This window comes from Jaculus jaculus, chromosome 4 (assembly GCF_020740685.1).
Source record: "Jaculus jaculus isolate mJacJac1 chromosome 4, mJacJac1.mat.Y.cur, whole genome shotgun sequence".
In the NCBI taxonomy this organism is placed as follows: Eukaryota; Metazoa; Chordata; class Mammalia; order Rodentia; family Dipodidae; genus Jaculus; species Jaculus jaculus.
Genome location: NC_059105.1, coordinates 235,871 through 705,128, shown reverse-complemented (window position 1 = coordinate 705,128; position 469,258 = coordinate 235,871). Strand labels below are relative to the sequence as shown.

Genomic DNA, 469,258 nt, shown 5'->3' with positions numbered 1-469,258 from the left:
TCTGGAGTTCCTTTGCAGTGGCTGGACCCTGGCATGCCCATTCTCCCTCTCTCTCTCTGTCTCTTTCTGTGTGTCTGTGACTCTCAAACAAAAGTAAACCAAAAGAAAAAAAATTTCAAATTCTCTATTTCTGTGAGAGGTTAGTAAAGCCCTACAGGTGTTTTTTGTTTGTTTGTTTTTTTATTATTACTACAAGCTTATTAAAGCATCTTGAAAACCTATATTTTACTCTGGTCTAGGTGGCTGATCACCACCACGTTAGACCTCTCCCCCTTTTGACAACCAGCCCAATGGACTGACATTCAGGTATGATGTAGGTACCTTTTCCCCCTTCGCTTACTGAGTGACCTACTGGGTATTGAAGCTCCTACCATCTAATTGCTCATAGTTCCTTATTTTTTCCCTGTCCAGCCATGCTCCTTTCCCTGGATTTGCCTGCTGCCTCTCACTAGTATGCATCCTTTCAGCTTCTTGTCACCTCTTGTCAGCTGCTGCTGTGTTCCGCGCTCCGTTCTGGGATGGTTGCACCAGAACTGGAGTTGTTTATGAGGACTGTATAGAGAAAAGGGCTGAGGTGCTGGTGGTGGAGGATGTTGAAAGGCTTCCCCAGAGAGCAGTGCCCCTGAGGCTGTTTAGGGGAAGCTTTGGTTCTTTTGTAGACCACGGACCTTCTATTTTGTCTTAGGGGCTTCCTGCCAATGAGGTCATGCACAGATGGCTCATTTACTCAGTCTTGACAGGGGGTGTAAGGGCTGGCTCCCAGGGAACATTGGGCCTCATTCAAATAACCTCCCAGGGAAAACGTCCGAGATCTGGAGTGGAAGGCTGGTGATTGGGTTCCCTGGGAGGGGCCTCCAAGCCAGAAGCAGGTCAAGAAAGCCGCAGATAGCATCGAGAACCCCCCCACCACTTGTCTCTGAGAGCATAATCACGAGCCCTTTCAAGGGGTCCCAGGGCCGCAGGTGGGGTACAGTAGGCGGGGGTATAGGAAGGAGCCTGGTGGTCAGGGGCGGGGCAAATGCTGATCGTACCTGGACACTCCAGGCAGCCAAGAGCCCTCGCTGGGACTAGTCGGCCCCTCAACCAGAGATCCCGCCCAAGACCAAACTCCGAAGACGGACAAGGAGACCCTTCCTGGGTGGAGTCTAGCTCCCGAGAGTCCGCCCTGCGAGCCGAGGCCCCGCCCTCGGCCGAGTCCGCCCCGCAGCCTGAAGCCGAGAGCAGCCTACGTGCCTAAACCCTGAATCCCAGGCCCCCGCTCTGCACAGATTTGCTGCGGACTTTGGCATCGCCCTCGCCCCGCCCTTCTCCATCTGCTGGCCAATCAAAGCCGGGTGCCGCGTCCACAGTGGCGGGTCGCCGAGGGCCCGCCCTACCGCCCCGCTGGCCAATGGACGGTGCGTCCGCGGAGGGGGCGGGGATGAGGCGGGGGACCGGCCAGCAGTCGGCTGGGGCTCGGGCGGCGCCGGCGCGGGACCAGCAGGCCTCCGGGCGGCTGCGCAGGCCGACAGTCTGGGTGAGGACGCGGCGGGCGCGGGAAGGAGGGTGGGCGGACGGTGCTGGGGCGGCGGGTCAGCCTGGGCCCCGCTGCGCGGACAGCGGCCCAGCCCGCGGCGGGACGGGCCTGCGATCCACCGGAGAATTCCACGCCCGGCCTGCGGCCTGCGCGAGGTGCGTCAGCTCCCCTGCTCGTCCACGCTTGACCACGCACGTCTCAGGAGCCTGCCTGCGAGGGCCGGGGCAGCTCGCGCGGACACTGGCTGTCCCTCGAGGGCTGGAGCGTCTCGTGGGGACCGTGGCCGTCCCGGTAGGGCCGAGTGTCTCGCGTGGACGCTGGCCATCCCGGGAAGGCCAAGCGTCTCCCCAGGACACTGGCTGTCCCGCGAGGGCCGAGGGCCGAGCGTGTCGCGTGGACACTGGCCGTCCCGCGAGGGCCCAGGGCTGACGCGCACCTCCAGACCCAGCCTTGGGAAGCACCACCGGAGCCACAGGTGGGAGGCCAGAAGGGCATGTCATCACGACCTGCTTTCCCTTCTCTACCTTTCCTTTAAGGCTGAGACCCTACTGTTATATGTTAACGTTTTTACTCCACTAAAAATCTAAAAATAGAGCTGGCTGTGGTTGGACGATCACTGTGAGTTCAAGGCCAGTGTGTGACTACAGAGTGAATTCCAGGTCAGCCTGGGCTAGATTAAGACCCTACCTCGAAAACCCAAAAAAATCTAGAAATAGTAATAGGCCACCGTATAGCCTACTAATGGACAAGCATGGGAAGCGGGGACCAGGATACAGGTCTGGATTATAAATACCTTTTGCATTTACACAGGCAACAGTGATCCCTCAAGACCTTTCATGTTTCAATAATAAGGTGAAAAATAGAAATGAAAACAAGGCATTTTTGATGGAAATAATATCATTACTTATTGTTGAAAAAGAGTAGAAAGACTTAAAATACAGGCCTGAATCTTTGAAGGGCAATATTTGCTCCATATGGTGTTTTTGACTGAGACACTGTGGAAACATTTGATGCTCAGTGGGTGACACCGGGTTAGAGTTGGTCTTGTTTAGGCAGCATTATAACATGCAGCACAGATTATTTTCAATTTGGAGTGCGTGGGAAAGGACATTTGGAGTAGGAAAGTAGTCTTCAAAGGAGATATGCCCATCTTACACAGCCTACCCCTCTTTTTTATGTACAGAATCTGTAGCCCAGACTAAGCTTCAACACTAGGTCAGCTGGCCTAAGCCTTCTGAGATTTCAGATATGCATCACCATTCTTTGTGCACAGCCCCATTTTTTTTTAACAGAAATAGAGAGAGAGAATGGGTGTGCCAGGGCCTACAGCCACTGCAAATGAACTCCAGATGTGTGCACCTTCTTGTACATCTGGATAACATGGGTCCTGGGGAATTGAACCTGGGTCCTTTGGCTTTGCAAGCAAACGCCTTAACCACTAAGCCATCCCTCCAGCCCTGCTGTCAGTTTTTAGTAGATTCTCAGTTTCCTTTCTACTAATTACTTTCCCAATAAGGAAGTTGGTATGAAGTATATCCATTTATCCTTCCTTAGGTTCCTTGCCCTTAAAATGAGTTTAAAATGTACCTACCTCATAGGGTTACTGTGGAGACGTGGATTCAGTTTTAAAAAGCTGTTAAACTGGGTGTGCTGGTGTTTGCCTTTAATCTCAGCACTTGGGAGGCTCAGGTAGAAGGATTTCTGTGAGTTCAAGGACAATCTTAGACTACATAGTGAGTTCCAGGTCAGCCTGGACTAGAGTGAGACACTATCATGAGAGAAGAAAGAAAGAAAGAAAGAAAGAAAGAAAGAAAGAAAGAAAGAAAGAAAGAAAGAAAGAAAGAAAGGGAGAGAAGGAAAGAAAGAAAGAAAAAGTTAAGATGCTTTACATCCTGAGTATTTATAAGAAACAATTGAAAGGGCATTAGGCAATGATTCAGTAATGTTACCCTGCTTGTGTCTGGGAAGATAATGCCAGCAGTGGTCCCTTCTCTCTTTCTGCTCTGTGACTACAGTAAGTGATCTTGTTGATCTACTCAGTTTATCTTCCTTTCTGAATTAAACTCCTTTCTCTATGGATACACTAAGGAATCAGGGTGGGGTTGAAGTCACCTGTGAAGCTGAGTAACTGCTAAATCATTCACCTCTATGAGCCCAAGCTCCTTGAGCTATAGCGTAGGAATAACACCACCTGCACAAAGTGATATGAGCAATAAATGAATGGCACAATGTAAGCACAGGGCTTGGTGTGGGCCCTGTAGCAGTGGGGGTCATTTGAGACATAGTAGCTTCTGTCTTGCATATTAGGATTGACTGTAGTCTTTTTGGTAAGACTGGTTCTCAGCCCCTCCACCTGTCAGATTCTTCTCTGCCATCCTTGCTTTATTTTTTTTTTGAATATTTTATTTTTATTTTTTTATTTTTAAATTTTTATCAACATTTTCCATGATTATAAAAAAAATCCCATGGTAATTCCCTCCCTCCCTTGCTTTATTTTTTCAGCACAGTTAAGTGTTCTGTCTCCCATTATTTTGGGAGAGATTTTTCTTTCTTAGAAACACCTCTGTCCCTAAGCCCTTCGAGTTGCTTGATTCAAAATAGGTGCTCAGTAAATGTTTGAATGTGTTAATAAAATTTTATCTGGGACGGGCTGGTGCCAGGTGTTTTTTTTTCTCTCTCTCTCTCTTTGGTTTTGGGGTTTCTTGTTGTTGTTGTATTTCTTTTTGGTTTTAGGTTTTTGAGGCAGAGTCTCACTCTAGTCCAGGATGGCCTCTAGCTCAGGGCAGTCCTTTTATCTTAGTCTCTCAAATGCTGACTTCATGCTGAGTTTGTGTGTGTGCATGTGGGCGTGTGTGCTAGGGCCTTTTGCCACTGACAACGCCAGATACGTGTGCCACTTTTGTGTCTGGCTTTATGTGGGTACTGGGGAGTTGAATCCAGGTCAGCATATTTTGCAAGGAAGCGCCTTTAGCCATTGAACCATTTCCTTAGCCCATAATGCCAGGTTTAATGAGGCATGAAGTAGATATAATTTGTGGAGATGGGGCTTAATGTAGAGTTAAAAATAAAAATTAATTTATTAAGTGAAGATTTATTTGTTATGAAAATAAGTAAGGGGCTGAGGATGTTACTCAGTTGGTAGATTGGTGCCTAGAATGCAAAAAGTCATGAGTGGATCCCTAGGACCACATAGTAGTATACACCTGCAATCCCAGCCCTAAGGAGATGGTGACAGGAGGATTAGAAGTTCATTGACCTTCCAGCTACAGAGTGATCTTGAGGCCAGCTTGGGGTATATGAGATCCTGTTTAGAAAGAAAGGAGTAGAGACAGACAGACAAGGGAGGGAGAAAGGGAACAGGCTTAAAAATGGTGACCAGTATAAATATAACTAAATTGAGAAAAATAATATATAATTTTTAAATTTAATTTTATTTATGAGAGAGAGAGAGACAGGCAAACAGAGAATGAAAATGGGTATAGCAGGGCCTCTAAGCACCACAAATGAACTCCAGACACATATGCCACCATGTACATCTGGCTTACGTAGGTTTTGGGGAATCAAACCTGGGTTCTTAGAGTTCACAGGCAAGTACCTCAACTGCTAAGCCATCTCTCCAGCCCTGACATAAATTTTTAATATATATTATTTTTATTGGCAACTTCCATAATTATAAACAATATCCCATGGTAATGCCCTCCCTCCCCATACTTTCCCATTTGAAACTCTACTCTCCATCATATCCCCTCCCCTTCTCAATCAGTTTCTCTTTTATTTTAATGTCATGATCTTTTACCTTCTACTATGATGGTCTTGTGTAGGTAGTGTCAGGCACTGTGAGGTCATGGATATCCAGGTCATTTTGTGTCTGGAGGAGCATGTTTTAAGGAGTCCTACCCTTCCTTTGGCTTTTACATTCTTTCTGCTACCTCTTCCACAATGGACCCTGAGCCATGGAAGGTGTGATAGAGATATTGTAGTGCTGACACTCTGTCACTTCTTCCCAGCACCATGATGCCTTCTGAGTCATCCCAAGGTCACTGCCATCTGAAAAGAGAAAGTTCTCTACCAAAAGTGAGAGTAGCATTAATATATGTGTATCAACATTAAGAGAAGTGCTTACTGGGCAGTTTGGTGAGCATAATATATACATATAGCCAGATAGCAGCAAGACATTACACCCCTAGGGCTCATGGCAACCCCTGTTGTAGGTTTTCAGTATCATGGATATATTTCTTCCCATGGAGCAGGCCTCCAGTCCAATTAGAGGGCAGTTTGTTTCCACCATGACAGACATGCCACTATTATATCAGTTGGCTCATTTGGCCTGGCTGGCCAATTATAAGGCTTGCAGTGTCCATTGTTGAGTATCTTTGCTGGTGATTTTTCTCTCTCCCATCAAACTGCATGCAGAATGACTTCTTCCTGCTTTCTGTCAGCTGGTCTACATGGAGGAGGTTATCAGCTCAGTTCCAGCAGGATTTCTCAGTGGCCTTGCAGCCCAAGTATATGGAGTCTTCAGAAGTAGGGTCTTACCATCTATTCCTGGTGGGAAACCAAGGACCTTGGCAATGGCCTGTAATGTTTTGGGGCATTATGGACCTCCCTGGTCAACAACTCACTGGAAGGTATCCCATCCCTGGCACTGAAATTTTTCTAGCAGTTATCTGCAGCTCCTGAGTCTTCCATTGTCCAAAAAAAGTAGGTTTCTATATGGTTTATTTATATCCTCTTAGATTTTTTTTTTTTTTTTTTTTTTTTTTTTATAGGAGAAAGGGTTTATTTGAAATTACAGATCCAAGGGGAAGTTCTATCAATGGTGGAAGAAACTGGCTCCTATTTCTAAATCCAAGCACCAAGCAGCCAGCACCACAAGCAGGCATGGCTCAAAACCTGTTTGCACACCTTTAAGCTGGAAATCAGATCCACTCCCAAATACACCTTTGGGCTGGACCTCTTCCAGCCAGGCAGCTAGAAATCCAAGTTATAAGCTTTAATAAAACACCTGAGTCTATTGAGGAACATCCATTCCAGCTACCACATCTCAATTTTACAAAATCCCACTATACCTAAAAAGTTCCTTAGTTGTTTCTTTCTGTCTAGGTCAACAAAGTTGAAATGAGATCCTTATGGAAGGGTTGAACTCTGTATCAGTGACTTTCTCATTGCTGGAATAAAATACCCCATCAGAAGCAGCTTAGGAAAGGAAAGAATTTATTTCAGTTTATGGCTCCAGAGGGTAGAGTCCATTGGAAAAGTATGGCAGGTGTGGAAGCCAGTGTCATATTGTCACATGAGCAGAGAGGGAGGGAGAGAGAGAGAGAGAGAGAGAGAGAGAATAGCAAGTGAGGCTGTACTAGAAAACCCAAAGGCTGCCCCCCAGTGACACACTTTGCTCAGCAAGCCTCCACCTCCTAAAGGTTCCGTGACCTTCCCAGTCAGTGCCACCAGGTGTAGATCAAGAATTCAATCACATGATGGGCTAGAGAGGTGGCTTAGCGGTTAAGTGCTTGCCTGTGAAGCCTAAGGGCCCAGGTTCGAAGCTTGATTCCCCAGGACCCATGTTAGATCGATGTACAAGGGGGCGCATGCATCTGGAGTTCGTTTGCAGTGGCTGGTGGCCCTGGCGTGCTCATTCTCTCTCCCTCTCTTTCTCTGCCTCTTTCTCTCTGTCTATTGCTCTCAAATAAATAAACAAAAAAATTTAAAAATAGAATTCAATCACATGAGTCTATGGGGCTATGGGGCTCTTTTTTTTTTTTTTTTTGAGGTACGGTCTCACTCTAGGCCAGGCTGACCTGGAATTCACTATGTAGTTTCAGAGTGGCCTCAAACTCATAATGATCCTCCTACCTCTGCCTCCCAAGTGCTGGGATTAAAGGTGTGTGCTACCATGCCCAGCTACTATGGGAGTCACTTTTTTATTCCTTTTTTAATTTATTTATTTTTTTTTTTTTTTTAATTTTTATTAACATTTTCCATGATTATAAAATATATCCCATGGTAATTCCCTCCCTCCCCACCCCCACACTTTCCCGTTTGAAATTCCATTCTCAATCATATTACCTCCCCATTACAATCATTGTAATTACATATATACAATATCAACCTATTAAGTATCCTCCTCCCTTCCTTTCTCCACCCTTTATGTCTCCTTTTCAACTTACTGGCCTCTGCTACTAAGTATTTTCATTCTCACACAGAAGCCCAGTCATCTGTAGCTAGGATCCCCATATGAGGGAGAACATGTGGCGCTTGGCTTTCTGGGCCTGGGTTACCTGACTTAGTATAATACTTTCCAGGTCCATCCATTTTTCTGCAAATTTCATAACTTCATTTTTCTTTACCGCTGAGTAGAACTCCATTGTATAAATGTACCACATCTTCATTATCCACTCATCTGTTGAGGGACATCTAGGCTGGTTCCATTTCCCAGCTATTATAAATTGAGCAGCAATAAACATGGTTGAGCATGTACTTCTAAGGAAATGAGATGAATCCTTTGGATATATGCCTAGGAGTGCTATAGCTGGGTCATATGGTAGATCAATCTCTAGCTGCTTTAGGAACCTCCACACTGTTTTCCACAATGGCTGGACCAGATTGCATTCCCACCAGCAGTGCAGAAGGGTTCCTTTTTTTCCACATCCCCGCCAACATTTATGATCATTTGTTTTCATGATGGTGGCCAATCTGACAGGAGTGAGATGGAATCTCAATGTAGTTTTAATCTGCATTTCCCTGATGACTAGTGACGTAGAACATTTTTTTAGGTGCTTATATGCCATTCGTATTTCTTCCTTTGAGAACTCTCTATTTAGCTCCTTAGCCCATTTTTTGATTGGCCTGTTTGATTCCTTATTAGATATCTTTTTGAGTTCTTTGTATATCCTAGATATTAATCCTTTATCAGATATATAGCTGGCGAAGATTTTTTCCCATTCTGTAGGTTGCCTCTTTGCTTTTTTCACTGTGTCCTTTGCGGTGCAAAATCTTTGTAATTTCATTAGGTCCCAGTGGTTAATCTGTGGTTTTATTGCCTGAGCAATTGGAGTTGTATTTAGAAAGTCTTTGCCAAGACCAATATGTTGGAGGGTTTCCCCAACTTTTTCCTCTAGCAGTTTCAAAGTTTCCGGTCTGATGTTAAGGTCTTTAATCCATTTGGACTTAATTCTTGTGCATGGCGAGAGAGAAGAATCTATTTTCATCCTTCTGCAGATATTTATCCAGTTTTCAAAACACCATTTGCTGAAGAGGCTGTCTCTTCTCCAATGAGTATTTTTGGCATTTTTATCGAATATCAGGTGGCTATAGCTACTTGGGCTTACATCTGGGTCCTCTATTCTGTTCCACTGATCTACATGTCTGTTTTTGTGCCAGTACCATGCTGTTTTTGTTACTATGGCTCTGTAGTATAGGTTAAAATCAGGTATGGTGATACCACCAGCCTCTTTTTTGTTGCTCAGTATTATTTTAGATATTCGAGGTTTTTTATGATTCCAAATGAATTTTTGGATTGTTTTTTCTATTTCCATGAAGAAAGCATTTGGAATTTTGATAGGGATTGCATTAAATGTGTAGATTGCTTTAGGTAAGATTGCCATTTTCACTATATTGATTCTTCCAAGCCAGGAACAAGGGATGTTTCTCCACTTTCTAGTGTCTTCTGCAATTTCTCGCTTGAGTGTCTTAAAGTTCTCATTGTATAGATTCTTTACTTCCTTAGTTAGGTTTATTCCAAGGTATTTTATTTTTTTTGATGCAATTGTGAATGGGAGTGATTCTCTGATTTCATCCTCTGTGTGTTTGTTGTTAGCATATATGAAGGCTACTGATTTCTGTGTATTTATTTTGTATCCTGCTACATTGCTGTAGGTTTTGATTAGCTCTAACAGCTTGCTAGTAGAGTCTTTAGGGTCCTTTATGTATAGAATCATGTCATCTGCAAATAATGATAGCTTGATTTCTTCCTTTCCAATTTGTATCCCTTTTATGTGTGTCTCTTGCCTTATTGCTATGGCTAAGACTTCCAAAACTATATTAAATAGAAGTGGAGACAGTGGACACCCTTGTCTTGTTCCTGATTTTAGTGGAAAAGCTTCCAGTTTTTCCCCATTTAGTAATATGTTGGCTGTAGGCTTGTCATAAATAGCCTTTATTATATTGAGATATGTTCCTTCTATTCCCAGTCTCTGTAGGACTTTTATCATGAAGGGATGTTGGATTTTGTCAAATGCTTTCTCTGCATCTAATGAGATGATCATGTGATTTTTGTCCTTCAACCCATTTATGTAATGTATTACATTTATAGATTTGCGTATGTTGAACCATCCCTGCATCTCTGGGATAAAGCCTACTTGGTCAGGGTGAATGATCTTTTTGATATACTCTTGTATTCTGTTTGCCAATATTTTGTTGAGAATTTTTGCATCTATGTTCATGAGGGAGATTGGTCTGTAATTTTCTTTTTTTGTTCTATCTTTGCCTGGTTTTGGTATCAGGGTGATGCTGGCCTCATAGAAGGAGTTTGGTAGGATTCCTTCTTTTTCTATTTCCTGGAAAAGCTTAAGAAGCAATGGTGTTAGCTCTTCCTTAAAAGTCTGGTAAAATTCAGCAGTGAATCCATCCGGGCCTGGGCTTTTTTTAGTTGGGAGATTATTGATAACTGCTCGGATCTCCATGTTTGTTATAGGTCTATTTAAGTGATTAATCTCATTTTGATTTAATTTAGGTAGGTCATATAGATCAAGGAAATCATCCATATCTTTCAGATTTTCATACTTGGTGGAGTATATGCTTTTATAGTATGTCCCTATAATTTTTTGAATTTCTCTGGAATCTGTTGTGATGTTACCTTGTTCATCTCTGATTTTATTAATTTGTGTCTCTTCTCTCTTTCTTTTGGTCAGATTTGCTAAGGGTTTATCAATCTTGTTTATCCTTTCAAAGAACCAACTCTTTGTTTCATTAATTCTTTGGATTGTTCTTTTTGTTTCTATTTCATTAATTTCTGCCCTAATCTTTATTATTTCTTCCCGTCTACTACTTTTTGGTTTGCCTTGTTCTTCTTTTTCCAAGGCTTTAAGACGAAGCATTAGGTCGTTTACTTGCGACCTTTCTAATTTCTTAATATAGGCACTTAAGGCTATAAATTTACCTCTTAGAACTGCCTTCATTGTGTCCCAGAGATTTTGGTATGTTGTGTTCTCATTATCATTTGACTCTATAAATTTTTTGATTTCCTTTTTGATTTCTTCATTGACCCACTCATCATTTAGTAGTGTATTGTTTAGCTTCCATGATTTTGTGTATGCTCTATAGCCTTTCTTGCTACTGATTTGTAGTTTAATTCCATTGTGGTCAGATAGAATGCAAGGAATTATTTCAATTTTCCTGAATTTGTTAAGATTTGCTTTGTGTCCTAATATATGGTCTATTTTAGAGAATGTTCCATGTGCTGCTGAAAAGAATGTATATTCTGCAGCCTTTGGATGAAATGTCCTGTATATATCTGTTAGGTCCATATCTTCTATGACCTCATTTAGTCCAGATGCCTCTCTGTTTATTCTTTCCCTGGATGACCTGTCAATTGATGAGAGTGGGGTGTTAAAGTCACCCACCACCACCGTGTTTGGTGTTATCTGTGACCTTAGTTCTAATAGTGTTTGTTTGACGAATTTGGGAGCCCCCATGTTAGGTGCATATATGTTTAGGATTGTAATGTCCTCCTGTTGGAGTGTGCCCTTAATCAATATAAAGTGACCTTCCTTATCTTTTTTGACTAACTTCGGACTAAAGTCCACCCTGTCTGATATTAGGATAGCAACCCCTGCTTGTTTTCTAGGCCCATTTGCTTGAAACACCGTCTTCCAACCTTTCACCCTAAGATAATGTCTATCCTTTGTAGAAAGGTGAGTTTCTTGAAGACAACAAATTGTAGGATCCTGCTTTTTAACCCAGTCTGCAAATCTATGTCTTTTCGTTGGGGCATTGAGACCGTTGATATTAAGAGATATTATTGAAATGTGTGTATTTATGTTTGCCATTTTTGTGTGTGTGTGTGTGTGTTACTGGTTCTACCTGTGCTCTCTTCTGTTAACTGGTATTTGAGTATGGCTGGTTTTTTCTAGGTTCCTTATATGTGTGCTTTTCCTTTTGTTCAGCATGGAGGATTCTATCAAGTATTTTCTGTAGAGCTGGTTTTGTCTTCAGATATTCCTTTAACCTGCTTTTGTCATGGAATGTCTTTATTTCTCCATCTATTTGGATGGATAACTTTGCAGGATAAAGTAACCTTGGTTGACAGTTGTTATCTTTCAGAACTTGGAATATATCACTCCAGGCCCTTCTGGCTTTAAAAGTTTGTGTTGAATAATCTGCTGTAATCCTGATGGGCTTGCTTTTGTAGGTAACTTGATTTTTCTCTCTAACTGCTTTCAATATTTTTTCTTTGGTTTGTGTGTTTGGAAGTTTGAGTATAATGTGGCGAGGAGAGTTTCTTTCTGGGTTTTGTCTGGCTGGGGTTCTAAAGGCTTCCTGTATCTGTATTGGCACCTCTTTCCCAATTTGGGGAAAATTTTCCTCTATGATTTTGTTGAAGATGCCTACTATGCCTCTGGAGTGGAATTCTTCTCCTTCTACTATGCCCTGAATTCTTATATTGGATCTTTTCATAGTGTCCCGAATATCTTGAAATTCCCACTCATACTTTTCTATAAGTTTGTTTTTCTCTTTGTTGGACTGCATTAGGTCTGCCACCTGATCTTCTAGCTTAGATATTCTGTCCTCTCCCTCATCCATCCTACTGGTGAGATTTTCTACAGAGTTTTTTATTTCATTAACTGTGTTCTTCATTGCTAGTAATTCTGACTGGTTTTTCTTTATTATTTCTATTTCTCTATTTATGTCTTGTATTGCCTTCTTTATTTCATTAAATTGGTGTCCTGCCTCTTCTTTGATTCCTTTGATTTCCTCTTTGATTTCCTCTTTGATTTCTTCTTTGATTGTTTTCATGTGTTCTTTGACCTCTTTGAACATATTTATAATTATTCTTTTGAACTCTTTCTCAGGCATTTCCTCTAACTCTTTCTCACTGGAGGACATTTCTGATGCATTAATACTTTTAGGTAGATTTATATCGTCTTGCTTTTTAGTGTTTCTTGTGTTATAATGTATATATTTTTGCATCTTGGATTAAGTTAATGCTTGGATTTTCTAGCTAGCTGTGTATTCTTAGCTGTATCAATTGATTTGGTGTAAAATATTTTCAGGGTAGGACCTTAAGGTATTAGGTGTGGCTCTTAAGACTCTCAGAGTATCTACAAAGATGTTCTTAGGGGTTGAGTTTCCCTGCTATAGGAGTATTCAAGCAGGCTGAGTGGAATAATATACTGGTAGATTCTAAAATTTAGCTAAACACTGTACCCATTCCATCAAAAACAGCCCCGAGTATGTATGCAAGAGTAGTTATTATAATGACCAGATCCTCTATCAACAAAGAGGTTTAGATTTCTGGTCTGTTGAGGTATCCAAGTCAGCTTGTGACCAGGTGAGACCCTTCCCTGGTGCAATCCCAGTTACCTTGGGTGATTGTGGTCTCAGTCAAGTTGCTGCCTGGGTCGTCGGGTTGCTGTTCTGATTTCTGGAGCTGGGCACTTGCTTTTCCTACGGGGCAAACTGAGTCGCTGCCGCCGCCTCTGCAGCTGTTGTAGATGTCACCGCCGGAGCCCCCACCACTGCTGAAGCTGCCGTTGTCGTGTCCACCGCTGCTGCTCACCTCGAAGCCGCTGCTCTCCTGGGTCCGCTGCTGCTGGGGCCACTGGTACCGGTGCTGGAGCCGCTGAAGTTGCTGCCAAATTCTGCTCCTGCTTGGGTCCCGCCGTCAGCCCAAGTTGGCGTGGCCGGGTCCCGGGCCGCTGCTGTGTTCGCTGGAGCTGGGTTCAGGCGGCAGGGGAGGGGAGGGAGCCGCGGCTGTTCTGGTTGTATCGTGTGCTTTTACCTCGCGGTCTGCTCCTCCCTCCGTTGCTCGCTGCCACTCTCCCCTCAAGTTTCCCGAGTTGCGGAGAGCGCGGTGTGAGGGGAAATTCCCGCACCTGGCTTGTCCTGCGGCTCGAGCCAAGAGTCCGGCGGTTTTCTGCCGCTCCGCGGTTGCGGCGGGTAGCTGAGCCGCCCCGGGCCGCTGTTCCCGCCTGTGCAGGCTCCGGATGCTCTATAACTCTTCCACTTCTCCGCTGCCGCCTCAACTTCCTATACACCTCACTTTTTAGTAAAAGTGTGTATTTTGCTGAGTTTTTTTTTGGTCTTCCCCCCCCAGGCTATTTTGGCGTGGTACCTACGCCGCCATCTTAACCGGAAGTCTCTCCTCTTAGATTTTGATTAGTCCTCCCTCTACCTTTCCTTATTCAATCTCTTCCTCTGACCTCAATTTTTAAAATAAATATTTTTATTTATTTATTTGAGAGAGAGAGAGACTATGGGCACTCCAATGGGTATGCCAGGGTCTTCAGCCACAATGAACAAACTCCAGACGTGTGTGCCCCCTAGATGTGACATTACATGCTTTGTGTCACTGTGCATCTGGCTACATGGGACCTGGAGATTCTATCATGAGTTGCTAGGTTTTGCTGGCAAGCACCTTAGCTGCTGAGCCATCTCTCCAGACCTAATGACTATTTTTTTTTTCTAACAGGCAAAGACTTGTGTTTTGACTTCTGAGAATTTAACTCTGCCCATAGTTTAACACAACTATTGATAAATTTCCAACAAAAGAACATCTGGCTCCCTTTATTTCAGCCGTGTTTCTTTTCCATTGCCCATACACTTCCCATGCCAGGTACCATTGACTCAGTTGGCTTTACCTTATGATTCTGTTCCTGAACTTTTGTCTCAAAACCTTAGGTTCACACAGGGTGTGATAACAGCATCCCAGGAGTCTCATCTTGCTGAGATGACTGGTAATCCTTGAAGTGTACACAAACTAACTGCAAATAGCTTAACTGTGCTTCTAACTCACTTTTTCTTAGCCAAATCACAGAAATGATGACAGCTTCTTCAAGCTACCTGGCCTGCAGGGGGGAAAGAGGAAATTTTGCAGTGAGAAGATACAAAAGTCATAAGTAGTTGCAACCAGAATATTTTTGATAAAATTTACAGAAACACATGACCATATGGATACTTTGGGACCTTTTGCAGGACCTTGGAACAAGCCTGTATATGAAACCTAGAAACATGAGCCATACTAATTTTATAATCGAGCCACTTTGATGGGGACAGTTTCCTGACCCTGTGCTTGGTGCCATATGACCTACTAAGGTTTGGGGTAAAGGTCTTTAGTGTATTTTATTTAAAGTTTAGAAAAAAGAGCAAATATAACTTAGAAGAGAGACTGAGTAGTTATTCTTGTTTTCTTTGGAAGGTAGTGGCTCTCAAGACTTGAAGCAGGCAGGACTAGAGAGATGACTCAGTTAGTAAAGTCTTTTGCCCACAAGTGTAAGGACTTGAGTTGGTATCCCCAGCACCACATAAAAAGTTTGGTGTGATGGCATCAACCTGTAACCCTAGTATTGGGGAGTAGGAGATAGGAAGATCCCTGGGGCTTGCTATCAGTGAGCTCTGAGTTTGATGAGAGACCCTGTATCAAAAAAATAGTTTGTGGTTGATATTGTATATTTGTAAGTACAATGATTGAGATGGGGAGGTAATATGATGGAGAATGGAATTTCAAAGGGGAAAGTGGGGGGGGAGGGAACTACCATTACCATGGGATATTTTTTTATAATCATGGAAAATGCTAATAAAATTTTTTTAAAAAAAACAAAAAAATAGTTTGAGGGATGGAGAGATGGCTTAGTGGTTAAGCGCTTGCCTGTGAAGCCGAGGGACCCTGGTTCGAGGCTCCATTCCCCAGGACCCACGTTAGCCAGATGCACAAAGGGACACAAGCATCTGGAGTTCACTTGCAGTGACTGGAAGCCCTGGCACACCCATTCTTCCTCTCTCTCTATCTGCCTCTTTCTCTCTCAAGTAAATAAATAATTTAAAAAAAAGAAAAGAAATAGTTTGAGAATGCTTGAGGAGGACTTCTCACATCAGCCTCTGGCTTTCATACATATGTGCCCACACCTATAACATGCACACAACATGTACATGCACACACACATAATGACAAATACTTGAAGCAAGTAGTACTACTTGTGTCTGCAGGAAGCCATCTGATTTCAAAGGTGATACATACTTGTTACTATAAGCAATTGGAAAAGTACATACCTTTGGAAAGATAAAGATTAGCCTACTTTCCTCTCCCAGGCATAGCCTTCATAAATGTTTTTGCTTTTGATAAAGGAAGGGCTTATTTTGTCTCGTGATTTCAGAAGGTAGTCTATCTCAAAATATGTGGATGTGTAACTCATGTTCTGGGAGTTGGAGAGTGCATATTCCATCCTGATCTTCCCACTGTCTGGCTGGAACAACCTGCATAGAGCAACTGTAGGGGTCTCTGACATGTAAAGGGTAATGGGAAAAGCACATGAAGACCATATTTGAAGCACCACTGCATTAGCAGTTACCTCCCTGCTTCCTGTTTTCCCTGAAGTGTACCGTGGCCTGCAGTCAGCCATGTAAGAACATGGAGAACTATAGAGAAGCCTTGTAGTTTAGGCTCCAGAGAAGAGTGATGGGAAGCCATCATTTCCTCTCCTTTCCCATTGTTTCTGTAGTACTTGCTTTTTTTCTTCCCTTCTGTCTAGGAGCTCTGTCCATGCAAGCTACAATTACAAGAATTGTGTGGGATAACAAGGAAACAGAGGCCCTAGTTTCTGGCTAGAAGACTGAAAATGGAAGGTTTAGATAACTTGACAGTATACCAGGGAGATTACAGAGAGAAAGTTGCCTCTTAAAGTTTTATGAACTTAGGGGTTCAACTCTGAGCTGTGCATATGTGGGTCTAACTTTGAACAGCTTATCCAAAACTGACAACACAACCAATGTATAGACCACTGCCACACAGCCAGCTGGAAACAGGTTAACTAGAGCACATGGAGGACATTGCTGAGGAATATCATAAAACATGAAAGAAAGATAACACTGAGACGACCTTCTCCAGAAGACTGGATGGGACTTAGAGACTGAACCCAGCCAAGCCAGTACCTGCTTTCAGTATTTTCCACAGGACTTAAAACCCACTCTCCAATAGCACAGTATTAAAATCCAGGATAGAATTGAAAGATACTCAGATATGAAAAACAAAAAAGCCCACTTATAACAAAAGATAGGCTAAAGCTAAGGTGGTACAAATGTTGGACTGATCTGACCAGGACTCCTTATCTAACAGGATTGTGGTCTCCATTGCTTTTACCTCCTAGTGTTCATCTCGAAATATGTGACATAGCAAAAACACTCTGCAGATGTTATTAGTGTATTAATCAAGTAGCCTTGAAATAGTGAGGCTGGCTTGGCTTACTCAGGTGACCCATGTGGTTAGAGGCATGGATCTTTCTCCAGCTGGTACCATAAGGTACCTTTGTAAAAAGATTTAAACATGAGATATTTCCAATGTACCTTTACTGGCTTGTAAAAGACTATGAACCAAGGGTGCAGATAGCTTCTAGAACCTGAGGATGCCAACAACTGATGGCTTGCAAGATTAGAGATCCCATTCCTATACCCACATAGATCCTGGTGAGCCTGAAAGTGCATCCTCTCCTAGACCATCTGAAGAAGAAGCTAGCCAGCTAACACCTTGTCTGGAATTTCTGAGACTCTAGTCAGCCCATTGCTTTTTCAAAGCTTTTTTTAATTCCATGGTGCTAGGGTTGAACTTGGGGTTTCATGTATACTAGACAAATATTCTCCCACTGAGCTATATCCCAACTATACTTTTTTTTTTCTTTTTTGTTTGAGACAGGGTCCTTCTATGCTACCCAAGCTGACCTTGACCTTAGAATCCTCCTGCTTCAGCCTCACAAGTGGGGATCAGGCCTGTACTACTATGATGGGATGCTATGCCCAAACTGCTGGTCCACTGAAATAATAAAAGGCTGTTATTTTAAGTTGCTAAGTTCATGGTAACTTGTTAAGGCTATAATTCAAAATTAAAGCACACTTTAGAGCAGCTATTAAAATATTCCAAAAAGTAGAAGCTGGATAGATGACATCACTTAAAGGCGTTGCTTGCAAAACCTGATGGCCTGAGTTTATTTCCCTAGTACCCACATAAAGCCAGATGCACAAATTGGCACATGCATCTGGGCTTGTTTGCAGTGGCAAGAGGCCCTGGCATGGCCATTCTGTTCTCTCTCTCTCTTTCTCCCTCCTCCTTTTTTCCTTGCAAATAAATAAATAGACATTAATAAAGGAATATTCCAGGCTAGAGAGATGTCTTAGCAATTAAGGTGCTTGTCTGTGAAGCCTAAGGACCCAGGTTTGATTCCCCAGTACTCACGTAAGCCAGATGCACAAGGTGGCACATGCATCTGGAGTTCCTTTGCAGTGTCTAGAGACCCTGACTTTCTCATTCTCTATCTGCCTTTCTCCCTGTCTTTCTTCTCTCTCCTTTCTCTCAAATAAATAAATAAAATTTTTTAAAAAAGAATATTCTAAGTAAAGCTACTCTTGTAAGTATCGACAGGGTTAGTGTAAAAACAAGAGATATAAAGAAGACATGGGAATTTTAGTGAAAATACTAGAAATGCTAGAAACAACTAGAATAAAATGGAAGTGGCAAAGAAAATAATTCATAATACATGGTATACCATTCTGTTCTCTGTGCGTGTCTGTGCATGTGTGAGCACACTCAGGGACACATGCATGCCACAGCACACATGTGGAGGTCAGAGGACAACTTTAGGGTCTGTCCTTGCTGTTTCATTTCATTTGGTGGCAGAATTTCTCTCAGTCTTTCTTTGTTGCTGTTTGTTGTTCTTTTTGCTACACTTGCCTAGGGCTCCTGGGAATGTCTCCACCTCTTATGTCCCTCTCAGAGTGCAGGGATTATTGAAGCCCGCCACTGGTTTCTGGCTTTTTACATGGGTTCTTAGGTTCCAACTCTAGTACTTGGGCTTGACTGATGAGCACTTTATCCAATGAGCATCTTCATAGCCCCCTGTTTTGTTTTTTTTTAAATAATGAAGAATTTGCATTATAATCTGTTGGATCTAAGATAATTGGAAGCTAGTCTTGTAGCCCCACAGATTGGGTCTGTGGCCTTTTAGCAAACACCTTTGTTCTCTGGGCTGTGGTTTCCCATGGAAAATATCAGACTGGGCTAGCAATCATAGCTGGAGTGTTATAGTTGGGGTTTAGTTCTGTGGTAGGGGGCTTTATTCCCAGGGTTCAGTCCCTAACAGCAACTAAAAAATTAGGGCTAGAGAGATGGCTTAGCAGTTAAGGCACCCCAGTAAACCAGATGCACAAGGTGGCGCATGCATCTGGAGTTTGTTTGCAGTGGCTGGAAGCCCTAATGTGCCCATTCTCTCTCTGTCTCTCCCTCTTTCCTGCTCTCAAATAAATAAATAAAAATAAAATATTTGCCGAGCATGCTGGTGCATACCTTTAATCCCAGCACTCAGGAGGCAGAGGTAGGAGGATCGCCAAGAGTTCAAGGCCACCCTGAGACTACATAGGAAATTCCAGGTCAGCCTGAGCCAGAGTTAGACCCTACCTCAAAAAACCAAAAAAAAAAATAAAATAAAAATTTCTTTTTAAATCAGCTGGGGGCTGGAGAGATGGTTTAGCAGTTAAGGAATTTGCCTGCGACAATTCCCCAAGACCCATGTAAGCCAGATGCACAAGGGGCACATGTGTCTGGAGTTCGTTTGCAGTTGCTAGAAGCCCTGGCATTCTCTATTTGTCTCTCTTATGTCTGTCTCTCTGCTTGCAAATAAATAAGTAAAATAAAATAAGAAATAAAAATTAAAAAATTTTAAAAAAGAAAGTAATCTGTTGCAATTCAGAACTTAAAGCTAAACTGAGACATGGATTCATGCAAATGTAACTTTTCCATCTCATCTGCCTGTATCAAATGTCACTGTCATTTATTTTTCTAATAAATTGCAGCTATATACAGTGTTTAAAAAAATAAATAAATCAGCCCAGTGTGGTGGCACATGCCTTTAATCCCAGCACTTGGGTAGGTGGATCACCATGAGTTTGAGGCCACCCTGAGACTACATAGTGAATTCCAGGTCAGCCTGGACTAGAGTGAGACCCTATCTTGAAAAACCAAAAAAAAAAAAAAAAAAAAAATCATAACAGACCAAAAACTCACCAAGGGAACTAGTAGAATGGGAGCCTCTCTGTCAGCTGTAAATTAGCCTAGGGATTCCTTGAATCATTGTGTACACTAAATTATTACTAGTTTTTATTTATTTATTTGAGAGATGAAGAGAAAGAGGGAGATGGAATGGGCACGCCAGGGCCTCCAGCTACTTCAAACAAACTCCAGATGCATGTGCCACTGTGCATCTGGCTTATGTGGGTACTGGGGAATCAAACCTGTATCCTTAGGCTTTGCAGAAAAATGCCTTAACTACTAAGTTATATCTTCAGCCCTTGGTTTTAAACTTAAAGGAAAGTTAAGATGTTCATGAAAACATAGGAATGCATTAAGGCCCAGGTCTCTTGTTTCAGTAAATTTTTATTATTATTATTTATTTGAGAGAGCGAGAGAGAGGAAGAGACAGAGGCAGATGGAATGAGCACGCCAGGGCCTCCAGCTACTGCAAACAAACTCCAGATGCATGTGCCACTGTGCATCTGGCTTATGTAGGTACTGGGGAGTCAAACCTGGGTCCTTAGGCTTTGCAGGATAGTGCCTTAACTACTAAGTTATATCTTCAGCCCTTGGTTTTAAACTTAATGGAAATTTCAGACATTCATAAAAACATAGGAATGCATTAAAGCCCAGGTCTCTAGCTTCAATAATCAGCACATGAAGATCTTTTCTTTCCTATACTCTCCTCCTCTGATTCTCAATTCATTGGATGAAAGTAATACTAGATATTATTCCATTTTATTTGTAACTAATATATATCTCTAAGAGCTAGGGACCTTTTCCCATCAAGTTGCCACATTACCAATGAAACAGCTTAAAAATAAACTTGATGTTACTTAACATCTACATAGCAATATTTGGATGCTAGCTTATATTCAGATTTGCTTGATAAATCTATAAATATTTGATTAAGGATTTAAATAAGGGCCAAGCCAAGCGTGGTGGCGCACACCTTTAATCCCAGCATTCGGGAGGCAGAGGTAGGAAGATCACTGTGAGTTCGAGGCCACCCTGAGACTACATAGTGAATTCCGGTTCAGCCTGGGCTAGATTGAGACCCTACCTCGAAAACCCCCAAAAAAAAAAAAAAAAAATTAAATAAGGGCCAAATAGAATTTGGCTGATAACATTTTCAATGGTTTTTCTTCTATGTGCCTTTCCCCCATCATGCCACCAGGTTATTGAAGAAACTGATCACTTACCCTGTAGAATATCACATAGTGGATTTCATGATAATTCCTTTATTCCTAGGATAAAATTCATTGGCAATATATATATTTCTTTAAATTTATTTATTTATTTGTTTGAAAGAAAGAGAATAGGCATACTAGGGCCTGTAGCCATTGCAAATGAACTCCAGACACATGCACCACCTTGTTCATCTGGCTTTACATGGATACTGGGTAATCAAACATGGGCCCTTTGACTTTGCAGAAAAGCACTTTAACTGCTAAGCCATCTCTTTATCCCTAAAGGGTGTTTTGTTTTCCTAAATACTTTACATATTTGAGAAAGAGATTGGATGCACATGGACCTCTTGCTACTACAAACACCAGGTGCATGTGCCCCTTTGTGTATCAGCTTTGTGCGGGTGTTGGGGAATCTAAACTACACTGTCAGGCCTTGCAAACAAGTGCATTTAATCACCAAGCCATGTATATCTTCAGCCCATAAAACTTTTTTTAAGTGTTTATTAAGAATTTTCATTCTATAATTTCATCATACTCTCCCATTATATTTTCATTTTTATGTTTTTTAAGTTTTTTACTTATTTGCATGAGCACGTGTCATGTGCACATGTGTGTGAATGTGTATGTATGGCCTCAGGTATGGCTTCTGTGTTGCTAAGACCATATCAACTATGATCAGAATGGCTCCAGGTGTCGTTTCTGAGATGCCGAGACCATGTCAGCTTCATCCAATAGGGCAGCCATATTCAGAGAGAAGGTGTGTTTATGCAGCCATATTCTTGGGAGATACCTACTTCTTATGTATGCACCTGGCTAGCTGCTTCTCATCAGTTCTTTGAGTCTTGCCCTGCAGTATATTTTTCAGCTTTCTCATACTGGTTAGCTCACTTCCTTGTTAAGAGTAAAGGACTATCTCGTGGTGCATTGCAGTAAAATAGAAATACAGCCCAGAGCTTAGGGACTAGGTTAAGGGGTCCATTTGTCACCAACTATGAGAGCTCATAACGTTGGATTTTAGGCCTTTCAGATAAATTTAGGGACAATAAAAGGCATTATATTCTGCTCTCTGGTTGGTTAGTACAGAGGTCTGGCTCTTGATTCTTCCCTATGGAACAGCTAGAAGTGTTTCAAGGAAGGTAAATATATACTGCTCAACAAGGGTTTTAGCAAATTTCTTTCAGTGTGGATGGTGTGCTGTGCTTTTGTTCAAGAGTTGGTACCTACATCTGGGCCCAAAGGCCAGCTCTGTCACTTCTGTGTTATATGTTTCTGGCAGCTAATTTTTCTTATTTCTTCTTTAAAGCAGTTTTAGCTTCATGGAAAAATTAAGCAAAAACTACAGAGCTTTCCCATATACCTTCTCTCTTAGGCATTCCCCACTATAATAGCCCTCACCACACTGGACATTTGTTGCATCACCCAAAGCCTTTGCCAGATTTTAAGCTGAGTTTTCAACTTTAAGAAATGACGTGTGGGCTGGAGAGATGACTCAGTGCTTAATGCACTTGTCCACAATGCCAAATAACCCTGATTCAATTCCCCAGTACCCACGTAAAGCTAGATGCATAAAGTGGTGCATGCATCTGGAGTTAGTTTGCAATGGCTTGCAAAAGCCCTGGCACACTCATTTTCTCTTTTCTCTCTTTCTTCTTTCTCTCTCTACACCTCTCATTGCAAATAAATAATAAAATATATTTTTAAAATGACATCACAGGGTACTTATTGTTGTTACTAAGTGGAAATATATCCATAGTGGTCAAATTTGTACTCAGTAGTACAAAATGTTGGTAGTGAAAATTATATCTAGGCATCAGAAACATTTTTAGGAATGCAGACTACCAAAAGTATTCCATTCACATGGAAAAAAAGAGAAAATTACTTGAGTTCTCTGTATGTCTATGTTTTTTGCACTACTAGTCTATGGCATACAATGGTACTCTGGCAAGAACAGACTGGGCAGAGGCTGACTAACAGTGTAGAAGGGTTCCTCTTTTTCCACATTGTCACCAGAATTTACTGTCATTTCTTTTCTTGATGATAGCCATTCTGATAGGAGTGAGATGGAATCTCAAAGTAGTTTTAATTTGCATTTCCTTGATGGCTAAGTACATAGAGCATTTTTTTAGATGCCATCTGTATTTCTTCTTTTAAGAACTTTCTACTTAGTTCCATAGTCCATTTTTTTAAAATTACTTATTTATTTATTTGAGAGTGACAGAGAGAGAGAAGGAGGCAGAGCGAGAAAGAGAGAGAATGGGCATGCCAGGGCTTCCAGCCACTGCAAACGAACTCCAGACGCGTGCGCCCTCTTGTGCATCTCGCTAATGTGGGACCTGGGGAATTGAGCCTCGAGCCGGGGTCCTTAGGCTTTACAGGCAAGCGCTTAACCGCTAAGCCATCTCTCCAGCCCCCATAGTCCATTTTTTAATTGAGTTGTTTGAGTTCATATTATTTAGCTTTCTGAGTTCTTTGTATATCCTGGGTATTAATCATCTGTCAGATATATAGCTGAAAAGATTTTCTTCCATCCTGTAGGTTGCCTCTTTATTCTATTCGCAGTATCCTTTGCTGTAAAAAAGCTTTTTAATTTCATGAGGTCCTAGTGGTTGATTAGTGGTTTTACTTCCTGAGTAACTGGGATTGTATTTAGAAAGTCATTGTTTATGCCACTATGTTGAAGTGTTTCCGCTATTTTTTTCCCGTAGCGGTTTCAGAATTTCAGGTCTGATATTAAGGTCTCTGACCCATTTGGACATATTCTTGTGCATGGAGAGAGATAAGGATCTATGTTCATCCTTCTACATATAGATATCCAGTTTTCCCAGCACCATTTGTTAAAGAGGCTGTCTTTTCTCCAATGAATATTTTTGTCATTTTTATCAAAAATCAGATGGCTCTAGCTGTATGGGTTTACATTTGAGTCCTCTGTTCTGTTCTATTGATCTATGTGTCTGTTTTTGTGGCAGTATCAAGCTGTTTTTGTTACTCTGTAATATAGCTTAAAATTGAGTTTGGTGGTAGTGCCAGGCTTATTTTTGTCACTCAGAATTGTTTGGGCTATTTGAGTTTTTTTTTTTAATTTTTATTAGCATTTTCCATGATTACAAAAAATATCCCATGGTAATTCCCTCCAACCCCATACTTCCCCTTTGAAATTCTATTCTCCATCATATTACCTCCCCATCTCAATCATTGTACTTACAAATATACTATATCAACCTATTAAGTACCCTCCTCACTTTCTTTCTCTTCCTTTTATGTCTCCTTGTTAACTTACTGGCCTCTGCTACTAAGTATTTTCATTCTCACGCAGAAGCCCAATCATCTGTAGCTAGGATCCACATATGAGAGAGAATAGGTGTCGCTTGGCTTTCTGGGCCTGGGTTACCTCACTTAGTATAATCCTTTCCAGATCCATCCATTTTTCTGCAAATTTCAAAACTTCATTTTTCTTTACCGCTGAGTAGAACTCCATTGTATAAATGTGCCACATCTTCATTATCCACTCATCTGTTGAGGGACATCTACGCTGGTTCCATTTCCCAGCTATTATAAATTGAGCAGCAGCAATAAACATGGTTGAGCACGTGCTTCTAAGGAAATGAGATGAGTCCTTTGGATATATGCCTAGGAGTGCTATAGCCGGGTCATATGGTAGTTCAATCTTTAACTGTTTTAGGAACCTCCACACTGATTTCCACAATGGCTGGACCAGATTGCATTCCCACCAGCAGTGTAGAAGGGTTCCTTTTTTTCCACATCCCCGCCAACATTTATGATCATTCATTTTCATGATGGTGGCCAATCTGACAGGAGTGAGATGGAATCTCAATGTAGTTTTAATCTGCATTTCCCTGATGACTAGTAACGTAGAACATTTTATATGCTTTAACATTTATATGCTTATATGCCATTCGTATTTCTTCCTTTGAGAATGCTCTATTTAGCTCCATAGCATTTTTTTGATTGGCTTGTTTGATTCCTTATTATTTAACTTTTTGAGTTCTTTGTATATCCTAGATATTAATCCTCTATCAGATATATAGCTGGCGAAGATTTTTTCCCATTCTGTAGGTTGCCTCTTTGCTTTTTTCACTGTGTCCTTTGCAGTGCAAAATCTTCGTAATTTCATGAGATCACAGTGATTAATCTATGGTTTTATTGCCTGAGCAATTGGGGTTGTATTCAGAAAGTCTTTGCCAAGACCAATATGTTGAAGGGTTTCCCCTGCTTTTTCCTCTAGCAGTTTCAGAGTTTCAGGTCTGATGTTAAGGTCTTTAATCCATTTGGACTTAATGCTTGTGCATGGCGAGAGAGAAGAATCTATTTTCATCCTTCTGCAGATATATATCCAGTTTTCCCAAAATCATTTGCTGAAGAGGCTGTCTTTTCTCCAATGAGTATTTTTGGCATTTTTGTCGAAAATCAGGTGGCTATAGCTACTTGGACTTACATCTGGGTCCTCTATTCTGTTCCACTGATCTACATGTCTGTTTTTTTTTTTTAATTTTTATTAACATTTTCCATGATTATAAAATATATCCCATGGTAATTCCCTCTACATGTCTGTTTTTATGCCAGTACCACGCTGTTTTTGTTACTATGGCTCTGTAGTATAGGTTAAAATCAGGTATGATGATACCACCAGCCTTATTTTTGTTGCTCAGTATTATTTTAGATATTGGAGATTTTTTTGTGATTCCAAATGAATTTTTGGATTGTTTTTTTCTATTTCCATGAAGAATGCTTTTGGAATTTTGATAGGGATTGCATTAAATGTGCATATTGCTTTTGGTAAGATTGCCATTTTCACAATATTGATTCTTCCAATCCAGGAACAGGGGAAGTTTCTCCACTTTCTACTGTCTTCTGCAATTTCTCGCTTGAGTGTTTTAAAGTTCTCATTGTAGAGATTCTTTACATCCTTGGTTAGGTTTATTCCAAAGTACTTTATTTTTTTGGATGCAATTGTGAATGGGAGTGATTCTCTGAATTCATCCTCTGTGTGCTTGTTGTTAGCATATATGAAGGCTACTGATTTCTGTGTGTTTTGGACCCTGCTACATGGCTGTAGGTTTTGATCAGCTCTAACAGCTTGCTAGTAGAGTGTTTAGGGTCCTTTATGTATAGAATCATGTCGTCTGCAAATAATGATAATTCAATCTCTTCCTTTCCAATTTGTATCCCTTTTATGTGTGTCTCTTTCCTTATTGCTATGGCTAAGACTTCCAAAATGATATTAAATAAAAGTGGGGACAGTGGACACCCTTGTCTTGTTCCTGATTTTAGTGGAAAAGATTCCAGTTTTTCCCCATTTAGTAATATGTTGGCTGTAGGCTTGTCATAAATAGCTTTTATTATATTGAGATATGTTCCTTCTATTCCCAGTCTCTGTAGGACATTTATCATGAAGGGATGTTGGGTTTTGTCAAATGCTTTCTCTACATCTAATGAGATGATCATGTGATTTTTGTCCTTCAGTCCATTTATATAATGTATTACATTTATAGATTTGCGTATATTGAACCATCCCTGCATCTCTGGGATAAAGCCTACTTGGTCAGGGTGAATGATCTTTTTGATATATTCTTGTATTCTGTTTGCCAATATTTTGTTGAGAATTTTTGCATCTATGTTCATGAGGGAGATTGGTCTGTAATTTTCTTTTTTTGTTCTATCTTTGCCTGGTTTTGGTATCAGGGTGATGCTGGCTTCTTAGAAGGAGTTTGGTAGAATTCCTTCTTTTTATATTTCCTGGAAAAGTTTAAGAAGCAATGGTGTTAGCTCTTCCTTGAAGGTCTGGTGAAATTCAGCAGTGAATCCATCTGGGCCTTGGCATTTTTTAGTTGGGAGATTATTGATAAATTTTCAGATCTCCATATTTGTTATAGGTCTATTTAAGTGATTAATCTCATTTTGATTTAATTTAGGTAGGTCATATAAATCAAGGAAATCATCCATTTCTTTCAGATTTTCATACTTTGTGTAGTATATGCTTTTATAGTGTCTCTCTATGATTTTTGAATTTCTTTGGAATCTGTTGTGATGTTACCTTTTTTTTTTTTTTTAAATTTTTTATTTATTTATTTGAGAGCGACAGACACAGAGAGAAAGACAGATAGAGGGAGAGAGAGAGAATGGGTGTGCCAGGGCTTCCAGCCTCTGCAAACGAACTCCAGACGCGTGCGCCCCCTTGTGCATCTGGCTAACGTGGGACCTGGGGAACCGAGCCTCGAACCGGGGTCCTTAGGCTTCTCAGGCAAGCGCTTAACCGCTAAGCCATCTCTCCAGCCCATGATGTTACCTTTTAATCTCTTATTTTATTAATTTGTGTCTCTTCTCTCTTTCTTTTGGTCAGATTTGCTAAGGGTTTATCAATCTTGTTTATCCTTTCAAAGAACCAACTCTTTGTTCCATTAATTCTTTGGAATTTTTTTTTATATTTCATTAATTTCTGCCCTAATCTTTATTATTTCTTCCCATTTACTGATTTTTGGTTTGCCTTGTTCTTCTTTTTCCAAGGCTTTAAGGTAAAACATTAGGTCGTTTACTTGCGACCTTTCTAATTTCTTAATATAGGCACTTAAGGCTATAAATTTACCTCTTAGAACTGCCTTCATTGTGTCACAGAGATTTTGATATGCTGTGTTCTCATTATCGTTGACTATAAATTTTTTTATTTCCTTCTTGATTTCTTTTTTTTTTTTTTTTTTTACTGTCCCTGGAGCCACCATGTCAAAATGATGCTTTTTTTAAAATATTTATTAACATTTTCCATGATTATAAAATATATCCCATGGTAATTCCCTCCCTCCCCAGCCCCTTTCCCATTTGAAATTCCATTCTCCATCATATTACCTCCCCATTACAATCATTGTAATTACATATATACAATATCAACCTATTAAGTATCCTCCTCCCTTCCTTTCTCTACCCTTTGTGTCTCCTTTTTAACTTACTGGCCTCTGCTACTAAGTATTTTCATTCTCACACAGAAGCCCAATCATCTGTAGCTAGGATCCACATATGAGGGAGAACATGTGGCGCTTGGCTTTCTGGGCCTGGGTTACCTCACTTAGTATAATACTTTTCAGGTCCATCCATTTTTCTGCAAATTTTATAACTTCACTTTTCTTTTTGGCTGAGTAGAACTCCATTGTATAAATGTGCCACATCTTCATTATCTACTCATCTCCTTCTTGATTTCTTCATTGACCAATTCATCATTTAGTAGGGTATTGTTTAGTTTCCATGATTTTGTGTATGCTCTAAAGCCTTTCTTGCTGTCGATTTGTAGTTTAATTCCATTGTGGTCAGATAGAATGCAAGGAATTATTTTAATTTTCTTGAATTTGTTAAGATTTGCTTTGTGTCCTAATATATGGTCTGTTTTAGAGAATGTTCCATGTGCTGCTGAAAAGAATGTATATTCTGCATCCTTTGGATGAAATGTCCTGTATATATCTGTTAGGTCCATTCCTTCTATGTCCTCATTTAGTCCAGATGCTTCTCTGTTTATTTTTTCCCGGGATGACCTGTCAATTGATGAGAGTGGGGTGTTAAAGTCACACACCACCACTGTGTTTGGTGTTATCTGTGACCTTAGTTCTAATAGTGTTTGTTTGATGAATTTGGGAGCCCCCATATTAGGTGCATATATATTTAGGATTGTAATTTCCTCCTGTTGGAGTGTGCCCTTAATCAATATAAAGTGACCTTCCTTATCTTTCTTGAGTAACATTGGACTAAAGTCTACCTTGTCAGATATTAGGATAGCAACCCCTGCTTGTTTTCTAGGCCCATTTGCTTGAAACACCATTTTCCAACCTTTCATCCTAAGATAATGTCTATCCTTTGTAGAAAGGTGAGTTTCTTGGAGACAACAAATTGTAGGATCCTGCTTTTTAACCCAGTCTGCAAACCTATGTCTTTTCGTTGGGGCATTGAGGCCGTTGATATTAACAGATATTATTGAAAGGTGTGGATTTATGTTTGCCTTTTGGGGGAGAGGGTTCTGGTTCTACCTGTGCTCTCTTGTGTTAACTAGTATTTGAGTATTGCTTGTTTTTTCTTGGTTCCTTATATGTGTGCTTTTCCTTTTCTTCAGCATGGAGGATTCTATCAAGTATTTTCTGTAGAGCTGGTTTTGTCTTCAAATATTCCTTTAACCTGCTTTTGTCATGGAATGTCCTTATTTCTCTGTCTATTTGAATGGATAGCTTTGCAGGATAAAGTTAACTTTGGTTGACAGTTGTTATCTTTCAGAACTTGGAATATATCACTCCAAGTCCTTCTGGCTTTTAAAGTTTGTGTTGAATAATCTGCTGTAATCCTGATGGGCTTGCTTTTGTAGGTAACTTGATTTTTCTCTTTAACTGCTTTCAATATTTTTTCTTTGGTTTGTGTTTTTGGAAGTTTGATTATAATATGGCGAGGACAGGTTCTTTCCAGGTTTTGTCTGGCTGGTATACTAAAGGATTCCTGTATCTGCATTGGCACCTCTTTCCCTATTTGGGGGAAATTTTCTTCTTTGATTTTGTTGAAGACACCTACTATGCCTTTGGAGTAGAATTCTTCTCCTTCTACTATGCCCTGAATTCTTACATTTGATCTTTTCATAGTGTCCCGAATATCTTGAAATTCCCACTCATACTTTTCTATAAGTTTGTCTTTCTCTTTGTTGGACTGTATTAGATCTGCCACCTGGTCTTCTAGCTTAGATATTCTGTCCTCTCCTTCATCCATTCTACTGGTGAAATTTTCTACAGAGTTTTTTATTTCATTAACTGTGTTCTTCATTTGCAGTAATTCTGACTGGTTTTTCTTTATTATTTCTATTTCCTTATTTATGTCTTGTATTGCCTTCTTTAGTTCATGAAATTGGTGTCCTGTGTCTTCTTTGATTCCTTTGATTTCCTCTTTGACTCCTTTGATTTATTCTTTGACCTCTGAACATATTTACAATCATTCTTTTGAAATCTTTCTCAGGCATTTCCTCTAACTCATTCTCACTGGAGGTCATTTCTGATGCATTAATACTCTTAGGTGGATTTATGTTGCCTTGCTTTTTAGTGTTTTTTTGTGTTGTAATGTATATATTTTTGCATCTTGGATTAAGTTAATGCTTGGATTTTCTAGCTAGCTGGGTATTCTTAGCTGTATCAATTGATTTGATGTTATATGTTTTCAGGGTAGGAGCTTAAGGTGTTAGGTGTGTCTCTTAAGGCTCTCAGAGTATCTACAAAGGTGCTCCTAGGGGTTGACTTTCCCTGCTATGGAAGTATTCAAGTAGGCTGAGTGGAATAAAAGGTAGATTCTCACATTTAACTAAACACTGTACCCATTCAATCAAAAACAGCCCCAAGTATGTATGCCAGAGTAGTTATTATAACAACCAGATCCTCTATCAACAAAGAGGTTAAGGTTTCTGGTCTGTTGAAGCATCCAAGTCAGCTGTGACCAAGTGAGACCCTTCCCTGGTGCAATCCCAGTTACCTTGGATGATTTTGGTCTCAGTCTAGTTGCTGGCTGCGTCGTCGGGCTGCTGTTCTGATTTCTGGAGCTGGGCGCTGGCTTTTCCTGCAGGGCTAACTGAGCCTGGCAACTGTGGCCCTGCAGATAAGCATACCCGCTGCTGGAACTGCTGCTGTTAAAGCTGCCTCTGCTGGGTTTGTCACCGCTGCAGCTAAAGCTGCTGCTGCTGCTGCTGCTGTGTCTACCACTGCTGCTGTCTCTACTGCTGCTGCTGCTGTAGCTGCCGCTGCTGAAGCTGCTGCTGCTGGGTCCACTGCTGCTGCTGCCTCTGAAGCTGCTGCTGCTGGGTCTGCCTCTGCTGCCGCTACTGGATTTGCTGCTGTTGGGGCCGCTGTTATCGGTGCCGGTGCCACTGCTGTCGCTGCCGGACTCTGCTCCTGCTTGGGTCCCGCTGTTGGCTCAAGTTGGCATGGCCGTGTCCCAAGATCACTGCTCTGTTCGGCAGAGCTGGGCACAGGCGGTGGGGGAGGGGAGGGAGCCGTAGCTGCTCCTGTTCTCTTGCTGTTCCATGTGTTCTTCTACCTTGTGGTCTGCTCCTCCGCTGCTCACTGCCACTCTCCCTTCACGTTTCCTGAGCTGCGGAGAGCTTGGTGTGAGTGGAAGCTCCCTGCACCTGGCTTTTCCTGCAGCTGGAGCTAAGCCTGGCAGCTTTTTGGTGCACCACTGCCACTGTGGTTGGCCGAACTGCCGGAGCTGCTTCTGCAGGCCTGTGCAGGCTCTGGATGCTCTGGATCTTTTCTACTTCTCTGCTTATGCTTCAATTTCCTATACACCTCACTTTTTAGTAAACATGTGTATTTTGCTGAGTTTTTTGGTCTTTTTTCCTCCCTAGGCTGCTTTGGTGTGGTACCTACGCTGCCATCTTCCTGAGTTTTTTTTGTTAAGTCAAGAACTTACTTTATTTATTTTAAAATAAACATTGAAGATCCCCCATTACTCACCACTGTACAAAATTTTTGAATGTGGAATGTTGAATAGCCTAACCATTTTAGTAGGTTACAAAACCAACAACAACAAAAAAATTCCAATTGTCTAATGATGAATGCTTGGGAACATTCTGTTTTGTTTTTAAGTAGCTCAATACCTGCTGGAAAATTTCGTAGCTAAAGGCTAAAATGTAAAATTTATTTGATTTTTTTTTGTACTTCCAAATGAAGTTTAGGATTTTTTTTCTATTTCTGTAAAGAATGCCATTGAAATATTGATGAGGATTGCACTAAATGTGCAGATTACTTTTGGTAAGATTGGCATTTTCGCAATATTGATTTTTCCAATCCAAGAACATGAATGTCTTTTCATTTCCTAATATCTTCTTCAGTTTCTCTCTAGACTGTTTTAAAGTTTTCATTATAGATATACTTCACTTCCTTGCTTGGGTTTATTCCAAGTTACTTTATTTTTTTTTCTTTTTTGAGGTAATTGTGAATGGGAGTGTTTCCCTGATTTCATCTTCACCATTTTTGTTGTCAGTATCTATGAAGGCTACTGATTTCTGTGTGTTAATTTTTTATCCTCCTACATTACTAGAAGTGTTTATCAACTCTTAATAGTTTGCTGGTAGAATCTTTAGGGTCCTTTGTATATAATACCACCATCTGGAAATAATGATAATTTTATCTCTTCCTTTCCAATCACATCACTTTTATTTGTATCTTTTGCCATATTGCTGTAGGTAAGACTTCCAGTACTATGTTCAGTAAGTAGAGACAGCAGACATCCTTGTCTGTTCCTGATTTTAGTGGAAAAGCTTTAAGTGTTTCTCCGTTTGGTATTATGTTGGCTGTAAGTTTGTCATAAATAGCCTTTAGGATAATGTTGGCTAGAGGTTTGTCATAAATAGTGTTTATTATGAGATGAGATATGTTGCTTCTATTCCCATTCTCTTTAGGTCTTTTTCCATGAAGGGATATTGGATTTTGTCAAGTGCCTTTTCTGTATCTATTGAGATGATCATGTGATTATTTTGGTTCTTCAGTCCATTTATAAAGTATATTACATTTATCAACAAACTCCAGAAACATACACAACCTTGTGCATCTGGCTTACATGGGTACATGGGTACTGGGGACTTGAACCTGGGTCCCTAAGCTTCAGAGGTAAGTGCTTTAACCATGATGCCACCTCTCCAGCCCTCTAATTTCTTTTTTTTAAATTTTGTTTATTTTTATTTATTTGAGAGTGACAGAGAGAGAGAGAAAAAATGAGAATGGGCATACCAGGGCCTTCAGCCACTGCAAATGAACTCCAGATACACACACTACCTTGTTCATCTGGGTTAACATGGGAACTGGAAAATTGGATCATTAGGTTTTGATGGCAAGTGCCTTAACTGTTGATTCATCTCTCCAGTCCGATTCCTTTAATTAATTTACTTATTTTGGTTTTTCAAGGTAGGGTCTCCCTGTAGCCCAAGCTGACCTGTGATTTACTATGTAGTCTCAGGGTGGCCTTGAACTCACGGTGATCCTCCTACCTCTGCCTCCTGAGGACCACCACCATGCCCAGCTTCCTTTAATTTCTTTGTACATAGTTATAATCATGCTTTTGAATTCTTTGTCAGGCATTTCATGTCTCACTAGAGGTCATTTCTGATGGATTTATAATTTTTGGTAAAATACATTGTGTTGATTTTTTGTGTTGCTTGTATTATAATGTACATTTTTGCATCTTGAGTTAATTTTATGCTTGGGTTTTCTAATTATCTGCTGTGTTTTAGACTTGTAAATCTGAAGTTATCTTCAGGTAGGAGCCTAAGGTGCCAGGAATGGGTCTTCTATTACTCCCAGAATAACAGCAGAAGTGACCCATATGTTGAGTTTGCTTGCTACACAAGTTTCTAGTGGGCTGGGTGGAGCAAAATACAGGCAAATTCAACTGAGCAATATACACACTCAATCAAAATCAGCACAGAATATTTATGCAAGAATGGGAATTAAAAGAAGTCAGAAAAGTGAGGTAATCCAGGCCCAGAAAGCCAAATGCCACATGTTCTGCCTCATGTGTGGACCTAGCTATAGATGTTTGGGCTTCTGCGTGAGAAGGAAAATACTTACTAGCAGAGGCCAATAAGTTAAAAAGGAGATCTAAAGGGAAGAGAAAGGAAGGGAGGAGGATACTTAATAGGATGGTATTGTATATATATAAGTATAATGACTGAAATGGAGAGGTAATATGATGGAGAATGGAATTTCAAAGGGGAAAGTGTGAGGGGGGAAGGGAGGGTATTACAATGGGATATGTTTTTATAATCATGGAAAATGTTAATAAAAATTTAAAAAGAAAAGAAGTCAGAAGTAGTGGCATATGCCTTTAGTCTCAGCACTTGAGAGAAGAGGTAGGAGGATCACCATGAGTTTGAGGCTACGGTGAGACTACTTAGTGAATTCCAGGACAGCCTGAAGTAGAGCAAGACCCTACCGTGAAAAACAAACAAACAAAAAAGAGTAGAGATTAAAACTTGTTTCAGCTAGGCTGGTTGGATCCATGAATTGGCTGTGCTGGATGCTAGGTGGCTGGGGGGTGGCCAAGATCCCTTGGATTCCCAAATTCTTTGGTGGTTTCCCGGTGCTTGTGTTTGGGGTAGGGGAGTGATGGAGAGTGCCTTAAGTTGTTCTGGAGCTGCTCAGCTGGTCTGTTGTCTTCTCCTTCAGGAGTGGCTCAGCTGGTCCCTAGTCTCCTTTAGGTTTCTTGATATTATGAGGTTGATGTGAGTGGAGGAACCTTCACTGTGGTTATGCCAGGGCTCCAGGTATGTAGCTGTTCCCAGTGAAGGGACCACCAGAGCTGAAGCTGGAGCTGATCCTAGATGCTTTATGTGACTGCTAGAAGCTCTAGGTTTCTCCTTCTCTGCCAAAGTTAATAATTTCTTATACACCTTTACTTTTTAAAATTTTTGTTTACTTTTATTTATTTGAGAGCAACAGAAAGAGAGAGAAAGAGGCAGAGAGACAGAGAGAATGGGCACACCAGAGCCTCCAGCCACTGCAAAGGAACTCCAAATGCATGTGCCACTTTGTGCATCCGGCTTACATGGGTACTGGGTAATCAAGCCTTGAACCATGGTCCTTAGGCTTCTCAAGCAAGCACCTAACCATCTCTAAGCCATCTCTCCAGCCTCCACACCTTTACTTTATTTTTTTTTCCAAGGTAGGGTCTCACTCTGGCCCAGGCTGACTTGGAATTCATTATGTAGTCTCAGAGTGGCCTCGAACTCACAGCAATCCTCCTATCTCTGCCTCCCAACTGCTGGGATTAAAGGCATGCTCCACCATGCCTGGTTTACAACTTTACTTTTTTTTTTTTTTTTTTTTTTGGTTTTTCGAGGTAGGATCTCACTGTGGTCCAGGCTGACCTGGAATTAACTATGTCATCTCAGGGTGGCCTAGAACTCATGGCAATCCTCCTACCTCTGCCTCACGAGTGCTGGGAATAAAGGCATGTGCCACCACGCCTGGCTTCAACTTTACTTTTTGATAGAAGGTTGCATTGTGTTGTTTTCTGTTTCCTGTCTCCCCAGGCTGCTTTAGAACTGATGTTGCTTTTTTTTGTTGTTGTTTGTTTGTTTTGTTATCAGTGTGTATATAGTTTAATCTAAGTATGTGATTTAATTTACGACTCATATAAGTCTTGAAAATGGTAGAGTTCCCATGTCCAAATGATTATTTGCTTATATTATTACTATTATTATTTTGGTTTTTCAAGGTAGGGTCTAACCATAGTTCAGGCTGATCTGGGATTCACTATGTAGTCTCAGGGTGGCCTCAAACTCACAGTGATTCTCCTACCTCTTCCTCCCAAGTGCTGAGATTAAAGGATTAAAGGTGTGTATCACCATGCCTGGCTTGCTTATATTATTTTTATATCCAAATACTGTGCTAATGCCTTGGTATGTTTTGTGTTTGTTTTAGTGTTTTCTTCAGTTTCAAATGGTGAAGAATGGGAGACATAGAAGGGACATACAGAATCTTACAGACTGCAGGGGCACGCTTGAGTGCTCAGACCCCTGTTGGAGTGAGTACCCTTGAGTCAGGGCAGACACTGTCACCCAGGATGCAAGAGAAACACCTGCACCTCAGAGTAAAGCTCCTGGACAACACCATGGAAATATTTGACATTGAGGTAAAAGCATATTTTTTTCTTTATTGCTTAGATATTTTCTTTAATTTTTAAAAAAAAAATATATTTATTTATTTGGGAGAGAGAAAGAGGCAGAGGGAGTGAGAGAGAGACAGAAAATGGGCACTCCAGGTCCTCCAGCCACTGCAAACAACCTCTAGATGCATGTGCACCCTTGTGCATCTGGCTACATGGATCCTAGAGTTGAACCGGGATCCTTTGCCTTTGCAGGCAAATACCTTAACCGCTAAGCCATCTCTTCAGCCCAGATATTTTCTTTATTAGTGATTACAAACTCAGGACCTTCTAGACAGTTTTAAAAGACTACAAATGGGGCATGGCATAACGAATATTATTATGTGAGGACTTTATTTTTATTTTTTAGTTGATTTACAAAGATTTAAGAATCATTCATTTTGCTGTTTTCAAGCATATTTTTAAAATATTTTATTTTTATTTATTTATTATTTATTTGACAGAGAAAGAGGTATGGAGAGTGAGAGAATGGGCATGCCAGAGCCTCTAGCTAGCCATTGCAAACGAATCCCAGATGCATGTGCCCTCTTGTGCATCTGGCTAACATGGGTCCTGGGGAATCGAACCTGGGCCCTTTGGCTTTGAGGGCAAACGTCTTAACTGCTAAGTCATCCCGACAGCCGTCAAACATATTTTTTGTTGACTCCCAGCCCCAGTCCTGCCTCTTGTTCCACCATCAGTTCCTCTCATCCCCCAGTGAGAAAAATGACTGCCAAGAAAAAATGAATTTTTTTTTCTTGTTTTGGTTTTTCTAGGTAGGGTCTCACTGTAGCCCAGGCTGACCTGGAATTCACTATGTAGTCTCAGAGTAGCTTCGAACTCATGGCGATCCTCCTACCTCTACCTCCCAAGTGCTGGGATTAAAGGTGTGTGCTACCATGCCTGGCAAGAAAAATGAACTTTAATGCCCATTTCCTTATGTATTTTAAAAGCCAGGTGTTATATACCAAATTCCATTTTGCTGGTAAGGACTTGCACATTTATCAGTGTAACCAAGTGTTGTTTTCGTGAACATTCACCAAAATCTTGGGAAACAGTGAATCAACTCCTCTTTTTAGTTTGGGAAGTAGTACTCTTGTAACTTTGATAGGTTCCACTCTTTTCACTTTGAGAGGATAGCTTAAGGACACAAATTGCAATCAGATTTTGCTTTAACCAGACTTTTAGCACACAGCCACCTGGGTAGGTGCCTGATGTTTGTGGGGGGAAATTCTATATGGCCTCAGAGTGTATCATCAGCACCTTGGTCTGAGCATGGTTTCAGCCCTTCCTGCTTAAGGCACTAGTGAAAGGATTGAGCAGACATGAAGAAGAAAGCCTGACATGAAGGAAGTAGTATTTAGTAAGTCTGGCATCAGGAGGAGGTATACAGGGGAACAAGACATAGGAAGGTGGTATACAATGGAATCTGTAAATCAACTAAAAAATAAAAATAAAGTCCTCACATAATAATCTTCATTATGCCGTGCCCATAGAACTTATGTTTTCAATTGTACAGGTTTGTTTTTTTTTTTTTCAGACAGGGTTGTATGTAGCCTGAGTTGGCCTGAAACTTGCTGTATACCCAAGTATAACATTATTCTAATCCTTTTGTCTCTACCTCCCAAGTGCTGGGATTACAGATATGCACCATCATGCCCAATATATGTAGTGCTAGGGATTAAACCCAGGGTTTTGTGAATGTTATGCAAGCATTCTACCAATTGAATTATATCCCTGTCAATTATTTTTGAAAAGTTCCTGTTGCAGTTACTGTCTCATCGCTGAGATAAATATCTGACCAGAAGCAGCTTATGGGAGGAAAGTGTTTATTTTAGGCTTCGAGATTCCAGGAGAAACCCCATCATGGTGGAAGAAACTAGCTCACTTCCATACATCCACAGCAGAGAGACAAAAGCCAACACCAGCAAACATGAACAGCCAGAGCCCAGACTGGTTCAAGATCCATCCCCAGTGACATACCCTTGCCAGCAGCACTCCATCTGCTGAAGACTAAACAAATCAAATCAAATCAAATATTAATCAAAAAACACCTGAGGCTATGGGGGATATACATTTGCATTCATACTACTATAGTTCCCTGAAAGCTAATTGGTCTTCAGTAGGTTAGCTACTCAGGAAAATTTATTCTCATATGTAATGTATAAGTTTAGTCTGGTTTTGGTTTTTTGGTTGTTTATTGAGACCAGACTGGCCTTTAACTCTCTGGGTTCCTCCTGCCTTAGCCTTCTGTGTACAGAGTTATAAGTGACCCATCATGCCCAATGAGAATGCCTGCCAGAGCTTCATTTGTGCTTAGATACTTCTGTTACAGAAATAAGATTGGAGTAGTAGCACCTGTCTGTAATCCCATAATGGAGCTAAAGCAGAAGGATTATTATGACTTCAAGACCAGCCCTGGCTAAATAGCACATTCTAGGCAGACCTGGGATTTAGGGAGAACCTGTCTCAAAAACACTACCACCAGGACTACCAACAGAAAGCTGCTACACAGAAAAATAAGAAGAGTAGTGCCTTAATGCAGAAAGCAGGGAGGAGCAGCTGTACTTTGGAGAACTTGGTGGGAGAGACCTGCAGCTATTATCCTGCCTGAAGCCCCAGGAAAGATGGCTTCTCCCTTGGGTGTTATTGGCTAGCAGGTATTTAGTGCTGAGATTCAAGAACTCAAAGGAAACCAAATGCTTTTCTTATGGTCATAGCTAAGGAGTTAGCCGAATACCATTTTAACGGAGCATTAATGACTTTCTGAGTCACCCTATTTTTAGGAAGCACAACTGAAACTGGGTAACCTTTGAACCCTGGAAAGGTAACATTGGTCACTCTTTGGCCAATTCATAAGTGACTCTCCTGTAGGAAATAGGTCAAAGGTGTGGGAATTTAACAGGGTTCCCAAAGCTTCTCAAGTCAGTTCTTAGAAAGAATTTTCACTACTGTAGCCATCAGATATTCTATACTAAAAACAAAAACAAAATCATAAAACAAAAAAAGGGAGAGAAAAATAATCACACTACTTAATATTTATTTTTGTAATGTCTTTTTGTCCTATCTAATAATTTTTATTAACTAAAACTAAGACCCAAAGGGAAAAAAATATATTTAGTTTTGAATCATAAATATGCCATAATCATTGTCTGTAAAATTCACCTTAAGGGCATTTGAGTCTTTTTTTTAAAAAAAATCTTTATTTTTATTTATTTATTTGAGAGAGAGAAAGAGGCACAGAGAAAGAGGAGTCATTTTATACCTAATGAAATCAGAAATACCTTTGTGAAAGTTTCAAAATATTTAGAGCTTGCTACACATTCAGTAAATTAAGATTATTAATTCTATTAGTTGAATATTACTATTATCTTTAGCAATTGATATAACTAGTAGTTAACAAAATTTTTAAAAATTCATTTAGAAAAAAATTACTGTTGAATGTCCTGAGTTATATGTAGTACTGTTTTACATTGTGTTAAGTCACTGATGTACCTTTTAGAGGGAGTTAAAATTCAGTATGTTTTATTAAATTGTAATTGTATGGATTTAAGAGGTGGCTTAGTGGCTAAGGCACTTGTCTGCAAAACCTGAGACCCAAGTTCAATTCCCTAGAACCCACCTAAGCCAGATGCACATGGTGGCGCATGCCTCTAGTGTTTGTTTGCAGTGGCTATAGGCCCTGGCGTACCCATTCTAAGTAAATAAGTAAATAATATATTTATTTTGCTTTTTCAAGGTAAGGTCTAGACTTGACATGGAATTTACTGTGTCTCAGGGTGGCTTTGAACTCATAGCAATCTTCCTAACTCTGCTTCCCGAGTGCTGGGATTAAAGGCATGCAGTATTCTGCCCAGCTAAGTAAAATACTTTAAAAAATGTGGCTGTGTTCTGCTCTGAGTCTTTTCACTTTCTCCTCTTATAACAGCAAGGATCAGTTTGCATCTTCCTAATTGCAGGTAAAATGGCACTTACTTTTGGGGGCAGAAACACAAATCCCAAATCTGAGCTCATAGCCCAGTGTGGTGGCACATGCCTTTAATCTCAGAATTTGGGAGGCAGAGGTAGGGGGATTGCCATGAGTTTGAGGTTACCCCAAAACTACATACTGAATTCTGGGTCAGCCTGGGCTAGAGAGAGACCTTACCTTGAACAAAAAAGCACCCCAAACCTGAGCTCATGCCTGCTTTACTTAAAGAATTGAAATAGGCCTGGCATGGTGGTATGGTGGTGCTCGTCTTTAATCCCAACACTTGGGAGGCAGAAGTAGGAGAATTGCTGTGAGTTCAAGGCCATCCTGAGTCTACACAGTGAATTCCAGGTCAGCCAGAGGTACAGTGAGCCCCTGCCTCAAAAAAAAAAAAGAAGAAGAAGAAGAAGGAGAAGGAGAAGGAGAAGGAGAAGGAGAAGGAGAAGGAGAAGGAGAAGGAGAAGGAGAAGGAGAAGGAGAAGGAGAAGGAGAAGGAGAAGGAGAAGGAGAAGAAGAAGAAGAAGAAGGAGAAGAAGAAGAAGAAGAAGAAGAAGAAGAAGAAGAAGAAGAAGAGGGAAAGAAAGACTGAGAAGAATTAATTATTTTAGTGAATTATTGTATTTATTCAGAATTATTTTATTTATTCAGAAGTCAAGAGGGGTGAGGGAGAATCTACAGATCAAAGCAAGGGAGGTTACTCTGAGAACCAAAGGGTGAGGAGTGGAAACATCCACATGGTCTAAGGGCCCATGTGTATCCTTTCCCACCCTGGCAGCACCTTCTGTTTTGTATTCTTTCTCACCCTGGCAGCAGCTTCTAGTCTGAGGTTAATTTTTAACTAGGATAGTAGTGACCTTGGATGCAAATAGTCCCATCTGGGAGATGAAAGATGAAGAAATAAAGAGTCTAGAGACAGGCTGTACCCCATCCTGTCCCTTATCTTTTAGTTGGAGGGGAGCATCCCTCCAGAACTGGGTTTTGGAGAAGAGAAATTATGGTTACAGGATCCCTGAACCCAATTTCCTGTCTTTCCAAACTAGGGGACACACAGTGCAGTCTGTGTGCCTCCTGGAGCAAGGTGGATAAGAGCTAGGATATCCATGCTCACCTTAGCCAGCCCTGGTCTTGAGTCCTCCTGAGCTCCCCCAGCCCATACATCATTCATCAAAGCATACAAGATGTATCAAATGCAATGTAGGCCCAAGTGGTCTGTGTTCAGGATGGGTTTAAGCCTCTGATGTTTTTAAGAATTAAATCATCTGATTTCAGTTTGGCAAGCTCAATGGTTGTTGACTTAAGGAGTTTATAACATGATCAAATACCTTGACTCCATTTACCCATTTGACCTATTCTGTCTAGCAAGAAATGCCATAAAGGAACACCAATCTTTTTCTCAGATTCCAGCTTCCATGTCTTTAAATAGCATATTATTGTCTACCACTTATAAACAAGGACAAGAGGAAATGATAGAGCTGAGAAATTGTCTTCCGTTAAGTCTGTGTTTAGGAACCTGTAGACAGATGAGATCCCTTAGGCATGGTGCTCATCTTTGTTTAGCCTGAAAGTCACTCTTTTGTGTGGAAAGAGTTATTGATATTGAGTAAATTTTGGTTCTTTTAAATGTCTCCTGCAATCCCTCCATTGAACCCATGCACACCTTCTCACACTTATCCAGGGGTGAGGAAGAGTCTACAGACCAGAATCCACATGGTCAGATTCATCTCAGCAATACCCCACTCTCAGTAGCAAATTTTTCTTGTAGTCAGTTCCATGATGCTGGGATGAATAAATAACTAACCAGGCAGTGTTTATGGAAGGAAGGGATTTATTTCAAGCTTACAGATCTAGGGAGAAGTTCCATCAATGGCAGACGAAGCTGTTTACATATATCCAAGCAAAGAGAAAACCAAACAGCCAGTACAAACTGAAAGTAGCAAGCAAGACCCCTGATCTCAGACAGTTCTTCACATCTTTCGGCTTGAATTCAGATCTGTTCCCAAACACCTCTGGGAGGGACCCCTAGAATCTGCCCCCAGTGATATCTCCTCCTGCCATAATAATCAATGGCTTCTTGGCACATTATTTACCTCCACACGATACTTCTGCTGAAACTCTCTCTCTCTCTCTCTCTCTCTCTTTACCATATATGCTATTAGCTAGTGAAGAGTTAGGTTTCCATGTGGCTTGTTCACAACATCTTAAATTTTGATTAACCCTCTCCCATCCCCTCCTCTCCTGATCACATGTAGATCATTATACCCCCAATATTATGCCCCACTGCTTACATATGTACTATATTCTCTCATTAAGTCTTTCCCTCTCCTTCCTCCCTCCTAGGTCCTTTCTACCTTCCTGATCTCTGTTAATGACTTAAAATCACATATAAATCTGAATGTTTGAAGCTAGGATCCACAAATGAGAGAGAACATGCAGTGTTTGACTTTCTGAGCCTCAATTACCTGGCTTAGTGTAGTTTCTTTGAGATCCATCTATTTCCCTGCAATTTTCCTTTTTCTTCAAAGCTCAATAAAATTCCGTTGTGTAAATATACAACATCTTCCTTATTCATTTATTAGTTGAAGGGCATCTAGTCTGGGACCATTTCATAGCTATTGTGAATAGAGCAGCAATAAACATGGATGAGCAAGTATCTCTGTAGTAATGAGTAGAGTCCTTATAGTATATATCCCAAGGTGGTATAGCTGGAACATATGGTAAATCTATTTTTAGCTGTCTCAGGAACCTACACATTGATTTCCACATTGCTATACCAGTTTATAATCCCACCAACAATGGACAAGTGTTCCTGTTTCCCCACACCCTGGCCAGCATTTATTGTCACTTGATTTCTTGATGATAGGCATTCTGACAGGAGTGAGATAGAATCCCAAAGTACTTTTAATTTGCATTTCCCTGATGGTTTTAGATGTTTATTGGCCATCTATATTTCTTCTATTGAGAACTGTCTATTCAGTTTTGTAGCCCATTCTTTGATTGGGTTATTTGATTTCTCATTAGTTTTTAGAATTATTTGTGTGTCCAGGATATTAATCCTCTGTCAGATGGCTAGCTGGTAAAGATTTTCTCTTATTCTTTTTTGGTTTTTCGAGGTAGGGTGTCACTCAAGCCCAAGCTGACCTGGAATTCACTCTGTATTCTCAGGGTGGCCTCGAACTCATGGTGATCCTCCTACCTCTGCCTCCTGAGTGCTGGGATTAAAGGCATGTTCCACTACACTCGACTCTCTCATTCTTTTCGCTGCCGTTTTGCTCTATTCACAGTGTCCTTTGCTGTACAAATGCTTTTGAATTTCATGAGTTCCCAACAGTTGATTAGTTGTCATACTCCCTGGGTAACTGGGGTTCTATTGAGAAAACTCTTGCTTATGCCTACATGTTGAAATTTATTCTGTAGTAGTTGCAGAGTTTTAAGCTTAAATTAAGGCCTTTGGTTCATTTGGACTTGAATCTTGTATGGGAGAAAGATAAGTATTTATTTTCATCCTTCCACATATAGATACCCAGATTTCCCCGTACCATTTGTTAAAGAGGCTTTTTACTCCAGTGATTTTTTTTTTTTTTTTTTTTTTTTTTTTTTTTTTTTTTTTTTTTTTTTTGGTTTTTCAAGGTAGGATCTCACTGTAGCCTAGGATGACCTGGAATTCACTAGGTAGTCTCAGGGTGGCCTTGAACTCATGATCCTATCTCTGCCTTCCGAGTGCTGGGATTAAAGGTGTACACCACCATTCCTGGCTTTTTTGAGCATTTTTGTCAGAAATCATATGGCTGTGGCTACCTAGGTTTACACCTGGGTACTGTGTTCTAGTTCCACTGATTTATATGTCTGTTTTGTGCCAGTATCATTCTGTTTTTGTTACTATGGCTCTGTGAATATATCTTAAAATCAGGTATGGTAGACTTCCAGTTTTTTTAACTTACTGGCCTCTGCTACTGCGTTTTTTCCTTCTCATGCAGAAGCCCAATCATCTGTAGCTAGGATCCACATATGAGGGAGAACATGTGGTGCTTGGCTTTCTGGGCCTGGATTATCTCACTTAATATAATCCTTTCCAGATCCATCCATTTTTCTGCAAATTTCATAACTTCATTTTTCTCTACCACTGAGTAGAACTCCATTGTATAAATGTGCCACATCTTCATTATCCACTCATCTGTTGAGGGACATCTAGGCTGGTTCCATTTCCCAGCTATTATAAATTGAGCAGCAATAAATATGGTTGAGCATATACTTCTAAGGAAATGAGATGATTCCTTAGGATATATGCCTAGGAGTGCTATAGCTGGGTCATATGGTAGATCAATCTTTAACTGTTTTAGGAACCTCCACACTGATTTCCACAATGGCTGGACCAGATTGCATTCCCACCAACAATGTAGAAGGTTCCTCTTTTTCCACATCCCCGCCAACATTTATGATCATTCATTTTCATGATGGTGGCCAATGTGACAGGAGTGAGATGGAATCTCATTGTAGTTTTAATCTGCATTTCCCTGATGACTAGTGACATAGAACATGTTTTTAGATGCTTATATGCCATTCATATTTTTCCTTTGAGAACTCTCTATTTAGCTCCGTAGCCCATTTTTGTGATTGGCTTGTTTGATTCCTTATTAGTTAACTTTCTAAGTTCTTTGTATACCCTAGCTATTAATCCTCTATCAGATATATAGCTGGCGAAGATTTTTTCCCATTCTGTAGGTTGGGATTTGCCATTCTTAAATAAGCTATATTTTGGGCTTGTCATTTGTTTCCTCTTCTGTCATTCGTTAGGGAAGGGTCTTACATGGTTACAAGCTGACTTGGAACACTCAACAGAACAGAAGTCTTAGTCTTCTAGTTGACAGGATTAAGGGTGTGGGGCAACACATATCCTAAGGGACTGTGACTTTGTTATAGGATCTGGTTGTCATAATACCTACCCCTGCATACATACTGTGCTCTTTTTCATTAAATGTGTACATTGTAGTTACATTTTAGAATTGCTTTTATTTTGTTCCACTCAACCTACTTGAATAATCTCATAGCAGGCAACTAGGATCACTTTTGTAGTTACTCAGGCATCTAGGGTCACTTTTATAGCTACTCTGAGAGTCTCAAGAGCCATACCTGGTACCTTAAGCTCCTACCCTGAATATATATAACATCAGATTGATTGATACATCTAATAATACTGCAGCTAATTAGAAAATCCAAGCATTAAGTTAATCCAATATTCAAAAATATGTACATTATAACACAAGAAACACAAAAAATCAAGACAATATAAATCCACCAAAAAGTATTAATGCATGAGAAATGACCTCCAGTGAGAACGAGTTAGAGGAAATGCCTGAGAAAGATTTCAAAAGAATAATTATAAATATGTTCAAAGAAATCAAAGGAATCAAAGAAGACACAGGAAACCAATTTAGTGAATCGTATCATTTGAAATGATAATTTTGACTTCTTTTTTATTTGTATCACTTTTATTTTTACCTCTTGTCTTATTGCTATGGCTAAGACTTCCAGTACTATATTAAATTAAAGTGGAGAAAGTGGACACCCTTGTCTTGTTCATGATTGTAATAAAAATGCTTTAGTATTGTGTTATCTGTAGGTTTGTCATAAACAGCCTTTAGTATGTGGAGATATATTCCTCCTATATCCAGTTTTTTCAGGACTTTTATCATGAAAGGATATTGGGTTTTGTCAAATGCCTTTTCTGCATCTCTTGAGCTGATCATTTGATTTTTGTTCTTTAGTTTGTATATATGGTATATTACATTTATCGGTTTACATATGTTGAACCATCCTTGCATCTCTGGGATAAAACCCACCTGATCAGGGTGAATGATCTTTTTTTTAATTTTATTTTTACTTAATTGAGAGAGAATGAAGGAGAGAGAGGGGAGAAAAAGAGAGAGGGAGAAAGAGAAGGGGCTTGCCAGGGTCTCCAGTTCCTGCAAACAAATTCCAAAAACTTGTGTCACCTTGTGTATCTGGCTTACATGGGTCCTTTGGCTTCACAGGCAAGTACCTCAATCATTAAGCCATCTCTCCAGTCCTCATGAATGATCTTTTTGGTGGATTCCTTTATTTTCTTTCCCAGTATTTTGTTGAGAATTTTTGCATCTGTTCCTGCGGGAGACTGGTCTATTGCTTTATTCTTTTAAATATTATGTTTATTTATTTGAGAGAGTGAGAAAAGGAGAGAAAGAGTGAGAGAATGGGCACACCAGGGCCTCTGGCCACTGCAAGTGAACTCGAGATGCATGTGCACCTTTTGCATCTGGCTTACCTGGGTACTGGGGAAACAAACCTGGGTCCTTAGACTTTGTAGGCAAGTGACTTTAACCACTAAGCCATCTCTCCAGTTTTATTTTTTTGTTTTGACTTGATCTGTAAGATAGATGCACAAGGTAGTGTATGCATCTGGAGTTCATTTGCAGTGGCTAGAGGCCCTGGCATGCCCATTCTCTATCTGCATCTTTCTCTGAAATAATAAATAAAAAAAAATATTTATTTATTTATTTGTAGTGGGTAGGTGCCAGGGTCTGTTGCTGCTGCAAATGAATGCCTATCCAGCTTTATGTGGGTAGTTGGGCAGCTGAGCCCTGGCCAATAGGCTTTGTATGCAAATGCCTTTAACTGCTCAGCCATTTTTCTAACCCAAAAACTTCTATTATTTATTTATCTGGATTTTTGAGACAGGGTCTCAGTAACCCAGGCTGGTCTAGAACTCACTTTTTATATAGCTCAGGCTGGTTTCAAATTCAGCTACAAGATTAAGTGTTGATATACTTTAAAATATTTATTTATTTATTTATTTGAGAGAGAGAGAATATGGGCACACCAGGGTCTCTTGCCAGTGCAAACAAGCTCCAGATGCATGTACCACTAGTTGTACATGGGTACTGGGGAATCAAACCAGGGCCATCATGGTTTGCAAGCAAGCACCTTTAACCGGTACATGTCATCCATCTTCCCAGCCCCTTAAGTGCTGATTTAAACAACATATCAACAAGTGTAGTGGCCGACACCTATAATCCCACCTCTTAGGAAGTAGTGGCTGGAGGATCAAGAGTTTAACATCATTCACAACTACATAGCAAGTTTGATATCAGCTAGAGACCTGAGGCCCTGTCTCGAACACTCTCCCACACAAATACACACATACTTAATCTCACTTGTAAGTAGTAATTACTAGGATTTTTGATACTCTCATTTATAGAAACCATTTGCCAAAACAAACTTAGTTACTAGGTCTTTGTAAAGTAGTGCATGAAGTAAGATATGTTTTATGGATCTTTATATCGACTGTAATTAGATTCAAATACTTCTATGCATAAAGGGCATTTATTATTATACTGGTTTAAACAAGAGAAATCTTTATGGTGAGGTCAGGGTGGCACCTGTGTGAACATAGGCTTCAATTACATCCTATTTTAATTGACTTCTGACATTTATTTTAGTAATATTTGGTTATCCAAAGGTTGGACAGTGGCTGTTTTTCTGATCTAGTAAAGTTTTGATTTGTGTTTAGTTAAGTGAATGAATTTTTTGTTTTTGAACAGTGATTTCTAGCCTCAACTCTAGAGTCTTGATTTTGAGCCTTAAGTTTATTTTAAAACCATGTAAAAGAAAATTATGTATCATCATGTCTTGGTTATTCTAAACTATGGAGTAGAATTTATTTCAGCTGTGGTCTTGTCAGGTATAGACAGTGGCCAATTCTGAAATGAGAGATTCAGAGAGTGCCCAAGACTCCATTTAAAGGAAGCTATTCTAGATTTTAGAGGGTGGGATATCTAGGGCAGGTATATTTTTACCAATTCTTTTTTTGGGGGGTTGTTTTTTGTTTTTTCAAGGTAGGGTCTTGCTATAGCCCAGGCTGGCCTGGAATTCACTATGTAGTCTCTCAGGCTGGCTTGAACTCACAGGAATCCTCCTTCCTCAGCCTCTGGAGGGCTTGGATTAAAAGGTATACCATTATGCCCAGCCTCTACTTTTACTAATTCTTGACTCACTACTTTTAAGAACTAGGAGTTAATGTGAGTTTTAGCTTTTCTGTTACCTGAAATTTAGTATTATTAGCAAAATTGGTATTAAGTGATTAAAATAATACACTGGCTAGGGCTTTAGTTCAGTGGTAAGACATTTGCTAGCATGTCCAAGGCCCTGGGTTTGAATTTCAATATTATTCTCCCCCCTCCAATAAAAAAAAATAACAGAAATGGGATGGGTGTGATGTGCATGCCTTTAATCTCAGCACTCTAGAGGCACAGATGGGAGAATCACTGTGAATTCGAGGCCAGCCTGAAACTATTCAGTGAATTTCAGGTCAGTCTGGGCTACAGTGAGACCCTACCTCAAAAAACCCAAAACAAATAAAACAAAACAAACACCAGGAATGAACACTTGGGGAGGCAGGGGTTTGAGGCTAGCCTGGATTACATTCTAAGTACCAGTAGAGGTGACCAGACCTACAGAGTGGGACTATCTCAAAAGCAAAAACAAAACAAAAAAGACTCTTGATACAGTTTGGGTGTGTGAGGCCTTTCCCAACAAAGTGGTTGCCCAGTACCTTCACTGGAAAAAGGGGATCAATTTCTAATGAGCATATTCTTTGTTATTGCTACTCTATTTTCTCATTTTCCACTGTCTTTAGTATACTTACATTTTTTAGCACGGGCTTCCATTTTCTTTCTATTAAGAGAGAAGTAGTGGCTGGAAAGACAGCTTAGTGGTTAAGACACTTGCCTGAGAATCCAAAGAACTCAGGTTCTATTTCCCAGGACCCAAGTAAACCAGCTGCACAGGGTGGTGCATGCATCTGGAGTTTGTTTGCAGCAGCTGGAGGCCCTGGTATACCCATTCTCTGTATATATCTCCATCTTTCTCTCTCTCAAATAAATTAATGAAATGAAATTTAAAAAAGATTTGGAGATTAGTCTGGGGATATATCTCATGTGGCACAGTGTTTGCCTAGCATGCAGGAAGCCCTAGGTTTAATCCCCAGAACCACATAAACCAAATGTGGTGGCCCGTGCAATCCTAGCATTTAGGAGTTAGAGGCAGGAGAGTCATAAGTTCAAAGTTATCCTTGGCTATATAGGGAATTCAAGCTAGCCTGGGCTACATAAGACCCTTTCTCAAAGAAAAGAAAAATTGCAGAGACTTTATCTTAAATATGTGAGAAGAAAGAGGAGGACAGATTCTTACTTAAGTTCCGTGCTTGGTCTGGGGATATGGATAAGCTGTAAAACGTGCTTGCTTGCAAAGCCTATCAGCCTGGGTTCAGTTCCCCACTACCCACATAAAGCCAGAAGCACAAAGTGATATATCCATCTGGAGTACGCTTGCAGTGGCAAGAGGCCCTGGCATGCCCATATGTTCTCTCTGCCTCTTTCTGTCTCTCTCAAATAAATTAATAAAAATATATTTTTAAGTTGGTAGATGAAGAACGTCCTACTCCATTAAAACCTTAATGTTTTCAGGCTGGAGAGATGGCTTAGTGGTTAAGCGCTTGCTTGTTCATCCTAAGGACCCCGGTTCAAGGCTAGATTCCCCAGCACCCAAGTTAGCCATGTGCACAAGTGGGTGCATATGTCTGGAGTTAGTTTGCAGTGGCTGGAGGTCCTGGTGTGTACATTCTCGCTATCTGCCTCTCTGTCTCTGTGTCGCTCTCATATAAATAAATAAATAAAAATAAACAAAAAATTAAAAAGAAAAACTTAAAAGATTTCATTCTGGCCAGGAAAAATAGTAAAATTCCAGAAAGTATTGTAGACATATGTTTGTCATTGCTCCCACATGAGCATTCTAAATATGGAAAATAAACTGCTTAAAATTTACTTTGGTCTGACCTCGGAAGAAAAAGCTAGTAATTCAGCGTCTTAAATTTGGGGATAATGTAGGCATTTCACAAAGCTCATATGTGTTTCTAAGATGCATAACTATTATGTGACTCTGCTCTACATTTCAAAGCTATTATTTTGTCATGGATGATTGATCACTGTTTTTCTTTTCTTTCCTTTCCTTTCTATTTTTTTTCTTTTACTCAGACTTCTGGGAATGTGGTAGGATGGTATGTGTCAGAGACATGGATGTTCTTTTTTGTTTGTTTTCTTTTATTTATATATTTATATATTTATTTTTGTTTTTTTGAATAGGGTCTCACTCTAGCCCAGGATAGCCTCGAACTCAGACTGATCATCCTACCTCTGCCACCTGAGTGCTAGGATTAAAAGCATGTACCACCATGCTCAGCTCTGTTTGCTTTTTTTTTTTTTTTTTTTGAGATAGAGTCTTACACCAGCCCTGGAACTGGAACTCACTTTGTAGTTCTGAGCTGGACTCAAATTCACAGTGATCCTCTTATCTCTGCCTCCTGAATGCCAGGCTTAAGATGTGGACATTCTTTTTTTTTTTAATATATACAATTTATTTAATAAATTAATGTCATTCAAAATGCAGTGCCAGAACATCATGCAGTTGAACATGCTAGTAATAATGTTTATCATGAAGCACCTATTCTCATGTTAGATTGGCGGTGCCCCACTACTGCTAGTGGTTCCTGGGATTAATGCCACAGCAGCACTAGTTATCTGCTTTTCTGTACAACTAGTGCAGACAATTCCTGAACAGTTCACCTTCCTAATCCAACCCCCCACCCGCCCCACAACATACACACATCAGGTTAAAAAAAAAAAACCCAAAACACACTTAACAAATGTCTATACACAATCATTCTACAGTAATGCTTGTTATTAAATTAAGATGTAATGACCTGGTTAATCCACTCTAAATCTTTAAGATGAAGAACTACATCAGCAGCAGGTGGTGGTTATATGCATGAGCTAATGTTAATGTAATACAGAAAGTGGAGACATTTACTGATTAAAGCTCCACACAACTAAAGACCCGCACAATGAAGGACTAGCAATTTGTACTACAAGTCCAGCAACTTAAGTCCACATCTGGTAAATGACCAAATGACTGGACAACCTGTACTCTATGAAGACAAGTCTAAGCAGAAAAAGGATTCATGCGCCTAATGGCATGTGGTTAGATTGATCCTGCAGTCATAACGTTCCCTGTTGTAGGTTGCCTCTTTGCTGTTTTCACTGTGTCCTTAAATTGTCACTACTGAGAATGTCTACCAGTAGGTCATGTGAAAGCTGCATGGAAGCCTCCTGGTGGTACACAGCAGTGAATTTATGCTCCACCATTCTTTTAGCACTTTGTTTCAATTCTTCACAACTGAAGAGATCAGCAAAACTCAACAATCGCACACAATTTTCTGCATTAATTTTTTTTGATTAAATAATCCCGACAACGTTGTAACACATCTTTTACCTGTAGGAAGCAGGCTGTTTCATAAAGCTGTTCAACAGTGCTGTCATTTATTGTCAAGTTACCCGTGTATGCCTAAGTTATTATTATCTGTAAGGTGGCAGCATCCACATTTCTCAGGTGTACATGTGTCTGTTTGCTTTCACTTGGTCCACTCATGAACATGGCCCTGAAATAGGAGCTACATGTTGCAAGAACCATCTTATGACAAGGGAATTCAGTGCCCTCAACAATTAACACTATGTCAGTAAACAACTGTTGTTCATAGAATAATTTCAACTGTTCCAGCAAGGACACAGCATATTCAGAATTGATCTACTTCTCGTCTTGAGTGGACATGACTATATTCCATTAATATCCCCCAGAGCAGATTTGAAAAGTCAGTCCTGATGGAAGGTCAAATGAATACTTCAGAAATAATATCTGATGTCATCAAAAATGGCACATTCGGGGAGGCGGAGCGGCGGCGGCGGGCAGGCAGCGTAGCTTCGGGAAGGTTCTCGCACGCCCCGGCCCGCAGCATCCGCACGCGCCACCAAGATGCCCAAGAGGAAGGTGAGCTCGGCCGACGGCGCGGCGAAGGACGAGCCCAAGCGCAGGTCGGCCAGGCTGTCCGCGAAACCGGCTCCTGCGAAAGTGGAAGCGAAGCCAAAAAAAGCAGCGGGAAAGGATAAACCTTCAGACAAAAAAGTGCAAGCAAAAGGGAAGAGGGGAGCAAAGGGCAAGCAGGCTGAAGTGACTAAGCCAGAGACTAAAGAAGACCTACCTGCCGAGAACGGAGAGGCAAAGAGCGAGGAGAGTCCAGCCTCTGAGGAAGCGGGAGAGGAAGACGCCAAGGCTGAGTAGTCATCCACCGTGTCCATCAGCATCCCTGTCTCCTTCTTGTACAATCCAGAGGAATATTTTTTATCAACTATTTTGTAAATGCAAGTTTTTTAGTAGCTCTAGAAACATTTTTTAAAAGGAGGGAATCCCACCTCATCCCATTTTTTAAGTGTAAATGATTTTTTTTAAGAGGTGAAATCATTTGCTGGTTGTTTATTTTTTGGTACAACCAGAAAATAGTGGGATATTGAATTATGGGAAGCTTTGACTGTCTTGGGTGTCAGCTTAACATTCCATAGGTGGGGGGTTAGTTTTATATCCTACAATACAAAGCATACTAAATGGCAATTTGGAGTCACATTTGTGCATTTAATATGTCTTGAATATTTTCAATTACTCCTAGTCTGTGTTTTTAGTAGAGCCGTTTCCTAAGAAAAAAAACAAAAAACCACTCCTTGGTCACTGCCCTGTTGTCAGCACTGTGTGCCTCTGTGACATCTCTAGTAGTGGTAGTCCAGTGTTCTTAATAATTTTGATAACGTACTGTGAAAGATGAAAAATTTGCATTTGCAGTGTGTATGATACTAAAATTGTGAACCAGTGGGAGTTGAGTAGAGATTGTGAGCATTTGAAGGTGTTTGTACACGAGAGCCTAATAAGGAAAAATGCCTCTAAGATTGAAGCTGGGTGTCACTGGAATAACTTCTAAAGAAACAATACATGGTCTTTAGATTTTTGGTACGTGTGTTAAGACTTGTGTACAATTGAAATGTTTGTGTACTGTTCCTCAGCACCAATAAAAGTATGAAAATACTAAAAAAAAAATGGCACATTCACTAATGAGTATTTTGTCGCAGGCTTAAATCTTTCCTAGGTCATCCTGTGTTAATTAGGTTCCTCAGAGTTTTTCAACAGTCTCCAGGTGCCTGTTCAAAACTGCAATTATTCAGCCCGTCAGTAAAAGAGAAAAATATGGGAGGTAGATTTTGTGGCAACATCTTATGTTCAGTGGATCCTCTGGAAAACCGGGGTGGGGGTCTCGCTTCCGCCTCCCGCCTAGGCTAGCGCAGCCGCTGCCGGACATTCTTATTCTTAGTCATTCAGATAGTGGTATTGCAGTTCTTAGTGCCCCCTCACCCACCTAACTTGCACACATGCAAGCAGAAGTACTATAGTGCAATCTGTTAGAACAGAAAGTATTGATGACTGACGAAATAGGTGACTGAATGGAAAAGAATGAGAAAATGTCTTCTTGCAGATCCTGAGGCCCTAGAAAATCCCTTAACCACAGCTTTTTCTTTTAAATTTTTTGTTTATTTTTATTTGGGAGCAACAGAGAGAGAAAGAGGCACAGAGAGGGGGGGGGGGAGAATGGGCGCAACAGGGTTTCCAGCCACTACATACGAACTCCAGATGCATGTACCCCTTGTGTATCTGGCTAACATGGGTCCTGGGGAATCGAGCCTTGAACTGGGTCCTTAGGCTTCACAGTCAAGCACTTAACCACTAAGCAATCACTCCAGCCCAGCTTTTTAAAAAAAAATCTTTAAAAAAATATTGTATTTTTATTTATTTGACAGAGAAAGAGGGGGAGGGAGAGAGAGAGAATGAGAATGGGTGTGCCAGGGCCTCCAGCCACTGCAGATGATCTCCAGACATGTGTGTCCCCTTGTGCATCTGGCTAATGTGGGTCCTGGTGAATCAAACCTGGGTCCTTTGGCTTTGCAGGCAATTGCCTTAACCGCTAAGCTATCCCTCCAGCGCAACCACAGCTTTATTAAGGAGAAGGCTACGGTGGTTCAGGAACTCAGCAGAGGGTATAGAAATGAAGCTTGTTGGTTAGATCCAGTTTCATATATATATATATATATATATATATATATATATATATATATATATATATATATATAATGTTTTTTTTTTGAGGTAGGGTCTCACTCTAGCCCAGGCTGACCTGAAATTAATTATGTAGTATCAGGGTGGCCTAGAACTCATGGTGATCCTCCTACCTCTGCTTCCTGAGTTCAAGTGCTGGGATTAAAGGTGTGTGCCACAACACTTGGCAGAGAGAGAGAAAAAAATGGGCACACCAGGGCCTCTAGCTGCTACAAATGAACTCTAGATGCATGTACCATTTTGTACATCTAACTTTACATGGGTCCTGAGGAATTGAACTCTGGTCATTAGGTTTTGCAGGCAAGCGCCTTAACTGATGAGCCACTTTTCCAGCCCTTAGATCCAGTTCCTTCCTTCCTTCCTTCCTTCTTTCCTTCCTTCCTTCCTTCCTTCCTTCCTTCCTTCCTTCCTTCCTTCCTTTCTCTCTTTCTCTTTTTCTGAAACAAAGTAAAAGTTTTATTCGGGAAGGACACAGGCTGCCAGGCTGGCTTGTGAGAGACAAGCATAGCCTCATATACATTTATTTCTTTCTGTTTCTCAATTCTTAAAATCATCCATGATTATAAAAAATATCCCATGGTAATACCCTCCCTCCATCCACTTTCGCCTTTGAAATTCCATTCTCCACCATATTCCCTTCCTATCTCAATCAGTCTGTCTTTTATTTTGATGTCATGATCTTTTCCTTCTCTTATGATGATCTTGTGTAGGTAGTGCCAGGCATTATGAGGTCTTGGATATCCAGGCCATTTTATGTCTGGAGGGAGCACGTTGTAAGGAGTCCTACCCTTCCTTTGGCTCTTACATTCTTTCCACCACCTCTTTCACATTAGACCCTGAGCCTTGAAAGATGTGATCGAGATATTACAGTACTGAGCACTCCAGTCACTTCAGCACCATGATACCTTCTGAGTCGTCCCAAGGTCACTGCCATCTGAAAAGAGAAGATTCTCTACCAAAAGTGAGAGTAGCATTAATATAAGGGTATGAATATTAAGAGAAGTGTTTACTGGGCAGTTTGATAAACATAGTATATACATGTATCCAGACATCAGCAGATGTTATTCCCCTAGAGCTCATGACTACCCCTGTTGTAAGTTTTCAGTAACAGGGATGTATTCCCTCCCATGGAGTAGGCCTCCAGTCCAATTAGAGGGCAGTTGGTTTCCACCATGATAGACGTGCCACTATTGTACCAGTTGGCTCATTTGACCTGGCTGGCTGAATATAAGGCTTGCAGTGTCCACTGTTGAGTATCTTCACTGGTGATATCTTTTTCTCCCAATGAACTTCATGTAGAATGGCTTCTTCCAGCTTTCTGTCAGCTGGTCTACATGGAGGAGGTTATCAGCTCAGCTCCAGCAGGATTTCTCAGTGGCCTTACGGCCCAAGTATGTGGAGTCTTCAGCAATAGGGTCTTACCATCTATTCCTGGTGGGAAACCAAGGACCTCAGCAATGGCCTATAATGTTTTGGGGGCATCAGGGACCTCCCTGGCCAACAACTCACTGGAAGGTATCCCCTGGCTCTGAAAATTTTCTAGCAACGATCTACAGCTCCTGTATAGTTTTCATTGTAGAGATGCTTTACTTCCTTGGTTAGGTTTATTCCAAGGTACTTTATTTTCTTTGATGCACTTGTGAATGGGAGTGATTCTCGGATTTCATCCTCTGTGTGTTTGTTGGCAACATATAGGAAGGCTACTGATTTCTGTGTATTTATTTTGTATCCTGCTACATGGCTGTAGGTGTTTATCAGCTCTAACAATTTGCTGGTAGAGCCTTTAGGGTCCTTTATATATAGAATCATGTCATCTACAAATAATGATAAGTTGATCTCTTCTTTTCCAATTTGTATACCTTTTATGTGTGTCTCTTGCCTTATTGCTATGGCTAAGACTTCCAGTACTATATTAAATAAAAGTAGGGAAAGTAAACACCCTTGTCTTGTTCCTGATTTTAGTGGAAAAGCTTCCAGTTTTCCCCAATTTAGTAATATGTATATGTTGGCTGTAGGTTTGTCATAAATGGCTTTTTTTTTTTTTTTTTTTTTTGGTTTTTCGAGTTAGGGTCTCACTCTAGCCCAGGCTGACCTGGAATTCACTATGGAGTCTCAGTGTGGCCTCGAACTCATGGCGATCCTCCTACCTCTGCCTCCCAAGTGCTAGGATTAAAAGTGTGCACCACCATGCCCGGCATAAATAGCCTTTATTATATTGAGATATGTTCCTTCTATTCCCAGTCTTTATAGGACTTTTATCATGAAGGGATGTTGGATTGTGTCAAATGCTTTCTCTGCATCTAATGAGATGATCACGTGATTTTTGTCCTTTAGTCCATTTATACAGTGTATTACGTTTATCGATTTGCATACGTTGAACCATCGCTGCATCTCTGGGATAAAGCTTATTTGGTCAGAGTGAATGATCTTTTTGATATATTCTTGTATTCTGTTTGCCAATATTTTGTTGAGAATTTTTTCATCTATGTTCATGAAGGAGAATGGTCTGTAATTTTCTTTTTTTGTTCTATCTTTGCCTGGTTTTGATATCATGGTGATGCTGGCTTCATAGAAGGAGTTTGGTAGGATTCCTTCATTTTCTAATTTATGGAAAAGCTTAAGAAGCAGTTATTTCTTCCCTAAAGGTATGGTAAAATTCAGCAGTGAATCCATCAAGGCCTGGACTTTTTTTAGTTGGGAGATTTTTGATAACTGCTTAGATGTCCATAGTCTATTTAAGTGATTAATCTCATCTTGATTTAATTTAGGTAGGTCATATAAATCAAGGAAATCATCCATTTCTTTCTGATTTTCATACTTTGTGGAGTATATGCTTTTATAGTATATCCCCTATGTTTTTTTGAATTTCTCTGGTATCTGTTGTGTGGTTACCATTTTCATCTCTAATTTTATTAATTTGTGTCTCTTCTCTCTTTCTTTTGGTCAGATTTGCTAAGGGTTTGTCAATCTTTTTTGTCCTTTCAAAGAACAAAGTCTTTGTTTCATTGATTTTTTTGGATTTTTTTTTCCTATTTCATTAATTTCTGCCCTAATCTTTATTATTTCTTCCCGTCTACTGATTTTTGGTTTGCCTTGTTCTTCTTTTTCCAAGGCTTTAAGGTGAAGCATTAGGTCATTTACTTTTGACCTTTCTAATTTTTTAATATAGGCTCTTAACACCATAAATTTACCTCTTAGGACTGCCTTTATTGTATCCCAGAGATTTTGCTATGTTGTGTTCTCATTATCATTTGACTCTATAGCTTTTTTTATTTCCTTCTTGATTTCTTCATTGACCCATTCATCATGTAGTAGAGTGTTGTTTAGTTCTCATGATTCTGTGTATGCTATACAGCCTTTCTTGCTATCAATTTGTAGTTTGATTCCATTGTGGTCAGAGAGAATGCAAGGAATTATTTCAATTTTCTTGAATTTGTTAAGATTTGCTTTGTGTCCTAATATATGGTCTATTTTAGAGAATGTTCCATGTGCTGCTGAAAATAATGCATATTCTGCAGCATTTGGATGAAATGTCCTGTATATATCTGTTAGATCCATTCCCTCTATGACCTCATTTAGTCCAGATGCCTCTCTGTTTATTTTTTCCCCAGGATGACCTGTCAATTGAGGAGAGTGGGTTGTTGAAGTCACCCACTACCACTGTATTTGGTGTTATCTGTGATCTTAGTTCTAATAGCGTTTGTTTGTTTGTTTGTTTGTTTGTTTTTTTGTTTGTTTGATGAATTTGGGGGCCCCCATGTTAGGTACATATATGTTTAGGATTGTAATGTCCTCCTGTTGGAGTGTGCCTTTAATCAATATAAAGTGACCTTCCTTTTCTTTCTTTTTTTTTTAAATTATTTATTTATTTATTTGAGAACGACAGACACAGAGAGAAAGACAGCTAGAGGGAGAGAGAGAGAGAGAGAATGGGCACGCCAGGGCTTCCAGCCTCTGCAAACGAACTCCAGACGCGTGCGCCCCCTTGTGCATCTGGCTAACGTGGGACCTGGGGAACCGAGCCTTGAACCGGGATCCTTAGGCTTCACAGGCAAGCGCTTAACCGCTAAGCCATCTCTCCAGCCCCCTTTTCTTTCTTAACAAATGGTGGACTACCTTGTCAGATATTAGGATAGCAACCCCTGCTTGTTTTCTAGGTCCATTTGCTTTGAAACACTGTTTTCCAACCTGTCACCCTAAGATAGTGTCCATCCTTTGTAGAAAGGAGGGTTTCTTGGAGGCAACAAATTGAAGGATCCTGCTTTTTAACCCAGTCTGTGAGCCTATGCCTTTTGGTTGAGGCATTGAGGCCGTTGATATTAAGAGATAATATTGAAAGGTGTGCATTTATTTTTGCCATTTTTTGTAGTTCTTCGGGTTTTACCTTTGCTCTCTTGTGTTAACTAGTATTTGAGTATTGTTTATTTTTTTCCAGGTTCCTTGTAAGTGTTCTTTTCTTTCTCTTCAGCATGGAAGATTCTTTTTTTTTTAATATTTTATTTTTATTTATTTATCTGACAGAGAAAGAGGGGGAGAGAGAATGGGTGCAACAGGGACTCCAGCCACTGCAAACGAACAGACACATGCGCCCCCTTGTGATCTGGCTAACGTGGGACCTGGGGAATAGAACTTAGGTCCTTTGCCTTTGCAGGCAAATGCCTTAACCGCTAAGCCATTCCTCCAGCCAGCATGGAGGATTCTTTCAAGTATTTTCTATCGAGCTTGTTTTGTGTTCAAATATTCCTTTAGCCTGCTTTTGTTGTGGAATGTCCTTATTTCTCTGTCTATTTGAATGGATAGCTTTGCAGGATAAAGTAACCTTGGTTGACAGTTGTTATCTTTCAGAACTTGGAATATATCACTCCACGCCCTTCTGGCTTTTAAAGTTTGTGTTGAGTAATCTGCTGTAACTCTGATAGGCTTGCCTTTGTAGGTAACTTGATTTTTCTGTCTAACAATTTTCAATATTTTTTCTTTGGTCTGTGTGTTTGACAGTTTGATTATAACATGGAGAGGAGAGGTTCTTTTCCAGGTTTTGTCTGGCTGGTGTACTAAAGGATTCCTGTATCTGCAGTAACACCTCTTTCCCAATTTGGGGGAAGTTTTCTTCTATGATTTTGTTGAAGACGCCTATTATGCCTTTAGAGTGAAATTCTTCTCCTTCTACTATGCCCTGAATTCTTATGTTTGATCTTTTCATAGTGTCCCGAATATCTTGAAATTCCCACTCATACTTTTCTATAAGTTTGTCTTTCTCTTTGTTGGACTGTATTTGATCTGCCACCTGGTCTTCTAGCTTAGATATTCTGTCTTGTCCTTCATCCATTCTACTGGTGAGATTTTCTACAGAGTTTGTTTATTTCATTAACTGTGTTCTTTATTGCTAGTAATTCTGACTGGTTTTTCTTTATTATTTCTATTTCCTTATTGTGTCTAGGATTGACCTCTTTATTTCATTAAATTGGCATCCTGTGCCTTCTTTGATTCCTTTGATTTCTTCTTTGACTTTTTTGAACATATTTGTAATCAATCTTTCGGAAACTTTCTCAGGCATTTCCTCTAACTTGTTCTCACTGGAGGTCATTTCTGATGCATTAATACTTTTTTGTGGATTATATTGTCTTGATTTTTTGTGTTTCTTGTGTTATAATGTATATATTTTTGCATCCTGGATTATTTAATGATTGGATTTTCTAGTTATCTGGGTATTATTAGATGTATCAATCAATCTAATGTTATATATCATCAGGGTAGGAGCTTAAGGTGCTAGGTGTGGCTCTCAAGACTCAGAGTATCTACAAAAGTGACCCTAGTTGTTGGGTTTGCCTGCTATGAAAGTATTCAAGTAGGCTGAGTAGAACAAAATGCAGATAGTTTCTAAAATTTAACTAAACAATGTATACTTTCAGTGAAAAACAGCACAAATTATTTATCCAAGAGTAGATATTATGATAACCTGATTCTCTGTCCCTTAGGCTATGTGGTATTCCACCCACTCCCTTAATCCTGACAAGGAGGTTAAAATTTCTGTCTGTTGAGGGTTCCAAGTCAGCTTGTGACCAGATGAGACCCTTCCCTAATGTGTAACAGAAGAGGAAACAAAGCCACTATTAATCAAGAAGCAACAAATAACAAGCCCAAAATGTAGCTTATTTAAGAATGGCAAATATTACTATTCATCAGATTTAACACATAATTTATGCTGATATGGAAGGTGCAATTAGCACTTCTGGTTCAGGCCTATATACCAGGTTTATTAGGCAGGTACAGACCTGGTGTAATCTCATTTACTTTTTGGGATGATTTTGGTCTCAATTATGCTGTGCTACTGCTTGGGTCCCTCTGGTGCCCTATGGGTTCTACTACGCTGGTCAGGTGGCTGGATCAGTGCTCTGTTTGCTGGAGCTGGGCACTGGTGGGGGGGGAGGGGAGGCTGCTGCTGATGGCTGTAGTTCTTTCGCTGGTTCATGTGTTCCTCTACCTTGTCATCTCCTCCTCCGTTGTTCACTGCTGTTCTCCCTTCACGTTTCTTGAGTTTGCGGAGAGCCCGGGTGTGAGTGGAAAATCCCCTCACCTGGCTTTTCCTGTGGCTCAAGCCGAGCCTGGCAGTGTGGTCTGCAGACCTGGCTCTGCTGATGCTGGAGCTGTTTCTGCCGGCCTATGTGGGCTCTGGGTCTCTCCTATTTCTCCGCTGCTGTTTCAACTTCCTATACGCCTCACTTTTGAGTAAAAGTGTGTATTTTGCAGTTTTGTTTTTTTTTTTTTTTGGCTTTCCCCCCTCCATAGACTGCTTTGGTGTGGTTCCTACACCACCATCTTAACTGGAAGTGATCCAGTTTCTTTAACTGTGGGTCATAAAATGTGTCTGTGTATTTGAATTGGGGGTCTTGAGAATTTTGGTAACAGTATAAGTTTCTGAATGCACAGAGATCAAAAAGTAAGTTAAGCCACCCATGGTGGTGCAAATCTTTAATCTCAACACTTTGGAGGCAGAGGTAGGAGGATTGCTGTGAGTTCAAGACCACCCTGAAACTACACAGTGAATTCCAGGTCAGCCTGGGCTACAGTGAAACCCAACCTCAAAAATAAATAAATAAATAAAATCTGAGCTGAGGTTTTTCAAGGCAGTATTTGTTTTTGTGGCACAATGGTAGATGCAATGCAAAATGTGCTCAGAACCAAGGGTGCAAATGAAGTTCCACAAATAAACAAGGTAAACACTGCTGGAAACATCTTGGACTCTTGATTTAATTAAATTAAGTTAATTTATTTATTTATTTTTGGTTTTTCAAGGTAGGGTTTTGCTCTAGCCCAGGCTGACCTGGAATTCACTGTGTAGTCTCAGGGTGTCTTTAACTCACAGTGATCCTCCTACCTCTGCCTCTCGGGTGCTGGGATTAAAGGTGTGTGCCACCATGCCCAGCTTTCAGCTCAGATTCTAGACTACTGTATTTTATGAATTGCAGAGTTTTGCTGTACATACAGAGTTTTCTGCTCTTACAAAAACATAATGACCTAATTATGGAAAATTAAGTCCTTCAGCTGGTATCAAATTAGTGTATCTTTGAATTTTATTCTGTTAGGATGTTTGATTTAAAAAATATTTATGGTGTTCTTTCTTTATATTTTACTTTTTATTTATGTGTGAGAGAGAAAGTGGCAGAAAGGAGAGAGCCGAGAGAATGGGTGCACCAGGGCCTCCAGCCACTACAAACGAAATCTAGGTGTATGTGCCACCTTGTATATCTGGCTTATGTGGGTCCTAGGAAATCAAACCTGTGTCCTTTGGCTTTGCAGACAAGTGCCTTAACCGCTAAGCCATCCTTTCAGCTTAGGCTGTTTGATTTTTTAAAAAATATTTTTATTAGCCAGGCATGGTGGCACATGCCTTTAATCCCAGCACTCGGAAGGTAGAAGTAGAGGGAGTGCCATGAGTTCAAGGCTACCCTGAGATACATAGTGAATTCCAGGTCAGCCTTAGGTACAGTGAGACCCTACCTTGAAAATACCCCCCCAAAAAAAATTATTTAAGTTGGGTGTGGTGACACACGCCTTTAATCCCAGCACTTGGGAGGCAGAAGTAGGATAGCTGTGAGTTTGAGGCCACCCTGAAACTACATAGTGAATTCCAGGTGAGCCTGGGCTAGAACGAGACCCTATCTCGAAAACCCAAGGAAAATTTTTAAAAATTTATATGTGTGTATGTATGTGTGTACTATACATAACTTGCTGCTGCAAATTATCCAGATGTCTGCACCTTTTTGCATCTGGCTTTATTTTGGTGCTGGGGAATCAGACCTGGGCCACGAGCCATTTTCCCCAGCCCAGAATGTTTATTTTAAAAATTGCTGTTTGAAGCTGGGCATGGTGGTGCATGGCTTTAATCCTAGCACTTGGGAGGCAGAGATAGAAGGACTGTGTGAGTTCGAGGCCATCCTGAGACTCCATAGTGAATTCTAGGTCAGCCTGGGTTAGAGTGAGACCCTACCTTGAAAAACTAAAAAAAGAAAAAAACAATGCTATTTGAGTTGCTGACTTGTTTCATTAAAGAAAGAAAATCAGGCTGGAAAGATAGTTTAGTGGTTAAGATGCTTGCCTGCAAACCTAAGAACCTAGGTTCAACTGCCCAGAACCCATGTAAGCCAGATGCTCATGGTGGTGCATGTGTTTAGAGTTTGTTTACAGTTGCAGGAAGGCCTTGTGCACCCATTCTCTGTGTGTATATGTGTTAAATAAATAAAAATGAAATACTTTAAAAAATATCAGGACTGGAGAGTGATTAAGGTACTTGCCTGCAAAGCCAAAGGACCCAGGTTTGATTCCCCAGGATCCACGTAAGCCAGATTCACAAGGTGACACATAAGTCTGGAGTTCATTTGCAGTAGCTAGAGGCCTTGGTGCACCCATTCTCTGTCTTTCTCTATCTGCCCCCCATCTCCCTGTCTTTCAAGTAAATAAACAAATAAGTAAATAATCAGGGCTACAGAGATTGCTTAGTGGTTAAGGTGCTTGCCTGCAAAGTGAAAGGACCCAGGTTTGATTAGCCGGGTGTGGTGGCACCTTTAATCCCAACACTCAGGAGGCAGAGGTAGGAGGATCCCCATGAATTTGAGGCCACCCTGAGACTACATAGTGAATTCCAGTTCAACCTGGGCTAATGAGACCCTGCCCTGAATCCCCATACTCCCCAAATATCATTAAATCAATTCATAAAAACACTGAAATGCTCTGTATCTTGAAGTGTCAAATATTCAGCCAAGATTTAATTTTTTCATTTTTTGTGTATAGTTTGTATATGTTTGAGTGTTTCTGTGTGTGTGAGCATGTATGTGTGTGCAGGTGCGTGTTGTGTGTAGTGGCCAGAGGTTAATGTTTTCATGTATTGTATTTCTTAAAATTTATGTAATTAATTTATTTATTAAAGAGAGAATGGGTGGGCCAGGGCCTCCAGCCACTGCAAACAAATTCCAGATATATGCATCACCATGTGCATTCGGCTTACATGGGTATTGGGAAATTGAACCTAGGCCCTTGGGCTTCACAACCAAGCACCTTAACCACTAAGCTATCACTCCAGCCCTATTGCTTGTTTTTTTTTTTAATTATTTATTTATTTGAGAGCGACAGACACAGAGAGAAAGACAGGTAGAGGGAGAGAGAGAGAATGGGCGCGCCAGGGCTTCCAGCCTCTGCAAACAAACTCCAGACGCGTGCGCCCCCTTGTGCATCTGGCTAACGTGGGACCTGGGGAACCGAGCCTCGAACCAGGGTCCTTAGGCTTCACAGGCAAGCGCTTAACCGCTAAGCCATCTCTCCAGCCCTTGCTTGGTTTTTTGAGAGAGGGACTCATATTGAACCTGAAGCTCACCAGTTTGGCTAAACCAAATTAGCCAGCGAGTCCCTTTGAGCCTTCTGTCTCCACCTCCCTAGCACTGGAATTTCAGGTGCATACCACCACACCTGGTGGTGTAGTCAGGTTTGCATTGCTGGTAGAAATCACCCAATCAAGAGCAGCTTGTGGGAAAAACAGGTTTATTTTGGCTTACAGGTTCAAGGGGAAGCTCCACGATAGCAGGGGGAAATGGTGGCATGACCAGAGGGTGAACATCAACCTCTTGCCAACACCAGGTGGGCAATAGCAACAGGAGAGTGTGCCAAACATTGGCATGGGGAAACTGGCTATAACACCCATAAGCCCACCCCCAACAATACACCACCTCCAGGAGGCTTCAATTTCCAATTGCCATCTGCTGGGGAATCTAGCATCCAGCACATCTAAGTTTATGGGGGACACCTGAATCAAACCACCACATTCTGAACCTGACCCCCATAAACTGATATCCATACATGTAGGGCTGAGGAAATGGCTTAGCAGTTAAGGTGCATGCCTGCAAAGCCTAAGGACCCTAGTTCGATTCCCCAGGACCCACATAAGCCAGATGCACAAGGTGGCACATGCATCTGGAGTTCATTTCCAGTGGCTGGAGGCCCTAGCGCACCCATTCTCTCTTTCTCTCTATCTGCCTCTTCCTCTCTCTCTAAATAAATAAATAAATAAATAAAATATTTTTTAAAAAAGACATACATGATGTAAAATATAATGCATTCAATCCAACTTTAAAAGTCCCCATAGTTTTTATCATTTCCAGTGATGTTCATATATCCCCTTCATCCAAGATCTTTTAACTGAGCCATAATACCAAAAAATCCCCCCAAAAACCATAATGGCACAGAATAAACATTCACACTGCAAAAGATGGCATTGGGCATAGCAAAGAAATATTCAGCCAATACAAGATTTAAAACAACCAGGGCAAACATCAAACTCCGTAGTTTCGAGTCCAACAACTCTAGCTAGTGATAAGACTCCAAGTTCAATAATTCTAAACAGCAACAAGTCTGTGGAGTTCCAATTCTGCCCCTCCCGCTAGGCTATTCACAGTCCTGGAAAACTTTATCAGGGCCAGCAGCTTTCCTCAGCAGCCATCTTGTGATCCTGGCATCTCCACTGGGTCTCCACTGAAATCCATGGTTCATCCTCATGGCTCTATTGGGTCTCCATGCAGGGATCCAGCAAACCTGCTTTATAATGCCCATGGCCATTTCCAGAACACAAGACCACGTTTCAAACTCAATGACCCTCTTTCCTGCATTTTTTATACTCCACAATACCAGGTTGGGTGCCAATTTGTTAATCCTGGGGAGAATAAAGCCAACTTTGAAGAACAGGACACTCTTTGAGCACTCTGGCCCCTTAAAAAGAGTCTACATTCTTCCCATTGATCCAGTGCAGGTCAGCCGGCCCAATCTCAATGGTTGTCATCTCAAACAATTTGCAGGTGAACAGGCAGCAGTTTGTGCCCAAAGATTTCATTTTTTTTCTGTGCCCTATCCTATGCTCACACCAGTCCATTTCTTGCAACCCTGCACAACCCAGTTATAACAGCAAGCCTCTACACAAACTGTTTGTAGCCCAGTTCAAGCAAATCTCTTTCTAACCCTCATAAGCCAAACCTCATAGTCCATAATTCTTACTGCATTCAATTCTGTTTCAGTTCTGACCAGAATAGTCCATCAAGCTGTATTTACAGCACTGTAAGGCATCTCTTAGGCCAAGGTTTCAAATCTTTCCACATTCCCTTTGAAAATCAGCTCCAAAAGGCCAAAGCCACACAGTCAGGTGTCTAGCAGTAATCTCACTTCTGAGTACCACTTTACTGTTGCAGTCAGATTCTCATTGTTGGTAGAAAGTACCCAACCAAGAGCAGTTGGTGGGAAAAACAGGTTTATTTTGGCTTTTCAGGTTCAAGGGGAAGCTCCATAATGGCAGGGGAAAACGGTGGCATGAGCAGAGGATGGACATCACCCCCTAGCCAACACAAGGTGAACAATAGCAACAGGAGAGTGTGCCAAACACTGGCATGGGGAAACTGGCTGTAACATCCATAAGCCCACCCCTAACAATACACCATCTCCAGGAGGCTTCAATTTACAATTGCCATCAGCTGAGGAACCTAGCACCCAGAACACCAGTTTATGGGGGACACCTGAATCAAACCACCACACCTGGTATTTTACATGGATGGTGAGAATCTAAATTTAGGTCCTGGTGCTTGCAAGGCAAGCATTTTGTCCAGTCTCTCCAGCCCTTTATTCTTTATGTAACAGTAAAGATGTATATCCATCTCATAAGTATTCAAATTTTTTCTTATCTTTTTAAAAATAAATTTATTTATTATTTATTTTTAGTAAATGTGTGATTTGTATAATGGTTTATATTGATCATCAACTTGACTGGACCTAAAGGGATTATCTAGATTAGGTTAGCCTCTGAGTAGCCTTGTAAGGGATTATTTTAATTAGATTAACTGAGGTGGGAAGAACTACCTTAATTGTGGGTAACACCATTTCATGGGCCCTGGACTGTATAAAAGGAGAAAGCTGGCTGAGCACCAGATTTCATCACTCTCTGCTTCCCTCACTATGATGGATATCACCAGCTGCTTCATGCTCTTTCTCCCCTCTATCCCCCATTGATGGCCTGTAACTTGGAACTGTACACTAAAATAAACCCCTCGTCCCTTAAACTGATTTTTTGTTTTTCTAAGGTAGGGTCTGACTCTAGCCCAGGCTGACCTGGAATTCACTATGTAGTCTCAGGGTGGCCTTGAACTCACGGCATTCATCCTACCTCTGCCTCCCAAGTGCTGGGATTAAAGGCATATACCACCACGCCTGGCTTAAACTGATTTTTGTCCTATATTTTGCCCTAGCAACAAAAAGCTGACTAACACAATTTGTGTATCTATATAGCTATATACATGGCATCACAAAACTTTCTTGGGTAAAAAGGAGTTGTAAGTTGAAAAAGTTTAAGAAGCCCTGGGTTTAGATTACCTTGGTTTGTAACACTATTCCTTGAGCACCTAAGATTTTAAGCTTTGTGTGATTTATCTCATTTCATCAGCAACCCCAGAACAGGTTCAGAGTACCCTCAGGTAGCATAGATGGTAGTTGATCCATCTTAGATGGGAACCAAAGTGCTTTCTTCTTACCCATGTAATCCCTCTCCCCTTACAATTAGGAAAAAAACTGATTCATGAGAGGCTTGTAATTATTTTATCTAACCCTTTTTACCCTTGAATTGCTATTACATTTCATTTCTGTTCATCCTGTATAACGTTTCAAATTCCTACACACTAGGCCCAGCTCCCCACAGACAGGTTATCCACAGGAGCAGTAAGAAGGCACGCTATGCCGCCAGATGTGCCTTCCACAGCGTCCCGTGTTCCGTGTGCTCACTCTCCTCTGCTTCAGCCTACATTTGGGGCTGGTAAGGACCAAGTTTTACATGTCATCCCTTAGCAAATGGAGTATAGATTGCATCTCTTTCAGTCTGCAGATCTGGGGAAAAGATTTTGTGGAGCATCTTTGGTCATGTGTCCCACTTGGGCCTGCAGATACAGGTGGAAAGTCACACCTGTCATATTCCTACAAGCAGATTGTAGGCCAGCTTGTTCCCAGAAGTACAAAAGCCCACAGGTCTCTCTACTTTCCCTCTGCTGTACACAACACATACTCTTGTGTAGTGCTTTCAAAACTGCCCACCTCCCATGGCTATTTTGCTGACCAACACTGTAGTGGATGGGTCCAACTGGTTTTATTGCCTCTTGAGTGTACAGTAGTTCTTGTTCCAGTTGGTGAGCAGTGAGGTTGGTCCCAGTATTCAACTATGTCCAGCAGTTTCCACACATTCTTGTGTGTCCATCATGTACACATTTGTGCTTCTGAGCTGTGAGTTGTGTCTATCTTGAGCCCTGCAACGTTGATGCAGAATTGTTCTAGAAAGTAGGTTGTTTCTCATTCTTTTGCTCGCCCCTCCCCCCCCAGGAGTGTTTTTCCTCTCACCTCATGTGCTGTCTCTTTGCCAGCTCTCTCAGTGTCTTAACCCTTCTGAAGGTTTCTATTGCACCACGTGGCCTACTGTTGGGCTTTAACCAAGGTGTTCCAGGCAGACCCTGGTCACTGCCTTAGCAATGGAGTCAAGTGTTTCTCCTCTCAAATCCCACCCACCACCCTTGGTGTCCTTTGAAACCAGTGGCAACAGGTGGATGGTGGGTTTCATGTTGTTGAGATCATGGGTTATAGTCTGGATGGAGAGCTGTGGTTGTGAGAAAAGTTGATGGGCTCTGGAATGTGGCCCTCCATGTCTGTGTTCTATTGCCTGTCACACAGTTCCCCAGAGTGCCATTTCTTACTCTCATCTCCCCTTTCACTCATCTGCAGAAGCAAAGAGCCTTTCTCTGCTCCACACCTATAAGGTACAGCTCTGCTTCCACTGTGAAGCATTTCTAGGCCACACCAACCCCATGAACAGTTCACTTTCAGCATTAAGATTCTAAGCCAGGGCTGGAGAGATGGCTCAGCAGTTAAAGGTACTTGCTTGCAAAGCCTGAAGGCCCAGGTTCAGTTCCCTAGTACCCACACAAAGCAAGATGCACAAAGAGGTGCATGCATCTGGAGTTTGTTTGCAGTGGCAGGAGGCCCTGGCATGCCCATATTTTTTCTCTCTCCCTCTCATAAGCAAATAAAAATACATTTTCAAAAAAGATTCTAAGCCAGGCATGGTGGTACCTACCTGAGCTATGTTGTTCTGCACATAGTAGCAAAACAAGAGAGGCTGTGGTGGTTGAGTCAGAAGACCCTACAAGCTGTTCCAAAGGCTTTCCAAAGCACTCCTCCCTGTGCTTGGCTCTTACATTCATTTCATCCTGAATACTTTACTGCCACTTCTCAGCACTTTGACAAGTGTTGAATCTCACCAATTGTGATCACCATCTGAATAGAGAAGCTTTTCTTACCAAAAGTGAGAGCAGTACTCATATTTGGACATAAACATAAATATTTAGAAGATAGCTTGGTGAGTATAATATATCCATTTTGCCAAACAATAGTAGCTCCCCCCAGGACTTAATGACCTTCCCAACCATAAGCTTTTGTTTTGGTTTGGTTTTTCGAGGTAGGGTCTCATTCTAGCCCAGGCTGACCTGGAATTCACTCTGTATTCTCAGGGTGACTCAAACTCACTATGATTCTCCTACCTGTTTCTCCTGAGTGCTGGGATTAAAGGCATGCGCCACCATGCCTGGCCCAACCATAGGCTTTTGACTGGATTTTCGGTACCAGGCATTGTGCCTTTATTTTGAATTTTTTGTTACTTTTTTTTTTTTTTTTTTGAGGCAGTTTCTCTCCCTGTAGCCCAAGCTTACCTCAGTCTCACAGGGACACTCCTAACCTAAATCTTCTGAGTGTTGGGATTAAAGGTATACACTACCAGCAGGCAGCAACTTATTTTTTTTTCTTTTTCTCTAAAATAAAATTTGCAAGGTGTGGTGGTATACTCCTTTAATTCCAGCACTCTGGAGGCAGAGGTAGGAGGATCGCTGTTAGTTTGAGGCTAGCTCAGAACTAGAATGAGTTCCAAGTCAGCCTGGACTATAGAGTAAGACACTACCTCGAAAAAAAAAGAAAATTAATAAAATTTGGGGCTGAAGAGATGGCTCAGTAGTTAAGGTGCATATCTGCAAAGCCTAATGGTCCAGGCTTCATTCCCCAGTACCCACCTAAAGCCAGATGCACAAGGTGACACATGCATCTGGAGTTCATTTTTAGTGTCTGGAAGCCCTGGCACACACATTCTGTCTGTCTCTCTCTGCTTGCAAATAAATGGGTTCATATCCCCAGAACCTGTGTAAGCCAGATGCACATGGTGGCACATGTATTTGTAGTCCATTTGCAATGGATAGAGGCCCTAATGTGCCCATTCTCTCTGTCTGCCTATTTCTCTATTTCTTTCTCACTCTCTCAAATAAACAAATAAAAGGTTAAAAAATAATTAAAAAAATAAAATTCTTTGAACACTAACACAAAATCATTTTTTTTTTAACTGGCTTTATTCATTGACTCCAAAACCAGTGGAATTCTTATTTTAAGTAAGTTGGTTGGTTTTCATCCTGTTCTTTTGAAATTTGGAAGTTCTCAATTGAGATTTTTCTCTTCATTTAATCCCACAAATCACATTTTCGTACTTCAAAAAGGTGTTGTGTGTGGTTCTTCTTCTTCTTTTTTTTTTTTTTTTTTTTGGAGGTTTTTCAAGGTAAGGTCTCACTCTGGTCCAGGCTGACCTGGAATTAACTCTGTAGTCTCAGGATGGCCTTGAACTCATGGCAATCCTCCTACCTCTGCCTCCCGAGTGCTGGGATTAAAGGCGTGTGCCACCACACCCGGCTGGGTCATTCTTCTATGTGCCCAACACTCACAAGGCTCAAATGGAAGGATTACTTCAGCTTAGGCGGTCAAGGCCAGCCTGGGCAACATAGCATGATCACTCATATCTCAGAAAAATCTTTTTTTTTTTTTTTTTCGAGGTAGGGTCTCACTGTGGCTCAGGCTGACCTGGAATTCACTATGTAGTCTCAGGGTGGCCTCGAACTCTCAGTGATCCTCCTACCTCTGCCTCCCGAGTGCTGGGATTAAAGGCGTGCGCCACCACGCCCAGCTCAGAAAAATCTTGATGAATAATAGAAATAGTTTCTTTACTTTTTTTTTTCATATTTCAAAATTTATTAAATGGTACCAGCAATAAAAATTGGAATTCACAGAAAGACACACAAGTGAACTAAACAAAATAATGCTTAATCTGGGCATAGTGGCACACACCTTTAATCTCAGCACTTGGGCGGCAGAAGTACGAGGGTGACAGTGAGTGCAAGGCCACCCTGAAACTACATAGTCCAGGTCACTCTGGGCTAGAGTGAGACCCCACCTCAAAAAAAATTTAAAAATAATAATGCTCACACAAGTGTAGAACGTCATACAATTCTATAGAGAAATGATACTTGTTTCAATAAAGCTGTAGTGATTGATTGGGCTGGAGAGATGGCTTAGCAGTTAAGCGCTTGCCTGTGAAGCCTAAGGACCCCGGTTCGAGGCTCGATTCCCCAGGACCCACGTTAGCCAGATGCACAAGGGGGCGCACGCGTCTGGAGTTCGTTTGCAGTGGCTGGAGGCCCTGGCGTGCCCATTCTCTCCCTGTCTCTCTCTCTCTCTCTGCCTTTTTCTCTCTCTGTCTGTCACTCTCAAATAAATAAATAAAAATGAATAAAAAAATATTTTTTTTTAAAAAAAGCTGTAGTGATTGGATATCCATAGATCCAAGTAATAAAAAGAACATGTACAGGTGCATCTAACCCCAGGCTTAATACAAAACTGCAAACTTTAAAGCTGTTTTTGTTTCTCATGTGTGACCTTAGATTACAATGTCATGTCACAATATCAAAAGGTTGAATATGTGAATGAATGCAAATGCATCATGCACTTAAATGTAAGATATGCATTTAGCCAGACAACAACAGACCTAAGGCTTATGATCTCCTCAGCCATAGACAGTTTCTTTACTTTTAAATGAGGCTGTTAAATTGTTTTATGTCATTGTGTCCATGTATCTTTTGTTGTTATTGTTGTTTTGTTTTGTTTTTTTGAGGTAGGGTTTCATTCTAGCTCAGGCTGACCTGGAATTTCATTCTGTAGTTTCAGGGTGGCCTTGAATTTACTGTGATCCTCCTAACCTTTGCTTTCCAAGTGCTGGGATTAAAGGCGTGTACCACCACACCTAGTATGTACCTTAGTTTTTGAGACAGAGTGTCTCACTAAACCTGGAGCTCACTGATATATACTCTGTCTCTCAAATAAGAATAAGTTGTTTGGGCTGGAGAGATGGCTTAGTGGTTAAGGCGCTTGCCTGCAAAGCCAAAGGACCTCAGTTCAACTCACTAGGACCCACATAAAGCAGATGCTCAAGGTGGCGCATGCAACTAGAATTTGTTTACAGTGGCTGGAGGCCCTGGCACACCCATTCTCTCTCTCTCTCTCTCTCTCTCTCTCTCTCTCTCTCTTTCTCTCTCTCTTTCTGTCTTCTATCTTGTTCTCTCTCTCAGATAAATAAGTGAAAAGGTCTGGTGTGGTGGTGCACACCTTTAATCCCAGCACTCGGGAGGGAGAGGTAGGAGGATCACCATGAGTTGAAGGCCACCCTGAGGATACAGAGTGAATTCCAGGTCAGCCTGGGCTAGAGTGAAACCCTACCTTGTAAAACCAAAAAAGAAAAGAAAAAGAAAAAATAATTTAAAAAAAGAGAGAATTTAGTTGTTTAAACTGGGCTTCATGGCATACACCTTTAATCCCAGCACTCAGGAGGCAGAGGAAGGAAGATCACTGTGAGTTCCAGGCCAGCCTGGGACTACAGTTGAGTTTCAGGTCAGCCTGGGCTAGAGTAAGACCTTACCTCAAAAAACTGAAAAAATAAATAAATGAATAAACTTTTTTTTCCCCCCAAAGGGAGGTCTCACTCTAGCCCAGGCTGACCTGGAATTCATTCTGTATTCTCAGGGTGGCCTTGAACTCATGGCGATCCTCCTACCTCTGCCTCCTGAGTGCTGGGATTAAAAGCGTGTGCCACTACACCCAGCCTGACTAAATTGTTTTTCAAAAATGTTCTTTGCAGTTCAGAAGGGAAAAATCAAATTCCTGCTTTCAGGGGTGGACACCCAAAACCTTTGCAATTCAAGAGTTCTCCAAAAGCAAATGTCAAAATGGGAGGAGGAAAATGTTAAAAATTAGAGAAAACAAGGGAGGGCGAGAACAACTTCCCAGAACTTCCTCCAGCACCCCATGGCCCAGAGTGTGAGAGGGGCCTGGGGCAGGCCCACTGGCCACCTGGGGCCTGGTCTTCTGCCCCCCCAGTGGCTGTGGGCAGGGGGAGAGACCTGGTCCTGAGCATGAGGACTGAAGCCCTAGCCTAGCCCAGCCCAGCTGCCTCCCTGATAGCCCAGCAGCAGATGTCCAGCTCGCAAAAGGCCCTGATGCTAGAACTGAAATCTCTGCAGTGGAACCAAGGGAGAGCTTCCTGATCACCCTGGTGGATGAGTCTGACCTCTACAACTGGGAGGTGGCCATCTTCAGACCCCCCAATGCTCTCTACAAAGGTGGCAACCTCAAGCCATATATTAAATGTCCTATTGACTACCCATATTCACCTACTTTCAGATTCTTGACCAAAATGTGTGCCCTAACATTTATGAGAATGGAGATGCATACATTTCAATTCTTCATCTGACTGTAGATGACCCACACAGTGGAGAACTGCCCTCTGATAGGTAGAACCCTACTCGGAATGTGAGGACTATCCTGCTAACTGTAATTTCACTGCTTAATGAGCCAGCACCTCTCCACAGCTAAGGTTATGTTCAAGAAATGGAGGGACAGTAAAGGAAAAGCCAAAGAATATACTGAAATCATTAGGAAACAGGTTTCAGCCACTAAGGCTAAAGCAGGAAAAGATAGAGTGAAGGTCCCCACAACTCTGGTGGAATACTGCATCAAAACTAAAGTGCCTTCCAATGACAACAGCTCAGATTTACTTTATGTTGATTTGAGTGATGACTACATTGATGATGATGAGGAGGAAGATGCTGATTGCTATAATGATGATGATTCTGGGAATGAAGAGATATGAAGTGTTCCTTCAGTGCTCCTGTACTGCCCTGCCTTCTCAGGCCAAAGGGAGAGAAGCAAGTAGGGTCCTAGCAGTGGCCCCTCAGCAAAATCTCATTCACAGGGGGTAGGAAAAACAAACACATCTCCTGATAACCCCCCTTGCTGATCTCAGTGTGCTTTTTACAGACCTTTGATGGAAAGTAACCAACACCCCACAGAATGTCTGAATTCTAGCATTCTTTACCCTTCCTTCACTGTATTGATTCCAAAACAAAACAAAAACCATCACCATCCAAACTCCCACCTCACTTCATCTCTACAGAATGTTCACAGTGAAACACCTTTGTCTGATTAGATCCCTAAAGACTTACTCTAAGACATCTAATGTTTTAAAGCTGGTAACCCGCTGGGAGTTCACGTGTCATATAGATTGGGTAGCAAAAGAAAATGTGGGATGGGGAAACAAAAAAATTAAAAACCCACAAAACAGACTTCAAGAAAAAACTTTGCCAAATTTTAGCTGCTCTTTTATATTATTATGTGTGCATTTATTCAGCCCATGGTAGTCAATTTGTTTCTGTCCTTCCTAAGCCTGGGAGATACAGTGGGCATCAGGGACTTACTTCTTGCTAAGTCTGATGAAATGTGCTTCTGCCTCCAAGAAACTGTCTTAACATGGAGGCCGTAGGTACTTTGAGAGAAAGCAAATTTCATTTTTTGAGATCCATTGAGATCTAAAGCCTGAAATAAATATTAGTTCTTTACATAGAACTGAACACTTAGTTGGTATTTATTTTAAAGGTAGGGCTTTCCCCCCTGCCCTGTGAGTGGGGTAAATCAGGAGGAAGTGGAAATTAGTGTGTGTGGAGGGGGTGTATTTTTAGTGATGACAAGATCAAAAAAATCACACCAGTTTCAGTTGATGTTATTGAGGGATAAAAGTCAGAACTAGTAGGTGGCCACTGTTGGGAGAGGAAACATCTATTTTATGCATTTATCCTGGCTTTCCTCTCAAAAAAACTTATTATGAGGTTCTATTGTGTTTTTTCTGTTAATTTATTTATTTAAGAAAGAGTAAGAGAAAGAGGGGGAGAGAAACGGAGAATGGGCGCTCCAGAAATAATCGTAACTGGTAACTTGAGAGATTAACTGTGAAATACCAGAATGAGGGAAAAAGATAAAGTATACAGAAATAGGAATTGCACTGAGCCACCAACCCTGAGGGCTCAAAGAAAGAAAACAACAAATTTGGATGGGCCTGCTCTCAAGGCTGAAGTTCAGACCCATTGGATGATGGCAAAGTTTGTAAAGCTGTTGTAAAACTGGTTGACAAGAGCCGGGCATGGTGGTGCACGCCTTTAATCCTGGCACTTGGGAGGCAGAGGTAAGAGGATTCACCCTGAGATGACAGAGTTAATTCCAGGTCAGCCTGGATCAGAGTGAGACCCTACCTCGATAAACCAAAAAAAAAAAAAAAAAACAGTTGACAAGCCAGGGTTAAAATGCTAAAATACACAAAGAAGTCAGTAGACGGTAAAAACCATACTGTATGCATCTGTCTAGAACGTCCAAACCCAGAATGGAAAAGAAACCCTTTCTCATGTTCCCTTTAATGCTGTGCTACAGCATCACAAAGCAAGGCCAAAAAGCATGAATTTGGAGTGAAGAGGCAAAACAAAAACTGGCTGACCCATATTAACAGATTCTAATTGGTATTTTCAGTTAAGGTATTTCCTTGAACAGTATAAGAGAATTATTTTGGGATCCACTTGGGTATCAGTGGATTCACTATCAGGCAAGTGTGCACATGCCTCCTAGTAGAAAATGATTTATGTCTTGTGGTTTCTTCTGACTTTGATGGTAGCTTGCTTGTTTTAAATTATTATTTTTTTTTCCAAGGTGGGGTCTCATGGTAGCCCAGGCTGTCCTGGAATTCACTATGTAATCTCAGGGTTAATTTGAGAGAGAGAGAGAGAGAGAGAGAGAGAGAATGGGCGTGTCACGACCTTAGCCACTGCAAATGAACGCCAGACACAGCTGGCTTACATGGGTCCTGGGAAATTGAACCTGGGTCCTTTGGCTTCGCAGGCAAGCACCTTAACTGCTAAACCATCTCTCCAGCCCTTGTTTTTAATTTTTTTTTTATTATTTATTTATTTGAGAGCGACAGACACAGAGAGAAAGACAGATAGAGGGAGAGAGAGAGAATGGGCGCGCCAGGGCCTCCAGCCTCTGCAAACGAACTCCAGACGCGTGCGCCCCCTTGTGCATCTGGCTAACGTGGGACCTGGGGAACCGAGCCTCGAACCGGGGTCCTTAGGCTTCACAGGCAAGCGCTTAACCGCTAAGCCATCTCTCCAGCCCTAATTTTTGATTCTTCTTCAGAGTGGGTCGTCCTGTTTAGCCCTAGATGGCCTGGAACTTAAAGTCTTCCTGTCTCAACCTTATGATGGTCTCTTTTGTTTTAAGAATATGGAATTTGGGGATAGGAAGTTAGTGGTTAAAGGCAATTACTCTGCAAGCCTGCTTACTGGAGTTATGATCTCTGGCACCCATGTAAAGCCAGGCACAAAAAGTGGTTTATGCATCTTTAATTGCAAAACACCTATGGAAAAGGGAAGCAGAGACAGGAGAACTCCATAGCTCATGGAGCTGGATTGTTTAGCCTTCCCAGATGCAATAAGAGAACTCCTATCTAAAATAAGATGGAAGAAGAACAATGACCAACACCTCAGGTTGTCCCCTGACCTCCACACACACTGTAGCATACACACACAAATATGGAACACACAGAGACACACTTCTCCCTCTGTGGTACAGAGCTCATCCCAGAAGTCGAAGCAGCCATTGATATCTCCCACATGTAACACCCATCCTATGACTTCCAGTGCTGTTTAGAGTAGAGCTTGGGAGACAGCATTTCATGAATATGTGAGAACCTAAGACTTGTGCCAGGTGTAAGAGAGGGATGCCTGTCAATAGTGTTGATGACCTTTCAACAAAGCTAGAATGAATGAAGCTAGACTTTCCTGTGGGTGCTCAAGATTATTTTCATTGTGCCATGTAATATCATAAAAGGCAATTTGGGGTTGATCTAACTACACCAGAGGATCTTGAACAATTAAGCTAATAGCACAGATATGAATTTTGTTACAGGAGAGGGCAGCTCAACAGATGGAGGAATTATGACTTGGCATGTAAACTGTAAATGGGCACATGAGGCAAGCAAGCTGGAGGACAAACTCAAACTGTTTGCAGAAGAATTTTCCCACAGCTGAAAGACAAAGAATAAAGCAGCACTTTGTTAGTTGAGCTTTTGTACCCATTTCCATCTAGACACAGTCTTTAATGGCACTTTTGTGGATGTAGATTTTTAACAATGTGCTTTGTGTCTAAACTTGGAGACAGACTTCAATGCCATGACCAACTCGAATAGTGAAACATTGAACATGAACTTTTTTTTTACCCTATATTTTGCATGTCATTGGTGGCTTTGTTGTCCAATGGGACATAGTTATAACTGCAGGTTTCTCTTCAGCTTTGAGTCAGTGATACCGGTGTTCTGTCAGAGTATCCAACCTTTGGACATTGTGGCATGACATTATTTACAGATATGTTAGGCCACATTCATAGCTGTCCTGGGATACATGCAGGCCACAGGTTGGACACACCTAGTTAGGTCTACAGAAAGTCTTTCCATTTTATCTCAAGGAAAGTCTTACTTTACCTGATCCTTGTGTTGGTGAAAAGCAATTAAAGTCCAACTGAGACTTACTTTAGAAACAGAAGGTAAACTTTTAGTATAGAAGGTATGAAAGGGTAAAATCATGTGTTATGGTTCAGATAGGAAGGGCTTCACCACTCCAAAAAGGCTCATATATTGAAGGCTTGGCTCCTGGCTGGTGGGGTTACTGAAAAGTGATTAGATCATGAGGGTTCTGACTTTATCAATAGATTAATTCCTTGACACATTTATAGTTGAGTGGTCTATTAAAACATAGGACAAACTCGGTGTGGTGGCACACGCCTTTAATCCCAGAACTCGGGAGGCAGAGGTAGGAGGATTACCATGAGTTCAAGTACATCCTGAGACTACATAGTGAATTCCAGGACAGCCTGAGCCAGAGTGAGACCCTACTTCAAAAAACAAAAACAGGGCTGGAGAGATGGCTTAGCGGTTAAGCGCTTGCCTGTGTAGCCTAAGGACCCTGGTTCGAGGCTCGGTTCCCCAGGTCCCACGTTAGCCAGATGCACAAGGGGGCACACATGTCTGGAGTTTGTTTGCAGAGGCTGGAGGCCCTGGCGCGCCCATTCTCTCTCTCTCCCTCTATCTGTCTTTCTCTCTGTGTCTGTCGCTCTCAAATAAATAAATTTTAAAAAAAAATAGGACATGCTGGATGTGGTGGTGCACGCCTTTAATCCCAACACCTGGAAGGTAGAGGTAGATGGATTGCTGTGAGTTAGAGGCCACCTTGGACTACATTATGAATTCCAGGTCAGCCTGGGCTTGTGGGAGACCCTACCTCAGGGAGGAAAACAAACAAACAAACATAGGACATAGTTGTAGGAAGTAAAATGACTGGCAGCATGCCTTTTTTTTTTTTTAATTTATTTATTTATTTATTTGAGAGCAACAGACACAGAGAGAAAGACAGAGGGAGAGAGAGAGAGAATGGGCACGCCAGGGCTTCCAGCCTCTGCAAACGAACTCCAGACGCCTGCGCCCCCTTGTGCATCTGGCTAACGTGGGACCTGGGGAACCGAGCCTCGAACCGGGGTCCTTAGGCTTCACAGGCAAGCGCTTAACCGCTAAGCCATCTCTCCAGCCCCAGCATGCCTTTTGAAGGGTATATTTTGTCCCTGGGCCTTTCTTCTCTTGTTTGTTCTACTTTCTGTTCCCCGTGAAGTGAGCCACTTTGTTCTACCACATGCCCTCTACCCTGATGTTCTGCCTTACCACGGGCAGTCCCAGAAGCACCAGAAGCCAGCCATAGATTGAGATTTCTGAAACTGAGCCAGAATAAGCCCATCCTCTCTTAAGTTGATTTCTCAGGTATTTTGTCTCAATGACCCAAAGTGACTAATGTACTATTATCCATGCTTTCATAGATTTGTTATAAAATCTAAACTGTAAAGATTAAGCCTGTTTTTTCTAGTAGCTTGGTTGTCTTCAGGTTTGTTCAGTATCTTCCTAAAATTATGTACCTCACTGGCAGCCACACTTCTGTGCTTCTGGAGAGCAACCCAGCAAAAGTCAGAGCTGCGCTGCCCTAACCTGTTTGTAGCTCAGCTTGCTCACAGACTTTATTTGTGGTTTGTACCATACCTCATGCAGTACCTCTTACTTCTGGTCATATTACATTTCCTCATCTTCTAAAAACTTACATTGGATGAGACATCAGTCCTTATGACCAAATAAGAGTGTTTCTCCTAGTTATTAAGTGGTTTATTTATTAACACATCTGCCTGCTATATACAAAGAAAAGAATCTGGGAGAGTGTCTTATATACAGATATATAGATATAAATAGCTAGCTAGCTAGATTTTTTTGTTGTTGTTTTTTCGAGGTAGGGTCTCACTCTAGCCCAGGCTGACTTGGAATTCACTGTGTAGTCTCAGGCTAGCCTCAAACTCACAGTGATCCTCCTACCTCTGCTTCCTGAGTGCTGGATTAAAGGCGTGTGTCACCATGCCTGGCCAGTATTTTATACTTTAAGTTGAAATCTCGAGAAGCTAGCTGGTATCTGTCCCTAGGAAGAACTCATTCTGTTGAAAATAGTGACATATGTAGTGATTTGTTAACTCTTCTTGTTCTCCTGAAACATATGGATCTAAGAGAATATATTTTAAAAATGATTTGTTTAAAATCTAGACTAGTATGCATTTTGTTATAGTGTCCTTGGAGAATTTGGTCTCGTAAAATGAAATTTTTGCTCTCTAGAATTTTTCTCATGGTGGTCTGGCTTGGTTTGGTGTTTGTTTGTTTTCCTGTTTGTTTTTTGTTAGGGTCTCTTTGACTACCTGTAAAATGAAGCTACCTTGCTTCTAATCTGTATCACTGGGATTACAGGTGTACAAAACCTTGCTGGATCTCACTTCTAGGAATTTTTTGATTTCTGGTCAGATATGTAAGTCTTTAATTTTGAATTGATTACTGTATATGAACTTAGGTAAGGGTTCAGTTTCTTCCTTTAGCATGTGGATATTCAGTTTTCCCAGCACTATTTATTGAAGAGATTATTCTTTTCCCATTGTGTCTCCTTGAAAAAAATTAGTTGGCAATGTTCAGTTTATTTCTGCATGTGTGGCATTTTGCCAGTACAATACTGTTTTGATTAATGTAATTTGAAATCAGGAAGTATGATGCCTCCAATTTTGTTTTTCTTTAATTTTTTTTTTTTTCAAGAGAGAGAGACAGACAGAGTTAATCCCTGGTTAATTATTCTCTGAATTTTCTTTTCTTTCTCCTTCCCCTCCTCCCCCATCTTTTCCTTTTTTTTTTTTTTTTTCAGGTAGGGTCTCGCTCTAGCTCAGGCTGACCTGGAATTCACTCTGTAGTCTCAGGCTGGCCTTGAACTCTCAGTGATCCTCCTACCTCTGCCTCCCGAATGCGAGTGCTGAGATTAAAGGTGTGTGCCACCAAGTCCGGCTTTGAGCTTTCTTGTTTTAAAAAGATTTATTTTTTTATTAGAGACAGAGTGAGAGAGAGAGTTGAGAATGGGCATGCCAGGACCTCTATCCACTGCAGATGAACTCCAGACACATGCACCACCATATGCTTCTGGCTTATGTGGGGACTGGATAATCAAACATAGGTCCTTAGGCTTTGCAGGCAAGAGCCTTAACTGCTAAACCATCTCTCCAGCCCCAATTTTGTTGAAAATTTTTATTTTCAAGATTGTTTTTGCTGTATTGGTGTCTTTTGTTGTTTTATGCAAATGTTATTTTTTTTATTTCTATGAGAAAGGCACCAGAATTTTGATAAAGGAATTGTACTATTATATGTTTTCTATAAGAAATATGCTATTTAAGCTGGGCATGGTGGCTCACGCCTTTAATCCCAGCACTCAGGAGGCAGTGGTAGGATTGCTGTGAGTTCAAGGCCACCCTGAGACTACATAGACAATTGCAGGTCAACCTAGGCTAGAGTGAGACCCTACCACACAAAAAGATTAAAATAGAGAAATATACTATTTAGATTCAAAAAGGCACATAGGCTAAAATGGGATAGAAAAAGATACAGTATGAAAGTGTGTGCGTGTGTACAATACACATATGTGTGTGCACATATGTATGAGTGTGTATCACACTGGGAATGTAGTTGAATGATAGAGCACCTGCCTAGTGTTCACAAAGCCTTGGTTTGGATCACCAACACTGCAGCAAATAAAAAATAATTAAAAATAATTTATTTAGACTGGAAGTAGGCATTAACCCAGATTTTGGGAGGCTGAAGCAGGAAGATTAATGCAAATTGAGGATACCCTTCCCTACTTAATGAGACCATGTCTCAAAAAACAAGCTAGGGGCTGGAGAGATGGCTCAGAGGTTATGGTTGAGACCTGTGTTCAAGTTCCCAATACCTATATAAGCTGGATGCACAAAGTAGCTCATGCATCTAGAGTTTATTTCCAGTGGCTAAAGGCTCTAGAACACCCATTCACGTTTGCTCTCTCTCCTTGGAGATTTTTTTTAAGCCACAGCTGCTTGTAGATCTTCACTGCCAAGACTGCCTGCTTTTCTGAGTTCTAACTCAAACCTACACAGTACTATCATAATAGGAGGAAAATACGATGTTGTCAAAATAAAAGAGACTGATTGAGAGGGGATATGATGGAGAGTGGAGTTGCAAAGGCAAAGGGGGACGGGAGGAATTACCATGGTTTATTGCCTATAATTATGGAAACTGTCAATAAAAAATAATAATAAAACCGGTATGGTGGCGCACACCTTTAATCCCAGCACTCAGGAGGCAGAGGTAGGAGGATCACCATGAGTTCGAGGCCACCCTGAGATGACATAGTGAATTCCAGGTTGGTCTTGGCTGGAGTGAGACCTTACCTCCTCAAAAATCCAAAACTAAATAAATAAAATAAATAATAATAAAAAATATTTTTTAAAAAAAACATTTTATTTCTTCCATTCTATTGCTTCCTTGAATTCTAACTGGAATCCTAAACATACTTGCCCCAATACTTTGGCCTTTTTCATTGTTTTCTCAATAATTTCCTTTGCTTTGGTCACACACAAAAAAATAATTTATTTATATCAATGTCGTGAGTAAAAATTTAGCCAAGCCAGGCATGGCGGCACATGCCTTTAATCCCAATACTTGAGAGGCAGAGGTAGGAGGTTCCCCATGAGTTCAAGGCCACCATGAGTGTACATAGTAAATTCCAGGTCAGAATTCCGGGGCTAGAGTGAGGCCCTACCTTGAAGCAGCAAAACAAAACAAATTTAGCCGAGCATGGTGGCATGGCACATAAGGCAGAAGGGTCGGGAGTTAGAGGTCACCCTCTGCCAGCCTGGGCTCCATGAGAGCCTGTCTCAAGAAGAAGGAGGAGGAGGAGGAGAAAGAAGAAGGAGAAGGAGAAGGAGAAGGAGAAGGAGAAGGAGAAGAAGAAGAAGAAGAAGAAGAAGAAGAAGAAGAAGAAGAAGAAGAAGAATTGAGGAAATTGAATTTAGTTAGATGTCAACAAAGATTATTCTGGCATTAATTATAGAATTTTGTTCTCAACAAGTATTCGTGTGATACAAGACTAAATTTCCTAGTATTATTTTTAATTACCTTTCTATCTTTTGAATAAACTTTGCATTATTATGGCATAATACTTAACTGGCTTATATTTGCCAATATTTCACTTAGGATATTTTCAATAATTTCCATAAATTTGATTTTTCTTTAAGGATATGTTGCTGTGTGTGTTTAGGTTATAGAAAACCTACATCTCAGTGCTTTGGAGAAATTTCAAATTGTGATTTATGAAAGCACTTGAATCTGGTGGGTTTTGTGGGAATTAAATGATTTCAGGTGGCACAGAGCTCACAAAATTCCTTTTGTTACTTAAACTTGAGAAATGTTAGCTTAGTAAAACTATGTTCCAGTGCTAGAGAAATGGCTTAGCAGTTAAGACACTTGCCTGCAAAGTCAAAGGTCCCATGTTTGATTCCCTGGTACCTACATAAAGCCAGATTCATAAGATGGCCTCCAGCTACTGCAAACGAACTCCAGACACATGTTCCACCTTGTATATCTGGCTTATGTGGGTTCTGGGGAATTGAGCCTGGGTCTTTTGGCTTTGCAGGCAAGTAGCTTAACCACTAAACCCTCTCTCTAGCCTGCAAGCTATCACTTTTAACAGCTGAGCCATCTCCCTGGCCTCCAGCCCCAGTCTTGAACTTGACCAGCTCTGTAAGCAAGGAGAGACATGAGCAGGGTGCATAGCCATGAGCTCCACGTGGCTATCCTGGTGAAGTGGATGGAAGTATAAACAGAATGGCTCTGAAAGGCTTTCTAGAATAATTGGGTTTGGGGATGTTTGGGCTATTTGTGGCAAACATCCTGTGGTTGCCATCATTTTCTACTGCTTAGCCACTGAAAAGGGTTTGATTGGTCAGTCTGAGAAGTACAGACGTAGGGGCATTCATTAAAGCCCCAGAGCTTCAGAAGATGGCCACCACATCAGAGAGTCCTTTCTATGAGGCTGTAAGAGATGATATCAGAGTTACTCTGTTATTTTAAAACTATATTTACAATGTAAGGTTGCTCTATAGCTCTTCTATTTTTAAGAAGGTGTTCATTGTACTTTTTTCTGTGTGTTCTTCTTTGTTATGAGTTATCTCAGAGTTTTATTTCTCCAAAGAATTCTCCTTCTAGCACAGGCCCTGTAGTTAACACAGAAATTTTGCTGGTTAAACTTAAAGGAAAACAGTGTCCTTTTGGAACAATGAAAATTAGCCTCTCCTCCTACTTGCATGTTTTGATTTGCAAAATAGTTTGTCTGTGCCTCTTGTAAGAACAAAGAAAATAAAGCCCTACTTCTTCCTGCCACTGTTCAGAAGTCCTTAAGACTTGCTGTGTATTCTTCAAACTTTTTAAAAAAGTTTATTTGTATGAGAGAGTATGTAGATGAAAGAGTATGGGCTTTCCAGAACCTCTTGGTGCTCTAAATTCTAGATGGCATACACAATGCATCACATTGTGCATCTGTGAATCTTGCTTTATGTAGGTTCTGGAAGATTAAAGCCAGGCTTGCAGGTTTTGCAAACAAGTGCCTTTAGCCTCAGAGTCACCTCCACAGTCCAACCTTCAAATTTATAATATGTATACCACTTATATATAAGACAAAATTCTATTACATGTATTGTATGAATAAGCAGATCTTTAATTTTCTTATTTATTTATTTATTTATTTTTTAGATCTTTAATTTTCTTCTTAACTCATATGAAACACTTTCTTCCATAGTATATCTAGAGAGTTCTCTATTCTCTCTGAGAGTTAGTAATTTTCTATTATGGTTATACTATTACTCATTTGGAGATCTCTATATATATTTGACTTTTCAAGATAGGGTCTCACTCTAGCCCAGTCTGGCCTGGAATTCACTAGGTTGTCTCAAGGTGTCTTCAAACTCATGGCAATCCTACCTCTACTTTCTGAGTGCTGGGATTAAAGGTGTGTGCCACCATGCCTGGATTTTTTTTTTTTTTTTTGAGAAAAGATTTATAGAGCCCAGGCTAGCCTGGGAACTCACTGGATGGCCCAGACTAGCCCTGGACTCAGCAATTCTCTTGCCTCAACTTCCCAGGTGCTGAGATTACAGGCATGCCCATCATGTCCTGATACTATTACTTATTTTACTAGCCCTTTACTAGATAGGTCCCTGTATAATTAGCTTTGTGTAGTTTATAAAGATGTCTATAGGGAAGAGTTCCAGAAGTGGAATTTCTAGGACAAGAAAATGCACATTAAGTTGTAAAAAATGTTTTCAGATTTCCTCCCCAAAGGTCACAGATATGAATTCATTCTCCTCAATACTGTGTAGAATGACTTTGATCCCGTGTGATAGGTGAAAATGAAATCTCACTGTTTTAATATATCCTAGAACTAATTTATTAATGCCTAAGCAACATTCGTTTTTCTTTACTCAGCTTATGAGTGAAGTGAAAGATAAATTATATTTATTTAGTATGATTTTGGATTATAACTTTGTTAAACATGTTTCTGTTCAGAAGTTTTGCATTTCAACAGCCTACTCACTAACGTGAAGTGTTACCAAGTAGTAATTTATTCCCTAGGATTCTGTGTAAGCAGACACTTGTTTTTTGTTTTTTTTTTGTTCTTGTTTTGTTTTGTTTTTTGAGGTAGGGAGGGTCTCACTCTAGAACAGGCTGACCTGGAATTTACTCTGTATTCTCAGGCTGGCCTCAAACTCACAGTGATCCTCCTGCCTTTGCCTCCCAAGTGCTGGGATTAAAGGTGTGCACCACCACACCTGGCTTGACCCTTGTTTTTTAGCACTGTGGTAGTTTGAATGGATGTCCCCCAATAGATTTAGGAGTTTATTAAAGGTTGTAACTTAGTTCTTCAGCAGCCTGGCTGGAGGAGGTGTCACTGGGCATGGATCCTTGGGTTTAGCCCTAAGGTGTGTTTGGAGGTGGATCTGATTTCCAGCCTAAGGTGTGCAGAGTGCTTGAGCTATGCCTGGGGTTCCCAGAGTGTGTTTGCTTTTGGATGGTGGTGGTTTTTCTCTCTGTGTGGATATGAGAGGGTCAGCATCTTCTACCATTATGGAAGTTCTCCTGGATCTGTAAGCTTCAAATAAATCCTGTTCCTCCCATAAATTGTATCTGGTTTGGAGGTTCATCCCAGCAACGTGAAGCTGACAACAAGCACATATCAAAATTATATCTAAAATGTTAGCTGAAATGGTTGCTATACTCTAAAATTTACAAAGAAATATGACTGAAACTAACAATGTAAAATAGATTGTTTTTGTTTTTATTTATCTTGGAATCTATTTTAAGCACAAGCACTTCAGACTCATTCATTTGCTTTGTGCTTGTAAATCTTTGTGATACAATAGAAGGCAAGATGAAGCAAGAAACTGAAGTTTTAGCTGGGTGCGGTGGTACACACAGGAGCTAGAGGTAGGAGGATCATGGTGAGTTCAAGGCCACCCTGAGACTACATAGTGAATTCCAGGTCAGCCTGGGCTAGAGTGAGACCCTGCCTCAAAAAAACAAAAAACAAAATACAAAAAAAAAAAAAAGAAATTCAAGTTTTTTGTGAAGGATATAATTTTTACCAGTTTTCATAAATCCTCACTGTTTTCCTTCCAATTCATGAGTTTTTTCTCATCTGTGTCTGCAGCCTAAGTGCGATGGCCAGGTATTACTGACACAAGTGTGGAAGCATTTGAATCTCATCGAATGTGACTACTTCGGGTTGGAGTTTCAGAACATCCAGTCCTACTGGGTATGTAATTTTGATTGTTTTTAGAAACAATCTCTGGCTGTGTTATAGATTGAATTAGATAGATAGATAGATAGATAGATAGATAGATAGATAGATAGATAGATAGATGGATGGATGGATGGATGGATGGATGGATGGATGGATGGATGGATGGATGGATGGATAGATAGATAGATAGATAGATAGATAGATAGATAGATAGATAGATAGATAGATAGATTGATTTGCCCAGGCTGATCTGGAACTCACTATGTAGCCTAGGCTGGCTTCAAACTCACAGTGTTCTGCCTCCCTCAACCTCCCATGTACTGGGATTAAAGACATGTGACACCTGCTGTAATTTATATCTGAGAATTAGCACATTATTCTTATCAAAACTGTGCTACTAGAATACTTTATTATTAGCTGCAGGGACTATATCTTCCTATAAGCCTGAAGACACATCCTCCCTATACTCGTTCCCTCCATTAGGACCTGTGCCAAGGAAAACCTCTAATATATCCTTCCAGATAATCAGGTTGAGAGAAGATTTTTGAGTTAGCTTAACTAGGTTTTGCCATATTTTACTTATTAGATGAACCTTAAAAAGTAGGGTGCTTTAGATTTGTAGATGTAACTGCCTAAAGAAACCTACATCAGGGCAGAAGAGATGGCACAGTAGTTAAAGGCACTTGCTTGCAAAGTTTGATAGCCTGGGTTTGATTGCACAGTACCCACATAAAGCCAGATGCACAAAATAGCTCTTGCATTTGGAGTGACAAGAGGCCCTGGCGTGCCCACTCGCTCTCATTCTCTCTATTTCTCTCTGCTTGCAAAGAAAGAGAGGGGGGAGGGGAAGGAAGGAAAGAAGGAAGAAGGGAAGGAGCCAGGCATGGTGGCACATGCCTTTAATCCCAGCACTCAGGAAGCTGATGTAGGAGGATCGTTGTGAGTTCGAGGCCATCCTGAGACTACATGAATTCCAGGTCAGCCTGAGCCAGAGTGAAACACCCTACCTCATAAAACCAACAGAAGAAAAAAAGAAAAAAATGGAGAGGGAGGGAGGAGGCAACCTGCATCAGCAGCAAGGCTGTGTTTGCCTGAACTTCCTTGTTCTGGTGCAGCGCAATAGCCATCTTTCACACAGCAGCACTCTCATTGATTTATTGTTTACAGATGCCATGTGTACCAAATATTTGTTGTTAACACATACCCTAAAATTTTTGATATTCATTCTGTTCATGTTCATGTGTTCTGCTTAACTCCATAGTGGTACACAGTATGACAATAAGTTTTATGCCATCCAAGCATCTCGAAGCAGGCACTGCTCATCAACCTGTACTATTATCAAGATGTGATTTAAATCATATATTCCTGTCATAAAGATTTTCTTATTTATAGATATTTTACATTGTATGTCATAGTTATTAAGTGAATTAAATGAAGATTTTTCTAATAGGTTCATTCTCTTCTGTTAAATCCTCTTTAGATTTGGCTTGAACCTATGAAACCCATCATTAGGCAAGTACGAAGTAAGTCCTTTTTAACACTTTAAAATTTACTCACTTAAGAGGCTTTGTTGTAGAATGTTCAAACTTCAGGTGTATTCATACAATCACTATGTGTAGGTGGTAGTGAAGTAATCACAGTGGATAAATTTATGTACTTTAAATTACAATAAGCAGGGCTGGAGAGATGGCTTAGCAGTTAAGCACTTGCCTGTGAAGCCTAAGGACCCCTGTTTGAGTCTCGACTCCTCAGGACCCATGTTGGCTGGATGCACAAGGGGTGTATGTGTCTGGAGTTTGTTTGCAGTGGCTGGAGGCCCTGGTGTACCCATTCTCTCTCCTCTCTATCTGCCTCTTTCTCTTTCTGTCTGTTGCTCTCAAATAAATAAATAAAAATAACAAATATTTTTTAAAAATTACAATAAGCAGGCAGGAGAGAACAATGGATTTAATTCAGATCATGCTTAGGTAACTTGCCTCCAATTTGAAAGTCATAGGATTTTTTTATACTTTACTTTTCGTCCAGTTTGCAAAATAAAATAAACAATTTCTCTATTAGTTGTGAGAATGCATTGAGACATCTCCTTTAAGAAGGATTTTGTTGTTTTAGATTTGAGGATTTGGTATTTTGGTTTTTTGTTTTTTTTTTAAGGCAGGTTTTCACTGTAGACAAGGCTGATCTAGAACTCATTCCATAGGCAAGATTGGCCTTGAACTCACAGAAATCCTCCTGCCTAAGCCTCCCAAATGCTAGGATTACAGGCATGAACTACCCAAACAGGTTCTAGTTTAAAAAAAAAAAATTAAGACCAAGTTTCATGTAGCACAGATTGGCCTCAAACTTGCTGTATAGCCAATGATGAATTTGACCTCCAGATCCTAATGCCTCCAACTCCTGACTGCTAGGATTACAGGGGTGTGCAATCATAACTGGTTTTTATGTAGTGCTAGGGATCAAACCCAGAGCCTTGTGCATGCTAGGCAAGCACTCTGCCAACTCAGCAACAGCCCCTCTATTTTTAATTTTTAATTTTTTGCTTGTACTTATGTGTCATATGTGGTGTATGTAGTGTATGCATGTATATGTGCCCATGTGGCATTGCATACACTCACCTACTGTGGTTGGAGTATGTATACTTGACTCTTACTTGAGCCAGTCTCTAACTGATTCAGGAGCCTGTTGTTTTTTTCATGGGCTCCAGAAAGTTTTGGATCTGTGCTCCCTTTTGGGACTTAGGTTATAGATGTGTATGGCCACATACAGCTGTTTATGTAGGTCCTGGGGATCAAACTCAAGCAGTCTCTCAGGCCCTCATGATTGCACAGGATGTGCTTTTAACCATTGAGCCATCTCTCTAGCCCCAATTCAAAAGCCTTTTTAAATGTTTGTTTATTTATTTGAGACAGAGAGACAGAATGGACATGCTAGGGCCTCTTGCTGCTGCAAATGAACTTTACATGTATGTGCCACCTTGTGCATTTGGCTTTACATGGGTACGGGAGAACTGAACTTGGACTAGCAGGCTTTGCAAGCAGGAGCCTTTAACCACTGAGCTATCTCCCCAGTCCCCCAATTTAAAAAAGAAGATTTAGCTGGGCGTGGTGGTGTATGCTTTTAATCCCAGTACATGGGAGGCAGAGGTAGGAGGATCACCATGAGTTCAAGGCCACCCTGAGACTGCATAATGAATTACAAGTCAGCCTGGGCTAGAGTGAGACCCTGCCTGAAAAAAAAAAAAAAAAAAGAAGAAAAATTTAAGATTTGTTTATTTATCTATTTGTTTATTTGCAAGGAGAAAGAGAGAGAATGGGCATGCTAGAGCTTCCAGCCACTGCACACAAACTCCAGATGCATGTGCCACTTTGTGCATCTGGCTTTACATGGGCACTGGGGAATCGAACCTGGGTCCTTAAGCTTTGCTGGGAAGTGCCTTAACTGACAAACCGTCTCTCTAATCCCCCACCCAATTAAAAAAAAATTGTTTTAGGGCTGGAGAAATGGCTTAGCGGTTAAGCGCTTGTCTGTGAAGCCTAAGAACCCCGGTTCGAGGCTCGATTCCCAGGACCCACGTTAGCCACATGCACAAGGGGGCGCATACACCTGGAGTTCGTTTGCAATGGCTGGAGGCCCTGGCTTGCCCATTCTCTCTCTCTCTATCTGCCTCTTTCTCTGTCTGTAGCTCTCAAATAAATAGATTAAGTAAACAAAAATAATTTTTTTAAGATTTTTATTTTTACTTACTTGAGACAGAGAGAAGGGGAGGGAGAGAGAGAGAGAGAGTGAGAATGGGTGCGCCAGGCCCTCCAGCCACTGCAAACAAACTCTAGATGCATGTGCCACCATGTGCATCTGGCTTACTTGGGACCTGGAGAATTGAACCGGGGTCCTTAGGCTTCACAGGCATGCGCCTTAACCACTAAGCAATCTCTCTAGCCCCCAATTTAAAATTTTTAATAAGTAATTTACCTGTTTTTAAGGGTTCTTTGAGTGATCTCTGCCTAAAGTAAAAGATTTGAAATGTCTTATATATATGATTAGTAAGAATTTTATTTTTAAATATTTAATTTTAGTTATTTATTTATTTGAGAGACAGGCAGGGAGAGAGAGAGAGAGAATGGGCATGCCAGGACCTCTAGCCATTGCAAGTGAATCCCAGTCGTATGTATCACCTTATGCATCTGGCTTATGTGGGTCCTGGAGAATTGAACCTGGGTCCTTTGGCTTTGCAGGCAAGCATCTTAATGGCTAAGCCATCTCTCCAGCCAGAAATTTCTTTTGTGTTGTTGTTTGCTTTTTTCGAAGTAGGGTGTCACTCCAGTCCAGGCTGACCTTGAACTGACTCTGTAGCTCCAGGCTGGGCCTAAACTTACAGCAATCCTTGTACTTCTGCCTCCCAACTGCTGGGATTAAAGGTGAATGCCACCACACCTGGCAAGAAATTTATTAATGTTATTTTATTTAAAATAAAGAATGCCTTAGCATTCATTTGAAACCACTAGCCCAATTATATGGTAATATGTGGAATGAGAATACATATAGAGATTCACTTTATCTGTAAAGTTTAATTTTTTTTTCTTCTTATAGGGCCAAAGACTGCAATGCTTCGCCTGGCTGTAAAATTTTTCCCACCTGATCCTGGTCAATTGCAAGAAGAATATACAAGGTGAAGAGTTCACTCTGATCTAGAGCTACTGTCAACCAACAGTGGGGCTTGTGTTCATTCATCTATTATGAATGATTAATAATGAAGGCGCTGGGGCTGGAGAGATGGCCTAGTGGTTAAGGCACTTGCCTGCGAAACCTAAGGACCCAGATTTAATTCCCCAGTACCCATGTAAGCCAGATGCACAAGGTAACACATGCATCTGGAATTTGTTTGCAGTGGCTAAAGTCCATGGCATGCCTATTTTCTCTCTCTCTCTCTCTCTGCCTCTTTCTTTCTCTCTTTCAAATAAATAAATAAATAAATAACAATATACTTAGAAAAAAGAATGGGGGGGGCTATAGAGATAGGTTAGTGGTTAAGGCACTTGCCTGCAAAGCCAAAGAACCCAGGTTCGATTTCCTCAGGACCCATGTAAGCCAGATGCACAAGATGGCGCATGTGTCCCAAGTTCATTCGCAGTAGTTAGAGGCCTGGTGCACCCATTCTGTCTCCTCTGTGCCTCTCTCTAAAATAAATTTAAATATATATATATATATATATATATAATGAATGAATTAGCATGTGCATAAATATTAATAAATATAGAGTAGTTAAAAAGAAACATATATTGGCCAGTCATCCAGTCATGGTGATGGTGATGCATTCCTTTAATCCCTTTAATCGGGAGGCAGACGTAGGAGGATTGCCATGAGTTCAAGGCCACCCTGAAACTACATAATGAATTGCAGGTCAGCCTGGGCTAGAGTGACACTCTACCTTGAAAAAAAGAAAAAAAGGCCAGGTATGGTGGTCCATATCTTTAACCCCAGCACTCAGGAAGCAGAGGTAGGTGGATCGCAGTGAGTTTGAGACCACCCTGAGACTACATAGTGAATTCCAAGTCAGCCTGGGTTAGAGTGAGACCCCACCTCGAAAAACAAACAAAAAATAAATAAATAAAAGAGAGAAACATATTGTATACAAGCACAAAAGTGAAGTAGGACTTAGAAAATTTATGCTGTAAACCTGAAAACCTTGAAGTGTTAACGTAATTTCAAATCTAGGTGAGCTTAGATTTATGCATGTTTACAAAATTTATAGGAATTTTTTCATATAAGTATTTATTAACAAAATATACACAATTGGAAGGATTGTACAGTCCTTATGAATGGACTGTAGAATCTATGAGTGGAATAGAATGAATAGAGTAGTACTTGAGTAATTTCCTTTGTGCCATTCTAATTCCATGTTGCTTTTTTATATAAATTACCAGAAAAAAATGTTAACAGCAGTACTCTGGCCAATAAAGTTTAGAGAAACAGCTGGTTATGGTAGTGCAAGCCTTTAATCCCAACACTTTGGAGGCAGAGGTAGGAGGATTGCTGAGTTTGAGGCCAGCTTGGGATTGACTACAGAGTAAGTGCCAGGTCAGCCTGGACTAGAATGAAACTCTACCTCAAAAAAAAAAAAAAAAAAGTCAGGCTTGGTAGTGCACGCCTTTAATCCCAGCATGCAGGAAGCAGAGGTAGGAGGATTGCCGTGAGTTCAAGGCTACTCTGAGACTTCATAGTGATTTCCAGGTCAGCCTGAGCTACAGTGAGACCCTACCTCAAAAAAAAAAAAAAAAAAAAAAAAAAGATTAGGAACTTTTTTTGTATTTTTATAATCATGTGTTAATATTATGATAAAGCAAATAAAGGAATAAAGCCATAACAAAAATAAGCTCAAACGCACATGCAGGTAGAACAGGACACTATCTTAGTGGCCACAGAATGACTTTTGTAGTTGTTTTCTGTGGGTTTTTTTGTTTGTTTGTGTATTGAGACAGGGTCTTACTTTAGCCCAGGCTGCTCTGGAGCTCATTCTGTAGCCCAGGCTGGCCTAGAATTCAGCCTCCTGAATACTGGGATTTTAGGTTTAAGCCACATGTCCTGCTCAGAATGATTCTTTTTTTAAAATTTTATTTATTTATTTTTTAATATTTTATTTTATTTATTTGACAGAGAAAGAGGGAGAGAGAGAGAGAGAGAGAATGGGTGCACCAGCGCCTCTAGCCACTGCAAACGAACTTCAGTTGCGTGTGCCCCTTGTGCATCTGGCTAACATGGGTCCTAGGGAATCAAACCTAGGTCCTTTGGCTTTGCAGGCAAATGCCTTAATCACTAAGCCATCCCTCCAGCCCTAAAATTTTATTTTTATGAGAGAGAGAGAGAATTGGCATGCCAGGGCCTCTAGCCACTGCAGTTGAACTCCAAACATGTGTGCCACATTGTGCTTATGGCTTACATGGGTTATGGGAAGTCGAACCTGGGTCCTTAGGCTTCACAGGCAAGCACCTTAATGGCTAAGTCATCTCTCCAGCCCCAGAATGACTCTTAAGTCCTCATTGGACCATAGTCATTAGTGAGCCACATTGGTCTTATGAACTTCCTCTGAAAGATTTCTGTAAATCATGGTAACATCACAAGATCAAGGAATGTCAGGTACAAGGAAAGGGAAATAACCCATCCACTCAACTTCTCATTGTTGGTGTGAGGAGACTGAATTCCAGAGGGCAAAGCAGTGCTTCTGTGAATGAACACAGAACGTGCCTTGGTAGTACACTTTGCACCTGACAATCACTGTAAAGTCCCTTTTGAAGTGGAATCACTTTTTTTTAAATTTAATTTATTAGTTTTCAGCAAATACAGGCAGTTTGGTACCATTGTTTAGGCTCATCTATGATCTACCCCCTCCCATTGGACCCTCCTTGTTGATGTAAATGGGTCGTGCATTGTGGAATTAGCCCACAGTTATTGGTATGATAAATGTCTCTGCAAATCATGACCCAACATGGGACTCTGACATTCTTTCCGCCCCCTCTTCCACAAAATTTCCCTGAGCCATGTTGGGTTCATTTTTGGTCTGCTTCAGTGTTGAGGTGTTGGGGGCCTCTGAGGCTCTGGGTCTCTGATTTGGTGGAGTTGATTTTTCTCTGTGTTGGTCTCCTTCCCCATTGTGCTGGTATCTGGTTCACAGGAAAACATCACCCTTGCTTGTTTCGCCAATTGTCCTTAGTTTCAGTTGGGTCCCTTTTGAGGTATGTTGGGGCAGCTCTCTCCTTAGGATCTGCATCTATCTGAAAAAGAGAAGCAGATTCTCCAACGTAGAGTAAGTTAGCACCAGGAAAATTGAGATAACACTTACTTTTTTGATAGAGAGTTTGATAGGTGTAGGCCCTCTTGTACCCCATAATTGATGGTAGCTTGATATTGGAGAGTGGGCTTGTGTTTGGGTATGGTTCTGACTTGTTTCCCAGTTCCAGCTATGGGTCTAGTACCACTGAGGGGATCATTTAGCCAAATCAAGAGCAGATGATTCCTCACCATGGCTGTGTGCCACTATTGCACTTGTGTGGGCATCACATCAGGTTATTTGTTGCTAATTAGGTTAGACAATGAGTTGCTTGGACAGATATTGGTCATTTCCCCCAGTTGCCCATGTAGCACCTACTGGCACTAGACACGCTGACTGTCTGGGGACTGACACTCTCCTGGCTTCTAGCCATGCCATTCCATTTTATGTGTCAGCTGCGTATGGAGTCTTCAGCAATAGGGTCTTACCACTGGCCTTTGGTGGGTCATCAAGTACTCTGACAGAAGTCTGTCATTGTTTTGGGAAACCTTGTAGATTTCTCTGGTCAAAAGCTCCTTGTAGATGGTAGCCCCAACCTGAAAGTGGGGTTTACAGGTCAGTGCCCACTAAGAAATTGAGGAAAAACATAACTAATATACAACAGTTAGAGAGGAGAGAGATAGAGGGGAGAGGGGAGAGGGAGGGAGGGAAGATGTAGGAGATTTAGGTCAGTCTTGATCCTACCCTCTCCAGTGTCTTGTGGTTCAGGTGTTTCCTGTAAGGGTCTAGTGAAGGTTCAGCCATTTGGTCTGTCTTTTAGGAAGTAGAATTTTATGTTACCATTGCCGTTTGGGTCCAGATTACTGTTTTCCACCCTTCGATGCTCTCCCCGCCCTCCCCATCCATCCTATTGTCTAGTCCATGAGGTGCTTGCTGGGTATGTAAGGTATCTTGGGTAGATTCAGGTTAGGGGTTGTAGATGAGTGAGACTATGTGTCGATTTTTTTTCTGTGATTGGGTAAGAAATTTGAGGAAAAATTGTTGAACCTGGAATCACTTTTAACATATATTTATAAGTATATATAAGTATATATTCCTGAGAATTCAGGATAACAGAAAATATTTGGCATCCTGGGTCTAAATGTTAGGGTTCAGACTAAGAAGTGCTGAGTTTAAAGGCATGTCCACCACACCTGGCTAAGATCATATTTTTTTATGTCCTGGGGGAGGGGATCCTTGTTGTTTTTTTTTTGTTTGTTTTGTTTTTGGTATGCATACATGTGTGTGTGATGTGTACATGTATGTTTCTATGTATGTTGGCATGTGTGTGTGCAGATGCATATGCATGTGTTTGCATAGGTGTGTGGAGAACAGAAGTTGAAACTTGGTGTCCTCTTAATCTTGAACTTATTCTTTGAGACAAAGTCCCTTGTTGAACCTAGAGCTGACTGCTTCAATTAGGCGAGAGTCTCTTGTCTCCATCTCCCCAGCACTGGGATTACAGGTGCACACCACCATGCCCAGAATTTTCTGTGGGTTCTGGGGATCTGAACTCACATCCTCATGCTTGTGTGGAAAGAACTTTACTCACTGAGCCTTCTCCTTAGCCCTTGTTTGTTTTCTGAAACAGTAAACTGCTAAGCCACCTCTCTAGCCCGTTTTCTATTCTATTTATTAAAAAATACATGTTATTGAGCCCATCAGCAATCCATTATGGATGGCAGAGAATGTCATGAGGCTCCCATCCTTTCCTGAAGAGTTAGTAGCAGTTAGTGGTTTGCTGGGAGAGCAGAGTAATTTCCTTCAGTGGTGTAGCCACTCTTGCACGTGATGTGGTAAATAATCTCCCAACCCTAATTTAACTAAGTCAGACATGCGCGCACACACACATGCACACACACATGGAAAAAAAATCAAAGTAGAAGAAGGACTAAGTTGAGAATATGAAAAGGGTCAATGGAAGAAGGGATGGGTGGGGGATAAGAGAAGACAATGGGAAAGGATTTTGATCAAAACACATTATATACGTGTATAACAGTTGTCAATTTAAAAAGTTGAAAGTAAGAATACATTTTAAAAAATTTAAAATAGGGCTGGTGAGATAGCTTAGCAGTTAAAAGTCCTTGCTTGCAAACCATGATGGCCTAGGTTTGATCTCCTGGGACCCCTGTAAAACCAGATGCACAAAGTAGCGCATGCATCTGGAGTTTGTTTACAGTGGTAGGAGGCCCTGGTGCATCCATACTCACTCTCCCTCTCCCTCTCCCTCTCTGCCTCTTTCTCTCTATTTTAAATAATTTTTTTTTTCAAATAAGGTTGTATAGTGTAGGACTGGGGAGATGATTCAATGGGGTAGAGCACTTATAAGAAACTCAAACAAGGATGGGCTGGAGAGATGGCTTAGCGGTTAAGCGCTTGCCTGTGAAGCCTAAGGACCCTGGTTCGAGGCTCGGTTCCCCAGGTCCCACGTTAGCCAGATGCACGAGGAGGCGCACGCGTCTGGAGTTCATTTGCAGAGGCTGGAAGCCCTGGCGCGTCCATTCTCTCTCTCTCCCTCTATCTGTCTTTCTCTCTGTGTCTGTCGCTCTCAAATAAATAAATAAAAAATGAACAAAAAAATATTTAAAACAAAAAAGAAACTCAAACAAGGAGGATGAGGACCAACACCAAAGGTTGTCCTGACTTCCACACTGTATGACTGCATGCAGTCACACTCACACACACAAGTTATGTGGATTGAAAAGTAAATGTCAGGCTAGAGGGATGGCTTAATGGTTAAGGCATTTGCCTGCAAAGCCAAAGGACCCAGGTTCGATTTCCCACGTTACCCAGATGCACAAGGGGTGCATGCATCTGGAATTCGTTTGCAATGGTTGGAGGCCCTGGTGCACTCATTCTCTCTCCCTCCCTCCCTCTCTCCTTCCCTCTCTCTCTCTCTCCCCCTCCCTCTTTCTGTCAAGTAAATAAACAAAAGTAAAATATTTTTTAAAAAGTAAATGTCTTTGTTCTGCCCACCTGCTGTGTATAAATTCTAACACTTGAACAAAACTCTTCACAATAAATTATAGACATGCAGTGAATGGGCCATAGAGCTTTAAGGGAATTGGGTTACAAAGTAGTATCAAGTGATGCATATAGAACTGCAAGTTGAATTTTTCCCTACTTAATAGTATGCTATGGACATCTTTCCATATTGTGTCTAGTCTGTAATGTGATTTGTTTGGGCATTCTCATGTTAGTGCATATTTGGGTTATTTCTAGGTTTTTTTTGTATTGAAATTCTATAAAGAAACGTCATTGTTCACAAGAAATACTGCTATGGGGAGCTTTATAGTGATGGAGCTGTTATGTTAAAGGGCATGCACATGTTAAGTTTGAAGAGAGTACAATGCTTTGATTGTTTGTACTAGAGTATAAATTCTAGTGAAGACAGGGAGTGTCTTGTTCACCTTGGAACTGTAGCACCCAGAGCATTACCTAGAGCCATATGCTCAAGCATTACTTATTGGAGGAATAAATGCTTATATATTTTCAAATTGCCTTCTCTAGTTACATTCTCACCTGTGGTATTACAAAGTACCTATTCCTTATATTCTAACCAAAACCAAGCATTGTTTTGTTACAGAGCATCACAGGTACTTTTTTTTTAAGTTTTTTTTTTAATTTTTTTAAAAAATTTATTTATTTGAGAGTGACAGACACAGAGAGAAAGTCAGATAGAGGGAGAGAGAGAGAGAATGGGCGCACCAGGGCTTCCAGCCTCTGCAAATGAACTCCAGACGCATGCGCCCCCTTGTGCATCTGGTTAACGTGGGACCTGGGGAACTGAGCCTCGAACCGGGTTCCTTAGGCTTCACAGGCAAGCGCTTAACCACTAAGCCATCTCTCCAGCCCACAGGTACTTTTTTGTTTGTTTGTGTGAGGTAGGGACTCACTCCAGCCCGGGCTGACCTGAAATACACTATGTAGACTCAGGGTGGTCTTGAACTCACAGCAGTCTTCCTACCTGTGCTGTTAGAGTGCTGGGATTTAAGGCTGATGCCACCACGCCCAGTCTACAGGTACATTTTAAGTTGTGTTTTAATTGTATATTTCTGCTGTTTCATCCAAAATTGTGAGTTCAGTCTTGCAATAAGAATTTATGAACTCCTTGTTGGAGGTATTGCTACAAGGAGTATGAACGTGTGGGTATATGGTATGCCTGAAAAGGCTAAGTTCTCTATCCTATTGTTTGCATCACAGTGCCTCTCTGTGCTCAGCACTTTCTGTGTGCTCTGATGTGTATGACTCAGGCTGCTGAACCAATGTTGTCATCTGACCTTTGGTGTCTGCTTATTATGTGAAAGGGTTTTTGTGGCTTTGTCTGATTTGTGAGGGCCCTGCATTTTACTTACTGATGATTGCTACTGCTTCTTGGGGCTTGTTGGCTCTCGTACTGTGCACATATGTCAGCATTATGTTTAGATAATATTTGGGGCCGATCTTCATCTTGTTTTGAACCCTCTTCTAGGTATTTGTTTGCCTTACAACTCAAGAGAGACCTGCTGGAGGAGCGCCTGATCTGTGCCACGACCACTGCAGCCCTTCTCACATCTCACCTTCTACAGTGTTAGTATCTTTACCAGTGGAGGGAGGCTGGCATAGCCTGGGCATCAGCACCACAGAGGATCCACACTTAGTTGCTGGTATACATGTGTGATTAACAAACCTGATTTTAAAAAATGGGGTATTCTCTTCAAATGTGTTAGCTGAAGGCTGTTATCTATAGCAGAACTCCTTGAGATAAACAGCTCCATCCACAGGCTTAAGGCCAAAACATGTACCTACATTCATTTTTTGGATTGTCTCTCATTTATGTGCCTTTATGCTTTTCCTCCCTCTCCTAGTGCTAAACTTTACACATGCTAGGCAAGCATTATGCCACTGAGCTACATCCCGAGACCTTATTTTATTTATTTGTTTGTTTTGAGACTGTCTTGCTGCATACATTTAGCTCTGTCTCACCAGTGCTAGAATGACACCGTTATATGCACGCCATGCCCCAGTTGCCTTTATGCATTTTAACCACAGTATGTCTTTAATCTAGAGTCAGACTATATAATCTGACTCTCAGTCAAGAAAGGGGCCTCCTGAGGATGAAATAACTTTCTCTCTAAATAAACATTAACTATAAAGGAACATAGAAAGGAAAGACATCCAATATATCATGTGGATCAAATGATGATGCAGAAAGTGTGAAAAACTAAACTTACTTCAGAAATAAACTTTAAGAAGGATAGTAGGAGATTCTGAGAAATGAATGCATGCTATAAAGGACTTCATGAAGCCTTGGGCTAAAAGAAGCCGGACCACAGGTTAGGGCCATGCATCCCCAGATAGGCAGATGTCCCATCTGAAAGAGTTTTAGAAATTTAGGAGCTAATAAATACAGTTATTTGAAGTTTCCTGGGTCCTTCCTCAGACACACACTTTCTTCAAGAAGCAGATTTTACTGTAGGGTTGTCGACCTGTTCTTTGAGACTTGAGCATGTTAATAAAGGCTTTCAGAGTGACTTTGGATTTTCTTGCATTTGGTCTGAAGGCTTCCAAGGTAGAAAGACAGCTTTTCATTGTGATTCTTCACAGCTTTTGGTGGTGCCATTTGCTAGAGGGCGATATGACTTAGATGGTCTACTGTCCAACTGCAGCTTTTCCTCATATAGCTGCCCAGATTGAAGGCAAGCAGCATTCAGATCTGGGCCTTGCTGCCTCAGATAGTTGAGCAATGAATAGGTCCTGAGTGTAGGATGGGCCAGCTTGCTGATACATGTAGGCTTATCATGCCTATAGGTCAGAACATCCCCATTGGTAGGAATACACACTGCAGTGGATGGACACTGTGTGAGCCTTGCCCTCTCAAAGGTTGGGGTGTGTGTCAAGGGGTCCTGGGCTTTGTGTCTGTATCTTCCTATGAATTCAGAATTATTGAAAAACAAATTATATTGCTTAAAATTAGTTAGTTTAGTACTGATAAAATTATGGCCTTAAATACACAAAGTTAGAGGGCTGGAGAGATGCTTAGTGGTTAAAGCGCTTGCCTTCAAAGCCAAAGGACCTTGGTTCAATTCCCCATGACCCATGTAAGCCAGATGCACAAGGTGGCTCATGCATCTGGAGTTCATTTGCAGTGGCTGGAGGTTCCATTCTTTCTCTCTTCTTCTCTTCCTCTGCCTTATTCTCTCTCTCAAATAAGTAAATAAAAATATTTTTTTTAATCCACAAAATTATTCAAGTATGGTGGCACACACCTTTAATCCCAGCACTGGGGAGGCAGAGGTAGGAGGGCCACCACAAAATCATGTGGTTGATGTCAGTGTTGCCGTAAGTACTCCTGCAGGACTCATCACTCCTATTGTGTTTAACGCACACATAAAAGGACTGGAAACCATTGCTAATGATGTTGTTTCTTTAGCAACCAGAGCAAGAGAGGGTAAACTGCAGCCACATGAGTTCCAGGCATGTATTTTGGCAGTTGGTGCTTCTGAGGATAAGCTGATTCCAGCAGATAATGAAAGAGGATTTGATGTGGCTAGCATGATGTCTGTTACGCTCAGCTGTGATCATCGAGTTGTGGATGGAGCAGTTGGAGCCCAGTGGCTAGCTGAATTCAGAAAGTACCTTGAAAAACCTATAACCATGTTATTATAATTAACCCAAGAACTTCTACACTCTATCTGGTCATATTGCTTCATTCTTAATCAAGATATTTATATGGTATTAAACAAGTGGCTCTTTTAAAGTTTAACTAGTTATTTTTCTTATTGAGTCTGTCCAGATAAATTATTTGTAATGGGCATTACTGATTCTTTTTAAAATGCTAGTTACACCCAAACATTGTACACATTTAATAAGTACCAGGTTTTAAGCTGTACACTCCTTGTGAAGGGCATGCAGCCTAAGTCTTTCCTAATAAATACTTCCACCAGGAAATACGGAGTAGGCAGAAATGTGATTCTACAAAGATAGGTACATATGAGTAACCTGGATAAAGGTTTTGCAATTAAAATTTTAACTGCCTAAAATTACATAGATGGAAGGCAACAGAATCAGGAAACAGGTTTGAAGTAAGGCTGCAGCTTGAATTTTACCCTAGTTTAAACTTTCCTATTACATGATCTTCATTTATCACAAATGGAAGTGATAAAGAATGTCAAGGCAAATGAAGCAAACTAAAAGTCAACATTTCCTTAGGTCTCAATCAGTTGTTCTTATTTCTCTGAAAATCTAAGTGACGTGATTGTCTTCCCCTTTTGGGTAAACAATGACAGGTTATATGGCTATTTATGAAGAGCTTCAATGTATACTTCTATGAATTCTACAGTTACCTTCAAATTAAAGAGCATTGCTTTTTTTTTTTTTTTTTTTTTTGAGAGAGCAACAGAGAGAATTGGTGTGCTAGGGCCTGCAGCCATTATAATCGAACTCCAGATGCATGCATCACCTTGTGCATCTGGCTCAATGTGAGATTTGGCCAGTCGAACATGGGTCCTTAGGCTTCATATGCAAGCGCCTTAACCACTAAGCCATCTCTCCATCCCTGCTCATGGAATTTTTTTTTTAAATTTTTATTAACATTTTCCATGATTATAAAATATATCCCATGGTAATTCCCTCCCTCCCCACCACCACACTCCTGCTCATGGAATTTAACAGAAGTTAAAGAAATAGAAGTTTTCTTCCAACTGAATATTAATTACAAATGAACCTAATTATCAATTTATTACTGAACTGGAGAACTGTGAAATAAACGGGATGTATATAGAGTAAGTGTACATATGTAATATATGGTTATTAGAGTCGTATATATGCCAAAGGTCATTTATCACCAAATCCTATCTAAAAAGAAATAAGGAAGAGACACATAGGTGAACAGTTTGGAATGCAAAGAAATTATAAGCTAATGAGCACCTATGTTTGTAGTCTCAGCTCTGTGGGAGACTGAGGAAGGAGGATGGCTGGATCACAAGAGTTTGAAGCCAGTCTGGGCAATATGGTTAGACCATCTCAAAACAAACAGCAAATGATGCCCAGAACAAAATGTTAGTATTTGGTCAGATAATGGAAAAAAAAATAAAGCTATATCTAGAAGAGTGTCTGTCTTCCCACCTCAGCACTGTCTCTTGTAAAATAAGAAAACCCTAAGATTGTGACAAAGGAAAAAAAAACCTAGGTGGGTATGTGCCTGAAGGCTTTTTCCAGTATTATGTTTGCCTTTCTTTTGGAGGGAAGAAGGGGTGATATAACCATAAAAATGAATTGGGAACATTATCACAATTCCACACTTTTATTGAATTGATGTTTTAATAAATGTTTGGAATTATATATGACTTTAAAATGAACCTTAGTAGTCCTTCTTTGTATGTGTAATATGTGGAGCTATTCCCTGAAATTTGCTTTGATTGTAACAGTATTGAATCTATCTAAATGTTAATTATCACATAGTGTATGGGTGACACTCCGTATATTCACAAACATTCAAGTGTATCATGAAAACAGTACAGTAATCTGACTTCAGTATTTAGTGACTTTACATTGCACTGAAAATTGTGCAAAAAGAACAAGCTGATTTCAAGGGACCGTCATTAGTATGAGCTAAATCTGGTTCAAACGCGTAAAACTTCTAATTTAACTCATTCCTTGCTAATGCTTATAGCTCTGTTCCCTTGAAAGAAAAATAAAAAGTTGCCACCTAAAAAAAAAAAAAAATTTTTTTTTAATCCACAAAATTATTCAAGTATGGTGGCATACACCTTTAATCCTAGCACTGGGGAGGCAGAGGTAGGAGGGCCACCATGAATTCAAGGCCATCCTGAGACTACATAGTGAATTCTAGATAAACCTGAGTTAGAACATGACCCTACCTTGAAAAAAAAAACAAGAAAAAAAAGTAAAACATTCCTCAGAAAATTTGGAAAGCATTGAAGGACAAATGATTTAGCATACATACCTTTTTCTGAAACAGAATACATTATTTTGGTCACAGCCATGAGACAACTTATGTATAAACTGGTTTTATGTATTTCTGAAGTAGGGTCTCACTGTAGCCCACCTGAAACTCACTTTGTAGTCCCAGGCTGGCCTCTAATTCTTAGCGGTCCTCCTACCTCTGCCTCTACAGTGCTGGAATTAAAGGTGTGTGCCATCATGCCTGGCTATAAATTTATTACTATTGTTATTATTATTGGTTTTTTGAGATAGAGCTTTACTCTAGCTCAGGCTGATCTGGAATTCACTATGTAGTCTCCGGCTCACGGTGATCCTCCTACCTCTGTCTCCCAAATGCTGAGATTAAAGGTGTGTGCCACCATGCCTGGCTATACACTGATTTTAAAAAGTAATGAGCAGAGACTGGAGAGATTGCTTAGTGGTTAAGGCACTTGCTTGCAAAGCCAAAGAACCCAGGTTCGGTTCCCCATGACCCATGTAAGCCACGTGTACAAGGTGGCACATGAGTCTAGAATTCATTTTCAATAGCTAGAGGCCCAGGCATGCCCATTCTCCCCCCACCAATAAATAAATAAAAATAAAATGTAATGCCTCCCAGGAACCCCTCTTTAGAATCTTTGTTCTTTGGGAGTCAGGAAAAATTCTCTATATCTGCCCTTGTATTTGCCATTGAACAACATCATATATTTGGAAAAATAAGACACTAAATCTTGGTGTTTTTAGGAATATATCATTTCACTACCAACAGGCTAATGTTTACTGTTAGTTTATACATTTGCATCACAATGCTTATTTATTTCAAAATTCAAGTGACTTGACTTTCATTGTCTCATCTCAGCTGAAATAGGAGATTATGATGAAACCTTGGATAGAGAACACCTCAAAACCAACAAGTACTTGCCCAACCAGGAACAATCCATGGAGAAGATACTAGACTTCCATCAAAGACACACGTAAGTTGATTAGGAGTGAAAGTAGCCATGTTTTTACTTAGTTTTGACTAAAGGGTATTGAACCAGACTGGAACTGTTCACATTTCTGCCAGATTTGAACCGAAGTAACAATGGTTGTTCCCTAGTCTTGGGACACACAGTAGCCCCAAGGTGGCTTGTCTCATACCAGGCACAGTGTATGCTTACTCCTGCCAATCTCTGCTTTAGAGAGAGCTGGCAAATGTGCCAGGGCTTGGGAAGGAGCATACTGCAGGCAGATTGAGCCATCTGGGTGGTAGCTGCATCTTGCCTAAAGTGCATGCTGTGTCTCCATAGAATGGTAGGAGTCATACCCATGCTGTGGTGGAGCAAGACAGAACAGAGCATGTTGACTTATGTCAGACTTAGGAATCATGCTAAAGCCATGGTCTTCGACTTACTGTTTTTGGGGATTTTTTGTTTGTTTGTTTTGTTTTATGTAGGGTCTCACTCTCGCCCAGGCTAACCTGGAATTCACTTTGTAGTCTCAGGGTAGCCTTGAACTCATGGCGATCCTCCTACCTCTGCCTCCCGAGTGCTGGGATTAAAGGCATGCTCCACCACGCCTGGCTTATTGTTGTTGTTTTTTTAAGATTTATTTTTATTTATTTATTAGAGAGAGAGAGAGAATGGGCATGCCAGGGCTTCCAGCCACTGCATACGAACTCCAGGTGCAGGTGCCACCATGTCCATCTGGTTTATGTGGGACATGGAGAATTGAACCTGAATCCTTAGGCTTTGCAGGCATATGTCTTAACTGCTAAGCCACATCTCCAGCCCTTACTTTTTTTTTTAAGAAAAACACATACACAACTTTATTTTATTAATTCATTTGCATACAGAGAGAGATAGAGAGAGAAAGAGAATGGGCACGCCAGGACTACTTGCCACCGCAAACAAACACAGATGTGTGTGTCACTTTGTGTACCTGGCTTTACATGGGTACTGGGGGATCAAACCCTGGTCATTAGGCTTTGTAGGCAATTAACCACTGAGCCCTCTCTCCAGCCCCAATTAACTGTTTTGATTTCTCCAGGAATTGATACTGATGCCTTCTTCAGACAAAAGGGAGGTGAGTGCTGAGGAGTGTGTGACTTTCAGGCTCAAGCATTACAGGGGTAATTGAGCATATGAAAATTGTTTTGGAAGGCTTCACCTTGTCTTTACAAAGAAGGAATATGTTTATCCTGGATGAGGCTGTCCTAGGACCTATCATAGTCCTTCATCTCTAAGCAAGTGTCTGAGTGGTAACCATGCTGTGGGGTCAGTCCCTGCTCTTACCCTTGGCAGGTCCACCTGAATAATGACGACCAAGATTCCTGCCCCATATGTCTCAGACCACTATGAGATGATGTGAATTTCATGCATTTTACAAAGCACTTGGGAAGTACCATTATGTGAAACACATTAAAGCAAGCACTGGATTCAGAAGTGCATTCCTGCAAATGAGATACCTGGAGTGCAAAAAAAGCACACAGGTCCTGCACTATGTGTCAGGGTCACAAGCTGAGCCTCCTCAGGAAGTAGCACAATGAAGACCAAAGTGTCCCCAGGGTCTAAGGATTGGGCAGCTAGAGTCAGGAAAGAGGCAGTCCAGACAAAGCACTGGCCTGGGGAGGTCAAATAAAGTGGTTCTAGCATGATGCTGACAGTTGCAGTTCAAGCAGCATGAGTAGAATGCCATCTGATACCGGGGCCATAGTCATGATCGGAGACAGTGCTGATGGTAGGCCAGGCACTATTACAACACTTATGTGTGATGCTTAAACACTTCTCTGTGGCACCTCCTGCTGCTACCCTCTTTTGTGTGGGTGAGACTAAGGACACAGCTACATCTTAGGCATAATTCCTGGGTTATTTCTAGTATGTCTCAGTGCTTGTGGCCTAGCGTCCATCAACCTGGTCTTACATTAAGGAAGCACCTGGTGCTGACTGTTTCCCTGGATGCTCTTGGCTTTGTCTCTTCAAACTTGGCTTTGGTAGCAAGGAAGTTGCAGCTGTTGTGAGTTTCAGACCCTTATGCCCTCAGAGAAGGGCTGGACAGCTTGAGGTGAGTGGATTGAAACTGTTGTGTGAAATGGTCAGTTAAGGCAGCAGCACCCAGTGGACATGTTGGTTTGGGGTGCTGGGGAGAATGTTGTCAGCATGTAGTCTGTATCATAGTCACAGAACAGATATCATTGGCACCAAGAAACCCACGGTTGCATGTTCCTTAACAATTCTAAAGGTGAAGCATTTGAACTAAGGAGGACCAAGGTTAAGAGAAGATCCCACATATGGGTTCAGGCAGTGAGCATGGATACCATGACAGGAGCACCTGTCCTTTGTTTCAGCTGTCACATGTGATCATCACTTTCCTGGATGCTCATTGGTGGCATGTTGACTGAATTCATTTCCATTTCTTGGTGACATGACCTAGGCTGTGGACTATACAACATACTACTTGTTGGGAGAACTTTATGTGGAAAAAACCAGTTGTTTTAATGTCATACTTACATTCTTATAAAAGTGTATTCTGGGTGGGAGGGAATTACCATGGGATTTTTTTTATAATCATGGAAAATGCTAATAAAAATTAAAAATAAAATAAAAGTGTATTCTAATGATTAGAAGTACAAGTTGCAAAAATACTTTCTTAAAGTATTAAAATAGGCTAAGGTACTAAAGGGATGGATTTGTGGCAAAGCACTTGCTATATAAGCATAAGGACCATGTAAAAGCCAGGTATTATGCCACATGCCCATAATCCTAGTGCTGGGGAGGCAGAGACAAAAGAATCTCTAGGGCTTGTTAGGTAGTCTAGATAAATCAGTGAGCTACAGGTTTAATGAGAGAGCCTATTTCAATAAGTAAGGTGGAGAGCCACAGAAGATGCCCATCGTTGGCCTCTTGCCTCTATATGCATACAACACAAATATGCATACATGCATAAACACCACACACAATGGATCCAAGGAGCTAGGCATGGTGGCACATGCCTTTAATGCTAGCACTTGGGAGGCAGATGTGTGTGGATCACTGTGAGTTCAAGGCCACCCTGAGACTACATAGTGAATTCCAGGTCAGCCTGGACTTGAGCGAGAGATGGCATCTGGTGTTTATTTTCAACAGTGAGAGGCCATAGTGCACCCCTACATACAAACACATACATGTGCAAATGTATTTTAAAAAGTTAGTGAGTTCAGTAAGATACCAATATTGCCTGGCATGATGGTACACCTGTAATTTCAGCATGCAAAAGGCTAAAATATAAGGATCACAAATACAAGGCCTGGTTTACATAGCAGTTTGGGCTACATAGGAAGACTCTGTCTCAAGAATAAATAAATCGGATACTAGTATCATTTTTATCCAACTTATTACTTGATAAAACCTCAAGAGTTAATTGTAAAACTGAGTATGTAGTGAGTGAATAGGAAACATTCTACCCTTTACAATGCAATTAGAATAAAAAGATGGAGGATTGGAATAGAAAAAAAAGAGCTTCTTTGGCCTGCATGTGGTATATTAATTTTTTTATTTTTTTGGTTTTTTGAGGTAGGGTCTCACTCTAGCCCAGGCTAACCTGGAATTCACTTGATAGTCTCATGGTAGCCTTGAACTCATGGTGATCCTCCTACCTTTGCCTCCCAAGTGTGGGGATTAAAGGCATGTGCCACCACACCCAGCTGGTATATTATTTTTATAGTGGGTAAATTCAGAGGCAGTGAGCCATTTACCATATATAAACAAAACTTTCCATGTTGATTTGTTGACTGGTTTTATTTGGCTTTCTTTTTATGATCACTTTCTTAATGTGTTTTGGCTCTCTTGGAAAGCAGGCAATACTCAAACTGTCCTTCCTTATAGGGGCCAGACGCCTGCTGAATCGGATTTCCAGGTGCTGGAGATTGCCAGAAAGTTGGAAATGTATGGCATCAGGTTTCACACGGCTTCTGACAGGGAGGGGACCAGGATTAACCTAGCAGTTTCCCACATGGGTGTCCTTGTGTTCCAGGTAGGTAGAGGGGAGAGAGGGGAAGCAGCAGGTGAGGGAGGGGGTTTATGGTGACTTGGTGGGTTTGTTGTACATATTAGTGAACTTTTGATGTGATGATTGAGGTATTGGATATGGAAGGGGAGCTTTGTGTAGTTTCTGATCTGATCTCTAATCTAATGAAGACATTGGTTTCTTGTCCTCTAGCACAAGCATGACTATCCTGTCTGTCCTTGAGCCCATTGACCCCTGTCTTGGGCACTGGCCAGAGTGCCCATTCCCTTCTCTGTCTATACTTATGTTGAACTTCAAATTGGAATTTTAAATAGGGTCTTTCTCATGGGCTATATACATGCTGGGTGTGGAAATTATGCTGGGCTGTGAGTTTAAAAAATAAACTCATTTGTTATTTATTTATTTACTTACTTGGGGAGGTGCACATCCATGGCACACATGTGAGGATCAGAGGGCAATCTCAAGGTGTCTGTGTTCTACCTTCTTTGAGGATGGGTCTCTTGCTGCTACAAACTGCCAGACTGCAAAGAAAAGTCAAACTAGGTTGCCCAAAAGCTTTGTATTCTCCTAGTTTTACCTCTTGTTGTTGTGGGTATCTTGGAATCACAGATATGTGTGTTTGTATGTATATGTGTATATGTATCACATTGTCTTCTTTTTTTTTTTTTTTTGCTTTTTACAGCTTTATTTAATAAATAATTTCCTTGTCAAGGACATAAGCGTTCTACCAATTTCATAAGAACAAATATATTTGCACATACATTACCTTGTTAAACAAAGATCCTCTTCTGTATACTCAAACTCATAAACAGGTCTAAAACTGGCAGTACCTATTATTTATTTTTATGGGTAGATTTCCCATTTTACCAACTTCTCATTTATGGGAAGAGGTTCTGGGTTTCAGAGTTTCTTTAGTATTTATATCCTGATTCAAGGACAGAACTGCCCTGCTGTCCATCACACGGCACCCACTTACAGCTGCCAGACATTTTAAGTACTCTTCTCCTGACGTCAACACACAGAACACATAATGCACAAGGATGATCCCAATCTTGTCAAACGATACTTTGTTCACTCTTCTTCAAATAAATATTTCGACTTCTTGTGACTTTGCCATGTCCTTCCCCTTTCTTCAGTTGCTCTCATCTGGATTCCTGCATAAGTGTAACATTTCAAGGGCTAAAGGCCCATTTTTACACTGAAGGAAAACATCTTCCCAACTATTTTACCCAGTCACCTATGATCTGACATTCTTTAGTCTTTATGAAGCATGTGGTGCTGTTCAGCTTTTCACAATTTTTTTAGTTATCCTTGATTAGATTACAAGCACCTTACAAACAGACTCCTATATTGCTTTTCTTGTATTACTCATAGGCCTACATACTAGATGTAAAATACTGGTTTTTTGACCCAACATATGTACATTTAGTAAACAATAATTTTCTCAAACAAATCTAAATCATTTGTAGAAACATGGATATTCGGCTAGCCAACAAAGTGTTAGGTATCAGAAGTCATCAGATGACTGTGTCCTAGCCACAGGACTGCAGTTGTTCCTCCTGTGGGAACTCAACCTCAATGTCATAAACAAAATTTGGGTCATCCCTCTTCTGATTTTTCTCAGAAGGTTCATCCATGATGCTCTTCCTTGTCATCTAGTTTGTTCAGGTCCTCCTCAGGCTCAATGCTGGTTTCCTGTCAAATTTGTTCTGTCGTTTCTGCCAAGCTCTGTCCTTGTAAGTAACCTCGTAAAACGCTGAACAACTTCTCGAGCTGCTTCTGAGACACCTGTTCCAGGTACCACTTGTGTCGTGGATTATTCTTTAATTGTTCAGCGGCTCTGGTGCAATCTGAAAACTTGGAAAAGTTTCATACTGGCATGATCCGCTGGCGACTCTTCCCCTTGGTTTCATTCTCATAAATTACGGTGATTGCTGGAGGCTGGAATCTGACTCCACATTTCTTGGTAGTGTACATCATTTTCATATATGGTAAATCACAGGAAATCAGACAAAAACTGAGGATTCAGTTTGGCCACGCAAGCCTCGGCTTTTTGGATTTCTAGGAGTCTTTGGTTCATGGAGGGATCCATGTTGCTCACATATAAGCCTGGCAATGCAATATAGTCTGGACTTCTTAGTGCAACTGACTTTTCAACAGACACACACTGTCTTCCTGCTGGGAGACATTTCGCCTGGAGCCTTTGGTGGTATCCACCAACTGCCGGCACTCTCCCTACCCTCTAGACCTGCTCACGGGTTCCGCTCGGCGGCACCAGGGGCGCATCCATCCACTTGTTTCCGGACCAGTGGCTGTAAAGACACTGATCTGGGTTCCCCACAGCACCTGAGCCGGTACCATCTTCCCAACACAGACCCCATCGGTCCGCCCAAGTCGGCATTGTCTTCTTTATGTGAGTGCTGGAGAATTGAACCCAGCCAGCAGGCTTTGCACACAAGCACCTTTAACTGCTGATCTCCCCAGCCCTTTATAAAAAAAATCTTTCTAAATTTTATTTCAATTTTGACCATTTCATACATGTACATAGTGTATTTTGATCATATTCATCTCCCATTATTCCCTATTACTTCCCTCTGACTTCGACTGAACCCCTTCTTCCCAGCTACTCTGCTCCCCATTTTCATGTTGTACGTGTGTGTGTGTGTGTGTGTGTGTGTGTGTGTGTGTGTGTTTGACTGACTTACTGAGTTTATTAGGATTGTTTGTATGAGTGTGTTTAGAGAGTTATTTACTGAAGAATGGCAGTTTGCCAGAAGCTACACCACTAAAGAACATGACTCCTCCTGCCCAGCAACTGTTAATTGGCAGTAGCTCCTCTGGAAGGGCTGGATCCCTATGAGCCCTTTCCCATGATGGAATGTTGATGGTCTCAATCTTAGGCAGGAGACATGAGTGTCATGGCCATGTTATGTACAGAAGACAACATTCCACAGTATTCCTTCCATCCTCTAGCTCTTATATTCTCTCTGGCCCCCTTCCATAATGTTTCCTCAGCCATGGAGGGGTTAATACAGTTGTCCTATTTAAGGCCGTACACACAATAGTCATTTATTCTTAGTATATTAATCGATATACGTCTCTGCATTAACCTTTGCCTGCTTGCTGAAAGAAGCTTCTCCAGTGGAGGCTAAAAGTAACATTAATCTATGGGCATAAGCATAAATATTTAGAAGGTAGTTTGACAATGTGTCCACTTAGCATAACAATAGTATAGGTTCTCTCCTATGGCCTTTGACCTCCCCAGCTATGAACTTTTGATCAGGTTTATAGTATTATAAACCTTTTTGTAGAGCTGGCCTTAAATCCAATTAGAGTATTTGGTTACTCCTATCACAATCATGCCACTATTACACCAGTGAGTACATTCTACATGGTTAGTCAATTATAGAGTACACAGGGTTCACAGCTAGGTAAGACTGTTGATGATTTTTTCCTCTCACAGCAGACTGCATAGCACCTTCCTGTACTATGAAAGCTAGTCAGTAGTGATGTAAGATTTTGGGGCTCAGGAGGGGGTCTCCCAAACTTGTAAATCCTATCCTATTTTTTTTTTTTTTTTAGGTAGGATCTTGTGCTAGCCCAGGCTGACCTGGAATTCACTATGTAGTATCAGGGTGGCCTCAAACTCACAGTGATCCACCCACCTCTGCCTCCTCTGATCTACCAACCTCTGCTGGGATTAGGGGCATGTGCCATCACGCCCAGCTTCCTATCCTTTTTTTTTTTTTTTTTTTTTTAATGAGAGAGCAAAAGGAGGTGAGAATTGGCATGCCAGGGCCTTAGCCACTGCAAACAAACTTCAAATGTGTGTACCACCTTACGTTCATGCATCACCTTGTGTATCTGGTTTATGTGGATTATGTGGAGTTGAACTTGGGTCCTTAGGCTTCACAGGCAAGCACTTTATCCACTATGCCATCTCTCCAGACCCCATCCTATTTTTGAACAAAGAATTGATAAAAGGGATGTGAGAAGGATAAATTATGAATTATTGACTTTATTTAGAGAGAAATCATAACTCATGAGGCTTATTTAGAGGCAATATCTAGGAAGGGGCAGAAGCAGTTTCACACATATATGAAAGATGGGACATAGAAGCCCTTTCAAATAATAGACCAGAGAGGATTAAGAAATAGTGAAGACTCTGAGATCAAACATAAATCTTGCATATAATCAAAATGATAAGATACCCCCAAAGATGATGCAGCTAGAAAGCAAGAAGAATAATACAGGTTAAGTATTCTCCCCATCCCAGCCAGGCTGATCCCAATCCCAGATAGCCAGGCTTAGAAGGAGGTAGATTCATGCTCAGGCCAGGTCTCAGGGCAAAAGGGTAACCTTCTCTGTATGGACCAAACATCCAATCAGGGTGCACCTTGTCATCAGGCTCTGATATGTAAGTAGAGACCTTATTGGTTCGGACTCAAGGGGAAAAGATCTGATTGGTTTATGGACTCAGAGGGCTGACCCAGAGAGGCCAATGGAGAGGCTGATAAGGCAGCAAGAAGTTTCTGCCGAGTGTGCACTGACAGCCATGTTGGAGAGACAAGATTCCACCCAAGTTTTAGTTTTGTCAAGATGGACAAAATGGCGTATCCTTTTTCCCTCTTTGGGCTTCTGTCCCCAACTGCCTGAAAGAAGGTAGCTTTCTCCTATTTCTCCTTCACTTCCCCCTACTGAGAAGAAATTGTAATTGTGCTATTGGAGAAAACAGAGTGAGCAAATTGCTCTGTAACTTCTTCAAGCTGTGTGTGTGTTGAGGCAGAGGGTTATAGGGTATAGCAGTTAGAATCTCTCCCAGAGGAGAGTACTCTAGAAGCCCAAAAGAGAAACTTGTGAGCCAGTCCAATGTCTCATGGTCATCCATATACAGGTCTTTTTTCCCTGGGTCTTTTTTTTTCTTTTAGCTCTGAGAAAATATTTAGAAAAAAAATCACAAACATTGTTAACAGTTGAAGGCAGTAGGAAATAGTTTTGTCCTTTTGGCCTGCGTGCATTCTGGGGAATCAAATCCCGGTCCTTTGGCTTCAGAGGAAAATGCTGTAACTGCTAAGCCATTTCCCACTTCCCGGGTTTGTCATTTTGGAACAAGATAGAAGCTTAAGTGGAAGTTTGGTAAAGAAAATCAGGATCAACACCTACTAAGAAATGTATCTGCTCACTTGAAAAAGAATTTTATGTCTTCTGTGGGTTCTGTCACACAAGAAGCCTGTTGGTATGAGTCTAGGTCTTTGATGTGAACCTGAACAGGCTTGTTACCTTAACTTGATAGATTTTTCCCTCAGTGGTTCATCTTTCAATGTTAGTGCTACAAAGCTACTCCTCTAGAAATTGACCCAACACCAAATAGGGTAGAAAAGAGGAGATTTATTCACACGTGGTCTAGAGTCAGGATACCTCCTAAAAGTCTCTAGTCCCAAGCATTGTCTGTCCTTTCAATTTATAGTGTCAGTAAAAACAAAAGCAAGCAAGCAAGTGGGTGTTACAGAAGCAGATGTGTGATGGTTGGCACCTACAATCAGCACAAGGAAGTGGGGAGGGAGTGTCTAAAACTGGCAGTTCTTATCTTTAGCAAGCAGGACTGGCTGGTCTCATGTCCTTGGGCAGGAAGGGGGTGTTGGCTATGGGTTGACAAGGCAACCCAGGCCTTCTAAGGAACTTTGTAGTTATCCACTGTTCCACCACATTCCCCCCTCTTCATCTACATAATACCTTATGTCTTTTACCTTATCTTGTGAGAATTTGTTGGTATTCTTGGCATAACACCTTCAATTTAAGTGCTTCTATCTAATTCTTGATGAACATAGATAGAAGGTTAAGAATGTAGGGCCCAGAGGCTGGAGACATGGTTTAGCAGTTAAGGCATATACCTGTGAAGTCTAAGAACCCAGATTCAATTCTCCAGGACTCATGTAAGTTCAAGTTGGCACATGCATCTGGAATTTGTTTGCAGTGGCGGGAAACCCTGACACGTCCATTTATTCATTCATTCATTTTCTCTCTCCCTCTCTCTCTCTCTCTCTCTCTCTCTCCAATAAATAAATTTAAAAAAAAAAAGAACGCAGGGCTCAAACAGTAGGTCCAATAGGATCATGGTTAGGGGCCCCATGAGGGGCGCAAGCCAGGGTATCCATGTTGCCCAAACTGCTTCCTGTTGTGTACCTTCCTTTTTGCTCCTAACCTTAATTCTTTCTAACAGTTTCCTAGCATTTTCTCTTACTAACCCTGATTGATTGGCATAAAAGCAACATTCTTCACCAAGGAGCATGCATATTCCCCTTTCTCTGCTGTGATTAAATCAAATCCTCTCCAGTTCTGCAAGACCTTCGCTGCCAGTGAGTCTGTTTGGTTCTAGAGAGTGACTAGCTCTTCTGGACAATGGTCAAATCGTCCTGTATCTGGCTAGAGAGTTGACTGTACTGTACTTTTTGGAGGCCTATTGTAGTGGCATTGGTGACTGCAGTCACCTAATCCTAACAAAATAGCAAGAGCACCAGGACTGTCTTCTTACCTCCCAGTGTTGTACGTATCGATGGACTGCATTTCCTGGGAACACATTCAAATTGGGGGCCAGGAATACTAGCTTACAGTTCCTTCCTGGATAATAACTATGGATACCTTTAGGGCAGGCAAAATATGTTCCCTTAGGGGCTCTGCTTTGGCATCCAGTTTAGTGTGATCTCTCCCTGCTCCAACGCATTGAGCATCTCCTATTACTTGGACTAGTGGTCCAATCAAGCAGGTCTCTCCAGTTTTGTTAGCTAGGCTCTGGTTAATTATTCCCATCACACTATAAGAGACCAGTATGGCACTAAGACATAGCAAGCAATCTTTTTTTTTTAATTAAAAACTTCCATGATTATAAGAAATATCCCATGGTAATCCCCCACTTTCCCCTTTAAAATTCCATTCTCCATCATAGCCCCTCACCCTCTCAATCAGTCTCTCTTTTTTTTTTAATTAATTAATTTATTTATTTGAGAGCGACAGACACAGAGAAAGACAGATAGAGGGAGAGAGAGAGAATGGGCGTGCCAGGGCTTCCAGCCTCTGCAAATGAACTCCAGACGCGTGCGCCCCCTTGTGTATCTGGCTAATGTGGGACCTGGGGAACCGAGCCTCGAACCGGGGTCCTTAGGCTTCACAGGCAAGCGCTTAACCGCCAAGCCATCTCTCCAGCCCCAGTCTCTCTTTTATTTTGATGTCATGATCTTTTCCTCCTCTTATGATGGTCTTGTGTAAGCACTGTGAGGTCATGGATATTCAGGCCATTTTGTGTCTGGAAGGAGCACATTGTAAGGAGTCCTATCCTTCCTTTGGCTCTTACATTCTTTCTGCCACCTCTTCTGCATTAGACCCTGAGCCTTGGAAGGTGTGATAGAGATATTGCAGTGCTGAATACTCCTGTCACATCTTTCTAGCACCATGATGCCTTCTGAGACATCCCAAGGTCACTGCCATCTGAATAGAGAAGGTCCTCTACCAAAAGTGAGAGTAGCATTAATATATGGGTATCAACATTAAGAGAAGTACTTACTAGGCAGTTTGATAAGCATAGTATATACATTTAGCCAGACAGCAGCAGTTGTTGCAGCCCTAGGGCTCATGACTACCCCTGTTTTAAGTTTTCAGTATCAGGGATATATTCCCTCCTATGGAGCAGGCCTCTAGTCCAATTAGAGGGCAGTTGGTTTCCACCATGACAGATGTGCCACTATTGCACCTGTTGGCTCATTAGGCCTGGCTGGCAAAATTTAAGGCTTGCAGTGTCCACTGCTGAGTATCTTCACTGGTGATTTCTCTTTCTCCCATTGAACTGCATGTAGAATGGCTTCTTCCAGCTTTCTGTCAGCTGGTCTATATGTAGGAGGTTATCAGCTCAGCGCCAGCAGGATTTTTCAGTGGCCTTGCAGCCCAAGTATGTGGAGTCTTCAGCAATAGGGTCTTACCATCTATTCCTGGTGGGAAACCAGGGACCTTGGCAATGGCCTATAATGTTTTGGGGGCATCAGGGATCTCCTTGGCCAACAACTCACTGGAAGGTCTCTGGTACTGAAAAATTTTCTAGCAATAATCTACAGCTCCTGAGTTTTCTATTGTCCAAAAAACTAGGCTTATATATGATTTATTTATATCCTCTTAGATGTTTATTAGCCCTCCCTCCACCTTTCCTTTACTCATTCTCTTCCCCTGACCTCACTTAGGCCTTTTGACCCCATTAATCTAGTCTTCTACTCACATATATACAATACCATTCTATTAAGTACCCACCTCCCTTCTTTTCTGTTCCCTTTAGATCTCTTCTCTAGCTTACTGGCCTTTGCTACTGAGTTTCCTTCCTACTCTGCTTTTGTTTTCTTATATTTGAATTTATTTATTTATTTATTTAATTTTTTGTTCATTTTTACTTATTTATTTGAGAGTGACAGAGAGAGAAAGAGGCAGATAGTGAGAGAAAGAGAATGGGCACGTCAGGGCTTCCAGCCACTGCAAATGAACTCCAGATGCATGTGCCCCCTTGTGCATCTGCCTAATGTGGGTCCTGGGGAATTGAGCCTCGAACTAGGGTCCTTAGGCTTCATAGGGAAGCGCTTAACCACTAAGCCATCTCTCCAGTCCCTTAATTTATTTATTGAGAGAAAGAGAATATGAGTGTGCCAGGGCCTCTAGCCACTGCAAACAAACTCCAGACACATGTGCCACCATGTGTATCTGGCTTAAATGAGTCCTGGGGAATTGAACCTGGGTCCTTAGACTTCTCAGGCAAGTACAATAACCTCTAAGCCATCTCTCCAGGCCTGCTTTGATTTTTGGTTTTTTTTTCGAGGTAGGGTCTCACTCTAGCCCAGGCTGATCTGGAATTCACTATGGAGTCTCAGGGTGGCCCTGAACTCATGGCAATCCTCCTACCTCTACCTCCTGAGTGCTGGGATTAAAGGCATGCACAACCACTCCCAGCTCCTGCTTTGGTTTTTTAAAAACATAATTTAGTAGAGAAATTTTCAAAAACATAGTTGAAAAACCAAGTATCATGCTTTAGGTTAAAATTAGCGTAGATGTTTGGGCAACTATATTAGTTAATTTTTTTTTTGTTGTTGTCTTTTGTTTTTTGTTTTTCGAGGTAGGGTCTCACTCTGGTCCAGGCTGACCTGGAATTAACTCTGTCATCTCAGGGTGGCCTTGAACTCATGGCAATCCTCCTACCTCTGCCTCCCGAGTGCTGGGATCAAAGGCGTGCGCCACCACGCCTGGCTTATATTAGTTAATTTTTTTAGTGCAATGACAAAATACCTGAGAAAATGCAACTAAAGGAAGACAATGTTTATCTTGGCTCATGATTTAAGGGGATACAGTATGTTGTCATCAGCTACACATTGCTGGGATACACTTCCAAACAGATACAGTTTATAGGAATAAGGGATTTATTCCAAGCCTGCAGATCCAGGGGAGGTTCCATCAATGGCAGAAGAAGCTGTTTACTTCCATACATCCAAACAGGGAGCAACAACTGCAGCAAGCAAAATACCACCAGTAGCAGAGACACACTTCCAAAGCTTACACTGCTCTCTACACCTTTGGGATGGAATCCAATCCACCCCTAGTGACATTCTCCCTCCAGAAGGGTGATGGACTTAAGCAGGAAGCCTACCTGAGACTATGAGGGATATACATTCCCATTCAAACTACCACATTTCACTACTGTCCCCCATAAATTCATAATCATCTTATATTGCAAATTGCATTCAGTGCAACTTTAAAAGTCCCCATAACTCACCAACTTTAAGACTGTTCCAACACTCCAAGTCTCATCCGAGATTTAAGACTGACTTTTAACTACGAGTCTTATAAAATTAAAACAAGTTACATACTTTCAACACACAATGTCACAGAGTAAACATTCCCAGTGCATAAAAGCATAACAAGGAGGGCTGGAGAGATGGTTTAGTGGTTAAGCACTTGCCTGTGAAGCCTAAGGACCCCCATTCAAGGCTCCATCCCCCAGGACCCATGTTAGCCAGATGCACAAGGGGGCGCACATGTCTGGAGTTTGTTTGCAGTGGCTAGAGGCCCTGCCGCGCCCATTCTCTCTTTGTCTCTCTCTCTCTGTCTCTCTCTGCCTCTTTCTCTTGCTGTCTGTTGCTCTCAAATAAACCAATAAAAATACCAAAAAATTTTTTTTAAAAAAAGCATAGCAAGGAGACTCAGTCAGTGCAAAATCAGTAGCCATTAGGTAAGTATCAACATCTACAGTTCAAGTCCAACATCCATAACCAGTGACGACAGTCTGTAGATTTCCAATTTCCACCTCTCTAAGCTGTAGCCAGGGATAAACATCCACTCCAAGCCAACAGCAGCCTATGGTAGTCTTTTCACAGTCCTGGTATATCCAAAACATCTTTGGGACTACACTGTAAACCATGGTCTATCTTACAATGGCCTCACTGGTCTGCAATACAGGGAAGTCAGCCTGCTTCACATGCCACATCTCAGCAATGGTGCCTGGAACCATGTGCCATTCATGACCTACTTCTATGCATTTTTCATGTTTCCCAAACCAATAAAAAGTATGTTATAAGACAGCCATTTTGCTAATCCAAGAAGGAACTAAATCTTGACCCTGAACCTTCAAAATTCTTTCAGTCATCTCCTTTCAAAAAATCTTGCATTCTGCTAGGCATGGTGGCACACACCTTTAACTCCAGCACTCAGGAGGCAGAGGTAGGAGGATCGCTGTGAGTTTGAGGCTACATAATGAATTCCAGGTCAGCCTGAGTTCAAACGAGACCCTACCTCAAAAAAAAAAAAAAAAATTCGAACAAACCATGTAGTCTCAGGCTGGCCTCAAACTCACAGTGATCCTCCTGCCTTTGCCTCCAGAGTGCTAGGATTAAGGTTATGTACCACCACACCCAGCTCAGTTTATTACTTTTAAATTCACCTTGCTTAAATTCTCTAGGCATGGTCAGAATGCAGCCAACCTTTATGCCAGTAGCCCAGTTCCAGTAAAATTCTCAGCCTTCTTTCCTTCTCCTTTGAAAGTTCATAAGCCAACACAGTTCTCTCTGCATTTAGCATTTTCAACCTCTGACAGTAATAGCCCATATAATCTGTTTTACTGCTTTGTGCAGCTTCTGAAGTCACAAGTACCAAATCCATCACAAGTTCCAAAAGCCAAAATCCACATGGTCAAATTCATCCTCAGCAACACTCAACCTCTGTGGTACCAAATGCTGTTGCTGTCATCTCCAAGTTGCTGGGATGAACTTCCAAATAGATACAGTTTATAGGAGTAAGGGATTTATTCCCAGCCTACAAAATCCAGGGGAGGGAGCCGGGTGTGATGGTGCACGCCTTTAATCCCAGCACTCAGGAGGCAGAGGTAGGAGAATTGCCATTAGTTTGAGGCCACCCTGAGACTACATAGGTAATTCCAGGACAGCCTGAGTTTGAGTGAAACCCTACCTTGAAAAACCAAAAAATAATAATTAAAAAAAAAATCTAGGGGAGGTTCCATCAATGACAGAAGAAACTGTTCTACTTCCATACATCCAAACAAGGAGAAACAACTGCAGCAAGCAAAGTACCACCACCAGCAGAGACACACTTCCAGAGCTCACACTGCTGTCTACACCATTGGGGTGGAATCTGATCAACCCCCCAGTGGCATGCCTCCTCCAGCAAGCTGCTGGAGACTTAAGCAGGAAGCCTAAATACTTGAGGCTATGGGGGACATACATTCACATTCAACTAACACATAGTCCATCTTGATGAGAAGGCCTGATTGCAGAAACTTGAGACCACTGCTCACATTGTATCTACCTCAGAAATCAGAGATGACTGTTGGTGTTCACCTAACTTTCTTTTGTCCTTATGTTGCAGGGAGGGTGGATAAAGAAACAGGATCCAGAGCTGCTGTATGCCAGAAAACAGTAAATATTTTTGTTAACATGGGCTCAGCTGATTCATATCCAAAGGCTGACCCCCAAAGCAGCGAGACAATGCCTTATAGATATTGTAGTCTCTGTTTCTCATACAGAATGGTACTCATATTCTGATTGATTACTTTAGCAGAAGTTACTAAAGAAAAAAAAGAACTTATCACCATTGCTTATGGAGGAGGTGGAGTGGAGAAGGTAGGTTCAAGGATGCTGACCAGCCTGTTGCAAATGTTTTGCTTTTTCTTTTCTTCAGTTCCTCAAGGCCCTCTTACCATCAGCTTCCTCCCTACCACAATACAGCAACATATTATTCTAAGTTACTTGGCACATTCCAGGCATACAGACCTGCAACAGTCTTCTTTCTTCTGTGAGGGCCCTTACCACACTTACATTCAGTCTGGAACCTCAGTCCATTATGGTCCTAGTCACATTCATGATGAGTCTTTCCTACTCAGTTAATTTTCTTTGCAAATGTTCTTACAAACAAGCATAGAGGTGTGTCTCCTAGGTGATATATGATCCAATCATTTTGATAGTGATGATTAACCATCATAGCAAGTTTTGGGAGCAAGATGCTTCAGTCCTCATGAGTTTGACACCAACCTGAAACTACATAGTTAGTTCCAGGTCAGCCTGGACCAGAGTGAGACCCTACTTAAAAAAAAAAAAAGCTCAAATTCCAGGTGGGTGTGATGGAACACTCCTCTAATCCCAAACCTTTAGAAGCTAAGAGTATAGTAAGAGTTCATGACTAGCCTGGACCACATAGCAAGATTCTGTCTCAGAGAAACAAAACAAGGAGTTGGAGAGATGGCTCAGTAGTTAAAGACCCTTGCTTGTAAAGCCTAACAGCCAAGGTTTAGTTCCCTAGTACCCACCCAAAGCTAGATGCACAAAGTAGTTCATGCATCTGAAGTTCATCTGCAGTAGCAAGAGGCCCTGATGCACCCAATCATACTCACTCTTTGGAGATAAATAATATTTTTATGAGGCTGATGTACTGTCTACTGCGCTAAGGAAGCAGATAATTTTTTTAAAGAAAGTAAAGAAAAGAATACAGAACAAACTCCCATAAGTGTCTGGATATTTAATGTAGATTAGATCCCACAACATACTGGATTTATGTGTGATTGCTTTCTCTTGTTCACCTATGTTGTATTGTGTGTCATTCCTTTTTATGGGTGGAGGATTGTTTGCCCGTCTCTGAAGGACCACATCTCTTACTTTGCTGCTTTCCATCTTGATTCTACAGGAGACAGTAAATGGTGATAATATCAAAAGTAAAAGCTTTAGCCCGAAAAATGTCTCCCTACTTTTAAAAATCTCATTTCAAAACTATTTCAAGCTTATAGAAAAGCTGTGACAACAGAAGAGGGAGCTCCTCTCCTCTCCTCACTCACCCTCCATTTAGGTCACTCTGGTAGTGATGACTCTAAACCACTCTTCCTTTCCCTGGAGGGGAGCTTTTGTTTTGGGAAACTGAGGTACACAGAATCAGCACCAGAGATACAATGGAGAATCATAAGATTTATTCATGTCAACATGGACTTGGGAATAACTTCCAAAGCCTGAATACTGAGCTCTGATCGTTCACAGTTTTTATAGACAGCGTTTGGTGGTTTTATTCAGGTGTCCCTCATAAACTTATCAGTTTATGGGGGCCAGGGGTGGAATGTGGTGGTTTGGTTCAGATGTCCCTCATAAACTTAGGTGTTCTGAATGCTAGGTTCCCAGCTGATGGAGATTTGGGAATTAATGCCTCCTGGAAGCAGTGTATTGTTTGGGGTGGACTTATGGGTATTATAGCCAGCTTCCCCTTGCCAGTGTTTGGCACTCTCCTGTTACTATTGTCTATCTTATGTTGACGAGGGGGTGATGTTCACCCTCTACGCATGCCATCATTTTCCCCTGCTATGATGGAGCTCCCCCACCCCGAGTCTGTAAGCCAAAATAAACCCTTTTTTCCTCCTCCCAAGCTGCTCTTGGTAAGGTGATTTCTGCCAGCAATGTGAACCTGACTGCAACAGCATGGTAGACAGTTTGACATCATCTTGAGTCCTGTATACTATTGGTGGGTTAAATGTGACTGGGGACTACAAGAGGAATATTAGAGAAGTTTAGGTGAGTTTATCTGTACTAATCAGATAATATATAGGGTGCAGCTACATAGATAGGGAAGAGATTCAGGATTGTGTTGTCTCCCTGGTAAAAGCTTACATAATACAAACTGTATTTTAGAAGATCATCTGGATCTGATTCTCTGTCATATTTCTTCTACCATACGTTTTCCTAGTTTAGTTTGCCACTGTTGACTTGCAGATTCAAATATGATACTTTATTTCTTTTTGTTTGTTTTTGTTTTTCAAGATAGGGTCTCACTGTAGCCCAGACTGACCTGGAATTCACTGTGTAGTGTCAGGATGGCCTCAAACTCACAGCGATCTTCCTGCCTCTGCCTCCCAAGTGCTAGGATTAAAGACATGTGCCACACACATGGTTCTGTTTCTTTTTCTTTTGAATTAGTTTTTTTTGTTGTTGTTGTTGTTTTGAGGTAGAGTCTCATTCTACCCCACGCTGACCTTGAATTCACTATGACTTCTCAGGCTGGCTTCAAACTCACATGGATCTTCTACCTTCCCCTCCCAAATGCTGAGATTAAAGGTGTGTGTCAACATGCCTGGCTATATTTTTTGTTTGTGTTTTTGTGCTGGGGCTCACTCTAGCCCTGGCTTTCCTGAAATAGATTATATGCTCTTAGGTTGTCCTTGAACTCACAGCACACGCCTTTAATCCCAACACTTGCGAGGCAGAGGCAGGAGGATCACCATAACTTTGAGACCAGTTTGAGACTACAAAGTGAGTTCCTGCTTCAAGAAAAAAGTTTAAAAAAGAGGGCTGGAGGGCTGGAGAAATGGCTTAGCCATTCAGGTGCATGCCTGCAAAGCCTAAGGACCTAGGTTCAACTCTCCAGGTCCCACATAAGCCAGATACACATGGTGGCACATGCATCTGGAGTTCCTTTGCAGTAGAGGCCCTGGTGTACCCATACCCACTCTCTATCTCTATCTCTAAACATAAATAAATAAGTAAATAAAATAAATAAACAAAAGATGTATATAAAAATAGGGCTGGAGAAATGGCTTAGCAGTTAAGGCACTGGCCTACAAAATCAAAGGACCCAGGTTCGATTTCCGAGGACCCACAGAAGCCAGATGCACAAGGTTGTGCATGTGTCTGGAGTGCGTGCAGTGGCTGGAGGTTTTGGTGCACCATTTTTTCTCTTTCATCTCTCTCTCTCTCTCCTTTAAATAAATAAATTGTTTAAAAATAAATAAATAAAAACTCAAGTCACCTCTCCAAACCAGATAGATTGGCATTCTTGATTTTGTAGCCAGGCATGATGGCACATGCCTTCAATCCCAGCACTCAGGTGGTGGTAGAGGTAGGAGGATCACTGTGAGTTCAAGACCAGCCTGGGACTAAAGAGTGAATGCCAAGTCTATCTGGGTTAGAGTGAGACTTTACCTCAAAAAATAAAACAAAACAAAAGTATCCTTGATGTTGGTGTTTTAATTCAGAGATGTTCCAGGTAATATGTTACACAAATTGCTGTGCTGTTAGTGAAGAATGTAAGTAAGATTTTTCTACTATGTGAGGAAAGGGGTGAGAGCTGATATTACAAATGCCACTGCATATCTGTTTCACATTTCAGGGTACCATCAAAATCAACACCTTCAACTGGTCTAAGGTCCGTAAACTAAGCTTCAAGAGGAAAAGATTTCTTATCAAACTTCATTCAGAGGTCCATGTAAGTATTATTTTGAGAACTTTTTACAATTACTAGGCAATTTATTTTCCTAGATTGAGAGGTTGTTTTGTTGTTATTGTTTTGGTTTGGTTTGGCTTTGGGTTTTTTGAGGTAGAGTCTCACTCTGGCCCAGGAGGACCTGCGATTCACCATGTAGTCTCTGGGTGGCCTTGAACCCATGGTGATCTTCCTACCTCTGCCTTTCAAGTGCTGGTATTTAAGGTGTGCACCACCACACCCGGCCCAAGAGAAGTTTTTTGTTGTTGTTTTTCTTTTCTTTTTTTGGAACAGTTTTGTAAATTATTTCAGGATCAGATACACTGTAGTTCAAGGACAAGACTTAGAATTGCGATCTGGAATGTCATGAGATCTCACTTTGCCCTTTTGGGAAGCTTGTCACCACATATAGGTAGTCTCAACCCTTAAGATTTTCAGTTCCATAGGCATGGAGTGGGCTTAGGAAGGACATGTACTGCTTCTCCCAGGCAGCTGAGAAGGTTGGACATCAAAGCCGCCTTGTTCTATAGGTTAGAGCTGAAGTAGTGTTGAGAGAAGCCTGAAACTCAGCACCTAAGGGTGAAGGCCGTGGTCCAGAAAGAGGAGAGGGCCTCCTCAGCCCTCTCACATGCTTTCAATTCAGAATCTGACCTCTAATTAGCTCTACTTGAAGTAACTTCTTTCTTAAACTGGTGAAACTAGCAAATGAATGTAATCTTGCTGGGCATGGTGGTGCATCCCTTTAATCTCAGCACTTGGGAGACTGAGGTACAAAGGAGCACTGCAAGTTGGGGGCCAGTCTGGGCTTCAGAATGAGTTCCAGGCTTGTGAGACCCATCCTCAAAAACAAAAATGTCTATAATCCCAGCACTCGAGAGGTTGAGGCAGGAGGGTCCTAAAGTTTAAGACTGGCCTGGGCTACGTAGTAAATCTCAAAAACAACAAAAAGCAGCCTCATTTCTTTACAGATTGCTAGTCAACAGTCAGTGGACCAATATCCACCTCTTTAATGAAATGATAAAAAATGAGAATAGTAAATATTACACAGTCGGGTCATTGGGAAAATTCTATACTTTAGACTGTTGAAAATGTTCAAATAGGCTCAATGGTGGTACACGTCTTTAATCCCAGCACTCAGGAAGCAGAGGTAGGAGAATTCCTGTGAGTTTGAGGCTACCCTGAGACTACATTCCAGGTCAGCCTGGGCTACAGCAAGACCCTACCTCGAAAAACCAACAAAAAAGTTCAGATTGTTACATTTCCTCTGTTAAAAGGAAGGCAGGAAACAGTAGATCAGCTGAGTCACCATTGAACTGAAGCTTGAGATGCTACCTGGGTAGGCTCAGAGATGCTTTGAGTCATAGGAAATTCTAAGCCCTAGGGCTGGTCAGTGTGCCAGAATAGTATGTGGTATCTTTTCTTTTGGAAGAGGCTTGAAAGCATGTGGGGGTGAAGAGAAAGGGAGAGAAAAAAAAGAGTGAGGGACAGAAAAGGAGGGATGGAGGGAATTTAGTTGATTGCTTGGTTATTTTGTTGTTTGGTTTGGGTTTATTTTTATTTTTTTGAGGTTAACTTTGAATTCACTATGTAATACATGCAAACACACACACACTTGAGAGAGAGAGAGAAGTAAAGAGAGAGAATGGGCTAGCCATTGCAAACAAACTCCAGACACATGCACCACCTTGTACATCTGGTTTACATGGGTACTGTGGAATAGAACCTGGGTCCTTAGGCTTCATAGGTAAGTGCCTTAATTGCTAAGCCATCTCTCTAGCCCTGGTTTGGTTTTTATTATTGTAAGACAGTGTGTTTCACTGTATAACCCAAGTGGAGCTTGAACTAATCAGTCTCCTGCCTCAGCCTACCAAAGGCTGGAAGTATAGGCCTATGTCAGTAAGCCCAACCCAGTGAAGGGTGGTTTATTAGTCATACAGTTCTTCTGTAGATGAAAGGAAAGTAGAAATGCCAAATATACATTATACGAATCAGATGCTTCTCTTTCTCTATGAGTAGAGTAGTTTTTCTTCTAGTTGAAGGTAGAGAAAGAAGAGAAATATGGCTCAATTTATAAAGCAACTGTTTTTAATTTTTTTTTTAATTTATTTGAGAGAGACAGAGAAAGAAACAGAGAGTGAGTGTGGGTGTGCCTGAGTGTGGGTGTGCCTGGGCCTCCCACCAGTGCAAGCAAACTCCGAACACATGCACCAACTTTATGAAACTGGCTTTAATGGGTACTGAAGACTCAAATCCAGTCCATCAGGCTTTACAAGAAAGGATCTTTTTGTGGCACATTTATACAATGGAGTTCTACTCAGCGGTAAAGAAAAATGAAGTTATGAAATTTGCAGAAAAATGGATGGACCTGGAAGGTATTATACTAAGTGAGGTAATCCAGACCCAGAAAGCCAAGCGCCACATGTTCTCTCTCATATGTGGATCCTAGCTACAGATGACTGGGCTTCTGCGTGAGAATGAAAATACTTAGAAGCAGAGGCCAGTAAGTTTAAAAGGAGACATAAAGGGTAGAGAAAGAAAGGGAGGGGGATACTTAATAGGTTGATATTGTATATATGTAATTACAATGATTGTAATGGGGAGGTATGATGGAGAATGGAATTTCAAATGGGAAAGTGTGGGGGTGGGGAGGAAGGGAATTACCATGGGATATATTTTATAATCATGGAAAATGTTAATAAAAATTAAAAATAAATAAATAAATAAAATTTAAAAGAAGAAAGGATCTTTTAACTGCTAAGCTATCTCTCTAGCCCACAAAGCAACTATTGATTGGAGTAGCATGATATTTCAAACTTGCATTTTATATTTCTAAGCACCTAGATTTTTTTAAATTTATTTTTATTTATTTATTTACTTGAGAGAGTGAGACAGAGGGAATGAGTGCACCAGGGCCTTTGGCCACTGCAGACAAACTGCAGAGGCATGCGCCACCTTGTGCATCTTCCTTATATGGGTCCTGGGGAATCAAACCTGGGTCCTTTGGCTTTGTAGACAAACACCTTAACTGCTAAGTCATCCCTCCAGCTCATTACCTAGATTTTTTAAAATTGTTATTTAGTTATTTGCGTGTGTGGGGAGTGGGCATCAGGGCCTCTTGCCACTGCAAACAAACCAGATGTGTATTCCACTTTTTGTATCTGGCTTTTTGTGGGTGCTGGGGACTCAAACCTGGATTGGCATACTTTGCAAGCAATGCTGTTAACCACTTAGCAATTTGGGTGGCCTGACAACCAGATTTAAAATTTTTTTTTCATTTATTTATCAGAGAGAGAGAGAGAAGGAGAGAGAATGGGTACATCAAGGCCTCTAGCCACTGCAAAGAAACTCCAGACACATGGGTCTGTTTGTGCATCTGGCTTACCTGGGTCCTTTGGCTTTGCAGACAAATGCCTTAACTGCTAAGCCATCTTTCCAGCCCAATATTTTTTTGAGGTGGGGGTCTCACTCTAGCCCATGACTTCTTGGAACTCACTATGTACTCTCAGGGTGGCTTGGAACTCACAGCAATCATCCTACTTCTGCCCCCTGAGCGTTGGGATTAAAGGAGTGTGCCATCAGGCCCAGATTGACACCTAGATTTAAAAAAAAAAAAAAAAAAAAAAAAGAACGTACTTTGTATGGATATATCATGTGTTAGTACCATCTTTTCCCTCCTCCCTGCCCCAATTCCACAAGGGGCCCTCCTCAGTAGGGTTGCTGGTATTCCCCATGGCGTTGTGAGTTATGTGTTGTGGGAGCTGCAGTCAATTACTGGGGGGAGGAACTGCTTCTGGGCATGACATCCCAGCCTGTGGCTCTTAAAATCTTTCCAACCCCTCTTGGGCAAAATTCTCTGAGCCTTGGTGGGTGTGATTTAAGTCTACTTCAGTGATGAGCTCTCAGGAGCCTCTGGATCTCTGCTTTGGTAGGTGTTGAGTATCTTCAGGGTCTGTCTCCTTCACCCTGGCACTGATTATCATGCTCACCATGGAAGCAACACTGTTGCTCTTCTCCTCACTTCCTCTGTGGTTTTGCCTGGGCCATGACTGAGATTTGAGGGGTCTTGCTACCTTCTGAAAAAGAAGAAAAAAAAAATTCTCCAACGGAAAGTGTAGCCAGCATAGGTTGAATTGGATAAGCATTATTAATTTAGGGAGAGTTTGATAGATGTGCAACCCCTCTTTTAGCCAAAGACTAGAGGCTGCTTGACATTGGAGAGCATAATCTTTGTCTCCATAGGATTCGGACCCAGTTCCCAGTTCCAGATATGGGTTCCTTTCCACTGAGCAGATCTCTTAGTCAATCAGAAAGCCACTGGTTATCCACCAAGCTGCGTGCCACCACTGCACCGATGTGTACTTCTTGTCAGGCTGGTTGCTTCTGATTATCTTAGACTCCTGCTGGTTCACACTATTGTTGACCTCTTTTCCCTAGTAGCTTATATAGTGCTTTCCAGCACTAGATGGACTAACAATCTGGGCTTAGGCCTGGCTTTCTTCTGGATTCCAGCTAGGTCTCTCTGGGACACCTAGATTTTTTAAATTAGAAAGCATTACAGTCTTTGTAGAAAGTAATTTAGTAATATCAGAAAGTTCAAAAATGGCTGGGCATGGTGGTGTATGTCTTTAATCCCAGAACTCTGGAGGCAGAGTTAGGAGGATCACCGTGAGTTCGAGGCCACCCTTAGAATACATAGTGAATTCCAGGTCAGCCTAGGCTAGAGTGAGAGCCTACCTCAAAAAAAAAAAGCTCAAAAATGTACATGGTCTTTGAGCTCAGAATTTTATTTCAGGAAGTTATCCTAATGTATAGATATGAGAGAGAAAGCAGTGGTTTCCTTATGCTAATATTTGTGAACATTAAAACTGTATTTCCCAGTTATCCAAAAAGCTAGATTAAAATAAAATGAGGCACAGCATGGAAAAATGCCATAATTTGCAGGTGGGAAACAGGTCACAAAGATATATTTCAGAGTGCTGCTAGTAATGTGAAGGTGGAGCAGTGGTATCTACATAAAGTATATATGCTATGGTTTTTTTGTCTCGTAGTTAAAGAAATGGAAACAGAAGTCTTTATATACCATTTTTAGGAGAGGAAAGCTTCCGACTTTTTAATTTTGAAACTACCTTTTTTTTTTAACAATTATTAAATTATTACCTTTATTTAGGGAAATACAGAGCCAAGGGAAGGACACCCATGTGGCTTAAAAAAAAAAAACTGTAAAGAGGATGGAAAAGAAAGTCTAAAGAGCTCCTGCCGTGGCGAGAGCAGGAGGGGTAAAGCGCCCATGTGACGGTAGGGCTAGGGGTTCTCATTCAGCTTGGTCCATTGGGCCGAGCTGAGCAGAAACTCACCAGAAACTGGAGGTTCACAAGTGCTCAGCAGCCCAGAGGCCACCTGTTTCTTGATCTGCTTCCTAAACTTGCTTTTCCAGTACTGTGTTGTTGAGTTTGCTTCTTTGAACTTTTGTATTTTGTTTCTAGGGACCCTACCAAGACACCTTAGAATTCTTGTTGGGTAGCAGAGATGAATGTAAGAACTTCTGGAAGATTTGTGTGGAGTATCACACCTTTTTTAGACTTTTTGACCAGCCTAAGCCAAAGACAAAAACAGTCTTCTTCAGCCGGGGCTCCTCCTTCAGATACAGGTAGGTCTGCACCTCTGCTCCAGGGCCAGCCAGCCCCTGGTGAGAAGGGGATGCTATAGGCTGGGCAGAGAATGGCACGCAAAAAAAGCTATGTTAGAGACAGTCATGGGAGGAAGCTTATCAAATAAGCATTTGGAATATAAGAAAATTGACTTTTTAACTGACTAGAAAATCAGTTACGTTTATTATAAAGTATAATTTTGAAATATATATACATATATATATACATATACATACATATATATAAAATAGGGTATATATATATGTATGTTTATGGAAGAGGATGAGCCCAACTTACTTTTCTTCTGTACTTAACTGTGAAAATGTAATGTCCTGAATTATTGTTCTTTTTTTTAAACATTTATTTTCAGTGGAAGAACTCAGAAGCAACTAGTAGATTACATCAAAGATGGTGCAATGAAAAGAATTCCATATGAAAGGTAAACTTAATGACCTTTATGATATAAAGTGTATGCTTTTAAAATGAATATTTTATTTTATTTTATTTTTATATAATCTTATTTTATTTTTTCTCAATTTTTAAAAACATTTTCCATGATTATAAAAAATATCCCATGGTAATACCCTCCCTCTCCCCCCTTTTCCCCTTTCAAATTCCATTCTCCATCATATCCCCTCCCCATCTCAATCAGTCTCTCTCTTATTTTGATGTCGTGATATTTCTCTCCTCCTATGATGGTCTTGTGTAGGTAGTGTCAGGCACTATGAGGTCATGGATATCGAGGCCATAAAATGAATATTTTAAGTGCTTTTAATATTCACTTATAAAAGGCATTTCATATACATAAGCATATATTTCAACATTGAGTTATTCTTTAAAGAAAATGGGCTTGTAATGTCTTTTTTTAAAATTTATGTTTATTTATTGGCGAGAGAAAGAATGGGTACACCAGGGCTTCAGCTTATGTAAATGAATTCCAGATGCAAGTACTACCTTTGTATCTGGCTTATGTGGGTCTTGGGAAATTGAACCTGGGTCCTTTTGCTTTGCAGGCAAGTGCCTTAACCACTAAGCAATCCCTCCAGCCCTATAATATCTTATACTGATAATTGTATACATATATACAGATTTTTAAAAAATATTTTATTTATTTATTTATGAGAGAGAAAGAGACAGAGAGAAAGAGAGAAGGGACACACCAGGGCCTCTAGCCACTGCATACAAACTCCAGATACATGTGCCCCGTTGTGCATCTGGCTTACATCAGTCCTGGAGAATCAAACCCAGGTCCTTAGGCTTTACAGGCAAATCCTGTAACCACTAAGCCATTTCCCCAGTCCCCCAGAATTTTTTTAGTTATTACTTTTTAGTTTCTAGTCTATATAGCTCAGCTTATATAAGGTGGCTTTATATAGTATGGTAAACAATCTGAAAACTTATGTGGATTTTTTTGTTGTTGTTTTTTGTTTTTTTGAGGTAGGGTCTCACTCTGGTCCAGGCTGACCTGGAATTAACTCTGTAGTCTCAGGGTGGCCTTGAACTCACGGCAATCCTCCTACCTCTGCCTCCCAAGTGCTGGGATTAAAGGCATGTGCCACCACGCCTGGCTTTTTTCGCTTTTTGAAGTAGGGTCTTGCTCTAGCCCAGGCTGACCTGGAATTCTTATGTAGCCTCAGGGAGGCCTCAAACTCAGAATTATCCTCCTACCTCTGCCTCCTAAGTACTGGGATTAAAGGTGTGTGCCACCACGCCAGGCTAATTTATTTGGATTTTTTCCATTAGGATGTGTCTGTAGTTTTGGTCTTTTTATTGGAATTCTTGTTTCCTTTTATCCTGCCCATTTCCAGATTGCCACCCCTTCTTGTGAGCTTTTCTTTTTGATGCAGTATATACTTAGGGCTCTAGAATCAGGGATGGGGGTTAAAAAGGAAGTAGGTATGTATGGAGATTAGGAGGATTTAGCCTTCACAGTTTATTCTGTTTTACAGACGGCACAGTAAGACTCGGACATCTATCCATGCTGGGACTGTAGACCTGCCTAAACAGGTTAGTCTTGGAGCTGTAAGCAGGACTAAATACTGTCTGTACTCTAATGAAAATAATCTAAACAATGTAACAAGAGGATGAAAATTAGTCGTGTCATTTCATGTGGCAGTTTCAGTCTTGGAGCTCACTGTCAGCATTGCTTACAGTCCAGTGGTGTTCTGAACGCTCTGCCAGTGACGTCCTAACTACACCATAACTGTGTCCAGGTGGTGGACCTTGTGTCACTCTTAAAGATTTTTTACAAATATCTTTTAGCATACAGACACATTCTTTCTTTTAAAAGCAAAAAGCAGGAAACAGCTTTATATCTTGATGTATCTGGCATGATTGTAACTGCATTGTAGCAAAAACACACATGGCATATACACAGATACCTCCTGGAAGAATGCTTGGCAGGGAAGTTCCCGGTGAAATAGAAGCTGCGCCATGTTCCACACTGGGACATCAGTGACTGGTCTGTGTTCCAAGCCTGCCTCAGCAGTCTTTCCCACTTTCATGCTTGCATATTAACTTCTGCACACAAGCATGGTTATACATAGGCTCCCGCTGCTTTCAGGTAATTTTGTCCTTATTTCCTTGTGCTGTTCTAGATTTGTGTTTGCGGCTATTTCTGCCCAGTGTTCATGTTTTTTGATGGTTTGTCATATACTGAGTGAAATTTCTAAGAGTACCACTTGCATCTTGTAGCCCCAGATTTTAACTTAACTACAGAGTATGAATAGTCTAAATATTGCATGTAAGCTTTCAGTTATCTGGTATTGTTATTTAAAGCTACAGAGAATATTGAATATGGTTGAATTCTTAAGAAAAGGTGATATGCCAGGCATGGTGGTTCACACAATTTCAATACTTGGGAGGCTGAGGTAGGAGGATCATAAGCTAAGGCCACCCTGGGCTACACAGGAAATGCTATCTTAAAACCAAAAAATAAAAATAAATAAATAAATAAATAAAGGTAATGTAATCCTTATTGAAAAACAGATAAATTTTAGTTCTGAGGCCAGCTATTCTGTTTCTAAAAGGTTAGTTTCTGGGCCTTCTGCCATGGCATTAGCTTGCATTCTATGTGTAACATGTATACACCTATGTGTATTGTTGCACCTCATATTGTAACATGTGTACTTGTGTGTATTGCCTGAGACATATAGCCCAGTAATTCACTCCATTGTGTCTGGGTTTATTTCAATCTAACCACTCTTTTAATTATAGTGTGTGTGCGTGTGCATGTGCGTGTGTGTGTAGGTAGGTAAGTAGTAAACGTTTTTTTCCACAGGTAATTTCATCAGTGATAGCACACATGGAAAGTAATGCTTAGCAAGTAGAGAAGGGTTTCCATGCCCTTGTATGAGGAATCATCAGTAAAGATATGGTTAGGGCACTTGTGAAATAGCAAATATCACGGAGTGGCTTCTTCACTGCTCCTCCATTTCCTCACCCTGTTCATGAACCTCTTGTCCCTCATCTTGGAACCACTCTAGTACTTTCAGCATCCTCTAGGGTTCCTAAGAACTAATTCTCAGTTTTTCATTGCATATGTAAATGTACCCATTTGTTAGCATTATTCGTTGGTGATAGTAAATCTCTTTGCAATTAAGATCTCAAGACTGTCGACTTGGACTCATCACCTGACATCAGCACCATGGTGGAAAATTCATATTGTATGAATATGAGTAGAGCCCCCAAACCCAACCACATCTGCTTGTAGCCTGAAAATGATAAGGGTTGCTATGGAGACATGGTCTTCATGTCATCCAGTATTCTATGATGAAAGTTCTCTTCACTGTGGACATTTAATGCCACGAAAGAAAAAGTAAAATTCTAAGGAGTGAAATAGATGACCTTGAATCAAGTTGCATTACTATATTCATTTACAAATCTAACATCCTACCTAACCCAGGTATGATGGCACATGCCCCCTCTCAGAAAAGCTGTGAGAAATATGTGGACATCCTGAGTTGGCCCACTTGACTTTACAACTTGTAATGATGTTCTTTTAATTTTATATGTTCCTTTTCTCTTAATTTTTGTCCCCAGAGCATCTCATTCACCGAGGGCTTGAGAACTTCTGCCTCCCTGTCTTCAGCAAATGCCTCCTTTCACCCACTCCCTACCTCCTCTTTGGCCTCTCCTGGTCTACCTGATTTCAAGGACAGCAGCATCTCCCTTATGGATCCCCAAGCTCCCTTCATCAAGAGCACAGCTGCAGAGAGGAGCAGCAGAGCAGCACCTGAAGAGCAGTGCAGCACGCAGTCGGCCCACCTTCCCAGACCTCCTGTGCTCCAGCCTGGTCCAGGTGTCAGATTTTGTCATGTTGTGAGCAGCCATGGCTCCATCTGTCCCATGGGACAGAGTCTCAATGTTCTAGATGTAGATGCAGAGAGGGCCAGTGGGGGGCTCCGGGATGCTGGTAGAAATGACAGTGGAGAGAATTCCTTTTCTACAGGTCATTTCTTGTCCAGTGGAGAATACTGGGGTGGCCAGCAGTGCCAGGGGATGAGCCCGGTGTTCACATTGATAAATGCACAGCTGCAGGTATCTGAAGAGTTCATAGATGATGACCCAGCAGACATATCTTTCTTTGCTGGAGGCTCAGAGGCATTTTCTTTCCCATATAGCTCTTCAGTCTCTCAGGAGCCACAGGTACCTGTCCAGCCCATTATGTCCCTTCCCTTCAAGCATCCAGAGTCTACTCAGTCCAGCCCAGACAGGTACTCCACCGAGGCAGTAGACATGAGTGTAGATGATGATTTTGAATTTGGAGAGGGAAGTGACTTCAATGGCAATGTGCATCCGTCAGACACCTCAGAGCTGTTTGAGGTGAAGGCCCAGGCTAGCCTGATGCAGAGCCTTTTGAGTCCTTCTGAGACTAGCTCACTTAGGAACAACCAGTCTGAAAATAGCTCCCTCAATAACATGCCACTGCATGGTGGGCTATCCCTGCACACATCCAGCTCAGCCAATCAGTCTGAGGCCAGCTCTATGATCAACTTTCCAGCCTACTCAGTCCGTTCTGAGTCCAGTTCAGCCTTCCAGTTCTCGGACATTATCGACCAGTTAGAACAGCTCAGCTACCCACCCACAACAGCCGAAGATTCTAGTAGCACAGATACAGACTCGTGGGACTCTGAGGCTGAGGCACCCCTGGACATGAGCCTTTTCTTCAGCAACCCTTTTGCGCACATGGGTGGGGATAGAGTTCCTTTAAATTTTCAGGATAATTTAAAGAGTTCAACTCCAGGGGAGCAAATGGGTAAAAACCCATCTTGATTATTTCAGGCACCTTTCTAAGTAGACCCTTCCCCATTGGTGTAGCTAGAGCTCAGAATCATTTGGTTTAGACATAGGAAGTGATTGAGTTCACCAGTCAGAGTTTTTCTAATTACTGGTTAATAAACCAGTAAAGTACCTTTTGAATGTCAATTAAAACTTTCACTTGGAATGATGTTAAAACTTACACATCTAGTTTCAGAAGCATGAGCATTTCCAGCCAGTCCACCTAAAGGCTGATGAATTCACTCCTGCAGCTTTGTATATTTGTGGGGAGAGGGGACATATGTTATGATTCAAGTGAAAACTGGTGCTATACATTTTGAATGTTGTGCAGTTCTGATTCATGTTGATTATTAGTGGACTGCATATTATACCTCTTGACACAGCTTTTAAGATGAGCTATGCTTCCCATAATTGGCTAGAATGCAGGTTTTTGTCTGACTTGTATAGTCAAGCACAGTGTATGAAATCTCTGTAGAATGCCTTGATAGCATCCTAACCCTGGGCAGAGAAGGACAGGCTATAGCCTCCTGCATGTGGAGGTATCCCTGAGATTGTCCCAGTGCCCAAGGCCTCTGCTTGTTACTGAGTTGAGACCTGAGGCAGTGTGTGTGTTTAGAATAGGCTAGCAGGGCACTGTGGAAACATAAGCTGGTCTTTGTCCATCATGTAGGAGATGGATTAATATGATTGCAGTCAAGTAAGAGGCAGACCCACATGTAGGCTTTAAAGTCATGGTACAAGCTTTATAGGGAAGTCATTCCTTTTACTGATGTGGCAAGTTGTTGGGTAAAAGTTCAAGAACATGAGAAATGCCCCAGGATGTGTGAGGACTTGGATTCTCTCTGTGTGAGTGTTGTTGCATTGCATCAGGTAGATAATACACAATGTTAGCTATATCCAGTTGATACCATTGTGTACATCATTCTGTCCCAAAGCAATAGGAGCACTCAGTGAGCATGGGCTGAAGTAACTCTGTTGAATGCTGTATGGTGGAATCCCTGGTCTAAACCACCATTGAAAGCTGGGACTAATGCTTAAGGTACAGATTGGATGTAGGCATCAGCAGAAGCCACTGCATTGAGACCCAGTGCTTAACAGATGCTGGGCCCAGACCAACCCTGGTTGCACACTGTTGAATTTGTCTAGTCCACAGGCTAGATTTTGTTTTGTGGGTGTTGGTGGTTGTCCTTGATGATCTTGCCTAGCAATACAACCAATCTTTAAGGCTTTATATTGTCAAAATGTCCTGTGGAAATTTTTTTTCTGGGCTGGGGATTATACCCAGAGCCTTGAACATCCTAGGCAAGTGCTCTGCCACTGAACTGCATCCCCAGCAACCTTCTCTGGGTACTTTAAATCTCTACTTGAGACTGGTAGTTGTGTGTTGGGGTGGATTAACCACCTTTCTGGAGGTCTCTTCAAGCTACTGAGGTACTGTGCACATGTCATCTTTTTTGTTCTTTCTCTTTTTTTAATGTGTCAGTATTTTCTTGTTGGTGTTGGTTGGATTCTAGCAAGGGGGTTGTGACTAAATGTATTGTGTAATTTTTTTCTTTAGGTTTTGTTTTTTTTTCTTTTCTGCTTTTGGCTTTTTTTTTTTAATTTTTATTAACATTTTCCATGATTATAAAATATATCCCATGGTAATTCCCTCCCTCCCCACCCCCACACTTTCCCATTTGAAATTCCATTCTCCATCATATTACCTCCCCATTACATTCATTGTAATTACATATGTACAATATCAACCTATTAAGTATCCTCTTCCCTTCCTTTCTCTACCCTTTATGTCTCCTTTTTAACTTACTGGCCTCTGCTACTAAGTATTTTCATTCTCACGCAGAAGCCCAATCATCTGTAGCTAGGATCCACATATGAGAGAGAACATGTGGCGCTTGGCTTTCTGGGCCTGGGTTACCTCACTTAGTATAATACTTTCCAGGTCCATCCATTTTTCTGCAAGTTTCATAACTTCATTTTTCTTTACCGCTGAGTAGAACTCCATTGTATAAATGTGCCACATCTTCATTATCCACTCATCTGTTGAGGGACAACTAGGCTGGTTTCATTTCCCAGCTATTATAAATTGAGCAGCAATAAACATGGTTAAGCACGTACTTCTAAGGAAATGAGATGAGTCCTTTGGATATATGCCTAGGAGTGCTATAGCTGGGTCATATGGTAGATCAATCTCTAGCTGTTTTAGGAACCTCCACACTGTTTTCCACAATGGCTGGACCAGATTGCATTCCCACCAGCAGTGCAGAAGGGTTCCTTTTTTTCCACATCCCCGCCAACATTTTTGATCATTCATTTTCATGATGGTGGCCAATCTGACAGGAGTGAGATGGAATCTCAATGTAGTTTTAATCTGTATTTCCCTGATGACTAGTGACGTAGAACATTTTTTTAGATGCTTATATGCCATTCGTATTTCTTCCTTTGAGAACTCTCTATTTAGCTCCATAGCCCATTTTTTGAATGGCTTGTTTGATTCCTTATTATTTAAGTTTTTGAGTTCTTTGTATATCCTAGATATTAATCCTCTATCAGATATATAGCTGGCGAAGATTTTTTCCCATTCTGTAGGTTGCCTATTTGCTTTTTTCACTGTGTCCTTTGCTGTGCAAAATCTTTGTAATTTCATTAGGTCCCAGTGGTTAATCTGTGGTTTTATTGCCTGAGCAACTGGGGTTGTATTCAGAAAGTCTTTGCCAAGACCAATATGTTGAAGGGTTTCCCCTACTTTTTCCTCTAGCAGTTTCAGAGTTTCCGGTCTGATGTTAAGGTTTTTCTTTAGGTTTTTGAGACAAGGTCTTGCTCTATAACTCAGGCTGCCCTTAAATTTTCAATAATCCTACTTGCTTCAGCCTTCCATAGTCAAGGATGACAGTTGTGAGCTACCATACCCAACAATAATTTTCATTTTTGTAGCTTCTTAAGCCTAAACCATAGTCTTATCCTTTTATTAATCCATTCACCCAGTGCTTGCTGTGTATTCAGTTAGGATTTATTCTTTCTCTTTATTGCTTAGTGGCAGGGTGCAGCTTTCTATGCACAAAGGCAACACTACTTAGAAAAGACAGTTTACTCCCAGTGTGTAACCCTTGGAATTGTGTTATGTGGAAGAACTAATACATATTATCTTTAAAATGCTTTTCCTGAATCTTAGTATTCACAATGACTGGTGGCTGCCCTTCTTCATTAGTTGTCTCCTAATGAACATACCACTGATTCTGGGAAATTCTGTTTCCCATTGTGTTGCTTTGTTTGTTTGTGTGAGACAGGATCTCATGTAATCTAGGCTGGCTTCAAACTCTATGTAGCCAAAGATGAACTTCTGATTTTCCTGATTCCACCTCCCTAGAGCTGGAATTACCACACCCAGTTTATAGGTGCTGGAACTGAGACCCGGGGCTTCTTGTGTGCTAGCTAAGCATTCTACCAACTGAGCTGTATCCCTAGCCCATTTATTTTTTTAAGGGAGCCTACCTTAGTATCTGGCCAGGCTGAGTCAAGCTAATGTTATAAGAAAGGGAATTTAATCAGTGGGACCTCTCCCAAATCAGATTTCATCACACCCTCTTTTTGGACATTTAATACATTCTGCTCTCAGCTGTCTTCTGCTAGACCTCTTATAAAATGTTTTGTTGGGTTTGTTTTCTGCTAATGAAATCACACTTTCCTAATAATAGTATTAGGATATTTTCAAAATATACAAGAGCAGAAGTAGAAGTATAATAAACTTCTGCCATCCCCTTGTCAATATTGCTAATACTTGGCCACACTTGATCCTATTTCTCCCTTTCTTCACTTCTAAGGTTGGTTTGCAATACTGAGGATTGAACCTGAGGCTTTGTGCATGCTGGACAAGTACTCTACCACTGAGTTCCACCCTTAGCTTCCTCTTTACTTTTGTTTATTTGTTTGTTTTGTTTTTCAAGGTAGGTTCTCACTCTCTCACTCTGGCCCAGACTGACCTGGAATTCTCAGGGTAGCCTCGAACTCACGGCGATCCTCCTGCCTCTGCCTCCTGAGTGCTGGGATTAAAGGCATGCACCACTGCCCCCGCCTCTCTTCTGAATTTTTTAAAAGAAGCCCCAAGGTGGGGTGGTGCATGCCTTTAATCCTAGGATTTAGGAGGCTGAGATAGGAGAATCACCATAAATTCAAGGCTAGCATACAGCTACAGAGTAAGTTCCAGGTAAGTCTGGGATAGAATGAGACCCTACCTAGAAAAAAAACAAAACCTAAACAAAACAAGGAAGCCTCAGGTGTGCTTTCCTCAGAATTCTACTAGTCTCTCTGAAACCCAAGGCTATTCTCTTACATGACCCTGCACATTCGTTATTGTACAGCATGCTAAATACCTGGGCATAGTGGCATATACCTGCAAACACAGCAGTCAGAAATCAGAGGAAAGCGGGTTATGAATTCAAGGCCAGCCTGAGTTACATAGTGAGACCCTGTATCAAAACAAAACATTAACTTGCTTATTAATATTTTCTTTGTTCAAATCAGTATACAGACATGATCCATTTCCTGTATTTGACTATTGTTTCAGTTTGATGAACATTGTACGCCCATTTTAGCCAGTGCCTTGTGAGAGAAGCTAGGCCAGTAATCCTGTCTCAGATCCCAAAGACTGGCCTACCTCCCCTGGGGTCTGGGCTCTGACCCTTATGCCAGTTTCCACAGCCCCACATGGCTGCAAGGGGAGGGGATGAAGCAGCTACAGGACAGGCCCAGCACCCCAGGCACTCCATGTACACAGACACTGGTGAAGGGTGACTTTTGAGTCAGGTTTGACTTTTTTGGTATAATGTGGATAAATTTTAAATAACTTTTCATTTGCAGTGTTCATAATGCATCACAGTTTTTCCTTTTTAGTGAAATAATCTGTTTAAAAATCAGCTATGGGTGGGGGATTTAGCTCAGTCCATTAGCACGAAGAAGCACTGAGTTTAATCCTCATCACTGCATACACCAGGCTTGGCAAATGCCTGTAATCCCAGCACTCAGGAATAGAGGCAGGAAGATCAAGAGCTCTAGGTCATCCTTGGCTACTAGCAAGTTTGAGGCCAGCCTGGGCTGCATGAGACTCTTGACTCAGGAAAAAAAAAACAAAACTGTACCTTCTGAGTTCCTGCACACACAGCCCTGCACTCCAGTGGGTCACAGAGCCCACCCAGAGTGAATTCAGAGTCTGGGAACAAGACCGTGCAGGCACACAGGCCTAAAACCAAAGAATGTCATGTCCTGCCACAGTTACATCTTTCTCCTTGTGCTGCTTGTGTTATTGTTTTACCCTAAGAAGAAGTGGTATATAATAATTAAATTTGAGGGCTGGAGAGATGGCTTAGCGGTTAAGCGCTTGCCTGTGAAGCCTAAGGACACCGGTTCGAGGCTCGGTTCCCCAGGTCCCACGTTAGCCAGATGCACAAGGGGGCGCATGCGTCTGGAGTTCCTTTGCAGAGGCTGGAAGCCCTGGCACGCCCATTCTCTCTCTCTCCCTCTATCTGTCTTTCTCTCTGTGTCTGTCGCTCACAAATAAATAAATAAATAAAATTTAAAAAAAAATAATTAAATTTGAGAATATAAAGATTGGCTAAAAGCCACTGAGGCCAGAGATAGCATTGAGATTTTCCTGTGTTTGCGTGCCAGTGTTGGGCAGTAGCCCCATACATCCAGCTGCTGGACATATGTGGAGATTGAAGGAAGTTCACAGCTTTGAAGTTTCAGTCAGAAGACAGCTCCCAAGAACAAGGAGATGGAAGTAACTGCACAGAGTATTAACAGTTCACTCCCAGTTTGTGGGTTTTCTTAGTCCTAGCCAGAGCCTGTAATGCCTAAAGTGGGGACAGTCCTATGCTGCCTGGGACAAGGCCCTATGAAAGCTATACCAGTGTATCATTGGAGGAATGAGAAGACAGTAGGAACAGAGGGCTGTCAGAGCCAATGTATCTGGGTGGAAGGGTGATAGTGGCCAGGTGTATTTACACAGATAGATAAAAGGAGCCAGTGTGTCCGTTCAGGTAGGAGATAAGACCCTGTAGTTGTCCCCTGTAGTGCAAGGCCACCAGCTAGCTTAATGTATGCATTAAGTCTACTACTAACAATATACTCTGCTTTAGATAGGTTATTTTGTTATCAAATCTATTTTTATATTTATTTTTGTTTTTAAAGTCCCAGTATTTTATATAAGCCAAACTATGAATACTTCAATATTTCTGTTGCCAAGATACCTGCACTAGACATGTACAATGCTGTGTGTGCACTGTGTAGCCCTGAACCACCAGTACTGGTATGTGCCTTTTTATATGATAAAGGTATTCTCTGAGTCTGGCATTAGCATTAGGACCACCTGCTGTCTCATTAGCACTTTTGCTTTAATTAGTGCTGATGACCAAAGAATGGTTACTAGCACATCTACAAGTTTAATGTGAAAGCTTTCAGATCATTCCTATCCTTGTTTTGCTGGGTGGTTCCACCCTTTCTGACGGCTTTGGTGCACAGGTACATTTTTTATTTTCTTCTGAGTTCCTCCACTGTTCTGCCTGAGCAGTGATTGTACTGCATCACCCATGCTATGCTTATGACAACATGGTAATATGCACAGCATACATGTTCTTAGTTGTTATATGTGCCAATTGATACTGATAAATACATACATCTTCAAGATATACTTAGTCCCTCCCAGCTCATGGAACATCAAAAAGAAAAATACAGTACTAGAATAATTTATAGCCACAATTATCAGTGTCCTCTTAGGGACACCATTAATGTTTGTTCTTAGGCTCATGGTCTCAGTTTGACACTTACTGCATATATGGAAGGTGCTCTTGCGGGTGGCAGACATTGTCGTCCTCCTTCCATGCTACAGCGTTCACTGGTGCACAAGGCTCTATCTTTTGCATGAAAGCATATGTGTTCACTCCTCTAGGAAATGAAGAAGAGAGCTGGAATGTCCTTATGCATTTGAATATGTTCACTCTTTCTTTAAAGACTTTAGACACTTTTTTGTTGTCTGGTTTGTGATACTTATAAATTTTGTTTTCCACTGAAATTTCTATCTATAAATTTGCAGATATGTACTAACTGAGAATTTTAAAATTGTTTATTCAATAAAATAAGGAAATATTTACTATGAATTTTTAAATTGGCTTTTTAACTTTCTTTTCCTTTATTTAGTGTTGATTTATATCCATTACAGATTAATTTATATGTTAAAATAGCTATATACTTATGCAACCCCTTCACTGCTATTTCCTTCATTTCATAGGCTTCCGAACACCAAACAAGCATCGTGGTGCTTGTGTACATTGCCTTGTTATAAATATGGGTAACCACATGTCTACAAAAGGCCAGAGGTTGGAAGGATGTCTTGCTTTTTCTCCATCTAACACTCTTGCAATGCCTTTTGCTCTTGTTTAATATGGCCATCATGACTGATGTGGCAGAGGTGGTGATAGGAGCCCATGGATACAGGAGACCACAGACCACACATCAGGGTCCAAGCCTTATGCTTCCACCTGTGGTGTTTGGCACATACCATGGACATGTGCTTTTACTCTGCACAGAGCAAATGCAACTTTATACCTGATACTGTTGCCTTATTTGTTCCCACCATCTAGAATGCTCAGCTGTAGGATTGTAGGAAGCCTATTCTGGAGTGAGGTCTACATGGGCAGACCTCAGATGGGCTCTGCTGTAGCTCCACTTAGCCAGCACAGATTTTCTACTGCTCCCCTGGGGTTTTCCATACTTCTGTAGTCTTTTCTTGGGATGTATGGGACTCCAACAGCAGCAAACACTGAGCACATTATCCTTAGAGGTGCTGGGAACAAAAATCCATAGCTGCTTGTGCCACAACCCTCAGCAGGGGTTAGTCATGCCCTGGGGGCTCAAGACAGATGACAGAGTGGTTAGTGAGGACCCATGACTGGCATGGGCGTCACATAGCCCTCCTCAAGTCCAGCATCTCTGTTCTTCCACATGTGGAGCAGAAGTCTGTAGTTGCAGCACTGCCAGCAGTGAGCCCATTTGTGGGCATCATGTCCCACACAGAAGAGACTACTCAGAAGCTCAGATACCTGTCATGTGGGTCTACTCCCTGCTGATGCCTTGACAATTCAGCACCCGCTGCTCAGGGGTGAAGTGGTGACTCTAGCACATGGATCCCCAGAGAGGTGTCACTGTGCACAAATCCTGGTTCAGGAACCTGATCAGAACTTCGCTGCTGAGCACTGGTTCAGTATTTTGTGTCACTTGACCTGAATTACTCTACACGATGGCTGTTGAGGTGGTAAAAACTGTAAAGTCCTTAAATTTTGACATATTGCCACTTCTGATACATGCCTTCCCTAACAAAGAACTCAGTCTATTTGACTTGTCACAGGGTGCTTCTCAAGATTTTAGACAGAAGGATCACTTTTGTTTTGTTTTGTTTTGTTTTGTTTTGTTTTGTTTTGTTTTGTTTTGTTTTGTTTTGTTTTGTTTTTGTGGTCCTGGGCATAAAATTCAAGATCTGTGACTGTTAGGCAAGTGCTCTGCCACTGAACTATGCCTCCAGTCTAAGAAGCCAATTTTATTAGAACAGAAATATCAAATTCCTAGCCTACATGTCCATGTGGAAGAGGAAAACCAAATACCTGGCAAGCATCCTGCCTCTTCTTTTCTCCCCTTCCTCCCTCTTCTTCCTTCTTCTCTCTCATACACTAAATTAAGGAACTTAAATGGGGGCTGGAGAAATGGCTTAGTGGTTATGGCACTTGCTTGCAAAGCCCAAGAACCTAGGTTCAACTCCCTAGAACCCATGTAAGCCAGATGCACATGGTAGTGCCTGCTTCTGGAGTTCGTTTACAGTGGCCAGAGGCCCTGGCATGCTCATATTCTCTCTCTCTAATAAATAAAAATAAAATATTAGGTTTTTTAAGAAAAAAAAAAAAGAAAGAAGTTAAGTAGCCGGTCGTGGTGGCACATGCCTTCAATCCCAGCACTCAGGAGGCAGAGGTAGGAGGATCACCATAAGTTTGAGACCACCCTGAGACTACATAGTAAATTCCAGGTCAGCCTGAGCTAGAGTGAGACCTTACCTCAAAAAACCAAAAAAGAAAAGAAAAAAGAAAAAGAACTTAAGTGGGTGTTTTGTAAAGTAAGACTATGGGAAAATCAGCCTAAGATTTAGCCTCATTGCTGTCTCTTGGGGTATGCTGTCAGAGGAATGCTCTGCCTTGTCATATTCAGGGATTGCACAAGTCAGCCATGTGATCAGTCAGTTCTTTGATGGATTTTACCTGCTTATTCAGGTAATAAGTCACATAGGTGGTATTTTTTTTCTTTCTTTTTCTCATGGCCAATCTGTATAGTTCCTATACAAATAGACATACTTTTCCCAAGTGGAACACACCTTCCATCCACTCATGCCACCCTCCCAGTTGCTTTAGGCTGACTTGATGTCCTGAAAGAAGATAAACCGCCCCATTGCTTCTGCAGCTTTATCAGTTCTCAGCATGTTCCCTCTCCTTGTGAGATTCTGGTGAACAAAGTATTTGGCAAAGTTCTTCAATACCATACAGTACTAGGACATGTGCAAGTAGATATTGGAGCTGAGGAGTTACAGATTTACATGGTGGTGCTTCTGGTACACCTCAAGGGAAACACAGTCAGATGGTGTGCAGGTAGGTAGACTCCAGGAGCAGTGCTGGATTTGGGATGTCTGACATTACTTTGAGAAAGGCAATAAGCTCACTCTGAATAGCCAGCCTGGTGGGGGTGTCAAGCTCCAGTTCTGTCAAGCACCGTTGAATCAGAAAAACAGTAGTGATCCTTAGAGAAGACTGCCTGCTTTTCTTATTAAGGAAAAGGTCATGTTTATTTAGAATAAAACAAAAAGGAGGAAGAAAACAAAAATGCTTATTAAAAGCCCTCTCCATGTTGGTAGAACTCTCTGAACCTCAGGCCAGCAATGGGCAGCTCTGCTTTGCATCTTGCTGGGCACTGGCTCTGAGCTCCAAGTTGCCTAAGACTACAGACAGCCCTGTGAAGATATACCATAGCTCTTCACAACCGTCCTGGCGATGGAGCTGGTAAGTAGGGAGATGAGCTCTGCACGAGCACACATGAAGAAGTGAACTGCGATTCAGGTCCTTTGTCATTCACTATCCCTCTACCTCTCATTTTCATTTTTTGAGACAGAATCTGTATATAAAAGTGGTTCATAATATCCTGGCGCAGTAGTGAAGCTAGAAAGGTCTTCTAACTCATCAGATGCTCATTTACCTAGTTGCCTTCTGCAGTTCTGCATTCTTTCTCTGGGATTAACAATTCAAGCCAAAGTTTCTCTTCTTGCACCTTGACCTTAAATCCTAACAAACAGGAGCTGGTAGTTCCTCTACTGCTAAAAAGATTTTTTTGGAGGGGTGGGGGTTTCAAGGTATCCCAGGCTGACCTGGAATTCACTATGTAGTTTCAGGGTGGCCTCAAACTCATGGCAATCCTCCTACCTCGGCCTCCCAAGTGCTGGGATTAAAAGCATGTGCCACCACGCCTGGCTTAAACAGATATTTTCAAGGGTTGTTTATTATGAAGGTTTAAAGAAGAAAATTTTAAACATAGGAAATAGGACTGGGGAGATGGCTTAGCAGTTAAAGGCACTTGCTTGCAAAGCTTGTCAGCCCACACTCAATTCCCTGATACCCATGTAAAGCCAGATGCACAAAATGAAGTATGTATGTGTGTCCCTCTTTCTTCCTTCCCCCCTTGAAAATAAAAAAAATTAAGATTGAAAATAGAATTATATTTTCCTTTCCTTTTAAATATGATAAATGTGATAGCCCCCTCCCCATTTTGAGACTGGGTCTCCTGTATACCAGGTTGGCCTCAAACTCATTAAGTATGTAGCTTAGAATAACTTTAAATTTCTGATTCTTCTGTCTCTACCTCTTGAGTGCAGAGATGACAAGCATGTACTATCATACACAGTTTAGTGGTTTATCTGGTGCTGGGAATTGAATCCAGGGCAACAATTCAACCAACTGAGTTACCTCTTCAGCCCTGAATGTTAATAGTTCTTTTTCATCATCTTGTCTCTCTAGGTGATAAGCAAAAATAATGTCTTAAAGGAAAAAGTATAGATATCTGGGTGTGGTGGCAAATGCCTTTAATCTCAGCACTCAGGAGGCCGTGGTAGAGGGATCACTGTGAGTTTGAGGCCAGCCAGAGACTACATAGTGAATTCCAGGTCAGCCTGGACTAGAGAGAGACCCTACCTCAAAAAAAAAAGTGAAGATAAAGGCTAAGGAGATAGTGGGTTAGAACATTCACTGTACAAGCATGAGGGCCTGATACCACCTGAATTGGATTCCCAGAACCAACATAAGAAAGCTGGGCATGGAGCTGGGAGTGGTGGCACATGCCTTTAATCCCAGGGAGGCAGAGGTAGGAGGATTGCCATGAGTTCAAGGCCACCCTGAGACTACATAGTGAATGCCAGGTCAACCTGGGCCAGAGTGAGACCCTACCTCAAAAAAACAAAAGCAGGGGGGGAAAAAGCTGGGCATGGGCTGAAGAGATGGCTCAGGTTAAAGGCATTTGCTTGCAAAGACTGATGACCCTGGTTTGATTCCCCAGTACCCATGTACAGCCAGATGCACAAAGTGGCAGATACATCTGGAGTTTGTTTACAGTGGTAAGGGGCTGTAGTGTGTCCATATCCACTCTGTCTGCTTCCTTCTCTCAGTCTCAAAAAAAAGCTGGGCATGGTTACATACATCTGTTACCCCAGTCATGCAGGGGGTAGAGACCAAAGAATTGCTGGGGCCCACTGACAAAAAAGCAGCTTCACCCTGGGGGAGAGACTCCATCTCAATGAAATACATGAATGAGTGAGAGAGGAAGGCACCCAAAGTTCTCCTCTGGCCTCTGCACACATGCATGTATGAAGTGAACACATCTATACACACAAGTGTATATACTACACACCACACATACTCTACACACATATGCATAAACAATCTATTGAAAAGGGGGGTCCTCTGTGGGCTGATTGTTCAGTGGTTAAAAATACTTGCTTGAAAAGCCTGCAGCACAGATTCAATACCCAAGCACCTCATGTAAGCAGGATGCAAAAAGTGGCTCAAGTAACTGCTATTCACTTGCAGTGGCAAGAGGCTGTGGGCTGCCCGTAAACATACACACACATACATGTGAAAATAATAAGTAAATAAATAATTCTTTAATGAGATCTGGAGAGATGACTCAGTGGATAAGGTGCAAGGACAGAGAGAGAATGGGTGCACTAGGGCCTCCAGTTGTTGCAAACACACTCTAGACATGTGCACCACTTTGTGCATCTGGCTTTATGAGGGGTACTGTGGAGTTGAACCTAAGCCAAATCTGGGCCAGCAGGCTTTGCAAGCAAATGCCTTGAACTGATGAGTCCTCTCTCCAGACCAATAATACCTTTTTTAAAATTTATTTTATTTTATTTATTTGTAAGCAGAGAGAAAAAGAGAGACAGGAGATAGACAGAGAATGGGTGTGAAACAAACTCTAGATGCATGTGCCCACTTGTGCAGCTGGCTTATGTGGGTACTGGGGAATTGAACCTGGGTCCTTTGGCTTTGCTTAACCACTAAGCCATTTCTCCAACCCCAATAATACCTCTTATTTAAGTGAAGGTAAGCATAAAAATATGCAGCATTTTAAATGACATTTTAAAAATTAACAAATGAATGTTGAGAAAACCTCAGAAACTAAACCACCTTCCAGAAGTGCTCACCATTGACAACTGGAAATGAGTTTTAAATGTCCTGTGACAACAGACTCATAACTTGAAGCTTTGAGAGCATGTGAAATGCCAGTCTCACATACTGAAGCTCCCAGATAACACCTAGTGGACAGTTAGACCCAGCCTAGCAGAACAGTAGAGGTCAGGAATCATAATTGTTCTTCATACCTCTCAGTTTGGAAGTTGGGAGTCTTCCTTATCTACAACTAAAGAAATTGATCATTTGGGAGAATTGAACATCCTCTGAAAGTGTGAAATATTAGAATATTAGTATACTGTTATACCATATTGGATCTATATGTGTTTCTACAAATACTTAAGACTGACTTTTTAACAGCATGTCAGTTAAAGCTAAACATATTCTGTAGCAACTAAAACTTAGTATTTAGCATTTTTTAAATTCTTAAGGCAACTGCCTTTTAGCTATGCTTTCAAATATGTCTTTAAACACGTGCAAGTCCTCTACTCAGAAAGTGGAAGCAGGATGAGCACAAGGCCACCCTGGGCTACATATGGAGCCCTTGTCTCAAAGAACTCCAAAACTGATTAGCTTCAGCAATGTTGAAAGGATTTTCTAAGGTAGGAAGCCCCTAGCCAATTGTCTTTTACATCAAACAGCCCAGAGGAGCAGAACCTAAGTGGCACCAACTTCATGTTGCCAGCGTCACTTTTGGAGTACAATCCTGGCAAGCCCCCTTTCTCCCACACAACCTACATGTGTGCTACACAGTGGTAACTCCAGCTGAAAGGGCTCCAGGGATCATGCTGTGCAGAATAGGAGCTGTAGGCACATAGGTGTGCTCATCACAGCCCCACATTTAGAGAGGTAAAATGTTTACTGCCAACTGCTTGACAAAAGATTTTTCCACAGATTTTGGCACATGTGTGTGGTGCTAGGGGCAGGGGAGGGACAAACCCACGACCTTTCACATGCTGGACAAGCATTTTGCCACTAAACTCCAGTCCTGTCCCTGAGCTCATGGATTCATCACGCAGGGTCTGTTTGTATCATTTCAAAAATAATTTATAAGTTTTTCTCTAGCTAACAAGTTTAATTGTAAAAAAAAAAAATGTTCGTTGGTACTTTGTTAGTCTATTCACTAAATTTTGATTTAACAGAAGTATTTGTAGTGATAATATCAAATGATGTCATTTAAGCTCCATAGAATCAAAAGTAACATACTCCAAATGAGTGAGTCTGCTCTAATATGTAATCTCTCTTTCCAAGTACTTACAAAAGGCTGTTTGTTGGGAGTTGCATCTCCTACTTCGATGGCTATTACTTGCATACTGGCCTTAGCTTGCATGCCAGCCCTAATGAGATCTTAGAAGTACACACACCATGATACTTCCTATAGGAATGCCATTTGCTCGTGTTTTGCCCCTCCTGCCACTGAAAAATAAAGCCAAATTTTGCAGCAACCTTTTTGTTTTGTGTCGTTTTGGATTTTTTTTTTTTTTTTTTTTTTTGAGAAAGAGTCTTGCTATGTAGTCCAAACTGTCCTAGAACTTGCAGCTTCAAAGCATTCTTCTGCTTCTACCTTCCAAGTGCTGGGATCCCAGGCATGTGCACCACCACAGCCACCTTGCAGCAACTTTTTGAGTACTGTCTACTAGAACCTGGTCTGAACTGTACATATGTGTGTTGCTGTAAGGAGCACTAGGAACCATGGGTAAAGTGGCAATCTCTGTTACATTTTCATAATTCAGTATAAAATGTCATGGCTGTAAGATTCTGAAAAGTACAGTTGTAAAGAATCAGTAGATAAACTACTAATATATTCTAGATTTTTCTCTTAATTTTAATTACATTAAAGGATCTTGTTATGCCATTTTGGCTTATTAGGAACTATGGATTTTATTTAGATTATAAACTCTAAGTAATGCATCTTTGGAACTATGTCTCTTCTTAAAATAAGAAGTAATCCATAGATACATCAGGACAGTACTTTGAATGTGTGATTTTTATGACATATTAATGCTTTCTAGAGTATTATAACTAAATATCATTAAAAGATATTCCAATAACCTGATTGTTAGAAGATCCCTATAGCAACGTTGGCTAGATGTTCTTCACCAGTGGCTATTTTCTCCCACTTTCAAATGCATCTTGTGAAAAGTTCCAAATGAAAGTTCTATCCGGATTTGTCAATTCATCTTTAAAAACTCCCTCACATTAGTCAAGGTCTTTGCAAATGTCTGAACTTGTCATTGTGAAGAAAAGACCACCTCTGCTACACCCTGTCACAGTGGAAAGCTGCCTAGTTCAGGTGCTTATGGGGACGCAGTGCTGCCTGCTCTCCAAGACACGGTCATGTACTCATCTGCCTTTCACGCCTCACAGCTGAAGTTACACAACCAAGTTTTGGAGCTGTAGAGGAGTGCACTTGAAGGCTTCAACAGTAGCGCACGAGGACCTCGCCCTGAAGCCAGTCATAGGTGGTATAAGGAGGCCCCATGGCAAAACATTCTTGCAACTAGGGATTTAGAGTGAGGCACTTCTATTCCAACATTTGCAATTTAATCAAAGTGATAGTAGTTTAAGCACTAAAATACTATGTATCTGGAAATGTAAACTTCCATCTTCAGCAGGGTTTTAAAAATATTTATTTGCAAGAGAGATAGAGGACGATAGAGAGAAAATGAACGGGTGTGCCAGGGCCTCTAGCTACTCCATGTGCCACCTTGTGCCCCTGGCTTACATGGGTACTGGAGAATGAAAACTGACTCCTTTGGCTTTGCAGGCGATCACCTTAACTGCTAAGCCATCTCTCCAGCCCTTCGGCAAGTTTTAAATAGTGTTTCAATTTCTCCTATAAAAATACTTTCCTTTCTTTCTTTTTTTTTTTTTTTTTACCCAGAGTGGTAGCTCACACTTTAATCCCAGCACTCAGCACTCAAGGAGGCTAAGGTAGGATCACTGAGAGTTCAAGGCCAGTGTAAGACTAATTCAGGTCAGCCTGGGCTAGAGCAAGACTGTACCTCAAAAAAAAAAAAAAAAAGTGTGAACTGGGCTTGGTGGTGCACACCTTAAACTCCAGCACTTAGGAGGCAGAGGTAGGAGGATTTCCATGAGTTTGAGGCCATCCTGAGAATATAAAGTGAATTCCAGATCAGCCTGAGCTGAGTTGAGACCCTGCCTCAAAAAAGAAAGGAAGGAAGAAGGAAGAAAGGAAGGAAGGAAGGAAGGAAGGAAGGAAGGAAGGAAGGAAGGAAGGAAGGAAGGAAGGAAGGAAGGAAGGAAGGAAGGAAGGAAGGAAGGAGAAGAAGAAAAAAAGTGTTTTTTAGCCAAGTGTGGTGATGCATGCCTTTAATCCCAGCACTTAAGAGGCAGAGGTAGGAGGATCACTATGAGTTTGAGGCCAGCCTGGAACTACAGAGTGAGTTCCAAGTCATCCTGGCTAGAGACAGACCCTACCTCAAATAAAACAAAATATAGTGTTATTTTTAAGCATAGTTTCTTTTTTTAATTAATTAATTAATTAATTTTGTTTTGTTTTGTTGGGTAAGGTCTCCCTCTGGCTCAGGCTGACCTGGAATTCACTATGTAGTCTCAGAGTGGCCTCAAACTCATAGCGATCTTCCTACCTCTGCTTCCGGAGTGCTGTGATTAAAGGCATGTGCCACCATAACCAGCCATTCCTTTAATTTTTAAAGGTATATTTCTAATATTTTTCTGTGGTAAATCAGTACTTGCTAAGTGCCATATTTAAAGATATCTTTAAAACAGTATTTTGGAGGCTAAAGAATGGCTTGACAGTTAAAGCCACTTGCTTACAAAGCCTGACAGTCCAGGTTTGATTCCCCAATACCCACATAAAGCCAGATGCACAAAGTGATGCATGTATATGGGGTTTGTATACATTGGCAAGAGGCCTTGGTGTGCCCAACCCCCTTTCTCTGCTTGCAAATAAATAAAAATATTTAAAATATTTAAAAATAGAGCTGGTCACATGCCTTTAATTCCAGCACTCAGGAGGCAGAGGTAGCAGGATTGCTATGAGTTCAAGGCCACCATAGTAAATTCCAGGTCATCCTGGGTTAAGAAAAGACCCTACCTTGAAAAAATAAAACAAAAATAAATTAAAGGAAATTTAACTTTCTTTCTTTCATTATCTTTTTCCTTCCCCCCTTCGTTTTCTTGTGACAGAGTATCACTTTGTAGTCCAGGCTGCCTTTGAATTCATGATCTACCTGCCTTAGCCTCCCAGGGAAATTTCTTTATTATAAACTGTCTAGTGAATTGTGGATGAAAATTCAACCTCTATTCTAACAAAAATACTCTTTTTTGAAAACTTTTTATTGCAGGACATAGTAGGATGAGTAAGAGAGGATGAGCACACTTAAACCTCTAGCCACTGCAAACAAACTCCAAACACTTGTGCCCTTTGTGCATCTGGCTTTACATAGGTATTGGGGACTAGAACCCAGGCCATCAAACTTTGTAAGCAAGTGCTTTTAACCACTGAGCAATCTTTACAGCCTGCAAATACTGTTTTAAATGAGGGAAATAAATAGGTATTATTTACTTTTTTGGTATAAGAAACCAAGCAAAAGAAAATCCACATTAATGAAAAACCTAAGGATTTAGAAGATAGAACTGTGAAATGAGAAATTTTATGTGGTCCAGATTTTTAATCTACAATACATACCTTTCAAGTCAGCCAACATTGGTGATGGCTCAGTTATGACAACCCTGTCCTCAAGAAAACTCTGCTTTACAAGCCTGGTGATGCTTATTTCCTTATAGCTACATCTTCTCTAGAGCAAAAAGAAGCCCCTAGAAACACAAGGGGTATCCAGATCCCACAGGCCCTGGTGGGGGGGACTATCTCTTGGTCTCTGATACTGAGCAGATTAGCTGCCAGTCCATTTTCTTTGGTATCATATCTAGAAGCACATGTGACAGACCACACACATTGCCCAGAAAATGCTAGCTGCAGCATCAGGATTGCAGTCAGTCATCTAGTGTGTTCTCATTCTTGCTCCACCCTACCCTGTTCATTTCTAGGCCTTTCTGTGGATAGTCTTCAGCCTTCTCCCTCCAACCAGAAGAGCCAGCTGAGCCTGAGCCCTGAGCCTTGGGCAGCCCTGAGACTAGCTGAGCAGGGCTTATCCCCTGTCCTAAGTCCTGTCCTCATTGGTGCTGGTGCAACCAGGATGGACAACCAGGAGGAGCAGAAACACAAGGTGGGCCACTGCTGAGGCTGAGGGTGCTGCTGGCACCTGCTTCACTCTTGTAGGATAGTAGCTGGGGAAGCGGGGGTGAGCAGGGGAGGGCTGTGCTCATATCACAACCTGTGGTAGATCCCCAGCAAAATCTCTTCCTGGAACCCTTCCATTACTTCTGAAATTCAAGCTTCCTTTATGCAGGCAAGTTTCTTTGCTCATGTAGCAGACAAGTTTTGGCACCTGTGGGTTCAAAGTGTAGGCTGGATCCTAGAGTTGGGTGGGAAGGGGACAGGCTATGCCCTGAGAGGGCTCATGCCCAAATCTTCCTTCCATCCTTTCTACTTGCTCTTTCCTTGCCTATAGCCAAGTAACTTGGATATCTTGTTGCAAAAAGAAGGTTGGCTGAGACTCTGGAGGATCTCAGATGGGAAAGCTGATGGATGAGAAAGGACCTTGGCTAAGGGGGGGTTATGGTAGACCCTGCAGTGGAGACATCCTGGGCTTTGTGACAGGGCTATAGACTTAAGGAAGAAGTATGAGGTGTGCCCCTGTGGCAATCTACAATGAAGGCACATGCTGAGTTTTCAGCAGAAAGGCAAACAGAAGAGCCTACTTGCTCACAGATTCAGGGAACTGCCAGTACTCTTTAGGTGGCCTCTACCTGGGTCTGCAGGTGGACACACAGGTGGGGAAAGAACAGACTTAAACTAATAAGCCATGGATTGTGATCACCTAAGAGGTCACCAGGTGATGAAGTTGCATTCTGAGTATCAATTACAAAGAGACAGATGGTGGAAACTAGGATCATGGGATCTACCTCATGCTATCACAGGCACAGGAAAGGTGTTGCTTTTTTCTTTCTTTCTTTCTTTCTTTCTTTCTTTCTTTCTTTCTTTCTTTCTTTCTTTCTTTTTCTTATTTTTGGAGGCATGATCTCACTCTAGCTCAGGCTGATCTGGAATTCACTACGTAGTCTCATGATGGCCTCAAACTCACAGCGATCCTCTCCTATCTCAGCCTCCCGAGTGCTGGGATTAAAGGCGTGTGCCACCACACCTGGCTTTTTTTTTTAAGTCTTTTAAAAATATTATTTATTTATTTGAGAGAACGAGAAAGAAACAGACAGAAAGAGGGAGAGAATGGGCCTCCAGACACATGTGCCACCTTGTGCATCTGGCTTACATGGGTCCTGGAGAATCAAACTGAGGTCCTTTGGCTTTGCAGGTAAACACCTCTCTCTAGCCCTCTTTTTTTTTTTTTTTTTTGAGATAAGGTCTCACTCTAGCCCAGGCTGACCTGGAATTCTGGAATTTATTATAGTCTCAGGGTGGCCTTGAACTCATGGCAACCCTCCTACCTCTGCCTCCTGAATGCTGGGATTAAAGGCATGAACCACCATTACTAGTGGTTTTTTTCCTTTTTTCATATTTTATTTATTTGCAAGCAAAGAGATATAGAAAGTGGGAGAGAATACACAGAGAGAGGCCAGGCCCTCTAGCCACTGCAAGGGAACTCCAGATGCATATGCCACTTTGTGCATCAGGCTATACATGGGCACTGGGGGATTGAACCTGGGTCTTTAGTCTTTGTATGCAAGCCATCTCTCTAGCCCAGGTGCTATTTTTTGTGACACCTAAGATCCTTTGTGTATAATAATTTCTACAAAAACATCTAAGGCAGATAAAGTTAGAAAAGTCTTATTTTAGCTATGGTTTGATGGTTTCAGCACATGGTCATTTGGTCATGCTGCTTTGGGCTTAGGAACCCATGGTGGAACTAAGCTGTTTATTTCATAGCCAGGGTATGAGAGAGGAGAAACTGGGGTCCTCCTAGTCCTTTTACCCTATTATCCCCACTCCCAGTAACCTAAAGAATCCCTGGTGGCCTAACCTCTTGAAGTTTTCACCACCTCCCTACAAGTTGGAGACCAAGCATTTAATGCATGGGTCTTTCAGAAGTATTCCAGATCTGAACTACAGCAGTATTTTGGACTGAATTAACCAGAGGATGTTTATCCTGCCTAAGTTCAAGATTTCAAGGTGGCCTGTGGCCCATGGGACACTTCAAAGTCCTCAACAAGTAGGACAGCACCCACCTGCACAAGATCTGAGGTTGTTTCTTCCCTGTGTCCAGGGATACCTGGGAACCTCACCTTGGCTGGAAGCAGCCTCTTGAACCAGAAGGTAGGGAAGTGGACATAACACAGTTATCCTGAGAAGACTGTAGACAAGGGCTGACCTTATTCCCAGTACCACAAATGCCTCCTTGTGAACCCAGCCTGAAGAGGCCCCTTCATGGTCCCTTTACCACTTCCTGTTTGGCAGGAAGATAGTTGTCTTGTGGATGTCTTCTTTATTTTGAAAACTTAACAACAATCTGTTTATTTTACCATTTCCTTGGTACAAAAACAAAAATGGGGCCAGGCATGTTAGCACACACCTTTAATCCTAGTATTTGGGAGGCCGAGGTAGGAGCATCACCATGAGTTCAAGGCCACCCTGAGACTACATCATGAATTCCAGGTCAGTCTGGGCTAGAGAAAGAACCTACATCAAAAGAACAACAGGGCTTGAGACATAGCTCAGCAGTTAAGGCACTTGCTTGTGAAGCCTAAGGACCCATGTTCAACTCTCCAGATCCCACATAAGCCAGACACACAAAGGATAGGCCAATGCAAGGTTTCACATGCCCACTAGGTGGTGCAAGAGTCTGGAATTTGTTTGCAGTGGCTGAGGCCCTGGCATGCCAATTCTCTCTCTCCCTCCCCCTCTTTCTCTCTCTCTCAAAATTAAATTAAATTAAATTTTAAAAAATGACAACAAATGAATTGGAGGAAACCTGTTTTTAAATAAACTATTTAAAAGAAACCAAAAACTAAAATTTAATATATTACTGATCATATTGGCATATATCATATTATATTACCAAAAACAGGTTTTTTTTTCTAGGTAGCTTTAGATGATGATGATTTGTCACACCTGAGATGGTTGGGCTAATGCTGTGTTGCCCAGAGAAAAGGCATCTTTTCATGGTATTCCAGGATATTTCATGGTATTCATGGCACATCCTGAAAATAACAGCTATGTCCCAGGCTCTCTGGAGTAGGGTCACCTCCAGTTCTCATAGAGCCATGCTTTCAAGAAGTTGGTGACTGGCACATGGCGCAGGGAGGAGGTCTTCTGCAGCTGCCCTTAGGGATTTGGGACTATTCTGCCCACTCCTGCCACCTCTTTGTAAGAGCAACTGTGCAATTCAACAAGGCTGGTATAAAGCATGGATTGGGGCTAAGGAAATTGCTCTATGATTAAAGGAGTTTGCTTGCAAAGCCTGCCAGCCTGTGTTAATTCCATAGTACCCCCATGAAGCCAGAGGTATAAAGTGATGCATGCATCTGGAAGTAGCAAGAAGCCCTTGCATGCCTATTGTCTCTCTCAACTTCTTTCTCTCTTATCAACCAATCAATATTCCCCCCCCCCAAAAAAAAGGCATGGATTGGCTTCTGGGTAGCTGAGACAGTCTTCCTTAACTGCTACCTGGTCCAATCCATTATGGACCCACCAGGGTCACTAAACAAACTTGGGTTTTGACTCTGCAGCAACTGAGGTCTGTTCTGAAGGTGGGGTTCCACCAGTCTCCCCTGCTATACTGACTTTGTAAACCAGACCTACTATTGACTCTCCTACATAGCCTGTTTCTTTTATTTGTACATGTATGCATAACTTAGGGATGCACTACACCATGTCTGTGCCTAAGCTTGGTCAGGCCACCATGTATATATCTGTTTGCTCAGCTGTGTGGAAGAAGGAAAGCTCTAAATCTTCCCATTAGGGACCAGGGCCAGTGTGTTCCTCCATCTCCTGCTATCTCCCACTTGATACAATCTTTCTCTTCTCTTCTAATAATTTGTTTGTTTACATTATAGACTTCCATTATTCTTTATTTTATTTTTTATTTGAGATAGAAAGAGAGAATGGGCATGCCAGGGCCTCTAGCCACTGCAAACAAACTCAACACATGTGCCTTCTTGTGCATCTGGCTTATGTGGGTCCTGGGGAATTGAAACTGGATCCTTTGGCTTTTCAGGCAAATGCCTTAACCACTAAGCCATCCCTCAAGCCCTTTATTTTGGTTTTCTAACAAAGGGTCTTAGTCTTGTCCAGGCTTGACTGAAACTCACTCTAGCCTAGGCTGGCCTTGAACTCACAGCAACTTTTTACCTAAGCCTCCCAAGTGCTGGAATTAAAGGCATTCACTACTATGCCAGGATGTCTTCCTTTTTAAGAGAGATTGTGGAATTTACTATGTAGTCTCAGGGTAGCCTCAAACACACAGTCACCCTCCTACTTCTGCCTCCTGAGTGCTGGGATGTGTGCTATCATATGAGAAGAATTCTCATTAATGCTACTGGCAGTGTTTGGCACATTTAGGATGTACTTGTGGGTCCTTGGAAAAGCCAACTGCAATTAGGCCTTCTTTCCTGTCCTGGACTCTCTCAGGCCAAGGCCAATAGTGTACTGAGTGTAAGCATCTAGATGCCCTACTATGTGGGAAGCTAAGATCTCCTAGACCACACACATGGGCCTCCTAAGTACAGCTCTCATTCCTAGAAGTTCATGGAACATGTCAAAATGAGGAATGATAAGACCTTTCTTTAGAGATTTTATTGCATTTGGATTTAAAGAAGCCATTTTCACAGCACAAATTCCTACCCCCAAAAGTATGAAGGTTTGAAAGGTGAGTGAGCTGCTCTGCTGAGGAATAGGGCCAGTAGCCCAGCATGAGGGCCATCATATAGCTGCCAGTCATTTAGGAAGAGCTGATTAAAGAAACTGTACATGGCTTCTGTGGAAAGGGTATCAGGACTCAGCTCTGAAGGGCTTCAGTCCTGTGGGTCACAGTGGTATATCTCTAATGTGTGGAAGGTGCTATGCTTTCACAGCCACCATACCAGTGGGCTCCAGGACACATGAGATGAACACACCTCTTTACTCCTTTATCCTCCATGGACCCTGACAGCATGTTACAGGCTGTCCTAACTAAACCAGGGGCATAGGAGAGAAGACATATGTGGGTGAGTTGGGGCTCCCTCAGCTACTTGCTTCTCCCTCTCACACTTGGCCTGTGAAACAGCTCAGGCTCTTGTAGTACAAATAGCTCAGTTTTTCCTCCCAGAAATGCCCCTGCCTTCCCTCCTCTAGTGATGATACCTGGTCTTAGCCTTGGATTAGGCCAAGATTTGCTGCAATCATCCTCACTGCCTCTCCCACACACACATCACATTCATACCAGTACCATCTCACTGGGCTTATGCAGAGACCTCCTTAGGTCTTCGACTGTCCCTCTGGATCTGCTTGCATTCTGGGATCTAAGCCTGTCACAGATGCATTCACATGGACTCCAAACACTCCAAAGTAACCAAAAGGCAGATGGATTTCTTTGCCATCCAGTAACTCATCTTATGTTCCTTTTGCCACTCCACTTTGCCCTGTGCTTCTTAATATCTGCTCTGTTTGCTGGCCTACCTGTCTCTGCTCCAGCTTCTCCATGGCACTCTTCTGCCATGATTTGCAACTATAATTACTTTGTTGTTTCACCTGCACATTAGGCAGGTACAGCTATAGTAGTGATTTATGAATTCTTGGGCTGGTGCTTCTCAGTCCTGCAATGTCAGGCTCAAGGGAAGCTGCTGAAAACCAAGACTGGAATCTGGGGTTTCAGTCTGCTTGCACATTCAGGGAGTATGTCAGCCAGCCCAGTGCTCTGACATAGGCACATTTAGAGTATACACTGTTGACTTTAATGAATCTTATGAGTTAAACTTAATTATTGTTTTAATTTTTATTTATTTGAGAGCAAGAGAGAGAATGGGCATGCCAGTGTCTCCAGCCATTGCAAATGAACTCCAGATGCATGCGCCACCTTGCGCATCTGGCTTATGTGGGTCCTGGGGAATTGAACCTGGGTCCTTTGGCTTTGCAAGCAAGTGCCTTAACCAGTAAACCATCTCTCCAGCCCAAGCTTAATTTTATTCACACCTATATAGTTATATGCAGTTATAGCTCTATATGTTTAATCAGCTATACCACTGACAGTGGCACAGGAACAATAATTTTATCATGAGAGCAATAATAAGCTTCAGCCCTGTTCACATATACTGATGCTTGAACAGCAATTCTTTTCTGTAAAAGCAACATAAAATGAGAAACCATGTGAAGGGAATATGCCTAGGCTGAGTTCTAACCACACTTTTACTTAAAAGTAAATTCTTTTAGGAATCATGGCAGAAAAACCCAATGATGATATTACCTTAAGCAAGTGTTACAAGCTTCAGCTTCTCTCTGAATGAAAAAGTGTGGCATGGCCCCCAGAAATACTCATGGCTATCTCTTCTTTTTACAGCGCATACCAGAAGATGAGGCCTATTTCATAGCAAAGGAGATTCTTGCTACAGAAAGAACATATCTGAAAGATTTAGAAGTTATTACTGTGGTATGAAACCTGTCTTTGATTACTTTGATTTTCTTGATAGGTTTTAAATCTAAACATATACAACTATCCCTTCGTGATCATGAGACCTATAAATTTTGTTAAATTGGATATATCTGCCTTATAGCATTATGCCTAAAACAGATCAGAATGCTGAGGTCCAAGTTTTCATGAAGTTGTAAGCCTGAGAATGTACCCATTTGAAAATTTTTTTTTTAATTTTTATTTTTTATTTATGAGAGAGAGAAAGAGAGAAAGTGGGCACATCAGGACCTCTAGCCACTGCAAATGAACTCTAGTTACATGTGCCACCTTGTATATCTGGCTTATGTGGGTTCTGGGGAGTCAAGTCTGGGTCCTTAGGCTTTATAGGCAAGTGTCTTAACCACTAAGCCATCTTTCCAACCTTCATTTGAATTTTTTTGGTTTATTTTTTTATTTGTTTATTTGAGAGCGACAGACAGAGAAAGAGGCAGAGAAAAAGACAGGGAGAGAATGGGCATGCCAGGGCTTCCAGCCACTGAAAACGAACTCCAGATGTGTGTGCCCCCTTGTACATCTGGCCAACGTGGGTTTTGGGGAATCGAGCCTCAAACCGGGGTCCTTAGGCTTCACGGGCAAGCGTTTAACTGCTAAGCCATCTCTCCAGCCCCATTTGAATTTTGTAAAATATATTTTATTTATTTATTTGAGAGAGAGAATGGGTAGCCAGGGCCTCCAGCCACCACAAACAAACTCCAGGTGCATGTGCCCCCTTGTGTCCTGGGGAGTCAAACCAGGATCCTTTGGCTTTGCAGGCAAAAGCCTTAGCCACCAGGCCATCTCTGCAGCCCCCATTTTTTGACTTAGCATTGTTTTACTATATTTGAAAATTGGGTAGTCAGCAAAGAATAGCCAGAATGTTGATTTGAGCTATTCTGTAAACCATGGACCAGAGGGTCTTTCTCACAGGCCCTCAGGAGCATGGTCTTTTGGTCTCCAGCAAAGGTTGAGCCTCCTGTCATGCCTAGCTCCTCCCACAGTGGTTCCGCAGTATGGTGGTCAAGGAGGATGCCATGCCTGCAGCCCTGATGACTCTGCTTTTCTCCAACATTGATCCTGTCTATGAGTTCCATAGAGGCTTCCTGCGTGAGGTGGAAGAGAGGCTGGCACTCTGGTAACAATGTTACATATTGAATGGCCCATTTCCTACCTTCTGGAACCTCCTCATGGGTGGCTCCAATATCCTAGACCCCTACAGTGTACACTGGTAGCCACTTGCTCTGGACCCCTATACAGTCAGTTTCTGAATTCTCAATAGTTTTTGGGTAGTACTTCGCCTCAACACCATTACTGCTCTAAAGAAATTTCCCATTTCTGCTGGGTGTGGTGGCACATGCCTTTAAACCCAGCATTTGGGAGGCAGAGGTAGGAGGATCGCCATGAGTTTGAGGCCACCCTGAGATTCCATAGTGAATTCCAAGTCAGCCTGAGCTAGAATGAGACCATACCTCAAAAAAAAAAAAGAAGGAAAGAAGGAAAGAAGGAAAGAAAGAAAGAAAGAAAGAAAGAAAGAAAGAAAGAAAGAAAGAAATTTACCATTTCAGAAACTAATCAGAAGAGCCATTGATTTACTAAAGTAATTTCACAATTCTGTTGGGAAAGGTAGAATAAACTTTAATAACAATAAATTTTATTTATCCTATTCCAGAAAAGTAAATAAAAGGAGCAAGTTAAAGTGAGTGACCCTCTTTTACCTGGTTAGTAACATTTTTAGAAAAATGTGGTACCTGTTTCTGTTAAGCAAAGCCCATTCCATCTTAAAACATCTCATCATTCATGATTGTGACTGCTGGGTATAATAATGCATGCCTGTAATTCTAGCACTAGGGACACAGAAGAAAAAGAATCACAAGTTCAAGACTAATCTGAGCTACATAGTGAGCCCTTGTCTCAAAAAAAAAAAAAAATGAGTACAAACATGACAGTGACTAAAAACAGCTAATCATGCTACCATCAAATCATGGTGTTTTCCATATGCTTTCATGAGGTTTCTGAACCTCTTTGTTACTCTACTCCAGGGAAGTGCATGCCAGTACCCATTTGAAGGGTGATCATCAACGAATTGGGGACATCCTGCTCAGGAATATGCATCAGTTAAAGGTAGGACAAGTCTGTGTGGTGATCCTAGGTAGAGTACAAAAGTTGTAGGTGAAAACATAGTTGTTCTTCTCAGAACCCTGTTTCAGTAGTTCCTAGGATTGAAACCATTCCCAAGAACAAGTTCCTGTCATAAAAACTTTCTCAGTAATTGGGACTCCCCTCAGAGGAGGATTGCCATCATAACAGGGTTCTTCTCAAATATCATAACCCTGAAAGGGCTCTCCAAAGTACAGAATTCTCACAAGAGTGAGAATTTAAAATTTTTTTACTTTATTTTTATTTATTTATTTGAGAAAGAGAGAATGGGCATGCCAGGGGCCCGAGCCACTGCAAACAAACTCCAGATGCATGTGCCCCCTTGTGCATCTGGCTTACATGGGTCCTGGGGAATCGAACCAAGGCCCTTTGGCTTTTCAGGCAAACACCTTAACCACTAAGCCACCTCTCCAGCCCAAGAGCAATATTCTTGCAACAATGTCCCCTTCAAAACAGGATCACCACCTTAGACCAGTTTCCTCAAACTGTTCCTAAGTCAATCAAAACACAATTCATCTCAGAAGAGGATTCTCCTCAGAACAGGGTTCCCCTCAGAATACTGTTCCCCTGAGAACAGTGTTCCTTATAAGGGATTCTTCTCAAAACAAGGTCCCACTTCAGTGCAGAATTTCCCTTAAAATAGCATTCCTCGGGGCTGGGGAGAAGGTTCAGCAATTAGAGCTTGCTTGCAAGATTTCCACCCTGAGTCAGACTTCCTCAGTGCCCAGGGAAAGATGAACACAATGTAGCGAACGTGATCCCAAATGCCTATTGTCGGTGGGAGTCAGAGCTAGGAATATTTGGAAACTCACCAGCCACAGCAGTAAGAGAGAAACTGTCTCAAAAGGTAGAAGAGGAAAAACTGTCTCAGAAGGTAGAAGAGGAGAAAGAGACACATCCTGAGGTTGTTCTGTGACCACCACGTGTGCCATGTCAAACATACACCCCTCACACATATCATTCACATATACACAGATAAATAAATAACAAAAATAGAAAAAAAAAACTCTTAAATAACACTCCTCTCAAATTAGTTTCCTCTCTGAGCAGCATTCCTCAGAATAGGGTTTCCCTAAGAATAACTTCCAGAATAGCATTCTCCTAAGAACACCTTCTCCTCTAATAATGTTCCTCAAAAGTGGGTACCCCAGTACAAGACTACTGTCATAACCACATTCCCCAGAAAGATTCCCCTCAAAATATCTTTGCCTGTTCCCCTCAGAACAGCCTTCCCCACAGAATAACTTTCTCCTCAGAATAGCTTTTCCGAGGACAGTATTCCCCTAAGAACTGACTTCCCTGACCCAGGGTTACTTTCAGAACAGAGGTACCCTTGGAAGAACACTCCCCTCAGAGCAGCCTTCCTCTCGGAGTGTAATTTTAACAAGATTCCCCTCAGAACAGGATTCCATGTAGGTCAACCTTGCTTAAAATAAGCCCCCTCTTCAGAAAAATATTTTCCTTAAAACAGGGTTCCTTCAGAATAGCTTTACTTTGTAAAGTATTCAATTCAGAAGAGCAGTCTTCAGAAACAGAGCTCCCCTCAGAAGAAGGTTCCCTTCAGAATGGTGTTTCTCTAAGAAAAAGGTTGGCTCAGTATCACATTCTCCTTAAAACCTCTTTCCCTTCAGAAACCTCATTCCCCATAAAAGAGTTCCCTTTAGAATAGGATTCTTCTCTGAGGCATTTTCCTCTGAACAGATTTCCCTTCAGAGTAGATTTTGCATGGGGGTATAGTCCAGGGGTAAAACATTTTGACTGCAGAGTACATTTTCCAAGAGCAGTGTTCATCTGAGAATATAATTTCTCAAAATAGAGTTCCCCTCAAAATAGAATTTCCCCAGACAACAACAACCAACTCCACCAAATAATGTTCTTCAACTAGATTCTACTCAGATTATCTTTCTAAGGAGCATAATTGCTTTCAGAACAGGGTTATACAAAGCAATGCTCCCATCAAACTAGTTACTCTTGAGCCTGGAGAGATGGCATAGCAGTTAAGGCACTTGGCTGTGAAGCCTAAGGACCCAGGTTTGATTCCCCAGTACCCACATAAGCCAGATGCATGAGGCGGCACATGCATCTGGAGTTTGTTTGCAGAGGACCTGGCATGCCCATTCTCATTCTCTCTCTCTCTCTCTCCTTCTCTTTCAAATAAATAAATAATTAATTTAAAAAAATAGTTAAAAGCCGGGTGTGGTAGTGCACATCTTTAATACCAGCACTTTGGAGGTAGAGGTAGGAGGATCGCCATGAGTTCAAGGCCACCCTGAGACTACATAGTGAATTCCAGGTCAGCCTGAGCTACAGTGAGACCCTACCTCAAAAAACTAAAAACTAAAAATAAAATAGTTACTACCAGAGCAATATTACTTTGAGAGCATAGTTACCCTCAGAACATACTCTCAGCATAGCATTACACTAAAACCAGAATTCCCCTTAAAATCTGCTTCTGTCCAGTATAGCATTCTGCTTAGAACAGAGTACCCAAAGCAGAGTTCCTCTTTGGTCAACGTCACCTTTAAAGTAGGTACCCTTCAGAACAGGGATCCCTTCAGACTACTTTTCTCAAGACAGTTTCGCCAAATAAATATCTTCTCATAGATTTCTCCTTAGAACAGTATTCTCCAGACTAGATTTCCCTCAGAGTTTCTTTGCTTTCAGAATAGTGTTTTCCATACCATGTTCTCCTCCATAACAGGATCCCACATACAATAATTCCCCTCAGGAGTCTCTTCAGAATATAATTCTAGTCAGTAGCATTCTACTTAGGCAGACTTTCCATCAGAACAGAGTCCCCACAGAACAAATTTCCCCTCAGAATAGAGCTCTCCAGAGCAGCCTTCCTCTCTGAAAAGTATTCCTCTTAGAATAGGACCCCACAAAACAGCATTCTTCTCAGAACAACTTTTTGTTGTTGTTGTTTCTTTTTGGGTCTCACTCTAGCCCTGGAATTCACTATATATTCTTAGGATGGCTTTGAACTCATGGTGATCCTCCTACCCCTGCCTCCTGAGTGCTGGGATTAAAGGTGTGTACCACCACACCTGGACTTCAGAACTTTTCCCAAACATGTTTACCCTTATAACTGAGAATAGCACTCCCCATAGCAAGTCCCCCATACAGCAATGCTCACTCAGGATGGCATTCTCCTGAAAGAATCCTTTCTCTGTGGGGCTGTGCAGCGCAGTTGGTAAAGCACTTGCTGTGCAAGCATGAGGGCTTGAGTTTTGATCCTCGTGACCCAATTAAATGCAAGGTGTGCTGTTTGTTGTAGTTTCCTCCTCCATCAAAGCTCCACCTCCCAAACTGCCACCAACTAGAACCAAGCATTCAAAACACATGAGCTTATAAAGGCACACCTAATTCAAACCACCATATCAATTAATCCAACCTTAAAAATCCTCATGTGTTTTTCAATCACACTCTTATTCAAACATCCCCATAGTCCAAGGTCTGCTAACTCTTAGCCTATAAACCCAAAAACAAATAATGGCACAGAATAAACATTTATACTACAAAAGATGCATTGGATATTGCAAAGAGTGAACAAATGTAAACTCTAAAACAAAACAGGGCAAATATCAAATCCTGTAGCTCCACATCCTTGATTTATGTGACCTACCTAAATTAAATCAAAATGAGATTAATCAATTAAATAGACCTATAACAAGCATGGAGATCCGAACGTTATCAATAATCTCCCAACTAAAAAAATCCCAGGCCCAGATGAATTCACTGCTGAATTTGACCAGACCTTCAAGGAAGAGCTAACACCATTGCTTCTTAAGCTTTTCCAGGAAATAGAAAAAGAAGGAATTCTACCAAACTCCTTCTATGAAGCCAGATTCACCCTGATACCAAAACCAGGCAAAGATAGAACAAAAAAAAAGAAAATTACAGACCAATCTCACTCATGAACAGAGATGCAAAAATTTTCAACAAAATATTGGCAAACAGAATACAAGAATATATCAGAAAGATCATTCACCCTGACCAAGTAGGCTTTATCCCAGAGATGCGGGGATGGTTCAATATACGCAAATCTATAAATGTAATACAGTATGTAAATGGGTTGAAGGACAAAAATCACATGATCATCTCATTAGATGCAGAGAAAGCATTCGACAGAATCCAACATCCCTTCATGATAAAAGTCTTACAGAGACTGGGAATAGAAGGAACATATCTCAATATAATAAAAGCTATTTATGACAAGCCTACAGCCAACATATTACTAAATGGGGAAAAACTGGAAGCTTTTCCACTAAAATCAGGAACAAGACAATGGTGTCCATGTCTCCACTTTTATTCAGTATAGTTCTGGAAGTCTTATCCATAGCAATAAGGCAAGAGATGCACATAAAAGGGATACAAATTGGAAAGGAAGAGATCAAGTTATCATTATTTGCAGATGACATGATTCTATACATAAAGGACCCTATACACTCTACTAGCAAACTGTTAGAGCTGATAAAAACCTACAGCCATATAGCAGGATGCAAAATAAATACACAGAAATCAGTAGCCTTCATATATGTTAACAATAAACACACAGAGGATGAAATCAGAGAATCACTCCCATTCACAATTGCATCAAAAAAAATCAAGTATCTTGGAATAAACCTAACCAAGGAAGTAAAGAATCTCTACAATGAGAACTTTAAAACTCTCAAGTGAGAAATTACAGAGGACACTAGAAAGTGGAAAAACATCCCTTGTTCCTGGATTGGAAGAATCAATATTGTGAAAATGTCAATCTTACCAAAAGCAATCTACACATTTAATGCAATCCCTATCAAAATTCCAAAGACATTCTTCATGGAAATAGAAAAAACAATCCAAAATTCATTTGGAATCACAAAAAACCTCAAATATCTAAAATAATACTGATCAACAAATATAAGGCTGGTGGTGTCACCATACCTGATTTTAACCTATACTACAGAGCCATAGTAACAAAAACAGCGTGGTACTGGCACAAAAACACACATGTAGATCAATGGAACAGAATAGAGAACCCAGATGTAAGTCCAGGTAGCTATAGCCACCTGATATTCGATAAAAATACCAAAAATATTCACTGGAGAAAAGACAGCCTCTTCAGCAAATGGTGTTGGGAAAACTGGATATATATCTGTAGGAGGATGAGAATAGATTTTTCTCTCTCTCCATGCACAAGAATTAAGTCCAAATGGATTAAAGACCTTAACATAAGACCAGAAACTCTAAAACTGCTAGAGGAAAAAGTAGGGGAAACCCTTCAACATATTGGTCTTGGCAAAGACTTTCTGAATACAACCCCAATTGCTCAGGCAATAAAACCACAGATTAATCACTGGGACCTCATGAAATTACAAAGATTTTGCACTGCAAAGGACACAGTGAAAAAAGCAAAGAGGCAACCTACAGAATGGGAAAAAAATCTTCTCCAGCTATATATCTGATAGAGGATTAATATCTAGGATATACAAAGAACTCAAAACGTTATATAATAAAGAATCAAATAAGCCAATCAAAAAATGGGCTATGGAGCTAAATAGAGCATTCTCAAAGGAAGAAATACAAATGGCATATAAGCATCTAAAAAATGTTCTATGCTGCTAGTCATCAGGGAAATGCAGATTAAAACTACATTGAGATTCCATCTCACTCCTGTCACATTGGCCACCATCAGGAATACAAATGATCATAAATGTTGGCGGGGATGTGGAAAAAGAGAAACCCTTCTACACTGTTGGTGGGAATGCAATCTGGTCCAGCCATTGTGGAAATCAGTGTGGAGGTTCCTAAAACAGCTAAAGATTGATCTACCATATGACCCAGCTATAGCACTCCTAGGCATATATCCAAAGGACTCATCTCATTTCCTTAGAAGTACATACTCAACCATGTTTATTGCTGCTCAATTTATAATAGCTGGGAAATGGAACCAGCCTAGATGTCCCTCAACTGATGAGTGGATAATGAAGATATGGCACAAATATACAATGGAGTTCTACTCAGCGGTAAACAAAAATGAAGTTATGAAATTTTCAGAAAAATGGATGGATCTGGAAAGGATTATACTAAGTGAGGTAACCTAGGCCCAGAAAGCCTAGCGCCACATGTTCTCTCTCATATGTGGATCCTAGCTACAGATGATTGGGCTTCTGCGTTAGAAGGAAAATACTTAGTAGCAGAGGCCAGTAAGTTAAAAAGGAGACATAAAGGGAAGAGAAAGGAAGGGAGAAGGGTACTTAATAGGTTGGTATTGTATATATGTAAGTAGAATGATTGATATGGGGAGGTAATATGATGGAGATTGGAATTTCAAAGGGGAAAGTGCAGGTGGAGGGTATTACCATGGGATATTTTTTTATAATCATGGAAAATGTTAATAAAAAATTGTGAAAAGATAAAAAAAAATTTAAAAATCTTCTCAAAAACTAAAAAAGAACATGTAAAATGTCCCTTCATTAGAATTGCCAGTTTTCACACCCACAGTGTAGGTCTTGCTCTCACTCAGACATCCATAGAACAGCCCCTCCCAACCCTTCACTCTGCACTAAGTTGACTCAGTTCTTAGGGGAATTCCACTTCTATAACACCACCTGCAAGCCACTTGCTGTTATGACTACTCTCCCAATAGCTGCTCTCTTCCCACCCCACTTTCCATACAATTCAGTGCACTGAGGCAGGAGTTTCATCTTACTCACGTCTCCCTTTCCTATTCTGCTCCTTTTTTGGGGAGTGGAGGGTAGGTAGGGTCTCACTGTAGCTCAGGCTGACCTGGAATTCACTATGTAGTCTCAGGATGGCCTCAAATTCATGGTGATCCTCCTACCTCTGCCTCCAAGTGCTGGGATTAAAGGCGTATGCCACCATGCCTAGCTCTCGGCTCCTTTTTTCTATTATGAAGCTATGTTGTTAATTAGAAAATCCTGCTTAGCCTAGAAGCACTTGGAGTAATTTAAAATTGAAATAAAGGGCTGGAAAGATTTCTTAGTGGTTAAAGTTATTTGCTTACAAAGTCTACCATCTCTGGTTCAATGATTCAGTTCCCTAGTACCCATATAAAGCCAGATGCACAAAGGGCTACATACATCTGAGGTCCATTTGCCCGTAGCATTTGTTCTTATCCCCCCGGGCTGGCAAATAAAAAAATATTTTTAAAATAATAATAAATAATGCAATTGAAATACATACACATCTGCTTAGCTCATTATTAATATAACAACCAAGAAGGTAGGCACATGTCTTAAGTCTGTGTAACTCTCAAAAATGCATACATGTATGTGCTTTGACATGTTAGACAGGGTTGCTCCCTCTCTCCAATAACTGAGTCAGCAGGACCACTTTGCTCCACTCTCCAGTGACTCTGGGTTGGACACTGAGCCTGGACATAGCTCAGGTGGGGTTTGTTTGATCCCTGCTCAGGGCTTCTTCACTGTGCTCCACGAGATGAGCTACAACTCACCTACCCTTCATTCATTCTTTATCCCTAAAGACATGTCAATGCCCATAGCCATTTACCATGAGTTGGGGATTCAGTGAATGTAGTAACCAGCTGTGAAGAAGCTGTGACTTCTAGAATGAGGTACATATCAGGATGGAGTCCAAGATAGGGAAAGATGGAATTACATGGAGACTGGAAAAGCTCTGGTTTGTATACACCATTCCTGTTCTGCCTAGGCAAACAGGCTGCTTTCCCACTGATACCCCATTACCACCATGTCTCCTCACCCTAAAATTCTATTTTGCCTCAAGGAGTTTGTCAGCTATTTCCAAAGACATGATGAAGTCCTAACAGAACTGGAAAAGGCCACCAAACACTGCAAAAAGCTAGAAATGGTATACAAAGAATTTGAGCTCCAGAAGGTCTGCTACCTGCCTCTCAACACGTTTCTCCTGAAGCCCATCCAGCGGTTGGTACACTACCGCCTACTTTTGAGCCGGCTTTGTGATCACTACTCACCTAGGCATCATGACTATGCTGACTGTAATGGTGAGTATGGGCACTGCACTGTTATGCTTTGAAGGCTGGATGGCTATAAAGTAGGAGTGACTTTTGTAAACCGGAAGGCTAGACTGTCTTACTGGGAAGTGTGGGATATACTGGCTCCATGCCTGAAAGGCCAAGTGCCACTGTGATCAGAACTGGTCAGATCCAAGGCAGCATGGAAGCTCAGAAATCTATAGACTGCAGCTACCAGGGCACATGTTAAGACAATGGTGGAATCACTGTTTTTCCTAAGGTTTTCAATATGGTACATATGTCATTTATGAAAGAATACTTTGACTAATTGTCAAGGATGCTCATCTTTGTTTACTTCCTTTTTACCAGCTTTTGCCTCTGAAAGCTTCCAGTAGCCTGTGAGGAGCAGCTAGCTGGAGTGGTCCTTGGACTCAAGGAACTCCCTTCCAGGGTAGAGCACGAGGGAGCTAGGTCGGCAGCCATGGACCTTATGCAGACAAGGCAGAGTTTGAAGGAAGCCCTGTCCTGACTACTTGCAGCTTTTATTGAAAGTTTAAAGCAGTAAAATCTATAGGGAGTCTAGGCCAAACTGAAAAATGTTTATTATTCTTGGCATAAGATAGATCACATTTGCTGAGTCATGCTTATCATATCAGGTGATCTTTGGAGAAATTCTTGAATTCCTTGTTTCCTAGAAGCTCTATACCCAAGGCACATAGTTTTCCATGTTCCCAGGCTTAGCCTGTGCAAAGACTGACCTGTTGTAGAGGAGCATAATATCCATATCTCCCTTTTCTTTTTCTTTTTCTTTTTCTGTCAAAAGCCATCTGATGATCCCAGCACTCGGGAGGCAGAGGTAGGAGGATCACCATGAGTTCAAGGCCACCCTGAGATGACAGAGTTAATTCCAGGTCAGCCTGGACCAGAGTGAGACCCTACCTCGAAAAACCAAAAAAAAAAAAAAAAAAAAGCCATCTGATGAACCAGACATATTGTCACTGTCAAATATTTTTAGGCTGATTCCTCCAACTATACAAAGAGCAAACAAAGTACAGATAATTAATTCAATAGCCATTCCAAAGTGGAATGATGCCAAATGCCTGAAAATCACAGGGATGGATTAAGCTAAATTGTTAGTGAAGTCCTGATACCAAGACATCGTTCTTCAATATTGTTATAATGCAAGCACAGTTTGACTAATTAGATCATGTAATAGATTAAAGGCATATATAAACACACTTGGCAGATGATCAGTTTTTTAAGTGGAGCCAAATCTGTAGCTTGGGTACAAAAAAAAAAACTGTTTTGAAGGAGATAATAGATAAACAGGCCATAATTTTTATATCTCAGTGTCATAATTTGAAGTGAAAATTGTTCTAAAAAATTAAGATACTAGTTTGACTTAACGTAGTTATCTTTTTGTACACACAAATAGTCCTACCCAGATTCTGAATGCCAGTGTTTCCATGAAGTTTAACACTAAAGATCCCAAACAAGGGTCTGGAGAAATGGCTCAGTGGTTAAAGGTGCTTGCTTGTAAAGCCTGGAGACCCAGGTTTGAATTCCCAGTATCAACATAAATCCATATGCACAAAGTGGTACATGCATCTGCAGTTTGTTTGCAGTAGCCATGTCATGTCTATTCCCTCTCTCATTCTCTCTGCTTGCAAATAAATAAATAAAATATTTTTTTTTAAAAAAAGATCCCCATAGCAGAGGCCATTAAGTTGAAAAGGAGACATAAAGGGTGGAGAAAGGAAGGGAGGAGGATACTTAATAGGTTGATATTGTATATATGTAATTACAATGTTTGTAATGGGGAGGTAATATGATTGAGAATGGAATTTCAAACGGGAAAGTGTGGGGGTGGGGAGGGAGGGAATTACCATGGGATATATTTTATAATCATGGCAAATATTAATAAAAATTAAAAAAAAAAAAAAGATCCCCAATGAGGACTGGAGAGATGGCTTAGCGGTTAAGCGCTTGCCTGTGAAGCCTAAGGACTCCGGTTCGAGGCTCGGTTCCCCAGGGCCCACATTAGCCAGATGCACAAGGGGGCGCACGTGTCTGGAGTTCGTTTGCAGTGGCTGGAAGCCCTGGCGCGCCCATTCTCTCTCTCTCCCTCTATGTGTCTTTCTCTCTGTGTCTGTAGCTCTCAAATAAATAAATAAATAATGAACAAAATTAGAAAAAAAAAAAAAAGATCCCCAGTGAACACATAAAATGAAAACATTTGGTAGTTGTATATCAATCCGGAAAAAAAAATCCATTGTAATCAGTCTAATCAAAGGGCCTTTTAGTATGTACTATGTAAAGGTACTTTAATGTCTTATTTGTATTACCTACAAGTACAGAAAACAAAACAGAATCTATTTTGGAAGGAAATAATCTTCAAAATCTATGCATCCAATGTTAACTTTTTTTTTTTTTTTTTTTTGTTTTTTTGTTTTTTCAAGGTAGGGTCTCACTGTAGCCCAGGCTGTCCTGGAATTCACTATGGAGTCTCAGGGTGGCCTCAAACTCATGGCAATCCTCTTACCTCTGCCTCCCGAGTGCTGGTATTAAAGGCGTGCACCACCACGCCCTGCTCCAATGTTAACTTTTATAACCTGATGAAACTTCTAAGATTCAAATGAAAATTATATCATCTAGACAAGTAGCATTAAATGTTTTACAAAACATTGAATAAACATAAAAATAACATTTTTATGGATTTTAAGAAGTCAAAAGTATTTAAGTTTATGAATATGTACTTACCACCTTCACACACATTCACACTTTAGGTTAGTATACCAAAAAAATATATTAAAAACAAAAATTGCAGGCTGGAGAGATGGTTTAGTGGTTAAACGCTTGTCTGTGAAGCCTAAGGACCCTGGTTTGAGACTTGATTCCCCAGTACCCACGTAAGCCAGATGCACAAGGTGGTGCATGCATCTGGAGTTCATTTGCAGTGGCTAGAGGCCCTGATGTGCTTATTCTTTCTCTCCTCTCTCTTTCTCTCTCTTCTCTCTCTCTCCTCTCTCTTTCTCTCTCATTCTTCTCTCTCTCTCTCTTTCTCTCTCTCTCCTTCTGTCTCTCTGCCTGCCACTCTCAAATAAATAAATAAAAATAAACATAAAAAAAGTTTTTAAAAAAATCGCTAGATGTGGTAGTGCATACCTTTAATCTCAGCACTCTGGAGGCTAAGGTAGGATAGCTGTAAGTTCGAGGCCAGCCTAAGACTAATTCCTGGCTAGCTTGAGCTAGAGCAAGACTCTACCTTGAAACTACCCCCCCAAAATAAGAATAATGAAAAATTGAAGTGGCCACAAGTTATATATGGTTGGAATTTTTAAAAAAATTTATTTGAGAGAGAGAAAGAGGCAGAGAGAGGGAGAGAGGGAGAGAGAGAACAGGTGTACCAGGGCCTTCAGCCACTGCAAATGAACTCCAGACACATGTGCCACCTTGTGCATCTGGTTTATGTGGGTCCTGAGGACTCGAACCTGGGTCCTTTGGCTTTCAGGCAAGCATCTTAGCTGCTAAGCCATCTCTTCAGCCCTATGGTAGGAATTTTTAAATTTTAAAATTTATTTCCAAGCAGAGAGAAGAGATAGAATAGGCTTGCCAAGGCCTCTAGCCACTGCAAACAAACTCCAGATGCATGTGCCATTTGTACATCTGGCTTTATGTGGGTACTAGAGAACTAAACCCCAGTTGTTAGGCTTTGTAAGAAAGTGCCTTAACCATGGGGCCATCTCTCCATCCCCTATATTTGGAATTTTATGTTGCCATTGTGTTTCTTTTCTTCTTTTTCTTTTTCTTTTCCTTTTTTTTTTTTTTTACAAAAACTAATATATGAAAAGATCATGGACACACATGACATAAATTCTAGGTGTGCCTCCAGAAAATAAAATTAAGTTGAAACTTTATATCCTCTCTGAGGTGTAAGATTCAGTAACACAAAAGATCACTAGTGAGGTTACTTATGTAGATTTACAGTAGATAATTATCCCTGTTTGTTTTTGAGACCTAAATAGTAGACAGAGAGAAGTCCTAGCTGATGGAAATGTCTTTTTAAAATTTTTTTAAAAAATTTACTTTACTTGAGAGAGAGAGAGAGGGAGTGAGGGAGAGAGGGGGAAGAGAGAGAATGAGTGCACCAGGGCCTTCAGCCACTGCAAACACACTCCAGACACATGTACCACCTTGTGCATCTGGCTTACATGGGTACTAGGGAATCGAACCTGAGTCCTTTGGATTAGAAGGCAAGCACCTTAACTGCTAAGCCATCTTTCCATCCCTGGAAATGTTACCCACCATGAAGAAAGGCTATGGTCAGCCGCAAGGTGTGTGACTAATAGCAACTGTTTAATGGGACGAAAAGAAGGTTGTTCGCCAAGGAGGACCTGTGTGGGAGAGCAGAACTGACAGAGAGGGATGACACTGAGGTACCTCTCTCATGAACCTGTCTCATATTTTGTCCTGTCTGGTCTCACAATGCCAGATCCACTGTGTCCTTGTTAGGAAACCAAGGATTAATATCAACCACTGTCTGCAACAGCTTCAAAGAGCCATTCCCTTTAGACTTGAGCCCCTGAGGATTTTGACAAGTAACTTAATATATCCTTTCTGCTGTACAGATAATGACTGCTTCATGTTACCCAACTTGAAAAGTCCCAAGGGCCTAGCATAGTAGTGCATACCTTTAATCCCAGCACTTGGGAGGCCTGGGTAGAAGGATCGCTGTGAGTTTGAGGCCAGCCTGAGACTACATAGTGAATTCCAGGTCAGCCTGGGCTAGAAGGAGATTCTGCCTCCAAAAACCAAAAAAATGAAATAAAATAAAAGCTGGGTATGGTGGCACATGCCTTTAATGCCAGCACTCAGGTTAGCCTGGGCTAGAGAAAGACCCTATCTCAAAACAAAACAAAACAAAACAAAAAGTACAAAGCAGGCTGAGGAGGTAGCTCAGCAATTAAAGATGCTTGCTTGCAAAACCTGCTGGCCTGGGTTTGATTCCCCAGTACCCACGTAAAGCCAGATGCACAAAGTGATGCATGCACCTAGAGTTCTTTTGCAGTAACAGGAATCCCTGGTACAGCCATACTCTTCTGTCCTTCTCCCCCCTTTCCTTCTCCCTTCTCCCTCAATAAATAAATTAAATTTTATGTTTTTAAAATTTATTTTTATTTATTTACTTGCAAGCAGAGAGAGATAGAAAAGAGACAGATAGGATAGGCACACCATGGGTCTAGTCACTGTAAATGGACTTCAGATGGATGCATGTGCCACTTTGTGATCTGGCTTTAGGTGGGCTCTGGAAAATCAAACTTGGGTCTTTTGGCTTTGCAGGCAAGTACCTTAACTGTAAAGTCATCTCTCAAGCCCAATAAAATTTTAAAGTACAAAACATTTATATTTTAAAGCACAGTGAGCTGACCTCCTTAAAGAACAAATCCTTCTTTGTGACATTTACAAAACCTGTTCTTTCTCCACAAAACCAGACCATTGGCTCATCCAGAACTTGAGTTAGGGAAAGCCAAACCTGCTGGGATATCTGGGAGCCTAATGCGTATTGAGCATGCACTGTGGTGGTATGATGCAGCCCTGCAAGGAGTCTGGGTAGAAAGTACCTTGAGCTTGGAATGGTGGCACATGCTTTTAATCCCAGCATTCAGGAGACTGAGGTAGGAGGATCATAGAGTTTGAGGCCAGCCAGCGACTAATTCCAGGTCAGCCTGAGCTACAGTTAAAACCACCATATGCTATGTTGGCTCATACACAAGAAGGATGGTGGAGGGTAGATGTCTTGTCTAAGGTAAGATCCTCTCTGTGCAGATGCCCTGAAGGCCATCACAGAAGTGACCACTAAGCTCCAGCACAGCCTCATCCGGCTACAGAACCTGCAGAAGCTGACAGAGCTACAGCGAGACCTCATTGGCATAGAAAACCTCACTGCTCCTGGCAGGGTGAGTGGGTGTGCTTTGGGGAATGTTTTGAGCTGGTTCTTGTCTTTGATTGAATTCTATTCCTGTAGTATAGCAAATCCACCTCCCCCTCCTCCCCCGCATTTGAGTATGTGAGCCATTGTTTTTACTGTACTCATAAATCTGTAAAACCAGCACCACTAATTCAGAGCCTTGTGATCACCTTATAATGAAACCCCAATATCCATTGATAGTCACTCCCTATTCTGGTAAAATCCAGTGTGGAAGAGCTGACCTACAAGATGCTAGGGAAATGAAAGAAAAGTGCATATACAATATCAAGGAATTGTGGGCTTGTGCCTGTTGGATTATAGCCAACTAGAGTGACATGGAAATAAAGACAGAGAATATAGGACCTCAACAGCAGGCTGTTCTTTGTTGGAGAGCAAGTGAACAGGGACGGATGGCCCCATTCCTCAGGTTTGAGGCTGCCACACCTAGAAGCATAGGAACTGGATATTTAAAGGAAGGGACAAACAGGTCAGATAATGGGGGAAGGAAGGGAGAAAGGGATGTAACAGGGCATTTCCTTTGTTGATTTGTTTTTCCAAGTTGGATACCCCCCACCCCAACCCCTAGGTGACTTTATCAGGCTGTGGTTTGGGAAGTTATTTACAATGCAAAAGAATTTCCTCTGTGCTAAAACCTGTTCCAGGGCCAGCATGTCCCAGTAATTTCTGTGACTCTAATGACTGCTGGGACCCCAGATTTATTAACCCTTAAAATGCCTGTAATCCCAGCACTAGGGAGGATGGCTACCAGTTCAAGGCTAGCCTGGACTATATAAGTGACTTTCAGGTGAACCTGGGCTACAGAGTGAGATTATGTTTGCAGAAAGAAAAAAGAGGGAAAGATGCAGCTAGAGGCAGGACTGAAAAAGCATACCTGGTTAGAGACTCACTGGCAGAAGCACAGTCCTGGGCAACAGGGCCAGTGGGTCCCTGAGACTGGGTCAGAAAAAGAGTTCGTATAATAACCAGGACAAAAGTAACTTCAACCCAGCTGGGCTGTACCTGGTTTTATCCCAAGCTGATCTCAAGGAGATTAAGTTCATTCCTCACATTCACATAGAAGATTGCAGGGGAAACAGGTTTGTGACTGAGCAATCAAGGTAATTGCTGAGTCCATACTCTCCATTCCCCCAGCTCCTGGCAACCACTTTCTACTTTCTGTCTCTAAGCAATTGCTTGTATATACTTTGGTGGGAATGAAAATGTACTAGGTGGGCTGGAGAGATGGCTTAGCAGTTAAGCACTTGCCTGTGAAACCTAAGGACCCTGGTTCGAGGCTCGATTCCCCAGGACCCATGTTAGCCAGATGCACAAGGGGGCGCACATGTCTGGAGTTCGTTTGCAGTGGCTGGAAGCCCTGGCGCACCCATTCTCTCTCTATCTGTTTCTCTCTCTCCCTCTCTATCTGTCACTCTCAAATAAATAAACAAAAATGAACACAAAATATTTTTTTAAAAATAGAAAGAAAATGTACTAGATATTTCATTAAAACACAATCATGTTATGTGGCCTTCTATGTCTGGTTCTTCTTTCACTCAGCATGTTTCCAGGTTCATCCCTGCTATAGCATGTATCAGTATTATCATTCCTTTTTGTGGCTCTACCCTCAGCATAACTTGTATGCCTTGGTGCCCATAGCTAGGACCATGCAGTCACTCCTCCTAGACTCATCTTTGGTTCTGCTGTGCCCCACATTGGATGCCAAGTGTGGTGGGAAATTTTTCCCTGGGAAGACACAAACACAAGTTTTCTCCCCTATATGGGGCACAGAAAGACCAAAAGGTAATTGTACCAAAACAAGTTTTGGTGAACAAATGAGCTTATCAGTGTTACTTATAAAGCATGGGTGAGGGGTTACTTACACAGCAGGGTGCTGCAAAGAAAGCTGCATCACCACAAAATCCTTCCTCCTCCTGGAAGCTGTGTCAAGGAGTCCCACTTCCAGTTAGCTGTTTACTTCCTATACAATCTAGCTTTTTCCCAGGATCACTTGCACTTATGGGCAGGGCAGATACAGGACACTAACTTCAGGTGAAGGTTTTGTGACCCGCTTCCTCCATATACCAGGGAGTTGTCAATAGCTCCATTACCATAACTATAGACATTGTGTCACAATGTGCTTCTGCTCCAAAGTTGCTGTGGCTACCTGGCTAAAGTATTTTTTGCCTCAAAATGGCTTCATGTTATGTCCAGAGGAAAAATGCCATACAACAGTACTCCATATGTTTTCCTCAGGTTTATTCATTCACTTGTGGATGAGCACTTGTATTGTTTCTACTTTCTGGTTATGGCTGATGCTGCTAAAAACATCCCTGTATATTCTGTATGTGTTTGTAGTATGTGTGGTATAGTTGGGGTGTATGTGGTATGTGCACAGTTATGTGCTGATGCAGTGCCCCATGTACTTGCCTGCAGCAGCCAAAGAACATCAGGTGTCCTCCATCACTCTTCTGCCTGTTTTTCCTTGTGTTGGAGTCTCTTACTAGTTCCAAAGCTTGCCATTTGCAAGCCCTAGTGATTCTCTGGTCTCTATTCTCCACAATAATAGGGTTACAGACATGTATGGCCATGCCCAGCTCTTTACCTGGGTTCTGGAGATACAAGCTTGCAGGGTCTCAGGCTCCCTTATGCTTGCTCAGAAAGTGTACATAACCACTGACCCATCTCTCCAGCCTAAGTAATGTGCAAGCTTTTTATTTATTTAATTTGTGTGTGTGTGCATGCACATGTGTGCACGCACACCGGGGCTTCTTGCCACTGCAAATGAATGCCTGTGTGTTGATTTTGTGTGTGTTGACACAAAAGACATTGCTTTCAGTTCAATGGGGATAAGGGATAGTTTATTATGAAACCAGCTATGAGTGACCATGGCCTGGGAACACATTTAGGTTACTCCAATTCCATGTCCCAACATGTTAAAAATTTCATGAAGCTTTTATAGTTACAGAACAAAAGACAGTTGTAAATCAAGGCACTTTTTAAATACATTGGCCGACCATCAGGTAGGCAGATTATAGCAAAGTGGGGAAATCTCCACCATAGGCTTCAGATGCTATCTGATGACATTCTTAGTCCTTGGGTTGGTGGAAGCTGGGGTCTGTTCTTACATCCCCAAAACAAAGGATTACACCTGATCAACTAGTCACCAAGATGTTAAGTCAAACAGAGAGGTGGCTAATAAATGGCTAATGGGGGCCTCAAGATAGTCCAAAGTAATTTGGTTCTGACTTGCAACATTCTCTTTCTCTGTGATCACAAGAGTTTTATCAGTCCATTCAGCTTTGGCAAAAGTAGGTACAGCAGATGTAGCGCTTTTCTGGGAACTTTAGTTCACATGTAGATGGTTGGGAAACTGAATCTGAGCCAGCAGGCTTTGCAGGCAAGTACCTTTAGGCAAGTACTGATCCATCTTTCCAGCCTACATGTACAAGTTTTTAAACTTCTTTTTCTTGGTATGTGTGGTGTATGATTGTGTATTATGTGTAGATGTGCTCACAGGCACACAGAGGCCAGAGGAGAATGTCAGTTTTTTTAATATTTATTTTTCTTTTTATTTATTTATTTGAGAAAGAGGCAGATAGAGAGAGATAATGGGCACACCAGGGCCTCCAGCCACTGCAGATGAACTCCAGATTGCATGCACCACCTTGTACATCTGGTTTACATGGGTACTGGGGAATTGAGCCTTGAATTGGTGTCCTTAAGCTTCATAGGCAAGCGTTCAACTGCTAAGCCATCTCTCCAGCCTGAAAATGTCAGTTTGTCCTTTCATTACCACTCATCTGGGTATTTCTTTGAGACAGAGTCTCTCTCTGAACTGTGAACACAGAGCTGATTTTTTGTTTGTTTGTTTGTTTGTATTTTGAGGTGGAGGTTCACTCTAGACCAGGCTGACTTGGAATTCACTGTGTGGTCCAGGCTGTCCTTAAACTCAAGCGATCCTCTTACCTCAGCCTCCCTAGGGCTAGAATTAAAGTCATGTACTACCATGTCCAGCTATGAGCCCCAGGGATTCTCTGGTCTCTGATCCCCACAGGACTGGGGTTACAGGCATACATGGCTATACCAAGATGTTTATGTGGGTCTTGAGGTCTCATGCTTATGTCATGCTTACCCAGTAAGCCATTTCCCCAGCCCTCATGCAGTTGTTTCTGCATGAATGTTTTCAAAACTTTGGACAAATTGGATATGGTGGCACATGCCTGTGATCCTCACACTTGGGAGGCAGAGGCAGGAGTGTAAGGGCTTCAGGTTAACCCAGCTACATAGGAAGTTCAGCAAAAACAGCAACAGGGGGCTGGAGAGATGGCTTAGCAGTAAAGGTACTTGCCTGTAAAGCCAAAGGACCAAGGTTCCATTCTCCAGGACCCATATAAGCCAGATGCACAAGATAGTACATGTGTCTGGAGTTCATTTGCAGCGGCTGGAGGCCCTGGTGTACCATTCTCTCCCTGTCTCTCTCTCTCTTTCTCTCAAATAAAAAGATAAAGTATTTTTAAAAAGGGGGGGGCCTGGAGAAATGGCTTAGCAATTAAGATGCTTACCTTCAAAGCCTAAGGACCCATGTTCTACTTTCCAGATCCCCATGTTAGCCAGATGTGCAAAGGTGAGGCAAGTGCAAGGTTGTACATGCCCACTAGGTGGTGCAAGCATCTGGAGTTTGATTGTAGTGGCTGAGGCCCTGGCGTGCTAATTTTCTATCTCTCTCTTTCTCTCTCTCTCTAAATTAAAAACAACAACAACAAAAGGGCTAGAGAGGTGGCTCAGTGGTTGAGGCACTTGCCTGCAAAGCCTAGGGACCCGAGTTTGATTCCCTAGTACTCACTTCATACCAAATGTACAAGGTGGCACATATGTTTGGAGTTCATATGCAGTGGCTACAGGCCCTGGTGCACATATTCTCTCTTTCTGTCTGCCTCTCTCTCTCTCAAATAAATAAAATATTTTTTAGAAGAAACAGTAACAACAATAACAAAAAAAGCTTGGGACATAACTCTGAGTAGATATCGGGGTCATATGGTAAGTCTACATGTAACATTTTTTTTTGAGGCAGAGTTTCACTATAACCCAGGCTAGCCTCAAACTCTTGGCACTCCTCCTACTTCAGCCTCCCAGGTGCTACAATTATAGGCATGAGCTACCACACCTGCCTATGTTTAACATTTAAAAATTTTTTTTTTTAATTTTTATTTATTTATTTGAGAGTGATAGACACAGAGAGAAAGACAGAGGGAGAGAGAGAGAATGGGCGCGCCAGGGCTTCCAGCCTCTGCAAACGAACTCCAGATGCGTGCGCCCCCTTGTGCATCTGGCTAACGTGGGACCTGGGGAACTGAGCCTCGAACCAGGGTCCTTAGGCTTCACAGGCAAGTGCTTAACCGCTAAGCCATCTCTCTAGCCCTATGTTTAACATTTTTAAGAACTACAAAACTTTTCCAAAGCAACTGCACCGTTTTGTATTGCCACCAAGTACAGGACAGTCCTACTTCTTTCCTGTACAACCTAGCAAACATGAATTCATGTCTAATGCTGGTTATGTTTTGTTTACATGATAGCTAATGAAGTCAATCATCATTTCATGTGCTTATTGGCTATTTATATGCCTTCTTTGGACAAGTTGTCTGTTCAGATTCTTGCTTGCCATGTATTCAGACTATATAAACGTAGCATGTGGGAGTCTGAAACAGAAGGATCATAACTCAGCCTAGATTACCTAGGGAGACCCTGTCTCAAAAATCTGGGGAGGGCCTTGGGACATTGCACTTGCTGCACAAGCACGAGGGCCTGAGAAGGCCTGAGTTCAATCCCCTGCACCACGTGAAAAGTCAGACACAGACACATTTCTTTACCTCGGTCATATTAATGCAGGATTTGAGAGTTCAGGAGTCCTCCAAAATTTATGAATCCTGAGTTTTGGGTTCTGTTCTACCTTTTTTTTTTCAAATTTTTATTAACAACTTCCATGATTATAAAAAATATCCCATGGTAATACTCTTCCTCCCCCCAACTTTCCCCTTGGACATTCCATTCTCCATCATATCCCCTCCCCATCTCAATCAGTCTCTCTTTTATTTCGGTGTCATGATCTTTTCCTCCTCTTATGATGGTCTTGTGTAGGTATAGTCAGGCACTGTGATGTCATGGATATCCAGGCCATTTTGTGTCTGGAGGGAGCATGTTGTAAGGAGTCATACCCTTCCTTTAGCTCTTACATTCTTTCTGCCACCTCTTCTGCATTAGATGCTGAGCCTTGTAAGGTGTGATAGAGATATTACAGTACTGAGCAATCCAGTCACTTCTTTCCAGCACCATGATACCTTCTGAGTGGTCCCAAGTTCACTGCCATCTGAAAAGAGAAGATTCTCTACCAAAAGTGAGAGTAGCATTAATATAAGGGTATGAACATTAAGAGAAGTGCTTATGGGGCAGTTTGATAAGCATAGTATATACATTTAGCCAGACAGCAGCAGACGTTACACCCCAAGGGCTCATGACTACCCGTGTTTTAAGTTTTCAGTATGGGGGATGTATTCCCTCCCATGGAGCAGGCCTCCAGTCCAGTTAGAGAGCAGTTGGTTTCCATCATGACAGACATGTCATTATTGCACCCCTTGGCTCATTTGGCCTGGCTGGCAAAATACAAGGCTTGCAGTGTCCACTGTTGAGTATCTTTGCTGGTGATTTCTCTCTCTCCCATTGAACTACATGCAGAATGGCTTCTTCTAGCTTTCTGTCACCTGGTCTACATGGAGGAGGTTATCAGCTCAGTTCCAGCAGGATTTCTCAGTGGCCTTGCAGCCCAAGAATATGGAGTCTTCAGCAATAGGGTCTTACCGTCTATTCCTGGTGGGAAACCAAGGGCCTCGGCAATGGCCTATGATGTTTGGGGGGCATCAGGGACCTTCCTGGAAAACAACTCACTGGAAGGTATCCCATCCCTGGTACTGAAAATTTTCTACCAACAATCTATGGCTCCTGAGTATTCCATTGTCCAAAAGAGTAGGATTCCATATGATTTATTTATATACTCTTAGGTTTTGATTAGCCCTCCCTCCACCTTTCCTTTATTCAATCTCTTCCCCTGACCTCACTTTGGGCCTTTTCACCCCCATTAACCTATTTTTCTACATATATATAAAACCATCCTATTAAGTACCCCCTCCCTTCCTTTCTCTTCCCTTTGTATCTCTTTTCTAGTTTACTAGCCTTTGCTACTGAGTTTTCTTCCTCCTCACACAGAAGTCCAATCATCTGTAGCTAGGATCCACATATGAGAGAGAACATGTGGTGCTTGGCTTTCTGGGCCTGGTTTACCTCACTTAGTATAATACTTTCCAGATCCATCCATTTTTCTGCAAATTTCATAACTTCATTTTTCTTGACCACCGAGTAGAACTCCATTGTATAAATGTGCCATATCTTCATTATCCACTCCTCAGTTGAGGGACATCTAGGCTGGTTCCATTTCCCAGCTATTGGGAATTGAGTGGCAATAAACATGGTTGAGCAAGTATTTCTAAGGTAATGAGATGAGTCCTTAGGATATATGCCTAGGAGTGCTATAGCTGGGTCATATGGTAGATCTATTTTTATCTGTCTTAGGAACCTCCACACTGATTTCCACAATGGCTGGACCAGATTGCATTCCCACCAACAGTGTAGAAGGGTTCCTCTTTTTCCACAACACCACCAGCATTTATGATCATTTGCTTTCATGATAGTAGCCAATCTGACAGGAGTGAGATGGAATCTCAACGTAGTTTTAATCTGAATTTCCGTGATGACTAGGGATGTAGAACATTTTTTAGATGCTTATATGCCACCTTCATTTCTTCTTTTGAGAACTCTCTAGTTCCATAGCCCATTTTTAATTGGCTTGTTTGATTTCTTATGTTTTAAATTTTTTGAGTTCTTTGTATATCCTAGATATGAATCCTCTATCAGATGTATAGCTGGCAAAGATTTTTCCCATTCTGTAGGTTGCCTCTTTGTTTTATTGACAGTGTCCTTTGCCATATAAAATCTTTGTAATTTCATGAGGTCCCAGAGGTTAATCTGTGGTTTTATTGCCTCAGCAATTGGGGTTATATTCAGAAAGTCTTTGCCAAGACCAATGTGTTGAAGGGTTTCCCCTACTTTTTCCTCTAGCAGCTTCAGAGTTCCAGGTCTGATAGTAAGGTCTTGAATCCATTTGGACTTAATTCTTGTGCATGGAGAAAGAGAAGAATCTATTATCATCCTTCTACAGATAACATATCCAGTTTTCCCAGCACCATTTGCTAAAGAGGTTGTCTTTTCTCCAATTAGTATTTTTGGCATTTTTATCAAATATCAGTTGGCTATAGCTACCTGGACTTACATCTGGGTCCTCTATTCTGTTCCACTGATCTACATGTCTGCTTTTGTGCCAGTACCATGCTGTTTTTGTTACAGTGGCTCTGTAGTATAGGTTAAAATCAGATATGGTGATACCACCAGCCTTATTTTTGTTGCTCAGTATTATTTTAGATATTCGAGGTTTTTTTGTGATTCCAAATGAATTTTTGGATTTTTTTTTCTATTTCCATGAAGAAAGCCTTTGGAATTTTGATAGGGATTTCATGAAATGTGTAGATTGCTTTTGGTAAGATTGCCATTTTTACAATATTGATTCTTCTGATCCAGGAACAAGGATGTTTTTCCATTTCCTAGGGTCTTCTGCAATTTCTCACTTGAGTTTTTTAAAGTTTTCATTGTAGAGGTCTTTCACTTCCTTGGTTAGATTTATTTCAAGGTATTTTATTTTTTGATGCAATTGTTAATGTGAATGATTCTCTGATTTTCTCCTCTGTGTGTTTGTTGTTAGCATATAGTCATTTCTGATTTCTGTGTATTTATTTTGTATCCTGCTACATGGCTATATGTGTCTATCAGCTCTAACAGTTTGCTGGTAGAGTCTTTAGGGTTCTTTATGTATAGAATCAGGTCATCTGCAAGTAATGATAACTTGATCTCTTCCTTTCCAATTTGTATCCCTTTTATGTGCATCTCTTGCCTTATTGCTATGACTAAGACTTCCAGTACTATATTAAATAAAAGTTATTATTTGTTATTTGTGCCTTAGATGCCATATCCAAGAACCCATTGCCTAATCCAAGGTGCAAAGATGCACCCATATGTTTTTCTTCTAAAAGTTGTACATGTGTGCTCTTTCATTTAGATATATGATCATTTTGCAGATGGGATCTCATGTAACCCAAGCTGACCTTGAACTTGCTATCATCTGCCTCCACCTCTAGAGTGCTGGGTTACAGGTGCACACCACCATATTTATATTTTTTTAGTCATGGGGATGGAACCCAGGGCTTCGTTCATGCTAGGGAAGCACTCTGCCAAATGGGCTACATCTCTAGCCCTTTAACCTATTTTGAGGTTTTTAAAATTTTTTAAATTTTATTTTGAGAGAGAGGGGGGGGGGAGAATTGGCTCACCAGAGCCTCGGCCACTGCAATTCTTGAACTCCAGATGCTTGTGCCACCTAGTGGGAATGTATGACTTTTGCTCTTGCCTCACCTTTTTGTGTCTGATTTACGTGGGATCTAGAGAGTTGAACATAGGTCATTAGGCTTTACAGTCAAGCACCTTAACCACTGACCAATCTCTCCAGCCCCTATTTTGAGTTTTTATATATGGTATGAGGTAGGGGTCAACTTCATTCCCTTTCATATGTATATCAGAATTTCCAAACATACTCATTGAGTTGTCTTGTAGCCCTTATAAGGAATAAACAAATGATAATAAAAAAAAAAATAGGGGACCAGAAGTTGTCATTTATCTCTGTATTCTCAGTTTTATTCCAAGGGTCTATGTGTCTCTTGGCTGCTTTTTGTCCTATTGACATAATGTCTGGAATGACTAAGCTTAGAAACTGAACCTATCCATTCCTACTGGGATGATTCAGATGTCCCCCATAAACTTAAGTGTTCTGAAAGCTAGGTTCCCAGCTGATGGAAATTTTGGGAATTAATGCCTCCTAGAGGGAGTGTATTGTTGGGGGCAGGCTTATGGGTGTTATAGCCAACTTTCCCAAGTCAGTGTTCAGCACATTCTCCTGTTGCTATTGTCAACCTTATGTGGCCAGGGGGTGATGTCCACCCTCTGCTCATGCCATCATTTTCCTCTGCCATTGTGGAGCTTCCCCTCGAGCCTGTAAGCCAAAATAAAATTCTTTTTCCCACAATCTGCTCTTGGTTGGGTGATTTCTACCAGCAATGTGAACCTGACTGCAACAGTAAAGAGGTATTTAGGAATAAGATTGCTGCTAGGCACCTGACTGTGTGGCTTTGGCCTTTTGGAGCTGATTTTCAGGAGGAATGTGGAAGGATTTGAAACTTTGGCGTAAAAGATGCCTTACAGTGCTGTAAGTACAGCTTGATGGACTATTCTGGTCAGAGTTACAAGACCTGAATGCAGTAAAAACTATGGTCTTTGAGGTTTGGCTTATGAGGGTGAGAAAGAGCTTTGCCTGGACTGGGCTAGAAGTTTGTTTGAAAAGCTTGCTGTTATGCCTGGATCCTGAGAAGTTGTGCAGGTTTTCTCTGCGTAGAAATGAACTGTTATGAGCAGAGGGATATGGCACAGAAAGAAAAATCTTTGAGTGAATTGCTGCCCATTCAGGTGCAACTGAGAGATTATAACCTTTGAGATTGGGCCAGGTGGCCTGCACTGGGACAACAGGAAGAAAGTAGACTCTTTTGAAGGGACCTGAGTACTCAAGGAGTGTCCTATTCTTCAATGTCTGCTTTATTCCCCCATGAATTAACAAATTGGCACCCTACTTGGTATTGTGGAGTATAAGAAATGCAGGAAAGAGAGGGTCATTGAGTTTGCAACACGGTCTTGTGTTTTGGAAATGGCCATGGGCAGTGTGAAGCAGGTTTGCTGGTTGCCTGCATAGAGACCCCATGGGGCCATGAGGATGAACTGTGGATTACAGGGGAGACCCAGTGGGGCCGCTGGGACCATAAGATGGCTGCTAAGGAAAGCTGCTGGCCCTGATGAAGTTTTCCAGGACTGTGAGTAGCCTAACTGGAGGGGAAGAATTGGAATGCCAGAGACTTGTTGCTGGTTAGAATTATTGGACTGGGAGATTTGTCACTGGCTAGAGTTGTTGGACTTGGAGCTACAGAGGTTGATGTTTGCCCTGGTTGTTTTAAATCATGTATTGCTTGAATATTTCCTTGCTATGCCCAATGCCTCATTTTGCAGTGTGAGTGTTTATTCTGTGCCATTATGGGATTTTTGGAGGGGGATTTTTTTTTTTTTTTTTGGTATTATGGCTCAGTTAAAAGATCTTGCACTATGAGGATATATGAACATCATTGGCATTGGTAAAAACTATGGGGACTTTTAAAGTTGGACTGAATGCACTTCATTTTATATCATGTATGGTGTATGTTGATCAGTTTATGGGGGCCAGGGATGGAATGTGTTGGTTTGATTCAGGTGTCCCCCATAAACTTAGGTAGAGGCACTTGCCTATGAAGCCTAGGTACCCATGTTCTGCTGGGTATGTTCACACATCACTGTAACCTTAGCACTGAGGGAAGCAGAGACAGGGCTGGGGCTCCCAGGCCAGTCTATCCAAAAAATAGGGAGCTCCATGTTCAATGAGAAATTCTGTTTTGGGGAAATAAAGCAGAAGAGCCATAGAGGAGGACATCCAAGGTTTTCTGCCTTCCTCAAACATGTGCATGGGGCACATGCATCTGTACACACATGTGCCTTCAACCATATGCACACACACACCACATATACTACATATACAACCCCTCAAAAAACAAAAAGGAAAGACTAGAGGCTCTCTTGACATTTGGTCCAGCCAGCATGTGTCAATTGCACTGCCCTTGTACTCACAGAAGCCTTGACTCTTTCAGGAGTTCATCCGTGAGGGCTGCCTTCACAAGCTCACCAAGAGAGGCCTGCAGCAGAGGATGTTCTTTCTGGTAGGTTCCCCACCCCACCTGCATCTCTCACAGGCATCACACTGGGCAGAGGAATGAGTGGGTGTATTTCTGTCAAGGAAGCTGTCCCTGTCGGCCTTTCCTTGTGCCTTAGCACCTGAAGACCTGGGCTAGGTGGCAGAATCCTAATCACACAGGAGCCAGAGAGCTCTCTGAAAGTGAGAATCAGGAGGCAGGGGCTTTGCTCACTCCAGCCAGCTTGTTCCTGGCATCTGTGAAGTGAGCAGAGCTCAGGCAGAGAAACCCATGTTCCTCGGGCTGTAGGAATGTTCTGATGGCTCAGTGGCAGTCAGGGGTCTCAATGCCAGTCCAGAAATACTACAGTTGAGGCCCTACCAGTGTGACCAGTGTGTCCCCAGCTCACCAGAACCCTTTCCATTCAGGGGTGGAGCTGAGTTGAACTGGCCAGTGCTTCCAGCCATTACCCAAGTTGGGCTGGTGGCCAACCTCTGTCAGCTGCCTTATGTAACTACTACTTACCTCTAGTCAAAAAGAGTGAAATAAAAGTCCTTTTTTTTTTTTTTTTTTTTTTTTTTTTTTTGCTAAAAATCTCCAGTAAGTTTTATAGATCTGTTAACCACATAATGGCTACCTAGAGTTTACCAGAGTCTAACTCATAGACATTGAAACTTTGTCCCTTGTTTTAACAACTCATCTAAGGCCTCTTAGTTCTCAGATATGTTGCTGTACACAAGCAAAGGTGTCACAGGGGCCAGCCACTTCCGGATCCGTGGTCTCCTTCCACTCCGTGGCATGCTGGTGAGTGGCATTAAGCTTGAGGTTTTGGTGTGCGTACTGGACTGGCCATGTGCCCTACCCCCCTCACACAATGGCAAGTCCAAATCACAGTGATGAACCTGTTGGGCTTTTCTTGTCCTTCCCCAACTCCTCATTGCTCTTCCTGATCCTCAGTGTGTGCCATCATCAGCCACTGGGCAACCTTCCAGATCAACCCAGGACCCTTTAGACCCTGGCCATGGTCATTGTCAGCACCTGATGGGATGAACCACCCCACCCCCAGCTTGAAATGGGCCTTAGTGGCCAATTTCTTTCACATGCCATGTTGTGTTTATGACATTCTCCCAGAAATGGCATTCTGTCTATTGAACAGGCACAAGTGTGCTGCACTGCAAGCAAGGGGTTTGAGCTATCAATGGGGCTGCTGTGGGCCCTCTATTTACACTATACATGCACTCAGAGGCGCACATCTGGGATGGAATAGTCACTGGATTTTTTTTTTTTTTCCCCTAACGTAGGATTTCACTCCAGCACAGGCTGACCTGGAATTCACTATGTAGTCTCAGGGTGGCCTTGAACTCACAGTGATCCTCCTACCTCTGCCTCCCCAAATGCTGGGATTAAAGGTGCATGCCCTCACACCCAGCTAGCTACTGGATTTTAATGTGACCCAGTTTATCAACTTATCTTTGGGGTCACCCTCTATGACTGATGAAAATTCTCTTTAAGGTCAGACTCAGGAAGATCTAGAGGCTCTTGTTTCCTTCATGTGAATCCTGGCAACTGGCCTGAGATCCACCCTAGAGACAGTGAAGGCAAGAGCAGTACTATGTGCCACAATGTGCTTTTGGTCCAGAACACTTTATTATAGCAGTCATCTTCCCTCTACACTTCTCCTAGGGGTATTGTTCACAACAGTGCTCCTCCCCATCTGTTTCTGCAGGCCTCTGCTCACCCCCCAAACAGCTATTTGTAGTGTGTGATTCCACTTTGCTAAATTCAGCAGGTGTCAGTATGAATGGCTTTACCTGCCGCTATTGGAACATTGGAAGCCAACTCCATTGTTTTTTTTATTAATTTTATTTTTTATTTTATTTTGAGGTAGAGTCTTGTGGAAGCCCAGGCTGACTTGGATCTCATTCCGTAGTCCCGGGCTGACCTCAAACTCATGGTGATCCTCCTACCTTTGCCCTTCTGAGTGCTGGGATTAAAGGCATGTATCACCATGCCTGGCTCAACTCCATTGTTTTATGACTTAGTTTTAAAATACAATTTTACCATAGAAGAAATAATTTAAAATGTTAAGTGTCACATGTGATTGCACCCCTTCAGATTTTACCTGTGCTGACTTGTACCACAGTGCAGTCATCTTCCACGAGCTACTTTGTGATTGGTACTGTTTTTGGATTAAACTTTTTATTGACAATTTCCATACATGTACTTAATGTGTCTTGGCCATAATTCCCTTGCATTACCTTGTCTCTCTTCCCTCAGCCCCCTTCCACGGAATCCCATTTTCTAAATTAGTCCCTTGTTTATTTTTATCTCTTTTTTTTCCCCTACCATCCATGATGAAATGTTGATGGGCCCAATATTATGAAGGTCCTGTGCAAATGACAATTGCTATGAGGTCATTAAGTACAATATTATGAAGGTCCTGTGTGAGTAACGACAATTGCTATGAGGTCATTAAGTGCAATGGCCCACTTCATGTGTGAAAGACAGTGTATTGTTTTTTGTTTTGTCACCAATTTATCATGAGTACCTTCTTAACACTCTGGCTTCTCTGGTACAGAAGGCATGAGTGTTGACAAGGGGAAAGTCCCAACGTGCCCTACCTATCACTGGGCATCAAGCCAAATATGATTTTTCAGTATTGTAAATCACTGTTGGGCCTCTGTCTCTCAACATCCGTAAGCCCATCCTTACAGTGGTCTCACTATTCAGAGTACTCATTGCTTTGCGTGTTGCTGGTCATCACCATCCAGCCATATCACCAGTTAGCTACCCACCTGCGAAGTCTGAATGTGTACCTGGCCCATAGCATAGCATGCTCATCCCTCTGCCACTTTTGCCCTGGTGAGAAGGGCACTGTCACTTAACCTCATCCCTTAGAGGCTGTATTAGTCAGGGTTTTCTAGTGGAACAGAAGAAAACAGAATGAATTATATTTCAAAGGGGAATTTATTAGATTAGCTTACAGCAGTCCAACAATAGCAGTCTTCAGGCTTGGGAGTCTAGGAACCTGGTAGCTGCTTAGTCCACATGGCTGGATGCCTTAGCAGTCCTAATCCAGCACTGAAGGATTCCTGGAGAGCCAGTGGTCTTCAGTCCACACTGGAAGGCTGAGTAAACTTGTTTCCAGTGACAACAAAGGATAGCTCAATAGGATAGGTGCATGTTCGAATGTAGGGCAGCCAGGTGGAAGGGGCTCTTTACTCTTAGGGCTTCCTTACATAAAGTAGGCTTTATGAAGGACCTCCTCCTTCAGCCAATCCTTCCTGGAAGCAATCTCAGAGACCCAGCCAAGAAGAATGTCTGTGGATTTAGTTCAAGTTGATAACAAGAAATTCACTGTCACAGAAGCTAACCTGATCCCCATTCCTGGTATGCTACTTTTCCATAAATATGTGTCTGCCAGTTCTCTGAACTATTCTGTACAAACTTGTGAATTTTTTTGTTGTTTGTTTGTTTTCCGAGGTAGGGTTTCATTCTAGCCCAGGCTGACCTGGAATTCACTATGCAGTCTCAGGGTAAACTCAAACTCACAGCATTCCTTCTACCTCTGCCTCCCAAGTGCTGGGATTAAAGGCGTGTGCCACCATGTCCGGCCTGCGAAAATGTTTTATAATAAAACTGGCTAGGCGTGTGCCACCATGTCCGGCCTGCGAAAATGTTTTATAATAAAACTGGCTAGCCAATCATCTTAGGTCACAAAGGTAATAATTACCTTTTTACATTTTCATACAGGTTGGGAGAAGTTAAAATTCCATTCTGTTGGGGTTGTCTGTTATATTCTGGAATGGCCTCTGGCATGTGTAGGGTTAAAACTTAGCACTTGCTGAAGAATCAGTTTAGACACTAGGCATGGTCAGCTTCTCCCACCTTTTCCTTGAGGGCTGGACATTCTACCCCATGTCAACACTGTATTAGCATCTCTTCTTCTTCTTCTTTTTAATTTGGAGGTAGGGTCTCACTGTAGCCCAGGCTGACCTGGAATCCTGGAATTCACTATGTAGGTAGTCTCAGGCTGACTTTGAACACACAGCAATCCTCCTACCTCTGCCTCCCAAATGCTGGGATTAAAGCCACCACACCTGTTATATTAACATCTCTTTTAAACTCTTATTTTTCACAGTCTGCCTAGAATTTGCTAGATTTTATTAGTGTGGCAAGATTTCAAAGACTCCTGTATCAGGTGAAAACTTCCATTTTTGGCTCACTTTTCTAATGGTAATATGTTCTGCTTCCTTCTTACCTCAGCAGCAGTGCTTGAAATAGTGAAGGGATATATCCCACCCTACACTTGCCCTACTTTTTAAAATGTTCTTTGTTGTTATCATGTATTTAACTCTTTCAAGTAAAATCTGGAGTCATTTAGACAGAAACCTTCAGTTGGCGTTTCAACTGAAATGAAATTATTTTCATATTAACTTGGGGTAAGCCTAACATCCGAAATATATTCTGCCATCCACTGCTGTGTCAACTCACATCTTATTTCTTTATTTCTTTATTTATTTATTTATTTTCTAGGCAGGGTGTCATTCTAGCCCAGGCTGACCTGGAACTCACTTTGTAGCCCCAGGCTGTTTCCAAATCTCAGTGATCCTTTACCTCAGCTAATGCTGGGACTAAAGGCATGTCCTACCACACCTGGCTATCTCAGATCTTTTTTGTCCAGACTGATGATCAGTGATTGGTGTCCCTTGTGCCCCACACAGAGCTGTTGTCTATAACTAGCTGGTCCTAGGGACCACATTATGTGTCCTCATCTCAACTATTCAGAAGATGTTGGTTCTTGGCTTGAAAAGAGAGTTTTATCACATTAAGGCAGTTTCTCTTTCTGAGAAGTACTTCCTATTAGAAATAACAGATATGGGGCTGGAGAGATGGCTTAATGGTTAAGGAACTTGCTTGCAAAGCCAAAGGACCCAGGTTTGATTCGCCAGGACCCACATAAGCCAGATGCTCAAGGTGGTGCATGTGTCTGGAGTTTGTTTGCAGCAGCTGGAGGCTCTGACATGCCCATTCACTCTCTCTCTCAAGTAAATACTTAAAAAAATGCTAAATTTTAACAAAGGTATTCTTAGCATGTGGAGAAATGATCATTCGTTTTCCTGACTTCTGGTAGCACACATTCTGCCTAATGTCAACACATTCTTGCTAGGTACTGGGCCAACTCTGCCTATGCTTTTGGGTTTGATTCAATAATATTTTTCTTTTTAATCTTGGAATCATTTCAACAAGTCACACCTGAGTCTGCAATGGCTTTTCTTTGCATCTGACATTGCCAGACTTTACTACCAGGGTAACATGAATAGTCCTACTCCTTCTAGTAATGAAAACGGCTCAAATTTTTCTTCTTTGCTTGATTTTCAGCTAATAGTGCTGGACCCACCGGTGAGTACTTGGGTGTCTCTGGCCCAGAGCTCAGCCATCTGGGTGGCAGTTCTCATAGTGTAGGGATACCAGTGTTCCTCCTGTGTTTCCTGTAGTTGTGTAGACTTGGAGAGCATAATGCTTCCAAGCCAGCAGGCACCTCGTGTCATGTCTCACATCAGTTAGCACAGTCCTGGCCCAAACGATGTCACCTCTTCTCTCACCCACAGGCAGAAGAAAGTGAGAATGAATGGTCTGTTCCTCACTGTTTCACCATTTATGCAGCTCAGAAAACAATTGTGGTGGCAGCCAGGTAAGGGTCCTCCATGTTTCCTTCTTCCTGCCTGGTGCAGGAGTACTTCAGTCCTAACTCTTCAATCCCCTTTGAGTTTTGAGGGTCCCTGGAGCCTCATGGAACTCAGCTGTGCTCCCAAGTTCTACAGTGCAAAGCATGCCCTCTCCCTTGCAAGCAGGAGAGGATTGTTGGACTTTGAGCTTTTCCCAGGTGACCAACCAAGGTGCTGCCAAGGCCACCTGGGGTTCTTGACCAAGTATGGACCCATAGCAGTTTGTTTCGGTATCAGAGCTTCCACCCTTCCAGACAAGGGAAAGTGCCCATGATCAGGGTAAAAGCCACTTTGGTGCAACAGCATAGCAGCAAAGGGTGGCTTTGCCCTCTCTAGCTCGCTGAGTTTTTCTGGTTCAGCCCCTCTCTGCACAATCTGTCCTGACCAATCCCTTCCCACAAGAAAATGCCAACTCAATCATAAATCAAGGCCAATTTTGTGTTTCAGCAACCAACTTATCAGTTCCAAGACTAAGGCCTACCCAGCCTCTCTGCTCCCTCCCAGCTCACACCAGAGGGCTGGAGGAAGATCCAGGGGATGGGACAGGTGCCCATATCAGATCTGCCCCACCCCTACCCGAAAAGACAGATGTATTAGAAGAATACAGGAAAAGCTGCTCTGCAGAAGAGCTGAGCCTTACTTTCCTCTTCTACAGCACTCGGCTTGAAAAGGAAAAATGGATGCAGGACCTGAACACTGCAATCCAGGCAGCCCAAAGTGCTGGCAACAAAACTCCCGTGCTTCCAGGAGACCCTGTGTGCACTCATATGCCCAGTGAGTTGTTTTTCAAAGTAGAGTTTCACTCTAGTCCAGGCTGATCTGGAATTCACTATGAAGTCTCAGGGTGGCCTTAAACTCTTGGCAATCTTCTTACCTGTGCTTCCCGCCCAGCTGCCCTGTGAGTTTTGACTGAGCCCTCCCAAGAGATGCCCTCTGCCCCCAAAATCTCTTCTGGAAACTGCTTCCCTCTCACAAGGAACATTAGTGACCACACACAGGTGGAGGGTTCTTGAGCTGTTCTGGCAGAAGCACCACATACAGTTGTCTGGCTGCAAACTTGGACATCAAGGCCCATTTCCCAGAGCAACCTTAGAGGAGCTACATGGTGAGTATTACACACACACCGGACTCTCCCCAGGATCCTCTGATGAAGTCAATATGGAGGAGCTGGAAGATGCTTGGGGAACCCGAGGCTCCCTGGAGGGACAGTGCCAACACCGGGCCAACACCACAATGCATGTGTGCTGGTATCGGAACACAAGTGTGTCTAGAGCTGACCACAGTGCAGCTGTTGAGGTATGGTTGTCATAAGCTTGAATACAAGCCCCACTGGTGTGCTGGCTGCTTGGGAAGCACCCAAGTGGTCAGCGCCAGCTGCCTTCTATCTCTCTTCACAGAAATGAATTTGGAAAGTCCTCCATATCCATTTACACCAGATCTGGTGTGTAAGGACAGCATAGGCAAATACAGTGGCTCACCAATGCTGGGACTTGCTGAAGGCTTCATTTGCCTTCCTAAGACAGTGCTATACTTGGGCATGTCTCCTATTGTCTCCCTGGCCTGTCTGCAGTCCTCTACCTCCCTGTTCTGGACTATGCCCATTCACCTCACTCTTCAGGGTGGTTGGTAGCTGCTCTGGTGCATGTCTGCCTACAACAGAAGCCCAGGTTCTTTAGCCTAGCACCTCCACATACTCTTTCCTGTCTCTGTTCCCACCTATACCCCAGCTCTGAGTACCCCAGGGCCCTTCCCGCTCTTCTGGGCCAGAATCCAGGAGCCTCCCCCATGATGACTATATGAGCACACCAGGTCCTCAGCGAAGCCAGATACAAATGAAGAACAGAGCAGGTGAATGCTCTTGGGAAGCCTAGCAGCATACACAAGACACAGACCTTGAAGTCACTGCAGGCAGGAGGCTTAGTGGGCTGGCTGATGTCTTTCCTGGTGCTGCATTTATATGCCTTCCCCAATATTTGAAAAAGTCTTCCAGATTTGGTTCAGCGTGTTGTCTCCTCAACCTCACTTTGCTCTTGGGTAGGTTTGTCGATGTTTGGGGTCTTTTTCAGAAAAATTATTATGTTTAAAGAAAAGAAATTTAGCAGCCTGATCTGCTGTGTTTCCTCTGTTCTCTGCTTCCATTCATGGAGCAGGGGGCAAATTGCCTGGGTCCTAGAAAGCAAGGGCTGAGTAATGCTACATAAGTGTTTGGGAAGTCTTTAATATCCTATTGAAGGTCCTAAGTATTTGCAGACCATGTTGACAAAGCCACTGTTCACGGCAAAGACCTGGTGGGCTCCAGGCCTCATCCAGAGACCTTTGGCTAGATGTCAGGGAGCGGTAGCTGGAAGCAGCTGCTGAGCAAAGGTCTCGGGATGCTGGCAAATGGAGGTGCTTTTGCCCCTTTCTACTGACAGAACCAGCTTTCAGGATATCTGCTAAGAAAATTCAAGAACAGCAATGGCTGGCAAAAACTCTGGGTGGTCTTCACCAATTTCTGCTTGTTTTTCTACAAAACCCATCAGGTATGTGAACCCAATTGGATCCTGGGCACAGACTTTTCATCCTGTTGCAGTTCCTTAGCATTTACAAACCATGCTGACAAAACTGTTATCCATGGCAGTGAGGCCAAGAGGGATCTGAGCCTCAGTTAAGAGCTGTGGGTAAGGATTTGGACACTGGAAGACACACCTCTGCTCACCTATTTCTTCCTCAGTTTTGTGGTGGAGATCAGTCTGTTCCTCACCCCACCATTCTAGTACATTCTATGGAAATGGGACAGCACTTCACCTATCAGTCCCTCTACACAAACTACCATTTTATTGGAAGAGCCAGTGGAATCTAGCAAAAGGTTGGGGAGGGCCACAGAGCAATGAGACCCTCCCCAGGGCAGGCCTGTACTCCAGCCACAACTGATCCTATGACCATGTGCTGGCTTCTAGGATGACTACCCCTTGGCCAGTCTCCCGCTGCTGGGTTACAGTGTGAGTCTCCCCAGAGAGGTCGACGGCATCCACAAAGACTACGTTTTCAAACTCCAGTTTAAGTCTCATGTCTACTTCTTCCGAGCTGAGAGCAAGTACACATTTGAAAGGTGATTCTGTAGTGGACAGCCTGATCTGCTGTGTTTCCTCTGTTCCCTGCTTCTATCATGGAGCAGGGGGCAAATTTCCTGGGTCCTGGAAAGCAAGGGCTGAGTAATGCCACATGGTTTTCACGTAACTCTTCCTGTCCACCTCTGTACCCCACTGCATGCCATATTTTGTGTCATTCTTGGGAAAATATGCAAACATGTAGCCACTAGTCTGATGGTCTGATCCTTTCTACAGGTGGATGGAGGTCATCGAGAAGGGCAGCAGCTCACCTGGGAGGCCCCCAAGTCTTACTCCCTCTATAGGGCTGGAGGCAGAGGATAGAGATGCTCACCCTGCATGAACAAGGTGTCTATGACAGGGGCCTGCCATATGCAAAGGCAGCCTGTTATCCTCAGAGCCAAGGAATCAGATGGAAGATGGCACAAACCCTATCAAGAGCCTCACAGTGACCTCTTAGGTGGGCATTTTAACACCTCCCTACAAACCTGTAGCTGGCTGAGGTAAAAGGACATATCTCAACTTGAGAGGCCCCTGGGAAAGAAATGAAGAACTCTGGCTCATGACATGGCATGGTCCTTGCTGAGGACTGGCCTCCGGCCGACATGCAGCACCAATGGCCACAGTTCTACACCTCAGATAAGCACTGTACTCAAGCTTGGGCAACAAGCCTCATACAGCTATCAGGGCTGAGCCAGAACTACTGATGGGAGTCCTGTCCAGGGCCCAGCCTACAGGTCACAACAAGACAACAGTGTGTCCATTCCCATCCCACAGATCTTTGGAAGAGTGGAAACCAAAGTCCCCCGAGGCCTGGGAGGGTGAAGCCTATTACTAGCTCCTAGTGTTCTTTACCAACTAAGGCAGCCTGCCTATGGCTCCTCTGTTCACATATACGATTTAACATAAACAGCATCTCCCCACCCACCAGTATCCCCTCTGCCTTGCTTTGTTCTCCAGCAGGCCACAGGAAACTCTGTTAAGTCACGTGGGAGCACTCAGAAAGGCAGCTGAGTGGCAGTCATTGCAGACCCAGTTGGCTATAAGAATCCCACCTGGCTGGGCTCCATACATCAGGATGTCTCCAATCCAGGTCTTTATTGAAAGTGGTGAGGCCTTCAATGCTCTTATGAAAATTAACAACTTACCCTCAAAACAAGTAACAAGTTCATTCTTAAAACCAAAACATACTGGATGACTTGAGAACACATGGTACCTGATCTGACACCACAAGGCATAAAAAATTATGACCATCTGGGTCACTATGGGCCCCTAGGATGACATCCCTGGAGCAGGGGAGGAGCCAAAGCTGTCCAATAGTTTCTCTGCTCCTTGGTCTGGCAGCTGCAGGGCCCCATAAGTCCAAAGGGCTGGACCAGCTGCTGGAGAAAGTTTGAGATGGCTAGGCCAGCCCTTAAGTGGCTGCCTGGTTTTCCAGGGGCTTCTTGCTACACGACATGGCTTCAGCCAGACCAGCAGGCAGTGGAAACAGGTGTGGAGTGGCTGCTGTGTGGGACAGCACACTATGAAGGGAGGAAAGAAAGTGACCTGGCTTGTGAGGTCTAGAGGCCAGCCTATCCTTGAAGTCACAGCACAGTACAAATGGGCATCCACATCAGTCCTTTTGGAGCTCAAAACAAAAAGCACCTTTCTCTCTATGGAGAGCAATGTGCTCAGCGGGTGGATGTCAGGTGGTTCCTGTTGTGTGAGAACCTGTAGAAGAGAAAGGTGCCATCACCACTCCTGAACTTGCTGCCTTGGGCTAAAGAGATGGCTCAATAGTTAAGGTGCTTACTTGAACTTGCTGCCTGGAAATGCACCTCAGCAGCCAGTCCCAGAAAACCTCTCAGGTGTGTGGTTTACAGCAGTAGTTGTGACCAGCAGCACCTTGCAGGTTAGGTTTCCCTAGCATTTCAAGAGCCACTAGGGTGGATTTCTCTTAGTGTGTAGGAGTGGGACCCAGAGTATGGGTAAGAGGAACTACTACACCTGCCTGTAGGAAGAACCCTATGCTCATGGGACTACTGAGAGGGTCCAGTGGTGGCCCAGTGTCTATCCCGCCTGTTCCTTTATAAGCATGAACCTGCAGAGCACTCAAGCTGTTCCTGGGGCATAGGACTTTAGGAAGCCACCAAGTACAGAGATCACAAGCCAACTGCATAAAATGCTATGCCATTAGGTCAAGGACTATCCAAATGCTAGTTGAATCTAATGGCCAAACCTTCTTGCACAGCTCAAAGTCACAGGCAGGAGAGATTCACCTGCCTTTTTTTGTAGAGAGAAGACCACAAAGGAAGGACCAACCCAGCTGTTCACAAGAGTAAGTCCCAGGCACCCCATGTCCAGCTCCTCTACAATGGCACCCCTTAGGGGCACTGTGCTCACCTTTGCACACGCTCCACCAGGTGCACCATCAGCTTGTCCGAGATGCCGGGGCAGGACTCTTCAGCCAGGCTGAAGGCATTCTCTAGCTCCTCCAGGGCAACCACACTCCCACCACTCTGTTTGTGCTTCTCTTTGAGCTGCAGAGAAATCATGTACTTGACTGGGGCCTTGTCTGAGACCCGCATCCAGGAGCCCTACAGGAAGCCACAAGGTGACTGCGGGCAGTGTGTCCTGGTGTCCTGATGGGGACCCAGAGAGTTCCTCCACCTCAAAACCCTACTCTTCCCTCAGACCTCAAGAGATTCTCAAGAGAGGACCACGTGGCTCTTCCAAAATGATGGGGAGTGAATCAACTGCATGGTCCAGCTTGATTTAAAAACTGTAGCACAGCAACTTTCAAAGTACACTGTAGGACTAGTCTGGGCACTGTGCAGGGACCTTAACAGATACCTCAGATTTGAGCCTTGGATTCTACAGCTTTCACCAATTACTGCTGGTACCTCACCCCCTGAACAGCCTTTCTTATCCTCACACCCCTGGGCTAGGCTGCCATTCTGCCCACACATGGCCCCAAGAAGCTGCTTCATAGTCTGGCCAAGGTCACTGTGTGGTCCCACTGTACTTCTCACTATCCTGATGGAGGTTTTGCTATCTTCACACTAGCCTATATCCTGTCCTTCCACCCTGGGCTATGTCACCCACGGGTGTGGAAACTGATAATCTTGGGGAGGTGAGTATGGACCTGCAACCTACTGGCTGAGCCCCAAGAGCAGATGGAAGTTTGGTCCTGAGCTGCATTGTATTTCTGGGATGTCTCTGACCTCCATCAGCCGGTCAATAGTGATATAAGATCATGGGAACACCAAGGAATTATGTTCAGACCTCTCTGCCTTAAACTAACCCCACAGATTGAAGAGAGGGCTCAATGCCTAAAGGCATTTGCTTGCAAAGCCTGATGGCCTCGGTTTGATTCCCCAGTACCCATGTAAATCCAGACTCATGCATCTGGAGTTCATTTGCAGTGGCAAGATGGCTGACCCCAGTATTAACAGTCCTCCTATCTTCCTCCACAGAAGGGTAATAATATGATATTTGCCCTTTGCAAAACTAATCACTTGTCATTTAGTTCTGGGATGAAAGAGCACCTTGGCAGGTCTTGCAACACAAAAGAGTATTGCCAGGGAAGTTTGTCTCAGCAGTTTATGGCATATGATCCTTCCACTCAGAAAACTTGTGCCAAAGGCCTACCCACAATCAGCTACATGAGAGCTAGAAATCAACTGGTTGGAAGTCCATGCTGAGGACCAACCAGTGCACCATGCCACGTATTTGTTGGGAGAATCTCTGCAGAATAAAGCCATGCCCCCCCCAACATGACCATAGGCCCAGCCATGCCCTCACCTCTCCAAAGACAGGCCGGACAAGCGTGGATAAACACTGGGACCTTGGCTGTCTCTTGGCAGGCTCAGCAGGCTGTAAGAGGAAAGCCAAGACACTGGATAAGTAGGGGCAAGAGAAACCCTCTTTCTTGTTCCTCATTTCTGGCTTTCAGGGCTCAAACCAAGGGCCAACTCCTAATTGTAAGGTGGCCCTGAGCCATCAACCCTCCACAGGCCCCTCTTCCAAGCACATGCACCAGGTCCAGACTTCAGCACAGCTCCCAGCCAGCTCAATGCCACCCTAAGTTCAGAGACTACCTGCTCTGTCCTTCCCTTCAAGAGTATCTTCTCCAGATCACAGGCAATGAGTGCTTGAAATGTCCCCACGTAAAGAGCACTTTGGAGCTAAACCCCCTCAGGGCCTGGCATTCAGTCCACCCAACAGTCCACATTTCTGCTGTCCCACGGAAATTGAGGCAGGACTAGTATACTTTAGGGCAGTGTCCCTGGGGCCCAGCCAGGAACAGACCTTCTGTGAGCCGAGGAGGGCTGTCCCCTTGTGCAGCTTGCTATGCGGACTTGGCCGGATGGTTGGGGGAAACGTCCAGATGGGGCCCTGTTCCCCATCCTCAGCCTCGCCATCACTAAAGAAGATGAACAGTCAGGAGAGCCAAAGAGGACAGGGCTGGGATAACCAGGGTTTGGGGGCAGCCTCCGTGGCCCAAGGCCCTAGTGAGCAGGGCTTTGCCTAGGCTGCAGCATCCAGGTGATGACACAACAAGCTAACCCCATCATTTAGGCCAAAATCAGACCCCAGCAGCTAGCCCCAAGCCTTGTCTCTAGAGCACAGACAGACCCACATCAAAGCACCAGGACCAGGTGGTGCACAGGAAGCGAGCCCTCAAGGACGAGTAAGGGTCCTACATGTCAGAGTCCTCAGAGCTGGACTCCTCGCCGTGCCCCTCCGACTTCCAGCGCTTGTAGCGGTCAATAAGCTCAGTAAGAAAGGAGGTCTTCTTGGTGTAGCGTGTGATAAACTTGTGCTTCAGGAGCTCCTTGGCAGTGGGCCGCTGGGGGAGGGGGGGACAGAGACAGACAACAGATAATAGTCACAGCTGAGCTCCACCCTTATAGGAGATCACACAAAGACATGGGGATGTGGAAAGTGTGCAAGAAGTCTTCATGGTGGAGGACTCTGGCTTTGTCCCACTACAAGTTAACACCCTCCCTCCATAAGCTACCCCAGACCCTCAGTCTGCCTGGGATGGCCTAGGTAGGGGTAGGCCTTACGAATCGGGGGTCCTTGTTGAGGCAGGCCTCCACAAACTCCTTAAAAGGCTTGCTGTGGTGGCCCTCCAGTGTAGGTGGGTTGTTTTTGGGAATCAGGAACAGGACACGCATAGGATGGAGGTCAGAGTTTGGTGGCTCCCCCTTGGCCAGCTCGATTGCTGTGATGCCCAGGGACCAGATATCAGCCTAGACAGGGCACCACACAAGATTATCACTGCATGTAGCATTTTGAGCTAGCTGCAGTGTGCTCCCATCTCCCATTCAGAACCCACCTTGAAGTCATAGGCTGACTGCTTGATAACTTCAGGTGCCATCCAGAAGGGGGTGCCCACAAATGTATTCCTCTTGATCTGTGTGTCTGTGAGCTGCCCTGCCACCCCAAAGTCCGCCAGCTTCACATCACCCTGCTCCGAGAGCAGCACGTTGGCAGCTGCTCAACAAAAGACAGTCGGACATCATCCTCAGCTCCACAGACCCCCAGGAAGTCCTGTGTGCAGCCACAAATGCTGAGGTTCTCTGACCCTAGAGACACCAGGAGAGATGTCTCCTAGAACCTCAGCTTTCCATGCTGCAATCAAAACAGGCCACTCTGGGCTACTCCTGTGGAAGCCAGGTAAGCTCTAGGGCCTCCCTATGTTTGGTTTTCCTGGCAAACCTCAACCATAGTGACAACCCTCCTCCCCCCCCCCCCCATACACACACCTGCCTCCTCTGAGTGACTGTGACTTAAGGGCATAGCTGACATGGGCCAGTCAGGAAGCCCCTCACTGCTCACAGTGACAAAATGACTCAGCACGTCTTCCCTGTGTGTTCTTGGCAAGACCAGTCCATATAGCAGCACTGCACAAACTGACACCTGATGCTGAGGTCACTAGGTGAATGACTGGTTTCCTTCACATATTTCACATATGGGGATATGAAACTGGGAAGGCCCTGCTAGTCTGGGGACACAGCTCAGTGACAGAGTGCTTGCCTAACATGCATAAGCCCCAGAGCTCATCCCCAGCATGGCAAATAAATAAATAAATATTAAAATAAAAAATTAAAAAGAGCAAAATGGAACTCAGTTTCCAAGTTGCTACAGGGCTCCCCACATCTCATACCTCAGGCACCATTAAGCCAACACCCATCTTTCTAGATTACAGGTCCCAGGGAAGAACAGGAACATGCCCACCCTGTAGGACCTTTGATGTCTCGGTGGATCTTGCGCTCCGAGTGCAGATAATCCAGGCCCTTCAGGATCTCCCGCAGGATGGTGGCAATATAGGTCTCCTCCAAGGGGCCTGGCTTCAGCTAGAGGAGGCAGGGCAGAGCCTCAGCTACAGCCCCATAACCCATCACAAAACCCAAGCTCTGCTAACTTCCAACAGGGGTAGAGACCCTGAAGAAGGCTGGGGCCTATATGTTTCTTTCTGCTGAAACAAAATTTGGTTTCAGCTACCAAGGGAAATGGGGGAACTGGGGAGGAATGGGGGTGAGAGAGGCTCTTTCTACCGAACATAAATTACTTTTACCTTTTTTTTTTTTTTCCGAGGTAGGGTCTCATTGTAGCCCAGGCTGACCTGGAACTCACTATGTAGTCTCCAGCTAGCCCTGAACTCACAAAGATCCTCCTACCTCTGCCTCCCAAGTGCTGTTATTAAAGGCATGTGCTACCATGACCAGCACCTTTGCCTTTTTTATGACTATAAAGATGAGAATGAGGTCCTAGCTACAACCCCCCTACACAACCCTAGGCCTATTCACCTGGGGTCTCTAGCCCTACCTGTTCCCACAGGCCAGTAGAGACTCAGGACCACTGTAGGCATGTCCAACTTGCAGCCCAAGGACCACATGCATCCTAAAATAGCTATGAATACAGTCCAATGCATTTGTAAATGCAACATGAAAAAGTTAGATGCCTTTTAGCATAAATTAGGGCAGGACAATGAATAGTGATTTGTTTCTGAAAAGGACAATTCCTGATTAACACTTAAGCACTAACAGAGTGGAAAAGTGGCCCACAGGAGCATATGGGTCTGAAGTTTCAGAGGGCAGTTGATCCTGGGGTGCTGTAGGACAACTCCTTCACGGCAAGCTGCCCACTGCTGCAGCCTACACTCACCAAGTCCAATGCAGAGCCACCGCCCAAGTACTCCATGATAATCCATAGCTTGGTGCTCTAGGAGCAAAGAAACCTGTCAGTTCCTGGCAGCAAATGGAGGGGCATGCCCAGGTGTAGAGTACATACTCAACCCCTAAATCCACCACCAAGAATAAGCCAGGGCTCAGGCTGTACAGGGACATCACACTAGTCTCTGCCAAGAGTCCCCAAACAGGCAAGGGTTCTAGCCAGGCATGGTGAATTCCTAGAACACTTAGCAAGTGGAAGAAAGAAGATCAGGAGTTCAAGGCCCATTTAAACTACATGAGATTCTGCCTAAAAGTAAGTAAATAAATAAATAAGAGCTTTATTGTAATAGCCACCCAGCATACCCCTGCATGTGGTGGACAGAATAAGTAAGTACGCAGGGCAGTGGCTGAGTCTGCTTCATCACAGCCCATCAAATCCCAGGCTGGAGACCCAACACGTAGGGCCCAAAAAGATGGCATGCTACATAACACCACTGCCATATCAACTGCCCTCTTTGGCAGGCCCCAAGAATGACTGCTGTGACAGTAGGGGCTCCACAGAACATTCCTAACAGTGACCACAGACAGGCAACTAGGATATTACAACTACTTATGAGCCAATTCACCCTTGCAGACCTCACCCATGCCTTGCCTACCCTGAGGATGGCACTTCCCAGAGGGTGTATTTTTTCATGAAGCTGGGCTATCAAGGCCTCCTCGACTTTCCAGCATGTACCAATGTACCCAACAGTACCTTACTCTGCTCTTCCCCCCATAGGCACATCACTTAGTCTATGGAGGCAAAGGAGAAAGCCTGGCGCAGAGCCTCTATTACCCCAACCCACCCCAACCCAACCCACCCACTGCAGACCCTCCACCTCCCTGCAGGCACCTTTAGGTAGGAGCCAAAGTAGCGGGTGATATAAGGACTGTCGCACTGGCTGAGCACAGTAATCTCCTGCTGGATGTCCTCGATCTCATCCTCGGCCTCCTCCAGGTCTATGATCTTGATGGCCACCACCTCCTTGGTGTGGTTGTCGATACCCTTGTACACCTCCCCAAATGAGCCCTTCCCAATGCGGTCAAGCTTGGTGAAGAGCTCCTCTGGGTCCACACGAGAGTGCTGCAGAAGCCAGCAGGGACAGAAGGTAAGAAGAGAACATGGGCAGCACCATCTGAGAAAGTATGGGACAGGAAGAGGCTGTCCTGCTGCGTGAAGGTGTGATCTACTGTAAGGAGCCCAAGAGAGCTCACCTCAATTCTTTTCTAGTTTCTTTTATTCATTGTTTAGAAAAACCTAAAAACTCTCCACTCTAAGGGACAGAGTCCCCAAAGGATTTGACACAGTAAATCCTGATGTAGACCATGAGCCTTAAGTACTGAAAACATTTCAAGGTACCCTCATCAGTTGTAATAATAAACCATGCCAAAGCCTGATGGTAGGTGGGGGTTTGTGTTTATGAGGGTACTTAAAAACTCTTGTTTTGCTATATACCTAAAGCTGTACTAAAAAAAAAAAAATAACAGCATGAGCCAGGTGTGGTGGCGCACACATTCAATCCCAGCCCTAGGGAGGCAGAGGTAGGAGGATCACTTTGAGTTCGAGGCCACCCTGAGACTATGTAGTGAATTCCAGGTCAGCCTGGGCTACAGTGAGACCCTACCTTGAAAAACCAAAAAAAAAAAAACCAAAAACACAGCATGAGGGCTAGGGAAATGGCTCAGTGGTTAGAGGCTCTTGCTTGTAAAGCCTGCCAGCCCCAGATTCAATTCCCCAGTACCCAGGTAAAACCAGATGCACATTGTGGTACATACATCTGGAGGTCACTTGCAGGTAAGATGCCCTGGTATACCCATAATTTCTCTCTCTCTCACATAAATAAAAAGAAAAATCTCAAAAAAAAAAAACTAGTGTAAGCTAAATTAAGTTCTCAGCATTCCTTAAAGCCACATCCCAAATCAGTCCTTCAGCAAGCTATACTTTCATACCAGCACTGAGTGAAGATAAGTATTTTGTTGGATGCTTGATTCTAGATATTCAGATAACACACAAAGCTGCCCTAGATAGTCCTCGGACTTAAATAATGCCAGATACTCACCAAGCTGACAATACAGAAAGTGCCCAGTTCACAGCCCAGTGCACCCCAAAGGACCATACTGGTAAAGGTGTGTCCTCAAGCCCAAACCACATTATGGACTTTGAACCAGGACTACCTCAAGTTATCAGTAGCTGAGGTGGAAGAGTACAAAAGTGACAGAACTTCTTCCAAGGCCAGCAGTGGGCTGGATGGCCCATGAAATTTTGCAGACTCTTGAAAATACTGTACTCTCCCTACAACCCACTGAAAGATGGAATTGGCACAGTTACGGATGATGAGCATGAGTAGAGAACAAACACATATATCCCAGGGCCCATGAAGCTTAGAAGGTCTGGGTAGAGTTTGGGAATGAGAGCCCCAGTCTCATCCAGATAGTTTTCCTGTCAGGTCTCACCATTAGGACACCTAAAAGAGGTTGGCCCCCAGAAACAGAAACCCAGAAACAGGAGCCAGGCAGAGTTGGGCTGTAACTCAGTGCCTGCCTAGCATACTCAAAGCCCCAAATTTAATCCCCAATACTGAAGGGAAAAAAAAAAAAGGCAAACCACACTTAATAGGAGTGCATAAAACCTGACTGTTTCAATGCCCACATTTCTCTGTGCTTAGGGAAGGGCTTATCCCAACATAGGCTTGTTCACCCTGTTCCTGAGGACAGCCTGTCCTCTAAGAATATCACAGCATGACTTGCCTATACCCCTAGGGCCTAACTGCCCCAGTCCCACCCCCATGCTTAGCAGAGCTGTTGGTCTTGAACCCAATTTTCAACCTGAAGTTGTCAACCAGTTGGCTTCCTAAGGTTTGAAACCAAGATGAAGTAATGGGGTGGCACAGAGAACCACATCTGTGAAACCTACCACCAACCATTCCTCAAACCCTTTCCCAGCTAAAAGAAAAATTATGAAGCAGAGATAGTTTAGAAAAGGCCCCATGACAAGGGCAGCATCTCACACAGAAATGACCTAATCCTTTCAAGCAACGCTGCCTTGGTGAAGCCTGGGTATGCATGCATAGCCAGCAGGCACTCTAAGCAGACCAGCTGTGGTATTCATGTGTACCTGATTTAGCCAGTTAAAAAAAAGGGGCCAGGCATGGTGGCACATGCCTTTAATCCCAGCACTCTGGAGGCTGAGGTAGGAGAACTGCCATGAGTTTGAGGCCAGACTAAAGCTACAGTGAGTTCCAGATCAACCTATGCCTATCTCAAATAAAAGTGGGGGGGGGGGAGCTTATCCAGCCCAAGGTGACCCTTCTCATTGCTTCACTAGAACTGGCAGCCCAGTCCTGAGGCCACTGCACTTGGAGCAGTAAGGGATGCTCACAGCAGATGCATTACCTGCAAGTCCCTAAAGGCAACACAGGGATTTGGCCAGGCAGAGAAACCTAAAGTCCCTCAGAATGCACTGGCCAGTGAGAGATGTTTGCTTCAGCCCTTCCACTCCTGCTAATCATGTGAACAAATGAAAAACCAAATCAGATGACAGTTGTTTTCAGGCTGGGGCTGTACCAAAGACAACTCAAATTAGAAAGGACCCACCCCCAACATATATACTTCCCAGGCCATGCATGCACTCTTACCACAAACTCATCAGCCTACAGATCACTGATCAATATAAGAAATATGTCTTAAAATAACTTACTTTCCTGCCACTCTGTGTCTGAGTGGGACAACTTGATCCCCTGCTGGGTCCTGAAAGCCAGATGCAGGATAGATCTAAACCCCAGGCCCTTTTTCTGCCTGTTTCTGCCCTATCCAGACCAAGGCAATTTCTTAAACTCTCCTCCCATCATTCAGTGCCAAAGCTTCCTCAGTGCTCTTGGGATGTTGTTTCACAAGCTGCAGTTTTCCAGCCTCATCACATGTAGCTATGAGACAACTTGAGAACCATCTTAAGGACTTCAGGAATTGTGTTTAGTGCCCTGAGTTTGGGTGGTCTTGCCACTCTGATTCAATCCAGTGCCTTCTAATGTGGCCAAAGATGACCTGGGAGAGGTAGGGCAACAGGCCAGCTGTATTACCCAAAACCATCATTCCTCAAATTCTCAGGGACCCCCTCTCTACACCTCACACTACAGACACCATGTCCTCCTGTGATGAAAGCCCTATTGAAAGCCACACACTGAGTCTAAAGTCAGATCTGGTCTACCACAGCACCCAAAGAAGGGCACCCTCCACGCAGGTACTTAGACTGCAATTGCTTCCCAGTAGGAGAAAATAGCAAACTCTAAAGCCAGAGTTCTGGGCTCAACAAGAAAGGAAGGAGCCCCAATCACTAAATCCCATACTTTTGGGGTACCCACAACTATGGGTTGGCCAGCATTAGCAGAAGCAGTACAGTATGACAAGAAACCTCTCATTGTGGTCCTGACTCCACATTCACATCACAGAACAGCTCCATTCCCAACCCTAACTGCTGAAGGAAAGCTAAGCAGTTCCCCTATCAGAAGGCTTCGGGTTCCTCTTCTGGATGGGGATATGTTGTAGACCATCACTCAAGCCATCTAACTGGATCTGGCAGTTGATACTTCTGCTCTCCATTCATTGTTGGCTACCTTCTTCAGAACCTCTGCCTACCTACCAACTTATCTGCTGTCACTCACCCCATTAAAACAAGGGGAGTTGGGGCTGGAGAAATGGTTCTGCAGTTAAAGCACTTACCTACAAGCACCTAAGTTTAATTCCCCAGCACCCACATAAAGCGAGGTACACCTAGAGTCTTTGCAGCAGCTGAAGGCCCTGACATGCCCATTCTCTCCTTCTGTCTCTCTTCTCTCTCTCTGCTTGCAAATAAATAAATCAAAATATTTTTTTAAAAAGGAGGGGAGGGCTGGAGAGATGGCTTAGTGGTTAAGCGCTTGCCTGTGAAGCCTAAGGACCCCGGTTCAAGGCTCAATTCTCCTGGACCTACGTTAGCCAGATGCACAAGGGGGTGTACACGTCTGGAGTTTGTCTGCAGTGGCTGGAGGCCCTGGCGTGCCCATTCTCTCTCTCTCTCCCTCTATCTGTCTTTCTCTCTGTGTCTGTCGCTCTCAAATAAAGAAATAAAAAATGAATAAAAAAAATAAAATAAAAAAGGGGGGGAGCAGCCAGGCATGGTGGCACACACCTTTAATCTCAGCACTGTGAATTCAAGGCCACCCTGAGACTACATAGTGAATTTCAGGTCAGCATGAGCTAGAGTGAGACCCTACCTTGGAAAAAACAACAACAACAAAAAAAAGGGAGGGGGAGCAACAATGCATGTCCCCAATCACCACCCAACAATCACCAACAGGTGGTGTCAGGACTGGTCACATAGCGTGTGCCCCGCCCCAACCATCTAGGCCTTCCAAGACTGGGAAGGAGCTGGCTAGGTGGTGGGAAGAAGTCTTAATATAGAAGTAGGAGCTATGGAGGGAGAGCATTATTACAGAAAAGAACAGTCCCAAAGGCCACAGGACACCATGGCAACTGTCTTAACAATAGCTCTACCGGGTTTCTTACCACTGTAAGAGTCTAGGCTAGCTAGGCACTCAGGAGGCAGAGGTAGGAGGATCACTATGAGTTCAAGGCCAGCCTGGGACTACAGAGTTAGTTCCAGGTCAGCCTGGACTAAGAATGAGAACCTACCTCAAAAAATAAATAAACATTAAAAAAAAAGTTTAGGCTAGATAAAGGCTCCTAAAAAGACAAAGGGCATGCCTTATCTTTGAGATAGAGTCCCTTGGCAGCATCCCTTTGCTCGCTCCCAAATTCACGGCTCCAATTCATCATCCTGGGACGTAAAGACACTAACCCTGAAGACCTTAATCAACTAAAGCCATATTTTGCTCCCAGCATGTTACATAATTACCAGATGCAAAAATGTCAAAACTTTGTTAGCTTAATTCAGCATCAGTCAGCAAGCTCAAATTCCCCTCTGTGATCAGGGCTGGTCCAGGATCCCCACCCAACTATGAGTGGTGTTTCTGGCTTCCAGATTGGTTTGGTTTCCCACAAGCCGACCTGACTCCAGTTCCTGCCATACTCAGCGGATGTGCTTCCTGTCTACACACCCAGTTCTCAAGGATGCATGGGGCGAAGGCGAAGAGATGCAATGTCCTCAAGAGGTGGTTCCCACACCAGCAACAAACAGCCTGAAGCCTACCAAACAAGGCCTACAGAACAAAATCAGCAGCTAAGATATGGAAATCAGCAATCAGAGAGGTTTGTCCGTTTCACTATTGGCTGTATGTCACACTGGCTTTGAAATAACAATTAGTAGACAACGGGTGTGGAAGAAGTCCCCCCCCCCGCGTGTCAACCCCCTCCTCCTGGCAGGTCAAACCCTGCCAAGTGGCACGGTATTGAGAGTGCAACCGGTTAGCCAAGGAAGAGAAAGTACATCTTCCAGGAAGGATCCCAAGCCTGAGTCAGGCAGATTCCACCCGGTAGTCTAGCACCTCCCCCCTGACAGCTCCGGAGCAGGAGCAGGAGCACGAGCAGGGCGGATCCGCTGTGTCCCACCAGCTCCGCGGGTCAGACAGGCCGCGGAGACCCGGCCCGACAGACATGCACCGAGGCGCGCGGCCTGCACCCTCTCCGCCGCGAGTGGGGACCCCTCTCCTCGAAGAACCGCCGCCCCAGGGCGCTCACCTGGTGCGCGAAGCCCCGGAGGTGAGCCATGTCCCCGCGGACGCAGGCGACGGTCGCAGCCGCTGGCCCCACTCACCTCAGACCCCTGCGGAAGAGGACAGGGTGCCCGGGTGAGGGAGCGGCCCAGAGACCCCAGATCTCCTGCCGCCACCCGCGCTCTCGGACCGGCGCTCAGAGCCCACGTCCAGCCCGCAGGGCGCGCCCCGCCACGGCGCCCCAGGCGTAGCCCGCCGACAGCGCGCACCTCCAGGGGGCTCCATCCCGGCCCGGAGTCCCAGCCGCAGCTCCGTTCCCCGGAACGTCCGGGCCTCCGGCCTGCGAGGCGGCGGCGCAGACAAGAACGTCGTGGCTAGCGCGCGGCTCTCTGGGACTCCGAGTCCCGCTGCCCGCGCGGTGCCCGGGTACGGCGGACAGCGGACTACAAGTCCCAGCAGGGTGTGCAGTGGACTTGGGACTGCGCAGGCGTACTGCGGCCCTGCGTGAGCCGTACCACAAGTCCCAGCTGGCCGCGTGGCAGGCGGTGGCAGAGGTGCTGGCACGTACCGATTGTGTTAGACAGCGCGACTAGACCGGAAGAGTGCATGGCAGTCGTCGTGTGGTGTCTCTGCCTTCCTTTCCCTCCTCGGCTCCTTTTTCCCTACTTCACACGCGTGCACTTGATGTTTCGCCGATGCCAGGCATGTGCGCCCCAAGTCCCAGTCCGCCTAGTCCTCATATCTTGGTACCCTCGCTTTTCTCCAAACCCAGGCCCTGCAGATCTTGGAGAAGCAACCCTGCACCGCCGATTCTTTGGGCGAATGCTTCACCTGTTCTGCCTCAGTCTCTCTATCTATAAAGGTGTGAATTTACGTTTCAGGATAGAATTTAGGTTTCAGCCTGGTGCTGGAAAGCCTTGTCCTGGCAGAGTCGCCTCTCCAAGCCTGGGGTACTGCCCTCCAGCGAGGCCAGATGTCATGGGCAGCCAGGTCAACAGTGTCCCCTTCCCCTATAACTGCCCTAGTATGCTTTAGGAAGGTCTGTACCAAACCATCACAGAGGCAGCCTATGTGATGGCTTGATGCAGGAGACCACCACAGTATCCTACTCACCAGGGCTCAGGCTTTTCTCCTCTGCTTCTTGGTGGATTTTCTTTTCTGTACACATTGCTAGGTCCCTCTCCCGTCCTGGTACTTTACATATTGACTTGGTTTTGCTTGTGGTCAGCCTCCCCAGAAGATGAACTTCCTGCAGACAGTATTGCGCCTGCCACTATGCCAGCAGAAGCAGGCACTTGGACTGTTTGGATGCATGAAGTTGAATGTGTAACTACATGAGGGTTAATAATTGCATTCTGTGTATGCAAATAAATTCCTACTGCACCTCTGGTCCATATGATAAATAAGCATGCAATTTTAAGGTCTAGAGATGTAACTCAGTTAGTAGAGTGCTTTCTTAGCATGTAAAAGATACCCAGCACTGCATTAAAAAAAAAACAAAAACCTGGACATGGTGGCACATGACTGTATTCCCAGCACTTAGGAGGTGGAGGCAGGGAGATTAAAGTCCTCATCAGCTACATAGGACCTTCCAAAACCAGCTTGGGCTATATGAAACCTCCTCCCCAAAATCCCCCGCTTTTTTAAAAATTGCCTCTGTGAGAAACATTCCAGTGTCTGAGGGATTCACAGCGTCCTTGTCCTTAACAAGTGTTCTGCAGACTATAAGTGTAAGTGCTGATGTTGAGGAAGCCTACTGGCCATTTCCCTCTTGAAGCCAACTTAGTAAAGAAGATAAGGTCTGGTTCACACATAGTGTGCACCCATTAGAAGGTTGTTAATACAGCTTCCAACATGAGGACACCATTTCTGTCTGTTCTGTATGTGTAAATACTATTGCAGACCTTTGTCTTCTACCAGATGCTGTATTGTATAAATCAAAATGTTCAGACTCCCATTGAGTCCTCTCTAATTCTTTCTTTGCCATCTCAAAGTAGTATCTGGGACCTTTGAGGTCTTTGGTTTCTATACCAGCCTAGAATTTTGCAGCCTTTACCTGTTTCTGGCCAATTATTTTACTCCTGGCTGTCCTATGGCAAACTGCCATTCTAACTTAAACTTTGAAGGGTTAATAGCCTTCCCTGAAAACTAAAGGGCACTAAAGAGTTAATAGCTATCCCTAAAGCTTGCAGTCAATGAAGAAGTTTGGCACCCTTCCCTGATTGATGTATTCCCCTTAGCCTAGATGGCCTTGAAGGACCAGAGACCATCTGAGCATACTCCCTTAGACATTCTTGGCTGAAGAAGCCTATTCTGAACAAGGACACAAACAGCTACAAGTTCCTTATCGACTGCACCCCAGTCCAGTCTGTTTTTCTTAGGATCCTCCTTATAAACTTACATCCCAGCCTGGCTCAGTGCTTCAGCCTTCATCCTGCAAGAAAGCTTGAGGCCCCTTGCTGTTTTCTCTAATAAATAGTCTTATCTGTAGAGATCAAGTCTGGTGTTCTCTTGTGCTTTTCTCTTACACTTTCCTTATAAACTTCATCACCTCTTTCTGTGCCAACCTGCGCTTCAGTCTGTTTCCCATGTTTTTCATCTTTTTTTCCTTAATTTTTATTTATTTTGTGGGGAGTCTGTGGTGGGTGCATGTGTGTTGCATGGCATGGTATGAATGTCAGAGGACAACTTTAAAATGTCCGTACCAACGGCCAGAGTAGTGGGCCATGGAATTTTGGGTCCCCTAGCACGCTATAGTCCTGGGATGGCCTCAAACTCACAGTGATCCTATCACTTTTGCTTCCTGAGGGCTGGAATTAAAAGTGTTGCCACCACACCCAGACCTAAAAAGTCTACTCTCTTTATTTAAATTTTGTTTGTTTGTTTGTTTGTTTATGGAGGTAAGGCCTTGCTCTAGCCCAGGCTGACCTGGAATTCACTATGTAGTCTTGGGTTGGCCTTGAACTCATAGCAATCCTCCTACCTCTGCCTCCTGAATGCTGGTATTAAAGGCATGCACCACCACTCCCAGCTTTTTGTTTGATTTTTTAAATACAAATATTTTTATTTTTATTTATTTACTTGAAAGAAAGAAACAGATAGAGATGATAGAGATAGAGGGACAGATCCAACCCCACACCTTAGGGCTGGACTGTAGGATCCACCCACAGTGGCACCTCCTCCAGCCAGGTGGCTGCAGATCTAAATGCAATAACATCCTGAATATACTGGAGGCCATCCATTCAAACTACCATACCCCTTAAATACTAAGTCATCTCTTTAGCCAAGTATTACTCTCTCCCTCTCTCTCTCTCAGTTTTTTGAGATAGGGTCTCAGGCAGGCAGGCCTCAAACTCACAGCAATCCTCCTACCTCAGTCTCCTGAATGCTGGGATTAAAGGTGTCACCACCATGCCTTGGCAGGCGGGGTGGGGGGGGGGAGAGAATGGGGGCACCAGGGCCTCTAGCCACTGCAAATGAACTCCAGATGCATGTGCCACTTTGTGCATCTGGCTTTATATTGGTCCTGGGGAATTGAATTTAGGTTGTTAGGCTTTTCAGGCAAGCACCTTAGTTAACTGCTGAGCCATCTCTCCAGCCCCATTAATCAGGCATTTTTTATTAAGATGAAGCTTCCTACTTATGTCTCCAGCAACTGCCTAGAGGAGGTGTCACTGGGGGAAGATCTTTTAGTCCAGCTCTAAGGTGTGTTCAGAACAGTTTGAGCACTGTATATTCTATAGCTTTTCTTGCTATTGATTTGTAATTTAAGACCATTATGATCAGATAGAGTACAGGGACTTATTTAAGTTCTCCCATATCTGTTAAGATTTGCTTTATGTCATAACATATGATCTATTTTAGAGTATGTTCCATGTGCTGCTACAAAGAATGTGTATTCTATTCCGAAGCATTTGGATGGAATGTTCTATAGGTATCTGTTAGGTCCATTTGTTCTATAATGTCATTTAAATACCTTTTACTTTATTTGAGAGAGAGGGAGAGAGAAAGAGGCAGATAGAGAGGGAAAGAGAGAGAATAGGTATACTAGGACCTCCAGACACTGCAAACAAATCCCAAACACATGTGCCACCTTGTGTGTCTGCCTTACATAGGTCCTGGGGAATTGAACCTGGGTCCTGTGGTTTTGCAGGCAAGCACCTTAACCGCAAAGCCATCTCTCCAGCCCCTATGATGCCATTTAATCCCGATGCTTCTCTGTTTATTTTTTGCTGGGATGATCTGTCAATTGGTGAGAGTGGGGTATTGAAATCACCCACTACTATTGTGCTAGATGTTATTTGTGAACTTAGGTCTAGAACTATTTGTTTAATGAAATTGGGAGCGCCCATGTTTAGTGTGTATATGTTTAGAATTTTAATGTCCTATTGTTGGATTGTTCCTTTAATGAATATAAAGAGACCTTCCCACTGGAGAGATGGTTTAGCAGTGAAGACACTTTCCTGTGAATCCTAAGGACCCACATTCGATTCCCTAGAATCCACATAAGCCAGATGCACATGATGACATATATGTCTGGAGTTTGTTTGCAGTGGGTAGAGGCCCTGGCATGCCCATTTGATCTCTTTCATAAATAAATAAGTAAAAATAAAATATTTTAAAGTGACCTTCTTTATCGTTCCTAACTAATGTTGGTTTGATATCTATCCTGTCAGATATTAGGATAGCAATACTTGCTTATTTCCCTTGTTTCCTAGGCATTTGCTTGAAATACCATTTTTCATCCTTTCATCCTAAGGTAATGTCTGTCTTTTTATTTATTTATTATTTAACCAAGATAGAAAAGGAGAGAGAGAATGAGCACACAAAGGCCTCTAGCCACTGTAAGCAAATTTAAGACACATGTGCTACTTTGTGCATCTGGATTTACATGGGTGCTGGGAATTCAAACCCAGGTCCTTAGGCTTTTCAGGCAAATACCTTAACCACTCAGCCATCTCTACAGCCCTGTATCTGTCTTTTTGTGGAGAGGTGAGCTTCTTGGAGGCACCAAACAGAAGAATACTGTCCTTTTTGTTGTTGTTTTGTTCGAGGTAGGGTAAGGTTCAAGCCCAGGCTGACCTGGGCTTCACTATGTAATATCTGGCTGGCCTCAAACTCATAGCAATCTTCCTACCTATATCTTCCAAGTGCTGGAAGAAAGGCATGTAGCACCATGGTCAGCTTTGAATCCTTCCTTTTAATCCACTCTATAAGTCTATGTCTTTTGGTTGGTGTATTTAGGCCATTGATGTTAAGTGTTATTATTGACCCAGGCATGGTGGCACATACACATGCCCAGCTGGCCCCTGCTTTGATATCTGCTCTCTCATTTTTTTCCTTGAGCCTCACCATTTGTCCTCTTAACTTCTCTAAATACAATGGCAGATGTCATGCCAGTTTCTCCTAAGTCTCCCTACACAAGCTCTTAGATTCCTACTTCCCATACATCTATGAATTTGTGCTTGCTTGCTTGCTTTCTCTCTTTTTTGGTTTCTTGAGATAGGGTCTCATTCTAGCTCAGGCTGACCTGGAGTTCACTATGTATTCTCAGGGTGGCCTTGGATTTAGAGCAACCCTCTGCCTCCGAAGTGCTGGGATTAAAGGCATGCGCCATCACACCAGGCTCCTAGCTTTTTTCCTATATCCTAATCTTCCTTAAATAAACCCCACAACTTGTGATTTTTTTCCCTCAATAACTTAATAATTCATAATTTATCCTTCTTGCATCTGTCTTATTTAACTCTTTTTTTTTTTGAGGTAAGCCCAACAGACTGCCCTTTTTGTTTATTTTTATTTGTTTATTTGAGAGAGACAGACACACAGAGAGAGAAAGAGGCAGAGAGAGAGAATGGGCACGCCAGGGCCTCCAGCCACTGCAAACAAGCTCCAGATGCATGCGCCACCTTGTGCATACATGGGCTTACATGGGTCCTGGGGAATCAAGCCTCAAACTAGGGTCCTTAGGCTTCACAGGCAAGCACTTAACTGCTAAGCCATCTCTCCAGCCCCCAGACTTGCCTTTTCTTAGAAAAAGTATTTATTCATTTGTCTAAGAAAGAAAGTCACAGAGAGAGAGAGAGAATGGGCCCACCAGGGCCTCCAGCCACTGTACATGAGCTCCAAATGCATGTGCCACCTAGTACATCTGGCTTATGTGGGTCCTGGGGAATCAAACCTGAGTCTTTTGGCTTTGTAAGCAAGTGTGCCTTAATCACTAAGCCATTCCCTGCAGCCCTGGCTCCCCTTCCCCCCCTCTCCATATATATATATATATATATATATATATATATATATATATATATATATATAGAGAGAGAGAGAGAGAGAGAGAGAGAGAGAGAGAGAGAGAGATAGATATATATATATAGAGAGAGAGATATATATAGATATATATAGATATATATATATAATTTTTATTTGTTTATTTGAGAGAAAGAACAAGGCAGAGGTGGGGGAGAGAGAGAGAGAATAGGAGCAAACAAACTCCAGATGCATGCACCACCTTCTACATCTAGCTTACATGGGACCTGGGGAATCGAACCGAGGCCCTTTGCTAATTCTTTTTTTAAATATATTTTATTTATTTATTTGATAGAGAGAAAGAAGCAGAGAGAGAGATAAAGGAAGAGAGAGGGGGAGAATGGGCATGCCAGGGCTTCTAGCCACTGTAAATGAACTCCAGATGTATGCGCCCCCCTGTGCATCTGGCTTATGTGGGTCCTGAAGAATTGAACTGGGATTCTTTGGCTTTGCAGGCAAACACCTTAACTGCTAAGTCATCTCTCCTGCCCTGATAATTCTTTGTTTGTTTGAGGGTTTTTTTAGTTTTTTTTTTGAGGTAAGGTCTTACTCTGGCCCAGGCTGACCTGGAATTCATTATGTAGTCTTAGGGTGGCCTGAACTAACAACAATCCTCCTACTTCTGCCTCCCGAGTGCTAGGATTAAAGGCATGCACTACCATTCCTGGTCCTGCTAATTCTTTATTCAAGGTAGGACAGAGCCCGAAATTGGGGTTCATAAATTCTGGAAGACTTCTCCAGAACCACAAAATTCTGTATCGCTATTGTTGCCTTTGACATGACCTGATATATAGAGCCTTTGTCTTTTTCTTCTATCATTATAGGGGCAGGATCTCACTCAGCCCCAGGCTGAGCTGGAACTGATTTTTTAATTTTTTAATTTTTTTTTTAGAGAGAGGCAGAGAGAGACAGAGAGAGACAGAGAGAAACCTCAGTCACTGCAGTTGAACTCCACATGCTTGCACCACCTAGCTAGCATGTGTGACATTGTGCTTGCCTCACCTTGTGTGTGTCTGGTTTACAAGGGATCTGGAGAGTCAATCATGGGGCCTTAGGAACCACTAAGCTATTGTTTCAGCCCACCATACCTGATTTTAAGCTATATTACAGAGCCATAGTAGCAAACACAGCATGGTACTGGCACAAAAACAGACACGTAGATCAGTGGAACAGAATAGAAGACCCAAATGTAAGTCCAGGAAGTGACAGCCATCTGATTTTCAACAAAAATGCCAAAAGTACTCAATGGAGAAAAAACAACCTCTTTAATAAATGGGGCTGGGAAAACTGGATATCTATATACAGAAGGATGAAAATATGTCCTTATCTCTCTTAATGCACAAGAATCAAGTCTACATGGATCAGAGATCTTAATATTAGACCTGAAACTCTGAAACTGCTAGAGGAAAAAGTAAGGGATACCCTCCAACATATTGGCATAGGAAATGATTTTCTGAATATAACCCCAGTTGCTCAGGAAATAAAACCATAAATTGACCACTGGGACCTCATGAAATTAAAAAGCTTTTATATAGCAATGGACCCTGTGAATAGAGCAAAGAGAGGAAACCTACATACTGGGAGTAAATCTTTGCCAACTGTACATCTGACAGAGGATTAATATGCATAATGTACAAAGAACTCAAAAAAACACAAAACAATAAGAAATCAACCAACCAAATTTAAAAAATGGGCTATGGAACTAAATAGAGAGTTCTCATTGGAAGAAATACAGTTGGCATATAAACATCTAAAAAAGTGTTCTAGGGCTGGAGGGATGGCTTAGTAGATAAGGTGTTTGCCTGCAAAGCCAAAGGACCTGGGTTCGATTTCCCAGGACCCACCTTAGATGGGTACAGATGCACAAGGGGACGCACACATCTGGAGTTTGTTTGCAGTGGCTGGAGGCCTTGGTGCACCCATTCTCTCCCTCTCTCTCTCTGTCTCTCCCTCTCTCCTTCCCTCCCCCTTTCTCTGTCAAATAAATAAATAAAAATAAAATATTGAAAAAAGTGTTCTCCATCCTTAGCCATCAGGGAAATGCAAATTAAAACTACTTTGAGATTCCATCTCACTCCTGTGAGAATGGCTATTATCAAGATAACAAATGATAAATGTTGGTGAGGATGCAGAAAAAGGGGAACTCTTCTACACTGTTGAAAGGAATATAGTCTGGTATAGCCATTGTGGAAATCAGTGTTCTTGAGACAGCTAAAAATAGATTTACCATATGATCCAGCTATAGCATTCCTAGGCATATATCCTCATGACTTTTCTCACAACCTTAGAGATACTTGCACAACCATGTTTATTGCTGCTCTATTCACAATAGCTAGGAAATGGAACCAGCCTAGATGTCTCTCAACAGATGAATGGATAATAAAGATGTGGTACATTTAAACAATGGAGTTCTATTTAGTGGTAAATAAAAATGAAATTTTCAGGCAAATGGATGGACCTGGAAAGGATTGTACTAAGTGACATAACCCAGGCCCAGAAAGCCAAACATTGCATGTTCTGCCTCATATGTGGATCCTAGCTACAAATGTTTAGACTTGTGTGTGAGCTGGAACCAAAATTCAGCAGAGGCCAGTAAGCTAGAAAAAGGCTGTAAGGGAGGGAGAAGAGGGAAGGACTTAAGTGGATGGTATTGCATATATGTAAGTAGAAAAACAGATTACAGGGAGTGGAATTGCCTAAGCAAGGTCAGGGGAAGAGATTGTATAAAAGAAAGGTGGGGGGAGGGTCAATCAAAATTCTAGATATTCTGAATAAGATATATGGAAGCCTACATTTTAGGGTAAAGGCATATCCAGAAGCCATAGATTGTTACTAGAAAAAATTCAGTGCCAGGGATGGGATACCTTACAGTGAGTTGTTGTCCAGTGAGGTCCCTGTTGCCTCCAAAACATTATAGGCTATTGCCAAGGGAATACATACATGCCTTGAACCAAAAACCTATGATGGGGGAGGTCATGAGCCCTATAGGTGTAAAGCCTGCTCTTGTCTGGTTAAATGCATGCATTATACTCACCAAACTGCCCTGTAAACACTATACTTAATGTTCATATTCATATATTAATGCTACTCTCACTTTTGGTTAGAGAAGCTTCTCTTTTCAGATGGCAGAGACCACTGAGATGACCCCAAAGGCAATGTAGTGCTAAAAAAAAAATGACAGAGGAGTGTCCAGCACTGAAACATCTCTATCACACCCTCCAAGGCTCAGGGTCCATCGCGGAATAGGTGGCGGAAGAATGTAAGAGCCAAAGGAAGGGTACAATTCCTTACAATGCAAATGTTCAGGCAGAAATTGGCCTTGGTATCCATGACCTTGCAGTGCCTAGGAATACCTTTACAATACTCTCATAAGAGGAGGAAAAGATGATGGCATCAAAATAAAAGAGAGACTAATGGATAGAGGGTGGGGATATGATGGAGAGTGGAGTTGTGAAGGGGAAAGTGGGGTAGGAGAGGAAATTATCATGGTTTATTGTCTGTAAGTATAGAAGTTATCAATAAAAAATTATACGCTAAAAGCCAGGCATAGTGGTACCTGGCTTTGATCCCAACACTGGGGAGGCAGAGGTAGGAGGATTGCCATGAGTTCGAGGCCATCCTGAGACTACATAGTGAATTCCAGGTCATCCTGGGCTTTAGCGAGACTCAATCTTGAAACTCCCCTGCAAAAAAAAAAAAAAAAATATATATATATATATATATATATATATATATATATATATATAGAGAGAGAGAGAGAGAGAGAGAGAGAGATAAGCTCAAAAGACTAAGTAATAAGAAATTAAACAACCAAATTTAAAAAAGGACTATCAAACTAAATGGAGAATTCTCAAAGGAAGATATACAGATGGCTTGTGAACATCTAAAACAAGCTCTACCTCCTTAGCCATCAGGGAGATTCTATCTTACTCCTGTCAGAATGGCTATCATCAAGAAAACAAATAATAATAAATGCTGGCAGGGATGTGGAAAAAAGGAACCCTTCCACACAGTTGGTGAGAATATAATGTGGTCCAGCCACTGTGGAAATCAGTGTGGAAGTTCCTGAGACAGCTAAAAGTATATTTACCAGCCAAGCATGGTGGTGCATGCATTTAATCCCAGCACTCAGAAGGTTAAGTGGATTGCTGTGAGTTCAAGGCCAGCCTGAGACTACATAGTGAATTCCAGGTCAGCTTGGAATAAAGAGAGACCCTACCTTGAAAAATTATGTATATATTTACCATATGACCCAGCTATACCACTCCTAGGCATATATTCTAGGGACTCTTCTCACTATCTTAGAGATGCTTGCTCAGCCATATTTATTGCTGCCCTAGTCACAATAGCTAGCATCTAGATATCCCTCAACTGATGAATGGATAATGAAGATATGATACATTTATACAATGGAGTTCTATTCTGTAGCAAAGAAAAATTAAATTACAAAATTTGCAGGGAATTGGATGGATCTGGAAAGGATTATACTAAGTAAGGTGTATCAGACAGATTCAGGTTCACTGAGATGAACTTTCAGACCAGACACAGTTATGGAGGAAGGGATATTTATTGAAGCTTACAGATCCAGGGGAAGTTCCATAATGGCAGAACAAACTGCTCTGCCTTCACAGGTCTAAGCAGAGAGAGAAAAGTACAAGCCTAAAGGTCAAAAGCCACAGCACACTTCAGGAACCCCAGCTAGGCACACTTTGCATATCTTTAGATTGAAATCTGACCCACCACCACACCTTAAGAGCCACCCAGTGACATTGCCTCCAGCCAGGTGACTGTAGATGCAATCTACAAACAAACAACTGAATATATTAGGGGCCATCTATTCAAACCACCACATAAGGTAACCCTGGCCCAGAAAGCCATACATTGCACATTCTATTTTATATGTGGATCCTAGCTCCAAATGTTTATTAGACTTTTTTATGAGTTGGGGTAAAAATTGGTAGCAGAGGCCAGTATAAAGGAGGGAGGAAAATCCTGTTATGTGTAATATGTCTGCATCACAAGCACATTGAGAGAAATAAAAGTGAAAGCATTCAAAAAAAAAAAAAAAAAAAAAGGAGGGAGGAGAGGGGACGACTTAAAGGGATAGTATTGTATATATGTAAATAGATGAACAGATTACTGGGGGTTGAGTGGCCTAAGTGAGGTCAGGGGAAAAGATTGAGTAAAGGAAGGGTAGGAGGAGACTTAATCAAAATTTAAGAGGGCATGTATAAGGCATATGGGAACTTACGGTTTTTGTACAATGGCACACCCAGAAATCATAGATTGTTCATAGAAAAATTTCAGTGTCAGGGATGGCATACCTTTCAGTGAGTTATTGGACAGGAAGTTCCCTGATACTCCCAAAACAAGACAGGCCATTCTCAAGGCTGTTGGTTTCTCACCAGGATAACCAATGGTAAGATCCTATAGCTAAAGACTCCACATACTTGAGCTGCACGGTCCCTGAGAAATCAAGCTAGAGCTGAGCTAAAAAAAAACAAACCCTCCTCCCTACAGACTAGTTGCAGCCCTATGGGAGACAGAAGTCATCAGCAGTGAAACCAGTGGACACTGTAAGCCTTAAGTTTGGTCATCCAGGCCAAATGAGCCAACAAATACAATAGTGGCATGTCTGTTATGAGGAAAACCAACTGCTCACTGTTTATTCTGGAGGTCCATTACATGGGAGGAAATACATGCCTGGTACCAAAAGCCTATGATTGGGGAGGTCATGAACCCTATAGGTGTAAAGTCTGCTCTTGTCTGGCTAAATGCATGTATTATGGTCACCAAACTACCCAGAAATCACTTCTCTTAATGTTCATACTTATATACTAATGCAACTCTCACTTTTGGGTTACAGAAGCTTCTTTGCAGATGGCAGTGACCACTGGGATGATTTAAAAGGCACTATAATGCTGAGAAGAAGTGATAGAGGAGTGTTCAACATTGAAATATCTCTATCATACCCTCCAAGGCTCAGGGCCTATAGTGGAAGAAGGGGTGGAAAAATATAAGAGCCAAAGGAAGTATAGTACTGATTAAATGATTAAAGGCCTGAATATCCATGGCCTTGCAATGACTGGTACTACCTACATAGGACCCTCATAATAGGAGGAAAAATGATAACACTGAAATAAAAGAGAGAGCCAGGCATAACAATGCATGCCTTTAATCCCAGCACTACAGAGACAGAGGTAGAAGGATTACTGTGAGTTTGAGGCCACCCTGAGACTACATAGTGAATTCCAAGTCAGCCTGAGCTAGAGTGAGACCCTACCTCAAAAAACCAAAAATGATAAAATAATAAAATAAAAGAGAGACTAATTGAGGGGGAATATGATGGAGAGTGATTTGTGAATGGGACAGTGATGGTGGGGAAGGAATTAACATGGTTTATTGTCTATAATTATGGAAGTTGTCAATTTATCAATACAGTACTTTGCAGGCTGAAGAGATGGCTCAGTCATTGAAGGTATTTGCTTGCAAAGCCTGATGGCCAGGGTTTGATTTCCCACTATGCAAATAAGGGAAAATGGACAAAGTGGCATTTGTGTCTGGAATTTGTTTGCAGTGGCAAGACACCCTGGCATCCATTGCCTCTCCAATTCTCTCTTTCTCTTACTTGCAAATAAATAAAATTTATTTTAATAAACAGACTTCTGGTTAAGATGGCAGTGTAGGTACCACGCCAAAGCAGCATAGGGGAGAAAAAGACCAAAAAAACTCAGCAAAATACACACTTTTACTAAAAAGTGAGGTGTATAGGAAATTGAAATGGTAGCGGGGAAGTAGGAGAGTCCAGAGCACCCAGAGCCCACACAGGCCAGCAAAAGCAGCACTGGCAGGTCCACTGACCATGGCAGTGATGTCACACCAGAAAGCCGCCAGGCTTGGCTCGAGCCGCAAGAAAAGCCAGGTGGGGGGAACTTCCACTCACACCGGAGCTCTCCACAACTCAAGAAACGTGAAGGGAAAGTGGCAGTGAACAATGGAGGAGCAGATCACAAGGTAGAAGAACACGTGGAAGAGTGAGAGAACTAAAGCAGCATTGGCTCCCACCCCTCCCCCACCACCTGTGCCCAGCTCAGCGAACAGAGAAGCAGTCACGGGACCCAGCCACACCAACTTGAAGTGACAGTGGGGACCCAACCAGGAGCAGGGTCCAGTAGCAACATCAGCGGCTCCGGCACCGGCAACAGCAGCCCCAGCAGCCCCAGCAGCCCCAGCAGCCGTGGATCCAGTAGCAGCAGTGCCGGCTCCTTCCGGGTCAGGTAGTACTGAAGGAAGGACTAGGCCTGCTGGTTTCTCTCTAAGAGTTGAGGAGGATGATGAACGTTGGATGACCCAGACCTCTCCTGGCCACCGGAGAAAAACCACACTGAATCGGGAGTCTTTTCAATGCAGGAACTTGCAGAAACAACTCCTTTATTACTTTATCCTTTATTACTCTGAGCAGTTGCCTATATCATGTTGGGGATGAAGGTGGGGGTTTTAGGATGGGGGAAGAGGTAAGGGCCAATAGTAAACTTTCGCTATTGAAATGGTAATTACAATTGCCACGGTGGAGGTAGCAGGCCAGAAGCCATTAGGTGTCTTGCTGAGTTATAGCTGACCAGAAACAGGTCGCCAAACTTTAGCTAGGCTCAGGAAGTTCCACTAGGCCTCACACCTGGGCCTTTCAGGGCCCAACATCTCACCCTTTTGTTTTTGTAAGAGCATTGGTTACCATGGCCCCTGTCTTAGGTTGTCCCCCTCTGGGGATCTTACCCGTCATTGAGTACCAGGTGTTTAGCTCACTGAGAAACCACTCCATGGCCTGTCTCAGGTTGTCCCGTCTCTGGAGATATTACCCATCATTGGTCACATGTAGGGCAGGGGAGGTAGCAGTGGGTCATCTGAGGAATTTAATTCCTGAGTTGACAGCCTGTGATAACAAATCAAAGGAACTAAAAAGAGGTAATCAAAGGAATCAAAGAAGAAATCAAAGATGACACAGGACACAAATTTCATGAAATAAAGAAGGCAATACAAGACATAAATAAGGAAATAGAAATAATAAAGAAAAAACAGTCAGAATTACTAGCAATAAACAACACAGTTAATGAAATAAAAACCTCTGTAGAAAAATCTCACCAGTAGAATGCATGAAGGAGAGGACAGAATATCTAAGCTAGAAGACCAGGTGGCAGATCTAATACAGTCCAACAAAGAGAAAGATAAACTTATAGAAAAGTATGAGTGGGAACTTCAAGATATTTGGGACACTATGGAAAAAAAAATATATAAAAATTCAGGGCATAGTAGGAGAAGAATTCCAATCCAAAGGCACAGTAGACATCTTCAACAAAATCATAGAAGAAAACTTCCCCCAAATTCGGAAAGAGGTGCCAATGCAGATGCAGGAAGCCTTTAAAACCCCAGCCAGACAAAACCTGGAAAGAACCTCTCCTCACCATATCATAATCAAACTACAAAACACACAAACCAACGAAAAAATGTTGAAAGCAGTTAGAGAGAAAAATCAAGTTACCTACAAAGGCAAGCCGATCAGGATCATAGCAGGTTATTCGACAAAAAAAAAAAGCCAGAAGGGCTTGGAGTGATATATTCCAAGTTCTGAAAGAGAACAACTGCCAACCAAGGTTACTTTATCCTGCAAAGCTATCCACTCAAACAGACGGAGAAATAAGGACATTCCATGACAAAAGGAGGTTAAAGGAGTGTTTAAAGACAAAACCAGCTCTATAGAAAATACTTGATAGAATCCTCCATGCTGAAGAAAGGAAAAGCAGACATATAAGGAACCTGGAAAAAACAAGCAATACTCAAATACTAGTTAACACAAGAAAGCAAAGGTAGAACCAAAACCAAAAAAAAAAAAAAAAAGGCAAACATAAATCCACACCTTTCAATAATATCTCAACATCAATGGCCTCAATGCCCCAACCAAAGGACATAGGTTTGCAGACTGGGTTAAAAAGCAGGATCCTACAATTTGTTGTCTCTAAGAAACACACCTTTCTACAAAGGATAGACATTATCTTAGGGTGAAAGGTTGGAAAATGGTGTTTCAAGCAAATGGGCCTAGAAAACAAGCAGGGGTTGCTATTCCTAATATCTAACAAGGTAGACTTTAGTCCAACATTAGTCAAGAAAGATAAGGAAAGTCACTTTATATTGATAAAGGGCACACTCCAACAGGAAGACATTACAATCATGAACATATATGCACCTAACATGGGGGCTCCCAAATTCATCAAAGAAACACTATTAGAACTAAGGTCACAGATAACACCAGACACAGTGGAGGTGGGTGACTTTAATACCCCACTCTCATCAACTAACAGGTCATCCCAGGAAAAAATAAACAGAGAGGCATCTGGACTAAATGAGGTCATAATGAATTGACCTAACAGATATATGCAGGACATTTCATCCAAATGCTGCAGAATATACATTCTTTACAGCAGCACATGGAACATTCTCTAAAATAGACCATATATTAGGACACAAAGCAAATCTTAACAAATTCAGGATAATTGAAATAATTCCTTGCATTCTATCTGACCACAATGGAATTAAACTACAAATCAGTAGCAAGAAAGGCTATAAAGCATACACAAAATCAGGACACTAAACAATACCCTACTAAATGATGAATGAGTCAATGAAGAAATCAAGAAGGAAAGCAAAAAATTTATAGAGTCAAACGATAATGAGAACACAACATATAAAAATCTCTGGGACGAAATGAAGGCACTTCTAAGAGGTAAATTTATAGCCTTAAGTGCCTATATTAAGAAATTAGAAAGGTTGCAAGTAAACGACCTAATGCTTCACCTTAAAGCCTTGGAAAAAGAAGAACAAGGCAAACCAAAAATCAGGGTGGAAAGAAATAACAAAGATTAGGGCAGAAATTAATGAAATAGAAACAAACAAACAAAAAAAAAAAACAATCCAAAGACTTAATGAAACAAAGAGTTGGTTCTTTGAAAGGATAAACAAGATTGATAAACCCATAGCAAATCTGACCAAAAGAAAGAGAAAAGAGACACAAATTAATAACATCAAAGATGAAAAAGGTAACATCATAACAGATTCCAGAGAAATTTTAAAAATCATAGGGACATACTATAACAGCATATACTCCACAAAGTATGAAAATCCGAAAGAAATGGATGATTTCCTTGATTTATATGACCTACCTAAATTAAATCAAAATGAGATTAATCACTTAAATAGACCTATAACAAACATGGAGATGCGAACAGTTATCAATAATCTCCCAACTAAAAAAAGCCAAGGCCTAGATGAATTCATTGCTGAATTTGACCAGACCTTCAAGGAAGAGCTAACACCATTGCTTCTTAAGCTTTTCCAAGAAATAGAAAAAGAAGGAATTCTACCAAACTCCTTCTAAGAAGCCAGCATCACCCTGATACCAAAGCCAGGCGAAGATAGAACAAAAAAGAAAATTACAGACCAATCTCCCTCATGAACATAGAAGCAAAAATTCTCAACAAAATATTGGCAAACAGAATACAACAATATATCAAAAAGATCATTCACCCTGACCAAGTAGGCTTTATCCCAGAGATGCAGGGATGGTTCAATTTATGCAAATCTACAAATGTAATACATTATATAAATGGACTGAAGGACAAAAATCACATGATCATCTCATTAGACGTAGAGAAAGCATTTGACAAAATCCAACATCCCTTCATGATAAAAGTCCTACAGAGACTGGGAATAGAAGGAACATATCTCAATATAATAAAAACTATTTATGATAAGCCTACAGCCAACATATTACTAAATGGGGAAAAACTGGAATCTTTTCCACTAAAATCAGGAACAAGACAAGGGTGTCCACTGTCCCCACTTTTATTTAATATAGTTCTGGAAGTCTTAGCCAAAGCAATAAGGCAAGAGACACACATAAAAGGGATACAAATTGGAAAGGAAGAGATTGAGTTATCATTATTTGCAGATGACATGATTCTATACATAAAGGACCCTAAAGACTCTACTAGCAAACTGTTAGAGCTGATGAAAACCTACAGCCATGTAACAGGATACAAAATAAATACACAGAAATCAGTAGCCTTCATATATGCTAACAACAAACACACAGAGGATGAAATCAGAGAATCACTCCCATTCACAACTGCATCAAAAATAAATAAATAAATAAAATATCTTGGAATAAACCTAACGAAGGAAGTAAAGAATCTCTACAATGAGAACTTTAAAACACTCAAGCGAGAAATTGCAGAAGACACTAGAAAGTGGAAAAACATCCCTTGTTCCTGGATTGGAAGAATCAATATTGTGAAAATGGCAGTCTTACCAAAAGCAATCTACACATTTAATGCAATCCCTATCAAAATTCCAAAGGCATTATTCATGGAAATAGAAAAAACAATCCAAAATTCATTTGGAATCACAAAAAACCTTGAATATCTAAAATAATACTGAGCAACAAAAATAAGGCTGGTGTTGTCACCATACCTGATTTTAACCTATACTACAGAGCCATAGTAACAAAAACAGCATGGTACTGGCACAAAAACAGACATGTAGATCAGTGGAACAGAATAGAGGACCCAGATGTAAGTCCAGGTAGCTATAGCCACCTGATATTCGATAAAAATTCCAAAAATACTCATTGGAGAAAAGACAGCCTCTTCAGCAAATGGTGTTTTGAAAACTGGATATATATCTGTAGAAAGATGAAAATAGATTCTTTTCTCTCTCCATGCATAAGAATTAAGTCCAAATGGATTAGAGATCTTAACTTCAGACCTGAATCTCTGAAACTCCTAGAGGAAAAATTAGAGGAAACCCTTCAACATATTGGTCTTGGCAAAGACTTTCTGCATACAATCTCAATTGCTCAGGCAATAAAATCACAGATTAATCACTGGGACCTCATGAAATTACAAAGATTTTGCATTGCAAAGGACACAGTGAAAAAAGCAAAGAGGCAACCTGCAGAATGGGAAAAAATCTTCGCCAGCTATATATCTGATAGAGAATTAATATCTAGGATATACAAAGAACTCAAAAAGTTAAATAATAAGGAATCAAATAAGCCCATCATCAAAAAATGGGCTATGGAGCTAAATAGAGCATTCTCAAAGGAAGAAATACAAATGGCATATAAGCATCTAAAAAATGTTCTATGTCACTGGTCATCAGGGAAATACAGATTAAAACTACATTGAGATTCCATCTCACTCCTGTCAGATTGGCCACCATCATGAAAACAAATGATCATAAATGTTGGCGGGGATGTGGAAAAAGAGGAACCCTTCTGCACTGCTGGTGGGAATGCAATCTGGTCCAGCCATTGTGGAAAACAGTGTGGAGGTTCCTAAAACAGCTAAAGATTGATCTAACATATGACCCAGCTATAGCACTCCTAGGCATATATCCTAAGGACTCATCTCATTTCCTTAGAAGTACGTGCTCAACCATGTTTATTGCTGCTCAATTTATAATAGCTGGAAAATGGAACCAGCCTAGATGTCCCTCAACTGATGAGTGGATAATGAAGATGTGGCACATTTATACAATGGAGTTCTACTCAGTGGTAAACAAAAATGAAGTTATGAAATTTGCAGAAAAATGGATGGATCTGGAAAGGATTATAGTAAGTGAGGTAACCCAGGCCCAGAAAGCCAAGCGCCACATGTTCTCCCTTATATGTCGATCCTAGCTACAGATGATTGGGCTTCTGTGTGAGAATGAAAATACTTAGTAGCAGAGGCCAGTAAGTTAAAAAAGAGATATAAAGGGAAGAGAAAGGAAGGGAGGAGGGTACTTAATAGGTTGGTATTTTATGTATGTAACTACAATGATTGATATGGGGAGGTAATATGATGGAGAATGGAATTTCAAAGGGGAATGTGTGGGGGGGGGAGGGTATTACCATGGGATATTTTTTTATAATCATGGAAAATGTTAATAAATATCATGAAAAGAAAAAAAAAACATAAAAAAACAGGTGCTGAAGAGATGGATTAGTGGTTAAGATACATGCCTGTGAAGCTTAAGTACCCACGTTAGATTCCTCAGTACCCATATAAACCAGATTCACAAGGTGGTGCATGTATCTGGAGTTCATTTGTAATGGTTAGAGGCTCTGATGTGCTCATTCTCTCTCTCCCTCCTGTCAAATAAATAAAAAATTAAATAAAAAACAAACAAAATAACCAAAAAAGCTTTTGCCTACATGTGTCAGAAAGATTAAGGCATGACATTGGGAGCCCTCATCAAAAAAAAGAGTACATTCCAGACTAACAGTCTACTTCTCAAAACAGCTGAACTCTGTAGAACATGGGTGGCCAGAATGTTTATGAATTTAGCACCTCTAGCAGTGCTTGTAGATGAGCTGCTAATTTCACTCTGAGACATTGGTTCAAGACCCTGACTCCCCATCAGATTCAAAGTGTCCTTGAGATATACAGACACCAATGGCTACCTGGGAAATTACTACCTAAATATCAAGTTTATTTTATTTTATTTGGTTTTCTGAGGTAGGATTTCACTCTAGCTCAGGATGACCTGGAATTCACTATGTAGTCTCAGGGTAGCCTCGAATTCATAGTGATCCTCCTACCTCTGCCTCCCAAGTGCTGGGATTAAAGGCGTTTGCCACCACATCCAGCTCAAGGTCATTTTTTAAAATCGCCAAAAGTTATCTTTAAATTTTATCACATGCTAGCCCTGACAACTTTTCTCTCATTCCCCCAAATTAAAAAAAAAAAATTGTTCCATGCCTATGTAAAAGTCATAAAACAACTCTATTCTAACAAGACTAACAGCAGGTCAACCTTTAGCAAGTACTAAAATAAAATGGCTTTCAAATAATAGTACCAATATAAAGAAACAAAATACAACTGACAAGTGTAAGTGCCAAATAGCATTCCTGAGGCACCCAACATGGCTCTGCCCTGGAATTCAATCTAATTCCATCCTATATAGAAACAGTGAGGGTATAGACTGACTGAAAATGTTTGGTGAACTCAAGGGGAATAGAAAAGTCTGTTGCCACAAGCAGAATAATAAAAAATCATTAAGGGAATTCATGCCTCATATCACCTGGAAAGAAAAACATTAACTGCTCTAACATTTCATACCTTTGGGGGAAAAGGATTAAAGTTCATAGTCCAGGAAGTGATAATAGCCTGTCCGCTCTGTCTCCCTAGTAACATAATAGGTTTTTGTTTTACTTAGCTAAGTACAAAGGTGGTACAATCCTAGAAAAAGATTGACAATTAGATTTTACTCAGATCTTCTAATGTTTGCTGATCCCTTCTCAGGATACATAGAGAATACTACCTGTCCTTTATGAGTCTCCACAGTCTCAAAACAAGGTTTCTAATACCTAAAAACCATTAAAATACTTAAAGTTTCTTTCAAATAAGAAAAAAGAGACTTTATACACAAAGATAAGTCCCATTTATATATCTATTAGCAATTCTAACTTGTAATGTTTTTCTTTTAGACACTGTAAATATAATTACATATACCCAATAACTATAGCCTCACACTGTTTTCCTGTTACTCTATCCCACAACAAAATTCCTTTTAATATTTTGTTATTGTTTATATTACCTATTTATTTGAGAGACAGAGAGGTAAATAGACAGAGAATGGACACACCAGGGCCACTAGCCACTGCAAATGAAATCTAGATACATGTGCCACCATGTGCATCTGGCTTATGTAGGTCCTAGGGAATAGAACCTGGGTCCTTACGCATTGCAGGCAAGCACCTTAACCACTAAGTCATCCCTCCAGCCCCTAAATTCCTTTTAAAATTTGTTCTTTTATGTCTTGTCACAGTTTCAACCATATAACCATAATTTTTTTCCATCATCATTCTCAGATACCTCATGAAAAAAAAGTATTCTGTTTTTAGTGATAATCCTAGGTTTTAGGCACAGCAAACTGCTTCACTCTTTACTCTTTATCAATTGGAGCAATGGCATCTTTTCTTCTAGATCCCTGTCAAATGATGATGGCCCTCAGATCTCAAATTCAGACCTCCTAGTCCTCTAGATCCAATAAGTTGAGAGTTTCTTCTTTTTAAAAAAATATTCATTTTTTAAGGTTTAAAGAGATTTTATTAGATTAAGAGAAGGAAAAAGAGAGAGAAAATAAAGAGCTCCTACCCAGGAGAAGGCAGGAATAGGGTAAAGCCCTGAGTACAGAGAACTTCTGCTCATGAAACAGCAGGAGCAGGGTAAAGCCCACCCCAAATATTTATTTATTTAAGACAGGGAGAGAGAGAAGAGAATGGGCACACCAGGTCTTCCTGCCTCTGCAAACAAACTCCAGATGCATGTACCACTTTGCTGGGGAATCAAAACCCAGGCCTGTAGGGTTTTCAAGCAAGCACCTTTAACCACTGACCTATTTCTCCAGCCCCAATGGTTGAGACTTTTAACCCCTGATACACAGGGACTATGTCCTTGTTCAGCCTAAAGAAGCTTCAGAAAACAAATCCTTAGCCATGCCTAGCCTGTGAAATTAAGGGATCAAAGCCTCAGAGGGAAAATTAGAGGTAAAATTTTTTTAAAAATTAAGGAGACATGTAAAGAAAAAAAAAAAAAAGCAACCCTTACCCTGGGATCTAGTTTGCATTTCCTGCTGGCAGAGGCAAGAAACCAAAGTTGCCAGCCAGGCGTGGTGGCACATGCCTTTAATCCCAGCACTCAGGAGGCAGAGATACGAGGATCACTGTGCATTTGAGGCCATCCTGTGACTACATAGTGAATTCCTGGTCAGCCTGGACTAGAGTGAGACCTTACCTTGAAAAAAAAAAAAAAAAAGGAAAGAAAAGAAACCAAAATTGCTTACAAGGACAATGCTTGTCTTCCTAAATACACCTCAGACAAAAACAACAAACTATGCATGCCTACTTGGGATCAGAGTGCTTGTTTGTATCCTTGAGTTCAAGTCCTCTCCTGTCCCAAACCCAAATATGCTCCTCATACAATGACCTTACAATTTCATTCACAAGAAGAAATTCTTTAAGAGAAAAAATTCTTATATTTATTTTTAAATTATTATTATTATTATTATTATTTTGGATTTTTGAGGTAGAGTCTCTAGCCCAGGCTGACCTGGAATTCACTGTGTAGTCTCAGGGTGGCCTCAAATTCATGGCGATCCTCCTACCTCTGCCTCCTAAGTGCTGGGATTAAAGATGAGTTCTACCACGCCTGGCTTATTTTTTCTTAATTTTTAAACTTTGTTTAATTTTTGCTTGCTTGTTTTGTCTAGGTAGGGTCTCTCTCTAGCTCAGGCTGACCTAAAATTCATGGTGTAGCCCCAGGCTAGCCTTGAATTCAGTGAACCTCCTACATCAGTTGGTGGAATTAAGGATATGTGCAACCATGCTAGGCTAAACTTTGCTTCATCTTAATAATATCCTTTGAGCAACATATCTTGAAAAGACATGTATTTCCACTGTAAAGACATCTAAGTGTGACTTTCCCTCTCCACCTCAGCTCATGTCTTTGGTGTGTGCTGTACTTTTCTATTTGATTCTCTGTCTAAATACTTAATAAATTATTTAATTTTGCTTCACTATGACTTGACCTGAAATTCTTTCCTGTAATGTAGGCATGGATTCAACTTTACCTAAAGGAAAGGGAATTCCACAGGCTACCTGCAGCTGTGCTAAGATTCATCTTCCTGCCATTGCTGACACTATAAATACATGAAAAAAAGTGCATATTGTTACTAACCATTGGAGAAATTCAACTCAAAACCCCAACAAGAGCTAGAGGTATAGCTCAGATACAGAGTGTCCTTTTAGCATGTGTGAGGCTCAAGGTTCAATCCCCTGTACCAAAAAAAGAAAGAAAAAGAAAAAGAAAGAAAGAAAGAAAGAAAGAAAGAAAGAAAGAAAGAAAGAAAGAAAGACAGACAGGCGTGGCGGCGCATGTCTTTAATCCCAGCACTCAGGAGGCAGGGGTAGGAGGATTGCCATGAGTTTGAGGCCACCCTGAGACTACACAGTGAATTCCAGGTCAGCCTGGGCTAGACTGAGACCCTATCTCAAAAAAACTAACAAAAAGGGCTGGAGAGATGGCTTGGTGGTTAAGCATTTGCCTGTGAGGTCCAAGAACCCCGGTTCAAGTCTCAATTCCCCAGGACTCACGTAAGCTAGATGCACAAAGTGTCACATGCATCTGGAGTTTGTTTGCAGTGGCTGGAGGGTCTGGTGCACTCATTTCTCTCTCTCTCTCTCTCTCTGTCACTCTCAAATAAATAAAAATAAAATTTTTAGAAACTTAAAAAAAAAGAAGAAAGAAAAGCCAATGAGATACCACTTTACACCTATTAGTAGGCTACCATCAAAGAAACCTAGAATATATGTTAGCAGGGATGAGGAAGTATTAGTGAAATAGAAATAACAATTTGTGAATTCTGCTGGAATGAGGTCTTATTCAGGAAGTGGCAAAAAATTATCACCCCCAAACTAGGTGGTGCATGCCTTTCCTTAATCCCGGCACTCAGGAGGCAAGGGTAGGAGGATTGCTGTGAGTTTGAGGTCACCCTGAGACTATGTAGTGAATTCCAGGTCAGCTTGAGATACAGCGAGACCCTGCCTTGAAAAACCAAAAAAGAAAAATTACCATCCCCAGACTGCCAAACAATTCACAAGGCTGGTGAGAAAAATGCAGCAGGCCTTATTGAATAGGAATCAGAAGTACAGTGAAAGCAGAAACACAGACTTTATCACAAGGCTGGATTCTGGTGTATGTCTACCTATAACTGAAAGTACTATAGGATGATTGTCTATTTGAGAGTTTCTCATTAGTAACCAAAACCCTTTGTGTTGGGGAAGGAATTAAGCAAGCCAAACCTAAAGAAGCAGTCACCCACAACCGCAGTGAGCTGACTACAGTTTTTCTGCATGAACTCCTAGAGCCCAGCTATCCCTAGTCAACTGCACATTTTCCAGAGGGAGGGGTCTCTCCATTACTAGAACCCTTGTGAGAACTCATGACCACATTAGGTTGTACAGATAGACTCTGTCTCAAAACAAAAACAAATCAGACCTACCATGGATCAAGCAATTTTTTTGTGGCAGTATCATGTACCCAAGTTGGGTCTCACTATGTAGCCAAACCTAAGTTTTGATACTCCTGCTTCTACCTTCTCAGTACCGGGATTGCATGCATATGCCACCACACCCAGTTTATGCAGTCTGAGGAACTAGTGCTTCCTGCATGCTAGGCAAGAATTCTTCTACCTAAGCTATGTTCCCAGCCCATCATACAGTAATTTTATCTCTGAATACATATACAGAAAAAAAAAACTGAAAATACGGCTAGAGAGATGGCTTAGTGGTTAAGGCATTTGCCTGTGAAGCCTAAGGACCCAGGTTCAATTCCCCAGTGCCCACATAAGCCAGATGTACAAGGCAGTACATGTGTCTGGAGTGCCTTGGCAGAGGCTTGATGCCCTGGTATACCCATTCTTTCTCTCTCCCTCTTTGTAATACATTTTTGAAAAACTGAAAATAGTATCTCAAAGAGGCATCTGCACAACCATGTTAATTGTAAATGTATTCACAGTAACCAAGAAGTAGAAGAACCCAAATGTCCATTAATAGATGAACAGGTTAAACAAAGTAGCAGGTCAGCAAAGTGTGTCTATGTTCCTTACAGAAGGGGATTCTAATAGTGCTACATTATGGGTGATTTCTTTATTTATTAACAATTCCCATGAATACAGACAATAGACCGTTGCTGGGCTCCTCCCAGGCGGGTAGGTAGTGCTGAGGAGGGATCAGGCCCGCTGATTCCTCCCAAGGGGTTGAGGAAGAAGGGTGAATGTTGGATGACTCAGAACCTCTCCTAGTCACCAGAGAAAAAACACACTGAGTTGGGAGTCTTGTCAAAGCAGGAACTCGCTTTATTGTTACAGGCAGTTGCCTATATAATGTTGGGAACGAAGGCAGGGATTCTAGGATGGGGGGAGAGGTAAGGGCCAATAGTAAACCATGACTATTGAAATGATAATTCCAACTGCTGTGCGGAAGTAGCAGGCAAGAAGCCATTAGGCTTCTTGCTGAGTTCTAGCTGGCCAGAGACAGGTCGCCAAACTTTAGCTAGGCTCAAGAAGTTCCACTAGGTCTCACACCCGGGCCTCTCAAGGCCCAACATCTCCCCCTTTTGTTTTTGTAAGAGCATTAGCCACCATGGCCCCTGTCTTAGGTTACCCCCCTCTGGGGATCTTACCCATCACTGGGTACCAGGTGTTTAGCTCACTGAGAACCCACTCCATGGCCTGTCTTAGGTTGTCTCTGTCAGTCTGAGATATTACCTGTCATTGGTCACATGGAGGGCAGAGGAGGTGGCAATGGGTCATCTGAGGAACTTAATTTCTGAGTTGCCAGCCTGTGGTAATGTATCTCAACCTGATGGAGTTTTATTACCTCTAGCTGCTGGTGAATGAATTGTGTAATTTTGTTACACAGAAGCTATTTTTAAAGTTACAATGTCTTTAGGTATGAATACTTCACCTTAGGAAAATAACCACTTCTATATGAGCCTTTATCTTAGGAATAGTTAAACCCTTGATGAAAAGAGGAACCTAATTTATTTTACTGAGAGAGTCTTAAAGCCAGTTTTATAACCCTTAAATCATAACAAATTAGCATCAGTGACCTGTTAATGAGTGAGGTCTTATCATAAGACTCAGTTTCTCCATTGATTAAAACCCTGGCATCAGGTAAACATTAGATTTAATCCAATTAAATGTTTTAATGAAGGGGCCCTTCCCCTGATATACACATTAGGTAAGTCTGATGCTTATCTTATGTAAGGAGTTTGTAACCTGGTCAAATACCTTGACTCAGTTTACCTATTTAACATTTTTGTCTAGTGAGAAATTTTATTTAATAGATGTGACTTTCGGTGTTTAAAAGAGAAAAACTAAAGAGAACCACAGTTATGTGCTGTACTCCTTTTTCTTTGTCAGAGCCAGTTGGCCATTTTGTCTCTAGTCAGAGTCTGGGGGACACATCACTTAAACTTGTATAGGGTCTGAGATAAAGGGTGTTTTATCCATTTTTTTTTTTAGAGTCCAGCTTTCCATTAATTTCAGTAGCATATGTTGGAAAGCAAGAGCAAAATGAAATTACAGAGCAGATAGATAAGCATCTTGACATTTCTTATCCTATTCTGAAGTTGTTTTTTACATAGCAAATTTATCCAGGTGTAAAACACAAGGTGATAGACTCTTGTCTATGTTTAACCTGGTTAAACCTCCAATTACATCTGTACTTATGACTTTGTGACCCACCTAGCATAGGCATCACCTGTGTCTAATGTAAGATGAATTTAGATTAAGACTATGTCCTTATATAAAACTTTTAGAGTATCCTTAAGAGTCTGTAAACAGTTGAAAAATCTCTAACTTTAGTCATGGCGTTTAGGCCCAAGCAGAGAGAGAGAGAGAGAGAAACACAAGCCTAAAGGTCAAAAGCCACACAGTATGTCCACTAGGGACATATGACCCGTTCAGAAATACAAAAGCCGCAGATGCAGCTTGCTGGGACCTGTTTAGAAATTCAAAACACGCAGATGCAGTTTGCCAGGGAACCAAAAGTAAAAGGAAAGAGAAAGAGAATGAAGAGATGTTGACAAGCAAGTACGGGTTATAGAAGCAAAGTTTAGCACATTAAATATGAAGACTGCCTCATAACTTATGAGGGTACGCTCACCCGCACATGTACACCGACTGATCTCCTCAATGAGAATGCCTCTCACGGGGCACTAGTCTGCTGGGTTCCCGGAGCCCCACGTTAGGCGCCAGATGCTGGGCTCCTCCCCCCCGGCAGGCAGGTAGTGCTGAGGAGGGAGCAGACCCACTGGCTCCTCCCAAGGGGTTGAGGAAGAATGAATGAACGTTGGACTCAGAACCTCTCCTAGTCACCGGAGAGTCGGGAGTCTTGTCAAAGCAGGAACTCACTTTATTGTCACAGGCGGTTGCCTATATAATGTTGGGAATGAAGGCAGGGATTCTAGGATGGGGGAAGAGGTAAGAGCCAATAGTAAATCGCAACTATTGAAATGATAATTCCAACTCCTGTGTGGAAGTAGCAGGCAAGAAGCCATTCGGCGTCTTGCTGAGTCCTAGCTGGCCAGAGACAAGTTGCCAAACTTTAGCTAGGCTCAGGAAGTTCCACTAGGCTGCACGCCCGGGCCTCTCAAGGCCCAACATACTGTAATCATAATTCCCTCACCTACTTTCCTTTTGTATCGCCTACCCCTTCTACACTGAACCCCTTCTTTCCGATTAGTCTCTCTTCTATTTTAATGCCATAATTTTTTCTCCCTCCAATTATGTAGGTCGTCTGTAGGTAGAATCAGCCACTGTAAAATCATTAATATCAAGGCCACTTTGTATCTGGATGGCAACACTGTAAGCACTCAGACCCTTCCTTTGGCTCTTCCATTCTTTCTGCCTCCTCTTCTGCAATGGCTCTCTGAGCCTTGGAGGGTATGATAGAGATGTTTCAGTGCTAAACATCTCACTGTCACTTCTTCTCAGCACTTTGGCCACTTTTGAGTCACCCCAGTGGTCACTATCATCTGAAAAGAGAAACTTTGCTAACCAAAAGTGAGAATAGGCTGGGCATGGTGGTGCACACCTTTAATCCCAGCACTTGGGAGGTAGAGGTAGGAGGATTGCCGTGAGTTCAAGGCCACCCTGAAACTACAGAGTTAATTCCAGGTCAGCCTGGACCAGAGTGAGACCCTACCTCGAAAAACCAAAAAAAAAAAAAAAAAAAAAAAAAAAAAAAAGTGAGAATAGCCTTAATATATATGCATAAGCATAAGTGTTTAGAGAACAGTTTGGTAAGCATATTATATTCATTTAACCAGACACTAGTAGTCATTATTCCCCTAGAGCTTAGGACCTCCCCAGCCATAGGCTTTAAAAAAAAAAAAAACATTATTTAAACCCAGTGTGGTGGTACACACCTTTAATCCCAGCACTTGGGAGGCAGAGGTAGGAGGATCACTGTGAGTTAGAGGACACCCTGAGATTACATAGTAAATTCCAAGTCAGCCTGAGCTAGAGTGAAACCCTACCTTGAAATGTCCCCCAAAAGAAAGAAATTATTTATTATTTACTTATTGAGGCAAGCCCAACAAACTGGCCTTTATTTTATTCATTTACTTATTTTGAGAGGGGAGGGAGAGAATGGGAATGCTAGGGCCTCCAGCCACCACAAATGAACTCCAGACACATGCACCACTTTGTACATCTGGCTTAACATGAGTACAGGGGAATTAAACTCGCGTCATTAGGCTTTGCAGGCAAGTGCCTTAACCATTAAGCAATCTCTTCAGCAGCCATCCATAGGCTTTTGACTAGGTTTTCAATACTAGGTACGGATACCCTCTTATGCAGTGGGCATCCAATCCAATCAGAGCAGTTGATATCCCCTATAACAAGACATACCACTATTGCACCAGCTGGCACATTTGGCCTGGCTGGCTAACTGTAAGGCTTGCAGGGTCCATTGCTATTTAACACCATAGATGACTTCTTTCTACAAAAAGGCTACATGTACCATAGCTATTTCCAGCATTCTGACAGCTAACTGACAAAGAGGATGTTTCCAGCTCAGCTACATCTTAATTTCTCAGTGACCTACAGCCCAAGCACATGGAGGCTTCAGCTATAGTCTCACCATCTAGTTCGTGTAGGTTACCAAGAGCTTTGACAATGGCCTGTAATGTTTTGGGAGCATCAGGGGCTTCTCTGGTTAGCAATTCACTGGAAGGTATTCCACCCCATGGCACTGAAAATTTTCTAATGACAATATATGGCTTCTGGGTGTACCATTATCCACATCCATAGGATACTTTTGCCCAAGCTGTCTCTTTTTTATAATTTTTTCTTTCTTTCTTTCTTTCTTTCTTTCTTTCTTCCTTTCTTTCTTTCTTTCTTTCTTTTTTTAGAGAGCAGAGAGAGAGAGAGAGAGAGAGAGAGAGAGAGAGAGAGAGGGAGAGAGAGAGAGGATTAGTGCATCAGGACTTCAGCCACTGAAATTGAACTCCAGACATCTGTGCCACCTAGTGAGCATCTGTGACCTTGCCCTTGCCTCACCCTTGTGCATCTGGCTAACATAGGATCTAGAGAGTAGAACATGGGTCCTTAGGTTTCGTAGGCAAGCACTTTAACCGCTAAGCCATCTCTCTAGCCCATTGTCTTTTCTTTTAACATATATATTATTGGTCAGCAAAGAAGTAGGTTTCTGTATAACATCTTCAATTTTAAAATTTTTATTTATTTATTTATTTGCAAGTAGAGAGGGAAGCAAAAGACAAACAGACATACAGAGAGAAGGGATGTTCCAGGGCCTTGAGTGGCTGCAAATAAACTCTAGATGCATGCATCACCTTGTGCATCTGGCTTACTAGAGAACTGACCCTAGGTTGTTAGGCTTGCAGGCAAGCACTTTAACCACTGATCCATCTCTCCAGCCCATATATACATACATACATACATACATACATACATACATATATATATATATATATATATATATATATATATGTATGTATGTATTATATATATATATATTTATTTATTTGTTTGTTTGTTTGTTTGTTTGTTTTGAGGTAGGGTCTCTAGCCCAGGCTGACCTGGAATTCACTATGTAGTTTCAGGGTGGCCTCAAACTCATGGCAATCCTCCTACCTCTGCCTCCTGAGTGCTGGGATTAAATGTATGTGCCACCACACCAGGCCAGCCCTTACATTTTTATTAACCCTCCTCCCATTCTTACTTTCCTCTGCCCCTGCCTCTGATCACACTTAGACAATTCTACCACAGTAACTGCCCTTCTACTTACATATTTACAATACCCTCCCCTTAAGCCTCTCCTTCCTCCCTCATAACCCCTTTATAGCTTTCTCTCCTCTACTACTGACTTTTGTTCCAACTTACATATGAATTTAACCATTTGTAGTTAGGAACAACATTGAGAGAGAACATATAGCATTTCACTTTCTGGGCCTTGGTTATCTCACTTAGTATAATCCTTTCCAGATCCATCCATTTCCCTGCAAATTTCATAATTTCATTTTTGTTTACCACTGAATAAAACTCCATTGTGGCCAGGTATGGTGGTGCACACCTTTAATCCTAGTGCTTGGAAGACAAAGGTGGAAGGATTGCTATGAGTTTGAGACCAGCCTGAGAATGCATAGTGAACTCCAGGTCAGCCTGGGCTAGAGTAAGATCCTACCTTAAAACAAAAAAAAAAAGGGAGACTTCCGGTTAAGATGGCGGCGTAGGTACCACGCCAAAGCAGCCTGGGGGGGAAAAGACCAAAAAAAACTCAGCAAAATACACACTTTTACTAAAAAGTGAGGTGTATAGGAAGTTGAGGCGGCAGCGGAGAAGTGGAAGAGTTATAGAGCATCCAGAGCCTGCACAGCCGGGAACAGCGGCTCCGGGGCGGCTCGGCTACCCGCCGCAACCGCGGAGCGGCAGAAAACCGCCGGACTCTCGGCTCGAGCCGCAGGACAAGCCAGGTGCGGGATTTTCCCCTCACACCGCGCTCTCCGCAACTCGGGAAACGTGAGGGGAGAGCGGCAGCGAGCAACGGAGGGAGGAGCAGACCGCGAGGTAAAAGCACACGTGGAGAAGCGATACATCCAGAGCAGCTGCGGCTCCCTCCCCTCACCCGCCGCCTGAACCCAGCTCCAGCGAACACAGCAGCGGCCCGGGACCCGGCCACGCCAACTTGGGCTGACGGCGGGACCCAAGCAGGAGCAGAATTCGGCAGCAACTTCAGCGGCTCCAGCACCGGTACCAGTGGCCCCAGCAGCAGCGGACCCAGGAGCGACTTCGGGGTGAGCAGCACCGGTGGACACGGCAACGGCAGCTTCAGCAGCGGTGGGGGCTCCGGGGGTGGCAGCTACAACAGCTGCAGAGGCGGCAGCAGCGACTCAGTTTGCCCCGTAGGAAAAGCAAGTGCCCAGCTCCAGAAATCAGAACAGCAGCCCGACGACCCAGGCAGCAACTTGACTGAGACCACAATCACCCAAGGTAACTGGGATTGCACCAGGGAAGGGTCTCACTTGGTCACAAACTGACTTGGATACCTCAACAGACCAGAAATCTAAACCTCTTTGTTGATAGAGGATCTGGTCATTATAATAACTACTCTTGCATACATACTCGGGGCTGTTTTTGATGGAATGGGTACAGTGTTTAGTTAAATTTTAGAATCTACCAGTATATTATTCCACTCAGCCTGCTTGAATACTCCTATAGCAGGGAAACTCAACCCCTAAGAACATCTTTGTAGATACTCTGAGAGTCTTAAGAGCCACACCTAATACCTTAAGGTCCTACCCTGAAAATATATTACATCAAATCAATTGATACAGCTAAGAATACACAGCTAGCTAGAAAATCCAAGCATTAACTTAATCCAAGATGCAAAAATATATACATTATAACACAAGAAACACTAAAAAGCAAGACGATATAAATCCACCTAAAAGTATTAATGCATCAGAAATGTCCTCCAGTGAGAAAGAGTTAGAGGAAATGCCTGAGAAAGAGTTCAAAAGAATAATTATAAATATGTTCAAAGAGGTCAAAGAACACATGAAAACAATCAAAGAAGAAATCAAAGAGGAAATCAAAGAGGAAATCAAAGGAATCAAAGAAGAGGCAGGACACCAATTTAATGAAATAAAGAAGGCAATACAAGACATAAATAGAGAAATAGAAATAATAAAGAAAAACCAGTCAGAATTACTAGCAATGAAGAACACAGTTAATGAAATAAAAAACTCTGTAGAAAATCTCACCAGTAGGATGGATGAGGGAGAGGACAGAATATCTAAGCTAGAAGATCAGGTGGCAGACCTAATGCAGTCCAACAAAGAGAAAGACAAACTTATAGAAAAGTATGAGTGGGAATTTCAAGATATTCGGGACACTATGAAAAGATCCAATATAAGAATTCAGGGCATAGTAGAAGGAGAAGAATTCCACTCCAGAGGCATAGTAGGCATCTTCAACAAAATCATAGAGGAAAATTTTCCCCAAATTGGGAAAGAGGTGCCAATACAGATACAGGAAGCCTTTAGAACCCCAGCCAGACAAAACCCAGAAAGAAACTCTCCTCGCCACATTATACTCAAACTTCCAAACACACAAACCAAAGATAAAATATTGAAAGCAGTTAGAGAGAAAAATCAAGTTACCTACAAAAGCAAGCCCATCAGGATTACAGCAGATTATTCAACACAAACTTTTAAAGCCAGAAGGGCCTGGAGTGATATATTCCAAGTTCTGAAAGATAACAACTGTCAACCAAGGTTACTTTATCCTGCAAAGTTATCCATCCAAATAGATGGAGAAATAAAGACATTCCATGACAAAAGCAGGTTAAAGGAATATCTGAAGACAAAACCAGCTCTACAGAAAATACTTGATAGAATCCTCCATGCTGAACAAAAGGAAAAGCACACATATAAGGAACCTAGAAAAAACCAGCCATACTCAAATACCAGTTAACAGAAGAGAGCACAGGTAGAACAAGTAACACACACACACACACACACAAATGGCAAACATAAATACACACCTTTCAATAATATCTCTTAATATCAACGGTCTCAATGCCCCAACGAAAAGACATAGATTTGCAGACTGGGTTAAAAAGCAGGATCCTACAATTTGTTGTCTTCAAGAAACTCACCTTTCTACAAAGGATAGACATTATCTTAGGGTGAAAGGTTGGAAGACGGTGTTTCAAGCAAATGGGCCTAGAAAACAAGCAGGGGTTGCTATCCTAATATCAGACAGGGTGGACTTTAGTCCGAAGTTAGTCAAAAAAGATAAGGAAGGTCACTTTATATTGATTAAGGGCACACTACAACAGGAGGACATTACAATCCTAAACATATATGCACCTAATATGGGGGCTCCCAAATTTGTCAAACAAACACTATTAGAACTAAGGTCACAGATAACACCAAACACGGTGGTGGTGGGTGACTTTAACACCCCACTCTCATCAATTGACAGGTCATCCAGGGAAAGAATAAACAGAGAGGCATCTGGACTAAATGAGGTCATAGAAGGAATGGACCTAACAGATATATATAGGATATTTCATCCAAAGGCTGCAGAATATACATTCTTTTCAGCAGCACATGGAACATTCTCTAAAATAGACCATATATTAGGACACAAAGCAAATCTTAACAAATTCAGGAAAATTGAAATAATTCCTTGCATTCTATCTGACCACAATGGAATTAAACTACAAATCAGTAGCAAGAAAGGCTATAGAGCATACACAAAATCATGGAAACTAAACAATACACTACTAAATGATGAGTGGGTCAATGAAGAAATCAAAAAGGAAATCAAAAAATTTATAGAGTCAAATGATAATGAGAACACAACATACCAAAATCTCTGGGACACAATGAAGGCAGTTCTAAGAGGTAAATTTATAGCCTTAAGTGCCTATATTAAGAAATTAGAAAGGTCGCAAGTAAATGACCTAATGCTTCGCCTTAAAGCCTTGGAAAAAGAAGAACAAGGCAAACCAAAAAGTAGTAGACGGGAAGAAATAATAAAGATTAGGGCAGAAATTAATGAAATAGAAACAAAAAGAACAATCCAAAGAATTAATGAAACAAAGAGTTGGTTCTTTGAAAGGATAAACAAGATTGATAAACCCTTAGCAAATCTGACCAAAAGAAAGAGAGAAGAGACACAAATTAATAAAATCAGAGATGAACAAGGTAACATCACAACAGATTCCAGAGAAATTCAAAAAATTATAGGGACATACTATAAAAGCATATACTCCACAAAGTATGAAAATCTGAAAGAAATGGATGATTTCCTTGATCTATATGACCTACCTAAATTAAATCAAAATGAGATTAATCACTTAAATAGACCTATAACAAACATGGAGATCCGAGCAGTTATCAATAATCTCCCAACTAAAAAAAGCCCAGGCCCGGATGGATTCACTGCTGAATTTTACCAGACTTTTAAGGAAGAGCTAACACCATTGCTTCTTAAGCTTTTCCAGGAAATAGAAAAAGAAGGAATCCTACCAAACTCCTTCTATGAGGCCAGCATCACCCTGATACCAAAACCAGGCAAAGATAGAACAAAAAAAGAAAATTACAGACCAATCTCCCTCATGAACATAGATGCAAAAATTCTCAACAAAATATTGGCAAACAGAATACAAGAGTATATCAAAAAGATCATTCACCCTGACCAAGTAGGCTTTATCCCAGAGATGCAGGGATGGTTCAACATACGCAAATCTATAAATGTAATACATTACATAAATGGGTTGAAGGACAAAAATCACATGATCATCTCATTAGATGCAGAGAAAGCATTTGACAAAATCCAACATCCCTTCATGATAAAAGTCCTACAGAGACTGGGAATAGAAGGAACATATCTCAATATAATAAAGGCTATTTATGACAAGCCTACAGCCAACATATTACTAAATGGGGAAAAACTGGAAGCTTTTCCACTAAAATCAGGAACAAGACAAGGGTGTCCACTGTCTCCACTTCTATTTAATATAGTTTTGGAAGTCTTAGCCATAGCAATAAGGCAAGAGACACACATAAAAGGGATACAAATTGGAAAGGAAGAAATCAAGTTATCATTATTTGCAGATGACATGATTCTATACATAAAGGACCCTAAAGACTCTACTAGCAAGCTGTTAGAGCTGATCAAAACCTACAGCAATGTAGCAGGATACAAAATAAATACAAAGAAATCAGTAGCCTTCGTATATGCTAACAACAAACACACAGAGGATGAAATCAGAGAATCACTCCCATTCACAATTGCATCAAAAAAAATAAAATACCTAGGAATAAACCTAACTAAGGAAGTAAAGAATCTATACAATGAGAACTTTAAGACACTCAAGCGAGAAATTGCAGAAGACACTAGAAAGTGGAGAAACATCCCTTGTTCCTGGCTTGGAAGAATCAATATCGTGAAAATGGCAATCTTACCTAAAGCAATCTACACATTTAATGCAATCCCTATCAAAATTCCAAAGGCTTTCTTCATGGAAATAGAAAAAACAATCCAAAAATTCATTTGGAATCATAAAAAACCTCGAATATCTAAAATAATACTGAGCAACAAAAAAGAGGCTGGTGGTATCACCATACCTGATTTTAAACTATACTACAGAGCCATAGTAACAAAAACAGCATGGTACTGGCACAAAAACAGACATGTAGATCAGTGGAACAGAATAGAGGACCCAGATGTAAGCCCAAGTAGCTATAGCCACCTGATATTCGATAAAAATGCCAAAAATACTCATTGGAGAAGAGACAGCCTCTTCAGCAAATGGTGTTTTGAAAACTGGATAAATATCTGCAGAAGGATGAAAATAGATTCTTCTCTCTCGCCATGCACAAGAATTAAGTCCAAATGGATTAAAGACCTTAACATCAGACCGGAAACTTTGAAACTGCTAGAGGAAAAAGTAGGGGAAACCCTTCAACATATTGGTCTTGGCAAAGACTTTCTGAATACAACCCCAATTGCTCAGGCAATAAAACCACAGATTAACCACTGGGACCTAATGAAATTACAAAGATTTTGCACCGCAAAGGACACAGTGAAAAAAGCAAAGAGGCAACCTACAGAATGGGAAAAAATCTTCGCCAGCTATATATCTGATAGAGGATTAATATCTAGGATATACAAAGAACTCAAAAAGTTAACTAATAAGGAATCAAACAAGCCAATCAAAAAATGGGCTAAGGAGCTAAATAGAGAGTTCTCAAATGAAGAAATACGAATGGCATATAAGCACCTAAAAAAATGTTCTACGTCACTAGTCATCAGGGAAATGCAGATTAAAACTACATTGAGATTCCATCTCACTCCTGTCAGATTGGCCACCATCATGAAAACAAATGATCATAAATGTTGGCGGGGATGTGGAAAAAAAGGAACCCTTCTGCACTGCTGGTGGGAATGCAATCTGGTCCAGCCATTGTGGAAAACAGTGTGGAGGTTCCTAAAGCAGCTAGAGATTGATCTACCATATGACCCAGCTATAGCGCTCCTAGGCATATATCCAAAGGACTCATCTCATTTCCTTAGAAGTACATGCTCAACCATGTTTATTGCTGCTCAATTTATAATAGCTGGGAAATGGAACCAGCCTAGATGTCCCTCAACAGATGAGTGGATAATGAAGATGTGGTACATTTATACAATGGAGTTCTACTCAGCGGTAAAGAAAAATGAAGTTATGAAATTTGCAGAAAAATGGATGGACCTGGAAAGTATTATACTAAGTCAGGTAACCCAGGCCCAGAAAGCCAAGCGCCACATGTTCTCCCTCATATGGGGATCCTAGCTACAGATGACTGGGCTTCTGTGTGAGAATGAAAATACTTAGTAGCAGAGGCCAGTAAGTTGAAAAGGAGACATAAAGGGTGGAGAAAGGAAGGGAGGAAGATACTTAATAGGTTGATATTGTATATATGTAATTACAATGATTGTAATGGGGAGGTAATATGATTGAGAATAGAATTTCAAACGGGAAAGTGTGGGGGTGGGGAGGGAGGGAATCACCATGGGATATATTTTATAATCATGGAAAATGTTAATAAAAATTAAAAACAAACAAAAAAAAAAAGGGCTGGAGAGATGGCTTAGCGGTTAAGCGCTTGCCTGTGAAGCCTAAGGACGCCGGTTCGAGGCTCGGTTCCCCAGGTCCCACGTTAGCCAGATGCACAAGGGGGCGCACGCGTCTGGAGTTCGTTTGCAGTGGCTGGAAGCCCTGGCGTGCCCATTCTCTCTCTCCCCCTCTGTCCGTCTTTCTCTCTGTGTCTGTTGCTCTCAAATAAAAAAAAAAAAAAAAGAGAACTGCCTTCATTATATCCTGTAAGTTTTAGTATGTTATGCTTTCATTATCATTTATTCTAGTTTTTTTTATTATTTCTTGACCTCTTCAATAACCCATTCATTGTTCAGTAGTATATTGTTTAGTTCCAATGAGTTTATGCATGTTCTATAGTCTTTGTTGCTGCTGATTTGTAGTTTAATCCCACTATGATCAGATAGAGTACAAGGAATTATCCCAATTTTCCTGTATTTGTTAAGATTTGCTTTGTATCTTAATATATTATCTACTTTAGAGAAAGTTCCAGATGCTGCTGATAAGAAAAGGTATTCTGCAGCCTTTGAATGGACTGTTCTGTAGCTATTAAATCCATTTGTTCTATGGTGTCATTTAACCCAATGTTTCTCTGTGTTTTTTTTCTGGGATGATCTGTTAATTGGTGAGAGTATAGGATTGAAGTTACCCACTACAATTGTTCTAAGGGCTATTTGTGACTTTATGCCTAGGAGTGGTTGTTTAATGAAATTGGGTGCACCCATGTTTGGTGCATATAGGTTTGGAATTGTAATGTCCTCTTGTAGGATTGTTCCTTTTGGGGGCAGGGGAAAAGGGGATTTATTTCAGGCTTACAGATCAGGGGTGGGGTGAGGGGTGAGTTCCACAGATGGCAGAAGAAGCTGGCTCCCTTTCATAAATCAAAGCAGAGAGAGAAACAAAAGCAACCAACAAACACCAAAAAACAGCAAGCAGAAATGAGAAGCAAACAGCAGGGACCCAGCCAGAGCTCAGAATGCTTTGCATACCTTTGAGTTGGAAACCAGATCCACCCCAAACACGCCTTAGGGCTGGACCCCAGTGACACCTCCTCGAGCCAGGTGGCTAGAGACAAGCTTTAATAAAACACCTATGTCTATGGGGTATGCACATTCAAACTACCACTGTTTCCCAATAAACCTATGACCATCTTACATTGTAAATTGTATTTAGTCCAACTTCAAAGGTTCAAAGGTCTCCATAGTCATTACCAACTTTAAGATTATTCCTTTAATCAATATAAAGTGACCTGCTTTATCTTTATCTTTTCTTTTTCATCCATAGTTTTTTTTCACAATTTTTATTAACATTTTCCATGATTATAAAAAATATCCCATGGTAATACCCTCCCCCTTGCACTTTCCCCTTTGAAATTCCATTCTCCATCATATTACCTCCCCATCTCAATCATTGTAGTTACATATATACAATACCAACCTATTAAGTACCCTCCTATTTTTCTTTTATTAAAGTTATTTTTATTTTATTTATTTATGAGAGAGAGAGAGAATGGCCATGCCAGGACTTCTAGCCACTGCAAATGAACTCCAGATGCATGCAACACCATGTGCATCTGCTTTATGTGTGAAATTGAATCTGGGTCCTTGGGCTTTGCAGGCAAGTGCCTTAACTCCTAAGTCATCTCTCTAGCCCCTAATTTATCTTTTCTGACTAATATTGATTGGAAGTCTATCCTGTCATATGTTAGAATAGCAACACCTGTTTGTTTCCTAGGCCCATGTGGTAGTTTGAATAGATGGCTCCCAATATATTCAGTTCTTTATTGTTTGTAGTTTGCATCTGCAGCCACCTGGCTGGAGGCAGTGCCACTGGGTGGATCTTAAGGTGTGGTGGTGGGTTTCAGGTTTCATTCTACAGATATGCAAAGTGTGCCTAGCTGGAGTTCCTGAAGTGTGCTGTGCTATGTGATTTTTGGCATGTACTTCTCTCTCTCTGCTTGGTCCTGTGAAGGCAGGCCAGCTTCTTCTGCCATTTATGGAACTTCCCCTGGATCTGTAGGCTTCAATAAATATCCCTTCCACCATAACTGTGCCTGGTCTGAAAGTTCATCTCAGTGAACCTGAAGTGTCTGCTACAGAACTTGGTACTGAGGAGTGGACTGAGATTAACCTGGCCATGTGGATGTTGATCTTTTGGAACCTTTGTTTAGGAGGAATAGGCATGGACTTGGTGCTTGCAAATGAAGATGTCTTCTGGAGTGGTAAGCCAAGTTTTATGGACTATTGTGATGAGAGTTTGAGAATGCTAAGTACAGACAATATTGAACTTCGAGGCTTGGCTTATGAGCTTTCTAAGGGAAAGGAAAGACTGCAGAGGACTTTCTGGAACTGGGCTAATAGCATAAGGGCTGGCTGCATCCTGCTGCCCAGGCCCAGAGTTTGATCAAGGTTAAATTTGTAATGGACTGATGTGCTTGGCTAGAGATATTAGACTGAGAGAGTTAAGATTTTTAAGCTGGAAAATCTCAAGCAAGTTAAAATTATAGGCACTGAGACTGGTTTTAGGTTACTGAATCTGCTATTGTCAAACACATTAGCAATCTTAAAGAAGATGGTCCAATTGTTTTACCATGGAAAGGATACCTGAGGGAAGACTATCATAGAAATGCAAACACTTTTGGAAAGAGTTGACTGGAGAAGGAACTGGCTTTTCAAGGTTATGATTTATTTTGTCTGTGAATTAAGAATATGGCTGTGTCCTGCACACCTGGTATTGGTTTCAGAAGCATGAAAAATGCGAGGAATGGTGGTAAATTACACATGGTTCCAGGAGCTGCTGCTGAGATGTGGCATGACGTAGGGCTTGATGCCCTGATAGACTGAAAGAGCTTTTGGAAGATGGACCGTGTTTTACATGAAGACCTGAAGACATTTTGGATATACCCAGACTATACAAGGGCTACCATAGTGTGCACTGTTATCCTAGGATGGAAGTGTTCCCTGGCTACTCTGCCCAGCTGGAGGGGTGGATTGGAAAGTCTGGAGACTATTAGTCTCTGGTTATATTGAACTTGAAGTGCAGAAGTTTGATGGTGGTTGAGTTTGCATTGATTTAGTCTCTACTTGCCATGTATTGTACCAGTTGAAAACGTTTACTCTGTGCCTTTGTATGTTGAAAGTACTTAACTTGTTTGATTTTTATATGACTTACTATCTTATATTGGTCAAGACTGTGGGGACCTTTTAAATTGAACTGAGTACAATTTACAATGTTTGATAGTTATGAATCTATTGGGAGCCAGGGGCAAAATGTAGCAGTTTGAATAGATGGCCCCCAATATATTCAATGTTTTATTACTTTGTAGTTTGCATCTGCAGGCACCTGGCTGGAGGCAGTGTCACTGGGTGGATCTTAAGGTGTAGTGGTGGGTTTCATATTTCAGTCTAAAAATATGCAAAGTGTGCCTAGCTAGAGTTCCTAAAGTGTGCTATGTGGCTATTGGCTTTTGGTTTTTTGGCTTGTGCTTCTCTCTCTTTGGTTGGCCCTTGAAGGCAGGCCAGTTTCTTCTGCCATTATGGGACTTCCCCTAGATCTGTAAGCTTCAATAAATATCCCTTCCTCCATAACTGTGCCTGGTCTGGAAGTTCATCTCAGCAAACCTGAAGCTGTCTGCTTACAGCCCACTTAATTAAAATATCATTTTCTAGGATCCTGCTTTTTTGTGGGCTATTTTTTTACGAGAGAGAGAGAGAGAGAGAGAGAGAGAGAGAGAGAGAGACAGAGACAGAGAGAGAGAAAAGTTGGCACACCAGGGTCTCCAGCCACTGCAATTGAACTCCAGATATGTGTGCCATCTTTTGTGCATGTGCAATCTTGCACACTTGTGTCTCCTTATGCATCTGGATTAGGTGAGAGTCTAACATGGGTCCTTAGGCTTCGCAGGCAAGTGCCTTAACCACTAAGCCATCTCTCCAGCCCTCTCTTTATTTCTTCTAAGTAATGTTGATTGGAAGTCTATCCTTTCTATATTAGAATAGCAACGCCTGTTTGTTACTTACATTATAGCTTTTCATCCTTTTACCCTAAAGATAGTGACTGATGGAGAGGTGAGTTTCTTGGAGGCAAAAAAGAGAAGGATCCTGCTTTCTAATCCAGTCTGCAAATCTGTCTTTTGGTTGGGGCATCAAGGCTATTGATGGAATTATTATTAAAACTTGTATATTTATGTGGGGGTGGGGAGGGAGGGAATCACCATGGGACTTTTTTTATAATCATGGAAAATGTTAATTAAAATTTAAAAATTAAATCATGGAAAATGTTAATAAAAATTTTTTAAAAATTTAAAAATTAAAAAAATAAATAAAAAACTTGTATATTTATTCTTGTCATTCTTCTTGATTTTGTAGTTTTTTCTTTTTTTAGTTTTAAAATATTTACTTATTTGCAAGCAGAGAAAGACAGACAGATGGACAAAGAGAGAGAGAAAAAGAGAGAATGTGCACACCAGGGGCCCCTAGCAACTGCAGAGGAACTCCAGATGCATTTACATGGGTGCTGGAGAATCACACTGGGGCCATTAGGTTTTGCACACAGAGCCTTAAGTGCTGAGTCACCTCTCCAACCCCTGCTTGTTGTTTTCCTGCTACTCTCTTGCATTGGCTATTATTTGAAAATAATTTTATTTTTTTCATGGTTTCTCATGTGTATTCTCTTCAGTCTGAAGGATCCTTTCATGAATTTTCTGTAGAGCTGGCTTAGTGGTCATATACTCCTTTAGCTTGTTTTTGGCATGAAGAGTTCTTGTTTCTTCAATTATGACTGATAGCTTTGCTGGACATAGTAGTATGAGTTGATAGTTACTGTCTTTCAGAACTTGGAATATATCAGATCAGCTGCCCTGGTTGTTGTGTGGGTGAGGGTTGGCTCTGATCCACTGGGGTCCCCAGAACTTTAGTGGTTCCTGGTGCTGGTGGTTGGGGGAGGAGAGGCTATGGAGAGTGTCAGAAGTTGTTCTGGAGCTGCTCAGCTGTACCCTATTGTCTTCTCTTTCAGTTTTTTTTTTTTTTTTTTTTTTTTAAATTTTGCAATGCCAGTAAGAGTGGTGAGTTCTTTCACAGTAGTTGTGCTCATGCTGGCTCAGGCTTTGCCCAGCACTACAGGGCGAAGCCTGATCCTGATTGTGTGGTTGTTAGGAGGTCTTAGCTCCCTTTTGCTTCTCTGCACAGGTCTCCCTTGAGTTAATAATTCCCTAAATACCTTCATTTTTTGGTAGAAAAATGTAATGTGTGGGCTTGAAAGATTGCTTAGCAGTTAAGGTACTTGTGGACACAGCCAAAGGACCCAGGTTCAATTCCCCAGTACCCATGTAAGCCAGATGCACAACATGGCACATGCATCTAGAGTTTGCTTGCAGTGGCTAGAGGCCCCGGAGTACCCATTCTCTCTCTTTCTCTCGGTCTCCCTCTCTCTAATAAATAAATAAAATAAAAAATAAAGTGTAACATGTGTTACCTTGCCTCTTTTTACTCCCAGGTTTCAAGCAAGTGCCTTTAACCACTGAACCATCTACCCAGTGTTTTAAATTTTCCTCTCTCTCTCTCTCATTCTCTTTGAAGTAGGGTCTCACTCTAGCCCACGCTGACCGGGAACTCACTCTGTAGCCCCAGATTGGTCTTGAACTCACAGTAATCCTCCTACCTCAGCTTTTCTAGTGCTGAGATTAAAGGTGTGTACCACTACACTAGGCTTTTACCTTTTTATTCATATTTTTATTTATTTATTCATGGGGGGGGGGGGAGAAAGAAAGAAGCTGGGTGTGGCGGCACATGCTTTTGATCCCAGCACTTGGGAGACAGAGGTAGGAGGATTGCAGCGAGTTCAAGGCCACCCTGAGACAACAGTGATTTCCAGGTCAGCCTGGGTTAGAGTAAAACCCTACCTTGAAGAAAAAAAAATATTTTCAGCTGGAAAGATTGCCTCGTGTTAAATGAACTTGGTTTTTAAAGCCTTCCAGCATAGGACCAATTCCCCAGCACCCACATAAAGCCAGACACAGTGGTATATATTTCTGTAATTCATTTGTAGTAGCTAGAGATTCTGGCAAGACCATACACATAAATAAATAAAATTTTTATTTACCTTATGTGTATGCAAGTTTGTGTATGAGTGTGGGTTGGGTATTTTGTTCCTTGATGTGTGCATGTGGAAGTCAGAGGACAACTTTCCAGTGGTTCCTCACCTTTTATCTACTTTGAGGCAGGGTGTCTCATGGTTTGTTGTTAACTACTCTATTTGTAAGCTTTTGGGAAATTTGCCTGTTTCTGCCTCCCTTCTTGCCATAAGTACATGGGAATTACAGAAGCCAATCAACACTTCCACCTTTAACTCAGGTACTCATCATCACAAAAAAGCTCTTTATCCACTGAGTCATCTCCCCAGGCCCTTAAGTTTTTGGATTGGTCTTTACCTCAGAGATCTGAAATTTAACTGCAATGTATGAGAGCAAGAGTATTTCTCAGTTCAGTGTGGTGGTACATACCTGTAATCATAGCACTTGGATGGATACATGGGATGCTATCTCAAAAAGAATAAAGAAAGGAAGGAAGGGAGGGAAGGGAAGGGAAGAGAAAAGAAAAGAAAGGAGTTTGTTTTTCCCTTCTAATCTAAACTTTCCTCTTGGATTTTGTGTTAATTTTTCTGTGTGTATGTGCATTCTTGCCTATGTGAATATATGGTGCTGTATTGTCCAACAGTATTTGGATAAACATGAAATGAACACACATCAGGCAAATATGATTCAAATGGAGGATCAGGAGGATGCACTCTAGTGCTCCCTGAACTAACTGTACTCACAGCTTTTATTTGGATTCAGGCAGTCAGAGCAACAGGGAGTCAGAGCATAAGACAGATCTTGAGTTTTCATCAGACCAGATCATGGGTTGCTTAGGTTTATTTCATCAGGAAATCTTTGGAGAAGCTGTGAGATTCCCATTTTCAAGAAGCTCCATGCAAGGCTCATAGTTTTCCACATCCCCAGGCTTAGCCTGTGCAAAGATAATTCTTATTCCATCCAATTAGTTTAATCTCCACAATATGGTATGATCTATTTTTGCATTTGTGATTTATGTGCATGTCTGTCTGGATGTGCATGTAGTGTGCATAGTTTGTATGTGATGAACATAATTGTGTGTGATGTGTATTTACTATTTGTGTGGTGGGTGTTTGTGTTTTGGTGTGTATCTGTGGTTGGTATTTATTTTAGTTCACAATTTTAATGTTGTTTTAGTTATGTTCTGGAGGTTGGGACAAAACAAAACTTCTTTTCAAAAGCAGCTGATGGAAGGAAAGGATTTATTTTGGCTTACAGTCTGGAGGAGAAGCTTCATGATGGCAGGGAAAAGCATGACACAAGCAGAGGCTGGGTATCACTTCAGTAGCTTGGTATCACAGAAGTAGGAGAGTGAGCTTCTGAACTCTAGCAAGGAGGAGCTCTCTATAACACCCAAAAAAACTGCCCCCAACAACATACCTCTTTCCAACAAGGCTCCACCTCCCAAATTGCCATTAGCTGGGAACCAAGCATTCAAAACACATGAGTTTATTGGTTGGGGTGTGTGTGTGGGAAACACTTGATTTAAGCCACCACATTCCACAATAAACTCATGAACCTCCATGATGAAAAAAATGCATTCAGTCCAACTTTAAAAGTCCCCATAGTCTTATCAATCTCAACACTGTTTAAAAGTTCAAGGTCTCAACTGAGAGTCAAGACAGTCTCTTAAACTGTAAGCCTGCAAAATAACTGTGTTAAATACACATAATGGCATAGAGTAAACATTGACACTGCAAAATATGGCACTGAGCATAGCAAGGAAGAAGTGAAACAATGCAAAATCTAAAACAAACAGGGCAAATATTAAATCCTGCAGCTCCAAGCCTAACATCTAAGATCAATGACAAGATCTCCAGGGTTCCAAGTCCTCTCCTCCAGCTATCTGTTTACAGACTGGGGAAAAAAAAATCCATCCCAAGCCAACAGTTGTTTTGGGTAGCCATTCTATAGTCTTGGTATCTCCTAGGGTCTCCATTGCAACCCATGGTTCATTCTTTGCTACATTGGATTCTTTGCTACACAGGCACTCCAACAACCCTACCTCATATTACTCAGTGGCCATTTCCAAAACACCACATGCAAATCAAATAACCCTCTCTTTCCTACATTTGTTATACTTCCATAGTACCAGATAGGCTACCAAATTTGTTTATCCAGTGAGAGGAATAAAACTGACTTTGAGGAGCAGGAAAACATCAGGATTCTTCATATTTTCTAGTGCAGAACAGCTGGCCCAATCTAAATGGTAGTGTGGGGGTCTGATTCAGGCATCCCCCATAAACTTAGGTGTTCTGAATGCTAGGTCCCAAGTTGATGGCAATGGAAATTATAGCCTGCTGGAGGCAGTGTATTATTAAGGGCAGACTTATGGGTGTTATAACCAGCTTCCTCTTTCCAGTGTTTGGCACTGCCTTCTGTTGCTGTTGTCCATCTGATGTTGCCCAGTAGGTAATGTCCATCCTGTGCTCGTGCCATCATTTTCACAGGGGAAAATGATGGCACGAGCACAGGATGGGCTGTAAGCCAAAATAAAATTTTTTTTTCCAAAAGCTGCTCTTGGCTGGGTGTTTTCTGCCAGCAATGTGAACCTGACTGTAACAGGTAGTACTCACTCTTAAGCAATTGCAGCTGAAATGGACTGATGTCTCCAGCCTGAAATGTTCATTTCTTCCCTGTGTCATATTCATCTGATCACATTAGTCCATTTCTTCTAAACTCAAACCTGATCAAGTTCTCAGGACAAAGGCATAATACATCTAGCCTCTCACACAAACCACCTCTAGCCCAGTCCTAACCAAGTTCTTCCCTTCATAAGCCAAGCCTCACAGTACACAGTTCTTCTGCACAGATCTTTCAATTCTCAATAGAATGGTCCAGCAAGCTTTGCTTACAGTACTGCAAGGCATCTCTTAGTCCAAGGTTCCAAATCCTTTCATATTCCTCCTGCAAATCAGTTCCAAAAGAGCAAAAGCCACACAGTCAGGTCTCTATCAACAATGACCCCACTCCTCTGGCATCAATTTTTCTGTTGGAATTACCTTCTCATTGCTGGGACAAAACACCCAGCCAAAAACTGCTACCTGACAGAAGGAGATGATTTATTTTGGCTTACAGTCTTGAAGGCAAGCTTCATGGTGTCAGTGGAAAGCATGGCACAAGCACAGGCTAGGTATCACTTCTGCCACAATAAGTAAAAAACAGCAGCAGAAGAATGAGCTGAACTCTTGCAAGGGAAAGCTCTCTAACACCCCAAAACCTGCCCCTAACAACACACCTCCTCCAGCACGACTCCACCTCCAAACTTGTCATCATCTGGGGACCAAGCATTCAAAACACATGAGTTTTTGACACGTCTGACTCAAATCACCACAAATATCCATGTTTGTTCTTCACATCTACACAATATCCACTGGGATATCTACAATTCTCCAGAGCTTCTAGTTGCCCTCTTAGTCACATTTCCAGGGGTTGGAGTGGGGCTGATTTCCTTCTTCAATTGAGCTGGTGTTTCCTGTCTATCTTGGCTTTCTTCCAGTGCTTGGCATGGCAGATTGCAGATGGGCCCAAGCTCTGGTGCCTATCCCCTAACACAAAAGAAGCTCTGTAGAAGTAAGAAGTTTGAGATGGGATGGGGATAACCCTATATCATCATAGTATGCTTGTGAAAAGGAAGCAAGATGGCACAGGTCAGACAGGAAGCACTATAAATGGAAGCAGATGGGAGATGTTGCTGGCCAGAGGAAGAGGCTGTGAGCTGGAAAACAATAAAAATGGCTCTTCTTCTTGGTCCTCCGGGAGACCCCGCTGACACACTGATGTCAGTCTACTGACACCTCCAGAGCTATAAGATAATAAAGATGTTTTGTGTGAAGCCAGTAAGTTTCTGATAATGTTACAACTGCCAAAATAAAGAGTTAAGAAAATTCTAATTTTGAATGTACCCGTATACTGGCCACTGTATCAGTTATGTGTCCTGTATGGAAATGGGAAAGAAGAGATACTTTAGGGGTACTTGGAGAGCTGGTGTTTTGTGCCCCCTGAGGTAATATATTCATTAGCATAATACTATTTTTTTCTATAGTGCTAGCACTTGAATCCAGGATAAAGGACATGCTAGACAAACACTCCACCAATGACTGAATTATACCCCAAGCCCTACATGTTTGTTTAAAAAATTGGAATAGGGCTGCAAAGATGGATCAGCAGTTAAGGCACTTGCCTGCAAAGCCTATCAAACCTGGTTTGATTCCCCAGTATCCACGTAAAGCCAGATGCACAAAGTGGCACATGTATTTGTAGTTAGTTTTCAGGGGATGGAGGCCCTAGTGTGCCCATTTTCTTTGTCTCTCTTCTAGCTCTCTGCTTGCAAATAAATAAATAAATAATTAAAAAAATTTTTTTAATTTTTTTAAAAATTGAAATGCCAATAAATGTTGGCAGGGATGTGGAAAAAGAAGAACTCTTCTACACTGCTGTTGGGAATGCAATCTGGTCCAGCCATTGTGGAAATCAGTGTGGAGGTTCCTAAAACAGCTAAAGATTGATCTACCATATGACCCAGCTATAGCACTCCTAGGCATATATCCTAAGGACTCATCTCATTCCCTTAGAAGTACGTGCTCAACCATGTTTATTGCTGCTCAATTTATAATAGCTGGGAAATGGAACCAGCCTAGATGTCCCTCAACGGATGAGTGGATAATGAAGATATGGCACATTTATACAATGGAGTTCTACTCAGCGGTAAAGAAAAATGAAGTTATGAAATTTTCAGAAAAATGGATGGATCTGGAAAGGATTATACTAAGTGAGGTAAACCAGGCCCAGAAAGCCAAATGCCACATTTCTCCCTCATATGTGGATCCTAGCTACAGATGATTGGGCTTCTGTGTGAGAAGGAAAATACTTAGTAGCAGAGGCTAGTAAGTTAAAAAGGAGATATAAAGGGAAGAGAAAGGAAGGGAGGAGGGTACTTAATAGGTTGGTATTGTATATATGTAAGTAGAATGATTGATATGGGGAGGTAATATGATGGAGAATGGAATTTCAAAGGGGAAAGTGCAGTGGGGGGGCAGAGGAAGGGTATTACCATGGGATATTTTTTTATAATCATGGAAAATGTTAATAAAAATTGTGAAAAGAAAAAAAAAAGTAAGCTTACATGTGCACAAAAATCTGTATGTTGATGTTTCTAGCAACTTTATTTATAATTGATAAAAACACTTTATGAAGTGAGTTTCTTGAAGACAGGGATATGCAATTAAGATTCCTCTGAGTGAAAGAGAACCATCTGGAGTGCTATAGAGTTCATGATTCTCAAGGTAGAACTATGGAGATGGCAAGAAGGTCAGTGGCTGTTGGGGTTGCTGAAGAGATAAGTGAACTTTTGGGGCAATGAAACCACTCTGATAGTATAATGGTGAACACGTTAAAGATTTGTCCAAAGCTGTAAAATGTACAACACCAAGAGTAAAACCTTAATGTCAGCTTGGTTATTAAAAAAAAAAAAAGAAGTATAACCTTTCCTTTTCCCCTTTCTGTCCCTTCTTTGGATACTGGCCCAAATCTTAAACATGTTGCCTTGGCTTTTTTTTTTTTTCCTGTTTTTGCAATAAATCTTTGCTTTATTATAAAAAAAATTGGAATTCCAGGCATAATGGCTCATGTCTGTACTCCCAGCATTTGGTAGGCCAAGGTAGAAAGTCCTGAATTCCAGGCCAACCTGGGCTATGAGACCTTGCCTTAAGAATGTCAGAGATGCTGGTGAGACAGTTCAGCAATTAAATGTACTTCCTGCACAAGCATGAGGGTCTGATGGGGCCTGAAAACACCCAAGTTTGAATCTTTAAAAGCCACACAAACAGCTAGGTGTGGACAAATGTTCCTGTAACCCCAGTTTCCCAAAGGTGAGTAGAGAAAGGGACTTGCCCAGGCCCATGCATAAGCTCTGGTATCAGTAAGGAACTCATCAATATAAGAACGAGGGGAAGAGAAATAGAGTGGAATAGAGCTCCTGCTACCACATGTTGCTGCAAGCAAGTACATGGGGCACAAAAAGGGAACATAAATATGCATACACCATACACACACACACACACACACACACACACACACACACACAAAAGAAAAAGGCAGGACATTTGCTTAGTTGGCAAACTACTTGCAGCATGAGGATCTAAGTTCAGATTCCCAGCACCTACATAAAAGCTGGCTGCAATATCCTGAGTCTGTCATGCTTGTGAGCTCCAAGTTCAATGAGAGGCCTGTTAAAAAGTAAGTTGGGCTGGAGAGATGGCTTAGCAGTTAAGCGCTTGCCTGTGAAGCCTAAGGACCCCGGTTTGAGGCTCGGTTCCCCAGGTCCCACGTTAGCCAGATGCACAAGGGGGCGCACGCATCTGGAGTTCATTTGCAGAGGCTGGAAGCCCTGGCGCGCCCATTCTCTCTCTCCCTCTATCTGTCTTTCTCTCTATGTCTGTCGCTCTCAAATAAATAAATAAAAAATTTAAAAAAAAAAGTAAGTTGATCTGGAGAGATGGCTTAGCAGTTAAGCACTTGCCTGTAAAGCCTACGGACCCCAGTTTGAGGCTCCATTCCCCAGGACCCATTTAAGCCAGATGCACAAAGTGGCACATGCATCTGGAGTTCATTTGCAGTGGCTAGAGGTCTTGGTGTGCCCATTCTCTCTGTCTGTCACTTTCAAATAAATAAATATAAATAAACAAAAAAAAAATAAGGTGAGTGTTACAGTCAGGTTTGTGTTGCTGGTAGAAATCACCCAAGAGCAACTTGTAGGAAAAAAAAAAAAAAAAGTGGTTTATTTTGGCTTACAGGCTTGAGGGGGAAGCTCATTGATGGCAGGGAAAATAATAGCATGAGCAGAGGGTGGACATCACCCCCTGGCCAACATAAGTTGGACAACAGCAACAGGAGAATGTGCCAAACGCTGGTAAGGGGACACTGGCTATAATACCCATAAACCTGCCCCCAACAATATCCTGGAGGTGTTAATTCTCACATCTCCATCAGCTGAGAACCTTGCATTCAGAACATCTAAATTTATGGGGGACACCTGAATCAAACCACCACAGTAAGGTTTTGCCAGGCATGGTGGTGCATGCCTTTAGTCCCAGATCTTAGGAGGCAGGGGTAGGAGAAGTGCTGTGAGTTTGAGGCCACCCTCAGAATACTGAATTCCAGGTCAGCCTGGTGTAGAGTAAAACCCTACCTCAAAAAACCAAGGGTAGGCATGGTGGCACATGCCTTTAATCCCAGCACTCAGGAGGCAGAGGAAGGAGGATTGCAAAATATGATTGCCTGAGTTCAAGTCCCCAGTACCTACATAAAGCCAGATGCACAAAGTGGCCCATGCATCTGGAATTCATTTTTTTTTTAATTTTTTTTTTATTACAGTCAGAGAGAGAGAGAGAGAGGGAGAAAGTGAGAGCAAGAGGGAGAATGGGCGCGCCAGGGCCTCCAGCCACTGCAAACGAACTCCAGATGCGTGCGCCCCCTTGTGCATCTGGCTAACGTGGGTCCTGGGGAACCGAGCCTCGAACCAGGGTCATTAGGCTTCACAGGCAAGCACTTAACCGCTAAGCCATCTCTCCAGCCCTGGAATTCATTTTTGTGGCAAGAGGACCTGGTTTGCCCAAACTCACTCTGCTTACAAATTAAAAAAATTATTAAAAAAATTTAAAAAATTTAAAAAAAAAAGGATGGAGAGATGGCTTAGCAGTTAAGGTGCTTGCCTGCAAAGCCAAAGGACCCAGGTTCTATTCCCCAGGACCCACATTAGCCAGAGGCACAGGTGGTACATGTATCTGGAGTTCATTTGCAGTGGCTGGAAGCCCTGGTGTGCCCATTCTCTCTCTCTCTCTCTGCCTCTTTCCCTCTCTCAAATAAATAAAATAAAAATACTTTTTTTAAATTAAGGAAATTATAGAAAAACATAAAGAGTGTTCAAAACAGGCTCATATTCTGGTTATGATATTATTCCTATCCAACCATAGTAGGAAAAAGAAAAAGAGCATGAGAGCAAGAGAAAGGGAATAAAGAAGGTAAAATGGAGTTGGGTTTTAGTATGTGCAGTTTTATTTTGTTGTTGTTTGTTTTGTTTTGCTTTGGTTTTGTTCACTCTAGCTCCAGCTGACTTGTAACTCACCCTGTAGCCCCCAGGCTGGCCTCAACTTCATATTAATTTTCTTACCTCTGCTTCCCAAGTGCTAGGGGTAAAAGTGTGCACCACCAGGCCTGTTTTTGTTTTGTTTTGAGGGGGGTAGGGTTTTTGTTTTTAACATGGTAACTTGTAAGTACTCTGCTAAGTCATTCTGATCATTCATTCATTCATACTGGTGCTGAGCATCAAACCCTCATGCATGCTGGTTATGTCCTCTGTCATTGAGCTACACCAGAGTCCAACAATCTTATCATTAATAGCAGTTTGATGACTGCTGTATCACAAGAATGTATTGCATAGTTATATGTAACTCTGGGCACTTACACTGTTTGTACATTTTTTTACACTAGCTAAATATGTGTGTGTGTGTCCACACATAGGTCAAGATAGCTTTGAAGCATCTGCTCCGAGTTCTGGGATGACAGGTAGACATAACAGCACCTAACTTGGAAGAACTCTGTAAAGCTCACATCTGGAGCATGCTATGGAGCAGTGTTGTGTACTGGGATCCCAAAGCTACAAGGCCAAGCAGTTTTGGCTGGGTCCAGTGGGGCTGGGGGAGGGTATGGCATGAGATGACATGGAAGCTGTTGTGATTCAGTCAGTCCGAAGGAAAGGTGCTGGCTTTCGGAATTGGGCAGCAGACAGAGGTGGTCACCCACCTGAGCTGGTCTAGGCTTCCACAAACGGGTTTGAACATTCCCAGGATTTGAATTCCATCTCAAAAGGAGCAGAGTTGCCACTGGTACAGAAAGAGAGCACTGCAAGCACCACATCTCTCAAGGACTTTATGTGGACCACTGGGGACGGTAAGAATCAGGGCTGGCGACTCCCAAGTCCAGGTAGGAAGCAAGTAGGTCTGCTGGGACCTACTTGGTGCTCATGAGGGAGAGGTGACTCTCCTCAGTTGAATACATGCTACCTCTAAGTGTTCCCCAAATGTGGTGCCCCCAGTTGGCAGACAGGAGCTTCACTCCAGGTCCTCGCAGCTGTTGCTGACATCTAGAAAAGCCAGGCTGCCCCACAGAACTCTCTTTGTCTTGTCCTTCATCTATCACTTAGCTCATGGCATATGGGATAAAATGTCTGATGGGCACTGAAAAATACCATGGTAGGCATCCTGAACCCCTAGAACAGGCTGGCATTTTCCCCAGGGCTCCACAGCTCCGGTGGTGTTGGGGGTGCAGCCAAGACCGGTTCCCTGAGCCAAACAGAACAGAGAGCAGCACATTATGGCTCCCAGATTTAAAGCGTGGTGGTTAAGCCACCATGAGCAGCAAGCAGGGATCAACCCACTAAAACCTCTGGGCCGCCCTGCCATGCCTGACTGAACTGGCACTCAGAGAGGGAAACAGGCTTTGGGCGGATACAACCAGTTAGCTCTGTCCTGTACTGGATTTGGGCAGGTACCCAAGGAGGCAGGAAGCACTTCCTGATGCCCTACCTGAACAGAAGAGACTCCTCGATGTGGAGGCAGAAGTTGGTAGGACAAGCACAAAGGGCCTGCTTGGGCCTCGCAGTTGAGGTTTTGCCCAGTCACTGGAGTGGGAGAGAGTGTGTTGGCTCCCCTCCCAACTTCATCCTTTCTTCCCCAGCGACACATCCGGGTTTCTAGAGGAAGGAGAATGGGGGTAGGAGTGCTTTGGCACAAGAGGATAAGAAGGTAGGGAGAGAGCCGGACGCGGTGGCGCACGCCTTTAATCCCAGCACTCGGGAAGCAGAGGTAGGAGGATCTCTGTGAGTTCGAGGCCACCCGGAGACTACATAGTGAATTCCAGGTCAGCCTGAGCTACCTCGAGACCCTACCTCCAAAAAACAAACGAAGCAAAAAAAACCAAAGAAGGCAGGGAGGAGGGACCAGCCCCTGGTCAACTCGAAGACAAGGCTTGGGGAGGGAAGAGAGCACTGAGCTGAGCCGAGAGGGCAGACCAGCACCCTCCCAGCTGCGGGTAGAGACCCTGGGGTCTCACCTGCACTTACTGCCACCTACAGCGTGGACGGAACCGCTACGCTACATGGAATACCACCCGCAAACCTAGGGGGCAGCGCGCCTGGTCTGAGGCTCCGCCCTTCAGGACCCTCCACTTGACCTCGCCTCTCGGAAGCTCCACCTTTCTCGAGCCCTGCCCCCTCCGCGTGGTCTTGTCTCCCTGGGTGATCCCGCCCCTCCCCTTGACCCAGCCAATTCTCTACCAGGCCCCTGCCACCTCATCTTCCAGCCTTGTCCCTGCTCCTCTTGCCAGGACCCGCCCCTAGGTGACCACGCCCCTCACGCCTCGCCCCTCCCTCTTGGTCCTCGCCCTTACCCCCCCCCAGCACCAGCCTTCCGCGTGAGCATGCGCCCCTATATCTGGCTCTCCCCTCCTCTCCTGGCCCGGACCTCTGCTAGCTGTGCTTCCTTTTGTCCTGCCCTTCAGGACAGACTCGAATGTGTCGGGAGCAGTGAACTTGGCAGCCGCCCGGCAGCCGGTGAGACGTGAAGACCGGGATCGCCCAGAGTCGGGTTCGTAAAGCCAGGCATGTCCTCTTGCGCCCCCAGGCGGTCAGATGCCTCAGGAACGCGCTAGATCCATAGCAAAGCCGGCCTCAGAGCGCCGTGCTGCGAATGTTCACTCCAGAACTTTCTCGGGAACTGACAGCTGCTGGCAGATGGTAGGCCTTGCTTGCAGTGGGCATGTTATTTTTTTTCCTACTGGCAGGCATTCTTTTTCTTGAGATCTTTTTCATAGATATGCTGTTTTGAAACATTCAGCATTTTAAAGCCAAGGCTAGCAGCCAAACCTGATTTATTTTTCCTGAATGTAACAGTAAAATCTGGGTACTAAAGTTGGAAATTAGAAGAACATCTAGGAAGATTTAAAGAGCTAAATCACTGTTTGAGGAGGACTGTATTATGGCCTACTTTCAGTTCAAAAGAATATTCGTGTTTGTACCAAATATATGTAGTTTTGCAATCTGATTTTTTTTAACCTAATGTTATGAACTGAGCCTGTTCCCTGGCCTTCCTTTGTGTTCTTAAAGGCTTTTTGATAGTCCATGTCATAAGTGGGATTCTTTGTGCATTCCTCCTTGCCAGTCTGGCATTGATCTGGGTGCTGTGACCAGATTTGGCAGGAAATTCTACATCTTAGGTGAGGAGGTCAGAAGCCTACATCTGCACTTGTATCTACTGCAGGGACACTACACTTTGATCTGGAAGAGAAACTGGCTCCAAGTTTTCCCAGTCCCAGAGGAGGCACAAAGTTTGCATTTACATTCCCTACTGGACAGAGGAGAAACTGAGGGTCGGAGAGGGGTGTACTTACCATGTACCAACTGAGTCAGAGGTGGATAGTAGCCTGAGTGCTTGGATGAGACCCTAGAGCACGGGATCTGAGCCTCTGTGGTGCTGGTAGGAGGATCTAGTACCTCTGCCCCAAGAGGGCTCCCCACTGTGTCCATGCTGACATCCAAGGTGGCCAGTGAGATCTTCTCATTTTGGCATTCTTCCCGCTGGTCAGCAATTGCTGGACTGTACCAGAGAAACTAAAGACTCTGTAGTCATTTCTTGGAAGGGGCCTTTAATCTACTGAGCTTCAAAGCCAAGGAAATAGAAACCCATTAGGTGACTAGGGAGCTCCTGGGAGCTGGCTTGGTAGTCTACACACACACACACACACAGAGAGAGAGAGAGTGTGTGTTTTTAATTCAGGGGTTATTTTCTGGGACCCCCTCTAAGAAATAAAAACACCTGGTCCAGGAGGATAAAGTCAAAAGACAGTATGGTCGGGCATGGTGGCGCATGCCATTAATTCCAGCACTTGGGAACTAGAGAGGTAGGAGGGTTGCTGTGAGTTCTAGGCTACCCTGAGACTACATAGTGAATTCTGGGTCATCCTGGGCTAGAGTGAAACCCTGCCCGGAAAACAAACAACAACAACAAGACAGTATGGTCATCCTCTCCCTGTGTTTTCATTGACTCCACCCCACCTTCCCACCATTGTCTTCCCTGGCAGCAGCACAGGCTTCTCTCGTCCTCCCCAAATGAGTCAGCTGGACTCAACACAGGCAGAAAAGAGCCATGGCCACTCACAGGGCTCCAAGCTACCCTTGCCCAAGGTCCAGACCCAGAACAAGGATTACCAGAAGAATTTTGCTCCAGCACAGTAAAGTGTTCCAGGGCGGGTGGGTAGGTGAGTAGGTGGAGAGCAGCCACCCTAGCTGACCATTAGTTCACTCAGTTCTCTCTTGAGGTCCCTAGTCTCCCAGTTGACTCCCACTCAGACCTCTCGGGGCTGTACCTCTTAATTTCCATCACTTGCTCCTCCATTTACCCTGAAAACTCAATGGGGAGACCCACCAAATCTCTCCTGACCCTGCCCAGGGAGCAGATCCCAGGGCTGAACTACAATGGCTATGAAACAAGTTGAATTTCCTCTGGGACTACCAGCTTCTCACATTTATTTACTGTTTGATCTCAGCGGTGTGCCTGCTTCGGAATTTATCTCTAGGGCCCTTTCATTGCCCTCCCTTGCCTAGCTTAGCACCATACCATCTAAGCATCACTGGAATCATTCTCAATCTGATTGTGGATCACAGAGGCTCTTATTTTGGAGTCTAGCTGTGTCTTGTCTTCTCCATCTCCTTCAGCTTATTCTCTGTTGCAGCTGGAAGAACCCCAGGTGCACCCTGTCTTTTTTTTTTTTTTTTTTTTTTTTTTGAGGTAGAGTTTCATTCTAGTCCAAGCTGACCTGGAATTCTCTGTGTAGTCTTAGGGTGGCCTTGAACTCATGGTGATCCTCCTACCTCTGCCTCCCAAGTGCTGGGATTAAAGGTGTGTGGCACCACGCCTGGCCACCCTGTTTTTTGGAGCAGGAGTTAGAGAGAGGCTTAGCTTACACTGAGTGGGCTGGTCTATTCAGTAGGCCTTGGCCGGCTGCTGGGAAGGATGCCCATCAATTCAAAATGTTCAGCGTATCTTGATGTGCCGCAGAAGGGGAAGCCACAGACAAAGAAATACTATGCCCCTCTCTACCAGGGCCCTCCAAGGGGGACCAAGAGACCTTCTCTTCCCAGGCATCAGAAATGCTCTGGTGTGTGGAATTGCCACCTGGACCAGCTCATTTATTCAGAGTGAGTTGATTAAGCAGACAATGAGCAGCTTGTAATAAACATTTACATTTGTTTACTTTTTTAAATTAAGGAATCACAGTGTCTTTCTCACAAAGAAATTTAAAGTATTGAAGTCCAATTCACCACTGCTTTTCTTTCTGTGGTATAATATACATAATGTAAAATTTACCACCTTAACCATATTTAGGTATACAATTTAGTGACCTAAGGAAATTCACAGTTGTTGTTTAGCTGTCACCACTATTTACGGAACTTATTATATGCCCCAAACAAAAGTTCTGTGCATGTTAAGGAACATCTCCATGTTTCTCTTCCTCCAGTACCTGGAAAGTTCTATCCTTCTTTCTGTTTCTAGAAATTTCACCCTTATACCCTGCTATAGAGGTAGAATCACGTAATATTTGTCCTTTTATGTCTGCTTATTATGAACTTAATGTTTTCACACTGATCTTAGCCAAAAGGCTAAGAAGTGATGATTTCACATTCATCTACATGATAGGACATGTTAGAGCTCCACTGGATTTAATTTAATTTATTATTATTATCTGGGGGCTGGGATTCGAGGTAGGGTCTCACTCTATCCCAGGCTGACCTGGAATTCACTATGTAGTCTCAGGGTGGCCTTGAACTCATTTGCGATCCTCCTACCTCTGCCTCCTGAGTGCTGGGATTAAAGACATGTGCCCACTACACCTGGCTCCAGTGGCTTTTAAATTTAACTCAATTTTAATGGTAATGACATACACATAACATGAATATTTCCATCTTATCTCTTCTTAGGTATACAGTTTAGTCATGTTAAATATGTCTACACTGTTGCGTGACAAATTCTCTGAGGTGGTTTGAATGTAAAATGTCCCCTATAACCTTGAGTGTTTTGTGATTAAGCCTCCTACTCCCTAGCTAGTGGAGCCTTGCTGGAGGAAGTATGTTGCTAGGGGTGGACCTTGATGTTTATTTGTTCAAATGTTCAGAGCTAGCTTACTCTTGTACTCTTTGCTGCAGATGTATGATGAAGTTTCCCCTTGTAACTGTAAGCCTGAAACAAATCCCTTCATTCCACAAGCTGCTTTTAGTCAGGTATTTTATCTCAACAATGAGAGGCAACTGCTATACTACAAAACTCTTCATCTTGGGCTACAGAGATGGTTTCGCGGTTAAGGCATTTGCCTGTGAAGCCTAAGGACCCAGGTTCAATTCTCCAGGTCCCACGTAAACCAGATGCACATGGTGGTGCATACCTCTGGAGTTTGTTTGCAGTGGCTAGAGGCCTTGCTATGCTCATTCTCACTCACTCTATCTCTCTCTCCCTCTCTCTGTCTCTGATAAATAAATAAACAAACAAACAAATAAATAAATAAATATGTAAAAAAAAATTTACAAAGCTCTTCATCTTGTGGGCAGAGATGACTCAGTAGCTAAGGACACTTGCTTGTAAATTCTGTCAGCTTAGGTTTAATTCCTCAGTACCCACATAAAGTCAGATGTACAAAATGGCTCATGTGCCAAGTTTGAGTAGTAAGAGGCCCTGGCATACACGTTCTTTCTCTTCTTGCACATAAATAAAAATATTTTTAAAAATAATTTATGTTTAAATGTTAATTATTATTATTATTATTATTATTAAAATGTTTTGTATGGATACATCATGTATTGGTAGCCTCTTTTCCCTCATCCCTGCCACCAGATCCAGAGGCTCCTAAGAGCTCATCACTGAAGTAGACTAAAATTTGCCCACCACGGCTCAGGGAATTTTACGGAAGAGGGGACAGGAAAATTGAAAGAGCCACAAGTTGAGACATCATGCCCAAAGGCATTCCCCCTCAATAACTGACTACTGCTCCTACGTTAATATATATTTTTTAATTAAAAAGGAGAGTCTTTATTAAGCCAGCCAGCATCTGTCCCCACATAGCAAGAAGGAGAGCAGCCACATTCTACTTTAACAGTGAGTTTTTAAAGGCAAAAAACACATTCCTTTACAATACTCTTCAGTCATCCCCTACCACAATTATCTTTTGCAAGAGTAAGCAAGCATGATTTACAAAGCAGAACTTCGGTAAAGCAAGCTCCAGATCCAGTCAAGACCAAACACCAGATGAAGCTCATATGGAGTAGTAGGTCACCTTGACCTAAGGACAAGACTAATCTCAGATGTCTTTACTGGAATCATACTCTCAGGCTTGTAGTTATTGTTCTGTGTTAGGCTTTAATCTCTTATGACTCCTTGAGAATGTCAAGATGGCTGAGTGGCCTAAAATGGCTTCCCTTAGGTCTTTTCATCAAAGGTTGTTTCATTCCCCACTGGTTTTAGTAACTGAGTCAAATCTTAGACTTATCAATTACCATAGCCTCATACCCAGTCCTGAGAACCAATAATTTTACTGAGGAAATTCTCTGTTGTAAGGTTCAAGTGTGACCAAGACCACGGAGACCATGCTGAGGCAAAGATGGAAGTTTTTGTTGGGCAGGGGGTGGGGACACAGCTGCCAGGACTGACAATCGAGCTGAGCAGTCAGCTTTGAGATTATAGATAATGTGCTATATAGAGCTCTTCAGTTGGGGGAAGGTGAGGAAGGGAAGGAACTCCTTTGTTCTTTAGCCATAGGATGTGACATCAGAAGTGACCTGGTGGGAGATAAGGGGCAGGAAACCTAGACCTGGGACATTTTTCATCAAGGAAGGGATAATGGCTGGGAAGTTCCTTGAGGAATGTGAATGACCCACTTCCTATGTCTCTGTCGCCCTCCGGCTGTAACTCCATTTTGTCCTGACCTAACAGATTAGAGCATTTAAAATGTAGAGGCTACAATCATTCCTACAAGTAACACAACTGTGAGTACAGAGACGGCAGCAATTGGAGTGGTGAGCCAAGGTGACCAAGAAAACAAATTTTCATACAAGCAGGTAGCTGGTTTACAGAAGCAGGACATGACAGCTTGTGCAGTCTATACAATTTAAAACCTTTTTTTTAAAATATATATATATAGGTCTCACGTTGAATTTCTCAAGCTTCTGCTGTGTGTAGACTAATAAGCTTCTGGAGTGACTGGTGCAGGGCTGTAGTCTTTTTGTCAAAGGCAGGTGTCCTCAGGAGCTTGACTTGGAGGGGACCCTCTGGGTTCCTGGTAACCTGTTAGCTGTTACAATCAGCTGAGGACACTGTCCTCTTTACTGTGGTGTGATGATGGGTATGGGCCCAATTTTCTGAGGGTATGTGGGTCCCCTTCGGCTATAAATTTTAAGGGAGCACCATCACTGATAAAAATTTTTTTTTTTGAGCTGGGCATGGTGGTACATGCCTTTAATCCCAGCACTCGGGAGGCAGAGGTAGGAGGAGCACCATGAGTTTGAGGTCACCCTGAGACTACATAGTGAATTCCAGGTCAGCCTGGGCTAGAGTGAGACCCTACCTTGAAAAACCAAAAAGAAAGAAAGAAAGAAAAAAAAAAATTGAAATAGTTCCTTGCATTCTATCTGACCACAATGGAATTAAACTACAAATCAGTAGCAAGAAAGGCTATAAAGCATACACAAAATCACAGACACTAAACAATACCCTACTAAATGATGAATGAGTCAATGAAGAAATCAAGAAGGAAAGCAAAAAATTTATAGAGTCAGGGCTGGAGAGATGGCTTAGCGGTTAAGTGCTTGCCTGTGAAGCCTAAGGACCCCGGTTCGAGGCTCGGTTCCCCAGGTCCCACGTTAGCCAGATGCACAAGGGGCGCACGCGTCTGGAGTTCGTTTGCAGAGGCTGGAAGCCCTGGCACGCCCATTCTCTCTCTCCCTCTATCTGTCTTTCTCTCTGTGTCTGTCGCTCTCAAACAAATAAATAAATAAATAAATAAATAAATTTATAGAGTCAAACGATAATGAGAACACAACATATCAAAATCTCTGGGACGCAATGAAGGCAGTTCTAAGAGGTAAGTTTATAGCCTTAAGTGCCTATATTAAGAAATTAGAAAGGTTGCAAGTAAACGACCTAATGCTTCACCTTAAAGCCTTGGAAAAAGAAGAACAAGGCAAACCAAAAATCAGTAGATGGGAAGAAATAACAAAGATTAGGGCAGAAATTAATGAAATAGAAACAAACAAACAAACAAAAAATCCAAAGAATTAATGAAACAAAGAGTTGGTTCTTTGAAAGGATAAATGATTGATAAACCCTTAGCAAATCTGACCAAAAGAAAGAGAAAAGAGACACAAATTAATAAAATCAGAGATGAAAAGGTAACATCACAACAGATTCTACAGAAATTCAAAAACCGTAGGGACATACTATAAAAGCATATACCCCACAAAGTATGAAAATCTGAAAGAAATGGATGATTTCCTTGATTTATATGACCTACCTAAATTAAATCAAAATGAGATTAATCACTTAAATAGACCTATAACAAACATGGAGATCCAAACAGTTATCAATAATCTCCCAACTAAAAAAAGCCCAGGCCCGGATGGATTCACTGCTGAATTTGACCAGACCTTCAAGGAAGAGCTAACACCATTGCTTCTTAAGCTTTTCCAAGAAATAGAAAAAGAAGGAATTCTACCAAACTCCTACTATGAGGCTAGCATCACCCTGATACCAAAACCAGGCAAAGACAGAACAAAAAAAAGAAAATAACAGACCAATCTCCCTCATGAAAATAGATACAAAAATTCTCAACAAAATATTGGCAAAAAGAATACAAGAGTATATCAAAAAGATCATTCACCCTGACCAAGTAGGCTTTATCCCAGAGATGCAGGATTGGTTCAACATACGCAAATCTATAAATGTAATACATTACATAAACGGGTTGAAGGACAAAAATCACATGATCATCTCCTTAGACGTAGAGAAAGCATTTGACAAAATCCAACATCCCTTCATGATAAAAGTCCTACAGAGACTGGGAATAGAAGGAACATATCTCAATATAATAAAGGCTATTTATGGAATAATATACTGGTAGATTCTAAAATTTAGCTAAACACTGTACCCATTCCATCAAAAACAGCCCCGAGTATGTATGCAAGAGTAGTTATTATAATGACCAGATCCTCTATCAACAAAGAGGTTTAGATTTCTGGTCTGTTGAGGTATCCAAGTCAGCTTGTGACCAAGTGAGACCCTTCCCTGGTGCAATCCCAGTTACCTTGGGTGATTGTGGTCTCAGTCAAGTTGCTGCCTGGGTCGTCGGGCTGCTGTTCTGATTTCTGGAGCTGGGCACTTGCTTTTCCTACGGGGCAAACCGAGCCGCTGCCGCCGTCTCTGCAGCTGTTGTAGGCACCACCCCCGGAGCCCCCACCGCTGCTGAAGCTGCCGTTGCCGTGTCCACCGGTGCTGCTCCCCCGAAGTCGCTGCTGCGGGATCTGTCACCGCTGCCGCTCCTGGGTCCGCTGCTGCTGGGGCCACTGGTACCGGTGCTGGAGCCGCTGAAGTTGCTGCCAAATTCTGCTCCTGCTTGGGTCCCGCCGTCAGCCCAAGTTGGCGTGGCCGGGTCCCGGGCCGCTGCTGTGTTCGCTGGAGCTGGGTTCAGGCAGCAGGGGAGGGGAGGGAGCCGCGCTGTTCTGGTTGTATCGTTTCTCCACGTGTGCTTTTACTTCGCGGTCTGCTCCTCCCTCCGTTGCTCGCTGCCGCTCTCCCCTCACGTTTCCCGAGTTGCGGAGAGCGCGGTGTGAGGGGAAAATCCCGCACCTGGCTTGTCCTGCGGCTCGAGCCGAGAGTCCGGCGGTTTTCTGCCGCTCCGCGGTTGCGGCGGGTAGTCGAGCGGCCCGGAGCCGCTGTTCCCGCCTGTGCAGGCTCTGGATGCTCTGGAACTCTTCTACTTCTCCGCTGCCGCCTCAACTTCCTATACACCTCACTTTTTAGTAAAAGTGTGTATTTTGCTGAGTTTTTTTTGGTCTTCCCCCCCCAGGCTGTTTTGGCGTGGTACCTACGCCGCCATCTTAACCGGAAGTCAATAAAGGCTATTTATGACAAGCCTACAGCCAACATATTACCAAATGGGGAAAAACTGGAATCTTTTCCACTAAAATCAGGAACAAGACAAGGGTGTCTACTGTCCCCACTTTTATTTAATATAGTTTTGGAAGTCTTAGCCATAGCAATAAGGCAAGAGACACACATAAAAGGGATACAAATTGGAAAGGAAGAGATCAAGTTATCATTATTTGCAGATGACATGATTCTATACATAAAGGACCCTAAATACTCTACTAGCAAACTGTTAGAGCTGATGAAAACCTACAGCAATGTAGTAGGATACAAAATAAATACACAGAAATCAGTAGCCTTCATATATGCTAACAACAAACACACAGAGGATGAAATCAGAGAATCACTCCCATTCACAATTGCATCAAAAAATAAATAAATAAATAAAGTACCTTGGAATAAACCTAACCAAGGAAGTAAGGAATCTCTACAATGAGAACTTTAAAACACTCATGCGAGAAATTTGCAGAAGACACTAGAAAGTGGAGAAACATCCCTTGTTCCTGGATTGGAAGAATCAATATTGTGAAAATGGCAATCTTACCTAAAGCAATCTACACATTTAATGCAATCCCTATCAAAATTCCAAAGGCATTATTCATGGAAATAGAAAAAACAATCCAAAAATTCATTTGGAATCACAAAAAACCTTGAATATCTAAAATAATACTGAGCAACAAAAAAGAGGCTGGTGGTATCACCATACCTGATTTTAACCTATACTACAGAGCCATAGTAACAAAAACAGCATGGTACTGGCACAAAACAGATATGTAAATCAGTGGAACAGAATAGAGGACCCAGATGTAAGCCCAAGTAGCTATAGCCACCTGATATTCAATAAAAATGCCAAAAATACTCATTGGAGAAGAGACAGCCTCTTCAGCAAATGGTGTTTTGAAAACTGGATATATATCTGCAGAAGGATGAAAATAGATTCTTCTCTCTCGCCATGCACAAGAATTAAGTCCAAATGGATTAGAGATCTTAACATCAGACCTGAAACTCTGAAACTGCTAGAGGAAAAAGTAAGGGAAACCCTTCAACATATTGGTCTTGGCAAAGACTTTCTGAATACAACCCCAATTGCTCAGGCAATAAAACCACAGATTAATCACTGGGACCTCATGAAATTACAAAGATTTTGCGCTGCAAAAGACACTGTGAATAACGCAAAGAGGCAACCTACAGAATGGGAAAAAATCTTCGCCAGCTATATATCTGATAGAGGAATAATATCCAGGATATACAAAGAACTCAAAAAGTTAAATAATAAGGAATCAAACAAGCCAATCAAAAAATAGGCTTTGGAGCTAAATAGAGCATTCTCAAAGGAAGAAATACGAATGGCATATAAGCATCTAAAAAAATGTTCTACATCACTAGTCATCAGGGAAATGCAGATTAAAACTACATTGAGATTCCATCTCACTCCTGTCAGATTGGCTACCATCATGAATACAAATGATCATAAATGTTGGCAGGGATGTGGAAAAAGAGGAAGCCTTCTACACTGTTGGTGGGAATGCAATCTAGTCCAGCCATTGTGGAAATCAGTGTGGAGGTTCCTAAAACAGTTAAAGATTTATCTACCATATGACCCAGGTATAGCACTCCTAGGCATATATCCTAAGGACTCATCTCGTTTCCTCAGAAGTACGTGCTCAACCATATTTACTGCTGCTCAATTTATAATAGCTGGGAAATGGAACCAGCCTAGATGTCCCTCAACTGATGAGTGGATAATGAAGATATGGCACAAATATACAATGGAGTTCTACTCAGCGGTAAACAAAAATGAAGTTATGAAATTTTCAGAAAAATGGATGGATCTGGAAAGGATTATACTAAGTGAGGTAACCCAGGTCCAGACAGCCAAGCGCCACATGTTCTCCCTCATATGTGGATCCTAGCTACAGATGATTGGGCTTTTGTGTGAGAAAGAAAATACTTAGTAGCAGAGGCCAGTAAGTTAACAAGGAGACATAAAGGGAAGAGAAAGGAAGGGAGGAGGGTACTTAATAGGTTGGTATTATATATATGTAAGTACAATGATTGAGGTGGGGAGGTAATATGATGGAGAATGGAATAATGTCAAAGGGGAAAGTGGTGGTGGGGCTGGGAGGGTATTACCATGGGATTTTTTTTATAATCATGAAAAATGTGAATAAAAATTAAATTAAAAAAATGCAAGTGTGTGCTAATGAAAGTTAATATTTCATCTTCCACAGAGGAAAGTCAACAGAGACTATCCAACTTGAAAAAAAAAAAAAAAAGGAGACGGATGCAGAGACAGTAGGTTAGTTCTTGGGAGTGTGTTGTCGTTACCTTCTCACTGCTGGGATAAAGAATGCACTGACTGTGGTCCACTTTCTCCACATCCTGCCCTTCCATCTCCCTAGTGATGTCAATGACATAATTCTTTTTTTATTGGTTTTGTTTTTGTTTTGTTAGGTAGGATTTCACTCTAGGCCAGGCTGACCTAGAATTCACTATGTAGTCTCAGGGTAGCTTTGAGTTTATGGCAATCCTCCTACCTCTGCCTCTCAAGCACTGAGATTAAAGGTGTGCATTACCATGCCCAGCTACATAATTCTTTTTTTTTAATTTGTTTATTTATTTATTTAAGAGAGAGTGAGAAGAATAGGGGAAAGAGAGAGAGAGAGAGAGAGAGAGGTGCTGCAGGGCCTCTAGCCACTGCAAACAAACTTCAGACCAATGTGCCACCTTGTGCATCTGACTTTATGTGAGTACTGGGGAATCAAACTCAGGTCCCCCTCTTAGGGCTGTAGAGGAGAGATCAGAAAGGACCTCTCATTGCCCTGTAGACTGCAAAAGCAGGTTGGGGAGAACTGGGTGGCTGCCTGGAAGGAGGGTGTGGGAGATCAGCCATTCTTTTTTTTTTTTTTTTAATTAATTAATTTATTTATTTGAGAGTGACAGACACAGAGAGAAAGACAGATAGAGGGAGAGAGAGAGAATGGGCGCGCCAGGGCCTCCAGCCTCTGCAAACGAACTCCAGACGCGTGCGCCCCCTTGTGCATCTGGCTAATGTGGGACCTGGGGAACTGAACCTCGAACCAGGGTCCTTAGGCTTCACAGGCAAGCGCTTAACCGCTAAGCCATCTCTCCAGCCCAATCAGCCATTCTTGCTGAGCAGCTTTTTGCAAACCCTCATAGGATAGACTAAAAACATAACCCACTACTCTTATCAAGCCTTGATGCCGATGCGTCCTGTGTCACGTGTCCTGTGCTGAGTCAGTCAAATATCTTGGAAAACTGGACCATGAGTGAAAGAAACCTCCCTGAACAAACAGCTGTTTGCATTTGTACTTTCTTATCACTGACTTATTGCTAAGGAATTTTCTGTCTGTGTCCCCAAAACATATAACCCTAAAAACTTGTATACCAATAATAACGTAAAAGAAATGATGTCAAACCACTTGCCATGCTGTCTATACAAACTCTGAGCTAGCCAGGTGTGGTGTGGTACATACCTTTAATCTCAGCACTCAGGAGGTAGAGGTAGGAGGATTACTGTGAATTTGAGACCACCCTGAGACTATATTGTGAATTTCAGGTCATCCTGGGGTAGAGCAAGACCCTACCTTAAAGAAAACAAAACAAAACAAAACAAACAAACTCTGAGCCATCAGTGCTCAGTACTCAGCAAGCTTTGGAAATTATTTCCCTAAATCCATGTCAACATAAATAATTTTTTTGATTCTTCACTTTATCTCTAGTGCTCACTTTGTGTGACTCAGTTTTCTGTAATAGTTGGGCAGGTCCTTGGAGTCAGCAAGCATTCTGATGTGGCCAGGAGATGTGAATCTTGTTTTTGTTGTTGTTGTTTTGTTCTTAACTTTTTTTTTAAATGATTTTGCGAGGTAGGGTTTAACTCTAGCCCAGGCTGACCTGAAATTCACAGTATAGCCCCCCCCCCCACCAAATGTCTATGAGTATGAACATTAAGTGTAGTGCTTACTGGGAGTTTGGTGAGCATAGTAAATGCATTTAACTAGACAAGAGTGGCTTGACACCACTAAGGCTCATGACTTCCACTGCCATAGGCTTTTGATTAGGTTTTCAGTACCAGGCATGTATTCCTTCCTATAGAGAAGGCCTCCAGTCCAATTAGAGACAGTTGGTTTCCCCTAGAGTAGATATGCCACTATTGAACCCATTCAGTCATTTGGCCTGGATGCCCAAACTTGAGGCTTCCAATGTCCACTGTTTTCACTGCTGATGACTTCTGTCTCCCATAGGACTGCATGCAGTGCAGCTTTTCCCAGCTTTCAGTTGGCTGGTCTACAGGGAGCAGGTTTTCAGCTAAGCCCCAGCTTGGTTTCTCAGTGACCTTGCTGCCCAGGCATGTGAAGTCTTCAGCAATAGGGTCTTACCATCTGTTTTTCAAAGGAAACCAAGGGCCTTGGCATTAGCCTATAATGTTTTGGAGGCAACAGGGACCTCCCTGGCTAATAACTCACTGGAACATATCCCATTCCTTGCGCTGAAAATTTTCTAGTAACAATATATGGCTTCTGGTTGTGCCATCATCCAAAAAAAGATTTTCATATGTATTATTCAGAATATCTTGAATTTTGATTGACCCTCCCCCTACCCTTCTCTTACTCAATCTCTTTTGCTGGCCTCAATTAGGCCATTCCGCTCCATGTAATCTATTCTTCTACTTACACGTACACAATACCATCTCCTAAGTCCTTCCCTCTCCATCTTCCCTTACAGGCTTGTTCTGGCTTAATGTCCTCTGCTACCGATTTTTGGTTCTAGCTCACACACAAGTCTACACATTTGTAGCTAGGATCCACATATGAGAACATGCAACATTTGGCTTTCTGGGCCTGTGTTACCTCACTTAGTATAACTTTTTCCAGATCCATCCATTTCCCTGCAAATTTCATTTTTCTTTACTGTTGAATATAACTCCATTGTGTAAATGTACCACATCTTTATTATCCATTCATCTGTGGAGGGACATCTAGGCTGGTACCATTTCCTAACTACCATGATTAGAGTGACAATAAACATGGTTGTGTAAGTATCTCTAAGGTAGTGAGAAGAGTTTTTAGGATATATGCATAGGAGTGGTATAGCTGGATCAGATGGTAAATCGACTTTTATTTTAGCTGTCTCAAGAACCTCCTCACTTATTTCCCCAATGGCTGTACCAGGCCACATTCCCACCAACAGTGTAGAAAGGTTCCCCTTTTCCCACATCCTTGCCAACATTTATTGTGATTTGTTTTCTTTTCATTCATTCATTCTTTCTTTTTAGGGGGTGGGGAGGAGTTCAAGACAGGGTTTCACTCTAGGCCAGGCTGACCTGGAATCCACTATGTAGTCTCAGGCTGGCCTCGAACTCACAGTGATCCTCCTACCTCTGCCTCCTAAGTACTGGGATTAAAGGCGTGTGCCACCACACCCAGCATCATTTGTTTTCTTGATGATAGCCATTCTGACAGGAGTGAAATGAAATCTTAAAGTAGTTTTGATTTGCATTTCCCTGATGGTTAAGAATGTAGAACACTTTTTTAGATGTTTATATGCCACCTTATTTCTTCCAGTGAGAACTCTCTATTTAATTCTATAGCCCATTTTTCATTGGGTTGTTTGATTACGTATTATTTAATTTTTTGAGTTCTTTGTATATCATAGATATTAATCCTCTGTCAGATGTATAGCTGGCAAAGATTTTTCTCCCATTCTGTAGGCTGTGTCTTTGCTCTATCCACAGTGTCCTTCGCTGTACAAAAGCTTTGTAATGTCATGCAATCCCAGTGGTTAATTAGTGGTTTTATTTCCTGAGCAATTGGGTTATATTTAGAAAGTGATTACTTATGCCAATATGTTGAAGGGTTTCCCCTACTTTTTCCTCTAGCAGTTTCAGAGTTTCAGGTCTGATATTAAGGTACCTGATCCATTTGGACTTGATTCTTGTACATGGAGAAAGACTCAGATCTATTTTCATCCTTCTACATGTATATATCCAATTTTCCTAGCACCACTTGTTGAAGAGACTGTCTTTCCTCCAATGAATATTTTTGACATTTTTGTCAAAAATCAGATGGCTGAGAATGGAGGAATGGCTTAGTGGTTAAGGCATTTGCCTGCAAAGCCAAAGGACCCAGCTTCTATTCCCCAGAACCCCATTAGCCAGGTGCACAAGGGGGCATATATGACTGGAGTTTGTTTGAAAGGGCTGGAGGCCCTGGTGTGCCCATTTTCTCTCTCTTTCCCCCTCCCTCTTTCTCTGTCAAATAAATAAATAAAAATAAAATATTAAAAAAGAAAAAAATCAGATGACTGTAGCTGCCTGGATTAACATCTGGTTCCTCTCTTCTGTTCTGCTGATCTAGGTGTCTGCCTTTGTGCTAGTACCATGCTGTTTTTGTTAGTATGGATTTGTAATATAACTTAAAATTGGGTATAGTGAATTTTAGGATTGTTTTTTCTATTTCTGTGAAGAATGTCATTGGAATTTTAACAGGGATTGCATTAAATGTATAGATTGCTTTTGGTAAGATTGACATTTTCACAGTATTGATTCTTCCAATCCAAGAACATGGGATGTCTTTCCATTTCCTAGTGTCTTCTGCAATTTCTCACTTGAGTATTTTAATTCTCATTGTAGAGATCCTTCACTTCCATTAGGTTTATTCCAAGGTACTTTATTATTATTTTTTTTTTTGAGGCAATTGTGAATGGGAGAAATTCTCTGATTTCATCCCCTGCATGTTTGTTGCTAGTATACAGGAAAGCTACTGATTTCTGTGTGTTCATTTTGTATCCTGCTATGTTGCTAAAAGTGTTTATCAGCTCTAACAATTTGCTGGTACAGTCTTAGGGTCCTTTATTATAGAACCATATCATCTGCAAATAATGATAATTTGATCTCTTCCTTTCCAATTTGTACCCCTTTTATGAGTGTCTCTTGCCTTATTGCTATAGCTAAGACTTCTAGTACTATATTAAGTAAAAGTGGGGACAGTGGACACCCTTGTCTTGTGGCAGGAGTGTTTTTGAGCCTACCATCTTTGCTAGAGATCAAAGAATGATCTGACTTCTATCTTGTCTAAAGGAGTTTCCTATATTTCTTTGTTCTGGGAACTACCTGAGCCCCTCTTGGGAGGGAGTTCTTCTTTTCTAGAATTCAAAACTGATCCTGGTATTGTAGTAGATTATACTTAGCCCCAAAACTTGGATTCATGGCTAGCTTCTTCTTGAAAACCAATCAGCCCTCACTCTGACTAACCTAGGCTGGAAGGGAAGGCCCACCACAATAAAGTTATAAGTAGAAGCTTACCAAGTGAGTGGCCTCTCTGTTGGCTGTCTCTTGGACTCCAGGTTCTGGTAAGTATCCTTTCATCTCCAACCACCTCAACTGAGACAAGGGGAGAAGCCCTCAGACCCCTCTCTACCCTCTCTTGCCCTACACATGGCAGGAGCTCTCTGCCCTTTCTTCTCTTAATCTAATTATGCCTCTCTAAACATTACCTCTGGTTTATGGATGTTAATTCTTTAAATTAATAATACAAGAATCTGGAGTACCCTAAATTCATTGGTTTGTTAGCATATTGGTGTATTGGCAAGGAACTCCAAAATTCCCATTTCAGTAGGAACAAATTTTCATGTCTGTCCCAAATCCATCAGGTAAAGGAATGGATTAAATATCTACTTGAGACAGCTAGGGTTTACTGCTGTTCCTAGGCAATGACCACAGTGAAAAAGGTGGCTAGCTGTTAGATGTGGGGGCACATGTCTACCACAGTAGAATCCAAAGACTGCATAAGATCACAGCTACCTTCCAAGAAGGCCCTATGTCCAGAAGGCAAAGAGAAGCCACATGAAAGGAACCACAGTGGGGTAGGGGTGTAAGGAAACCCAGGCAGAGGGACAGGCCTGAATATGGAATATAAAGTGTGGGCATCATTGGACTATGTGATGTGAGAATTTTGGGGCTCCTTGCTGTGATGGTTTGATTCAGATGTCCCCCATAAACTTATATGTTCTGAATGCTAGGTCTCTAGCTGGAGGCAATTTGTGAATTGGTGCCTCCTGGAAGTGATTATTGTTGGGGGAAGACTTATGGGTGTTATAGCCAGCTTTCCCTTGCCAGTTTTTGGCACACTCTCCTGCTGCTGTTGTCCACCTTATGTTGGCAGGAGGTGTTATCCACCCTCTGTCCATGTCATCATCTTTTACTACCATCATGGAGCTTCCCTTTGAGACTGTACATCAACTAAGCCCTTTCGTCCCACAAGGTGCTCTTGGTTGGATGTTTTTTGACAGCAATGTGAAGCTGACTGCAACAATAAAATTAGTTCCAGAGTGAAGTAGTGGCTGGTATAAACCTGATTGTGGCTCTGGTAGTTTGAATGGATGTTGCCCAATAGATTCGGAGTTTAAAAAAATACTTTATTTTATTTATTTATTTGCAGGCAGAAAAAGACAGGGAAGAGAGAGAGAATGGGGGTACCAGGGCCTCATGCCAGTGCAAATGAACTCCAGATGCATATGCCACCTTGTTTCATTTGGCTTTATGTGGGTACTTGGGAATTGAATTCGGGCTGTAAGGCTTTGCAGGCAAGCATCTTAATTGTAAGCCATCTCTACAACCCAGATTCAAGAGTTTTATTCAAGCTTGTAACTTGGCTGGAAGAGGTGTTATTGGCAATGAATCTGTGATTCCAATCTAAAGGTATGCAGAGTGCTTGAGCTCTGCCTGAGATTCTTGAAGTGTGCTTGCTTTTGGTGATAGTGGTGGTATTTCTCTTTGTGTGGACATGTGAAAGGGGGCCAGCTTGTTCTACCATTATGCAACTTCCCCTGGATCTGTAAGCTTCTAATAAATTCCTTCCTCCCATAAGCTGTGTCTGCTTTGGAGGTTCATCCCAGAAACCTGAAGCTGACTGCAACCACGGCTTTTGGCCTTTTGGTACTGATTTGAAGGAGGAATATGGAGGGATTTGAAATCTTGGCCTAAAAGATGCCTTGCAGTGCTGTAAGTACAGCTTGATGGACCATTCTGGTCAGAGTTGAAATACCTGAATACAGTAAGAACTAAGAACTGTAAGGTTTAGCTTATATGGAGAAGGAATATTTTTGCCTGGACTCTTCTAGAAGCAGTTTGTGTGAGAGACTTGCTGTTATGTCTGTGTCCTGAGAATTGTGTAGGGTTGCATTGCATAGAAATGGACTGGTGTAAGCAAAGGGACATAGCACTGAAAGAGATGAAATCTTTGGGCCAAAATATCTGCCCATTCAGCTGCAATTGTATATGAGATTGTAACCATTGAGATTGGGCCATCTGATCTGCGTTAGGACAAGAAGAAGAATGTGGACTCTTTTGAAAGGGCCTGAATGCTGAAGGAGTTTCCTGTTCTTCAAGGTCTGCTTTACTCCCCCCTGGATTAACAAATTTGTAGCCCACTTGCTACTATGAAGTATAACAAATGCAGGAAGTAGAGGGTCATTGAATTTGCAACATGGTTTGGTTTTTGGAAATGGCCATGGGCAGTGTGGAACAGCCTTGTTGTAGCACCTGCATGGAGGCCCAATGGAGCCATGAGGATGAACTATGGATTGCCATAGATACCCAGTGGAGATGCCAGGACTATGGGATGGCTACCAAAGAGAGTTGTAGGTAGTGGATGAAATTTTCCAGGACTGTGAGTAGCCTAGCTGGAGGGGCAGACATGGAACTTCAGAGACTCGTCACTGGTTAGAATTATGAGACCTGGAGACTTGTCACTGGTAAGAGTTGTGGGACTTGGAGCTACAGAGTTTGATGTTTGCTGTTTGTTTTAAATCTTGTATTTGTTGAGTATTTCTTTTTTTTAAAAAAAATATTATTTATTTATTTATTTATTTATTTATTTATTTTATTTGAGAGTGACAGACACAGAGAGAAAGACAGATAGGGGGAGAGAGAGAGAATGGGCGTGCCAGGGCTTCCAGCCTCTGCAAACGAACTCCAGACGCGTGCGCCCCCTTGTGCATCTGGCTAACGTGGGACCTGGGGAACCGAGCCTCGAACCGGGGTCCTTAGGCTTCACAGGCAAGCGCTTAACCGCTAAGCCATCTCTCCAGCCCATTGTTGAGTATTTCTTTGCTATGCTGAATGTCATCTTTTGTAGTGTGAATGTTTATTCTATGCCATTATTATTATTATTATTTTGCATTACAGCTCAGTTAAAAGACTGTGTATTATAGGGATGTTTAAACATCATTGGGATCTTTTAAATGAATGAATTGCATTTTACATTATAGATGGTTATCAGCTTATGGGGGTCAGTGGTGGAATATGATGGTTTGCTCTAGTTGTCCCCTGTAAACTTATGTGTTCTGAATGCTACGTACCCAGATGGAGGCATTTTGAGAATTGGTGCCTTCTGAAGGTGATGTATTGTTGAAGGCAGGTTTATGGGTGTTATAGCCAGCTTCCCCTTTCCAGTTTTCGGCACACTGTTTTGCTGCTGTTGTCCACCTGATGTTGTCCAAGAGGTGATATCCAACTTCTGCTCATGCCATTGTTTTTCACTGTCATCATGGAGCTTCCCCTCAAGTCTGTAAGTCAAAATAAACCCTTTTCTCCTACAAGCTGCTCTTGGTCAGGTGCTTTTTAAAAATATTTTTAATTTCTATTTATTTATTTGAGAGCGACAGACAGAGAGAGAAAGAGGGAGAGAGAGAGAGAGAGAATGGGTGTGTCAGGGCCTCCAGCCACTGCAAATGAACTCCAGACGTATGTGCCCCCTTGTGTATCTGGCTAATGTGGATCCTGGGGAATTGAGCCTCAAACTGGGGTCCTTAGGCTTCACAGGCAAGCACTAACTGCTAAACCATCTCTCCAGCCCTTCTTTTTCTTTTTTATTTGAGGTAGGGTCTTTCTCTAGTTCAGGCTGTCCTAGAATTGACTATGTAGTCTCAGGGTGGCCTTGAACTCACAAAGATCCTCCTATCTCTGCCTCCCAATTGCTATGATTAAAGGCATGTGCCACACCTGTCTGGTTAGGTGTTTTCTGACAACAATGTGAAGCTGACTGCAACACTCGCCAATACAACAATAAATTTGGTTTATTTCCTGATTCTTGTCTAATGAACTCATAGAATTGAAATCCACAGACCAGAGGGTAAGGTTTAGAAAAACTTTATTAGATTAGAAGGAAAGAGAAGAATGTATAGATAGCTCTTCTTATGTGGAAGGTGGGAAGTTGTAAAGCCTGCCGTATGACCCAAATTGGATGGATTCTGAAGGGAGGCCGAGGTAACCAATCACATTTTGGAGGCTGAGTTTAATCAACCACAATGCCAGGGTCAGATTTAAAGAATTCTAGGAAAGGGGAACTCCTTCCCAGAGGGGGACTCAGGTTGTTTATAGAAAAACAGATCTAGGGAACACCTTTAGGGAAGAAATAAGGAGAAGCCTTCTCTGATCTCCAGAAAAGTAGAGACTACAAAGGGAGGCTCAAGGACAGTCATTTTTTTTTACCTTGGGTGGGGGCCAGTCACCCTCCTCATAAACCAGGAACTGAATTCTATTCTGGCCCAACCCTGGGGCAGACAGAAAGGCAACCCTGGGGTAGATTCATGACAGGCATTGAGGGCAAGAATTCTGTAGAGACAGGAAATCTGGACCCTGGATGAGTAGAGGAATGTAGGTTCCCAAGAAGTTAATGTATTACTGTGAAATGAGGCTGTGGAGGACAGCTGACTGATGAGCAATCTCCAAGCCTCAAAAGGGGTGGAAGACATTCCTGATTTTAGCATGGCTTGGAGTTTTAAAATATGGATAATGGAAAATGGAATGTGAAAGGAATGGGATGATCCCTCTGTATAAGGCAGGTGTTTACTAATAACTAAGTAATGCAATGATCCCACTGTTTACTGTTACCTAAAGAATGGGATGATCCCTCTGTGCAATGTACCATGACCTCCCTGTATCTCTGTTTGTAAATATCTTTGTGATTACATAGCATAGAATGTTTCTTGCCTCAGTTCAGCCTATGTGACCTATGTAACCTTGCGACTTCTTGTAATAGCCCCCCTTGTTTAACCGTATGTAATTTTTTAGTTTAATTCCCGGTCCTGCTGTAAATATCATGTGCTTATTTCCAATAAAAACTGACACTCGGGACAGATTAGCACTGCATCTTGAGATCTCAAACTCCGAGATGCAGACCTGGTGCATCGGCTTTCTTCTTTTTCTTTCTTTCTACCCAATAAAACTTGGCCTCACATTCCATGTGTCAATGGTCTTACTTGTGTGACACTGGACCCCATAACAGATAAGGGCACACACCTTTAATCCCAGTACTTGGGAGGCAGAGGTAGGAGTACTGCTGTGAGTTCAAGGCAACCCTGAGAGTACATAGGGAATTTCAGGTCAGCCTGGGCTAGAGCAAAGACCCTACCTTGAAAAACTAAAATGAAACATCTGGATAAGGTATAGAGCCACACTGGTTTAATACCTGCTTAAAGATACTTGGGTCTTGGGCTGGAGAGATGGCTTACAGTTAAGGTGCTTGTCTGTGAAGTTTAAGGGCCCAGGTTCAACTCCCCAGAACCTATGTAAGCCAGATGCACAAGGTGACGCATGCATATAAGGTCACACATGTGGACAAGGTGTCATATGTGTCTGCAGTTCAATTACAGTGGCTAGAGGCCATAGTGTGCCAATTCTTTCTGTGTGTCATTAATAATAATAAAAAAAAACTTGGGTCCTTTCTGAATCCTACTCTTATCTGTATTCTTTAAAAAAAATTTTTTTTGTTTACTTGTCTACAAGCAGAGAGAGATAGAAGAGAGATGGGGAGAATGGACTGCAAATGAACTCCAGATGCATGTACCACTTTGTGCATGTAGCTTTGTCTAGGGAACCAAATCTGAGTCCTTTGGCTTTGCAGGCAAGCACCTTAACTGCTAAGCCATCTCTCCATCCCCATATTCTGTTTTAAACACCAGTGGCTTGACTTTTGTTTGCTTTTGTTTTGAGAGTGGACCTCGCTATGCAGCTCAGACTGGCCTTGAACCTGCAGTCACCATCCTCCTACTGCACTCTGGAGTGCTGCCTTTCTCAGCTCAGTGGTGGCTTGGCTTCAGCTTGGTTTCTACACTCCAGGAATGAAGGGCTGTCATCAGGAATGCCCAGTGACTGACTCACCCCAGCCTGCAGAGCCAAGAGACAAGTTCCAACAAGAGTCAGGAAGCAGACAGCACAATCCCATTTTGCACAGAAGAAAATGGACTGTGAGAGGGGCTTGAAGAGGCTGAGGCCACACAACAGAGAGGAAGGAACAAGCATGAGGGCCACCTCAGGTCTGTAGGCTTTAACTGTTTCCCTGACAGAGGTAAATTCCAAAGAACCTGGAGCCAAGCTCCAAGTTTTGGGATTTTCCATTGACTGGGGCTGGAGAGATGGCACAGTGGTTAAAGGTACCTGTTTGCAAACCCTGCCAGCCTGGGTTTGATTCCCCAGTACCCACATGAAGAGCATACACAAGGTGGCACATTCATTTGGAGTTAATTTGCAGTGGCAAGAAGCCCTGGTGCTCTCTCTCTCCTTGTAAATAAAAATATTTTTAAACTTTATGCACTAAATTTATTTGTTATAGGACTATATTTTATATTTCTTCCAGTGTCAGTTTTGGGAAACTGTACTTCATTAAAAATTTTAAATTTCCTGTCATGAAGTTGTACATAATATCTTTTTATCCTTTTCATGCTTGCAGTATTTTTAATAATCTCCTTTTTGTTACTGATAGTGGAATTTGTGTTTTCTATTTCCTCAACATTTCCAGGAGTTTATCAGTTGTGCTAATTTTTTCAGAGAAAAAAATTTGGCTATGTTAATTTTCTCTGGCACTTTGTTTTACTTTTTTTTTTTTTTTTTTTTTTGCTTGGTTCATTAATGTCAGGTCTTTAAAATTTTTTTTAATTACCTTGTTTAGAAGCCAGGCGTGGTGGCGCATGCCTTTAATCCCAGCTTTCGGGAGGCAGAGGTAGGAGGATTGCTGTGAGTTCAAGGCTACCCTGAGACTACATAGTGGATTCCAGGTCAGTCTGGGCCAGAGTGAGACCCTACCTTGAAAAACCAAAAAAAAAAAAAAAAAAATTACCTTGTTTAAGTTTTAATTTTGTGGGGGGAAGGGGGAGATAGGATCTTATGTACCCCAGGCTGGTCTGGAACTCTGTGTAGCCAAGGATGACCTAACATTTCTGATCTTCCAGCACATCTGGTTTATGTGGTACTGGGGACTGAACTAGAGTTCTGTCCATGCTAGGCAAACATTCTACCCAATGAGCTACTTCTCCAGACCTTTCTCTTGCTTCTTGAATTGGAGCTTGGACCAGTAATTTTCTACATTTTTTTTCTTTTTTTTTTTTTTTTTTTTTTTTGGTTTTTTGAGGTAGGGTCTCACTCTAGCCCAGGCTGACCTAGAATTCACTAAAGAGTCTCAGGGTGGCCTCGAACTCACAGTGATCCTCCTACCTCTGCCTCCCAAGTGCTGGGATTAAAGACGTGTGCCACCACGCCCGGCTGGTTTTTTCTAAAGGTATAAATTGTCTTCTAAGTACATCTTGAGCTACATCTCATAGAATTTGACCTGTAATACTTTTTTTATAATCATAACTCAGATTTTATTGATTATTAGTTATATCATTCCATGCAACTTTAATTAAACAGGCTTTGAGAAAATATACTGGAGTGTTAAACAGATGATGGCGATATCGATGAACGTGTTCAAGCATTTTACATATGGTAACAAGAGGCACTACTGCCACCATCACTCCCAGAAATGTATACATTTCATATAAAAGAGCAAAAATAGTTCATTGGTATTTAACTAGCATTTTTCTTTGTAATTGAATAACCATAAGCTTGACCAGTTTCATAATCTTCAGGGCAGAACAAACACATTTTTCATTACAAGATGTTTCTTAATAGAAAAAAAATCAAATCAATATGACAATAAAACTACACATAACTTGAAAACAAAAGATGCCATCATCTAATGCTCCTCTATTTTAATATTAACCCCAGAAGCAAAATTTGACTCAACTTTTCACAAGGAGAATAAACTCTTTCACTGTTACTATTCTCACTTTACAGTTCACACAATTTAACTGATGGCAAGACTAACTTTGTAAAAATCTATGGATATATCTCAAACTGCTCTTACGCTAAGGTAAAGTCTTTAATAAAAGTTAATTATTCTTTAAAACCTCAGACATAAACTACTCAATTATAACATGACACTTCAACAATCTCCCCTTCTGGATGTAACAGGAGTCCTAAGTGTTCTTCAAGCTGGGGAATACACACACAGTCACAGTAACATCAGTAACCGTAATTTTTTTTTTTTTTTTTTTTTTTGGTTTTTCAAGGTTGGGTCTTGCTGTAGCACAGGCTGACCTGGAATTCATTTTGTAGTCCCAGGGTGGCCTTGAACTCATGGTGATCCTCCTACTTCTATATTCTGAGTGCTGGGATTAAAGGTGTGTGCCACAATACCTGGCTTTTGTGATACTTTTTATTTTTATTTATTTATTTGAGAGAAAGAGGCAGAAAGAGAGAGACAGAGAAAGAGAGAGAGAATAGGCATGCCAGGGCCTCCATCCACTGCAAAGGAACTCTAGATGCATGCGCCCCCTTGTGCATCTGGCTTATGTGGGTCCTGGGGAATTTAGCAAAAAATTGAATAAAATAAGACTGAGAAGGATAATCATTAAATTATTATGTTTATTTAGGGAAGTATAGAACCAAAAGCAAGGACGATGAATATACCCACATGGCTTTAGAGCTCACGTGGTAGACCTGCAAAAACATAGAGAGGACAGAAAAGAAAGTACAAAGAGCTCTTGCCAGGTGGAGAAAGAGGATATGTGGAAAGTAGGGGCTAGGGGCTCTCCACTCGGCTAGCCCAGAGGGGAAACACACCAGCAGCTGGAGTTCCCAAGTGGTCAGGCAGCTGAGAGAGCTTGCCCTGCCCTCACAAATGTATTTATAACTTTCTGGTGGTGGGCCCTACCTTCTGGCTCAGGTGAGTCAAGGGACAGCTGATTGGTTTGGGCTAGGTAGGGGCTATCTCATGAAGAGACCAGCCAAGTTCTGGGATCTAAGCTTGACCAACTACAATGTTAGAATTAGATTTAAATCCTAGGAGAAAACTCCCTCCCACCACAACCACATTGTGGAAAAACAGGTCTAGGGGACTAGGCAAGAGATAAGAAGTCTGGCTCTTTAATTTTTATTTACTTATTTGAGAGAGAGAGAGAGAGAGAGACTGAGAGAATGGGTATAGAGCCTCCAGCCACTGCAAATGAACTCCAGATGTATGAGCCACCTTGTACATCTGGCTTTTGTGGGTCCTGGGGAATTGAACCTGGGCCCTTTGGCTTTGCAGGCAAGCATCTTAACCTCTAAGCCATCTCTCCAGCCCTAGGCAAGAGATAAGAGGTCAGATCATCCTTTGATCTCTAGCAAGTGCAGACTGTAAGGATAGGCCCAAAGACATTCCTGATTCTTATTTTCATGGCTGAGTCACCCTAACTGCCTAAAAGAACTACCTAACTCCCTTTCAATACTATATAATTTCAATCTTTTGAAATTTGCTGACTCTTGCTTGTGTCCAGGATGTGGAAGGAATGTATTTTGGAGCTCTAGGTGAAAGTCTGTATACATGTGAACTAGTCAGTTAGTTAATCCTGTTGTTCCACTTGTGTGCAGCTGTGTTAAAAGCAAATAGAAAAGGGTAGGACGTTCTAGAAACAGATCCTTATGTTTAAGGCTTTTCAACAAATGATGCCAGCTTTCTTGGAACTCTGAGGAAAAGAAAAGAACTCTGATACCCTATCACACTGTTCACAAAAATTATTTTGTGATCCATCTTAGCTCTACACATGAATCCTAAAAACAACTAAACTTCTAAAAGAGAAAGCCAATTATGGTGGGACATACATGTAATCCCAGCACCCAGGAGGCGGGAGGATTGATCATTTTATAAACAACAATTTCCTAGCCATCGAGGTTTACATAACAAGAACCTGTCTCAAACTCAAACACACACACACACACACACGCACACGAAAACAGAATAGTGTTTTCTAACAAGAAAGCTCTAACTAGTGCCAAAGAGATGGCTCAATGGTTAAAAGCACTTGTTTGCAAAGCCTGATAGTGCTGGTTCGATTTCCTAGTACCCACGCAAAGGCAGATGTACAAAGTGGTACATGCATGGCAGGATGCCCTGCCACGCTCATACTTATTCTGTCTCTCTCTCTGTCGATCTCTCAAATAAATAAAAATATAAGAAAAAACTGGAGTCACGACTTACATAAAAAAGCACTAATAGGGCAGGAGAGATGGCTTAGTGGTTAAGATACTGCCTGCGAAGTCTCAGGACTCATGTTCGACTCTGCAAGCCCCACTTAACCAGTCACACAGGGACGCAAGCGCACAAGGGGGTACACACATCTGGAGTTCCTTCGCAGTGGCTGGAGGCCCTGATATGTCAATTCCCTCTTTCTCTCGCATAAAAAAAAAATGGCCAGTCTGTTGGGCTTGCCTCAAAAAAATAAAAAAAAGAATTAACCATAAAAGACTGATAAACTCAATTTTGCTATGCTGGATCAGAGTGGGAGAACAGAGAAGGTATTTGCACAACCTTCAATACGGCCCAAATCCAAGTATCCACCCACACAACAGAGGCCTCTGTTAGGCCAAGAATAGGAATGGAGCATGTATAAAGACAAATCAAGAAAAGAACAAGCCAGCTAACTCTAAAATGGAGCTGGTGCAACCCAGTAGGTTATTGTTAAGAGCACCCCAGGAACTCGAAGTGTCCTCCTTAAACCCGGAGGCGTGGGGCAGCTCCAGCATGCAGCTCCGCCCTCGGGGGTTGCCGTTTCCTTAGAAGGAGAAGCCCCAGGCTGGCTTGCCGCCCGCGGGTGTGGTTGCACCCGGTGCACCCCTCGCGGAGAGCCGGACTTCTGTAAGTTTGCAAGCGCGGGCCGCCCGGTGGACCCAACGCTCCCGCTCGGGTGTGGACTGGGCGGGCTCCGGGGCGGAGAGGGACGCGCGACTGCGGGTTTGAATGGGACAGTCTTGACCCACCCCGACCGTGGCCAGCCAGTTCCGAAGCCAAGGACTCCAAGGCCGGTCTGCGCGCGACATGCGGCTGGAGAGGTGAGAGGAGCGGGCGTGGCGTAGGTCCCCTGGATACCGAGACCGCGCCCTAGGCGCCGGGAGGCCCGGGACAAACACCCGGGCTGCCAGGTGCGCCGACGGGCGGCCTCGGAGCCGGGGCTGGGGCTGACTTGCGTCACTCCCCCACTCGTCTTGGATCGCGAGCGCTGCGCCCTCCCCCTCCCAAGCCTATCGCCCTTCCCTCGCAGGGGACTACGTGGTTTAATTTGGAACCTCAAAGAACGTGACATTGTATTTGAAGAGGCTCGGGGCACAAAACGAGGTCTGACACGCATCTGGACCTTCTCGAGGGCGGCACCCAGCCGATCTCCCCACGCGCCCTGGGTTGGCGCCGGACGCGACCGCGGCACGAGCGCTGAGAACCGCTGCGTCCCGCGCCTCTCCGCTCGCTCTCCTCGCCAGGCCCGCGTCCCCTCTCCTCCCGGCGGGAAGCAGGCGGCCCGGCTGAGCGCTCTCGGTCTGCTGGTGCGGCGCCCTCCGCCTGCGTGCCAGTTATGGAGGTGCTGCGGCGCTCTTCAGTCTTTGCTGCAGAGATCATGGACGCTTTTGACCGCTCGCCCACGGACAAGGAGCTGGTGGCTCAGGCCAAGGCGTTAGGCCGGGAGTACGTGCACGCGCGGCTTTTGCGAGCCGGCCTCGCCTGGAGCGCTCCCGAGCGCGCCGCGCCGGTCCCGGGAGGACGCCTGGCGGAGGTGTGCGCTGTGCTGCTGCGCTTGGGTGAGTGCTGACCCTGGCGGGTGTATCCTCAGGCCCCATATCAGTAAGCCGTTCCTCTGCATCCCTGGCCTGGCCTCTGTGTTTTCTTGGTCTGCGCTAGTCTGCTCTTCTGGTGCCTGGGCCAGCTGCTCCAGTGTTGTGCCTCACCCACCGTCTGGGGCAAAGAGAGGGCTTGTCTCTTTTCTCCAATATGCCTGGAATGTCTAGGGTACATAACAGACCACCCAGACCCTGTTCACTCTCAGGCTTGCCCTCTTGGTGGTTCTTTTGCCAGATCCCTTGTGCCTGGTTAGCCCTGATCTCAAACATTCTGGCCATAAACAGCACAAAGCTCTGAAAGAGTAATATTTTAGCAGCTAAGCTTTAATATGACCCTTGTACTCAGCTGGACTCAAAAATCCTTGGTGAAACCACGTGTTCTGAGGTTTGTTTTGGAAAATAGGCCTTTGCTGGCGGACACCCTCTGCTCTTTCCCTTGATGGGGAGGCCCTGTAGGGCAGTTGTTTCTAGGGTCACACATAGCTCAGTAATTCCAGTGTCACCGAAGCCTAGAGACAGGATACTTGAGGGGGAGGGATAGACAAACTCTGACCCTGATCACTCCATCTCACCAGGCTTGAGGCTGTGCCAGGGAAGGGGAGGTGACAGCAAAGACCAAAGAAACACTGCATCTGTGTGAGGGAGAGCTAGTGCACTGTCAGGATCAGAGAGCTCTGTGAGGGGAACACCTGGCCTCTTGGGGCTGACATGGGTGTTTCCTCACTGTTTTGTGTGGCCAAGGATCTGTGCTGTGCTGGTCCCAGTAACAGGGTTGCTAGAATCCTGAGAAAGACTGAGTCCATGGAGCCTGTGCTGGGTTCTCAGGAGGGCTGGTATCCCCTGTGCATTGAAGGGGTGAAATCTCATAAGTATGTGAGAGGGCTTAAGAAATAGGCCACGAGCCGGGCGTGGTGGTGCACGCCTTTAATCCCAGCACTCCGGAGGCAGAGGTAGGAGGATCTCCGAGAGTTCGAGGCCACCCTGAGACTACATAGTGAATTCCAGGCCAGCCTGAGCCAGAGTGAGACCCTACCTCGAAAAACCAAAAAAAAAAAGAAAAAAAAAAAGAAATTGGCTAGGCATCCAGGTGCCTTGTCTGATGCTTAGAAATCCTTAAGTCCACTACCCACTGTCTCTCCCTCTTTCCCTGGGATGTGAGGGTGACCCCAGGGAGCACCCAGAGAATGCCTTGGAGACAGAACTTGCCTTGATTCTGACTTTCCAGAGGCTTGGACAATCCGGCCAAGTGGAGAGGGGCTGGAGTGGGGGGAGGCAAGTATAAGCCTTGTTGTATTGGTGGCCCTCTGAATAAGCTGGAACTTCATTCTCTGTTGCCAAGCCCTGCCATGTCTAGGCCGGGGAGTCAGTCCCTGCCAGACACCTAAGGGAACCCTGGAGGGAGACTACTTGAACATCAAGATGTTCTTATTTCTTGCTCCTTGCTGCTCTGGATGATCATAGCCCAGCTTTGTCTGACAACCCCAGCATGGCTTCAGTCCCTTAGCCAGTCACAAACAGGAAGCAGGCCCAGCTTTGTCCCCACAGTCTCCTGGGGCCAGTCTCCAGAGGCCCCCAGGGTCTGTGTTTGGGAATTTCCATGCCACTTCCCCATCATCCCCTTGCTCTCTTCCAGATCTTAATTAGATGGAGTGCAGCTGGCCCCAGGGATGACGTAGGTGCTCTTATGTCTGGGACAACCCAGTCAGTAGCAGCATTTCCCTGTTTGCTTTGGCTGGGGATACCCAATCAGAAGTGTGTGGAGTTCCCAGCACCATCTTCTCAATGCATTCATGGTGCTGCAGTTCTGGCAGCAGGGGCCTGTGGGAGGCATTTTCTTCACAGGGTAGGGCTAGGCTGACACAGAACCATATCCAAACAAGCCCACTTGGCACCAGTTGCCCAAGTTGGCTGGTGGGTGGTACTGGTGCCCTAGGACCCAGGCTTAATCTCTCCAAGTCAGTTCACTGAGCCATAACCTAGTGATGCTAGGGCCTGAGCCAGGATGTCCCTGCTATGCCATCTGTGTGGGGTCTCTCAGCTGAGTCCTCAGGTTGGGATCTAGACACCTGCCTGGTTCCTCCTGTTGCTCAGCATGGCATGCCTGCTTGTCTGCCTGCCTACCATGAGTCATAGAACAGGCATAGCCCACACACTTCTGCAGGATTCCTGCCTCACCAGCCTAGCCAGCTTGCCCTAGGGGACTGGAGGTTCCATAGCACCTCCCTCGTCTCTTTGGCCATAGGGACCAAGGTAGGGGAAGGGTCAAGTGAAGTCAAGTAGGGTAGGAATAAGACAGGTTAGGTGGGAACCAGGGTTGGGTTAATGAGTAAAGGAAGGCGTCATTTTGGATGTCCAGTGAGGTCAGGTGGGTCATTGCAGAGTGGGGTCTCACCCAGCAGTGGTCATAGGGTTGAGGCATGGGCAAGCCTGACCATTGTATGTCATACAGGGGATGAGTTGGAGCAGATTCGGCCCAGCGTGTACCGCAATGTAGCCCGACAGCTGCACCTCTCTCTGCAGTCTGAGCCCGTGGTGACTGATGCATTCCTGGCTGTGGCAGGCCACATCTTCTCTGCAGGTACGTCTGGCCTATTCACCCTAAGGTGCATTGAGGAGTAAGCCCAGCATGTATGGATCAGACAGGCTTGTAGGGGAAGGCCAAGACCCATGAGACAACTCCACGGGCTGTGAGCTACCACTCTAGCCTCCTGGCATCTAGGGATGGCTTGAACTGTGTAACACTAGCTCAGAAAGAGTTGGCTCAGGCTCAGAAGGCAGGAACTGTATGGTGTTGACATTTTTTTTTTAAATTGAAAACTTGTTTTAAGATGTTCATAATTTAATTTGCATAAACCAAAGGATAAACTAAAGTGCAAACTTTCCCCCAAGTAACACAGATTAGCTGAAATTTTTTCCCTATGGTTTTGACATGGAGAATGCATAAAATTAAAAGAAAAATATCCTTAATTAAACATTGTTTTAATTATATCATTTCAGTTGTATTATAAATGGGAATTTTTTTTTAAATTTTATTTATTTATTTATTAGAGAGAGACAGAAAGAGGCAGAGAGAAAGAGAGAGAGAATGGGCGCGCCAGGGCTTCCAGCCACTGCAAATGAACTCCAGACGCGTGCGCCCCCTTGTGCATCTGGCTAACATGGGACCTGGGGAACCGAGCCTCGAACCGGGGTCCTTAGGCTTCACAGGCCAAGCGCTTAACCGCTAAGCCATCTCTCCAGCCCATAAATGGGAATTTTAATGATGACTTTTTGAGCCAAAATGTTCAGCTTGTGAAAAACCTTTTAACTATCACTTGAAACATGATTTTCCAAAACAGAGGAAGAGGAATAGAATCTATCTTAGGAAGGCCTTGACCTGGAAAAGCATTAATAAATATGATGGTGTTGACATTTTTAATTCTTTAAAAAACTATTTTTATTAATTTCTTTGCAACCAGAGAGAGAGAGAAGACAGAGAGAATAGGCATGCCAGGGCCTCTAGCTACTGCAAAGGAACTCCAGATGAATGCACCCCTTGTGAATCTGGCATTATGTGGGTACTGGGGAATCAAATCGGGGTCATTAGGCTTTGCAGGCAGGCATCTTAACCTCTGTGTCATCTCTTCAGCCCCACTAATATTTTTTAATTTTTAAAATATTTTTTATTTGCAAGCTGGTTGGGGTGAGGGGCAATATGGGTACACCAGGGCCTCCAGCCACTGTAAATCCAGATGCATGCACCACTTTGTACATTTGGCTTTACATGGGTACTGGGGAATTGAACCTGGGTCATTAGGCTTTGGAGGCAAGTGACTTAACTGCTGAGCCATCTCTTCAGCCCTCCAGCCCCATTAAAAAAAATTTTGTTTGTTTTTCGAGGAAGGATCTTGTTCTAGCCCAGGCTGACCTGGAATTCGAGGATGGCCTTGAACTCACAATGTTCCTCCTACCACTGCCTCCCAAGTGCTGTGATTAAAGGCATGTGCCATCATGCCTGGCAAAAAAAAAAAAAAAAAAAAAACCTTTTAAAAATAATAAAAATTAAAATTAAAAATGGATAAAGCCAGGTGTGGTGGCGCATACCTTTAATCCCAGCACTTGGGAGGCAGAGGAAAGAGGAACACTGTGAGTTCAAGGCAACCCTGAGACTACATAGTGCATTCCAGGTTAGCCTGGATTAGAGTGAAACCCTACCTCAAAAAACAAAAACAAAAATGTAGCCCCACTGGAGCGATGGCTTAGTGATTAAGCACTTGCCTATAAAGCCTAAGGACCATGATTTGAGGCGCGATTCCCCAGGACCCATGTAAGCCAGATTCACAAGGTGGCACATGCATCTGGTTTATTTGCAGTGGTTGGAGGCCCTGGTGTGCCCATTCTCTCCCTCTCCCTCCCTCCTTCTTCCTTCTCTGTTCCTCCTTCTCTATCATTCTCAAATAAATAAAAATAAAAATAAATGTAGCCCAGCCTGGCCTCAAACTCAGTGATCCTCCCTCAGCCTCTCCAGTGTTGGAACAAAAGCATGTACCACTATGCTCAGTTCATTTTTTATTTTTTGAGGCAACCTAGGCTGGCCTTGAGCCAAGGATGGTCTTGAACTTCTAATCATCCTGCCTCTACCTCCAGAGTGCTGGGATTATAGATGTATACCACTATGCTTGGTTCACTGATGCTGGGATAGAATTTAGTGCTTTGTGCATGCTAGGCAAGCACTTTGCCAACCTATACCCCATTATTCAGGGTACACGCCTGTCATGCAGTTGTGATCCAGCATCAGTAGGTGCTGTGGTGCTCTGCATGGCTTGAGGCAGCATGTTGGCCACCATGGTGCTTCAGGCTTCATGGCATATTGCTGGATTTCCCATGGGGCATGTTTAGTAGTAACCATCCCAAGAATTGGGGGTGGCGAGTTGCTGGGACATCATGGGAAAGTAGGGACACACTGGTCTCAGCCAACTTGTCCATACTCACCTGTGACTCTCCTGGGTGCTCTGCCTCTGCTACAGAAACAGGCGATAGGCAGGCCTGCCTTTTAGTTCCTGCAGCTTCCTTCCTGTTGCTTTGAGTTTCGTTCTTGTTGTTTTCCTTCCACTCATCTCCTCTGGCTCTCGAGAGGCTGCATGACTCATTCCCCAAGTCCTCCTGCCCATGTCTTCAGAGCCCTGTTGGACACCTTGTTGTCATATACACCTGAGACGGGAGGATGCTAGCCAGGCTGGGCAGCACCATATCATGGACTAGGGTCAGTCAGCCATTAAAATGTCTGCACAGCAAAGAACACAGGGAACTGGGCTGTGGCAAAGAAGTGGGCATGTGGGCAGTGGGGGAGGGCTATGACACAGGGGATGTCCTAGGTCACTGCACAAAGATCCTTGAGAGTGACCAGCAGGGCACCTGGTGGAGGAGGCAGTGGGTAGGGCTTAGGAAGGAAGCCAGGAGCTAGCAGCCAGTTGTCATCACTAGAGGACCGCTTGTCCTCCCTGGGGCTCTCCCACAGATGCCAGCTGTGGGTGGCTGCCTGGATGTCTGTCGCAGAGTTGTCAGGCAGGCTGGTTTATAAGCTGTGGATGAGCTGGGTTTATAAGGTATTTTTGCTTTTGAGAATGCAGCTCTGGCCTGCTGATGGCTGCAGTGGAACTGAGACTGGGGCTGGTGTGTTGGGTGATTGTGAACTGGGACCAAGATAGAATAGCTCCATCCCCGGTCAGCCTAACCCAGCCTGTTGCAGATTCAGCCTGAGTACAGAAGCAGCCCAGAGAAGCACTAGTTCTTGAGGATCCTCTAAGGGTTCTTTGCAGAGGAGATTGGTAGGAAGGGAGACCATGGAGATGAAGGGTGGTTAGTTAGCTGACCATGTGTCAAGTAGCACCAGTGGACTTGAACCAATGAGTACATGAAAAGATATTCGGCATCACTGATTGTTAGAGAACTGTATATCAGTTTATACCTACTAGGATGACCAGACTTGAAAAATCAGATGAATACTTGGGACATAGGGAACTCAGAGCTGTTACTCGTGGCTAATGAGATTGTAAATTGCAGCCACTCTTTTTTTTTTTTTTTTTTTTTAGTTTTTCGAGGTAGGGTCTCAATCTAGCCCAGGCTGACCTGGAATTCACTATGGAGTCTCAGGGTGGCCTCGAACTCATGATGATCCTCCTACCTCTGCCTCCCGAGTGCTAGGATTAAAGGCGTGCACCACCACGCCCGGCTGCAGCCACTTTGGAAGGCAGTTTGATAGTTACTGGAATGGTGAAGCATAGGGTTTTCTTTTTTTTTTAATTTTTTTTTTGTTTGTTATTTTTATTTATTTATTTGAGAGCAACAGAGAAACAGGCAGATAGAGAGGAGAGAGAATGGGTGCACCAGCGCTTCCAGCCACTGCAAATGAACTCCAGACGTGTGCGCCCCCTTGTGCATCTGGCTAATGTGGGTCCTGGAGAATCAAGGCTTGAACCCGGGTCTTTAGGCTTCACAGGCAAGCCCTTAACCGCTAAGCCATCTCTCCAGCCTGCATAGGGTTTTCATACCATCTGTGAAGCTTACTTATAGGTATAAGGAATAAAACATGCATCCACACAGAACTTGCCCATACATGTTCCTAGTGGCATTATTCATTATAGCTAAGAGGTAGAAATGACCTGCATGTCCATCTATTGACAAATGCATGTGGAATACTGCCCAGTGGTGAAGAGGAGTGAGGCAGTGCAGCGCAGATGACTCTTGAGAACACCTTCTTGTACGAAATGTGCCAGACACAAAATGGAATGTGCTTTAAGATTCCGTCTGTGTGAAATGTCCAGAATATGTAAGTGTATAGCAATGAAAATAGCCAGGGACTATGGGGAAGCAGGAATTGACTATCCATGGGTATGGGGTTTTTTAGGGGGAGTGAGGAAAGTGTTTTGGAATTAGATAGTTGCAAAAGTTTATAGATATACTAGATGCAGTGCCCTGCTTTAAAAAGATTAGCTTTAAGGTGATAGGATTATATCTCAATAAAAAAGAAACATGGGAGAGTCTGCCCCTGGGCACTCCCTCCCTCTGCTGGCTGCAGATGTGGGAGGATGGCCACTCCATTATTCTTTTTTTTTTTAATTTAAAATTTTTTTTTATTTATTTGAGAGCGACAGACACAGAGAGAAAGACAGATAGAGGGAGAGAGAGAGAATGGGCACGCCAGGGCTTCCAGCCTCTGCAAACGAACTCCAGACGCGTGCGCCCCCTTGTGCATCTGGCTAACGTGGGACCTGGGGAACCAAGCCTCGAACTGGGGTCCTTAGGCTTCACAGGCAAGCGCTTAACCGCTAAGCCATCTCTCCAGCCCCCATTATTCTTTTAAAAGGATACCAAGCTCCTCTGTCTGTGTGATGGCTTCGGAATGAGGTATTTTGCCAGTGGCACAGATGGTGAGTACCATGCCTGCATTTCTGATGCCAAGCCCATCCTCCATGTCAACCCTTCAACTTGGATGAAGGGTGAGCTAGGTACAGAGGTCTGTGAGGATGTGAGGTGGCGCAGTTCTGTTCCCAGCCTTGAGTGATGTCCTTTTGGATTAGGGTGCTGAGCAGGCAGAGGACTAAGGCTGTGCTTGAAGTGTGCATCCTAGCATTGTAAGAATGCCATTGAAGACAGTGGGGATTCAGATATGGATGTGGAAGGAAATGAGAAGTAACAGCTACTAAAGAGTTGGCAGGAGGGCCTAATTTCTAGAGTTCTTCATCACCCAGAGGACTTTGCCCATCAGCAGTCCCTCTCTCCCAACCTCAGCCCCTGGAAACTACTAATCTGCCCTGTCTCTGTATTTGTCTGTTCTAGACATTTCCTAGAGGGGGCCTTTGCATGGTATATGTGCCTTTCTGTGTTTGGCTCCTCTCACCATGCTTGTGAGGCTTGTCCGTGTTATAGTATCCATCAGGACTTCATTCTAGCTTATAGCTACATAGTTATTCTGTTGCAGGACTCTACCACATTTTGGGTATCCATTCACCTGTCAATGGGCACTTAAAGTTGCATCTACTTTTTTGGCTACTGTGAATGGTGCCATAATAAACATCTGTATGCTGATTCATATGTTGTTAAGAGGTCTGTCTGGCTACTGTATGAAGTGGGTTGAGGGAGATTAGATACTCCTTACAAACACTGCTTCTTGGATAACTTCCCACAGAACTGTGGCTTGGCATGCATGGTTTTCAGGTATTGCCAAGAATTCACCAGCTGTCCTTCCCAGCATAATTAAGAACCAGTACTTACCTGAACCCTTGTCTTGTCTTGAAAAGTTTTTTGATATGGTAGATCACAATCTATACCTTGTTTTAATTTATCCTATGACTGTTTAATGAAAGGGAATTCTTTTCATTTTTTCAAATGCCTAATGTGCTATTTGTACTTTTTAAAAAAAATTTTTTTTTATTGTGTTTATTCTTATTTGAGTGTGACAGAGAGAGAAAGAGGCAGAGAGAGAGGAGAGAGATAACGCGCCAGGGCCTCCAGCCACTGCAAACGAACTCCAGACATGTGCGCCCTCCTTGTGCATCTGGCTAACGTGGGTCCTGGGGAATTGAGCCTTGAACTGGGGTCCTTAGGCTTCATAGGCAAGCACTTAACCACTAATCCATCTCTCCAGCCCTATTTGTACTTTTATTTGTTGTTATTTTTTATTTTTGGAGGGGGGGTTGAGGTAGGGTCTCACTGTAGCCCAGGCTGCCTAAAATTCACTATGGAGTCTTGGGGTGGCTTTGAACTCACAGCAACCCTCCTACCTCTGCCTCCCAAGTGCTGGGATTAAAGGCATGTGCCACCACGCCCGGCTTGTTTTTTGATTTTTCAAAGTAGGGTCTCACTCTAGCTCAGACTGACCTGTAATTCACTCTGTAGTCCCAGGCTGGCCTTGAATTCACAGTGATTTTCCTACTTCTGCCTCCTGAGTGCTGGGATTAAACACATGTGCCACCATGGCTGCTGGTACTATTTTTTTCCTAAATACTTTTTTCCTCAATTTTTATTAACATTTTCCATGATTACAAAAAATATCTCTTGGTAATACCCTCCCTTTCCCCCTGCCACATTCCCCTTTGAAATTCCATTCTCCATCATATCCCCTCCCCATCTCAATCAGTCTTTTATTTTGATGTCATGATCTTTTCCTCCTATGATGGTCTTGTGTAGGTAGTGCCAGGCACTATGAGGTCTTGGACATCCAGGCCATTTTATGTCTGGAGGGAGCACGTTGTAAGGAGTCCTACCCTTTCTTTGGCTGTTACATTCTTTCTGCCACCTCTTCCACATTAGTCCCTGAGCCTTGGAAGGTGTGATCTAGATGTTAGTCAGTACTCCAGTCACTTCTTTCCAGCACTATGATACCTTCTGAGTCATCCCAAGGTCACTGCCATCTGAAAAGAGAAGATTCTCTACCCAAAGTGAGAGCAGTGTTAATATAAGGGTATAAATATTAAGAGAAGTGCTTACTGGGCAGATTGATAAGCATAGTATACACATTTTTCCAGACATCAGATGTTACACCCCTAGGGCTCATGACTACCCCTGCTTTAACTTTTCAGTATCAGGGATGTATTCCCCCCCACCATGGAGCGGGCCTCCAGTCCAATTGGAAGGCAGTTGGTTTCTACCATGACAGATGTGCCACTATTGCACCCATTGGCTCATTTGGCCTGTCTGGCCAATTATAAGGCTTGCAGTGTCCACTGTTGAGTATCTTCACTGGTGGTATCTCTTTCTCCCATTGAACTACATGTAGAATGGCTTCTTCCAGCTTTCTGTCAGCTGGTCTACATGGAGAATATTTTATTTTTATGTACTTAAATATTTTAGAGAGAGAGAAAGAATCAGATAGAGAGGGAGAAAGAGAGAGAGAGAATGGATGTGCCAGGGCCTCCAGCCACTGTGTATGAACTCCAGACATGTGTCACCTTGTGTATCTGGCTTATATGGGAACTGGGGAATAGAACCTGGTTCCTTAGGTTTCACAGGCAAGCACCTTAACCTCTAAGACATCCCTCTAGCCCTATTTATCTATTTATTTATTTGAGAGACAGAAAGAGGCAGATAGAGAAAGAATGTGCAGGCCAGGACCTCCAGCCGCTACAAATGAACTCCAGACCCATGCACCACCATATGCATCTGGTTTATGTAGGTACTGGGGAATCAAACCTGGGCTCTTAGGCTTGACCGGCAAGTGCCTTAACTATTGAGCCATTTCTCTAGCCCATTTAAAAAACTTAATTTAATTAATTTATTTGCAAGCAGAGAGAAAAGAGAGACAGAGAATGGGTATGCCAGGGCCTCTAGCCATTGCAAATGAACTCCAGATATAAGAGCCTCCTTGTGCATCTGGCTTACATGAGTACTGGGGAATCGAACCTCGGTCCTTAGGCTTCGCAGGCAACACCTTAACCACTAAGCCATCCCTCAGCCCCCCCCTTTTTTTTGAGGTAGGGTCTCACTCTAGCCCAGGCTGACCTGGAACTTACTATATAGTCTCAGGCTGTCCTCAAACTCATAGTGACCCTACTACATCTGTCTTCCACATGGTGAGATTAAAGGAGTGCCACCACCAGACCTGGTAAGAGAGAGAGAGGGAGGGAGTGAGAATGGGTATGTCAGGGTCTCCAGCTCTGCAAATGAACTCCAGACTCATGTGCCACCTTGTGCATCTGGCTTTACATGATTACTAGAGAACTGAATTCAGGTCATTAGACTTGCAGACAAGTGCCTTAACTGTTGAGCCAGCCATCTTTCCAGCCTGTTAATTTAATTTTATTATTATTGTTTTAATATTTTATTTATTTATTTATTTATTTATTTATTTATGAGAGAGACACAGAGAAAGAGAATGGGCATGCCAGGGCCTCTAGCTACTGCATACAAACTCCAGACACATGTGCCTCCTTGTGCATCTGGCTTACGTGGGTCCTGGGGAATCAAACCCGGATCCTTAGGCTTTGCAGGCAAATGTCATAGCTGCTAAGCCATTTCCTCAACCCCCCAATTTTATTTTTTTAATTAATTAATTTTTTTTTTTTTGAGGTAATGTCTTGCCCTGGCCCAGGCTGACCTGGAATTCACTATATAGTCTCAGACTGGCCTCGAACTCATGGCAGTCCTCCTACTTCTGCCTCCCAAATTCTGGGATTAAAGGCATGCACAACCATGCCTGGCTAGTTTTATCTTTTTGAGGCAAGGCCTCACTATATAACCCTGACTGCCCTCAAACTTGCAAGCTTCCTGTCTTAGACTGCAAAATAGGTTGAATGATTTCTCTTTCTTTCACTGACTTACAAGATTTCTGTATATTAAAGAAACTTCGGGCTAGAGGGGATAGCTTAGTTGTTAAAGTGTTTGCCTGCAAAGCCAAAGGACCCAGGTTCGATTCCCCAGACCCACGTTAGCCAGATGCACAAGGAGGTGCACACATCGGAAGTTCATTTGCAGTGGCTGGAGGCCCTGGTGCGCCCATTCTTTCTCTCTCCCTCTTTCTCTGTCAAATAAAAATAAAGTATCTTAAAAAAAATTTCATGTTACTAACTGTAAGTATTTCTCCCCCACATAGTTGTTCACCTGTTTTACTTCAAGGTCTCAGTTCTGCCTCCCAGTAGGTCATTGGTCTGGGGAAATGTCCCTCCATGGGCCTTGGCTTTATTTATAAAATGTGGAGATGGGCCATGCCTTGTTGCCCCTTCAGAGAAGCAAACAAAGCAGGGACATACACACTCTTGAAGCTACCTATTATTTGTGTCCAGGTCTGAGTCAGACCCTCTATGCCGAGCTGCTCAGCTATCCTATGTCCCTGTGGCTACTTTCATCAGACATGGGCCAGGCAGGTTTCATCCTGATCTCAGGGTGGTGTGCAGCAGAGGCTTGGAACTTCCATCTAATTAAGGACTATCTGATGGGGGGAAGACTGATTCATCAGAGACAATGGCCCGTACACACTAGGCCAGCTGGCTAAGCACCTTATTAGGGTGGTAGCCTGTGGGGAGGGTCCTAGCCCCCTTGTTGTCATCCCTGGTACCCAGCTGATGGCAGGCGGGAAAGCAGTTCGGGGAAGCTCACTTCTTCATGTTCGTGGGACCCTGTATGCTAGACTTCAGCTGAACTCTAACCAACAGTTGTCTCTGTCTCTGTCTCAACAGGTATCACATGGGGTAAGGTTGTGTCCCTTTATGCAGTGGCTGCGGGGCTGGCTGTGGACTGTGTGCGACAGGCCCAGCCTGCCATGGTTCATGCCCTGGTTGACTGCCTGGGGGAATTTGTACGCAAGACCCTGGCCACCTGGCTGCGGCGGCGTGGTGGATGGGTGAGTGTGAGTGCCAGCAGGATGTGGGAGTCAGGATGTTGTGTTGGGTGGGTGGGGGGTGGTGAGCATCAGAGCGTTGGTGCAGGAGGTAGAGGGGTGAGAGGGGAAGGAAAGGTGGGGGTAACAGGTAAGGGCTTTGGGGCTCAGGGTAGCTCTGAAACATAGGTAGATACTGGCTCACCTGTGCCTGGATGCCATATTGACATGTTCTATGACTGAATTTCTGTCTCCTACCCCAGCTAAAGCCTTGTTGACCCCAGAAGTTGCATGGCAGAATCTTTGCTTAGCAGAGGCAGGACTCAGGTCCTTATCAGAGGGGAGATGCTGGTTGTCTCAGAGCACCCTTTTTCTGGGGAGTCCTGCTTCTACCACCTTTCAGGAGACGCAAGGCTTAGAGGGGTGGGTGTTGGAACCAGATCCTTTCAGTCTCTATGCCTGACTACCTACTCAGGTGACCAAACGAAAGGTCCTTTTGAGCCATGGTTATGGAGGGTGGGTTCCACCTAGAGGTCTTAAAAGAGTTTTCAGTGTGTGACCAGAGGGCACCCTGCTCCCACCCCACTGCCACCTTTCCTTATCTAGCTCTTAGGCATCCTGCTCAAATTTTGGTCCAGATGCACAACCTTCTTCCCTAGAAAGCCTCTGTGGTATGATGGACGTTCTAGCTCAAGGTGCTATGATGTTGGGGGCTTGGCTGATTATCCCCTTTTCCTCCTAGACTGATGTCCTCAAGTGTGTGGTCAACACGGACCCTGGCCTCCGTTCCCACTGGCTCGTTGTCACACTCTGTAGTTTTGGTCGCTTCCTGAAGGCTGCCTTCTTTGTGCTGTTACCGGAGAGATGAGCTGCCCACCTGGACAGCGCTGCTCCCCAGACCCCTGGACCCAACCTGGGAGGCCTGAAGCACTAGGAAAATATTCATTCCTCCTCACCTGATCTGGGAGCATCCAATCCCTGTGGTGCCACCCCAAGCCTCATTCCTCTATGAACCCTAACCTGTGGGAGGGTTGAATGCAGAAAGCCATTCCTGAGCCTGGAGCTGGCCTCAGTGCCTACTGTGGCCCTTCTCCTGGAACCTCTGCCAGAAAGTCAGGGCCAGTGCCAAGTCCAAAGAAGGGGACTTAGTAACACTTGCACTCAGTGCTCCAGGTACCACCCCAGCAAGGAACATTCTCATGACACAAGCTGGCCTTGGTTTTTTTGAACAGCAGGCTCTGCACATTTGATTGGAAGATGATTGGCTAGAATGGGAGGAGCTGGGGCCTTTACCTGCACTGTAAATAGCAGAAAGCTCTAGTGATTGGGCTATTTCTAGAAGAAGATGTGACTGACCTTTGATGGGGTCCTTGTGAATCCTTATGGCAAGGACCATGGTGTGGTCTTCCTTGCCAGCTTGCCTGACTGATGGACATGAGAGACTGTGGATGAGAAGGCTGGTTTGCATGAATCCCGTCCCAATAAAGTTTAATACAGTACAGAGCGAGTGAGACTCCCGCTCTCTGCTTTCTAATATCTGTCTCATGTGACTGCCAGATATGTCCACCAGGATCCTTGAAAATTCAGATTCAGGGCTGGAGAGATGGCACAATGGTTAAGGTGTTTACCTCCAAAGCCTAACAGCCTGGGTTCAATACCCCAGTACCCACATAAAGTCAGATGCACAAAGTGGAACATGCATCTGGAGTTCATTTGCAGTGGCTAGAGGCCCTGGTGTGCCTGTCCTTTCTGTCTCTCTTCTATCTCTCTCTTCTTACAGATATATGTGTGTGTGTGTGTGTGTGTGTGTGTGTGTGTGTGTGTGTGTGTGTGAAAGAAAACAAAATCAGACTCTAGGGAAGTCCCTGGGAATATACTGAAGTCCCCTCTCAACCTTTCCAAGAAACCCAGTTATCCAGGCTGGGTCCATGTGAATGTCCTGGAGCCCCTGCCAGTCCTGTGGGGCTTGAGGTGCATCAGGCTGAACTGCCCTTCCCCGTCCTCCATACCTCTTGGGCCAACCATGCAACTTAGCTTCACCTAGCAGCCTGCTGCCTGCCAGGAGTGGTACTGGGGTAGGCTGCATGCCAGGTAGAGGAGGAAGCCCTCAGATAACTTGGGGCACAGAGGCAATAAACCTTTCATTTTAGGCTGAGTCACCATTGGGATTTTTAGTGACCCTCATCAGAAACCATGAGATGTGAGGATTTGTCTGAGAATATCAGACTTGGTTCTGTAGTCTGGTTAGAATGCTGGGCATAGTGGCACATGCCTTTAGTCCCAGCTCTTGAGAGGCTGAGGTAGGAGGATCACCATGGGTTTGAGGCCAACTTGGGGCTACAGAGTAAGTTCCAGGTCAGACTTGGCTAAAGTAAGATCCTGTCTCAAAATAAATAAGTAGATAAATAAAAGTACTTCTTCTCAATAGCGGAAAGAGCTCTTAATAGTCCAGGTTATGATATGACTACAGAGATGCCAGAAATACTGTCATGAAAGTCCCCTAATTAACTGCATGTAGAAGGCTGGGATGGCTCAGCAATTAAAGCACTTGTTTTCAAATGCCTGGTAGCCTGGGGTTCAATTCCCCAGTACCCATGTAAAGCCAGATTGGAGAAAATGGCCCATGTATCTGGAGTCCCTTTGCACTGTCAAGAGGCCTTGGCACATCCATACTTCATTCATCTCTTTCTCGCTCTCCCCCCCACCCAGTAGATAAAAACTATTAAATGTAACAAAAGGTGGTTGGGTGCAGTGACTCTGGAGTTCCATGGGATTGCCTGGGTGTTCCTAAGTACATTCACTGGATAAAACAGAAGAAGAAAAACAAACTCAGGGTTTCAAATTCCAGGCTCTAGTGTCCCATCAAAACCCTCAACATTGCTGGACGTGGTGGCACAAGCCTTTAATCCCAGCACTTGGGAGACCAAGGTAGGAGGATTGCTATGAGTTCCAGGCCAGCCTGAGGCTAATTCTGGACAGCCTGGGCAAGAAGAGTGAGATCCTACCTCAAAACACAAACAAACAGCCGGGCATGATGGTGCACGCCTTTAATCCCAGCACTCGGGAGGCAGAGGTAGGAGGATTGCCATGAGTTTGAGGCCACCCTGAGACTCCATAGTGAATTTCAGGTCAGCCTGAGTTAAAGTGAGACCCTACCTCGAAAAACAAAAACCAAACAAAAAACCCACCAACAAAACCCCTCAACATTGTATCTGCCCTATTGGAGACCACATCTTATTCAGTCACAGAACTAGAGCCACTGTGCATTCAAACCCAACCCTCAGTCTTTCTATTGGCTGAAACATGACACAGATTGAAATGGCTTTACTGGCTGTCCTGTTAAAGGCAGAGCAGTAGTAATAGTTCTTGAGAGTTGGAATGAAACTGTGGAAGGCAAGGAAGCTGGGGATATTGGGCCTGGTGAGATGGCCTAGTCAGCTGAAGGGGCCTCCCACAACAGCTCTCCCTCAGCAGCAAGCTCCACCATCAGAAGCAGATGGTGGGGCATACCTGAGGCACAGCCACTACCGTTTTAAGACAGCACTGGTTCTTAGTACCCCCTTCTGCTCTGCTTCTGGATCTCTTATTGATACAAGTCCCAGGAGGCCTCAAGTGTGGGAATAGTTAGCAAGGAGGTAGGAGGCAATGAGTGGGGTCATTTAGGTACTGGCAAGGTTCACCAGTTTCATTCACTATTACAGCTGGGGGCTGGGTAGAAACCAGGGCTGCAGTGGCTTGGATGGCTGAAAAATGGACCATAGGTGGCCTCAATGACTGAGATGGGAATGCTGAATATAGAAGGTACTCAGAGAACTGATAAGTGAATGTGGAAGGGGTTTGTCCTCCTGCAGGTCAACTTATTCCCCAGTACCCTAGCCTCCCTTGGCCCACAGCAAAGCAATGCTAATGTGTGGGTGGCTTTGTCTGCCCAGGCTTCTGTCCTTGCAGCAAATCTTTTGGTCTATTTCTAACACAAAAAAGTAATGTTTCACCTGTAAGAACACAGAAAAGCACAGGGCTTACAGTGGGAATGGAGATAAGGACATGGTAGAGAAGATACATTCCAACAACAGCAGAAGGATAAAAATCAGACATAAATGGAACAAGAGGGCTGGAGAGATGGCTTAGCGGTTAAGGTACTCGCCTACGAAGCCTAAGGACCCATGGTCTACTCTTCAGATCCCACATAAGACAGACACACAAGGTGATACAAGCAAGCACAAGGTGGTGCACACGTCTGGAGTTTGAGTACAATGGCTGGAAGCCCTGGCGAGCCAATTCACTGTCTTATTACAAAAAAAAAAGAAGCCAGTCTGTTGGGCCTGGCTCAGATAAATAAATAAATGGAACAAGGAATGTGACAGAGCTGGGTGTGGTGGGAGGCAGAGGTGGGTGGATCACCATGAGTTCAAGGCCACCTTGAGACTACATAGTGAATTCCAGGTCAGCCTGTGCTAGCGTGAGACCCTGCCTTGAAGTCCCCCACCCCCGCAAAAATGTGACAGCCTATATGAGGAATGCTGTAAAAAGCACCTTAAAGACATCAAGGTAGACAAGGACAGATACAAGCTGGGCAGAGAATCATTGCAGATGAGGCAGCTCTCCATGTGAGCATTCATAAGCCTAATGCAATCTTTAAGAATCATTAGGATACTTTCCCTTTGAATCAAAACAAGCTAATTATAAAGTTCATGAGTGAGGGGGTGCAGGGAGGCAGGCAGGCAAAAATAGCTAGGAACCTGACATGGGAGGAGAGCAGCAGCTCTGCTCTAGGTGAGCTGTGCCAGAGCAAGTCCTTGCCCAGAGGGTGGTAAAGCATTACTTACTGTTCTGGGCCTTGCAAGACAATCACAGGCTGGTAGAAGAATGTATGTAATAGGCTTTATATACAGAATTCAGAGATACAGTAAAGGTTGAAACATCAGACAAGCAAGAAACCAAGCTGGGCATAGTGGTGCACACTTTTACAATCCCAGCACTTAGGAGACAGAGTTAGGAGGATTGCTGTGAGTTGGAGGCCAGCCTGGGACTACACAGTGAATTCCAGGTCAGCCTGGCCTGGTATGAGATCCTACCTAAAAAAAAAAAAAAAAAAAAAAAAAATAGGGCTGGATGGATGGCTTAACGGTTAAGGTGTTTGCCTACAAAGCCAAAGGAATCAGGTTTGAGTCCCCAGGACTCATGTTAGCCAGATGCACAAGGAGGCACACATGTCTGGAGTTTATTTGCAGTGTCTGGAGGCCCTGACCTGCCCATTCTTTCTCTCTTTCTCTTTTCCCCTCTTTCTCTGTCAAATAAATAAGTAAATAAAAATAAAAAATATATTAAAAAACAACAAAAGAAACTGTTCAAGGGCTGAGGAGAAGGTTCAGTGGTTAAAGATGCTTGCAATGCCTGTTGGCCTTAGGTTCAGTTTCCCAGTACCCCATGTAAAGCCAGATGCACAAAGTAGTATATGTGTCTGGAGTTCATTTGCAGTGGCAAGAGGCCCTGGCTTGCCCAGTCTCCCTCTCTTGTTAAAAAAAAAAAAACAGAAAAAAACCCACAAGCCGGGTGTAGTGCCACATGCCTTTGATCCCAGCACTCGGGAGGCAGAGGTAGGAGAATTGCCATTAGTTCGAGGCCACCCTGAGAATACATAGTGAAGTCCAGGTCAGCCTGGGCCAGAGTGAGATCCTACCTTGATTAACTAACTAACTAACTAAATAAATAAATAAATAAAAGTCTATGTTGAGCATGGTGGTACACGTCTTTAGTCCCAGCATTTGGGAAGCAGAAGTTGGAGGATGATCATCATGAGTTCAAGGCCAGCATGGGGCTACAGAGTGAGTTCCAGGTAAGCCTAGGCTAGAGTGAGACTACCTCAAAAAAAAAAAACAAAAAAAACAAAAAAACCCTGACTCTAGCTAGGTCTGGTGGCTCATACCTACGATTCCAGCAATTGTGGCAGGCAGATCAATTGGCATGAATTCAAGGCCAGCCTGGTCTATGTAGGGAGTTCAGAATAGCCTAGGCTATAGGGTGAAATCCTGTCTCAAAAAAAGGGGGGGGGGGACTGGGCTTAGGAGACTGAGGTAGGAGGATGGCTGTGGCCTTGAAGCCAGCCTGGAGCTGCAGAGTGAGTTACAGGTCAGCACGGGCTAGAATAAGACCTTACCTTGAAAAAAAAAAAATAGTTCAGTCCTGTGAAAAGTGTCACCTCATCCCAATAAAGACTTCTGCATCCCCTGCACCCAGACCAGTGGAACAAAGATTAGTATGGAGAAAGCAAAATCTTCATATAATTTTGAATCCGTGAATAATAAAGACAAAATGCTGCTGAAAAGATAAAAATAAGAGACATGAAAACCCAAAATATTCTGGCAGCCTTTCCCCCACCTATTATTGACCCAAATAGAAATATTTTATGAGAGAAAAAGGAGAGAGAGAATTGGTGTGCCAAGGTCTCTAGCTACTGCAGTTGAACTCCAGATATGTGCACCATTTTGTTCTCCTGTATGACCTTGTGCATCTGGCTTATGTGGGTTTTGGGGAGTCAAACCTGGGTCCTTAGGCTTTGCAGGCAAGTGCCTTAACTGCTAAGCCATCTCTCTATCCCCAAAATCCAAATTTAATATCAATCTCTATTGTCCTTGAAGGTAGACACCTTGCTCATGCTATGGGGGTGCAAAACCCTGTGGAGAAAGGACCACAACTAAGCAAGCTGATTATTTGCTCTTGGGTTAGCAGCCCTACTTTTAGAAATCCCAAAGACACACTTGAGAAAAATCCAAAATGACATATGCAAAGCTTCATGTTCCATTATCTGATGAGCAAGACTAAATGACCCCTATGTCCTCAGTATTAGAGAGCTGCTGGCAGAGTTGCCTCAGGAAGCCCTGCAGCAGAGGTTTGCCTGTGAGGACAGATGCACCTTGTTTTAGTTCTCTAACAAACCATGTTAACTGATTTACATGAGAAAAACTAGCAAGAGAACCAAATTTTAGAAATTAATATACCAAGTTGGTGACAGTACAGATAGAAATTAATGTGTTACATTTTAACTATGTCTTCAATAAAAATTCAATCAGCTGAGCTGGGCGTGGTAGTGTACGCCTTGAATCCCAGCACTCGGGAGGAAGAGGTAGGAGGATTGCCATGAGTTCAAGGCCACCCTCAGATGACAGTTAATTCCAGGTCAGCCTGGACCAGAGTGAGACCCTACCTCACAAAACAAAAAAAAAACATTCAATCAGCCAACTTGTTAAGACATATTACTTTGAAATAATTGCATATTGTATAAATATAACAATTTAATGTTTTTAAATTTTTTTTAATTTATTTGAGAGAGAGGGAGAATGAGCATGCCAAGGTCTCTAACTACTGTTAACAAACTTCAGATGCATGTACCACCTGGTGCATCTAGCTTGCTCAGGTTCAGTTCCCCAGTGCCCACATGAGATGGATGCACAAGGTGGTGCATGTGTCTGGAGTTTGTTTGCAGAAGCTGGAGGCCCTGGCTTGCCCAATCATATTCTTTCTCTCTCTCTCTCTCTCTCTCAAATGAATTAATGTTTTTTTTTTGTTTTGTTTTGTTTTTTTAAAGAGATTTAGCCAGGCGTGGTGGCGCATGCCTTTAATCTCAGCACTTGGGTGGCAGAGGTAGGAGGATTGCCATGAATTCCAGGCCACCCTGAGACTCCATAGTGAATTCCAGGTCAGCCTGGGCTAGAGTGAGACCCTACTTTGAAAAACAACAACAAAAAAAAAAAAAAGAAGAAGAAGAAGAAGAAGAAGAAGAGGGAACCGGGAAATGGCTTAGCGGTTAGAGCCTTTGACTCTGAAGCCAAAGGACTCCTGTTTGAACCACCGGGACGCACGCAAGCCCGAGACACAAGGGGGCACTCGTGTGTGCTAGGGCACCTGGTGTGCCCAATTCCCTGTATCTGTCCCTTTCTCTTCTTGATTTCTCACTTTCTCTCTCATAGTTAAATAAGTAAAATACTTTGGGCTGGAGAGATGGCTTAGCGGTTAAGCACTTGCCTGTGAAGCCTAAGGACCCCGGTTCGAGGCTCGATTCCCCAGGACCTACGTTGGCCAGATGCACAAGGGGGTGCACGGGTCTGGAGTTTGTTTGCAGTGGCTGGAGGCCCTGGCGCACCCATTCTCTCTCTATGCCTCTTTCTCTCTCTGTCTGTCGCTATCAAATAAATACATAAAAATAAACAAAAAAATTTAAAAAAGAGAGATTCAAAGTCAAATAATAGAAACAAAACCCATTATTTAAAAATATGAACTCACTTTTTTTTTTTTCCCAGGTAGGGTTTCACTGTAGCTCAGGCTGACCTGGAATTCACTATGTAGTCTCAGGGTGGCCTCGAACTCATGGTGATCCTCCTATCTCTGCCTCCTGAGTGATGGGATTAAAGGCGTGTGCCACCACACCCAGCTAAACTCACATTAAAAAAAAATTGGGGGGGGGGCTGGAGAGATGGCTTAGCGGTTAAGCGCTTGCCTGTGGAGCCTAAGGACCCTGGTTCGAGGCTCGTTTCCCCAGGACCCACGTTAGCCAGATGCACAAGGGGACGCACGCATCTGAAGTTCGTTTGCAGTGGCTGGAAGCCCTGGCGCGCCCATTCCCTCTCTATCTGTCTCTTTCTCTCCCTCTCTCTGTCACTTTCAAATAAATAAATAAAAATGAACAAAAAAAAACTAAAAAAAATTTGGTTTTAACTTGTATTTATTTACCTGAGACAGAGAGGGAGAAAGAATGGGCACACCAGGGCCTCCAGACACTGCAAATGAACTCCAGATGGATGTGCCACTTGTGCATCTGGCTTACGTGGGTCCTGGGGGAATTGAGCCTGGGTCCTTTGGTTTTGCAGGCAAGCACCTTAACTACTAAGCCATCCCTCCAGCCCTGAACTCACATTTTTAAGTGCTAATGGAGTTAAGGGAGGAGGTTATGTTAGTCAGCTTTCTGGTCACTGTGATAGGATATCTGAATAAACAACATAAGGGAAGAATTATTTTGCTCGGGGTTCCAGTCCATCATGGCCAGGAATATGTAATGGTGCTCATATCATGGTGTATCCAGGAGCAAAAGGGAATACAGGAAGGAGCCAGGGTGAGATAGAACTCCAAAGACACACTCCTAACCTATTTCCTTCAGCTAGACCTTACCTATTGATACAGGACTTGGTATTCCTTTGCCAATGCACCAATATATGCCAACAAACATAAGATACAATAATTTGGGGGTGTTTCTGGATTCTTATGAATTCAAAGAATTGACAACCATTGACTAGAGGATAAAGTTTACAGTTCTTTTCCCCCCTCAGACTTCATTCTTTCCCTCTAATTCTCCCACAGGGAGAGAAGAATGATCCTCAATGGTAATGGGCAACTGTAGCAAAACAACAGCAAAGGTCACCTTCATGCTCAGGAAAGAACACTGTACCTCCTCCTCATGGTTTCCCATACTCTACACAGAGAAACTTCTCTAGTAACAAGTTGTAGAAATGACCCCTGAAAGTACTGTTTGTACAGGTTTTATTATAGTTTAGAGCTTTAGGAGAAAGTGCTTTAAGAGAAGGGGAACTTTGGGCTGGAGAGATGGCCTAGTGGTTAAGGCACTTGCCTTCAGAGCCTAATGACCCAAGTTTGATTCCCCAGTACCCAGGTAAAGCCAGATGTACAAAGTGGCCAGTTGCATCTGGAGTCTGTTTGCATTGGCTATAGGCCCAGGCACGCTCATTCTCTGTCTCTCTTCCATCTCTCTAGCCACTGAGAAGAGTAACACAGGGTGGTTATACTGTAGTCTTTACCAGGTCACATACAAGTAGAACCTCTAGGTGAAAGGCTGACTAGAAACTGACAACAGGTCACACTGAGGACTGGTGGGGCTCAACGGGAGAATCCTGGGTTCCATCTCCAACACTCTAAGAAAAAACATTTTAAAAAGAGAGAGAGAGATAGTGAGAAAAGATAGCTGGGTGCGGTGGTGCACACCTTTAATCCCAGCACTTGGGAGGTAGAGAGGTAGGAGGATTGCCACGAGTTCGAGCCAGCCTGAGACTACATAATGAATTCCAGGTCAGACTCTAAAGCAAGACCCTACCTGGAAAAACCCAAGGAGGGTGTGTGGGGTAATGTATGGCTGCACATCAAGCTTGGCTGTAGTGTGATGACCAAAGAGAAGTTTATTATGTGCTGGGACACGATGAACCCAGCTCCCCAGAAGTATTTCCAGCCAAAGCTTAGATCCAGTTTCCACACCATAGAGTGAAGAGGGAATGAAGTGGAAGAGTAAAGACCAAGGCACCAAGTTCTCAAGAAAACAGTTTTAGTAGCTGGCTAAGACTCTGGCAGAGTGACCTCCAAAAAAAATCCAAGTCTTGATTCAAGGTTTTACACACTTTTTATAGTAAAGAACACCCGGTAATACTGACCATATTTGACGATATGTGATTGGTCACTTCTTACTTTTCTCTAGGCTGGACAGGGTTAAAAGGGAAGGAGGGAGGTAGGCTCAAGGACACTGGCCAGCCTGCTACAGATGTTTCTTGTTTTTCTTTTCTTCAGTTCCTTAGGATGACGCCTCCCCCCAACCTGGGTCCTCCCCTTCACTGCCATAATACAGAAATACTATCCTAATGAAGGAGGTAGGAGCAACAGAGCTTCTTTTAGGCAGTTAAGTTAGGGGCAGGAGCCCAAGGAAAGAACCAGATGTTACTCTGCTGGCTTTGACAGAGCTGGAACTGGCATCTGATCCTGCTTCATCCAAGATGGTTGCCAGTGACACAATCAGCAAGATCTTCCTGCTTCTTCCTCAGCTCAGCCTCTCTCCATCAGCCTCAAGTTCACGAACCAATCAGGTGTCTGCTTACACAGCCGAGTCTGGTGATCAGGCTCACCCTGATTGGATGTCTAATTCATATAAAGGAGGTTGGACCACTTTATCTTTTTGCCCTGGCCTCTGAACATGCATGTACGTCTGGCTTTACCCAATCCAGCTAGTCTGGGTACTTCTTTCAACCTCGATATTTTTCTGTTTGCTTTCTATTTGTGTCATGCTTTGGGGTACCTTCTCACTTTGGTTACATGTTACATTTATCTTTTTGTTGTTTAATTTTTTATTAAGAATATATTTTGTGTGGATACATCATGTCTTGGTATCATCTTTTCTCTCCTTCCTGCCCTTATTCTTCTGGGACCCTCCTTAGTGGGGTTGCTGGTATTCCCCATGGGGTTTTGGGCTATGCATTGTGGGAGCAGTCATTATTAGGGGGAGGTGGTGCCTCTGGGCATGACTTCCCAACCTGTGACTCTTACAGTCTTTTCGCCCCCCACTTCCACAAAATTCCCTGAGCCTTGGTGGGTGTGTTTTGTCTATTTCAGTGATGAGCTCTTAGGAGCCTCTGGATCTCTGCTTTGGTAGGTGTTGAGTATCCTCAGCATCTGTCTCCTTCACCCTGGTTGTTTGTTTGTTTTTGGAGGCAGGGTCTCCCACTAGCTCAGACTAACCTGGAATTTGCTATGTATTGTCAAGGTGTCCTCAAACAGCGATACTTCTTCTGCCTCCTGAGTGCTGGGATTAAAGGTGTGCACTACCATGCCTGGCTCTGTTACATTTATCTTTGATCTCTGAATCTACCACATGGGTATTTCCTCTAAACTCTGGGTCTACCACATATGTAATAACTCCCATGACTTTCTTTACAATTCATTTCTTGTCTGAATTTCCTGGTATCTACTTTGGTGCTTCCCTTCTGTTGTCCTACTTAATCTCTTAGCTTTCTCCTGTGTGGCGTTACATAGCTGATGCTTTTATACTTTGCTCCCACCTGAGTGTGTGTTTCATCTAAGTCTTTTTTTTTTTTTAATATATATATATTTTTTGTTTATTTATTTGAGAGCGACAGACACAGAGAGAAAGACAGAGGGAGAGAGAATGGGCGCACCAGGGCTTCCAGCCTCTGCAAACGAACTGCAGACGCATGCGCCCCCTTGTGCATCCGGCTAACATGGGACCTGGGGAACCGAGCCTCAAACCAGGGTCCTTAGGCTTCACAGGCAAGCACTTAACCGCTAAGCCATCTCTCCAGCCCTCATCTAAGTCTTTTTGCATGGGCTTCCAGATCCTGCCTTTCACGTGTGTGTGGAACTGCTCCAGCCATTTCCTAGATGCCAATTTTCCCTAAATAAACCTCACAAATTATGATTTCTCCCTAAATAAACTCAGTAATTCATAATTTATTCTTCTCAAGTCTGTTTTATCAATTCTTTGTTAAAAATGGAATAAGGACACCAAAATTGGGGTTCACAAGTCTGGGAGACCACTCCCAAACTCCAAAATTCTGCATCAGTAAGCTACTGGGCTTGAAGATTGCTTACATGCATACAGACAGGTAGCTGTCTTCTGTATTCCCGGAGGGCCCTTACCAAGATAGCAAGTCAAGAACAATTCGGGCATGGTGGTGCATGCCTTTAATCCCAGCACTCAGGAGGCCTGAGTAGGAGGATTGCTGTGAGTTTGAGGCCAGCCTAAGACTTCCAGGTCAACCTGGGCTACACCAAGTTCCTACTGTAATAGGGTTTTAAGGGTTAAGGAAAAGTCCTTGAACGCCAAACCCTGAGTTTGTGTCCATTTTTACTTTTTTTTTTCAAGTACCAAAGCGTTTTTACTTTTTTATTTACTGTTTTTTTGAGATAGGGTCTCACCCTAGCTCAGGCTGTCCTGGAATTTACTATGGAGTCTCAAGGTGGCCTCGAACTCACGGTGATCCTCCTACTTCTGCCTCCCAAGTGCTAAGATTAACATCGTGCACCACCATGCCTGGCCAAAGAATTGGATAAATCAGACTGAGTAGGGTAATTTATTCAAAAATATCAGGAGTAGGACGAGTAGGAATGCTTGAGAACTAAGAAAGGGAAAGTGGACACATCCATGTGGTCTAGGCAGAGGGAGAGTAGAGTTTGATAACAAGGGAGAATGGATATACCCATGGGGATTGAGAGACCATGTGGGAGAACAAACATGGGCCCTGGAAACAAAAATGTGAAAAGGGCCTTTCCGTCTGGTGGCAGCCATCAGACGTGAGCCGGCATGGGCGTGTACCAGCACATCCAGGAGCTGTGGAGATGCTGCGGGTCCGCTGCTGGCAGTGCGGCCAGCTCTGGGTGCCGCACCGGGCGCCGCGCCCCACGCGGCCCGACCAGGCGCGCAGGCTGCGCTACGAGGCCAAGCAAGGTTACGTCACGTCCAGGGTCCGTGCGCGCCGTGGTGGTCGCAAGCGCCCGGTGCCCATGGTGCAGCTTACGGCAAGCCTGTAGGTGGTCTCTAGCGCCCGGTCCCCAAGGTGCAGCTTACGGCAAGCCTGTAGGTGGTCTCTAGCGCCCGGTCCCCAAGGTGCAGCTTACGGCAAGCCTGTAGGTGGTCTCTAGCGCCCGGTCCCCCAGGTGCAGCTTACGGCAAGCCTGTAGGTGGTCGCAAACGCCGGGTCCCCAAGGTGCAACTTACGGCAAGCCTGCACACCGCGGTGTCAACCAGCTGAAGTTTGCCCAAGTCTTCAGTCTGTCGCCGAGGAGAGAGCTGGACGTCGCAGTGGGGCTCTGAGATCCTGAATTCTTACTGGGTTGGCGAAGATCCACATACAAATTCTTTGAGGTTATCCTCATTGATCCATTCCATAAAGAAATCCTGACACCCAGTGGATCACCAAGCCAGTCCACAAGCACGGGGAGATGCGTGGGCTGACTTCTGCAGGCCGCAGGAGTCGTGGCCTTGGGAAGGGCCGCAAGTTCCACCAAACTATTGGTGGTTCTCGCTGTGCAGCTTGGAGAAGGCGCAATGCCCTCCAGCTCCACCGCTACTGCTAATAGAAGGGATGTTTGTAAAATCCACACCTAATAATTTAGGACAGTTACGTCGTTTAAAGGTGTTATTTGTCTGTTAAAAGTAGTCTGCAGTTCTTTTCCTGAATGCTTTGTGATATTGTCAAAAGTGCAATAATGTTTGACGACTATAAGTGATGGTGTATCTTGTTTCTCATAAGATAAGCTTGTCTTTGCATTGTCTTATTAGGGAGTTATGTACAGTGTTTGAGACATGCTGTATGGTACAGGTATAAAATAAAAACTTTGAAAGAGTGCTGAAACTAACTAGCCCTGTAGATTTGTTGAGTGCATGGAGAAGAGCTTAGTTGGTATGATGTAACAGTTATTATTTTTGAGGCAGTCTAGCTGTAGCCCAGGCTAACCTGGAATTCACTCTGTCAGGGTTGCCTTAAACTTATGGCGATCTTCCCAAGTGCTGGGATTAAAGGCACGAGCCACCATAACGTTGGATTTTGTTTAGAAATTAATAGGACAAGGGGCAATTTATTTGCAAGCAAAGAAGAAAGAATGGCCTGGGCCTCCAGCCACTGCAAAGGAACTCCAGATTCATGCCCCATTTTGTGCATCTGGCTTTATGTGAGTAGTGGGGAATCAACCCGGGGCCTTAGGCCTTGTAAGCAGGCACCTTAACCACTGAGCCAGCCCAACAATGGGTATTTTTTTTTTCCTTTTTAAAAATTTATTTATTTTTCTTTATTTTGTTTTTCTCAACAGGTATTTTTAAAAGTTGGTTCCAGTGTTTTATCTGTACAATTACTTATGAAGAAAAAGGCTTCTAAATTGCCACTATTTTAAAACATCTGGTAAACTTAAAGGGATTTTTTGTTGTTCCAAAACAATGAAACAAAATTAGCTGAGTCAACAGTGCCATAAAGTTCACATAAAAGGTGAGAAGACTTGATGTTGTGGTTCTCTGAAATATAGAATTCTGGATTTATTGCCCATTTTTTTTTACACCAATTTGTTGACACTAAGAGGATTTGAAAGCTAGGCAAATTATTTCCCTTGAGACTACATGTAGTGCCGGGCGTGGTGGCACGCGCCTTTAATCTCAGCACTCGGGAGGCAGAGGTAGGAGACTCACTGTGAGTTCAAGGCCAGCCTGAGACTCCATAGTGAATTCCAGGTCAGCCTGGGCTAGAGTGAGACCCTACCTCAAAAAACAAAAACAAAACAAAAAAGACCACAAGTAGTGAAGATTCTGCCTGGGAAAGTGGTAAGCCAGTGGTCATTCTTTTGATAATACCTGAGCTTACAGCAAGTCTTAATTGAAGTCCTGTGCTTTTCGAAATAGTGTGCATTATGAAGTCTCTAGTCATTGCAGGAAATGTTTTCTGTCAGGTTGGTCAGTTTGTCTTAGGTCGGTGAATTTAACCCCCTCCCATAAAGCTACTAAGCAGTCTAACCTCAGGTCGTGTCTGCAGTTACTTATCCCTGGTTCAGTTAACCTCACCGCTTAAAGGCCATCCAGTATAGCACCACATGTTTACACTAGGCTACTGCTTGCCAGGGTGAATTTGAATATGGAAGAAATAAAAGTAAATCTCCTTATTGTAGATCTTGGACTTGCTTTCTTAAAAATAGATGGTTTGATTTGAATCTTCCTTCTCATAAGATTACCAGAGAATATTCGTCACAAGTTCATAAAACCTTGAGACCTAAAATTCTTTTCAACAAAGCAAACCATACAGTATTGTGTGTAGAGGTTGTTCAACTAAGGAATAAATGTTTATAAAACAAAAAAATGTGAAAAGGGATTTTTTTTTTCTTTTAAAAAGGCATGCGCTTTCAAAGAAAACAAAAGGCCATAAAAATAGTAACAAAAAAATATTCCTTCTCGCTCTCAGCAGCCAAGCTTACCAACACCTGGATCTAGGCATAGAGGTGTGAGCAGCCAAAAAGAGCTGGAAAGGAAAATTCTTTTCTTTGAGCCCAAGTAAGATATTTGGGGTCAGGGCTCTGGAAGAGGTTGTCACTCTGTGTCAAGTGTGAAAGCCAACTGGTCTGGGTCCACCCACACCTGGGTGGGGTGTATGTTTGAAAGAGATCTGATTGGATAAGATGAGCAGACTCTGAATTCAGTCCTGCAATTGAGGTGAACTGAGGAAGGCAGCTGCTTGTGTTCCAGGAGGCAAACAGAAATCAATTTAAGATTTCTCTTAAGAGCCTTTTCCTAGATTCCTAATAATTACCTGACTAGTTCCCTCTCACTACCTAGAAAAACCACCACCACCACCACCAACAAAAATAATTCCATAGACCAGAGGGTAAAGTTGACAGGTTTATTAGATTATAGATAGTACTTAAGTAAGGAAGACAGCTCATGCCCAAGAGGCAGAAGCAGAATTCCTAGAAATGGAAGAGGCCACCTAGAGCCAGATTGGAGCCTTTTCTAGGTGCTGGATGGGAGCTGCATTGATCAATCCAACAGGTTTCTGGGTGGTGTCTCAGTAATCTAGAAAGGGTGTACAACCTGCTCAGAAGGGGGCAATTGTATCTTCTACAGAGGAACTCAGATCGAGTTCAAGGACAAACATCTAGGAAGGTAATTCTATTCTAAGGACAGGTTCAAGGAAATATTCTTTTAATTTCCAGGGAACTGTCGCTCCTAAACTGCCTCAGGATGTGTGTTTTGAGGGGTGGGAGAGCAGACCTCCATGGCACCTCAGCATCCCCCTGGCAGAGTTGACCTTGTTTATAAGATTTCTGTATATATGGTCTGTGGCCCCTGGGGTACCAGCCCAGGCCCTTACATATCAGCTTTGACCCTCTGGGCTTTCCTCTGAGCTGTGAGGCACTGGCAACCGAATACTGGTAATGACTTTTATTCCCATACAGGAAGTATACCAGGTGAGGATTCTGATATAGTGGCTGTTAAGAAAAAGGTGAAGGTTTCTCCTGGCTTGGTAGTGTGAACCTATAATCCTAGTACTCAGGAGAGGAGGCTGAGGCAAAGGGATCTTGAGTTTAGGGCCAGCCTGGGCTCCATCTAAAAAAATTTGCTGCATAAGAGTTAGGGAGTGTAGCCAGGCATGGTGGCGCATGCCTTTAATCCCAGCACTTGGGAGGCAGAGGTAGAAGGATCACCATGAGTTAAAGGCCACCCTGAGATTACATAGTGAATTCCAGGTCAGCCTGGGCCAGAGTGAGACCCTACCTCAAAAAAATAAAAAAATAAAAAATAAAAAACAAACAAAATTTTTTATAAAAGAGTTAGGGAGTGTAGTCAGTGGCATGGGGTGTTTGTCCAACATGAGGTGGATCCAAAGCACTGCAAAAAGCGAACAGCAAAACAAACAAACACACACACACACACACACACACAAAACAAAACAAAACAAAACAAAACAAAACAGGACTGAGGTGATGGCTTATTGTATTGCAGAATTTTCAGCAAGAAAGCTAAGCGCTCTTTCTGTTGGGCTAGAGGGAAGTTTGTGCTTCAAAAATATCTTCAGTCAAAAATATCTTCAGTTCGGCCGGGTGTGGTGGTGCACGCCTTTAATCCCAGCACTTGGGAGGCAGAGGTAGGAGGACTGCCGTGAGTTCGAGGACACCCTGAGACTGCATAGTGAATTCCAGGTCAGCCTGGGCTAGAGTGAGACCCTACCTTGGAAAAACCAAAAAATAAAAATTAAAAAAAAATATATCTTCAGCACTACACTTCTGTAGTCAGTTTTTTTTTAAAATTATTTATTTATTTGAGAGCGACAGACACAGAGAGAAAGACAGATAGAGGGAGAGAGAGAGAATGGGCGCGCCAGGGCTTCCAGCCTCTGCAAACGAACTCCAGACGCGTGCGTCCCCTTGTGCATCTGGCTAACGTGGGACCTGGGGAACCGAGCCTCGAACCGGGGTCCTTAGGCTTCACAGGCAAGCGCTTAACCGCTAAGCCATCTCTCCAGCCCGTTCTGTAGTCAGTTTTACAGAACTATGTGCCTAAAGATATGCATGGAACAGAGGACAATAAGGTCCTAAAAAACGGGAAGGGAACTGTGTGACCTTAGGTTAACTATTAACTATACACAACTGAATGGGGAGGAAGCCCCAGAGTAGTGATTATCTCTAGAATGGTTGACACAATAGCAGACTGTCAGGGCATATCTCCTTCTGCTAGCTCCCTTATCACTCTTGAAGCTGATCTCAGCAGCATGGGAACAGGAATGAGAAGCAACAGTTTCTTATCTCACAGCATCCAATGGGGAAGAAAAGTATATATCTAATTAGAGTCAGATTTCTAACTTGAAAATGTATACTTATTTTTCTAATTTTTACTCAACTTTATTTGAGAGAGAAAAAGAGGGAGGGAGGGAGGGAGGGAGAGAGGGGGAAGGGAGAAAGAAAGAGTGAGGATGGGCACATCAGGACCTTTAGCTACTGCAAAGGAACTCCAGTCACATGCATCACCTTGTGCATCTGGCTTACATGAGTCCTGGAGAATTGAATCTGGGTCCTTTGATTTTGCAAGCAAGGTCCTTAACCACTAAGCCAACACTCCAGCCCCTTCTTTTATTTATTTTTTATTTTTTTGGTTTTTCAAGGTAGGGTCTCAGTTGAGCTCAGGCACTAGTCTAGGATTCTAGAAACAACACCTATTATGGTAATTCCTAGGCCAGTCTGTACCTAGATGGAAGGAGACAGCTCCTCCTTCACAAGCTAACACCTGGGAAACCTAGACAGAAATAAAAAGCCTACCTTATAAAGATTCAGACAACAAGACTCCAGCCTAATTTCCCATCTCCATTTGAAATGGACAGCCAATCCATGTAGCATGGTACCCACAATATACTCACAACAGGGTACTTCCTATTTCCCCAGAAGATTTTAAAACCCATCTTTTCCTATTTCCTTTTACTCTCTCAGTCCTGCCAACATCCTGATTATCATTAAATAAATACCATGAGCCCCAAAAGAAAATTGTTAGGTCAGGACAGGCTCCCAAAAATGAAGTCACCGAGGATAGCAGGATGGCAACATAGACTTATCCACATTCAAGAAACTGCTCAGTTTCTTGCCTAACAATGCCCCATCCCCAGGTCATGATTTCCTGCCCCCTTATCTTGTAAGTCAGCTGGTCACTTTTCTGATGTCACACCCTGGCTATCTTAGATCTCCCCTAAAGAAACCTTTTTTAAATTCAACTTTTCTCTTCCTCACCTTCCCCCAACTGAAGAGCCCTATAAAGCCCAGTATCTGAAATCTCAGGTTGGCTGTGCTCTGCTCTTGAGAATCAGTCTTGCCAGCTGGTGTTTTTCCCAAATGAAAGCTTTCATCTTTGCCTCAGAGTGGTGTGTGTGGTCTTGGTCACTCCCGAACCTTACAAAAATATCTTCTTGGTTTTCTAAATTCCAAACCTCACATGGTTCAGTGGGTAAAGTACTTGTAAACATGAGGGCCTGTGTTCCCAGCACCCATATAAGAGTTGGGTATGGTGGTACACACCTGTAATCCCAATGCTGGGGAGGTGGAGACAGGGAATCCCTGAGGCTCTCTAGGTAGCTAATATTGCCCCAAGTTCAGTGAGAAATCCTGTCTCAAAGCATAAGATGGAGCATAAGTGAGAATGATACCTGATGACAACCTCTAGCCTCCACACACACTTGCATGTGCACCCACACACTTTGAACACACACACAAAGGCAAAAATAAAACTTGCAGGAAGGAGGAAGAAGGTTAGGAGGAGGGGAAAAGGAAGAGATAAGAGTTAGAAATAAAAACACAGAGGGCAGAGGGTAGGTACTTTTTTTTTTTTTTTTGGTTTTTCGAGGCTGAGTCTCACTCTAGTCCAGGCTGACCTGGAACTCACTATGTAGTCTCATGGTTGCCTCAAACTCATGTTGATCCACCTACCTCTGCCTCCCAAGTGCTGGGATTAAAGGCATGCACGACCATGCCCGGCTGAGATATTTTCTTTTTTATGTTTTTTTTAGATTATTTATTTTTATTTATTTAAGAACAAGAGAGAGAAGGGAGGGAGGGAGGGAGGGAGGGAGAGAGAGGGAGGGAGGGAAAGAGAGAGAGAGAGAATGGGCGCATCAGGGCCTCCAGCCACTGCAAACGAACTCCAGATGCATGCGCCAATTTGTGCATCTGGCTTACATGGGTCCTGGGGAATTGAGCCTCAAAACAAGGTCCTTAGGCTTCACAGGCAAGTGCTTAACTGCTAAGCCATCTTTCCAGCCCCCTGAGATACTTCCTTAGTATCTTAGGGAAAAAGATGGAAAACAAACTAATAGCAGCAGATTTAAATATATATATATATATATATATACACATACATATATATATCTACAGTCTACCCAAGAGATATTCAAAATGCTCGTCCATAAAAATAAAGGCCTTTTATTTGGTTTCTCTATGCCATCACAAGAACATCTGGACAACACTCTTGTGCCAGCAGAGCTTGTAGCCACCCTGCGTCATCCACTGAACGGAGGGGCTGGACACAGGAGCCAGGCCTTCCCCACGGCTCCAGGAGCTGCTCCAGGTTATGGGGTCACCTTCTTGTAGGTGATGTGAAGATGCTGGGTCATTGGCTGTGTAGTGGTTGCCATGGAAACTGTCTGTTCAAGTTTGCCTTCAGAATTCAGCCTGAATTTTCTGGTAATCTGAGTGAAGAACAAAACAAATTAATTAGTTTTATCCTTTTCAGAAAATTCAGCAAAAGCTGGGCATGGTAATGCATGCCTATAATCCTGGCACTCATGAGGCCAGGCACATAAACAAGAGAGGACTGGTCCATATTTAAGATCAGCCTGGTTACATAATAAGTTCTAGGCCAGCCTAGGTTATATAGTAAGACCCTGACTCACAAAAACACAAAAGCCCACAAAACAAACAAACAAACAAAACCAATGGGGCGAGATTGCACAGTGACTAAGGGTGCTTGTTTGCAAAGTTTGACTGTCTGGGTTCAGTTCCTCAGTACCCCACTTTAAGCCGGATGTACAGAGTAGCACATGAGTTTGGAGTTCATTTGCAATGAATAGTAGGAGGTCCTGGAGTGCCCATTCTCTGTGACTCTCTCCTCCTTTCTCTCTCTCTCTCTCAAATAAATAAACTAACTGTGCATGTGCGCACGTGCACACATACACATGCACTCAAAACAATAACAACAAAAGATTCAACAAACACTGGTGCACTCACCTGGGCCAGTCACTGGTCACAGGCGTGTGAGCAGCATTAAGACTCTGAGCCTGGAAAGATGACTCAACGGTTGGTTATAAAGCCTGGCAGTCTGGGTTTGATTCCCCAGTACCCATGTAAAGCCAGATGCACAAAGTGGTGCATGTGATTGGAATTTGTCTGCAGTGGCAGAGGCCCTAGAATGTCCATACTTTCACTCTCAATCTCTCTCTCAAAGAAGAAAAAGGTTTTTTTTTTCTTTCCTTCCCCCCCCCCTTTTTTTTTTTTTTTTGCCAGGTATGGTGACACATACTTTTATGAGACAGAGAATGAGAGAGAGAGGAGATAGTGAGAATTTGCACACCAGGGCCTCCAGCCCCTACAATCGAACTCCAGATGCGTGTGCCACCTTGTACGCATGTGCAACCTTGTGTGCTTGTGTCACTTGGTACATCTGGCTTATGTGGGACTTGGAGAGTTGAACATGGGTCCTTAGGCTTTGCAGGCAAGTGCTTTAACCATTTAAATCATCTCTCCAGCTGGGGATATATATGTGTGTGTGTGTGTGTGTATATATATATACACACACACACACACACATACATACACACATAATAATATAATTATATATATATATATAAAGACTCTAGGCCTAAGCCACCATGACACATGCTAAGATCAATGTGTTCTGGTTGCTGGTCCCTCAGCCACTTTCATCAACCAAAAGGTGATCTCAGCTCAGCTATCTAGATAACTATTTTTTTAAATTTTTATTTATTTATTTTTGTTTTTTCAAGGTAGGGTCTCACACTAGTCCAGGCTGACCTGGAATTCACTCTGTCGTCTCAGGTGGCCTTGAACTCACGGCAATCCTCCTACCTCTGCCTCCCGAGTGCTGGGATTAAAGGTGTGCACCACCACGCCTGGCCAGATAACTATTATTTGGCCTCTACTGAGTAACACTTGATGGTGCTTTACTAGCTATAACCGCCCACTTTTACCAGCTCCACCAATGTCCAATGTGTTCTTGGAGGACTCAAGACCAGCACCTTGGAAGCCACTACTTTATGTTGCTGGTTTGACAAGAATATAAGTAGACATTCACCAATTACATCCTGAATGAGGCAGTCCCCATGTGGGATGCCTGCTGACTCAAGTGTGACTATCTGATGTACTAAAGCAAATCCCTAAGGGGTCTTGTTTCAGTGCTCTAGGAGTATGTGGAAAAGGGCTGTCTCTGACCATAATGATTACTCTGACTCTCTAACTCTCTTGTAGATGAAGACGGAGGATGTGAAAGTCTATTTAGAGGTTGGAGACGTAGTTCAGTTAGTAAAATGCTTGCCTAGCATGCATGCAGCCTTAGGTTTGATCTCTAGCACCACATAAACTGGGTGTGATGGCACACATGCTCTGGAAGTAATCATGGTCATGTTTAGCAACACAGTGAGAAAATGTGAGACCAGCCTAGTATGTGTGAGGCCCTGTTTCAAAAAGTCTGTTTAAAGAAAGAGCTGGGTGTGGTGGCACATGCCTTTAATCTTAGCACTGGGTGGCAGAGGTAGGCGGTTCACTATAAGGGCAGTCAGCCTGACACTACAGAGTGAGTTGCAGGTGGCCTGAGCTGGAGTGAGACCCTACCTCGAAAAAGACAACCAAACAGCACAAAAAAGATATTGAAGGAGAACAGGAGCTTTTACAGGCAGCACTAGAGGGGCAGAAGCCCAAAGAGGTAACAAGGAGATGCCAGTCTGTCTCTCCTTGTTTCTGATCTTTTCTCATTCAAGATGGCTGCCAGCAATAGTTCCCAAAGGAACTTCCTGCTTCCTCCTCAGCTCAGCTTCTCTAGGCCAGCTCTCAGCATCTAAAAGCCAAACAGGTTTCTCTTTACACATCTGAGTCTGGTAACAATGTTCACCCTAATTAGATGGCTAATCTAATGAGAGAGAGTAGGCAGTTAGGGTGACTGGGCCCCTGAAAGTAAAAAGGCAGGCAGGATGGTCTGCACTTGCTAGAATGCTTATCTCTTACCTAGACCTATTTTCCACAAGCAACCTGGGTGCCTCCTGGATGGAAGCTCTTTGATTTAAACATTGTGGTTGGTCAACTTCATCCCCTAGAACTTGACGTCAGAGCTAGCCTCTTCCTGAGATAGCCCCTAGCCCTAACTAACCAGCTGTCCCTCTGTGCCCCTGAGCTGGAAGACAGAGCCCACCACTATAAGGTTATAAATACTTTTGCAAGGGAAGGGCATGCTCTCAGAGCTGCCTGACCAACTGGGAACTTCCAGCTGCTGGTGAGTTTTCCCTCGTTCCCAGGCCCAGTCAGGCTGAGACAAGGGGAGAACCCCCTAGTCCTTACTTTACTCATGGGCTCTTTATCCCCTCCAGCTCCCCACAGGGAAGAAGCTCTTTTAACTTTTTTCTCTTTTTTTTGTTCCACGATTTTCCCAGGTCCTCTATGTGGAATCTCTAGCTATGTGGGTGTCTTTCCTTGTTTCTTTATTTTCCAAAATAAATGTAGTAATTTAATAATTATCCTTCTCAGTCTTGTTTTTTAAAATTTTTTTAAGATTTATTTTTATTTGAGACACACACACACACACACACATACACACACAGAGAGAGAAAGAGAAAGAGGGAGGGAGAGAATGAGCACACCAGGGCCTCTAGCCACTGCAAACAAACTCCAGATATATGCACTGTCTTGTGCATCTGGCTTACATGGGACCTGGAGAATTGAACCTGGATCCTTAGAACCTGGATCCTTAGACTGCACAGATAAGCACCTTAACAATTAAGCCATCTCTCTAGCCCTCAGTCTTATTTTACTTAATTATTTGATTAAAATTAGACAGGAACCTAGGGTTTAGGGATCAAGGAATTTCCTGAACCCTTAGCACTCTGTTACATACATCTACAGAAAGGAGGCTTGACCTCCCTTTTCCCTGTAACCTTACCTGAACACACATTTAAGTCTGTCTCTCCCCTTCCCAGGTATGCCTCTGTGATGAAGATTCTTTCTGTTTTCCCTCTCCCTTCCTAGTTTGGCAAAGATAATTCTCTGGCTTGAGTCAGCTAGCTTTCTCCATGGATTTTAATTTCCCCTAGAATAAACCTCATAATTTATGTTTTATCCCTAAATAAACTTAATAATTCATAGTTTACCCTTGTTTTTTAAAAAATTTTTATTAACAACTTCCATGATTATAAAAAATACCCCATGGTGATACCTTCCTGCCCCCTACTTACCCCTTTGAAACTCCACTCTCCATCATACCCCCTACCCATCTCAATTAGTCTCTCATTTACTTTTGATGTCTTGATGTTTTCCTCCTCTTATGATGGTCTTATACAGGTAGTATCAGGCACTGTTTTGTTTTGTTTTGAGGTAGGGTCTCACTCTAGCCCAGGCTGACCTGGAATTCACTATATAGTCTCAGGGTGGCCTCAAAATCACAACAATCCTCCTACCTCTGCTTCTGGAATGATGGGATTAAAGTTGTGTGCCACCACGCCTGGCTTCATAATTTACCCTTCTCATAGACCATTTTATCAATTTTTTTTTTGCTTAATAGGATAAGGACTCAAAAGTTGGGGCTGATAGGCCTAGGGGACCCCTTTTGAATTTCCAAAACCTGCACCAATACCAGGGAGCTGCCATGTACCTTACTAGGAGACAAGGCCAAACAGACTATAAACAGACTGCCTTCCAGAGGAGACTCAGCCTGGAGTTACCAGCACAGAAGCACAACCTACAGAGGCAAAAGCAACCCTCAGTAACTAAAAATGTAGTCATTCAAATTGAGGTCACAATGACAGAGAAAACAGCAGGTTAGACAAACTTGAAGAAATGGCTACAAAATGCCCAGTAGGAAATATGCAGACTAAAATCCAGAGAGAAAAAGATAGGGATATGTATGAAGGTATGTCTTCTTGACATGTACCAACTGGTGCATTCATGACCCCACAATGGTTACCAATACCTCTACAAGATCAGCACAGTGCTACGCCCATCAAGATTTTGACATGGATGATTGAGAAGGACAAAGGGAATGAGACAACAAAACAGAGGAAGATAGCCCGGGCGTGGTAGCATATGCCTTTAATCCCAGCACTTGGGAGGCAGAGGTAGGAGGATCACGGGGAGTTCAAGGCCACCCTGAGACTACATAGTGAATTCCAGGTCAGCCTGGGCTAGAGTGAGACCCTACTTCGAATAACAAAAAACAAACAAACAAACAAACAAACAAACAAACAAACAAACAGAGGAAGAGGAGGGTCCTCAAGGGATGGGGGTGGGGGAGAGGGGACAAAAGAGAATAATGTGGTGAGAACATGATCAAATTACTGTATGTTCATATATTAAAGTTCTCAGTTAAAAAAAAAAAAAACTGGGCAGGGCGCACACCTTTAATCCCAGCACTTGGGAGGCTGAGGTAAGAGGTTTGCTGTGAGTTCAAGGCCAGCCTAAGACTACATAGTGAATTTCAGGTCAGCCTGGGCTAGACTGAGACCCTATCTTAAAAAATTTTAGGGTATAAGAGATACTGCCAGGCATGGTGGCACACTCCTTTGATCCCAAAATTTGGGAGGCAAAGATATGAGGATCAATGTGAGTTTGAGGCTAGCCTGAGACTACACAGTGAATTCCAGGTCAGCCTGGGCTACAGTCAGACCCTCCCTTGAAAAATAATTTAAAAAAATTATTTATTTGCATGTGTGTGTATATCAGAGCACCAAGGTTTTTTGGCACTGCAAACAAATGTCAGTCTTTGGCTTTATGTAGGTATGCAGGTGGGAACTGAATTTATGTTGGCAGGCTTTGCAAACAAGTGCATTTAACCACTGACCCATCTCTCCAGCCCTGTGAGTTGGTTTATGACAAAAACACCCACATCCTTCACTGGGTCAAGGGCAGTGTTTTCAACAAAGGGTTTTTTTTTTTTTTTTTTTTTCGAGGTAGGGTCTCACTCTAGTCCAGGGTGACCTGGAATTCACTATGGAGTCTCACTCAGGGTGGCCTCGAACTCACGGTGATCCTCCTACCTCTGCCTCCCGATTGCTGGGATTAAAGGTGTGCACCACCACTCCTGGCCAACAAAAGTTTTAAAATGGGCTGTTGGCAGGGGTTAGGACAGAAACCTGGCTACTACCTCCAACCACACAAAGCATTTACTCCAAATATCCAGGCCTTTAAGGACAATGAAAAACAATAAACTTCTTGAAGAAAATACACACAGAGAAAGCACTTGACTATAAAGAAGCATTTAAGAATGGCAAAGGAACCCAAGTTGGGCACACAGACTCACCACACTAAGGAATGACTTGTATGAAGGACAGAAAAAAGCTCACTTTGCAAGAGAGGAACTCCAATAGCAGAAAAAGCAAGATGAGAAGAGTGGTAAGAGCAGCCCTTTAGAAACACAGGTACCACCACTATGAGATAGTGCTTTGTGGCTACCAGGCTGGTGCAAACTGAAAGGCCCACACATGGCAGGGGGTTGGAACACATGCTCTTGCACACTGATGCTGAGTGTGCAGTGGTACAGCCCTCTGGAAGGGACTGGTGCCCACATGATCTAGCAGTTCCTATCCCAGACATCCACCCAAAAGAAGTAAACACACGACCATACAGACTTGTGCACACCAACAAAGGACCCAGAGATGTGACACATCACAGGGTGGGGCCACTCATCATGACCAACACTGAACAAGCACTAGCATGAATAAGTCTCAGAAACATGTGGAGTGAAGAAACTAGTCATACACAAATCTGTGTCTGGCACCATTCATGAGACTTCCAATGTCAGGCCTTTTGCCTGCAGTGGTAGAAGTTAGGTTGATGGCTGAGAGAGCAGTGTGGGCAGTTTGAAGAACACAGGAACTGTTCCTGGGGTGATCAACTTCTTCTTAGTCTTGCCCTGGTAGATCAAACTGCACACTTGGGAATATATGCAATTACTGTAAATTCTACTGAATAGAATTGACAGTTAAAAAGCAAATACAAGGCTGGAGAGATGGCTCAGTCAATAAAATGCTCTCCATGTAAGCATAACTATTTGAATTGGATCCTTAGCACTCATGAAAAACTGGGTGTGGAACCAGGTATGGTGGTGCATGCCTTTAATTTCAGCACTTGGGAGGCAGAGGTAGGAGGATTGCCATGAGTTCAAGGCTACCCTGAGACTACATAGTGAATTCCAGGTCAGCCTGGGCTGCAGCGAGACCCTACCTCCAAAAACTAAAAAACAAAAACAAAACAAAAAAACAAAGAAAACCCCAAAATAAAAAAAAAACACCTCTGTAACTACAGTGCTGAGTAGCTGCCTGGTCTGCTAGTCTAACAAAAAACAGGGCACAAGCTCCAGATTCTGTGAGAGACTCTGTCCCAAGGAAGTATGGCAGAAGAATGATAGAGAGAAACCCGATATCCTTCTCTGGCCTTCACGCCCATGTACATGAGGTATGTGCATCTGTACAAATATATATATACATGTGCACATGCACACACACATACACACACACACACCCACAACTCAGAAGAAGAAGGAAGGAAAGGAAGTAAGAAAGAAAAGAAATAAAGAAAAAGGGTAGCTGGGTATGGTGACACATGCCTTTAATCCCAGCATTTGGGAGGCAGAGGTAGGAGGATCGCCATGATTTCAAGGCCAGTCTGAGACTACATAGTGAATTCCAGCCAGCATAGGATAAAATGAGACCCTACCTCAAAAAAACAAAATAAATAAATAAAAAGGAAAGAAAGGGCTGGAGAAATGGCTCAGTGGTTCAAGCACTTGCCTATAAAGCCTAAGGACCTGAGTTTGATTCACCAGTACATACATAAAGCCAGATACACAAAGTGGCACATGTGTCTGGAACTCATCTTCAGTGGCTAGAGGCCCTGGCATACCCATTCTCCTCTATCTGCCTCTTTCTCTTAAATAAATAATTAATTAAAAAAAGAAAGAAAGAGGGCTGGAGAGGTGGCTCAGTGGTAAAGTGCTTGCTTACAAAGCCTAACAACCCAGGTTCAATTCCACAGTACACATATAAAGCCGGATTACCAAAGTGGTGCATATATCTGAAGTTTGTTTGCAGCAGCTAGAGGCCCTGGTGCGTGCATGCGTGCCTGCCTCCCTCCCTCCCTCTCTCTCTGTGCTTGCAAATAAATAAAAAAATAGAAAAAGAAAATCTGGACACACAATATTAGAATGAAAGTGACAAGGATAGAAGGAAGGAAGGAAGGAAGGAAGGGAGGAAGGGAGGAAGGGAGGAAGGGAGGAAGGAAGGAAGGAAGGGAGGAAGGAAGGGAGGAAGGAAGGGAGGAAGGAAGGGAGGAAGGAAGGGAAGAAGGAAGGGAGGGAAGGCAGTATGTATAGTTTTCCTCTGTAAACTCTGAAAAGCTAGAAAAACTGATACTTGAAAACATGAATTTGGACTAGAGAGATAGCACAGTCCGTACAATGCTTGATTTGTAAGCATGAAGACCTGAGTTTATTTCTAGTACCTACATAAATGCCAGGCATGGTGGTACATACGTGTAACCCTAGTGCTGGAGAAATGGAGACTGGTCTTAAGGCTAGCTAGTCTAGCCTTGCTGGTGAGGTCCAGGCCACTGAGAGAGACTGTCTCAAAAAGAAGTGGACAGTGAACCTGAGGATGATACTGAGGTTGTCCTGTGGCCTCCATATACATGTACACGTGCATTCACATGCACACATGTATGTACATCACACATATCTACAACAGTTTGTGGCCCAGACACACAATCCCCAAGGGCTTTGTCATCCACCAAAGAACAGAAGAAGCTATAAAGCTCCCACTTCAGTCTATGAATAATGCAGATATCAAAATAGATAATGACACCTGAAAAAACTATTTAAGATATCATGATAAGTAGGAGTAATCTCCCAAAAGCAAATGTGACTCAAGATGTTGACAACATTAATAAAATCCACTGCATTAATAGCTTTAAGTGGGGAAACACAGGATCTTCCTTAAGGAGGCAACAAAAAAAATTAATGAGATTTAATCTTTTATTTTATTTATTTATTTTTTGGTTTTGGAGGTAGGGTCTCACTCTAGCCCAGGCTGACCAGAAATTCACTTTATTATGTAGTCTCAGGGTGCCCTTGAACTCATGGTGATCATCCAATCTGCCTCCCAAGTGCTGGGATTTAAAGGTGTGTGCCACTGCTCCTGGCAAGACTCAATCTTGTGTGTGTGTGCATGCCAAAGATTCTAGCTACCAGAAAATTACAAAAGTGTTCCATTTCAATATACACATACAAAATTCAGAAGTTTTAGCTATCATGTTAGATATGCTCTTACTCTCAGCTGAGGCAGAAGTATTGAGCTGCTTGAGTCTAGGGGTTTGAGGCCACCCTAGGAAACACAGTGAGACCTTGTCTCAAAAGAAAAAAAAAAGTAGTTCTACAACTATCAAAAATGAATTAGATGAAGTGACAAAAAAGTTATACTTGCAAAGTAACTGGTAGTTTGAATGTGAATGTATGTTCCCTATAGCCTCAAGGATTAAAAAATTTTTCATTTATTATTTATTTGAGTGAGACAGAGTTGGGTGGGGAAGAGAGAAAGAATGAGCATGTCAGGGCCTCCAGTTGCTGCAAACAAACTCCAGACACATGTGCCACCTTGTGCATCTGTCTTATTATGTGGGTCCTGGGAAACTGAACCATGGTCCTTTGGCTTTGCAGGCAAGAATCTTAACTGCTAAGCCATTTCTCCAGCTCAGGGATTTAAAAAAATTTTTTTTGGTTTATTTTTATTTATTTATTTGAGAGTGATAGACATAGAAAGAGGTAGAGAGAGAGAGAGAGAATGGGCACGCCAGGGCTTCCAGCCACTGCAGACGATTTCCAGATGTGTGTGCCCTCTTGTCTAACCTTAATGTATGATCAGAGCCAGTTTGAGCTCTGGCTGTTGATGTTTGCTGGCTATATTGGTGGGATCTCTCTGCTGTGGATCTATTCTGCCCTGATGGAACTTACCCTGAATCTGTAAGCCTGAAATAAACCCTTTCCTACCATAAGCTGTTTCTGGTTTGGTATTTGTTCTAGCAAAGAGAAAGAAGATGCAACAGTAACAAAAACCATAAAGTAACTAATTTTATTCTAACATGAAATATAATAGCTCAGAGTATAAAAAAGTAAAACTTTTGCCTCTTCTGAAATAATACTGAAATCAATACAGTAGACTACCATGTTGATGCAGCCTGCTATGTCACTTTTCCTAATTTTAATTCATGTATTCAATATAATCCTGATGTCAAATCATTATTACTATTATGTTTTTTGGTACTGGGAATTGAACCTAGGGTTTCATGTATCTCAAATAAGCACTGTACCAGAGCAAACACCGAACCCACTGATGTAAATTTTATAGACCTTGAGAAGGTCAATCGAAAGTTTATCCACATTGGGCATGGTAGCTATTATAGTTACTTTCTTGTTGCTGGGACAAAGCACCCAACCAAAAGCAGCTGATGGGAGGATTTTTTTTTTTTCATTTTTTGGCTTATAGTCTCGAGGGGAAGCTTCATGATGGCAGGAAAAAGATGACAGAGCAAATGGTAGAGGCTGGACATCAATTTTTGCCAGGGCAGGTGGCAGACAGCAGGAAGAGAATGAGCCAGAGTCTATTAAGGGGGAGCTGGCTACAATACCTCTAAATCCACCCCCAACAACATACCTCCTAGCAAGTCTACACCTCCCAAACTGCCACCAGCTAGGACCAAGTGTACAAAACACTTGAGTAATATTTTTTTTCAAGGTAGGGTCTCACTCTGGCCCAAGCTGACCTGGAATTCACTATGTAGTCTCAGGGTGGCCCCGAACTCACAGCAATCCTCCTACCTCTGCCTTCCGAGTACTGGGATTAAAAGTGTGTGCAACCATGCTTGGTGTCAAAACACATGAGTTTATAGGAGATATCTTACCCAAACCACCACAGTGGCACACTTCTGTAATACTATGACTTACAAAGTTGAGGCAGGAGGATGGGAAACTCAAGGTCAGCCTCAACTACATAGAGGGTTTGATGTTAGCCTCCAGCCTAGGTTATATGAAACCCTCTCAGGAAAGTTCATCTAGAGGAGGAAATGCTTAAGAACTTGAGTACAGATGTGATAAAGGAAACATCTTGGGGTGACTGCAGAAAAGCTTTGCAACATGGGCAGTTGGCATTAAAAACCAAATCACAATCTGACATATAATGGCCATATGGAGAACAGTCAAAGCATTACAAAGCTCCTACAAATCAACAACAAATCACAACCTGTAGAAGGCTAGGCAACAACTCTGAGCATTGAGTACATGAATAAGAAATAAGATGGCAACAAGCATAGGAAAGGAGCCCTTTCACTCATAAGGTAGGTTGGAAACATAAATAGGATATCGTTTTTTGTTTATTAAAGTCAAGGAACTGAAGAGTCTGAAGTAAAGGAGAGGGAATGAATGACTCATTCAATGCTAGTGGAAGTTTAACTGTTAAGTAATTTACCAGTAGGTACTATTCCAAATGTACCCAGTAACTTAACTAGGAGAAATGTCCAATGTATTTGAGTATCTGCAAAAATGGACAACACAGGGCTGGGGAAATGGCTTAGTGGTTAAGGCGCATGCCTGCAAAGCCAAAGGATCCATGTTCAATACCCCAAGACCCATGAAAGCCAGATGTACAGGGAGAGCATGCGTCTGGAGTTCGTTTGCAGTGGCTGGAGGCCCTGCCACATCCATTCTCTCTATCAGCCTCTTTTTTTCTCTCTCAAATAAATAAATAGAATATTTTAAAAAATGGACAACACAAAGATAAAGGGATGGTTGTGAGAGAAAAACACCTGATCTGTCCATCAGCAAGAGACAGGCAATTACACTAGGGCTCATCCAACTCTGTGAGGGCAGGGTAAGAAATGAATGAGAGATAATGACAATATGCAGGCCTACAAGAAAAGTGGTCAGACAAAAGCTGTGCTGGGAAGACAGTATGACCACATTGCCCATAGCAAACGCTCTAGAGAGAGAAAGAAAGGCTGGTTTTACCTGTTCCACGTGGGGCTCCTTGGCAAAGGAGATCCTGGCAATGGAGTGGGATGCAATGCATAGCTCTTGCCCATTCACCTCACCCTCCTCTACTTCCACGATGCCTGCAAAGGAGGGACAGTTAGTTTAGCTCTAAGCCACCACTCTGACCATCAGAGGCACTGCACTTCCAGTCTACAGCAGTCCAGGGTCCAGGTATACTGTTTCTCCCTTTTCATCTGCATTCACCCTTGTAGATATTGACAGGGAAACAACTCACAACCTTTTCTCTTTTTGAAAATGGGTCTCATGTTCCCCAGGCTTGACTGGAATTCATGGGCTCAAATAATTCTCCTGCCTCAGTTTCTTGAGTAGTAGGGAGTACAGGCATGCACTACCACACCTGCCTTTTTGTTTTTGCTTTTTTGCTATTGTTGTTGCTGTGTTTTAGAATGATTTTAAAAAATTATTTTTTATTTTAGAGAGAGCGAGTGTGTGAATGTGGGAGAGAATTGGCATCCCAGGGCCTTAGCCACTGAAATCAAACTCCAGACGCTTACACCACCTAGTGGGCATGTGCCACCTTGTGCTTGCCTCACCTTTGTGCATCTGGCTTAAGTGGGATCTGGAGAGTCGAACGTGGGTCCTCAGGCTTTTCAAGCAAGCACCTTAATGGCTAAGCCATCTTTCCAGCCCTGTTGTTTGTTTGAGGCAGGGCCTCATCTTAGTCTAGACTGAACTCATTCTGAAGCCTGGCTTGGCCTCAACTCAGCAATACTCCTACCTCAATCTTCTGAGTACTGAGATTATAGACATGAGCCACTATGTCCAGATGGTCCTTTTTTTTTTTTTTTTTTTTTTTTGGTTACTTCTACAATATCAGGGCAGGTACTCTGTGGAGGGTCACCCCCACCCCATGGATGCCCACTGGATACCAATCCTCCTAATTGCACTTCGCAATGGGCCAGGAATAGCCCTGCTTTGCCCACCCCTATCTTGCCCCATACTGGGAAGCAGGAATTGGGTAGAGACAGACAACACTTCCATGTCCACCAGTGCCCTGAGTAGCTTCATTCCAAGCGGGGCATATCTTCAACAGAAATGAAACATGGTAGGGTCAAGGTCGTGCAGACTGTTGAGTGATTTTTGAGTTATGAGCCTGGCAGACCTCTAAAGAGCTTTTATCCAGTTAGCTAGCACTTGCCAGTTCTTGTCCTTTAGGCAGAATCTATTGTGGTAGCACAGGCAGATGGTGCCATGAAAATAGGACTGAGAATGTACTAGGAGGAAGGTAAGCCATGGCTCACAGTCCATGGGGGACTATATCTCCACTGTTCATACAAGTGTCCATGATGAAGGATAAACTTGATGTTCACCTGAAATGACCAGCCACAACTGGTCCTCTTGTGTAAGGGGTGAGATACCTGAGTTCTGGGCACTGATGAAGGCCACCTTGTTGGTGTCAGGCTTGAGGCGGATGAAACCACACTCTCTGTGCATCGGTTTGTGTGTGTCGGGGTGGAAGGAGTTGAACCTGGATGAGAAGTCAGAGATGTGAAACAGGCACTTGACCTCAGAGAGCACCCACCATTACCATGTTGTATTTTAGCCTTTTCTGTCAGAATAACATAATCTTATTATTACCAGTTGGGGTACAGATTACCTTGGCTTGGTAGCCATGCGTTGCAATTACCTTCTCATTGCTGGTACAAAACACCCATCCAGAAGCAGCTTATGGGAAGAAAGGGTTTATTTGAGGGTTACAGTTTCTATTATTTTTAAAAAATATTCAGTCATTTATTTTATTTTATTTTACTTATTTATTATGAGAGAGAAAGAGGCAGATAAAAAAAGAGAGGGAGAGGGAAAGAACGAGAGAAAGAGAAAGGATAGGCGTGCCAGGACCACTGCAAACTCATGTGCCACCTTGTGCATTTGGCTTTATGTACGTACTGGGGAATTGAAGCCAGGTCCTTAGGCTTTGCAGGCAAGCACCTTTACTGCTGTGCCAGCTCTCCATCTCCCAAGCTTACAGTTTCAAGGGGAAGCTTCATCATGGTAGAGGAAGCTGGTTCACTTTATCATACATCACAGCAGCAGCAGCAGAGAGAAAGAGAGCAGCCAGAGTTCAAGCTAGCTTAGAACACTCCAGATCCATACCTAGTGACATACTTCCTACAAAGCTTTACCTACCAAAGACTACACCAGCTGGAGATTAAGTAGACAGCTGAATCAAAACACCTGAGGTAGGCCAAAGAGATAGCTTAGCAGTTAAGACTCTTGCCTGTAAAGCCTAATGACTAGAGTTCAATTCCCCAGTACCCACATAAAGCCAGATGCACAAAGCGGTGCAAGTGTCTGGAGTTCATTTGCAGTGGCTAGAGGCCTTGGGGCACCCGTTCTCTCTCCCTCTTTCTGCCGGACATGGTGGCACACACCTTTAATCCCAGCACTCAGGAGGCTGAGGTAAGAGGATTTCTGTGAGTTTGAGGTCAGCCTAAGACTACACAGTGAATTCCAGGTCAGCCTGGGCTACAGTGAGACTCTACCTCAAAACACACACACACACACACACACACACACCTGAGGCTACGGAGGACATTTACATTTAAACCACCACACCTTGACAACAAAATAAGCAAAATAATACAATGCTAGCTTGGTCTATGGTATATACTACTGAGTAGAAGGAGGATGTGTGTGCTGTTACAGGACCCTCATCTTGGATTCCAACCATTTTTTTTCTTGCTCCCCTCAATTGCAAATGATCTTGGGACATACTAGAGTGTGTAGGAAGTGGAAAGTTAACTGGAAGGGGGACTCCATGATACAACTTCCACGATGAGGTCAACATCCATAATGAGGTGAGACTTTGTGATGATGCAGCTGTTTTGTGGTCGCTTATCCTCCTGTAAGTCATCTTTTATTCATTATCGGTAAGTAAGCCCAATAAACTCATTGGTTCATCAAGTTGGACTTTGGTGGCATCTTTATTTTGGTCTGTTATTGGTGCCCAATGTGGAGTAAACAGGCATTTGTTCACATCTCTCCAGGAACAAAACTGATGACCAAACAAGGTAGGGCAGAACCAACCCAAAGATGAGTTTGAGAGAGCTTTGGGTTCTTTCTTTGTAGCATGGCATACAACTAAGGATGAGGTTGAGGATGAAGCATCTGTGTGGGTAGTACTGACATGACATTTCTTTTGGTTTTTTGGAGTAGGGTCTCACTGTAGCCCAGGCAGACCTGCAATTCACTATGTAGTCTCAGGGTGACCTCAAACTCAGTGATCCTTCTACCTCTGCCTCCCAAGTGCTGGGACTAAAGGCATGCGCCACCATGTCCAGGCCCAACATGGCATTCTAACCCCCTATGGTATGTGGTGGTGTACCTTCCTGCTACAGCATGGGACTTGCAAATGGATAGTAAGTTATGCAACTAAATCTGGGTCATCTGGAGGTGATCAATGGGGGTTTGAGGAGTCTTCCTTGATGAGTGTGATCCAGTATGGAGAATGCACTGCAGTCTGAGAAAGTAGTAGCACATATAGGATGAGACTGCTGGCAAGCCATTGTGGTGGCTGTGTGGCTGCTGCTATACATAAGACATGCAACTAGGGTAGTTAAAGGCACTTACTTGCAAAATCTAATAGCCTGGGTTCAATTCCCCAGTACCCATGTAAAGCCAGACGCACAAATGTATGCATTTGATGTATGCATTTGGAGTTGTTTGCAGTGGCGACTAGCATGACCATTCCATTTCTCTCTCCTTACAAATAAACAAAATATTCTTTTTTAAAAAAGAAAGAAAAGAAAAGACATGAACCAGTGTGGTGGTGCATGCCTTTAATCCCAGCACTTGGGAGGCAGAGGTTGGAGGACTGCCATGAGTTTAAGGCCACTCTGAGACTACATAGTGAATTCCAGGTCAGGCTGAGCTAGAGGGAGACCCTACCTCAAAAAGAGAGAGAGAGATGCAAGTTGGGTATGGCGGTGCATGCTTTTAATCCTAGTACTAGGGAGGCAGAGGTAGGAGGATTGCCATGAATTCAAGGACACCCTGAGACTCCATAGTGAATTCCAGGTAAGCCTGAGCTAGAGCGAGACCCTACCTTGAAAACAAACAAACAAAAAGACAAGCAACTGAGGCTCAGATAACTACTCAGAGGGAACTTGCTTGTGTAAGGGAAGAATTACCATGGGAATGGGACATGCAACAACCTCTGATTTGACAGGTAAATTAGTTAAGTGAGGATGAGGTAAAGGAGCTGTTTCAACACTTTTTGTGGCCAGAGGGCTAAAAGGAAAAAGAGTACAAATTATAACTGTATTAAAGAAACTTTCCTGGGATCCAAAAAAAATTGGAACCTGAGGGAAACACTGGATAGTGAAGAGGCAGAAAACAAAATAGAAGTGAGAGACAATACCCTTCAGGTCTGACCTTTAACAGAGAGGAAGGGAAAACCCACAAATCAACATGCAGATGGAGGCCTTAATAATAATACCCAAGTCAAGAAACCATGATAAGGGAGTATTATACCTATGAATTGCTTAAGTTGGGAAGGACTTTTTTTTTTTTTAAATTTATTTATTTGAGAGCGACAGACACAGAGAGAAAGACAGAGAGAGGGAGAGAGAGAGAATGGGCGTGCCAGGGCTTCCAGCCTCTGCAAACGAACTCCAGACGCGTGCGCCCCCTTGTGCATCTGGCTAACGTGGGACCTGGGGAACCGAGCCTCGAACCGGGGTCCTTAGGCTTCACAGGCAAGTGCTTAACCGCTAAGCCATCTCTCCAGCCCTGGGAAGGACTTTTAAGCAAGAAGTAAAAGACCCTCTCATAGCCTGGCTCCCAAAGCTGTGGGACATAGGCAGATGGGATCAGTTTGAGTGCTATGAAAGAGAAACTGAGTGATGGAACTACTCATTCTCCTTGACACAGTGGCTACATAATCTGAAACAATCTGAGGGAAACCAGTCCATAATGGACTGACTCAAAGGAACCATTAGGGATACTTGGTTATGGCCATCTGAGATCCATATAAATATCAGGGACTAAAAAAATATACCAGGAACTGGAACACAATAGAGAAGGAACAGGCATTACTCAGGGAAATAGCATGACAAGGAGTAGATGATGCTCTGTTCACTGGACCATACAGGACTTTGTTCACTGGATAGTTTGAAAAAAAAAAGTTAACTCAGAAGACTCTCTGATGGAGCTGCCTGTCAGTGGTGGAGTATGTTCCAGTGATGCAGCTTCCATGAGTTCTCACCTTTGTTGAGGTGGCTTTCTGGAGATGCAGTTGTGCTTGAGTTAAAGCAATGATGAGAGGTTGTCATCCAAGATGGGATGAGACCTCTTCTGGTGTGGCTGCATTTGTGTTATCTATTGCTCCTATAAATAACCCCTCACCCTGCTCTGTAAGTAATCCCAATAAACTCTTTGGTTCAACCCTCCAAAAAAGTTAACTTAGCAGGGATTTTTGTAATGGTATGGAGCTTTAGTGCTTTACTGAGCCTCTTGGTAGGGCATGATCTTTGTAAGATAGGGAAGGCTTTGACAGATTTGAGTGACTTAGACTGGCATGTAAATCATGTCTATAAAGAGGTTGCAAACATGAGATGAGGGAAGGGAAAAGCAGACAAAGGAGTCTGTCTGGATCAATCCAAGGCAAATATGTCAAAAGCTGGAGTTACTGAGGAAAAAAAAAATGACAGGAAGGTGTGCTATTGAGCTTCTGGAAGGCTTAAAACGTGAAAAGAAGGTATAAATGATAAAATAGTGCATATGAAAAGGAATAAGTTATGTGTGGGGGTGGAGCAGAATACTTATTCCTCTAGAGAAAGCTGTGTACATTTCTCTCCTACAAAAAAAAAAAAAAAAAAAAAAAAAAATGCCAGGCATGGTGGTGCATGCCTTTAATTCCAACACTTGGGAGGCAGAGGTAGGAGGATCGCAGTGAGTTCAAGACCTCTCTGAGACTACATAGTGAATTTCATAGTGAATAGAGCTAGACACTACCTCAGAAAACCAAACTAAAACAAAAACTGCTAAGTCTGCTATGGTGGCATAAACCTTTAGTCCCAGCACTCAGGAGGCAGAGGTAGGAGGATTGCCATGAGTTTGAGGCTACCCTGAGACTAGAGAGTGAATTCCAGGTCAGCCTAGGCTAGAGCAAGACCCTACCTGGAAAAACAAAACAAAACAAAACAGGAAAAAAAAAAGGTACACTAGTGATGGAAGCTGTTCACTAAGACTGGGACATTCTTGTCATCCAGAAGTGGCCAACAGAGAGGCATGTCAGTGGCTGTGGCTACAGTGACCACACTGGAGCCTGTCAAACCCACAGAATTAACTCAAAATAGATACAAACATGGCAACAAGATGGCTCTTGGGAGCTGGGCTTGGTGACACATGTCTTTCATCTCAGCATTCTAGAGGGACAGGTAGGAGGATCACTATGAGTTCAAGGCCAACCTGAAACTACAGGGTAAGTGCCAGGTCAGCCTGGGCTAGAGTGAGACCCCACCGTAAAAAAAAAAAAAAAAAGCTCTCAGAAGAATGACTGGATTATAGAAAACTACATAATACCTCCCATCCATGCCAATGTATCCAACATTGCTCTTGAGGAAACAATTGATATACATAATGGACCCTTTCATGCTGTATTGGACCTTGCTAACACTTTTTTTTTTTTAGTTTTCCAAATGGGAGACATAAATTGTCTAAACATTTGTCAAGCTTTAGCAGTCAGTTTCTTCTTACAAAAAGCATCTGGAAAAACACTAAAAGCAGTAAAGAGTTTAAAATAAGGTATCAAATGTTTATTGCTGCTCAATTTATAATAGCTGGGAAATGGAACCAGCCTAGATGTCCCTCAACTAATGAGTGGATAATGAAGATGTGGCTCATTTATACAATGGAGTTCTACTCAGCAGTAAAGAAAAATGAAGTTATGGAATTTGCAGAAAAATGGATGGACCTGGAAAGGATTATACTAAGTGAGGTAACCAGGCCCAGAAAGCCAAGTGCCACATGTTCTCTCTTATATATATATATATATATATATATATATATATATATATAAAACTACAGATGATTGGGCTTCTGCGTGAGAAGGAAAATACTTAGTAGCAGAGGCCAGTAAGTTAAAAAGGAAATATAAAGGGAAGAGAGAGGAAGGGAGGAGGGTACTTAATAGGTTGGTATTGTATATATGTAAGTACAATGATTGAGATGGGGAGGTAATATGATGGAGAATGGAATTTCAAAGGAGAAAGTGTTTGGGGGTGAGGGAGGGAATTACCATGGGATATTTTTTTATAATCATGGAAAATGTTAATAAAAAATAAAAAATTTAAAACAATAAATAAAATAAAATCAGGTATCAAGATGATAAAGGCTATTTTCATTGCTTTTAGTTACATATCAGAACTATGTGGTAAGATCCTACTTGAAGGCACTACATGGTTTTGTTGTAAGACGTGGAAAAATCAGGTTGACACAGCTGAAACCTCCTCTTTACTAGCTTTGCTTTTGTGTGGGGAGGTATTATGCAGAAGAGAATTGTTACCAACATTTCTACTTTGTCTGTGACCTTGCTTTAAAAATGTTATGTAAAGGCTGGGGAGATGGCTCAGCAGTTTAAAGGTGCTTGGTTGCAAAGCCTGTTGGCCTGGGTTCAATTCCACACTAACCATGTAAAGTCAGATGCACAAGATATCTGGAGTTCATTTGCAATAACAGAAAGCCTTGACATGTTCATGCTAGCTTTCTCTCTCATGCAAATAAATAAGTAAACAAACATATTTTTTAAAATGTTAGGCAAGGGCTGGGGAAATGGCTCAGTGCTTAAAGGTGCTTGGCTGCAAAGTCTGCTGGCCTGGCTTCAATTCCCCAGTACCCATGTAAAGCCAGATGCATGAAAGATGTGGGTTTGTTTGCAACAGCAAGAAAGAGGTCCTGACACTGGCTTTCTCTCTGTCTCTCTCTTTGAGGTAGGATCTTGCTCTAGCCCAGGCTGATTGGGAATTCACTTTGTGGTCTCAGGCTCAAACTCATAGCCATCCTCTCATCTCTGCCTCCAAGGTGCTGGGATTAAAGGTGTGTAACAGCACATGCCTGGCCTCATGCTTTCTCTCTCTTGTGCAATTTTTTTTTTTTTTTTAGGGCTGGAAAGATTGCTTAGTGGTTAAGGCACTTGTCTGCAAAGCCTAAGGACCTGGGTTCAGTTTCCCAGTACCCACGAAAAGCCAGATGCACAAAGTGGCATATCTGCCTGGAGTTCATTTGCAGTGGATAGAAGCCTGTATGTATGTGCCCATTCACTCTCTCTCAAATAAATAAATAAATAAAATATAATATAAGTGCCTTTTTTGGGGGGTTTGTTTTCTGAAGTAGGATCAAGGGTTGGGGAGATGTCTCAGTGGTTAAAGGTGCTTGGCTGCAAAGCCTGACAGCCTGAGTACAATTTGCCAGTACCCACGAAAAAGCCAGATGCAGAAAGTGATCCAGTAGTCTGGAGTTTGTGTTCAATAGCAACAGGCCCTGGTGCATCATGTGCTCTCCCCCCACTTCCTACTTCCCTCTCTCCAACCAAATTAATAAATAAAATATTTTTAAAATGCTAGGCATGTGCTCACTGGTACAATAATGGTACAACTGTAATGTGTAGAACCAGCAAGTTCTCAATTCACATCTGTTACTATAAGCCATGACAAAAACCTGTAGCTAGGAAGGTAATAGGTAGGGTTTCACTTTAGTCCAGGCTGACCTGGAATTCGCTATGTAGTCTCAGGCTGGGCTTCAAACTCATGGTGATCCTCCTACCTCTGCCTCCCAAGTGCTGAGATTAAAGGCGTCTATCTGCTACCATGTCCGGCAACTGCTATTGTTTTGTTGAATGAATGTGATGTGCCTGTCAAATTGCCTTCTAAACATCTGTGTTCATGTCCATTGGTTACTCCTTTCAAAGCTTAGGGAAAACTGCAAAAGAGAAGATGAAAGAATTTAACAGGCTGAGGAAAGGAGTATTGTGGTACAGCTTGTTTCCTTTAGGCATAACATGATTGTTCCAGTGCCATCTTGTAGCAGAGACTGCCTTGGGCCATGGCAATTAAATAAGCAAATCAATACAGTGATAGCCAGATTTATGGTAATAGAACTGTTAATGTCCCTTAGTAGAAGTAGGGGAGGGGCAGGACAGAGGACTGGGGATTCCAGCCATTATTCCTTCCTGCCTTCCCAGCTATAAGTGATCCTGCAAGATGCTAGAATAGAAAAGAAGTAGAAGGTTAAATGAAAGGGAGACTCCATGATGCAGCTTCCATGATGAGACTGGCAGCTGTGAAAGGGTTAAGACTGCAGTGATGCAGCTGGTTTGGGGATCACCCATGCTTCTGTAAGTAACCCCTTAGCCATGCTGTAAATAAGCACAGTAACTCATTGGTTTACCAAGCTGGAACTCAGTGGAATCTTTACCTTTGTCTGTTAGTGGTATCCTATCAGGGGGTGAACAGATGTTTGTTCATATATTCCTATAGAAATAATTCTCAAAGCAATGTAAAAAACAATGGGGAAAGGAGTCTAGCCAAAGGTTCTGGGGCAGTAAGATATCTAATCTGACCAGAAGAGGCCCTTGATGCTACCTACCATGTTTCTTCTGGCATTACCTCTTTATTCCCTTGCTCTTTTTCCCAACTGACCAACTCCTAAAAACAGGAACTTACTTTTTTATTTTTATTTTATTTTTCCAGGTAAGGCCTCACTCTAGCCCAGGCTGACCTGGAATTCATTATGTAGTCTCAGGCTGGCCCCAAACTCATGGTGATCCTCCTACCACTACCTTCCAAATATTGGGATTAAAGGTGTGCACCACCATACCCAGTTTAGTTGTTTTTTATTATTTTTATTTATTTATTTGTTTTTAAAGGTAGGTCTCACTCTAGCCCAGGCTGACCTGGAACTCACTCTGTAGCCTCAGGCTGGTCCTGAACTCGTAGTGATCCTCCTACCTCTGCTGGAATTCAAGGCAGTGCCACCATGCCTGGCTGCTTTATTTTTATATTTATTTATTTATTTTGAGGCAGAGTTTCACTCTAGTTCAGGTTGACCTGGAATTCACTATGTAGTCTCAGGGTGGCTTTGAACTCATGACAATCCTCCTACCTCTGCCTCCCAAGTGGTGGGATTAAGGCATATGCCACTGTGCTAGCACCAACTCATCAGTCAAGAGGTGGATTATGTAGATTTAGTTTATACACTTTATTCACTCTTCACACATGTTAATTATACCAATTCCCTTTCCCTCAACTATCCTAGCCTCCTGGCCTTAACCTTCTGGGACACTCACAAGATAGCCACCTTAGGGTTAGCTCATTTACATATTAGCACTCAGAAGGTCTCTGGTCAGTCTCTGGTCTTGGCCCCTGGTTGCCATGGCGACTTTGTCACTGCTGAGTGAGTGCCCCATTTCTACTTCTAATTATTGCTTCTAGCAGTTCCCATTTACTTCTAACATCCCATTTTATTTTTTATTTTATTTTATTTTTGGGTTTTCGAGGTAGGGTCTCACTTTAGCACAGGCTGACCAGGAATTCACTATGGAGTCTCAGGGTGGCCTTGAACTCATGGTGATCCTCCTACCTCTGCCTCCCGAGTGCTGGGATTAAAGGCATGCGCCACCACGCCTGGCTCCCATTTTATTTTTAATTATTGCTCCACCACACCTGGCCTTTTTTTTTTTTTTTTTTTTTTTTTGAGGCAGCTCAAGCTGACCTGGAAGTCACTTTGTGGCCTAGGCTGGCCTCCTATCTCAGCCTACAAGTGCTGAGATTAAAGGCATGAACTGCCACGCCTGGTTTCTAGGCAACCTGTAAACCTAGGACAATCACAGTAAAACCCAACCATATCAGGATTTAGAACTCTGGTGTACTCATCCAACCAATTTATTAGGTAGTAATTAATGGAACAGGCACTGAATTCCTAATTATATATAATTCCTAATCAACCTTTGTCATCACAAATTCATGGCCAGTATAGTGTACATGGCTTATAATCACAGCACTCAGGAGGCAAAGGCAAGAGGATAGCAACAGGCTTAAGGCCAACATGGTATACATGAGACCCTGTCTCAAATAACCAAAAAATAAATAGTAACAAATTCATAAAACTTATGATGGTAAAGATATCTGCACTTGAAAACTGAAAAACTGACTCATCATCTCAATCATTATTATTATTGTTATTTTGTGGGGTTTTTTTTTTTTTTGGAGGTAGGGTCTCACTCTAGCCCAGGCTGACCAGAACTCACTCTGTGGTCCCAGAATGGCCTCAAACTCATGGTGATCTTCCTACCTCTGCCTCTTGAATGCTGGAGTTAAAGACATGCACCACCATGCTCAGCTCTTTTTTTTTTTTCAAGACAGGGTCTTGTTATGTAGATCAGGCCAGCCTCAAATTTGTGGTCACTCTATTTCTTCTTTCTACGAATGCTGAGATTACAGGTGTGCATCATCATATCCATCTTTGTTTGCTTATTTGTTTGTTGGGTTTTTCAAGGTTGGATCTTATTCTAACCCAGGCTAGCCTGGAATTCACTATGTAGTCGCATGGTGGCCTTGAACTCACAGGGATCCTCTTACCTCTGCCTCCTGAATGCTGGGACTAAAGGTGTATGCCACTACACCTGGCCATCTTACCTTTTAAATTATTATTTTTTTTGGTTTATTTTTATTTATTTGAGAGTGAAGTCAGAGAAAGAGGCAGAGATAGAGAGAGAGAGAGAATGGGCACGCCAGGGCTTCCAGCCACTACAGACGAATTCCAGATGCGTGCGTTCCCTTGTGCATATGGTTAACGTGGGTCCTGGGGAATCGAGCCTTGAACCAGGGTCCTTAGGCTTCACAGGCAAGCACTTAACCGCTAAGCCATCTCTCCAGCCCCATCTTACCTTTTAAAGATTTTATTTTATTTTATTTATGCAAGAGAGAAAGAAAAAAAGAGGCAGATAGAACAGGCATGCCAGAGCTTCTAGCCACTGCAAACCAACTCCAGATCTATGTACCACCTTGTACATCTGGCTTACATAGGTACTGGGGAATTGAACCTGGATCCTTAGGCTTTGCAGGCAAGTGCCTTAAGTGCTACACCATCTCTCTCCAGCCCTCATCTTTAAAAAAATATATTTTTTATTTTTATTTATTTATTTGAAAGACGGAAAGAGGCAGAGAAGGAGAGAGAAAGAGATAAAGAATGGGTGTGCCAGGGCTTATAGCAACTGCAAATGAACTCCAGATGTATATGCTACCTTGTGCATCTGGCTTATGTGGGTCCTGGAGAATAGAACTGAGGTCCTTTGGCTTTGTAGGCAAGTACCTTAACAGCTGAGGCATCTCTCCAGCCCCTCTTTTTTTTTTTTTTTAAATACATCCATCTTTCTCTACATTTCTTACAAGGTGATTCTAGCTAGGAATAGTAGCTAAACTTTGTACAAGTAATACCTGCTCTTTATTCAACACAACCCCTAAAAAATAAATTTTATAGCAGTCTACTACATATACACATATCAAAATCCAAGAGAGAAACAGGTAGAGAGGGGGAAAAAGAGGTAGAAAAGAATGAGTATGAATGAGAGCACAGGGAAGAACCTTGAATTTCAAAGAATTCTTTGCTTTATTATATGATAGGGATTTTAGAACCACATATAAAAGCTTTCAGGTAGCTCAGGGGCAAAGTGAAAGAAACTATGTCCTCTTATTTTCTGCAACACTGGAATGATTAATTTCCACAAATTGACTGACACTAGGGTGTTAATTAAACACACATACTTCTTTTTGTGCTTAGATTAACAAGCCTATAAATTTAGTCAGCCTAACATTTTACAAACTACAGAGAAAGACAGTACCATAGTTACCCACCCATGGCTCAGTGGCCAAGGTTCTGTGAAGTAGGAGGTGCTTTTCTCAAAACAGATCAAAAGTTGTACTTGCATCTTCCTGCCTGTGTCTATCTTTGTTTAGTCTGGGATTATTCTGAGACCTAAGCAGCCGATGAGCCAGTGGAGACTTACGAGAAGTTGAGTATAGGCTGGCCCACGTGGGAGATGTGCACCTCCTCTAGGTACTGGAAGGGCTGCAGTGTAGGGAAGGTCCCGGCTCCTGGTGGGTCTGATAGCCAGGTACCCAGCATCCAGGATAGCGGCTCCACCACTGGGTTCATCTTGGGAGGCTCTGAGGACAAAAGGATGGGACAGTGAGTGACTTCTTTCCACCAGTGTCTTGCCAGGCTTCCTGCTGCTAGAGTTGTCTTCACCAGAAAGAATCGTCATGTAACCAGCAAGTGCCCATGGTGAGATCCTCTTCAGAACCTCTGTGGTGTTTCACAGAGTCTGGTGAGTGAGGGGAGGGGCAGAGGCCCCATATCCATTCAGAGGTCTGGCACTGGAATTTATTGAGGTAGAGAAGGTGCAAAAGTTAGAATGAGAAGAGGCAGAGGGCTGGAATAGGGGTTGGAGGCATCTAGGAGACGGATTCTCCCTTTCCCATGCTGTGCCTCCTTCACATGCCCAGAAGGATTTGGCTCTCTCATTCACTAAATTTGAGGGTACCACTAAGGACTGGAACTCTGAGGGGTTGGGAAGCAGGGACTAAAAGCAGAGAGTTCTGTCTGGTGGCTCCCATGAAGACTAAGGAATTAAGCACTTTCTGGGATTAGCTCCCATGACTCTAAGATTAGTAGGATGGAGCCATTGCTTGATTGCTTGCATGCTGAAATCAGTCTTGCACTGCCTCCCAAGCTGATTCCAGCATTCATTCCGAACTTTGCTAGCCATGACCCATTTCAGGTACCTTCCTATGCCTCAAATTAGAAAGCCTAGAGCTGAAGTTTGGACAGCAACTTGAAGGAAGAGCAAAAGTAGAGATCCATGAGCTCACTGATTCTAGGCAAGCCTTCATCCATTAACCCACATATACCAAAGGAGAGAATCACTTCCACACTGGGACCAACAACCTTTGACATGTCCTCCAGGCCAGCTCTATTGAGTTGGCCAGATGAGAAGCTCTGGGAGCCATCACAACCTCAGAAATTAGTCTTGGACTAGCTTTGGAAAGTATTGTGAAAGACTACTCAAGAAAAGGAAAGCCCTTCAGAGGGCCTCACAAATGGAGATGATCAAGGAGTCAGGGCTCAGTGGCATAGCCAGGGCATGTGAGAACAGTAAGACCAGGCAGATAAGAGGCCTGAGTGGTGAAAGCAAACCTGCTCCAGGCTGGCCTGTCTCTCAGCACTTCCATTTCAAGCTACCTATGAAAAGATACCAAGTGAGGATGGGAACATTTGAACTGGATAACACTTTCTGATTCAACACAGATACCTTTACTATCAAGATTTCAGTGGCAAACCTTAAGAAAGCAGGAATAAAAGCTTTAAACCAGAGTATAAGCTCTGGAAGAACTTGGCTGGGAAGACCTCTACACAATGTCGGTCACGTGGAACACCCGAGTCAGTTCATTCAATGTGCCAGACATTTCTCTGGGGAGTTGGATGGCTCAGTGGTTAAGGATTTGCCTTCAAAGTCTAATGACCAGAGTTCAGTTTCCCACTACCCACATAAAACCAGGTGCATAAAGTGGCACATGCATGTGGAGTTTACTTGCAGTGGCTAGAGGCCCTGACATGCCTATTCTCTGTGTGTGTCTCTCTCTCTGTTTGCAAATAAATAATTTTTATTAAATTAAATAAAAATTAAATTAAAAATTAAATAAATAATTTTTATTTTAACTGGGTATGGTGGCACATGTGTTTGATCCCAGCACTTGGGAGGCAGAGTAGAATTGCCTCTGAAGTGCTGGGACTAAGGCTATGTACCACCACTGCAGGCTTTATTTTATTTTTTGAGACAGGTCTTACAAAGTAGCAAGGCTAACTTTGAACTTGAAACTTTCCTTTTTAGCCTCTAATGTACCTGGATCACAGGCATGAGGCACCAAGTTTGGTTACTACACCCTTTAAAACCTGAGGCAGCAGCTTCTGCAAGACCACTTCCCACAATTGCAAGAATTCATGAAGGAAATGGCAAAAAAAAAAAAAAAAAAAAAAGGAGAAGGAGTAGGAGTAGGAGGAAGAGAAGAAGAAGAAGGAGAAAAGAAATTGGGAATGTTGGGAGAAAAAATGGCAAAACACAACTACTAGCAATATGAACTTGAGATGGAAAGGAGCCAAGGGAGAACTAGCATGGAAAATAGGGACCCAGGCAGGAAGAGTTCAAAAGAGAAGACATGGAAGCAGAGAGTCCTTCCTTCATGGGAAGACACAGTGACGTTTCCACAAATGTGAACATGGACACAGGGAGCACTGGCCCACACCACAAAACAAAGTGAAAACAAAAGAAAAAAAAAAAAGTGGTTCACAATGTAGTCTACAATAATGTTGGTAAGATTCAACAGTTTCCAAAAGAATAAAAATAAAGTAAACTAAGGACTTTCCAGTCGTTCCCTCTCAGTAACCCTCCCAGCAGGGCAGGATGGGGGATGACAACGACCTTCTTGGTTTGGGAGCTTTTCTTCTCTCTCTCTTTTGTAATTTTTTCAAATTTATTTCTTTGAGAGACAGAGAGAAAGAATGGGCATGCCAGGGGCCCTAGCCCCTGCAAATGAACTCCAAATCCATGTGCCACCTTGTGCATCTGGCTTACATGGGTCGTGGGGAATCCAACCTGGGTCATTTTGCTTTGCAGGTGCTTAAGCACCTTAACTGCTAAGCCATCTCTCTAGCCCTTTCTTTTCTCTTAAAATAAATAGTTCATAATTAAAAAAAAATAACAACAAAAAACAGGTGAGCATGGAGCATAATCTAACAACAACTCCACTCTCAGGTATAGGACCAGGCCCAACAGAAATACAATGTACACTAAAGTCAGACAGGACTGTTTATAGCAGCACTATTCATCACAGCCCCAAGGAGAATGACTCCTGTCCATAATCTAGTGAGTGTCAAACAATGAAACACATCAGACAATGAATGATATTCGGTCATAAAAAGCAATGGGGGGGGTGAAGAGATGGCCTAATGGTTAAGGCACTTGCCTGCAAAGTCTAACAACCTGAGTTTGATGCCCCAATGCCCATGTAAAGCCAGATGCACAAAGTGGTGCATGAATCTGTAGTCTAATTTACAGTGGCTGGAGGCCCTGGCATGCCCATTCTTTCTCTCATAAATAAATAAATAAATAAATAAATAAATAAATAAATAAATAAATAAAAGCAATGAGGGCTGCAGAGATGGCTTAGCGGTTAAGGCGTTTGCCTGCAAAGCTAAATGACCTCACTTTGATTCAACAGGGCCCATGTAAACCAGACACACAAGGTGGCTCATGTGTCTGGAGTATGTATGCAGTGGCTGGAGGCCCTGGTGTACCATTCTCCCTCTCTGTTAATAAATAGATAAAAAAAAAAAAGTTAAAGCAATGAGGGACCTACTATGCTACCACATGGGAAAGCCTGAGTAAAAGAAGCCAGACTCAAGAGCAGATTCCACTGGAAATGTCTAGCTTACTCACTATATAGATAAATAGCAGGTTAGTGTTTCTCCATAGACAAAAGCAAAGGGTCAATCTATAACACAAGTAGAGAACATGGGCTGCAAGAAAGATCTTGCACTAGTTTCAGCTTTCTGTGCCCTATGTAGACTGCAAACCTGATGAGCCACCCTGAGGCATCAGACATGTGCTAGCTACATCAAACACTTAAGCTTTCCAAAGTTCACTCCAAACAGGCATTTCCCCAAATCTCAGTACTTTAAACTCTTGGTGATCACTTAGTGAAATGACAGTGTTTAAAATAATGGTAAAATAAAAAAGTGTTAAAATTAGTCATACTTTTTTTCCCCACCTTTTAAAAGTGCTGTTAGGAAATATAAGTCATATGTGAAACTCAGGTTCTGGTGCTTCTGGACAGTACTGGATAGGGTATCATCCATTCTAAGCACTTAGTGCAGAGTCCTGTCTTCATCCTGACAACAGACTTCATCATGAGCAAGTGGCAACCTGAGTTGCCTAGCAATCCGTTACTGTCATGCCTGGATGCAGGCCCACTGATACAGTATCAGTAATTCAATAAGTCAGAAATACTAATTTGGGGGCTAGGAAGATGGCTCAGCAGTTAAAGCACTTGCTTGCAAATCCTGTTGACCTGGTTCAGTTCCTAAGCTACCCACAAAAGTCAGATGCAAAAAGTAGCAGTGTCTGGTGTTCCTTTGCTGTGGCAAGAGGCCTTGGCACACCTACATAAATAAAGTTTAAAAATAAAAGAAAAATACTGATTTTTGGATAAAGCATCATACTTTCTAAAGATTAGCCCTAATTTCAGCAAAGAACCTGTGGTATAAGAACCTGTGGTCTAAGTCACATGCCCTCATCCCTGGCTGTCTGGTCTACCAATTGGTTATAATGGCTTCAGCAGGTAGGCCTGAAGCCCACCCAGGTATCAAGGCTGGTAGTTTTAGCTGCTCCATATCTTGCCACACACTGCTGTCCTCTCCCCACTAGCCTCCTCTTTATCCTTTCCTCTTCTGGCTGGGGAGTGAAAAGACCCTGGTTCATTGGAACCAAGCTCAACAGAAATCTTCACAGCTCTCAGCTGTATCTGGGAGCATTTCAGGCTGTTTGAGTTGTACTGGGAACAGGTTCCAGTTGCACAACCCACAGGAACCAGCCCACTAAAGAAGTATTCAGTTACCAGTTTAACAAAGAGCAAAGGGAACCAAACAGACTTTGACATGCAATACCTGTGAGAGTGTGCTGTGGAATTGTTGAGGAGGAGCAGTTAATCTGGGGAAAGAACTGCACTTCTGTAAAGCCTAGCCAAGTTGAGCTGTCTAGAGCCACAAGCTTTCACGTGTAAGGAGGATAGTCCCTGGAACTTCTGTTCACCTTCCCTCAATCCTAGGCAGGATGTTTTCTGGAAGAATTCTGACAAAATGAAGTAAAGTGTTTGTCACAGAGGACAAGAGGAGCCCTCAGAAGGGGAGGCTGAGGAGGGTTAGGGTAGAGGCTCCTGAGCATCCTGAGCTGTTGAATGGATGGGATGGGAGAAGGGGGAAACAGGATAGTAGGGGGCTGCATGGCCAAGGCCAGAGGGTCTCACAGAGAAGGCTGGGCTGTGGCAGAGTGTGAGCAGTTCCCAGAAGTGTCCGAAGTCATACCACCAGGCTACAAACTGCTAGGCATATGGGGCTGAGGGTTTGAGGCAGGTCCAAGTTCTGCCGGTTGTATCAGGATGCAAACATAGGTTGCAATCTATCCCTTCCACAATCTCAGTAACATTGCAGTCTGCTAGTTCTGTGTTCAGGTCCAAATGAGGTCTTGTTGAACAGGAGCTTTGGGGTCTTAGACAGTGAGGACTAGAGGACAGAAAGTAGATAGGCTGGAAGTTGGAAGTTTGGAGTCAGCAGGACAGAACTGCCAGAAATAGAAGAGGGATATGTTTTGGGTACCACATGATTAGGGAGGTAGAGTTTTGAGCTGAGGGACACAAGAGGAAAGGAAGGGATGGAGTGGTAGCTATCATGGGGCTGGGAGGCAAGTGGGTAAAAGTGCATGGGCCATAAGGGCCAAGGTGGTCAGCAACCTCAAACCAGCTAGAATCACCAGGGCACCTGAGCAGGGGTAGTCATCCATTGGAGGAATAGTGGGAAGAGACTTCCACATACCACAGCTTCATTGTCCCAATTCCAGCTAAAGCCTATTCAGTGGGTGCTTATAAATTGGGTGTCATGGGAAAGTATATAGAGGCCATGATGGGCCACCTCATAGGCAGGTCTTCTGAAGGCAAAGCTGTGAACTCAGGCATTGCTGCTCCTGTGGAGGCACAGGGCTTATTGGTGAATCTGTAGTCTATGACACCTGGGAAGCTAAAGAGAAGCAGGACTAGGAATTCTATGAGGAGGCACTACACCCTTGAATAGGTCTACTCTATGGGAAATTAAGGACACACCACTGTGATTACATTATCAGGCTGTTCAGAGTGCTATATGGTCCGTGGCCTGCACGGGTACAACATAGAAAAAGGGACTCTGAAAAGTAGTATCTAGCTGCTCTTCTTGCTCCTCAGTTCCCCCTGCTCACTAAGAAATTTCAATTTGGCTAAGAGATAGTGGGTAGGCAGTAAATTAATGTCTCCACCTTGTATAATGCTCTCAACCACCCTAGGCTGACATTATTGGCCCCTCCATCACCCCAAGGTATACCTACTTATGGAAACTACTGCCTTTACTAAAGTGTGGGGTGGTAGTGAGGACAACCCAAACCATTCTAGAATCCAAGCACCAGGTTACAGAACCTAGATGTGTCAAAATTCACTAATCTACATCTTCAAGAACTATGTTGTTTATTCTATGTAAGTTAGACTTTATTAGGAAAGTAAAAATAAAATGGAATTAAAAATTATAAGGATCTAGCCTATGTGTAACTTTCAATTTCTTCAAATAAATTAGACAGGCTTTTCTACATCTTTTCATTTTTATTAAAATCTCAACAAAAATGCAAAAAAATACATTTTCTATAAGAAACTTAAATTTGCATTCTTGACTTAAGGCATTGAAAGCAGGCTTACCCATCCCTAAGTTTTCTGAAGTCCAACACACACCACTCAAGGTTCTTCAAGGTTGTTTTCTGCCAATCCACGGGAAATGTTTGCACCTGGGTGTTGAAAGGCTGCAGGAAGTGAATGCCAGCTCCAAAGAGAGCATTCTGGGAATTGTAGTTCAATATAAAAGACTATGTCCCACAAGAATGTGGAAGACAAAGACAGACTTGAACAACACAGAATTTCAGGGCTGATAGGAGTTCTAAAAACATAGCTGCATATTATTACTAAGAGTCACGGCACTGGGTTAATGCAGTGAAAAGCAAGATTTTTACCCTCTGCTATTTCACTGATCATGACACAGGGAACCAATTCACTAAATGGGAAAACACACTGGGAGAGGCATATAACAGAAGCTGTTTCTTCTGGAAGTCCCCCAAAGCTTCTGATGTATGTATACTTTTCTGTCTTCAAGAGCAATGGCTAGACATAAGGGAAATGCAAATTAAAACTACTTTGAGATTCTATCTCACTCCTGTCAGAATGGCTACCATCATGAAAACAAATGACAATAAAGGCTGGTGAGGATGTGGAAAAAGAGAAACGTTTCTACATTGTTGGTGGAAATGTAATCTGGTACAGCCATTGTGGAAATCAGTGTGGAGGTTCCCGAGACACCTAAAAATAGATTTGCCACATGACCCAGATATGCCACTCCTAGGCATATATCCTACAGACTTGTCTCATTACCTTAGAGATACTTATTCAACCATGTTCATTGCCACTCTACTCACAATAGCTAGGAAATGGAACCAGCTTAGATGTCCCTCAACTGATGAGTGGATACTGAAGATGTAGCACTTATTTATTCAATGGAGCTCTACTCAGTGGTAAATAAAAATGAAATTATGAAATTTGCAAGAAAATGGATGGATTATATAAGTGAGGTAGCCCAGGGCCAGAAAGCCAAATATCATATGTTCTCTCTTATATGTGGATCCAAGCTACAAATGATTGGACTTCTATGTGAGTTGGAATAAAACTCAGTAACAGAGGCCAGTAAGCTAGAAAGGGAATAGAAAGGGAGGGGGGACTTAATGGGTTAGTCTTATAGATATATAAGTAGAAGAACAGATTAATGGGGTTAGAAAGGCCTACGTGAGGTCAGGGGAAGAGCTTGAGTAAAGAAAAGGTGGGGGTAGGGCTAATCAAAATCTAAGAGGGGGGGCTGGAGAGATGGCTTAGCGATTAAGTGCCTGCCTGTGAAGCCTAAGGACCCCGGTTCAAGGCTCAATTCCCCAGGACCCACGTAAGCCAGATGCACAAGGTGATGCATACATCTGGAGTTAGTTTGCAGTGGTTGGAGACCCTGGCGCACAAAGACATATGAAGAGGGTATAAATAAGTCATATGGAAACCTACCTTTCTGGACTTGGAAAAGTCAGAAGCCATAGATTGTTACTAGTAAATTTTCAGTGCCAGGGATGGGATACCTTCCAGTGAGTTGTTGGCCAGGGAGGTCCCTGATGCCCCCAAAGTATTACTGGCCAGTGCTGAGGCTCTTGGTTTCCCACCAGGAATAGATGGTAAGACCCTATTGCTGAAGATGCCATATACTTGGGCTGCAAGGTCACTGAGAAATCCTGCTGGAGCTGAACTGAAAACCTCCTCCATGTAGACCAGTTGATAGAAAGCTGGAAAAAGCCATGTTGAATGCAGTTCAATGGGAGAGAGACAGAAATCACCAATGGAGATACTCAACAGCAGACACTGCAAGCCTTAAATTTGGCCAGCCAGGCCAAATGAGCCAACAGGTATAATGTCTGTTATGTGGGAAACCAACTACACTAATTAGATTAGAGGTCTGCTGCATGGGAGGGAATACATTCCTGATACTGAAAACCTACGATAAGACAGGGTAGTCATGAGCCCTAGGGGTGTTAACGTCTGCTGGTGTCTGGCTAAATGTATATATTACGTTCACCAAACTGCTCGGTAAGCACTACTCTTAATGTTCATACTCATATATTAATGCTACTCTCACTTTTGGTTAGAGAAGCTTCTCTTTTCAGATGGTGGTGACCTTGGGATGACTCAGAAGGCACCATGGTGCTGAGAAGTGACAGAGGAGTGCTCAGCACTAAAACTTTCTCTAGCACACCTTCCAAGGCTCAGGGGCCATTGGTGGAAGAAGTGGCAAAAAGAATGTAAGAACCAAAGGAAGGGTAGGACTCCTTACAATGAGCTCCTTCAGACACAAAATGACCTGGATATCCATGACCTTGCAGTACCTTGGCTTTGCAAACAAACATCTTAACGGCTAAGCCATCTCTCCAGGCCCCAAAGGTAATCTTGGCAGGGTGATTTCTGTCAGCAATGTGAACCTGACTGCAACAGGGCTGAAGAGATGGTTCAGTAGTTAAAGGCACTCGCTTGTAAAGTCTGACCACCCCAGTTCAATTTCCCAGTACCCATGTAAAGCCAGATGCACAAAGTGGTTCATGCATCTGGAATCTGTTTACAGTGTCAGGAGGCCCTAGAGCCTATGCCTATTCTCTCTCTGTGTCACTCTCTCTCAAATAAATATAATTTTTAAAAAGACAAGAAAAAACACATCACTTCCTGACTATGGAATGATTATTCTGAAATGAGCCCATTTTGAGGACAGTGTGAGACTACATAGTGAATTCCAGGTCAGCCTGAGCTAGAGTAAGACCGCAACAACAACAGCAACAAACTGGTTTGAGTTTGTTCTTCAGACTTCAAAATGTGAAGAACTTGGATGGAGAGATGGCTCAGTGTTTAAGGTGCTTGACTACAAAGCATACGGCTGGCATTCAATTCCTCAGTACCCATATATATAAGTATTTGTACATATTTTTCTATTTTTATTTACTTGAGAGAGTAGAAGAGGCTGATAGAGAGAGAAGGAAAGAGAATGAGAGAATGGGAATGCCAAGGCCTTCAGCTGCTGCAAACTCCAGACACATGTGTCACCTTGTGCATTTGGCTTATGTGGGTCCTGGGGAATTGAACCTGGGTCCTTTAGTTTTTCAGGCAGCCACCTTAACCACTAAGTCATTTCTCCAGCCCAAATAATATTTTTTTTTCCAAATAATATTTTTTAAAAAGGTAAAAAGTTGGGCTGGAGAGATGGCTTAGCAGTTAAGGCGCTTGCCTGAGAAGCCTAAAGACTCATGTTCAACTCTCCAGGTCCCACATAAGCCAGACACACAAGGTGATGCAAGTGTGCAAGGTTGCACATGTGCACAAAGATGGTGCATGTAGCTGGGTGTGGTGGTGCACGACTTTAATCCCAGCACTCGGGAGGCAGAGGTAGGAGGATTGCCATGAGTTTGAGGCCACCCTGAGACTCCATAGTGAATTCCAGGTCAGCCTGGGCTAGAGTGAGACCCTACCTCGAAAAATCAAACCCCCCCCCCCACAAAAAAAAGATAGTGCATGTATATGGAGCTAGTGCAGTGGAGCCCAGACATGCAAATTATCTCTCTCAAAAAAACAAACAACACCCCCCCACACACACGCGCACACACACAAGAAAAGATGAAAACTTATTTTCCAGCCAGGCATGGTGGCACATGCCTTTAATCCCAGCACTTGGAAGGCAGAAGGAGGAGAACTGCCATGAGTTAGAGGCTACCCTGAGACTACATAGTGAATTTCAGGTCAGCCAGGGCTAGAGTGAGACCCTACCTTGAAAATAAAAAAAAAAAAAAAAAAATTAGGACTGGAGGTATGGCTTAGTGGTTAAGGTGCTTGCCTGCAAAGCCAAAGGACCCAGGTTCTATTCCCCAGGACCCATGTAAGCCAGATACACAATGTGGTACATGCATCTGTAGTTCATTTATAGCAGCTGAAAGTCCTGGCGTGCCCATTCTCTTCTCCTCCCCTCTTTTCTCTCTGTCAAACAAATAAATAAAAATAAAATATTTAAAAATAAATAAATAAACAAATTCCAAAAAATTTATTTTCCTTTGTAACAAAGTGTGACCTTTATAAATACTCTCAGATCAAGAATGCAGGTGGTCTAACAGCACATTAAGCCACAACTGTATCTTGCAAATAGAACACTTTTGTGGTAAATTTAAGAAAGGGATCTAAGATTCCTTACACCCAAACCTCTCTGGCCCTATCAAAGGACCCTCAGCTGCAGAAGGGATGCCACACATGCCTTGCCAATTCTCTTAAACTTGTCATAGGACTCTCAGCTGCAGCAGGGACTCCACATGTGCCTTACCATATTCTCTGCCAGTAACCCTGCTCAACCACTGGTTTCTCTGCTACCAGCCAGCCCTCTGGTAACAACTTTGCTTCAGTCTTTCCTCTCTGAACTCTCCTTCTCTTTCTCCTCCCCACCACTCTTCTCTGTCTGCAAAGAACTCAGGGAACAATTAAAAGCTATCTTCTCTCTTCTAAAATATTTCCTACTAATACTACCTACCTTATTTCTTAGTCTATATAACTTCACCTTTGACCTGATGTTCTTTGCTATACTCTCCATGAGTTTCTGGGAAATTCTGTCTCTAATTCCCATCTCCTAGTTGTGTTACTACTGCAGCCTGTCATGGCTTCCAGAGCTTTTTATGTGGGGACTGCAGATTGAAGTTGGTTACTCAGACTTCAGGAGTGCTTTATCCAATGAGCCATCTCCCAACCCTTTGAGATGTAAAGCCTTATCTTGCTTCTACTAAGGGCATACTCTGATTCATTGTAATCATGACATATATTGAGTTTCTTGATATAGTGTTCTGAGATGTTTTCATATCATTGTTATGTGTTATTTTACTTGCAAGACATCTGTTGTCAGCTGGTATCTATGATTTGAGATTTTTCTTCACCTTTTGATATATGTTATATGGTTTGTTTACATGATAAAGTCCCCCAAAAGAGCTTAATTCAAATTAGTCTCTAAGTAAAGTAGAATACATGTAAGCTTAGTCCAAATTCCCCTTTTCCTTCAATTCCTGACACAAGGAAAACTGTCCTGTGGTAGTTTGAGTGTATAGTCCCATAGACTCAGGTGTTTTATTAAAATTTGAGGGGCTGGAGAGATGGCTTGGTGGTTCAGGTATTTGCCTGTGAAGTCAAATAACCCAGGTTCAATTTCCCAGGACCCACATAAGCCACATTCACATGAGCCTGGAGTTCATTTGCAATGTCTGAAAGTCTTGGTGCGTGCTTTCTCTATCAAATAAATAATTAACAATTCAAAAATATTTTGAAAAAATTGGACTTGTAGCTAGGTCTCTAGCCGTCTGCCTGGGGGAGGTGACAGAGGGGGTAGATCCTAGAGTCCAACTCTAAGGTGTCACAGGGGACAAATCTGAATTCCTGCCCAAAGGTGTGGAGAGAGTTTGAGCTCTAGATTCATGCTTGCTGCTTGTTGGTGTTTGCTCACTGCAGTTTCTTTTTCTCTAGATATATGGCTGACTGTAAGCAGACTCTTCCACCACTGATGGAATTTCTCCTGGATCTGAAATAAATCCCTTCCTTCCCTAACTGTGTCTGCTTGGATGTTCATCCCAGCAATATGGAACAGATTACAACAGAATTTGGTACCAGGAGTGAGGTGTTACTGAAGATGAATCTGACCATCTCAGGCTGTTCTTGAATTTAGGCAATCCTCCTATCTCTGCTTCCCAAGTGCTGGGATTAAAGGCATGTACCACCATGCCTGGCTTCTTTTGGAACTTTTGTGCTGGAGGAATGTGGCAGGTTTTGCTAGTTGGGACTGCAGAAGCATTAAGCCAAATTCTATGGGCTATTCTGGTTAGAGTTTAAAAATAAATATTTAAATGCAGAGAGAATTATGTTGAATTATAAACTTTCAAAGGGGAAAGAAAGAAGACAGAGAACTTTGTTAGAATTGGACTACTTACATAAAGATGGCTGCATCCTTGGTGCCCATGCCCAGAGTTTGATCAAGGTTGAATTTGTTTTTATTTTATTATGTTTACTTATTTGAGAGACAGAGGTAGATAGAGAAAATGAGCATGCAAGGGCCTCTAGCTACTGTAAACAAACTTCAAATGCATGTAGAACCTTGTGCATCTGGCTTATGTGGATACTGGGGAATTGAACCTAGGTCCTTAGGCTTTGCAGGCACTTAACCACTAAGCCATCTCTGTATCTTAAGGTAGAATTTGAAATATGAACTTGGTAGGGCTAGACAAGGGAGAATTTAAAAGTATAGATGTGGTGGACCTGGAGAAATGGCTGAAAGGTTGAGGCATTTGCCTGTGAAGCCTAAGTACCCAGGTTTGATTCCCAGTACCCATGTAAGCCAGATGTATGGGGGTGCATGCATTTAACGTTTGTTTGCAGTAGCTAGGGGCCCTGGCTTGCTATCTCTCTCTGTCTCTCTCAAATAAATAAAAATATTTTCTGGGTTGGAGAGATGGCTTAGTGGTTAAGGTGCTTGCCTGTGAAGCCTAAGGACCCAGGTTTGACTCTTTGGGTCCCATGTAAGCACAAGGTGATGTAAGCACACAAGACTGCACATGTGCACAAGATGGCACACACATCTAGAGTTTGATTACAGTGGCTGGGGGCCCTACCACACCAATTCTTTCTCTCTTTCTCTCTCTCATAAAAAAAAAAAAAAGCCAGTCTGCTGGGCTTGCCTCAAAAAAATTAAAAATAATATATATTTTTTAAAAAAGTAGGGACTTGGTGTGCTTGGTGGAAAATTTAGAACTAAAGATGTATGACAGAAAGTTGGAAAAATCCAAGCAAGTTTAAAGTTATAGGTATAGCAACTGATTTTAGGTTGCTAAAACTGCTACTGTTAAACAGATTACCCACTAAGGTGGGGCCAACTGCTTTACATTGAAGCAATGTAAAAGATGACTGTGATGAAGTCCACCTAGAAACGGGTGAATGAAAGAAATACAAACTCTTTGAAAGGAGATGACTGAAATGAATAATTCTGAAAAGGTAACCTGTTCTTCAAGGTCATGATTTATTTCTTCCCAAGATTAACAAAATGGTTGTGTTGCTGCATACTTGGTATTAGATTTGGAAGTATGAAAAATGCATGGAAGTGGGTCATGAAGTATACACAGTTCCAGGAGCCACTACTGAGATGCAGCATGGGAAGCAGGATAATAGTTCTACATCCAAGGCCAAAAGCACCTTGGATGGACCATGGTTTACAGTGAAGACTTGGTTATGTTTTAGATATACCAAGACTGTACAAAGGCTACCACGGAGTGCTGTTGGCTTGGAATAGTTTTCCCTGGGATACTCAACCCAGTTGGAGGGATAGAATTAAAAATCCAGAGACTGTTGTAACTGGTTATGGATGCTGGATTTGAACTGCAGATATTTGATGTTTATCTGACAGTTATTTACAATGGTCTACTCTCTTCTTGTTAGACCTTATTGCAATGGAAATGTTTACTCTGTGCCATGACATGTTGAAAGTATGTAACTTGTTTTGATTTTATAGGACTCACAGTTAGGAGACAGCTTTATGTCAGATGAGACTTGGGACTTTGGAATAGTGTGAAAGTTGGCAAAGTTTATGGGACCTTTAAATTTGGACTGAATACAACATACAGTATGAGGTGGGTATGAGTCTATGGGGGCCAGGGGAGGGCGGGAGTTTGATATAGCCCCAAAGACTCAGGGGTTTTATTAAAACTGGACTTTTAACTTGGGTCTCCAGTTGTCTGGCTGGGGGAGGTGTCACTGGGGATTGGATCCTGGAGTCCAGCCCCAGGTGTCATTGGGGAGGATCTGAATTCTAGCCCAAAGATCTGAAGAGAAGAGTCTGAGGTCTGTGTTCATGCTTGCTGCTTGTTGGTGTTTGCTCACTACAGTTTTTCTCTCTGGGTGTATGGTTGTTAGCAGCTTCTTCCACCATTGATGGAACTTTCCCTGGATCTGTAAGCTTAAAATAAATCCCTTCCTCCTGTAACTATCTGGTTGGATGTTCATCTCAAAAATGTGAAGCAGACTACAACATGCGACAAATTTCTTTAATTCATAAGATATGGCAAGATGAACAAATTTGTTATTTTAAATTTGTGAGGGGAAAATAAGTTAACTTAGTGTTATATAAACAATATTACCAGAATTTAAGTTAGAGGCAAAGAAGATTTAACTAAAACTGGCAATTTAAGCTTTAATACATACTCCAGCTTGATCTATTTTGTAAAAAGATGTGGCCTAAGCCAGGTGTGGTGGTGCACACCTTTAATCCCAACACTAGGGAGGCAGAGGTAGGATGATCACCATGAGTTTGAGGCCACCCTGAGACTAGACAGTCAATTCCAGGTCAGCCTGAGCTAGAGTAAGACCATATCTCAGAAAAAAAAACAGAAACAAACAAAAAAAAATTTATACAAATAAGACAGTAAGAAACCATACAGCTTGAGAAAGAGATATAAATAGCAATCTATAGGCGTAGAAACATATTTCTAATAAAAAAGGAAATTCTTTTGAATCAAGTTTGGTCCTGAAGTAAAGAATTGTCGAAAATAGACATGAAGACAAAACCAAAAAGTTGAAGTCCATCATAAGTAGATCTGTGAATATTAAAACACAATGAATTTTTAAAAAACATGGGAGCCAGATGTGATGGCACATGCCTTTAATCCTGGCACTTGGGAGGCAGAGGTAGGAGGACTGCTGTGAATTCAGTCACCCTGAGACTACATAGTGAATTCCAGGTTAGCCTGGACTAGAATGAGACTCTACCTTGAAAAAAAAATTGGGGGAGGGGCTGAAGAGATGACTCAGCAGTTAAAAGTACTTGCTTGCAAAGCCTAACATCCTGTGTTCAATTCTTCAGTGTTCATGTAAAACCTGATGCAAAGTGGTACATGTGTTTGGAGTTTTTTGCAGTGACAAGAGGCCCTGGCACACCCTTACACATTATCTGTCTCTCTCTGTCTGACTGTATCTCTATTTCTCAAGGAAATAAATCAAAATATTTTTCTTTTTTTTTTCTTTTTATTTTTTAGAGAGAGAGAGAGTACATTGGCATGCCAGGGCCTCAGCCACTGAAATCAAACTCTAGATGTGCTACCTAGTGGGCATGTGCAACCTTGTGCTTGCCTCACCTTTATACATCTGGCTTACAACATGGGATTTGGAGAGTCGAATGTGGTTCCTTAGACTTTGCAGGCAAGCGTCTTAACTGCTAAGCCATCTCTCCAGCCCCGCCAACTTTTAAAAAATTTATTTATTAGAGACACAGAGGGACAGAGAGAGAGAGATGGAGGGAAAGAATGGGTACTCCAGGGCATATAGCCACTGCAAATGAACTCCAGATGCATGTGCAACCTGGAGAATTGAACCTGGGTATTTAGGCTTCGCAGGCATGTGCCTTAACTGCTAAGCCATCTCTCTAGCCCCCAAAAATATTTTTAAAAACTAAAATAAGCCAAGAGTTGTGGGGCAAAAGAGAGAGAGAGAATGGATGCGCCAGGGCCTCCAGCTACTGTAAAGGAACTCCAGATGCATACAACCCCTTGTGCATCTGGCTAATGTGGGTCCTGGGGAATCGAGCCTTGAACCAGAATCCTTAGGCTTCCCAGGCAAGCGCTTAACCACTAAGCCATTTCTCCAGCCCTTTTTTTTTGTTTTTTTGAGGTAGGGTCTCACTCTGGTCCAGGTTGATCTGGAATTAACTATGTAGTCTTAGGGTGGCCTCAAACTCATGGTGATCCTCCTACCTCTGCCTCTTGAGTGCTGGGGTTAAAGGCATGTGCCACCTCTCCAGGCTTAATTTCTTGTATCTTAATTGACCTCATGGTAACTGTATTTATACAGCATGTGAATAAGTAAAATGATCAACAGCAGTTAACCCCACAATGGACAGTGAAGGAACTCTCTCAGGAGCTTGCTCCCATGAGATGCTGCTGAGGACGGACTTGACAAGTTTCTGATGTGTAGTGCTGAAAATCACTAAAAAACTTTTAAACATTTTTTATTTATTTTAGACAGAGAGGGAAGGAGGAAGGGAGGGGGAGAGAGAGAAAAAGAGAATGTCAGAATGGGTGCACTAGGGCCATTAGCTGCAGACATATGCACCACCCTGAGCTGCTAGCTTACATGGGTCCTGAGGAATTGAAACTGGGTCCTTTGGCTTTGCAGGCAAGTGCCTTAACTGCTAAGTCATATCTCTCTAGCTCAAAAGTTTTTATTTGAAAATAAAAACCTCATTGAAAAAAACCTATAATTGACATGCTAAGCAGTGAAAAAAATAAAACCACATAAGATACTATTAAAACAAGGGAAGGCAGGGGAAAAAAAAAAAAAAACACAAGCAGTTAAACATGGTTGAAGGCTGAAAAGTTGGCTCTGTGGTTAAGGCGCTTGCTTGTAATGCCTGAAGACCTGGGTTCAATTCCCCAGTACCCACTAAAGCCAGATGCACAAAGTGTCACATGCATCTGGAGTTTGTCTGCAGTGGCTAAAGGCCCTGGTCTTCTCTCTCAAATTAATTAATTAATTAATTTTTTAAAAAAATCAAAAACAAAAATGCTGCTGGAGAGACGGCTTAGCAGTTAAGGCCCTTGCCTGCAAAATCAAAGGATCCCAGTTCAATTCTCCAGGACCCACATAAGCCAGATGCACAAGGGGGCGCATGCATCTGGAGTTCGTTTGCAGTGGCTGGAGGCCCTGGCGTGCCCATTCTCTCTCTCTCAAACAAATAAATAACACATATCTCTTTTCTGTTTTTGGTTTTTCAAGGCAGGGTCTCACTCTGGCCCAGGCTGACCTGGGATTCACTATGTAGTCTCAGGGTGGCCTTGAACTCACAGCAATCCTCCTATGCCTGCCTCCCAAGTACTAGGATTAAAGGTGTGTGCCACCACACCCAGCTCCCGTGTATGTTTTTGAAATAGGATATTTCCCTTATCTGAGTGCTGTCAGGGAGCCCATAACCTGGGTTCTAGGGAGTTGAACTGGCACTCTCTAACCTCAGAGTCCCTCAAACTTAAGAGACAAGTGGTTTTAACCAATGAACAATCTCTCCAGTGCCTTTTATTATTTTTTTGAGGCAAGCACAATAGACTGATCTTTTTTTTTTTAATGCAAGAGAGTAAGGGCTGAAGAAATGGCATAGCAGTTAAAAGTACTTGCTTATAAATCCAAAGGACCCCAGCTTTGATTCTCCAGGACCTACATAAACCAGATGCACAAGGTGGTACACGTGTCTGGAGTTTGTTTGAAGTGACTGGAGGTCCTGGTGCATTCATTCTCTCTCTCCCTCTCTTTCTCAAATAAATTTTTAAAAATAATATATTTTTAAAAAGAGAGAGCAAGAATGAGGGAGAATGGGCGCGCCAGAGCCTACAGCCACTATAATTGAACTCCAGACACGTGTGCCACCTTGTGTGACCTTGTGCATCTGGCTTATCTGGGATCAAACATGGGTCCTTAGGCTTTGCAGGTAAGCACCTTAACTGCTACGCCATCTCTCCAGCCCCAGTCCTCATTTTTTAATTGAGTTGTTTTTCCCCTTATTGCTGAGTTTAATGACTTTTTGTATACATATAAATCCTTCATGAAATACATGCTTTGCAAATATTTGCTCCTAGTTTGGTTTGTCTACTATTTTTCTTTAAAATATATATATACCCAGGCCCAGAAAGCCAAGCGCCACATGTTCTCTCTCATATGTGGATCCTAGCTACAGATGATTGGGCTTCTGCGTGAGAATGAAAATACTTAGTAGCAGGGGCCAGTAAGTTAAAAAGGAGACATAAAGGGTAGAGAAAGGAAGGGAGGAGGATACTTAATAGGTTGATATTGTACATATGTAATTACAATGAAGGTAATGGGGAGGTAATATGATGGAGAATGGAATTTCAAATGGGAAAGTGTGGGGGTGGGGAGGGAGGGATTTACCATGGGATATATTTTATAATCATGGAAAATGTTAATAAAAATAAAAATAAAATTTAAAAAATGGGCTATAAAATATATATATATATATATATATATATATATATATATATATATATATATATATTATTTTTCAAGGTAGGATGTCTCTCTAGTCCAGGCTGACCTGGAATTTACTATGTGGACTCAGGCTGGCCTCAAACTCACAGTGATCCTCCTACCACACTCTTGTGTGCTGTGATTAAAAGTGTGTGCCACCATGCCTGGCTTCTTTTCAACATTAAAAAGTTTTTTAAATTGTTATTTATTTATTTGAGGGGGGCAGATAAAAAAAGAGGATGGACACACCAGGGCTTCTAGCCACTGCACATGAACTCCAGATGCATGTGTCACCTTGTGCATTTGGCTTTATGTAGGTACTGGGAAATCAAACCTGGGTCCTTTGGTTTTACAGGCAAGTGCCTTAATCACTAAGCCATCTCTCCAGCCCTTCTAATTTTTTTTTTCAATACTTATTTAAGAGAGAGAGAGAGGTGCAGATAGAGACAGGATGGGTGCTCCAGAGCCTGTTGCCACTGCAAACCAACTCCAGATGCATGTGCTACCTTGTGCATCTGGCTTATGTGGGTACTAGGGAATTGAACCCGGGTTCTTAAGCTTTGCAGGCAAGTACCTTAACCACTATGCCATCTCCCCAGCCCCTTTATTTTATTTATTTATTTGGAGGTAAAGTCTCTCTCTAGTCCAGGCTGACCTGGAATTCACTATGTAGTCTCAAGGTGGCCTTGAACTCATGGCGAGCCTCCTACTTCTGTCTCTAAAGTGCTGGGATTAAAGGTGTGCACCACCACACCTGGTTTTTGTTTTGTTTTGGTTTTTCACAGTAGGCTGTTGCTCTCTAGCCCAGGCTAACCTATATTTTTCAGTATTTTTTTTTTTTCATGAGGTAGGGTCTCACTCTGGCTCAGGCTGACCTGGAATTCACTATGGAGTCTCAGGGTGGCTTTGAACTCACAGCGATCCTCCTACCCCTGCCTCCTGAGTGCTGGAATTAAAGGTGTGCGCCACCACGCCCAGCTAACCTATTTTTTAAAAATAGTTTATCTTGTCTATTTTCTTAACAGTGCCTTTGGCAGAGCAGAGTTTCTTCTTATTGACTGAATGGGTCCAACCCAGGGCTTTGCACATGCCAAACAAATACTCTCCACTGAGCTCCATTCCCAGCCATAGTAGCTTGCTAGAATCCAAAGGTCTGCTATCCACCACTTCCCCCCAAACCAGGAGACAGACTGGTAAATGAGACAGTTTTTATCTAAGTCCATACTTGGGGAAAATAGAGTAGATGTTTAATCTCAGAGGTCCTTATACATGTTTAGTATGTATGGTATGTGAGCAAAGAGGCTGGGGAAAAATGTCAGAGGTCCTCCTCTGTCACTCTTTGAGACAGTCTTTCTTTCTCAACCAAGTTTTCAGGAATCCCAGTAAATCTATGCTCCCAGCTCCCTAAAGGGCTAGGTGACCATACCCAACTGTTTTATGTGGGTGCTAAAAGAATTGAAAAATGGTTTATCAAGCCCTCGTGCTTCTTCTAAGTGCTCTTAACCACTCATCCAGTCCCTTACACCCTTCATTGTTTAAAAATATTGTTTTATTTGCAAGCACAGAGAGACAGAGAGACAGAGATAGAGAGACTATGTGTGTCAGGACCTCTAGCTGCCACAAATGGACTCCAAATGCATGTTCCACTTTGTGTATCTGGCTTTTAAGTGGGTACTGGGGGACTGAACTTGAGTTGTTAGGCTTTGTAGGCAAGCCCTTAACTGCAGTTGTAGTTTGAATGGATGGATGTCCCCCAATAGATTCCATTTTATTAAATTTCTTGATTTCCTGTTGCCTGGCTGGAAGAGGTGTCACTGTGGGTGGATTCGAGGGTCCAGCCTTGAGGTGTGTTTGTGGGCAGATCTGGGATTCCCAGCCTAAGATATGCAGAGTGCTAGAGCTCTGCTTGGGGCTCCTGGAGTACTTGCTTATGGTGCCTGTGGTGGTTGCTTTTTCTTTCTGCATGGATCTGTGTAAAGGGGGCCAGTTTCTTCTGCCATTATGGAACTTCCTCTGGATCTGTAAGGTTCAAATAAATCCTGTTCCTCCCATAAACTGTGTCTGGTTTGGAGGTTCATCCCAGCAATATGAAGCTGACTACAACCACTGAGCCTTCTCTCCAGCCGAGATCCCCCACTTTTTTTCTCTTTTTGACGTAGGGTCTCACTGTAGCTCAGGTTGACCTAGAATTCACTGTTGTAATCCTCCTACCTCTGCCTCTCGAGTGCTGGGATTAAAGGTGTGTGCCACCATGCCCAACTAGACGGCCCCCCCTTTTTTTTTTGTTTTAGGGTAGGGTTTTGCTCTAGCTCAAGCTGACCTGGAATTCAATATGTAGTCTCAGGGAGGCCTTGAACTCACAGCAATCCTCTTACCTTTGCCTCCTGAGTGCTGGGATTAAAGGCGTGTGCCACCACACCCGACTAGACCCTTCAGTTTTGAAGAGGGGAAACTCTCAGTTTATGTGTGTTTATCTAAGTATATGAGGTCACACATGCCATGGTGTACATATGGAGGTCAGAGGGCAACTTTTATGTCAGTCCTTGCCTGCCCAACTTATTTGAGATATGGTTTTTCTCTGGATTCTCACTTTGCTGTTTTTTGCTGTACTTACCAGGAGTTTCTAGGAAATTCTTCTATCTCTGCCTCCAATCTCATTGTCAGCATCAGTGTGCTGGAATTACAGAAACCCATCACAGCCTTTGGCTTTTTACATTGGGTTTGGGAATTGAACTCAGGTATACAGCACGAGCTGTGAGTGCTTTATCCACTGAGCCATCTCCCCAGCCTGTGAGAAGATTTTTGTAGGATAGAGTAGGATATTCCTGCCTGACAAGAGTTCTTTTTCTCTGGGGATCATTCTTTTTTCTTTTTTTTTTTAAATTTTTTTAAAAATTATTTATTTATTTATTTATTTGAGAGTGACAGAGACAGAGAGAAAGACAGATAGAGGGAGAGAGAGAATGGGTGCACCAGGGCTTCCAGCCTCTGCAAACAAACTCCAGACGCGTGTGCCCCCTTGTGCGTCTGGCTAACGTGGGACCTGGGGAACCGAGCCTCGAACCGGGGTCCTTAGGCTTCACAGGCAAGCGCTTAACCGCTAAGCCATCTCTCCAGCCCTTTTTTAATTTTTTTGTATACTTTTATTTATTTATTTATTTATTTGAAAGCGATGGACAGTGAGAGAGAGAGAGGCAGATAGAGAAAGAGAGAGAGAATGGGCATGCCAGGGCCTCCGGCCACTGCAAACGAACTCCAGATGCGTGCGCCCCCTTGTGCATCTGGTTAACGTGTGTCCTGGAGAATCGAGCCTCGAACCAGGGTCCTTAGGCTTCACAGGCAAGCACTTAACCGCTAAGCCATCTCTCCAGCACCATTCTTTTTTCTTGAAACAGGGTCACATTATAGTCCAGGATGGTTTCAAACTCATAGCAGTCCTCCTATTTCTGCCTCCCAAGTGCTGGGATTAAAGTTGTGTTCCACCATACCCAACTCAGGATCAATCTTTTTTTTAACATTATTTATTAGAAAGGGGAGAGAGAGAGAAGAAAAGTAATGTGTACACCAGGGTCACTTGTCAGTGAAAATAAACTCCAGATGCCTATACCACTGTATATCCAGCTATATGTGGGTACTAGGGAATTGAACCTAGGTCATCAAGCTTTGCAAGCAAGCAACCTTAACTGCTGAACCACCTTTCCAGCCCAGTATAATTTTTTTGATAAGTCTAGGGAGGCCAACTGTCTCATTTCTTTGGAGGTCAGTTTGGACTCCTGCATGCCTGTTAAATACTAATTTTGCAGATGTAATGGTGATGGACTGATAGAGGAAGAGCCACAGTGTGCTCTTTAAACTTTAGAATAGCCAAGCATGGTAGCAGGGCAGTGGTGTATGTCTGTCACCCCAGCATTCTGAAGAAGTTTTAGGCAAGCCTGGGAAGCTAGAATACCCAGGGAAAAGTACAGGTTTTCAGAATGGAGAGATAGCTCAGTGGTTAAGGTGGTTACCTGCAAAACCTAACAACTGGGGTCACATATATAAGTAGATGAACAGATTATTGGGAGTGCAATGACTTAAGTGAGGACATGGGAAAAGATTAACAGAGGGGGTGGGCAGGGCTAATCAAAATTCAAGATGTTGTGTGAATAAACCATATGGAAACCAACTATTTTGGATAATAGCATACTCAGAAGAAATGGACTGTTACTAGGAAAATTTCAGTGTCAGGGATGGGATACCTTCTACTGAGTTGTTGGCCAGAGAGGTCCCCGATGCCCCCATAACATTACAGGCCATTCCCAAGGCTCTTGGTTTCCCACTAGAAATAGATAGTAAGACCCTACTGCTGAAGACTCCACATGCCTGAGCTGCAAGGCTGCTGAGAAATCAAGCTGAAGCTGAGCTGAAAACCTCCTCTTTGTAGACCAGATGACAGAAAGCTTGAAAAAGGTGTACTGCATGCAGCCCTATGGAAGACAGAAGTCATCAGGGGTGAAAACACTGGACAGTGCAAGCCTCAAATCTAGCCAGCCAGGCAAATGACCAAATGAGTGCAACAGTGGCACGTTTCTTCTGGAGGAAAATAACTGCTCTCTAGTTGGACTGGAGGGCCACTCCATAGGAGGAAAACCTAGTCAAAAGCCTATGGTGGGGGGAGGTCATGAGCCCTATGGGTGTAATGTCTGCTCTTATCTGGCTAAATGCATATATTATGCTCACCAAACTGCCCTGTAAGCACTTTACTTAACATTCATATTCATATATTAATGCTACTCTCACTTTTGGTTACAGAAGCTTCTCTTTTCAGAAGGCAGTGACCGCTGGGATGACCCAAAAGGCACCACACTGTTGAGAAGTGATGACAGGGGAGTATTAGCACTAAAATACCTCTATCCTATCTTCCAAGGCTAAGGACTCATTGTGGAAGAAATGATGAAAAGAATGTAAGAGCCAAAGGAAGGGTAGGTCTTCTTACAATGCAATCGTTCAGAGAGAAATTGGCCTTAATATCCATGACCTCTCAGTATCTAACACTACCTTCACAAGACCATCATAATAGGAGGAAAAGATGATAGCATCAAAATAAGAGAGACTGGGTTGGAGAGATAGCTCAGTGGTTAAAGTTGTTTGCCTGAAAAGCCTAACAACCTGAATTCAATTTCCCAGTACCCATTTAAAGCCAGATGCACAAAGTAGCACAAAGGAGTTTGTTTGCAGTGGCTGGAGGCTTCGGTATGCCCATTCTCTCTGTCTGTCTCTCTTCTCTCTCTGCTTACAAATAAACAAAAGACAAACTAATGGAGAGGGGGAGAAGATATGATCGAGAGTGAATTTATGGAGAGGAAAATGAGGGAGGGAAGGGAATTATGGTTTATTGTCTGTAATTATGGAAATTGTCAATAAAAAAGTTTTAAAAAAAGACTTTGCATTTTTACATTTGAGTCTGTAGACCATTTTGAGATAATTTTTGTGAAAGGTCTAAGTCTAAATTTCTTTTCCTTTAAATTTTTTTTTTCCATTTGTTTGAGAGAGTGAGAGAAAAGCAGATAGAAAGTAGGCATGCCAGGACCTTCAGCCACCGCAAACAAATTCCAGATACATGATACCTTTTGTTTGCTTATTTTTTTGAGATAGGGTCTCACTCTAGCTCAGGCTGACCTGGAATTCACTATTTAGTCTCAAGGTGGCCTGGAACTCACGGTGGCTCCTACCTCTGCCTCCCGAGTGCTGGGATTAAAGGTGTGCACCACCACGCCTGGCACAAGATATGTGATGCCTTTAATTTCAGCACTTTGGGGGACAGAGGTAGAAGAATCAATGTGAGTTTGAAACTAGCCTGGGCTACAGTGAGACCCTACCTTTAAGAAACCAAAATAAATAAATAAATAAATGAAAGAGTTGTTTTGTGTGTGACTATTTCTGCATTCTCCAATCTGCTCCATTAATCTAGGTTTTTAAAAATTTATTTGAGAGTGACAGAGAGAGAGAGAGAGACAGACAGACAGACAGATGGACAGAGAGAGAATGGGCGTGCCAGGGCTTCCAGCCACTGCAAACAAACTCCAGACACGTGCGCCCCCTTGTGCATCTGGCTAACGTGGGTCCTGGGGAATCGAGCCTTGAACCGGGGTCCTTAGGCTTCACAGGCAAGCGCTTAACTGCTAAGCCATCTCTCCAGCCCTTCTTTGTTTTTTTTTTTTGTTGTTGTTTGTTTGTTTTTGAGGTAGCCCAGGCTGACCTGGAATTCACTATGTAGTCTCAGGCTGGCCTTGAATTTATGGCTATCCTCCAACCTCTGCCTCTCAAGTGCTGGGATTAAAGAAAGGCGTGTGCCACCATGCCTGGTTAATCTATGTATTCTTTTGTCATTACTGTAGTTCATCTTGGTTCTTCGGTAAGATGTTGGCCAGTATGGACATGTTTGTCTTTCCATCTACTCTTTAGAATCATTCTGTTATTATCTACAAAGTATCTCCTCACACTTTGATGGGCTTGTGAGATTTTCTGTAGTCATGTCATCCACAAACAGGATACTTTTTAAAAAAATTTTTATTAACATTTTCCATGATTATAAAAAAATATCCCATGGTAATTCCCTCCCTCCCCATCCCCACCAAACAGGATACTTTTTAATTCCTTCCAAGTTTCTGTGTCTTTTGTTTCCTTTTTCTTCTACTGCACTAGCTAGGACTTCTGGAACAATGGCGTAAAGCAATGGTCCTAGGTAGCATCCTAATCTTAGAAGGAAAACTTCCTCTGACTTCTCACCATTCAGTGCAGTGTCACTATGATAGAAGAAGTGTCTGGGAGCCTGGTGTGGTTTCACAGGCCTTTAATCCCAGCACTTGGGAGACAGAGGTTGGAGGACTGCTATGCGTTTGTGGTTAGCCTGAGACTACGGAGTGAATTCCAGGTCAACCTGGGTTAGAATGAGGCCCTACCTTGAAAAAACAAAAGCAAAAACAAAAGAAATCTTGGAATGGAGAGATGGCTAAATGGCTAAGGCGCTTGCTTGCAAAACCTGACAGCCCAGGTTCAATTCTCCAGTACCCACATAAAGCCAGATGCAGAAAGTGGCACATGTATCTGGAATTACTTTGCAGTGGCAAGAGGCCAAGCATGACTATTTTCTCTCTGCTTGCAATATATTTTAAAGAAATATCTTGGCACACAGATTTTAGAAACCTTAGGTGTGAGAAGAGAATGTTCTGTATTCATAATAAGCATTTTTAACCATATCTGAATTTCTTTGAAGAGGCCACACCCAGAAAAGGAGGGGTGTGGAGATGGGTCAGCAGTTGCAAAGCCTGATGGCCTGGCTTCAATTTCCCAGCCATCCACATAAAGTTGATAGGCATTCATTTGTAGGAGCAGGAGACTTTGCATGCACATACGTACACATACATGTGCAAATAAATAAATTTAAAACAAAAACTTAGGTCTAGAAGCCAGGCGTGGTGACACATGCCTTTAATCCCAGCACTTGGGAGGCAGAGGTAGGACTATTGTGGTGGGTTCAAGGCCACCCTGAGACTACATAGTGAATTCCAGGTCAGCCTGAGCTAGAGTGAGACCTTACCTTGAAAAAGACAAAACAACAACAACAAAAAAAAAAACCTTGGGTCTAGAAATATGGCCTAGTGAATAAGGGCATTTGCTGGTTTGCAAAGCCTGTTGGCCCAAGTTCAATTCCCAAATCATCCACGTAAGCATGACACAAAAACCGGCACAAGCTTGGTCTGGTGTTCATTAGTAGAAAGAAACCCTCTCATGCCAAGGTTTGGAGGGGCTAGAGAATGAGTTAATCACCAACAGTCATTTATTTTATCATCAATGCCTATGTAATGAAGCCCCTGCAAAAACTTAAAGATGTTCACAGAACTTATAGACTAATCAACACACAGAGATGCTGAGAGGGTGGCACACTTGAGAGGGCAAGGGAGCTCTGTACCCAACCCTATACTTGCCATTACCATTTCTCAAACAACATAGACAAAGTCAGAGCCAGTTGTTTGGAAAGATCTATACGAGGTACAGGGAACAGAAACTAATAGCAACACCACCTGGGAGAAACTACAAGAACAGAACACCACATGCACTTGCAACTGGGGCCACTCTTCCCAGGATGCCCCTGGAAACTCACAGGTGGGCTTTGCTAGCAATCTGGCGATTCAGAAGGTCTGAAATTCTTGTTCCAGCAGAAGGGTTAATCAAGTCTGCACTGAGAAGCAATGATACACATAAGCTGACCATAAAGCTCTCTACTTGACAAACAACACTATCCTTTCTTTGTAAAGAATATCTAGAGATCAACTTTTTTTTTTAAATTTTTTGTTTGTTTTTATTTATTTATGAGAGAGTGACAGAGAGAAAGGCAAATATATATATATCTATATATAGAGAGAGAGAATAGGCGCGCCAGGGCCTCCAGCCAATGCAAACAAACTACAGATGTGTGCACCCCCTTGTGCATCTGGCTAACGTGGGTCCTAGGGAATCGAGCCTTGAACTGGGGGGTCCTTAGGCTTCACAGGCAAGCACTTAATCACTAAGCCATCTCTCCAGCCCTCTTTTTTTTTTTTTTTTTAAAGGTAGGGTCTTGCACTAGCTCAGGTTGACCTGGAATTCACTATGTAGTCTCAGGATGGCCTCAAAGTCACTACAATCCTCCTACCTCTGCTTCCCGAGTGCTGGGATTAAAAGTATGTGCCACTATGCCTGCTTTGAGATCAACTTTTATTTATTTATTTTAGAGAGGGGGTAGAGAATTGACACGCCAGAGCCTCTGCCACTGCAATCAAACTCTAGATGCTTGTGCCACCTAGTGGGCATGTGTGACCTTGTGCTTGCCCCACCTTTGTGCATCTGGTTTATGTGGGATTTGGAGAGTCGAACGTGGGTCCTCAGGCTTTTCAAGCAAGCACCTTAATTGCTAAGCCATCTCTCTAGCCCTCAAGATCAACTTTTAAAAGTACTTAACAAGTAAGTTGGGTATGGTGGCATGTCTTTAATCCAACAGAGGTAGGAAGAGCACCATGAGTATGAGGTCAGTTTGGGTCTATAGAGTGAGTTCCAGGTCAGTCTGACTCCAGTGAGATCCTACCTCAAAAACACGACAACAAAAAGTACTGAACATCCATAACAAACAAACAAACAAAAAATACTTAACAGTAAAATTAGGGGAAGAACAGAAACACAGCTAATAAATATATAGAAACATACCTGGGGAGGGAGGAAGAGGGAGAGGGAGAGAGAGAGACAGAGAGTGCATGCCAGGGCCTCCAGCCACTTCAAGCCAATTCCAGATGTGTACACCCCCTTGTGCTTATGTGGGGCCTGGAGAGTCAAACTGGGATCCCTTGACTTTGCAGGCAAATGCCTTAACCACTAAGCCATCTCTCCAGCCCTATTTAAATTTTTACAGAAGATAATTTACTGTACTTTAACAAAAGTTTTAAAATTAAATAAGTATTAAGTGATTACTAGTGTCTAACATGATTTAACTTTAAGAACAGAAGATTAAAGGATCCTCTCAGCCTAGAGTCCTGTACATTTCTTTTTATCTTTATTCTTTTAAAAAATATTTATTTAAGGGCAGGAGAGACGGCTTAGTGGTTAAGCACTTGCCTGTGAAAGCCTAAGGACCCCGGTTCAAGGCTCGACTCCCCACGACCCATGTTAGCCAGATGCACAAGGGGGCACACGAGTCTGGAGTTCATTTGCAGTGGCTGGAAGCCCTGGCACACCCATTCTCTCTCTATCTCTGTCTGCCCTCTTTCTCTCTCTCTCTGTCACTCTCAAATAAATAAATATTTTAAAAAATAAAAAATATTTATTTAAGTCAGGCGTGGTGGCACACGGCTTTAATCCCAGCATTTGGGAGGCAGAAGCAGGAGGATCACCATGAATTCGAGGCCACCCTGAGACTACATAGTTAATTCCAGGTCAGCCTGAACTAGAGTGATACCCTACCTTGAAAAAACAAACAAACAAAAAATTATTTATGGTATATGTGTCAGTGCCTCTTACTACTGGAAACAAACACCAGAAGCATATGCCACTTTGCATCCAGCTTTACATGGGTCTGGGCAATTGAACACTGGTTGTCAGGCTTTGCAAGCAAGCACTTTTAACCACTGACCCACCTCCCCAGCCCCTTCTCTTTATTCTTTTTTTATTGTTTATGCCCATATATTAATGGTACCCTCACTTTTTTTTTTTGGTTTTTCGAGGTAGGGTCTCACTCTGGTGCAGGCTGACCTGGAATTAACTATGTAGTCTCAGGGTGGCCTCGAACTCTCGGTGATCCTCCTACCTCTGCCTCCCAAGTGCTGGGATTAAAGACATGCGCCACCACGCCCGGCGGTACCCTCACTTTTTATTAGAGAAGCTTCTCTTTTCAGATGGCAGTGACCACTGGTATGACTCAAAAGTCACCATAGTGTTTGGAAGAAATAAGTGTTTGGAAGAAACATCTCTATCACCCCTTCCAAGGCTCAGGGTCCACTGTGGAAGAGGTGGCAGAAAGAATCTAAAAGCCAAAGAAAGGGTAGGATTCCTTAAAATGCAATCTTCCAGACACAAAATGGCCTGAGACAGAAGTAGGAGGATCACTGTGAGTTCAAGGGCACCCTAAGACTACATAGGGAATTCCAGGTCAATCTGGGCTAGAGTGAGATTCTACATCTAAAATCCAAAAAATAAAAAATAAAAAACGGGAGGGTGCTGAAGAGATGGCTGGCTTAGCAGTTGAGTGCTTGCCTATGAAGACTAAGGACCCCAGTTCTAGGCTCGATTCCCCAGGACCCACATTAGCCAGATGCACAAGGGGGCACATGTGTCTGGAGTTCATTTGCAGTGGCTGGAGGCCCTGGTGCGCCCATTCTCTCTCTCTCTCTGTGTTGCTTTCAAATAGATAAATAAAAATAAACCAAAAAAATTTAAAACCAAAAAAAAAAAAAAAAAAAAAGACCTGGACACATTGATGACCTCACAGTGCCTGACACTACCTCATATTAGAAGGAAAAGATGAGAACAAAATAAAAGAGAACAGCTGGGCACATGCCTTTAATACCAGCATTTGGAAGACAGATAGAAGGAACATTGTGAGTTGAAGGCCAGCCTGAGACTACAGGTCAGCCTGGGCTAGATTGAGACCTTACCTCAGAGACAAAAAAAAAAAAAAGGCAGGGAGTGAGGGATGTTGAAAGATAATGATTGTTCCATGACTTTTTCTGGGGAGAGCTAAAGTCCAGGAGCCCTTATCTTTACTCTTGGGGCAGCATTTCACAAGACAGCTCAGGCCAGACTCAAACTCAAGATTCTTTTGCTTCAGTTTCCCAAGCCCTAGTATTACATGTGTGGGCCTCAATGCAGCTTTTCTACACTTTTCTAAGTGTTGGTCTAAGTATTAGTATGTTTAATTTTCCTTGGGAATCTAACTTGTCTGAAATGTGTGTTTGGGTAAGTATGCAACAGGAGTGGACCTCCCCTATTCAGTGAAAAACTCTGAGCAGGCCTGTTGGGCTGAGTATCGGACTTCCATGTTGAATTGCTAAATCCTCACACATACAGGCCATTCCTATTACTGAGAGCAAGTGTGTCAGCTCTCTAACTTGGCTTCCCTGGTCTGCAAGGTATGACCACTGCCAGAGTCCCTTCTGCAACCACAAGGACATTAGCCAAACTATAAGAAAACCGCTCCCAACAGGAGGAAAGAATACAGGGGAACACACTTGCTGGGTACTGACCGTGACTATGGGGCAGCAGACCACTCAGGTAAGGAAGGTAGGGAAGGCTTGCTCTCCTCAGCTCATCCAGCTTCTCTCGTAGCTTGCGCACCTGGTTGTCTGAGCGGCTTACTTTCTGCCGCAGGCTTTTTAGCTCTCCATTCTTCTTCTCCACCTGCTCTCGCAGACAGCATACCTGGCTCTTGTTCTGCCGAGCAGAAAAGCAGTAAGAGTGCAGTGAGTCGATGAGCTTGCAGGCCCCTGAGGCGGACAGGATAACCTCATTGATGGACATGGGGCTGGCATCACTGTGCTCACTCTGCACAGCTTCTGCAGCTGGCTTCGGGGTGACATCAGTTGGAGGGGCAGAAGGGCTCTGGGAAGGCTTCTGAGGGGTTGCTGTGAGTGAGGAACTTGGAGGGTTCTGGGCCACGCTGTTTCCACTGCACCTTGGCTCCACATCTTTCTTCAGCCTCTTTCGGTCAATGGGCTCACGAGGGACAGATGGTCTCTCTCGGGTGTGCTTAGAGGAGAAACTGTAAGAATGAAGTGACCCTATAAATTTGCAAGCTCCAGACCCAGGTGGTGTAAAGTCGTCCATGGAAATGCCATTTTTGTCTGCTCCACCTACATCAGCAAAGGAAGAGGCCTTTTGGTGGCCGGTCTCTGCAGCAGACACTTCTGCCTCTCTCTGGCTGCTAGATGCTGGGGTGGCCAGTTCATCTCCTAGAGTTCTTTTCAGAGATGATGCCTGCTCCTGAGTGACAACATCAGAGGTGACCCTGGGTATAGTGTCACCTTGCAGAGTTGCTCGCTTCAACTTGCGGGACTCAGACTTGGCCATCAAGTTCTCACTTGAGGATGATGAGGAACCGGTGGCTACTATACTTGTGTGTCGCTTCACAGCCGCTGAGGCCTTTCTCTTGGTACGGCCATGGCCCCCAACTCCCTTCTTCTTCTCTGTCAAGTGGAAGATGGAGGGCACAGCTGTAGGCTTGAGCAGGCGGTGCTGGTCCTTCAGACTTTTGGAGAAGCTGTCTTTGGTAAAATGCTCACTACAGAGGAATGAATACTTAGTGGGGGTCCAGTTATCCCTCTGAATAGCTTTTAACCACTGGACCAAGCGTTTTGAGTCTTTTAGGGGGAACCTGCAGGACAGATAACAAAGAACTTAGAAATAACTTGATTGGCCCCTCTAACACTATCAATTTTCAAAGCAAAATAAGTGTCTTTGCAAACACCCAAATCTGTACTGACTTCACCTGCTTAAAAGAGTAATCAATTTAATGACTATTTTCTACTTGCAGGCCATTACTGGAATGAAAAGGGGAAGGACCTGAGTTTGAAGGACAGACAAGAATGAAGCACAGCCCTCCTTCCTGTTGAGGCAAATTCCCCTTCTTCCATGCACAAAAGATGTCCAGAGACAGCAGGTGATATCTAGACAACAGAAAACAGCTCCCAGAAGTGGATCACTGACCAAACCTACTGGTATCTGGAAGGTGGGGCTCTGGATGCTAAAACAAAGATGGGTGATCCTCTACTGAGAAGCCAGGCAGTGTTGGCCACAGAAATGGGGGAGCAAAAGGCCAGGAGTGCATTCCAGATGTCCAGTGCAGTGTCAACCAGTTGATGAGGGTATGGGAAGTAGCTCCAGCATAAAACCCAAAGCTGTAGTCCAGGCCTAACAGTGTAAGTCTATGAGCTTAGTTACTCTGAAGCAGGAGGATCACAAGTTCAAGGTCTGACTAGACAACTTAGTGAGAATCTACCACGAAAAAAAAAAGAGGAGGACTGAAAACCAGGTGATGGAGCACACTTCTAATACTAGCATTTGGGAGGTACTGGCCGAAGAATCAGGAGTTCAAGGGCATCCTCAACTACATATTGCGAAGTATGCCAGCTCGGGCTATTTGAGAACCTATCTCAAAAATCCATAAAAGAATGCCAGGTATGGTGGTGCATGCCTTTAAGCCCAGCCCCTGGGAAGCACAGGTAGTAGGATCACTGTGAGTTCCAGACCACCCTGAGACTATTTAGTGAATTCCAGGTCAGCCTGGGATAGAGGGAGACCCTACCTTGAAAAAGAATTTTTTTTTTAATCTATAAAAGAGGGTTGGGTATAGCTCAGTAGCACAGAGCTTTGTGCTTTTATGGATTTCTTCTACCAGGAGTAAAATTCTCCTTTTCAGGAGTTCTGGTGAACTTCAAAGTTATGTTAAATGAAATAAGCCAGTCATACAGGCCTTTAATTTCAGAATTCTAGGGGCTGAGGCAGGAGGATCCAGAGTTCAACTAGGCCAGCCTGGGTTAGTAAGACCAGACTCCTAATAAACAACAACAAAAAGCCAAGTTAGGTGTGGGTGGTTCATGTCTGTAATGCCTACACTCAAGAGGCAGAGGCAGGAGAATTGCACCAAATTGGAAGTCAGCCTGGGTCACATAGCAACTTTCAAACCAGCCAGAGCTATGAAAGACCTTATCTCAAAACACACACCCACACATTAGAATAAATTTTATGTTCTGTACTATACCATTAAAAAATAACAAATGAGCTGAGCATGGTGGCACATGCCTTTAATCCCAGCACTAGGAAGGCTGAGGTAAGAGAATCACTGTGAGTTCTAGGACACCCTGAGACTACATAATAAATTCCAGGTCAGCATGGGCTAGAGTGAGGCCCTACCTCAAAAAAACAAAAATAGGCCGGGTGTGGTGGCCCACGCCTTTAACCCCAGCACTCGGGAGGCAGAGGTAGAAGGATCACCATGAGTTCAAGGCTACCCTGAGACTACATAGTGAATTCCAGGTCAACCTGAGCTAGAGTGACACCCTACCCTCACAAAAAAAAAAAAAAAAAAGGAAATAAAAGAAAAACCAGAATAAAAAATCCAAACAAACTGAAAAAGAGGGCCAGAGAAATATCTCAGTGGTTAAGGTGCTTGCCTGCAAAGCCTAAGGACCCAGGTTTGATTCCACAGTACCCATGTATTCTCTCTGCTTGCAAACAAATAAAGAAAATGAAAAAAAAAAAAAAAAAAAACGCCAGGCATAGTGGTCCATGCCATTAATCCCAGGGTTCAGAAGGCTAAGGTTGGAAGACTGCTGTAAATCTGAGGCCAGCCTGTGGATACAGAGTTACAGGTCAGCCTGGGCTAGAGTAAGACTCTGCGCGGTGGGGGGGGGGGGGGAGGGGAATACGCACCCACACAAACCCTCAGTCCCTGAAGATGCTTAGTCCTTTTTTCATTACCAAGTAAAAATAGTTAATGATTTTGTGCTTATGAAAACTCAAGCCAAACTACACATGGCAGGTGTGTGTGGGGTGTCCCTAAATGTTACGATGTCCAGCTAAGGTCCTTCATCCAGCTGAAGTTTCTATAAACCAGGAAGAGCCCTAACAAGCTGGGTCCGGAAGTTCTACACAATATGACCTTTTTAACCTCTTTTCTCATGTTCTGTGAGCCTGATTCCCACAATCCTGGTCCCCAACTTGGGCATCCTCTGCTATCACATCATGATAGAACACTGGGAATGCCATGAACAGCCTTTCTTTATTTTTCTTAATTTGTTTATCTTTATGTATTTATTTGAGAGTGCCAGAGAGAAGGAGGGAGGGGGAGAGAGAGAGAATGCGCACGCCAGGGCCTCCAGCCACTGCAAACGAACTCCAGACACGTGCGCTCCCTTGTGCATCTGGCTAACGTGGGTCCTGGGGAATCGAGCCTCGAACCAGGGTCCTTAGGCTTCACAGGCAAGCGCTTAACCGCTAAGCCATCTCTCCAGCCCTGAACAGCCTTTCTTGAAATGTTTTGCGTCACTTTCAAAACTTCTGGGACACACTCTGAGATTGTCAAAAAAAAAAAAAAAAAACAAAAACATGCTGTCTGACTTCTGAAATTATCTAACTATTACTGGTTCTTGTGATAGACTAAGGATCCGAGACAGTGCAAAACCTGCTAACTTGCAACAGAAATGTACTGTTCCCATCTTAAAACTTTATTAAGTACCAAAATACAGCAGCATGTGCACAAAGGTTTCTAAGGCAGAGGTTCCTTCTCTTAAAGTCGCTGAAAAGGACCCACTGAAACGAAGGGTCTCGGAAGCCTTAGGAGGGCGCGGCCCACCGCAGGGCCCACCGCAAACCATCAGAAGAGACTTTACCGTCCTCGAGAGGCCTATCCTTAAGAACCAGCCGGTGTGCGCAAGATGCTCCCAGGAACCCCGCGGGGCAGCTCCCCAGGACTGGGATGCAGGAAGAGGAGCTGCGAACGTAGGGCCGCACACCTCCCGGCAAGCTGTCCCGCGGATTTAAGGGAGGAGTCTCCGAAGCCTAATCCGACAATCACCCCCGGGAAGCGCGCTTCCAAAACATGCTGCTCCAGAACCTGGGGGCGCCTGAGGGGCCGTGGGAGTGGAGGGTGGCAGCTCGGGCCTCGGGGTCGCCCCTTTGCCCGGCGTGGCCGCGACCTGCCCAGAGACGGCGGTCCAGGCCAAGGTCACACAGCGCCGCGCCCCCGCTCGCACGATTCAGCTGCGCCACCGCCAGCTGGCCCCGCGCCCCCAAGCGCCCAGTCCGCGGCGCGGCCTCAGTTTCCCTGCGGGCCCAGCCGTGGCGGGGGCGTGGCGGACCGGGAGATGAGCCGCGTACCTGTGGAAGGAGACGGCGCGCTTCTCGCCCTTGCCCTGCCGGTTGGAGCAGTTCACGGCCGCGCAGCAGATCACCATCGCGGGCTACGGTCTAGGGTACCGCCAGGCTCTGGCCCTCGCCGCCCGTCCACCAGCCCGGCCCGCCCCGAGGGAGCGCGGCGACACGGCTCGGGACGTGGGCTGTGGCCGCACCGTACGGCAAAATGGCGGCGCTCTGTCCGCCGCTCCGCACCGCGCTCTGGCTGCCGAGCCACGGCGCAGGGCCACGGCGGGTGGTGGCGGCGGCGACGGTGGCGGTAGCAGGCGGGTAGGCTCGGGAGCAGCCGGGAACGGCGAGTCTGTACGGCGACATGCGCGCGTGCCCGTCCGTACGGCAAGATGGCGGCGCCCTGCACTGTGCAGTCAGCTGTGCAGTCCGGGCTCCAGTGGATTCTGAGGGGCGCGCGCAGTACCAGGCAGCTGGGCTGGGTCGGGGATGCTGCGAGAAGAAGCCCTGACCTTCAGTTCACCCGGTCCCGGCTGCTGCACCGCCGTACGCCGAGATGGCCGCGCCCGCGTTTCCGCCGCGCCGTGCTTGGCCCCCGCGGCTTCCCGTCGCCGTGTCGCGTAGTGGCCTGTCGGAGCGACACCGCGGTCAGTCGGCGGCCGGACGGGGAAGATGGACGCAGGTGAGGAGGGTGGACGCCAGGTCTCTCACAGAGGCGCTACAGTCTGGTCCTGCCCAAGCTGCCTGGCTCTCTTGCTGCCCGCTGGGCAGAAGGCGGGAGTGCTGGCGGATGGACGGGTGTGGGGCGGGTGGGCCGCGCCTCTCGTCGCACTAGGTCTCCAGTCACTTCGCGGCCTCTGGCTCCCCTCGGACTCCCGAGGAGCGCCTCTGTCAGCGGGCTCGCAGGCCCCGCGCAGCCTAGGAGGGAGGCGATCCTGCGGGACAAGGCAGGGCGTGGGCGTGGGCGTGGACATGGCCACGGGCCGGGTGGACTCGCGCGCCGCGGAGCTGGGCCTTACCTGCCTAGTGAAGAAGTGGACTGCTTTAACTTCCATGAAGTTGTTGGCTGATGATCCAGCCGTCACAGGATGCGCGTCTTTTCTTTGTCTTTCAGTTCAGTAACGTTGTGATGATCATGATCCAAGCTCCTTTTTCTGCTTCGGGGGACAGTGAATCCCTCTTATCTTATTTTGACTTTTGGCGTCCTAATTCTGTTTGGATGTGGGGGCAGTTTTTGCCTAACTTTGGCTTCCGAAGTCCGGTAGGGGACGACAGTTCCTTCGTTTTTGCTGGCAAGATGTTTTGAGAATGTAAGTCTGTACCAAATAACAGAAATCGCTGATAGCCCTAGAAACATTTTTATGCCCCCCCCCTTTCGTTCCCTAGCAGCTTTCGTGTTTTCAGTTTTTGTAGGAATTGCTTTGCCATCCTACAAGAATCCCCTCATCTGTTTAAAAAAAAAAAAAAAGTGTCATCTGGTTTAATTCTTCCTATTGTCCAGGATGGCATTGTTTTTGCTTTTTTTTTTTTTTTTAATCTTTCATCCACTGGCAGTTTCACCATAAATTTATTGGAGTCTTGCTTGGGAATAGAGTTATGGTTAGTACATATTTCAATGGGTTGTGACATTCATCACTTCAGTGTTTTAGTTGGCTGGAGGAAGCAGGAGTCCTGACTCACCAGGAGCATGGACCACAGTTGTATTTTGTGAATTTTAGTTTTTTAGAACATGGGTCAGAAATTGTCTCACTGTTTGCTGGGGGTATGGAGTGAAAGACCACTTAGAATTATTTAGTTATCCTTTTTTTCATTTTAGATATTACTTAGACACCCAAGACAATGCAATTAAACCCAACTCAATACCTGTCATATATACTTTAAATGTGAAAATGACATTCAAGTTGATTCAATTGTGTAATGTCATGATAGCACCTTATTTGGACACCGAATGCTGCTACTTGTGGTATCAAAATAGAAAAAACATTTGCATTTGAAGATCTGTGTTGATGCTGAAGTGATGGGACAGTTTTTTTTTTGTTGGTGTTGTTTTTGTTTTTGGTTTTTTTTGTTTTATGAGGTAGGATCTTACTCTAGCCCAAGTTGACCTGGAACTCACTATGTAGTCTCAGGCTGGCCTTGAGTTCAGTGATCCTCCTCTCTGCCTCCCAAGTGCTGGGGTAAAAGGCATGTGCCACCTTGCCTGGCTGGACAGTTTTTCTTTTAACACAATGCTAAATGACCTTTTATGATTCATGTCTTCCTGATTCCTGGAGTCCTAAAAGATTTTTGTCTACTGCCACTGTAATACAGTGCCTGTTTGTTCTTAAGGCTGCTCATTATATAGACTGCGATTATTATTGAGTGTCGGGTATGTTCTGGACATTGTTCTATACCCTAGTCTTGAGAGATGGACAAAATATATTAAAGGACTGAAGGAAAAGATGGCTCAGTGGCTAAAGTGCTTGTTTGCAAAGTCTGACAGCCCAGGGTTTGATTCCCCAATACCCACATAAAGTCAGATGCACAAAGTGCCACATGCATCTGGAGTTCATTTGCAAGTGGCAGAAGGCCCTGGTGTACATATTCTCCTTCTCTCTCTCTTTCAAATAAATAAATAAATATGTGACATTCTGTCTCTCAAATAAATAAATATTATTAAAAATACTATATTAAGGGCTGGACAAAGTCAAAAGACCCAGGTTTAATTCCCCATAAAGCCAGATGCACAAGGTGATGCATGTGTCTGGAATTCATTTGCAGCGCCTAGAGGCATTGGTGTGCCTATTCTCTCTCTATCTGCCTCTTTCTCCCTTTCAAATAAATAAAAATATTTTAAAAATAGATTAAAAAAAAACATCCTGAAGGGGTTGACATTCTCACAGGAGATCAGGAGTAAGTGGCGTGGAGTGTAGCTCTATGGGAAAGTGATGTGGTCTGGGCACTAAGGGATTGGAATTGTAGCCAGATAGCCAAGAAAGATTTGCCTTTGAAGGTGACTTTCTCTTTTCCTTTTTCTTTTTTTTTTTTTAAATTATTTTTATATTAGAGAGAGAGAAAGAGAGAGAATTGGTGTGCCAGGGCCTCAGTCACTGCATTTGAACTCCAGACGTTTGTGCCACCTAGTAGGCATGTGAGACCTTGCGCTTGCCTCACCTTTGTATGTCTGGCTGATATAGGATCTGGAGAGTAGAACATGGGTCCTTAGGCTTCGCAGGCAAACACCTTAACCACTAAACCATCTCTCCAGCCTTCTTTCTTCTTTTAAATTTATTTGTAAGCAGAAAAAGAAGAGAAACAAGAGAGAATAGGCTTCCAGGGCCCCCAGCCACTGCAGATGAATTCCAAATGAATGCACTATTTTGTGTCCTTGCTTTACATGGGTACTGATGAACTGAATCTGGGTTGTTAGGCTTTGCAGGCAGGTGTCTTAACCACTGAACAATCTCGACAACCCCAAAGGTTTACTTGCTAACCAAGACCAGAAAGAAAACTGCAGAAAGAATGGGCTAATGGGGGAGTAGCATGGAAGTTTGACTTGCCCAAGTGTAATGAGTGAGGATCACAGAAGTAGGAGTTAAGAGCAGAGGGGTGATTTGTGCTCAGTCGTGGTACCTTGCCAAGTCACTTGGATTTTTGTTCTGAATGAGATTCTTTGGAAGGCTTTGAGAGGACTAACATTTAACAGATGTTGAAAGTCTGCTGCAGAGAGGCAAGGCCAGAAGCAAGACCAGTTAAGAGCCCTCTTCAATAAGACATGCAAAAAGATGCTGGAGATGCAGAAGAACTTGCATTCCAGAGGTATAATGAAAGTCAGGACAGCAGGATTTGTTTACAAGTTGGAAGTTGGGAAGAACGTAGGTAAAGAGGGAGGAGTGCAAGATGACACCAGAGTTTACTGCCTAAAGTAAGAAACTGAAGGGGAAGTCCTGTTTGGCAGAGAACTGTCAAAACTTTGGTTTTGTATGTGCTGAATGTGATGTATCTGTTGGGTGTCTGTGGTGGTTTGATTCAGGTGTCCCCCATAAACTTAGGTGTTGTGAATGCTAGGTTCCCAGCTGATGGATATTTGGGAATTAATGCCTCCTGGAGGGAGTGTATTGTTGGGGGCGGGCTTATGGGCTTTATAGCCAGTTTCCCCTTGCCAGTGTTTGGCACACCTTCCTGTTGCTGTGGTCCACCTTCTGTTGGCCAGGGGGTGATGTCCACCCTCTGTTCATGCAATCGTTTTTCCCTGCCATCGTGGAGCTTCCCCTCGAGCCTGTGAGCCAAAATAAATCTCTTTTTCCCAGAAGCTGCTTTTGGTTGGGTGATTTCTACCAGCAATGTGAACCGGACTGCAACAGTGTCCATGTAATGATGTCAGGGGGCCTTTGGATATGCAGGCTGGGAACTGAGGGAATAGGCCTATACCGAAATGTGCAGAAAGCTGTTTTGGATGAGGTGGCCTAGGGTCTGTGTGTGAGTGAAGAAGAGAGGAGGCCATACAGGGAGCCCAGGCCTGCTGCTGTGGGGAAGTGGCAGGTGGATATAGTTTGGTTGTGTACTCTACATATGCCAAAGCACTATATAAAAACATGCTTCTAGCCAGCATGGTGGCACACACCTTTAATCCAAGCACTTGGGAGGCAGAGGTAGGAGGAGCGCCATGAATTTGAGGCCACCTTGAGACTACATAGTGAATTCCAGGTCAGTCTGAACTTTACCTCAGGGGTGGGGAGGGGCCAAAAAACAAAATCATGCTCCTGGTCAAAGAGCTATTGAGTGCCAGTACTTAAGCAGCCACACTGTCTCCTCCTTGCAACTAGTGTCTAATGTTTGGGTCTCCTGTGTTGTGTCTAGCACATTGTTGGTAGTCAGCGAGACAGAGCTTGAATTAATAATTTAAATATTCCTTTTTGCTAAAAATATGGCTCAGTGGTTAAAGGTGCTTGTTTGCAAAACCTGACAGCCCCGGTTTGATTCCCCATGTAAAGCCAGATGAACAAAGTGGCACATGCATTTGTAGCAGCAAGAAACCTTGGCATGCCCATTGTTTCCCTTTCTCTCTCTGCTTAGCAAATAAATAATAATAATAATAATAATAATAATAATAATAATAATAAAACATACATATTCCTCTATAGCAGATTGTACATACCTAACCAAAAATGTTTCACAGTTCAAAAATTTTTGAGTGTCAGTGCAATGCCATGTGTGAAAAAATGTCAAAATCAGTCATGGGCTGGAGAGATGGCTCAGTGGTTAAGATACTTACCTGCAAAGCTTGAGGACCCAGGTTTGATTCCCAGTACCCATGTAAAACCAGATGTACAAGGTGGCATATGTATTTGGAGTTTACTTGCAGTGGCTGGAGACCCTGGTGTACCCATTCTCTCTCTTTCTGCCTTTCTCTCTCTTCAATCAATCAATCAATCAGTCAGTCAGTCAGTCATTCAGGCTGGAGAAATAGCTTAGTGTTATGGTGCTTACCTGCAAAGTCTAAGGACCCATGTTCGACTTTCCAGATCCCACATATACCAGACACACAGGGTGAGGCACAAGTGCAAGGTCACACATGCCCACTAGGTGGTGCAAGCATCTAGAGTTCAGTTGCAGTGGCTGAAGACCTGGTGTGCCAATTCTGCCTTTCTCTCTCTCAAATAAAATTAAAAAAAAAACAAACATTTTAGCTGGGCATGGTGGCACACACCTCTAATCCCAGCACTTGGGAGGATCACCATGAGTTCAAGGCCACCCTGAGACTACATAGTGAATTCCAGGTCAGGCTGGACTAGAGTGAAACCCTATCTTGAAAAAAACAAACAAAAAAAATTTTTTTAGTGCAGTTATACCCTAGGGATGTCACTTAGTAGTACTGGATCTTCCTAGTATGTATAAGGGCTTGGGTTTCATCCATCCTCAGCACCACATTAAAAATAAAAAATAAAAACACTGGGCTGGAGAGATGGCTTAGCGGTTAAGCGCTTGCCTGTGAAGCCTAAGGACCCCAGTTCTAGGCTCGGTTCCCCAGGTCCCACGTTAGCCAGATGCACAAGGGGGCGCACGCGTCTGGAGTTCGTTTGTAGAGGCTGGAAGCCCTGGCACGCCCATTCTCTCTTCCTCCCTCTATCTGTCTTTCTCTCTGTGTCTGTCGCTCTCAAATAAATAAATAAATAAATAATTTAAAAGAAAAAACACTGTGCCAGTTGTGATAGAGCAGGTAATGCATGCCTGTAATCTCAGGAGGCTAAGACAGGAGGATAACAAGTTTGAGGCCAGGCTGACTTACATAGTAAGACCCTGTCTTAAACAATCAGGCTAGTGACTTTATATCTGCAATGACCCCAGTGGGAACTGAGACAAGAGGATTGCAGGATTGCCAGGAGTTTGAGACAAGTCTGGGTTACATAGTTCCAGGCTAGCCTGTGCTACAGGGTGAGACTGTCTGAAAATAAAAACAAAATAGTCATTCTAGTGCCTCAGGCCTATAATACCAGCTACTCGGGAGGCTGGGGCAGGAGGATCACAGGTATCAACCTGAGCTAGAGAACATGTTCAAGGCCAGCCTGGGCAACTTAGTAATATCTTGTTTTAAAATAAAAGATAATATGAGGGCTGCAGACATAGCTTAGTGGTAGAGTGCTTGCCTGTATGTGTGAGGCACTAGGCTCAATCCCTATTACTGTAAACTAAACAAAAAATAATCCAGACAGACAAAGAAACCAACACTGTCTCATTATAAGTACTTTATAAAGTTGCTTGCAGGCAACGGAAAGATATGTAGATGAAACTGAATAAGACCATGTTTGATTTGGGGTCACAGTGCTTTTTCTAGTGAGACATCTTCTTAGACATATTCACATATTCAACATCTGATAACTTCTTGTCCTAAACATTTTGACTAGAAGGACACTTAACATGTATGAGGATTTCAGTAAGTCCAATTTGTTAGCACAAAAATCACTAATTAAAAAGCTGTTCACTACAAAGCAGTGGGTTTGCTTTTTGTTTATTGCTTGAGATGGTCTCATGTAGCTGAGGATGACCTTGAACTTCTTTTCCTCCTGCCTCTACCTCCCAAGTGCTAGGATTACAGGTGTGTACCACTACACTTATTTTGTGCAGTGCTGGGGTTTGAACTCAGGGCCTTGTGCATGTTAGAGAAGCACTCTACTAATTGAGCTACATTCCCAGCCCCAGAGCAGTAGACATTGTCTAGCATGTTTACTAAAGCAGATTTTTCTAGTTGTCTGACAGCTAAAGTTTTTATTTACTTCTACATACAAACTATTGCTTTAAACACAGCAAAGAAAAGGGAGAATCTTTCTACTGAATTTATTGAGAAAATAAAATCTTATTGGGTAAATTTGTTTTGGAAACAGGCTTGCTGTGTAGCCCAGGCTAGCCTTGAACTCATAATCCTTCCTCAGTCTCTTGAATGCTGGGAGTATAGGCATGCTATCATGCCTAGCTTCAAAATATAAGAATAAGATAGGGGCTTGGGAGATGACTCAGAGATTAAAGGTATTTGCTTGCAAAGCCTGCCAGCCTAGGTTCAACTCCCCAATACCCATGTAAAGCCAGATACACAAAGTAGCACCTGTGTCTGTTGTTTCTTTGTTATGGCAAGAGGCCCTGACACACCTATTTTCCACCTGCCCCCCCCTGTTTCTCTCCTCACAAGAAAATATATTTAAAAATGAGATGTATTATAATAATCCCTACAGAGATCTACTGGTTGTATGTCTGTGGTTTGCCTTACTTGAATGACTGAGATTTGTAGTAAACAAAGTTAGTTCAGTTCACTGAGCACATTTCCTTATTTTTTGCCTATCAGATAAATGTTGTAAAATCACAGTGCTTTTTCAAATGCAACTGTCATATAGTTAATACTCTCCATTTCCTCTCTGGTTGTGATCACAGTAGTCCCAGGAACATGGTGGAGGAAGCCAAACACTTCAAGTGTTTGACTAGATGTGGCAGCTCCTTCCTTCTAAGGGAGCTTTTTTTTTTAACTAGGACAGAGGATCTTACCATCTTGCTTTTCCTACACATTATCTAATGGCAAATTTAAATCATTGCCTGGGAGTCTGGAGGATGTTTTTGTCTTCAAATTTCCCTCTATCTTAGGAAACACTTCATGTGATGATGAACTGGTAACAAGGGCTGTGTAGTTGGACTAGGGAAATCTCTGTGAAGGGCAGAAGCCCAGTGGAGCCCAGAAAAAAGAGTTTCATGTGTTCAATCCATACATATGCCAGTGATTGTGAGCTTAAGTTGTACATTTGTCCTCAGGTCTCAATCCCTTGGACAGAACTGTTGGTGTTGCCTAATTCTGGAGGTGAGGAGACTAAAGCATAAAGAAGTTCAGGCACATGTCATAGACTCACTAACTTTAACTGAAATTGGTTTTATTAAAAATTTTTTTCTGTTTAAAGTAAATCAAGAAGGTCGAGAATCTCAATTCTATCTCAGCCTGTGTTGTCCTGGTGAATGGCATCTCATTATGTCTTCCTTAGTGTGTCTTCTTTTTAAAAATTTTTATTTATTGACTGCTTCCATAATTATAGACAGTAACCCATGGTAATTCCCTTCCCCTTTCTCCTTTGAAACTCCACTTTCCATCATACCTCTTTCCCCTCTCAATTAAGTCTCTCTCTCATTTTGATGTCATCATCTTTTTCCACTATTATGATGGTCTTGTGTAGGTAGTGTCAGGAACTGCAAGATCATGGATATCCAGGCCATTTTGTGTCTGGAGGAGCACATGGTAAGGAGTACTACCCTTATTTTGACTCTTACATTCTTTCTGTCACCTCTTCTGCAATGGACCCTGAGCCTTGAAAGGTGTGATGGAGATATTTCAGTGCAGAGAACTCCTCTATTTCTTTTCAGCACCATGGTGCCTTCTGGGTCATCCTAAGGTCAGTGTCATCTGAAAAGAGAAGCTTCTCTAACCAAAACTGAGAATAGCATTAATATATGGGTGTGACCATTAAGAGAAGTGCTTATTGGGCAGTTTGGTAAACATATTCTATACATTTAGCCAGACAGGATCTCCATTCTATTAAGTCCCCCCCAACCCGCCGCCTTTCTATTCCCTTCATATCCCTTTTCTAGCTTACTGGCCTCTAGAACTGATTTTTATTCCAACTCACAAAGAAGTCCAATCATTTGTAGCTGGATTCCACATATGAGAGAGAAGATGTGACATATGGCTTTCTAGGCCTGAGTTACCTCACTAAGTATAATCCTTTCCAGATCCATCCATTTTTTCACAAATTTCATAATTTCACTTTTCTTTACTGCTAAGTAGAACTTTGCTGTATAAATGTGCCACATCTTCATTGTCCACTCATCAGTTGAGGGACATTTATGTTGGTTCCATTTCCTAGCTATTGTGAATAGATCAGTAATAAACATGGTTGAGCTCATATCTCTAATGTAGTGAGACTAATCCTTAGGATATATGCCTAGGGGTGGTATAGCTGGTTCATATGGTAAATCTATTTTTACCTGGGTCAGGAAATTCCACACTGATTTCCACAATGGCTGGACCAGATTACATTCCCACCAACAATGTAGAAGGGTTCTTCTTTTTCTGCATCCTTGCCAGCATTCATTGTCATTTATTTTCATGATGTTAGCCACTCTGATAGAAGTGAGGAGGAATCTCAAAGTAGTTTTAATATACATTTCCCTGATGGCTAGGGATGTAGAACATTTTATAGATGTTTACAAGCCACCTGTGTTTTTTCTTTTGAGAACTCTAATTCCATAGCCCATTTATTTTTTTTTCTCAATTTTTATTAACATTTTCCATGATTATAAAAAATATCCCATGGTAATACCCACCTTCTCCCTCCCCCACTTTCCCCTTTGAAATTCCATTCTCCATCATATCCCCTCCCCATCTCAATCAGTCTCTCTTTTATTTTGATGTCATGATCTTTTCCTCCTCTTATGATGGTCTTGTGTAGGTAGTGTCAGGCACGGTGAGGTCATGGATACGCAGGCCATTTTGTGTCTGGAGGAGCATGTTGTAAGGAGTCCTACTGTTCCTTGGCTCTTACATTCTTTCCACCACCTCTTCCTCATTAGACCCTGAGCCTTGGAAGGTGTGATTGAGATGTTACTCAGTACTCCACTCACTTCTTTCCAGCACTGTGATATCTTCTGAGTCATCTCAAGATCACTGCCATCTGAAAAGAGAAGATTCTCTACCCAAAGTGAGAGTAGCATTAATATAAGGGTATAAATATTAGGAGAAGTGCTTACTGGGTAGTTTGATAAGCATGGTATATACATTTTTCCAGACATCAGCAGATGTTACACCCCTAGGGCTCATAACGACCCCATTTTAAGTTTTCAGTATCAAAGATGTGTTTCCCCCCATGGAGCGGGCCTCCAGTCCAATTGGAGGGCAGTTGGTTTCCGCCATGACAGACATGACACTATTGCACCCGTTGGCTCATTTGGGCTGGCTGGCCAATTATAAAGCTTGCAGTGTCCACTGTTGAGTATCTTCACTTGTGGTATCTCTTTCTCACATTGAACTGCATATAGAATGGCTTCTTCCAGCTTTCTGTCAGCTGGTCTACATGGAGGAGGTTATCAGCTCAGTTCCAGCAGGATTTCTCAGTGGACTTTCAGCCCAAGTATGTGGAGTCTTCAGCAATAGGGTCTTCCCATCTATTCCTGGCGGGAAACCAAGGGCCTCGGCAATGGCCTATAATGTTTTGGGAGCATCAGGGACCTCCATGGCCAACAACTCACTGGAGGTATCCCATCACTGGCACTGAAAATTTTCTAACAATGATCTATGGCTCCTGAGTGTTCCATTGTCCAAAACTGGAGGTTTCCATATGATTTATTTGCATCCTCTTAGATTTTGAATGGCTCTCCCTCCACCTTTCCTTTACTCAATCTCTTCCCCTGACCTCACTTTGGGCCTTTTCACCCCCTGTTAATCTATTCTTCTACTTACATATATACAATACCAACCTATTAAGTACCCTCCTCCCTTCCTTTCTCTTCCCTTTATATCTCCTTTTTAACTTACTGGCCTCTGCTATTGAGTTTTTTCCTTCTCACACAGAAGCCCAATCATCTGTAGCTAGGATCCACATATGAGGGAGACCATGCAGCACTTGGGTTTCTGGGCCTGGGTTACCTCATTTAGTTTAATCCTTTCCAGATCCATCCATTTTCCTGCAAATTTCATAACTTCATTTTTCTTTACCGCTGAGTATAACTCCATTGTATAAATGTACCACATCTTCGTTATCCACTCACCAGTTGAGGGACATCTAGGCTGCTTCCATTTCCCAGCTATTATGAATTGAGTAGCAATAAACATGGTTGAGCATTTCTAAGGAAATGGGATGAGTCCTTAGGATATATGCCTAAGAATGCTATAGCTGGGTTATATGGTAGATCAATTTTTAGCTGTCTTAGGAACCTCCACACTGACTTCCACAATGGCTGAACCAGATTGCATTCTGATCAACAGTGTAGAAGGGTTCCTCTTTTTCCATATCCATGCCAGCATTTATGATCATTTGTTTTCATGATGGTAGCCAATCTGACAGGAGTGAGATGGAATCTCAGTGTAGTTTTAATCTGCATTTCCCTGATGACTAGGGATGTAGAACATTTTTTTAGATGCTTATACGCCATCTGTATTTCTTCTTTTGAGAACTCTCTATTTAGCTTCATAGCCCATTTTTTAATTGACTTGTTTTACTTCTTATTATTTAACTTTTTGAGTTCTTTGTATATCCTAGATATTAATCCTCTATTAGATATATAGCTGGCAAAGATTTTTTCCCATTCTGTAGGTTGCCTCTTTGCTTTATTCACAGTGTCCTTTGCAGTACAAAATCTTTGTAATTTCATGAGGGCCCAGTGGTTAATCTGTGGTTTTATTGCCTGAGCAGTTGGGGTTATATTCAGAAAGTCTTTGATAAGACCAATATGTTGGATGGTTTCCCCTACTTTTTCCTTTAGCAATTTCAGAGTTTCAGGTCTGATGTTAAGGTCTTTAATTCATTTGGATTTAATTCTTGTGCATGGAGAGAGAGAAAAATCTATTTTCATCCTTCTACAGATACATATCCAGTTTTCCCAGCACCATTTGCTAAAGAGGCTGTCTTTTCTCCAATGAGTATTTTTGGCATTTTTATTAAATATCAAATGGGTATATCTACCTGGACTTTTATCTGGGTCCTCTATTCTGTTCCATGATCTACATATCTGCTTTTGTGCCAGTACCATGCTGTTTTTGTTGCTATAGCTCTATAGTATCGGTTAAAACCAGGTATGGTGATACCTCCTGACTTATTTTTGTTGCTCAGTATTATTTTAGATATTCAAGGTGTTTTGTGATTCCAAATGAATTTTTGGATTGTTTTTTCTATTTCCATGAAGAACGCCTTTGGAATTTTGATAGGGATTGCATTAAATGTGTAGATTCCTTTTGGTAAGATTGCCATTTTCACAATATTGATTCTTCCGATCCAGGAATGAGGGATGTTTTCCCATTTCCTAGTGTCTTCGGCAATTTCTCGCTTGAGTGTTTTAAAGTTCTCATTGTAGAGATTCTTTACTTCCTTTGTTAGGTTTATTCCAAGGTACTTTATTTTCTTTGATGCACTTGTGAATGGGAGTGATTCTCTGATTTCATCCTCTGTGTGTTTGTTGTTAGCATATAGAAATGGTACTGATTTCTGTGTATTTATTTTGTATCCTGCTACATGGCTGTAGGTGTTTATCAGCTCTAACAGTTTGCTAGTAGAGTCTTTAGGGTCCTTTATGTATAGAATCATGTCATCTGCAAATAATGATAATTTGATTTCTTCCTTTCCAATTTGTATCCCTTTTATGTGTGTCTCTTGCCTTATTGCTATGGCTAAGACCTCCAGTACTATATTAAATAAAAGTAGGGACAGGGGACACCCTTGTCTTGTTCCTGATTTTAGTGGAAAAGCTTCCAGTTTTTCCCCATTTAGTAATATGTTGGTTGTTGGCTTCTCATTAACAGCCTTTATTATATTAAGATATGTTCCCTCTATTCCCAGTCTCTGTAGGACTTTTATCATGAAGGGATGTTGGATTTTGTCAAATGCTTTCTCTGCATCTAATCAGATGATCATATGATTTAGTCCTTCAGTCCATTCATATAATGTATTACATTTATTGATTTGTGTATGTTGAACCATCCCTGAATCTCTGGGATAAAGCCTACATGGTCAGGGTGAATGATCTTCCTGATATATTCTTGTATTCTGCTTGCCAATATTTTGTTGAGAATTTTTGCATCTATGTTCATGAGGGAGATTGGTCTGTAATTTTCTTTTTTTGTTCTATCTTTGCCTGGTTTTGGTATCAGGGTGATGCTGGCTTCATAGAAGGAACTTGGTAGGATTCCTTCTTTTTCTATTTTATGGAAAAGCTTAAGAAGCAGTGGTGTTAGTTCTTCCCTGAAGGTCTGGTAAAATTCAGCAGTGATTTCATCTATCTGGGCCTGGACTTTTTTTAGTTGGGAGAATTTTGATAACTGCTTGGATCTCCATGCTTGTTATAGGTCTATTTAAGTGATTAATGTCATCTTGATTTAATTTAGATAGGTCATATAAATCAAGGAACTCATCCATTTCTTTCAGATTTTCATACTTTGTGGAGTATATGCTTTTATAGTATGTCCCTATGATTTTTTTAATTTCTCTGTCATCTGTTGTGATGTTACCTTTTTTCACCTTTAATTTTATTAATTTGTGTCTCTTTTCTCTTTCTTTTGGTCAGATTTGCTAAGGGTTTATCAATCTTGTTTATCCTTTCAAAGAACCAACTCTTTGTTTCATTGATTCTTTGATATTTTTTTTTGTTTCTATTTCATTAATTTCTGCCCTAATCTTTATTATTTCTTCCTGTCCACTGATTTTTGGTTTGCCTTGTTCTTCTTTTTCCAAGGCTTTAAGGTGAAGCATTAGGTTGTTTACTTACTACCTTTCTAATTTCTTAATATAGGCACTTAAAGCTATAAATTTGCCTCTTGGGACTGCCTTCATTGTGTCCCAGAGATTTTGGTATGTTGTGTTGTCGTTATCGTTTGAGTCTATAATTTTTTTTTTATTTCCTTCTTGATTTCTTCATTGACCCATTCATCATTTAGTAGTGTATTGCTCTACAGAAAATACTTGATAGAATCCTCCATGCTGAACAAAAGGAAAAGCACACACATAAGGAACCTAGAAAAAACCAGCTATACTCAAATACCAGTTAACAGAAGAGAGCACAGGTAGAACAAGTAACACACACACACACACACACAAATGGCAAACATAAATACACACCTTTCAATAATATCTCTTAATATCAACGGTCTCAATGCCCCAACGAAAAGACATAGATTTGCAGACTGGGTTAAGAAGCAGGATCCTACAATTTGTTGTCTCCAAGAAACTCACCTTTCTACAAAGGATAGACATTATCTTAGGGTGAAAGGTTGGAAGACGGTGTTTCAAGCAAATGGGCCTAGAAAACAAGCAGGGGTTGCTATCCTAATATCAGACAGGGTAGACTTTAGTCCGACGTTAGTCAAAAAAGATAAGGAAGGTCACTTTATATTGATTAAGGGCACACTCCAACAGGAGGACATTACAATCCTAAACATATATGCACCTAACATGGGGGCTCCCAAATTCGTCAAACAAACACTATTAGAACTAAGGTCACAGATAACACCAAACACAGTGGTGGTGGGTGACTTTAACACCCCACTCTCATCAATTGACAGGTCATCCGGGAAAGAATAAACAGAGAGGCATCTGGACTAAATGAGGTCATAGAAGGAATGGACCTAACAGATATATACAGGACATTTCATCCAAAGGCTGCAGAATATACATTCTTTTCAGCAGCACATGGAACATTCTCTAAAATAGACCATATATTAGGACACAAAGCAAATCTTAACAAATTCAGGAAAATTGAAATAATTCCTTGCATTCTATCTGACCACAATGGAATTAAACTACAAATCAGTAGCAAGAAAGGCTATAGAGCATACACAAAATCATGGAAACTAAACAATACACTACTAAATGATGAGTGGGTCAATGAAGAAATCAAAAAGGAAATCAAAAAATTTATAGAGTCAAATGATAATGAAAACACAACATACCAAAATCTCTGGGACACAATGAAGGCAGTTCTAAGAGGTAAATTTATAGCCTTAAGTGCCTATATTAAGAAATTAGAAAGGTCGCAAGTAAACGACCTAATGCTTCGCCTTAAAGCCTTGGAAAAAGAAGAACAAGGCAAACCAAAAAGTAGTAGACGGGAAGAAATAATAAAGATTAGGGCAGAAATTAATGAAATAGAAACAAAAAGAACAATCCAAAGAATTAATGAAACAAAGAGTTGGTTCTCTGAAAGGATAAACAAGATTGATAAACCCTTAGCAAATCTGACCAAAAGAAAGAGAGAAGAGACACAAATTAATAAAATCAGAGATGAACAAGGTAACATCACAACAGATTCCAGAGAAATTCAAAAAATTATAGGGACATACTATAAAAGCATATACTCCACAAAGTATGAAAATCTGAAAGAAATGGATGATTTCCTTGATCTATATGACCTACCTAAATTAAATCAAAATGAGATTAATCACTTAAATAGACCTATAACAAACATGGAGATCCGAGCAGTTATCAATAATCTCCCAACTAAAAAAAGCCCAGGCCCGGATGGATTCACTGCTGAATTTTACCAGACTTTTAAGGAAGAGCTAACACCATTGCTTCTTAAGCTTTTCCAGGAAATAGAAAAAGAAGGAATCCTACCAAACTCCTTCTATGAGGCCAGCATCACCCTGATACCAAAACCAGGCAAAGATAGAACAAAAAAAGAAAATTACAGACCAATCTCCCTCATGAACATAGATGCAAAAATTCTCAACAAAATATTGGCAAACAGAATACAAGAGTATATCAAAAAGATCATTCACCCTGACCAAGTAGGCTTTATCCCAGAGATGCAGGGATGGTTCAACATACGCAAATCTATAAATGTAATACATTACATAAATGGGTTGAAGGACAAAAATCACATGATCATCTCATTAGATGCAGAGAAAGCATTTGACAAAATCCAACATCCCTTCATGATAAAAGTCCTATAGAGACTGGGAATAGAAGGAACATATCTCAATATAATAAAGGCTATTTATGACAAGCCTACAGCCAACATATTACTAGATGGGGAAAAACTGGAAGCTTTTCCACTAAAATCAGGAACAAGACAAGGGTGTCCACTGTCTCCACTTCTATTTAATATAGTTTTGGAAGTCTTAGCCATAGCAATAAGGCAAGAGACACACATAAAAGGGATACAAATTGGAAAGGAAGAAATCAAGTTATCATTATTTGCAGATGACATGATTCTATACATAAAGGACCCTAAAGACTCTACTAGCAAGCTGTTAGAGCTGATCAAAACCTACAGCAATGTAGCAGGATACAAAATAAATACACAGAAATCAGTAGCCTTCGTATATGCTAACAACACACACACAGAGGATGAAATCAGAGAATCACTCCCATTCACAATTGCATCAAAAAAAATAAAATACCTTGGAATAAACCTAACCAAGGAAGTAAAGAATCTATACAATGAGAACTTTAAAACACTCAAGTGAGAAATTGCAGAAGACACTAGAAAGTGGAGAAACATCCCTTGTTCCTGGCTTGGAAGAATCAATATCGTGAAAATGGCAATCTTACCTAAAGCAATCTACACATTTAATGCAATCCCTATCAAAATTCCAAAGGCTTTCTTCATGGAAATAGAAAAAACAATCCAAAAATTCATTTGGAATCACAAAAAACCTCGAATATCTAAAATAATACTGAGCAACAAAAAAGAGGCTGGTGGTATCACCATACCTGATTTTAACCTATACTACAGAGCCATAGTAACAAAAACAGCATGGTACTGGCACAAAAACAGACATGTAGATCAGTGGAACAGAATAGAGGACCCAGATGTAAGCCCAAGTAGCTATAGCCACCTGATATTCGATAAAAATGCCAAAAATACTCATTGGAGAAGAGACAGCCTCTTCAGCAAATGGTGTTTTGAAAACTGGATAAATATCTGCAGAAGGATGAAAATAGATTCTTCTCTCTCGCCATGCACAAGAATTAAGTCCAAATGGATTAAAGACCTTAACATCAGACCGGAAACTTTGAAACTGCTAGAGGAAAAAGTAGGGGAAACCCTTCAACATATTGGTCTTGGCAAAGACTTTCTGAATACAACCCCAATTGCTCAGGCAATAAAACCACAGATTAACCACTTGGACCTAATGAAATTACAAAGATTTTGCACCGCAAAGGACACAGTGAAAAAAGCAAAGAGGCAACCTACAGAATGGGAAAAAATCTTCGCCAGCTATATATCTGATAGAGGATTAATATCTAGGATATACAAAGAACTCTAAAAGTTAACCAGTAAGGAATCAAACAAGCCAATCAAAAAATGGGCTAAGGAGCTAAATAGAGAGTTCTCAAAGGAAGAAATACGAATGGCATATAAGCACCTAAAAAAATGTTCTACGTCACTAGTCATCAGGGAAATGCAGATTAAAACTACATTGAGATTCCATCTCACTCCTGTCAGATTGGCCACCATCATGAAAACAAATGATCATAAATGTTGGCGGGGATGTGGAAAAAAAGGAACCCTTCTGCACTGCTGGTGGGAATGCAATCTGGTCCAGCCATTGTGGAAAACAGTGTGGAGGTTCCTAAAGCAGCTAGAGATTGATCTACCATATGACCCAGCTATAGCGCTCCTGGGCATATATCCAAAGGACTCATCTCATTTCCTTAGAAGTACATGCTCAACCATGTTTATTGCTGCTCAATTTATAATAGCTGGGAAATGGAACCAGCCTAGATGTCCCTCAACAGATGAGTGGATAATGAAGGTGTGGTACATTTATACAATGGAGTTCTACTCAGCGGTAAAGAAAAATGAAGTTATGAAATTTGCAGAAAAATGGATGGACCTGGAAAGTATTATACTAAGTCAGGTAACCCAGGCCCAGAAAGCCAAGCGCCACATGTTCTCCCTCATATGGGGATCCTAGCTACAGATGACTGGGCTTCTGTGTGAGAATGAAAATACTTAGTAGCAGAGGCCAGTAAGTTAAAAAGGAGACATAAAGGGTGGAGAAAGGAAGGGAGGAGGATACTTAATAGGTTGATATTGTATATATGTAATTACAATGATTGTAATGGGGAGGTAATATGATTGAGAATGGAATTTCAAACGGGAACGTGTGGGGGTGGGGAGGGAGGGAATTACCATGGGATATATTTTATAATCATGGAAAATGTTAATAAAAATTAAAAAAAAAAAGATTGCCATTTTTACAATATTGATTCTTCCAATCCAAGCATAAGAGATATCTTTACCTTTTCTAGTGTCTTCTGCAATTTCTTGCTTGAGTGTTTTAAAGTTTTTGTTGTAGGGATCCTTCATTTTGTTGGTTAGGTTTATTCCAAGGTAATTTATTTTATTATTATTATTATTTTTTTTTTGGTGCAGTTGTGAATGGGAGTGATTCTCTGATTTCATCCTCTGTGTGTTTATTGTTAGTTTATTGGAAGTTTACTGATTTCTGTGTTTATTTAGTATCCTGTTACATTGCTATAAGTGTTTATCAGCTCTAACAGTTTGTTGGAAGAGTCTTTAGGGTTCTTTCTGTATGGAATCATATCATCTGCAAGTAATGTTAACTTGATCTCTTCCTTTCCAGTTTGTATCCCTTTTATGTGTGTCTCTTGCCATATTGCTATGGCTAAGACTTCCATTACCATATTAAATAAAATTGGGGACAGTGAACACCCTTGTCTTGCTCCTGATTTTAGTAGAAAAGCTTCAAGTTTTTCTCCACTTAGTATTATGGTGGCTATAGGTTTGTCATAAATAGCCTTTATTATGGTGAGATATGTTCCTTCTATTCCCAGTTTCTGAAGGACTGTTATCATGAAGAAATGTTGGATGTTGTCAAATGCTTTTTCTACATCTAATGAAATATTTATGTGATTTTTTTTTCCCCTAGGCTGCTTTGTTGTAGCTAGTATGCCGTCATCTTATCCGGAAGTCTCCTCTTTTTTTTTTTTTTTTTTTAATTTACTTGAGAGAGAGAGAGAGAGGGAACGGGTGTGCCAGGGCCTCCAGCCACTGCAAACAAACTCCAGATACATGTGCCCCCTTGTGCATCTGGCTTACATGGGTCCTAAGGAATTGAACCAAGGTCCTTTGGCTTTGCAGACAAATGCCTTAGCCACTAAGCCATCACTACAGCTCTCCTATTTTCTTTAACTACACTTGAGCATATCCAGGAAAGCTGGGGTCTGGTGGGAAGGTCAACCTGTACCTCTTTTATCCACCATTACAGTGGGATACCTGTGCAGACAAAGAGATGAGAGAACCTCTGTGGACCTTTCTAGTTAGAATTGCTGATGCCATTATGCCTTTGGTGCTAATTCTTCACAGTGAAAGGTTAAGGACCTTTGAGCTGACCCATGCAATGAGATGGTAAGCAAGTGTATATGTATGTTTGTAAGTGTGTGGGTGCTTATATGTGTACAGATGCACATGCACATACATGTGGAGGCCAGAGGGTAGATATTGCATGTCTTCTTCAATTGCTTTCCACCCTATTATGTGTGGTGGTGGTGGGGTGAGCATGTGGTGTATGTAAGTATATATAGATGTTCATGTTTCATAGGCACACATGCAGAAGCCAAGAAAAACATCCGGTGTCTTCCTCTATCACTTGTCTGCTTGTTTATTTAAGACAGAATCTCTCACCTAATCATGAGTTGCAGTTTTGGTCAGATGGACTGAAGAGTGAGCACCAATGATTCTCTGATCACTGCTCCATAGAGGATGAGGTTATAGGCATATTTGGCCACATCCAGCTTTTTGCATGGGTGCTGGAGAATCAAAATCAGTATGCATCAAGCCCTCTTCGGTTCTCATGCTTGTGCAGGAACCACTCTTACCTGCTGAGCCTTCTCCTCAGCCCCACTTTGTTTTTTATTCATTTATTTATTTATTTTGAGGCAAGCCCAATAGACTGGCTTTTTTCTGTGCAACAGAGTGAGAGTGAGAGGAAAAAAAGAGAAAGAGAGGAAGAGGGGAGGATACTTAATAGGTTGATATTGTATATATGTAATTACAATGATTGTAATGGGGAGGTAATATGATGGAGAATGAAATTTCAAATGGGAAAGTGTGGGGGTGGGGAGGGAGGGAATTACCATGGGATATATTTTATAATCATGGAAAATGTTAATAAAAATTTAAAAAAAAAGGAAAAAGAAAAATAAAATAAAAAGAAAAAAAAAGAGAAAGAGAGAGAATTGGTGCACCAGGTCCTCTAGCCACTTCTATTGAACTCCAGATACATGTACCATCTTGTGCACATGTGCAACCTTGCACACTTGCGTCACTTTGTGCATCTGGCTTACATTGGACCTGGAGAGTCAAACATGGGTCCTTAGGCTTAGCAGGCAAGCACCTTAATTGCTAAACCATCTTTCCAGTCCCCCACTTTAGTTTTTTCAACTTTTATTGACAACTTCTATAAATACAGGCAATATGCCATGATCATAATCCCCTCCCAACACACCCCTTTTCCCCCTCCCAAATTCCCATTCACTGAATTTCTTCTTGTCAACTAATCTTTTCTACTTTGATTCCATCATTTCCAAACCCCCCCCGTCCTCCTGTTATGCAGGTCTTGTGTAGGGCATCAGCACCTGTGAAGTCATGAATATCAAGACCACTTTGTATCTTGATATAGCATTGTAAGCAGTCCTCCCCCTTCCTTTGGCTCATACATGCTGTGTTTGTTTGTTTTTCCAGGCAGGGTCTCACTGCACCATAGGCTGACCTGGAACTCACTCTGTAGCTCCAAGCTGGCCTTGAACTCATGCAGTTCTCCTACCTCAGTCTCCTGAGTGCTGGGTTAAAGGCATGCATCACCACGTCTAGTGACCTTGGAGAGTGTGATAGAGATGTCTTCCTTAGTGTTGAACATTCCACTGTCATTTCTTCTGGGCACTTTGTCAATTTTTGAATCACTCTGGTGGTCACTACAATCTGAAAAGAGAAGCTTTTCTAATCAAAAGTGAGAGTTGCATTAATATATGGGCATAAACTTATGGTGGCCATAATATACCCATTTAGCCAGATAACAGTATTAGTTTCCACCCTGGGATTTATGACCATAAGTCAGCTCTAGGCTTTTGACTAGGTTTTTTTTTTTTAATTTAAATTTTATTATTTATTTGCAAGCAGAGAGAGAGAGAGAAGAAAGATAGAATGGGCACTCTAGGGCCTCTAACCACTGCAAATGAATCCAGATGCATGCACCCCTTTGTGCATCTGGATTTTATGTGAGCATTGGTGAATTGAACCCAGGTTGTTAGGCTTTGCAGGCAAGCACCTTAGCTGCTGAGTCATCTCTCTAGCTTCTTGACTAGGCTTTGAGCACCAGGCATGAATTCTGTCCTGTGGAGTGGGCCTCAAATCCAATCAGAGAACAATTGGTTTCCCCTAAAACAGACATGCCACCATTGTACCAGTTGGTACATTTGGCCGGGTAGGCCAGCCATAAAACTTGCAGGATCCACTGCTGGTTAAGACCACTGATGATTTTTCTTTTCCAAAGGCTGTACATTGCATAGGTCTTCCCAGCATTGACAGACAATTAATAGGAAGGAGGCTTTTAGCTCAGCTCCAGCATGATTTCTCAGTGACCTGTAGCCCAAGCATGTGAAGTCTTCAGCAATTTACCTTCAAGTTCTAATGGGCAACAAGAGCCTTGGCAATAACCTGTAATGTTTTGGGAGCATCAGGGGCCAACCTGGCCAACAACTTGCTGCAAGGTATCCCACCCCAGCACTGATTTTTTTTTTTTAAATAGTGTTTTGCTATAGCCCAGGCTGACCTGGAATTCACTATGTAGTCTCAGGCTGGCCTTGAACTCACAGCAATCCTCCTACTTTTGCCTCCCAAGTGCTGGGATTAAAGGTATGTGCCATCACACCTGACTTGAAAATATTTTTTAATAATAATCTATGGCTTCTGGGCACCACATTATCTACCTTCATGGAATATTTCTGCCCAAACTCTTTATTTTTTGTGTTATAATGTATATATTTTTGCATCTTGGATTAAGTTAATGCTTGGATTTTCTAGCTAGCTGTGTATTCTTAGCTGTATCAATTGATTTGATGTAATATATTTTCAGGGTAGGACCTTAAGGTATTAGGTGTGGCTCTTAAGACTCTCAGAGTATCTACAAAGATGTTCTTAGGGGTTGAGTTTCCCTGCTATAGGAGTATTCAAGCAGGCTGAGTGGAATAAAATACTGGTAGATTCTAAAATTTAACTAAACACTGTACACATTCAATCAAAAACAGCCCTGAGTATGTATGCAAGAGTAGTTATTATAATGACCAGATCCTCTATCAACAAAGAGGTTTAGATTTCTGGTCTGTTGAGGTATCCAAGTCAGCTTGTGACCAAGTGAGACCCTTCCCTGGTGCAATCCCAGTTACCTTGGGTGATTGTGGTCTCAGTCAAGTTGCTGCCTGGGTCGTCGGGCTGCTGTTCTGATTTCTGGAGCTGGGCACTTGCTTTTCCTACGGGGCAAACTGAGCCGCTGCTGCTGCCTCTGCTGCTGTTGTAGCTGCCACCACCGGAGCCACCACCGCTGCTGAAGCTGCCGCTGCCATGTCCACCGCCGCTGCTCCCCCCGAAGCCGCTGCTGCGAGATCTGCCGCCGCTGCCGCTCCTGGGTCCGCTGCTGCTGGGGCCACTGGTACCGGTGCTGGAGCCGCTGAAGTTGCTGCCGAACTCTGCTCCTGCTTGGGTCCTGCTGTGAGCCCAAGTTGGCGTGGCCGGGTCCCGGGCCGCTGCTGTGTTCGCTGGAGCTGGGTTCAGGCGGCGGGGGAGGGGAGGGAGCCGCGGCTGCTCTGGTTGTATCGCTGTTCCACGTGTGCTTCTACCTCGCGGTCTGCTCCTCCCTCCGTTGCTCGCTGCCGCTCTCCCCTCACGTTTCCCGAGTTGCGGAGAGCGCGGTGTGAGGGGAAAATCCCGCACCTGGCTTGTCCTGCGGCTCGAGCCGAGAGTCCGGCGGCTTTCTGCCGCTCCACGGCTGCGGCGGGTGGCCGATCCGCCCCGGAGCTGCTGTTCCCGCCTGTGCAGGCTCTGGATGCTCTGGAACTCTTCTACTTCTCCGCTGCCGCCTCAATTTCCTATACACCTCACTTTTTAGTAAAAGTGTGTATTTTGCTGAGTTTTTTTGGTCTTTTTCCCCCCTAGGCTGCTTTGGCGTGGTACCTACGCCGCCATCTTAACCGGAAGTCCCAAACTCTTTATTTTTTAAACATATATATCATTAGCTAATGAAGAAGTAAGTTTTCATGTGGCTTATTCATAACATCTTAAATTTTGATTAACTCCTCTCACCCTGTTCTCTCCTCTAATCCTTCCTCTTAGGCTATCCTCCCCCCCATTACTCTGCCCCTGTACTTACTGTAAGGGTCTAAGAATCACTGAAGAAAGACCCCAGACTCAAATAGCATGTAAAAGCAAAGAGGGTTTATTTTGCAGAACCAGCCAGCATGCAGGGGTCGACCATTCATGCAAAATGGCAATCATGAGAGGAGCTCACAGGCACCCTTTAAGCACAGCTACAGAAATTTTGCCATGCTTAGGTAATTTTAAAAATGATTGACTAGGTAAGCAGCAATTACAGTAGTGCATCTCTGGTTGAGGCAGAAGGGTTGCAAAAAGGCTTGAAAGGGACATTTCTCCAGGAACTGATTCAGCACCTGGGCGTTTATCTTTTCTGGCCACATGTCAGGATCACTGTTGATTAACAGCTCGCCCTTTCTCAGAAGTCTTGTCTGCCTCTCTGGGAAACTGGAACTTAGGCCTAGTTAGGGTGGCACCTTAATGAAGCCTGTCATGGCATCAGTTGGGTCCCTTCATTCCCCCCTTGAGTATGTCCCATCTCAAATCCTTAAGATGTATCTAAAGGTTGGTGGTGTTGTCTCAGAACCATTAGTTGTACTTTGGCTATGTAATCCTTAACAAATTTGTCCAAAGCATTTATGATACAAGGTCCACAGGTGAGGGCAAGCAGTAAAAGGATAAGGGGACCAGTTAAGGCAGAAATTAAAGTCATTAACCAAGGGGACCAATGGAACATGGACTCATGCCATTCTTGAGGTTGTTCTTTTTCTAATTTTCTTTTATGTAGTTTTTTTTATAAGTATGTCTATAGATTATTTTATTTATTTATTTATTTATTTTTGGTTTTTTGAGGTAGGGTCTCACTCTGGTCCAGGCTGACCTAGAATTAACTTTGCAGTCTTAGGGTGGCGTGGAGCTCTTGGTGATCCTCCTACCTTTGTCTCCCTAGTACTGGGATAAAAGGTGTATGCCACCATGCCCAGCCATAGATTCTTTTATAAAACCAGAGTGATTAACATACAAACAACATTCTTCCTTTAAGGAGGCTCAGAGACCACCTTGTTGAGGGAATAGTAGGTCTAGTCCCCGTCTCTTCTGCAGTACTACCTCAGCTAAGGAGGAGAGAGTCCTGTAAGTGGGTGATTGATTTTTCTAATTGTTCTGAATCTGCATCGATGGTTGACCTTAGGTATTTATAGTTTTTGTCATGAAGCACCAGAGCAGAGGTGCCAGTGCCTATTGCCTCAGCTAAACCAAGGCCTAGAAGAGAAGACAATAAAACAGCAGTAACGATTTCTCATTTTTTCCCATCCCACTGGATCTAATTGTGAAGGAACGTCTTGATTGGGGTAGTAGACTGTATGGTGACCAACTGTACTAACACACAGAAGCCGTTTGTGTGGTTGAGGACCTGGGCATGGACACAGAGGTTAGTCCTGTAGTAAAAGCCCGTCATCTATCTTCTGGGGGAATTAAGTACCTGGAGGTAGTGGGAAATTGGGTTTGGTTACATAGATGGGAGTAGGCTTGAGGAATCTGATTTCCAATGCAGAGTCTCTTCCTGTGACTGACTGAAGGGTTATTTTTTCCTTTTCCTGATTGTTGCCAATGGCAGGCCATTGCCTCTGTAGCCATGGAATAATTTTCTGGTACTATTATTACTTTGTAGAAAGGAGGTCAAGACACAACCAGCAGGCCTTAGTAAGTTCAGGCCTAGAGGAGTTGAGGACCTTATAATTTGCCTCCAGTAGTTCTAGTGGCCCAGTGTTAAGTGGAGGGACGATATGAGTCGCTGGTTCAGTGTTAGGGAATGGGGTTGGGGCTCTAGAAGTTTGAGTGATTAGGGAGGGGGCTGTGGCTCTTCGAGGTGGCCTTTGAGGCGGAGCCAACACTTTGTTGGGCCCTCAAGGTGGGTGGGCATTAGATAAACTGCCAGTCTAATAGTGAGTAGAGCATCAGGATCTGTCACCATTACATATAGTTTTAATCCCCATGTCCTACCATAGGTCCAATTTTGAGTCCTTTTTCCCTTCTCTGTAAATCTGGTGGTTAGGGGGTTGCATTGTTTTTTTCTCACATGCCCCATTTATAAGGTATTCTCCTGTATCCTTCCCCCATGTGGACCTCTCTAGTGTAATTAAATCTATGTCTTTGTTGTAAAGGTGCAAGTTGTTTCACATCCCCTGGAGGTGCAGTAGTACTGCCTCTGGCCCCCGCCTATTTGGTTTTGTTCCCTTGTCAGTCTATGCCTGGGACAAACATAGAGAGTTAAGGCTCAATTTTGTTGCCTCCTAGCCGGCCCGGATAAGTGCACCCAAAAGGGGGAAAGGGTTGTTGGTCACTGAGTTCCCATTCCCCTTCAAAAATATCACATAAAATCCAGGTGTGGTGGCACATGCCTTTAATCCCAGCACTCAGGAGGCAGAGGTAGGAGGATCACTGTGAGCTCAAGGCCATCCTGAGACTACATAGTGAATTACAGGTCAGCCTGGACTAGAGTGAGACCCTACCTCGAACCCCCCCCCCCAAAAAAAAATCACATAAGTCTACCATGAGTTCTGGCACCATGTATATGGTGGGGCCAGCCGGGAAGTGGAGTTAAGAATGGTCCTGGTTGTGGGGTTAGAGATTATCCAGGTGAGATTTAGGCTCATGTGGGTTGTGGTGATGGGGGCCAAGGTTCATGGAGGACACCCAAAGTTCTGAGCAGCAAGCAAGCATAGTAAGAAACATAACCATAAACATCCTTAGCATCATTGTTGAGTCTCTAGCTTATGAATCCTCAGTTTGAGTGGATCCTACACGTGTGCAATGGCTCACCAAAGTCCTGGCTTCTCTTCAGGTGCATAGTTGTCTGGATCCGCGTGTGGGTCAACAGGCTTCATGTGGGAGTGTTGTATCCAAGCAGGGACGCTGTCTACCTTAACAGCAGTTGGGGTGGTCAGGATCACAGTGAAGGGTCCCTTACAGCCAGGTTCAAGAGTCTCTTTTTGGTGTCTTTTGATGAGCACTAGATCTCCCAGCCTGAACCCGTGGGGTGTAGATGGGGGTGCCTTCTCATAGATGGCCTGTAGCTGAGGACAGAGATGTTCTTGCACCTGAAATAAAGCTTGTAGGGAGGAGAGGAATCTTTCATCATCAAATTCAGTTAACATTTCTGCTTTTATATTGGGCAACAAGGGTGGGGGCTTTGCATACATGATTTCAAAAGGGGTCAGCCCCATGGTGTATAGGGAGCTTCAAACTTAGAAGAGGGCAAAGGAAAGGAGAGACACCCAGTCACCACCAGTTTCAAGGGTTAATTTAGTTAGGGTCTCCTTTAAGGTCCAGTTCATCCTTTCTACATGTCTGGAACTATGGGGATGATACACACAATGGAGTTTTGAATTTGTCCCCACCATTTTAACTATAGCCTGCATTACCTGTGAGATGAAGGCTGGTCTGTTGTCTGACCCCAAAAGAACAGGTAAACCATACCTTGGAATGATGTCATCTAACAGTTTCTTGGCCACAGTTGTGGCAGTCTCATTCTTAGTTGGAAAAGCCTTGGTCCATCCTAAAAAGGTGTCTATAAATACTTGTAAATACCTGTATCCATATAAACCAGGCTTGATCTCTGTAAAGTTAATTTCCCAATTTACTCCTGGTCAGGTTCCTCTTTCCCTGATTCCTGACTGAGAAACTCTGCTTTTTGCATTTACCAGGCAGCAGGCATGACATTGGGCTATGGCTTCTACTGCCTTTTGTCTCAAGTCAAAAACTTTAAAGTGGGCCGGCTAAGTCCTCAATCTTCTGTTGTCCTAGATGAATACTCTGGTGTATTTGTCTGATGAGTGGGTTAGCAAAGTCTGATGGGAGGATGATCCTTCCATCAGGAGTCTTATACCATCCTTGTTACTTATAGGCTGCCATGCAGGTCTTAATCCTCCGTAGTTCTGAATCAGTGTAATTTGGTGTCTCTGGCAAGGTTGGCACCATCATTGGAGGCAATTTTGCCACTAAGGTAGTGGCAACCTGTAGGGCTGCCTCTTGTGCCACCTTGTCAGCCCTGTTGTTCCTTTTAGAAATAGGATCCTCCCCTTTCTGGTGACCAGGGCAATGCATGATTGCTATCTCTTTGGGAAGCCATATAGCCTGCAGGAGGTCCAAAATTTCCTGTTTATTTTTAATGGTTCTTCCTTCTGCTGTCAGTAGTCCCCTTTCTTTCTTTCTTTTTTTTTAATTTTTATTAACATTTTCCATGAAGTAGTCCCCTTTCTTTATAAATGGCCCCATGAACATGTACCATTGCAAAAGCATAACGGCTACCAGTATAGATATTAAGTCTCTTTCCATGGCCTAGTTGCAAGGCCTTGGTCAGGGCTATCAATTCAGCTTTCTGGGCAGACATAATTGGAGGGAGGGCTTCTGACCATGCAGTTGTTTCTTCTGTTGTCACTGCAGCTCCTGCATACTAGACACCATACTTAAGGAAGCTACTTCCATCTGTTTACCAGGTCAGCTCTGTCCCTATAAGGGGAACGTCCTTGAGATCTGGTTGGATCACTTGTAAACTACTCAAGATCTCTGAGCATTCATATATGGGACTGTCCAGATCTGGGTCAGGTAACAGCGTTGTGGGATTGAAGGCCTGATTGGTGACAAATTGGACCCATGGGGGGTTGAGAAGAAGAGCCTGATAGTCAGTCAGTCTGGCATTGGTTAGCCACCTATCAGGGGCCTGTTTCAGCACTCCTTCAATAGCATGAGGAGTAGTCACTCTGGGTTTGGCCCAGTCAGTTTATCTGAGTCTTTGACCAATAAGACAGTGGCTGCTATTATTCAGAGGCATGGGGGTCATCTGTTGCCACTGGGTGTAATTTCTTTGATAGGTAAGCAGTCAGCCTCTTCCAAGGGCTGAGAGTTTGAGTCAGTACCCCTTTAGCTATGCCTTTGGTTTCATCAACGTAAAGGTGGAAAGGTTTGTGGACGTCTGGAAAAGCTAATGCCAGGGCTTCAAGGGGGTCCTTTTTCAATTGGAGGAAGACCTTTCCCTTTCTGGGGATCATTCAAGGGAATTTTCTTGTCCCCTCATGGCCTCATAGAGAGGCTTGGCAATCTCTGTGAATTTGGGTATTCAGAGTCTACAAAACCCTGCTGACCCCAAGAACTGACATATCTGTTGCCGGGTTCTAGGATGGAGAATGTTGTGGATTCTATTTTTGCAGGCTTGAGACAACAGGCATTGGTACCCCTTGAGTATGTACCCAAGTATGTAAGTTACTTCCCTCTGGCAGAGCTGTGACTTTCAAGCTGAAACTTGGTATCCCATGTGGTCCAATTCTCTCAGCAAGGCCTCTGTGGCTGAGCAGCAGGCTTCTTCATTTGAGGCTGCTATAAGAAGGTCAGCTACATACTGCAAGAGGGTTATTTGGGGATGGGCCTGGTGGTACTCACCTAGGTCCTCATGGAGTGCCTCATCAAAGATGGTGGGTGAGTTTTTAAATCCTTGTGACAGTCTGGTCCAACTCAGTTGTCCATTGATACGCATTCTGAATCACTCCATTCAAAGGCAAATAGGTTGGCTGGCCAGGGCCAGTGGCAGACTGAGGAATGTGTCCTTAAGATCCAGTACCATGTACACATTGCATTCGGGTGACAGAGTGCTTAGCCAAGTGTATGGGACCATACACTGTGGAGTGGATGTCTTCCACCCATTTATTAATTTCCCTCAGATCCTGCACAGGCCGGTAGTCATGGGAGTGGAGCTTCTTTACTGTCAGGAGAGGAGTATTCCAGGCATGCTGACAAGGGACTAATATCCCTTGTTCCCAAAGTTGGTTTATGTGAGGTGTTATTCCCAGTTTGACCTCTCAGAACATAGGGTATTGGTGGACTTGGATTGGGCTGGCATTAGCCCTCAGCTGGACCATGATTGGGGCCTGATGCTTGGCCAGCCCAGTCTGATTTCTTTCTGCCTATATACCTGGAGTCATTTCCCATAGTTCCCTCATATATGGGCTTTCAGAGGTAGCTTGGGGGAGAGAGGCATAGAGTTTATATTCTTCCTCCAGTGACACATTTAACATGTGTACAGGACCATTCTGATTAAGAACCTGTACTCCCTTGGGGTTGAAATCCCCATTTTAGTCAAAAGGTCTCATCTCAAGAGTGAAAATGTGCCGGGCTCCCCCGCCAGGTAGTGCTGAGGAAGGACCAGACCTGCTGGTTCCTCCCAAGGGGTTGAGGAGGAGGGTGAGTGTTGATGGCCAGGAACATACCACCAAGTCGGTAGTCTTGTCGAAGCAGGAACTCACTTTTTTGTTACAGGTGGTTGCCTATATAGTGTTGAGAACGAGGATGGGGATTCTAGGATGGGGGGAGAGGTAAGGGCCAATAGTATATCGTGACTTGTGAAATGATTGGTTCTAAGCGCATGTGCGTAGGAATTCTAACTCCTATGCAGAAGTAACAGGCCAGAGACCATTAGGCGTCTTGCTGAGTCATAGCTGGCCAGAGGCAGATTGCCAAACTTTAGCTAGGCTCAAGAAGTTCCACTAGGCCTCATGTCTGGGTCTTCCAAGGCCCAACATTGCCTCCTTTTGTTTTTGTAAGAGCATTAGTCACCTTGGCCCCTGTCTTAGGTTGTCCCCCATGGGGATCTTACCCATCACTGTATATCAGGTGTTTAGCTCACTGAGAACCCACTCCATGGCCTGTCTTAGGTTATCTCAGTCAGTCTGAGATCTTACCCATCATTGGTCACATGGAGGGCAGAGGAAGTAGTAGTGGGTCATCTGAGGAACTTAATTTCTGAGTTGACGCCTGTGGTAATGTATCTCAACCTGATGGATTTTTATTGCCTCTAGCTGCTGGTGAATGAATTGTGTAAGTTTGTTAATTACACAAGGCCCAACAGGATAAGGGAAGGAAGAAGAGGTCCAAGTAGAGGGAGGAGGTAGGGTAAGAAGTCGTGCAGGCCCGTCCACAGTGGGTTGTCCTGGAGGTCCTGCCGTCTTTTCTCCAGGTCTTCTTGCAGTGTTTTTTTTTTAATTTAATTTAATTTAATTTTTTAATTTTTATTAACATTTTCCATGATTATAAAATATATCCCATGGTAATTCCCTCCCTCCCCACCCCCACACTTTCCCATTTGAAATTCCATTCTCTATCATATTACCTCCTCATTACAATCATTGTAATTACATATATACAATATCAACCTACTAAGTATCCTCCTCCCTTCCTTTCTCTACCCTTTATGTCTCCTTTTTAACTTACTGGCCTCTGCTACTAAGTATTTTCATTCTCACGCAGAAGCCCAATCATCTGTAGCTAGGATCCACATATGAGAGAGAACATGTGGCGCTTGGCTTTCTGGGCCTGGGTTACCTCACTTAGTATAATCCTTTACAGGTCCATCCATTTTTCTGCAAATTTCATAACTTCATTTTTCTTTACCGCTGAGTAGAACTCCATTGTATAAATGTGCCACATCTTCATTATCCACTCATCTGTTGAGGGACATCTAGGCTGGTTCCATTTCCCAGCTATTGTAAATTGAGCAGCAATAAACATGGTTGAGCACGTACTTCTAAGGAAATGAGATGAGTCCTTTGGATATATGCCTAGGAGTGCTATAGCTGGGTCATATGGTAGATCAATCTCTAGCTGTTTTAGGAACCTCCACACTGTTTTCCACAATGGCTGGACCAGATTGCATTCCCACCAGCAGTGTAGAAGGGTTCCTTTTTTTCCACATCCCCGCCAACATTTATGATCATTTGTTTTCATGATGGTTGAAGTGTTTTGATCTTGTCTTGAATGATTCCCGATCTATTGGCCTAGAAACAGCACTTTTCCTGTAAAAACAAGCATATGTCTCCCTTTTCAGCAGTTAATAGGTCTAGTCCCCTCCTGTTTTGTAGGGCTACCTCAGCCAGGGAATCTAGCTGTTCTTGGAGTTCAAGGATAGTACTGGACATGGTTTTTATGTCACTGATCAACTGGAGAAAGAGTTTTTTTGTAGAGATGGGCTGCCATACCTATCCTGGCTATTCCGGAGGCCATGCCTGTGGTTATTCCCATCCCAACGAGTAAAGTTATCATTTGTACAGCTCTCTTAGGTCTCCCTCCGATAATCAAAAGAGGGCATAGGGAGGGCCTCATTTCCAGGAATGATATCTACATCTGGGATTAAGGTGGCTGGGGCACAAAGGCCCGTCCAATTGGTGGGCAGAAAGTCATAGGCCATCCTGCCTCCACAAACATAAACCATTCCAGAAGGTGGGCAGTGTTGAGCACTGGGCTCAGTTGTGTTAAATTATTAGGGGAAGGCAGGGCCCAAATGCAAATTCCAGAAGGAGACATTGGGGAAAGCTGGACGGGGATGGGGAAGATGGCTGAGCAATTTTTTAGGGTCATATGGGCAACTAGTTGTATCATTGGTGATTACTGCAAGCAGCCAGGGAGGCCCAGATCAGAGGCTAAGCCATCAATCATCCACAAGGGAGGGAGTTGTTTGGTTTAGCAGGGTAAAGATCATTTTAGGAACAGTCCTCAGGGGTGGGACACTCCCTGGAGAAGTGATTGTCAGTATCCCCTTGTTGGGACAAATATTTTAGGTCTCTCTCTGGTACCCAAGTGGTTCTTTTTTCATCTTAAGGGAAGACACATCCAAACCCTCTCCCTGCTGTGAGGAGTGGGTCTGGTCCTCTCCAGGCCCCAGTCAATGGGTCTCTCCATTTGACTTTGATCGAGCTGTATGTGACAGAGGATGACCAATGTTTTTGGAATGGAGACATTTTTTCATTTCTAGAAAAATTTAAAATATTTAAGGTGAACAATGATTTCTTTACCTGATCATGGGGGATAGTGATTCCCCCCTTTGTTTTTGTAATTGTGATTTAAGTGTTTGGTTATATCTTTCAACAATAGCTTGGACTCGAGGGTTATATGGAATGCCTGTGGCATGTGTAATTTGCCATGTCTGGAGGAAACTTGTAAAGTTTTGACTTAACAAAGCAGGAGCCATTATCTGTTTGTATTTGATCGGGCTGAGTGGCAAAACATTGAAGCATATGCCCAACAGGCATGGGAGAAAATTTCAACTGATAAGAAAATATATTTAAGTTTTCCAAAGGGGGAATAATGAGTACAAGCCTAAAGCCAAAAGCCACAGCACACTTCAGAAACTCCTACTTGCATATCTTTAGATTGAAATCTGAAACTCACCACCACACCTTAAGATCCACCCAGTGACATTACCTCCAGCCAGATGGCTGCAGAATGCAAACTACAAACAAATAAACAACTGAATAAAATAAACAAGTTAAACACTTCTAACATATAAAGGCACAGAGTAAACATCTAAAGCCAGTCTCTGTGCCAGTAAATTTAACTTGCTTAAAGTTTTCCAGCTTAAAATCTTAAATGCCTCAGTCCAATATCTCTAGCCAAGCACATCAGTCCATTACAAATTTAACCTTGATCAAACTCTCTGGGCCTTGGCAGCAGGACGCAGCCAGTCTTTATGCCAGTAGCCCAGTTCCAACAAAGTCCTCTGTAGTCTTTCCTTCTCCTTAGAAAGCTCATAAGCCAAGCCTCAATGTTTAATGTTATCTGTACTTAGAATTTTCAGACTTTCATCAGAATAGTCCATAAAATTTGGCTTACACTCCAGAAGACACCTTCAGTTGCAAGCACCAAGTCCATGCCTATTTCTCCAAAACAAAGGTTCCAAAAGATCAACATCCACATGGTCAGGTTCATCTCAGTCCACTCCTCAGTACCAAGTTCTGTATCAGACAGCTTCAGGTTCACTGAGATGAACTTCCAGACCAGGTACAGTTATGGAGGGAGGGATATTTATTGAAGCCTACAGATCCAGGGGAAGTTCCATAAATGGCAGAAGAAGCCGGCCTGCCTTCACAGGCCCAGAGAGAAAGAGAAGTACAAGCCTAAAGGTCAAAAGCCACACAGAGTGTCCACTAGGGACATATGACCCATTTAGAAATATAAAAGCCACAGAAATTCCCACTCATACCTTCCTAGTAGTTTGTCTTTCTTGTTGAATTGTTCTAAATCTTTTAGCTGTGATATTGTGTCTTCTCCTTGATCCATTCTATTGGTGAGACTTTCTACAGTGGGATTTTTATTTTGTTTTGTTTAAGGTAGAGTCTTGCTGTAGCCCAGGCTGACCTGGAATTCATTATTTAGTCACAAGGTGTCTTTGAACTCACAGCAGTCCTTTTACCTCTGCCTCCCAACTGCTGGGAATAAAGGTGTGCACCACCACACCTGGCCTTCTACAGTGTTTGTATTTGATTTACTGTGCTTTTCATTCTAGTATTTTAGATTGGTATTTTTTTTTTTTTTTGGCATTTCTATTTCCTTATTTATATTTTACATCAGCCTCCTTATTTCATTAAGTTGAGTTTCTGTGTTCTTCCGTAGTTTGTCTTCTTTGATTCCTTTCATTTTTTCTTGGATTTCTTTGAGCATACTTACATTCTGGGTTTTTGTTTTTGTTTTTGTTTTTGAGGTAGGGTCTCACTGTAGCTCAAGCTGACCTGGAATTCACTATGTACTCTCAGAGTAGTTTAAAATTTAGGATGATCCACCTACCTCTGCCTCTCAAGTGCTGAGATTAAAAGCATGCACCACCATGCCCAGCTACTTATATCTTTTGAATTCTTCCTCTGACACTTTATCTAAATCAGTCTCACTGAAGTTCATTTCTGTTTGATTTATAATTTTTGGAGGAAGTATATTGTCTTATTTTTCTGTTTCTTATATTATAATGTAGATATTTTTGCATCTTGAGTAATTATATGTTTGGGTTTTCTAGTTATCTGCTGTATTCATAGATGTGTAAATCAAAAGTTATATCTCCAAGGTAGGAATTCAAGGTGTCAGGCATGGCTCCTATATTACCCCCAGAGTAACACCAGGAGTCACCCAAGCTGTTGGATATATCTGCTATGCAAATGTTCTAGTATTGAATTAACAATATTTCTTTTGATTTTATTAATTGTTGGTGGGTAAAAGAATGAAGCTGGTAGAAATATCTTAGGATTTTGGTTACTTAGAAGTGGGAACAGTGTGAGGTGAATTAGCGTGAGGGTTAATGCTAACTTTGGAAAAAAAGATGGAGGTTGCTCAGCTGTCTGCAAGAGGGAAGTTGGATATTATTAGTTTCCACAGATTTTAGAGGCAGCTGAGGCTATGAAAGTTTTAGTTCTGCAGAATAAAGAGGAGGGAATTAGGAGGAGAGGATGTGGAAAAGGTGTTGGAAAGAGAGAAAAAGTAAACAAGTTGGTTGTGGGAAAAGTTGTGGAAAGAGTCCAATAGGCTGGGTAGAGAAAAATACAGAACAATTCTAAAAGACAACTGGGCGGTACATACACACAAGCAAGTATGGAGTATTTATGCATGAGTGGGGATTAAAACAAACAGGCAAACTAACAAAGCCAAATGCCCTAACCTAGCAGGATATGTTGGTTTATGCCCTTAATCCTGTCACCTGGAAGGCTAAGAGATTTCTGGGCTTCAGTTCCAGAGTGAGACCATGCCCCCAAAAAAGACAGAAGGAGAAAAAAAGGCACTATAGATCAAGAAATACCATAAGTAAGCCAGGCATGGTGGCACACACCTTTAATCCCAGGAGTCAGGAGGCTGAGGTGAGAGGATCGCTGTGAGTTCAAGGCTACCCTGAGACTATATAGTGAATGCCAGGTCAGCCTGAGCTAGAGTGAGACTCTACCTCGAAAAACAACAACAACAACAACAAAAACAAAAAAAAAATAAATAAATAAAAATTATTTTTTAAAAAATCAAAAATTAAAAATGTCAACTACAATACACAACCTATTTAAAAATGGTAAAGTAGATTAAAAGTGTATTAATCAAATCTAACACATCAGTATTTTTGTCTTTGTGCGCTTGGTTTTGAGTTCTTTCCCTTCCTAGGATTTTTTTTATTTAGCAACTTGCCCTGATAGGTAAGTTGCAGTTAGGCTTTGGGGTATGTATTGCCACAGTGTAAAATAGCCTTGTTACCTTTTGGGGCAGCTTTTTGTCTTGCCTACAGTGACAGGGAAGCTGCTTTCTTCTTTGGTGTACTATGGGCTCAGCTTAACTGATTAGGTTCACCACCTTAATTTTTTTTTTTTCAAGGTAGGGTCTCACTTTAGCTCAGGCTGACCTGGAATCTACTATGTGGTTTCAGGCTGGCCTCAAGCATATGGTGATCCTCCTACCTCTGCCTCCTGAGTGCTGGGATTAAAGGCATGTGCCAGGCATCATCACCTTAATTTTTGAGACAAGATCTCTCACTGAACCTGAAGCTCACAAATTTGGCTAGACTAGTTTAGCTAGTCAGCAGGTCCCAGGGATCTTATCTCCACCTTTCCTGTGCTGGGATTATAGGCATGTCCTACCACTCCTGGCTTTTACATGGTGTTGAGGATCTGAACTGAAGTCCTTATGCTTGTTTGGCAATCATAGTACCAGCTAAAATAACTTCCCAGTCCCATGAGCCAACTCCCCAGCCCTTGTTTCTTGAGGAAAGTTTAAAAGTTGGAATCAGGGGCAGAAACTTGCACATTTGATTTGATTCTTCCTTGCTTTTTATTAGGTGTTGCACCTCAGTTTGGGGACAGAGTATATATCTCATTTCACAATGTAAGGGTTTCACCATTTTAGTGATTCAAGAAAACTGGCCCTGTGGTCTGGAGTGATCACTCAGTGGTTAAAGGCACTTGCTTGCAAAGCCTGATAGCTTGGGTTCAGTTCCCCTGTACCTACATAAAACCAGATGTACAAAGTGGCACATGCATCTAGAGTTTGTTTGCTGACAAGAGGCTCTGGTGCACCTAATTTCATTCCCTCTCTCTCTGTCTGTCTCTCTCTCCTCTTCCTTTCCTCCCTAACTGCTTGCAAATAAATAAAGAAAATAAAAATAAAAATATATGTGTATTATTTTAAGCTTTGCACAGAACAAACATAGCTCTCACCTAACATGAAGTCTTTTTTTTTAAAAAAACTTTTATTTATTTATTTTTATTTATTTGACAAAGAGGCAGATATATAGAAAGAGAATGGGCACACCAGGCCTTCAGCCACTGCAAACGAATTCCAGATGTATTCGCCACCCTGTGCATCTGGCTTACGTGGGCAAGCGCTTTAACCCTAAGCTATTTCTCCAGCCCTAAATAAAATATTTAAGAAGAAGAAGTAGTAGTAGAAGAAGAAGATGATGATGAATGGCCCTAAAAATGTGCTTCATTTCCAGTAGAGTTCAGAGCTCTTCTCAATCACTTTACTCTCATAGCCAAGTAATGAAAGTACAGTTGCTCCCTCTTTACCAGTGAGAAAACTGAAGCATAGAGATTCTCCTAATGTCCTCATGGGATCAAAGTGAAAATGGTCCACCCCTGTGGACTGTGCAGTTGGTGGGAGGAATGGGGGTACAGCATACATAGTAGGTCTACAGTGAGGCCGGAGCAGTGAATTGCAGTGTTCTGCTGAAGGCTCCTTGCTACAGAGAAGCCAGGGAGCATAGCCCCCAGGCAGTTATGAATGCTGTTGCTTTGTGGCTGCCACAAAGCTGGTGAGAACTGTGGTTGTTTGTTTTATGTATTTATTTATTATTAACGTATTGCATCTTGATCATATTACTATACCATTATACTCTTCTGTCCCTCACATCCCCCTGGGGGCCCTCCTCAGTGGGCTTATGGTTATTCATTGTAGAGTCATGAATACAGCAGTCAGTCTCTGTGTTGTGTGGGGGACAGTGCCTCAGGATACTCTTTTCCACCCTGTAGCTCTTACAGTCCCCCCCCCACCACCCTTTCACAATGTTCCCTGAGCCTATCAGGGTGTGCTATAAGTCTTCTGGGGTTTTTTTGTTTTTGTCCTCCTCCTTCTTCTCCTCCTCCTCCTTCCCTCCTGCTCTTCTTCCTCCTCCTCCTTCCCTCCTCCTCCTCCTTCTCCTTCTTCTTCTTCCCCTCTCCCTTCTCTTCTTCCCCTCTTCCTCCTCTTCCTCCTTCTAGGTAGGATCTCTCTCTCTTGCCCAGGCTGACCTGAAATTCACTTGGAATTCACTATGTAGTCTCAGGATAGCTTCAAACTCACAACGATCCTCTTACTTCTGCATCAGTGCTGGGATTAAAGGCGTGAACCACCACACTCAGCTATGCTATAAGTCTTCTTTAGTGTTGAGCTCTCAGCTGCCTATGAGTTTCTACTTCGATGAGTTTTGAGTCTTCTCATGTTTAACCAACACTTCTCTGGAGTTCTCAAGGCAACATTGAGAGCAGCACTCATATTTAGTGCACCACTTCCTTTGTAATGTTTTCTGGGCCCTTGCAGATGTGATCGAGATGACTGCCTCTTGCTAGGAAATCAGCTTTTTTTTCTTATCATACTGATGGGTCTCCCTTCCTTTGTGCCTCCTGGGGCTAGGGCATGCAGTCAGCTCAGACTCTTGAGTCCCTATTCTGGCATGTGGTTGCCTCTTGATAGTTTTGTTTCCTTTTGATTTTTTCATCCAAAGACTAGCTGTTGGTTTGTGAAGCTGCACAACCCATAATTTTCATAGTTTACAACATATATATGAGTAGTGATGCATTTGAAGTTAATAGAGCCCCATTTATCAGTTTCATTTTGAAGTTGGCGTCTTCATCTATAAAAATTTCTAATAAAACTAAGAAGTGCTTCCTGTGCATTTAGTGCTTTAGAGAACAGGAGATCTGATGTTTTTCAGTTTCTTGCAAACATAGGCATGAATGTTAACATACCCAAACTTAGCTTTCATCATCATGTGAAGAATTAATGTTATGTTAATAAAAAAGAAAGCTGGGCATGATTGTGCATGCCTTTAATTCCAACACTCGGGAGGCAGAGGTAAGAGGATTGCTGTGAGTTCAAGGCCAGCCTGAGACTACATAGTGAATTCCAGCTCAGCCTAGGCTACACTGAGATCCTCCCTTGGAAAACCAAAAAAGAAAAAAAAAAAAAAAAACAATCAGGTGGTACCATGGCTCTGGCTCTGTGACCAGGCCCCTCCTTAGACTATGGACTGTTGCCCTTCAGCAGCAGACACAAAGTGAAGATGTGTTCCAGGCTTTGGTGTTAGGCCTCCTGTTCCCCAGTTCCTTTGAGCATTTTGCAGAGGCCTCAGGCTCCCAGTTTCCCACCCAGGAGTAACCCTTTATCCTTTTGTAGTGAGCTCTTTTAACCAGAGGATTGGGATGATCTGAGTTCATCTCTTCAAAGCTCAGTGAGGACTTACCTTTATCACAGTGTACACACTGCCATGGTGACACTGAAAAGCTTTGGTGGAATGCTAACTCCATGTTGTGTTTCTTCTGTGGCCTCTGTAGTCTACAAAGACAAAGGGTGTGGTTTTAAACATAAAGTCTAATAAAAGTCAAGTGCTTATTTTTTAAATATTTTATTGATTCATTTATTTGACAGAGGGAAAGAGGGTCGGGGTGGGGGGGGACAGGGAGAGAGAATGGGTGTGCTAGGGCCTCCAGCCACTGCAAATGAACTCCAGACGCATGTGCCACCTTGTGCGTCTGGCTTACATGGGTCCTGGGGAATTGAACCTGGGTTCTTTGGCTTTACAGGCAAGCACCTTAACCGTTAAGCCATCCCTCCAGCCCAAGTGCTTATTTTGTACTTGAGAAGGGGAGGCCTTTTATTTTTGCTCCATCCCTTCAAGCCAGCCTAATTTGGTCTCTTCCCATCATGTCAGCTGTAAGACATAGTTGATGTCTGAAAGGCTTGGCTAACACCTATCCCTACCCCAGCTGTTCCACAGGCTGTCATGTGCTTATATGTGTGATCACAGTAGCTATCATGGATGTTCTGAAACACAGGTGTGCTGCTTGTGGCAAGAATATATACTGCAGAAATGGTATGAATGAATGCCAGATGTGGTGGCATATTTCAGTCAGTTTCACATTGCTGGCAGAAATCACCAAACCAAAGGCAGCTTTTGGGGAAAAAAAAGGTGGGGGGCTTTATTTTGGCTTACAGACTTGAGGGGACTCTCCAGGATGGCAAGAAAAACGATGGCATGAGCAGAGGTTGGACATCACTTCCTGGCCAGCATCAAGTGGACAATAGGAACAGGAGAGTGTGCCAAACATTGGCAAGGGACACTGACTATAATATCCATAAGCCCACCCCCAACAATACAGTGCCTCTAGGAGACATTAATTTCCAAATCTCCACCAGCTGGGAACCTAGCATTAAGAACACCTAAGTTTATGGGGGACACCTAAATCAAACCACCATATTCTGCCCTTGGCCCCCAGAAACTGTTAACCATCCATGATGCAAAATGCAATGCATTCAATCCAACTTTTAAAGTCCCCACATTTTTTATCAATCCTAATGATGTTCAAACATCTCCGTAATCCAAGGTCTTTTAAATTAAAAAAATTTTTTTTTGCTGTTTATTTTTACTTATTTGAGAGTGACAGAGAGAGAGGGAGGGAGAGAGAGAGGCAGATAGAGAGAGAGAATGGGTGCACCAGGGCCTCCAGCCACTGCAAACCGAACTCCAGATGCGTGTGTCCCCTTGTGCATCTGGCTAATGTGGGTCCTGGAGAATCAAGCCTCGAACTGGGATCCTCAGGCTTCACAGGCAAGCACTTAACCACTAAGCCATCCCCCCAGCCCCTCCAAGGTCTTTTTTTTTTTTAATTTTATTTATTTATTTATTTGAGAGTGACAGACACAGAGAGAAAGACAGATAGAGGGAGAGAGAGAGAATGGGCGCGCCAGGGCTTCCAGCCTCTGCAAACGAACTCCAGACGCGTGCGCCCCCTTGTGCATCTGGCTAACATGGGACCTGGGGAACCGAGCCTCGAACCGGGATCCTTAGGCTTCACAGGCAAGCGCTTAACCGCTAAGCCATCTCTCCAGCCCCCTCCAAGGTCTTTTAACTGAGCCATAATACCAAAAAAAATCCTCCCCAAACCCATAATGGCATAGAATAAACATTCACACTGCAAAAGATGGCATTGGGCATAGTAAAGAAATACTCAACCAGGGCAAACATTAAACTCTATAGCTCCAAGACAAATAACTCTAGCCAGTAACAAGTTTTTAAGTCCGATAATCCTAACCAGCAACAAGTCTGTAGAGTTCCAATTATGCTTCTCCAGCTAGCCTACTCACAGTCCTGGAAAACTTCCATCGGGGCCGGCAGCTTTCTTTAGCAGTCAGCTCGTGGTCCTGGCATCTCTACTGTGTTTCCACTGCAATCCCAGGTCCATCCTCATGCCTTCTTCAGGTCTCCTTGCAGGCATCCAGCAAACCTGCTTCACACTGCCCATGACTGTTTCCAAAACACAAAACAGTGTTACAAATTCAATGACCCTCTCTTTCCTGCATTTCTTATACTCCATAATACCAGGTAGGGTGCCAGTTTGTTAATCCGGGGGAATAAAGCAGACTTTGAAAAATAGGACAGTCCTTCAGCATTCAGTCCCCTTCAAAAGACTGCATTTTTTCTGTTGTCCCCATGCAGGTCAGCTGGCCCAATCTCCATGGTTGTAATCTCTCATACAATTGTAGCTGAATGGGCAGCAGTTTTGGCCCAAAGATTTCTTTCTGTGCCATATCCCTTTGCACACACCAGTCCATTTCTACACACTGCAACCCTGCACAATTTCTCAGGACATGGACATAACAACAAGCTTTTCACACAAACTGCCTCTAGCCCAGTCCAAACAAAGCTCTTTCTCACCCTCATAAGCCAAACCTCACAGTCCATAGTTCTTACTGCATTCAGGTCTGTCAACTCTGACCAGAATAGTCCACCAAGGCTGTACTTACCGCACTGCAAGGCATCTCTTAGGCCAAGGTTTCAAATTTTTCCACATTCCTCTTGAAAATCAGTTCCAAAAGGCTACACAGCCAGGTGTCAATAGCACATGACACCACTCCTTGGTACCAACATTACTATTGCAGTCAGGTTCACATTGCTGGCAGAAATCACATGACCAAGAGAAGCTTTTGGGAAAAAGGGTTTTATTTGTCTTGAGGGGACGCTCCAGGATGGCAGGGAAAACAATGGCATGAGCAAGCCAACATCAGGTGGACAACAGGAATGGGAGAGTGTGCCAAACACTGGACACTGGCTATAATACCTATAACAGACAGCTTCAGGTTCACTGAGATGTGCTTCCAGATCAGGCACAGTTATGGAGGAAGGGATTTATTGAAGTTTACAGATCCAGGGGAAGTTCCATAATGGTAGAAGTTGGCCTGCTTTCATAGGACCAAACACAGAGAGAGGAGCACAAGCCTAAAAGCCAAAAGCCACACAGCACTGCTCACTTCAAGAACTCCTACTAGACACACTTTGCATATCTTTTTTTAAATTACTTTTGTTTATATTTATTTGAGAGCAACAGACAGAGAGAGAGAAAGAGGCAGATAGAGAATGGGTGCACCAGGACCTCCAGCCACTGCAAATGAATGCCAGATGCATGCACCCCCTTGTGCATCTGGCTTACATGGGTCCTGGGGAACCAAGCCTCAAACAAGGTCCTTAGGCTTCATAGGCAAGTGCTTAGCTGCTAAACCATCTCTCCAGCCCCACTTTGCATATCTTTAAATTGAAATCTCAAACCCACCACCACACCTTAAGATCCGCCCAGTGACACCACTTCTAGCCAGGTGGCTTCGGATACAAACTGCAAACTAATAAAACAGTGAATATATTGGGGGCCATCTATTCAAACTATCACAATACCCATAAGCCCGCCCCCAACAATACACTGCCTTCAGGAGGCGTTAATTCTCAAATCTCCATTAGCTGGGAACCTAGCATTCAGAACACCTAAGTTTATGGGGGACACCTGAATCAAACCACCACATGGTGCAGACACACCTTTAATCCCATTACCCCAGAGACTGATATAAGAGGGTCACCAGGAGTTCCAAGCCATCTTGGGGCTGCAGAGCGGGTTCCAGGTTAGCCTGGGCTAGAGTGAGACTTGGGGTAGGGAGGGAAAGAAGTTAATGTTGTGAATGAGCTCTTTGGTCTTACTATTATTGGAAATTGTGAAAGTCAGTTGTGTTTCCTTGGTTTTCACAGCCACTCTTACCTATGATACTCTCCGGTTTGCCGAATTTGAGGATTTTCCTGAGACCTCAGAGCCTGTTTGGATCCTGGGCAGAAAATACAGCATTTGCACAGGTATCAGCCTCTGTGGGTTAGCTGCACCTACAGAAATCATCTTGTGTCAGTAATTTTTTTTTGGCTAACTCTCTCATATCTGACTTAGAAACTGAAATATTTGTATGTGTTTTCTTCTTTTAAACACCTAGAGAAGCATGAGATCTTGTCTGATGTGGCATCCAGATTTTGGTTCACCTACAGGAGAAATTTTCCAGCCATTGGTGAGTACCCCACTGTCTTGCAAATCTATGACAAAATACACATGATTCAAGAAAGAGAAAATTTTTGGTTTAAGGTTTTTACTTCAGAATGCCAGACAGTTAGGCCTAGGGAGATGGCTCAGCATTTAAAGGCACTTGCTTGTGCTTGCCAAGCCTGGGTTCAATTACCCAGCCACCCACATAAAGCCCAACAAGCTTTCAATTGCCATGGCAAGATACTCTGGCTTACTTGTATGCGCGCGCGCGCGCACACACACAACACACACACACAAAAGAATGCCAAACAATTGGTTCATCCTCACAGGAACCCTGGTTATATTGTTGAGTTCTTACACTCAGTAGTGGCAGAGCTGGGCTCCAAACCCAGGCTCCTGGTGACTTTTCACCTGTAAGTCACAGCTTGTTACTTGAACTTGAAGTCAGGATCAGGGATCATGACAACAGTTGTTTGGTTGATTGATTTTGAAACAGGATTTTGGCATATAATCTGAGCTGGCCTTGAATTTGGGATTCTCCTATATCAGCCTTCTAAGTGCTAGGATTACATGCCACATCCAGCATATTAGAGTGGATAAAGCACTTGCTGCACAAGTACATAACTGTTGGGCGGGCTTGACAGTCCACCTGTAACCCCATTGCTCAGGAAATGGAGACAGGGAATCCCCAAAGCAAGCTGCTGGCTAGATTAACTGAGTCTGTGAGCTCTGGAATCAAGTGAGAGAGCCTGTCTCAGTAAAGTGGAGAGTGATTAAAGAAGATACCTGATGTCAATTTCTGGTTTCCAAGTACATATGCACCAATATATATATATATATATATATATATATATATATATATATATATATATATATATACACACACATTTATACATTCTTGCCATACATAAATAAATTTAAAACATAAAAATCAAAAATATTAAGATTTAGAATAGAGTTGTAAGAGTATATGAACTGTTATCCATAGTAAGATAGCATGTTACTAGCTGGGCGTGGTAGCACACATCTTTAATCCCAGCACTTAGAAGGCAGAGGCAGGAGGATTGGCATGAGTTCAAGAACATCCAGGTCAGCCTGGGCTGGTGTAACACCCTACCTCAAAAAAACAAAAAATAATAATAAGAAGAAGATAACATGTTGCCTTAAGAGATTATGGGTTTAGTTGGTAAATTTGATTGTGTCCAAGGTCTCACTATACAGTGTCTCTTTCTGTCTAGTATGTTTAGAAGTCATTGCTTTGTATCCCTCAGCTTTTTCGTATGTTATATAATGTCATATAGGTATATATGTTATATAATGTTATATAATTCTATATAATGATTGAAGGGTTGATTTAAAGAGATTAGAAGTCATTCTTTAGGTTGGAGAACAACTCTCAGTCTTGCATTTTATTTTATTTTATTTTTTTGGTTTTTCAAAGTGGGGTCTCATTCTAGCTCAGTCTGACCTGGAATTCACTGTGTAGTCTCAGGGTAGCCTTAAACTCATAGTGATCCTCCTACCTCTGCCTCCCAAGTTTTGGGACAACCAAAGATCCCAAGACTGTACCATATTGGCATTATACTGTCCCCAGTAGCCAGATAATAAGACAGTTCCTCCCGTGGATGGCCTTTCACCCCTTCTTCAAAAGTGACCTTGGAAGTAAAGTAGGTACACTGAAGTATGAAGGAATAATAACATCTCTGTTTCTTAGTTTAACATTTAGTGATGTAATTTGCCAAATAAGCCATTTATCCCACATATACCTGGAGCACACTTATTTTCTGAGCCTGCTTTGGTACATGGTGACTGCCAGACAGGGTGTTGGGGAGGAAACCAAAATTAGAGAGACACCTTCATTACTTAACAGTTGTGGACATCCTTGAGGCTGGATATGAGCCCATAATGGGCTGAAAGCCTAAGTGTGGCCTATATACACCCTACATCTTACAGGGATAACATCTTTCTATCAGAAGTGAGGGAAAATAGCTCATATCTATAATCCTAGCACTTCATAGGCTGAGAAGGATCACTGTGAGTTGGAGGCCAACTTGTGCTACAGAATGAAACCCAGAGGCTAGAGTGAAACCCTGCCGCAAAAATAAGAAGTAAGGTGAAGCTGTTGGCAGTTCAGGAGGTAGGGGAAGATCCCCCTTCACTGACCTCTTACTCTCTGTTCTTCCAATACCATGTACAATCACATCCCTGCCACTCAGTGCCACAACAGTGTGTTCTTCTTCCATATCATCGCCACACACTGGCATTCCCCTGAACTCCCACTGAAGGCCCATGGGACTTTCTTCATCTTTGTCACATGATACACTTCCACAGTGGACATGAAGTGGTGGTGTCATTACATATACTTGAAGTATGTAGAGTTGTCACTGACCATTACTGCATACTACTCTAGCCCATAATCAGAGAAATACTGATATCATGTAACGTTTGAATCTTTGCCTTTCTGGTGGTTAAAAATGGTTCTTTTGGGGCTGGAGAGATGGCTTAACAGTTAAGTTGCTTGCCTGTAAAGTCTAAGAACCCAGGTTTGACTCTCCAATCCTCATGTAAGCCAGATGCACAAGGTGGAGCATACATTTGGAGTTTTTATTTGAGGTGGCTGGAAGCCCAGGTGTGCCCATTCTATCTATCTACCTTTTCCTCTTTATCCCTCTTCTCTCAAATGAATGTTTTAAGTGGTTCTTATTATGTAACTCTGCTTCTTCTAGTATACTCAAAGGAGTTCTCCCTTGCCAGGCATTCTCATTGCTGTACAACTGACTTGTTCACATATTTTTCCCATCTTGAGGAGGTTGTCAGAATGATCTGCTCTCCAGAAAATGTGGCCCTTTATGAATACTCAGAGTTATACTTTTCTGGAGACATGACAAACACAGGGAGGTCATATGGAGCTTATTCTATCCCTCTTGTCACTGTATACCTGACTGCTGTTGAGCCCTCTGATTATAAATACTTCTTATTCTTTCCTCCACGACAGGGGGAACTGGCCCTACCTCAGACACAGGCTGGGGATGCATGCTGCGATGTGGACAGATGATCTTTGCTCAGGCCCTGGTGTGCCAACACTTAGGCCGAGGTGAGTCACAGTGCTTGTAGGAGTCTGTGATAAGGAGTTTTAAAGGACATCACTAGCTGGGCATGGTGGCACATACTTTTAGTAACCCATCTCTTGGAGAGCTGTGATCGGAAGCTTGACATGAGTTCAAGGCCAGCCTGGGGCTATAGAATAAATTCCAGTACAACCTGGGCTAGAGTGAAACCCTGTCTCCAAAAAAAAAAAAAAAAAAAAAACCTAGGAAATTAAAAACTAAAATAGGGGCTGGAGGGATAGCTTAGCTGTTGAGGCACTTGCCTGCAAAATCAACCCATGTTTGATTCCCCAGGACCCACGTATGCCAGATGCATAAGGGAGCACATGCATCTGGAGTTCATTTGCAGTGGCTGGAGGCCCTGGTGTGCCCATTCTCTCACTCTCTCTCTCCCTCTTTCTTTGTCAAATAAGTAAATAAAAATAAAAATAAATATTTTTAAAAACCCAATAAACTAAAGTACATCATAGGTAATACATAGATAATGACCTGCAGGTTTTTACTGATAAGATAAACTGACCTTAGCTAGATTTGATTACCAACATCCCATTAATTAGGTATGGTGGCCCATGCCTATAATTCTAACACTTGGGAGATATAAGCAAGAGGTTCAAGAGTTCAGTGCTGGGTGTGGTAGTGCACGCCTTTAATCCCAGCACTCAGGAGGCAGAGGTAGGAGGATTGTCGTGAGTTTGAGGCCACCCTGAGACTCCATAGTGAATTCCAGGTCAGCCTGAGCTAGAGTGAGACCCTACCTCAAAAAACAAACAAACAGAAAGAGTTCAAGGCCATCCTTGGCAACATAAGTACGTTCAAGGCCAGTCTGGACCACATGAGAACCTGTCTCAAAAAAGGGCTGGGGAGATAGTTCAGCAGGTAAAGGTGCTTGCTGTGTAAGCATGAGGTCCTGAGACCACCCAAGTTTGATTTCCCAGTGCTTGGGGAGTGAGAGGTAAGAGAGGGGATGTGAGAGGGACTAGAGAATTACTGGGGCTTGTTGATGAAAAACAGCAGCTCTGGGTTGAAGGAGGGCACCTGACATTCTCCTTTGGCATACGGGTACTCACATTTGCATGTACACATGTACATGCAAATGTGAGTACCACACACCATACCATACATACTCTACCACATGTGCATGTTGTGTGTGCACACATAAAAAGACACTCCCACCCACAAAATTAAAAAACAGCAAAGGAAAACTGACTTTTTCTTTTTTTTTTTTGTTTTGTTTTGTTTTGTTTTTCGAGTTAGGGTCTGTCTCTGGCTCAGGTTGACCTGGAATTCACTGTGTAGTCTCAGGGTGGCCTTGAACTCTCGGTGATCCTTCTACCAAGTGCTGGGATTAAAAGAGTGCTGGGATTAAAAGCGTGTGCCACCACGCCCGGCTTTTTTTTTTTTCTTTTGATGATCTGGGATTGAACCTAGGACTTTGAACATATTAAATAAGTGCTCACCCACTAAGGTGTACTCTCAGCCCTCTTTTTACTTTATATTTTAAGATAGGGTCTCCCTAAATTGCTCAGGCAGACCTTGAATTTGGCAATACTCATACCTTAGCTTCCTAGGAAGCTGGATATACTGGCCTGGATTATTAAGTTTAGCAGAAAAACTGATTTTAAAGCATGTCAATGAAAAATATGTTTATTTTTAGCCAGGGTGGAGACAAAGGTGAGATGATCCCTGTGAGTTTGAGGCCACCGTGATATTGCATAGTGAATTCCAGGTCAGCCTGAGCTGGAGTGAGACCCTACCTTGAAAAAAAAAAAAAAATTTTTTTAGAAATTATTTTTGGTAGAATGACTGAGGGATCTAAGGCAGTGGATTAAGAAATTATGTTTAGGATGGGCATGGTGGCACATGCCTTTAATCCTAGCACTCAGGAGGCAGGAGAAGGAGGATCGCCATGAGTTCAAGGCTACCCTGAGACTACATAGTGAATCCCAGGTCAGCCTGGGCTAGAGTAAGATCCTACCTCGAAAAAAAAAAAAAAGAAAAGAAAAAGGAATTATGTTTAGAGCCAGGTATAGTGGCTCAACTCTTTAATCTCAACACTCAGGAAGCTGTGGTAGGAGGATCACTGTGAGTTCAAGGCCAGCGTGAACTACAGACTGAGTACCAGATCAGCCTGGGCTATAGTAAGACCCTCAAAAAAAAAAAAAAAAACTTTTTGTTGTTGTTGTTTTGAGCTAGAATCTTACTCTACCTCAAGCTGACCTGGAATTCACTATGTAGTCTCAGGGTGGCCTTGAGCTCACGGCTATCCTCGTACCTCTGCCTCCCGAGTGCTGGGATCAAAGGCATGCACCACCATGCCCAGCAAAATATAAAATTTTTAAATCACTGAAACAGTTTTCTTTCAGTCTACATTTGTTTTAATGAGATAGTGTGTGCATATTTGAAATTCTAGAGAATTTTGTTTTTTGGGTTTTTTTGTTTGTTTGTTTTTCAAGGTAAGGTCTCAGTCTAGCTCAGGCTGACCTGGAATTCACTATGGAGTCTCAGGGTGGCCTCGAACTCACGACGATCCTCCTACCTCTGCCTCCCGAGTGCTGGGATTAAAGGCGTGCGCCACCACACCCGGCGAGAATTTAGTTTTTAACTTTATACAGGTTTAAACAAAAGTTTGGGGGATCACCTGAATCTCACTGTGTCTAAAGAAGACTTGTTTTTCATGTTGTGATCAAGCTGACCTTCTGTGTATTGTTTCTAATAGATTGGAGATGGGCACAACGGAAGAGGCAGCCTGACAGCTACTTTAGTGTCCTCAACGCTTTTCTTGACAGAAAAGACAGCTACTACTCCATCCACCAGATAGGTGGGAACCAGTGTGTGCCAGGCTGGATGGACTCCATGTATAGGCAGTGTCCTTGGGTCTCTCCTGCGAGCTTTTCAAGTCTTGTGAATTGGAGCATGAAGCTCTAGGTCACTCTGGCTTTGGCTCCTGGGAGTTTCTCTGGGTGGTCCAGCACTAACTCAGACTTCAAGTCTGCCCTGCCCCAGCCCTTGTCTACACAGCATATGGTGGCTGCACTCAGCAGTCTGTGGGAACCAGGCTCCACTCCATCTGAAGGTTCGCCCTCCTCTGGAGGGTGGATGTTCTTTCCAGGCCTTTCTTTGAAGTGTTTCCTGATGTGTCATAAATGAGGTGAGGGGCTGAGGGGTATTAGATGTCTGCGGTGGGTGTGTCACTAATTTGGATCTGTTTCCTACAGCACAAATGGGAGTTGGTGAAGGCAAATCTATAGGCCAGTGGTACGGGCCGAACACCGTTGCCCAGGTCCTCAAGTACGTACGAAGTTCAGTCCTTCCACATGTTGGGGATAGCATGCATTTTCTTTTTTTGTTTTTGTTTTTGTTTTTCGAGGTAAGGTCTCACTCTAGGTCAGGCTGACCTGGGATTCACTATGTAATCTCAGGGTGGCATTTTCCTACCTCTGCCTTCTAAGTGCTGGGATTAAATAAAGGCTTGCACTACCACACCCAGCTTATTTTCTTTGTACTTCTCCCACTCATTGAACCCTCATTGCCACAGGAAATAAAACATTCAAATTCTTTGTTTAAAGACCCTGTAGCCTCAGCATCTAGAGCTCAATTTGTACCTGTTTGTTCTGAAGGATACTTGCCCCATTTTGACCACCTAGCATTTTAAGAAATGTTTCTTCCTGCAGTTTCCAGGGACATGTCACTTAGTACATAACAATACATCAGGATCTTTTGACTAGATTCACTTCTGCCTATAGCTGTGTGCCCTGATATCCTGGTGTGCCTGGGGGACTCTAAGTCCCAGGACACATGCAGCACATCTTCTCTGTTCAGAGACCAACATTTTCCAAATCTGTTTCACCTTGAAGTTCTGCCTTGTGCATCTGTCTGCTCTGTGCTCTACTTGAGGCTCCCTGTTACCTCACAGCCAATCAGGGCTTTTAGCATGTCTAGCAAGCAGCCCTGATGCTAATGCTTATACCCTTTCTAGAAATGCCAGCCCAAGCTGCTAAGCCATGCTTGCTTTTTGTGTCCCCGGCCTCCTCTGACTGTGTTGATTGCTTCCTCTTCCTGATATGTGAGGGCTAGAAACCCAGGCTCTAGCCTGTGGCCATCCTCTGTCCTACATATTCTATAGACATCTAGCTCCCAGGTCACATAGAGACTCAGGTTGTTTACTCAGTATCTCTACCTGAAGGCCCACAATATATGTTGACTTTCACTCTGTTTCCCTGTCCTCCCTCCCCATCCCTTCTTGCTTTCTCTTTGAGGTAGGGTCTCACTGTAGTTTAGGCTGACGTAGAACTCATTATGTAACCCAGGCTGGCTTCAAATTCACAGCAATCCTCCTACCTGAGCCTTTCAAGTGCTGGGATTAAAGGCATGTGTTACCACGCCTGGATGCATGTTGACTTTCAAAGCCAGAGCCTTCTGCCAGCTCCTCCCAGTGCCAGCTCCCCTCTCTGACAGGGGATGATGATGGAGTCCTTCAGGTACCAAAATCTGGATTGGTTCTAGACTCCTCTGACTTGACACACCAACCTGAAATACACCTCAGCTCTGACCAGTGCTCATCCCTTCCCCTCCACTCTGGTCTAGGTCTTACTTCCTGTTCTTGTTAAATCCTCTTTATTTTTCAATCATCCTAGACTCTGAAATAATAGCCAAATACAGCAATCCTTTCTATGGCTTTGGGCTGTAGCTTCTTGGAGGGCTGCAGCAGTGTCACCTACTGTGTAACTGCCCCAGTTTGCCCTGGCATGACAGGCCTCTGTTTCTCACATACTTCTACCTTAGGGCCTTTGTGCCTTTGTATGTGTTCTGATCTTGGCCTGGAAACTACTTCAGACCTATCTGGGCTGGTCCTCATGCTTCTGCTGGACCCAGTCCACATGACTTGTGCCTCCTCTGATAGCCCCTCTTTCATTCCTGCTGAGGGTGTCTGTAGCATGTACTATTTGCCTGACTTACTTCTTCCTGTTTGCCTTCCCCAAGATGTCAGTGCTGGGAGATACTGCTTTGTCTTTTCTGGGTTCATGTCCTCATCTGCAGCTGGGCTAGAGCTTGGGAGGAAGTTCTAGCTCTTCAGTGCCTCTTCCAGGCCTCTCATGGCGTGGGGGAGGAAGGGTTCTGTGTGGCCACCCTGGTGCCTCTCAAGCATTTTGGCCTCTCATGTCTCCAGACATACTGGGACCTTCAGCTTAGGGACTTGCCTGCAGTGTCCCTTTTGGCTTTCCATTCTTTCACTGTTCATAGGCCCACTACCCCACCACTATTATATCCTTTTCCCATGTACCTATGCCTGCATTATGTTCCTCCTTCAGAGCCATAAACCTGCAACCACACTTCCCACTGGTTGCCACAGTTGTATCACTTGTTAGGATCTTATGATTCAGTTTAGAGGTAAGGTGCTGGGGGAAGTGATACTCCCCAGTGTAAGCTGGACCTGCCTCTAAGCTGGTAAAGCTTCAGTCTATCAGACATGGTCTTCTGTCTTGCTACTGTGCTGCCAAGGGGCCCTGATACATGCTTTTTCTCCTAGTAAAGGGCAGCTGGCCTCGCCTCAGATATGTCTGTGGTGTTGGATACACCTTTGCCCTTTTGAGACTTGGTCTTCCTCCCTTGGGTAGCTGAACTAACACTGAACCCTCTCACGGTTGTTGCTATAGTGGTACAGTACACAAGCTATGGAAAGCTCATGATGTGTTCTCCTACTTCCTACAGGAAGCTTGCTGTGTTTGACACATGGAGCTCCTTGGCTGTTCACATAGCAATGGACAACACTGTGGTGATGGAGGAAATCAGTAAGTGGCTTAAAGTTTCAGCTGATAAGGAGGAATTGTAAGTGACATTCTCCCTACTGAACCCAAGAAGGAGCCTCAGCTGGAAAGTTGTGAGTCTTAGCAGTGGTGGTTTCCAGCAGGTGGTAGGCCAAGTAAGGTATATAAGGACCATGTAGATCAAGCTAAGGGAGGAGGACTGGTTACCTTCAGTCTTCCATTACATATTACAGATAATGTGTTAAGGCTAGGAACAAAACAGCCAAGCATGGTGGCACATGCCTTTAATCCTAGCACTCGGGAGGCAGAGGTAGGAGGACTGCCATGAGTTCAAGGCTACCCTGAGATGACAGAGTTAATTCCAGGTAAGCCTGGACCAGAGTGAGACCCTACCTCGAAAAACCAAAAAAAAAAAAAAAAAAAAAAAAGGCTGGGAACAGTAGTTCAGGCCTTTAATCCCAGCACTAAGGAGGTTAAGGTGGGAGGATCACTTGAGTACACGAGTTCAAGACTAACCTTGTCACAAGAGAAACAGCAAACTGTCAATATATGTTGCATTTGGCTGCAGTGATGCACCACAGTGAGGTGCAAGAATAACTTGAAAAATGCTGTCACCACCAGAAGTAGCATACCATTCTATCACATGTCTAGAATAAAAACCTACCAGAAACATAAGGGAACCTAGGCACCAAACTGACATCTAGAAGGAAAGTGAGGCTCTGTTTAAAAGTTGGTCTGAGTAAGCTCCCACCCTTAATGCAGCTATACTGACCTATTCTACTCATGTATTTATTGCCTTCTTGTATTTGACTCAGCAATGCTTTTTCCCCAAGAAATTCCTCAAAAGTTACTTCTTCAAGTCTAATTCTTTTTTAATTTATTTGAGAGTGACAGAGAGAGGGAGGAAGGGAGGGGGAGGGAGAGAATGGGCGTGCCAGGGCCTCCAGCCACTGCAGATGAATTCCAGATGTGTGCACCCCCTTGTGCATTTGGCTAACGTGATCCTGGGGAATCGAGCCTCGAACTGGGGTCCTTAGGATTCACAGGTAAGTGCTTAACCACTAAGCCATCTCTCCAGCCCTCAAATCTAATTTTTTATTGGCATTCCAGCTATGGGCTGTTGCTTTGAATCCAGTTTTGCTTTACAAAGGGCAAATTAAAGGGGGATATGGCCCCCAAAGTTCATAGACACACAGTGGAGTGGGTCTCATCCACATAGCTATGGTGTGCAGATCATCATGTCAGCGCAGCACATGCAACTGTTGAGTTACAGATGTTTCCCTTCCCTTCCAGGATTACAGTGCTTTTTGTTTATTTTGTTGTTGTTGTTATTTTTGTTTGTATTTATTTTTATTTCTTTATCCCTGATCATTCTGGAGAGTACACTGTTGTCAGTGTAGGCAGGAGGGAGCAGGGGCCTCATACCGTGGAAGAGCAGCACTGATTCTGTAGCTATAGACTTCATTATAGCAAGATTGCCGTTCGTGATTCTCTTCCTCAGAATAGATAAACTCGAGACACTAATGGGAGTATCTATTTCTTCCTTTTGCCGCTTTCTTTATTTTTTAAAAATAAATGTGTGTGTGTATTTTATGTGTGTGTACATGGATATGGTGGGGTGAAGAGTACATGCACACAAAGACCATCTTCAGGAATGCTATTCACCTTCTTTGAGACAAGGTCTCATTGGCTTGGAAGCCACAAATTAAGCAAGACTAGTTAGCCAACAAGCCCCAGGAATTCTCCTATTTCCATCTCCCCTGTGCTGGGACTATAGGTGCATGCCACAGTGTCTGGCATTTTAAAAAATATTCATTTATTTGCTCATATATTTAAGAGAGAGAAGGAGGAGAGAATGGGCACACCAGAGCCTTCTGCCCCTTGCAAATGAACTCCAGATGCATGCCCCACTTTGTGCATCTGGCTTTTCATGGATACTGGGAATCAAATTCTGGGCCATCAGACTTAGCAAGCAAGTGCATGTAATTTCTGAGTCATCTTTCCAGTCCATGGCTGGCATTTTTTGTGGAGACTGAGGTTCAGACTTAGGTCCTTGTGCTTATGAGGCAAACATTTTGTTGACTGAACTCTCTGCTCAGTTCCCTTAACTGGCTATAACTATTCTATTGCTATATTATTGTGCCTTAATTTCTCTTCCTAATCTCTGGGAAATCACTTACTCAACCTCTGGCTTTAGATGAAGGAAGCTACTTGTTTTGATATGATGACAAGAGAGGGTTAGGGATGACCTGCTTCCCAGAAGCTCTGTTCCCCTGGGTGCATATGCACTTTAGGAACTGTGGGTGGTTCAGTTTGTATTGTGGCCTCAGATTGTTTGTAGTAGTGCTGTTAAACCAGTGAATCCTTGAACCTTAGTCTCGGTAAGATGTGAGTTGGATCCTGGTGAGGTATCTGAGTATGCATTTTTAATAGCTCCTAGGGGTTATTGTAGGCTACCTTGCCATGACCAGGACCCAGTCAGAAGGGATATGCCCATTACTGGGACAAAAGTGACATCTGACTCTGACAAGCACTTTAACCATTTCTCTAGCCCTGACTCTGAATTTAAGGTTATATTGATCAAAACATGACAAAAGACAAGACAGTAGACAGGCTTGGGCTCTTGAACATGGAGTAGTATGATGGAGTATATGGGACAGTTCACAATGGTTCTGCCAACCAGTTGCCTTTGGTTTTTGACAGTTTTAGTAATGAAAGAAGTGAGCTGCTTTTTTAATCCACCACTAATAGTTATCCAATGGGGCCAGCCTATTAGATGGCAGCAAAGCAAAACTGGAGGAATAGTGCCATGGCCAGAGAGGGGTTTCCCCCTTCTATTTGCTTATGGAAGGAACAGTTTGGGAAAAACATTCCTTCATTCATCAGACATTCACAGACTTTCCCAAAGATTGCTTCCTCCTTTGAGAGAGATGATTAACAGTGGTTGCACTCAGATTTAAGGGAATATGTGCTCGGAGAGGGAACTGCTGCTTGAAATGTCATAAGGAAGTACAGGCATTAATCACTATGCCCAGCAATGTTGATGGATTTAGGCTTTTATTACTTCATCCGTCAGCAGGAAATCTCTACATATAGGGAAAAATTGCATAGAAAAGTCTAATCAGTAGTGAGTATAAATCACTCAAGGAAGGACAATTAAGTGCCAATGCAAGAGTGGCTGAGAAAATGAGAAAGGAGAAGAAAAAAAGAGGTGAAATTCAACTATTGAGAGGTAGTTAAGCAAAACATAGGTGGCTTAGAGGATAGGGCTAGAAAGATGGCTCAATGGTTAAGGTGCTTACCTACAAAGCCTAACCACCCAGGTCTGATTTCCCAGTACCCACGGAAAGCCAGATGTCCAAAATGTTGCTTGCATCTGGAGTTTGTTTGTGGTGGCAGGAGGCCCTGGCATGCCTATATTCTCTCCCTCTCTCTGCTTGAAAATAAATAATTTTTTTTTTTAAAAAAAAGGAATTTCCAAGCCGGGAGTGGTGGCTCACACCTTTAATCCCAGCACTCAGGAGGCAAACGTAAGAGGATCTCAATGAGTTCAAGGCCACCCTGAGAATACAGTGTGATTAATGGGTCAGCATGGTCTAGAACAAGACCCTACCTTGAAAAACCAAAAAAAAAAAAGGAATTTTCAGAGGAATAAGAGAAAGTTCCCCTCAGATGATGAGAATTGAATCGCTAAAGACCTCAATTTCTGTGTGTGTGCGCGTATGTGTGTGATGTGTACGTGCCATGGTGTGCATGTGCCAGTCAGAGGAAAATCTTGGGGATTGGTGCTTGGCCTTCCCCTGGTTTTGAGACAGGATCTCTTTGTTGTTTACTGGTGCATATGCCAGGCTAGCTGGTCTTCAGGCTTCTGGGGATTCTCTTGCCTCTGCCTCCCATCTTGCCATAGATTACCTTTACTTGCTACTGTGTCTGGCTTTGTATGGGTTCTGGGGATCCAAAATCAGGTCCTTATATTTACCTGTTGTAGCTACTTTGTATTGCTGGGATGAAACATCTAACAAAAAGCAACTGATGAGAGAAAAGGGTTTATGTCAGCATACAGTCTTGAGGTGATGCTTCATAATGGCAGGGAAATGATAGTAGAATAGAAAGGCTAGGCATCACCTCCTGCCAAAACAAGTGGAAAATAGCAGGGGAGTGAGCTGAGCTCTGGCAAGAAGGAAGTTGGGCTTGACACCCACAGAGCCTACCCCCAACAATACACCTCCTCCAGCAAGGCTTTTCCTCCAAAATTGTCACTAGTAGGGGACCAAGCAATCAACTGTGAGTTTATGAAGGATAGCTGATGCACCTATTACACCTAGTATAGCAGTTATTTTCTGGCTGGTACAAAACCCCTGACCAGAAGCAGCATATGGAAAGGTAATGTTTATTTCTAATTTACAGTTTAAAGGGGAAGTTTCTTTATGGCAGCAAAAGCATGGCAGGAACAGACAATTGATATCACATCTTTATCATCAGCAGGCAGGAAGGAGAGAGCTCACTATCCCTGGCAAGTGGGGCTAGACTATAAGATCTAAAAACCTGTTCCTAGTGACACACTTCTTTTTTTTATTATTATTGTTTTTGTAAAATTTTTAAAATATTTTATTTTTTAAATATTTTTTTATTTTTATTTTTTTCTTAATTTTTATTAACATTTTCCATGATTATAAAAAATATCCCATGGTAATACCCTCACCCCCCCCACTTTCCCCTTTGAAATTCCATTCTCCATCATATCCCCTCCCCATCTTAGTCAGTCTCTCTTTTATTTTGATGTCATGATCTTTTCCTCCTCTTATGATGGTCTTGTGTAGGTAGTGTCAGGCACGGTGAGGTCATGGATATGCCGGCCATTTTGGTGAAACACTTCTTGAAGTAAAGCTCTGCCTTGTAAAATCTCCACCCACTGGGGATTAAGTATGAGGTTTAATCATAAACACATGAAGCTGTGGGGGACATTTTACATTCAGCAAGTACCTTACCCATTGAGTCATCTCCCCATCCTTCCCCTTTTAAAATCAGAAATATGGCTGGAGGGATGGCTTAGTGGTTAAGGCATCTGTCTGCAAAGCCAAAGGACCCAGGTTCAATTCACCAGGACTCACGTAAGCCAGATGCACAAGTGGCTACACACATCTGGAGTTCGTTTCCAATGGACAGAGGCCCTGGTGTGCCTATTCTGTCTCTGGTTCTCTTTCCCTCCCTCCCTCCCTCTTTCTCGCTGTTAAATAAATAAAAGTAAAATATTTTTTTAAAAATCAGAAATACTTGGGGTTGTAGAGATGGCTCATTGGATAAAGTGCTCACAGCTGTAGACCCCATGTAAAAAGCTGGAAACCATGGCAGGCTTTTGTAATCCTAGCACACTGGTGTTGATGGTGAGATGGGAAGTAGAGATAGGAGAATTTCCCAGAAGCTTGAAGCAAGCTCAGGAAAAAAATAGCAAATGAGCTATGTAGGTGAGAAATAACAGAAGTTGTCCTCTGACCTCCACATGCATGCTGAGGAACATGCATACCCACACATACAAACACATGTGCACACCCACAGATATAAAAATAAAATCATCTGGGCATGGTGGCACACGCCTTTAATCCCAGCACTCAGGAGGCAGAGGTAGGAAGATCACTGTGAGTTTGAGGGCACCCTGAGACTACAGAGTAATTCCAGGTCAGTCTGGGCTAGAGCAAGACACTACCTCAAAAATAAAAAAAAGAAGAAAAAAAATCAGGTAAGTTTAATCATAGGTGTTCCTGGTATAATTGCCAAAGTGAGAAAAAAAAAATTATGTCATCCATATAACAATACTGCCTAATTTCCTTTGAAAAAAGGCAATACAAACTGACCATGACCATCCCTTTCTGCTTTACAAAATGTTTCTAAAAAGTATTCAGAATTATGAAGAAAAGGCCTGGTTGTTATTAGGTGAAACAGGTATATATATTGGCTGATTGTCATCAATAAAGAAAAAATAATCTAGGGCTGGAAAGATGGCTTAGTGTTTAAGGCACTTGCCTGCAAAGCCAAATTACCTTGGTTCAATTCCCCAGGACCCACGTAAGCCAGATGCACAAGGTGGCACGTTAGTTTACAGTAGCTGCAGGCCCCGACGTGCTGATTCTCTCTATATATATATATCTCTCTGCCCGTTTCTCTCTCTCAAATAAATAAAAAATTAAATATTTGTTTAAAAAGAAAAAAAAGTCTAATTTATTAAAAAGTAGAGGCAGGCCAGGTATGGTAGTGCATGTGTTTAATCCTAGCACTCGGGAGGCAGAGGTAGGATGATCGCCATGAGTTTGAGGCCACCCTGAGAATACAGTGAATTCCAGGTCAGCCTGGGATAGAGTGAGACCCTACCTTGAAAAAAACAACAACGAAAAAAGTAGAGGCAGGGTGGATGTGGTGGTACACGCCTTTAATCCCAGCACTTGTGAGGCACAGGTATGAGCATTGTTATGAGTTCAAGACCACTGTGAGACTACATTGTGAATTCCAAATTCCAGGTCAGCCTAAAGGGACTCTACCTTGAACCCTTCCCAATTAAAAGAAAAAAAAAAAGAAAAGAAAAGAAAAAGAAATTAGAGAAGTTATATAGACAAAGTTAAAATAATCTCCCTCCCTAAATCCTTTCTTCTTAACTATTTTGAGCTATTTCAAGCCTGCAGAAAAGTTCAGTGAGCCGGTATGCTGGTGCACGCCTTTAGTTCCAGCACTTGGGAGATAGAGGTAGGAGAATCACTGTGAGTTCAAGGCAAGCCTGAGACTACATAGTGAATTCCAGGTCAGTCTAGGCTAGAACAAGACCTTACCTCAAAAAAAAAAAAAAAAAAAAAAAAAAAAGACACTTGCCTGCAAAGCCAAACGTCCCAGGTTCAATTCCTCAGAACCCACATAAGCCAGATGCACAAGGTGGCACATGCATTTAGAGTTTGTTTGCAGGAGCTAGAAGCCCTTGTGCGCCCATATTCTCTGTCTCTCTCCCTCTTAAGTAAAATAAAATAAAAGTTCAGGGCTGGAGAAATGACTTAGCAGTTAAGGTACTTGCCTGTGAAACCCAAGGACCCAAGTTCAATTCCCCAGAACCCATGTAAGCCAGATGCACAGGGTGATACAGGCATCTGGAGTTCGTTTGCAGTACCTAGAGGCCCTGGCATGTCCATTCCCTCATCCTGTGCCTCCCCCGCCCTCTTTCTTTCTCCCTCTCTCTCTGTCCCTCCCTCTCCTTCTCCCTTTCAAATAAATAACAAAATATTTTTTTAAATGTTCAGTGAATTCTAACTACTTTTAGTCTTCTTTAATTTAGAGAGTTCTTGTGTTTTTGTAGTATTGACATTTTGAAGAATCTAGTTCAGTTAATCTACCACAAACTGAATTTATCTGTTTCCTTAAGGTTAGATTTGAGTTAACTTTTTGGTTTTTGTATGCACATGTACATGTACATATGGAGGCTAGAAGTCAACATTGGATATCTTCCTCAGTCACTGTCCATCTTATCATTTGAGACAAGGTCTCTCAGTTGCTCTCTACCTTACTCTTTGAGACAGGGTCTCTTGCTGAGCCAACTGGACAAGAGAAGCTACCCAGTGAGACCTAGAGATCCTCCTCCTGTCTCTACCTCCCTAGTGGTGGGATTACAGGCATGTGCCACCATTCTTGGTATATTACATAGGTACTACAGATCGAAACCCAAATCCTCCTGCTTTCCTGACAAGCACTTTCTCCAATGAGCCATCATCTCTCCAGGCCCTAAATTAAACATTTTAAACACCACCACTATGTGGTGTGTCAGGCCAATGTTAGTGTGTCCCATTATGATGCCATACTGTGCTACCTGGGGAGTGTGGTGTCTTTGTCTTAATGATACCTTTCCCCTTTAAAAAATTTGTGCAGCCATGCATATGTGTGTGTGTGTGTGTGTGTGTGTGTGTGTGTACGGGCATGGCATGGTCTCTTGCCACTGAAAACCCTAGCCAGATACTTGTGCTACTTTTTGTATCTGGCTTTATTTGGGTACTGGGGAACTGAACCCAGAACATCAGGCCAACTGCTAAACCATCTCCCCACTCAGTTAGAGGTGATTTTTTTTTTTGTCCTATTTTGTTGTTGTTGATTTACATTGGTGAGTTTTGTCTGAGGTGTTTCTTTGCATGTTCAGCTGAAAATATGATTTTTTTCTGTCGCTCTGAAATAAATAAAAATATTTTTTAAAAAGTGACAGACAAGAGAGGGAAAGAGAGAGAGAGAGAGAGAGAGGGAGAGAATGGGTGTGCTAGGGCCTCTAGTCACTGCCAACGAACTCCAGACACGTGCGCCCTCTTGTGCATCTGGCTAACATGGGTCCTGGGAAGTAGAGCCTCGAACCAGGGTCCTTAGGCTTCACAGGCAAGTGCTTAACCGCTAAGCCATCTCTGTAGCCCCTGCCACTCTTAAATAAATAAAAATAAACAAAAAATTATTTTAAATATGATTTTTCCCAAGTTGACTTTCTTTACATATAGACTAACAGGCATTAAAAATTTTATTTGAGAGGGAGAGAGACTATAGGTATACCACTTGCCACTGAAAACAAATTGTAGATGTATATGCCATTTTGTGCATCTGGCTTTATGTGGTACTGGGGAATCGAACTCAGCAGGCTTTGCAAGCAAGTGCCTTTAACTGCTAAGCCATCTCCCCAACCTCCTGACAGGCATTCCTGAAAAGATGTATTCTCTCTTCCTTCCATTTTTATCATATATTTAAAAAACGCATTTGATTTATTTTAGAGAGGGAAAGAGGCAGAGAGAGAGAAAGAGAAAGAATGGGTGCACCAGGGCCTGTAGGTAACAGTCTAACTCCAAATGCATGTGCCACTTTGTGTATCTGGCTTTACGTGGGTGTTGCGGAATTGAACTGAGGTCCTTAGGCTCTGCAGGCAAGCACCTTAACTGCTGAATCTATCACCAGCCCTTCCTTCTTTATTTATTTATTTATTTATTTATTTATTTATTTATTTATTTAAGAGCGACAGACCCAGGGAGAAAGACAGATAGAGGAGAGAGAGAGAATGGGCACGCCAGGGCTTCCAGCCTCTGCAAACGAACTCCAGATGCGTGCGCCCCCTTGTGCATCTGGCTAACGTGGGACCTGGGGAACCGAGCCTCAAACCGGGGTCCTTAGGCTTCACAGGCAAGCGCTTAACCGCTAAGCCATCTCTCCAGCCCCTCCTTCTTCTTTTTGTTTTTTGTTGTTGTTTGTTTGTATTTTTTTTTTTCCCCCTGAGGTAGGGTCTTGCTCTAGCCCAGGCTGACCTGGAATTCACTATGGAGTCTCAGGGTGGCTTCAAACTCATGGCAATCCTCCTTCCTCTGCCTTGCAGAGTGCTGAAATTAAAGGCATGCACTACCATGCCTGGCTCCTTCCTTCCAATTTTAAATTTTAAAGACTATCAATTTGTTTGTCAATTCGTGGGTATTTTTTTTTTCTTATTCAGTGTTAGAAATCTTGATGCTCATATTGTCTGCATTTGGCTGATGTACCCTTTTGGGTTGGCTATGTCATGACCCTCTTTCTGTCATGTTTTGTTGTTGAGCATGCTTTTTTTTTTTTTCTTTCTAGCACTGGGGAAGTGTTCCTGGCTCCTGCTATGTACTCCCTACCCATTCTGTGAGTGTAGGATGGTGTGTTCTATGCTACCACCTGACCCCTAGTTAATGTGTTTTTTGAAGGCATACTCAGTGCACTTAGACAGAAACAGTAAAGAAGGATGAAAAGTTGTTCCCCGATGCTATGAGAGCTGGCTCTGGCCAGGCTATAGACCTCATTGCTGTTGCTTTTATTTTTCTCTAAAGCACATATGAATTCTTACACTATTTTGCATCTTTATTTCACAATGAAAATCACTGAATATGCTCAGAAAAATTTTGGCAGGATTTGGGGACATTTCGTTTTATTTAATTAATTTTGGGCCAGAGTCTCATTTCCTGAGTGTTGAGATTATAGGCATGAGCCACCAAACCTGGCTTTCTAGCACCATTTAGTATTACATTATGATGACTTGATTGTTTTTTAGGGAGTACTTCTCCCTGCCTCTGATTAGCCCATGAAAAGAATGTTTTCCCCTCCAGGAAGGTTGTGCAAGGCCAGCCTTCCCTGTGCAGGGGCAGCTTTGCTTCCTGCAGATTCTGAGCAACATTGTAATGGGTTCCCTGCTGGAGCTGAAGTTAACCACAGGCCATCTCCCTGGAGACCACTGGTGCTTCTCATCCCTCTGCGCCTGGGGCTCACAGACATCAATGAAGCCTATGTGGAGACACTGAAGGTGAGTCTTGAGAGCAGCTCCTGTCCTGGGATTCTTCTTTCCTAGTCCTCCATTGATTTCAGGGTGTTGTTGGCTGGCTGGGGGTGGGGGGATGTAAACAGTTTATGAAAGGGGGGGTGTACATCTATTGATTCAAGTGAGGACAAAAAGGCCTTAGAGCAGATGTTAGATAAAACATCAGGGACTATATAAAACGTCCTCAGGCCAGGCTTGGTGGCACACATCTTTAATCCCAGCACTTGGGAGGCAGAGGTAGGAGGATCACTGTGAGTTCGAGGCCACCCTGAGAATACAGAGTGAATTCCAGGTCAGCCTGGGCTAGAGTGAGACCCTACCTTGAAAACAAAAAAGTCCTCAGGACCAAGCAGCTTGCTCTGAGCCTTGCACTCCAGGCCTGTCATCCCTCTTGGGTCTCTGCCGTATGTAGGACACCTTCTCTGGATATCCCTCTAGAGATTGGATAGACTCATGAGGAAGAGGGCTGTGTATCTATCTAGGGTAGCCAATGACATTGATTTCTGGGACACTACGAACCTGTTTCTCTGACAACCCTCCTCACCTCACAGGGAAGGCTATCTCTGACATGCCTTCCCATATCACAGGAATTACTCACTCACTTCTCTGATACCCCTCCTCATGTCACAGAAATAGAAGAGAAAACCTTTCTTCAAATTCCAGTTAACTGTGACTATAGACCAAGGGTTCACACTGGATATCCTCACTGTACGTAATAGTAACATGGCTTGCAATTAAAATCCTTAAGCCGGGCATGGTGGCGCACGCCTTTGATCCCAGCACTCGGGAGGCAGAGGTAGGAGGATCACTGTTGAGTTCGAGGCCACCCTGAGACTACAGAGTTAATTCCAGGTCAGCCTGGACCAGAGTGAGACCCTACCTCGAAAAACCAAAATAAATAAATAATAAATTAAAATCCTTTACTTCTTTTGTTCTTGTCCTTTCCCTCTAGGTCTCTGACCACCCTTGCTTGGACACTCCATGCCATAGGCCTCTGTATGACCCTCTCTGTCACTTCTACTTCTAATATATTTCTTATTTCATCTGACTTGACTCCTACTTCCATTTCTCTTGCCCAATGAATAAGACTGATGTCTGGCTAAGCCACCTTTCTAATTTGCCTATCACATCTCCCTCCTGCTTATACCTGCTTGCTTCTCTAAAAGCAGGTCCAGTTATCACCTCTCCTCCCTGAAGATTCTCAGGCATACCTTGAGCCTAGGTGGACTGGAAGCTGTCTTCATGTTTTTCTTGTTTTCTTATTGTCATTCAGCTAGGCTGCTGCAGGCCATGGGCACCTGCCTGTAGTGGTGGGTAGAGAACCATGTATTCTTGCCTGCAAGCTGTGTTGGAATGTCTGTGATTCTCCAGGAATCTCCTCTTGACATGCTGCAGTAGGACCAGTATGCCAATGGCCTTTCCTCCTCTCTCCCACAGCACTGTTTCATGATGCCTCAGTCCCTGGGGGTCATTGGAGGGAAGCCCAACAGTGCCCACTATTTCATTGGTTATGTTGGTGAGTCATATTTGCATGCCATTGGTCCACAGTGATGATCTGTCTACCCCACGGAAGTGTGTTTACTTCTGTGGAGTAGTGCTGCCACCTCCTTTGACTCCATCTTACCCACTGTAGTTAACTCAGGGCTACCAGTGGACAAGCAGTGTGTTCTGTTAAGGGCTGTGCTTCCCAATTGCCTGCATGCTAAGTAGCCCATGTGGCTCTCAATTCTTTGATGTTCTGGCTTTGGCAAGATGGGTCTAGATGTTTCTTGGCATACCTACTCACTTGTCCCCTGCCCAGTTGCAGTCAGCTGCCTTCTGACTTCTCTATTGTCTTGCTCAGGTGAGGAGCTCATCTACCTGGATCCTCACACGACACAGCCTGCGGTGGAGCTGACTGACAGCTGCTTTATCCCTGATGAGAGTTTCCACTGCCAGCACCCTCCCTGTAGAATGGGCATCGGGGAGCTTGACCCATCCATTGCTGTGGTGTGTTCCAGCTATGTGGTTTCTAGGCAGTTGTTCTGTGCCAAACCCTGTTGTAGGATGTAAAGGAAAACCTTCAGATTTTTGTAGTTTTTCCAGCATTTTGGGGGTGTTATGGTAACATGGTTTATAATCCCAAGGCCACAAAAATTAAATGTCTTTCAGCCCCTCTTCTGCAGAGACCATCTGCCTCATGAATAGCCTTCATATCCATAGTGTGGGTCAGACTCTGTGTGTGTGTGTGTGTGTGTGTGTGTGTGTGTGTGTGAGAGAGAGAGAGAGAGAGAGAGAGAGAGAGAGAGAGAGAGAGAAGAGAGAGAGAGACAGAGAGAGAGATATTGGGTGTATGTTTTCCCCTACTTTTTTTTTCGAAGTAGAGTCTCACTCTAGTCCAGGCTGACCTGGAACTCAATCTGTAGTCCCAGTCTGGCTTCAAAATCACAGCTATCCTATGTCTGTCTCCCAAGCTTTCTCATACTTTTTTAAAGAATATTTTATGGGCTGGAGAGATGGCTTAGCAATTAAGTGCTTGCCTGTGAAACCTGAGGACCCCTGTTCGAGGCTCGATTCCCCAGGACCCACATTAGCCAGATGCACAAGGGGGAGTACGCGTCTGGAGTTTGTTTGCAGTGACTGTGGAAGACCTGGCGCGTCCATTGTCTCTCTCTCTCTCTCTGCCTCTTTCTCTCTGTCTGTCGCTCTCAAATAAATAAATAAAAATAAACCAAAAAAAGAAAATTTTAAAAATATTTATTTTTTATTTTTATTTATTTGACACAGAAAGGACAGGGGAGGGAGGGAGAGAGAATGGGCACACCAGGGCCTCCTGCCGCTGTAAACAAGTTCCAGTTGTATGCGCCTCCTTGTGCATCTGGCTAACATGGGTCCTGGAGAATTGAACCTGGGTCCTTTGGCTTTGCAGGCAAACACCTTAACCGCTAAGCCCTCCCTCCAGCTCCCTCTCATACTTTTTTTTAAATATTTTTTCTTATTTATTTCTTTGAGAGCAAGCGACAGGGAGAAAGAGGCAGAGAGAGAGAGAAAGAGAATGGGCACATCAGGGCCTCCAGCCACTGCAAACGAATTCCAGACGCGTGTGCCCCCTTGTGCATCTGGCTTACGTAGGTACTGGGCATCGAGCCTTGAACCAGGATCCTTAGGCTTCACAGGCAAGCACTTAACTGCTAAGCTATCTCCCCAGCCCCTCTCATATTTTTTAAACTTGAGTGACAGCCATTTGGAGCCACTTACCTGACTGCACTGTGTGTGTGTGTCTTTTTTACTTAATGTATTTGGGAGTTGATTCCCTCAAATGAGGATCTTCATCTCCCTTTTTGGTTATATAGTGGAAATTTTTGCTGTTTGGTTTATGTAAACCTGCTATCCAAAATGTATTTGGGGAAAGAGGCCAAAAAAACAGGAATGTGGACAGTGCCATGTCTGGGGAAGTCATCACCAATCAGTTACACACCATAGACATTATGCTTTTGATGATAGAGAACAGGACAATCTGGTCCCAACATGAGACAGTCTCATAGACACAGGACCCAGCAACACTTCCTATCACACACATGCCTCCCTCTATGTCCTGGGGAGGGTGGTAAGAATGGGGAAGGTAGGCTAGAACTCAGTGGCCCAGACTTCCTATAGAATCCACTGGTAAACTCCTCACCTAACTAAAATACTGAGTGTGCCTTTACGGTTCTCAGTGACTGAAACTCTTGCACTAAGGTGAAGAAGGCAGTCACTCTTACAAGTAGATGGGTGGAACACATGGAAACTATCAGTTACAGAGAGTAGAGTTTGAGCCCCAGTCTTAGTTTTTGGAAGCTGATACCAAAAAGAACACACAGTAGAATCACTTTCTTTTCCTACTATATGGAAAGCAGCAATGCAGACAGACCTTCCATCTTCAGGTCTCTATGTGTATGGACTAAAGCATGGGGAAAGCAGACAGTATTTTCAGAATGAGAGAGAGTGCTTCAGTTGAACTCTACCCATCTCACATGTATTTTCTTTCATCCGTTTGTTTTAGTATCTGTAAATCTAGTTGTTTTCAGGCTCCCTACTAATTGTATTTACAGACTAACTTTCAGAAAGTACAGCTTTAAATGTGCAGTAGTGTAAGCTGGGCTTGGCTTTCGTGCCTATAATCCTAGCACTTGGAAAGCTGAGGTGGGTGTATCACCATGACTTTGAAGCCAGCCTGGGGCTACAGAGTAGGTTCCAGGGTAGCCTGGGCTAAAGTGAAACTGTACCGCAAAACCACAAACAAGGGCAGGAGAGATTGCTCAGTGGTTAAGGTACTTTCCTACAAAGCCTGATGGCCCTGGTTCAGTTCCCTAGTAACTACATAAGCCAGATGCACAAGGTAGCACATGCTTCTGGAGTTAGTTTAAAATTTTAAAAAGCTGGGAGCTGGGCATGGTGTCACATGCCTTTAGTCCCAGCACTTGGGAGGTAGAGGTAGGAAGATTACCTTGAGTTCAAGCCCACCCTGAGACCACATAGTGAATTCCAGGTCAGCCTGGGCTAAAGAGAGACCCTACCCCAAAAAACCCACACACACAAAAAGGCTATATAAATTTTTTTAAATATTTTTTTGTTCATTATTTATTTATTTATTTGAGAGCGACAGACACAGAGAGAAAGACAGATAGAGGGAGAGGGAGGGAATGGGCGCGCCAGGGCTTCCAGCCACTGCAAACGAACTCCAGACACGTGCGCCCCCTTGTGCATCTGGCTAACGTGGGACCTGGGGAACCGAGCCTCGAACTGGGGTCCTTAGGCTTCACAGGCAAGCGCTTAACCACTAAGCCATCTCTCCAGCCCTATAAATTATTTTTTTAAAAAAGAAGAAATTAAAGTGTTTTTAAAAAACAAAACAGGCTGGAGAGATGGCTTAGCAGTTAAGGCACTTGGCTGCAAAGCCTAAGAGACCCAGGTTTGATTCCCCAGTACCCGTGCAAGCCGGATGCACAAGGTGGAACATGGGTCTGGAATTTGTTTGTAGTGGCTAGAGGCCCTGGCATGCCTATTCTCTCTCTATGTATCTGTCCCCCCCCCCCCCAATAAATAAACAAAAGTATAGCTATGCTTGGTAGGGCTTCTACATCCAAGACTGTTGCCTCAGTACTGGGTCCTTTTTTTTGAGATAGGATTTTACTACATAGCATTGGCTGGCCTGAAACTCATGATATTGATGGGCCTCAAACATACATCTCTTGTCTCTGCCTCCTAGTCCTGGGGTCACTAGTATGCATCATCATGCCTGGCTAGGCTCACTTAATTAGTGGTGTGGCTGTCATCTTGTCAGAATAACTTTTGGGAGCCGGACATGGTAGCTCACACCTGTAATTCCAGTACTAGGGAGAATGATATCCTGAGAATTGCAAATTCAGGTAGCCTGAGGTTACATAGCAAGTTCCAGGCCAGCCCTTGCTGCTAGTTTCTAGAACAAGAATTTCATGCCAACTTCCCCTGCCACCAAGAGGAAAATGAACAGGAAGAGCTCTTCACTTTGCTTTGGTGAATCAGTATAAACTATCTAATCCTCTCAAAGCCAATGAAGCTTCAAAAAATGGTATCACTCTTTGGGTAAATCAAAGCAATGAGAAAAGGATAGAATTATTCTGTAGAGCCTGAGTAGAGTTGAAGAATTGAGTACAGAAAGCTGTTTAAAAGATAGTCTAGCTGAGCATGGTGGCACACACCTTTAATCCCAGCACTCGGGAGGCAGAGTAGGAGGATCACCATGAGTTCAAGGCCACCCTGAGACTACATAGTGAATTCCAGGTCAGCCTGGGCCAGAGTGAGACTCTACCTCAAAAAACTAAAAAAAAGCCAGGTGTGGTGGAGCACGCCTTTAATCCCAGCACTCAGGAGGCAGAGGTAGGAGGATTGCTGTGAGTTCAAGGCCACCCTGAGACTACAGAGTGAATTCCAGGTCAGCCTGGGCTAGAATGAGACCCTACTTTGAAAAAAAAAAAAAAAGATAGCCTAAAAATATTGATAAGCTTGGTGTGTGTTGGCAAGTGCATGCCAGAGTTCCCAAAGGTGATAGGGGCTACGCTGCATCTAGGCAGCAAGACTGTAGATCCCACCCTCCAGCTCAATCCAGCTCAATCCAGATGTGGTCATTGTTCTCATGGTCATTTTCATTTTAGGGGTTTTTCTGTAAGACTGAAGACGACTTTAACGACTGGTGTCAGCGAGTCAAAAAGGTCTGTAGCTATCCCCTTTCCAAAGCCAGTCTGAAATGTCTGAGGATACAGTGGGGCAAAGGAGGATGAAGAAACATCTTGGCACACAGCCTGTACTTGAAACCTTCCACTGGCTGCATGGGGAGTTTTGTCCCTGCCTCCTACATTTCAGCAGACTGAACAGGGCAGGCTATCTGGTGTGCCTCATCAAATGGCATTTGCTTCTGACTTTGTCATGACTGGCCATCTTAGGGACAGGTATCACATATTGACTTTAGGGTGGGGTTTCAGGCCTGTTTACTTGCCTCATGTGGTTATGGTATAGTGGTGAGTTGTGTGCCAAAGGCTGCCTTTCTCAATGTTTGTTGCTGTCCTCCATATCCTTTTTGTGGTCATGTCTAGTAGGATAGCACATGGATGTCAGGGCTGTGCTGTGTTGATCACTATGATGGGTTCTGTTTGACCTAGTCTGGAAACTGCCTCCATTTTCTCACTTGTGAAATGGGATAATAAATGTAATTCCATAGCTGTGGCAGCTGGTCCTTCCTTTTGACTGTGCCAGCATCTGCCGGCTGGGGCATACTGACCATTGGCATATATCTAACAGCTATGTCTCACTAACAGCTGTCTCTGCTTGGAGGTGCCCTGCCCATGTTTGAACTGGTAGAGCAGCAACCTTCCCATCTGGCCTGTCCTGATGTCCTGAACCTGTCCTTAGGTGAGTAGAGGCTGCAGGGCCAAGTCTGGGTGGGGTCCTTCCCCTCCCCAGCTCTTCTCTGGGTTGTGTGTAGTATGTGCCTACCTCAAACCCTGGGGTCTGTTTCCTTGCTTTCAACCATTAAGGATTGTGTGTAAGACTGACTCTGGAGCTCCTGCCCCCCTTTAGTTCTGAGTTTACAGAATCTTCCACCTTGCTCTTCTGCCCACACTTCTCCCTGGGTACTCTGGAGTGAAGTAAACTTTATGGGCTCTTCAGGCACTGTAATGATTGCACAAAAGGCTGTGATGATAGTCTGCCATGAAAGCCACTAGATAGAGAGGGTAAGCATGCTCCCTCTCCCCATCTGCCCAGGTTGATACTTGGGCTCCCTTCTCTTGTGTGTGTGCAGGTGGGAGTGAGCTTCTGTTCTCTTTTAAAGAGCTCCCATCCCTCAGCAGCTACAGGGTCTTGTCACCTGCTCATGAGGCTGGACCTTTTCCTACGTGTTCAGAAAAACCAGGAAAAAAAAAGGCTGGTTGGGGGCTACAGGGCAGGGAAGGCCTGTCCCAATGTATCCTGCTCCTTTAGGATCTCTTCCTCATCATCACCACACAGCAGCCCAAGAGATGTTTGATGAAGTTTTATCTTGTTCCTTTTCAGATTCTTCTGAAGTAGAGCGACTGGAAAGATTTTTTGACTCTGAGGATGAAGACTTTGAAATCTTGTCCCTCTGAAAATCCTAGGGTTGGGAGATGGCCCCCACGGCCCTTGCTGAGGCGCTTTGAGGACCCAGACCTGCCTTGGGTGCTCAGTGCCACTGCATTCCATTCACCTAGCCCACCCCTGCCTCTGTCCAGAAGGCCCATTCTGCTTGTGGACTGAGGACTGCGCTGCCTGGAGGCCTTACTGCTTGGAGTTAGACTGCCTAACCCTGAACATATTTCAGGACCCTTTCTCATAAGGAGCTGCCCATCAGGAGGCCCAGAGCAGTGGGTTAGGAACTTCCAGAGTTCTGTTTGACACTGCCAGCCCTGGTCAGCACATCAGCTTCAGTCCTTTCTCCTGGGCATCTGGGACTGTGGTTTCTTTGGAATTAAAGCTGGTCAACAGACGTGAATTTCTGGGCACCTTCCAGGTTAGTCTTGGAAGATCTATAGGTTGGTTTGTGCAGTGACAGCCACATTGTGGCCTTGTGCTGCTGGGCAGGGTGAGCTTTGGACTGTGTCCCCTTTGCCCAGTGTGATTTATCAAGGGCTACCTCAGTGGGAGAAAATGTGGAAAGAATTAACAAGGCTGCTGCTTTTGGAGAGAGAAATATTCCAGTGGGGCACATGGGAAATCCAAAGATATTAGTGTGCATGGACATCTGAGCTATTGGGCAGCTAAGTCCTTGGAGTGTCTTCTGGAGCCATGGTCCTCAGAGCTTTACCCTTCAGGGTAGAGCTTTTTGTCTCCTTGAAGGGGTTGCTGCATTTAAGATGCATTGTTTGTTACATGCTTACCACTCAGCTTTTCCCTGGGAAGAGGGGAGCAGAACTGCCCTTTGCTCGTAACATTATGCTCACTGGAAGGATGGCACTGGTGGGGTGGCACGTGTTGCCCTTGCCTTCCTTTCTCCATGTAGCCCTTCTCAGAACTACCCTCCTGGTTCACTGAGGTGTTAGATGGTTTGGGGCAAAAGGGTGAGTGTTCTTCAGCATTGTGGTTCAACAGACATTTGGGCAGGGCAGGCTTGGCTCCTGGTGTCAGTGGTTGAAGTGTCCATACCCTCCTCAGCACTCATTTCAACACCTGCTGCCTTCTAACCCAGCCTTCCTGGACCCCTAAACCTTGCATCATTGTTCTGCTGCCCATCCTAGAAGGAGGCAAGGAGATGGGAACAGGGTTTGGCAGTATGGAGTGGCCACTACCGCCTTCCCTGAAAGCCCTTTCTGAGGAGCTGCACTTGTTCCCTGGTGTGTCCCAGACATGGCAGCTCTAAGTGGACTACCAAAGTAGCAGTGAACACCACAGCCACCCAAGTGTTGATGTAATTTATTTCCTGCTTTCACTCTCACACCCTCTCCCTTAGCTTTAGGTGGGATGGGATGGCAGGGATGGTGGGAACAGTTTGCATTCCTTCCAGAGTCTGCTCATGAGTATAGTGGCCACTGTGTTGCTGTGCTCCTGCTGTTGGTACCAAGGGTGGACGCGTGGGACACAATTTGGGGGAGCTCTCTCATGGCTTGAGAAAGACTTCCTGAAGAGGCTGTTCATTCTTAGTAGTGTAGTTTGCAGTTCTTAATAGCAAATAATAAATTTCAGTAGAAAAGTTTGTGTGTATATTTGTTTTTCCTTGTTGGGTGTGATTTTTCAAGAGTGAATGCAGCAGCAGCAGCCTAAGGCCAACTTTTCAGAAAAGCATTGCTGGTGTGACTACCTGCCACATACTCTGCTGTTTGAACTTGTTCTTACAGTCCTGGAGGACAGAAGTCCAGACCATGTTGTCAGTAAGGCTGGTTCCTTGTGCTACAAGAACACATATTCAGCATCTTCGTGTCTTGAGGCTTCTGCATTCCTTGCACATCATGCCTGAAAAGGCTGTACCTCACAATCCTGCCCTGCCCTGTTAAAAGACCCCTAAAACAACACTGGACCCACTTCAAGATTCTTTATCTAATCCCATCTATATAGAGACCACATTCTTGTTTTATGGGAGGCTCTTTGTCTTCTATTTTTAACACTCTGCTCTCAGGGTGCTCTGTATAGGAGATTCTGCCAGGAAATAGCAACAAATCATTCTACTTTAGAGATCTTTTAAAAGGATAGAATGAAAAGCTCTAGGGTTAACAAAACAGTGAAGTTAACGTATTTAGAATATGACTGTGACCTTGGTCACACCCTTGGCTGGACTCCCTTGATTAGGCAAGGCCAATATGGTTGTTTGAATATAGAAGGCCCCCCATAGCCTCATGTGGTTATGATTAAGCCTCTTACTTAGTTCCCAGCTGACGGTCCTGTCAGGAAAATTTGTGAATTGAGGGACGGGTGCAGCCTTGATGGAGGAGGTTCCTTGGAGTGTTAACAGCCCCACTTCATTTAGCTTATCATCTTTCCTCTCTGTGGATGAAAGTGTGATGCCCACTGTCTGCACCTGCCATGCTTTCCCTGCCATAGTGACACTTCTGGAAACTATCAGCTGGAAATAAACCCTTCCATAAGCTGTTTCTGTTCCAATGCTTTGTCCCAGCAATGAGAAGGTAACTGCTATAGCCAACCTCCAGATTCCCAGGGAAAGTCAGCTCAGTTCACATTTGGTATCTAAAAATTCAGGCCCTCCACATACATTTTTAGGTAAACTTTATTATTGCCTACAAGAAATTCAAGAGAATCCCAAATAATTGCCATTTCTAATGACCTTAATGGAATGGCTCAGCGTTATTAAAGTTCCATAAGAAAAAACTGGAACATATTAATGACTTAAGGACAGCAGAGGAAGACAGCACCACTGCACTTAGTGTCCACACTGCCAAGGTTCCATATAAGTGAAGGCCAGGAGGTCTCTGCTGCCAGGAAAGAGCTCCTGAAATTGTATAATCTGAATAGAATTATGAGCAGGTGAGCCCTTCTACAAGTCTCCTGAAGGACTGCAGAGTGGCATTTGCAGTGGGATTCCTGATTTATTTCCAAAGCTCTCCCAGTGGCCTCTGCGCAGCGCTATGAATGATGTCTTCAGAGAGTGCACGGATTTCTGTGTGGATATCCTCAATACTTTTGGAAGCATCAACCACCTGTTTCCAGAGTGAAGGCAAAAAGAAAAAAAGACCATTATACCACTTTTCCCTCTGTTCCTATTCAAGTGACTTCAGGTGGGCGAGGGCCTTCCCTGTAAAGCCCAACTGAATCCCTACAGAGACCCGACATCTACAACTTTGGACCTAGGCTTGGATGGTGTACTTGGTAATAGCAGCCTGCATACCTGCTACCACAGACACAGAAAAAAATGGCATATGCCAACTGTCCACCTTGCTCCTAAGCAAGCCAGAGCAACTGTCTCCCAGTTGACAAGTAAGGACAGGCTACAGCTTGCTTGAAGGCAACTCTTAAGGTATATGGAAACTGCACAGTATGGGTCTGTCAACCTGGGTCTGCTTTCTGTGTGTTTGGAAATGAAGATTGTCCTACACAGCTGCATTGTTTCTGTATGACAACAGGAAAGGCAAGCCCTAGGGGGAAAGCCCCAGGTGTGGCTAGAGGAGACAGCACCTGCAGTATGACAAGAATCATCAGGGAGACCAGGAAGGAGTCACAGCATGGGCAGAGCACAGGAAAAGTCTGACCCTAAAATCCCAGCAAGTTCCACTTTTTCACAGCACTTCCCAAGTATAATCCAAGACCCAGTACACTAAAGAATCTCCTGTGACAATAAAGACCGAAGGTAAAGTGTGACTTAGCTTTCAAGACTTGAGTGAGAATATCACATGGCTAAAGCTTTGCACATAACAAGATGCAGGAGTGTGCTGGGACTTGGGTCTGAAAGCATCCTGTGAGTTTACAGGATCATATTTCCTGCTGATTTCCTCAAACTCACCTGGTCTACCAGGCAAGGGACAAGTCTCAGTATTTTTCCCTTTTTTTTGTTTGAGGTAGGGTCTCACTCTAGCCCAGGCTGACCTAGAATTAATCTCAGGTGGGCCTGGAACTCACAACAATCCTCCTACCTCTACTTCCCAAGTGCTGGGATTAAAGGTGTGTACCACCACGCCCAGCAAGTCTCAGTGTTTTGCAAAACCCATAGGGATTAGAATTTGCTGGCACAGGGCTGGCAGTATAACTTAATGGTAGGTAAGGCTTTGGGTTCCATGCCTAGACCCACAAAATAAAACAAAACAAAACAAAAATGGCATAGAACACTTAGAACAGCTGTTCTGAGATTTAACAGATGGAAAAATCAGAAACTGCAGCAGCTGAACTAACACTAGCACCCATTGCTGGCAGGGGTAGGCTCCTGCCACTTCTCAATGGCTCCTGGTTTGCAGTTTTAACTCACCTTCCAGTTCAAAGCTGTGTCTCTCATGAGCTGGTGGAAACACTGCAGTGCCCGCTCCTGGTACATGCCATTCTCATAGCGCTCACAACCAAACTCTCCCCGGGCTGCAGCATCCACCAGTTGTAACTGAAGGAACACGATCAGGTCAGGTTTGGGAAGGCCCACATCTGGCTGTTTACACCAATCCAAGGAAAAATTCTGCCAACCAAGAACCCAACAGTCAAGAGAAAGCAAGTTGAATAGGATCTTTTGTTTCAAGTCATTAAAAAAATAAAAAGGAAAAAAATGTCCTGCATTTTGGGAGGTTCCAAGAAATGAGAATTATTCATTACACAGCAATAGCTATCTTAGAAAATTTAAATTCTTTCTCTGGTGTGACTTGCTGAAAATGCACTAATGGACATTGTAGGTTTGCTCTGCACGTACATGTACATTCCTACTGTGGACTTCTCTACAACTCTGGACCATGTGTTCAGAAGGGAGCAAGATCAGGATTGGGGAGATGGCTTGGTCAGTAAAGTGCTTGCTATTCAAGCATGAGAACCTGAGTATGGATCCTAGCACCCATGGAAGAAAAAAAAAACTGGCTAGGTGTGATGGCATACTTTTAAATTTATTTATTTATTTGAGAGCGACAGACACAGAGAGAAAGACAGATAGAGAGAGAGAGAATGGGCGCGCCAGGGCTTCCAGCCTCTGCAAACGAACTCCAGACACATGTGCCCCCTTGTGCATCTGGCTAACGTGGGACCTGAGGAACCGAACCTCGAACCGGGGTCCTTAGGCTTCACAGGCAAGCGCTTAACTGCTAAGCCATCTCTCCAGCCTGATGGCATACTTTTGATCCCAGCCAGCACTTAGGAGGCAGAGGTAGGAGGATCACCATAAGTTCAAGGCCAGCCTGGGACTACAGAATGAATTCCATGTCAGCCTGGGCTAGTGAGACCCTACTTTAAACAAACAAAAAGTTGGATAAGGCAGTATGTGCCTGTAGTCCCAGTGCTTGGAAGGAGGCAACAAGTAGATCCCTGAGGCTTGCTAGCCAGCTAGCCTAGATGAATCAGTAAGGTCCAGATTCAATGACAGACAATCTCAAAAATAAGCTGGAGAATGACCAAGGAGGACCTCCACTGTTGGCCTGTCTTGTCATCCTTACACAAACCAAATAGTTCATTGGGGGAAGCACTCCAACTAACACATGAAGAAAAAATGGCAGAATTAAAAGGTTGCCACTTTGCGATTGGTCATCACCAAGGACTATTAAAAAAGACATTACCACGGGAGGCAGAGGTAGGAGGATCACCATGAGTTCAAGGCCACCCTGAGAACACAGAGTGGATTCTAGGTCAGCCTGGGTTAGAGTGAGACCCTACCTCAAAAAACCAAAAAAAAAAAGTAAAAAAAAAAAAGACATTACCAGACATCATCTGCTTCTTGATGGGAGGACCCAACACTCCTTAAAGCAGGCTTACACACAGGTAAAAACTGGGGATGGGGAGATAGCTCACTGGGTAAAACACTTGCTGCAAAAGCCTGAGGACTGGATCCCCAGCACCCATGTAAAAGCCAGACATGGTATTGTGCACTTGCAATCCAAATGCTGAGGCTACAGCTTACTGGCTAGCTTATCAAGCTAAATCAGTGAGTTCTATTATAAGACCTACCTCAGAAAAAGAAGGTGGAGGGCTGTTGAGATGGCTTAGCAATTAAGGCCCTTGCCTGTGAAGCTTAAGGAGCCAGGTTCAATTCCCCAGTAACCATGTAAGCCAGATGCACAAGGTGGCACATGTGCCTGGAGTTGGTGTGCAGTGGCTAAAGGCCCTGGTGTGCCCATTCTCTCTCCTCTACCTCTATCTCAAATGAATAAATTATAGAAGCCAGGCGTGGTGGCACATGCCTTTAATCCCAGCACTTGGGAGGTAGAGGAGAATCACTGAGAGTTCAAGCACAGCCTGAGACTACATTGTGAATTCCAGGTCAGCCTGGACTAGAGACTACCTTGAAAAACCAAATGCATAAATAAACAAATAAAACAAAAATAAACAAGGCCAGCACTTGGGAGGCAGAAGTAGGAGAATCAGTTCCAGGCCACCCTGAGACTACAGAGTGAATTCCAGGTCAGCCTGAGCTAGAGTGAGACCCTACCTCAGAAAATAAGTAAATAAACAAACAAACATAAAAAAATAAGGCGGGGAGCAACTGAGAAATACACCAAATATCAATCTATGGCTTTCATACACACATGCACATAACCTACACCTGTACCCACACATAATAAGAACATGCATACACACATATCACATATACACAAAATGTAAAAATTTAAGTCAGGTGTGGTGGCACTTGGGAAGTGTCAGCAGAAATGTAAGAAATTCAAGCCAGGTGTGGTGGCACACGCCTTTAATCCCAGCACTTGGGAGACAGAGATAGGAGGGTCGCAGTGAGTTCGAGGCCACCCTGAGACTACATAGTAAATTCCAGGTCAGCCTCAGCCTGAGTCAGAGTGAGACCCTACCTTGAAAAATCAAAACAACAACAACAACAAAAAAAAACAAATCCATGTGGCCAAGGTGTGGTGGCGCACATCTTTAGTCCCAGCACTCAGGAGGCAAAGGTAGGAAGATCTCTGTTAGTTCAAAGCCAGCCTGAGACTACACAGTGAATTAGTTCGAGGCAAGCCTGAGCTAGATCAAGATCCCATCTCAAAAAAACTAAAAAGAGGGCTGGAGAAATGGTTAAGCACTTGCCTGTGAAACCTAAGGACTCTGGTTCAAGGCTCAATTCCCCAGGATCCACTTTAGCCAGATGCACAAGAGGGTACATGCCTCTGGAGTTCATCTGCAATGGCTGGGGGCCCTGGTGTGCCCATTCTCTCTATCTGCCTCTTTCTTTCTGTCACTCTCAAATAAATACATAAAAACAAACAAAATTTTTTTTAAAAGGATGTGGAGGGCTGGAGAGATGGCTTAGCGGTTAAGCACTTGCCTGTGAAGCCTAAGGACCCCGGTTCGAGGCTCAACTCCCCAGGACCCACGTTAGCCAGATGCACAAGGGGGTGCAAGCATCTGGAGTTCGTTTGCAGTGGCTGGAAGCCCTGGCGTGCCCATTCTCTCTGTCTACCTGCCTATTTCTGTATCTCTCTCTCTCTCAAATAAATAAATAAAAAACTTTAAAAAAAAAAAAAAAGGATGTGGAGTTTGCATCCAAGAAATCTAAGGATAAACATAAAGCCTAGTTCAAGTCTTATCTTGCCTGTGTACCTCTAAGACTGGAGTCTTCAGCACTGCTGTCAATAAAACCACTCAGCTTCCACCACCAAAAATAGATGGATGGATGGATGGATGGATGAAGCCAGGCATGGTAGCCAGCATTTGACAAGCAGAGGTAGGAGGATCCCTATGAGTTCAATGCTATACTGAGACTATAGTGAATTCCAGATCAGTCTGAGCTAGAGTGAGAATCTACCTCAGAAAAAAAAAACAACAAAACCAAAAATAATAAGTAAAAAAGAAATTTAAAAAAAATATTTCAACTATTTTGGGGGAAGAGAGGGATATTTTTCACAGTAGGGTCTCACTCTAGCCCAGGCTGACCTGGAACTAACTCACTTTGTAGTCCCAAGCAAGCCTCAAACTCACAGCAATTCTCCTCTGCCTCCCCAGTGCTGGGATCAAAGGTGTATATCACCATGTCAGGTTTGCCATCTGTTTTTATTTTATTAATTTATTTATTTGTGGGGGGTTGAAACACAGAGTCAGAGGGAGGGAAGGAAGGAGAATATGGGCATGCCAGGGCCTCCAGCCACTATAAACAAACTCCAGACACAAGTGCCACCATGTATATCTGGCTTACGTGGGTACTGGGGAATGGAACCTGAGTCCTTAGGCCTCAAAGACAAAGGCCTTAAAAGCTAAGTCATTTCTCCAGCTTCTGTTATCTGTTTTTATATAAGATTATCCTTAAATTATTTCTTAGCTAGGCATAGTATCTGAGGTAAGAGATCACTGCAAGTATGAGACCAACCTTGGCTATAGTCAGACCCCCATCTAAACTATGGCTCTCCCACCAACATAAAGTTATTTCTTGGGGGGCTGGAGAGATGGTACAGCAGTTAAAGGCACTTGCTTACAAAGCCTGTCATAGATGTGATTTCCCAGTACCCATGTAAAGCCAGATGCATAAAGTAGCATGTGCATCTGGAGTTTGTGTACAGCAGCAGTCAGGTGTGGTGGTGCACGCCTTTAATCCCAGCACTTGGGAGGCAGAGGGAGGAGGATCACTGTTAGTTCAAGGCCAGCCTGAGACTACGTAGTGAGTTTCAGGTCAACCGGTGCTAGAAGCGAGACCCTACCTTGGAAAAAAAAATCCTCAGGCTCCAAAGAGGAAAATCAACATAAACTACTTGTGTAGACAGTGACATTATGAATAAAGAACAGCTCAGCCAATATCTGGCATCCCAAGAGGCCATACAGCACTTACCTCCTTGGCGCTGGTGAAGGCAACACCAGAAAATGCATATCTGTCCACAACAAGGGTCACACCCTGGCTCAACTTCTCCTTAATTAATGGCCTGAAAAACAGAAGGCTCCTGAGCCCTGCAACTGGTCTCACAGACCTTTAATTATCATGCTCAAATTATCCCAACAATGAATGATTTTAACATAAATTGGTAGCCTTATTTTCATTTAAGAAATCTCTGGATCTTCTGTTTTGTAGCTATATGGGGATATAGCTCAATGGTAGAACATTTGCCTAGCACGTACAAGGCCATAGGTTCAATGCTTAGCACACTGGCACCTGCAGGAGAGCCCAACATGAAAAAGGCAACCACTGGGATGGACAACATTCTTAACTGTCTGAGCAGAGCCCAGGCAGAGCAAGGGGCATGGGGTAGCCAGTGGGTGAAACACTGATGCTCATGCTTCCCAGCCTGGACAGCAAATACAAGAAGGGACATGATGCCAAGGTTGGTACCCACCAAATACCACAGGCCCATCATTATCCCCATGACGTCAAGATTTTAGATGCAGATAGACAAGGGGCCTGCATTAGCAAAAAGAATAACTAAAGCCAGAGAAGTTAGATTCTTCCTATTTAACCGATCTCACTAGGAGTAGTCAATTCTTTTTGGGCAGGGGGCTAGACAGTATTTTGTAGGCCAGAATGGCCTCCAACTCTTGATCCTGTCTGAAGCTTGCCAAGTACAAGGATTACAGGCATGTACCCCCTTGCCCCAGTTCACTGGGGACCTCCAAATGGCAAAAGATACCACATAACTACAGTTAACTAATTTTTGGCAAAGGAGTGGGAGCAGTATGAGGGAGCAAAATGGTACTTTTAAAGGAATGGGAATATAGCTCAATGGTAGAACATTTGCCTAGCATGTACAAAGGCCACAGGTTCAATGCCTAGCACAGGATCCCCCCCTCTCCCCCAGAAAAGTATTTTCAGTTAGACCTTGCAATCCAAGAACCTGGGAAGCTAAGGCAGGAGGATCCCAAGTTTCAGACTAGCCTGAGATACACAGTGAGGTCTTGGTACAGGTACACATGCAAAAGAACAAATTCACATCCAGATCTTAATTCTTGAAAAATTAATATGGACCACAGGCCTAAATATAAGATGCAAAACTATAAAACTACTAAAATGAAAATCAAAATAAATCAAAAACTCCTAAAAGAATACTTGGATGGCCCTAGGTTTGGCAACCCCAAGGACAAGATCGAGAGAGACAAGCTGAATTTCGATAAAATAAAAAAAATTTTGACTGGGCTTCTGCGTGAGAATGAAAATACTTAGTAGCAGAGGCCAGTAAGGTAAAAAGGAGACATAAAGGGTAGAGAAAGGAAGGGAGGAGGATACTTAATAGGTTGATATTGTATATATGTAATTACAATGATTGTAATGGGGAGGTAATATGATGGAGAATGGAATTTCAAATGGGAAAGTGTGGGGGTGGGGAGGGAGGGAATTACCATGGGATATATTTTATAATCATGGAAAATGTTAATAAAAATTAAAAAAATAAAAAATAAATAAAAAGGGGAAATAAATAAATAAATAAATAATTTCTACTGTGCAAGATACTATCAAATAAGTGAAAGGAAAAGATACAGGATGGAAGAAAATATGTGCAAAAGTTACATCTAATAAATGCCAAATACACAAAGTATACACTCTTAAAACTCAACACTAAAACGGGGGTGGGGGGGTGTTGGCACCTTGAAAGTTAGCAAACTGCAGGAATTCAACATACTGTTGTTGGATACCAAGAAGTCTGCCAGAAGACTGTTTCCTACTATTTATCTGTGTCCCAAAGGACATAGATACCTGGCAAAGTTCAAAAAATTTCCCTTCCTTCACACTTGCTGATCCTTCTCCCTTCCTTTCCCTGTCAACACCATCCAACTTTCTGATAAAAAACACCCTTATCAAATGCTACACAGACACCTCACATTCCCAGAGTCCCTACTGCTGATATATAAAGTGTCCCTCTATGACTTAACTTGCCTCCAATAAAGTCTAACTCTCTTGCCATAAATATTCCTACTTGCTTCTGATTTTTTCTAACACTGCCTGCCTTTAGTCCCAGCACTTGGGAGTCTGAGGTAGGAGATTGATCACTGTGAGTTCAAGGCCAGCCTGCAGCTACAGAATTCCAGGTTAGACTATGCTAGAGTAAGCCCCTACTTTGGGGGGGGGGGGATAAGAGCTATCACTTGAAAAGGTGAGATAGGATTGCCATGAATTATAAGCCAACCAGGGCTACACAGTGAATTCCAGGCCAGAGATAAGAACCTTGTCACCTTTGAGGCACTTCCTGCCTTCTGCCCTCAAGTGTAATTCAAAATCAAGAATTGCAAGCTCCACAGAAAAATGCCTGGGGCATGGGCAGGGGGTCAGTTTTTACACTTGTTCCCAGCGGTTTGCAGAAAAAAGCAGGTGCACGGAATGATCCTCCAGTTCACTCTTCTTTTCTAAGTAGGAATTCAGAAGTTTGCCAATTTCTGTTGATCTTTCTAGAAAAAGAAAAAATTAAGTTAGCACTTCAAATTAGCTGACAGTTACCACTGAATTTCTCATCTTGTACTCATGTCTAGCTTTAAATTTTTTTTTTAATTTATGAGAGAGAGAGAATGGGTACACCAAGGCCTCCAGCCACTGCAAACTTCAGAAGCATGCACCACCTTGTGCAGCTGGCTTACGTGGGTCCTGGGGAATTGAACCTGGATCCTTAGGTTTCATAGCTAAGCACCTTACAGCTAAGCCATTTCTCCAGCCCTCATGTCTAGCTTTAAATTTTACTCTGCTAAACGTCTAGGCAGGTTTGGACAAATCTTTGAAACTAAAGATTCCCTGAGAAAGCACCAATGTGAAGGCATCAAGACAACACTTAAGGGAAAAAGACATGTGACTTCAAAGGAAGTACTTGCAAGATTGTGGACTGGCTGGCTTTAAGATCTGACTATCCAAGAAAGCTTTCCTCCAATTCTCTACCTGCTTTTTATAAATTATATGTAATATATTATGTATTTATTTGGAAAGGAGAGAAGGAAGGAGGGAAAGAGAGAGAATATGGGCTCCCCAGGGTTTAAGGCCACTGCAGATGAACATGTGTCACTTTGTGCATCTGGCTTTACGTGATTAGTGAGGAATCGAACCTAGGTATCAGGCGTTTTGCAAGCAAGTGCCTTTAACCTCTAAGCCATCTTCCCTGTCTGCTTTTTTTTTTTTTTTTTTTTAATCAATCATGTGAAATATTTTGTTTGCGGGGGTTGGAACTAGTGTCTCGCTCTTGTCCCGGCTGACCTGGAATTTACTATGTAGTCTCAGGGTGGTCTAAAACAGGCGATGATCCTACCTACTTCTGACTCCCTACTGCGGGGATTTAAGGCATGCACCACCACTCCCGGTTGTATCATATGCACTTTTAGGGTCGACGCTTTAAAACTATGGTGAGAAATGTAGTTCAGGCACGGGAGCGAGTTTCACATGCAGTAAGTAGGCCCTAAATTCGATCACAGCTGCTAAAACACACAAACCCCTAACCCAAAGGCGCGAGCGAAGGGCCAGACCTGCAGCCAGCATAGACACCCACCCGCGGCCCGCACGCACCAGGAAAGCGCAGCAGCTCGGCACGGTGGCCCGCGGCGCACAGCGCGGCCACCAGCTTATGGCCCTGCGTGGTCTTCCCCGCGCGGTCCACGCCCTCCAGCACGATGAGCGCCCCACGCCGCACAGCCATACCGTCCGCCACTTAGCTGGGCGCAGCGCGGCTCCCGCCAGCCCGCTCCAGCCAGCATTGGCTAGGGCCGGAGGGGTGGGATTGCGCCTGCGCCTTGCGCCAGACCGCCTCTTCCGGCCGGAAGTCACGCGTCCAAGCCGCTAGGGTTCGCTGTTAGAGCCTTTGCTTTTAGGTAGGTGAACAACCGAGGTGCTGCTAATTGTAAATATGCTGCATGTTCTCTGGTCAAGGTTGTCCAGGCTCTAGTCACATGGAAATTCTAGACAAGCAATGGAATTAACTTTTTTAAAAAATTATTTTTATTTATTTATTTGGGAGAGATATATACAGAAATAGGTAGGGAGAGAGAGAGAGAGAGAGAGGATGGGCGTGCCAGGGCCTCCAGCCACTGCAAACGAACTCCAGATGCATGTGCCCCCCTTGTGCATCTGGCTTTACGTGGGTACTGGGGAACTGTAGTGCATGCATCTGGGGTTCATTTGCAGCAATTGGAGGCCCTAGTGCATCCATTCTCTCTGTGTCTCATTGCTTGCAAATAAACGTACTTTTTTAAAATATAGAAACTATAAACTAAAGCTAGGAAATATATCTATGTAGATTTAACATCTCTCTAGCCCAGTACAAGGTTTTCTAAACCCCCTTTTGCCTCACTGAGCAAGAACTAGGTCATCCTTCCTTCCCTTTGTTCCCCTTCTTGTAAAGCTTTCCCTCCTAAAGCTCTAAGCTATAATAGGGATCTTGGTTTCCCACTAGAAATAGATGGTAAGGGGCTGGAGAGATGGCTTAGCAGTTAAGCACTTTGCCTGCGAAGCCTAAGGACCCTGGTTCGAGGCTCAATTCTCCAGGACCCACGTTAGCCAGATGCACAAGGGGGCGCACTGGAGTTCGTTGTCAGTGGCTGGAGGCCCTGGCATGACCATTCTCTACCTCTGCCTCGTTCTCTCTGTCTGTCGCTTTCAAATAAATTTTAAAAAGAAAAGAAATAGGTGGTAAGACACTATTGCTGAAGACTCCACATGCTTGGGCTGCAAGATCACTGAGAAATCAAACTGGAGCTAAGCTGAAAACCTCCTCCCTGTAGACCAGCTGACAGAAAGCTGGAAAAAACTATGCTGCTTGCAACCATATGGAAGAGAGAAGTCATCAGTAGTGATAAACAGCAGTGGACATTGTAAGCATTAATACTGGCCAGCCAGGTCAAATGTGCCAGCTAGTGCAGGAGTGGCATGTCCGTTATGGGGGAAAACAACTGTTCTCTAATTGGACTGGAGGCCTGCTCCACTATAGGGATTACATACCTGGTACCGAAAACTCAGTTAAAATCCTATGGAAGGGGAGGTCACGAGCCCTGGGGCAATAATGCCTGCTGTTGTCTGGCTAAATGCTTATAGTATGCTCACCAAACTGCCCTCAAAGCAATTTTCTTAATGTCCATATCCACATATTATGCTACACTCACTTTTGGTGTGCTTTTTTTTTCAAGGTAGGGTCTCACCCTGGTCCAGGCTGACCTGGAATTAACTCTGTCATCTCAGGGTGGCCTTGAACTCATGGCAATCCTCCTACTTCTGCCTCCCAAGTGCTGGGATTAAAGGTGTGCACCACCACGCCCGGCTTACACTCACTTTTGGTTATAGAAGCTTCTCTTATCAGATGGCAATGACCAGTGGGATGACTCAAAAGGCACCATAGATGAGCATGGTGGTGCATGCCTATAATCCCAGCACTTGAGAGGTAGAGGTAGGAGGGATTGCCATAAATTCAAGGCCACCTTGAGACTACATTGTGAATTCCAGGTCATCCTGGGTAGAGTGAAACCCTGCCCTGAAAAACCAAAAGAAAAAAGGCACCACAGTGTTGAGAAGTGAGTTCATCACTGAGACATCCCTATCACAATTTCCAAGGCTCGGGGTATTTATTTATTTGATAGAGAAACAGGCAAATAGAGAATTGCTGGGAGTTGGTGGGACACATTTAATCCCAGCACCCAGGAGGCAGAGATAGGAGGAGTGCTGTGAGTTCAAGGCCAGCCTGAGACTACATAGTGAATTCCTGGTCAGCCTGGAATAGAGTGAAACCCTAATCAAAAAACCAAAAAACATTGTCCAAAAAGTAACCTACACCCAGAAGCCATAGATTGTTACTAGAAAATTTTCAGTGCCAGGGATGGGATACTTTCCAGTGAGTTGTTGGCCAGGGAGGTCACTGATGCCCTCAAAACAATATAGGCCATTGCTGAGACTCTTGGAATAGATGATAAGATCCACCGGGAATAGATGGTAAGATCCTGTTGCTAAAGGTTCTACATACTTGGGGCGGACGGGCGGCCCCCCGGGCAGTGAGAGGGGGCCAGCCCGCCAGAGCCTGGCGCCGGCAGCGCTGCTGCCTCTGTCGTCGTGTCGTCGTGGGGAAGGGCCATGCTGCCCGCCGTCCAGCTGAGTTGCTGCTGATAATTCCCCAAAGACAGAGGCCTTGAAGGACATATCGCCATTAAAATAATAATAATAATAACAACAGAAGTAAAAATAAGCATTAACGAAGCTTGGGTTACAAAATGGAAGTGGAAGAAAACAACGTACTGTACAACAGTGTGCTTGATGATAATTTTAAAGAAGTTTGTCCAGAGAAGGTAATAAAGTTTAAACCTCCATTGTACAAACAATGGTATCAGTTCGTTAAAGATTTAGTGGATCGCCATGAACCCAAGAAGGTTGCAGACATGGGATGTGGTGATACCAAACTCCTAAGTCTGCTGAAAGTCTACCCATGCATTCAACTGCTTGTTGGGGTAGATATCAATGAGGAAAAATTGAGTCTAATGGGCATTATTTGTCTCCTTATTTGGGGGAGTTTGTAAAACCCCGAGATCTAGATTTGACTGTCACCTTGTCATGGCTCTGTTGTGGAGAGAGACTCTCATTTGCTTGGATTTGACTTGATAACATGTGTTGAATTAATAGAACATTTGGATTTAGACGATCTAGCCAGATTTCCTGAAGTGGTGTTTGGATACCTGTCACCAACCATGATTGTCATCAGCACACCAAACTTGAAATTCAACCCCCTTTTCCCCACAGTGACCCTAAGGGATGCAGATCATAAATTTGAGAGGAGCAGAATGGAGTTTCAGACCTGGGCCTCACAAGTGGCACACCGCTACAACCACCGTGTGGAGTTCACTAGGAACACCACCAGCCGGAGCTGAGCATATTAGATATTGTACCCAGATAGGTGTCTTCAGAAGAAACAGTGGGAAGGCAGCTGAGTAGTGTGTGTCAGAGCAGTTTCCACGACCACCTACCCAAGCTTGCAGCAGGAAAGGGTGCTCAAATTTGTGCTGGTTGGGGAACTGCTGGTCCAAGTGGAGCACCTGAGGTTGCAGCAGCAGCGGATGCTGAGGGAGGAGAAGGGGGCCCGGGGCCCTCAGCCGCGGCTTCGCCCCTGCTGCTGGGAGCAGTCTTCACGGAGGCGGAAAAGGCCCGAATAGAAAACTCTCCCAAGCCCTTCTGCAAAGGAGATAAGTTTTGCATGCCACTGCAGAGGCTCCTGGCCTACCCCAAACTGCACCACGTGCGCATTGACGAAGAGAGGATGCGCTGCCTCATTGCCACTCTGTGTGCTTGAACCGGGACAGCAACGCCGTCATGGTCGACCTGCATAGCTCTTGGGATTGTTGGCCTGAAGATAACTGAGCCCTCTGTTTCCTGAAGTCCAGAGTCTCCGTGATCATTGGGCTGGGCTCACTTACAACTTGAACTTTGTATAGTTGGCATTCAAGTCACATCTCGAAAGTTTTAACACAAATCGGGTCCTAAACTAGTTGGCAGTTATACCTGATGTATAGATGTATAGAGTGTTTTTTTTTACCTGAGAAAAAGTGTTAGGGTTTAACTACAAGTGGTATGCTTTCCTTTAAAATTTGATTTTCTCTTTGATATTTATGATAATGAAGAAATTGCATATGGTAATGTGGTAATTTTGGTATG

At 42.9% G+C, this 469,258-nt stretch overlaps 7 protein-coding genes, 1 long non-coding RNA gene, 1 other non-coding gene and 4 pseudogenes across 25 annotated transcripts; 7 read left to right on the top strand and 6 right to left on the bottom strand.

Annotated features, from left to right (window-relative positions):
- Window positions 1-1,455: 1,455 nt before the first annotated feature.
- Farp2 (FERM, ARH/RhoGEF and pleckstrin domain protein 2) lies at window positions 1,456-196,379 on the top strand. 3 transcript variants are annotated; one of them, XM_004667766.2, is made up of 27 exons: window positions 1,456-1,516; window positions 35,416-35,626; window positions 85,613-85,717; window positions 87,186-87,228; window positions 90,290-90,368; window positions 97,975-98,072; window positions 103,288-103,402; window positions 107,270-107,417; window positions 123,084-123,179; window positions 128,660-128,823; window positions 129,195-129,263; window positions 130,774-130,831; window positions 132,866-133,124; window positions 151,906-152,084; window positions 158,466-158,555; window positions 159,575-159,708; window positions 160,613-160,694; window positions 168,480-168,717; window positions 174,514-174,644; window positions 186,589-186,657; window positions 187,345-187,434; window positions 192,243-192,325; window positions 193,015-193,133; window positions 193,498-193,655; window positions 194,774-194,881; window positions 195,299-195,450; window positions 195,686-196,379. In XM_004667766.2, exons 2-27 carry the CDS (start codon window positions 35,444-35,446, stop codon window positions 195,789-195,791), a joined length of 3,156 nt encoding a protein of 1,051 aa, XP_004667823.2. In that variant the 5' UTR covers window positions 1,456-1,516; window positions 35,416-35,443; the 3' UTR covers window positions 195,792-196,379. The 3 variants fall into 3 exon arrangements, with proteins under 3 accessions (XP_004667823.2, XP_045003411.1, XP_045003410.1); XM_045147475.1 differs by lacking the exon at window positions 1,456-1,516 and adding an exon at window positions 1,866-1,991 and having other exon boundaries at window positions 159,563-159,708; XM_045147476.1 differs by lacking the exons at window positions 159,575-159,708; window positions 160,613-160,694.
- On the top strand, window positions 51,482-52,601 carry LOC123460112 (non-histone chromosomal protein HMG-14). Its single transcript, XM_045147483.1, has one exon. The coding sequence runs from the start codon at window positions 51,504-51,506 to the stop codon at window positions 51,807-51,809; it is 306 nt and encodes a 101-aa protein (XP_045003418.1). The 5' UTR covers window positions 51,482-51,503; the 3' UTR covers window positions 51,810-52,601.
- On the top strand, window positions 66,939-73,257 carry LOC105944713 (annotated as a pseudogene).
- LOC105944712 lies at window positions 108,929-109,394 on the bottom strand (annotated as a pseudogene).
- Window positions 196,380-196,527: 148 nt separating the features above from the next.
- Stk25 (serine/threonine kinase 25) lies at window positions 196,528-210,557 on the bottom strand. 7 transcript variants are annotated; one of them, XM_045147478.1, is made up of 12 exons: window positions 210,414-210,557; window positions 209,326-209,410; window positions 203,507-203,737; window positions 202,607-202,663; window positions 201,678-201,795; window positions 200,775-200,932; window positions 200,503-200,688; window positions 200,137-200,282; window positions 199,742-199,856; window positions 199,235-199,306; window positions 197,834-197,970; window positions 196,528-197,161 (listed from the first exon to the last, which is right to left on the bottom strand). In XM_045147478.1, exons 2-12 carry the CDS (start codon window positions 209,353-209,355, stop codon window positions 197,122-197,124), a joined length of 1,290 nt encoding a protein of 429 aa, XP_045003413.1. In that variant the 5' UTR covers window positions 209,356-209,410; window positions 210,414-210,557; the 3' UTR covers window positions 196,528-197,121. The 7 variants fall into 7 exon arrangements, with proteins under 7 accessions (XP_045003413.1, XP_045003412.1, XP_004667867.1 ...); XM_045147477.1 differs by lacking the exon at window positions 210,414-210,557 and adding an exon at window positions 209,570-209,691; XM_004667810.2 differs by lacking the exon at window positions 210,414-210,557 and adding an exon at window positions 209,570-209,630 and having other exon boundaries at window positions 201,687-201,795.
- A 12,279-nt stretch (window positions 210,558-222,836) lies between these two features.
- LOC123460113 lies at window positions 222,837-262,723 on the bottom strand. Its single transcript, XR_006636790.1, has 4 exons — window positions 262,598-262,723; window positions 262,072-262,238; window positions 223,377-223,533; window positions 222,837-222,964 (listed from the first exon to the last, which is right to left on the bottom strand). It is a non-coding gene; the product is annotated as an uncharacterized LOC123460113 (long non-coding RNA).
- Window positions 262,724-284,756: 22,033 nt separating this feature from the next.
- Bok (BCL2 family apoptosis regulator BOK) lies at window positions 284,757-304,512 on the top strand. Of its 4 annotated transcripts, none has more exons than XM_045146701.1 (5): window positions 284,757-285,066; window positions 290,146-290,674; window positions 293,163-293,291; window positions 302,866-303,029; window positions 303,748-304,512. In XM_045146701.1, exons 2-5 carry the CDS (start codon window positions 290,452-290,454, stop codon window positions 303,871-303,873), a joined length of 642 nt encoding a protein of 213 aa, XP_045002636.1. In that variant the 5' UTR covers window positions 284,757-285,066; window positions 290,146-290,451; the 3' UTR covers window positions 303,874-304,512. The 4 variants fall into 4 exon arrangements, with proteins under 4 accessions (XP_045002636.1, XP_045002635.1, XP_045002634.1 ...); XM_045146700.1 differs by lacking the exon at window positions 284,757-285,066 and adding an exon at window positions 289,582-289,742; XM_045146699.1 differs by lacking the exon at window positions 284,757-285,066 and adding an exon at window positions 289,753-289,936.
- Window positions 304,513-312,316: 7,804 nt separating this feature from the next.
- Window positions 312,317-312,524, bottom strand: LOC123460319. Its single transcript, XR_006636893.1, has one exon. It is a non-coding gene; the product is annotated as a small nucleolar RNA U3 (small nucleolar RNA).
- Window positions 312,525-316,092: 3,568 nt separating this feature from the next.
- Window positions 316,093-316,865, top strand: LOC101615201 (annotated as a pseudogene).
- Window positions 316,866-323,209: 6,344 nt separating this feature from the next.
- On the bottom strand, window positions 323,210-383,148 carry Thap4 (THAP domain containing 4). 2 transcript variants are annotated; one of them, XM_004667807.2, is made up of 6 exons: window positions 382,995-383,148; window positions 378,365-379,491; window positions 348,119-348,278; window positions 336,474-336,583; window positions 335,071-335,174; window positions 323,210-323,491 (listed from the first exon to the last, which is right to left on the bottom strand). In XM_004667807.2, exons 1-6 carry the CDS (start codon window positions 383,069-383,071, stop codon window positions 323,372-323,374), a joined length of 1,698 nt encoding a protein of 565 aa, XP_004667864.1. In that variant the 5' UTR covers window positions 383,072-383,148; the 3' UTR covers window positions 323,210-323,371. The 2 variants fall into 2 exon arrangements, with proteins under 2 accessions (XP_004667864.1, XP_004667865.1); XM_004667808.2 differs by lacking the exons at window positions 378,365-379,491; window positions 382,995-383,148 and adding an exon at window positions 354,660-354,749.
- Window positions 383,149-383,576: 428 nt separating this feature from the next.
- On the top strand, window positions 383,577-454,312 carry Atg4b (autophagy related 4B cysteine peptidase). 2 transcript variants are annotated; one of them, XM_004667806.2, is made up of 13 exons: window positions 383,577-383,661; window positions 425,635-425,736; window positions 425,868-425,939; window positions 428,910-429,008; window positions 431,738-431,839; window positions 432,237-432,309; window positions 434,731-434,810; window positions 444,902-445,095; window positions 446,548-446,626; window positions 446,954-447,099; window positions 451,263-451,319; window positions 451,923-452,016; window positions 452,659-454,312. In XM_004667806.2, exons 1-13 carry the CDS (start codon window positions 383,652-383,654, stop codon window positions 452,730-452,732), a joined length of 1,182 nt encoding a protein of 393 aa, XP_004667863.1. In that variant the 5' UTR covers window positions 383,577-383,651; the 3' UTR covers window positions 452,733-454,312. The 2 variants fall into 2 exon arrangements, with proteins under 2 accessions (XP_004667863.1, XP_045003471.1); XM_045147536.1 differs by lacking the exon at window positions 383,577-383,661 and adding an exon at window positions 384,121-384,289.
- Window positions 454,313-455,320: 1,008 nt separating this feature from the next.
- On the bottom strand, window positions 455,321-465,331 carry Dtymk (deoxythymidylate kinase). Of its 4 annotated transcripts, XM_004667804.2 has the most exons (5): window positions 465,143-465,295; window positions 463,938-464,046; window positions 461,507-461,597; window positions 457,028-457,225; window positions 455,321-455,768 (listed from the first exon to the last, which is right to left on the bottom strand). In XM_004667804.2, exons 1-5 carry the CDS (start codon window positions 465,270-465,272, stop codon window positions 455,658-455,660), a joined length of 639 nt encoding a protein of 212 aa, XP_004667861.1. In that variant the 5' UTR covers window positions 465,273-465,295; the 3' UTR covers window positions 455,321-455,657. The 4 variants fall into 4 exon arrangements, 2 of the variants coding, with proteins under 2 accessions (XP_004667861.1, XP_045003489.1); XR_006636795.1 differs by lacking the exon at window positions 455,321-455,768 and having other exon boundaries at window positions 457,176-457,225; window positions 463,834-464,046; window positions 465,143-465,325; XM_045147554.1 differs by lacking the exons at window positions 455,321-455,768; window positions 461,507-461,597 and having other exon boundaries at window positions 457,051-457,153; window positions 465,143-465,331.
- A 2,466-nt stretch (window positions 465,332-467,797) lies between these two features.
- On the top strand, window positions 467,798-468,964 carry LOC101605564 (annotated as a pseudogene).
- Window positions 468,965-469,258: the final 294 nt, after the last annotated feature.

Bases quoted from the DNA above. Each gene is read 5' to 3' on its own strand.
- LOC123460112 (XM_045147483.1), top strand. From the start codon at position 51,504: ATGCCCAAGAGGAAGGTGAGCTCGGCCGACGGCGCGGCGAAGGACGAG.
- Bok (XM_045146701.1), top strand. From the start codon at position 290,452: ATGGAGGTGCTGCGGCGCTCTTCAGTCTTTGCTGCAGAGATCATGGAC. The intron at 290,675-293,162 runs GTGAGTGCTGAC...TATGTCATACAG, and splicing joins CGCTGTGCTGCTGCGCTTGG to GGGATGAGTTGGAGCAGATT. The intron at 303,030-303,747 runs GTGAGTGTGAGT...TTTTCCTCCTAG, and splicing joins TGCGGCGGCGTGGTGGATGG to ACTGATGTCCTCAAGTGTGT.
- Atg4b (XM_004667806.2), top strand. The intron at 425,940-428,909 runs GTGAGTACCCCA...CCTCCACGACAG, and splicing joins GAGAAATTTTCCAGCCATTG to GGGGAACTGGCCCTACCTCA. The intron at 445,096-446,547 runs GTGAGTCTTGAG...TCTCTCCCACAG, and splicing joins CCTATGTGGAGACACTGAAG to CACTGTTTCATGATGCCTCA.
- Dtymk (XM_004667804.2), bottom strand. From the start codon at position 465,272: ATGGCTGTGCGGCGTGGGGCGCTCATCGTGCTGGAGGGCGTGGACCGC. The intron at 464,047-465,142 runs GTGCGTGCGGGC...TTCTTTTTCTAG, and splicing joins CGAGCTGCTGCGCTTTCCTG to AAAGATCAACAGAAATTGGC. The intron at 457,226-461,506 runs GTAAGTGCTGTA...CTTGGTTGGCAG, and splicing joins CCTTCACCAGCGCCAAGGAG to AATTTTTCCTTGGATTGGTG.
- Farp2 (XM_045147475.1), top strand. From the start codon at position 35,444: ATGGGAGACATAGAAGGGACATACAGAATCTTACAGACTGCAGGGGCA. The intron at 98,073-103,287 runs GTTAGTATCTTT...GTCTCATCTCAG, and splicing joins CACATCTCACCTTCTACAGT to CTGAAATAGGAGATTATGAT. The intron at 192,326-193,014 runs GTAAGGGTCCTC...CCTCTTCTACAG, and splicing joins ACAATTGTGGTGGCAGCCAG to CACTCGGCTTGAAAAGGAAA.
- Thap4 (XM_004667807.2), bottom strand. From the start codon at position 383,071: ATGGTGATCTGCTGCGCGGCCGTGAACTGCTCCAACCGGCAGGGCAAG. The intron at 379,492-382,994 runs GTACGCGGCTCA...TCTGTCCTGCAG, and splicing joins CGCGCCGTCTCCTTCCACAG to GTTCCCCCTAAAAGACTCAA. The intron at 348,279-378,364 runs GTCAGTACCCAG...TTTTGTCCTCAG, and splicing joins TCTGCTGCCCCATAGTCACG to AGCCTCCCAAGATGAACCCA.
- Stk25 (XM_045147478.1), bottom strand. From the start codon at position 209,355: ATGGCTCACCTCCGGGGCTTCGCGCACCAG. The intron at 200,933-201,677 runs GGTGGGCATGTT...TTTGTTGAGCAG, and splicing joins AGACATCAAAGGTCCTACAG to CTGCCAACGTGCTGCTCTCG. The intron at 197,162-197,833 runs GTGAGCACAGTG...TCTCTTCTACAG, and splicing joins CTGGTGGAGCGTGTGCAAAG to GTTCTCACACAACAGGAACC.